General features: G+C 36.9%; 1 protein-coding gene across 3 annotated transcripts; it reads left to right on the top strand.

Moving 5' to 3' along the window:
• Positions 1–181,010: 181,010 nt before the first annotated feature.
• On the top strand, positions 181,011–565,359 carry PDE1A (phosphodiesterase 1A). 3 transcript variants are annotated; one of them, XM_030803171.1, is made up of 16 exons: positions 181,011–181,238; positions 181,470–181,580; positions 444,043–444,156; positions 467,559–467,741; positions 473,366–473,432; positions 476,727–476,843; positions 477,712–477,852; positions 483,882–483,982; positions 495,742–495,867; positions 499,946–500,047; positions 500,179–500,299; positions 512,415–512,496; positions 514,869–514,989; positions 515,382–515,569; positions 557,268–557,381; positions 562,381–565,359. In XM_030803171.1, exons 2-15 carry the CDS (start codon positions 181,480–181,482, stop codon positions 557,336–557,338), a joined length of 1,635 nt encoding a protein of 544 aa, XP_030659031.1. In that variant the 5' UTR covers positions 181,011–181,238; positions 181,470–181,479; the 3' UTR covers positions 557,339–557,381; positions 562,381–565,359. The 3 variants fall into 3 exon arrangements, with proteins under 3 accessions (XP_030659031.1, XP_030659032.1, XP_003253861.1); XM_030803172.1 differs by lacking the exons at positions 557,268–557,381; positions 562,381–565,359 and adding an exon at positions 532,542–532,938; XM_003253813.3 differs by lacking the exons at positions 557,268–557,381; positions 562,381–565,359 and adding an exon at positions 532,542–532,894 and having other exon boundaries at positions 181,011–181,191.
• The last annotated feature ends 11,357 nt before the right edge of the window (positions 565,360–576,716 follow it).

The raw sequence follows: 576,716 nt of genomic DNA, 5'->3' as shown, positions 1-576,716 counted from the left end.
CAAAATGCCTCTTTTCATAACTTTTATAATTATGAAAAATAAGACAATGTGTCTTTCTCTGACCCCTTATATTAATTCATTGTGTATATTTTATTAAGTGCATCACATACCAGCTTCTGTGTGCATTTCTCCTCTCCCTCACTAGAATGCACACTCCTAAGGATAGAGATGTTATTCATCTTTGGGTCCTTCACCAAAAGCAGCACCCTGCTTTGCATATTTTGTATCCAATAAATAGCCATATGAATAGGCCAGGCGAGGTGGCTCACACCTGTAATCCCAGCACTTTGGGAGGCCAAGGTGGGTGGATCACTTTAGGTCAGGAGTTCGAGACCAGCCTGGCAACATGGTGAAACCCTGTCTACCAAAAATATAAAAAATTAGCCAGGTATGGTGGTGCATGCCTGTAATCGCAGCTACTCGGGAGGCTGAGGCAAGAGAATCGCTTGAACCCAGGAGGCAGAGGTTGCGGTGAGTTGAGATTCTGCCACTGCACTCCAGCCTGGGCGACAGAGTGAGACTCCACTCAAAAATAAATAAATAAATAAATAAATAAATAATATGAATAAATTATTACTGTTTATGCATGCTAAAGTTTTTCACACAATTTTAATCTTAATTCTACAAATTAAATTCTATAAATTGGTTTCTTTAGGAGAAATCTAGAATCTAGAGACCCAAATTTAGCTGAGTCTTCCTTAAATTTTGTTTATTTGTATTCTTTAAATGAATGTTAACATAAAAGGCAGGCATTATCTAAACAATGATTAAAATTGATCTTGTTAGCATTGTCTCAGTCAGTTAGTTTTGCTGGAATCAAAGCTCTGTGCCTCTATAATAGATCCTAGAGACCACAGCTCCTCTCTCATGTCTTTGAAGACTACCTAGAATCACAAGAGGGTGATAGTGAATAGGTGGTTTGGGATAAATCTGGTACTTTAGTCATTTGGACACAGGTTAAAAAGTTAAGCAAGGACACAGTGGCTCACGCCTGTAATCCCAGCACTTTGGGAGGCCGAGGCGGGTGGATCGCTTGAGGCTGGGAGTTCAAGACCAGCCTGACCAACATGGCGAAACCCCGTCTCTACTATAAAATACAAAAATTAGACTGGCGTGGTGGCGCACGTCTGTAATCCCAACTACTTGGGAGGCTGAGGAAGGAGAATCACTGGATCCCGGGAGGCGCAGGTTGCATTTAGCTGAGATGGCGCCACTGCACTCTAGCCTGGGCAACACAGCAAAACTTCAAAAAAAAAAAAAAATTAAGCAAACCTTAACATTTAGGATAAAAGAAAATATTACTAAAACAGAAGGTCAGCTGTGCGCGGTGGCTCACGCCTGTAATCCCAGCACTTTGGGAGGCCGAGGCAGGTGGATCACGAGGTCAGGAGATCGAGACCATCCTGGCTAACACGGTGAAACCCCGTCTCTACTAAAAATACAAAAAATTAGCCAGGCGTGGTGGCGGGCACCTATAGTCTCAGCTACTCGGGAGGCTGAGGCAAGAGAATGGTGTGAGCTCGGGAGACGGAGCTTGCAGTGAGCCGAGATCTCGCCACTGCACTCCAACCTGGGTGACAGAGTGAGACTCCGTCTCAAACCACAACAACAACAAACAGAAAGGAAGTAAACAGAATATTCATATTCAGGAAAGGTTTTTTTTAAATGAAAACTAGGACATGCATTTAATGAATTACTTTTTTTTTTTTTTTTGAGATATAATTTCCCTCTGTCGCTCAGGCTGGAGTGCAGTGGCGTGGTCTCAGCTCCTTGCAACCTTTGCCTCCCGGATTCAAGCAATTTTCTCTCCTCAGCCTCCCAACTAGCTGGGATTACAGGTGCCTGCCAACATGCCCAGCTAATTTCTTTTTCTTTTTCTTTTCTTTCTTTTTTTTTTTTTTTTTTTTGAGATGGAGTCTTGCTCTGTCGCCCAGGCTGGAGTGCAGTGGCGCAATCTCAGCTCACTGCAACCTCTGCCTCCCACATTCAAGCGATTCTCCTGCTTCAGCTTCCCAAGTAGCTAGGATTACAGGTGCCTGCCACCACACCTGGCTGATTTTTGTATTTTTAGTAGAGATGGGTTTTCACCATGTTGGCCAGGATGGTCTTGATCTTCTGACCTCGTGAGCCGCCCGCCTCAGACTCCCAAGGTGCTGGGATTATATGCGTGAACCACCGCGCCCCACCAACACCCAGCTAATTTCTTTTGTATTTTTAGTAGAGATGGGTTTCGCCATGTTGGCCAGGCTAGTCTCAAACTCCTGACCTCAGGTGATCCACCCACCTCAGCCTCCCAAAGTGTTGGGTTTACAGGCGTGAGTGACCGCACCCGGCCTATATATTTTTTAAAATGGGAAATTGTAGAACAAATTTGTTGTATGTTGTATTTTGGAAACAGTTAAGCCACTAGAGTAAGGTGTTCTTACAATTCAGCCAACATGAGAGTAAATCACTGGTTTTTATTCTTGGGAAATGTGACCTACTATGAAAGCACTTGTGTTAATGTCAAGAAAAGTGGTACAAAGACAGAGGCAATGAGAAAGTGGTTTTCCTCATTAGAATAGTTTTCATAGAGAGAGGAAAGCTGGAGAATAAGGTCTTGTCCATTTTTTTCCAAGAGAAGAAAAACAGGTTAGATAACAGTAGCACCAGTAGCCAGCTGAGCCTCATGGTCAAGAGCAGGGATTACAGGAAAGAGGCAGGCCTGGTTGGAATCCTAGTTATGCCACTTTAACTCTGGACAAATTGGTTAACCTCTTGCCTCCTTCTTTGCAAAACAGTCATAATAATTCTGTTTATCTCCCAAAATTGCTTTGAGAATTATTAAAAAAAAAAACCCATGTTTTTAAAAAGCCTGGTACACAATAAACATTCAACAAATGGTAAGGCCAAAGAAAAACAAATAAACAAACTTGTTCTTTAAACAGAAATATTTTTACAGCTCAGAATGGCATCTTATCATGCTATTTTAGCGTGGTGGAAATATTTTTTAAGAGACTGTAACTGTCATCTAAAATTCTACATACTCTAACTAGCCTCCTATAGCCTATTTTTTTTGAAGCGGAATTAACTCAAATCCAATACCAAATAGCTTACAGAAGAAAAAATACATCTTCATTCTTATAAAATAAACTATTACTATTTATGCATGCTAAAATTTATTGTAAAATATGTTATTTGTATCAAAATCGTCAGTGCTTTATTCTTCAGTGAGCTGATAAAATCAATTTTCAGAAACCAAAAAGTAAGAAAAATTTGGTTCTGAAATTTGGTGTATTTATCAAAATGTGACGCTTAGTGAACCTCAATCAGCTGGTTGTACCCATTTCTTTACTGGGAAAAGCAATAGAATGACTTGCTTTCTGAAGGTATGAATAGTCAGTTTATTAGTACAGTGCTTTGCCTAGAAGCATTAGTTACTTTGATGAAAACAATTCCTACCCTGGTTTCCTTTATGGAGTGAGAATATTACCACCCATCCCTTTTTACCTTGGGTTATGATAAAAAGAGATCCGAGTTAAACAGGGATCAATACAGCATTTATTTTTACTGATAAAGGGCTACCTCAGGGATAGACATGAAGTCTTTAATGCTTAAGAATAACAGTGTTACTGCCTGATCCTCATGTTAGTTGACAAATATTGCCAAGTGTCTGTAGCCATTCCTTGGGAACTAGAGGTCTCAGGGCCAAATGCACTGTGTTCTTATGTTCTCCCACATGAGTGCATTTAGAGATGAAATCAGCTTGAAAAGAACATTAAGGACAGCCTTCAAGGGGGGAATGAAGTCATAGCCAGGCAGTTTTATCCCTTTGCCTTGGTGATGGAGTATGTTTTGTGCTCACTACATGCAAATATCTCTGGGCTTTAAAAAGAAATATTTTTTCCATAAGAATAGGCAACAAAAAAGAAGAGTAGAAAAAGGAAAAAAAAGTGTTTTTATTCACCATGCTAATATAATTACTATGAGCACTTTTATGTCCATCATTCAGTTTTTACAAATCTGTAAAATATAAGCTTATCGTTTGATAAATGTCAAAAGGCCAAATTGCCCCAAATCTCAACCCCTCTGATATACCAAGATGGCTGAAATTCCCACCATGAGAGTCATTCCCGTCTTTCAATTGATTATGTCTGCAGAAAGCCTATACTAAATGAAAAATTATTTTTTATTCTGCTTGTTCTATTCAAAATCATAACAAATATTTTCCATGTTATAACATAATCTTTATAAGTGTGTTTAATAATACTATAGTATATAATATTTTACTGATGGAGTTAGCATAATTCATTTAACCACTCTTTAGTTATTTTTAGTTTTTAAAGTTGTTTCCATGTTTTCCTTTGCTCATACAAATAGTGCTGATGTAAATATCATTCTGCTGATATAATATCAGCCTTTGCTATTTCAGATTTCTTACCTTAAGATATATTCCCAAGAGCTGAATTTCAGGGTCCAAGAGCCTAAGATATATTCCTGCAGGATTTTTTTTTTAGTAGATGATAAAGAACCACTTTCTCCTAATAAAATCCTAATCAGCTCTTTAAAATCTGGTGTTTGAAGGCTGGACTGAGGAGCCACATTTTAGGAATGGCAACAGGGCATGTCAGAACTGTATATGGGAGCTGGTATTCTGTTACTTATATTTGTTATCTTAGCAGCAGCACAGCTAGGAGAAAATGCTAACCTTCAATGCTGCTCTTCTGATGCCTGAGAGGAGTTTAAGAGAAAATTGAACATATTTTCAACTTGATGAATTTCTCAAGAAGAGAGAGAGGAACTAACATTTATTGAGTGCCTGTTTGGCTCCAGGCACAGTGATTGTTATTTCAGAGTTATTATTATTGGAATTACATAGTGGGATTTGTTGCCTGAATTGTAGCACTCATCTATTTTCCCCAACAGGGTTATCTGATCAACAGAGTATAGCTGCAGAGACCAGAGTCAAACAGGGCCCAGTGTCTTAGCCATACTGCTAAAGCTGGGTTGAGGTATGTGAAATGCCTCCTAATTCCCTCCAAGCCTAGACTTTGGAATCCAAGTGTCACTGATTTATCTACCTGCCTACAGCAGAGAAGCTGGGGTTGACAAAGCAGGCCTCTCGGTCTGCTTCTCACATAAAAATAAAAAACATGGGTACTCACTGTGTAAGCAGGCAGGCCTGAGAGAATGAAAGAGAGACCATCACCTGTCCACCTGGCAACATGGTGTTTTGCCTTCTGGTCAACATAGTACTATGGAGAGGGGCCTCTCTGTACATCCAATCAGGTCAGCCACTTCTCCTCCCCTGGGGAAGGACTGGGGCAGGGAAGCAGTGTCCTCATGGAAACTGAGGAAGGGATCTAGGATTCAGATCCTTCACTCCTCCAAATTATCACAAATAGTCTTTGAAAGAATACTGTGAGCATTAGAATCATATTTGTAGGTAAGGAAGCTGAGATTTAGATAGTTAAGCAATTTCCTAAGGTCACACAGTTAAGTGGCAAGTGGCTGAGTCAACATTCAAACTCCGGTGTGTGAGACCCCAAGGTCCATGTTCTTTCCATTGTGCTGTTGAGTGCTCCTGACTTCATGAGCCCCACCTCCCCCAAGTACATTTGTATTTTAGTATAGGCTTTCTGCAGACATAATCAACTGAAAGATGGGAATGACTCTCATGGTGGGAATTTCAGCCATCTTGGTATATCAGAGGGGTTGAGATTTGGGGAAATTTGGCCTTTTGACATTTCTCAAATGATAAGCTTATATGTAACATTTAGAATTGATATAGTGATCAGCTCAAGCTCAAGATAGAAAAAACAGAGATAAAAATCAATGCTTACAATCTAAGACAAATTTTGTCCTGAGAAATACTTATGAGTCTTTTTATTTTTATGTAGTTATATGATTTAAACTTAAAACATTAGACTTTATGACCTAATGATCTATAACAAATTATATTGCTTCATGCTTCATACATTTCATAGGAAATTTTTGAAAATAGACTTTATTTTAAAGCAGTCTTAGGTTTATAGCAAAATGGAGGGGAAGGTACAGAGGTTTCACATATTACCCCTGTCCCCACACATGCACATCCTCCCCCATTGTCAACATCCCCTCCCAGAGTGTTAGATTTGTTACAATTGATGAACCTGCATTGACATATCATTATTACCCAAAGCCCATTAGGGTCCACTGTTGGTGTTGTACATTCTATAGGTATGAACAAATGTATAATGACATGTGTCCACCATTATAGTATCATACAGAGTAGTCTCATTGTCCTAAACATCCTCTGTACTCTGCCTACACATTCCTCCCTACTAACCTCTCCTTCCTCCTAATCCCTGGGGACCACTGACCTTTCTACTATCTCCATAGTTTTGCCTTTTCAGAATGTCATGTAGTTGGAATCATACAGTATGTTATCTTTACAGAATACCTTCTCTCCCTTAGTAATGTACATTTAAGTTTCTTCAATGTCTTTTCATGGCTTGGTAATTCATTTCCTTTAAGCAGTAAATAATATCCCGTTGTCTGGATGTACTATAGTTTATTTCCCCATTCATCTACTAAAGGACATTTTGGTTGCATCCACATTTTGGCAATTATGAATAAAGTTGCTGTAAATATCCATGTATAGGTTTTTGTGTGGACATAAGTTTTCAACTCCTTTCAGTAAATACCAAGGAGTGCAATTACTGGCTCTTATGACAAGAGTATGTCTAGTTTTGTAAGAAATTGCCAAACTGTCTTCCAAAGTGGCTGTGTCATTTTGCCTTCTCACCAGCAATGAATGAGAGTTCCTGTTGTTCCACATACTTGCTAGCATTTGGTGTTGTCAGTGTTCTGGATTTTGGCCATTCTAATAGGTATGTAGTAGTATCTTGTTTTAATTTGGATTTCCTTATTGACATACGACATGGAACATCTTTTCATATGCTTACTTGCCATCTGTGTATTTTCTTTGATGAGGTGTCTGTTAAGGTCTTTGGCCAATTTCTTAATTGTATATTTTGGTAACAGTCCTCTATGAGATATATTGTTTGCAAATATTTCCTCCCAGTTGTGGCTTATCTTTTCTTTTTTTTTTGTTTTTCTGAAACAGTCTCACGCTGTTGCCCAGGCTGGAGCGCAGTGGCGCGATCTCGGCTCACTGCAAGCTCCGCCTCCCGGGTTCATGCCATTCTCCTGCCTCAGTCTCCCAAGTAGCTGGGACTACAGGGGCCAGCCACCGCGCCCGGCTAATTTTTTGTAGTTTTAGTAGAGACGGAGTTTCACCGTGTTAGCTAGGATGGCTTATGTTTTCATTCTCTTTTGCAGAGCAGAAATTTTAAATTTTAATGTTTTTTTTTTTTTTTTTTTTTTTTTTTTGAGAAGGAGTCTCGCTCTGTCACCCAGGCTGGAGTACAGTGGCGCGATCTCGGCTCACTGCAGGCTCCGCCCCCTGGGGTTCACGCCATTCTTCTGCCTCAGCCTCCTGCGTAGCTGGGACTACAGGCGCCCGCCACCTCGCCCGGCTAATTTTTTGTATTTTTAGTAGAGACGGGGTTTCACCGTATTAGCCAGGATGGTCTCGATCTCCTGACCTCGTGATCCGCCCGCCTCGGCCTCCCAAAGTGGTGGGATTACAGGCGTGAGCCACCGTGCCTGGCCTTTGAGTTTTAAACTCTCAGACATGTCCACACTGAACCTCCTGCAATTTGCAATTATAGTTTGTTTTCCTACTTCCATGCTGGTTCCCATGAAAGGTTCTGCTTGATGTTTTCTGGTTTGGTACATTGTGACTCAATTCTGGGGGCAGTGGTTTGCCCTCTGACCTCTCTTCTCTTATGAATTTAAGAAGAGTTGTTGATTTTTCAGTTTTCTCAGCCTTTTACTTGTTGTTAGGATGCAGTGGTGACTTCCAAGCCCCTTACATGTCAGGCTAGCCATACTTGGCTTTTAAATAATGCGAGGAATAAATATTTAAAATATGCCTTTCAAAGAAAACAATAGAAATACCATAGTTTCTAAATTCTTTAATTTTGTAATCTAAATGCTTTTCTGAATTAAAAAAATTTTACAATGGTAACCATTTTTTAGATTATAAAAATAATGTTACTTTCCAAAAAATGGGATAGTATATTAAGTAGAAATAGCATCAATAATCCCATCATCATAAACAATCACTATTTCTTTTCTATTTCTTGTCTTTTTTTTAAAAAAAAAAAAAAACAAATAACTGTTGTCCCCCCCCACTTTTTTTTTTCCTCTATGTAATATCAACAGTCTTTCAATTCTTCCACTGGAGCTCTGGGTTCCATAATCCATTTTCTCAGGAGTCTCCTTCCATCAATTACTCTTCTTCTCCTGAGTTTTTCTTCTTTCTGGGTTATTTTTTAGCATATGAACATGCTGTATTAGTCAAGGATATGTGCCTTTTTCTGTAAACATTTGTTCTAACACAGATCTGTTCTTTCCAACTCTAAGTAAAGACCCTTCCCCCTGTCAGAAGAGAGCTCTTCATGGATCTCTTGTATTCCTACATGTCTTCTGGGTGGGTCAAACCGGACTGCCCTTTTACATGGATCATTTCTCAGACGAGAGTAGGCTTCGTTACCGCTTCTGTAGATGGAGTGGATTCTCCATGCTCAGTGTTTCTCAAGTGCGGCGCAAACTCACTGCATGCACAGAATCCATCTGAGCCCATTGCATCATCAAGACTCTGCAGTACTGGCATAAAAACAGACATATGTATCAATATATCTCAATAGAACTAAGAGTCCAGAAACAAACCCATACATTTGTGGTCAACTGATTTTCAACAAAGAAGCCAAAACAGTTTAGTGAGAAAGAAGTGTTTTCAACAAATGGTGCTAGGACACCTGGATATCCACATGGTAAAGAATGAATTTGGGTCTCTATTCACACCACATACAAAAATTAAGTCAGAATGAATCAACGACATAAATATAAGATACCTATCTAAGAAGAAAATACAGGTGCAAATCTTCATGATTTTGGATTAGGCAATGGTCTCTTAGATATTTAGATATAATACCAAAGATAGAAACAACCAAAGAAGAAATAAATAAAACAGGCTCCATCAGAATTAAACAGCTTTGGTTTTATAAGAACACTGTCAAGAGGCCGGGTGCAGTGGCTCATGCCTGTAATCCCAGAACTTTGGGAGGCTAAGGCGGGTGGATCACTTGAGTTCAGGAGTTTGAGACCAGCCTGGCCAACATGGCGAAATGCTGTCTCTACTAAAAATACAAAAATTAGTTGGGTGTGGTGGTGGGTGCCTGTAATCCCAGCTGCTCTGGAGGCTGAGACAGGAGAATCATTTGAATCTGGGAGGTGGAGGCTGCAGTGAGCCGAGTTTGCATCACTGCACTCCAACCTGGGCGACAGTGTGAGACTCCATCTCAAAAAGAAAAAAAAAAAAGAACACTATCAAGAAAGTGACCAGAGAACACACTGAAAGGAATAAAATACTTGAAAAACATGTCTGATAAGGGTTTAGTGTCCAGAATGTATTTAAAAACTCTTATAATTCAACATCAACCAAGTAACCCAATTGTTAAAAATGGCCAAAGACATTTATGCAAAGAAGTTATGCAAATGACCTGCAAGCACATAAAAGGTTGCTCTACATTATTAGCTGCTAGGAAAATACTAATAATACAGTATTGTGGTTATGTTAAAAGAGATTCCTTATTAAATAAGGAATACAAATATTTATGATGAAATGATATGATATTTTGATTTGCTTCAAAATAATATGGGATGGGGAGAATTGGGTAGAAGTTAAATGAATATAAGTGACCAAAATTGATACTTGGTGAAGTTGGGTAATATAGATAAATGGGAGTTCACTATACTCTTTACTGATTTTATATATATTTGAAATTTGAAACAAAGGTTCATAGGATTCTAGGGAATTATTTTAATTGTTGAGTTCCTAGTTGCTTATCTTTTTTATTTTTATTTTCTTTGGAGACAGGGTCTCTCTCTGTCAACCAGGCTGGAGTGCAGTTGCATGATCATAGCTCACTGCAACCTCAAACTCGTGGGCTCAAGCCATCATTGCCACCTAAGCCTCCCAAGTAGCTAGGACTATAGGTGCCAAATAATTGGGACAATAAAAATGGAAAACAGATTTATTTTTAAAATCAATAAATTATGTAACCACTGATTAAGTAAAACATAATCACAGATATCTAGTGAAACATATAAATTATCTGAAATGATCCATGAGGAGGCAGACATGTTTACACTGATTACTGTGTGTAAGAACTAGGAAAGGTTCTTAAAGATAACCATAAAAAGTTTTCAAGTCCAGATTGTTTTATATCTGAATTCAACCTAACTTTCTTTTATATATATATTTTTGTTTGTTTGTTTGTTTTGTTTTGTTTTGTTTTTTATTATACTTTAAGTTCTAGGGTACATGTGCACAATGTGCAGGTTTGTTACATATGTATACAGGTGCCATGTTGGTGTGCTGCACCCATTAACTCGTCATTTACATTAGGTATATCTCCTAATGCTGTCCCTCCCCGCTGCCCCCACCCCACAACAGGCCCCAGTGTGTGATGTTCCCCTTCCTGTGTCCAAGTGTTCTCATTGTTCAGTTCCCACCTATGAGTGACAACATGCAGTGTTTAGTTTTTTCTCCTTGCGATAGTTTGCTCAGAATGATGGTTTCCAGCTTCATCCATGTCCCTACAAAGGACAAGAACCCATCATTTTTTATGGCTGCATAGTATTCCATGGTGTATATGTGCCACATTTTCTTAATCCAGTCTATTATTGTTGGACATTTGGGTTGGTTCCAAGTCTTTGCTATTGTGAGTAGTGCCACAATAAACATATGTGTGCATGTGTCTTTATAGCAGCATGATTTATATTCCTTTGGGTATATACCCAGTAATGGGATTGCAGGGTCAAATGGTATGTCTAGTTCTAGATCCCTGAGGAATCACCACACCGTCTTCCACAATGGTTGAACTAGTTTACAGTCCTACCAACGGTGTAAAAGTGTTCCTATTTCTCCACATCCTCTCCAGCACCTGTTGTTTCCTGACTTTTTAATGATGGCCATTCTAACTGGTGTGAGATGATATCTCATTGTGGTTTTGATTTGCATTTCTCTGATGGCCAGTGATGATGAGCATTTTTTCGTGTCTTTTGGGTACATAAATGTCTTCTTTTGAGAAGTGTCTGTTCATATCCTTTGCCCACTTTTTGTTGGGGCTTTTTTTTCTTGTAAATTTGTTTGAGTTCATTGTAGATTCTGGATATTAGCCCTTTGTCAGATGAGTAGGTTGCAAAAATTTTCTCCCATTCTGTAGGTTGCCTGTCCACTCTGATGGTAGTTTCTTTTGCTGTGCAGAAGCTCTTTAGTTTAATTAGATCCCATTTGTCAATTTTGGCTTTTGTTGCCATTGCTTTTGGTGTTTTAGACATGAAATCCTTGCCCATGACTATCTTCTGAATGGTATTGCTTAGGTTTTCTTCTAGGGTTTTTATGGCTTTAGGTCTAACATTTAAGTCTTTAATCCATCTTGCATTAATTTTTGTATAAGGTATAAGGAAAGGATCCAGTTTCAGCTTTCTACATATGGCTAGCCAGTTTTCCCAGCATCATTTGTTAAATAGGGAATACTTTCCCCATTTCTTGTTTTTGTCAGGTTTGTCAAAAAGCAGATGGTTGTAGATGTGTGGTATTATTTCTGAGGGTTCTGTTCTGTTCCATTGGTCTATATCTCTGTTTTGGTACCAGTACCATGCTGTTTTGGTTACTGTAGCCTTGTAGTATAGTTTGAAGTCAGGTAGCATGATGCCTCCAGCTTTGTTCTTTTGGCTTAGGATTGACTTGGCAATGTGGGCTCTTTTTGGTTCCATATGAACTTTAAAGTAGTTTTTTCCAATTCTGTGAAGAAAGTCATTGGTAGCTTGATGGAGATGGCACTGAATCCGTAAATTACCTTGGGCTGTATGGCCATTTTCGCAATATTGATTCTTCCTATCCATGAGCATGGAATGTTCTTTTGTTTGTGTCCTCTTATTTTGTTGAGCAGTGGTTTGTAGTTCTCCTTGAAGAGGTCCTTCCCATCCTTTGTAAGTTGGATTCCTAGGTATTTAATTTCCTTTGAAGCAATTGTGAATGGGAGTTCATTCATGATTTGGCTGTCTGTTATTGTGTATAAGAATGCTTGTGATTTTTGCACATTGATTTTGTATCCTGAGACTTTGCTGAAGCTGCTTATCAGCTTATGGAAATTTTGGGCTGAGACAATGGGGTTTTCTAGATATACAATCATGTCATCTGCAAACAGGGACAATTTGACTTCCTCTTTTCCTAATTTAATACACTTTATTTCTTTCTCTTGCCTGATTGCCCTGGCCAGAACTTCCAACACTATGTTGAATAGGAGTGGTGAGAGAGGGCATCCCTGTCGTGTGCCAGTTTTCAAAGGGAATGCTTCCAGTCTTTGCCCATTCAGTATAATATTGGCTGTGGGTTTGTCATAAATAGCTCTTATTATTTTTAGATACGTCCCATCAATACCTAATTTATTGAGAGTTTTTAGCATGAAGGGCTGTTGAATTTTGTCAAAGGCCTTTTCTGCATCTATTGAGATAATCATGTGGTTTTTGACTGGTTTTATTTATATGCTGGATTTTGTTTATTGATTTGCATATGTTGAACCAGCCTTGCATCCCAGGGATGAAGCCCACTTGATCATGGTGGATAAGCTTTTTGATGTAGTGCTGGATTCTGTTTGCCAGTATTTTACTGAGGATTTTTGCATCGATGTTCATCAGGGATATTGGTCTAAAATTCTCTTTTTTTGTTGTGTCTCTGCCAGGCTTTGTTATCAGGATGATGCTGGCTTCATAAAATGAGTTAGGGAGGATTCCCTCTTTTTCTGTTGATTGGAATAGTTTCAGAAGGAAGGGTACCAGCTCCTCCTTGTACCTCTGGTAGAATTCAGCTGTGAATCCGTCTGGTCCTGGACTTTTTTTGGTTGGTAAGCTGTTAATTATTGCCTCAATTTCAGAGTCTGTTATTGGTCTTTTAAGAGATTCAACTTATTTCTGGTTTAGTCTTGGGAGGGTGTGTGTGTCAAGGAATTTATCCATTTCTTCTAGATTTTCTAGTTTATTTGCATACGGGTGTTTATAGTATTCTCTGATGGTAGTTTGTATTTCTGTGGGATCGGTGGTGATATCCCCTTTATCATTTTTTATTGCGTCTATTTGATTCTTTGCTCTTTTCTTCTTTATTAGTCTTGCTAGCGGTCTATCAATTTTGTTGATCTTTTCAAAAAACCAGCTACTGGATTCATTGATTTTTTTGAAGAGTTTTTTATGTCTCTTACAGTTCTGCTCTGATCTTAGTTATTTCTTGCCTTCTGCTAGCTTTTGAATGTGTTTGCTCTTGCTTCTCTAGTTCTTTTAATTGTGATGTTAGGGTACCAATTTTAGATCTTTCCTGCTTTCTCTTGTGGGCATTTAGTGCTATAAATTTCCCTCTACACACTGCTTTAAATGTGTCCCAGAGATTCTGGTATGTTGTGTCTTTGTTCTCGCTGGTTTCAAAGAACATCTTTATTTCTGCCTTCATTTCGTTATGTACCCAGTAGTCATTCAGGAGCAGGTTGTTCAGTTTCCATGTAGTTGAGCGGTTTTGAGTGAGTTTCTTAATCTTGAGTTCTAGTTTGATTGCACTGTGGTCTGGGAGACAGTTTGTTTTAATTTCTGTTCTTTTACATTTGCTGAGGAGTGCTTTACTTCCAACTATGTGGTCAATTTTGGAATAAGTGCGGTGTGGTGCTGAGAAGAATGTATATTCTGTTGATTTGGGGTGGAGAGTTCTGTAGATGTCTATTAGGTCTGCTTGGTGCAGAGCTGAGTTCAATTCCTGGATATCCTTGTTAACTTTCTGTCTCGTTGATCTGTCTAATGTTGACAGTGGGGTGTTAAAGTCTCCCATTATTATTGTGTGGGAGTCTAAGTCTCTTTGTAGTTCTCTAAGGACTTGCTTTATGAATCTGGGTGCTCCTGTATTGGGTGCATATATATTTAGGATAGTTAGCTCTTCTCGTTGAATTGATCCCTTTACCATTATGTAATGGCCTTCTTTGTCTCTTTTGATTTTTGTTGGTTTAAAGTCTGTGTTATTAGAGACTAGGATTGCAATCCCTGCCTTTTTTTTGTTTTCCATTTGCTTGGTAGATATTCCTCCATCCCTTTATTTTGAATCCATGTATGTCTGCATGTGATATGGGTTTCCTGAATACAGCACACTAATGGGTCCTGACTCTTTATCCAGTTTGCCAGTCTGTGTCTTTTAATTGGAGCATTTAGCTAATTTACATTTAAGGTTAATATTGTTATGTGTGAATTGATCCTGTCATTATGATGTTAGTTGTTATTTTGCTCTTAGTTGATGCAGTTTCTTCATAGACTTGATGGTCTTTACAATTTGGCATGTTTTTCTAGTGGCTGGTACCGGTTGTTCTTTTCCATGTTTAGTGCTTCCTTCAGGAGCTCTTGTAGGGCAGGCCTAGTGGTGACAAAATCTCAGCATTTGCTTGTGTGTAAAGTATTTTATTTCTCCTTCACTTATGAAGCTTAGTTTGGCTGGATATGAAATTCTGGGTTGAAAATTCTTTTCTTTAAGAATGTTGAATATTGGACCCCACTCTTTTCTGGCTTGTAGAGTTTCTGCTGAGAGATCAGCTGTTAGTCTGATGGGCTTCCCTTTGTGGGTAACCTGACCTTTCTCTCTGGCTCCCCTTAATATTTTTTCCTTCATTTCAACTTTGGCGAATCTGACAATTATGTGTCTTGGAGTTGCTCTTCTCGAGGAGTATCTTTGTTGCATTCTCTGTATTTCCTGAATTTGAATGTTGGCCTGCCTTGCTAGATTGGTGAAATTCTCCTGGATAATATCTTGCAGAGTGTTTTCCAACTTGGTTCCATTCTCCCCGTCACTTTCAGGTACACCAGTCAGACGTAGATTTGGTCTTTTCACATAGTCCCATATTTCTTGGAGGCTTTGTTCATTTCTTTTTATTCTTTTTTCTCTAAACTTCTCTTCTCGCTTCATTTCATTCATTTGATCTTTAATCGCTGATACCCTTTCTTCCAGTTGATTGAATCCGCTATGAAGCTTGTGCATTTGTCATGTAGTTCTTGTGCCATGGTTTTCAGCTCCATCAGTCCTTTAAGGACTTCTCTGCATTGGTTGTTCTAGTTAGCCATTTGTCTAATCTTTTTCAAGGTTTTTAACTTCTTTGCGATGGGTTCGAATTTCCTCCTTCAGCTTGGAGAAGTTTGATCGTCTGAAGCCTTCTTCTCTCAACTCGTCAAAGTCATTCTCCGTCCAGCTTTGTTCCGTTGCTGGTGAGGAGCTGCATTCCTTTGGAGGAGGAGAGGTGCTCTGATTTTTATAATTTTCAGTTTTTCTGTTCTGTTTTTTTCCCCGTCTTTGTGGTTTTATCTACCTTTGGTCTTTGACATTGGTGACATACAGATGGGGTTTTGGTGTGGATGTCCTTTCTGTTTGTTAGTTTTCCTTCTAACAGTCAGGACCCTCAGCTGCAGGTCTCTTGGAGTTTGCTGGAGGTCCACTCCAGACCCTGTTTGCTTGGGTATCAGCAGCAGAGTCTGCAGAAGAGCGAATATTGCTGCACAGCAAATGTTGCTGTCTGATTGTTCCTCTGGAGGTTTCATCTCAGAGGGGTACCCAGCCCTGTGTGGTGTCAGTCTGCCCCTACTGGGGGGTGCCTCCCAGATAGGCTACTCGGGGGTCAGGGACCCACTTGAGGAGGCGGTCTGTTCATTCTCAGATCTCAAACTCTGTGTTGGGAGAACCACTACTGTCTTCAAAGCTGTCAGACAGGGACATTTAAGTCTGCAGAGGTTTCTGCTGCCTTTTGTTCAGCTATGCCCTGCCCTCAGAGGTAGAGCCTACAGAGGCAGGCAGGCCTCCTTGAGCTGCGGTGGGCTCCACCCAGTTTGAGCTTTCCAGCGGGCAGCTTTGTTTACCTACTCAAGCCTCAGCAATGGTGGGCGCCCCTCCCCCAGCCTGGCTGCCACCTTAAAGTTTGATCTCAGACTGCTGTGCTAGCACTGAGCAAGGCTCCGTGGGCATGGGACCCTCCGAGCCAGGCACAGGATATAATCTCCTGGTGTGCCGTTTGCTAAGACCATTGGAAAAGTGCAGTATTAGGGTGGGAGTGATCCAGTTTTCCAGGTGCCATCTGTCACAGCTTTGCTTGGCTATGAAAGGGAATTCCCTGAGTCCTTGTGTTTCCCGGGTGAAGTGATGCCTCGCCCTGCTTTGGTTCACGCTCGGTACGCTGCACCCACTGTCCTGCACCCACTGTCAGACAAGCCCCAGTGAGATGAACCTGGTACCTCAGTTGGAAATGCAGAAATCACCCGTCTTCTGTGTCGCTCATGCTGGGAGCTGTAGACTGGACCTGTTCCTATTCGGGCATCTTGGAACCGCCTGTCAACCTAACTTTCAAATAACATATAATTCCTCTATTACTTGCTATTTCAGACCAAAATTGGATGCAAAATGGCCACAATTAATTTTTTAAAGGCAACCTTAATTCTGAATACTAGTAATAATAGTTCAAACAAAAATATACATGAATAGATATACATATCTAAATAAAATATTAGCAAATTAAATTTAACAATGTATTACAAGAGAAATAAACCATAAACAAGTACTTTATTGCATTTCAAGGTTGAAAGATAGTTTAACCCTAGGAAATCTATTCATATAAGTCATTACCATAGCAGATTAAAGAAGAAAAATCATATAATTATGTTAATAGATTTTTTTATTTTTGTTATTGTTGTATATATTTGGAAGGTGTATTTTAGTTCAGTTCTCTCCCTACTTTGCAGATGACTTCTGGAGTGATCAGAAAATTTTCCAGTCCATAAACTTGCCTATTGGAGGGGAAGGAAAAGAAGGGTATATAAAATATTTTTCAATTTTTCTAGAAGAGCAGGCTGTTAAGCCTGTTAACTTGGTTCAAATCAAGCTATTATGTGGTACAGAATCATTATATGATATATGATGATTAAGATTGCTCTAATGACTAGTAGAATAGATTTTGTGTCTTATTAAAATGCAAATCATCTTGGCAGGGATGATATATTCAGCTTCACTTGCCAATTAGCAGAGGAGGCTTTTGTTAGGGAAGTGGAAAGTAAATATAGGACACATAAGATGGGGAGGAAGGTACATGATCAAAAAGCAAAAGCACTTTGATCAATTTTGCTGATGTAACACTTTGGTTTAGGTTGAGCCTTGAATGTCTGTGCTCTAATCACAGAGGCCAGCAAGAAAGGGAAGGGCACACTCAGACAGAGTGCAGACAGGAGAGGAGATTTAGCACTCAAGCAGTCCCTCCCATGGTCCTAACTTTTGACAGGCGTTTTAATAATAGCAAGCACTGATTGTTCACAATTCATAGATGAGGAGACTGAATTTTAGAGAGATTAAATAACTTGCACAAAGTGACTCATCTATCAAAATGCTATGCCAAATTTTAATTCCAAGTTTGTATGACTCCAAAGTCAGTGTTATTTCCGTTGAAATAATTAAAGAAAAGAATAGTCATCTATGCCACTTTTTCAATAATGAGTATATGAGTATTACATAAACATATTATACATAGCATACAAATACATCATTAGCTGATTTACTAAAAACTTTGAGCTTCGAAAGCAGAGAATGTCCTTTTGTTAACTACAAAGACTAACAATAAGCAGTGGGGATTATTTTATTTCTTTAGTATATATAAGTTTAATTGGGCATTAAAAGCAGGCAAGCCATCTGTTTCTCTTTTGATAGTCAAGGTTTTACAAAGTTACTTTGTGGAGATATATCTATCTGTTTTCTCTCTCTCTCTCTCTCTCTCTCTGTGTGTATATATATATGTTATATATATGTCATATATATGTTATATATATGTCATATATGTTATATATTATATATATACTCTGAATATATATATATATATATTCGGAATAACCACAGTGCTGCTATTATTAAAATGCTTGTCAAAAGCTTGCACCATGCAAGGCGCTTCTTAAATGCTAAATCTCCTCTTCTTCTGCTATCTCTCTTAATCTACCCCTTCCCTTCTCATTGGGAATGTATGAATGTGTCATTTATATACGTATATATGAGTGACACCAATATAACCCAATACATCATTTAAAAATTAATAATTTTAACATTTATATGGTCAATTAAAAATTATATGTTTTATGGTCAATTAAAAATTATATGTTTTGAGATCAGGAGTTCGAGACCAGCCTGGCCAACATGGCAAAATCCTATCTCTACTAAAAATACAAAAAATAGCTGGGCATGGTGGCGCATGCTTGTAATCCCAGCTACTTGGGAGGCCAAGGCAGGAGAATCACTTGAATCCAGGAGGCGGAGGTTGCAGTGAGCTGAGATTGTGCCACGGCACTCCAGCCTGGGTGACACAGCAAGACTCCATCTCAAAAAAAAAATTATATGTTTTGCATCTTTAAAAGCTTGTAGAATTTTCTTCTTCAGGGAAAGTCTGTTCTTGACATGATTACTTACATAAGGCTTGCAGTTTGGATTTGTAGTCTCTACTTCAAAGCAGAGTAAGAAATAAACTAGTGAGTTCTTTCTTGGTGAGAATTGTTTAGTTGAAATATTTATGTAGCTTATTTTTTCTCAGCTATTTAATTAGCAGCCTGTATTGGCTAGAAAATACAATAAAATGTATACTATATATAATACACAATGTACATATATTACATATGGTATTGTCAAGTAAATTTTCTTAGTATTTTTGGCAGTTTATTTTTGGAATGAAGCTTTAGAAATAGTTTTGGTGTAATATTTTTATATAATTTTTTTAGGTATTACAAAATGATCCTCTGTTGAACCATTTTGCATCTTTTTTTTTTTTTTTTTTGAGACGGAGTTTTGCTCTTGTTGCCCAGGCTGGAGTGCAGTGGCACAATCTCAGCTCACTGCAACCTCCGCCTCCCAGGTTCAAGCGATTCCCCTGCTTCAGCCTCCTGGGTAGCTGGGATTACAGACGTGCGCCACCACGCCCAGCTAATTTTTTTGTATTTTTAGTAGAAATGGGGTTTCTCCATGTTGGTCTGGCTGGTCTCGAACTCCTGACCTCAGGTGATCCTCCTGCCTTGGCCTCCCAAAGTGTTGGAACTACAGACGTGAGCCACTGCTCCCAGCCCTATTTTGCATTTCTATCAGCAGTTTGTTTCCTCAAAGCCTTACCAATAGATGCTGTTACCATATTTCTTGATTTTCAGGTCTTTACCTAAAAAGTAGTTAAGCCTTTTGCTAGTGAAAAGCTGCAAGCTTTTTTTCCTACTTGTTATTTTTCTTCATTGACTCTGCTTTTGTTTTATTTTTATCGGTCATGATTTAAACAGTTTTTGATATAGTCAAATTTGTAAATCTTTTATTGTTTCTGTAGTTTGTATTTGGGGTTAGAAAACTTTCTCCACTCGTAGGATGTATAGAAATTCTAGTCTTGTACTTGTCTTCTTCCCATACTTGTATAGTTTCATTTTTTACCTTTGGATCTTTGATCCATTTGGAGTTTATTTTTTGGACTCAATTTTATCTTTTTCCACATTTAGAAAGTGCAGTCAGTTCTGCTATTATACTTGTTTTAAAAACACAAGTTGTTGGCCGGGTACGATGGCTCACTCCTGTAATCCCAGCACTTTGGGAGGCCGAGGTGGGTGGATCATGAGGTCAGGAGTTCAAGACCAGCCTGGCCAAGATGGTGAAACGCTGTCTCTACTAAAAGTACAAAAATTACAGCACGCCTGTAATCCCAGCTACTCAGGAGGTGAGGCAGGAGAATTGCTTGAACCTGGGGGGTGGAGGTTGCAGTGAGCCGAGATCGCGCCACTGGCACTCCAGCCTGGGCAACAGAGCGAGACTCCATCTCAAAAAAAAAAAAAAAAGAAAAGAAAACACAAGTCGTTCCAATGCAATTCATATATTCCAATGCAATTTATATATGTTTGATCATAACCCTAAATTTGCATTTTCTTATGCACAATTTTATGTTAGAAACATAAAACTCATGCAAAAAACTGTACCCAGCTTAACTGGGCTACCCTATGGAGGAGTACAACATGCACAGACATTTTGCTATTATTTTACACATTTGTAAACTTTTCTATGTTAAACAACAGCAACAACATTTAACTTCCCAAACATGCCTAAGCAGGCTGGTTCAAAAATGCTAAGCAGTGCATGAAAAAGAAAAACTAAATACTGGGTAAAGTCTTGACATAGTAAAAGTTTTGAGGGAAATGAGAAAATATGTGATATTGAAACCAGCCCAATTATTCCATAGAGCTGATATTTAGGGCTTCTTTGATTAAACATGGAAACTAAGCCTCCCAGTCTTAGAACTTGAGAAAGTTATAATTGTCTCATCTGAGTTCCTTTCTCAGGAAATGAATTTTCAGGAGTCCCAGATAGTATCAAGGAACTGAAACTTACTAGATCATTGCATCTGGAAAATAAGACACCGGACCCTTTATCCATCATGACTGCCTAACCAACTACCTGCTTCCTGTTGAGCAACATTTCTTCCTTACCCCTGCCTAATTACTGTTTTCCCACACATGTTTACATTTCTTCCCTGCTATATAAACCCCTACTTTTAGTTGGTCAGGAAGATAGATTTGAAACTGATCACCCATCTCCTCAGACACAGCTCCCGATTAAAGTCTTCTCAGGCAATGCTCATCTCAGTGATTGGCCTTCTGTGTGGCAAGCAACTGGACCTAGACCAAATGCCTGGTATTCCGTAACAATCTCTCTCAGGTAAAAGGCATATGGAAGTTCACATTGTAGACAGAAACCACAAAATAAAAGAAACGTCGTGGCTGGAACAAGTTCAAGTGCTATGAAGTCAATAAGAAATGGTCTCAAGAAATAGAAGAAATGGAAAAATTGTGGAATATAGATTGAAGACCAAACTGTGTTGAGAACAGCCTTTCTTATAATCAAAGAGAAAGAGTAGGCCAGACGTGGTGGCTCACGCCTGTAATCCCAGCATTTTGGGAGGCCAAGGTGGGCAGATCACGAGGTCAGGAGATCGAGACCATCCTGGCTAACACGGTGAAACCCCATCTCTACTAAAAATACAAAAAATTAGCTGGGCAAGCTGGCGGGCGCCTGTAGTCTCAGCTACGTGGGAGGCTGAGGCAGGAGAATGGTGGGAACCCAGGAGGTGGAGATTGCAGTGAGCCCAGATCGTGCCACTGCTCAGTGACAGAGCGAGACTCCATCTCAAAACAAAAAAACAAAGAGAAAGAGTAATCTGTATACAAAGCAAAGACCTTAAGCAGATATTGACAAATCCTGAATAACTTTTAGTTTTTTTAAATTTAGAGGTGCTGGTTTGGCAATTTTAAACATCACTGTAGTTTTCAAAGTCTTCAGCTGTCAGGCTTTTTTTGTGTACAAAAAAGCCACAAAAGAATTTCCAGATAGGTGTGGCGGCTCATGCCTGTAATCCCAGCACTTTGGGAGGGTGAGGCAGGAGGATGGCTTGAGCCCAGGAGTTTGAGGGTGCAATGAACTCTGATTGCAGCACTGCACTCCAGCCTGGGCAACAGAGCAAGACTCTATCTCTCTAAAATAAATAATTAAATAATTAAAAAAGAATTTCCAGCAGTGAGACACATGTGAATTGAAGAGCTAGGCTATATATTTGTATCAAACTACAGTTTTGAGGAAACAGCTGTTATTGAAAATGTATCTTTTGAAGGATCTACATCTCAAAGGCACAAAAAAAAAAAAAAAAAAAAAGGAAAAGAAAAACAGGCCCCAGTGAAGTAGGAGGTAGGACTTGACTCCAGACCAGATTGAAGACTGGCTGAAGAAAGGAAGAGGCACGAAAAGTACCTCTCCATAAGATACACCCTTCAGCCCCATGACAGTTTATCATTGCCATAGCAACACTTGAAAGTTATTGCCCTTTTCCATGGCAGCAACCTGGAAGTTACCACCCCTTTTCTAGATATTTCTGAATAATCTGCTCATTAATTTACATGTAATTGAAAGTAGGTATAAATAAGACTGCAGAACTATCCCTGAGCTGTTACTGCCTATACACTGCCTATGGGGTAGCCCTGCCCTGCAGGAGCAGTCATGGAGCTGTAATGCTGCTGCCTCAGTAAAGCTGTTTTCTTCTACCACTGGTTCACACTCGAATTCTTTCCTAGGTGAAGTCAAGAACCTTCCTGGGCTAAACCCCAACTTTGAGACTTGCCTTCCCTGCATCAAAAGGATTTAAAGCTGTGAAACATCACAAACTGTGAGAATCCTCCTTGTACCACTCCGTAGTAACTCACAAGCTGCAATCTTTCCTACATACACTTTCACAAGCAAATTTCAGGTCTTTTTTAAGATTAAGTGCCATTTAAAAAATAGTATCTATGTATTTCTTAACTATTTAACATGTATAAAACTATGCTATGCTTTTTATTAAATTCCCATCTTAAAAAAAAAGTCTCAGCCTGGACAACATGGTGAAACTCTGTAATTTTGTACAAAATTTAATTTTTGTAAATTCTGTACAAAAAAATAAAAATTAGCCAGGTGTGGTGATGCATCCCTGTAGTCCCAGCTACTTGGGAAGCTGAGGTGGGAGGATTGCTTGAGCCCAGATTGAGGCTGCAGTGAGCTGTAAGCATGCCACTGCACTCTAGCCTAGGTGACAGAGCAAGACCCTGTCTCAAAAAAAAAAGAAAAAAAGTCACTGATAAAGTTTTTGAATGTTGACCCCTATATGCCCTGTGGTTTTTATTGTATGATTTTACATAATGGCATAATTTGTAAGAATGGTTATTTGCCATTTTAGCAGAACTGACTGACCATATTTTATCTTGATTCAAAATGCTGCTTTATGGTTTATTATGTTTCTATGTGTACTTTTTCTATTTCTGGACATTCAATTTTGTTTCATGGTCTGACTACTCATATGCCAATGCCACATTATTTTAATTTTTGAGGCTTGATAATGTAATATGTGGTAGAGGTAGTGCTTCTTCCTCCCATCTTCCCCCTACCCACCATTTCTATATTTCAGGGGTTTCCTGTTCTATTTTGACTTCCCTATTTTTCCATATGGACTTTAGAATCAATTTTATTAGCTCTAGGAAAAAAGTTGATTATTTAAATAAAATCACATTAAATCTGTGAATTAACACGAAGAACTGACATCTTTGTGATACTGAGTCTGCTTCTTCATGAAATGGCTCTAGAAATTTGTTCAAGTCTATATTTGTGTTTTTCTTCAGAAGGGTTTTAATGATCTTTTTCTCACGGAGGATTTTACATTTCCTTTTTTAAAAAGTTTTATTTGTAATTGACACGTAATAATTGTACATATTTATGGGTACAGTGCGATGTTTCAATACATGTATACAATGTGTAATGATCAAATTAGGGTAATTAGAGCCCGGTGCAGTGGCCCACGCCTGTAATCTCAGCACTTTGGGAGGCTGAGGCAGGTGGATCACCTGAGGTTAGGATTTCAAGACCAGCCTGGCTAACACGGTGAAACCCCGTCTCTACTAAAAATACAAAAAAAAAAAAAAAAAATTAGCTGGGCATGGTGGTGGGCGCCTGTAGTCCCAGCTACTCGGGAGGCTAAGGCTGGAGAATGACGTGAACCCGGAAGACGGAGCTTGCAGTGAGCCGAGATTGCACCACTGCCCTCCAGCCTGGTCGACTGAGCAAGACTCCATCTCAAAAATAATAATAATAAGAAGAATAATGATAATTTCCAGGCATGGTGGCATGTGCTTGTAGTCCCAGCTACTCAGGAGGCTGAGGCATGAGAATCACTTGAACCCAGGAGGTGGAGGTTGCAGTGAGCCGAGATCACACCACTGCACTCCAGTCTAGGTGACAGAGTGAGACTCTGACTCAAAAAAAAAAACCCAAGTAAGGGTAATTAGCATATCCTTCATCTGAGACATTTATCATTTCTTTGTGGTGTCAACATGTAAAATTCTCTCTTTAGCTATTATGAAATATATGATATACTGTTGTTAACTATAATTACCATACTGTGCAATGAAACACTAGAAAGTAATCCTCTTATTTAACTATAACTTTCTACTTGTTGACCAACCCTCTCCATTCCCCCTCCCCCTCCTCTTCGCAGCCTCTGGTAACCACTACTCTAATCTCTACTCGTATGAGATCAACTTTTTATTAAGTATATTTTTAGCATTTTATATTTTCGCTGTTATAGTAAACAACATCTTAGTTTCTATTATGTCATTTAACTGGTTGTCATTTTGATAAATTCTATGGATTTCTGTATATTAATTTTATATTCTGCTACCTAAATAATATACCTGAAATCATATTGTAGTTGTTTTTCCCATTAATTTTTTTGGCACATGCAGGTATATACCATATGATATGATTTTTATGTTATTAAGCAATGGAAAGCAATTAGGACATTTTTCAATTCACAGGCCCTAAATAGTTTCTCTTTCTTTCTTTCTTTCTTTTCTTTTCTTTTTTTTCTGAGACAGAGCCTTGCTCTTGTCCCCCAGCCTGGATTGCAATGGCATGATATCGACTCACTGCAACCTCCACCTCCCAGGTTCAAGCGATTCTCCTGCCTCAGCCTCCCCAGTAGCTGGGATTACAGGAGCCCACCACCACGCCTGGCTAATTTTTGTATTTTTAGTAGAGACAGGGTTTTGCCGTGTTAACCAGACTGGTCTCATACTCCTGACCTCATGATCCGCCTGCCTTGGCCTCCCAAAGTGCTGGGATTACAGGCGTGAGCCACTGTGCCCAGCCATATTTTCTCTTTCTTAATGGCATTACAACTAATACATCCTATACAATCTGAAATAGTACTTGTGTTAGTAGTTTTCCTTCTCTCATTCTTGCCTTTTAAAGGGGTGCTTCTGGTATTTCCTTATTATATGCTCCTGGCTTTTGTGCTGCGATATATTAAGAAAGTTTCTATCTATTCCTATTTTATTGAGTATTTTATTAGGAAAGAGTACAGAATTCCTGGGTTGAGCTGAGATTATTTGATAAAATGGGCAGTCAGATGCACAGAAAAATTGATTTTTGTGTATGTTGTAAGGAAGGGGTCCAGTTTCAATCTTCTGCATATGGCTAGCCAGTTATCCCAGCACCATTTATTGAATAGGGAGTCCTTTTCCCATTGCTTGTTTTTGTCAGCTTTGTCAAAGATCAGATGGTTGTAGGTGTGTGGCCATATTTATGGGCTCTCTACTCTGTTCCATTGGTCTATGTGTCTGTTTGTACCAGTACCATGCTGTCTGTAGCCCTGTAGCATCGTTTGAAGTCAGGTAGCGTGATGCCTTCAGCATTGTCTTGGGTATTGCGGTTCCTGTTTGGTTCCATATCAATTTTAAGATAGTTTTTGTCTAGCTTTGTGAGGAATGTCATCAGTAATTTGATAGGAATAGCATTGAATCATTTGGGCAGAATGGCCATTTTAATGATATAAATTCTTCTTATACATGAACAGGGAATGTTTTTCCATTTGTTTGTTTTATCTCTGATTTGTTTGAGCAGTGGTTTGTAATTCTCATTGTAGAAATCTGTCACCTCCTTGGTTAGCTGTATTCCTGGGTATTTTATTCTTTTTATAGCAATAGTGAATGGGAATTGATTTGACTCTCAACTTGGCTGTTGGTGGTATATAGGAATGTTAGTGATCTTTGTACCTTGATTTTGTATCCTGAAGCTTTGCTGACATTGTTTATCAGCTGCAGGAGCTTTTGGCCAAGACTATGGGGTTTTCTTGATATCAAATCATATTGTCTGCAAACAGGGATAGTCTGACTTCCTCTCTTCCTATTTGGATACGCTTTATTTCTTTCTCTTGCCTGATTGCGCTGGCCAAGACTTCCAATACTATGTTGAATAGGAGTGGTGAGAGAGCATCCTTGTCTTGTGCCAGTTTTCAAGGGGAATGTTTCCAGCTTTTGCCCATTCAGTATGATGCTGGCTGTGGGTCTGTCATAGATGACTGTTATTATTTTGAGGTATGTTCCTTCTATACCTAGTTTATTGAAAGTTTTTAACATGAATGGATGTTGAATTCTATTGAAAGCCTTTTCTGCATCTATTGAGATAATCATTTGGTTTTTGTCTTTAGGTCTCTTTATGTGATGAATTACATTTATTGATTTGCATATGTTGAACCAACCTTGCATCTTGGGGAGGAAGCCTACTTGCTCATGGTGGGTTAACTTTTTGATGTGCTGCTGGATTCAGCTGGCAAGTATTTTACTGATGTTTTTATATCAATGTTCATTAATGATATTGGCCTGAAATTTTCTTTTTCTGTTGTGTCTGTCAGATTTTGGTATCAGGATGATGCTGGCCTCCCAATGAGTTGGGGAGGAGTCCCTCCTCCTCAATTTTTGGAATAGTTTTAGTATGTATGGTACCAGCTCCTTTTTGTACATCTGGTAGAATTCAGCTGTGAATCCATCTGGTACTGGCTTTTTTTTTTTTTTTTTTTTTTTTTTTTTTTTTTGGTTGGTAGGCTATTTATTACTGATTCAATTTCAGAGCTCATTATTGATCTGTTCAGGGAATCAGTTTCTCCCTGGTTCAGTCTTTGGAGGATATATGTGTCCAGAAATATATCCGTCTCTCCTAGGTTTTCTAATTTTTGTGTGTAGAGGTGTTTGTAGTAGTTTTTGGTGTTTATTTTTTATTTCTGTGAGGTCAGCAGTAACGTCCCCTTTGTCATTTATAATTGTGTTTATTTGGATCTGCTCTGTTTTCTTCTTTACTAGTTAATTTTTTCAAAAAGCCAACTCCTGGATTCATTTATCTTTTGAGTGGTTTTTTTTTGTCTGAATTAAAGACTTAAATGTAAAACCAAAAAGTATAAACACGCTGGAAGACAACCTAGGCAATACCATCCTGAACATAGGAATGGGCGCGATTTCATGAGAAAGATGCCAAAAGCAATTGCAACAAAAGCAAAAATTGACAAATGGGATCTAATTAAACTAAATAACTTCTGCACAGCAAAAGAAATTATCAACAGAGTAAACAGCCTACAGAATGAGAGAACATTTTTGCAAACTATGCATCTGACAAAGGTCTAATATCCAGCATCTATAAGGAACTTAAACAAATTACAAGAGAAAAACAACCCCATTAACAAGTGGGCAAAAAACATGAACAGACACTTCTCAGAAGAAGACATGCGTGTGATCAACAAGTATATGAAAAAAAGCTCAACATTAGTTATCCTTAGGGAAATGCAAATCAAAACTACAATGAGATACCATCTAATACCAGTCAGAATGGCTATTACTAAAATGTCAAACAATAACAGATGCTGGAGAAGTTGCAGAGAAATGGGAAAACTTATACACTGTTGGTGGGAGTGTAAATTAGTTCAGCCATTATTGAAAGCAGCATGGCAATTCCTCGAAGACCTAAAAACAGAACTACCATTTGACCCAGCAATCTCATTATTGGGTATATACCCAAAAGAATATAAATCATTCTACCATAAGACACATTCATGTGAATATTCATTGTAGCACTATTCACAAAGGAAAGACATGGAATCAACCTAAATGCCCATCTATGACAGATTGGATAAAGAAAATGTGGTAAATATATACCATAGAATACTATGCAGCCATAAAAAACAAGATCATGACTTTTGCAGGAACATGGATGGAGCTGGAGGCCATTATTATTAGCAAACTAATGTAAGAACAGAAAACCAAATACTTCATGTTCTCACTTATAAGTGGGAGCTAAATAAGGAGAACTCATGAACACAAAGAAAGGAACAACAAACATTGGGTCCTACTTGAGGGGAGAGAGAGGAACAGATAAAATAACTATTGGGTACTAGGCTTGGTAGCTGGGTGACAAAATAATCTGTACAACAAACACCCATGACACAAGTTTACCTATGTAACAAACCTGCTCATGTATCTCTGAGCCTAAAATAAAAGTTAAAAATAAATAAATAAAAACATCAAAAATTTTTTAAAAAAGAAAATCTAATGGCCCATTAAATCATGGGGTTGCAGCCTAGGGAACTGACTAACATTGGTTGAATACATATTGTGTGCTAGGATTATTATGCATGTTAATAAAATCATTGAAACAAAAAACAAAACAAAAAAGATGTACAGAAGAAAGGTAAGTAGAAAGTATTCCTCTTGAACTTCTTATAAACAGTTGTGAAAATGGAACTTCTTCAGGCACATGACTTTGAATCTACCATTGAATTTGTCTTCTGCCTCACTATGATCAGAGGTGGCAATTCTGAATAGATTAAGAAGGGGTCTGTTTGTGAGACAGGAGTGGGTGGGGTGGTGGGGTATATATATATGTATCTATGAATGGGATTAATAAATGTGATTCAATGTATAATTTTATTTTGTCCTAGGCCCTGCATTCTAATATTTCATATTGGTAGGGATGATACTGGCTTTTTATTTGCCAGTTCCACATAAACAGCTATCAGATTATTATAAATTTAAGGTAAGAACACAGATTAAATAAATAGCAATTTAATGAGATAATTAGGGAAAAGTTTACTGGGGGCTGGGACCCTGTTTCACTGTGTTTGTCTATGGTACTTAACAGAAGGCACTATGGGCACTTTACTAAATATCAGTGTATAGAAAGGACTGAATCGTGAGGCAAGTTTGAAAGCAATGCAACTGCAGTTGTGTCACATGGTGGTTTAGTGTATAGTGTAGCACAGTGTTTTAGTACATAGATTTTTGGTGCCAGATTTAAGTTCAATTCCTGGCTATAGCACTTACTAACTGTGATCATGGTCAAATTCTATACATTTTCTATTCCTTAGCTTTATCATCCATAAAAGCATGGATGTTAATTTCTACCTCATATTTTACCATCAGGCTTAAATCAATTCATATATTAAGAAGTTATATTACCTATGACATAATAAGTACTCTATAAGAATTACTATTTTTATTGGATGGTAAGTTCTCCCTAGTTTTATGGTTGGATGTTCCTGTTTATGACCACTTTTTAGGGTGATCAGCCTAGAAAATACAGATGAGCTGATTTGTATAAGCAAGAAATTAGGGTGTTTTTCTTATACTTAAGGTTTCCTATTATAGTATTCTTGGCTTTTATTATATCAGAGCATATATCTTAGAAATTTGGGTTGAATAAGCAACATATTTAAGGCAATTCTATTTAAAGAATTCTGAGATAGTCATGTTTATACATGACTATTTTAATTTATACAAAATTAAAATGTAATCTTAAATGGAATTAGATTACAATATATTCAAAAATTACTTATTTAAAATGTTTAATATTATATTGAAATGCTGCCCCATTATACTATATATTTTAAGTGACACATTTTCTGAAAAATAATTCTCTCATGATTTTTTATTGTTTAACTTTTCTTAGCATGCTATTGTCTACATCTAGATGTATTGAACTAAAAGGTAGACACCAGTAAAAAGAAGTGGAGTTATATTTCTTACCTCTTTGTGCTTCATAAGAGGTGCAGAAACACGAGAGATCCATGGAACATTGTCTTTCAACACTTATACCTTTCGATAACACATTTATTTTGATTAACTTTAATAACTCACATGTTCAGATGAAGACAATATCAAAACTTGAAATTTTAAGCTCAGCCTAACATATTGATTACAAAGTCATCAATTTGAAACAATCAGAATTATAGAAGTCACCATAGTGGCTTAGGCAATGATATGTCTAAAATGGCATGTGGCTAATGATATAATGGCATATCTTCACTAATATTTGGTAGCAACTGGATTGCCACAAAAACACATGAGGACCCTTTTTCTGTTGTATAGTCATTCTTTTACCCCGGAAAAATTACTCTGCTGTTTTCTAAGAGTCAATCCTGGAGTGACATGAGTAGCAGAATGCCAAGTCTATGAGTCACTTGATAACTACTGGACATGCACATGAGAATATGACGAGGATGGTGCCTTAGAATGGGGATTCTCAATCTGAGGTAGGAAAACATGATGAGCCACAAAATTCTTATTGCAAATTAAAAGGAAGATTAAGAATTGCTGATAGAATTCAGAAGATTTGAAGGGGCATATGGTGTAAGTTTAGCCCAACTAAAGTGGAAATGTTAACAGAAGGACCTGGCAGCCATCCTACATAGGCAGCTTATCATGAATGCTGCTCAGCTTACTTTCTCAGAGAATCCAGAAGTCACTACAATAGTTGTTACTAATGGCTGGTCAACCTGCTCCAGGAAAGGCTGCCCACATTTGTCTTTTTGATGGCTTCCAGCCAATCAGCTTACTCAAAGAAAAGTAAAACAAAACACACTGCTCTCAGATAGTCTATGTGTGTTTTTTCTGCCCAGTCTCTTTCTTTTATAAATTCTGTTTTTGTTATATTTGTTGACAACTGTTTAATGACTGACTCTCTTTTATGGCAGTAACCTTTTGTGTGAATACTAACTAAAGGTTTCTCAGTTATTTATCAACAGTCCAAATTCATGATATCTTACACTTTTGTAATATTAGGCTGGTGAAAAGTAATTGCAGTTTTTGCGTTAAAAATAATGGTAAAGTAATACTATTTTAAGGTGCATACATGCTGTTTTGTCAAGTAAAATATGTTTATATAAAAACATTAATAAATTGATGGTAATTTTTTAATGTATTTTCTCAACCAATAGGTAACAATGGGAACAATTACCTTATAACTATTCAAGTGTTTAACTAGCCAGTATTTTAAAAATACCAACTACATCCTCAGCATAGTCACTGAAGAAAACTAGGGATCCAAGAAAAACATACCATTTAAAAATAATTGGTAAGTATGCTATTTAGCATGAAAAATTAGTTTGGACACTAAATGTTCTCGCAATTTAGAGGAGAGGTTTAGCGGGCAGAATTTGAGGTGGAGCTGGAGTAAGGGGAATATTGCGGGGTGTGTGGTCACTAAGAAAGGAGAGGGCATTTTAGAAAGTCATGGCCGGGCACGGTGGCTCAAGCCTGTAATCCCAGCACTTTGGGAAGACGAGGTGGGTGGATCACGAGGTCAGGAGATCGAGACCATCCTGGCTAATATGGCGAAACCCCGTCTCTACTAAAAATACAAAAAATTAGCCGGGCATGGTGGCAGGCGCCTGTAGTACCAGCTACTCGGGAGGCTGAGGCAGGAGAATGGTGTGAACCCGGGAGGCGTAGCTTGCAGTGAGCCGAGATCACACCACTGCACTCCAGCCTAGGCGACAGAGCGAGACTTGTCTCAAAAAAAAAAAAAAAAAAAAGAAAGAAAAGTCACAACCACCCCACCAGAGCAGAGCTGCAAATGATGCTAGTAAGGAAGAGTCAAGAAATGTACCTATCAGGAAAACGGGGTTTGTGTAGTTTGAGTGCTGGCCATTCAAAAGTGTGATCCAGGCCGGGTGTGGTGGCTCACGCCTGTAATCTCAGCACTTTGGGAGGTCGAGACGGGTGGATCATGAGGTCAGGAAATCGAGACCATCCTAGCTAATGTGGTGAGACCCCCGTGTCTACTAAAAATACAAAAAAAAAAAAAAAACAAATTAGCCAGTCGTGGTGGCGGGTGCCTGTAGTCTGAGCTACTTGGGAGGCTGAGGTAGGAGAATGGTGTGAACCCTGGAGGCGGAGCTTGCAGTGAGTCGAGATCGTGCGACAGAGCGAGAACACTGTCTCAAAAGAAAAAAAAGTGTGATCCATAGGCTTGCAGCATAACAATCACCTGGGAGCTTATTAGAAATAGTATGGCCGGGCGCAGTGCTGGATGCCTGTAATACCAGCACTTTGAGACGCCAAGGTGGGCAGATCACTTGGGGTCAGGAGATCGAGACCAACCTGGCCAACATTGTGAAACCCCCTTCTCTACTAAAAATACAAAAATTAGCTGGGCTTGGTGGTGCACACCTGTAAAACCAGCTACTCGGGAGGCTGAGGCAGGAGAATCACTTGAACCCAGGAGGCGACGGTTGCAGTGAGCCGAGATCACACCACTGCACTCCAGCCAGGGCGACAGAGCAAGACTCCATCCACCACCTGCCTCCCCTCCAAAAGAAATAGTGAATCTCAGGTTCCACCATAGTCCTACTGAATTAAAACTTCCACAGCAACAAGATTTCTCAGGTGATTCTTATGTGTGTTAAAGCTCGAGAAACATTGGTAGGTGATTGGTTTCCCAAATACTGGTCACCACACCAGGACCATTTAGCTAAATCAGAATGTCTGGAGAGCTTGTTAAAAAGAGGCTTCAGCACCCATCACTAGAGATTTTGATTCAATTGGTCTGAAATCCAGGAATATTAACAAGATCCCCCAGGTGATTGTGATGCATCATTGCCCTAGGCCCAGGACAATCTAGCCCAACTTTGACTTGATCTAGTTCTAGATAAATGATTCTCAACCTTGACTGTACATGAGAATAGCTTGGAGACCTTTTAAAAGCTATTGATAGCTGGGCCTCACTCTGAGATATTCTGATTTACTTGCCCTGTTGTAGAGCTCAGGACTCTATATTAATTTTTCAAGCTTCTTAGGAGTCTTTAATGTGCAGTCAAGGACTGAGAAATACTAGTCCTTGTAAAACAGTTAAATGGTTTAGGTGGCAACAACTGAAGACCTTGGAATTTTTTCTCTAGACAGGTGTAGGGTAAACCCCCTGGGTACCTTTTGATTCAAGAAGCCAAAAAGAGACCCAGAGCCAGCAAACGAGACATGGGGCTGTACTGGGCACTTATATACAGGGGAGAGAGAATCCAGTGGTGGTGGGCTGGACAAGATATCTGCATGGCCCTGTGGCAGTGAGCTGGCCAGGAAAACCATAACTGCTTGCAAACAGCATGTGGTTTATATAGCATTTTTACTTAACACCATCATCCGTTAATGACCTGCACCTGGCAACCTTCATTTGCTCCAAAACTCAGGACCTTGAGCCCGTGTGTGGCCCCTGTTCCCATGGGATGGTCTGAGGGCTCAGATGTTCCTAATAGACAAGGAATGAATCTCTGGGTTGGCCACTCCCGGCTTCCTTAGCTCAGAATGCACATGCAGGTGCGTCTGCCATACTGGAGCATTTTCAGGGTATGCGTATGTCATTGCTATCAGGGTGTTTACCATACACATGGTGTAAAAGGTGGATTCAAAGGAGAGAGTTAAGAAGTGTGGGAACTACCTATGATAAGGCAGTCAAGAGCTGTGCGAATAGAATGTAAAATACAAGGGATTATAAACAGAATTAATGATGAAAATATGGGTGATGGGGAGTTCATTAAAAATCTTTAATCAAGAATATGGGAAAGAAATAACATGTTTAATAGAAGGGAAAAATAGTCTAGCAAAGGTTGCTGTTTTAAAGAGGGGTGAGATCTTAACAAAAGGTAAAGTCAGAGAAGAGACTGAAAATAGAAAACAAAACAAACTTCCAACATTTAATACATGGAAACTATAGCAAAATTCAACAAATTTTCCTTGACTGGTGGGAATATTTGTTAAAAGATGGGTTAAAAACCCACATCTGGAAACAGTCTTTGACTTTGTCAAAACAATAATTCCCATCACTTTAATTAAGCAACACCTGACCCTACTGGGCTATTGTATTAAAAGTCACACCTAACAAACAAAATGGGCCAAAACAAGTAGTATCCCTTTGTTTTGAGGAATGATCTTTGGAGTCCTGTAAATAGTGCATCTGGGGTGAGTGGAGGATCAGTACACTTAATCTTGCCTTATTAAATGTTATTTGGTCTCTTCAGTCTAGAATAGCTTCTTTGGGGGAAACAGTTAATTCAAAGTTCAACCTTCCTGAAAGGCTGTTTCTCTCCTCTATCAAAGGCCTCTTGTTAGGAAAGTGGATACGCTGTGGTCAAGAATAGGCCAAGGTAAACATCCAGTACAGCATGATGAGTGGGGTTGGAGTACAGGTGCACAATCCCATGCGTTATGTAACCTGTTTGTTTGTTTGTTTGTTTTTTGTATAATTAATCAAGTTTTTAATAATCCATTCTAGTAAAAAATATATTATTTTTATGTCATTATTTGCAAAATGTGTACTAATTCTCCCTTAGTTTTCTTTTTTTTTTTTTTTTTATTATACTTTAGGTTTTAGGGTACATGTGCACAATGTGCAGGCTTGTTACATATGTATCCATGTGCCATGTTGATTTCCTGCACCCATTAACTCGTCATTTAGCATTAGATATATCTCCTAATGCTGTCCCTCCCCCCTCCCCCAACCCCACAACAGTCCCCGGAGTGTGATGTTCCCCTTCCTGTGTCCATGAGTTCTCATTGTTCAATTCCCACCTATGAGTGAGAACATGCGGTGTTTGGTTTTTTGTCCTTGTGATAGTTTACTGAGAATGATGTTTTCCAGTTTCATCCATGTCCCTACAAAGGACATGAACTCATCATTTTTTATGGCTGCATAGTATTCCATGGTGTATATGTGCCACATTTTCTTAATCCAGTCTATTGTTGTTGTACATTTGGGTTGGTTCCAACTCTTGTTAAGCTCATACTTGGCTCTGAGCCACTATTGTCCGTAAGGAGTGTAACTGCCCTACTGCCACTGGCTCGCATGAGGCAGGAGAGAGAGAGAGTAAAGCTGTTGACTCTGTAAGAGAGAGCCAGAGCTGACCACCTTGCAGGCACATAGCGGGGAGCCAGGAAATGGGGTGAGTGTTCCAGGGAGTGCAGCTGTAGGCGTTGGGGCAGCAGGAGCCGCAGAGCTGGCTGCTGAGAAGGGCTGTGGCAGGAGCAGGCAGCCGAGACAAAGGCTTGTGCCCAGAGAGAGAATAAAGCCATATTTCACCTGACTACAGCCCTCTGAGTGTTCTTTCAACTACCTGCCACTCATCCACCAACTCCCCCTTGAACCTCAGTTTGGGCTCGAACCTGACACCTCTCTTCCCCTTCCTCCATTTCTAGAGACTGTCTAGGGGTGTGCATGTGTGTGTGGCTTACAGTTACTCTTGGTGGCCTCTCTATTTTTTTTTTTTTTTTTTTGCCTTTTTTTCAGTCTCATGCTAGTCTCTACTGAAGTGAAGTTGATTGGTCTGGTCTAGTCTTGCAGAGGTATGCTTATAACACTCATGTGTAAGTGCCCTCTGCCTAAGTCCATGTTTCCTACCATTTGTCACTGTTATGATGTGCCTGCCCCATATCTCCTGTCTTGACTGCAGATCTCTAGTTGTCCATCATCCTTCTCAGCACCCCTACAAATCCCACATCTCTGAGCCCTTGGGAATCATAAGTCAGCTGTGGAGAATTGGTGCTACCTCAGGCTGCTCTTAAATACTCACTGCTCTCTGATCATGGACTAATACCTCTCAGCCATGCTACACTGAGAAGGACAGAGCAGCCTCCCAGATAATTTTGGATTCCTTCTCCACCCGTTTAGGATTCTCTTTTCCCTTTGACTGTAAGTCCAGGGGTTGGGAAGGGTGTTGCATCTTCATCAGCACCATCCCACTTCCCTCCTTCAATCCTTTCCCTTAGCAGACTCTAGTATCTCTGGTGGGACTTCCTTGATACTCTATCTCAAGTATTCTTTACACTATGGCTTCTAATAAAGCCCTATTTTCAGATCCCAAGGGTTTACTTTTCATTTGAAGAAAGAGATTTTGGAACTTTTAAAATCTCTCATTTTGGGTTGCAGTTTTGGAAGTTGAACATTGACATTGTTCTGTCTTTTCCAGATATAGCAATTCTAATCCCTCTGTGACAGAATCTCTTCTGTTTGGACTGTTGACTCACAAAGCCTAAAATATTTACAATCTGGTCCTTTACAGAAAATGTTTGTTGACTTCAGATGTGCAGAAAGGAATCTAAAAGTTTAGGACTCCAAAGACTTCGAGCAGGAATGATTTGTTATATGGGTACTGTGTCCCTCTACCCTCAACTGTATTGTCTGAGGAGACTCAGAGGATACTCCCTTGAAAGCAGTGAGAAACACATTAGTGAGGGGAACACCCACGTTCTGAAGAGCACTGTAGTGGCTCTCATATGTAAGCCACATATGATGGTGGGAAATGCCACCATTGTGATGGGTTCCCTGATTCCAATAGGGATGATGGGACCCTGAAAGAGCAGAGGCCAATGGACACTACTTAACTGCCAAAGATAAAGCAGCCATATTTGTTATAAAGGCTGGCAGATTCTGTTTACTGTAAAGGTAATCAGACTATTTAGACCTGCAGGAATTTTTGGTAGTGACTAACTGACCATGTCATTACCAGAAATGAAAACGATGAGCAGCTCACTAAAACACTGCTTAATTTATAAAACAGAAACTGCAGGTCTGGTGGCTAAAAACCTGACTTAAGCCACCTAGTGGAGAGTGATGGATTTCTACCTAGTTTTTAGAGCTAAACCAGTTCACAGTTTACAACCCCCTGACTGAAGGGGAGGCCAGGTTCTTTTGAAGAAGGATGCTACAGCAAAACCAAATGTAGAATGTAAAATTTCCCTTGATTCTTTCCCAAAGGGTGACTTACTAGCAGGACTGTGCACTGGGAAAAAGGAAATACCCAGACTTTTCAGATATTCCTAGACACTTAATATGAACTGATGCTATTCCTGGGCACTCCAAACCCGCTATACTGTACCAGTCAAATGGGAGCTTATGGTGGCCAGGTGATAGACAAAGGCTTAGATAGAGGTAGAAGTTAGCTGGTGATTTCTTCCCTGGTTCCTGAATGTAGAGTTGGAATAGACATACTTGGCAATTGGCAAAATCTCTGCTTCTTGCTACCTTGTCAAGCTTTACCCCTTTGAGTGTGTTATTGTCTATAATTTTTTTTTTGAGACAGAGTTTTGCTGTTGTTTCCCAGGCTGGAGTGCAATGGCATGATCTTGGTTCACTGCAACCTCTGCCTCCCGGGTTCAAGCCATTCTCCTGCCTCAGCCTCCTGAGTAGCTGGGATTACAGGCATGTGCCACCACGCCTGGCTAATTTTGTATTGATGGGGTTTCACCATGTTGGTCAGGCTGGTCTTGAACTCCTGACCTCAGGTAATCCACCCACCTTGGCCTCCCAAAGTGCTGGGATTACAGACGTGAGCCACCACACCCAGCCCCTTGTCTATGAATTTTTTAAAAATGTAGTAATCTTTAATTCATTAAGCCAAATTTATGTGTGTTTATTAATTTAAGCATGTACTTTTTTTGGAGGAATTTTTTAAAATTTAATTTTAATTTTAAGTTCTGGTGTACATGTGCAGGACGTGCAGGTTTGTTACTTAGGTAAGCATGTGACATGGTGGTTTGCTGCACCTATCAACCCATCACCTAGGAATTAAGCCTTGCATGCATTAGCTATTTATCCTGATGCTCTCCCTCTCTGCCGAGAGGCCTCAGTGTATGTTCACCTCCCTGTGTCCATGCGTTCTTATTGTTCAGCTCCTATTTATAAGTGAGAACATGGGGTGTTTGCTTTTCTGTTGCTGTGTTAGTTTGCTAAGAATGATGACTTCCAGCTCCATCCATGTTCCTGCAAAAGACATGATTTCATTCCTTTTTGTGGCTGCATAGTATTCTATGGTGTAAATGTACCACACTTTCTTTATCCAGTCTATCATTAATGGGCGTTTGGGTTGATTCCATGTCTTTGCTATTGTAAATAGTGCTGCAATAAACATACATGTGCATGTATCTTTATAATGGAGTGATTTATATTCCTTTGGATATTTGCCCAGTAATGGAATTGCTGGGTCAAATGATATTTCTGGTTCTAGATCTTTGAGGAATCGTCACGCTGTCTTACACAATAGTTGAACTAATTTACATTCCGACCAACAGTGTAAAAGCATTCCTATTTCTCCACAGCCTCACAAGCATCTGCTGTTTCCTGACTTTTTAATAATTGCCATTCTGACTGGTGTGAGATGGTATCTCATTGTGGTTTTGATTTGCATTTCTCTAATGATCAGTGATGTCGAGTTTTTTTTTCATATGGTTGTTGGCCACATAAATGTCTTCTGAGAAGGGTCTGTTCATGTCCTCTGCCCACTTTTTGATGGGGTTATTTCTTTTTTTTCCTGTAAATTTGTTTAAATTCCTTGTAGATTCTGAATATTAGGACTGTGTCAGATTCCAAAAATTTTCTTCCATTCTGTAGGTTGCTTGTTCACTATGATGATAGTTTCTTTTGCTCTGCAGAAGCTCTTTAGTTTAATTAGGACCCATTTGTCAATTTTTGTTTTTGTAAGCATGTACATTTTTTATGACAAGAAAACTTATACTTCTGAAGTCTTTTTTACTGAAAAGTTAAAAGTGAAACTGAAAAAATCTAGTTTATTGTAGTTTATCAATTTTCTATATGTTTATAATTTTTCATAACAAAACCGTTTGGAAAAAACAAATTAAAGTTTGATTTGATTAAGTTTTCAAGAAAATTATTTATAAACTTTAAAAGAAGATGTCCTAACAACTACCCTTGACAACAACTATTGTGTATTTTGAGTTTACTTTTTTTTTGAGAAAAATAATTGTGCCACATGCCATTATTGTAATATGTATTGTTTTAAGCCCGAGAATGAAAAATAGATACTGTTATTTGACTTACGTATCTCATTAGAATAATTTCAAAACAGAAATCACTTTGGCTAGCACTTTCTTGGTATTATGAAGCCTTTGATATTTTTGATCCAGAGGTTCCATGGATCCAAGTGCATTCATTAATTAGAACTCACTTTAGGGTAGGGATATTTCTTTCTGCCAGACACCTGGTTATTTAGATGGGCAGTGGTGCCTTTCTCTTAAATGTTAAACTCAATCACATTCCCTCCGTCCTTCCTCTTCAAACCAAAGGAACCACTATTCTGTATTTGATACTTAACATTTTAAGCCAAATGCATGTCATTATTTTAACCACATTTGTATTCATCCCATAACAAGATAGTGGAGTTTCAAAACTTCAAATAAATGTTAGTACTTTAGTTATCCTTCTGCCACTGTGAGGTTTTCCTATTTTAGTACATGTGGTTCTGTGTTACTCTTTTTATAGCCATGTGGTTTTCCAAAGTATAAATATACCACAAATTACATACCTATTCTGTCACTGATGGGCATTTATGTTGTATCCAAATGTTTTACAAGTAATGTTTGAATAATAATCCGTGGTCACATTTGCAAAAATTTCTTTGGCAGCAGAACTGTAAGTTGTAGGATCTGTGCATCTTCGACTTTATCAGATGTTCTCAAATTGTTCTCCAAAGTGATTTGCACCAAAGTGTACAGTGGTTTACTATTACTTGATTTTTAAATTTTTATTTATTGGATGGATGTGTAAAAAATCTCACTGTAGCTTTCATTAGTGTTTCCCTCATTACTAGTAAACTCAAGTACTTTTTCCAATTTTTGCCCATTATTCTTTTGGACTGTTTTTCTTACCAAAGTTTTTTAAAAGATATATTTGGGATATTAATCATTTGCTATATAAAAGGGTTTCAGATAAGTTTTCTTAGTCTATGTCTGGTCTTTTCACTTTTGAAAATGGGGACTCTTAATGTTCAAAAATTTTAAATTTTTATAAATTACTTTCTTATGGTTTATTTTAGGAGATCTTGTAGATCTTTTTTCTTTTTTTTTAACTTTTAAGTTCAGGGGTACATGTGCAGGTTTGTTATATAGGTAAACTTGTGTCATGCGGGTTTGTTGTACAGATTATTTTGTCACTGAGGTACTAAGCCTAGTACTCATTAGTTATTTTTCCTGATTCTCTCCCTCCTCCCACTTTCCTCTCTCCACTAGGCCCCAGTGTCTGTTGTTCCCTTCTATGTGTCCGTGTGTTCTCAGCATTTAGCTCCCACTTATAAGTGAGAACATGAGTTATTTGGTTTTCTGTTCCTGCATTAGTATGCCAAGGATAATGGCCTCCAGCTCCATGCATGTTCCCGCAAAGGACATGATCTAATTCATTTTTATGACTGCATAGTATTCTATAGTATATATGTACCACATTTTCTTATCCAGTTTACCATAGATGGGCATTAAGGTTGTTTCCATGTCTTTGCTATTATTAATAGTGCTGCAATGAACATATGCATGAATGTGTCTTTATGATAGAACTATTTATATTCCTTTGGATTTTTAGTTGAAACTATATCAGTTTTAAAGATTAATTTGGGCAGACTGTGTGTCTTTATGTGAATTGGTCTCCTTTAATGTAATTCCGTAAAGTCTTAGAATGTCTCACATATCCTTTACTACATTTATTTCTAGGTACCTGACATTTTTGTTGCTATTATTACAAAGGATATTTCTTAAAATTATATTATACAGCTATTTATTGCTAGTTTAGGAATATATTTGGTACATCCAATTAACTGTAATAATTTGTCTATAGTTTCTTGTAGGATTATTTTGTAGGTGGTCACATTGTCTGATAATAATGTCAATTTTTATTTCCCTCATTTCCAACCGTTCCATATTTTTATTTTTCCTTGTTTAGCTTCATGGTTAGGACAACCTCTAGTACCACATCAAACAGTGTAGTGATGGGGGGTACTCTGTATCTGCTTTTAATGGCAATGTTTCTAACAGTTCACCATTAACCATAGTCTTTGCTTGTAATCAGTGGTTGGGAATTTGTCTTTGATTCCAGCACCTAACCTGGTATCTGATACATAGAAGGTGCCCATTGAATAATTATTGATTTAAATTCTATTATTTCTACTATATGGGCATATATTAGGTAAGAGCATTTCTGTGAGGCATAAAAATCTCAGAAAATTACACGCCTAAATGCACAGTGATTAAAGCTTGCAATCTGGTGTAGCATCTTAAATTATCCAGAGGAGATGTCAACTTGAATATTTAAGAATCTTTTTAATCTCTGTGATAAACAAGAAGAAATTACTCTGCAACCGAGGAGAATTGATTTATGACAAAATTGTCATTTTTAAACATCTGTTAATGTCAACTCACTAGGTGTAAACATTCAAATGTCAAACATGTCATTCAGAAGCTACGTTTTTGTGTATGCCTTCTTCAAAAACAAAAACCAATACTAGGCATTTGGAGAGGGAAGTCAGATTCCGCAGTTCTGCTGCTGTCTTAGTTTTCTATTGCTATGTAACAAATTATCACAAAGTGAGAAGCTTATAACACTGCTAATTTATTATCCCAGGGTTTCCAGGGTGAGGAGTCTGGGTACGGGTTAGCTGAACTCTCTGTTTGAGTCTTAAGGGCCGCAATCCCAGTGCCAGCTTTGCTGTGGTTCTTATCTGGGTTTGGGGACCTTTTACAAGTTCGTTCAGGTTGTTGGCAGATTTTAATTTCTTGCAGCTCCAGGACCGATGTCCATGTTTTCTTACTAGCTGTTGTCTGCGCACCTCTCTAAGCAATTAAAGACCACCCCTCTCTGTAGACGGCTTGCAACATGGCTACAGTATTTGCTTTCCTTCTCTTAAGCCAACCACAGAAAATTCTTGCTTTGAAGGGATCACCTGATTAGATCAGAACAACTAAGGTAACCTACCTTTTGATTTTCTCAGTTAACAGATTTGGGACCTTGATTATAGCTGCAAAATCTCTTTTGTCATGCAATGTAACAATCACTGGAGTGAAATCTTATATTCATAGGTTCTCCCCACACACAAGGGAATAGGGTTATACAGGATGAGGGGCAATGGGATCATTTTAGGTTTCTGATTATCACAGATCCTGCATATATGTAGTGTCACTCTCCTCTTTCTTCCACTCTCTCAGAGAAGCATTTTCTTTCTTGTTTCATGGCATCATCTTCAGGTGTCAATTAATCTTTCTCTTTTCTGAATATTTGCATATACCTTGAACTGCCAAATGCCTTACATTGATAGTTTGGTTTCCGCCTCATTTCTTAGGTAAGGCTGGGGACCATCTTTTTCATGTTCCCTTCAGGAGCTGGATAATCTATGAATTTTAATCCAAGAGCTTCTGAGTTTCACTGGTTTACAGCTGATTCAGTTATATTCAAAGCCACATGTATACACACACATCCAGCCATGCCCATCATATATTTGGTAACTTATTGTAAAGTTTTACTAATGTCTTGCTGTTAGTCAGCAATAATTTCTGGTATAATTTTATTCTTTTGCAGTTTGAATATGTTAGAGTGTTTACAAAATTATGACAGCATTAGAGAATCCTAAAGTGACAGAAAAAACATTTTCATAGTATTTTGTTTCACCTTTGAGATATGTGGTTTTTATTAGTAGTACCTACATTTCTGTTTATTAGTAATACCTACATTTATAGTTTACAAGGCATCATGCTACATATGTATCTCATAATGCTTAGCAGCAATGTTATAAGTGAGGAAAGGAATACCAAGGTTGGTGGTTCCTCAAATTATGCAGGTAGAATTGGGTAGAACTGGGAGTCCAACCAAGGAATTTTGAGTTCAAGCTCTTTCATATAACCTTTTCACTACCATATAAGTAGAAAGAGTTTATAAATATATCTCATGTTTTCATAAAATAATAGAGACGTAACTTTATAGAACTGGAGGGATATCGTCTTATTTTGTGCAACTCTGAACTCATTTCAAAGAATGACTATTTCATTTACCTCGAGATTTATGTACAACTGTTTATGAATTGGTTTTATTTCTATTATGCCCTATCATTTATAATTTGGCATATGATTCTTGTCTGCTTCATGTTTTCCTTGTATTTTTATGAGGCTGTAAATCTTATTTGTAAAGGGAACAAATGTAAAATAGTCCAGTTAACAGATTTATTCAAGGATTTCTCAGCCTTTCACACTTAGACTATTCCTTAACAACATTTCATTGTCTAGAGACAAATTTCCTAAGAAAGAATGAAAAAATATTCAGAATATAAATATTCATGAGGTTTGGGGATTGATGAAGACATTCTGCTTGGCAAGAGGCTTTTGTTAAGTAGATGGAACTTACAAATAGATGGATGGTATAAGTGGGTCGATATCAGGTAACTTTTAAAATTCAATTATTTTAAATAGATAATATAGGCAGATTATAAATTCAAATAGGTAAAAAGAGTGTAGTAAGAAATTAGTTTTTCTTTCAATTCCGTGTTCCAGTCCCTGTCAGTAGTATGATGGCTTGCAGTGAGTATTTGCAGAAATTTCATCTTTTTTCAAAATGGGAAAAAAGATTTGCCAGTGTTTGAAAGTAATAGAATTTAAGAAGGACTGGGAAATGGCAGTAAAGTGCATTTGTATGCATACAAAGAAAAACTTCTGGACATCTCATATCCAAAAGAATTTTGCCCTTGAACTGATACAATGTTGAATGACTGAGAGAACTTATACTATTTGTGTACATGATTGCTATATTCAGCACAAAATGACAAACATTTCTCACTTATTGAGCTGCTTCTACCATGTTCTTGTTACGCTTATTAATAGAGTACCACTCCTTCAATCATCTTTACTTGGGTTAGTCTCTCAGTTACACTGTGGAATCCACCTATGCTATGTCATTATAGAATCATGATGCTGTGGGTAGAATTGCATCACTTAAAAAGATATGTTGAAGTGCAAACCTGTGGAACTTGTGAATGTGACCTTAGTTTTGAAACAGCATCTTCACACATGTAATCAAATTAAGATGAGGTTAAGATTGGAGTAGGCTCTAAATATAATGACTAGTGTCCTTCTAATAAGGCCATATGAGGGCAAAGGTGCACACAGAAAAATACCATATGATGGCTGGGACAGAGATTGGAGTGTTACAATTGCAAGGCAAGGAACGTCAGGGACTGCCAGTGATCACCAGAATCTAGGAGAAAATCATGGAACAGATTCATATGTAGAGCCTTCAAAGGAAACCAGGCTTGCTGATTCTTTGACTTTGGATGTCTAGCCTCTAGAAATGGGAGAATATTTTTCTGATATTTTAAGCCATGTAGTTTGTGGTACTTTGTTATGGCAGCCCTAGGAAACTAACACAGGAGGAAAGGCAGGAAGAAAACTTTTTTTTTTTTTTTACTGAGAAGCTGTTTATGTGCTAGGTACTATGCGATACACACATTATGTCATTACTGTTCTTCTCACAACTGCCTTGCAGGGTAGATATCATTCCCATTTTATAGCTACAAAACCTCAGGCTGAGAAGTCTTAAATAAGTTTTCCAAAGTTACATGGTAAATGGTCTCTATCTGATAAAGAAGCCATTATAATACATTATTGCTGATGATCTCTCATCTACAAAGGGACAGCTAAACTTAGAGATGTTTTTAGCCACCTGGGGCTTCCCACATGGTTGATTTTAGGAGGATCGGAAGCAAAAAATATACCTTCTACTAATGTCTAAAATTTCACTATTCTTCATTATTAATATTTATTTTTACAATGTTAATATTCCTAGAAGAAATAACATATGCCCATGGAAACATAAATTTATCAGGTGTTTTTGTTATTTTTTTCTGATGTCACAGAAGCTCTACAGCTTAAGACCATTGGATACATGGTGAAAAGATGGGCATGGATTAGTGAAAGGTATAGAAAGAGAAGGTAGAGTAGCAATATAAAATAAATCCTGCCCACTTTAGGATTTTGCTAAGGTCTGGCACGTATTTCTTATATATTTGTTTATCCTTAACCACTTTTGTTGTTAGGGCTGACATCATCTTCACTGGAGATTTATATTTGTAATAGTGTTAAATATAAGGACTAAGTTGGAATATTTGGTAGAGGTAGGACAATAAAATATATGTCTGACACATTACTTGGCTCAAGCAACTATTTGATATTCTAAATGCGGTTGAAAAAATTTAACGTAATATAGTTGTGTTGTTTGTTTTGGGTTTTTTTTGAGACAGAGTCTCGATCTGTCACCAGGCTGGAGGGCAGTGGCGCGACCTTGGCTCACTGCAACCTCCACCTCCCGGGTTCAAGCGATTCTCCTGCCTCACCCTCCCAAGTAGCTGGGACTATAGGCGCGCACCAAGCCCAGCTAATTTTTGCGTTTTTAGTAGACGGGGGTTTCACCAGGTTGGCCAAGATGGTCTTGATTTCTTGACCTTGTGATCCACCCACCTTGGCCTCCCAAAGTGCTGGGATTACAGGCATGAGCCACCATGCCCGGCCAGTTGTGTTTTATTCTGCATATAATACATTTTTACTGTAAGGAATTTAGAAAACATAGATAAGAGAAAAGAAGAAAATGACTAATCACGCCATCCTAAGTCTGGCAAAGCTCTATTTCAGTATATGTTTTCAGGACATATTGTATGAATACTTAAAAATTAAATGGGATAATACCAGCATATAGTTTTGAACTATTGGAAAGTTTTCAAGTAAAATAAAAATAAATGAAGGAATACAAATATGGTATGCCTAATACAGTTTAATGATTATTTGAATTTCTGCAAATAGGCTTTTCTTGTTTTAGGTACAGCTACTCATTTAAGACTAAGTAAAAGGACATTTTAAAGATTTGTTTTCATTTTCTGCAGAACTTAAAATCTCATCCCAGGGCGCAGAGTAGAGTCTGTCTTACTTTATTGGTCATCAGTCTATATTCCTGATACTGACCTCATCCAGTGATGAAAGTGGTGATTTTCTTTTGCTTTTCCCATCTTTCCATTTTTATAGTTTCAAAGTGAAATTATCATAGAATGTGCATTATAGCTAAATCATAAGTTGGCTGCTTGACAAAAGTAAGATAGAGTCAAACCACTCAGATTTTTAGAGGTTTTGACTGTAATGAATGTTATTTTCATTATTATCAAATATAGATCTATACTTCATTTCTAAATCTGTACTTCATGTGTCTCAGAGGTCTTTTGGAAGAAAACTGATGTGTTGGTGCTCAGTGGAATGATAATAACTCCTGGGGTAATGTGGTATCATGATGACTAAGAATCTTACGTGTAGTGGATTGCACTTGCAACAGGTAGAAGGTAAAATACTGGCAGCTACAGTAATAGAATGATTGGGGGAAATAATAAGGACTGTATAATTGTCTGGCCTTTGCTAACTGCTTTAAAAGGCTTGATGTTTTGGTTACTGTAGCCTTGTAGTATAGTTTGAAGTCAGGTAGTGTGATGCCTCCAGCTTTGTTCTTTTGGATTAGGATTGACTTGGCGATGCGGGCTCTTTTTTGGTTCCATATGAACTTTAAAGTAGTTTTTTCCAATTCTGTCAAAACCACAGTGAGATACCATCTCACACCAGTTAGAATGGCCATCACTAAAAAAGCAGGAAACAACAGGTGCTGGAGAGGATGTGGAGAAATAGGAACACTTTTACACTGTTGGTGAGACTGTAAACTAGTTCAACCATTGTGGAAGTCAGTGTGGCGATTCCTCAGGGATCTAGAACTAGAAATACCATTTGACCCAGCCATCCCATTACTGGGTATATACCCAAAGGACTATAAATCATGCTGCTATAAAGACACACGCACACGTATGTTTATTGCGGCACTATTCACAATAGCAAAGAGTTGGAACCAACCCAAATGTCCAACAATGATAGACTGGATTAAGAAAATGTGGCACATATACACCGTGGAATACTATGCAGCCATAAAAAATGATGAGTTCGTGTTCTTTGTAGGGACATGGATGAAACTGGAAACCATCATTCTCAGTAAACTATCGCAAGGACAAAAAACCAAACACCTCATGTTCTCACTCATAGGTGGGAATTGAACAATGAGAACTCATGGACACAGGAAGGGGAACATCACACTCCGGGGACTGTTGTGGAGTGGGGGGAGGGGGGAGGGATAGCATTAGGAGATATACCTAATGCTAAATGACAAGTTAATGGGTACAGGAAATCAACATGGCACATGGATACATATGTAACAAACCTGCACATTGTGCACATGTACCCTAAAACCTAAATTATAATAAAAAAAAATAAAAAAAATAAAAAAAAAAAGGCTTGATGAAGGATAACCACAGGGTCAGGTCAGCCAACCATCAGTCAGGACACTGTGAAACCCAGCAGGCCTTCAAGGCAGTTTTTGAAGTGATCTTTATCTCCTGAAGCCAGAGAATACATTGGGATTGGAATTTAATTGTGAGGGTGGTCAAGATGCAAGGGAGGTGGAGTGAGAAGCCTTGGCAGGTTTCCTAAATTAGATTCAGGGCTCAGATCATGGAAACTTGAGAACTGGAAGGAAGACATTTGGTGGATGTGCCAGAGAATTTTGAACCCTTTATTCTCCTGTGCTGTCAGAGGTGACCCCCACCTACTGGCTAGAGGAGAGTATCCTTTCCTTGCCTGGGGAAAAAGAAAACTGCATGAAAGATCTCAACACAGGCAAATGCCTTGCAAAATAATGCATGTTTTCCTTCCTTCTCTCATTGTCTAGAGGCTAGAAATAAGGGTCAAATCTGAGCATTCCTTGAGGAGAAAAGTCTGGGGGGAATAGTTTACTCTTTAAAGGATTGCAGGATTTGGATAGGCTGTACCAACAGGTACTAGGTAAACAGGTGTGGAAGTAGATCTTGTGGCCATTAGCCAGGAGCTTGGTGTAGAATATAAGGCTGGTAAGTGGAGAGTTTATTGACTTGGGTTCACCTTCCCATGACTCAAGATTTAACATCCTAGTGAAAACACCTGGAGTCTATCATAACGCCCTGCTAGGATGGCTCTTTGAAGCTAGTTAGAGAAGCCAGAACCTTTAGACAGAGTATTGAGGAATGGAGTTAGAAGCTCAGGGAAGTAGGCATGTTAGAATGGACTTATTATGGGAGGCTAGAAAACTCTCATTCCTGCCTCTGTTCCCGGGGAGAGCCCTGATGACACTTCATTCACTAAAGCAATAAGGAATGCACCTTGAGGCAGACATTGGCATCTTCGAGAAGCTCTGTAGTTACTATCCTCTTTACGCTGTGGTTGAGAATTGGGGATTGGCATCTGTGGTTGCCTAGACAAAATGGGAATGATAGGATTCCAGAATTTCTGAGTCCAAATGGTGGTACCTTAGACATAACAAATGAGCAAAAAGGCCAGATGAATAACCAGGAAGCCTTGACCCACTGGGACCTGTGGCAAGGGTTCATACATCATGGTGTTCCCAACGGAAGAGACATGGAAAGCCCATTAGGGGTACAGCTTGTTAACGTCAACAAATGGAAAAAAAAGAGTTGTGAACAGAAGACTGATGTCAGATGGGATGATGGACAATGAATAGATTCCAGACTGAGCTAGAGAGATCTGAGCTAGTTCACAGAGCCAGAGCCCATTCACTGAAGGGAAGGCTGGGTTCACTTGAGGAGGGACCCTGAGAGGTTACTTCATGTGTATGCCATAAATATGTCTCCATTCCTGCCCCAAAAGGACTTAAAGCATATATCAGATTACATGTTGAAAAAAAGGCCTTTCAAAGGGCTTTGGATAAATTATCTGAGCTGGCACTTAAAATAGGGGACATTTTAAACAGGAATATTACTATGATCCCTAGTTAAAGTGACACCTTGGAAGAGCAGATGCTAAATGGAGTCCTGACCTAAATATATCTTACAGTGAGTCCAGCTCCCAACACCAAGAAAAAGAATCTGAAGTGAAACTGCAACCTGGGAGAAATTGCAGAGGTTAGTGCTACTCCCAAAGACTTAAAGAATGCAGGGTTGCTGCCAACACATTATTTTTCAGTTCATCTGTTTGACCCAAGCAACAACAATATGAATTTTGGTAGATGGTGGTGGACTATCACAAACTTAACCAAGTGGTGGGCGCAACTGCAGTGGTGTCAGGTATCTTATTTCCATTAGAATCAACTAGTATAGCCTCTGGTACTTGGTATTGATCTCACAAATGCAGTTTCCAATCTCTATCAATCAAGAGTTTCATAATTAATTCACTTTTATGTTAGATGGACGGTAGTCTACAGTCACTATTTTCCACAGGTATTATTAACACTCTTATTGTCTATAAAAATATAGTCTGTGGGGACTCTGATTATTTTAATATTTCACAGATCATTTCATTTGTCCACTACATTGATGCCATTGTGCCAACTGGTCCATGTGTGGTGACGATGGTGGATCTGATGTGCAGGAAGAAGAGAGTACCCTAGTTGCCCCAGTAAGGCACATTTGTGTCAGAAGCTGGGAGAAAGACCCTATAAAGTTTCAGAGTTTCAGAGTAGCAATGATGGTGGAGGTGAAGACTCTTATCTGAGCCAGATCAGCCAGCATGAGTGGGCTACTAGTGCTGCTGAATGCTGGGCCTATCAGAAGCAGAGATCAATGATATATTCCCGTCCCTCAAGGAAATTAACTAATCACTTGATGGCAAGTTGATTACATCAATCCCCTTCCATCCTGAAGATGAAAGTGATTCTTCAATTGCTATCTTTTCTAGATATGGGCTTCCTTCCTTGATAACAGGGTTTCTGCAACACCTCATTCAAGCACTTACAGAATGTATGGTTTACAAAAGCAATATTGTAAACATCCTGTCAGATCAAGAGCCTAATTTCATAGAGAAAGAGATGAGTTAGCAAGTGTATGGCCAAAGAGTCTTCCGGTCCTGCCACACTCCACATGCCCTCGAAAAAAACCAGATGATTAAAATTATGGAGTGGTTTAGTCAATATCCTTCAGAATTGCCTTAAATCATTAGTGATATAGCGAGGTGTCTCTCATGGCTAAAATATATAGATCCAGGAAGCAAGACATGGAAACAGAACTGGTTCCTCTCCGTATCATCCTGAGGTCCACCTCAGGATGGAATTCACATTTGCCTTTTAAAAATAAATTAGCTCTGCTATATTAGGAGAATATTTGCACTCAGCAATATGGTAAGTGCCCACTAAACCCGCAATTGTGACTACTTCAAAAGGGTCAAAAGTGATTCCTATGTTATGGGCTCCTCATGCCAGCAGAATGGCAGCCAAAAAAGAAGTATATTCCTGGGGGAAATAAGCCCCATGATCCTGAAGAGCTAGAGTTGCTACTACACAGTAGAACTCACGAGATGCACTTGCGTGTCCATGTCTGGTGACGATGATGAACCAGCAATTGCAGTGACCATAGCATGGTAAGAACAAAACAACTAAGAACTCAGAATCAGCTGAAGGTTTGGGTGACTCCATTAGGCAAGCAACCTATATCAGCAAAAGAGGGACTGAGCAATGTGATGGACAAAAGGGAGAGAGAAATTACAAAGTGTAATAGAGAAGTGAAATATGAATATGAATTTTGATTTGGGTACTAGTTGCAGCATTTGAAGTTTCTACCTGTAACTGTTGTATATGAAGCTTTTTGAAGAGGCCACCACCTTGAACACTCAGTGATGAACTGCATTTAATATAGGGTACAAGTGGGTCTCAACGGTACCAGGGGTGGACTGCATCAAGAGGATGTGCCCCACCTCACATCCTCTGAGCTATACCTTTGTATCCAGCTGTGGCTGGGGAGGATAGTTCCATGCATGTTTTGACTCATTTTGCAATGACAACATCTTGCCTCAGATCTCTGTTGTATGTCTTTGATCTCAGGCCTAGGGTTCCTCTGATGCTGAGGATGAAGGAGGTGTAAAATAGGCAGTTGAAATAGGGATCCAGATCGTAGGAGGTCGATCTGGAGAGGTAAGTGTGTTTCTAGACTGCAGAAGAAATCTAAAGACCTGGGAAGGAAAAATTTCTTTAGAGAGAATTTCAACATTGAAATTAGACGGGTCATAGGGAAGAGTCCCAAAGAATATTTAAAACACTTATAGTCAAGGGACAGGTAATATATATGTGAGGAGAAAACATTGGCAAAGAATCTTGAAGAGCAGTCTGCAATAATACTGGGAGAATGCTTCATGTTTTTATTCAAGGATGACCTAACTTGACTGAACTCTCCATTTTACGTGAAAAACAGAAAAAATATCTTATATGCATTGCTATTTATGATTTATACAGCCCTTCTATAAGTTTTTACAATTGATACATTAAAAATATATAATAAGCTCAGCTATCAAGATTATCCCATTTTAGAGCTAAATCTGTTGGATCCCTGACTTCCTTGATAAATAGTGGAGTGCTAGATGTTACAGCAAAGCCTATCTCTTGTTAAACTGCAGATTCCAAGTTTGCAGCTTTAGGCTTCACATATTCCTATTAGGCCTGCCATCACAGCCTTGTGATGATCTGTATGTCTTAAGCGGGGCAAAGACATTTCTAGCTATGCCTTTATTTTAATCAGTGTATGTTAATGCACCTATGTGTAAAAGCATTTATTAGTTACCCAAATGCATTGTATAAATTTTAGGTAGAAGCCTCAAATGTTAGATTAACAAATATTGTTTGCCTTTTGGTAACTTATGGGCTAAAATAAATGTATAAGGTTTAAAAAAGTGCACACAAAAGATGAAATAGTCATACTGATATTAGAATTCCTTTGGATAAATTTGTATGTGTAGGACATAGAAAGTAGAATACAGGCCGGGCACGGTGGCTCACGCTTGTAATCCCAGCACTTTGGGAGGCCGAGGCGGGCGGATCACGAGGTCAGGAGATGGAGACCACGGTGAAACCCCGTCTCTACTAAAAACACAAAAAAATTAGTCGGGCACGGTGGCGGGCGCCTGTAGTCCCAGCTACTCGGAGAGGCTGAGGCAGGAGAATGGCGTGAACCCGGGAGGCGGAGCTTGCAGTGAGCCGAGATTGCGCCACTGCACTCCAGCCTGGGTGACAGAGCGAGACTCCGTCTCAAAAAAAAAAAAAAAAAAAAGAAATTAGAATACAAATTAACACATTTTCAATACAAATCTTTAATTTTTTTGTCTGTTCTAACTATGTAGATAGGTAATGTTCAAAGAGATTTCTCTTGGGAGGAAAAAGATCATACTAAATTTTGTAAAGACATACATTTTTGTAGCAGCAATAGTCAGATTTGTCACGTTTCTCAATTTCAATGACTGCAGCCAGAAATGATCAAAATATCTACCTCCCTAATTTGGCATTAAAAATACAAGGCCAGGTGCGGTGGCTCATACCTGCAATCCTAGCACTTTGGGAGGCCAAGGCGGGCAGACCACTTGAAGTCAGGAGTTCAAGACCAGGCTGGCCAACATGGTGAAACCCCTATCTCTACTAAAAATACAAAAATTGGCTGGGTGTGATGGCAGGTGCCTGTAATCCCAGCTACTCAGGAGTCTGAGGCAGGAGAATTGCCTGAACCCGGGAGGCAGAGGTTGCAGTGAGTAAAGATCATGCCATTGCACTCCCAGTCTGGGTAACAAGAGCGAAACTCCATCTGGAAACAAAACAAAACAAAAAACAAAACAAAACAAAACAAAACAAAACACAAATAAGACTCTAGAGGGCACTCTACTCCCATTGTTTTTCAGGAAGTCTTTTTAGATGTAACGTGAAGGCAGATATTTAAAAGTCACTGTGAATACTTCCAAGAAGGTTAGAATTCTTACGCAAGATCTTGAATGTCAGTTGTCAGCATGGAGCAGTGGGATTTTCCTGTTCTCTTTTACGTGTTTTCTTGGGATAGTTTAAGTTCTTTAATGCCTAGGATACAATTAATTTCTCAAGAGAGTATACTTAACATTTAAAAAGTTAGAGATACAATATGTATAGGCATAATTGTCATCCCTACATTACTTTATGACATTTTACTTAATTACCTTGTATAACTGTTATTACTACTACCGTCATTATTATTATCGTAGACATGAAATCAGAATTTCGAGATGCTTTCTGGGGAATGATATTATCAAAGTGTTTTGTTTCAAGTAGCCTAGTTCTTCCCCATTTCCAAGCATAAGAAATGTATATAGGAGGGCCTCATTCCTGGGTTATAGTAGGTGCTAACTGAATGTTCCTTAAGTCCGAATCTGAAGTTAAAAAAAAAAACTTAATATTATTGAATACATCACACTATATATTTGTATCTGTGCTCTCTTCTCTGGGCCATTCATGGTAAGAACCCGGTCTCCTGAGATTTTATTTAGCCCAGAGACCAGTTTTGTTTGTTAGTAGGTTTTTAAAAATCTGAGTTAGACTGCATTTCAGTGATTGCATTCTAAATACTAAACAATACTTAAACATTTTCCCATTGTCTGAGACCCTGTGCCCTTATACATTTCCTCATCTACCTGGCACCTAAAGTCATGTGTGTTTTAAACCTATAGATAGATCTAGGATCTTTTTGCTGGCAGCAGATGTCTCTCTCTTTTTTGGAGAGAGAGTCTCGCTCTATCACCTAGGCTGGAGTACGATCACACCTAGGTATGATCGTGGCTCACTGCAGCCTCAAACTCCTGGGCTCAAGTGATCCTCTTATCTCAGCCTTCTGAGTAGCTGAGACTACAGGCATGAGCTACCATGTCTGGCTAATTAAAACACATTTTTTTGTAGGCTGGGCACCGTGGCTCACACCTGTAATCCCAGCACTTTGGGAGGCCGAGGTGGGTGGATCATGAGGTCAGGAGTTCAAGACCAGCCTGGCCAAGATGGTGAGACCCTGTCTCTACTAAAAATACAAAAATTAGCCGGACGTGGTGGCAGGCGCCTGTAATCCCAGCTATTTGGAAGGCTGAGGCAAATAATTGCCTAAACCTGGGAGGTGGAGGTTGCAGTGAGCTGAGATTGCACCCCTGCACTCAAGCCTGGGTGAAAAAGCGAGACTCCATCTCAATTTTTTTTTTTTTGTATAGAGAGGGGTCTTGGTATGTTGCCCAGGCTGGTCTCGAACTGCTGGGCTCAAGACCCTCCCACCTTGGCCTCCCAAAGTGCTGGAATTACAATTGTCAGCCACTGCTCCTGGCCAGTAGATGTCTCTCTTGAACATCATTTCATGATTGAATAAGGTTTACCTGCCCCCTGAAAAAACCTCTTTAGCTTCCTGCATCTCTCTATGTTCTGCGGCTGGGACTTTATTCCTATTTGTAGGCTCAACTTTCCTACATCTGACCAAGTGTTAGGAATAGCTCATGTTGCTTTTCCTATTCTGATTTTGGTTTCTGTGCTAATAACTTATGTTGCACAAAGCTACTACCACATACCCTGTCGCCAGGCAGTGGGTACCAAGATTGTTTTTAATATGTCTGAATTTTATCTTGGTAACCTCTCAGCTATCCAGTTTCTTCTCAACTAACTCACATCTCATTTTCTTCTTTCTATGCCTGAAGATGATAGTCTCAGGTGAATTCTAGGCCACCAGAGGGGCCTGCTACCTGCTGCCACTTACACACACCTCACAATTTTTCCATTCTACATTCCCATTGCAGTGTTTCCCCACCCACTTGTAGGGACACATCTTGTTTGACTGTCCTGATACTAGCACTTGCTCTCATACCCTTTACCTAGTAGCAATAATTGCTCATATTTAGGTGGCACTTTCAAACACCAGCTCTGATAATAACATCTATAAACTGGATATCATCACTTCTTTTGTATAGATGATAAAAATGTGACTGAAAGAGTTGGGATTTGCACCCATGTCTTCATATTACAGATATTAGGATGCTTTGTTGTTGTTTATTTAAATTAATTGCAACTGGCTTTAACGGCCTTGTCTTGAATTTTTTTTTTTTTTTTTTTAAAGAGACAGGGTCTTGCTCTGCCACCCAGGCTGAGTGCAGTAGCATGATTATGACTCACTGCAGCCTCAATCTCCTGGGATCAAGTGATCCTCCTGCCTCAGCCTCCCAAGCAGCTAGGACTCCAGTCATGCACCAGTGCACCACTACATCCAGGTAATTTTTTTAATTTTTTTTTTTTTTTTTTTTTTTTTAGTGGGGACAGCGTCTGGCTTGCTCTGTTGTCCAGGCTGGTCTCAAACTCCTGGCCACAAGGGATCCTCCAGCCTCAGCTTCCTAAATGCTGGCATTACAGGTGTGAGACACTGTGCCCAGCTTGGACTTATTACTGCATCTACTTAAACTCTTGCCACAAACTGTGAGGCCTTAATGTTTTTGTTCTGCTCATGTGAATCAGAGCTCCTATTCTGACTCCAACAACTGGACCGTCTTATTAAGAATGAGGCTTACTACTCCCAAGGCTCAGAATGCCCCAACAAGCCCATAGAAGCATCTTTTTAGCTACAGTGCTAGCTCAAACTTACCTGATGAGGATCACGTGAGGCGGTTGTTGTATGCACAGATTGCCGGATTACCAGGCTTCTTCTCCAATATACTATGGTTTTTCCAATATACTATGGTTTAGTAGGTCTGGACTGAGGCCTGAGAGTTTTTTAAACAAGTGTTCTAGTCAGTTCTTATCTTCAAGCAAATTTGAAAATCAGCTTCCTAGAGGAAAGTCTCTCAGAAGGATGTGAGGTTAACCCCCGGATACCCACTTCCTTTCCTGTGCCTTTTTTTCCTCAGTAAATTTGGGCATCTTTCTCTCCCTTTTTTGTCCTCCTCTGCCTAGCTTCTCCTGTCAATGATGGAATTTCATTTAATTGTTCATCAGCTCACTATGTAATTTGGGTTTGGAAAGCCAATTGCTCTACAGAGGCTTCTTATGCTAAATTGAATTGGAGTAAATGATTCTGAAATTGTAGCCACCAAGATTTAGTCTTTACTGTAACGTGGTATCTTTAAAAGCCATACACTAATGAAAGGGTTTTGGAACCAGATGGTGTTCAACTTAAGTCTTATTTGCTCAGAAAAAGGTGACATGTCTTTCCCTAAGTGACTCCATTTTATCCCTGCAGAAGCTGCTGGATTATCTTGATAGTCTGTCTCAATAACTATCTCAATAACTCTTAATAGACTACCTCAGTAACCCTTAAATTAAATTCCATGAGGCTCTTGGCACATTATAAAAACAAAGCACATAAAGATACCATAGGAAAAATGACAAATTATACAATCGTTATTGTATTAAGTTGTTCTGGGAAGGTGTACAATCTAATCTAATCTAACTATGCTTTATTGGAAAGAGACCAGAAATAAATTCTGATCTTGAAAACTGCTGATCCATCCATTCAGTAATCTCTCTTGTCAAGATCCCTCATCTGTGCAAGCATCACCCTAATAGAGCACATGGAAAGGTACAGGGACACAGGTGAGCGCATGCAGTGTTGTCCCCTGAGAGAAGAGACTTCCTGGGGTGAAGTCATTTTGGAGGATTTTTTGAGCTGAGGGGCTGGTCTTCAGCTGGACAGCCTTACAAATCCTAATTCAGTCAGTTCCACAGGTGGGTTCAACATTGTTAAAAACAAAGAAACAAAAAACTCCTAACAAATTCTTAAAACTAATGCAAAAAATCATCGTGCCAATCTATTACTTTACCATTACCTGTGTGATAAGAACTGGAATCCAATTATCAGCATGGCCAGATCTGCTTTGTCTCCATGCAGGCCTAGATGGAAATCAATTTATTACCAGAGAACCTGATGGCTAAATTTACTGCTTTTTATTGATGCCATCTGTGTAGGCACTGCCGGTGTTTTCAAGAGTCTCCTATGATTTTTTAGCTGATCTATCTTTCATTCTGCTTAATACATAATTTCTTCAGCAATATTACTACCTTTAATTGGGTTATACTTATGTTTCACTGACTTGGGAATTATTCTATTTGGGTGACTTTGCTTAATTCTTCTTTTTTTTTCCCCCAGATGGAATCTAGCTCTGTTGCCCAGGCTGGAGTGCAGTCGCACGATCTCCGCTTACTGCAACCTCCGCCTCCCGGGTTCAAGTGATTCCCCTGCCTCAGCCTCCGAATAGCTGGGATTACAAGTGCCTGCTACCACGCCCAGATAATTTTTGTATTTTTAGTAGAGACATGATTTCACTGTGTTGGCCAGGCTGGTCTCGAACTCCTGACCTCGTGATCCACCAGCCTCGGCCTCCCGAAGTACTGAGATTACAGGCGTGAGCCACCACGCATGGCTTTTTTGTTTTTTTTTAACCTTCACCTCCTGGGTTCAAACGACTCTCCTGCCACAGCCTCCCAAGTAGCTGGGACTACAGGTGCACACCACTATGCCCGTTTTTTTTTTTTTTATGTATTTTTAGTAAAGATGTGGTTTCACCACGTTGGCCAGGCTGGTCTCAAACTCCTGACCTCAGATGATCTACCTGTCTCAGCCTCAGAAAGTGCTGGGATTACAGGCATGAGCCAACATGCCCTGCCCATTTTGCTTAATTCTTAATGTAATTAGCCATGACCAATCCAACCTATATTCTTATCCATCTAACTCTGTAGAAGAGTGGCTGAAGGTTGTTTTCTTTCTTTTTCTTTTTTTTACTATACCCTTTTAAAAATTTATCTTTTATATCCCCATGTAGCCTATTGGAAATTATTTTCAACCAAAATATGACATTTCCTTCCCCAAATGGGGAAGATACGAATCACTAATTCAGCATATTTAGAAAAAGAGAAAATATATTTTAGGCAAATTCTTTACTTTGGATGACATTTAACATGAATAATAATTTACCTTGTTGAGGAGGGAGGTAATATTTAAAACATGGATTTTTCTTAACTATGGAAAAAGAAGCTGGCATAACCTTCACTGTTTTACCTTTACAAATTAACAATTATGTTGTACCTGGATTTAGTATATTTTGTTCCGTAGTGGCCATATATTAATTTTTTTCTTTTCATTAGAAATTGTAGACTTCAGATAATCCGCAAAAATTTTTGTTTTTCGTTTACTTTAGAAATCTTGAACTTTTGTTTTTTTGAGCATAATGATTTTGAGAAACATGTTTCATTATTATCTGAGTATCTGACAAGCTCTCCATTAACATTCCAAATAGTACAATAGCTGACTTCAATTTGACAAAAAAAGATGAGTGTTCTCTGGCCTCCAATGTTATTGATGTGTTTTGAATAATAAATGCCAACCACGCTTGAATGGCTTAGTAAAGATGAAGAAAATGTGAAAAAAGATAGATTGCCAGTGATGATTTTATAATAAGTGACAATTTTATTAGAAAGAATGCCCTCACAGAAATATTTCATCAGGTAAAAAGGAATATTTATATTAAAACAAATATCCATAACAGAAAGTAGCCGCAAAAATACAGAAGAGGCACGGTGGTGGCTCACGCCTGTAATCCCAGCACTTTGGGAGCCTGAGGCAGGCGGATCACGAGGTCAGGAGATCAAGATCATCCTGGCTAACATGGTGAAACCCCATCACTACTAAAAAATACAAAAAATTAGCTGGGTATGGTGGCGGGTATCTGTAGTCCCAGCTACTCAGGAGGCTGAGGCAGGAGAATGGCATAAACCCAGGAGGCTGAGCTTGCAGTGAGTCGAGATTGCGCCACTGCACTCCAGTCTGGGTGACAGAGTGAGACTCAGTCTCAAAAAAAAAAAAAAAAAAAAAATACAGAAGACATGGGCATGCTTGAGGAAGCAGAAATAATTAATTTCATTTTAAATTACTATACTTTTCAAAATTGAAGTAATTTAATGCTATTATCTATTTTTCAAATATATGTGTTTATATTATGTTTTTTTTTCCAGACTCTACTTATGTTCCAACATTTTGGTGGGTTTCACTGATCCTGTTTAGGTCTTAAATAGAATTGGGAAAGAAGAAGGAACCATGTGCTAGTGCTAGTCATTCTGCCTCTTATGCTACCTCCGTTGTCACAGTTTTTCATCACCACAGTCCTCTGAACAGGTTGTATCCTTCCCACTCATAGATGTGAAAATGAGGCTCAGAGAGATGAAGTCCTTGCCAAAGGTCACAGTATTAGTAACTTCAGCAAAATTGGTGTCAGAAGCTCAATCTTCTAGTTTAGTAACTCATTCTACACCATGGATTATACTTCTTAAACTATATAACAACATGCACCTGGAGAGTTATAATTATTACCTTCTAATGTAGAATTTTTGCTAGGATCCTTTTACTGTATTAGAAGAGCATTACAGTTTATTTCAAACCTGATGAATGTTTGAACTTAACTATTTTTGATCCATTAGCTCTAGAAACCACCATCCCAAACTCCATGGTTTGGATCTGATAACAACTTTGGGTTTCATACATGGCTTTACACACACACAAACACACACACACACACACACACACCCCACAGAGTCTTAAGACTCTGACCTGGAGGTAGCGGAAGTAAAAGCCCAGATTTAAGTCATTTTTGGTGGTTGGTAAATCCTCAGGTGTAGAAGCTCATTACAAGGCTGTGTGTGTGTGTGTGTGTGTGTGTGTGTGTGTGTGTGTGTAATCATTGATTAGAGAGAAGGTATCTCTGACTTAACAAATTAAATATGACAATTAGGCTATGAGGAGCATCAACTCACTTGAGGCAAACTGTAGTCTTCTGGGAATTAAAAAAAGGGAAAACTTACAAGAGATTAATCATCGGCATTTATGTATCATCCATCATAAGCTAAACAAAGAATTTTGGTTGTATAAATCAATGGGACTTGGCTGAATTCCTGGCCTGATTAATAAGCCATCCACATAAGCAGCTTAAATATGTTGCAAATAAATTACAATATATTATTTTCTCATATTTTTCTAGATGTGCCAAAGTAAATGTCTTTCATATCAATTCTTTCATTTAAAGATCTGACACTGAGTTTCTCTCTCTTTTTGTTATCATAATGTCCCCCTGAATAGTAGCCATTGTTTCTGGACCTCCATTTTTAAACCTTTTCTTTCTCTTCCTGAAGATAAAGAGCAATGCTAATAGTTCTGGTGAGAGAGCTGTCTCTTTCATGACTCCTCTTGTCTACTTCTACATGCCTTCACTTCCTTGTTAGAACAATAACTCAAAAAATACCTCACTCCAAAAATAATACCATTTGCTGTAGAGCAAACATATTGGGAAGAAAGTTATGCAATGTATAATGGTTGGGCAGGAAGCTGAGATGAGAACGCAAGATGAGAAGAGACAAGGTAAGACTGAGAGCAGTACCCAAGACCAGGCATAAGATGAGCCAGACCCAGAGAAAACCTGGAAGCTAGATATAGGGAGAAAAATATGAGACCTAGGTGGAAGACTTTGCTCCCTGCTTACCTGTGCCGTGCCAGGCAATTAATTAACCTCTCAGCACTAATTTTTAATCTGTATAAAATGAGAACTATACCCTGCATCAAAGGAGGTTTACAAGTATTTGAATGTGCTTGGTAACTTGTAACTGGCTAATATGGAGCTGGAGGAGCAGCAGCAAGCAGCCAGGAATTGAGCAGGACTCACGCTCCTGACGACCAGGACCCAGCAGTAGTTGTCTTTGGGCCGGAAGCAAAGGTTAAGGCTGCCTCGCCTGGAGGGCTGCACTAGACAGGGAATATTCTCTAAGAGGAGGATGTGGCTGAGAGAAATGACGGGCATCAGGTCTCCTTGTAACCTCTGATTTTCCATGCTTGGGCACATGCCTGTCCCTGACACTCAGTTTAAGCGTGTCAACTTGTGTTTGCTTCTGCCTCCAGAAGGAAGGCATTTCTGGAGCCAATTAAAGGGAGTAAACGGATGTCACTGGGAAATCTAAAGTGTCACTGGAAGACCCAATTTTCAGGATTTAAGCCAGACAATGTTCCCTAAAATAACTTAGGGTTCTAAAATGTGATTATGGAAGGCTTCAAAGACACAGTTTTCAGAACTTCTAAAGTTCAATTCTACTAGGTTAGATATCTTAGCATCAGAGGTAAGTGAAAAAGAAAATGTATAGATAAACTTCTTCAGCATCTCTTCCCCAATTCCTTTTAAGAGATGGGAGCCATCTCTTCCCCAATTTCATAACAACTGGTGTGGCCTGGCTGCATATTTATGTTTCCTAATCCTCCATAGCACGCCCTCCAGGCCTGACCAATCAGAGCGCTGCATCCCGCTGACCTCAGTGATTGCTATGGGGATGAGCATGTAACTCACAGTGGGCAAATTCAGAGTCCTCAGGTTTATGACATCTCTAATCCATATGGTCTTAGGGATGGATACCTGCAGCCATTTCAAATCCTGTCTGATCTGAGGCAAAGCAGTGGAAAGCAGAACCAAAGTCAAGGAGGAAAGAGAACAGAGTTCTGATGATGTTGTTTAAATTCCTGGAGTTAACAGGAGATTTATCTTTTATGATCTTCTCACATTTTTCTGTCACTTGATGCTGAAAATGTTCTGGCTTATACAGTTTCCAAAGCGTTGAGCCCCAAATATTTCTTATTACATAATTTATAATTTAGTGAAGCAAAAGTAAAAGAAATATTTTAGACTACAAATAATTTGCAGGATTCCCATATCATGTGTAGCCCCTGCTGAAGTGTTTGCTTTAGAAATAATAGTTAAGTTTGTCCTATGAAACCTTTCCACGAAAACTTTTCTCATAGGTCTTTGTCTTTATGATTAAATGCAATTGGTTAGGAAAGAAAGTTTCTAGTGACTTTAAACAATAGGCCTCAGATGATCTTAGGAGGTATGCCATAGTAAATTAGAAGAGTGTGCAGATAGCTTTTCTTGGATGCATCTTTCGACAATTGAAGATTGCTTAAATGTCAACTGTGAAGACATATATTGTCTCATGTACCTGGGACAGCAGCTATACTGACATGCTCAAATTTCCAAATGATTATCCTGCCTAAGAATAGTAACAATAAATATGTTACAAAGACAATAAGTTGTTTGTAACCTCAGAAAAACTTTGTAGAGGTCTTTAGTCATTATTCGGGTTGTAAAATTAACTTATTATGTGAAGATGTGAAAGAAGACTAGTGTTCTCAGAACATGAAACCATAGTAACTTGTTAATTATAAATTCATTATCTTCTTTTTCATCATAATGATTAATTTTATAAATGAGATAAATAAAAGTCCAAAAAACTCATTTGGATTAGTGGTTTGTTCTTAGTTAAAAAATTGCAATTTATAACTGCTTTCTTGGGAAAAATGTTGAAATACCCAAAGTTTTGGACAAATATCTAATGATCACTCTTTGTATTAGTTATGAAATATGGGGAATAGCTTAACTATCACAACAGGTAAAAAATGGGCCTAGTTTTTAATGATTGAAAATATTTTTTACATTATTTTATTTGATTTTCTGGTAGGTAATCCTAAACTAAAATAAAAAGAATGGTGAAAAATCTGTCTCATCCTTTTCCCCCATATGCTTAGTACTTTCCCTACATTCTTCTTCCCACTTCTCCTCTTACATAGGCAACCATCTTTTTAGTTTTTTTATGTAAACTATATCCTTTCAGAGTTTCTTTATGCATCTATAAAAATGTGTACCTAGAATCTTAATGTTCTTTCATTTTTCACATGTTTGAAAACTTACTACATGGTTTGTTCTCTCTCGCTTTGTATTCCTTGTATATCTTTTTTTTTTTTTTTGAGACGGAGTCTCACTCTGTTGCCCAGGCTGGAGTGCAGTAGCGTGATCTCAGCTCACTGCAACCTCCACCTACCAGGTTCAAGCTATTCTCCTGCCTCAGCCTCCCAAGTGGCTGGGATTACAGGTGTGTGCCACCATGTCTGGCTAATTTTGGTATTTTTAGTAGAAAGGAGGTTTTACTATGTTGACCAGTCTGGTCTTGAACTCCTGATCTCAAGTAATCTGCCTGCCTCGGCCTCCCAAAGTGCTGGGATTACAGGCATGAGCCACTGCACCCGGCCTGTATATTTTCTGATAATTAAGGATTCTTTGTTTCCTTCTAGTGATTGCTTTCATGAATATAATTGTGTATTATACCCTTTGTCTTACGGTATCGATCCTACCAAGAGAAATGATAAAATTAGCATTTTATCTTCTTCCATACACCCTCCTTCTTCCACCATTTGATATTAGAAAATAAAATCATTTTAGTATTTACTCTTATATTCTTAAATATACATATGTTTCTATTAATTGATTTGCCAGCTTCAAATATTTTTATTTGAAGGTCTTACAGGTAGGACAATCAGAATATTTATTTACTTTCTACCTCTTTCCTTAATGCCCTTCCAGTTTTGATGGGTTGTATCATTTCAATAACTTCAGAGCATATAATATTTACATTCTGATTGTTCACTGTTATCCCCACTTTTATTCAGTGTCAGTTCTAAGAGAAATATATTTCAGTCCTCATTTATGGTCTCTTTGCTGCAGTTTTCCTGACTTTGCTTGGGTAAAGTTCGTATTTTAATATTTTCCTCAAGAAGGCTTGTGGGACCAACATTCCTGAGTTCTTGTATACACAACCTTCACACTTGAATAACAACTTGGCAAGATATAAAATCCTTAGCCCATGCTTTGGTTTTTGTGAACCCTGTAAGTATTGCATTACTGTCCTCTAGTATTATAAGACATTGAGGAGTTATATGAATACAGCCTGAATTATTTTCCCCAAGAAATTATTTAAAGTTCTTGCTAGACTTCACCATTTTTTTAACATCCTTTAAGCAAGAATAGACCATATTGTTGAGCATTCTGATTTAATTTTTTCTGAATAATGTGTCCTTTTATTATAATATATAGATTGTGTATATATATAAAATAAATATTTATTTATATAAATTATATATATGTTTCAGAGCTGTTTTATGATTGATATCTTTATATATTTGTTCTATTCCATTGTATTTGTTTTATTCTCTCAGGATTCCAGTTACATGTATGATGGATGTCTTTTGCTTATCTTCTGTATCTAATATTTTCTAATTCTTTTAAATTTTGTTTTCATTTCATGTTGCTTACTCTTCTTTTTGGCCTAAATATGTCAATATCTCTTACTGTATTTTTCACAGGATTTCTCTCTTTTTTGATTTTATTTTCATTTAGATGATAGTTTTTAATTATTTTTTATTTTTCTAAGAGAATTTTACCCTGTCATGCAGGCTGTAGTGCAGTGGCATGATCTTGGCTCACTGCAACCTCTGCCTCTTGGGTTCAAGTGATTCTCCTGCCTCGACCTCCCGAGCAGCTGTGATTACAGGTTTGTGCCGCCCTGCCCAGCTAATTTTTGTATTTTTGGTAGAGATGGGTTTTCCCCATGTTGGCCAGGCTGATATCGAACTCCTGGCTTCAAGAGATCTGCCTCACTTGGCCTCCCAAAATGTGGGGATTACAGGCAAATTTATTTTAATCCTCACTTTCTTTCCTGAGTTCTCTCAGGTCATATTTCATCTTCTTCTGTTTTCTTACTCTCTGCTTAGGTTTTCTTACCATTTCTCTTTTGCCTTCTTGTATTTTCGCTTTCTGATTTATATTCGGAGAGCAATTCCTTTATTAAGTTCTGGAATTCATGGCAAAATGTTTAATCCAAGTTTTTATCTACTTATGATGTATGTTCCTCTTTTGGTAAGTTTTCCTGCTCTCTCTGTTTCTCATACTGAAATTTTGTATCAGCACTGTCAGATCTTTCAAAATGTCATGAGTTAGATTTCCTTGACCCTGCTGTTGAAAGGAGGTGTCTTCAGAGTCTGGGCTGACATTTTCTGAGTTCTCACCACTGAAATTCTGAGTATCTTTGCTACACTTTCCTCACCACTTGGCTTCTGTTTATTCAGTCTCTATCTGGTTCCCTCCTGATCTGGAATCTCTTGTGTGGAAAGGTGATAGTTTTATCATCTCAGTGTGAGCCCCTAGCCTACCAGAAGCACTAGGCTGGCTTGTCATTTACTTTTCTTTTTACTGCTTCTGTTGTAATCTTTCTGTGCAACTTTGTCACTTTGTCATGATTTTAGCTGCTTTTGCTAAAATTTTTATGCAGATTATATCTAATGTTTTTCGCTGAAAATAACGGGCTTTTCCCCATCTACCCTGATACCTTTGTGTGACATTCAGGAGAAGAAGAGAAAGCCATTTTTTTGTATGCCTGATTTTTTTTTTTTTTTTTTTTTTTTGAGATGGAGTCCCACTCTGTTGCCCAGGCTGGAGTGCAAGGGAGCGAGCTCAGCTCACTGCAACCTCTGCCGCCTGGGTTCAAGTGATTCTCCTGCCTCAGTCTCCTGAGTAGCTGGGATTACAGGCACCTGCCACCACACCCGGCTAATTTTTGTTATTTTTAGTAGAGATGTTCACCATGTTGGCCAGGCTGGTCTCGAACTTCTGACCTCAGGTGATCCACCTGCCTTGGCCTCCCAAAGTGCTGGGATTACAGGCGTGAGCCACTGCGCCCGGCTGTATGCCTGATTTTTATTTTAATTATTTAGTGTGAACTAATTTTAGACTTACAGAATAAATGCATGAGCAATCCCTCATCCTTTTTCCTCTATTTAACATCTTACACTCCCAGAGTATAATTATCAAGAACAGGAAATTAATATTTGTACAATATTGTTAATTAAGAGATTCCATTAGAATTTCATGAATTTCCTTGATAATGTTTCTTTTCTCTTTCAGAATTTATCCAGGATTTCACATTGCATTTAGTTTTTATTTCTCCATTGTTTCTTCCAGTCTGTGATAGTTCCCTGGTCTTGCTCTGTTGCCCATGCTGGAGTGCAGTGGTATGATCTTGACTCACTGCAACCTCTGCCTCCTGGGGTTCAAGTGATTCTCCTGCCTCAGCCTCCTGAGTAGCTAGGATTACAGGCATGCACTACAATGCCTGGCTAATTTTTGTATTTTTAGTAGAAACGGGGTTTCATCACGTTGGCAGCCTGGTCTTGAACTCTTGGCCTCAAGTGATCCACCCACCTCAGCCTCCCAAAGTGCAGGAATTACAGGCGTGAGCCACAGTGCCTGGCCTGACTTTGACATTTTGGAAGAGTACTGATTCTTTGGGAAGAAAATTCAGGCTCCTATGCTAAGATTCTAACCTTCATAGTTGGTATTTTCTTATATTAGCCACATTAATATGAGCTCTTTTCTTTAATTGGTCCTTCATATTTCCATTTTATTAGCTTCATTTTTTGACAACTTGAGGCATATTTATTTATTTATTTTATTTATTATTTTTTTTTTGAGACGGAGTCTCGCTCTGTCGCCCAGGCTGGAGTGCAGTGGCACGATCTCGGCTCACTGCAAGCTCCGCCTCCCGGGTTCACGCCATTCTCCTGCCTCAGCCTCTCCGAGTAGCTGGGACTACAGGCGCCCGCCACCGCGCCCGGCTAACTTTTTGTATTTTTAGTAGAGACAGGATTTCACCGTGGTCTCGATTTCCTGACCTCGTGATCCGCCCGCCTCGGCCTCCCAAAGTGCTGGGATTACAAGCGTGAGCCACCGCGCCCGGCCTGAGGAATATTTAAAAATTCAGATTCTTATGCTTAGATTCTAGTCTTCACCATACTTGGCATCTGTATGGATTAGCCACTAATCAACTTGGTTCTTTACAATTCAGTTCATCAACTTTTTCTGGATTGCTGTGGGATTTTCAGTCTGCCAAAGAGTAGAACTAGGAGATTATATTAGCTAATCAATGGAGTAGTATATCTTTGGTAAAATTTATTTTGCTATGTGTCTCAAATGCCGGATGCAGTTATAGGATGTCTACGAAGAATAATGACCTCTTTTAAATTCTCATGCCCTAACACCAGACCTATGAAGATGTTACATGATAAAAGGAATTTTGCAGATGTGATTAATGTTACAGACATTAAAATTGGCAGATTATCCTGGGTTGTCCTGCTGGACCTAGCTTAATTACATGAGCCTTTAAAAGTAAATAATTTTTGGCCGGGCGCGGTGGCTCACGCTTGTAATCCCAGCACTTTGGGAGGCCGAGGCGGGCGGATCACGAGGTCAGGAAATCGAGACCACGGTGAAACCCCGTCTCTACTAAAAATACAAAAAGTTAGCCGGGCGCGGTGGCGGGCGCCTGTAGTCCCAGCTACTCGGAGAGGCTGAGGCAGGAGAATGGCGTGAACCCGGAAGGTGGAGCTTGCAGTGAGCCGAGATCGTGCCACTGCACTCCAGCCTGGGCGACAGAGCGAGACTCCGTCTCAAAAAAAAAAAAAAAGTAAATAATTTTTTTTTCAGGTGGAGTTAGAGAGATGTGGCAGAAAGATAAGTCAGAGATATTTTATTGCCAGAGGTATTCAACCCGCCATTGCTGGAGGGGGCTCATGAAAAGCATGAGAAGAATGTGCACAGCCTCTAGGAGCAAAGACCTGCCCCCTGCTGACAGCCAGCAGGGAAATAGGGAACTTAATGCTACAAACACAAGAAACTGAACTTAGCCAGCAACCTGACTGAGCTGGGAGGCATATTCTTCCCTAGAGTGTCCAGTAAGGAGCACAGCCTCATTGGCACCCTGTGAGACTCTAAGCAGGGTCTGACAGACTTCTCAACTATAGAACTGTGAGATAATCAATTTGTATTGTTTTACACCTCTAAGAAGCAATTATAAACTATTATAATACATGGGAGAAAGTTTGCTTTGCTGATTAGGGAATACATGTACTGATGAAAGTAAAATACGTTTGTTTGAAATAAAAATAGTGCTAAATGGGTTTTTTCTCACTGTGAAAATTACATGACGAAGGGAAACTGGGTGACTTAATCACCTTTTGGGTGATTTAAATCATCTTTTATCACTTGAAAGCAGCGTTTGTGAACTTCCCGTGCAAACCTAACTAAGGTAAATCAGGATTATGCTGTTTTCCTTCTGGAAATTATCCAAAAGTTAAAGACAGAGTTAAAAAAGAAAAAAAAAACCCAGTGAATTCCATTTTTGTTGGAACTAGGAGACAGCTATTAATCAGCAGGTTAAAAATTACTTTAAGGCTAAAAAACACAGGTGAGGCCGGGCGCAGTGGCTCACGCCTGTAATCCCAGCACTTTGGGAGGCCGAGGCGGGCGGATCACGAGGTCAGAAGATCAAGACCATCCTGGCTAACACGGTGAAACCCCGCCTCTACTAAAAATACAAAAAAAAAATTAGCCGGGTGCGGTGGCAGGCGCCTGTAATCCCAGCTACCCGGGAGGCTGAAGCAGGAGAATGGCGTGAACCCGGGAGGCGGAGCTTGCAGTGAGCCGAGATAGCGCCACTGCACTCCAGCCTGGGCAACAGAGCGAGACTCCGTCTCAAAAAAAAAAAAAAAAATACCAGTGAGATTGAGCAGAAGCTTTATTGACGGAAGTAAAGAAAAATAAAGACTCAGAGCAGTGAGAGAATTCAGTGGCAGCAGACCTCAGAAAACATTAATCAAAATTTACCTCCTTATACCTTAAGTATATACAATTTTTATTTGTTAATTATACCTCAATAAAGCTGGAAAAAGAAAACCAAAAAAATTCACCTCCCATATGAAGCATGCTCTTTTAAGTTAAAAAGAAGTTCCGTATATATGGAGAGAGAGAGAGAGAGAGAGAGATACTCTTAAAGTGATCCATAAATGATTAAAATGAAAAGTTGGCCAAAAGAAGATGTGGGAACAGCTGGTGATAAGCTGGACTGGTGACAGAAACTCTCCTAAACCTGTACAAGTCCACAGGATGTACTGGTTAAATAAATTATGGTTTTTCATGCAATGAAATATTTTTCATTTAATAAAACAAACAAGGAAGTATTCTATGTACTAATTTTGAAAGATTTCTAAGATATATTAAACGAGAAAGGTCCAGGAAACTATGATATACTACTATCAGCATAAATTGGAAACATCAATATATAGAATTAATTATATATATAAACAATTGTTACTGGGAAGGCGATAGTTGGGAATGGGCAGATGGGAATTATCTTGGAAGGAGTCTTCACTGTGTATCTTTTTGAACTTTGTAATTTTTGAGTCATGTGAATTATCTATTATTACATTAAATCAATGATATTAAAAGCAACATCAAAAAATTCTAAAGAAAAAATACAGAAACTTAGTATTGATCAAATTTTTAAAAATCAGCTTTTTTTTTCCATTTGCAATGTGGCTATGTACCCAATTCCCCTTTTCCCGCACAGTATGAGAACACATTTTTTATAATGAGCAGTATCCAATTGATTTACTGTCCTATAATTCTAAAATTCAGATTATGCTTTTGAGATCCATAAGCTGCATGACATTACTTATAATAATTGCAACTGCAGTTTATTTCACAGCGAGTGACATTTTATACTACCTTTTATTTTGCACCTGTTTTCAATGTTTCTGGAACAGGTTCCAATCATTAGGATGAATGTAGTAATTAAGCTTTATCATCCATATATGCTGTGTGAATTTTGATCATTTTAATATTTGCCAGTGCAAATTGCTGTTAAAACAATTCATTTGCATTTCATCAAGTCCTCTTGTAGACCTTTATTTTCTTTTCAGTCTTCACATTAGAAACTTGTTTTTTTCTCTGAGTACCGCATAATGCTCCCCATGTGAAAGAAAGATTTTGCATTTCAAGGCGAGGGTAACATTATTTAATGAATAATAGTGACACCTGCAAACCTTAGTGTCTCAGAAAATGCTAATAGGATCAATTTCATGCTCCAAAAATGATGGTTGCAAACCTCTTTCGGCAAAGCAGGACCCCCCTGCTATTGCTTGGTTTATTTCAACTGTCTGTGTGCTCTCTGGTCTGCCTTGTTCCTGGAGTTTTCATTTTCTTTACTTTTAATCTTAGTATTATAAACATTTGGAGATAGAAAGCTGATTTCTCTTCACATTAAAAAATAAAAATTGGAAACACTAGACTGCATTATGTGTGGTTCACACTAGACATTGTTCAAAACTCATCAGCTGAGTCCCCATACTTGGAGATGTTTTGGCTCTACGTGAAAAAAACTAGAAAATAAATGTACATTTGTACATTTTAAATTCAGATGGAATGTTTGAAGAATGTATAATACTTTTTATTTTTGATTAGTTGATGATATAACCAGTGCTGATGTGTCAGATAAAAGGATTGCTACTGAACTTGAGGGGTTATCTTTTTTTTTTTCTTGTTTTTTGAGACAGAGTCTTGCTGTGCCATCCAGGCTTAGAGTACAATGGTGTGATTTTGGTTCATTACAACCTCTCTCTCCTGGATTCAAAGGATCCTCCCGCCTCAGCTTCTTCAGTAGCTGGGACTACAGGCGCACACCACCACTCCTGGCTAATTTTTGTTTTTTTGTTTTTGGTAGAGCAGGGTTTTGCCATGTTGGCCAGGCTGGTCTTGAACTCCTGGGCTTATGGGATCTGCCTGCCTTGGCCTCCCAAAGTGCCGGGATTACTGTCATGAGCCACTGCATCTGGCCTGGTTATCCTTTTAATCACTCAGTTTGGACTTACGTGTTGTGAGATAGGTGGAAGTCTGGTTTTGGAAGAATGTAATGTTCTCTTAGGATGCAGGCCAAATGATTAGAAATATTTATGAGAATGTCTGAAATAGGGGCAGGATGAAATGAAGAGTAGGAACCAAATGAGAATGCTGCGGGTCGAGAAGTTACATGATTCCTATTTCTGCTAGAAGAAATCCATGACTCAGGTCACAGATTAACAATGCTCCTTCTTCCCCATGGTTTCCTTTAATAAGAGGTAAGCCTTCCATGCCAATATTAAGGATATTCCAAGTGCAAATAATTGGACATAACACCAGCCATTTCTATTTTGGTGTGAGTGAGTTTTCAGGCTAAGTGTAAGTGACTGAGACTAGTGAGGAGTCCACAGAGAATAATGTAGGTAGGAAACAGGAAGAAAAGCACAAATACCAGCCTGGGGCAGAATGCAACAGGGTGGACCTTTTTAATTTAGCACGGCTTGAGGAAAATCTATTTGACTACACAGATAAAGTTGTTTTTGATTTTCAGATTGTCCATGCAATCGTTGTCATACTGTTGACCTGAGCAACTGAAAATCTTATTCATGTTGTGCTGTTTACCCATTTTATGCTGACCTGCTGTGACACTGACATCTCCATCCTAAATGTATCTGAGTAAATCCATTCATCATGCCATTTTATCTTACTTTGTTTTGGTTGGAGCAAATGGAGCCAACATGAAATTCATCTTTATTTGTCATATAGAATGATTTGAAGGGAAGTCTCTAAGACCTAAATGGATACAGCATAATCTGAATGCTACCGGATTAGGTGCTTTGAGTTTACCATGAAGTCCTAAAATCATTTTCCTTTTTCTTAGGCTTTTTGGAAATAATTATGCTTTTTATTGAGTAAATTAAGAAACAGAGAAACAAAGCAGCATTGCCACCTTATAGTAGTCATAATTTGAGATTGTTTTATAATATCCTGAACTTGAAGCTTTTATTTAAAATTGTGGGGGGCTAAGTAAACTTGTGTCTTTATAAGAATAATAATCTTTTCAAAATATAATTTGAACTTTTGTAAACAATTCTATGGTGTAGTCTATTTGTTTTCATTTATAGAAATGCTTAAAAATTATCTCCTATCTTTTTAAAAACCAGGGCATTTTCATAAGTCTAGAACCCAGTGGGGCATGGTAACCATGGAGGAAAGAAGGTATGATTTTCAAGGTAGAAAGAGAATATTTCTTCTTGCAGTATCTAATAGTGCTATCTTCTTGCTAGGGGAGAGAGAAGGCAACTGGAGGAGTAGGAGACATACTTACAAAGAAAAAAAAATGAGAAGTAGTATTATGCTGATCTTTGAATTCATTATCAAATGTTTAAAAAGGAAGATTTACATTTGCAGTTATTCTTTCATTTACTCAGGCGGATGCTAAATCTTACATAGAACGATTGTAAAACATCATCAATTTTATTTATTTGATTGCTAAGATAAAAGTGGTTAAAATATACTCATTAAAATATACTGGTAACTTAAAATTTTATTTTTAATGGTGGTACAGTTAATGAAAGCATACTGTATTTTGTTTGACTTTAAATCTGATGAAATATTTGTTTGGAAAAAATCTCTCTCTCTGTCTCTCTGAGTGTGTGTTTATGTATCCTAAAGGTTTTCTTCCTTTTCCACCCATCTCCAGACTAACCGTCTCTCACCCTCTATATACTTTAGTCTGGAAGAGAATAAAACCCTTTGAAAGTTGTTTAAAATCGATATGAAAAAGGGAAAAAGAAAGTAGTCACTATAATTTAGTATCAGTGTATCTGATTCAGCTGTATCTCATTCCATTAATTTGATTAATAATGCTTTTTTATTTATGAGAATTTCTAAAACAAATGGTAATTATTGCTGTTTCAGCTGGACTCTGAGTTCCACTTACGTGTTTGAGAATAGCAAGATGTAAATTTTGACAATTTCCTAGCACTATACTTGAAAGAGATGCAGAGGAATACTTCCATGTAAAAACCACGTCAGAGAGGAAGAAAAGTAAATTGTGACAAAAGCATTTATTTGTCTAATATACACTTAATTTTTAACTAAGTTAATGCCTGTTAAATAGAAATTACAAACTATATAGTATCCCATCATATGAAAGTGCTTTGCAACTGTAAGAAGCTGTAATGGTTAATTTTATGTGTTAATTTGACTGGTTCATTGTGCCCAGATAGCTGGTGAAACATTGTTTCTGGGGGTACGCCTGTGAAGGTGTTTTCCTGAAGAGATTAGCATTTGAATTGGTGAACTGAGTAAAGCAGATGGCTTTCCCTAATGTGTCATTGTACAATCCATTGAGAGCCTGATTAGAACAAGAAGGCAAAGGCAGATTGGAGTCAACCTTCCTTTGCCTGAATGCTTGAACTGGGATATCGATCTTCTGCCCTTAGTACACCTGGTTCTAAGGGCTTCAGATTTGGACTAGAATGTACACCACTGGCTTTCTGGCTGTCAAGTTTTTAAATTATACCACTGACTTTCTTGGGTCTCCAGCTTGCAGACAGCAGATTGTAGGACTTCTCAGCTTCCACAGTTGTGTGAGCCAATACCTTATAATAAATATTTCTTTCTATATCTGTATGTGTGTGTGTATACATATATATATATATATATATGTACACACACACAACTTATATGTACATTAGATTAGTTCTGTTTTCTGGAGAACCATAATTAATACAGAACTCAAATTATCATGAAGTTAATAAATATTAAATTGAAGTGAGAAAATGGAGGGGAAAGAACGAAAAACAAATTTTGTTGTGTTTATGATGTCTGTGTTCTAGTGAGCACCTGGATCTTGCCAGAGTCCTGAAGGGAGAGCTGATGCTGGATTCATCCCTGTGTGGAAAACTATAGATTTGTATTGACGAACATGAGATACAAATAAAGAGCTAGAATACATGCTTGGATGAAAAGATTAATAACACTATGAATCTTCTAAATGTTTATATAAAAATGAAATTCATTTTAAATTAGAACTGTCAAACTGATGAAATGTTTAAAAATTTTTATGAAGGAATAAATGGCTGAAATCAGGTAAGTTTTTTTTTTTTAGAGAGGATTAAAGAAAGGGAGCTTGCCTTACCATATGAGAACATGCTGTAATTTATTGTATTTGAATCAATATGGCATTGGCATCAGAACAGATCAGTGGAAAAGAATCCAGAATCTGAAAATAGATCCTGGTATGGATAAGAATTTAACACACAGCCAAGGTGGTATTTTAACTCACTGGGAAACTCGTGGTTTCCTGCAACATATGGTGTTAGCCCAATTGGCTAATCCATCAGGAAGTAAATAAAATTGTATCACTGACTTAGACAATATAGATAAATTTGGGATGAATTAAATATTAAAGTTAGCAACATAACAAGAAACACCTACAGGAAAATCAACAAGACTACAGGTATAAACTAGGGGGAAAAAGAGGACCATTTAAAAAAGTAAATAGAAAAAACAATAGATTTGGAAAAAAATGTTTGAATGCAGGACACAGAAGATTAATACTATAATAGACAAAGAGTTCTTACAAATGATAAGGAGATCATCCAATAGAAAAATGGGCAAAAGAGAAAAATAGGCAAATCATAGAAGAGTTAATCCCAAAAAGATCCAACTTCTTATAGGCAGGCAAGTACAAATTAAACTAACATTTATATACCTCACACACTGGCCGAACCTAAAAAGAAGGAAAGCACCACTTTCTGCCAAAGAATGGATAGGCAATGGTAGTTTCAGATATTTCTAACAAAAATGTAGTAACTTACGTTTTAGCATCCTTTTTGGAATGTAATCTTGTAACATCTATTAGAAGAAATAAATGCATAGGATGCTTTGATCTAGCACTGTCACCCTTAGGAATCTAACTAGTAAAAATAATAGCACCAATGAACATGTATACATAATGTTGATTATAAGAACTGGAAACAAAGTGAATGCCCATAATAGCACATTAATACTATGGGCTATTTTGTAGCCATCAAAAAGACTGTATTAGAAAGATAGTAGGAAACCTGGAGGGATTTCCATGAGGTATGGTTGAGTAAGAAAAGCAGGATGCTGATAAATTGTGTAATATCCCAGTTTTGAAACCTAAGTAAGATCCTCCCTCTATAAGTGTATGTGTATTTTGTAAATACTTGTAATTTTATAATCAAAGGAACTTCATCACCTGTTATCTGGGTGGTGGTGGTGGTGGTGGTGGTGGTAGTAATGTGGATAGAGGGGAGGAAGAGAAAAGAGAAGGGGAATGTTCTTGTTTTCTCCTGTTGTGTAACAAATTCACACAAATTCAGAAGTTTAAAATGACATACACTTATTTTCTGTTTCCATGGGTTGAGTCTGGGCACAGCTTAGCTGAATCCTCTGCTCAGGATCTTCTAAAGCTAAAATCAAGGTGTTGGCAGGACTGAATTCCCTTCTGGAGCTCAGGATCCTTTTCCAAGCTTGCATTGTTGTTGGTAGAATTAATTTCCTTGGGACTGCCTGCCTGATGGCCCTGGCTTCTTACCGGCTGTTGGCCGGAAGCCACCCTTGTGTCTCAGAGGCCACCTGCAATTTCTTCTCACATGGCCTTCTCCATAGGCAGTTCTGGCATGTCTGTTTGCTTCTTCAGTGCCAGCAGGAGAGCTCCTGCTGCTAAATCAGCTAAGATAGAGTCTTACAAAATGAAATACAATCACAAGAGTGACATCCCATACCATCACTTTTGCCATATTCTGTTGGCTAGAAGAAAGTTGCATGTCCCACTTATCCAAGGACTGGAGATGATTACGAGAACGTCGATCACTGGGGGGTCAAGAGTAGGGTGTGTCTGTTACAGATGGCCAAGCAAACAATGAAAACAGTATTTTAAAAAGACCAAAGCCAAATCAAAAACAGAAATGATTAACATGATCTTATTACATAAAATTACATCTATGTGTTGAATAATTAAAAAAAACAGACATTAAGAAAAGAAAATTACTTCTACGCCTCAGACCATTAGTAATATGTATTTCCACAAGCTCTTCTGAGAGTACTAATACTATACATTAATACAATATCATAATGAGTTCTTCATAATGAATGTCCTCTTCGGTTTGGTTGTTTTTCTTCAGACTTTGCTTCTATATTTCATCCATTCTAACATGGTGTTAATTGTCAGAGGATTATTATTTTATGTATTACAATTAAAGGAAAAGAACTCTAGTTAAACTAGGCTTGCTTAGCAAATTAATTATGAGATATATGCTAACTTAAAAAATGTTAAAATGTGAAAATATATTTATCTTAGATTCGATGAAACTACTTGAGTGTATTTTTCCCTCCAGAAAGCTCTCTAGTTTTCCTACTGGAGGTTTTTAGATCCCAATGGGATACCTACCTCCCTTTTCTCAGACATTGCTTACTTCACACCCTTTTATTTCTCTAAAATGAAAATTAGGAATAACAATAATCGGATTCTGGCCAAGCAAGGATAAGCAAAGTCCTCTGAAGTCAGTCAGTGCTTCTAGGTCACTAGGGTTCCATTTTCAGGTCAAAAAATGCAAACTCTGTGTGTGTGTGTGTGTGTGTGTGCATGTGTGTGCACATACACTTTTTTCATGGAAGCACTGTTACAGGTGAAAATAGCATTACAAATAATTGGAATTAATTTTTTCTTTCTTTTTTTTTTTCGAGATGGAGTCTCACTCTGTTGCCCAGGCGGGAGTGCAGTGGCATGATCTCGGCTCACTGCAACCTCCACCTCCCGGGTTCAAACGATTCTCCTGCCCCAGCCTTCCGAGTAGCTGGGACTACAGGAGTACACCACCACGCCTGGCTAATTTTTTGTATTTTTAGTAGAGATGGGGTCTCACAAGGTTGGCCAGCCTGGTCTCGAACTCCTGACTTCAGATGATCCGCCCGCCTCAGGTCTCAGCCTCCCAAAGTGCTGGGATTACAGACATGAGCCACTGCACCCAGCAATTTGAATTAATTTTTAACTTTCAGCTGCAGATGTCTGGAAATTTTTTTTTAGGTAAGCACAGCAAATAGACATAATTATAATATCATGTGTGAGCAATGTTTTTCCTTAGACAAAATGAATGCTAATCAAACTTGAAAAGCTATTTTAAATAAGCTATTTGTTGGAGCAATCTTGAATGTGCTGAAAGTGACTCAATGATTTACTTGAAAGAGATTATACATATATATAATATATAATATATAATAAATATTAATATATAATATATAATAAATATTATATAATATATAATATATAATATATAATATATAATATATAATATATATTATATATTATATAATATATTATATAATATATTATAATATATTATATAATATATTATATAATATATTATATAATATATTATAGAATATACAATAAATATTATATTATATATTATATAATATATAATAAATATACAATAAATATATTATATATTATATAATATATAATAAATATTATATAATATATTATATAATATACAATAAATATTATATTATATATTATATAATAAATATATATATATAATATATATAATATATAATAAATATTATATAATATATAATAAATATTATATATAATATATATAATATATAATATAAAATATGTATTATATATAATATATAAAATATGTATTATATATTATATATATTTATTATATATAATATATAATATTTACTATATATTATATATAATATTTATTATATATAATATATATAATATTTATTATATATATTATATATTATATATATTATATATAATATTTATTAAGACATTTGTCCTTTGGTCGTTTTTTTTTCTCAAAGGCAATTGCATGTTAGGAAGCATTTTTTTCTTATTGGATCTACAGGTTGTTGCTAAAAGTTTATGTATTTATATAATGTTCTCTAGAATGAAGGCAATCATCATGGTTTTTTTTTCATACCAGTGTAAGGATTAATATCACAAACTCTAAAATTAGTTTAATATGTTTGAAATAATCAGAATTTTCAAAAACAGCGGCCTTTAAAATAGCATTTTAAACAGGTAACATTTTAAAATATATCCTTGGGCTTTTTAAAAAAAAATTCAGGTGTCCTTTGCTTCCCTGAAATATTTTGTGGCTTTTAAAGTTTCTCACTAAGCTTTCTCTGAAATTGAATTCAGATTCAATTGGGTGTTATTCTAGTTTTCACCAGTAAAAAGCTTTAACTAGAACTCTCAAGATCTATTCACATTTGTTGTTTCAAAGTGAGCTGAAGATATAGCTATCTGGTGTTTAAGTTTGCTTTTGGTTTTGGAAATTCATGGGAGCAAATCAGACAAGTGTCAAGCTACAGTCTCATTTTCAGTCACTTCCTGCACTTCCAACATGTGGAAGCCCTGCAGATTTCAAAGGCAGCAGGGAGCAGCAGGCGAGCAGGATCAGCTACCTGTTCTTGCTTTGTCAGCGTTACCATTCTGAGGTGTTTTTTTCCTCTGTCTCTGCCTTTGTCTTTGATCATAGGCATTGCTTGAATTTTATCCTTGTAAATCTTTCTAATTCCCTGTCTTCTCTTTTGTTTTTCTCACACACAGGCAACAGTAGATGCCAGTGTTATGGCATATGTTGCTGTACATGAGGAGGGATGTCTTTATTAGAAGACATCAAGGTTTGAGCTTCTTTTCCTTTGAGCTAGAAGTATGTGATCATTTGGCCTTTTAGCCCTGCACCCCTCAAAAGTACATATTGACTTTAGGCTATCATGTGATAGTGACAACTTAAAAGCAATGTAAACTGAACTCAAATTTTCACATTTTTCTGTTACTAAGTCTGTTCCCACATGAAACCTGAAAGGAAATTTAGACTCTGTCAGGACCAGTGAGATGGTCTTGTATCCATCCATTCAGCCAAGAGTTATTTTCCTAACCTAGCATAAATTGGTACTACCTCTATCCTGTTCCCTAAAGCAGAGAGATTTCTTCAAGGCATGGTCTCTGCATGTAGGCAAGTGCCCTGAACTTAATATCAATTGTTAAGAGTCCAGAAGAGACAACAAATATTTGGAAGAAATAGTCAGAAAAAGTTAAACTAACTACCTATTTCTCCAATCTCTGTACCTGTGTCAAGTCCGAGCACCAGAACATCTTGTACTCCTGGGAGGACCATCTCACCTCACTGTCATTATATGGTGTTTTATAAGATTTTGTCTTTGCTCAGGTTGCTATAACAAAATACCATAGAATGGATGTTAAACAATTAATTTCTCACAGTTTTGGATGCTGGAAAGTCCAGGCTATTGGCATGGTCAGGATCTAGTGAGGGATCACTTTATAGCTTGCAGACAGCCACCTTCTTGCAGTATCTTCACATGGCAGAGAGAAGCAGCTCTGGTGTCTCTCCTAATCTCATCGCTAATCCCATCATAAGTGTTCTACCACTCTCACGATCTCATCCAAATCTATCTAATCACCTCCCAAAGGCTCCACTTTTTTATACCATTACACTGGGAATTAGAGCTTCAACATATGAAATTTTGGGGACACAAGAAGGGGGTTGCAAGGGTAATATTAAGGTGGAATGGTAGGGGGCAGCTGAAGTATGGAAAGAGGGTTGGGGTTAGCTAGGTTTGCTGGGCTCCCTGTGGACTGGCTAATTTGAATAGTTTCTCAATCTCTGGGGCATGGAACTGTTCTTGGTTGTTTGGTATCCGGCCCCAGGGCAATTAGGACATGTGCATAGTGGCCCAGGTTCTGAGAGCCCAATAAGAAATGTGGTTGAGGTATAGACTTAATAATCAGCTGCTCAAGAAGGGGACTGACAGGCCTCTAGCCAGGGCCTCAAAACTGGCTCAAGACAGAAATTTACAAAAAATTATATTGCTCATGGTTGCCAGGAACAGATTTCATATGACCCAGCTTTCATTAGGGGTTGGTATAAGGGCTGGCCATAAAAGAAAGGTTTCTGCATCTTTTAAAAAATGCTATTGGAAATAGTGTTCATTGGTCCCCATGATATCAGTGTAAAGACTTACCATAAACATTCTTCTTAGCATCTAGTACTATTGACAAATGTTTCTGAATCCACTGGTATGTGAGCATCTGATTATTGGCTAACAAATGTGGTGGCTTCTGTTTCTCCTTTTGAGTACAGACCTTTTCAATAAGCAGCTGCAGCCAGGAGTAGAGGTGCCCACCTGTGCCTTGAGCATAGTAGCTAGCAGGAGGCTTATTACGTATTTTAAATCAGGAGACACAAAGTTAAATTTTTGTGGCTGATATTGAGCAGGCATTTATCTTTTTTGGATTTCAGTGTAAAATGGGAATAAAACCTGTCTTTTTTTTTTTTTTTTTGAGACGGAGTCTTGCTCTGTCCCCCAGGCTGGAGTGCAGTGGTGCGATCTCGGCTCACTGCAAGCTCTGCCTCCCGAGTTCACGCCATTCTCCTGCCTCAGCCTCCCAAGTAGCTGGGACTACAGGCGCCCGCCAACACGCCCAGCTAATTTTTTGTATTTTTAGTAGAGATGGGGTTTCATGGTGTTAGCCAGGATGGTCTCGATCTCCTGACCTTGTGATCCGTCCATCTCGGCCTCCCAAAGTGCTGGGATTACAGGCGTGAGCCACTGCGCCCGGCCTGTCTTCTTATCTAAAGGGTTTGTATAATGTTCAAGCAAGCTGATGGTTGAGAAAGCTTATGCCACGGTGTTTCATTAAATAATAATGTAATCCAAATAACCTAGGCTGTAGCCTATAGGCAGAAATGAAGTCGATGATATTAACATCCAAATGAAGACAGTTTTTTGTAGTCACAGCCTGCTTATGCAAGACCTGCCCTCCACTCCTAAGGCTCTCTCTTTATATCTACATGTCTTCTGAAGACGTCTTGTAGGTATTTAGGGGTCTCTGTGCCCCCTCACTAGTGTCCCTTCACTAATGGCTCTTCTGCTATTATCTGCTATGAGGACACTCTCTTCTGTGCATTAGAAGTCAGGTTGCTGGTAACAACCCTGAGTCCCAGGCCATGACCCTAGTCTGTGGAAGAGCAGGTAAAATATCAACTGCTTTAACGTTTTTTTCTGTCTTTTGGGCCCTGTGATAAGACTTCTTGAGACTCCTTGTGCCTGAAATGGAACACAGGCTATCCTAGAGAAGTATACTACATCTTTCTGCTTTTAAACTTCTCTCTACATGCAATGTCTACACCAGTCTATTGGCTGGGCAGAAAGGATGGTAATTGTGCTGTCACCTCCATCCTCCTTTCTTTCCTCTCATTACAGTCCCAGCTTAGTGGATGCATATGTCTACCTATTCATATCTTTTCCTCCTTCTTCTTGCCAGACCCCAAAGCATTTATAGATGTCAACTCATGCACATAGATAATGGCAGAGTTTTAGTTCAACCACTTGTGCAAACTGCAGTTCAGTGTGGATCAAGTAAAACACTGCATTTCAATAATAATAATGTTGTTGAGTGCCATTTATTGTAAAATAAGCCATATCCTCTTTTGGGTGGTGTTGTTCTAACTGTGCTCCCTACCCACAGACTCTGCTATTATAAAAATGCTTCCATCCACTAAAGATTGTTTTTTGAGACTCCATCTCTGAATATGTCCTTGAATTTGTGTCTTTCTTGCTATTGACTCTGTGCTTATTGTTCCAGTTTTCTTCTCATTTTGGACCTATACTTATGTTGTGTTTCACCAGGCTCTCAGAGTCCCTAATTTCTGGGGCAGTCTTGGCTACTATCAAATCTAGCTCAGCCTTCTGAGATCTCAGCCCAGGTCAGTACCTTTGCTTCCTACTGACCTGGGAGTGGATAATCGGCAGCTGGGATGTAGGATGGTATGAACCGATTTGTAAAATTAATATACATTCATTCCTATCATTTCTGCGTAGACCCCATATAAAGGGCATTTATTTTTCTTTATGGCAAAAAAATTTGGAAGACTGCTTGGAAGTCTGCTTCCAAGACTTACAGAAGACTACTTGGCTTGCTAAGAACTTGCTTCAGGATAGTTTATCTTACTCATTTGGGAAACTATCACTGCACAGTTTTCCTTCTCGTGTTTATTCTCATTAGCACTGGCTGCACATTTTAAATTACCTTGAGTAGTTTTTAAAAATATACCCCACTCAATTCTGATAAATTAAATCAGTACTTCCATAGATGGTTCCAGGACATGGACATTAAAAACAATCTTTCCAGGTGTGTTTAATATGCAGCTAGGGCTTAGAACCACTTGGATTAGAGGACTGTATCAAAACAATCACTTGCTACCTAATTTTAAATAGTGGCTCTATGTCATACTGAATAGTCTCATTTCTTTCCAGTCATTCTCTTTATGAATAAAAGTATTTAGAGCATACTTAACCCTCAATTCCTCTCTAAGATGGCGTATTTTGCACATCTGGAAATGAGATAACCAGTCTATAATGTTCTGTAGTTTACAAATGAAGCCATTAATTAGATTTTCAAATCTCATTCTCCAAAGTCATGAAAATGTGTAATTCTCTCTTGAGGCTATTTCCATTATTAAGTAAATGCATTATAAATTAGCAAACCAAAGGAATATGCATGAACTGTAATTCACATCCTGTAAATTTCATACTAAATCAGAAAGCTCATTTTTCTTCAGGATGTAATGCTGTATTCTTCTTGTCTACCGTCATTCACTTAATTATATAGGAGTTAAATACTTTGAAACCCTCAGGAATTGTATGTTAGAAAAAACAATAAACATTTTGCTATATTCACAAAAATCAAGTTCTAAAAAATTTCTTTTGGAAACCAAAAAGTATGACAACACATTCAAAGGGAGAGAAAAACAAGGAATTATTTGTATAATGATAACCAAAAAAATTTTTTTTTAAAAACTTATTGTAAATGGTTGAAAAACAATTGATGTTATAGAACACAACAGACCTCAGTTTTAAGGATATTAATGGGTATTATTCCTCCTGAGGAGAGTGTGATAGGTTGGAGAGTAAAAAGGATGGAGTCTCTGGCTTTTGTGTTTCCAAAAGGCTCAGCCCCTGGGAGGAGATTATATTAGGTGCTCTTTGAAGCAAAAGCATTTGATAGAGAAAGTAATTCTTCCACTCTTAAAGCAAGGTTAAGGGAATGGGGAGTGTCAACTGCAGATAGCAAAAGATTCTCCTAGGTTATGAAGGTTTTTGAGTCACAGAGAGAAGGATGGATACCCCTGCTTCTAAGATATTACCTGGAGATGTGGAAAGATATGAGAAGTTTGTAGAACCCAAGATAGAAAGGGCTCTGCTCCCAATTCTCAGACTTAGAGTCTTGGGATGTGGCGGAGCTTCAGAGAGGAGATGGCTGCTTTATGCATCTCCGCAGAAGGGGCACAGAGAACTTTCCAGAGATAATTTCTGTGTCACTAGGAGTATATCCAGGGAGTAGATGAACTGCTGAACCTTAAAGGGCCATGTAGGCAGGAATGCGAATTGTTTCAGCAATGTCTTGTGTGGGCTGATAATTGGATGGGCTGGTGGACAGCATATTGGATATCTGAAGAATCATATGCATTGAGGACAAAATGTGTTCTCCTTAATCCTCTGGCAGTATGTAGACACCCAGAATTTAGAGCCCCAGAAAAACTGGAGTTGCGAACTCAAATGAGCTAAGATTAAAGTTTGCCATCCTGGTGAAATGGTGCTTAAAATAGAAACTGAATTTGAGGAAAGAAAGAAAATTATATTTGTGTATATGTAACTTTGTGGAATTAAATCCATAGCATTACATAAGACAACTGAAAAGGAACATGAAAAACACGAATCTTATTATTCTTGTTTTTCTAATGGCATTAAAAAATCTTGTGACTGAAAGAGGCTTGGATTCATAGCATTCTAGCCTCTATTTCCTGTTTTAAGAGCTTTATAAAATGTATTTTCTCTTTTTCAAATCCTTGTTCTTACTCTTTATTCTAGTTCAGCATGACCCAGTTTGGATGGGGGATAACAATAGAAGATAAATTTGTTCTTAGAGGAAGGTGCCAACTTATATTTTTGGCAGAATATTTCCACACATATATCTAGACAAATTTATAGATGCTATAATCAAACTTGAAAAAGTGCATGGAATAATAGATTTCAATCAGATGTCTGAAAGCAATAAACAAAGATTGAATGACTATTTGTGAAATCATTTTCAGCTTTAAAAATCAAATAACTGAAATTCATATTAATATGGAAATGTGTTAATAGCTGTGTTCCCAGAGGCTCAAATTGACTCAATTAATTATTTATTAAATAAAGAAATAAATACATTTTAAAGTTAATAACTTCTTTATTTTATGAGATTCTATACTTGGCTTAATTTCCACCAAAAATCCCAGTAGACTATGTGTCATGGTTTGAATGTTCATCCCCTCCAAAACTCATGTTGAAATGTAACTGCCATTGTAACAATATTGGGATGTGAGGCCTTTAAGAGGTGATCAGGCCACAAAGATTCTACCCTCATGGATGGGTTTGATGCCTTAAAAAAAAAACTTTTGGAAGTGAGTTCTCTCTTGCTCCCCAGTGTGTTCTCTTGTGCTTCTGCCTTCTGCCATGTGATGATGCAGCACAAAGGCCCTTGCAAGGAGCGGGTACCATGCCCTAGGACTTTCCAGTCTCCAGAACTGTGAGCAATACATGCCTTTTCCTTGTAAATTACCTAGTCTGTGGTCTGTTATAGCAACACAAAACAGACTGACACCATGAAAACTCAGTGGTATGAAACTCCTGAACTTGCACGTCTAATAACACTTATGTGTCAAAAGGAAATTTTGATAAAAGAAAAAAATCTTGTCCTATTTAATAGGTAATTCAAAGTGATATAAAATCCGCCAGTGTCTTAGAATCTCAATGTTTCACAATGAGTATTTCCCCATGTCAAAAACCTCTCTGAATAAGAAATATTTCCATGTAGGTAGCCACTCCATGAGTGGCTCTGACAAATTCTGCTGTACTTTGCTCTGCTGCCATGGTTTGCTTATGTTACTCTGCTCTTCTGGTCATTTTGAGGCATGACTGGCTGCACAGCCCTCTGCTTGTATGGGTCACACAATGTCTTCTCAGAGCTTTTGCTCTTTCCTCATCTTCTGAGGGATCTATAGCATTTTTCTGGGCATTCTCAGGTTTTTAAATTTCACACATTGGGGGAATTATTATAGCGTTGTAAATTTTCTATTTGGCCAAGTAAGCATATTGATAAAGCTAACCAATTATAATACTCACTCAATTCTTATCACATTGAATACATGGGTATTTTAATAAGATGTAAATAGGGAAATTATAATTGCAAGAATTAAGAAGTAGAATTAATTGAGCCTCAGGATGAACTTGTTATAGTATCTTCCAACCCCACCCCTCCTCACCCACCTATTTTTGTTTTTTTTTTTGCAGAGGAGTCAATGACAACTTAATCACTAACTGGCACTGGATGAAGGACTGAAATTTGGGAGTCACTGCCATAGATTATGCTGTTTATTGTGGCCAGCTTTAATGCTGTCTATAATCCTAACATGGTGTCAGAACAGAGACTTTCTTTGAGGTTGTCTTCTCTTTGTAGGGCATTCATTTATTTGACAAACACAACCAGGCTTGTGTTCTGTGCCAGGAACATAAAGATAAAAGTCTCTGCCTCATGAAACTCACAATCTGTAAACAAATAATTTTTCAGTTGAATCTTGTTGTCACTGACTCATGTTCCTGGAAATAACCATGTATATCAAAGAGAGAAATGCAATGCATGCCATCTTTTAAAGCAGTAAACCTATTTCCAGTATGCAGAGAAAACTGTCAATTCTATCTTTATTAAATTCTCACGTACATCTGTTTTTTTTTTTGCAAGCAGAATCAAAGTTCAACAATGATTCTTAGTGTAGATTCTTCAGCCCTATTGTTCTTTGAATGGCATTGTGTTGCTCACCTTCCTTGTCAAACTCTTTTACTTCCTCTACCTCCACTTTGAACCAAAAGATACTATAACGAGTTCATCCTAAGGGTAAATTAATTCTACATTCTTAATTCTTGCTATTATAATTTCTATATTCATATCTTATTAAAATATCCACTTATTCAATGTGATAAGAATGGAGTATTATAATAGGTTAGCTTTGCTAATATGCTTACTTGGCCAAATCGAAAATGTATGACACTATAATAATTCTCCCAAATTGAGGGGAAATATTACTGATGTGTGAAATTTGCAGTCTTTTCTCCTTCTTTCTGTCTAATTCTTTCTCTTGGTGGCATTTATTTTCAGTTTTCCTGTAATTTCTCACAGATAATAAAACTCAAATGTAACAACACAATGTCCATGACATTAGAACATTAAGCAGGCAGCATAGCAGTAAATGAGAAAGAAAACAGGATGAATGAAATATTGGAGTTTCTTTGCTGCTAAAATTGAACTTGGTCAAAGTTCTATCAAGGATATATGAGATTGAAAGAAAACAAAAATAACAAGCTTTAGGTATGAGAGTTACACTATGATAAGGTTATGTTAGAAATGGGTGTAAGGTCTTAAGAGAACATAAAGGGCTAACAACATGTAATCCAGATGGGATATGGAGGTTTCTGGGGGCAGATGACACCTGAGAAAAGTACATTGAATGAGAAGGAGTGACTTGATGATGAAGATGAGTAAAGACATTCCAAGAACAGGAAGAAGCCAATGCAAAGGCATGGAGATATGAGAGGATGCTGCTATGACTCAAATGGAGAATTATCCAGAATGGGAGTTGTTATGTTCTTCAGAGAGGAGGCCATCTGCATTGGGTGAACTGAATAGGCCACATGCAAAGTTCAGGGGATCCCTAAGATCACCCTAATTTCTGACATAAACTGCAAATTCTGGGATCCCCAAGACCACTCTTAGGTTCAATAATTCACTAGAAGTGTTCATAGAACTCAGCAAAGCTGTTGTTCTCATGGTTACAGTTTATTACAACAAAGGATATAGATTCAAATCAGCCAAAGAAAGAGGTCCATAGAGCAGGGGCCAGGAGAAATCCAGGCATGAGCTTCCAGTTGTCCTTCCCTGGTAGAGCCTTGCAAACAGTGCTAATATTTCCTTGAAATGATGTGTGACAACATGTGTGGGGTGTTGACACAGGGAAGCTTACTCAAGCCTTGGTGTCCAGTTTTATTGAAGCGTGGCCATATATACATGATTGACCACCCATATGGCTGATTTTAGACTCCAGCCCCTTCAGAGGTCAAGTTGATATCATGTATATCAAGGCCCCAACCATAAATCACGTTGTTAGTGTAGGATATTTGGCATGGTCCAAGATTTCAAGGTACACAAAAACAATGTGATTAGGCAGGACCTTCCAAGGACACAGAGGTTACCTCTCAGGAATGGAAGGCAAAGGTCAAACCTCTGTTTGGGCAAGATTAATTCTTTGTCACACACCACAAAACTTTTAAATTCCAGTCATATTTCCTTTAGAGGAAGTCTGGCATAAGGCATCACTCCCTGGACCTGAGGTCAGCTCTTGAGTCAAAGACTTCCACTGAGGTTTAATGGATCTCAACCTGGCTGCACATTAGGCTTACATAGGGATAATTAATGTTGCTGATGTTTTAGTCCATACCCACTGTCCCCAGAGATTCTGATTTAATTAGTCTGGGGCAGGTCCAGGATTGGTATGTTTTAAAAGATCTGCAGATAATTCTATTTCATGGTCAAGATTGAGATCCACTTCATGAAGTAGCTGGGAAAACTCTGCCTAGCAAAGATGCTCCTGGGGATTCTGACTAAGACAAATAATTGGCTCCAGCAGTGGGTGTAGATAAAGATGTAGTCTCAGGAGAAGAAGCATAAACAGAGAAGCTGAATCAAGAAAATGATTTTCTATTGGAGTTGCTGAGGTATCCAGACAGGCATGTCATGAGACTTTACTCAACTATTGGTAGGTTGATTTTCAGGACATATTATATCCTTACAGTGGGTATCTTCCATCTGAAGTAACCTGTCCTTGTGGTGTGCCACATGAATGAGTTTACCTATTACTCTGGCCTTTGCCTCTCATCTTCTGAGGCAGATTACATAACTCTTTGAACCCTAGCTACCTCACTGGTAAAATGGGGATAATAGGAGATACCTCATAACTTGCTGTAAGATTATGTAAACTTTAGCGTTTAACTTTTGTTATAGGCTCCAAAAGTGCCAGCAGTGTGATCCTCAGCATCTCGCTGAGGTAGGTGATTGAAGCCTTATTCTAGCCACTGTGCCAAATTGCTGACCTTAACCCATAAATGAACTTAATTCTTACAACATTCCTATGAAGTAAATGCTATTGTAATTTTTATTTCATAGCTGAGAAGCTAAGACTTAAAAAATGTTAAATAATTTATTCATTATTGTTCGTAAGTGCTATGGTTTGAATGTGATCTCCAAAGTTAATGTGTTGGAAACTTAACCCCCAAGGCAACAGTGTTGAGAATTGAGACCTTTAAGAGGTGATTGGGTCTTGAGGGCTCCACCCTAATGAATGGATTAATGCCATTATCACGGGCCTGGGTTGATTAACGTGGGAGTGGGTTTCTGATAAAAGGATGAGTTTGAGCCCCTCTTCCCTCTCCCTCTCCTTCTGTCTCTTTCTTGCCCTCTCATTTGTGCACATGCATGCTCTCTTGCCCTTCTACCTTCCACCATGGTATGATGCAGCACCAAGCGCCTTATCAGGTGTGGGACCCTTGATATTGAACTTCCCAACATCCAGAACTTAAGAAATAAGTTCCTGACCTTTATAAATTACCCAGTCTTAGGTATTCTGTTACAGCAACGAGAAATAGACAATAGCAATGGATTATTTTATTAGTAAAGCTACTAATAACACATGTCAGGATAATTATATTTAATCTTAGTAGGGAAATTGCTAATTTAGCATCTAATGACATATGGTCTTATATTGTTTCTGGGTTTTTCCTAAGTGTTGCAGTTTTATCTTCCCAATAATATTTTAATTGTATTGTTCCAATAAGATATAAATAACTAGCACTTTTTTTTTGTATCTCTTACTGCTTTTGCAGCAGGACTGATCTTGTCATTTTAGTTGGGTTTTACAGCTGAAAACCTAGCTTTGCAAAGATATGCCATCATATACCAGGAGGAGTCAACTGATTCAAAATTACTCACTGGACTCTGAACAGAACTGCAGCCTACTTTTATTCAGGAGGCTTTCACTGGACCTTACTCCCATGGAAGTGGAAATGAAATGAAATTTATGTAACAATTTCACACATTCTCAAATAATCTGTCATAGCTCCATAGTCTTAGGAAATGGTGAAAATGGCATGCATTTGGATTCAATTACAAATGAATTTTCAGAAAAATAGAATATTCTAATTTATGCAATATTCTGATTAACAGAGTGTATAGGAATTATTCTAAAAGTATCATCAATATTAAAACTATACGGGACATATTTTACTTTATGTTTGATAATTCATAAATCATTTTTGTTTCATGCTATGGTTTGGGATAAGAATTGTAAGCATCTCCTCAGGTATAATAACAATAGATAGGCTGGGCACAGTGGCTCACGCCTGTAATCCCAGCACTTTGGGAGGCCGAGGCAGGTGGATGATTTGATGTCAGGAGTTCGAGACCAGCCTGGCCAACATGGTGAAATCCTGTCTCTACTAAAAATACAAAATTGGCTGGGTGAGGTGGCACATGCCTGTAGTCCCAGCTACTCAGGAGGCTGAGACAGGAGAATTGCTTGAACCCAGGAAGTGGAGGCTACAGTGAGCCGAGATCGCACCACTGCACTCCAACCTGGGTAAGACAGAGTGAGACTCTGTCTCAAAAAAAAAAAAAAAAAAAAAAGATATCCCAGGTTACTTTAAATATTATGTAATAAAGTGATAACTTACATAAATGTAGCAAAGAAAAATGTTTTCATATAATAATATTCAAAACTGAAAAGCTAAGTCACTTGAAAAGATAAATAATTAAAATTTATAGAGTTTATATGGTCTTTATATTAAGACAGTTTTCCATTCATTATAAACTCTGACTCTCACAATAGCTCTATGAAATAGCTATTATGTTCATTTTACAGATAAAGAAAATGTCTCTCAGAGGGATAGTCCTAGGTTCCCAAACATTTTCAGTACACAATGTTCTTAGCATCTCAGTAATTTTTCACACCACTCTGCCTAAAGGTATTCCTAATAGTTTCCCTGACTAAGTTATTAGTTCTAAAACCTTAATAAGTGCATAGGTTCTAACAACTTAGTAGCCATTGGAAAATAAAATATACATAAATTGAAGCTAAGTTTATTTTTACTTCATTCTTAACCATAATTACTAACAGGATGTACGTGCCTTTTGGGCACTGCACAGCTTTGCAAATTTCACATCAGATGGGATAACTCCACCCCAGTTTCATGTTTTACATTGAATTTGAGGTGGCACTTGCTTATCATACTAATTTCTGAAAACCCAGCTTTGCAAAAATATGCCATCATTGAAAGGAGTGTGGCATGATCTAATATTGACCCTGTTTGCACTGTATTGAAAAGATGTTGAGTATCACTGTGTTGCTCTTGAAAACCTAAAATACCCCATGGCACTCCTTGGAATACCTTGGCAAACAGTTCGGGAAACTCATGGTTAAATAATTTCTCAAAATGAACAGCTAATAAGTGTTGAAGTTAGGATTCAAAACCATAGTGTATTTATGCATTCAAAATATCTTAATAACTGAAGATAGTTGATCCTTTATTGACTAAGACTTTACCACCGTACCATTCAATGGAACCCTGTATAAAAACAAAGTATATGAAAACATTATTTAATGATTTTTTTTTTTTTTTTTTGAGATGGGGTCTCACTCTGTCGCCCAGGCTGGAGTGCAGTGGAGCGATCTCGGCCAACTGCAAGCTCTGCCTCCTGGGTTCACGCGATTCTCCTGCCTCAGCCTCCAAAGTAGCTGGGACTACCAGTGCCCATCACCATGCCCGGCTAATTTTTTTGTATTTTTAGTAGAGACGGGGTTTCACCATGTTAGCCAGGATGTTCTTGATCTCCTGACCTCGTGATTCACCCGCCTCGGCCTCCCAAAGTTCTGGGATTACAGGCGTGAGCCACTGTGCCCGGCCTCCTATTTAATGATGTTATTTGAAGTATAGAAGAAATAAATGAATCCTTGACAATTGTTCTTCAATAATATAATTTTAAAAACTCATGAAAACAATTTGACAAATATAAAAAATAGTGTCATGCATGGTATTTTTCTCTGATAACAGAGATAAAAATGCTTCAGTCTTTTATATTACATTTAAATCAGGACTATGCAATTTGCTACAAATTTTAAATGTTGAATTCTCATGTAAAATTTGTATAACTACAAAGTTGTGCATTTAAAAAAATGTCTTGTCCTGCAGGTTCAGTGTGAGTAAAAGAGCTCATATTCAAAAAACTCATGAAAAGATAATAAAACTGCAGAAATGAATAAGATTGGTGGCTTATGGAGGAGGCTGTTCTTGCAAATGGTTATTCCCCTCTCCCCCAAATAGGGGGCCATGATTTATCTTAGAGGAAAAGTTTATAAAATAATCTCGTTTCTGTTCAATTTAATTTCTATCTAAATATTCATATTGGTCCTGCTTTTTTTTTTTTTTTTGAGACGGAGTCTCGCTCTGTTGCCCAGTCTGGAGTGCAGTGGCGTGATCTCAGCTCACTGCAAGCTCCGCCTCCCCGGTTCACGCCATTCTCCTGCCTCAGCCTCTCCGAGTAGCTGGGACTACAGGCGTCCGCCACCACGCCCGGCTAATTTTTTTGTATTTTTAGTAGAGACGGGGTTTCATCGTGGTCTCGATCTCCTGACCTCGTGATCCGCCCTCCTCGGCCTCCCAAAGTGCTGGGATTACAAGCGTGAGCCACCGCGCCCGGCCAGGTCCTGCTTTGTTTTTGTATAAGTCAGTTGACATTTTGGCAAATAGGAACAGAAAATATCATGCGCCTACTTTTTTGCTTTTCCCCATCTTTATAGAGGCCTCAATGAAAAAGAAAAATAGTGTATAGTGAAAGCCATTTTCATTCTTGCCTTGCAAGATAATTAATTTACATATACATTGGAGTGAAATACGTGTGGCCTTTATGATACAAGGTGTTTTTTGTTGTCATTGTTTTTTCCTGTTTTCAAACTTGGATATCATTTAATTGCAGAAACAGAAGATTTCAGTGTCATAGCCTAGGGTGCTCAAACCCAAATAAATTTCTACTGATGCATTTGTGTAATGAGAACTTACATACTGGAAGAATAAACATGCTGGATATATGAGAATTAGGTATTAGAGAATGTTCATTTTTGACTCCAATCTGTTTCTGAATAATAGTCTATGAAAAGTTATTTCAATCCATGAAATTCCTTCACTCAGACCTTTTTTTGTCTTGAATACCTGTGAAATTGATATCTTTGTCTAAGCAACCTGATTAGCCTTTAATACATGATTCACAACGACTGAATTGTTAAATATTATGTTCATTAAGAATATAAAATTCCTATAAATGAAATTATTTTGACAGATTAATTTGTAGATTTTTCTGAATATTAAAATATTGTGTATATTTGTTTTGGATGAAATTAGTACTGGGCTGGAGTCCTTTGTGCTGCAAAGTATATTTGAGTTGACACTTTGTCATCTGATTAGGGCACCTGGGAAAAATGGAGCTGTTGGTTTGACAGAGTTCAGTGTTGAGGTTGAGATTTTGTCAGCAGGGCAGGGAAGGTGTTGAAGCAGCTGGCCTAGCTGTTCTTCTTTTGGGAAAAGTAGTTACTTGAGCAAACATCTTCATTTACTTATATTCAACTTTTTTATTTAAAGCCGGTCATCAGTTTCAAATATTATTGTTCTTTATTTGCTTATTTTTGTGCTTTGCAATTCTTTTGCTTTCAAATAGACATGATTTTTTTTTTCTTTTTTCTTCATTCTTTCTTCAATGTATATTTCCTGGCAATATAAATTGTTAAATGTTTAAATAATTACTAAAGGATGCTGTAAAAGCACCATCTTTGGAATCTTTACCAGTAAGACAGTTTTTCTGGGATTATTTTAGGTCGTAAGTTAAGGCAGAAGGTTAAAATTGCATACTTTTCTAAGAGTTTATGAATCCCAGGGTTCTGAAATCTGCTACTTCAAGCAGTGAAGTGGAGGCGCAGGTGGAGGCGCAGGTGGAGGCACAGGTGGAGCTGCCTGCCAGTCCCGCGCCCTGCGGCCGCACTCAGCCCTTGCGCGGTCGATGGGACTGGGCGCCCTGGAGCAGGGGGCAGCGCTAGTCGGGGAGGCTATGGCGGCGCAGGAGCCCACGGTGGAGGCTGAGGCATGGCGGGCTGCAGGTCCCGAGCCCTGCCATGTGGGGAGGGAGCTAAGGATCGGCGAGAAATTGAGCACAGCAGCTGCTGGCCCAGGTGCTAAGCCCCTCACTGCTCCGTGCGGCGCCGCTCCGAGTGCTGGGCTGCGGAGTCCACGCCCACCCGGAACTCGCGCTGGCCCGCAAGCGCCGGGCGCAGCCCGGGTTCCCGCCGGCGCCTCTGCCTGCGCACCTCCTCCCAAGCTGAGGGAGCCGGCTCCGGCCTTGGCCAGCCTAGAAAGGGGCTCCCACAGTGCAGCTGCGGGCTGAAGCCAGAGTGGGGGCCAAGGCCGAGGAGGCACCGAGAGCGAGAGAGGGCTGCGAGCACTGCCAGCTTGCTGTCACCTCTTATGATGACCTACAGTCAAACAAGGTAGGTCAGATAATTTCCTTATGGTAAGTTTTTTCCACAGAAAAGTGGCAGAAAAGTTACAGTAGTATTTTTAGGTTTTCAGGGAAAAGGGGTCCTGGTTTCTATAACCCCACAACCCCACCCCTCTTGGAGAAGAGGGATTCTAGTTTCTATGGCTAGCCTCAGGGGAGAATGGGACTGAGAGACAGGAGGGCAGGAGAAGGTCGAAGGAAACTCTTGCTTCTGAGGCTGTTTTTGAAGGCTTCTTTTGGGGGTATTGTTTTCTTAGTCCCAATACCCCCTTCCCAGGACTCAGCCCATGCTGAGTGACTGATACAAGTGGAGGTATAAAGGCCTGGTCATTTTTGCCAAATGTACGATAACTCTGAAGGGTCTTGTTAGTCCTCATGGAGTCTGCAGAGGCTGTATTTTGGCCTGAAGTCCCAATGTGCCTTGTCCCTTTATTCACTCCCACTTAGTTCCTCCCCCTTCCATAGGTGCTGTTCCCAAGGTCACTTCCTAAGTAACATCATGTGCTGTAAAGTGTTTGTTAGAATCTGCTTCTATAAGAACTCATCCTGTAATATGAACCTTTTATTTTATTTTATTTTAAAAACATCAGCTTTATTTACATAAATGTAAATTTACATGCAGTTGACCCCTGAACAACATGGGTTTGAACTTCATGGGTCTCGTACATAAACTTTTTTCAACCAAATGTGGATGGAAAATACAGTATTCATTGATGTGAAACTCCAGTATAGGGAGGGTTGACTATTCACATGTATCTGGGTTCTGCAGTTCTGACCTGGGGCCTTGAGTTTGCGTGAATTTTGGTATACGCGGGGGGTTCTGGAACCAATCACCCACTATAACGAGAGACAACTGCATAGTGAAATGCACTCATTTTAAGTGTACTTAAAGTGCTGTTCCTCGAACAATCCAGGCATACTTTGGCTTTCCTGCCTTTGAAACCGGCCCAATTGTCCTATAGAACTGTTATTTATGGTTTATTTTGAATAAACATAGAAATTGGCCCTCCCAATCTTAAAACTTGAGAAAGTTACAATTATCTTATGTGAGTTGCTTTCTCAGAAAACCAACCATCAGGCCTCCCAAATAGTATCAAGGAACTGAAACTTACCAGATCACCACATCTGGACGATGAGACACTAGACCCAACACCCATCATAATTGCCCAACTAACCACCTGCTTCTGGTTGACCAATTCCTCTTTTTTACTCATCCCTAAATCCTGTTTTTTTTTTTCCTACATATAGTTATATTTCTTTTCTGCCATTTAAACTCTTAATTCTAGACCATCAGGGAGATGGATTTGAGACTGGTCTCCCGTCTCCTCAGCTGCAGCGCCTTCTTCTCTGGCAATGCTTATTGTCTCAGTGACAGGCTTTCTGCACAGTGAGCAGCGGGACCTGGACTAAATCACTGGCATTTTGGTGACACCTTTGTACTTGCTTTTCCCTTTTCCTGAAAACCTTCCCCTCTGCTGTCAGTATGTGGCCTTCCATTCCTTCAGTGCCATTTTCTCATGAATACTTTCCTTTTCCACTCTATTTAGAAAAGCAAGACACTTTCACTCTGAAAACTTAGATATACAATTTTTGTTTTACTAATGTCATGGTATTTATGACCTGCTGGTATGTTATATGATAAGCTTATTCATTTATTTCTTGTCTTCTTTTTCTACGTTATAACCTCCACAGGGCATGGATTTTTGTCTGTTTTGTTCATTGCTGTATCCTCAGTAGCTATAAATATTTGTTAAATAATTGAATGAGTGAAAAAAAGCTGGGTTTGAATTTTCATTATATAAATACCTTGGGAGGCCGGGCACAGTGGCTCACACCTGTAATCCCAGCATTTTGGGAGGCCAAGGCGGGCGGATCACGAGGTCAGGAGTTCGAGACCACCTGGCCAACATGGTGAAACCCCGTCTCTACTAAAGATACAAAAAGTTAGCCAGGCATGGTGGCATATGCCTGTAATCCCGGCTACTCGGGAGGTTGAGGCAGGAGAGTCACTCGAACCCGGGAGGCAGAGGTTGCAGTGAGCTGAGATTGCGCCATTGCATTCCAGCCTGGGCAATAGGGCGAGACTCCATCTCAAAAATAAATAAATAACTACATACATACATACATACATACATACATACATACATACATACCTTGGGGAGTAATTTATTCTTTCTGCGACAGTGCTATAGAGTTATATTTCATACCTATCTTCCACAGTCATTGTAATAAAGTCAAATGTCATTAAGTGACAGTAATGGCATGGTATCCTATTGAACAGTAATGGCATGATATCCTATTGAGAAAGTCACAGGAGATAAGTCTGAAAATCAGATAGGCCTTGGAAGCATTAAAAAAATATGAGAGCTGGAAGATGTGACATCGTTGAGACGTTCTGGTGTGTGTATGTGCAGGTGTGTTTAATTGGAATTTTGGTTCTAAAATGTAATTCCCATCACAAGTACAGTTCACATTAACATTTAGTTCAAAGATACTCCTTCCTCTCTTTTTACTCCACCCTTGGTGAGCAGCTCTGGATTTGTGGAATACTCAGGGACACAATTCGACTATGATGCTTGGGTGAAATTTAGGAGGGGATAATAGAGAGGTTTGAAAGTTCTCCCTTTACTCTGGATCAATGGATTGATGACTTTTTGTACTTCATGTAGCTGGTGTGGTTATGTAGCCATCCGGGTAGTGGAAACAAGCAAACTTAAATGTCTTAATGACTTAAAAACCAGGTTTATTTCTTACCCATATTTCACGAGGCCATCAGTTGGAGATGTGCTCCACATTGTCCTTACTCAAGGACTGAGGGAGAATCCATCCCTGTGTTTCCACAGTTATGAAGGAATTTAGAAAACGATATGGAAATGCTTTAGCTTTTAAAGCCTCTGGCTGGAATGACACCTCTGCCAGGAATGACTTCTGTTTACATCTCATATGTCACTACTAATCACAGGGTCACAACTAGCTGTGAGGGAACAGGTAGTGTAGGAAGCGGAAAGCACCAGAAATACTTGATTAGCAGCCCTGATGGGTAGTACCACAGACAGGTTGGGCTTGAGGTCACCTTCTGCATTGGAGGGGCCTCTTGTCATCGGTAGGCCTAATTGGACCAGGGCAGGGCCCAGGGCGGAGACGGGCTTGAAATGAATTGTTAAGGTCAAATGCTCTCAGTTTTAGGTGAGTGGTTTTAGAATCTTAGCGAGGAAAAATATCCACCAAGGAACATGATTAAAAAAAAAAAAATCCACTCCCCTCAGGCCCCCACCCAGAGACTGATGAAGTGATTCTGAAGCTGGACACTAAGTCACACTTCAAGAAACATTAGGAAGAAAATATCTTTCTTTGGTTCACGTTTCTATTCTCTTCATTAGAGTGGAAAAAACTCTTTGAGAGTACCTGACATATAATACTAAATACTTGGTAAATCGTTATGAGTAAAAAAAAAGAGTAACAATCATGAAACACTTAAAAAACCAATATAACCTGGCTTTCAAAACTGTCTTGGGTTAAATTTCTTAGAATGCTGTGAATTCTTACCAGGATTGGCTGTTTTATATATACGGCATGCATTTTCCTCATCAATTAGCAAGAAATGCAGAAATTAAAATTAATCAGTAGTAGCATGCTCAGGGATAATAATAAAATACCTATAGACTATCTTTTGAAAACTTTGATTTCTGAAAACCTATAACTTCCTTCATTGATTGTCTTTTTCGATAAACTTTCCACTGTATTCTCCATATCCTTGGACTGAGCAAATGATTACTTTTGTCATTTTAAGTAGTTCTTCATGGGAAGTACTTTTTTCCTTTTCTCTGAATATGACTGTCTTCTGTGATTATAATGATTGACAGCATGTTTAAAATTAAGATCATTCGGTTAGTATTCTAAGAAGTGTTCAAGAAATAGCAAATTTCCTCTTGAAATGTTTTGTGTAATGTATTAAATTTATATTGCTAGTTTAGGAATGGCTTAAAGTGCTGATAACTCTCAAATAATTAGACTGGTTATCTAAGCACTGCTCTATGTAAATGGAATATCTATTTTAGTGCACAGACACTACAAATTAACTAGAATTATCCCAAATGAAAAATTAAAATAAAATTTTATTTACATTTCCTTATAATTACTTTCAGATATAATTAAAATTCTTATTCTTTTGTATTCCAGTAAGATCTTCATAATTTGCAAATACTTCCTGTATAGTTCTAGTCATGTATACTTTAGGAAAAGTGTATGAAATTTTTTTAAAAACTAAATTTCTAGGAATAGTACATAATTTATTTTATAAAATATCACTTTTATAAAAGAGTTTACTTTTAACCCAATGAAGTATTAGTAGGTTGAGATATTTCAGAGTGAAAGAGGAATCTAAACGTCACTCTATGAAATTATAGGAGTTTAAATTGCTGCAATTTTAAAATTATTTATTAATATTCTGGTTCTTTCTTGGTATAAAGTTTACATTTTTTGATAATGTTTCTTGTTGACCTGAGTTCTTTTTTTTAAAAAAGGAATTTAGCTTAATACCACATCTTGTTGAGCAAACTAAAATTTCAATGTAAACATCCAAAGAATTAACTTTCTATTTTGCGCTCTCACAGTCTGCATTTTACTTGAGCTTCTTACCTGCCTTCTGCAACTATTAATAAACTTCAACTCACTTTGGGAGGCCAAGGTGGGCGGATCACCTGAGGTCAGGAGTTCAAGACCAGCCTGGCCAACATGGCAAAACCCTGTCTCTACTAAAAAATACCAAAATTAGCTGGGGCGTGGTGGCAGATGCCTGTAATCCAAGCTACTCAAGAGGCTGAGGCAGGGAGAATTGCTTGAACCTGGGAGGTGGAGGTTGCAGTGAAATGAGATGGCACCACTGCATTCCAGCCTGGGCGAAAGAATGAGACTCCATCTCCAAAAACAAAAACAAAAAACAGAAAAGTCCAACTCACCTCTTCTGTGCTAACCTCCAGTAGTAATCAATGTGGTCTCAGTTATACCATTTTTAGGGAGTGAGTATCAGCAAAACTAATGATATTTTCCTAAATAATTATTTACAGACAGGAAAGGTGAGAGAATTTCTAGAAACAATAGAAGAACACACCTAAGTTATAGCCAGGATTTTTGTCATTCTATGAACTGGGTTCATCTTTAATTCTGGCCAAGTTGCCTTTCAAATTAATGTCAAAGATGACCACATAGAGAGAGTGTATATCAGCTTCCCCCACCAAGCTGGTATGTATGTATGTATGTATGTATGTATGTATGTATGTATGTGTGTGTGTTATGTATTTTAGGGCAACCTGAGTGTCAGCTTCTTAGATGTTCCCTAGGTCAACTGAGTTCATATTGTATTCTTACATTTAACGTAATTGGCTACAACCTCTAACCCAATGTCTCTTCTGATATCTTCAGTTTCACGAAAGCTGCTTATTCTTGGCCTGAGTTTCTAATGTTGTTTTATCCTCTTTGTTTGTTGTACCATTTATCTTCTCCTCTATTAATTCCTTTCTCATACCTGTTCTCCCACTATTCTATCTTTAAATTACTGCCATTGCCCAATTTTATTCTGCTTCCAAATTACCATCAAACATGGGCTGATTGTCTAGAAAATTTTTATTGGATATGTGGGACCAAAAAAATAAGATTGTATCATAGTACAGTATACAGTTTAAAATTGGATAATAGATATTTGCATCTGTTAGCTTTCGCTTCATGAGAAACCACCTGAGAAATTTAAGCTAACAATCGTTTTATTATTGTTCCTGAATTTGTGGGTTGACCAAGTAGTTACATGTCCATCTGAGGGCTGATTATTGTAGAATGGTTTTACTTTTAATTTGGCCAGTTGGTGTTGGATGTTGACTGGGGTGATAGGGATGACTGATGGCAGTGGCCACTCCAGACAGCACAACCGCTGCCATAACGCTGGCTGCAGCAGAGACACATGGCTGGGGCTTCATGCTTCATGGAGCCAGTGAGAGCCCTGCCCCTTCTGAATTGGGGCAGAAGCTCCCCAGGTGTTGCTGCAGCTGCCCGAGCCGTGGCTGCAGACTCACGCATCTTGCACTCTTGGGGGCCCGGGAAGTCCCCCCTGCCGTCACAGGCTCGGCAGTGCCTGCTCCCTCTGCCTGGATTCTCCCTGCTATCAGTGCCTGCTCCCATCTTGGAGCAAAGTTGGGGCTGAACCTGGGCACCACGAATGGCAGCAGGAGGCAGGCAGATTCCTGGGTGGAAGGGGGAAGGTCCCCAGTGAGACCCTACCTTTAGGCCAGGGAGGGTCGGTCTGCCGGTCCCACGCAGTGGAGTGGGAACTTGTGGTGCTTTCTCTGGGCCCACCCATGGCTGCCCATGGACCAGTTGGTGTGACCTCATCCTCTCTGGGGCCCATAAAAGTCCCGGGCTCAGCCAAAGACGAGCAGATGATGGAATGACCAGCAGCAGAGAGAAGCTTCCCACTCCAGGGTCTCCGCTCTGCTAAGAGCTGCAGAGAGGATGGGATGAGCTGCCAGCAGAGAGGAACCACCCACCCCAGGGCCACCGCCTCTCTGCTGAAGGCTGAACGCTTGTTGGAACATCCTGGCTGCAGAAAGGAGCTACCCACAGCAGGTCTCTGAGCTACTTTACTGCTCAGTAAAGCTCCTCTTCATCTTGCTCACCCTCCATTTGTCTGTGTGCCTCATTCTTCCTGGTCGTAAGACAAGAACTTGGGGCCCACCAAATGGCAAGTCTAGAAGATCTGTAACAGACACAGGACGGAAACATACCCCTTGCTCACCACATTGCTGGTGAAGAGAAGAGCTAAGGCCCTTTGGGGAACCTAGACATGGGAGCTCCCTCATTCAGGGCCGTGACTCCCTCTTTGAGGCCCTATGGCTTTTGGAATCTCTGAGCTTCTGGGCGCTGCTGCATTCCCTGGTGCCAGCTGGGAAAGCTCCTTGTAGTATAGCTGGTCCAGCTGCAGCCTCGCAGAGAGCTGGCACCTGTGCCAGCACCTGGGGCTGCCTGCCACACTGCAGCAGCCGGTGTGACTGTGTGCAGTGGCCGGACCCTACACTCAATCGCTCACACACCCCTTGCGGCTCCACGTCTGGCTCACCCTTGGCAGATGTGGGATCCATGCTGGTAGTGTGATCCAAGTGCAGCCTGCCAGGCTGGCCGGGTGGGTGGAACAAGCGGGGCCTGAGCAAAAGGTGGGCAAAGGCACCACCAGCCAGAGGTTTCCGGCCAGAAAAGTGACACCCCAAAGATCCCATAACAACTGGACCATATTTTATTATTTAGCAGACTAGCCTTGGTTTTTACCATGATAGCAGCCACAAAGTTCTGAAAAGTAGGAAGAGACATGTTCTTAATATATGAGCACTTAAAAAATCTCTGCCTGTGTCAGATTTGCTATTGATCAAGGAAAGACTGAAGGCCCAGCCCAGAATCAGTGTTGGGTAGGGGATAATCAAGGAAAAGGATATAGGAAGAAGAATTATTGAGCCAACTTGCAAACAATCTACCACACATTGTTTAACATTTTATGTATTTTTAAAAAGTGGTCATCTTTTCTTTTAGGGGACATGTATTTCAGTGCATGGCTGGGCTAGCTTCTCTTCTTCTGAACTTTTTTCTTTTCACCCTGACTCAGTAAGTCAATCATGCCCAACCTCTGATTTTGTTTCTTCATTTTATGAGCACTTTTCTTTTAAAACTCTTCTTTGTCATCTAAATCCATCCCCCAAAGACCTAATTTTTGTAAACAAACCTGAAGATATGTTTATGAGTAAAACAGCTCTCTCCATGAAGGAAACCAAGTGGACAACTCAGTATTTTTCTTTCAGCTACACAAATATGAAGATTAAAATGTGAATTCCCACAAAACAGTAATAGTACTTTTATGTATTTGGTGCATAAACAAGGCTTGGGATTTCTAAACAACTTACAATAATTTTGAGTCCTCTCTATGGGTTCTCTGTTGTTGAAAATTTTGTAGTAAGCAAACTGAAAAAAACCTTTCAGAAAAAGAATATTTTGCAACAGACTGGTACAGAAGGAGAAATGTGTTGATGATGAAAAAAAAAGCAGGAGTATTTTGAAATAGTATTACTTATTTTTTAATAATCAGCTTTTATAAAACTACCCAATTTTATTTTCAAAACCTCAGAGAACTTTGCTGTAGAGTGTTCAAATCTAATTAACAATGATGGAAACTCTAAAATCTGAAAATTTTTACTTAAGGATTAATTTTTATCCTGGGAGTAAAGTAGGATTGTGCTCCTAGACCAGGCTTCAAGGGACTTTCCTGTCATGTTGAAGTAGCAAACTGAAGATCTGGAGGTGGAATGTGTGATTTTACTTTTATGATTGCAATGGAGGGAGTAGAGTCTAGAGATCTGGTACATATAATTATTTAGCAATCTAATCAGATACTACATTTGGGTCAATAACTGGCGTAATTAAACCTCTTTGATGCCCATAGCACAGGGATATGTGCTTGGGTTGGATTTAACTGGGTCATCCAGTTAAAATTAAGTTACAGATAGACAACAAATAATTTTTTTTAATAGTAAAAGAATGTTCTATTCATCTGAAATTCAAATCTAGTGGGGGCATTCTGTATTTTTATTTGCTATTTCTGAAAATTTTATCAGTTTAAACAATATAAAGCTTAAAAGCCAGGACATACATAAGAAATAATAACACAGAGAAACGCATTGTGGTGGATTTAAAACATATCCACAAGTTCTTTGGCACTCCGTTGAGAGGTGGGATGTATGTCCCTTCCTTTAAATCTGATTGGATTTAATGATTCACTTGTAACCAACAGATGTACAGGAAATGCCTGCATAGCTATGGAGCCTAGGTCATAAAAGGCATTGTAGCTTCTGTCTTGCTTTTGCAGATGAACGCCCAGGAAAGAAAAAGACTACCCTAAGGCCAACATGCTATAAGGGAGCCCAGGCCACATGGAGAGCTCAAGCAGCTGCTTTAGTTGACAGCCCCAGCTCAAGTCCCACTGAGGCAGAGCCAGCATCCACCACCAGTCATGGGAGCAGGCACCCATAGCAGGGAGAAGCCAGGCAGTGGGAGCAGGCACTTCTGAGCCTGTGAGGGTAGGGGGGCCTTCCTGGGCCCGCAAGAGTTCAGGATGCATGAGTCTGCAGCCACGGTTTGGGTAGTTGCAGCGACATCTGGGGAGCTCCTGCCCCAATGCAGAAGGGGCAGGGCTCTCACTGGCTCTATGGAGCATGAAGCCCCAGCCATGTCTCTCTGCTGCAGCCAGCATGATGGCAGCAGTTGTGCTGTCTGGAGAACTCCAGCCTCCAACCCATGAGTAATTCCCAGCGGAAGCCCAGGCATTGAGGAGCACAGATAAGCTGTGTGCTATCTTAATTCTTGACTTACGGAATCCAGGAGCATAGTAAAGTGGTTTTAAGCCACAAAGTTTTGTGGTTATTTGTTATGCAGTAATAGTGACTGTAATACACATGCTCAGTATAAAGTGAATGGTTAAAATAATCAGTGGTGCAGGAGCTTAGTGGAAGAAGTAGTCATCAGAGGCTTTGGTAGGGTGAGGATTCCCCTACTCTGCCCTGCCCCCACACTCAAAAGGCAGAGCTTGATAGGGCGTATAGAACGTGGGAAATGAGAAAGGGAGAGGGTGAAAGCAGAATTAATGACAGAGATCCTTGTTCTTTTTTTTTTTTTTTTTTTGAGACAGAGTTGTGCTCCATCACATAGGCTGGAGTGCAGTGCAGTGCAGCTCACTGCAGCCTCCACCTCCTAGATTCAAGCGATTCTCATGCCTCAGCCTCCCAAGTATCTGGGATTACAGGTGCCCGCCACCATGCCCAGCTAATTTTTGGATTTTTAGTGGAGACAGGGTTTCCCCATGTTGGCCAGGCTGGTCTTGAACTCCTGGCCTTAGGTGATCCCTCCGCCTCGGCCTCCCAATATGCTGGGATTACAGGCATGATCCACTGCACCAAGTTGAGAACCTTGTTCTTTTTCCTTTACAATTTTCTTCTTAGGATAATTGCAATTTAAAGTAAATCAGCTTGCAAAGCATTGGAAAAAAGATTAAGGGTTGAACAGAAGAAGGAATAAATTAAACTCCCATTTTAATTTCTGGGCTGTGTTTCTGAGCATTTGAAGATGAAGCTGTTATGGCTGTGCATAGGACTCAATGGTCTTTAGGGAGCCTGATAAACTGAGAAACAGATTGCAGTTATTTTGCATTGGTGACCCACTAGGCTGACTTAGTCGCTTAAATTTCGCTTTTCTTTAACATGCTGAAACAAGGAAATTTTAAAGTGTTCTAAAAGAACAGAAAAGTTTCATGGGAGAACAGAGGAATTTGGTGAAAAGAGGATTTTCTTAATGCCTCAGTGCCTTTTGAGAAATCTCCAGACTGCTGAATGACCAAAGATAAATGCAAAAGAAACTATGTTGTCTCTGTTTGTGGAAGGATTGTTTCTGAGCTTCACCATCCGCATTTGTTGTAGGGAAGATATTGAAGGTTGAGTCATTTTCCTTGGGGACTTGAAAATGCCTGAGAAGTTTATAATTCAAAGGATGTCTTATATTATTCCAAATAAAGTTAACATCTAGAGATTTCTATTTACATGTGAAAAAGTACACTTCTTAATTTAGAAGTGGACTTTGGGCAAAATTATGAGGTGGGTATTGTGGAAATAGTCTCTCTACCCCTGTATTCTTTACTTTCTTTACTCCCTTTCCCCCACACCTCTCAGGACCTTTCCAGGACCCCTCAGCTCTCATGCCCTGTCCTGGCCCACCAGTTCCTCTCTTCCTCTGCAATAGCCTGCAAGTGCTGGCTTCTCTGATTCCTCCAGTCTTTCCTTTGAACCTATTGATGGCTCCTTCACATGCACCATTCAGATATATTTCCCCTTAGTGAGGCATAGCAGCCACATAGTCTGTGTCTTCCAGAATAAGTCATATACCTATCTTGGTATATTCCATTGTCTCCATGAATTAAAATTCCTCAGCAATTCTAAGATTTTGATGTCAAACTCATTTCTCATAATTGCTCTTAAGTCTGAAACTCCAAATCATTTTTAGATAATGTGTTTAGATTCTTTTTAAAATTTTTTTTTTAATTTTTGAGATGGGATCTCACTCTGTTGCCCAGGCTGGAATGCAGTGGCATCATCATGGCTCACCTCAGCCTCAACCTCCCCAGGCTCAGGTGATCTTCCCACCTCAGCCTCTCGAGCAGCTGGGACTGCAGGCGTTCAACACTGTGCCCACCTAATTTTTGTATTTTTAGTAGAGATGGGGTTTCACCGTGTTGCCCAGGCTGGACTCAAATTCCTGGGCTCTACAGATTCACCTGCGTCAGCCTCCCAAAGTGCTAGGATTACAGGTATGAGCCATTTCGCCTGACAGTGTGTTTAGATTCTTCATATGAAAGTTCTATTCCTCACACCTCATTGCTTATATTGTTTAAAAATCAGCTTTCTGGTTACTCTACAGCTCTCATTGTAGCTGCTGATTCTTGCCTTACTCTCTTTGTCCTTGCCCAAATTCTGGCATTTTTCCCATCCATCCATCCATCCATCCATCCATCCATCCATCCATCCATCCATCCAGTTTATTATTCATGCAGACAGCTCATATTATACAGTAGCCTCATAGTTACTGATGGCCTTCAACTTTGATAGCCTTATTTATTTTTCAATGGAGTTACCTGCACATAGTGAATATTATGTTAAAGATATAAAAGTATTTAAAATGTAAACCAATTATTGAAGAGTATCACCACTTTGGTAACAGGATCAGTAGCTCAAATTTCACTGGCTTTCCTTCTCCCCTTGTGATGTGGCTGCTACTTTTAAGACCCTGCAAATTCTCACCTAAGTCTTCAGCCTCCCTGGGGGAAGGTATGTCTCATGTGTGCCTCAAAAGAGTCTGTGGGTGCATGCCCTGAACACTGTCTTGATCCCTCTGTGCTCTTCAGACTCCCCTTTGCCTGAAGGGCTGCTTGTCAGTGCTCTACCTGCAGCTGCTTGCTGCAAAATACCCATGCTCACTCCATGTGTTCACTTTCTTTGACCTTTCATAGCTGCCTGGTCTCAACGTACCAAAGAATGTACCTTACTTGGTTAGACTTTGTTTTAGAGACTTAAGTAACACTCCTTATGCCTGTTATGTCTCAGATATTCCCTTATGAAACAAAGGTTGGTGGTTGTTGTTGCTGTTTTAGCTTTTGACTTTATTTGCTTGTACTATGAATTTATAGTGGTGTTTCTCACCTTGAATCACCCACTTTAAGTTACTCCTTTAAAAGTGCTGCTGCCTCAACCCCAAAGATTCTGGTTTAATCCGTCTGGATGGGCTCCAGCATCAGTTGATTCTACTGTGCTGTGAGGGTTGAGCACTTCTATTTTATAAGCATTGACGGAGGCCAATGTTATAGTCATCTCCTCACCCTCTTCATCATTATTCCAGATGTCAAAATAGTAGTCCTCCTCCTTCTGAAAGCAGACAAATCACCCTCACCCCCCAGCAAGTCATATCAAGAGATCCACCTGATGGCCGGAGAAAGCTGAATTTTCGTTTGGTGCTTGAAGTGAGTCCACAGCAATTTGTATAAGGAAAGAATTTCAAACACAGACTTCAGAGGGAGAAAGAGACAGCCTTATGGGTGCTATAGAGTTCCCCATTCTGAGCTGTAAGAACAATCTTTGGCCAAGTTGAAAAGGATTGAGTAGAATCGGAAAATAAGCATATATTATCTCATTTTCAGCCTTGAACTATTTATTTTCCTGCTTACTATGTAAAAACACAGGTAATGTCACATGTAATGTAAATTCTGGATTTTAATAAATTTCTCAGTTTGCTAGGGTTAAAATTTATATTGGGCACAGGAGAATCTTTCAAAGAGTCAATCAATTATGGAATTTCTTTTGGACAATTAGCAGAGGAAGATTTAGTGATGATAATGAAGTTGGAGCTTTAGGTCCTCTGGGAGGAACTCTAGAAATGTGTTCATATAGTCCTATTGCTTTTTGTAAAATTTGCATAAGAAATATGGTTTTTTCTTAAAAAGCATTTTCTTCCTCAATTGCAGAAGCTTCAGGCCTTGCTTAAATTGATTATGTCTAATCCCTGAGAACACTATGAAATAGGATAATTACTCTCTTCCTCAGAGTGAAACGTCTCTTAGTTCAATTGTCTTTATCGTCCATTTCTTTTCTAGAAGAAAAAAAGTAACAAAAAGGCTTACCACAGGGCTTATTTTATATGACCATGTACCACTAACTATGCACAGTTGTTAAATTATTGCAAAAAATCTATCTGTTGATAAATAGCCATTGCCTCAATTACCTGAGTGCCGCCTACTACCATTCCATCGAATCCCTGCAATTCACCCAGGCCTCCCATTATCCAGAAACTAATAAGGAGCATGAAGGAGCAGTTCAGGACCTGGTCCAGTGTTATGACCACCAGCATCCATTCTGAATGGTAGATCTCTGTGCTAAATGAGTTATTAAATAAGTTGGACTCCGTGCCTGCTTAAAAACAACTTTTAAAAAATCCTGCTGTTACATATTATAGGTCAGAAGACTAAGTGTCTAATTAAATACCTTTATACAAGAAGTGGTCCTATAAAAATGCCAGCATCTTTTATAAATTATTTTTGGAAATTCATTTTGTGTTTATTTAATATCTGATTTTTATATGACAAAGAAAAGTTATGTCATGTTGAAACTAGATCTTAGTCAAAAAGAATTTGAGGAATACCTTAATAGGGCTTTAGTTTGCAACTTAGAGGTTTCTTAAAATATATTGAAATAAGGAAGCCAGCTGCTAACACAAAGGAGTACTACTCAGTAGTCACTGTGTAGGAGTTGCTGTGAGGACTAGAAAGGAGACAGCACAGATTTTCAACAATTGCTTAAATCTTTACCAAGAAATATATTGTGCAAAGTGCCATACTTAGACTCTATCTAGAGATGATCCACATTTTAGATTAGAGAGTTGTAAGCTTATGGTATTATCTTCACATTTGGCAATCTAGAAATAAATAAATCATTTGGGTTATATTTAATGCACATGAGTGTTAAAAGTAAATGAAAAATAAATTTAGGACTAGGTTGTTTAAAATATATAAGCTTACTTTAGATCATAAACCATGATATAGCCCTTTGAAAAGAATTGATCTCACCTTGTTATTTCAGCAGGTATTTTTATTTGTAAAGTAAAAAGAATCTATGGTTATATTAGATTTCTAGATTTAAAGGCTCTTTCATAAGTTTAATTACTAGTAAACAGATATAAGTAACAAAGGGAACAGATAAAATTTACTTCTGGTTAGAAAAAGTGACTCCCATGTATTTTCAAGACAGTTTTATTTGAAGTTTCACAAATGGCCTGGAATCACACAAGGGAGTACTCAAATGTGCAGATGCTATTAGTTTTTCTGCATAAAGACTTGCCTGCCTATTTATTCAACACTCAGAAAACCTTTATTGGGTGTTCACATTGTGTTACACTACAGAGACAAAAGAATGCAGATGACACAGTCCCTGTCCTGTAAGACATGGTCCCAGTGGTAGAGACAAACAGGTAAACAGAAGGCTTTATTTCATATAACATGTAAGGGGTCTGCAAAAGTAAATTAGTCACTCTACATAATTATATATCTTTTTAGTATAAGATGCTGCTTGGCAGAAACTCCAAAGGAGTTTTTTCAAATCCAACACAAATTGCCTCCCACGGGTCTGACTCATCAGAAGGGATTATTCTGTCCTTATGTTAAGTGGAACCGCATTATCCTATCTTGTAGTCTAAATTCCCTGAGTACTTAATTCATACAGTAGTGGATTGATGGGGTTTCTGTATGATTTCTGTCAATCTCTCCCAATTTTCTGGTTCAACTGCAGTGCTCTTCTGTTAGTATTCTTGACAATATCTGTTCTGATTCTTTAGTAATGAAAGGAAACTATAACTGGATTCAAGTGCAGACTTGCCTAGTTTAATCCCTAGGTTTGATCCCAAATTCCACCAGCAGGTGATAGGGAAGTCAAAAAGAGCTAACCTATTTGTGATGGTTTGGGGATGACACTGCAAGTACAGTAATGATTTTAACACTTCTGGGTAGATAACACCTTCTATATTTTTAACAATACTTGTGCCCAGTCTTTTTCCCTGGAAGACTCTCAGGGGCATAGAACTCTCTCTGTCTCCTAAGCAATCAGTGTACATTAATGGTGTTGTGTGTAGATACGTTTAATTATTGGGTAGAATTTATTCCTGTTTCTCCCAAGAGGGTCAACTGAACCTCCTTCTAGGTGGGCACCATCCTTGGCATTCACAGTTATCTTTAGGGGCAAGGCCTCTGGGTCACCTCATCCTTTTATGCTTTCAGTTCCTAACTGGGTGGATTAGCAGATTCAAGTACACTGTCCAGAGAGGCAGAACAGTGTGTGTGTGTGAAAGAGATGTCTGTTTTGACAAACGTATCAACTACCCTTTTTCCTTTTTTGGCTCATTTTCTGATTCACTCTTTCTTTTTCTTTCTGTGTCAGGCATAAAACCTCTGCCACCCTGACCAGGAGTATAATTTATCCAAAACACCTCCATGTGGCTGTGATTATTTCATTGGATTCACTTGATTTGCCCTGTCCTTATTTTTTTTCCTGTATTTTGTATGCAGAAAACATCTCCAGAATATCCAGTCCTGGATGGGGAGTAGCTGTCTTTTGTCAGCATAATCATACTTTTACTCACTTCAAAATTGAAATAATCTAAAACCACCTCTTAATTTTCAGTCACGGAAGCTGGTGTTGGGAAGATATGTAACCAAGTTCACGTGTAAATGCACCCCATGTGGATATAGGAATCTAGCACCATTTAAATCTTAATACTCAAATATTTATATACTTGCAAAACTTTTGCCCATAATTCATTCTTTGAACTGAACACCTGCTATAATGAATATGCTTGTGCATGACCAAAATCATTTTTGTTGGCTAAAACTCGAAGAGAAACTGTAGAGCATGCTACATCTCAGTTGTTCTCCCAGTAGGATTACAGCATGTATGCTTGTGTTGTTTAAGGTATTTGCATTATTGCTATCAGCTTTATCACTTTTTTCCTGAGAGTTTAGCCTTAAGCTTTCCAGTGGTTGCTTCTCTGGAGGTGCTTAGGGGCACTATCAAGCTGGCATCAAAATTAGAGTAAAAGTGTTTATTTGATTTGAGGTCAGAGGATGTTTAGCTAACATTTGAAATACTCTAATCAGGCATACACCCACCACAAGCAGTTAGTTAGCATTTGAAAGAACCTAATCAGGAGTGCACTCTCCAGAGGCAACTGCTACTAGCACTCTCATATCTTGCGCTGATGAGCACTGGTAGTGTCCTAATTATGTTGTAAGCAATGTTAGAAATGATTCTTCACTGGTGGAATGAGAATGCTCAAGATGTATGAATTGGTTAGAAATGTTGCATAGGCACAACTGACTTAACTTAAAAAGAGACTAAATTTCCAGTGAACCAGGCGGCTTGACTAGTGGTTCTTGACTAGGGTGATTTTGCCTCTCAACCTCCTGTCCCAAAATATTTAGCAATGTCTGGAGACATTTTTGGATGTCACAGCTTGGGGGAGAGGCTGCTACTGACATCTAGTGGGTAGACACCCAGGGCATTGTGGAAAACCCTACAATGTATAAAATCTCATCACTCACCTGCAATGAAGAATTATACAACCCAGAATATTGGTAGTGCCAAGGTTGAGAAACCCTAGCCTTGACCCATCAGGGTGGTATCCCAGGTCTAGGATGCTATTTGGTCCCATGTGTAGCCATTAACTGAGGATTCTGCCACCTGGTTCTGACTAGAAATTTAGCTGACTCCTGCTGCCAGAATACTGCTGCAATTCTCTCAAGTGAATCTTTGATGGAACATGATAGTTGGAGTTCCCAAGAGGTCAGATAACTGGGTCTTAACTGTTTTTGTGCCTGCTTGCTAATATATGCTTGAGTGTGTTACAGAATTCGATCTGAGACTTACACTTATTGTAATAAAACACCTGGTAGACTAAGAAATTTTGAGAATGAAGACCTATGGCCCTTATCTACCCCTCATTATTAGGGAGTATTTATATTTATCAAAATATCCTAATGATTGTGCATGACTAATTTTGTTTAGGTTAGTTCTAAAAAGAGTAAGTCCAGTTTCAACCTTTTAACACATTGATGACCCACCCAGTATCTTAAGGAACTATTGGCATTCTTAAATATTTGTTTTGTATATTCAATAGGTTATACTGAGCATCTTCTATGTATGAGGCATTGTTATAGTTCCTGTGGACATAATGGTGAGCAAAAATAGACACAGGGCTTGCTTACTGTGGGTGATATTAGAAATATGTCTTAGATCCAATTGTGAACACAACTGAGTTGTTTCGCTAGTAGGCAAGTCATTTCCAGTGCAAATTAGTGGGTGCAAATAAATGGGACTATGGGAGTCACATGCTTTTCTCAATTTTACGTAACAGATACATTCTCCTTTCAGAACCAGGTTTTCCCTATATTTAATGGAAATCTTTGCATATAAAATATCTGGGGTAGTCATTCATGAGTTAGAACATCTATAAGTACAAATTCTGCAATCATTGCTTTTATTTTATGAAAAAAATGGTGAATGTTTGGTAAAGTTTCTGGGTTATTTAAAATGTAGAACTGATCCCTCTCAACTGAGTTGCATGCAGAGTTAAATTCTCCCTCCACTTGCTTCAATTTCACTCCCACAAAGCACCATTGTAGTGTTTTTCATACTATATCATGTCCACACACTTTTTTTTGGAGACAGGGTCTGGCTATGTTGCCCAGGCTGGAGTACAGTGGCATAGTCATAGCTCACTGCAGCCCTGAACTCCTGGGTGGAAGAGATCCTTCCACCTCAATCTACCGAGTAGCTGGGACTATGGACGGGCACCACCATGCCTGGCTAACTTTTAAATTTTTTGCAGAGATGGGGGATCTCACTTTGTTCTTCAGGCTAATCTTGAACTCCTGGGCTCAAGCAATCCCCTCTGCCTCGGCCTCTTAAATTGCTGAGATTATAGGCATGAGCCACCATGCCTAACCACGTTTATACACATTTCTGTCTCCTCTGCCAGGTTGTGAGCTATATCAAGGTGGGTATGCTACGTCTCCACTACTTACGAAAGAATCTAGCACACAGAAGGAGTTATGTATGATGGAAGAACATCCAGAAACAACACCTATAACTTGTCTTTATGGTTTGTACGTATTGCTTAATGTTGACAAGAAATGGACGAGTTTTAGTTGTAGAAATTTCAAATGGAGAGCACCAAAAGCTAATAGCATGGTTAGGATGTCCACTGGAGGAAGCCTGGCTGATTATTATCCTAGTAGGTATATGTTATCCTAAATCTGGTATAGTAACTCTAGGTGGGTATGTTAACCACTGGTGTGATGGACTTCCATTGACCAGGCTTGTGGGACTGATGTATGGAATAGAAATGTTAATATATCAATATTTATGAGCATTCTTAAATCACAGTATTCTCAATTTGTAGGCACATTCATCTGAAATCAGAATCAGAGCAGTGAGATTTAGACAGATATGAATTTCTTTAGCCTCATGTACTCATTTCCCTGACAGGAAGAGCATTTTTCATGGGATTACATTACTCTAAGTACAGTTGGCTGAAATGCTTTCTTTCCTGGATGAGGCTTGGATGGGCACTTCTAGTTTTTTTTTTCTCCTTGAATTTTCGTTTTAGATGATTTTATGACAGAATACCCCTGCTTTTTCATATCTTCCACCAAGTCATAATGGACATCTTTCTTGAAGGGTATTATTATATTCATTCATATTGGATTTGATCTTTTGGGCTAGGGAATCTCTACACTTGCACACTATTCATTGATTCTAAATCTCAGTGGAGATCGTCACTCTGTAGTTTCTATGAATTACATCAATCATACCTCTTTTCCCTTCCTTCCTTCCTTCCTTCCTTCCTTCCTTCCTTCTTTCTTTCCTCCCTCCCTTCCTTCTTTTCTTTTTTCCCCTTTTTTTCTTTCTCTTTCTTTCCCTCTTTCCTTTCCTTCTTCCCTTCTTCCTCTGCTATCTTTCCTTCTGTTTTCTCTTTCAGGCCCAATCTTGCTAAGTTAAGAAAAATAACAACATAATTGTGTCAAAAGATCATTACAATTATTATTATTTTGAGACAGAGTCTCACTCTGTCACCCAGGCTGCAGTGCAATGGTGCCATCTTGGCTCAGTGCAACCTCTGCCTCCCAGGTTCATGTGATTCTCCCACCTCAGCCTCCCAAGTAGCTGGGATTACAGGCACCCGCCATCATGCCTGGTTATTTTTTGTATTTTTGTAAAGATGGGGTTTCACCATGTTGGCCATGCTGGACTTGAACTCCTGACCTTGGGTGATTCGCCCGCCTCGGCCTCCCAAAGCGCTGGGATTACAGGCATGAGCCATAGCACCTGGCTAAAAATTATTATTTAAAATTATTACCTAATGATTACCTTTTGAATGAATATCTTTAAAAATTTAAATACTGTTAGGAAAAAAAGAATTCAGTTCTAACCTTCTTTAATAGGTTTTATAATCTTAGACATTCAGATTTGACCACTTAGAAAGGATGAGATACTTTTTAAATACTAGGTGACAGATAATATGAAAAAGGGTCATATGGTTGTTCATTTTTAAGACCTGCAGTGATATTTAAGTATATTTTTGCTGAGAAAATTTAGACAGAAGTAATGTGTTTCAGGGGAAGGTTAATTTCTTCAGCACTTTAGAATCTTTCTAAATATTCAGAATTTAAAATGTAGCAGAATTTATGGAAATTTAAAACTCCAGGAACTTTTTATTCACCTGTGAGGGAAAGATCAATGGACAAGAATCACTTTGAAATGTGCTAAAGATCAAAAGTAAAGATCCCTGAGCCACTTACTCCAGATGAAAAGATGAATCTTTACAAAACTGGAGAGAGAAAAGCTCAACTCTGGTTTTATTTTACCCAGCGCTCTCTTTTTCCCTGTTTTGTGCTGTAGTGAACAGACAATGAGAAGGAAATGAATTCAGACTTACTTACTTGCAAATAGACATATTCTACAAAGCTTTGGTTTGAGTAAGGATACTTAATTGCAAAGCAATGCTACCAATTTTTCATCTTTCACATTCCAAACTGATACTATCAAAGCCACATTCTGTTAAAACACAGTCACTGCTTGGTTAAAAACATTCTCCCAATATGTTGAGAATTTATTTGATTTTCTTCCTTGTGATTCAGATGTTATTCAAAGTCACATCAAGTTGTTTTCTCTCTCATGCTAAATGTCTTCTTTAGTTGTGTGGTATATTAAACAAACATTGCCTGCATATTTAGTGTTTTTAATTCACACAAAGATTAAATCCATTGCTTATGTAATGAATGTATTAGACATTTAATTTTTTTAAAAATTGAGTTATTGTGGCTCAGAAATTCCCCAGTGGACTCTAGACAAATGTAACTAGATACAACATCAAGACTAGGAAAGGGGAAGTCAGTAGAACTTGTCTAAACCCGATCAGCCATCGATTTGATTTTTTCTTAGTTTCATCTGTAAATGGCAATTAACTTTCTTTATATTCTTAAAGAACTAATTCTTAGTTAGTGCATAGAAAAGTTGGTACCTCACTTAGTTATAACCATGTGGAATAACTTTAGAATTTAGTTATTTGTGCAATAGTGAAAAATGTCGAATCATTTTAGTTTAAATTGTAGAGATAATTTCTCATTCTTTTATGATTAGACCTGGAAGATTGATGGTCTCTGTATTGGACCTGTTAAAAGAGTGGATAAAGCTTGAAAAGAGTGCTGTGTTGGAGAGGTTCTAGGCTGTCATGGAAGTACCCAAGGACTGACGTATGTTAGAAGGACATTTATTTCAAGTTATAAGAGTCAGGGCAGGGGACCCCAACTAGCATTGTCCTGAGCAGGAGCAAGGTCATAGCTCATCATTATCCTCAGAATAAAGTCAAACTCCTTAATATGAAACACAAGATCTTGTGTGACCTGGTTCCTGCTTACTGTTCTCAGTGCCCCAATAATGCTGACCTGCAGGCATTTGCCTACGTGGTCTCTTTGTCTGGAGCACTCTGTGCCTTTTAAATTTTTCACTGAGCTAATTACCACTCATCTTTTTGTGGCTTAAGTGCCTTTTCCTTTGTGAAAAGCTTTACACCCACCACCCCTGCCAAACTGGGTTACATACCCTTTCATTATGCTTTAGTAGTGCTTTGTTTTTATCTCTTCATATATTAAATTATAATTAATGGATTACTTGTCCACACTTATAACCAGACTTTAGGATAGGGCAACCACTGTATCTTTCTTACTATTGTATTCCAGTATTTGACACATAATATGCATCTGATAAACATTTATCGAATTGATGAATGCATAAATAAATAAATATCAGTGTAAAATAGTGATTTTCATCTAGGGGCCATTGATCTTGCCTACTAGGGTATCTTCAGCAATGTCTGAAGACGTTTTTGATTGACAAGGTTTGAGAGGGGTGGTGTTGGCGGTATCTAGACAGTAGAGGCCACTGCAGGATGTAAACATCCTATAATGCATAACAAAGACTTGTCTGGTCCAAAATGTCAATAATGCTGAGATTGAGAAACCTAGCTACAAATAATACCATGTTCAGTGTAACATGTAACAGGCAATGGAAAGTTGACCTCAGAGGAAAGTAGTAGAAAAAATAGACAGTCAAAGTAAATAATTGGGAGGTTTGGAAGCAGTTTAAGACAAGGAACAAGAAGCGTGATTCAGAAGCAAAGTCATGGAGAGCAAGAGGCGCCAATCTTCCCTTGATGGTGGTCTGCGTGGTGGGCTGAGTAGAGAAGTGCACAAGGTTCAGGCTGGGATGTGTTCTCTAAAATATTTATCGTCCTTTTTTTATCCCTTCTAGTTAATTGCTCTTTTACATTGCCTTGACTTCTTCTTAATGTCCATAAGATATTTTTGTCACTCAATTTTGAAGTTTAAAAAAATAATATTCTATTTGAATATTATAGATTTACTTGGGATGAATACTGAAAATGAATACCTCATAATTTATAGGAGAAACATGGGGGAGATAGAACCGAAAGTGCTTCTAATATGGGAAATGAGAAAACATTCAGTATTTTGACCTGTCTTAGAAATAGGTATACATTATTCTATATCATCTATATAATATCTTTTTGATCACAGTTTACACATGGTCAAGCGTGGTAATACCATTTTTTTCTACATGTATATATGAAATGCATCTAAATTTAAATCAAATCACCTTTCAAAATCATGTTATTGTAACAAATGGGACCAATTAGTAAACAAGAATATGTTTAAAATATCACATAAGGACAGATGATATTTAACTGGCTTTGTGATTTATGATCTATTATTCTGATTACTAATCAGACTTACTGTATCTATGGGAACAAAGAGGAAAATTATTTTTGCCACCAACGAATATACAAAGATGAGAAATATTTTGCTTCTCTGAATAATCAGCACAGATACTGCCCTTCTTGTTTTCCTTGTGTTATTATCTATTTTTGCCAGGAGAAAAGCAAAGTCATGTGGGTGGGGAATAGAAAATGTAAGATTAAGAAAGTGGACTGAAAACCCACTTTCTTAAAGGTGGTTATAGATTATCAATTTTTTAAGAGTTCTGAATCGCTTTCAGAATGAGGAAATAAAAGTGCTCAAACCTAGGTAGTTCTTAAGACAAATCTATTATTTGACTCATGAATATGATCACTTTCTGTGGTTCATATACAAATTTTTATATGTGAATTTTAATGGAGAAATCTCTGAGGACATTGAAGAATAAAAATTTCCCAAATAGGAGTGAGACTCCCAAAATACACTTCATAAAAATAACACGCCATGAATTTTTGAATGAGATACTTTATGGGACACGTTGCTATCACAAATCTAATTTTCATCAGGATCTCTAGTGTGATGAAATTTCCTGGAAGATGTCAATTCTTTCCAGGTGATTGTTGCCAAATATTAAAGACTAAATGGGATATACATGAGAGTTGGAGCTGAAATGCAATTCCTGCCAATTTATATCCAGTTCTTATTCTCCTACTGAAGTTAAAACATTACTGTGTTCCTCTATTTAGGTTTTAAAAGCTTTTGCTTTATAACATTTTTCAAAAAATCAAGAAGTTGAAGAACCCTCTTACTTTTTTTACGTCAGGTTTATTGTTTGATTTTGTTTTGTGTATTTTTGTTTTTGTAGAACCAGCTCAAAAACAAAGCTTTTCTCATATCACCTTTCACAGTGGATTGATTCTGTTCTGTTTGTGGAGTTAATGATTGGGCTGGGTTTTCCTCCTGTGCTCAAGATAGCTTGAGGCACTTGCTCTTGGATGAGGACAGAGGAGAGCCAATGCCCTGGTGTAGCCAGGCTTTCTGCTGAGAGGTGAGCCTCAACCACAAGTGCTGACAGTTGCTGGCAAGAGACTCCCATCACCCTAGGAGGGCAGAGTTCACTTTGGAGAAATCTCTGACTCTTCTCTGGCACATCCTGTCAATTCCCTTTTAGATGGTGAGCATTGCACAGCTGTCTCAGACACTAGTGGCCTGAGAAGGTGACGACAGCCATCATCTGTCTCACTTACACACATCTCTCACATATGACTTACAGTACGATGTCCAAGTGATTATTATTATCTTCTTTTTAAAGACAAGGAATCTGAGTCTGTAAGTTAAGTAGTTCGCCTGTAAAGTCACAGAGATAGTCAGCAGTAGAGCTAGAATTCAAACTGAAGTCTAAGTCCAACACTGCTGTGCTTTCTCTCTGCAACTCCTTGTGACTCCTTGCAAGGTCTCTAGAGCTGCCTTTTTAACTAACAGAGATAGTCAGCAGTAGAGCTAGAATTCAAATTGAAGTCTCTCTAAGTCCAACACTGCTGTGTTCTCTCTCTGCAACTCCTTGTGGCTCCTTGCAAGATCTCTAGAGCTGCCTTTTTAACTAATAGGAGAAAGTAGCATTGGCCAGCTTTCCAAATGAGATCACGTAATATCTCTGATTTCTTATCAGGAAATCAGAGGTTGAAGGATTTAATAATATTATTGAATCTCTTGATAGGAATTGTGACCCAATTCTTGTTAATTTTGAGTTCCAAGTTTTAAATCATCCCAATTTCAACTTCTTCTGTGCAAAACTTTAATCACAATATGCTTACCTCAGGTGGGTCTTCTGTGGAACACTTCATAGGTGATTTTTAAATTCATGTGAAACATTGTATAATGAAGGCAAAAACCTGTCACTGATTGGGAATACAGTATAGCAGAAATATATGACTGTTTTTTTGGTGTGAATAATGCAGAAAAATTGCACTGGAAAAAGTTAAACAGGCAAGGAAGACTTTATTCCAGGCTATTTCAACAGAGGAGAGAGATTGAACTCAACTTCCCCAAAACAAAGGGCTGGAGAGTTTTTAAGAGCCGGGGTGAGGAGAATCATAGGTTGCCTGTGTTTGCTAATTGGACTCACCCAAAGGAAAAGTAAACTTTCCATATCTTCATGACAGGAGGCAGGTTTACAACTTAGAGCAAGGCATCCATGGATGATAATGATTGCATTTTGGACGGATGGCTTCCAGCTCCTTGAGAAAGGCATTTTGCTCTTACGTCTGCAGTTGAACAAAGAAAAGCCAGATGTTTCAGATAAATAGTGAAACAGATTTCTACTATATCTTTATAATAATTTTAAGTGGTCAGTTTGCATATATTATTCTGATAATTTCCTCAATTATTGAATTTTCTTTGATTATAGATATTTTGCTGTTCTCTTTCAATTCTTATTAAATGCGTAATAGCTGAATCATATAATGTCAGCTATTGAAAAAAGAACAGCCTCTCTTATTAAAAACAAAACCCAGAAGCTCCATGGATTTTACCACTGGAAGGAGATGATTTTTGAAGAGGAGAGCAGGTGAACAAGCAGCTGCTTCTTTGTTCTCCTGGATTTATCTTTGTCTTGGGGTTCTTCTGTTCTAATCACTCCCACCATCATCAAACCATTCTCTGGGGCTATGCTGTAGTTTTTTTAAAGGTCTGGTTCAAGCGTAAAAAGGAACCCCATTTTCAGTTCTTTTTATTACAATTAATATAGCATGAAATATTCAAATATCAGCCAAACACAGAACCACAAAAATAAGGATACAAGCATAGAAAAATGTGGGAAACAAAAATGATCTGACTTAACACAGGGTACATCTCTGATCCTATGGTCACTAGTGTTTTTCCAAGTCCCATAGGCTCTGTCCGCCAGCTTAGTAGTAAGTTTCTTATAACTGGGTCTCTCACTTTGGTCTCAACTCAAGCTTTCTCCTGTGTGTTCTGTGGTATAGACCTTAGCCCCATTAGGGCACTCTCTTCCCTGCAGACGTCTGAGATTTTGCATTTGTGCATCATTGTACAAGCTGTTCCCCTTGGCCCGAGTGGCACTCTCCCATCTTTTTTGTCCATATATCCTTACTCATTCTTGAGCTCTCACATATTGATCAATCCTTAGTGTTTCAGACTTCCACAAAATTAATTGCTTTCCTGTTTCTGTAGTGCCTTTGATATTATTTAAAAATTTCAGTTATACTGTGTTATTTTTTAATCTGGTATCTATCCCCTTTGTTAGGCCTGGGTTCCTTGGAAGCAGAGACTACATCTTAATGACTGTCTGCGTGTAGCATAGCAACAAGCACATACCAGGCATTCAAAAGCTTTTTGCTAAATTACATTGATCAATTTTTCTGCCCTTTTGGAGAAGATGTCCACATTTTCATGCCAACTGACACAACTTTGAAGATTCTTTCCCAGTTCATTGCTTTATATTTCCAACTCCTTGGAAGTATCCATCTAACCAGACATTTTGATCCTTGCCACCTTTGCATTTAAAGCCAGGAAGACCTATCAAATGAAATCCTGAGGTGCAAGTGGATGGTTAGGGTGGAGGGGGCTGTCAGGTAATTTGCTTTATTTTTAATATTAAGCTAAACATTTTAAAATTCTACTACATAAAATTACATGCTTTGGTATGTAATTCAATATTTCCTTATTGTCAGTTTTACCTGGAGCAGTTGGAGAGCTTGCTTTAGTATTGTATTTTAAAAACGCATAGGATTTCTATTTTTCTTAGTATCTCAAACCACATAACAAAACTATTCTGCCTCCCCCAAGTGATATAGCAGGCGGGTTAATATGGAAGCCGCCCTCGACTGGATTGAGATCAGCTTACGTTCTGGTTGAGTCTCTAGTGAGCTCTCCAGTTGCTAGCCCTGTGATTTCACTGCCCTACGCTTCTGTTTCTTCAGCTGTTTCTGTCCAGATAAAATAGTCTAAGGTTTTCCAAGTACAGGTTTTTCTTTTTGGGTATCCTATACTAACTTGGTTCTGATTTCTCAATCTGATATTTTCTTTGATTTCTACATAACAGGGAAGACTGACAGTTAACCAATGTGAGATATAGTGAATTATAACATAGAAATAATAGATCGATTTGATTTCTGACGTGGGTGCAGATCTCCCAATTATTACTTTAGGTAAAAATGAGAAGCATGCTGGAGGGCGCACACACAGGGGCATTTGTGTGCAAAGACCCTTCATTGGAGAATACGTTTGCTTAGCCGGTGCTATCTTTTGAATGCACAGAGCCTTTTTGCATGCAAGCGAGTCTGCAGCTATTTTCTTTGGCAAGAGAGAGTCTACCTGAGGCCCTTTGAGTTTTGTACCCAATTCTGTTCTTGTCTGAGTCTACACTTGAAGAATTAAACCTGTGAGACTACTCCAACAATCCTTAGTTTTTCTTTGCCAGGTCTTTTGGGAAGATAGGGTGGTCTTCACTGACTTTGTGCAACAATTATGAAAATAGGTATCTTCCAGGGACTAAAATTTGCTTTGGTATAATTAAAACTAGCTAGCAGGTACAGCTTTAAATCACTTGTTTTATTGTCATCAGACTCAATTTATGAAGAAAATGATGACTGTCTATGTGGTCAACAGCCATGGTTATCTTATTAGATGTTATCTGATATTGTCAGCAACACTGAAAGCTGTAGGATGGTAAGGTACTTCAGACTGGGAGAGTAAGAGTGACAAGATATAGGAAAGAGGCATATATATTTTACAGCTGGGAGATGATTTTTTGCAAGGCACGCAATTTATATGGAAAAAAGGGACAATAATTGCTTGTCTTCCCAAAAGGTAAGTAATGAAGTTATGTGACTAAGGCCATTGTTGAGCAGGTATCAAGAAGAGGATGTTTACAAATGCTGTTAAAGGGAAGTGCACCTTTATTAAATATCCCTTGGCTCTTAGTGATACATTTTAATTAAAAACCTACATTATTCCTGGTACTTACAGTGGCACTAAGTACTAAGTACATTGAAAATGGATTGACTGAAAGCCAGTCTTCCATTTAAGTTACAGTAAAATCTTTCTCAACCTTGCTATGGGCTGAATTGTTTCCCCTGGCTCTCCACCCCCAAATTCAGTGTCGAAGTTCTAACCTGCAGCATTTCAGATTGTGACTATATTTGGAAGTAAAGTCTTTAAAGAGATAAAATGAAGTGATCAGGTGGGCACTAATCTGATATGACTGGTATCCCTATAAGAAGAGAAAATTTGGACACAGACAGGCACAGAAGGCAGACCATGTGAAGACTCAGGGAGAAGACAGCTACTCATAAGCCAGTGAGAGAAGCCTCAGATGAATCCAATCTGGATCTCAGATTTCTAGCCTTCAGAACTGTGAGGAAATAAATTTCTGTTGTTTAAACTTCCTACCTGGTCTGTGGTACTTTGTTATGGTACTCCCAGCAAACTACTAATTAATATAAGGTCACATTCTGAGGTACTGAGGGTTAGGACATCAATGTATCATTTTGGGCAACACAATCCAACCATAAGAAATTCTCTGTGATATAGTGAATTCCTTGTTAAGGAAGGGCAAATTTAGGAAATTCAAATGATTAATTTGTGTGTTTATTTTTAGTTATCAAAGGAGTAGTTATAGTTTGTTTTGAAGATGTTGTTAGCCTGAATGAAATGGAAACAGGGTCTGTGTATCTGCATTTAATGAAGTCACATTGCTCATGATCAGCTATAGTGAAATATGTGCTGATAGCATTTTTGGGGACGAGAAGAGTTAGCTAGACATTCCTTCACTGCTTGTTGTTCTTATGGAATTAATGCCCTCCATTCATGTTTCTTCTAGTCCTATAATTATCATTCTTTTGTCCAAATTATACAAGTGTATACCATTTTATTATAATAATTTATATGAAAATAATTTAGATTTAAAATGCTCATTTCTCCTTTATTTTGGGCATACTATGTACTTGCTTCTAGGTATGATGGAGAACAGTTATCCCCTTCTTTCAAATTTGTTCTCCTTTCAGACTTATGCCAACAATGAAGTCAAAGTGGCTCTATATACTCATAGCCCTTGGATGATCTTCAAGCTGCCACAGGCCATGCCACTTAGGGAGAACTAAAAATGATTCTGATCCCTCGCAGAAGAAATCTTCATTAGCTGTGTTTCTTGCTAATTTTTAGATATTTGTCTCCCTGCTTTGCTATGAGATACTTAAAGGCAGGGACTGAACTCCATAGCAGAGTTCCTAACTCCTAACATTTATTGTCCATGTATTATATGCCTGCCACCTTGCTAAGGGAGTGACCTCCCATTTTATAGATGAGCAAATGGCGGCCAACAGAGAGAATAAATAAGGAGTGAGATGCTACGCAGCAAGTGAGTAGCAGACAGAATTGGAATCCAGGCAGTCTGACTCCAGAGCTGGGGTCAGCCCCATTCAGCAGCACAGACGGTCAACTAATAAGTATTTCTTAAATCCATGGTAGCATGTTTATTTTGAGATACATTAAGCTCACTGTTTTCCTCTTATAATCAAGTTAGAATTAAGTGGCTCTGAGCTTTCAAAACTGTTTTCAGGTTATTTATTCACTTCACTCAAGGTGAAAACATTTGTTTTTCCCTTTTGTGTGAATAGATAACTAAGTGCCTTTTAGGAAAAAGAAAGAGAAGCAATTCCATTGCCTAAAACGTGATTTTACAAATTGTATTTGTTGAGCAGAACTTCAGAATTTTGTCTTTAGTAGATTAAAAAATTATATAGTGGTACTTTGTTACTGCAACAAGGTCACAATGTGAGATCTAAGAAGAGGCTGATAATATTCCCTTCAACCTTGCTTCAGGCCTAAAGTAACCCATGTTAGCACCTCACTGTCTACCATTCCTTGCCCTTTCCTGAGCTCACAATAGGGCAAAACTACGTACACTGCTACAACTTACTGTTTGCATGGAGTGGAAATACCATTCTTTCACGTTCATATAAAAAAGCTAGCTTATTTTTTTGAATAGCAGTATACTTTTCTGTTGTATAAATGTACTTATTCAACCATTTCCTTACTGATGAACTTTGGTTTGTTTCCAGGGCCCCTGTCCTCTTTGCTGTTAAATGATAAGCTTATGAAAAAATGAATCTGTTGGTCAAAGTACATGAATATTTTAAAATAGATGTTGCCAGATCACATTATTCAAAACTTTACTAATTTAAACCTTAATAATATATACTTTCTTTTTGAAATAATAAAATATTGCCTTTTTGATGTTAGAAGCTTTAAGTCTCTATTTTGCTTCCTATGTTCAGAATAAAATTTGTAAGAAACTCAGATGATAAGCTTAATAGATACATAAGGTATAAAAGAGGACCCTTAAATTTGCTTCCTGCCAAAGAGTAGAAGGGAGTTTAGAAGGAAAGAGATCCACGTTATGCTTTATTATAGAGGGTCCATGATTTAGGCTGGCTTATGACTTCAGGCTTCTTCTAGACCAAAGCTCGTGGTTCAGAATATGGAAAAAGAAAAGCCTTCTTTCTGGTCCTTGTGCAAAGACACTTTTTAATTTTTAAATTTTAACTAATTCTTCCTTGCTCTTTCCCCTCCCTCCCTCCCTTCCTGCCTGCCTGCCTGCCTGCCTTCCTGCCTGCCTTCCTTTTTCTTTCTTTCTTTTGACGAAGTCTTGCTCTGTCGCCCAGACTGGAGTGCAATGGTGAGATCTCGGCTCACTGCTACCTCTGCCTCCCAGGTTCAAGCGATTCTCCTGCCTCAGCCTCCTGAGTAGCTGGGATTACAGGCGCAGGCCACCACACCTAGCTAATTTTTGTATTTTTAGTAGAGACTGGGTTTTGCTCTGTTGGCCAGGCTTGCTCTTATCTATTGAGAAGGTTCTACCAACTCTCTTTGGCAATTCTGTAAGTGCAATTTTATGAGTGCAATTCTATGAGTGCAATTTTAGAGATGATCTCACACATCGGACCTGCTGCCACATTCAGCATTCCCTGATTATCATAATGTTTGACCCCTTCACCTCTTGCTTTAGTTATTCTAAACAGTGACATTCTGTCAGAAGTCTTGTGTGACTATTTATCTTTCTCTGTTTCTAAGCAGTTCACATGTCAAAGAATACAATATCTAAGACATTTGGCTGTCCAAGCCTTGCCATCTGGGGGAAAGAGTTTCTCTTAATCAATTTAATCAGACTCTATGTTTGTAGAACTGACAAATCTGCAAGTTCAGGATGGGACAGAAAGTTTATTCTAATTAATCATTCTTAATTTGGTAACAATATAAATATTTAAATTAGTACTGCAGCATGGCTTAGAGATGTCAGATGGAACTGAATTTGAAACTCAGCTTCACCTCATAATGGTAGTGTAGACTTGGCCAAGTTAATTATATTCTAAGCTTCAGATTCTTTCTGTATAAAATTGGGCTAAAATATACATCTCTCAAAGTAATATGAAAAGTAAGTCAAGTAGCAAAAGAAAAAATGATCAATTAAACTACATTGAAATTAAAAACTTCTGTGCATCAAATAATACAATCAATAGAGAAAGCAACTGATGGAATTGGAAAAAATATTTGCAAATTGTATATCTGATATCGTTAATATTCAGAATATATAAATAACCTTTATAATGCAAGGACAAAGAGCAAACAACCAAACAAAAATGGGCAAAAACTTGAAGAGACATTTTTCTAATTAAGATATATATGAAAAGATGCTTATAATCACTAATCATTACAGAAATGTCAACGTCATAAAAACCACTGATATCACCTTCTATCTACTGGTGATATCAGTGGTTTTAATGGCTTTAATTGGGATGGCTACTATAAAAAACACAAAACAAAATAACAGATTTTGGCAATATTTAGAGAAATTGGAACCCCTGTGTACCGTTGGTTGGGATATAAAATGGTGCAGCCACTGTGGAAAACAGTATGGTGGTTCTTCAAAAAATTAAAATTAGAAGTACCATATAATCCAGCAATCTCACTTCTGTTTATATACACAAAAGAGTTGAAAGCAAGATCTTGAAGAAATATTTGTACACTAATGTTCATAGCCACATTATTCACAATAGCCAAAAAGGTGGAAGCCACACAAGTGTTCGTTGGTAGATGAATGGATAAGAAAAACGTGGCCTATACGTACAAAGGAATATTATTCAGTCTTAAAAAGAAATGAATACTAACATATTCTACAACAAGGATGAATCTTGAGAACATTTTGCTAAGTGAAATAAGCAGTCATAAAAAGGCAAATGTGGTGCCATTCTACTTATAAGAGGTACCTACAGTAGTCAAATTCATAGAGACGTAAAGTAGAAGGGTGGTTACTAGGTGCTTAGGGAAAAGAGGAATGGAGACTTTGGATTCATGGGTCTAGAGTTTCAGTTTTGCAAGATGAAAAGAGTTCTGTAGATGAATGGTGGTAATGATTATATGACAATATGAATTTATTAAGGCCACTGAACTGTACACTTGAAAGTAGTTAAGATAAAAAAGTTTGTTATATGCATTTTATCACAATTTTTAAAAAGCAAATCAGATAATGTATATACAGCACCTAGTGTGTTCTTAATATAGTACTAATTAGTGTTAGTATTAATATATTATATATTATAATATATTAATATATTACTACTATATATAGTATAATATTATAATAGTATATATAGTATTAACTTTATATATATATATAAAGTATTAACTTATATGATCACAAGGTCCCACAATAGGCTCTCTGCAAGATGAGGAGCAAAGACTAAGTAATTAATAATTAATAATACTAATTATTAATAATTATATTAATATATTATAATATATAATATATTATTAGTACTATATATAGTATTAACTTTATATATATGGAATAATGTATATAATTTCATATATATATAGATATATAATGGAATAATTGTTGTGTCTCCTGGTGGCAGCATTTCTGCCCCTGGAACTAAGACCTCTAGGCTGGCAGACCCTGGTATTACTGTTTCTCCCATAGCCAGGATTCATGCGTCCAGGAATCAAGGGGCAGAAGTGGAAGTGGCACCACTCACCATCACCCCCTAGCAAAATTTTTGCTTCCTGTTCCTGAGGCATTATGTTCTGCTGGCCTAGAGGTCTTAGTTCCAGAGGGAGGAACATTGCCACCAGGAGTCACAACAATTATTCCATTAAACCAGAAGTTAAGATTGCCACCTGGACACTTTGGGCTCCTCCTACCTTTAAGTCAACAGGCTAAGAAGGGAGTTACAGTGTTGGCTGGGGTGATTGACCCAGACTATCAGTATGAAATCAATCTACTCCTCCACAATGGCGGTAAGGAAGAGAATGCGTGGAATACAGGAGATCAATTAGGGTGTCTTTTAGTATTATCATACCCTGTGATTAAGGTCAATGGGAAATTACAACAGCCCAATCTAGGCAGGACCACAAATGGCTCAGACCTCTCAGGAATGAAGGTTTGGATTATTCCACCAGGAAAAAAACCATGACCTGCTGAGGTGCTTGCTTAAAGCAAAGAGAATACAGAATGGGTTGTAGAAGAAGGTACTCATCAATACCAGCTACAACCATGTGACCAGCTGCAGAAACAGAGACTGTAGGCTGGGCACAGTGGTGGCTCAGGCCAGGCGCGGTGGCACATGCTTGTAATTCCAGCACTTTGGGAGGCCGAGGTGGGCAGATCATGAGGTCAGGAGTTCAAGACCAGCCTGGTCAACATAGTGAAACCCCATCTCTACTAAAAAATACAACAATTAGCCAGGCATGGTGGTATGCACCTGTAGTTCTAGCTACTTAGGAGGCTGAGGCAGGAGAACCACTTGAAACTGGAGGCAGAGTTTGCAGTGAGCCGAGATTGCGCCAATGCACTCCAGCCTAGGCAACAGAGTGAGACTGTGTCTCAAGAAACAAAACAAACAAACAAAAAAAAACGGAGACTGTGATTGTCATGAGTATTTCCTCCTTCTTTTGTTAAAAACATGTTTGTGCATGTATACACTTGTACTAAGAAAATATTTTTTTCTTTATCATTTGACATAAGATTTATCAACTTCATATCAGCATTTAAGTATTGTTAACTTTATGTAATAGTATTTGGGTTGGGGGTTGGTGCGTTTCTGGTTGTACAAAGGGTAGTTGTATTATGTGAGGTGTAATTATGACCTTATTATTGTCTTTATTTGAAGATTATGTATGATCTCAGGAGATGTGTATGGGTTCAAGTTGACAAGGGTTGGACTTGTGGTTGTTAATACTGAGTGTCAACTTGATTGGATTGAAGGATGTAAAGCATCGACCCTGAGTGTGTCTGTGAGGGTGTTGACAAAGGAGATTGACATTTGAGTCAGTGGGCTGGAGAAGGCAAACCCACTCTTAATCTGGATGGGCACCTTTTAATCAGCTGCCAGCAGATATAAAGCAGGCAGAATAACATGAAAAGGAGAGACTGGCCTAGGCTCCCAGCCTACATCTTTCTCCTGTGCTGGATGCTTCCTGCCCTCCCTCACATATCAGACTCCACGTTCTTCAGCTTTGGGACTTGGATTGGCTTTCCTTGCTCCTCAGCTTGCAGACAGCCTATCGTGGGACCTTGTAAGTTAACACTTAATAAACTCCATATATGTGTGTGTGTATATAAATATATATATAAATATATACAAATATATATAAATATATACAAATATATAAAAATAAATATAAATATAAATAAATATATACATATATAAACATATATAAATATATATAATATATAAAAATATATAAATATATATACATATATAAATATATATAAATATCCTATTCTGTCCCTTTAGAGAACCCCTGATTGATATTACTAGAATTTTATATATTATACAAAAGTGTATTTTTGCTGAATCGTTTAAAATAAATTGCAGAGATCATCACCTTTTACCTAAATATTCTAGCATGCATTTTCTAAGAACAAAATTATACATAGTTACAATTCCATTATAACTAAGAAATTACTAATGATTTGCTAATGTCATATATTCCTCACTAATATATGAATATCATCATTTGTCCCCTAAATGTCTTCAATAGACAAACTTTTCAAGCCAGGATCTATTAAGATTTCTGCATTGCATTTTGTTGTTGAGTCCCTTTAGATTCTGTCCTAGTTTAGTGATAGCCCCTCATTTGTTTTTCCCTGTGAAATTAGCTTTTTGAAGAGACCAGTATAGCTGTCTTGAGAAATGTCCCACATTCTGTATTTTTTTTTTAAAGTGATTTCCTTATGGCATGGTTCAGCTTGTTTCTCTCTGTCCTCTATTTCTGTCTATCTGGAAGTTAGTCCCAAAGCCTCAGTGAGATTCAGATGAAACATTTTTGACAGTATCAGTGATGTCCTTGTATTTTACACCCAACAGTTACATGAAAGCAGGTTTTCCTCCCACAGTTTGCTAAGCTTGATCAGTGGGTTAAGAGAGGGTGATTACAATGTAGTCATAAACTACATTGTAAAGGGTATCAGGTATTTGCCAAGCTGTCTATGGAATAACGTGCGAGGGAGAGCCCATTTCTCACCAGCCTTACCCCAAATGGCTTTAGAGTTCTTTGGTCTTTAATTAAATCATTATTACCCTGGGGATTTAAAAACAAGGAAGAATTAGAATTCCTCTAAAAAGGAAAGTTAGATGTTGAATTCTTTACTTTTACTTATCACTTTCTAGAGTAAAGATTGGGCACCGTTGTCTCCTCTAGTGGTGGCAAATAAGATTTATCTTTCAGTTTTTTTTTTTTTTTGAGACACAGTCTCGCTCTGTCGCCCAGGCTGGAGTGCAGTGGCGCAATCTTGGCTCACTGCAAGCTCCGCCTTCTGGGTTCACACCATTCTCCTGCCTCAGCCTCCCAAGTAGCTGGGACTACAGGCGCCCGCCATCACGTCCGGCTAATTTTTTCTATTTTTAGCGGAGACGGGGCTTCACCATGTTAGCCAGGATGGTCTCAATCTCCTGACCTTGTGATCCGCCCGCCTCGGCCTCCCAAAGTGCTGGGATTACTGGCGTGAGCCACTGCGCCCGGCCTTTCACTTTTAAAACACTGTAGGCTGTATAAATGTTTAGCAAGAGGTTTTACAATGAAGTAGAAAATTTCCTAGCAAGTCCAGGGCTGATAGGAATTGTATAGTAATTATTGTCATACTTTTCTAAACTGGTTTATAGTGATTGTGATTTAAGGTAACAAACTTGGAACCATGAGAAGAAAGAGCCAGTTTGTTTAAAGGAATAGTGGATGATTTTCTTCTCTGTCCTTCCTCCTGCACCTGTTTTCCTGCAGAGTTATATCAGAAGAGTGTTCTCCTAGATTGCCAGAAGAGGAGAGATTATTGTATGAATTTTCTCCTCGCTCTTCTTTAGTGAAAGCTCTTCCTTCCCTTGTCTTCTACCTCACCAGTTCATGCAAAATGGGCTTCGTATAAGCACATAAAACACACTCCTAAGAAGACATTCTCCTGACTTCCATTCTTTGAATAACAAACAAATATTGAACATTTGCTCAATGTCAGGCACGGTGTCAGTTCCTGGATCTATGGAGACATAAAACCACCCAATAAAAAGTCTCTGCCTCTCAGGAATTATAGTTCAGTTAGAAAACATCTTTCTAAGGGGAGTTAGCTGACGCTTCAGTTCTAAGAGAAATAAGCTATGGACTGTCGTGAGGTCATCACAAAGATGACTTTGCCACATGGTTAGCCTTTCTTAGGAAGTGAACATAGAGTAAGGTCAATTTTTAAAAGGACCTTTTCTGGATAATGAGACATGGCTGAGTGACTGCTGTGTTGTAGATTTAGAATTCTGCTGGCATAATGGATCATGATACCATTCTTGAAAAGTTGCTACTACACCAGACACCTGAAAGTTACTTGAGCTTTTTTTGCTACTCTCGGAAATCAGATTTACTGGCATTTAAAACATTTTCTATGATTGACATTATTATTATTATTATTATTATTATTATTATTATTATTTTAAATATAAACTTATTGTTTAATTTAGTAGTTAGCATCCTATTTTGCTCTCACATAACAGGAAAGTGCCACTGAATATTATCTTTAATCCAGCAAGAAGCAGTTCTTGTATTTTACCAATTTTTAATTTTAACAATGATGTAGAGAGAGACATGAGCTTCCTTGTAACCCATGACATTTGCCCTCACAGATCCATACTCACTTTAGACAAAGAATTAGAAAATAAGAGGCTTAACAAACTTCCAAAGTCTCAAAGTTTGTAGTAATCATTTTATGCTATTTTCTTGAAATTCTCTTTGTCCAGGCCTATCATCTCATCTATGATTTGATTGGTAGAATAATAATGAGGATATTTACATTATTCTTTTTTCATTCTCTTCCTCTTGGTGATATTTCAATGACCTCTATTTTAAAAGAAAGCATATGAAAAGCATGATCCTAAAGTTTTGAATTACAAACTAAAAATTTCAGTTTCATCCATGAAAATAGCTTTTACCATTCTTCTCATAATCAGGAAGCATTCAAGGATAAATTGTTGGCACCCATTAAAATAAAACCCCCAGTCAGCTTTCTAATCTTCATATGAGTATTTCAACATTAGCACCTACTTAAAATGAATTAGCTACTTCTTTTATAGCAGTTGCTGTTGCCAGCTCTTGCTCTAAGAACCTTACCAATGATTTTGTTATAATATCCATATCAACTCAATGAGCTAGGTACAGTTATTAGTCTCATTTTACAGATGAGGAAATTAAAGCAAAGAGATGTCAAATGACTTACCCAGTGCTCCACAGGCAGCAAGTGCCTTTATCTCTATCTTGTGCCATTTTCTCATACAGCTTTTCATGTCTAATATATGGATACACAAATCCTTAAGCTCTCCACTGTCTGGCCCAGCTCAGAAGCAAGATCAAGAAAGCATCAGGTGTTAATGACTGAAGGATATATATTGCTCCAATTATTTTAGGTTTCCTTTTTACCCTATTTCAAACAATAAGAAAATGATCATATTGAACACTGACCCTTTCTAAAATGGACTTCATTACTGTGTCTGATGCTAGGCCTTTCTTTTATTGGTGGATGCTCTAAGAAACAACTTCATAGATTTGTCACTGTATTTGACATGAGAATGCTACTGAGGGCTTTGTCTACTGTATTACTTTGTCTCACATTGTAAAGACCTGAGTGAAGAACATCTTTTAAAATTTAGTGATAAGAAAGGGATTTGCTCTCACTGATAATCTCCCTGCCTTTTTCAACAGTCATTGACAACTGTCTCTATTTCTCTTTTCACTTTGGTTACCAGGAATAACATATTTAGTTTAGTCAAATATGTGTCTTAGAGTCAAATATGTAGCTCAGTATTAAAAATGTTTTAAAGTAGGTTCTTATAGTCTGCAATTTGTATTTTATTTTTCTATTTTATATTCTCTACTTCCCTTCTCTTTATGTCTTGGCTTCCTATTTCAGTTTGTATTTTCCCTGCTCCAGATTTTTACTAACATTTTATCACCCCTTTGAATGTTTTATGTAAACCACCTCAAATCTCTTGTAGAAAAAGATAGAGACAATTTTGTGTCCCCAAACCCCAGGGACGCAAGGAAGCAAAAGGCATGGTCTCTGATTTTATGAAGCTCAGACATGATTGGGAATATAGCACAGGATGCAGAAACAAATTCACCTTGGGAATATCACAAGTGGTACAGATTAAAAAAATGCTATAGGAGTTTTGCATGAGGTCTGGGACAGTTGGAAAACACTTAAGAAGAACTAGAAACTACACTGGCCATTGAAGAAAGGCTAGAACTTCAGTAAGAGTAGTATCGAAAAGAGGAAGATTTTTAAGAAAGGAAAATGTATTGAACCAAGATATTAATGGGAATCTGGTTTATTCAAATAACAATGGCAGAAGATTGTTAGTTGTCAGCTCCAACATCCATTCTCATCTCTCCCTCAATTGCTGAACTTCAATTTTATTTCAGAGCAGCCACGTAACCAGATAAAAGACTATGTTTTCCATTTCTACTTTGAAACCGGGTTAATCAAAGTAATCTGCTTTTGCCAGTGAAATATAAGCACAAAGTGTTGTGTCACTCTGTGGGACTTTGAGAAAGTCTCGTTAAAGAGAGGAAGTTTGCTCTTCTTTTCTCCTTCTACCATCCTACTGCTTGACGCCCAAGGAGTTCAATGAGCATCTTAGACCTTGAAGATAAAGAGGACACTCAGAATGATGGAGCAGAATGCTGGGAGCAGGTTGACCATAGCTGAATATAATGCCTCCCTTATAAAACCATTTAGCTAGAGTACAGAATTTATACAGAGCATAATGAAAAATTGTAGGTCAGAGCTAATGTTCAGCAAACAATTATGATCTTTATTTTATTACAATAGGAAATATATATATATATATTTTTTTTGAGACAGGGTATCACTCTGTCACTCAGGCTGGAGTGCAGTGGCACAATCTCGGCTCACTGCAGCCTTGACCTCTTGGGCCAAGCGATCCTCCCACATCAGCCCCGCCAAGTAGCTGGGACTACAGGCATGTGCCACTACACACAGTTAACTTTAAAATTTGTTTTAGAGATATGGTTTCGTCATGTTGCCCAGGCTGGTTTTGAACTCCTGAGCTCAAGTGATCTACCCGTCTTGGACTCCCAAAGGGCTGAAATTAGATTTTATTTCAAGTAAGAATGTAAAAAATATCAAGATGAATATTATTATTTTTTTCAATTTGCAACTTTGCAAGATGAGATTGGTGATTAATCTCTTAAAACATTACAGGTGTGAGCCACCGTGCCTGGCCTATAGGAAATAAATACATATGATCACATATGTGATTTTTCAAGAAAAAGTTTCTAAGCCATTTTATTCAGCTAATTAAACTTGTATGAATTTTTTGAGTGCAATTACATGTTGTATACCAACTGAGCATATTTGTATTGATGATAAATACAGAAATATGTACCTACTCTGTGTTACTTATTTATTTATTTATTTTTTGAGACGGCGTCTCACTCTGTCGCCCAGGCTGGAGGGCAGTGGCGTGATCTCGGTTCACTGCAAGCTCCCCTCCCTGGTTCATGCCATTCTCCTGCCTCAGCCTCCTGAGTAGCTGGGACTACAGGCGCCCGCCACTGCGCCTGGCTAACTTTTTGTATTTTTAGTAGAGATGGGGTTTCACTGTGGTCTCGATCTCCTGTCCTAGTGATCTGCCTGCCTCGGACTCCCAAAGTGCTGGGATTACAGGCGTGAGCCACCGTGCCCGGTCTTTCTGTTTACTGTTACTATAAAAACATTTTATAAAAGGATAGAAGATAAATTTAAAATAATTTTTGTGGTCAAAGTTTTAATAACAGCTGAGGAAATCAGAAATATGAGTTCAATGAAAAATGGTTTTTTCTTAAGTTTATAAATATAAACTTTAGTTTAATAACTTGTTATTAAAGAACAGATTAAAAACCAGAAATTTTAACAGTACTGTTACATTTTAAATTTAAATTTAACTAAAGGAAACTCTACAAAAAAGGCTATACAAAAAGTTGTTTAGAAAACTTAAACATTACCGGGCGCGGTGACTTGCACCTGTAATCCTAGCACTTTGGGAGGCCGAGGCAGGTGAATCACGAGGTCAAGAGATCAAGACCAGCCTGGCCAACATAGTGAAACACTGTCTCTACTAAAAATACAAAAATTAGCTGGGCGTGGTGGCGGGCACCTCTAATCCCGGCTACTCAGGAGGCTGAGGCAGGAGAATCGCTTGGACCCGGGAGGCAGAGGTTGCAGTGAGTCAAAATCATGCCACTGCACACCAGTCCTGGCAACAATGCAAGACTCCATCTCAAAAAAAAAGAAAAAGAAAAAAGAAAAAAACAAAAAAAAAACCTAAACATTAAAATGATTGATTCGTTATATAAAAGATATTAAAAACTCATTATCAGGGAAATTAGATTTTATTTCAACCAAGAATGTAAAAAAATCAAAATGAATATTATTTTTTCAATTTGCAATATTGCAAGCTGAAATTTATGATTAGTTGTTAAAACATTATTTTTGTTGAGCAATTAGAAATCACTGTATTTGCTTTAGAAAACCTATTAAAGAGATTTTATTTGTTGTAAATGGAAGGAAGATGAGAAGACATATTTTTAAAGTTTCCCAATTTGGTGGTATTTCATGTCTAAATGGGTAAAGATTTTCCTTTTCAAAACTATTTGACTCTTTGTTTTAAAGCCAGGTATATCATTCCAGGTTTCTTCTGCAGGTGCCAGAAAAGTAAATGAATAGTACTTCTGCTATAAAATCTTCTTCCCTTTCTGAAGAATTACCTTAGAGCATTAGGTCACCAGCTGGGAGAGATATCAAACACAAATATGCCACGAAAACGAAGTTTTGTAGTCCTCCAATTGGAAGCAAACCTTTTGTGGGAATCAGGTAGTTTTCTTGCTGATTTCCTAATTCTTGGTAATGTTCTCTCATGGTAATGTTATAGCAAATTGTTACGAGATGGCATTACAGAGTGATTTAGAATATCATACAGCTAAATTTGGTTATGGCAGCAAAAATGTTCTGCATTTAAAAAATGTTATAACTAATTACTAATAAATAAAGTAACTAATCAAACTAGACTTATCCAGGGCTTTTAACACTTCAAATTGTTCATTCTAAATTATAATTATATAAGAAACAAAATATGTAAGGTTATCATGGATTATCTCTATGTTGCAAAGCAAGAGTAAACAGTAAACTAAATCTAGGTATTCACAGGAATAAATTTAAAAATTTGGAATGCTTGAAGATGTTATGCAAAGCTAAGTTTATAAAAAATATTTCCATAGCAGTGTTGCTGTTTACAGAAGATGAAAAATCAACTCACAACTGGTAGATGGTCTTAGAATGTTAAGAAAGGAAGGAATGAAAACTTGGCAAATTCACTCTCACTAGGATCAGCTTCCTAGCTTTATAGAAGTTTGGACTCAAATATAAACTTCAGAACTTTAAAGACATATTATCAGATAAATAACTAACACTGAAGCCTTTTCCAGTTCCATGCTGGAAACTACATCTTGAGAAACTAGAAAGAAATATTTAAAATCTAATATAATTTACTTATTTCCTGTTTCATAGGATGTATAATAAATATATATTATATAATTTATATTATGCATAGCATATGGTATTAAATCATATATATTTGGAATGTAAAATTACTGAAATCTTCCCCTCCATTATTTCCTATCTTCTTTCTTTTCTTTTTAATCTTCATCGTTAATTATTTTGAAATATTGATGACTAAGAAGTTTACCAGTTTTATATGAAATATAACTTAAAAATTACAGTATTAGCAGGTGTAGGGTCAAAAGTATGGCAGGTAGGTAGATATGGGAAATGAATTGATTTAAAACAGGAGAAGTTTAACCTAAGGTTCTGACCGAGGTTTGTTATGGTTCAATGGAGGGAGAACATAGTTGTGACACATGAAGGAAGGCTTGTAGATGAGAGAGAATTAATGGCCTATGTGAAAACAAGTAAGTGACTTAGAATAAGAATGTCAAGCAGAAGATCTGGAAGCTACCTTGAACCACCCTCGAAATCTCCTGCATTTCACTCAAATTACTGAGCTCTGAGGCTCCCTGAACTCACAATTCCATATATTTTGTATTCCATGTCTACATGTCTGATCCAAGTCACTCCCTGTCTCTTTCTTCTTTTTCTTAGTAATATTAGCAAATGAGAGCTTATCAGGGTAGTGATGGTGATGGATCAGTGTCTGTGATAATTTCTATGAAGAGTAGATCAAGGAGCTGAGTTGTTTAACCTGGAAAAAAAACTAAGGGCAAAGTAAGTTTGCTGTGTTCAATTCCTGGAAGAACTTTTACTAGAAATTCAAGTGGATTGTTTCATGTTTCAGAGAGAATAACTAGAAAAAATTTTGACTCTAATAAATAGCATGTGAGTCATTAGATTCTTTTTTTTTCTTCCAAAAAAGAATACTCTCCCTTATAAATTGTGTTTCTCATCACCAGTGGTTCAACCAGACGTATCGAAGGCAGATTGTAATGGACGGCTGCAAAGTAGGACTCTTTGATTCTGTGCTTTTCGTGTACACATCACCAGTCAAGACAAGAATCTGTATCTCTTCTTCATCCATCCCTCTGCCACCAAGAAAATGTATTTACTGCTTCTCTTCCCCCACAAACTACCTTCCAGTCACTGGCTGCTCCCTACCCACACCAAGGGTAACCCTTATCTTGTCTCTTACAAATATAGGTTAGCTTTGCCTGTTTTTTTAAAAATTTAAATGGATTCATTCAATAGCATTCTTTTGTAACTGGCTTTTGCTCGATGATACTTGTGCGATTCATCCTGTTTTGTTTAATTGTAAATGATTAATTCTAATTGCTGTACATATAGTGCTTCATTATGTGAATATGATACACTTTATTGCACTGTTGAGCATTTGGCTAGTTTCCAGTTTAATGCTATTTGAATAATGCTATAACAAGCATTCTATTAAGTATCTTGTTATTGAACATATGTACACATTTCTACTGGAAATATATGTAGGAGAGAATTGCTGGGCCATGGGGTATACCTATGTTCAGCTTTAGTAGGTACCGTAAAGTAGTTTTCAAAGTGATTTTATCCATTTACGTTTCTACAAGCAATGTCAGAGAATTCTGGTTGCTCTATACCCTTGTCAACATTTACTGTTGTCAGTATTTGTAATTTTAGCTGTGCTGATGGATATTTTGTGGTCAGAGTGATGGTTTAAAATCATGATTATATCTTTTCTCTTTTAAAAACACTCTCCCATGGCTTCTAATTTAACCTAGGATAAAATCCAAGCTTCTTATCATAGTTTACAGACCTCTGTATAATCTAGCCACTGCTTATTCCTGATTTCATTTTATATCAGTCTCCCTTGTTCTCTGGATTCCAGATCTGCAGCCTTTACTTCTTTCCAAAGTTAACTTTGGAAATTTTGCGTTAGGTTTTTGTCTCACCTTTTTACTTATTCAGCCTTTAATTTTTAATGTTATAATGGTTTTTTAAAAAACTGATCACTGGGCAAATATAAGGAGTCAAGATAAATTAAGGTGATATGATTTGAAAAGCTCTCTTTGGTTGAGGTATTCTCAAAGTTTGAGAACAGTAAGTCCTTTAAAATCACTATTTTGTTTTCCCTTTGGATTTAGGCTTAGGCTTTGATATTAGTGATGATCAAAGAATATGTTTCCTGGCAAGGAGGAGAAAAAATGTTCCTCAACAGCTTTTTGGAATCACTGAGATTGAATAAATGTTGACATTGATTCAAGCCCACATTCTGATCTGCAGACATTTCTTTCCCAAACAGAGCTAGGAGGAAGAGTACATTTTCTTTTATGGAAGACTGCATGATTTGAGTACTGACAGTTTAAATACTGTACACTATGATTTATTGAGAAATGGAAAGCACATTTATAATTTTTGCAAATCCTTTCTCTTTGGCATGGCTTTTATAAATCACTCTTGTCATGCACTATGAAAGAACTGTTAGCTGTTTCACTTTTACAGTTTCCATTGTCAGATGTTTTAAAATTGCAGTTGACTAGATATTTGTTGAAAGGAAAAAACTGACATGATCTTGTACTTTTCACTTCTTATAACAGTCCTGGTTTTACATAGATTAAAGGCCATTATGGCTGTAGCATATTATGCTAGAAGTAAAATAATGATTGTAAAAGCTTTAATTTTGTTTTATTTTATATTATTACAAACTGTCAAAGAGCTAGAGATATGGAGTAGCCATTAATATGTATATTAAATGGGAATATTACATAAATTTGGGAAGATCAACTTATTTTTTGTGACAATGTTAACAAATCTTAAATCTTAATGCCATAATATATATTAGATTATATCATAATTCAAATATTTGTAGACTCTTTTGGTGTACTTGCCTTATTAAAAAAAAGAGTTGTCAAACTGTTGTAAGGTTTCTTTGAGAATCCTGCACATCCAGTGAGAATGAAATAACAGGAGGATGCCAAACTTATCTTCTCAAAATTTACAGGAAAGAAAATCCTACAAAATTATATACATCAATGATAAATTATTTTCAACTCAAACTATTATAAGAATATGAAGAACTATGTTAGGAGAAGAATGGATTACCCTGAACACATTTTGTACTCACTAATTAAACGTTGAAATAACAGATTTTATAACAATTTATAAAGAAAAGTTCTTAAAGTTTTGTGGCTATGGCAGTTAAAATTTGAAGGGAAAACTTATGATTGCTATAGCTGCTAGCTACTTTCAGTAGTTGATGATGAAAGATTTGTAATATTTGCTCAAGCTATGGATGTTTTATAAAATTATCTCTAGGAAATATGCTACTAAAAGTTGTTTTATGAATATTCTTCTGTGCATGGAGAAATTTAGAGACATTTTTATTTATTTTTTATTTTTATTTTATTATTTTTTTTTGAAACAGGGTCTTGCTCTGTTGCCTAGGCTAGAGTGCAGTGGCATGATTTTGGCTCATTGAAATCTTTGCCTCCCGGGTTCAAGCCATCTTCCCATTTCAGCCTCCCAAGTAGCTGAGACTACCAGTGCATGACACCACACCTGGCTTAGTTTTGTATTTTTTGTATAGATGGGGTCTTACCATGTTCCCCAGGCTGGTCTTGAACTCCTAGGCTCAAGCGATCTGCCCACCTTGGCCTCCCAAAGTGCTAAGATTACAGGTGTGAGCCACTGTGCCAGCCTAGAGACATTTTTAAATGGGCCAGAATCTATAAACAGTGATTGCCAAAATAATCCAGAGATGACAGTGCTGAGAAATTATATTCAGACAATAATATAAAAATTTAGAAAAGCAAGCACTAGAATTTTTAATGATCTGAAATAAATATTTTTGATAAAATTTAATATATTCTTTTTTTGTTGTTTTTGATACACAGTCACTCTGTCACCCAGGCTGGAGTGCAGTGGCGTGATCTCCACTCACTGCACCCTCCACCACTTGGGATCAAGCGATTCTCCTGGCTAATTTTTGTGTTTTTAGTAGAGACAGGGTTTTGCTATGTTGGCTAGGCTGGTCTTGAACTCCTGACCTCAGGTGATCCACCCGCCTCGGCCTCCCAGAGTGCTGGGATTACAGGCATGACCCACCGTGCCCGGCCTTGTTTATTCTAATTCCAGCTGTTCTCTCCATGATGATAATACTTGGCTTTGGGTAAATATCAATTCTAGCATTCAGCTTTCAGTGAAAATGTGTATTCGCTGCATCACCAATATTTATTTATTCATTAACAATATACATGTACTATGGTCCTAGTGTTTAAGTACCAGGCTTACTATATGAAGTACCTAATATATTATAAAAGAAACAGAGAAATAGAAATTGAAAAGGCTGAGATGAAGATGGCATGAAAACATTTTAAAATGTCATCTTTCTAGTTATGGCTTCTTAAGCACATTAGACAATATTTTAAGAAATAAAATTAGGGCAGTGCATTCATCATAAATGAAAGTTCATGTAAATTTATTTTATAGTCTCCATCATTTCAAAAAGTTTAAGGGGCTCATTGGACTCATTGCTTTCAATTCCCAGTATGGCCATTGAGGAACATTTCCCAATAGGAGGGTTAGCTTCCTTGGTTTCTGATTTTTTGCTGGTGCTTACATCATTATTACACTGTCTTTAATATTTAATTTATTTATAGGAGTATTTTTAAGACACTTGTGCATTTTCTGAGAATAAGTTTAGTTAACACTATATAGAATAATTTGTAAACCAATTTAACTGCTTACAAGTAAGCTGAAAAGTCACGATATCCTGACTGCTTGTGGCTCTCTCTTCCTCTCTCACCACCCAAACAGCCAAATTACCTTTCAGATCTCAGCCTCATTGCCATGTTTTCTTTGGTGGATCTTTGGTGGGAAATTTTAGGTAGTTTAAATAGTTATTTCCAAAGGTTTTTCTTGTTCCATGTTTGTAGCTGCCATCTCAAATAATTTCAGTATGGTCAGTTCTGATTTTCTTTTGTCAGGTCTTATGTACATCACTCTCTTCATTTTTATTGTTGATTTTCTTCCAATGAGTTTTTTTGTTTCCCTCTTCAATTCACCAATGCACACAGTTCTAATTATCCATCCAAGAGTAGATTGTCTTAAGTCAAAACAATGCCACTCTTTTTTTTTTTTTTTTTTTTTGAGTTGGAGTTTCCCTCTGTCTCCAGGCTTGAGTGCAGTGGCGACATCTCGGCTCACTGCAACCTCTGCCTCCCAGGTCCAAGCGATTCTCCTGCCTCAGCCTCCCGAGTAGCTGGGATTGCAGGTGCCTGCCACCATACCTGGCTAATTTTTGTATTTTTAGTAGAGATGGGGGTTTCATCATGTTGGCCAGGCTGGTCTCCAACTCCTGACCTCAGGTGATTCGCCTGCCTCGGCCTCCCAAAGTGTTGGTATTATAGGCGTGACCCACCACGCCCAGCCAACAATGACATTCTTAAAGAATATTATCTTAAAAAATTCCTGATAACTAATAATGACATTTCAAACATTTTCTGAGAATACGTTCTGGGCAAAATTTTCTCAGTGTAAAATTATGCATTCTTAGTACATATTCTTAAATGTGAAGAAAGGGTTATGTGATTTTTAAGATTGTTGACTTTTTTCACCGCACTATAACATAAAAGACATTTAAAAAAAGAATTGGTTAATTTACATGAAAAAAGAGGTTCATTTACATATATCAGAGTTTACTAGTTATGGCAGGTGGCATCCACACCGATTAGAAGTTATTTTATTGTAGCTCCTGAAATCTTGTTTCTGTTATCTGACTTCTATTATCAAACGCTCGGAGTATCTTGACAAAAACATTCACTGACAATGTGTTTGAATGATGTAATTAACTTAGGTAGCATGGAAAGCTGTTGTGAATTTAAGAAAAGCTTCATAAAATCCTTTTTTGGTTAAGATTCTGTTTATTGTCTAGAGTGCCTCTGTCAACGGAAAGCTCTGAAGTCAGGGAATGTTTACTGTGAGTGCTACTGTAATTAAATTTGCCATTTGAGTCATTGCCCAGGAGTGATGTCAGGTAACAGATTACGTTTGTTCACATCTCTTTAGTTTATATGAGTATTATGAGACAGATATTACTGACAGGGCTTTATAGATTCAATATTTCAACTATTTCTCTGTTTACACTTTTGAAATGATGCCTTGAAATCCTGAGAAGATATCGATGAGATTGTGCAAATCCTTTTCAAAGAGTTTCCTCCAAATTTTATGGTGAATTACAACTAATGGAATACTGACTTTATTTTGCTAAATTATATTATGAAACCATATTTTTCTATGAACTGGCAGAATGAAGACATTTCTAAGGTAGCTATCCAACATTAGAAGATGAATGCCTTGGAAACTAATAATACTAATGACATGACTAAAAATAATGATAACATTATGAAACATTTTTGCAGGCTGTGCATGCATTATTTCATTTGTATAACTCTATGAGTTAAATATTATATTCATTTTACAGATTATAAAGCTTCGAGAAAAAAGTTAACTAACTCGCCAAAGTTCACACAAGTAGAAGCGATGAAATAGGAATTCAAATCTAGGTCTGCTTAATTTCAGAACCAACACCTTCACCACCTCACTAGATACTTCGTTCCTGGAGATGATCAAGCCTGGTCCAGAGGATGGCTTGGCAAGGAGAGCTTAGAAAGGCTTCCAACATCAGATGGGTGGTGAACCAAGTGAAGTAAAACTTTCAAGTCCTGAGAATCTGTGATTCTATGTTTATATCAGTAAGAAATGTATTTTTATGTACCTTTAGACTTCAGAAGGGGAATCGTGACTGGAGTTTCATCAAAGATGGATTTAAAATTAGTTTTAATTTAAAGCACTAAAATGGAATATGAAATAGTTTAGAAAATTTGGTTTCCAAACAAATGATCTCTTCGAATTGTAGGTTAAATTTAGTCAAAGGAAAATGGTGTGACTCCTTTGAGAGATGCCTTCCTTCAGGCTCTCGTGTCTCATCTAAGTATTATAGTCCTTTCTCTACTGGTCTACCTGCCTGGAGTTTTGTGCCTTGTAATAAACTCTCCACTATAAAGTTGAGTTATCTACTGAAATACAAACCTGATCCCATAACCCCCTGCCTAAAACACTCTGTGATGATTTCCATTGTCAGTTTTTTACTTCCGTGCTCAAGGCTTTGGCCTTGACTGTCTAAAGTCTCCTGATACTTTTCAGCATGCACCCACCATTCCAGACATATGGGGATTCTTTATAGCCCCTAAATCTGTTATAGAGATATACATAACTCTGTCATGCAGATTGCTCTGCACTTCTGTGTGTGCATTTGTACCTCTGAATGCTTGTCTTCTCATTTTCCATCTAGAAAATGCCTACTCATTCTTTCAGTTCCAGTTTAAATGAAACCTCCTGTGAGAAGTCTCTCAACTCCTCCCAGGCAAGTTAATCATTCTTTTCACAATTCCTCCACTGCATTTGCTACATATTTTTGTTTTAACACCTTGAACTGTAATCATATCTCCACATGCTCCCAACTATGAGTTAGTTCCTCAAGGAGAATGACAACATTTTATTTAAAAAAATCTTTGAATGCTGGGCATGGTGGTTCATGCCTGTAATCCCAGCACTTTGGGAGACTGAGGCAGGTGGATAACCTGAGATCAGGAGCTTGAGACCAGCCCAGCCAACATGGTGAAACCCTGTCTCTACTAAAAATACAAATATCAGCCAGGTGTAGTGGTATGCACCTGTAATCCCAGCTACTCAGGAGGCTGAGGCAGGAGAATCACTTGAACCTGGGAGGCAGAGGTTGTGTTACTGGGGGGTCCTTGCTCACAGAGCTCCCAAGATGGTGGCGAGCTGCTTCCAAGATGGTGGTGGGCTGCTTCCAAGATGGTGGCAAGCCTCGTGTTCTCTGACCTGGGGTTCTTGGCCTCACGGATTCCAAGGAATGGAATCTTGGGCTGTGTGGTAAGTGTTATAGCTCTATTAGAAGCCGTGGGTCATGGAAGAGAACCTTGGAACCCAGTGACCAGTGTTCAGCTTGATTAGGATGAACCCAGGCACTTAGCCATGCAGGAACAATGGCAAGCCTTTAGTTAGCTCTGATCAGGAGTGGCAATGGGACTCTTGCTGGATCAGGAGCACAGCAGACACCCTGCCGGATCCGGAGGGATGGGAGTCAGCGGCGGGTCTGCGACGGTGGCAAACAGCTGTGGTGGACGGCGAGCGAAAGCTCAGCTTGAGCCATAACAAACATGGAGCAGAAGAGTGCAGTTGCAAGATTTAATATAGTGAAATAGAGTGAAAACAGAGCTCCCATACAAAGGGAGGGGACCCAAAGAGGGTAGCCATTGCTGGCTCCAATGCCTGGGTTTATATCCCGATCCTTGTCCCTCTCGCTGTGCTCTCAGGCAATAGATGATTGGCTATTTCTTTACCTTCTGTTTTTGCCTAATTAGAATTTTAGTGAGCTCTCTGATTGGTTGGGCGTGAGCGAAGTTGCAAGCCCTGTGTTTAAAGGTGGATGTGGTCACCTTCCCAGCTAGGCTTAGGGATTCTTAGCCTAGGAAATCCAGCTAGTCCTGTCTCTCAGTTGCAGTGAGCTGAGATCACGCCACCACCCTCCAGCCTGGGTGACAGAGTGAGACTCTGTTTCAAAAAAAAAAAAAAAAATCTTTGTATAGCTTTTGTTTTATAAACAATTGCCTGGTACATGCAGTTCTTGGTACAATAGCTGCTCACAATTCCTTGTTGAATGACTAGCTGAATGCTGTGTCAAGGAAGAGCATGTGAAGGAAGAGCTGAAAATTTGGGGAGTTGCTTATGCTAACATGCTTTCTTTAGAATCTGTTTTTCTCCCTGTTTTTGAGAGCCCTGGAAAGATATGTTATAGGTTTGGAAAGGCATTATATGTGAAAAACTGGTGATACTTAGGCCCAATATGACTTATTGGAGAGGTAATGGGAATATTTGGGTTCATTATGTGATAAAAATGAAATAGTAAAACAAATAGCTTGTAAATTTGTTTGAGTTCATTGTAGATTCTGGATATTAGCCCTTTGTCAGATGAGTAGGTCGCAAAAATTTTCTCCCATTCTGTAGGTTGCCTGTTCACTCTGATGGTAGTTTCTTTTGCTGTGCAGAAGCTCTTTAGTTTAATTAGATCCCATTTGTCAATTTTGGCTTTTGTTGCCATTGCTTTTGGTGTTTTAGACATGAAGTCCTTGCCCACGCCTATGTCCTGAATGGTATTGCCTAGGTTTTCTTGTAGGATTTTAATGGTTTTAGGTCTAACATATAAGTCTTTAATCCATCTTGAATTAATTTTTGTATAAGGTGTAAGGAAGGGATCCAGTTTCAGCTTTCTACATATGGCTAGCCAGTTTTCCCAGCACCATTTATTAAATAGGGAATCCTTTCCCCATTTCTTGTTTTTGTCAGGTTTGTCAAAGATCAGATAGTTGTAGATATGCAGCATCATTTCTGAGGGCTCTGTTCTGTTCCATTGATCTATGTCTCTGTTGTGGTACCAGTACCATGCTGTTTTGGTTACTGTAGCCTTGTAGTATAGTTTGAAGTCAGGTAGCGTGATGCCTCCAGCTTTGTTCTTTTGGCTTAGGATTGACTTGGCGATGCGGGCTCTTTTTTGGTTCCATATGAACTTTAAAGTAGTTTTTTCCAATTCTGTGAAGAAAGTCATTGGTAGCTTGATGGGGATGGCATTGAATCTATAAATTACCTTGGGCAGTATGGCCATTTTCACGATATTGATTCTTCCAACCCATGAGCATGGAATGTTCTTCCATTTGTTTGTATCCTCTTTGATTTCATTGAGCAGTGGTTTGTAGTTCTCCTTGAAGAGATCCTTCACATCCCTTGTAAGTTGGACCCCATCAAAAAGTGGGCAAAGGACATGAACAGACACTTCTCAAAAGAAGACATTTATGCAGCCAAAAAACACATGAAGAAATGCTCATCATCACTGGCCATCAGAGAAATGCAAATCAAAACCACAGTGAGATACCATCTCACACCAGTTAGAATGGCCATCATTAAAAAATCAGGAAACAACAGGTGCTGGAGAGGATGTGGAGAAATAGGAACACTTTTACACTGTTGGTGGGACTGTAAACTAGTTCAACCATTGTGGAAGTCAGTGTGGCGATTCCTCAGGGATCTAGAACTAGAAATACCATTTGACCCAGCCATCCCATTACTGGGTATATACCCAAAGGACTATAAATCATGCTGCTATAAAGACACATGCACACGTACGTTTATTGCGGCACTATTCACAATAGCAAAGACTTGGAACCAACCCAAATGTCCAACAACGATAGACTGGATTAAGAAAATGTGGCACATATACACCATGGAATACTATGCAGCCATAAAAAATGATGAGTTCATGTCCTTTGTAGGGACATGGATGAAACTGGAAAACATCATTCTCAGTAAACTATCGCAAGGACAAAAAACCAAACACTGCATGTTCTCACTCATAGGTGGGAATTGAACAATGAGAACTCATGGACACAGGAAGGGGAACATCACACTCCGGGGACTGTTGTGGGGTGGGGGGAGGGGGGAGGGACAGCATTAGGAGATATACCTAATGCTAAATGACGAGTTAATGGGTGCAGGAAATCAACATGGCACATGGATACATATGTAACAAACCTGCACATTGTGCACATGTACCCTAAAACCTAAAGTATAATAAAAAAAAAAACAAATAGCATATCTTTAAAAATATTTTTTAGAGGTTTCAAAGAGTTGTATGTGATGGCTGGCTGGTAGTTATCATTGGAAGTCAAAAAGTGACCACATTCTGGATCAAGACCACACACCCCTGTGACTTTTACCTTTTCATCCAGAGTAATCTCTAGCTTCTCTGGGTATAGAAATAGACACTGCTTGGCATAAACTCACCCTTCTTGAAAGAGGTCCAGATTGAAGTCAAGTATTGAGTTTAAGAAAACCTAATCCTAAGCCTTCTATCTACCTTGATTTTTTAGCAGAGGTCAAGAGTGAGTTGCCAATTCTCATTCCATACTGTCCTGGACACTTGCAGGCTTGCCACCATTTCAGTCTGACTCCACCAGGACAAATCTCAGTATGCCACTTATCTCTGTTCATACGGGTCACCACAGGAAGTCCCAGATTTCTTAAAATCCTAATATCATTGACATTGTTTCTATAAGAATGCTTTCTAGGGGGAACTGGTCTCTCACAAGAGGGCATTCCTTCTCTGCAGCCCTCTCAAGTGGTGGCTGCTTTTAATTCCACAACTCTTAAATAGCTGGACCTGAAGTTGGGTGTAGGCATTCTCTTTTCTCCTCATTGCTGCTTTCAGATCATTCTTTTTTTTCCCTGTAAAACTCCAAATTCCATGACACCGACTGCTTTTCTCCATTACTGTTATCAGCTTACTTATGGGACAACCCCAAGCCCCCACTTTTCTCTGATATTAGCCTCTGGATCACCGTCACTCTCTCTAACGTTATCCCATTATTGGCAAAGATGATTCCTCCAAAAATTGGCCTCTCATTCCTTTGATTGACTCTTCAACAGTGATCCATCTTCTACCCTGCCACAGCCACCTATAGCTGTTGTCAAAAGATGCCTCTCCCTTTTACCTTGCTCTGAGCTTTCTCTGCACCCCCCCCCAATTGTGGCTATTATTTTATTATAGATTAGGCAATTTATAATTTATTATGCCTATTTCTAGTCATTTGTTTCCCCCAGATAGAATGTAAGTTCCTGAAGGTCAGGGATTTTTTTTTTTTTTTGTATTTGCTGATTGTAGGAAACATTGGCCAGTTCTTCTCCAAATATGTTTCTTTTTTACCTGGGTACACTGGTAGACTGTATTTCCAGACTCCCTTCATGTTTGGTATATCCTTGTGATTTGTTTCTGGTTAAAGGAATGTGAACAGAAATTACATACCATTTGGAGGTCTTGCCTCTATGCTCCTTTTTCCCCCATTTGCCATATGGGCACAGAAGATCCAACAGAAGACTCTCATGCTCTCTACAGGATAGTGGAACCACAAGATGGAAACAATTCTGCATTCCTGAGTCAACTCCTGGTAGCTGCCCACCAAACACATTCATTGATCTTTTACCAGGCACAGAGGTATAGAATCCTATTGTTAAGGCATGAAAGCTATTGGATTGTCTGTTATAACAGTGAGGCCATCCTGAATAATACAATAATGTGTCTCATGCACCTAGAACTGTGACTGGAGAGTGGTAATTGTTCCTTAACATATTATTCCTTTTTTTCTTCAGTATAACGGAATTAAAGGTCTTAAAATCACCAGTACTTGCTTAACCAGTATTTCAGAGCTTAGTAGTAGACTAAGGCTAACAAAGAGTCTAGCTTGGCTGGAATTGCCCTGAATTCTGATGTTCTGTGCCAGAGAAGTATAATAGTTGCCCAGAGCATGATTTCCCTGGAGAATGGGGTTTTATTACAGCTATAATAACCAAATGGAAAGGCTAGCGAAGTGCCCTGTGAATTAGTCTATTCCAGACTAAGTTTGAAACTAATTAATTATTTATTTCATGGTATTTAACACCTTTGTTTAGAGTTCAGGGAATTTTTGCTGGACTGGGAAAAGACAAATTCAACTAGTTACGTGTCGTTCTCACATTTACTTTCCTTATTTATAGGAAGAATTCTCTAGTAGGCTAAACAGAGGTAGAACCTGGATTCTAATGTTGGTCTTGATTATTTTGGATATCTGGGGTCAGAAGTTTGCTACTTCTTTACTAGGAATCTCTAAGACAAAATGTTCCTCTTTTTCTTCAGCAATGGCTAGAAAAATCTAATAACTTTGAATGACTATGAAGGTGAAAATAAAAGTGTCTAAGGGAAAAGCTAAGCAAGACATAAAGATAATAGCTAAATTGAGAATAATCAGATTTTCTGCTTGATTTCATTTGTATATCAATTTACCTTAACCAAATGTTACTGTTTATAAAATGGAATTAAATAATACAGATAGTAAAAATTATTTAATAACCCTGCCTATAAGTAATATAAACATATACACACACAAATATGTCAAAAAACACTATCTCATTGAAAGAACTTGGTGAAGGAATGAAAAAAATATGTACTTAGAATAATAACATTGCTTCTGTCTTCTGTATTACATGTCTATTTAAATTGGAAGAGAGTTCCCCAGTTTTGCCTTTGCTTATAGTGAATGATTTGTACCAAAATATAATCTAGACAGAAAAAGGCATTTGTTTCCTATTTAAGTACACAATTTGTTCAAATTTGGAGATATTTTCCAGAGATCTGCAAATCATATTTCCTGATTCACTCTTTCCTTCTTCAGTATCCTATACATTGTATGCATAATACAATACTATATTGCTGATCATATTACCATTAATTCCTGATTTATGTGTAACTCATGACTTTTTAATTTCCTATGTTCTTTTAGAATTATTGGTTTTGTGCCTTTTTGTATAATCAATACTTGTAATTTGAAAGAGACAAAATCTAAATTAATAGAAATGTAATTCTGGTTTGCAAGTTAAAGTAGAAGACTTTAACTTTATCTTCTATGAAACATGCAATAGAAATTGATGGTGCTTGTTATTTTTTTTCAAGATTTTTTGGCTATTCAAATATATCTCAAATATTTTTTGAAATATTTTCTCCATAAAAGTGATTTTTTCCAAGGGAAATGGAAACATTGTTGATTGAGGGATTCAAAACTTCTATAATCCAAAGTGAATTATACTTGAGAACTTCAAGGTAGTTTATAAATATTAATTTCTTTTATGATGTATACATACTAATATACATTTACCTTCACTGCGTACTCTAAGCTTTATTAGCTGGACTTAACATCTTAAACACATCTCTGCTTCCTGTTAGTCTTACAAATTGTGATTATCAAAAATACTTAATTGATTATCCACATGGAACATTCTTTAGGACTGGTCTGCACACATTTAGAGGACATGCAGTGGTCAGTTTTTCCATTATGGAATTGCTGTTTGACCTTAGCATGACCTATCTGAGGGAATGCAGAACCATGAGTGGAATCTGGTTCCAAGTGGGGAGAATATACTAGTGTTGCATGAACTAGGGAATTACCAAAGGGACTTAACCTACCCCAGATAAAGGTTTAGGCAATGGGAGAAAAAAATCTCACCCACAAAGAATGGTAGAAATCCATAATTTTGGGAAGTGCTGTAGCCCCCTTATTTAAAAAAGAAAAAAATTCTTAAAAATCTGTGGAAAAGCAGCATCTGTCTCCTTGGTCTGTGTGTGTTTTTGAATAAACTCCCAAATGTTTCTTTGACCTCGGCACAGTTTATTGAGAGCAGTTGTCAGGCACAGATTGGGATCCACATTCCCCTAATCTGCCTTCCAAATTCCTTCTTGCATTTTGCTTGGTCGTATCCTGTGCGTTTCGACTTGGCATTTCAGCATTTGTCACTGATCCTATTTTAAAAATCAAGCTTGCCGTTGTTTTGGCTCAGGTACTTTAAAAACAAAAATTGAAAGTCAGGGAACTATTCAGGAGGTCTTGGGAAAAAAGGCAAAACCAGCTGTTTCCTGTTAGTAACAGCTGAATCTGGAACACAGGTTTCTTTAGGCGCTGATCTACTGTCCACTATTTCACCTCTGGTGTCTGAGCAAATATTATATTCACTGACTTAAGATGAGAATAAAAGCAAGTCTTTTTCCATCTTCCAGTTCCTTGGGAAAAAGCACAAACTTGGGAAAGGAGATGTTTATTTTAAACTTGTGATAGGAATTAAATGGTACCGAATTCCAGTCCCAGGAAAAATTGTGATTTTCTTTTAGGGTACGCAATTCCCATATCTACACATCTCTCTCAGACCCTACTTCTCAGTTTCTCGATATTGTTGCAATAAAAATGGCTATTTAACTTTTTTCTTCAAAACTTACTTGTCCTAGGTACTAACCTCTCAGAGAACTGGGAAATAATTACTTTATCAATTAATTCACATGATGCCATTAAGAGTAATAATTGATAAATATATTAGTATTTATTCTAGTCATAGAAATTTCTGGCTCTTTCACAGGACATTTCTGAGAGATTTTTGGTCAGAGTGGGCCTTCTGGTAACTGCCAAATTACATTACAAAGGCATCAGCCTAGTCTGCCTGAGTGTAAATTAATGTAGATTTATTTTTTTTAAAGGATATTTGCCTATGCACACTTCCTATGCAATATGAAGAATGTGTCAAGTGTCTGCATAGCTTATGTGTTTTAATTAGTATTTACTGAGTACTGTTGGTTAACCTGGTCTGATTAATAAAAACAAGTTACACGAAATAAATTCTGATGTTGTTGATTAATTAGTTCTTGTCTGGAGTCTTTTCATCAAGAAAATATCTTATGCTCATCATCAAAGTCAGGAAGGCATAAGATGGAGGGTTAAAACACATCAACTTTGATTGGTTTCCTAAGAATTCTCTTTGGTTCTCTTTTTTGTGGGGGTAGATTTATTTTAGGAGATGACAGTTCTGCTAGACACATATGGACAGCAAAAGGGTGCTAGATCAGAAAGGGTAGGCTGATCGTTTAGAACAGGAACCCAACAACGAGGTGGAAACCCAGCACCCAGGATGTGCAAATGCCTTTTTTTTGTATTTTGCAAATGCACTTATTAACTAGGGCTGTTAATGAAGGCTGTTTTTGTTAAATCCTATTTTTAGATGTATTTACCCCTAATAATCACTAATATACTTCCAATTTTATTTTTAAAAAATTGTAAAGTGAGTTCATCTATTGAAGGAGCACTAATTTCAGTTAGCTGTGCGTGCCTCTTAATCATTTTTTTGATTCTGTAAAAAATAATGTGAAAGGAACCATTTTGATGAAATAGCAACTTGGAGGTAAAAACAGGAAATGATTGAACTTTTTAATAACTTCTATTGTCCTTTAAGTGGTAGTTCTTTCAAGTTAACCATATCTTCCGCTCTGTAGTAGTAAGCTTCCTTAAGATTATTTCAGTTCAATTCTATAACACCCTGTCATTTAGAGTTAATAAAATGTTTCATTTAGGTGAATCCTTTCTTGTTCTCCAGACTTGTTCCTCTGGTGTTGGTTTGGCAAGGAAGAAGAGGGAATGAAAGGATCTGCCCTTTGAGGAACCAACAACAGGGCAACGACACACAGCAAGTTGGCTGGAATTTCTTTGGTTGATTGTAACTCTTGTTCTTGGATGAGAACCACTCCTCACGAGTGGTGATGAAGTTGCTGTTCCTTTGTGAGTGATCAGTGCTTCGTTATCCACGTGGCTTTCAAATGCTATCACCCTTCCCCAGTTGTTGCTTCCTCACAGGGCCTTATAGGGGCCTTTTGATGCACAGCCCTCTGATAGGGGATATCCATCTTAGTTGAGACTTTATCTTTACCTTCTTTCCTCCCACAGCAGATGGACCACCAAGAATGCCTTGCTCTTAGGGTACATCCATCCAGTGAGTGGTCTCTTGGAATGGATATAAGCAAAATGACTTTAACTTTGCTACCTTCTCCTTTGTCTAGGTGTGTATGAGACACCCTGGTGCATCCTAGCGACAGCACAATGGGAATGCAGGCTGGACTCTTGGCACTTCATGCTCCTGATCTGCCCCTTCTCTCCTGCTTCTTGGTATTTTGCTTATCAGGAGCTCTGCCGCTTTCAGGCAAGAGATGATTACCAACACTTGCTTCAGTAACAAGGGGAGACACTTTTGGTTGAAAGACCAGAGCTGGAGAACCGATTCAAATAACTTTCCTCAGCCACAGAGGGGATGAAGGGAGCAATGGGTTGTTCTCTACTAACGCTATAGTACTCGAAAAGGTCACTTTCTTCTTGCTTCTCTATATAGTAAAAGTCCTCTTAAAACTCTGTATGATAAAAGTCACTAAACAAGTTTGGCCTCTGTCACTTACTAATTACATTATGTAATTATACTAACAACTGGCATGAATAGATCTTGGAATAAGTATAACTGACTGCTGATAAGAACATAAATTACGGTGTAGAAACAGAAGTATAAACTCCTGGAAAAAAGATCACAGATTTGGCCTTTCACTGTGCTGCGGAAGTCAGTCAGTATGTTTACAGAGGAACAGAGAGTTTTAATCTGACAGGTCTGTTCATAAGGTGAGTTAGAAAGCTTTCACTTTAAACTTTGAGCTCTGAGCCATAAAGCAACGTTATGAACCCTAGGTTGAATGACCTGACCGGAACTTTCTAGCTACTTAGTCACAGTTAAGACATGAAATCAGGCTTTCTCATCTCATGTCTTTTCCACTACAGTATTTGCATCCATCAGAGTTATTAAAAAAATAGAAACCACTCTGGATATTTCAAATGAAAGGAATTTATTAGAGAGAATTTGTTACACTGGAAATGTAAGAAAGAAGACATTGAGCAGGGAAGAGGGCAACAACTCAGAGGACAGCAAGTGCAGGGAGCTGCTACTATTCCTAGCGCTTGAGTGTGTCACTGGAGCCCATGGGGTGGGGTCTAGGACCAGGGAAGGGGCTGCTTGGGAGAAGCTGGGACCGCAGGGGATGGGATTGTCCAGTGGGATCTGGAGCCATGAAGAAGGTGCAGCCATTATCAGAGAAGCCAGCCACAGCAGAGACAGGGAGTAGTATCCGGTTTCTTCCTTCATCCTGTCTGCTATTCTTACACTTGTGTCTATCTTTCCTTTTTGAATTTTCCTAGTGAATACAATGGCTATGAACTAAGAAAACACATGGCACATCTAATAACTAAGCTCTGAAGGGGCATATTTAAAGGATAAAAAGAAGCACACTTCCAGTAAGACCGGTATTTATTTATTATAAAAATAATAATTACACAAATAGTAAATGATAAAATGAGACATGATTATTGTACTGTTTATTCCTTTTCATCCTCATCACAACTTTTACAGTAATTTTACCTCTTTGTTTCTTTCCACCACATGAGAAGGAGATAAATAAAGAAGGAGATGAACCAGAAAGGTGAGACAGGAAAAAAGGGGAAGGCAAGTGGAAGCATCAGAGAAGTGGTAGTATGTCGCAAATCCCAAGTTTTTATGAATATTTTAGACAACTTTTTCCTTGTGACTTAAACTCATCTAGACTCAAAAGTCTAAGTTTGGACAGCAGAAGGAAGCAAAAGCAGCAAAAGAAAGCATGCTGTAGAAAAGATACTAAAACTTGACCATAAACAGAGGACGGAAACCAGACAGCTGTATTGTACTTCAATTACTTTTGTTTACCACTATCTGTCAGGGCTAGTCCTGCTGCTACTCTGAGCAAGTTGCCCTGCCTTAATTTCAGTAGTATCTATTTATCACCCAGTCTTGGTTGCCAATTATGCTCAGGTCATTAATTGCTTGGTCACCTCTTAACCTCATTTGGGAAAGTTTATATGTTGGTAGTCCTGCAACTTGAACCAGGTCACTTATTTTTAAGAAGGTTAGGATTCTTTTTATTTTCTCCCGCTTATTACTAGGAGAAGTTAATTGAAAAATGCAGAAACCACTACTTAAGTAATTTTTCACCAAAGACATTCAATATCATGACGGAATTCAGGATGTGGAGGGAGACTGGCAGGTGGGGAAGGAGAGACAGAGGAAGAGTTGGCAGGACCCACGTGTATCATCTTCTCAGTTTAGAAGCCCATATGGTGCTTCATAATGCTCTGCTCAATTGCCATATAGTTTTAGTCTACATCCTATTAAAAATAAACCCTATTAAGAAGAGCATTTCAGTTAAATTATAAATCTCATAATTCAAAGAATTTTTCAGGAGTATCTGAAGTGTAATATAGACTGACCTTGAAAGATAAATTGAGACATCTATTTTTTTAATGAAAAAATTTCTAAAAGAACTGTTTCCAATGTTTAATTTGTCAAGGACATAAAGATTACATGTCTTTGATTAAAATAAGGTTAAAGTTTGATTTTAATGTTCAAAATAAAATAACCCAAAATGTAAAAAACAAAATCCACCAAAACACTGTTACCCATAATTGAGGCATCCCCTGTTCCTTTTATAGTTTGATGTACAAAGCTGTGAGGCCTAATTTTAAACCCTGGATTGGACTACCCAAACAAATCTCAGTACCTGCCCTTAAGAATCTTGTAATCTGGTTTATCTAATGAAATATAGCTACAATAGCAAGTTTTAGTGGCTTATAACAATGGTTGGTGGTACATTAGGGTTTTGTCTTACAATGAGTAGAATAGTCGGCTACTTAGAATTAATCATACAAATCTGTATGTTTTATTTCATTTCCAGGGCATTTTTGGGAAAACATTAATAAATATACTTAGAAAATGGAGTTTATTTTCCACAATCTTATTTATATTTCTATATCTGAGCTATGTACACTATCAATATTTCATATATAGTGCAGTTACAAAGCATGATTTGAGCGGTCTCCTCTGATCGCTACCCTTTCCAGTGCCCACTGCTTCCTGGATTTATAACTTCAGGGAAATAGAGCAGCTGCCTTGAGCTGACTCACTCAGAGTACACTCACAAAAACACAGCCTCTTAAAAAAGCCAAGGGAAAAACGAGATATGGAAGCAAGGTACATCAATGATAATGCTTATAAATGTACATACACTCTAATTTCCTTTATCATTGCATTGTGAATTCTGGTTTTGGACATGAAGACATATGCTTATTTTCATTAACATGATTTCCCCCTAAGAGATAAAGATATGATTTTGGCAGAGAAATCAAAACAAATGTGAACACTGAGAAACATCCAAGTTATTATCTTGACAATTGGCTTTTATACGCCAGTTGGACATCTTAAAGAACCAGAAATTTATCATTCATTGACGTAAACCCATAGTGTAGAAATTCTAATGATATGCCATGGAACCAAGAGATTTCTATTCCTTAAATAGATATTACTATTTTATTGCCTAATAAAATAATAGAACATGCCATGAAGGATAAAATGAGATTTATAAAAAATTTAAAAACTACAAATACAAATAAAATAATTCAAGACATTCAACACTTGGAATAAATTAGATACTATATGTAATTTAATATATTCATTAAACTTACACAAATGTTTAATTCATACAGAATGCTAGATATTTTCATACATCTTCAGTGATGTTTTTACCCAAATTTATTTGGAACATCTACTGGTTAGCAGTTCAGAAAATCTGGGCCCTGTCTCTAATGTTAAAAGTAATTTGGCCTTAAAGAACATACATAGAGATAGCTGTCAAATAAAAGATCAAATACATCTTTTTGTGAAATTGAGCATAGTTTAGAAAATTCGCAGAATATATAACATATTTTGAAATATTTAAGGTTCGATTTTTAACTTAAAGTTTATATTTTCTCTGAAATCACATAGGTATAGATGTATAAAATAATAACTAATTTGAAAAGACAAAGCTTGATTTTAAAATAATCTAATAACAGCAATGTATTTTATAATCACATAAAATTATTAAAATAGGTTAATTAAGATATTTTCAGCAAATGTTTCTAAATTCCTGACATTAAAGTCCCAGGTTGATTTTAATTTTCATGCTTTGGATTTGGAATTGATAGGTTTATTAGTTGGAAAAGGAATTTTGATATTTGGGCCTCCCCTTAAGCCAGTCTTTCCTGCTCAAGTCACACATAAAGCTTCATTTACAATAGTTAATTTGGAATTTTTAAACTTAATATTTCCTTTTCTAACATGTAAAGATAATTAAGTCACAAGCAGATTTGCCTGCAAACATGCATGGCTAACAACACATTTTCAAATTTTCTATGTTCAGAGCATTAATGCTCCATTATCAGTTAAATTAACTTAAATATGAACAAATATAGACCTAATGGTCAGTCTGTAATGGGTTTTAAAATAGTTACATGTGTAATAGGTTTTTATAAACCTTATTAGAGATTGAGCCTCACAAGAAAACTCTAAGGTTAGTAGGGCAGCTTTTCTCATAGCCCTTCAATAGCATAATGATACATTGCATTTATTGAATGTTTCCTTCCACCAAGACCTATGGTCACCATGTTACATGTATTTCCTCTCTGAAACCTCATGACAACCTAGTGAAGGAAGTTCTGTGATTAGTCCTTTATGTCAGAGGAAACTAGAAACATTAAGCAGTTTCTGCCAGGTTACTGAGTTAGAAAGTGGTAAGACTGGGAATTGATCTAAGCTTATCTTAATCTCTTTTGGCTTTTTATTTATAGATGAAGAAACTGAAATATAGAGAGCTTAAGTGTTCAGATCATTAGCAAGGAGTAGGGCCAGAACCTGAACCCAGTTCCTGTGAATCCAAATCCAGCACTGATTCTACTCCGTCACCATGGTGTGCCAAATTATTGTAAGGGTCTTTATAAATACAACTTTTTCATTTATATCATGTGAGGTTAGTAGTGACTTTCAGTATGTTTAGATTAGATATTGTATATGTTTTGAACTCTATCCTCTTACATATAAATATATCTCGTTTCTTTGATTTCTGATTTTGTAGCCAATCAGCCATCCTTCGTTTCTCGGATCTTTCCTTCCTTCCAAGATAATTGCTGCAATTGTATTGGGGGTTTTAGCTAATGGTAATAGGGAAAGCAGTTGGGTTTTCTTGCATGGAATAAGCATAAATATACAATTAGATAATGAATATTTAGTATTTTATGGAGCCTTTCAGTTGGGGGAGGTCCTATGCATGTATATTAACACACAGTAATGCAAGTACATAGTCATGTATTTGTGTCAATGTGAATTAAGAGCAATATAAATAAATATGTATTTATGTTCATTATATTTATTAAAACTACATAAGTGAATGGAAAATTTTATACCAGTTTTCGACAAACTGTACATATGAAGAAAGGTAAAACTGTGTAAGTCAAGGTGACATATAATTTTGAATGTAAAAAATATGGCTTTACTTAAATCAAGAAATAACTAACTTAAAAATTTTTAAATATAGGGAATTTGGTTAACTCAGACACTATTTGTTTTAAGAAGTAGTTATTCTACATCAGTGTGGCCAATTTAATAATTTGGCAAGATTTTAAAGTGGGGGAGGTTAGTCCCTTGCAAAATAACTTCCCTTTTCTGTATCCCTTGTCTCCTTCTTCATGCACTAAAGTACTCATGACCTCTTCTGACTTCCTGCTTCTTCTTCTTCTTCTTCTTCTTTTTTTTTTGAGACATGGTGTCTCTCTTTTGCCCAGGCTGGAGTGCAGTGGTGTGTCTCAGCTCATTGCAACCTCTGCCTCCTGGGCTCAAGCGATTCTCCTGTCTCAGGCTCCTGAGTAGCTGGGATTACAGGGGCCCACCACCACGCCCAGCTAATTTTTGTATTTTTAGTAGAGACGGTGTTTCACCATGTTGGCCAGGCTGGTTTCAAACTCCTGACCTCAAATGATCCGCCTGCCTTGGCCTCCCAAAGTGCTGGATTACAGGTGTGAGCCACCACACCCAGCCACTTCCTACTTCTTTCGATAAATGATTTGATGTCAGTAATTTATGCCTTTGTAGAACTTTAGGTCAATGTCTTATTTCTCCAAGAGTTATTTACATTTTGATATTTCTAAGTAATGCTACAATAAAAAGCTTTCTTCTAAATATAATTTTAGTCATTATCAAGCAAGTGGGAGACATATTTGAAGGGAAAGAAATGACTTCTTGAGCATAGCTGAATGAACTTTGCTCCGTATCTGCATAAAACTGACAATGAAATCAACAAATCATTTGATAGGTGTTTTTACAAGTGTTTGTTAACAATGCATTTCATTGTCATTCAATGTCCATTGCGCTGAAACTACAGTTAGGCTATTCATACTAAACTATAAGATGAGCTTGGCACTAAATAATCTATAACATGTACAGTAGTGGAGTAACACAATCTTTTTTTCCTGGCAAAATGAAGACTTTTAGTATGGGATGTGATGTATATAACAAAATAAAATTATAGCTTTTTCTAGCTAACAAACAATGAACCAAATATTCCCATAGATAGCTTTAAGTTAGGATAGAAACTATTGGTTTTTATTCAATTGCTTTGAAAGCTAGTGGAGTTATGCTCACGAGTGGTTGGTTTATAAATCCTGGGCTGTCTCTGAAAGCTCACTGTTTGTTCTGGGGACTCAAAATAAAACTAATAATGCAAGCCCACCACTTGACCTAGCAGCTAGTGGGAGGACAGAGAAAATCTTGAAAGCTCCCAAGGATTTGTGATGGCTCAAGAGCCTCTTTTGCTTATCATCTTTTATGATATGAATTTCACAGAATTTAAGTTTGATTCAGATAACTTGGAAATTTACTATGAGTAAAATAAACCATGTTTGTGAAACCCTACCTCTATGAAACCCTACCTGACTCTAAGTCAGGAAGGAATTTTGTATGTTGAAGGAATGGAAAAAAGACCAGTGTGGCTGGACCAAATCAGTGGGAAAGAGAGTGCAGAGGAAAACGTCATTCAGAAAGGTACTATTGACACATAAATCAGAGCTCAAAACCTTCAAGATCTTGCAAATGAGATCCTTTAAAGATAGTGTGGATGTGCTGGCAATTTCTAACACAATAGATTGATTTTGACATAATCTTAGGTATGGACCTGAGGTAGCAAAGGGCAGAGACATGAATGTTGGGTCAGGCCATAACTCATTACTACTGTAGGCTTAATTCATATAATGTTGATGTTTGTTTTTACTGAATGAGTACTTTTTACCACTTAAAATCAAAATGAGTTTTACAAAATCTGACACCATACGTATTTGATTCACTCAATTTTAACAAATGTCATGGAATATAGTAGAGGAGTACTAGACCTAAAATATTTCCAAAGATATTTAGATTTAAAAATCTCTATGAATATTTATTGAAGTTTTTCTCTTGTTTAGAAACTATTCATAAGATAAATATTTACATAATTTTATAATTAAAAGTGAAATGTGTATAGTCAAACAAATGAAGAGATTTTCCTTATATTGCATGAGGCTAATAAGAATATAGAGTCCAGCAAAAAAAGAAGCAAAAAAAATAAACTATAAAATTCTCTAAATTAATGGTGCATGCCAATATCTTTTCATACCTGTATTTCTTCCTTCTCGTAATATCTACAGAAGATATTGTTGTTCATGCATTTATCTAGCAAATATTGGTGGAGCACTTACTTTATTTCAAACACTGTTCTACATTTCTGTACATGTATCAAAAAGCAAAAGAGACACAGTCTCTCTTGCCATGGAGTTTATATTTGAGAAGGAGCAACACACCATAAACAAGTAAAAACAGGGAAATGTGATTGGAAGTGTCACCTGATGTGGCCTGATATTTTAGGCTGGATAAACAGACCAAGGAATGTTTGGTTCAGCATCCATTTGAGGATATGAGGAGGCAGGTGCTGGCAGAGGGAACAGTAGTCTCAAAGACCTAACTCCAGGAAGAGTTTTGTATGTTGAAGGAATAGAAAAAATGCCAGTGTGGCTGGACCAAATCAGTGGGAAAGAGAGTGCAGGGGAAGAAGTCATACAGAAGGGTGCTTTTGACACATAAATCAGAGCTCAAAACCTTCAAGGGCTTCAGTCTTGAAGAGCTTCAATCTCTTGTTCAAAATCCTTCAAGAGCTTCCCATTACACCTAGAACAAAATCCCAGGACTTTTCAGGGGCCTCCAAGGCTCTGTATGACATGACTTCCCCCATCCGCTCACCCACTTTTCTTCTGATTACTTCCTACCAGCAACACACCTTGCTGATTGTCTAACATGCCAAGTATCTCCAGCCTCAGGAAGTTTTTATCTGCTGCTCCCTTTGCTTGAAATTTTCTTTCCATGGATATATACAGGCCTTCTTAATTTTTCTTGTTCATTTTCTTTTTTTTTATTATACTTCAAGTTCTGGGATACATTTGCATAACGTGCAGGTTTGTTACATAGGTATACACGTGCCATGGTGGTTTGCTGCACCCATCAACCTATCATCTACATTAGGTATTTCTCCTAATGCTATCCCTCCCCTTGCCCCCAACCCCCCGACAGGCCCCAGTGTGTGATGTTCTCCTCCCTGTGTCCATATGTTCTCATGTTCAACTCCCAGTTATGAGTGAGAACATGCAGTGTTTGGTTTTCTGTTTCTATGTTAGTTTTCTGTGAATAATGGTTTCCAGCTTCATCCATGTCCCTGCAAAGGACATGAACTCATTCTTTTTTATGACTACATAATATTCCATGGTGTATATGTGCCACATTTTCTTTCTCTGCTCAAATTTTAAAACCTTAGAGAAGCCTACCTTCAATATCAGTGTAAAATCTAACCTCCTCCTCTCCCTCAATATTCCTTTACCCTGCTTCTTCCAGTTGGTATGACTATGTAAGCAATTACACCAAAGCTTAGTTGCTTAAAACAGCAGTAACTATTATTTCTCACAGTTTCTGTGAGGTTAGGAATTTGAAAATGGTTCAACTAAGTGGTTCTGGCTCTGGGTGTTTTATGATATTGCATTCATGCAGCGGCTGTGGCTGGCATCATCTCTTAGCCTTCACTTACATGTTTGGCACCTGGTCTGGGAAGACTAAAGAAGCTGGGGACTAGAACACATGGGTCTCCTTAGTCATCTTTCTCTATAGGGACTCTCCAGCATGGTGGCTTTAGGGTAATCAGAATTCTTACATGGTGGTTCAAGGCTCCAAAGGCAAATGTCCTGAGGGAGAGAGTTAGCCATGTAGAAGCCGTGTACCACCATTTATGATCTAGTCTTGGAAAGTCAGTGAGTGTCCCGTCTGCTGCATTCTCTTAGTTGAGGGAGTTACAAAAGTTAACCCAGCTTCAAGGGAGGAGGGGAATGTGACATTGTAAGAAGAACATGTGTAATATATAAATATATTCTCCATGTTTGGAAAATATAATCTTCCACATTCCTTTTTCTTTCTCCAGTGCAGACTTTGCTCTATTTATTGTCTGTATTCATCACTAGAATATAAGTTCTATAAAGGCAAGGCTTTTATAGTCTTCTTTACTGCTGATCAATCAGGTTTTGCTACATAGGTCAATGATTGGCATATGGTAGGCATTCAACACTTTCTGCTATTGAATGAATAAATATTTCCTGAATTAATGATCTATGAAGCAATAGAAGTATTATGAACACTAGTGTTTTAGAGATGGAAGAAAGCTTATAATATTCCATAAACTGTTCCAGAAACACAAGAGGATAGAATATACTAAAATTTTACTAAATGTGAATTGGTTTTTATGACATGTACCTAAGTAGAAAAAAGAAAAGTACATGCTTCCTGTATAACATTTTGGAAAAAGTAGCTTTTTAAATCACACTTCCGGAGTTCTCAGTTGATACAAATCACAAAAGTTGAGAAGTGTGAGTTTAGATTGTAATCTGCTCATGTGCACAGATTATAACATTGTAAATAGTGTGTCAGTCACAGCCATACAAATGCCATGATGTAGCTCATGCTATATCAGTGAAGATGAGCTGTGTGGTACAGTGACCCTACTCTCCATTTTAGACTGTTCACTTTACCATGTTCAGTGTGCCTGAATTTCTGCTTCTTTTAAGGCAGACTGTTTATAATCAGAAGGGAAGAAGTATTCCTTGGATCTTCAATGAAAGAATGGCAATTTTCTAAAGCCAAGAAGTGTTCATTTAAAACCCATTTTCCATAATGCACAGTGTAGTGTGACACAAACATGGGGATATGCGTTAAGGTTACCCTCTTAATAATAGCCCTCAAAGACATGACTATCAGAGGAACAGAGAAATGGGTGATTTTTCATTTCAACTGAAAACAATCTAAATATTCACAGTTAGTAGAATGGTTGAGAAATTAATTATATACCACCATCAAATGTACATACATTTAAAAAGACTTTGCAAAAGAGAAAGCAAAAGATCATTTTTCACAGCTGACAGCAGGATTAGCTAACCAAAACTCCAAGATAATTAACTAAAAATAAAACTCAATACGTTAAAAAATAATATAAAAATACCACTAGTTTTCTTATAAACAGCAATGATTAGAACACATAATGGAAAAAATAAGAAAGCATAATAGCAATACAATATAAAATGCTTAGGACTGATGACAAGATATAAAGGAATAAGTAAAAGACAAGTAAAGTATTTAAGAGTACAGGCTTTGGAATTAGATACATCTAGGTTTAAATCCTGACTCTGTCTTGTACTAGATAGGAGGTTAATCTCCTTGAGTTCATTATTCCTCATCTACAAAATGAATATAATATTAATGTGAGATTAACAGATAATGTATGCCTGGAAAAAGCACTTTAAAATAGTATCTATTAAGTGTAATTTAAAATGCATCAAAACCTTATTACTAAAACTGTAGGACTTACATAAAAATAGACTGATGGGGCAATAAAATAGTAGAGGTGCTTCAGGGACAAATACAGTATTTATATATAAAAAAATACTGTTTGATAAGGGCCACAATTCAAACCAATGAAGGCAGCAGAAAAATTTTAGTAAACGGTTCTGGACCATCATTTAATCTTTGGAAAAAAATAGCTAGATGTGTGTTTTTTATTTAAACACAGGTAAATTTCATGTAAACTAGAGCATTAAGTAAACAAAATAAAGCTGCATGTAAATTACATTACAATTTGGGTCAATATGTATTGGATATTGACTAAGAAAAACCTCTAAGGCAAAAGAGCAATAGCAGAAACACAGAGAAGAATTCAACAGATTTAACTACATAAAAAGTTAGGTGTAACATCAAAAATTCAATAAAAATTGAATTACAAATGATGAGAAAAAAGGTATTTGCATCATACGTGATAGACCAAAAATTAATATAAGTAATATAAAATAATCTTTACAAATTAATAATAAATATTGTGAACCCTAGAAAAGAAAAAAAGATTAAAATTGCAGCAGGTATTTTTTTAAGGCGGTACAAAAATTCAAAAAAGAATACATTAATTCTCATTAGTAATAAATTTAAATTAAAGACTTTTTGGCTTATCAAACTGGTAAGTAATTTGAAAGAAAAAATTTAATATCCATTATTAGTTGGTGTCCCCTGAAATGTGAATGTTCAGACATTGCAGAGTAGGAAATAAATTGGAATAAATATTAAAAGATCTTATCTTAGATTTATAACCCTCGACCCAATATGTTTTCTATGCAAATTTGTTCTTAAGAAATAGAGATGCAGAAAAGCACTGAGATGCAAAACTATTCATTAGAGAATTCTTTATAATAAAGGAAAATTGGAAAAAAAACGGGTTGGTTAAATCATGATACAACCAAATGATGGTATACTATGCAGCCATTAGATGTACAATTTTGAAGAGAAGTTAAGGGAATGGGAAAATGTGCATAATACAATTTTAAAAGGATAAAGGAGTATACACTTTTATATGCCTCTACATCATAATCTAATTTTTAGTTATTTCCTCTCAGGAGTTATGAGTGACTTTCATTTTTTACTTTGCATTTTTTGATATTGTTTCAAATTCTCTACAATAATATGTATTTTATAGTTAGAAAAAATATAAAATGTTGCCATTGATATAATATTAAATGAGTTAAGCCATGAAATACACATGCAGATGGCCTCAATTGTATAAATAAAGATATCTAGAAAAGTGCACAGAAAGAAAGAGTTTTACCTCTTCAGTTATTTTCATTTTTATTTAATCTGGTGATCCAATCCATGTCCATGGAGCTTAAATTTTGATACCTTGAGCTATCAACATTAAACTTTATATGATGTCTCTATACCCTGAAAGACCAGAAATTTGTGGTCCTCTCCTCCTAATTTTTAAGTTGAATTATTATTTTTTGATATTCCATTGATAATGATTCTAATCAATTATAGTTATACTTTTATATCTATTGATAATGATTCTAGTCTGTTAAACTTCTATATCTTGATTTTTCAACTTCAAGTCTATATCTTGATTTTTCAACTTTAGACAGTATCATTTAATTTTTCATAATATGAGCTGAGAATATCAGTAATCATAAACTTCCCTCCACTTCTCATCCTGATTTTTCTCCCATTATCTGGCAGCTATTCCATCACTTTTGCTAAGATTCAGAAGATTATCAAACAGGAATTGATAATATTGCGATTATGTAAAAGTTATTGATATATCAATAGAACATACCGCATATTTGAAATCCATTGAAAAAGATGTAATTATTTCTTTTTTGCTTTTTTTTTTTTTTTTTTTTTTGAGACAGGGTTTCGCTCTGTCACCCAGGCTGGAGTGCAGTGGTGCAATCTTGGCTCACTGCGCTCTCCACCCCATGGGCTCAAGTGATTCTCCCACCACAGCCTGCCAAATAGCTGGAATTACAGGCATGCGCCACCACGCCCAGCTAATTTTTGTATTTTAGTAGAGATGCGGTTTTGCCATGTTGGCCAGGCTTGTCTCGAACTCTTGACCTCAAATGATCCACCGGCTTTGGCCTCCCAAAGTGCTGAGTTTACAGGCCTGAGCCACTCCTGGCCTCTTCTTTGCTTTTTAACAACTTTATTGAGGTATAATTTACATACTATAAAATTCATTGATTTTTTTTTTTTTTTGAGATGGAGTCTCGCTGTGTCCCCCAGGCTGGAGTGCAGTGGCGCGATCTTGACTCACTGCCAGCTCTGCCTCCTGGGTTCACGCCATTCTCCTGCCTCAGCCTCCCGAGTAGCTGAGACTACAGGCGACCGCCACCGCGTCCATCTAATTTTTTTTATTTTTAGTAGAGACGGGGTTTCACCGTGGTCTTGATCTCCTGACCTCATGATCTGCCTGCCTCAGCCTCCCAAAGTGTTGGGATTATAGGCGTGAGCCACTGCGCCTGGCAAATTCATTGATTTTTAGGTAAATAATTCAAAGGTTTTTAGTAAACATACCAGGTGATGCAGTTATCATCACAATTGAGTTTTAGAACAGTTTCACATTTTCATTACCCTAAGATCCATATGTCCATTTACAGTTAATCCCCTATCCTACCCCCAGCCCCTGGAAACCACTAATCTACTTCATGACTCTATAGATTTGCCTTTTCTGCATTTCATATAATTGGAATCATACAATATGTGATCTCTTGTGTCTGGCTTTTTATAATTTTAAAAAAGTGTTTAATTAAAAAAATTTAAACATTCTTAAATTGACACAATGTACATATTTATTGGATACATAGTGATGTTCTGATACATAGAGTGTGTACTCTACATCAGGGTAATTAGCATATCCATTATGTCAAACATTGATCATTTCTTTGTATTGGGTATATTTAATACCCTTCTTCTAGCTCTTTGAAACTGTGCAATACATTATTGTTGATTATAGTCATCCTACAGCGTTATAGAACACTAGAATTTATTTCTTCTAAATATACATTTGTATCCTTAAAAATTTTTTTTTTTTTTACCAAAATGGTGTTAAGATTTATACATGTTGTAGTATACATCAGTTTTCAATACCTTTTTACTGCTGAATAGTATTCCATTTTTGGAGCCATCACATTTTGTTACTTATTCAACCAATTGATGGGCATTTGGGTCATTTCCATTTTTTGGCTATTATGAATAATTCTGCTATGAATATTTGTGTGCAGATCTTTGTGTAGATGTATGTTTTTATGTCTTTTAGGTAGATACCTAAGAAATTTATTTCTGTGTTTTTGAAATCAGTCTACTCAAAGGAAAATGTCTCAGTCAGCAAGAGTATCTGGAGTTTATTTTTCTTATATGATGTCTATCACTTTAAATTGTTCTATATTTTGGTTTGGCTAATAATATAATCACGGATTTTTGTTCAGAATTTTTTTTCTAAAACAAATTTTTAATTAAATATTTCATAAACACAAAAGATATAATATTACCTGTGCACCTGCATATTCACACCCTGCTTAAGAAGCACTTTCAAAACAGTTGAAATGCCCAACATATTTCACTTCAATAGCATTCCTCGCTCACTTTTTCGGATGTTACCATTATTTAGAGTTTGATGGTTCTCATTTTTTAAATTTTTAAATTTTTAAAGAATTTCTGCTGACTACATATATATTTCCTAATTAGTAAATAAATAAATGCCATTATACTGTTTAAATTTCTACTGGACTTGAATTTTACGCAAAATTATTTTCATGAGATTCATCATGTATATATATGTGTGTATATATATATATATTTACTGCAGGTTATACAGTTTCACTGTCATATAATGTCCCAGTTTTATGAATTCACCGGCATTTATCCATGTATCAGTTGATGGAAAGTTATGTAGGTGTTTTTTTTCTTCCTTCCTTCCTTCCTTCCTTCCTTCCTTCCTTCCTTCCTTCCTTCTTTCCTTCCTTCCTTCTTTCTCTCTTTTCTTTTCCTTTCCTTTTCTTTTTTCCTGTGGCAAACAATACTGTAAGTACAAGTCCTCACTTAATATCATTGGCAGGTTATTGGAAAGTATGATTTTAATTGAAAGGACATAATGAAACCAGTTCTGGCATAGGCGAATTGATATAAAAAGGACTTTACTTCCTATGGCATACTTCTGGTCATAAAAACATAATCAAACTTCTCAGTAAAGACCGCAAACACTTCCACTATGCAACACTAAAAAAAACAGTATAAGCTGTACATACATTTAAGAAAGATTAATAAAAACAGGTAAGATAATGACTTACCTCAGTTTTGGTGAATCAGTGAGTGACAGGGTCTTGTGGTGGTGGGTTTAATCAAGAAATAAGTGTTTGCAAAGCAAAAATTGTAAGGAGCACTTCCTATTACCACAAAATTAAAACACAAACAATAACAAATATGGTGGGTTTACTGAGCGCTTTCGTACCTTGTCATTTATTGTCATGCATTTATATGATTATCATCTACTTTACACATTTTGATTTTACAATAATTTTGTATTCATCCACTCATTTGTTTTCCAATGAGGTTATTCCAGTTCAGGGTCCCAAGTTGCAGGAGCCTATCCTGGCAGCTCAGGGGCAAGGCGGGAACCAGGCCTGGACAGGATGCCCTTCCATCACAGGGAACACTCACTCACACACTCACTCACACAGGGGCAATTTAGACGTGCCAATTTACCTAACATGCACATCTTTGTGGGAGAAAATTGCAGTAGCTGGATAAAACCCATGCAGACATGGGAAGAACATGCAAACTGCACACAGACGGTGGACCTAACTGGGAATAGATTTTTTTTCATCAACGTTATAATGAAAGGAAGTTAAACAAAGTGACATTATTTGAAGATCTGCTGTATTACTGTGTCTCATTTCTACATGTAGGAAAATGTTTTAGAGTATGAGCATTTTCAGTTTTTCTAGATATTGATAAATTCCTTTCTAAAATGATTTTGCCACTACTAACAGGGAATAAGGCTTCTAGTCCCCTATATCCTTACAGTGTCTGGTATAGCCAGATAAATTTTACCCCCAAATTATTGGATATAAAAGGGTTTATCTAGATATAGTTAGTCATCTTAAAATTAACTGAATACTAGTAATTTTGAACAACTTCTGTTATGCCTGTTGTCCATTTCTATTTCTGTTTCAGTGACTTTCTTTTTGAGACAGAGTCTTGCTCTGTTGCTCAGGCTGGAGTGCAGTGGAGGGATCTTGGCTCACTGCAACCTCTGCCTCCCAGGTTCAAGCATTCTCCTTGCCTCAGCCTCCCAAGTAGCTGGAATTACAGGCGCCTGCCACCATGCCTGGCTAATTTTTTTTTTGTATTTTTATTAGAGATGGGGTTTCACTACGTTGGCCAGGCTGGCCTCTAACTCCTGACCTCGTGATCCACCTGCCTCGGCCTCCCCAAGTGCTGGGATTACAGGCATGAGCCACTGCGCCTGGCCAGTGACTTTCTTGTTCATAATTTTATCCATTTTCCTACTAATTTGTCTGTATTTATCTTATGGTTTTCTAGGAATTATTTACAGAATTTAGGTATGAAAACTTTGTGGGTTATGTTATGTGCATTGCATATAATTTTCTTAATCCATTTTTGGGTAATTTTAGTGTCTCCCTCTGAAGGAAATAACAGACATACCAACTGTCTAGAATAGTAAAGATAATGTTTCCCTCTGGATTGAAGGTCTGGGATGCCTGCTGCCCATTATAAAAGATTCAGGTTCCCAAGCTCAAGATTTCTCTCCTGAAGCACAATTGGCTGGGTGTGCAAGTATTACCTGGCTGTTTTGTGTCACTTTGTGGGGATTGGGGCTCAGAGAAATTGCACAAAAATGCTGATACTCTGGTTACTGCTTTTGATGTGAGGAATAAATACTGTTCTTTATCTCTGACTCAAGAGTGTTTTCTACTAGTATCCAGAAAAATGTAGCAGGCTAACTTGATAGCTTGTAAGAATTGTGAAACCTCAGAACCATCACAGTTCTTACTGTCTTATTATATTTATTCATAAGATAAGGGATATCAATTTTATTAATCTTTTGATTTTTATTTCATTGATTATCTCTACTATTTTTCTGTTTTCTATTTTACTGATTTCTGCTCTGATATTTGTTTCCTTATTTTTATTTATTTTTTTAAATTTGGTTATCCTCTCTAAGTTTCTTAATGTGGATCCTGAGGTCATTGATATCTTTATTTCTAATATGGATACACAGTGCTATCAATTTCCTTATAGATACTGCTTTAGCTACATCTCACAGATTTTGATATGTTATGTTTTCATCTTCATTCAGTTCAAAATAATTCTTAATTTCTTTCTTGATTTCTTTTTGGATCCATGGATTATTTCAAAGGGTATTGTTTCCAAGTATTTGGGAATTTTTCAAAGTTTTTTCTCTTAGTGACTTCTAGTTTAATTTCACTGGGGTCAGAGAATATACTTTGTATGATCTGTATCCTTTGAATTCAAAAGAATTTATTGAGACTTGTTTTATGGCTCAGAATATGGTTTCTTTTAGCAAATATCCACTGTGCACTTTAAAAGGTGTGTATTGCTGTTGTTGGGCAGAGGGAATAAAAGTCAATTAGTTTGAGTCTATTGATAGCATTGTTCAGATCTTTTATATCCTTACTGTTTTCCCTCTATTTGCCCTATTAGTTATAAAGTAATGAATATCAAATATTAGATTATGGTGGTTGGCTTCCAAAATGGCCAAATAGGAACAGCTCCAGTCTGCAGCTCCCAGCGAGATCGACGCAGAAGACAGGTGATTGATGCATTTCCAACTTAGGTACCTGGTTCATCTCACTGGGACCAGTTGGACAGTGGGTGCAGCCTACGGAGGGTGAGCTGAAGCAGGGCAGGGCATGCCTCACCCAGGAAGCGCAAGGAGTTGGGGGATTTCCCTTTCCGTGCCAAGGGAAGCCGTGCCAGACTGTACCTGGAGAAACGGTACACTTCTGACCAAATACTGCATTTTCTTGGCAACCAGCAGACCAGGAGATACCCTCCTGTACCTGGCTTAGTTGGTCCCACCCCCACAGAGCCTTGCTCACTGCTAGTGCAGCAGTCTGAGATCAACCTGCGACACTGCAGCTTGACGGGGGAGAGGCGTCCACCATTGCTGAGGCTTGAGTAGCTCACAGTGTAAACAAAGTGGCCAAGAAGCTCGAACTGGGCAGAGCCCACCGCAGCTCAGCGAGGCCTGCTACCTCTCTAGATTCCACCTCTGGGGTCAGGGCATAGCAGAACAAAAGGCAGCAGACAGCTTCTGCAGACTTAAACATCCCTGTCTGACAGCTCTGAAGAGAGCAGTGGTTCTCTCAGTACGGTGCTTGAGCTCCAAGAACAGACAGACTGCCTCCTCAAGCAGGTCCCTGACCCCCGTGTAGCCTGTCTGGGAGACACCTCCCAGTAGGGGCTGACAGACACCTCAAACAGGCAAGTGCCCCACTGGGACGAAGTTTCCAGAGGAAGGATCAGGCAGCAATATTTGCTGTTCTGCAGCCTCTGCTGGTGATACCCAGGCAAACAGGGTCTGAAGTGGACCTCCAGCAAACTCCAACAGACTTGCAGCTGAGGGGCCTGTTGGAAGGAAAGCTAACAAACAAAGGAATAGCATCGACATCAACAAAAAGGACATCTACACCAAAACCCCGTTTGTAGGTCACCAACATCTAAGATCAAAGGTAGATAAAACCAGAAAGATGGGGAGAAACCAGAGCAGGAAAGCTGAAAATTCCAAAAACCAGAGCACCTTTTCTCCTCCAAAGGATTGCAAGTCCTTGCCAGCAAGGGAGCAAAACTGGACAGAGAATGAGTTTGACGAATTGACAGAAGTAGGCTTCAGAAGATTGGTAATAACAAATTTCTCCAAGCTAAAGGAGCATGTTCTAACCCATCACAAGGAAACTAAAAACCTTGAAAAGAGGTTAGACAAATGGCTAACTAGAATAAGTAGTGTAGAGAAGACCTTAAATGACCAGATGGTGCTGAAAACCACAGCACAAGAACTTCGTGATGCGTGCACAAGCTTCAATAGCCGATTCGATCAAGTGGAAGAAGGATATCGGTGATTGAAGATGAAATTAATGAAATTAAGTGAGAAGACAAGATTAGAGAAAAAACAGTGAAAAGAAACAAAGCCTACAAGAAATATGGGACTATGTGAAAAGACCAAATTTACGTTTTATTGGTGTACCAGAAAGTGACAGAATGGAACCAAGTTAGAAAACACTTTTCAGGATATTATCCAGGAGAACTTCCCTAACCTAGTAAGGCAGGCCAACATTCAAATTCAGGAAATACAGAGAACACCACAAAGATACTCCTCGAGAAGAACAACCTCAAGACACATAATTGTCAGATTCACCAAGGTTGAAATGAAGGAAAAAATGTTAAGGGCAGCCAGACAGAAAGGTCGGGTAACCCACAAAGGGAAGCCCATCAGACTAATAGCAGATCTCTTGGCAGAAACCCTACAAGCCAGAAGAGAGTAGGGGCCAATATTCAACATTCTCAAAATAATTTTCAACCCAGAATTTCATATCCAGCCAAACTAAGCTTCATAAGTGAAGGAGAAATAAAATCTTTTACAGAGAAGCAAATGCTGAGAGATTTGTCACCACTAGGCCTACCTTACAAGAGCTCCTGAAGGAAGCACTAAACATGGAAAGAAACAACCGGTACCAGGCACTGCAAAAACATGCCAATTTGTAAAGACCATCGACACTATGAAGAAACTGCATCAATTAACGGGCAAAATAACCAGCTAACATCATAATGACAAGATCAATTCAAACATAACAGTATTAACCTTAAATGTAAATGGACTAAATGCTCCAATTAAAAGACACAGACTGGCAAATTGTATAACAAGTCAAGACACATTGGTGTGCTGTATGCAGGAGACCCATCTCATGTGCAAAGACACACATAGGCTCAAAATAAAGGGATGGAGGAAGATCTACCAAGCAAATGGAAAGCAAAAAAAAAAAAAAAAAAAAAAAAACCAAAAAAAAGCAGGGGTTGCAATCCGAGTCTCTGATAAAAGAGACTTTAAACCAACAAAGATCAAAAGAGACAAAGAAGGCCACTACATAATGGTAAAGGGATCAATTCAACAAGAAGAGCTAACTATCCTAAATATATATGCACCCAATACAGGAGCACCCAGATTCATAAAGCAAGTCCTTAGAGACCTACAGAAAGACTTAGACTCCCACACAACAAAAATGGGGGACTTTAACACCCCACTGTCAATATTGGACAGATCAACGAGATAGAAGCTTAACAAGGATATCCAGGACTTGAACTCAGCTCTGGACCAAGCAGACCTAATAGACATCTACAGAACTCTACACCCCACATTAACAGAACATACATTCTTCTCAGCACCGCATCATACTTATTCTAAAATTGACCACATAACTGGAAGTAAAACACTCCCCAGCAAATGTAAAAGAACAGAAATCATAACAAACTGTCTCTCACCACAGCACAATCACATTAGAACTCAGGATTAAGAAACTCACTCAAAACCACACAAATACATGGAAACTGAACAACTGCTCCTGAATGACTACTGGGTAAATGATGAAATGAAGGCAGAAATAAAGATGTTCTTTGAAACCAATGAGAACAAAGACACAATGTACCAGAATCTCTGGGGCATATTTAAAGCAGCGTGTAGAGGGAAATTTATAGCATAAATGCCCACAAGAGAAAACGGGAAAGGTCTAAAATCGGCACCCTAACATCACAACCCAAAAGTACATCAATGATAGACTGGATTAAGAAAATGTGGCACATATACACCATGGAATACTATGCAGCCACAAAAAAGGATGAGTTCATTTCCTTTGCAGGGATATGGATGAAGCTGGAAACCATTATTCTCAGCAAACTATCACAAGGACAGGAAACCAAATACCGCACGTTCTCACTCATAGGTGTGAGTTGAACAATGCGAACACATGGACACAGGGCGGGGAACATTACACACCGGGGCATGTCGGTGGGTGGGGGCCTGGGGGAGGGATAGTATTAGGAGAAATACCTAATGTAAATGATGAGTTGATGGGTGCAGCAAACCAATATGGCACATGTTTACCTATGTAACAAACCTGCACATTGTGCACATGTACCCTAGAACTTAAAGTATATTAAAAAACCCACAAATATTAGATTATATGACTATAATGTGAACTTGTTTGCTTCTCCTTATAGAAGAAAATACATGAACAATACATGAAAATCTTGTAGAATACATGAAGTCTCTTTTATGTATTATTTTTGCTTTATGTGTTTTGAAACTCGATTTTTATGTGCATAAACATTTGGGATTTTTATATCTTCTTAATGAACTTAAACTCTTTATCATTAGGCTATGCCCTTTTTATTTCTTTTAATAATTTTTTCTTTAAAATCTACATTTTCTGATATTCCTATAATGACTCCAGTGTTCATTTGGTTAGTATTATTATGGTATTTTTTTTTACTGCCTTTTTACTTTTAATCCATTTGAGTTTTTACATTTGAAGTGCTTTTCTTATAGACCAGCATTTAGATCATTTACATTTAATGTAATTATTGACATGTTAGGATTTAAGTCTTTATTTTTTGCTTTCTTGTTTTTTCTTCTGTTTTTTTGTTTCTGTTTTCTTTTTCTTGTCTTCCTATCGGTTACTTGTGCACTTTTTTTTAGAATTTTATTTTGATTCATCTATATCTGTATTTTTAAGTGTATTTGTTTAAATAGCTATTTTTAATAGTTCCTTTTGATATCATTATTTATGCATAGCTTATCACAATCTACTGATATGTCATTATTTTATCCGTTTGAAAGTATAGAACTCTCACCTCATTTATATCCCTTTACTCTCTCCCATTTATAATAATTTTATATATTCCACTGTATACACTTAGAACCATATCAGATGATATAATTTTTGGTTCAACTTTTAAACAGAATTTATAAAACTCAAGAGGATGAATAAAGGCTATGATATTTACCTGCATTTTTGCTTACTGTGCTTTTTGTTTCTTCCTGATGTTTCAAGTTTCATTTTATTATTTTCTTTCTGTTTGGAGAATTTCCTTTAGCTATTCTTTTAAAGAAGGTATTTTGGTGACAAATTCTTTTATTTTTTTTATCTGTTATTGTCTTAGTTTCACTTTCATTTCTGAAGAATATTTTCAGTGAATATGGATTTCAAATTTGACAGATCTTTTCTTGTAGTACTTGAAAAAAGCTGTGCCACATCTTTCTGCCCTCTGTGGTTTCTGATGAAAAATCCATTGTCACTGTAAATGTTTTTTCTCTGTAGGTAAGAATTTTTCTCTCACTGCTTTCAAGATTTTTTCCTTGTCTTTAGTTTTCAGAATCTTCACTATGGTATGTCTTGGTGTGGATTTCTTTGGGTTTACCCTATTTGGGATCCATTCTTCCTGAGTCTCTAGGTTTATGTCTCTTGCCAAATTTGAAAAGCTTTTATTTATTATTTCTTTGAGTTTTCCCACCCCCCTGATCTCTTTATTCTTTTCATCTGGGGTCCCATTACCTTCACTGTGGTTTAAAATTTCTCTCAAAGGTGCTAATCTGGGGCAACTATACAGTTTATTCTGTTTGTTTCTCATCTCTTAAGGATACTGTCCCTTGTTGCCTGATGGCTAATGGCTTGAAAACAATATATTTTGTCTGCTTTCTGGCTAATTTAGATGGTCCTAATTACTCAATCTTGTTTGGAAGCAGAAGCCTGAATTTCTTTTTAGTAAGAGTTTGCAATGTGTTTTGCTTCCTGAATTTGAATTTTCTTGTTTTCCACTGATTCTGGAATCGTCTTAATTGCTTCCTTTTCATATTTTTCTGCTTCTGTATTCAATCTATTTTACACTTCTGAAAATCCACAGAGATTGTGTTAGTTCGTTTTCATGCTGCTGATAAAGACATACTGAGACTGGGTAATTTATGAAGAAAAAGAGGTTTAATGGACTCACAGTTCCACATGGTTAGGGAGGCCTCACAATCATGGTGGAAATCAAGTCACATCTTATATGGTGGCAGACAAGAGAGAATGAGAGCCAAGTGAAAGGCTTATAAAACCATCAGATCTCTTGAGACTTATTCACTACTGTGAAGACAGTATGGGGAAATCAGCTCCCATGATTCAATTATCTCCTAGTAGTCCTCCCCACAACATGTGGGAATTATGAGAGCTACAATTCAAAATGAGATTTGGGTGGAGACACACATATCATTCCTCCCCTGGCCCCCTCCCAAACCTCATGGTCTCACTTTTCAAAATCAATCATGCCTTCTCAACAGTACCCCAAAGTATTAACTCATTTCAGCATTAACTCAAAGTCCACAGTCCAGAATCTCATCTGAGACAAGGCAAGTGCCTTCTGCATATGAGTCAGTAAAATAAAAGGCAAGCTGGTTACTTTCTAGATATGATGGGGGTATGGGTATTGGGTAAGTATAGCTGTTCCAAATGGGAGAAATTGGCCAAAACAAAGGGGCTACAGGCCCCATCAAGTTCAAAATCCAGTGGGACAGTCAAATCTTAAAGCTCCATAATGATCTCCTTTGACTCCGTGTCTCACATACAGGTCATATTGTTGCAAGAGGTGGGTTCCCATGGTCTTTGGCAGCTCTGCTCCTGTGGCTCTGCAGGGTACAGCCTCCCTCCAAGCTGCTTTCATGCACTGGCATTGAGAGTCTGTGGCACCTATCCATGTGCATGGTGCAAGCTATTTGTAGATCTGCTATTCTGGGGTCTGGAGGATGATGGCCCTCTTCTCACAGTTCCACTAGGTAGTATCCAAGTGGGGACTCTGTGTGGAGGCTTCAACCCCACATTTCCCTTCCACACTGCCCAAGCAGAGGTTCTCCATGAGGGCCCTCCCAGCAGCAAACTTCTGTCTGGACATCCAGATATTTCCATACATCCTCTGAAATCTAGGTGAAGGTTCCCAAACCTCAATTCTTGACTTCTGTGCACTTGCAGGCTCAACACCACCTGGAAGCTGCCAAAGCTTGGGACTTGCACCCTCTGAAGCCATGGCCTGAGCTGTACCTTGGCCCCTTTTAGCCATGGCTAGACTGGCTGGGATACAGGGCACCAGGTCCCTAGGCTGTACATAGAATGGAGGCCCTGGGCCTGGCCCACAAAACCATTTTTCCTCCTAGACCTCCAGGCTTGTGATGGGAGGGGCTGCCACAAAGGTCTCTGACATGCGGTGGAGGCATTTCCCCCATTGTCTTGGTGATTATCATTTGGCTCCTCATTACTTATGCAAATTTCTGTAGCCAGCTTGAGTTTCTCCTTAGAAAATGTGATTTTCCTTTCTGTCACATCCTCAGGCTGCAAATATTCCAAACTTTTATGCTCTGTTTCCCTTTTAAAACTGAATGCTTTTAACAGTACCCAAGTTGGCTGGGTGGGGTGGCTCACGCCTGTAATCCCAGCACTTTAGGAGGCCAAGGCGGGTCAATCACGAGGTCAGGAGATCGAGACCATCCTGGCTAACATGGTGAAACCCCGTGTCTACTAAAAAATACAAAAAATTAGCCCAGCGTGGTGGCATGTGCCTGTAATCCCAGCTACTCGGGTGGCTGAGGCAGGAGAATGGCATGAACCTGGGAGGTAGAGCTTGCAGTGAGCTGAAATCGTGCCACTGCACTCCAGCCTGTGCGACAGAGCGAGACTCCGTCTCAAAACAAAACAAAACAAAAAACAGTACCCAAGTCACTTCTTGAATGCTTTGCTGCTTAGACATTTCTTCTGCTAAATACCCTACCTCATCTCCCTCAAGTTCCAAATTCCACAAATCTCTAGGGCAGGGGCAAAATGCCACCAGTCTCTTTGCTAAAACATAGCAAGAGTCACCTTTACTCCAGTTCCCAACAAATTCCTCATCTCTATTTGAGACCACCTCAGCTTGAATTTCATTGTTCATATCACTATCAGCATTTTGGTCAAAGTCATTTAACAAGTTTCTAGAAAGTTCCAAACTTTCCCACCTTTTCCTGTCTTCTTCTGAGCTCTCCAAAGTGTTCCAACCTCTGCTTGTTACTCAGTTCCAAAGTTGCTTTCACTTTTTGGGTATCATTACAGCAGTGCCCCACTCTACTGGTACCAATTTACTGTATTAGTCCATTTTCATGCTGCTGGTGAAGACATACCTGAGAGTGGGTAATTTATAAAGAAAAAGAGGTTTAATGGACTCACAGTTCCACATGGCTGCGGAGGCCTTACAATCATGGTGGAAGGTGAAAGTCACATCTTACATGGTGGCAGACGAGAGAATGAGAGCCAAGCAAAAGGCTTACAAAACTATCAGATCTAATGAGACTTATTCACTACAACAAGAACAGTGTAAGGGAAACCACCCCCATGATTCAATTATCTCCCACTGGGTTCCTCCCACAACACATGGGAATTATGGGAGCTACAATTCAAAATGAGGTTTGGATGGGAACACAGCCAAGCCATATTAGACATGTACATTAGGAACTTTTGTCCTTCTTGACTTCTAAGTTATTTTTTCATAATCTCACCTCTGTGGCTATCTGTACATTTTGGGCAATTTCTTCAGATTTTTCTTTTCTTTTTTTCTTTTTTTGACATGGGGTATCTCTGTCACCCATGCTGGAGTGCAGTGGCATGAACAAGGCTCACTGCAGCCTCAACTTCCTGGGCTCAAGTGATCCTCCTACCTCAGCCCCCCAAGTAGCAGGGACTATAGGCACACGCTACCATGCCTGGCTAATTTTTGTATATATATATATACTTGTGTGTATATATACGTATATATATGTGTATATATGTATATATGTGTATATATATGTGTATATATACGTATATATGTGTGTATATATACGTATATATATGTGTGTGTGTGTGTATATATATATATATATATATATTTTTTTTTTTTTTTTTTTGTAGAAACAGGGTTTCACCATATTGTCCAGGCTAATCTTGAACTCCCAAGCTCAAGTGATCTGCCTGCTTTGGCCTCCCAAAGTGCTGGGTTTACGGGCATGACTCACGGCTCCCGGCCTCTTCGTATTTTTCATATTAGCTAATTCTCTTTCTGCTCTTACCTTATACATTGAATATATAATTTTAATCGTTCTTTTTTAATTTTAAAAAATTCTTTTTAATTCATTTTCCTGAATGGTCCTTTAAAAAAATAGAACGTCTTTTACTGGTCATGTTTTGAGTCTCTTTTTTTCTATTTATTTAAAATTTGAACATTATTATAACTTATTAGGTAATTACAATACCTAACATCCTTGAGGATGTCGTTCTATTAGTTTTTGTCTAGTGACTCTCACTAGTGATGACTTGATTAACTGTGTGTTTTATAATTTTGAATTGTAAGCTCATATTTGACTAGATTTATCTGTAAGAATTTTAAGAGGTGTGTTTCAGGATTCATTCCTCCAAAGAAATTTGCTTTTGTTATTCTAGGTAACCTTGGATACCACTAACCCAAGATCACTTTAAGTTTTGCTGTTTCTCAGACAAAGCTGGTAGTTTACGTTTAATCAAACTCATAGATGGCAGTTCCATTGTTAAAATCTATCAAAGACTGCTTTTATTTTGTTTTTCCTCTCTTAGAGACTAAGCTGAGAGAGAACATTTTTTCAGGTATCTCTTGGCCACACTTATGCTTTCTTGTCCAGAAAATGACTACATGGGTAGCCTTTTATGGTTTCTATCTTTCTGGGAGGACCTTGGTTTCAAGTCTTCATACTGTACAGATTCAAACCCTTATTTTCTGTTTCCTACATACTGATTATAATACAAGGCTGTAGATTACTATGTTTGACAAATGTCCTTACAAGTCTAATTTTTTTGTCCCTGTTCATTTTGGACTTCATTTTATATAGGTTCAGCTATGCATTCAAAATAATATTTATTAGAATTTTTCCAATATTTGAAAATTATTTTTGGTCTGGAAGTTTTAAGAGTACCTTAGTTTGCCATATTGTTCAGAAATTAAGATATTTTCTAAATTGTTTTCTTGTCAATGAAAACATAATGTACTTTTATTACCAATAAAACAGTATTTTTAGTTTTTAAATATTCTTGATGAATTTAATCCACTTTTTCTTGAAGCCATCTTTTTGATCCCTGTGATTTCTTGTTCTCACTTGAATTGATTTCTTCCTAGCCCTTCTTCACAGATGCCAAGTTGGGATTTTGTTTATGAATTTCTGTTGCTAGGTTAGGTATATGTTTCTGATTTTTCTCATTAATTACTATTTTTTTCTTTTTTCAGGTATATTAACTCGTAATTATTTTTAATGAGTATTCGAATGGTATGCTTTCTGAATTTGGTGTTTCTGAATGTGTCATCATTTATCTTTGTCATTGAGTGATGGCTTACTGGCTAAAGAATTAAAGTTATTTTCTTTACCATTTATTACATGGTGCCAAAGTATTACTCATTCTTGCATTCCTATAAAGAAATACCTTAGACTGGGTAATTTATAAAGAAAAGAGGTTTAATTGGCTCATGGTTCTGCAGGCTGTAAAGGAAGCATAGCTGCTTCTGGGGAGGCCTCAGGAAACTTTCAATCTTGGTGGAAGGTGAAGGAGAAGCAGGCACATCTTACATGACCAGAGCGGGAGGATGGTGCTAAACCACTAGAAATCACCCCCATGATCCAATCACCTCCCACCAGGCCCCACCTCCAGAACTGGGGCTTACATTTTAACATGAGATTTGAGTGGGGACACAGATCCAAACTACATCAGCCAATATAACCTTAATATGTAAACCAATAAACGTAGTGACACAAATACTTAGAACGATTTTGCTTATAAATAAGGATGTAGTTTCTAAACAAAAGGAACACCAGCAATGCATAAAAACAATGATTACAAATGATTTGGGAAATAATTGTCACTAAAATCTATTGAATAATTATACTATAATGAAAAGAAAAAAATCATGTAATATTATCAATAATAATAAGAACTAATAATTATTAAGCAATTATTATGTGCCAGATACTGTTTTAATTTCTTTACCTGTATTAACTCATTCAATGCATGAACACTATGAGGAGATATTATTATTATGCTCATTTTATACATGAAGAAACAGACAAAAATTGTAACTTGTAAAAAATCACATAATTCTTTCAGTGAAAGAATAAAGATTCAAACCCAGGTAGTCTAGATTTAGAGTATATGTTATATTACATTTTGGCATTAGTAGATACTAAATTCATTCTATACATTTTTGTCACCATTCCTAATAAAATATTAGGTAAACAGGAATGAAGGAACTACTTATTCTAATAGAGATAATTTACCTGACTGTAGAGTTAAAGCAAAATAAATGGAAACTATGAGAGATGAGGGACATACAAATTGGTTCATTTTTTACTGTATTTTTATGACTATTTTCTCAATTTTCCCTTGCAGAACTTATATTGAATTTTTTTTTGTAAACTAACAAATGATTTGAATTCTCTGTTAACAGAAGTAACTTTTTGATACTTCCTAAGGATGAAGATTATCTTGGTCAAGGATTTAAATAATAAGCTATTTTATCTAGTTTATTATTCAAAATTTTATTTTATGAAACATTCAATGAAATGATTAAGGATTTTTTTCTAGTAAGTGACTGAATTAGTATACCTTGAGGTCTTAAATATCAATGTGTGATAGAAGTTACATAGTGAAAGCAAAGGGCAAATGAATTGTAGCATTGAAACAAGATTCTTAGACATATACTTAAGTAGAATAGTTCTTATTCTTTATTTACTTTGCAATGTTATTGATAAGCTGGTCAATGTGAGGACTTGACATTTCATATTTAGAAAATCATCTGTTATAGCCTCAAGGACTTAGGTATCTTGATTCATAAAATAATAATTATAGAGTACTTGCTATTTATGGAGATTTTTGGCTGCAATATTTCTTTGAAAGCAGAATATAGATGTTTGTTGACTATTTCATTAAAGAAATATCAGGTTAACAGTGTATTACAGGAATATAGCTAAGATTACAAACGAAGGCACAGTGAGGGTAAAATTGGTACTTTCAGAGCAAAGATTAACTTATTTCTGACAACTCTGGTAAATTCTTATAGGAATGAAGTTTTAATTTCACAAAGCTGTCTGCTAGCTAAAGACATTACATTCAGATTGAATTCTGGAAATCTCTTGTCTGAGAAAGGAAAATGGAAGCCTCACTTGATTTACCCTCTTATAATTTGCAAATCAGAAGCCATTTTCTATAACATTTTGCAAAGGTGCTTTTTACATACACATTATAAGTGACTACTAGATAGCGTCAGTGTCATTTGGATAGACATAGTAATTTTATATTGGAAGACTAATTGTTAATAATAGTTCCCATTTTTAAGAATTAGCTTTAAATCTGGAGAATGTCTCTGTTTCTCAGTTTTCTCAACTGTTGAACAGGAGTATTGCCTATCTCACAGCCTTCTTGTAAGAATTTAAAAAGGTAATATGTAATAGGTACTGAGAACATTGTCTGAAACATCAGAAATATTCAACAAATATTGGATGTTATTACCAATCTTTGAATATCTCTACCTTAAAACTCATAGTAACAGGCAAGTTTTCTTGCAAGAAGAAATAAAACTACATCTGGGTTTTCAAACAAACAAGAAGAAATATTGCTTATAAGTATATTTTCTATAGCAGCTTGCAGATAGCAAGAGCTGTTATGGTGCTCATACTTAAGGTCTGTGCTTGTTTCAAAGAAAGCTCGCCATGTGTTAGGAGCTTGGCAGACGACTCAGTTCTGATTCCTTTTATGTCCACTCTCTCTCATTTTTCTTCTAAAATGCACAAGCAGCAAACCATCAATTTCTCTCTTTTCCCTCTCTCCCTCTCTCCTTCTCTCTCTCATAAACACACACACAGAAACCTATTCCCTTTTCCTTCAAAACACACACACACACACACACACACACACACACGTGCGTTTACACTAGTTTCATTTTATTTATTTTTTAATCCCCAAAGGATTCATAGAGCAGGCTGTGTGCAGCTGCCGTATTTTCCACTGGTTAAATTGGCAGTTACCTAATGTGTGGAGTTGCTAGGAGAAGGTGAATAAGCATGATTACAGCATCAGTTGATGTACATATTCTTGCAATAACAACCTGTGGAGCTATGTTCTTCTGTATGGCTTTAGATGTTATTTTCTCTTTGTTATCATTAATATTTGTTGCATTTATTGTTAGATCATGATACATTTTTAAGTGTTAGTTTCAGATCAATTTAGAGAAAAAAACATTGGCATTTAAACAGGCACTTTTTTTTCTCAGGGTGATGCTGCTGATACTGGCTCCTACCATCTGTTTCCTTATTACATCCTGCCCTCGTTCTGTTGGTAGAGAGGAATTCAGCTGCTTCTGGAGCGCGAAAGTCATTCACGTTTCTCTTGTGCATAATAGAGCTCGTAAACTGTAGGAATTCTGATGTGCTTCAATGCACAGAACAGTAACAGATGAGCTGCTTTTGGGGAGAGCTTGAGTACTCAGTCGGTCAGTAGTACAGTAGCAGGCTCACATGTACGGATTGTTCTTGTGAGGTCAGAGCATCTGTTTATACTGCTGTCTGCTTAGGGGGGTGGTGAGGTGGTGAGCAGTGGATATATGCCTGTCAAAGTCAATAGCAAATCTGTCAGAGTCTTCCCTCAGCTTTGTACATCAGCACCGTTTTGATAGATAAGAGAGGCTACTGTATAAGTGTGTAAGATTTGTAACGGACTGAGGAATGCTTGTTCTAGCTGCTGAAACTGACTGTAACTCTATTGTCTTAGGAGCATCATCATGGGGTCTAGTGCCACAGAAATTGAAGAATTGGAAAACACCACTTTTAAGTATCTTACAGGAGAACAGACTGAAAAAATGTGGCAGCGCCTGAAAGGAATGTGAGTATGCTCTTTGCTTTTTATTTCCCCCCGAAAGATTTGACTATTAACGTGACTAATTGTTGGTGCTATCCGCCTTTGTGGGCTAGTTTCCTTTAGAAAGATTTTCTCTTGAAAAATAAAATGTGCCTACCTCAGCTAACAACTTGTTGAAAGACGAATGATTTTTTGTACTTGCACATTTTATTAAAGTAAGGTAACTTCTGGAGAAGTCACTTTACTGTCATACTACATGGTTTCTTTTACGCATTCTGTATGTGCTGTTTAGATATGTGGTTCAGATATGCAGAAAGGTAACTAAGAAAGCCATTTGCCGGGATACTGCCCCAAATAAAATTTCCCTCAGGTAAGCAGAGAGAGAAGTAAGACTGATAATTCTTCCTCTGTGATTAGATTTGGAAAAGCAATGAGAGGATTAATATGATAATAAATAATTATACTTTATTGTGCTTCTTCTTTTTGCTTAAATGACATCTCTATAAGAAAAATGTTTACGTGATAAAAATATTAACAGCATATCAAACTTATTGGAGAGTTTTGGCTTTAAATTAACCAGTTCACAGTTCACTTCTCCTGAGAGTACAGAATAGTCCATAGTACATAATAGCCCTTAGTAAAATGGGTCAAGAATTATGCATTTATGTCAAACATGGGATGTAATTACCTAAGTCAAACATTAATTGCAATACTATTCACCTTGATATTTACACCCTTACATTTTTTTAGCTGTGTGTGCTACTAGTTCCTGTTTAGTGTTTCAGCACCACAGTTTATATGCTTTATCTTAATTGTCATAATTTGAAAATCAGATTTAACATTTGGATAAAAATGAGAAATGTGGATATGAATTTTACAGGCCATTGTAATTGCTTAGTATATTTGCAGATCTCAAATGAAAATATTAATATATTTGCTTTTCTATAATAACAGCTGAAAGAATCCTGCACTATGCAAAATAGAGATTTTCTAAGATTTATATCTCGAATGCTGTATTTACACACTATTTTTAAAAATTCAGTACCTGAGTGAATTTGGTGTCCCTGTTTGATATTTTTCTAAAGAAAATTACATCAAACTTTGTTTAGAGGTAAAAATTCCTTCTACTTTCCTCCATTTGATTGTATTTAATGATGTTTATGTATTTAAATATTGTTTTTTGTATATTTTCTTACTTCTTGAAGTAATACATGTCTTTACAGTGCATTAGTGTAAGAGCACAATAATGCAAAGAATATATAGCAGAGAATAACTTTTAAAAAGGAAGCCATCTTTACATTATTTGGATGAGCTAGAATCTGTTTCCAAGATCCATTGAAGATTTAGAAATTACAGCTTTTTGGTGAGGTTGTTCTCTAGGGGAACAAGTAATCCTATCAAAGCAAATAACAGCTCTCAAAATTAATTAGCATAGATGCAAATTAAACATTAGCAGTCATCAGATGATTTGTGTTTTAGCCTAATGAGTGGATGAACATCAGTACCAGGAAAATTATATCTCTCATTACAACCTATTTTAGATTTTCTTCTCCTTAGAAGGATGTTTTGCTTATTTTGTTTTGTTTGCATTTCTCTAGTTTCCTGTAGTTACTTGAATGCATGAAGATGTATGCTGGTGGATTTATGCATATGTCTTTAAGAAATTTGAAAAGTGATTTTGTGTTTATTTAATACTTTAGGGCAAAGTTACTGACTCACTGTATCAGTTGGTCTCAGAGATCAATCTGTCATTTTATTTCAGAAAAGGGTGATACAGTTATTCAACAGTAGATCTTCATGAATTGATAGAAGGATATATTAAAATACATACACGCAAAATTAATTTTGAGTTGTGTTTATGTAGAGCCACTAAATAATCATTAACCAAGTTTCTTTCTTTCTTTTAAAAATCATTATCTAACTGACTAAAATGACTGCTTTTTCACTGAATAAAGAAGAAATTGCATTTTGGTACTATCACTTTAACTTGTACTTTGACTTAGCACATTTTCAGTGTTCAAGGCTTAGAATTGTTAAAGCGAGAAACTCTAAATCTAAAATCCGCATGACTAATAACAACCAAATTGTTTAATTATGGTCTTTTGTATAGTTTGCATTCAGAGCAGTGATATGAGGGACTCCCTATTCCATTGCTGAAATTGTCTTGTCTATTTAAAATGCAATATTGATTCAAACAGAATTTTAGCTTATGAAAATTGCTAGTACTAGAATTCTACACTTAAGTTTTGGAAATTAAAATCATGCTACTCATTAAACCTATCAAACAATTGTGCAATAGTTTTCTTATTTTTGCTAAAATAGACTAAAGACCTTTAGATATTTGTTTAGAAAGTGATTTTTAAAATCTTTTACTTTACAAATATATTGACTTATTTTGGCATAATATACTGTTTTTAATTGAGCTTCCAGTATGTAAATTTTAAGGTTAAATAAAAATAGAGACAAAGGCGAAAGTAAAATAATGTTTATTCAATTATGCCTTAAATATAGAAATCATGAACCATTATAGGTAGATATTTAGAGAAAATATCTTATAGGGATTGTTATATAACATAACGTTTTAGAGAGTCTTTTGAGTCCATACAAATAATTTTTAAATTTTGGAGCACACGTGGAAAACATTGGTAACTAAATTAAAATATCAATGCTTGTCTACCATTTTTTTTCTTTTATTGAGCTTCTTCTAAATTATCTTCATATAATATTTGACACACCATATAAAGTTATGTGCCAAGAAATCTCTTTTTCTTTTGTGACAAGAAAGGTGAAACAGTTTCTTACTCCCATTCTGATATAGACTTCTCTGCGTTAGTCTATTAATTTTCTTCTTATATTTACCATCTTTTTATTTAGCTTTTTCCATATTCAACCACTAATTTGTTACTCAGTACAACAATTTAGATTCTACACCACAGGTCATCATCTATGATGGTGGAAATATGGGTAAATAACTATGGCATCAGGTCTTTCATAAATTAGATATAAAAAGAATTACATACTTGGCCATAAGTTATCAATTGTTTAGGGCTGGAAAACACTTCCTATTTTTTATGCCATCTCAACACCAAATGAAATTTCTGATTCAGAAGTTTCTTATGAATTTGGGACCTAGACTTCTTCCTACATACTAAGAAAACATAGCTATTGATAGTCATTCAAAGATTGTTAATTTCATTCATTTCCATGTGGAAAGTTGGTTTGAAGATTTTACAGTATTTGACCTATGCATTGTGTTTCTTTTCCATTTAAAAGATAAATGCCTTTTTGTGTCATGTACTGTTGCTTTTTTTTTTCTCTAAACATACAAAGAGTTCCACACCTGTGGATTTTATTAAAAAATTAAACATGTTTAAAAAACACTGGTGTTGCTCTTTCCAGTTAGTGACATTGCTATAAGAATTCAATCTAAGAGGTGACAGCATTTTCAGAAAACTGAAAATGAGCATTTTTCAGGTAGAAAATTCAGTGAAAATGACATGAAGTTATAGGGAAAAATCTAAAACAAAGTATTATCTTTCTCAGGCATTCAACAGAAGAGAAGAAAATATGAACGGCCAGAAACCATAAACTACTGACAAAAATATACTCACCACTTCATAGTACTTATTGCCCCAGTTCCTTCAGTTTTTATAAACATAGTAATAGAATCTATCACAATTTCAGTTAGAATCTAACTTTATATCCGATTGCTAATTTTACACGTCTCAACACATACCTTCTTATCTCCCCCATCCTGACAAATGTCCAGATATTAATTTTAAGACTTGGAATTGTGAATGCAGTGCTTGAAAGACATTAAGTTAAGCTTCGTTGTCTTTTTTTTCCTCTGTGATTGGTAGGGTAGTGAACATGAGTATCAATAGTGAAGGACAAAATGTTCAGAAACAAAAAGTGAAGGAGAGAAGAATTAGATGGTAATCCTTTAATTCTAAGCAACTGTTATTGTTGAAGAGGGCAGTATGTTGTGTAGTTCTCAGATGGAGTTGTCCAGGCCCTTATCACCAAGAGGATGTAGCAGAAATATACATTTAGAATAAAAATTAGCAAAAAAAAAAAAAAACCATGGAAGTGACAGGAGCTATTAGCATCATATTCCCAAATTGGAACCATACTTTAGGATGAAGCTGTATTGTAGATAAGACAAAAATTTGATCCTTTTACTCTTCTGCTTAAACACCTTTAAAGCTTTGCATCCTTCACAGGGTCACTGCATACCAGCTTGATCTTTGGATTCTCCTCTGATGCCTCTCCTTCTGTGACACGCCTCCTATTCAGACCCAGGGTCACCCAAAAGAAACATTGCTTACCACCCCTCTGCCTTTGCTCATTTTGTTCTCTCTTCTGGAGGCAATTGTTCCTTCGTTTTCTTTTCAGCCAGGGTTGCTCTTGTTCTATACGAAGCTTTTGGAGTTGCGTAGGGAAGTTTCTGGTGATTGCAGTGATGGCAAGGTGTTTCTGCATTTAGTGGGCAGCAGGGTCCTGGTAGGCTAAATGTCCTACAGAGCTCAGGGCATTTCCTTATCAGGAGGAGTTGTCCCACTCAAAATTCTGATAGATATCCTATTACAAAATGAGCAAAGATTGCTGCTTAAATTTCACTTGCAAAGGAAATTCTTCCTGACCTTCCAGACTAGATTAGTTTTTTATTTTCAGCTCATAAATAACCTGAATTTCTCTTCTCATAACAAAATCCACCTTCCCTGTTCAACCACAGCTTTTGGGTGAAAGAGCTATGCTCACTTCATTGGATTTGCTCTTGGATTCCAGCACATAGCATGGTACTTAGCACATAGGAGATAATGCAATTAATATTTTAAATCAATGAAGGAATAAAATTCTGAATCTTATACTGGCTGTAACTAGAAAATTAGATCAGCCAGGCTGCCAAAATAGGGACTAAAACCAGGTGGGAGGATTGGAGATAGATTCACAGCTGGAATAAAGATGGAGAAGATGGAAGGGTGTTTGCTTTATCATCTTTATCATCATATTGTCAGAATTGTGCAGATATAACATATTTGTATTCTTACTCCCCACCAGTGTTCTTAAAAACATAAGTATCTTAAGTAGTTATGCAGCTAGTATCTGGTAGAACATGGGTTTAAACATAGATCTACCTAGCTCTAACATTATATTTATCTTGCTTCCAATACAAAAAAGATGACAGTCTCAGAATGTTTACCCAAAAGACACCAGAAAAGGATCTACAGTGGTGCTCCTTAAAATTCAATTCCCAGGCTTGGGGTAGGCAGACTTATCACCCTCCAGAAATGTCCATGTCTTAATCCCCTGAACCAAAGGATATGTTACTTTATTTGAAAAGGAAAATTAAAGGAGCAGATGGAGTTAAAATTGCTAATCAGCTGACTTTAAAATAGGGAGCGTATCCTGGATTACCCAGGTGAGCCTAATGTAATCACAAAGGTTCATCTTCCTCCCTCCCTCCCTCCCTCTCTTCCTTCCTTCCTTCCTTCCTGCCTGCCTGCCTGCCTTTCCTTCCTTTCTTTCTCTCTCTTCCTCCCTCTTCCTTTCTTTCTCTCCCTCCCTTCCTTCCTTCCTTCCCTCCCTCTCTCCTTCCCTTCTTTCTCTCTTTCTCTCTTTCTTTTTCAGATAGGATCTCACTCTGGTGCAGTGGTGCAATCTCTGCTCACTGCAGCCTTGACCTCCCAGGCTCAGGTGATCCTCCCACCTCAGCCTCCCAGGTAGCAAGAACTACAGGCATGTGCCACCACACCTGGCTAATTTTTTATACTTCTAGTAGAGATGGGTTTTTGCCATGTTGCCCAGGCTGGTCTTGAATGCCTGGGCTCAAGTGATTTGCTGGCCTCAGCCTCCCAAAGTGCTAGGATTGCAGGCGTAAGCCACCATGCCTGGCCAATCACAAAGGCTCGAAAAGTGGAAGAGAGAGGCAGAAGAGAAAGTAGGAGTCAGTGACAAGGACTTAACTCGTCTGTGCTACTATTGAAGATGGTGGAAGTGGGCCACGAGCCAAAGGCAACCTCTCTAGAAACTTGAAAAGATGATAAAACAGATTCTGCCTAGAGCTTCTGGTAAGAATACAGTCCTGCTGATACTAGAACTCAGTGAAATTTGCACCAGATTTCTGATCTACAGAACTGAAGATAATTCATTTATTTCAAGCCATTGAGTTTGTGGTAAATTTGTTATAGTAGCAATAAAAATCTAATATATGCCTTCTATACCAGAAGAACACATCAACGTGACCATTCTTGTCCCCACCCAACACACACATACACACACACAGACACGCAGACACACACAGACACGCAACACACACACACACACACACACACACACGATCCTAGTGGTGAAGCCCTGCTTCACTCTATGGCACATTGGATTCAGATACTCTTTATTCTTAGCCATTAAACAACTCACTGTACTTCCATGTAACCCTGACTTGCGTGCCCAAAGCACCAGTTACCTCACCAAACTCTGAGATGGAGGGTATTTACTGGATTCATTTCAAATGTCAAAAGGGAATGTGCTCTTTCTTGGAAATTGTTGATAAGTCTGTACGTTGTTCAGTATGTGACTGTTTTGATGGATTAATCAGGCAAATCAGTTTTTAAAAAATTTGTCTTTTAATCATAATCATAATTTGTTTTGAAGAAAACCACTTCATCAAAACTCATTTTGATGTGTAGACATAGTCTTAATATTCAGTCCTACATAACATTATGTTATAGTTTATAGTATTAACATTATTAAGGTGGCTTACCTTACAGATTAGGTGGCTTAGAAATTGAACTGTAGAGTTAATCAGATATTTTCTAATACTACAATACTACCTGCTTTTTAGCTGAGTGTCCATGGAAAGTTATTAATTTACCTAAACTTCACTTTTCTTATTTGTAAAATCCATTAATTGAATTGATCATTCATTTACTCATTCAATAAATATACTCTGATTGTATACTGTGTCAGGTACAATGTTAGACACAGAAGCTACTGTTCCTGTAGAGGAGACAAACAACAAAAAAGTAAATTATAAAAAGCAAGTTAATATGGAGTAAGAAATGACCAGAAGAAAATGCACCAAATAACTTGATGTGATCAAGTTATTTTGGGAAAGTATTTTGGATATTCAGGGATGACTTCTTTTAGGTTATTTTTCAGCTGAGACATGGACAAAACTGATACCTACCTCATAAGATGCCAGGGTGAGAGGAAGTGCTAATGAATGATACCCCTAATTCCTGCCCAAGTTCAGAATTAAGAGAGAGATAAGTTTAGGAGTCTCGTAGATGAAAATCAAAATATCAGCTTTATTGCAGATTAAACTTGCATGGAAGAACATGGTTTGGGTGTGCAGCTAAATAAACCAGAATTCCTTTGAATCCAACTTAACCTTCAACACTGCAGAACTATAGAACAAAATAAATTTTCTGTTGATTCTGTTGATAGTTTCTTTTGCTGTGCAGAAGCTCTTTAGTTTAATTAGGTTCCACTTGTCTATTTGTGTTTTTGTTGGAATTGCTTTTGGAGTCTTCCTCATGAAATCTTCGCCAGGGTCTATTTCCAGAGTGGTATTTTCTAAGTTTTCTTTTAGGGATTTTATAGTTTAGGTTTTACATTTAAGTCTTTAATCAATCTTGAGTTGATTTTTGTATATGGTGAAAAGAAGGGGTCCAGTTTAAATATTCTGCATATGACTAGCCAGTTATCTCAGCATCATTTATTGAATAGGGAGGCCTTTCCTCATTGTTATCATTGACTTTGTTGGAGATCAGATGGTTATAACTTTATTTTGGGGTTCTCTATTCTGTTCCATGGGTCTATGTGTCCGTTTTTGTACCAGTGCCATGCTGTTTTGGTTATAGCTTTGTACTATAGTTTGAAGCTGGGTAGTGTGCTGCCTCTGGCTTTGTTCTTCTTGTTTAGGATTGCTTTGACTGTTCATGCTCTTTTTTGATTCAGTATAAATTTTAAAATAGTGTTTTCTAATTCTGTGAAAAATTTCATTGGTAGTTTGATAGGAATGACATTGAATCTGTAAATTGCTTTGGGCAGTGTGGACATTTTAACAATGTTGATTCTTCTTACCGATGAGCATGGAATGTTCTTCCATTTATTTGTGTCATCTCTGATTTCTTTAAGCAGTGTTTTGAATTCTTGTTGTAGAAATCTTTTACTTCCCTGGTTAGTAGTATTTCTGGGTATTTTATTCTTTCTATGGCTGTTGTGAATGGGATTGCATCTCTGATTTGGCTCTCAGCTTGGATGTTACTGGTGTATAGAAATGCTGTGGGGTGTTGCAGTCTTACACTATTATTGTGTGGTTATCTAAGTCTTTTTGTAAGTCTCTAAGCACTTGTTTTATGAATCTGGATGCTCCAGTGTTGGGTGCATATATTTAGAAAAGTTAAGTCTTCTTACTGCATTTATCATTATGTAATGCCCTTCTTTGTCCTTTTTGATCATTGTTGGCTTAATTTCTGTTTTGTCTGAATTAGAATAGCAATCTCTCCTCTTTTTTGTTTTCTGTTTGCTTGATAGATCTTAACTCCATCCCTTTACTTTGAGCCTATGGTTGTCATCACATGTGAGATGAGTCTGTTGAAGACGGCATACAAGTTGGGCCTTGCTTCTTTATCCAGTTGCCACTTTGTGCTTTTTAAGTGGGGTGTTTAGCCTGTTTACATCCAAAGTTAACATCGATATGTGCAGATTTGATCCTGACATGTTGTTAGCTGGTTGTTATATAGACTTGATTGTGTACATGCTTTATAGTGTCAATGGTCTATGTACTTAAGTGTGCTTTTGTGGTGGCTGGTAACAGTTTTTTGTTTCTATGTTTAGCACTCCCTTAAGGACCTCTTGTAAAGCAGGTATGGTGGTCACAAATTCCCTTAGCATTCGCTTGTCTGAAAAGGATTATTTTTTTTATTTAGTTTGGCTGGATATGAAATTATTGGTTGGAATTTTTTTATTTTTTTCTTTTTTAGGTTAGACAAATAAAAAAATATTTTTATTTAGTTTGGCTGGACATGAAATTCTTGGTTGGAATTTTTTTCCTGTAAGGATGCTGAATATAGGCCCCCAATCTCTTCTCTCTTGTAGAGTTTTGTTGAAAGGTCTGCTATTAGCCTAAGGGAGTTCTCTTTGTAGGCAACCTGTCCTTCTTTCTAGCTGCCTTTAATATTTTTTCTTTTACATTGACCTTTGAGAATCTGATGCCCATGTGTCTTAGGGATGGTCATCTTGTATAGTATCTCACAGGGGTTTTCTGATTTCCTGAATTTGAATGTCAGCCTCTCTAGTGAGGTTGGGAAAAATTTTGTGAGCAATATTCTCAAATATGTTTTCCAAGTTGCTTGCTCTCTCACCTTCTCTTTTAGGGATGCCATTGAGTTATGGGTTTGGTTTCTAAATAATCTCATATTTCTCAGAGATTTTGTTCATTTTAAAATTGTTTTTTCATTATTTTTGTCTCACTGAATTGATTCAAGGAATCGGACTTTGAGCTGTGAGATTCTTTCCTCAACTTGGTCTATTCTGCTATTAATACTTGTGATCGTATTATGATATTCTTGTAGTGAGTTTTTCAGCTCTATCAGAACAGTTTGGTTCTTTCTTAAAATGGCTATTTTGTTTCTCAGCTCTTGAATCATTTTAATAGATTTCTTAGATTCCTTGAATTGGGTTTCAAGTTTCTCTTGAATCGCAGTAATTTTCCATGCCATCCAGATTCTGAATTCTGTGTCTTTCATTTCAGCTATTTCGTCTGATAAAAAAACATTGCTGGGTAGCTGTTATGGTCATTTGGAGGTAAATGACACTAGATTTGTGAGTTGCCAGAGTTCTTGCATTGTTTCTTTCTTATCTGTGTAGGCTGATGTTCCTTTAATCTTTGAAGTTGCTGTCCTTTGGATGGGGCTTTTTGCTTTTATATTCTTTTATGCACTTGAGGGTTTGACTGTGGTATAAGTTGGGTTGAGTTGACTGGCTTTGTTTTTGGATTATTTCAGGGGGCCAAGTCTCAGCTCAGCACTCCTGGGCTGCATGCTCTAACACTGGGGCCTGGGACTAGGCCCATGACTTTGTTTTATGGCCCGCTGAGGTTAAGCACCTGCTGCACTGGAGGGGCTGAGGTGTTTCCAGTTCACTGGCAACAACACTCTGAGGGGGAGAAAGGTGCCGGAAAAAGGACTTTATTGAGGTTGTAGCAGCGGGGTTTGCGTGTGCACATGTGCAATAGTGGCAGTAGGGTAGTGGTGAGGTGGTGGGCTCTGTGTGCACATTCACCAGTGACAATGGGATGGTGGTGTGAGGAGGTTTGCACACATGCACTGGCAGCAGCAGTGGTGGGATCTGCCTGTGCACTGGTGGTGGTGGTGCAGTGAGGTCCACCCATGTATGTTTGGCAGCTGCAGGACACATTTGTACACATGTGTTGGCAAGGTGGTAGGGGAAGCTGCAGGTGAGTGTGCTCTGGCAGGTGCCCATCTGCAGAAGCTCTCTGATGGTCAGACAGGGTCTGTTGGTGAAGGAGCTGTGGTAGTGGCCACTGGGAAGCACCCCAGTTCAGTATGTGTGGTTGCACTGCAAATGGGTGCGTCCAGGTAAGGACTCTGGGGAGAGGATGGCAAACAGGGGGGCTCCCAGATCAGATTGGCTCTGTCTTATGGGGAAAATAGCCCTGTTCTGTCTGGATTTGAGTCAACACAAGCCAAAGCCTACTAGCAGAGCATGGCAAGCCTTGGGAGATGGGCATCCCTGGCTGTGCTCCACTTTAGATGTTCCCACACTAAGCCCTCTGGGCTCTGTCCAGGCTTAAGTTCCACCCCTATCAACTCTCTAAGAAGCTCTCCCTGCCATCTCAAAAGTCAGTATGTGTCATGGGGTCTCCTGCAGCTAGGATTCTGGAGGTCTGTGGTGAGAGTGGGCCACTCCACACCTATTTTACTCACCCTGGCCCCAGGAGCTGCTCTGGGCTAGGAATGAGTCCTGGTGCTTGGCAATCCCATGTAGCATTCGCAGCCTCCTTTCTCTTCAGCTCAGGGTGTGTTTCCTCTGTCCACTCTCAATGCCGTTCTGAGGGTCTGCTTGGAGTGTACCCATCTTTTTGATGGTCTGGCCTCTTGGTGAGAGAAGGTTTTCCTGGCTACATCTAGTTGACCATCTTGGCTCTTTCCCTCTTGACTGATTTTTCAATTCCTCAATTTTCTTATCTGTAAATGGAAATAATATCATTACGTATCTCATAGGTGTTGAGAGAATTAATTAAATTAACACATAAATTATTTAGAAAAGTGTACAGAATTCAAGAAATCCTAGCTTTTGTCAATCATTATTATTGCTAATATTAAATGCAGAAACAGAATTCTATATATTTTTCATGTACTTTTCTTATCAGAATCAATGCACAGAGTAGGGTTGTCAGGATGCAGAAAGACGACTTTCTTTTAGCTCAATGGAAGTATTCTCACTCCCCAGGTTTCTCTTCACCAGAATCATTATATATAAGGATTTGTGTTTCCCTGGAGCAGGAACTAGGGTATATAAGGAGAGGGAGCTGAGGAGAAGTGGGCTTTGAGAGTTTCGCTGATAGAAGAATTGTCTTGATGGCATCTTTAAGTCAACATCTTGAGGTAGCCTTATAGTGGATTTTAGGTTTCTATAATCATGTTTATCTCAGGGCTAGACTTATTTTCCTGAGTCACTCTGGCTTGAAAATTGTTCTTTTGGCCTTTTCTTATTATAACCTGGGCCTGGTTCACAACAGACTTGACTTCTAGGTAATTGCTGTCATGTCCCATGTCCATCCCCTTGCTGACTCATTTTAGAAAATGCTGTATTTCCATTACGTTATCAGATTTTGTCATTTAACATATTTCAATTAGCTAGTCAAATGTAATATGTGAGCAAGTTTGATTATCATCTGGTAAAGGACTATGCTATAGGCCTTTTGGATATGAGAGAAACTCCTAATTAACATTATTAAACAGATGATAGCGTTAAAGTCTCATGAGAATCATAATATTCCACATATCCGGTCTGAGCAAGTTTTAGGCATGAATGACTATAGTTAAGGAAGGCATAATAATGATAATAGCTCATTAGAGGCATATATATGAAACATTATGACCCTTTGGTTTCTCCTTTAAGCTACACTTTCTTGAAACTTTTTAAAAAGATCAAATTTTATTTTATATTTTATAAAATATTTAAAAACGTGGACTTTTACTAAATAGGCCGAGAAAACGCTCAGTCGTGCAGATAATTTTTGATAGGCAAATTTTTGATATTTATAGTTATTCAAATATGTTTATAATGAGTCATGAAAAAAATAGTAAAATCTGTAAGCACCAGAGTCTCCAGGAGAAGAAACCTGAGGTCAACATTAACTAAACTCTGCATAAGTATGGATGTTCAAGGGATTATTTTAAAACAAGTTGTAGATAATTTAAAAGAAAATAAAAATGAACTTATTAGAAAAACAATAATGTACTAATTCTGGTCCATTTAAAACTGGACTTCCTAAGAGTTGGTTCAAAATAAGCTGTATTTGGAGCAAGATAAGAAAAAGCTGAACAACTTTGGTATCAACCACATTTCTGGTTACCTTACATTGTTTAAAAATCACCTCAAAATTGAAACATAGTAGTAATCATACTTTATAATTGTTTTCTGCCTGATACTTTCTGAAAGATTTTACTTTTTTTCTGTATGGCTCAGCACAATTACCTCCAGTCTTTTGCATGAGAAAATTGAACCTCCAAGATATTAAACCACTTGGCCACTATTTCACAGTTAGTAAGGGGAGGGCCAGATTCCAAGGCCCATACTTATTCCACTGAACACTGACTTGGATAATTCTACTTAATACTCAAGGCTCAGTATAAAACCTGACATTTCAGGAATTAAAAGCTGTTCTCTTGTTTTGATTTTTTCCACAGTCCTGCCATCTGTTTGTCTAGTTTTGCATACTCAAAGCTGAATACCAAAGGGAGTTATCATGTGGCATATGGTTTGGATGTCAGAAACTCTCCAATTTTGTTTCTCTGCTCTAGGACATGTGCTACCATTACCTTTTAAATTAATTTATTTAAACAATGATTCTAGCTAATAGCTACAAGAGAATTTGACGTTTTCTAAACTCTTTTACCTCCTTAGAGCTTGGACCTTTGCAAAATCACTGTAACTTATTTGGCCTTTGGTACCCAACAACCAAGAAAACCCTGCACAGTAATGTCTGGGTGGCCATTTCAGAAGATTTTTTTTTAACCAATGAAAATAAATTCAAGAATTCTAACCATTAAATCTAGGTACTTTATTTTTGCTCAAGCTACTACTCTATTCTTGTTATAACAAAACTTAAGCACATAAGAATGCTCTTCCCTGAAGTCAAATGAGTAGTCTTTCCTCTGTTTATTTCAGAAAAATAATCTTAATGTAGTTTATTCTGCCTTACTTCCCAAACAGAACTTAAACTACACAGTATTTTTAAAGCATTCTTAGATTGCACTTAGAGATGGCTAGTATATGGATTAAGGGGTTCCTTTCTAACTTTTAGAACTTGAAAATTTCTAGTACTTCCCACTGGTTGCAGTATGAACAAGCATCTTTATGTGTGGCCGTTCGATACTTCATTTCCTAGCAAATCTCTGCTTCAATATCTTGAGTTTTCCAAATATATTATTTATTTATTTTCCAGAAATTCTATCATGTTGTTGTTTACCGTTGCAGTAATGGCCCAATTTATTCATGACTTCCTGTATCCATTCTCTTGAATAATCTCTCTCATACTTACTCTTGGCCATACACCTTGTTTTAGCCAGTGGGGCCTTACCAAATGTGACACAATCAAAGGCTTAGAAAGGGCTTATGCACTGGAGTTTAAGCTCTCTGGAACCCTCAAACTGGCATGTGAAGAAGCCTGGTGAGACCTATGGGAGGATGGGCATGTGGGGTAGATATAAACCACTCCAGCTGAGGTCCCTCTAAACCAAACAGTTAACCACCGGACATGTGAGTGAGGACTACCCAACTTTCTCAAAATTGTGAGAAAACAATAAATGTTTATTGTTGGCTGCTAAGTTGTCGGTGTTTTGTTGCACAACAAAAGCTAGTTGATATGTACTCACAATCATCTCTTAGCTTCTGAATTTTTCACATAATTCTCTGGTTTCTAAAGTTTTTTTTCTACCTATTACTGTGGTTACTACTTTCTCATCATCTCCTATCATTTATTTCTTTGAACTAATAGCCAATTAGTAAATATTTTAGAGCTTACGAAAATAAAGATTGAGGTCTCTCTTTTTAGAAAGATAGTCTAATAAAATTCATCTACATATTATTTTCACCAGCAACACTGTCAATGGCATGTGTCCACATAAAATATTTCTTCCAGTACATGCTCCTTCAGCAGCTGTGTACTGAACTCGTATTGCTCTTAGATTTCTGTGAACAAATGTAATTTCCCACCAAATAGAAGAGAAGCATAGAGTAAAGCAGGGAAACTGCATAGTTGCATAAAAGAAGATGGTTCATATCCTGTTACCCTGGCAACAGGCACTAGAAAGGCCAGGGCTCCCCACACATCCTGTTGCCCTGACAACAGGTCATACAGGGCATGGGAAGGCCCAGTTCCCAGTCTTCTAGGCCTCCTCTTTGCAACCACGAAGACAAAGAAGAAAGTGATGTTGCGTCTTGTTGCTCCCCGCCTACGTATTTCTTCTGTTATCTGAACCATTCCGGTATAAGATTATCTTTCCAGATGTAAGAGGGGCGCAGGAAATAGTGACTTCAATTTTTACATTCATAAGCTCTGAAATATTTGCTAATATTTGATTAGTTCAAAGGAGTAAGTGATAAGAAAAAATGAGAGAATCAAAATAGTAATGAGAATAAATTGTGGAAACCAGAGAAGCATTAATATTATAAGAACAGTTTAGCAGCTGAGAGCTGATTTGGGGTATGTGTCCATTAGCCACACTAGTTAGCCTTTAAAATTTTTAAGGAGTCATCACAAGAAGTCACATCTATAAAATGGCTGTTTATTTGGTCTTATTTTAAAATAAGATATAAGTTGTAAAGACAAATGATATTTCTTTCTTATAATCAAACCAATTGCATAGGGAACAAAGAGACAGGAGGAAAAAAAGAATTTGATCAGATTGCTTTCTTACGACCTCTACGTGGAAAGAAAAGATGAATGACGGAAAGAAAAGGCTGAATAAGAATGAAAAAGGAAAAATTTTGTATAGAATTGGGAATTCAGTTGACAAAAACTTGTATAGTATAACATCATTTTCTGATATTTAGTTATGCATTGCACTTAGAGATGGCTAGCATATGGATTAAGGGGTTCCTTTCTAACTTTTAGAATTTGAAAAATTTCCAGTACTTCTCACTGGTTGCAGTATGAACAAGCATCTTTATGTGTGGCCGTTCGATACTTCATTTCTTACAAATCTCTGCTTCAATATCTTGAGTTTTCCAAATATATTATTTATTTTCCAGAAATTCTATCATGTTGTTGTTTACTGTTGCAGTAATGGCCCAATTTATTCATGACTTCCTGTATCTATTCTCTTGAATAATCTCTCTCATACTTACTCTTGGCCATACACCTTGTTTTAGCCAGTGGGGCCTTACCAAATGTGACACAATCAAAGGCTCAGAAGGGGCTTATGCACTGGAGTTTAAGCTCTCTGGAACCCTCAAACTGGCATGTGAAGAAGCCTGGTGAGACCTATGGGAGGATGGGCATATGGGGTAGATATAAACCACTCCAGCTGAGGTCCCTCTAAACCAAACAGTTAACCACCAGACATGCGAGTGAGGACTACCCAACTTTCTCAAAATTGTGAGGGATAAAGTAATAAAATCAAAGTGCCCAGTCCCTGTGTCTGGCCCAGAATAAGCATCTACAAATGATAGCTGTTACTGTAAATTACTTTTTTGGTATATCTATGTGGGAAACAATGTGTTTGTTTTTCCCCATTCCTCTGCCAAATGTTAAGATTGAGGTAAAAGTCGACTCTAGATAACTACATAGTGGGTAGGAGGCAGAAGAGATTTAAACACTGACCGAATTAATGAATTTCTTATAGTCCAAGGTTCTAATTTCCTAAGTTCTCCACCACACATATACCAGGAAAACTGAAATTTCTGTTTCATGACGTAGCTGAATAATTAGGATTATGTTGACAGTATATTTCAGTGATTAGTGAACGTTCTGGCCTCATGTGGCCTTGCAGCCTGGAGAATTCTTTGTGAGTAGAGACGGCTGTGTGTCCTCTGAGAGAAAATTGCCTGCTGAAGTTTCCCAATTGCAGTGAGTCAGACGGGGAGATAAGCTGACTGAATCTGGAGGCAATCAGGCTAAATACTTTAGAATTGGCTTCCAGGCTACAACGTGTTGTTCCCTACTGAGTTGAAGACTAAATAATCTTCTCTTCGCGTGGGTCCTTAAAAAGAAACTTACAAAGCAAGGTAATCTTGAAATTTTCCAATGTAATTGAGCAATTTTAACATTTCTCAAGTTTCATTTTTACCAGACACTCAAGTCCAAGGTGTGTGATGAAGCTTGGACAATAGTCACCATTGTGAAGCTGTTACTTAATTTTTGTTCTCAGACTTTATCCTATCATGTGAACCAAATTTCAGTTAGGGATAAATACTTGTACAATGTTTATCAGAAGATGCCTCTCTCTAAAAGTTAACTCATCTATCCAAAAGGAGATCATATATGCTTAATCATATGTGCTTAATAACTGAGAGTGTTCCAAAATGAAATTCACAACTGAAATAATAATACCCAGTTTAAGAGATTAAAATATTCCCAGCATTAGTCCCCAAATGACTTTATTGTATATACTTTCCAATTATTTTACATGAGGCAATAATTTTTAAAATTCCTCACTGTAAATTGTATCTTTACTGAATAAAAAATGATAAAATACTAAAAATGATTTCTTGTTTATCTCCATCCTTGTGTTTTTAAAATTCCTAATTCTATGCTAAATTTGCCTAATATACACTTTCTGTAATTAGATAATTTGGTTGTATCTACCAATATTACCTGGGAAACAAGAAATCACATGGAATCACTTTAGAGCACCTTGGAATTAGAAACATATTGCTAAGTGATCTTAAATTCCTTAGAAAGAGAAATTAAGCTCACAATAAAAGCAAAGAATTAAAAGAAAAGGCTGTCCTTGATGAATTCAGATTGTTTTGTTAAGTGTATGTCTTGTGGGTATAGCAGTAAACACTAATGTATACAGTGTGAGTCACACTATGGTAATCTTAGCCACTGGTTAGAACTATCTTAAGAATGAGTGTCATTCAGAAGAAAAGAAAGTTATAGTCAAATTCATCCAGACTCTACTGATACTTTTAAAAACATTGAGATACTTTGGAAAGTAGGGCTAATATTCTTTTATTAACTCAACTCTGTTGACTTATTAATACAACTTAATTATTTGTTCATTCTACAAATATTCATTCACTGGCACATGGAGAGTTCCAGCATTACTCTAGGAACCAAGGATATAACAATAAACAGTCCAGTTACAATCCCTACCTTCCTGAAGTGTATATTTTGATGGTGGGGTTGCATAATCAGGCAAAAGAATATAATGTAATTTTAATAAAACAGGGTACAGCAACAAACTTCTGGGAGTTTCAAAAGTCTGTATTTTAGACCAGAGTGGTCAGGAAAGAGTTTCTCATGATGGTGACTTGCGAAGAGAAACCTTAATGAAGTGAGTAGTGAGTGACACCAAGGCCTGAAGCATTGGCCTTGGTGTGCGGAGGGAAGCAAGGGCACACACCCCGAGCAGGGTGTGTTTGGCCTGTTTGAAGAAAACCAGTAAGAGCAGAAGGGCTGGAGCACAGGTAGGAGAAAGAGTGGAATAATTGAATGTGGAGAGATGGGCAGAAGTCAGATGATCCAAGACCCAGCAAGCCTTGATAAGAAGTCAAGATTTTATTTCCTGCATGATGGGAAGCCCTTTCACCTTAGGAGCATCAGGGTGGGTGGCAGATCTGATTTATGTTTTAAGAAGACTTCTCTGACCATTTTGTGGAAAATAAAGCTAAGAAGTGGAGAGGCAAGGAAGGACAAAATTAAAAATAGGAGGACGTGTCGCGAGGCTCTGGCCTTTGTCCAGGTGAAGGTTCTGTAGCTTTGGTGCCTTTGGAGGTGGACATTGGTGCCTTTGGAGGTGATAAGAAGTATGAAGATTTGGGACATATTTGAGATTAGAGCTGACAGAATGCACTGATGAAATGGATATGGGGTTAAAGGATGGAAAAGAATGAGGCACAATGCTGTGTGTGTGTGTGTGTGTGTGTGTGTGTATAAGAAAGGATGGGGATGGGGAGAGAGAGAGAAAGAGAGAAAGAACTTGAACAACTGGGTCTACAGTTCCTTACCTGAAACCTTTGGGCCCAGATGTGAACCAAATTCACAACTTTCCAAATTTTAGAAAGGTAATAATGTGCCTATTTCAAAAATTATGAAATATTCCCAGTGGGGTTTGGGGTAGCTTCATAAACACAAGTCTGCAACAAAACATATAAGTATTCACTTAAAGATAATACATGCTCTCCTCTCAGTTCAGGTCAGGTTTTGCTGTCAAATGAGCTCAGGTCTGGCCAAGTTTTGCTGCCAAATGAAAAAAGTCTGACTTTAGGGTTTTTGAATTTTCAGTGTGGAAAAGGGATTGTTAACCTGTACTATTTCCTGAAACGGGGAAGATGGCAGTGGAAATAAAAACCTCTTTTAAGCCCATGCTTTTGGGATGCCCATTAGATGCTCAAGTGGCCTTAACAAATACAAACATAGCTGGACAGATGGGGGGTCAGGGCTGAACACATACATTTTGGAGTTGTTGATACATGGATGTATTTAAAATCATAGGACTCAATGAGAACGTTCAGGGAGTGAAAGTTGGTGTAAGTGAGAAGAGGATTGAGGGCTCTCTGGCACTCCAACATTTACAGGTCTGTAGAGAGTGAGAAAAACAATGGAGACACAGATACAGATACACAGACACACAGACACACATACAAACACACACAAGAGAGAGAGTAGCTGAGCAGTAAAGGGACTTATGTCTTTACCTCTTTCAGCAGTCACTTAAGTCTAGGAGCAGGGCGGCTTATCTATGATAGCAAGAGGGAAGACAGAATGTTTGGGAGCATTTGCAAGTAGATAGGTGAAAACTCTGGTTACTTTTATTTACTCAGCAAAATGAAAGAAGAGGCTATTTGCAGAGATTGAGGAGGGGAGTGGGGTGGCATTTGAGGAAGGAGGAGAAGATGGAGTCATCTGAGAGGAGTGTGGCTGAGGACGGGAGGTGGACAGGGCAGGCAGTCTGAGGGCCAGCCAGCGGTGTTGTATTTAAAGTCAGATCTGTCTCCCTGTGTGCCTTTTTTCCTGTTATGTTCAGTTCAGCTGTTTCCATGCAGGCTCAGAGGCTCAGGGCAGATTCAGAACTAGGTTTACAGAGTTCATATTTTGCCAGAAAACGTAAGTGTGATGGATGAAGAGAGGGAAAACTGGGGCTTGAGGGCCTCTTTAAAGGACAGAGTGTTAAACCTAGATTGACCATGAGATCTAAGTTGGGTAGGGAGAGAAATGAGGACATGGGAGGAAGTATGGACAGGGAGAAAGTGGGTGAGGTCAATGAATTGGTGGTAGAGAAGAGGGTAATGAATTGCTAGAATAGGGCACTAGAATCAGTGACCTTTTCTTCCTAAAGGCACAAAATGATATAATAAACACATATTGAATTAGACATGCTTACACAAGAAATATAATTTGTGAAATGAATATATGGCAGGAGATTTTATTTTCCTCTGTAGAAGACCTCTGTGAGCACCTTTACATTTCATTAGGAGGCTTTCTCTTCAAAACAGAAGAGGCTGTTTGAAAGCATGGCTATTCCTGAAAAGAAAACAAAGCAGGCAGATCTAATTTTTAGGATGCTTTTCCTTGACCACAGCTTTTAAAATATTGCCTATACAACAATAAAAGTTACACTTGAACAGTGTCATCAAAACTCATGACAGGGTTTTTCCTCCACCTTGCTTTAGTGACTGAGCTTAACTCTTTGTGGTGTTGATGGTGGTGGATGGCAAATTTAAAGTATGGATCAGTAGCAACAGGCCAAGCATGCAATGAAGGACTACTGTGACATATGTTATTAACCAGAAGGATGTGACGATTGTGTCACTATATAAGGGTCATTGTGCCTCTATTTACAGTAATAGTAGTTTCAGTTGACTTAAATAATTCAGGCCTTCAAATTCCATCTGAAGAGCCACATTGTTTTGTAAATTTGCACATGCTCAGCAAGCAATTAATTGTTCCTTTTTCTGATGATTTTGTTACCAAGACTGAAGTTCGTTTTGGTTGAAATTTTATAACAAAATAGCTACACACATACATACACACATATACACATAAAATAATGATACAAAATTATGTACATTGGTGTAAATGCAACTGCTATTCACTAACTACAATACAGTGTTGATCAGGTGCGAGGAGATGTGAAAGTCATTGTTTATTTTGATTTCTGTCACAATTAGTGTCATATGTAGAATTTGGTGGGTCACAATGTTAAACAGTTGTAAGACTGCCATGTCGAGGTCACTGGATAGATTTTATATCTACTTTTGGCTTTTTGGAAATGGAATCTTCTGTTTTCATGCAATAAGCTAATTTGGGAATAATTATATGTGAGTTATGTCAATATTTAAAAAAATCTTTTGAAGTTTTGGTTGAATTTCTTATTTGGCATTGGATGGTGGCTCTTATTTGAAGTTTAGTGTCAGGCTGCTTATCCCAAAGTAATTCTTGCAATTCTTGGACCCTTAGTGAGATGTTCCCATCAGTAATACTTTGCATTTTTTGGTTGATAGATTAAACGTCCTTCTCAGCTCCTGGAGATCCTTTTTCTGCTTTTCTTTATTTTTAAATAATAATTTAAGGTAGTGGTTTTATGATTTATCTGTTTTAAATATTCTTTACTGATTTCATATAACATGGATGAAAATTGAGCATTTTTAGACCAAGCTCCTGCCACCCCCTCTTGACTGACCCTCCTCCCAATGTAGTTCTATGACCACTTCAGTGAATCAGTATTTGAGGTTTGTAGTCTTATGACTGAATTGGCTTCACTTTTGAGCCAAGTGGTAAAGTATGAATATGTTCCTAGGGAGTATAACTTCTTGTTTTTCCTGGAATTAATAGATATCTCATTTTAATTGTTAGTTTGTTGGACTTGATTACTGCAAACTTATCACTAACTCTTTCTGAGTTCACCGAAAGAACTGCAAAACTCCTCAATATATTACCATCATGTGCTTCTTCTGTCCCACTCTTTTCCTTAGAGACATTTTGTTTTTGTTGTTTTTAATTGGTATTGTTTTTCAAATCTTTGTCCCCCAGCTCGAACTGGGACTTGCTAAAGCTGGAGACACAGCCATCCCCTGGAACTGCCCTTTGCTTTCATTCTGGGAAATCCCTCCAGCACTCTCATGAATTGGGTCTGCTGTTTCCTGGATCCCATCCTTTCTTGTTTACCCTATTTAGGGGATGAGCTTCTCCAATAGTTCCTGAGATAGGGCACTTGAGAAATACATGTGTAAAAATGAATTCATATGTGAAGATATATTTATTTTGATACAGGTTAATTGGTTCAAACATAAGTAAAAGATACTTTCTCTCAGAATTTTGCAGATAACCAGTTCATTGCCTTTTAACTCTCGGTATTGCTATCAAGGAGCCTGATGCCTTTCAGTCTTCTTTTTGTGTGATGTTCTTCCCAACCCTCATAAGCCAGGAATTTTTCTTATTTCTGCTGTTCTGGAATTCCGTGATAATAACCTTAGCCCGGGTGCGGTGGCCCATGCCTGTAATTCCAGCCCTTTGGGAGGCCAAGGCGGGTGGCTCATTTGAGGTCAGGAGTTTGAGACTAGCCTGGTCAACATGGTAAAATCCTGTCCCTACTAAAAATACAAAGATTATGGCTAACATGGTGAAACCCCGTCTCTACTGAAAATACAAAAAATTAGCCGAGCGCGGTGGTGGGTGCCTGTAGTCCAAGCTACTCCGGAGGCTGAGGCAGGAGAATGGCGTGAACCTGGGAGGCAGAGCTTGCAGTGAGCCGAGATCGCGCCACTGCACTCCAGACTGGGTGACAGAGCAAGACTCCGTCTCAAAAAAAAAAAAAAAAAAAAATTAGCCTGGCATGGTGGTGCATGCCCGTAATCCCAGCTACTTGGAAGGCTGAGGCAGGAGAATTGCTTGAACTCTGGAGGCGGAGGTTGCAGTGAGCTGAGATTGCACCATTGCACTCCAGCCTGGGTGACAGAGCAAGACTCCATCTCAAAAAAACAAAAACCAAAAAGCAAAAAATCCTTAGTAGGGTCATTTTTTTTTTTTTTTTTTTTTTTTTTTTTTTTTTTTTTTTTGAGACGGAGTCTCACTCTGTCCCCCAGGCTGGAGTGCAGTGGCGCATCTCCGCTCACTGCAAACTCTGCCTCCCGGGTTCACACCATTCTCCTGCCTCAGCCTCCCCAGTAGCTGGGACTACAGGCACCTGCCACCGCGTCTGCCTAATTTTTTGTATTTTTAGTAAAGACGGGGTTTCACTGTGTTAGCCAGGATGGTCTCAATCTCCTAACCTCGTGATCTGCCCGCCTCGGCCTCCCAAAGTGCTAGAATTACAGGTGTCAGCCACCGCGCCCAGCCTTAGGGTGATTTTTATACTGGGAAATTGACTGGTCCTTTCAGTCTGGAAATACATGCCTTTCAGTATGGAGAATATTTCATTTTTTTAATTTTAATAACTTTTTTTCTTATTTTTTTTCTTTCTGGGATTTTTAGTTTGCACCTCCTGGATTAAGCCTGAAATTTTCTTATATTTTTTCTCCTCTTGCCAATTTTTGTCTTTTTTAAAAAATTCAAAACTTTAACATCTATTTCTCAGCCTTTCTAATACTTTCCTGAGACCTGGTAACATTCTTACTTTGATTCTTATTTGTAGCATTCCATTCTTTTGCTATGTATATAATAATTTTTAGAGCTCTGAAATTGTTTTAGTTGATTAACAATTCTTCTTCTATATGAATAGACTTTTTCTCTGGAGTTGCCACTTTCTTTGTGTTCACTTCAGTGTATCTTTCATGTTAAAGGCTTTCCTCAGAGGTTTGGTGATTCTTGGCTGCCTGCTCACATTGCAAAGTGAGACATTGCAGAGCTCATTGACACTCAGTGTGAATGGACAGTGGGCTTCATAACAACGTGGTGGGTGCTCAGTCTGGTTTTTTTTTTTTTTTTTTTTTTTTTTTTTTTTTTTTTGAGACGGAGTCTCGCTCTGTCACCCAGGCTGGAGTGCAGTGGCGCGATCTCAGGTCACTGCAAGCTCCGCCTCCCGGGTTCACGCCATTCTCCTGCCTCAGCCTCCCGAGTAGCTGGGACTACAGGCGCCCGCCACTGCGCCCGGCTGATTTTTTTTGTATTTTTTTAAGTAGAGACGGGGTTTCACCGTGTTAGCCAGGATGGACTCAATTTCCTGACCTCGTGATCCGCCCACCTCGGCCTCCCAAAGTGCTGGGATTACAGGCCTGAGCCACCGCGCCCGGCCGGGTGCTCAATCTTTTATTTGGGTGGTTACCAAATGCCGGTACCTGTGTCCACAGGTCTTTCTTTGGAGCTATGTATTTTCTATAAGGGAAAATAATCTAATATCCTGTCTAGTATGTTTAAGCCTTTTTGTGTCTATTCAAGAACTGAGTGAGGAAAAACGTTGGGGCCATAACATTCATTATGTAGTTTTTACTTATTAAGAATAGAAGTTTAACCTCTCTCACCTCTGTGGTTTAATTTCACAAGAAAACAAACACCCTGTTTCCCAAAGCGACATGGGAACGATAGTTACCAGGTACTGAGGAGGAAATTCAGGACTTACCTTGTCTTTACATAGCCAAAACCCCACTTTCATCACCACTCTGCTTCCCTGACTGCTAGGATACCTGGTGCCTTCAATTCCTGCATCTTTTCAGGGATCTTTAGGGTGAAACCCTTGTTTCTGCTGTCATCCTTTGCTAAGGTTTCTACCCCTCCACCTAGTTTCCACACTCCCAAAAATGAATTGATTCTGTTGGATTTTGTTACTTCTTTCCTATTCACACTGTCGTTTTGAGGGATTTATAACATGTTTTGTTTTGTTTTTACCGTCATGTTAGTGGAGTTTTAGAAGATAACAATGATAAATACATGTATTCAATTGGCCATGGTTAAAAGAGATGCACTAACGTTTTTCAATAATTTAAAATAAATTAAAATTTTTTTTCACTTTGTCTGGAAAACTCTGTGAAGTAAGACCATATACTAACTCCATTTATCATATAAGGAAGCCAAAATAAGTAACCTTAAAGTAATTGTATCATATAGGGTTCAGTGCAGGAAAGAAAACCCACTGGTATTTGAAATAGAAAGGGATTCAATACAGGAATTAGATGCTTACAAAATCACAGGAATGCCTATAGGAGCTGGAAGTCAGGGCCACTACTGGATTAGCAAGTTAAAAGCTTAGCCGTGATTCAGTCAGGAAGCTACTGCCTCTGGGCTGCCATCACTACTATCACTCTACTGCCTCTAGATACCTATGGAGCCAGTGGCTGGACATGCAAAGGCAAAGTCCAGCCAATACAATTGTCTGATGACCTTGTTTGTCAGCCAAAAAGCAGCAGAAAGATGGCTCTTCCTCACTTCCCCTTCCAAATGCTTTGAGGCCCCTTTCAATTGGCAGTACCTAATTCACATTAGAAGCCTAGCTAAAATGGCCCAGGGATATAGATTTTAGCTTTCAAATCTCTTCAAATAGAATGAACCAACCTAAATTATCTATCATAATAACAGTTGGTTTGTGACAGAGCTATAACCAGATCCCAGTTTTTGTCACTTTCAGTATTTTTATTTCTACTGCTTCTTTTCATTAAGAAAATAATAATAAAAAAGATACATAACTACATTACAATTAGTTTAAATGGAATGATTATCTAAAATACAATAACAATGTGATCAACATGTTTTCCTTTTAAGGCTTTTTTTCCTAACGGTCTTTGGTAGTATTTAAATGCTGGACAATATTTTGTAGCCGAATTTAATATTATCTCTTAAGTAATATCTCTGCAGTGAGTGTATGAACCTGTATTACATATTTAATATTAAACTAGGTTACTTAAGATATACAAAAATAAAAGACAGTCTTTCCTCTAATAGGGTAGATAAAACAAATTCCTATTAATTGGGGGTGCATTATCAAATTTGGAAGATATGTGTTTTTCTTTATGGTTGAGAGGACTTATATCTGTTGTATGTCAGCAACTTTATATTTGTTATCTCACTAAATCTCCATACAAGCCTTGTACAGTAATGTTGCCTTTGCCATTTTGAAGAACAGTGCATTGACACTCCAGATTAGATAACTTCATGAAATTATACTGACATTGGACTATAGAGTGGAATTTAAATATTTTTGCCCTTTCTTTTACATCAGGCTGCCTCTCGAGGAGATTTCAGATGAATGTTAATGAAGGGTAGGATTTGGATGGAGAGAGGGATAGGACAGGTGTTTCAAACTCAAATTCTATCAGGGGCCATATTTGAAGGAGGTGGGATGGGTGCTGACTGTAGCAGCTCAGAGACTACCTGTTGCCTCTTGGGGCAGGAGGCTAAGAGGCCTTTACTTTCTCTTTTAGAGAAAAGTTAAAGGTCCATATTTTAAAAATATATAATCCTTTGATTTAAAAATGTTAGCAAACAAATCACGGCATTAAAAATCACTGATTGGGTCAACACTATGAAGACTAAATAAAACCCATGTGTTACAGCATGTTAAAATGGGATTGGTTCCATTTTAGCTGTGGCTGAAGCCCTGAAGGCCAATAAAATTTCAAAAGGTGCCAACCAAAGCCAGATTCTACATGCTGGACCACTCATAGAGGATAGCTAAGTGAGTGCAAAATGGGTTCTCTAGCATTAGAGACAGGCCTCCTCCGGTCTGTATCGAATGAGATACTGAAAGGGAGCATTTCAGGATTTATTTTAAGTGAGCTCTGTCAGTGTGCAGGTACACTTACCACCCCAAGGAAAAGGCCAAAGGCAAGAGACTGTGACTGGAGCTGCCTTTGTCAGCAAGGAGAAGGAAGATCTAATGGGTTTGTACTAACGTCAGGGGCATGTGTCCTTCTGCCGGCCAAGTGCACCCTTAGAAAGAAGTCAACCTGGACCAATTCAAGAGATCCTGCCTAAGATGACTGTCTGGAAGTGCCAAGCAGCCCCAACAGAGTGGACCACTGGAGCTAGGGATGAGAAAGGGAGTCCTTAGTGGTCAGGTAGAGGATAGCCTTAGAAACTGCAGTGAGAAGACCACAGAGGAAAGAGCTAAAAACATCCAAGAATTCTGTTGGGAGAAGGGAATCTCACAAGAGACAAATTCAGCATCTAGAAGGAACCAACAGAAGGAACCAATTGCATCTGCTATATAAAACTGTGCCATTTCTCCTAATTCCTTTCCCCTGGAGCCTAGTAAGTTGGAGAGTTGGAGAGGAAGAAAATTCCAACTGGAAGCAGGCCTGGGCTTGGGAGGGGGGGTAAGCCTTTTCAAATGCTTCGCTTTGAAAAAAATATGGAATTCTGATTATTACATTGGATATTGGGCATTTTGACTTCTGAGATGAGAACCATATTGTGGAGCCAGAATGTCTGTGGGAGGTGGATTTCATCCAGGGGTGGAAACAAAGAAATCCAGAGAGTGTGAAGGGACAATGGGAAGAAAACCATAAAAGACACAATGCTGACATCAGTATGTTTCTTAAACGGTTACTCATGTCTGCAAGCCAAAACTGTGGGCTCGCCATTTGTATTCTCTGGGCTAAGGGATGGTGGTTGGGCAGAGGGGCTGAGCACTGGATGCGGAAAGTATGATCAATTATATTAAGTAACAGAAGGTATAAATCTTTCTGTGTAGTCTATAGTCCGTTTCTTTTACTTTCTTTTTTTTTTTTTTGTAGAATCCAAATGATCTTGTAAGCTTACTACACATTTATTTTTTTATTTTTTATTTATTTTATTTTGTTATTATACTTTAGGTTTTAGGGTACATGTGCACAATGTGCGGGTTTGTTACATATGTATCCATGTGCCATGTTGGTTTGCTGCACCCATTAACTCGTCATTTAGCATTACGTATATCTCCTAATGCTGTCCCTCCCCCCTCCCGCACCCCACAACAGTCCCCAAAGTGTGATGTTCCCTTTCCTGTGTCCATGAGTTCTCATTGTTCAATTCCTACCTATGAGTGAGAACATGCGGTGTTTGTTTTTTTGTCCTTGCGATAGTTTACTGAGAGTGATGTTTTCCAGTTTCATCCATGTCCCTACAAAGGCCATGAACTCATCATTTTTTATGGCTGCATAGTATTCCATGGTGTATATGTGCCACATTTTCTTCATCCAGTCTATCGTTGTTGGACATTTGGGTTGGTTCCAAGTCTTTGCTATTGTGAATAGTGCCGCAATAAATATACGTGTGCATGTGTCTTTATAGCAGCATGATTTATAGTCCTTGGGTATATACCCAGTAATGGGATGGCTGGGTCAAATGGTATTTCTAGTTCTAGATCCCTGAGGAATTGCCACACTGACTTCCACAATGGTTGAACTAGTTTACAGTCCCACCAACAGTGTAGAAGTGTTCCTATTTCTCCACATCCTCTCCAGCACCTGTTGTTTCCTGACTTTTTAATGATGGACATTCTAACTGGTGTGAGATGGTATCTCACTGTGGTTTTGATTTGCATTTCTTTGATGGCCAGTGATGATGAGCATTTTTTCATGTGTTTTTTGGCTGCATAAATGTCTTCTTTTGAGAAGTGTCTGTTCATGTCCTTCGCCCATTTTTTGATGGGGTTGTTTGCTTTTTTCTTGTAAATTTATTTGAGTTCTTTGTAGAGTCTGGATATTAGCCCTTTGTCAGATGAGTAGGTTGCAAAAATGTTCTCCCATTTTGTAGGTTGCCTGTTCACTCTGATGGTAGTTTCTTTTGCTGTGCAGAAGCTCTTTAGTTTAATTAGATCCCATTTGTCAATTTTGGCTTTTGTTGCCATTGCTTTTGGTGTTTTAGACATGAAGTCCTTGCCCACGCCTATGTCCTGAATGGTATTGCCTAGGTTTTCTTCTAGGGTTTTTATGGTTTTAGGTCTAAAATTTAAGTCTTTAATCCATCTTGAATTAATTTTTGTGTAAGGTGTAAGGAAGGGATCCAGTTTCAGCGTTCTACATATGGCTAGCCAGTTTTCCCAGCACCATTTATTAAATAGGGAATCGTTTCCCCATTTCTTGTTTTTGTCAGGTTTGTCAAAGATCAGATAGTTGTAGATATGTGGCATTATTTCTGAGGGCTCTGTTCTGTTCCACTGATCTATGTCTCTGTTGTGGTACCAGTACCATGCTGTTTTGGTTACTGTAGCCTTGTAGTATAGTTTGAAGTCAGATAGCATGATGCCTCCAGCTTTGTTCTTTTGGCTTAGGATTGACTTGGCGATGGGGGCTCTTTTTTGGTTCCATATGAACTTTAAAGTAGTTTTTTCCAATTCTGTGAAGAAAGTCATTGGTAGCTTGATGGGGATGGCATTGAATCTAGAAATTACCTTGGGCAGTATGGCCATTTTCACGATATTGATTCTTCCAACCCATGAGCATGGAATGTTCTTCCATTTGTTTGTATCCTCTTTTATTTCATTGAGCAGTGGTTTGTAGTTCTCCTTGAAGAGGTCCTTCACATCCCTTGTAAGTTGGATTCCTAGGTATTTTCTTCTCTTTGAAGCAATTGTGAATGGGAGTTCACTCATGATTTGCCTCTCTGTTTGTCTGTGATTGGTGTACAAGAATGCTTGTGATTTCTGTACGTTGATTTTGTATCCTGAGACTTTGCTGAAGTTGCTAATCAGCTTAAGGAGATTTTGGGCTGAGACAATGGGGTTTTCTAGATATACAATCATTGACAGTTCTAAGGCTTTTAGATATGTAGATGATAAAAGGTTACCTTTGCTCAAGAGACATCCCAGTAAAGGCCATTCAACCTTCTTCAAATGATAATAAATGACTCAGTTGAAGACTCAGTTAATGATTTTGAATGCTCCTTTAAAGCCTACCTCAATTGATTGTTTTGAATGTACGTTTCTGAAGGACTTAACAAAGCTACCAAATTAAGGAACATTATCATTCTTGTTTATATAACTGTTCACATGCCATGATCTGGAATTTCTTCAAATAGTGGTAAAGAATGCATTACAAAATATAGTCCATGCCTGGGCCCGGTGGTTCACACATGTAATCCCAGCACTTTGGGAGGTTGAGGCAGGAGGATCACTTGAGGCCAGGAGTTCAAGACCAGCCTAATATGTGGTGTTTGGTTTCCTGTCCTTGCAATAGTTTGCTGAGAATGATGGTTTCCAGCTTCATCCATGTCCCTACAAAGGACATGAACTCATCCTTTTTTATGGCTGTATAGTATTCGATGGTGTATATGTGCCACATTTTCTTAATCCAGTCTATCATTGACGGACATTTGGGTTGGTTCCAAGTCTTTGCTATTGTGAATAGTGCCGCAATAAACATACGTGTGCATGGGTCTTTATAGCAGCATGATTTATAATCCTTTGGGTATATACCCAGTAATGGGATGGCTGGGTCAAATGGTATTTCTGGTTCTAACACTGCATGTTCTCACTCATAGGTGGGAATTGAACAATGAGAACACTTTGACACAGGAAGGAGAACATCACCCACCGGGGCCTGTAATGGGGTGGGGGGAGGGGCGAGGGATAGCATTAGGAGATACACCTAATGTAAATGACAAGTTAATGGGTGCAGCACACCAACATGGCACATGGATACATTATGTAGCAAACCTGCACGTTGTGCAAATGTACCCTAGAACTTAAAGTATATATATAAAAAAAGACCAGCCTAACCAATATAGTAAGACACTGTCTCTCCCAAAAAAAAAGTTAGTCCATAAAGTCTCCTTGCCGATTAAAATTTATGCAGTTAAGGGGTGATTTAAAAACTATGTATAGCAAGGCATGCTTTGACTAACTATTAAAGTTTTTATTTTGTAATTTTCTGGTAGTGTTTTGTTGTTTGGGGCCTCATAGCTGTTGCAATGACTAGGATGATGTAAGCACAGAGTAGATGTTCTATGCAATAAAAGAAGTGTGGTTGAAAAGCCTGCTGGTCCCTGCCCTTTTTTTTTTTGTCACCGTAATTGTACATGTGGGCATTACACTGACACTGATTCTAAGCCTAGAAACTGTGTAATTCCCCACGCTTTTTAGTATGTGAATAACAAAGGAAGTGCCAATGACTTTTTGGTATGTGGATATCTCTTGTCACAGAATCTCTCTGAGATTAGACTTTACAAAAACATGTTTCACTGGATCAAAAAAATTTAGTTAGCCTTGTTTTAAAAATATAACAATAAACAAAAGTTTATGGTTCACAAAAGCTCATGACAGAAAAGTTGATTCTTCTCTAAGTGAAACTAATTCACAAGGTGAATATTTTACTCTTCATCCAGAGTTGTTTTAAGATCATATAGGCAAAAGTGATAATTTATAAGGTGATTCTATAACCATAAATAATTTTCATCAATAGGTTGGAGCTAAGCTCAGAATTTCAGGAAGTTTGATAGAATCTTGCTATTATTAAAAATTTTATGTGATGTTTAGATTTGAAAGCCAAAAATATAAACAGATCCATTTATCATCCATCAGTTCACTCATTCACAAACTCACCTGTTCAAAATAAAATGTACTGAACTTCTATTATATTTAGAGCTTGATGCTTGATTTTTTAGATGGATAAAAAGATAGTTGTAAACCTCAAGAGGTCAAGCACTTAAAAGCTAGTATGAGAGTTAGACTTTGACACAAATAATCACATAAATAATTAGATATTGGTATAAATAATTATAGTGTAGTCCAATGTAGTATGAAATAGGCAGAGGAGAATAAGCCTGAAGTTTTGTAGTCAAGACTGGAAATTATCCCACTGGACAAAAAAATTCACACATCTAAAGGGATTTGGTCATGGGCCAACTGTATTGATATTGGCAAGGCAAAGAAAGATGATAGGAAATGATCAGACTAACCTCTAAAAGCAATAATCAAGCAGTGGGGCATCAGGTCATGGCAATAATAATAAAGGTCACGAGTGCATGGAGTTTAATGGGCTGAACATATGCCAACTCTTAAGCAAGGAATCTTAATGTTACTATTGGACATCTGAATGCACAATGTAGAGTGAGATAAAAAGCCTGGGTGGTGCTCTGCAAGTGCATAGAGAAATGAGAAACAACTTGTAGGAAAAGTGGCATTTACCTGGTATCTTGAAGGATTTTATTAAGTAGCAATAAGGAGAATGATAGTCAAGGAAAAAGAAATGGTGTGAGAATATGCAAGGTAGTAGGAAAATATAAAGTATTTGGGAAAAATATCATTCTATCTCATAAAACCACAGCAGACAAGATCAGGTGTATTGAGAGTGGTATGGCTGTAGATCGTTTAGGGCTATTATAAACACTAGGAAACAGCTTTCCCATGTTTTATCTTTCTTCTTAGGACAAATGTCCAGAAGTAAGTATGCTGAGTCAAATCTAAATTTCAAGTGACCCACTTTTCAATCACTGCCTCCTATTTTCCAGCCTAGTCCTTCTAGCACCTCAACTCCAGTAGTTTTTCTTCCCTACTGGGACCTCCAATTCATTGTACCTTCACACTGCCTCTCTCATTCCTCTCTGCTCCTCCCACGTGCTCATGTCCCCCCAACAAGCTTAAATGCCACAGTCCATTATTATATCCCTCAACCGCATACTCACTAAACTCCCTTGTCCCTTTCATGTATAGACTTCCAGAAAAATCTTATTCTTGGTTAAATTCCACTCTGATCATTTCATGCTTGCATTCATGTAGCTGATTGCGGTTGGAGAAAAACACAATATTATACTGACTGTTCTTACCCTAAACGTATGACCACAAACTGCAAGTGCACCCTATTTGTTGTCCACCAATCTCTGCATTTCCTATTAGGTTGGTGCCAACGTAATTGCGGTTTTGAAAGTAATTAAAATCATTAAAAGTAATGGCAAAAACGGCAATTACGTTCCCATCAACCTAAATATAACCATGAATGATTATTTTAAGCCTTTTCCTGCCTCCTCAAACCTCAGACACTTCCTTCCCCCCTGCTTCCTACTTTGTTGAGCAAGTGAATCACTAAAAGGAGCCCTTCCCTACCATGTCTACAGCCCCACATATCTTTTCCTACACTTTGCCTTCTTTTCTGCTATAGTCAATGAACTGTCAGTGCTCCTAAGACCATCCCCTACTTGAATACTAAAGTATATTGTCATTCAAGGACATCACTCTTAAAATTGTGCCTGCTTTAGCTTGCATTATTTTCCCTCTCTAATATATAATTCTGATCAGCCTATAAGTGTACCATAATATTTTCAGGTTAAAAAAATAAAAATCTTGGCCAAGTGTGGTGGCTCACGCCTATAATCCCAGCACTTTGGGAGGCCGAGGTGGGCGGATCACGAGGTCAGGAGATCGACACCATCCTGGCTAACACAGTGAAACCCCGTCTCTACTAAAAATACAAAAACAAAATTAGCTGGGCATGGTGGCAGGCACTTGCAGTCCCAGCTACTCGGGAGGCTGAGGCAGGAGAATGGCGTGAACCTGGGAGGCGGAGTTTGCAGTGAGCCGAGGTCCAGCCATTGCACTCCAGCCTGGGCGAAAGAGCGAGACTCTGTCTCAAAAAAAAAAAAAAAATAAAAATAAATAAAAATAAAAATCTTTTAACCTATGTCACCCTCCTGTAATTCAAAGTTCTCCTTTACAGTAAAACTCCTTAAAGGTTGACTACTCATGGTTTTCACTTTCTCTCCTTCCATCTGATGTTGAATCCACTCTAATAATTTTTTTATATCTCCCTTTCCACACTGAAACTGCTGTTGTTAAAAGTCATTGATGGCCTCCATATTGCCAAATCAAATGTTCGCTTCTCCATCTTTATCTCTCTTGGCCCATTAGCAACATTTAGCTTAAAGTTTCTTTTTGAAACCCTTTCTTTACTGCTTCCAGAATAACACTTCATTGGTTCTCCGTCTATTTCATTGGCTACTCCTTCTCAGTTTTCTTTGATGATTTCTCCTTATTTTTACACATCAGAATTTTGGAATGTCCCAGGGCTTAGTTCTCAGATTGTCTTTATCTGTGCTACTGCCCCGTGTGATAACATCCAGCGTCATGGTGCTATATTCTATCAACCTATCATACTCTACCCATTAGTGCCACATTTATATCTGCACCCTGGACCTCACCAGACTTTAAAAACCACAGTTTATCCAACACCTCTTGTTGCTTAGACTGAACATTTCCAAAACCAAATTCAATTTTCCCCTTTTGTCCTTCTGGAAAACTGTCTTTTCCTGTAGACCTCCTCCTCTAGGTCAATGACAACTCCATTCTGTCATTTTCTTGTACCAGAAGCTTCTAAAAGCTTGAGAGACTTTCACTCACAGCCACATCCAATTCATCAGGAAATCTTGTGGAACCTACCTTCAAAATATATCTAGAATCCAATCACTTCTTACCACATCCAGTGCAACCTCCCTGGTCCAAGCCGCTGTCATCTCTCACCTGGAACACTCCCACCTGCCATGGCCTGCTATGGTCTGCCTAATCCAGTCTTCCACCTCTGCTCTTTTTCACACAGTGTCAGTGATCCTTTTACAGAGGAAGCTAGATCATGTCACTTCTCTGTTTGAGAGCTTTCATTGGCCCTTTATCTCAGAGTAAAATCAAACATCCTTATTCTTTATAATTCGGCCCTTCTCTTGCATCTTTTTAACTTCATGTCCTTTTCTTTTCTCACACACTGGCTCCATCCACACTGGCTTTCTTGCTTCTCCTTCTAAACTTGAGGCATGCTCAGGCCCTAGGGCTTGTGAATCTGCCCTTTGCTCTTCCTGGTACACTCTTGTCTGAGATACATTCACAGTGTACCCTCTCACCTCCTTTAGGGTTCAACTCAAATGTCATCTCTCAGAAAAGCTCTCTTTGACCACTTTTTATAAAATAGCTCCCCCAATATCAGTCTGTACATGTTTATTCTATTTTAGTTTTATTTCTAAACTTTTCACCTTCTTACATACTATTTATTTGCTTAATTGCCCATGCCCATTAGAAAGCAAACTTCATAAAAGCAGGCACTTTTACTTTGCTTTTGATCATGCTCTCTTTCCAGGGCCTGAATCATTCCTGCAACACCTGGTTGACAGTCATCCACCATTTTTCATTGACTTGACAAATAAATAGCGTCTATACATTCAAATTGTCGAATCATATTATCAAATTGTGTATTACATAATTTCTGTGAGGGCCAGTTTCATCGCACACTTACAAGCATTGGATATTAGTTTTAATTTTTGCTAATTTGGTGGACAAAATACAATAGAATATTTTTGATTACTTATATATTCTTCCTTCATCTTCACATTTCATGTATTTACAATTTTCAAAAACTATTAATTTTGCAGAAGGCTTCAGTAGATAGACATGTATTTATCATTGTTTTAGTAATAGTGTAGTGTTAACATGTGAATCAACACTACAGTACAATATCTAAATGGAGATAAGGCATAACAAAACACTTTGAAATATCTAATTTGCCAAATAAAGTGGATATCTGAACTTTTATTATATGATTTTCTTTTTCGTATATTGCCTTCTAGATATCATTATCTAGTTTATTCGTAATCACTTACTTGCTTTTATCTTGAGTCAGTATATTCAGAAAGTTGCAGTTGTGAAGAATCCACTGTAGCCCTTGGTAAATTAAATTTTGACATAGGGAAAAAGAGAAACATTTTCAAGTGCTATAGTCATTTTAATTGAACCAAACTGGTTAATCACATTTTAATATTGACAGATTACAAATTGTGAATTGTACCCTAGTTATAACTTTCTGATTTATTAAAACATATCAATGTGATGGAACTGGTTTTGAGAACTTTTCAGAAAAAAATGTTAGTAAAAACTGAAACTACACACATTATGTAAATCCAAAATTATGAGTGTTCTATTCAACTTACACTTTTTTGTTCAATATTGTAAACCACTCTGATAAGATTTACTTATTATAAAAGAAAACTATAAACAGTGGTATATTCAGATCTTGACATATGCATTGAATAATTATTTGATATTTTTTCTGACATTAATGAACCCCTTTTGAACATATTATGCATGAGTCTTTCTGCTACAGGATATCTTTCATTACAAACTTTCTTAGGAAGTCAGCTCCAAATAAAAGCTTTTGGTTTAATAATGACAGTTTTAAACAGATTTGTTAAGGCATAGTTTACATATCATAAAATTTATCCTTTTAAATATATGATTCAGTGATTTTCAAAAAATTTTTAGAATTATGCAATCCTTAAAAGTTCCCTTGTGTCAATGTGCAGTCATGGCCCACTCCTACCCATCCCCGCACCCCAACCACAGGTAAATGATCTATCAGGCAATATGCAGTTGTCAGTGTTTTTGTAGTGGATATCAGAACTTCATTCCTTTCAAATTCCTTTTTATATCTGAATAGTTTTCAATTTTATAGATGTCATATTTTGATTATTAAATAACCAGTGGATTGACAGGTTTTGTTTATTACAAATAATGCTGCTGTGAACATCAGTTGACAAGATTATGTAAATATATGTTTTTAATTCCTTTGAGTGGATTCCTAAGAATGGAATTGTTAGATCCAGAAGTAACTGTTGGTTTAATCCATTCGTAAGCTGCTAATCTTCCAGAGTGGCCCTACAACTTTATAGTCTCCCCAGCAGTGTATGAGAGTTCCAGCTTCTTCACTTTCTCGCTGGCACCTGGTACGGCAGTTTTAAGAAATGAGAATCCTAGCGGGTGTGGAATTGTATCTCATTGTAGTTTTAAATTACATTTGTCTAATGACTGATGATGGTGAACATCTTTTCATGTGCTTATTTGTCCTTTGTACAGCCTCTTTGATAGAATATCTATTCTTTTGCCAATTTTTAAGATGAGTTAAATCCATATTTTGAGTTTTAAGAGTCCTTTATCAATTCTGGTCACAAGTGCTTTGTCCAATAGATGATTTACAAATATTTTTTCTCAGTTTATTACTTGCCCTTCATTTTCTTAATGGCATCTTTTGAAGAATAAAGGTTTTTAATTTTAATGAAGTCAAATTTATCATTTTCCTTATGGATTATGCTTTTAGTGTCTTACTCTTGGCCTAATCCAGGTCACAAAAATTCTTTCCTGTTTTCTACTGAAGTCTTTGTAATATTAGCTCTTACATCTAGGTCTATAATCCTATTTGAGTTAATCTTTGTGTATGGTTTGAGGTAAGGGCCTAAAGTCATATTTTTGCATATGGATTTCTAATTGACCTGGAAATATTTGTTGAAAATATCATCCATTTCCCAATGGTAGCTTTGTTAAAAATCAATTGATCAAAAATCTAAGGATTTATTTCTGGTCTTTCAATTCTATTCTGTTTGTCTATATGTCAATTTATGCTAGTACCAACTGTCTTGGTTACTGTAGCTTTATAGTAAGTTTGTAACTTCAAAGTGTAAATCCTCCAACTTTGTTCTTTTAAAAAATTGTTCTGGATATTCTAGATCCTTTATAATTCCCTCTCAAGTTTGGAAGCATATTTCCAACTTCTACAAAAAAAGCCTGGTGGGGTTTTGATAGAAATATTATTGTTTCTGTAGATCAATTCTTGGGAATTTTCTTGTTAACCAATAGTAAGTCTTCATCATAAACATACAATGTCCATCTACTTTTATATTCTTTAATTTCTCTCAGTAATATTTTATTATTGTCAGTGTACAAATTTTACACTTCTTTTATTAACCCGTTGCTAAGAATTTTACACTTTTTGATGATTTTTGAGTAGAATTTCTTATTTTCATTTTTGAATTTTTAGTTGCTATTATGTAGAAATACATTTGAATTTTTTTATGTTGATCATGAATTGTGCAAACTTGCTATATTCATTTAATAGTATCTAGTATGTCTTCCTTTTATAGATTCTTTAGGTTTTTCTACCTAAAGAATCTGTAGTCTGTGAATAAAGAGAGTTTTACTTCTTCCTTTCTAATTTGTATGCCTGTAATTGCTCTGATTTGTCTAAGTGTACTGGGTAGACCTTCCAGTTTGATAATAAATAGTAATGAAGCAGGCAGATGCCCTTGCCTTAGTTCTGTCTTAAGTGGAGGTTGTTCAATGCTTCTCTTAGATGCCCTTGTTGATGAAGTTTCTTTCTATGCTTTGTTTGTTAAATTTTTTAAAATCATGAATATGTATTAGATTTTGTCAAATAGTTTTTCTGCATCTGTTAGGACAATGATATGCTGTTCTGTCCTTTATTTTATTAATGTGATGTATTGTATTAATTAATTTTTATATTTTAAACTTGTCTCGCATTCCTGGGATAAATCTCACTTGGATGTGTTGTATCATTCTTTCATATGTTGTTAGATTTGGTTTGCTACTATTTTGTTTTCTGCATCTTTCACAAAAAGTAGTGTATTTTACTGCTTTAATTTATACTTGATACTATAGCTTTTTTAAAAAAACTTTTATTTTAGGTTTGGGGGTACATGTGAAAGTTACATAGGTAAACTTGTGTCGTGGGGGTTTGTTGTACAGATGATTTCATCACCCAGATATTAAGCCCAGTACTCAATAGGTATCTTTTTTGCTCCTCCCTCTCCTCCCACCCATTGCCCTCAGGTAGACCCCAGTGTCTGTTGTTTCCTTCTTTGTGTTCATGAGTTCTTATCTTTTAGCTCCCGCTTGTAAGTGAGAACACGTGATATTTGGTTTTCTGTTCCTGTGTTAGTTTGCCAAGGCTAATGGTCTCCAGCTGCATCCATGTTCCTGCAAAAGACATGATCTCATTCTTTTTATGGCTGCATAGTAGGCCATGGTGTATATGTACCACATTTTCTTTATCCAATCTGTCACTGATAGGCATTTAGGTTAATTCCATATCTTTGCTATTATGAATAGTGCTACAGTGAACATTTGCATGCCAGTGTCTTTATAGTAGAATGATTTATATTCCTCTGGGTTTATATCTAGTAATGGGATTGCTGGGTTGAATGGTAGGCCTGCTTTTAGTTCTTGGAGGGATCGCCACACTGTCTTTCACATTGGTTGAACTAATTTACATTCCCACAAACAGTGTATAAATGTTCTCTTTTCTCCACAACCTCACCAGCATCTGTATTTTTTGACGTTTTAATAGTATCCATTCTGACTGGTGCGAGATGGTATCTCATTGTGGTTTTGATTTGCATTCTGTAATAATCAGTGATTTTGAGCTTTTTTTTCACATGCTTGTTGGCTGCATATATGTCTTCTTTTGAAAAGTATTTGTTCATATCCTTTGCCCACTTTTTAATGGGGTTGTTTGTTTTTCTCTTGCAAATTAGTTTAAGTTCCTTATAGATGCTGGATGTTAGTCCTTTGTCAGATGCATAGTTTGCAAATATTTTCTTCCATTTTCTAGGTTGTCTGTTTACTCTGTCAATCGTTCCTTTGGCTGTGCAGAAGCTTTTCAATTTAATTAGATCCCACTTGTCAATTTTTGTTTTGTTGCGATTGCTTTTGGTATCTTTGTCATGAAGTCTTTGCCTGTTCCTGTATCCAGGATGGTATTGCCCAGATTATCTTCCAGAGTTTTTATAGTTTTGGGTTTTACATTTATGTCTGTAATCCATCTTGAGTTGATTTTTATATAATGTTTGTTACTATTTTAGTAATGATTTTTTGGTATATGTTCATGAATAGTATTGTTTTATAGTTTTCTTTTCTTGTGGTATTTTTGGGTTTGAATTTATGCAAAGAGTTGGGAAGTGTTCCTCCACTTCTAGTTGATGAAAAAGGTTGTGTAGGATTAGTATTATTTCCTTTCAAAAACACTTATAGAGTTCACTAGGGAAGACATCTGGGCCTGAATTTTCCTCTGTGGGAAGATTTTTAATTACTAATTCAATTATTTACTTATTGGTCTATTCAAATTTTTGTTTATGAGTCTTTTGTAGTGATTTAGATCTCTTAATGGATTTGTCCATTTCATCTAAGTTGTCCAATTTTTTGGCATAGAGTTGTTCAAAATATTCTCTTATAGTTCTTTTAATTTCTGAAGCGTTCATAGTGATGCCTACTCTTTCATTCTTGAGTGTGACAATTGTATCTTTTCTTGGTTAACATAGCTACAGGTAAAATAATTTTGTTGATCTTTTCAATGAGCTAACTTTTGGTCTCATTGATTTTCTCTATTGTTTTATGTTATCTATGTAATTGATTTCTGGATCTTTAGTTTTTCCTTCCTTTTGCTTGCTTAGGCTTTTCTTTTCTAGGCTCTTAAAGTAGAAGCTTGGATTATTTATTTGAAAAATTTTTTTAGTATTTACATTGACAGGTATATTTTCTTTAAAACACTGCTTTAGGTATATCTCATACACTGATGAGTTGTGTTTTTATTAAGTTCAAAATGTATTCTAATTTCCATTATAACTCCATTTATCTGTGAATTATTTAGAGTATGTTGTTTGTTTTTTATATATTTGTGGAGTCCCTAAATTTCTTTATGTTGTCAATTTCTAATTGATTATTGTTGTGGTTGTGGACAATACCTGAATGATTTCAATAATTTTAAATTTATTGAGATGTATTCTTTGGTTTAGCATATATTATGTGTGCATTTGAAAATAATGGGTATTTCGCTGTTGTTGGGTGGAGTGCTCTCTGAATGTCAGGTCTAGTTGATTGTGTTGTTCAAGTCTTCTATACCCCTGTATCTTTTCTGTCTAGTTTTTCTATCAAATATTGAGAATACAGTATTAAAATATACAACTATAATTGTTTAATTGCCTATTTCGCCTTTAAATTCTGTCAGTTTTAGCTTTGGGTATTTTCTGTCTATGTGTGTAAGTATACAGCTATGATTGCTATATCGTCCTGATGTATTGGCCCTCTGACCATTATGAATGATCCTCTTTGTCTCTAGTTACATTTATTGTTTCAAAGTATTTTTATGTGATATTAATACAGCCACATCAGCTCCCTGATGGTTATACAGTATAGCTTTTTCTATCCTTTTATTTTCACCTGTTTATGTCTTTGTATCTAAAGTTTATCTCTTATAGACAGCATTTGGTTGGATCTGGTCTTTGTGTGCAGTCTGATAGTCTGCCTTGTGATTGTAGTGTTTAAGTCTAGTTACAGCTAATTGACATGGTTGGAATCTGTCATGTTGCTATTTGCTTTCTCTAACTCACATGCTTTCTGAACTCCATGCTCTGTTCCAAATCAAGTCAGCTACCTCCAGCAATGAAGCTTCTGGTTTCAAGACCAGTCCCACTATTGTAAAATGTCCATGTTGACCCAGTAGGGCAGTGGATGGGGGTAATAGCTTCAGGCTGGAATTCCGCAGACTCCCACTGTTAACTGATATTCCATAGTTTCTGGTGAACACATGCTTCTCAATTTGCTGTTTGCCCGTGGTTGATTTCTAGAGCCTGGAATTATTGTCCTGACAATGTGATCCAGTTGTATAGCTATTTTCATTTTTTGGGGAGAATGTTTGGATTCTTTTACTCCTTCATGGTCAGAAGTCTCTAACATTTTGAATTTGATAAAATATTTTGATGAAACATGTGGGCTTTCTTTTTTTGACAAATGAAAAATGATAACTTAAAAACTCCATAATCATATTTTTCTTATACTTTAGACTTTAAAAATTAAGTTAAAAGTTTTTGGAACTATAAATTTTTCTCAATACTGATAGTTTGTCTGTCTTATAGCAGTTTAAAAACTAGGTGATAACCCAAAAGTATAAATCTTATAAAGTCTCAGGTTCTTTAAATCTCTACTTTTCACTTCCTACATTTATTAATAGAGTGATTTTATTTTATTATTGTGCTTAATCAATTTTGTCAGACTCTAAATTTACCATGGAATTAAAGATATACAGACTGTTAATAAGAAAATAGTGACAATGTGTAAATTTCACTTTCTTATGAATAGGTAGTGAAGGGAAGGAAAAGACAGAGACTATATGTTAGAATCGGGGGATCTCAGAATGTAAAGGTATCGTGTATCTCCAGTTCTGTAGCTGAGATAGAAATGTCTAATTGAACCTCTCTGTCATGGAACCTGTGCTTGAATACCTCCATTCGTGTAGGGCTCACTAGCATACTGATGAAGTCTAATCCATTTTTTTGAATAGCTCTAACATTTGACTATGAAGTCTGAAGTGAAAAAATCTCCCAAATGCCAAAAATATTTCATTCTAACTATAGAAAAAGGAAAGAATTTCCATTAACTCAAAATGGTAATGACTGATTTGATCATCATAGAGAAACATGAAGGAATTTATAGGTTGGAAGTTTCTGTTCTTGTGGAGGAAGGACCTGATTTAAAGCACAGTACAAAAATCCCAGACTGTGGAAATAGCTAGTGACTGAGGGTGTCCTGGAATGCAAGAAAAATGAATATGTGGGGGAAGGTACAGAAAAGCACCAACATTGCCTTATAGTCCAATCTCCTCTCTTTTCTTTTAGATTTTGTCCCTGCAGAGCAGATGGCACATGGCCCCAGTGCTCTATTAAGTTACAGTAAATCAGAATGAGAAAGTCCCATACTAATGATAAGAGGCATCTATTAGTTGGATAAGAGCACTGACTTTAGAATCAGGTGAACTTGGGTTTGAATCAGCTCAATCCCTTGGCAGCTGAGTGACCAAGAAAAGGTAGTTTGTCCCTGTTTTCATTTTCTCATCTATAAGTGGGGCTAATGATAACAGAGGTTGTTATAAGGAATAAATTAAACAATATACATCAAGCTCTTAAGGCAGTACTTGACACTTAGTAGGACATTTGCTAAATAATGGCTGCTATATATTGACTGAGTTAATTCAACAGATACTTACTGATTACCTACTACATGTGAGATACTGCACTAGATGCTGGGAATATAGCAGTAAACACATACATTTCGACTTTCGTGGAGCTTATATTCTAGTGGAAAAGTCTAGGTAAAAGATTAGATACACATATACGTGTATACACTTGTTGAAGACCATGATAAATGCTATTGTATTTTAACAATAATGGGATATGTAAGTGGTTTCTTGAGGCCTAAACATAAAACTACTTTTTTACAATTGTCCGTAGTTATGTTATACTCCTCCTTTTCACACAAAGTAGTGCCCCTCTTTAAAAAAACCAGTCTTGTTTCAAAACTTTGCGATCGCTTTTGTTTATTAGTTTGATTCTTTTTGTTTCTTTAAAACTTCATCCAGTGTATTTTAAAGTATGAACCTTATATCCGGTGTAAAACTCTTCACATACCTCTGCAAACCCGAAGTGCAAGAATGGAAGGAGCAGTCTTCTCTATTTTTGTCCCACCTTCCTTCCCAGCACCAGATCCTTGGAACCTGGAGAGAGGATAGAGGAGGTAAAGGTTTCTGCAAGTTGCTACAAAGTACTCGTTTTGACTCCAGCAGGGAGGGAAGAGAGGAAATATCCTTTCCATGAATGCAGCCTCCCTAAAGCATAGCCTTCTTCTTCTTCTTATCAATCATCTTTTAGTAGGTGGGAGTGTGTTTGTGTATGTACATGCACATGTGTGGCAGCACAGTCATCCCTCATTATCGTGGGGGATTGGTTTCGGGACCTCAGAAGATGCTCAAGTCCATTATATAAAGTGTCACAGTATTTGCATATAACCTACACCCATTCTCCTGTATACTTTAAATCATCTCTAGTTACTTATAATATCCAATACAATGCCTACACATCACTTCATTTGCATGGATTAAGTGTAGTACTCCACAGGTGGAAAATTAAAATTTTGTTATTTGGAACCCTGTGGAAATTTTTCCCAAATATTTTCCATCCACAGTTGGTTGAATCCACGGAGGTGGAAACCAGAGATACAGTAGGCCGACTGTATTTCTGGTTCTGTTAACTGACCATTTTTCAGAAAGCCTTTCAAGGAGATGGCTATCTCTAACAGGCAGGGCTCTCTGAACTTTAAATATGTTCTTTATATATGATGCTTTTGCTTCCAACTGTAGGTTTTAATCACCATGTACAGTTTCTGGCACTTAATACCATTGTGTTTTAGGAGTTAAATAAAATGAGTGTTATTTGACCATATATGAGTTAGTAGCAGATTTTTGTAATTGGGAGAGTATATGATATTGGATTCTCTTTGGTAGAAAATTGTTGTTTTTGTCATAAACAAACTTTTCTTTGCCTTAGCACTCATACATGAAAACACTGTTGATCAAGATGGTAAAGCTTTTTTGTCCATTTGTTTGTTTTTGTGATTACTGTTCTTCACCATAATGGTGCTGGATGTTTAATAGAAAAAGTCCCTTGTATTTGAGAGAGGAAAATAATTGGTACTATGATATTTTAGGAAGTTTTGTTCTCCATATGAAACAGATATGATAGAATAATTTTCAACAGCTTATCATTGACAACAGGACAGAATTCATACTTAGTCCTTTCTTCCTATGTACATAAAGAATCAAATGACTTCTGCAGGCAAAGTCTTTTACCAGGACCTTTGATAATAAAATAAGTAAAAGCAAGAAACTGTAATGCAAGATATGTATTTATATAGTACAATAATTACTATTCCTATTATGTATGATTTATACTTTATTATGTGCTCAACAAATACTAGAGGCAGAATATGATAAAGACTGAAATGCTATATATATTTATCTTTTAATTTTTTTCTTACAGTCTTTAGTGTTGTCACAATCTGCACATTAAGGCATTTTTATCCTTTAGGACTAGATCAAAATCAGTCATGTGTCCTAAGTCTGGCTGTATTCCTTCCTGCCTGTCTTCCTTCCTCCCTTCCTTCTTGCCTGCCTGCCTTTCTTCCCTATTTTTCCTTTTTATGAAGAAGAGGGTAAAATTATATCTGTGAGTTTGAAATCATTGATTCTGTCAATTAGGTGTTAAATTAGAGCTTTCACATTTCAACATAACTTGTAATGCCCAAATTTATCCAAGAATTGTTATGATTGCCAACGTGGTAAGCTGTCAACATAACTATCTTTTGGATGAACTTTTGAGTGGGAGTAAATGTAATGACAGGCATATTGCTTTTATGCATCCTTAAGATGCCTACAATTGCTGATTTTTATAGAAGTAAAGTTCACTTTTCATGATTTGAGTTTGTCTAAGAAAATCCTAACACGTTCTATATAGACTGCTTTATAAACATGATCTAAAAGGATTACCCATTTGTGGGATTAATATTCACATATATTTGCATTTGAGATATGTAAGGCTTTTATCCTTTTTCCTCACTTCTAACTAAACAGGATTAATAGGAAGTAGTATATATGCATGGTTTCAGTAGCTTCAGTTTAATGGAAATGTCATCAATCATATCTATTGTGTTTTGAAGCAAGATGGTGTATATAAAATAATACAACAGGACAGGAGTCATTTTTCAGACATTGCGCCATTATAATTTTAGTTTTGAGAAGAGAATGTTGTTATAATCAAGTTACCCAAGGCCAGATTAAGGGGACTAGTAACCTTTTTAAAGTCATAACCTAGATTTATAACCCCTTCATTTCTTGCATGATGAGGGATGTGAAGTGTTCACTCTATTAGCCTCCAAATGGGATCTGGGGCATGAAAAGTTATATAGAAAAATGTCAACTTTTACACACTAAGAAAAGAGTTTGTGCTAGCCAAGAAATTGCACAAAATTTTGGAGGCAGCAGGACAAATGCATTGGCAGTGATATTCAGACATGATCAGTCCAGGTACTATGTTTGACTCTTGCGTTGTGATTTTTCCAATTAAAACCTGGTCCGAACTAAAAGGTATTTGCAGGGATAAATGACATGAGGAAATACAGCAGGTATGGAGGTGCCCCTGAAATAAGACTGCTATATATGTGGCTGGCATATGTAGTTTCCCCACTCTCAGCCCAGGTAAGATATTGTTCATCTATCATAGCACCTTGTCCTACTGAGGCTGGACATGGTCCTCAATGCAGTGCTCCAGGAATTCACTGCCAATCCAAGAGAATGAGAGAGCACTGTTTTTTCTTCTGTGTAGCAGGAATAACCAGCTCAGTATTTGACTGAGAAATACCTAATGGATATTTTGTCACAAATGTATTGAACAAGATGGTTGAAAATTTATAAAATTCCATTGGTGTTTTGGGGATTATAGCAAGTATCAAGACACAAAGAAACACATCTTTAGAGTTATCTGTTTATTTTCAAAATTCTACTTAAACACTCATCAAAGAAACAAAAAAAGTTTAGCAATGGATCATTTTCACGTTGGCGTACACTGGTTTGAGCCGCTTCTTTTTGAGATGAGTTTCATCTCTGCCTGCAGTTACTCTTTCAACTCTACTCTGTGTTGACATGCAGCTGTCCTTTGTCATGGCAAGAATGTGAGTCAGGCTCCGTGGCTTCTGCAATAAAATCCCACCTTTTCTTCCTACACACCTGGAGTCTAGAGAATGAAGATCCCCCAGTCCTCCACAAAAGAGACATGCATCACCTGAATGATGTTTTTGTGACTGGATTGTGAACTATGTCACACAGCTTCTGTCAAAAGCATGAAAGCGCTCTGGGTTTTCAAACTTTGAGTGAGTCTTTGTGTAATTTACTGTAACTATGCAATCTTACGCATCTTTGGATTCAGTTTTCTTATCTGCAAAATGGAGATCACTGTGATAATGCTATGTCTAGGATTTGTTTTGTGGCATGAAATTAAATATGTGAAAATTTGTGTGCAGTTTCAAACAAATGCCAGTTAACCTTCAACCCTACACACTGTGTTTTCTAGAACATGGCACTTACTATATGTGGAGGCAGGACAGCAGAGAAGTTGAAAGCATTGTCTTTGAAGCCAAGCACACCAGATTTCACATCTCAATTTCGCCATTCACTATGTGACTCAAGGAACTTTCCTTGACCCTTCTGAGCCTCAATTTCTTCATTTGCCTTGATTGAAATGGGCTGTTATAATTAAATTGTCAAGTGTTTAAAGCAGCTGGCATAGTCACTTGTTCCCAGTAAATAATTAATGGCAGCTATTATAATCAATAAATACTAGTTGACAATGAAAGTTATAATCCAAGACATGCTAACCAGCCTACATTTTTCTCTTTTACCCTCAACATGAGTCAGACAATCAGAAGGCTACATATATGAATTATTTTGCATTACCCCGCAGTACACTTACTGCTATAGGTTCTCAATATAGGATATATTGGCTTTTTATTGATGTTCTTTTGAAGTGATGGAAATCCATGAATGCCTTTGACTTATGAATTATTATGCTGTTCATTTTGTTTTTTGATGTCATAACCCATATGACAAACTCTTTTTTTTATTTTTTTATTTTTTTTATTTTTTTTAATTTTTTTTTAAGATTGAATGAGGCTATTTAAACCTTTTAGTATATTTTGTCTTACTGAAATTGATACAAAAAAAAACTAGCAATGTAACTAAATGCATAACTAATTGCTTGAAATACAAAGATTACTTGAAATTCAAATTAACAAAAATCAATTTAAATATATTTGTGGGTGATAATCTCCATCTGCATCCATTTATATAAAACTTAAAATGCCAAAAAATAAAGACCAATATGAATCCATTTATTTCAGAATTAGATGAAATCACTGACATGCTTGATGCTTCTACTATTAGAATATACCCTTTAAACATGAAAAGAGCAACTAACAGAATTTAAATATTAGAAAAAACATCCTTCTTTTGATTTACTGTTGTATCTTCTTTCACGAGTCAAAACATGTCATGTATAATGCACAGCATTTCCCTCTTTACTTTGGCTCTCAGGAAGCTCAGAGATTTTTTTTTTTTTTTTTTTACGAAAACTTTAGCCATGTTAAAAATGGAAACCTTCTTATACAATTGTTGCTTCCTGGTCACCTTTATTATTGGTCTTTTATTCTTTCATTTTTATGTTACTATATTCCAGTTCTGTATCTTCATTTTTATGGTAAACTTGCCCAACCTCCTTTTTAAATAAAGGGATCACTGAAAATTAGAAAACTAGAAAAATAATGTTATTTAATTCTGATAAGCTTTGATTCTGCTTTTGCTATCCTGCAACATTTCGCATTAATTTTATTAAATCAGAATTAATTTTGAGACTCAAGTAAATGTCCTAATCAGCAAAGCAATGTACTGTCTATTAATCAAAATAATGTGTGCATTATGAAATAAAATGCTAAGATGGATAACACTATTTTTATTTTATTTATTTATTTATTTGAGACAGAGTCTCGCTTTGTTGCCCAGGTTTGAGTGCAGTGGGGATCTCAGCTCACTGAAACCTCTGCCTCCCGGGTTCAAGTGATTCTCCTGCCTCAGTCTCCAAGAAGCTGGGATTACAGGCATGTGCCACCACACCTGGCTAATTTTTGTATTTTTGGTAGAGATGGGGTTTTGTCGTGTTGAATAGGCTGGTGGTGAATTCCTGACCTCAAGTGATCCATCCATCTTGGCCTCTCAAAGTGCTGGGATTACAGGTGTGAACCACCCTGTCCAACCTTAATTTTAAAAATATAGTTATTTCTAATTGATAGTTAACCAACCTGTAGATACAGAACATACATATTTATTGTTGTGAATATTTCACCTTTAAAAGAAAATTGGTCACAATATAAAAATAACCCTTTTAAAATTAATATAGTATTTCTTTTTGTGCTCATGTATAAAATTTAGCTCATGTATAAAATGTTCTTTTGGAGACAAAATTTAAAACTTTGTTCTTTTCTCATATAGCCTTAAGTGCACCTAGTTTTAATTTTTTATCAACATCCTACCTCCTCAAAACTTTTACTGTGTTATCTTAAAAACAGTGTTAAAAACTATGTTATCTCAGAAACCAATAAACAGAAATTCATTGTATAACATTTTGGTAAACAAGCAGTTAAGGATTTTAAAAGGGCTGCATTTCCATTCTAGTACTTTTTGCTGAGTATATGGCCTAAGGAAACTGATAAAACAGTTTTAATGAGTGAAATAAAATGAAGTTGCATATTAACTCCATTAAAGGCAAGAGAGTTGAGAAAAAGATCTGGTATGTTTGAGAAGTGTTTTGTGGTCCTTAACATTGGAAGAAAGAATGAATAGCCCATGTTTGTTTCCTAAGAGATAATTTCAGTTACAAAAAATATAACCCTAGCTCTCCCAGGATATATTGGTAATACAAACTACTAAAGTAATAACGAGAATGGTAAAGCAATATAGTCTGGCTGTGGATTCCAACCCATTGGAGCTTCTTGGAAGACAAATCACTTCTCGGTTTGCAGATTTATTCCCCTCAGTGAGATACTGTATATAAAACACAATGCCTGATTTGAAGAGTTTGGGCAGAGGAATGGGGAGACCCTCAATTTCTTCACTTTTATTTCCCTGTCTTGCCTCCATTAGTGGGGCTATCAACACTGTATCACCTGATGACCTCAGTCTGCACCTGTTGCTGCTGTCCCAGATGGCACTGATCTTGGTCTTTTCTCCCGAGGTCTCATCTTGACAGCGCTGATGTGGAAGCCATCCCATTCCTGAAGTCCATTGTTGCCATACGTGTTGAAGTAGTGGGAGGCTCTAACTTCTTACTTGGCTCCTGAAAGTGTCTAAGCTTTTACTTTACCTTTTCAAGAAGGTATAGACAGGTCCTCGAGGTGAGAAAAGAAGCTATCTAAAGAGAAGCACAGAGAGCTACCTCTAAAAGTGCTGTGACAAGGGATACCCCAGAATGACGTCGAGCCACACTGACTCTTTTCTCTCAGACACGATCCATTTCCCATTTAGAGAGAGACTGTGGCAGTGTTTATCTTCCCTTTTGTGAGGAGTTTTAATTTCTGTATGTCTTAGCCCAGTTTTCCACATAATTTTATTTTTCTCTTGGAATTCTATGTTGTCTTCATGTAAGTAGAATTTTATAGCATCAACTTGGGAAGTTGAGTGTTCTTGGTCTTCTTCTCCTTACTCTTTTTTTGAAAGAGTAAGCCAAGGAGTTTTATTAGGTTTTGTGTATATGTAATTGTTCTCATAGTCTATCTTTTTTCTATATTATTGAGGAAAAGCAGTAACCTGATAGAACTTGTACATATCATCAAGAGGACTAACCTAATAAGCACCTACTATGTGCTTTATAATAATCTCGTTTAGTTCTCACAAATCCTTAAAAATTAGGAATGTGCATTTTATACGTTAAAAAATACCAAGGTTCAGAGGAGTTAAGTGGCTTGATCAAGATCACATGCTAATTATGAATGGAGTCCATGTTCAATTTTGGTGCATTTTGTTGGACCCCAAAGTGCATCCTCTACTTCTAGGGCAGCTTTTGGCCTCCTGGAGTAAATGACTTCTCCACTACTGAATAGCCTACTTTGCTGCTGCACATGATGCCTGAGGCATTCCTGTTGGGTCCTTTCATTTGATACACATGTTTACAAATGCTTTTTTTTTCTCACTCAGAAAGAGCCTTTCTTAGCTGAAGTGAAAGAGTAAAACTTTCATCATAGTAAAATACCTAGACTTAAGTAAATATTTACTCTTCAGGGTTATCCATCACTTTACACAAAGTAGGTTCATAATATATACACACCAAAAAATGTTTATATTGAATTTAAAGAATGCTTGTATACTGTTGGTAGGATTGTAAATTAGTTCAACCATTGTGGAAGACAGCATGGTGATACCTCAAAGACTTAAAGGCAGAAATACCATTTGACACAGCAACCCCATTACTGAGTATATACCCGAAGGAATATAAATCATTCTACTATAGAGATACATGCACATGTATGTTCACTGTAGCACTTTTCACAATAGCAAAGACATAGAATCAACCTAAATGCCCATTATGATAGACAAGATAAAGAAAAGGTGGCACATATATACCAGGGAATACTATACACCCATGAAAAAGAATGAGATCATGTTCTTTGCAGGAACATGGGTGGAGCTGAAGGCCATTATCCTTAGCAAACTAATGCAGGAACAGAAAACCAAATACCTGGTGTTCTCACTTATAAGTGGGGCTAAATTATGAGAACACATGGACACATAGAGGGAAATAACACACACTGGGGCCTGTCAGAGGGTGGAAGGTAGGAGGAGGGTGAGGATCAGGAAAAATAACTAATGATGCTGGGCTTAATACCTGGGTGATGAAATAATGTATACAACAAACCGCCATGACACACATTTACCTATGTAACAATCCTGCACATGTACCCCTGAACTTAAAAGTATAAAAAAAGAAAAAATTAATAAAATTTTAAAAAAGCTCACGTATGAGTCTGGATACTAAAGGTAGGATTTTATGTTAAAGAAGTTCTTCTCAGGCTCTAAATGTATTTATTTGAAAAAATGTTTTGTTTTTGTTTTTGCCTAAAGAAAATCTTTACTGTGAGAAATGACAAATCAGATTTTGTTTAGAAGGTCTGTGAATTTAATAGCAGTTGAGCTAGAGTTGATTATGTGGATATTAGCTTTTTTATTCGTATATATTCATGGGTACAAGTGCAATTTTGCTACATTGATGCACTGCACTGTCATGAAGTCAGAGTCTTCAGTGCATCCATAACTAGAGTAATGCACATTGTACCCACCAAGCAACCTCCCATCATTCACCCCTCCTCATCTCTCATACCCTTTCAAGTCTTCATTGTCCACCATTCCACACTCTGCTTCAATGTGTACACATTATCTAGCTCCCACTTATGAGGAGAACGTTCCGTATTTGTCTTTGTGTTTGAGTTGTTTCACTTAGGTTAATGGCCTCCAGTTCCATCCATGTTGCTGCAAAAGGCATGATTTTATTCCTTTTTTGTGGCTGAATAGTATTTCATTGTGTATATAGACCACATTTTCTTTATCTAGTTATCCATTGATGGACACTTAGGTTGATTTCATATTTTGCTTTTGTGAATAGTTCTGTGATAAATAGACAAGTACAGGTATCTTTTTGATATAATGATTTTTCTTTCCTTTGGGTAGATACCAAGTAGTGAGATTGCTGAATCATATGGTCATTCCATCTTCAGTTCTTTGAGAAATTTCCATACTGTTTTCCATAAAGGTGGTACTAATTTACATTCTCACCAACAGTGTATTAAGTTCCTTTCTTTCCACATCCTCTCCAACATGTTACTTTTTGTCTTTTTAATATTAGCCATTCTCATTAGTGTAAGATGGTGTCTAATTGTGGTATTAATTTGCATTCATCTGATTATTAGTGATGTTGGACGTTTTTTCATATGCTTGTTGGACATTTGTCTTCTTTAAAAATATAGTCTATTCATCACCCTAGCCCACTTTTAAATGGGATTATTTGGGAACTTTTTTGTCGTTGAGTTGTTTTGAGTTCCTGATACATTCTGTCCCCTTTTGGAAATATTTTCTCTTTCTAAATGGATTTTAAAATAAAAAAGTTTAGAGGAAGCGTGTCTTACGAAACTCTTTTAGCCACCGTATTGCTGAACCATTGACTTTCTTGTTGACATTCACTGAAGAGTTGGAACACTATTCCTATTCAAGAAAGTTTTCTACAAAAAAATTCTTAAAAAGGAAGGAAATGATAACATAAAAATTCTCTTTCCAAAGCACAGCGTAATAAAATGGTGTGTAGTACATAGCATCTTAATATGTAAAAGGAATTGGGTTGGTATATCTTGGAGAAGAAACACTTAGAAAACTTTTACCTTACCTTCTATCCTACACTCAAAAACTAGTTTCATTTTAGTCAAAATTTGAGAAGTCATAATTCAAGAGACTTCTGTATTTTGCTTTATTTTAATTGGGCTTCTTGTGAGAACATCAAAAATTGTACTGTATATAAAAGGTTCTTCAGAGCGTCTAATGGTTGTGGGACTAGATGAGGTCAATTCTGTGGTAGGCATAGGGAAAGCTTCTTGTTCATATTTTTCATCTGCCTGACATATAATACCTTTGTGATATGTTATCCATTTTATTAAATAAAGTTATTGAAATGTATCTCTTCTTTATAACTTCTAAGTGTTCTAAAGCTACATGACTATGGATTATAGCTGATGGCTTTAGATAATATTTTTGCTCTAGATATACATGTATTGGTCTGTAGAGCAAGTTGACTTTCATGTTACCACTTAAAAAATTTAGTTCACTAAATTTTGAAGATTGTCATTTGCCTACTCTCTGTTTTTTAGATAAGTGTATATAATTTTAACTATTTGAAATGTTATTCCACCTACATGCAGTAGTTAAGCACAAAAATCACTTAGAACACAGGCAAGGTAATTCATGAAAAACAAATTGCTGTATCAAAATAGTCATAGTATCTCTATAAAAATGTGAAGTCAAATGTCATCTCCCACTGGATTGAGCCTAATGCTCCTTGTGCAAAACCTTTCTTCTAACTGTTCTATAACACAATAGAGATTCTCTTCACTCCATGACTGTGTTCGTATATAGTACCTATTTGCTGTTCCATGAATAGTGCATACTGTCTCTTGCATCTACCCTCATTTCACAGGATGACTTCTTCCCATTCTTAAGATCTCAATGTATAGAAAACCACTTTTGGAATAAATCCTGGATTGCAAGACAGTAGTGGAGTCTGCTCCACTTTGAATATACAGCTTCTTGTATGTATTTACTGACTTCACAGTGTTATCATGTCTTTATTGAAATTTCTTATTTCTCTCTCTTACTGAACTATAAGTTCCTAGAGAGGAAGAATTGTCTTCTTGTTTACTGTTAAATAGCTATTTCTGTAATAGCTTTTGCTAGAGAATAGCTGCTCAATTAATATTTGGAGAATTGAATTAAACTGAATATTTAGAATGCTAGAAAGCATTGAGACTTACACCACAGTTTGATGTTAGCTTTAGTTTTTCATAGCTGCACTTAATCAGGTTAAGGATATTCCTGCTAAGCTCTAGATTTCTCAGCTTTTATTATGAAATGTTGGTCTATTTTGTCAAATTCTTTCACTAAATTTACTGAGATGATTGCATAAGCACCTCATTTCATTACACTTTGCTTTACTGTACTTCACAGATATTGTGCTTTTTATAAACTAAAAGTTTGTGGGAACCCTCTGTTGACCAAGTCTACCAGTGCCATTTTTCTAACAGCATGTTTTCACTTAATGTCTTTCTCACATTCTGGTAATTCTTGCACTATTTCAAACTTTTTCATTATTATTATATTTATTATGGTGATCTGTGATCAATGATCTTTGTTGTTACTATTGTAATTGTTGTGGGGCACCAACCACATGCAAATAAGACAGATAACTTAATAAATGTTATGTGTGTTCTGATTGCTCCTACTGGTCAGCTGTTCCCTCTCTCTCTCTTCCTCTCCTTAGCCTCCCTGTTCCCTGAAACAATATTGAAATTAGACCAATTAGTAAACTTTCAGTGGCCTCTAAGGCCTCTAAATGTTCAAGTGAAAGAAAGAGTTGCATGTTTCTCATTTTAAATCAAAAGCTAGAAATGATGAAGTTTAGTGAAGAAGGCACAGTGAAAGCCGAGATAGGCTGAAAGCTTGGCCTCTTGCACCAAACAGTAAGCCAAGTTGTAAACACAAAGGAAAAGTTATTGATGAAAATTAAAAATGCTATCCTGGTGAACATATGAATTATAAGAAAGCCAAACAGCCTTATTGCCGATATGGAGAAAGTTTTAGTGGTCTGGATAGTCGATCAAACCAGCCACAGCATTCCCTTTAGCCAAAGCCTAATTCGGAGCAAGGCCCTAATCCTCTTCAATTCTATGAAGGCTGAGAGAGGTGAGGAAGCTGGAGAAGAAAAGTGTGAAGCTAGCAGAGGCTGGCTCATGAGGTTTAAGGAAAGAAGCTGTCTTCCTAACATAAAAGTGCAAGATGAAGCAGCAAATGCTGATGGAGAAGCTGCAGCAAGTTTTCCAGAAGATCTGGCTAAGTTTATTGATGAAGGTGGTTACACTAAACAATGGATTTTCAGTGTAGATGACACAGATTTCTATTGGAAGAGGATGCCATCTAGGACTTTCATAGCTAGAGAAGAAAAGTCAATGCCTGACTTCAAAGCTTCAAAGGCCTGGGTGACTCCCCTGTCAGGAGCTGATGAAGGTGGTGACTTTAAGTTAGAGCCAGTGCTCATTTACCATTCTGAAAATCCCAGAGCACTGAAGAATTTTGCTAAATCTACTCTGCCTCTATTCTAGAAATGCAACAATGAAGCTGAATAACGTACATCTGTTTACAGCAAGGTTTACTGAAAATTTTAAGCCCAGTGTTAAGAGCTACTGCTCAGAGAAAAGGATTCATTTCAAAATATTACTGCTCATTAACAATGCATCTGGTCACCCAGGAGCTCTGCTAGTGATGTAAAAGGAGATTAATGCTGTTTTCATGCCTGCTCACACAACATTCATTCTGAAGCCATGGACCAAGGAGTAATTTTGACTTTCAGGTCTTATTATTTAAGAAATACATTTCATGAGGCTATAGCTGCCACAGATAGTGATTCTTCTGATGGATCTGAGCAAAGTAAATTGAAAACCTTCTGGATAGGATTTGCTATTCCAAATCCCATTAAGAACATTTGTGTTTCATGGGAGGAGGCCAAAATATCAACATTAACATAAGGAGTTCAGAAGTTGACTCCAACACTCATGGATGACTTTGAGGGGTTTAAGACATTAGTGGAGAAAGTGACTGCAGATGTGGTGAAAACAGCAAGAGAACTTGAATTAAAAATAGAGCCTGAAGAGGTGGCCAAATTACTTCAATCTTGTAATAATATTTCAATGGATGTGGAGTTGCTTTTTATGGATGAGCAAAGGAAATGGTTTGTTGAGATGGAATCTACTTCTGGTGAAGATGCTATGAACATTGTTAAAATGACAACAACGGATATAAACTTGTACATAAACTTAGTTGAGAAAGCAATGGCAGAGTTTGAGAGGATTGACTTCAGTTTCAAAAGAAGTTCTACTGTCAGTCAAATGCTATCAAACAGCATCACATGCTACAGAGATATCTTTTGCGAAAAGAGGAGTCCATTGATGCAGGAAACTTCATTCTTGTCTTATTTTATGAAATTGCCACAGCCACCCCAACTTTCAGCAGCCGCCAGCCTGATCACTCAGCAACCATCACACTGAAGAAAGATTCTCTACCGGGAAAAACAGTATGATTCACTGAAGACTCAGATAATTGTTAGTATGTTTTAGCAATAAAGAATTTTTAAATTAAAGTATCTATGTTGTTTTTTAGGCATAATGTTATTTCACACTTCATAAATTACCATAGAGTGTAAACATAACTTTTATACATAGTGCAAAACCAGAAAATTTGTGTAACTCACTTTATTGGGATGCTAGCTTTATTGTGGTGGACTGGAACTGAACCTGCAATGTTTCTGAGGTATGCCTATCTATGGTTTTCTCTCTTCGTTCAAGTAATATGGCTAATTACATTGATTAATTTTCAGATGTTAAATAAATCTTACATTCCTAGGACAAACATCTCTTTGGTAATGATATGTAATCCTTTTTACATAATGCTCAATTTGATTTGCTAATTTTTTTTTACAGTTTTAATCTCTGTTTTCAAGTGATATTGGTCTGCAGTTCTCTTATGTTATCTTTGTTTGGCTTTGGAATCAGGATAATTCTGGCTTAATAAAATAAATTGGGAAGTTTTTTCTAATACTCTAGTCTCTGAAAGAGTTTGTGGATGATAGTTACTATTTTTTCCTGAAATGTTTAATATAATTCCCCATTGAAGCTGTCTGGGTCCAATGTTTTCCTTTCGGGAAGGTTTTAATTACAAACTAAAATTTTAAATTTAATATAAAACTGCTCAATTTTAAAAAATGTTCTTCATGTGATTTTTAGGAATTTCCCATTTCATTTAGGTGCAAAATTTATTGGCACAAAGTTGTTTGTAATATCTTCTTCATATCCTGCAATTTCTTATTTTCCTTTTACTGTCCATAAAATCTGTAGTGAGGTGGTCTCTTTCATTCCTGATATTGGTAATTTTCTTTCCTCTCTCCCTCTTTCCCTTCCTCCCCTCCCTTCCTCTCTCCCTCCCTTCTTTCATTCCTCTTTTTTCTTCCTTATTTCTTTCCATCGTTTCTTTTCCTTTATCCCTTCCTTTTCTTTCTCCTTCCCAAGATATAAGCTATGCATACACTTTAATCTCTAGCTGCCCTTTTAGTTTGGTGAGCCTAGCAGCTCAAAAGACAAATCTTAAGAGCTCCTCTTAGTTTCACCTGTATGGGAAGAGCAGAGTTGATTTTTCTCTAGGCTTCTATTCAGCAAAACTGTGTCCACGCCCTGTTGCCTTTTCAAAAATAAGGATTCCCTTGAGAAGAAAGAAGGCACTAGTTAGGAAGAATAGAACTTTGGTTTACTTCACAACTCTAACCAACAGTTCCACCTCCTGTATAATGATCCATTTGTGTGCTCTTTTTGCATGCTTCAGTCAAGAGCCCCCACTCCTGAGAATGGAGTGATGAATATGAGTAACACCCCTTCCTTGAAGATCTTACTGTTTATAGACCAGAGTACATAGCTCTCTGTCTAGTATTCTAAGTCCTCTTCTCTCTGGTCTTCCCAACTTTCCAATGTTCTGTTTCACTGTTTCCATCCTCACTCTCCAGGTGAGATGGTTTACTATTTTGCCAATGTACTTCATGGATTTATGTTACTATGCCTTCACATTTGTAGGACCATCCCACTCCTCAATTTCCCCAATTTCTAATTTCTCTACATTTTCTAGGAGAACTAAAGCCCAGAGAGGTGGCAGAAGTTGATCAATGACAAACATTTTATTTGAGAGAATGAGAAAAGAAGACAAATGTAGGGTTTTTCTTTCCTAACTCTAAGAGTTTGATTTTAATCTGGTGAGAAATAGGATGCCTTTTAGGTTCCTGGGAAAATAACTCTTAGGAAGAAAATGTGGTCTGGGAAAGATAAACTCAATATGTTTAAATAGTAGGATAGAAGATGAAACTTGTGATAAGTACAAGAGCAAAGAGGATTGAGGTATTCAGGTTAGTTCAGAGGTTGTGGGACAAAGAGAAACGTATGCATTTAAAGACATTATGAAGAAAACAAGTGACAAACCCATTCAAGACCTTAGGAATGAAGAACTGGCAGGTTATACACACACACACACAAAAGTGTAGGCAACACCTTAAAATTCTTTATTTAGATTACCCTAAATTTTATCATATTGTTTGGTATAGTAAATATTTATGCAATTTTATTTATTTTTACAAATATTTTTTGAATACTACTCTTTTCTGGCATCACTCTAGAGACTGGGGCCACAAAAGTAAACTATTTAATGAATTGACATGTTCTCATCATCAAAATGGATATGCCAAAATTGTATTAAGGCTTTTAGAAAAAATTGATTCTGCAGTTATTTTTAAAAGATGAAGTAATAATCCTGATTTGGGGGATATTAAGAAAGATCTTCCATGTTTGGCCGGGCGCGGTGGCTCACGCTTGTAATCCCAGCACTTTGGGAGGCCGAGGCGGACGGATCACGAGGTCAGGAGATTGAGACCACGGTGAAACCCCGTCTCTACTAAAAATACAAAAAAATTAGCCGGGCGTGGTGGCGGGCACCTGTAGTCCCAGCTACTCGGAGAGGCTGAGGCAGGAGAATGGCGTGAACCTGGGAGGCGGAGCTTGCAGTGAGCCGAGATCGCGCCACTGCACTCCAGCCTGGGCGACAGAGCGAGACTCTGTCTCAAAAAAAAAAAAAAAAAAAAAGAACTATCTTCCATGTTTGTCTGTGGATAACTACATTCAGCAGACATGAAGTCAGTAAATATTTGTGTCTACTGGACAAAAATTATTGCTTTAAACTGCATCAAACATATTTTAAGGTTAACATTTTATGGAGTAATTTAGATAGTGCTATTCTCAAACATTATACTTGCCAAAGGACAGAATAAAGAAAATAAGTGCTTTCTAAACCAAAGAGTATCTTATTTTCTACTTAAAAAAATTTGTAATTCCTGTGGTTCATTAGGAATTATACAACTCCTAATTGAATGTATTAATATAATTGATTGAATGTATCAAATTTTTTCAAAAAATTAAAAAAATTTTTGAGACACTTCTCTGAATTGTTTTTTGCATCAAAGTAAACAGAGGTTCTCAAATTCCAATTCTTTTGTATGTATGTTTGGAAAGGAAAATTGTAAAAATTCTTAGGCATAGACATTTACAATATTATTGGATGAAGGCAAAGCTAGTGATTCCACTGTGATTTGAAAAGTAAACTTTAGGTTAGATTTTAAATATTTGGTAGTTCAAAATTGTTCTCTCCCATTACATTATTATTACTGCTGTCCTTATGAAATAAAGGCACTGTTCCTTTTGCTAGCCATCACAGTTTATTTTTTATAATTGTAAAGGATTAAGTCAAATTAAAAAAACTGACGTAATGTCAAGTTAACAAAATAGAGGTAGAAAAACATACTTTTAATATCGTTGTATTTTAACATACAGTTAATATTTTTTAGTAGTCTTTAAGTCTCACTCTTTAATTACATATTCATTCAAAAACATTGATTGAGTGTTCACCATGTATCAGTAATTCTGCTTAGCATGAGGCATACAGCGATGAAAAAAGCTAAAGGGTCTATGCACAATGGTGCTTTCATTCTGGTGGTCTCAGCATCCTGGTCTGACTTGGGCAAGATTCCTATTAGGTTGGTTTAGCCAGAATCCCTCCTTACTGCTGATGTTTCCCTTCAGTGATTTTCTATTCACTGACCACCCTGACCCTGATCCTTGGCTATGAATTCCCACTTGCCTATGCTGTATTCAGAATTGAGCCTGATTTCTATATTGATGTTTCTTTTCTCTCTACTGCAATTGTCATAAATTAAATCTGTTATTATTATTTTTTTTTTTACCATGTTAGCTACTATCCAGCTCTGGTTTTTCTTTTTTTTTTTTTTTTTCGAGACGGAGTCTCGCTCTGTCGCCCAGGCTGGAGTGCAGTGGCGCAATCTCGGCTCACTGCAAGCTCTGCCTCCCGGGTTCACGCCATTCTCCTGCCTCAGCCTCTCCGAGTAGCTGGGACTACAGGCGCCCACCACCACGCCCGGCTAATTTTTTGTATTTTTTAGTAGAGACGGGGTTTCACCGTGGTCTCGATCTCCTGACCTCGTGATCCGCCCGCCTCGGCCTCCCAAAGTGCTGGGATTACAAGCGTGAGCCACCGCGCCCGGCCCAGCTCTGGTTTTTCTTTGACAAAGAAAATAAATCAGCTATAGAATAGAAATAAGAGGTTGATGCATAGTCTATTTTAGATAGGGTGGCCAAAACTCCTACTGAGAGGTATTTGGTCAGTTTAGGCAGAATTCTCCTTACCCCTAATATTCCCTTTTTACTAGTTTCTCATGTATTGACCTGCACTCTGCTTTTTGGCCATAAATTTTCACTCATCTCTGCTGTTTTTGGAGTTTGGAATAGGGTATTTGCCTTATACCCCACTGCAAGACCCTGTTGCAGTGGTCCCTATGCCTGTCACAATGGTCCTAAATAAAGTCTTTCTTACCATGCTTTAACAAGTGTCATTGAATAATTTTTTCATTAACACTACTCAGAATTTCAGGTGAACAATTGTAGAATCTCCATGACATCAGTAGCCTAAAGAAAACACAGAAAATTTTGGGAGTTCTAGATTCTTGGCATGGCTTGGTATAGGTGACCAGCTCAGGATGGAGGAGAGAGCTTTCATAGAGTAGCATAGCCATCACTGTGGCTCTGAATACCCATTCACTTATCTAACAGATAGAGTGAGAAGTGGGGCTGGCATAGAAGCAGTTCTTCCCTCGTCATTACCAGCTTCATATCCTTGCCAGAAGTTTCTTTGCCAGGAGATAATTCTGTTACCACGGGCTCCTAGAAGTGTTCTTTGGCAGCCCTGGGTGAATCTGATTTCATGCTTATGCTTTTCCACAGCTTGTACTTGCCTATGATTTTGAAAATTAACTCTGAATTTGTAATAAGTGGTACATATTTTGCATATTATTTTAACCTTACAGGGACTTGGGCACCAATTATCTTTTATAGATTTGTTAATCAATATTAACAAAACATAAAATTTTTGCCTTGCGAAATGTACTTGTTCTTCCTCTTATAGAGCCATATGTGAGTGGAAAGATCTTGAATTGTTCCTGCTCTTCTTGACAGAAAAAAATAAAAGTATGTCTTCCACAATTCTTTTCTTATGGTAACCATTCTTATTTGAGGCTATCAAAATTGCAGCAGGTGATTTCTTTTCTAGTTGAAGTACAATGCAGCATAAATATTCTCTTCTTTCACACAAAGAAGTTTAAATCAGAGTGGGCTTGCTTTCTAAATCTAAGGGTTGAAGACCGAGGGATAACATGTGCGTAGTATATTTGTTGTGCTGTGAATACTGTAGCATTCCAGGGGGTGAGAGTCTAACTTTGCAATACATATTTGTTTTTTTAAATTAACTAATATTTTCAGATACATTGAGACCCTTAGATTTTTTTATTTTTATTATTTTATTCTATTTTATTTATTTATTTTTATTTTTTGAGATGGAGACTCGCTTTGTCACCCAGGCTGGAGTGCAGTGGCACACTCTCAGCTCACTGCAACCTCCACCTCCTGGGTTCAAGGGATTCTCCCCTCAGCATCCCGAGTAGCTGGTACTACAGGCTCATGCCACCACGCCTGGCTAATTGTTGTATTTTTAGTAGAGATGGGGTTTCTCCCTGTTGGCCAGGCTGGTCTCGAACTCCTGGCCTCAAGTGATCCTCCTGCCTTGGCCTCCCAAAGCGCTGGGATTACAGGTGTGAGCCACCATACCCGGCCTACCCTTAGAACTGTAGTCATTTTATTAATACAATGCAGAAAATTAGTCATAAGAAAAATATAATTAGCATTTGATTTTAAAACTCATAAAACAGATTGTGAATAACATCATCCCTTTTTACTTTTATTTTAAAATTTCAAAAAATAAAAAAAAGTTTCAAGGTTTTGATATTTTTATTCTGAATTTTTAAAAAATCAGTAGAGAAAAATAATCCTAGTATTTCTTGTTGGGGAGGGGACGTATGTGTCCCCGCTCACTGCAGTACTGCCTCTAGGGCTCCCTGCTTACACCCTTTTTTTTTCCGTATCCTTCTCTTAAGGTGGAAGTATGTTAATTTGACTAGTCAATATCTAAGAAAATTGTTGAGAACCACTGCATGCTAAAAGTCAGGGCCCATGCTCTCTGTTCCTTCTTTTTCCCTTCTTCATGCACAGAATAAGTAGGTTAGCCAAAACGTGGCTGTCCTTGTCACTTGTCCCTCTCCACAATCAAGCCTAAACCTAACAGACTGTTAAATACCAAGAGTTTGGTTTGAGGGTGCTGATCAGAACTCAGTCCTGCTTTTAAGATATATATATATCTTAAGTATAAGTGTATATATATATACTTTTTTATATGTCTATTCTTTTTTTTATTATACTTTAAGTTCTAGGGTACATGTGCACAATGTGCAGGTTTGTTACATATGTGTACATGTGCCATGTTGGTGTGCTGCACCCATTAACTCATCATTTACATTAGGTATATCTCCTAATGTTTCCCTCCCCCTGCCCCCACCCCACAACAGGCCCTGGTGTGTGATGTTCCCCTTCCTGTGTCCAAGTGTTCTCATTGTTCAGTTCCCACCTATGAGGTGTTTGGTTTTTTGTTCTTCCAATAGTTTGCTCAGAATACTTTTTAAAGAGAATGAGCCCCCTTGGTTTCATCTAGCAAGCATTGTCTATCTCGCTGGATTTTAACAGATGAGCATGCAACCCAATCAGAGCTATAAGACACAAGATAAATTTTTCTGGGGCTTCTGGCAAAAACTAGTTTAGATCTTTCTTCTACTGGATTTGTCAGTGTGAAGAGGTGAGAATAACCTTTTTGCTGCCAAGGAGATCCACCTTGAGGATTAGGCTTACTCACAGGGGAAAGGACAGCTGAGATACACAGAGGAGACAAATCTTGATGATATTATTTGAAACTCTGAATCAAACCATAGCTGAAGAAAGCACCAGCACTGGAATCTTCATTTATAGGTCCTACATATTTCCCATCTTTCTTTAAGTCAGGTTGAGCTCTGTTTCTGTCACTTGCAACATACAGGATGCTGTTACAGGGGAATGTAGGAGGGTTAGATTGTGCACTCCATCATGGGTTATGATATGGTTGGTGAGGGATTATTGGTTTCTGGCCCAACTAATAATGATGGGATATTTTGTTTCCTATTTGGTTATTATTCCCAAGCTTATCACTCTTGGCTACCTTATATGGGAGAGAGATGGGAGAGTCAAAGTGAATAGCAGGGCAGATTCAATATTCCTGGTTTTAAAACTGTATATGTGCATCAGACATCCATGTTTTATAATGAATCATCTGGCCCAAGGTTTTTAAAATTTTTCGATGGAAACAATTTAGTTGACAGTATTCAAATATTTTTTTAATGGCTGTACAATATCTTATTTCATGTAATGAAGTCCTATGTTCCAGAATGGAAGTGGTTGAACTTTATTTTAGTTTTTCATATTCCTTTCATATTGCTATAGTTCTATGCTGTAGAATAATATTTGCTAACGAATACACCTCAGAACTCCAGGCTCACAAACACTTCATGAGAAAAAGATTCCATGGCCAAATAAGTCTGTGAAATGCTGCATATGAGGTCACCTTCTGACCACTCATAGGGTACTTTAGTATATTAAGAACTTTGGCAAATAGTAAAGAAGCTTATTTATTTTTCCTTAGTTCATTTGAAAATGAATTCTCTTCTCTCTGAGCCCTCCACCTTTTCTTTTCCTTGTAATACCAAGTGGAGGAGAGTGGGTTAAATAAGAATGCTACTCTTAGGTTGGTACAAAAGTCATTGCAGTTTTTGCCATTAAAAGCAATAACAAAAACTACAATTACTTTTGCACCAACCTAATACGATGATAACGTTCTCTCTCATTGAAAACCTGATATTTTCTAATTTGTAGTTATAGTTATTCAGCAGAATGGCTTATTCCTTTTGTTCAAATACAATTGAACATTAGAGCCTCTATTCTTTTTAGTTACTTTGTTTATGCATACTTAATCCAATTCTATCCACTAACAGTTCTACTTGAACTCTGGTTTCATACATGAAAGAAAAGTCATCTTTAGTAGAGCAAAGAAAACAAGGCAAATGCAATATTAAAGTTACATACAGGTTGCAGTCAGGGTACGGTGATGCACATCTGTAGTTAGTCTCAGATACTTGAGAGGCTGAAGCAGGAGGATTCTTTGAGCCCAGGAGTTAGAGGCAAGCCTGGGCAACATAGTGATACCCCATCTCTTAAAAAGGTGTTACATATGGATTTCAATATTCCATGGGATCAGAGGGCTTTTACTGTTTTTGAATGAAAGGTCGAACTGGTGATGGGAAGTAACACTGAGGAAGTGAGGCTTGACCTATCTTGTGGGTTGAATGTGCACCTGTCACAGAAGTGGCTGCTGGGAGTATTGAAAATGAGAGGACCTGTGACTGAAGGCTTCAAGGTATGAGATATTCTCTTACCTCTGAGGGACAAAGATAACAATAGCTGGATTGATGGATTTTATATAGATTTGTATTTTTAGGAAAGTCGCTCTTGTGGTAGGTTGAAAGAGGGATTGGAATGAATGAGCAAGATGTTAAAAGAGGTAGTATCAATTGTGGCCATGGACTAAGTAACAGGAGTGAGGAAGAAGGAAGAACAAAAGATGACTTGGCAGTTGTCAGTGAATGGAGATTGAGGTGGCTAAGAAGTGGGTTCTTTGACCTTAAGGATTTAAAGTGGAATAATATGATAAAAGCAACTAAGTATTTATTGAGCTCCTGTTTGTGCTAGGTATGGTGCTAAGCACAATGGGGAAGATTACTATTCTCTAAAATCTCAGAGTTTTGAGAAAAAAATACTGAAATACTGTGCATGCTACAGTGGATATTTGTTAGGGGTTTTTGGCTGCTCACATTCAACCCCCTTTGTAGCATTCCCCATTGAATGTTGGTAGTTATTCCTGTTATGGAAGCTAAAGGTGGCCAGATATTCTTCCTCCTTCTTCACTTCCTGGCAGCTAGAGTTCCCTTAGGGACCTAGGCTTAGTCAACTGATGCTCTGGAGAAGATTCAGAATGTGAAGTTACTGATGGGAAGGCATTGAGTAGTTAGTGATCATTTGTGGATTAAGAGTGCAACCACCCAGTATCCTTTTAGTAAATTCCTTTTCTGACCAAGTTTCACCTGACAGATATAAAAACAGGCATTAATGAATTCAAGTGAGAACATAAAACTTGATTTAGGAGAATAAGAAAGGGAGAGCTTTAAAGCTTGCTGTTAGAATTGAAGGAAATTCTTATGGTCCAACTTCCTCTCAATATGCACGGAGGCAGCCTTCTCAAGGGGGAGGCTTATAACATTCCCTCCTTTGAGAACTTAGATTATATAGGTTCTCTGAACTTCTCTCTTCAGATGTTAGGCATTTAGTGCTTTGTATTAGGACTTCTGTCTTTGATGTTGGTGCTTCAAATTTTCATTAACTAAATATTAATCTTTTACAAGAACCCTCTACCTGTTTGTTGAGATTAATTTAACAGTCAGTAATAGGTATAGGTATTATTTATCTTAGAGATGAATAAAAATTGTGATAAACCAAATGTATTAAAATCATAAAATACTTCATGAGTTCAGGCAACAGATTGCTAATGTGTTTATTATGTTAATGTGAAATGCTTTTACTATATTATGTAAGAATAAAAAAGAACAAGAGAAGATATTGATAAGCTTAAAGAGTAATCTTTAGAATATGATAGATGAAAAGCTGGACCACAAATGGCTAGAATAGTGGATTGGCACAGTTATCTGTGTAATTATCAGAGCACTTAGCAACATTTTAATTAGTGGGAATTTATGATGGCTTAAGTTGTTTTTGCTGTCCAGTGTTTTTAAAAGTGGTTGCCTACAGCTTTGACCTCCCCCACATTTTGCTTTGTTAAGAAAAACTCTTCAGATAAGCATAATTTCCCAATCAGAGGCAGGGTGATAAAATAAAATGAGTTTAAGTTTGAGTTGGGAGTGCTGGGACTTAGTCTTGAGTCTGCTACTTCCTGTAATCATCTCTGAGCTTTAGTTTTCTCGATTACACTCGAATGAATCCTCTTTATTTGCTTTAGAGCGTTATTGGGAAGATTTAATTAACACCAGCTATAAAATATCACTGTGGTCACTCTATATCCCCCTCACATAGCCTGTTAATTCCTGTAGTTCTTACTGTACCTGACCTATTACTGAATTTTTCCCATCCTGAGTTAGAATGGAAGCTCCATGGACACAGGGACTTTACATATTTTGTTAACTTCTTTTTTTTCGAAAGCGCATGGCAGTGCCTGCCACAGACAATGCGCTGAATACAATTTAGGTAATAAGGAATGAAAATATTGCTTTTTTTGTTTTTTATTATGAATGCCTTTCTTGGGAGGCTTGTTACAGATTGGGGTTAGTCCCAAAGTGTTGGATTTGAGGAAGCCTTCTCGTATTTGATTGATGATCTTTGTTTGTTTCCCATTGTACCATGGTTATTACACATTATCTCAAGACAAGACAAGTGGCATTCTCCTAAAATTTTCATTCAAGCTACTTGCTGTAACTACTGTTGTAAATATGTATCTCAATATCATGTATTTTTTGTGTATATTTGCTAATATTGATGCTTTATAGAGGAGTGTTTCCCTTATCAATAGAGGATGTATAGAAATTTTGGCTTGAACCTAAGCATAAATTTTACTTTGCCCAACACAAGTCATAAATAAAGCTACATCTTAAATAGAATCTAATGAATTGTTAATGCTCAGTATTTATCCCCTCATTAAACCAAACCTATTTTTACTGTAACCATTTTAAATTTCTTCCCTTTACCATAGCTGTTATTTATCCAGTTATTGTATGTGGAGAAATGGTCCTTCACACAATATCAAAAACAATATATAAGTCTAAAGCACTTCCTAGAGTTATTTCTGCTAAGTACTGCTTGTCTGTACATGCTTTTTTGTAAGATAATTTAGTTACATAAGAATGAAGACTTTCTATTTTGAGGTTTGCCAGTCATCACACTATTCTAATCATCACTACCAAAACCATACATCAGCATTAATCTACTTTGTCATTATACTGTCCAAAGGACCTTTTCATAGAACTGTAGACTTTCAGAGTTGAAAGTTGACTTGAAGAATCTAGAATGCTTAATTACCGTCTACAAACTTAATTCTTTTCCTGAGATTTTTATCTAATTTTTTTGTTTACACACAGATTTAATTGTTTGCAGGCAGATGGCTGAAGAAAATATTGCTTATTTACAGTTTTCTACCTGTTTAAGTGCTTAATATAAACATATATGATAATTGAGAAAAATGGCCTACCATATTATATGCAGGTAATTTCATGACAAGGTCAGTAAAATAAGAGGCCACCAGCTAATATTTAGGAATATTTTAGAGTATAAAAATTTTGCAAAAAGAATGCAGCAGGGCAGAAAATTCCTTATATTGGCTGAATCAGTAAGTTTCTCCTCTACTAAGAAAGTGGAATTGTTTCTTGAGATGGAGCACACCTTGCCTGGAAACATGTATGCATCCTAACAAGAAAGGGAACGTGTACCAACTTAATCAGTCCAGACTGACTGGTTTTCAGTGTTCTCAAAGGCATTCATACTTACTGTTAGGAAATGTTTAAAAATGCTGGGGGATGTTTTTATGCTTGTTCCAGTGATTAACCACAGGCATTTAGTGTATGAGATGCTATCCATCTTACAATATAAAACATTGTATATTTCCTGCAAGAATTTTAAATTCCTCACCAGACATTTGTATAGGAGAAAACCTGTTTATATTAATTGGAGCCTAGAGACTAATTTGATTTTACATATAAACACACGCATATTTTTTTGGCAGTTGTAGTATACACTGATTTTCCAGTAGTGCTACTATTGTACATATTGATAAAAGATTGAGGATTGTATTTCTGTGTAGTTTAAAATTTCCTAGAGTTACTCAGTTGTATCACATCACTAACATGATCATGATATTTTTGTCAAGAGTCCTTCACTGCCCTCCTTCTCTGCATGGGTAGCTGTTGTGCTCACGGTGATTGGCTCAATTGTTTCAATACTTCAGAATCTCTAAGTGTCATCATGCCTGAATGCTAATATAGATAAATTAATATTATTTAATTATACTACTTTTATTTAGGCATTACACAGCTAAGGTATTATATTGATTCAAAAATTTATATGGGTAAGTTATGTCATTTGTAAAATTTAGGCTAATAAGGGGAGCATTATGAAATAGCTGTTATTTAAAAGATCTTTGTGTCAATAGAGTGACTTTGAAACTAGTGTGCATCGGAGTCTCTAGAAGGTCTTGTTAAGATCCATATTGCTGCCCCTAGCACCACCCCCCCGCCAACAGTTTCTACTTCAGTAGGCTTGGGAAGGGGGGCCGATTGTTTGCATGGCTGATAAGTTCCCTGGTAATGTGGATGCTGCTGATCCAGGGACCACACTCTGAAAGAACTAGTATAATATGTTAGAGAACCCGATTAGAGCTAGGTAACCCTGATGACTAGTTGGGCAGCATTTTACATCCACATTGAGTTCACATCTGTGTGGTTTCAAAGATATGAATTAGGTCTGAATTTTCTTGAGTTAATTTGAATAAATGCATAAGTTTAATGTGTTGAAAATAATCTAAATATAATTTACTTTGAACAATCAGCACACACACATACTTGTTAGCAAATTCTTCTGTTAATTTCCTGCACACAGATTTTTTTTTTTAATGAAGAAGTTCACAATTCTTTTAGAAAATAAGTAGACCAAATCAGACATCATGTGTCCAATTTGGCTATGGAGTTGTCTTGTTGACTTTTTCCAGGACTGAGAAAAAAAATGGCCTCCATCAAGTGGTATCCCAAAAAGCTTTTGGAGCTCTTTCATCACCGTATCAGCTTCATAATGAATGACTAATAATGATAGTGCCAAAACAAAGGAATTACCCTAATGAGGAGTCTTGCTACCACCATGCTTTGCTGAGGTGGACAATGAAAACTTGAGCAGAAACTATAATTTATCTGATCATTTTTAGGCCATAAAAATACATCAAGTCACTTCTGGTTACACGAGAAAATAGTCTCAATAACAATATGCCTAGTTGAATGAAATAAAGTATCTGTCTTCATTTAAGGTGAAAGGTTTTCTAATCAGTCAGCTTGGATCTGTTTGTGCGGACTGTCCATGGTGAAATAAAAAAGTAAAAGTGCAGTCACCATCTGTTCTTTTTTCTTGGCTAGTACCTATTTACAGGGCTGCTTCATGTTTGCTTGACTGGATGTGGGGTGGGAAGAAAAAGGTTAAGGGCAGGAAAGTTATCCTTTGATTATTCTGGTTTTGCCATGGTGATTAAACACTGGCATTGCAGGGCTTTAGCAGACTTAAATGGAGCACATTTGAAGGTTACTGGCTCTCGAACTCTTCTTCTGCGAGTCTTACTTTGATGGGCCTCCAGCTCACTGTAAAACATGAGGCAAGTTGTCACCTTTTTTGCTTGGGGCTTCAGTAGAAACTGAGATGGTAAACGCTTCATTGCAACAATCTGTTCCAGTAAAATGTAGTGGCATTGTTCACTGAGCAGAAAAAAGATTTTGTGGATTAGTGGTGATCACAGAACTAACGTGCTGGAAGTTAAGCTGAACAAATCATGAACAACAAAGAAAACAAAACAAAAGCTTCAAGGACATATGCAAATGAGACAGGAATTTAATCTTTGTTAGGAAAGCAGACTTCTAGCATGCATTTATCAATGTTGTCAGTCATCCCCTACACATATGTGCACATAACACACACATGAACACACTGAAGATATTTCCTCCAGGTGCATGTAAAATATGCTACTTGGATTGAAATTCAAATGGGATTGATCAGTCAAATAACTTGAGACCTCACAGTAATCTTCACACTTAACCTTAGACACCTATGCAGTCATGTTGGGAGCAGGTTACAATGTTACCTCAGCACCACAGTTTATTTCTGTACTTGATTTCTTAAGTACAGAAGATAGAACTGATTTAGATAGCATAGTACATATTTTCTGGCCTTTTAAAATTTATTTGAGACCTCTTGATGAAATGGACATATTACGTATTTCTGCCACCTGGATTTTCCTGGATAATTTGATGGAATATTTTAAGTTTCAGTAAATCAGAACAATAAACAAACTCAGATATATATATATATATAGAAAAAAAAGAAAATGCGTCTGTCTTGTTTGCTGCTATGGAACCAGTGCCCAGCAGAAGTTCTAGCTCATAATTGGCACTGAATGGTGAATGAGAGAAAAAAGGAAAAAAGGAAAGCAGAGGTGCTTGGAGGAAAGCAGTGCAGAACAGAAGTAGTAAGAAAGACAAAGCCATGGAGGCAGTAGGAGAGAGGGGCAGCTCAGAGCTGCATGGGCAGCGGTACTGCACAACTCTGAGCATCCTCAGTTTGCTTCTCTTTCGGTGTTCTTGGTGCCATCAAAAGTTTAAGCAACTAGACTATAGGTTATGCAAGTTTGCATTGACATGTGAGCTCAGGTCCCTGATTATGGCTTGAAAGAATAGCAGAATCTTACTCGTAAAAGTATATAATAAATTTCAGATTAATTTTTATTAAAAAATTAACATTTTAAAAAAGGCTTGAAGAGTTAGTTACACAGTTAAGTAAGGTACAGCATTTTCTGATGATGCCAGTTAATAACAGAAATAGATCTGGGGAGTGTGCATAGTTTTGTCTTTTCATATGTCCAGATACATACTAATAATTTATGCATTTGTATAGTTAAAATATTTTTTTCTTCTTTTTTAAAAATTATTATTATACTTTAAGTTTTAGGGTACATGTGCACAATGTGCAGGTTTGTTACATATGTATACATGTGCCATGTTGGTATGCTGCACCCTTTAACTCGTCATTTAGCATTAGGTATATCTCCTAATGCTATCCCTCCCTCCTCCCCCCACCCCACAACAGTCCCTGGAGTGTGATGTTCCCCTTCCTGTGTCCATGTGTTCTCATTGTTCATTTCCCACCCATGAGTGAGAACATGCGGTGTTTGGTTTTTTGTACTTGCAATAGTTTGCTGAGAATGGTGGTTTCCAGTTTCATCCATGTCCCTACAAAGGACATGAACTCATCATTTTTTATGGCTACATAGTATTCCATGGTGTATAGGTGCCACATTTTCTTAATCCAGTCTATCGTTGTTGGACATTTGGGTTGGTTCCAACTCTTTGCTATTGTGAATAGTGCCGCAATAAACATACGTGTGCGTGTGTCTTTATAGCAGCATGATTTATAATCCTTTGGGTATATACCCAGTAATGGGATGGCTGGGTCAAATGGCATTTCTAGTTCTAGATCCCTGAGGAATCGCCACACTGACTTCCACAATGGTTGAACTAGTTTACAGTCTCACCAATGGTGTAGAAGTGTTCCTATTTCTCCACATCCTCTCCAGCACCTGTTGTTTCCTGACTTTTTAATGATTGCCATTCTAACTGGTGTGAGATGGTATCTCACTGTGGTTTTGATTTGCATTCTCTGATGGCCAGTGATGATGAGCATTTTTTCATGTGTTTTTTGGCTGCATAAATGTCTTCTTTTGAGAAGTGTCTATTCATATCCTTTGCCCACTTTTTGATGGGGTTGTTTGTTTTTCTCTTGTAAATTTGTTTGAGTTCACTGTAGATTCTGGATATTAGCCCTTTGTCAGATGAGTAGGTTGCAAAAATTTTCTCCCATTTTGTAGGTTGCCTGTTCACTCTGATGGTAGTTTCTTTTGCTGTGCAGAAGCTCTTTAGTTTAATTAGATCCCATTCATCAATTTTGGCTTTTGTTGCCATTGCTTTTGGTGTTTTAGACATGAAGTCCTTGCCCACGCCTATGTCCTGAACAGTATTGCCTAGGTTTTCTTCTAGGGTTTTTATGGTTTTAGGTCTAACATGTAAGTCTTTAATCCATCTTGAATTAATTTTTGTATAAGGTGTAAGGAAGGGATCCAGTTTCAGTTTTCTACATATGGCTATCCAGTTTTCCCAGCACCATTTATTAAATAGGGAATCATTTCCCCATTTCTTGTTTTTGTCAGGTTTGTCAAAGATCAGATGGTTATAGATATGCAGCATTATTTCTGAGGGCTCTGTTCTGTTCCATTGATCTATAGCTCTGTTTTGGTACCAGTACCATGCTGTTTTGGTTACTGTAGCCTTGTAGTATAGTTTAAAGTTAGGTAGCGTGATGCCTCCAGCTTTGTTCTTTTGGCTTAGGATTGACTTGATGATGCGGGCTCTTTTTTGGTTCCACACGAACTTTAAAGTGGTTTTTTCTAGTTCTGTGAAGAAAGTCATTGGTAGCTTGATAGGGCTGGCATTGAATCTATAAATTATCTTGGAGAGACACCACCGAAAAAGAGAATTTTAGACCAATATCCTTGATGAACATTGATGCAAAAATCCTCAATAAAATACTGGCCAACCGAATCCAGCAGCACATCAAAAAGCTTATCCACCGTGATCAAGTGGGCTTCATCCCTGGGATGCAAGGCTGGTTCAACATACGCGAATCAACAAATATAACCCAGCATATAAACAGAACCAAAGACAAAAACCATATGATTATCTCAATAGATGCAGAAAAGGCCTTTGACAAAATTCAACAACCGTTCATGCTAAAAACTCTCAATAAATTAGGTATTGATGGGACGTATCTCAAAATAATAAGAGCTATCTATGACAAACCCACAGCCAATATCATACTGAATGGACAAAAACTGGAAGCATTCCCTTTGAAAACTGGCACAAGACAGGGATGCCCTCTCTCACCACTCCTATTTAACATAGTGTTGGGAGTTCTGGCCAGGGCAATTAGGCAGGAGAAGGAAATAAAGGGTATTCAATTAGGAAAAGAGGAAGTCAAATTGTCCCTGTTTGCAGATGACATGATTGTATATCTAGAAAACCCCACTGTCTCAGCCCAAAATCTCCTTAAGCTGATAAGCAACTTCAGCAAAGTCTCAGGATACAAAATCAATGTACAAAAATCACCAGCATTCTTATACACCAATAACAGACAAACAGAGAGCCAAATCATGAGTGAACTCCCATTCACAATTGCTTCAAAGAGAATAAAATACCTAGGAATCCAACTTACAAGGGATGTGGAGGACCTCTTCAAGGAGAACTACAAACCACTGCTCAATGAAATAAAAGAGAATACAAACAAATGGAAGAACATTCCACGCTCATGGGTAGGAAGAATCAATATCGTGAAAATGGCCATACTGCCTAAAATATTTTTAATAAAAAGAAAAATATCTTTCAAGCATGTATTTCCATAGCATTGGTCATCTAAATGAGACTCAGAACCCAACTTTCACTAACTTCAATGGGAATTACAGAATACAGGCTTAAGTTATTTGTAAATTAGATTTGTCAGAAGGAAAGAACTTGCATATGGTGATTCACGTACTTTTGATATTCTCTATTGTTTCAGAAACCGATACAATAAACAGTGCCAGCTGTAAATAGCTACTTTTTTCCTTTTATAGTCAGTATACGTTAATTTTTGCAAATGTGAGAAATTCTTTTTTTTCTTTGTGTCTTTTTTATACATAGTGAAAAGCTACCAAGTCATACAGTGATATTCATGTAACATCTCTCTGATGAAGAAATTATAATTTCCAAAGCATGGCTCTTTGGAAATTTGAAAAAGAAAACAATAGCCTTAAAAGGAACAAGCCTGATTTGATCTTAACCAGTCTTGATTTAATCAAACTGCAGGGAATTTTCGTTGCCCTAGTAATGTTGGGTTTTTTTTTATGAAAACATTTTTGAGGACTAGCTTGATGTCACTGGTGTATTGTTTCCTACCATGAGCCAATAAATTCACTTTCATGGGCAAATGCTTACATTTTGGCCTCTGGGCTAACTGAGGCACATGACATGAGGTGGAGTCATAAATTGGCCAGCCCTGAATTCCATTCATGGAAGATTTCATAGCTTGTTTTTTCAGTTGGAAACTTTCTGGCTCACTGTGGCACTTTATGTCTCCATTTCTTCCATTCTTTTGCTTTGTCCATTATCTTTCTCTCTGGTTAGTAAATTTTGTTGGTGTCACAGACTTTTAAAAATGTGGTATGTGCTTGATGGTGCTTTTGTTTCCTTCTGTATTGAATAAAAGAGAAGGCAGTTGGCAGTAGGAGTAATTAAAGATAATACCAGTGATGATAATGATGATGATTAAAAAGCCAACATTTATTGAGTGCCATTTACTGTGTGCCAGGTTCTATGCTCAGAAATTAATATATTTCTATTGTTTTATTTAATCTTGACAACAACCTAAAAATAATTTTAGCTAGCACATTTTATATTGTAGCATTATAAATGCTTTACATGGATGATCCAAGTGGGTGTAATTTAGTTTGGTATAATAGCTGAAGTCTAGTCATTAAAAAAATTTAAATTTAAATGCTACATATACTATAGAGGAGTCAAAATTCACTCTGATTCTCTTCAGTTATTAGGGCAGCCCTATGCAGTAGTTATTATTCTCAAGCCTATTTTAGTAATATGAAAGTGAGGCAGAGAGATATTCAGAAAATTATCCAGTGTCGAATAGCTAGTAAGTAATGTAACCAACATTCAAATATGGGTCTTTTTCACATCTGATTTTATGAATACTAGAACTTTATGATTTTGTAGAATTATAGAAATAGAAATAGAAATAAAGGTAAAAATGCCAAAGAGTGAATGTTTAGTGTCTCTCAGAGAATGTGGAAAATAAGCCTGTATGGCATAAAAATCAGACAGAGGCACTTTCTCCTTTCAACTTGAAATGTTGTTGACAATATTTGAACTACAAACACCCTCCTTTGGTGAAGGAGTATAGGAAGAGGTAATGAGGTGAGGGAGGTTATTCTTATAGCCTCTCCTCATTTTTTTCACTATTCGTGATGCAGAATGAATTTTTCCATGGAGCTGTTATTTTGCCCACCTGCCCTCCCTTCCTTCCTTCCTTCCTTCCTTCCTTCCTTCCTTCCTTCCTTCCTTCCTTCCTTCCTTCCTTCCTCTCTCACTCTCTCTCTCTCTCTTTCTTTCTTTCTCTGTTTCATTTTTGGTAAAGTTGAGTTAATTATGTTTTCAGTTGCTTTTTCTTTTTTTGGCATATTTTTTTCTGGGTCAGCCTAGATATTTGGGAAGGATACTTCCACAGTTAGATAAGCTATCATTTTGTGATGCCTTTTATTCACAGGCTTATTACAAGGTTTGACAAGACTATCCTAAGAAGATTTAGAAGGATTTCCTGAGTTTTGTGTGTGTGTGTGTGTGTGTGTGTGTATGATGTGATCCTGTAGTAGTACAATTCTGTTAATCTCCAATAGTTATTATTTTAAATTTAAATGTATATCTTTAAATATAGAGAAGAATCAATTTTAAATTTGTAGGCTAGAGGAAAAGAATATTTCTTTAGTATGTCTTGTGGTCTCAGTTTCCCCAGAGGAAAGTAGAGTCTGAACCAAATAATCTCTATAGTACCTTTCCACACCAACACCATAACTTATGTTTGTATCTGCTAAGAACGGAATCACAGTAGATTAAGACAGCTCTGTAGTGTTAGTTTTTAAATCAAAAAGATCATTTAGATTTTATCCATCAAACTGTACTAAATTAAACCAATTTGGAACTCTGCTGAAAGTGAATACCTTTGTTGGTAGATGAAAATTGGCTGGCATACACAGTCATTAGCAGTGGGTGATAGTTTTTTTGGATGTAATGTGGAAAGAACAGGGAGCTGTTTTGGAATGCCTTTGAAGTTTTTTCTTTCAGTTCTAAATATTTGAGATTCTTTACAATTTTCACAGCAGAATGGTCCATAACCCAACATTTCTGTTGCGTTCTAAAATGTCACGTATACTTTACAATTGTGGAGTTTCGGGGTACATGTAAATCAGACCTCAACAAGGGAAACATAAGTTAAAAGAATAATTCAAAGGTAATTCTAAACTACCAGTCTTTAAAATCTGCTTTCAACACAAGAACAAAAAAAATCTAAATGATAAGACTAAGCAAATGATGTGATTTTATTTGTTTATTGATTAGAAACATATGCTCCAAAGTGGTTTAAAATAAAGGAGAAAGGAGTGAGAAAAGGAAGGGAGAATGTAAGAAATAAAATCAAAAGTTACTGAGCACACCCCATGTGCCAAGCATGAGTGTCAGAATCTTGAAATGTTAGGAAAGCCAAAGATTTGCAAATTAAAAGAAGGTTCACTGAGCTTATCCTGTAGCACTAAAATGTTAAAAATGCAGCTTGTCATCATAAGGCATGACTGGGATCTGGGAAAATAGCAGTAACATCAGGGTTGTGAAGCAAGATCACATAGTTAAGGAGATAAAGCCAGAGCTCCAAGAAGTTTGTGTTCTAGCCCCATAATGTCAAAAAGCTGACCAATGTTTATGCTCATCAGAAACATCCATATGACAGACTATGGATGAAACTCTGAAACGCAAGCCTGTTTAAACAGTTTAGGCACAGTTCAAAGGGAGACATTTGATATTAATTAATTAATTCATTCATTAATGCATTCATTCAGAAATCACTTATTATCTGTAATGCACAGAAGCCTAGTAGGGAAATGTGTCATGGACATAAGAAACTATAATACATAGTAGAAAGTGAGCCATGCCATAAGAAAGTATAGATAGATTTATGGTTGTTCAGAGGGAAAGAGCAGAGAGCAACAGTGAAAATAAGGTTGAAAATGTAGCCTTTGAGATGGGCTTTACAGGGTAGGCATGCGTGCCTCATAGAAGGGATCCCTTAGTCTCCAGGCCTGCAATAGCATCATCCTTACTGAGAAGTGTGAGGACCTTTACTTGTTGGTGGTCTACAGCCTGTTTCTTCTATTCCTCTTTACTTGTGGCACACATTGCCATCAGCAAAAAGGGCTCCTCATGAACTGAACTGGTAATCAGGAAGGTCACTGGAAGGTGTCAGAATTTGGCAAGAATGGGAAGTAGAGGGTCCAGTGTGTTTACAGTCTGGAAAATCTCTCAGTTGATTCTGATATGGTCTTATGTGGCCATGTCCCAGCTTCATCTGCTTGGAAATGATTGCTCATAGATGACATGAGATATTAGGACATCAAAACTAAGTGCAACATTATCTAGGAATAACGAGGAACATGAAAATTTATAAAGGGAAATATAAACAGTGATATATAAAATATGAATAGAGTATGTGTGTTTCTGTGTGTGTGTGTGTGTGTGTGTGTGTAAGTGAAAAAAAAGTTCTCAAAGTAAACATTTTCCCAGTGGCCGTCCTTTTGAACCTAACCAACTTGTAAGTGTAATTCTAGAGTTTAATGTGTAGATTAAAATGACAAAACAAAAGATTTTGTGCAGGTTTACTATGTATCAGGCATTTGTCTACGTGATCGATCGATCGATCTATCTATCTATCTATCTATCTATCTATCTATCTATCTATCTATGTATCTATTATCTCACTTAAAAAACACGGAAATCCCATATGGCGGTGATGATTATTTTCCCTTCTTTGAAGATGAGGAAATTTAACCTTAACTATTTTGAAAAATTTTCTGGGGATCACATACCTTGTTAGATGAGGAGCTGGGATTCTAACCAAAGCAGGCCATTCCAGAGTTCATGCTCTTTATTCTCTACCAGAGAAGGCTGCTTAATCATTGAAGGGCACATAAACTTAATATTTAATCATTTGAACTAAACAGTCCACAGTTAATTAACCAAACGACAATATTAGCAAATTTGTTAATTGTTCTCTCCTTCATTTCCATTTACAAAGCAAATTGTCAATCTGAATACATGCTCTTTGCTTCAAAGCAAATAGATAACTGTCCTCAGTTCTTAAATCTGACATTTTAGACACAGAATACTTAGTCTCAGTCAAGGTATGTTGTAGTAACCACTCCTGACCAAAACAGGAGACTGCACTCAATTTAACAAATGTTTAATGGCAGTAAAATTTATCTGTATCCTCTGACCTGATTTTATTTGGGGTAAACAGCATGCCTTTATGATATCAATGGCTAAGATAAGTTTATCTTTGTCCTATGTTAATTGAACCTTGTGAGAGCTTTGACTTCACTGGTATGCTGTTCTAACAGAACTGAGTGGTCCACAATCTCTTCTAGGCAGGAGATGTAGTAATTGTGCATGCTTTTCATCTGGCCAGCATTTTAAAATACTACAAAATAACCCTGGGAAACCATTGCTAACCACTTTGCTTTGTAATTAATATATTCTGGCTATAATATTTACAATCTTAATATAATGATAAAAGCTGAGATGATGAAAACACAATGCCATCCCTATGATTTAAGTTTAAATGAATCCAAAAAAGTGTACTTGGCATTTTAATCTTGCATATTAGCATTTTAAGTAGTGATAAATACTGAATATTCATGGCTCAGCATGTTACCTGATTTCTATCATAACTAATTGCCTAATGAGAATTGGTGAAATTCTCTTTTGATGCCAAAGTACCTTGACAATATTTAAATATCATGAAAAATATTTTTAAATGTCATGATTGAGGGTTAGAGAAAATACTTTAAGGAAGCATGTGCAGTTTTATGCCAACACACTAATCTTTAAAACAGCCCAAGTATTTTTAAGCTTCAATAATGGAAAAAACAACAATATTTGGCAGGGATGAAACCGGAAATGTTTACATTGGTATTGCCCTAGGCAGAAACTTTTCCAAATAATAATATTAAAAGCTATATGGTATTTCAGCTCTTAACATTGCCTAAATCATTGAATTATATTCTTGTGTTATGTATTTTCCTCTTTTGTATAGCTTTCACGTTGAAGCTAATTTAATTTTTATTGGCATAAAATATTTTCCTTTCAACTCCCAGATCAGCTCTCTAAAACAATATTTATCAGTTTCAACTCTTCTGAAGGAAATCACCGACATCCGTGGAACCTAGAAAAAATAATCCTGTTTAGAAGCAAAACAATGTCATTTGAGTCAATGTCAAATGGGAAAATGGAATGTTTATTTTGAGGCGATAGCTCAAGGCATAAACTATTTACTCTAAATGATTTGTTTTACTGTTGTTTTTCTATCAATAAAAAGCTGACGTTAGGCTTACATTAACCTTGTTGAGATCTTGAGATCTGTATTTAGAAGAAAGTTCCTTTATAATTCCTCATTGTCTTTTGGAAATATTTGTGTTTCTATATTTTCAGTAAATGGTGTTAAGAAGCAAAACTTCTTTTCTTTTTGTCTGCATAAGGCTTAAATGCTGAGAAAAATATGATCAATCACTTTCCAGAAGATATAAACTCATTTAGTCGCACTGAATGCTCAACCATCACATCATGCATTTCCAAACATAATTATAGTATGGCTCAACATGGTCTAAAATTCCATTTTCTACAGCCAATAAAAACAATTTTTGGCCCAGATCCAAAGTATGCCAAGTTTAACTTGTGTATCTCAGGACTGTTTTAGCACATAAAACCCCAGAGGATTAGCTATCTTTTCCACTCTTTTTGAAGAGTTCTTTTTCCTTGTTCTATTCAAAAAGAAGAATAAGAGTACTAAATTAAGTACTGAAGTACATTCTTTTGGGAAACATAAGTTATTCAGCTATATATGCATACATGTAAGTGTGGATAGATGATGATTTCTTTTTTAGTAGATAATGATGTATAGAAGCTAAGGTCTTGGTGCTAGGTATGCCCATTACTACTGAGCTGCCATTATTTCTAAGCCTTCTCAGTGGTCTGAGCAAGAAAGAGAGAGAGAAAGAGAGAGAGAGATATATTGATAGACTGTTAGATTTCTCTTCAAACTCAAAATTCATAAGTAGGATTTTGCTCAAGTACGATATAGATATGCATTTATTAATTGCCAAGCAACTTTATACAAGACGGTATTAAAGAAATGTAGGGAATACAAAGATGAGTTATTCCCTCAATACTGTACAAAATGAGACAGGAAAGTTATAGTTAATGATTAATGAAAAGAAGTATAAGTGCTATTGTAATCATGCTACAGGTGATTTGAAACTGGAAGTAAAAATACACAGCCACAAAGAAGGGACATCTGTCTCAGATGTGATTCTCAAGGAAGACTTCTAGAAGCAAGAGATACCCATACCCATACTGAGGATTAAACATGAAGCCAGAAATGGCTGGGGGAAGTATTTCAAGGAAGCATATTCTAGGCAAAGGAACTTAAAACTTCTTGGAGGGAAAATGTAGTGATTTAGGTGAACTGAAAGTCGTCCAATATTGCCAAAGCTGGGACTATGTGTCTATTTAGTGAATGAGTGGGTGGGGAGATTTTGAGAGACCTAGCCTATATTAGGCTGTTCTCATATTGCTATACATAACTACCTGAGACTTGATAGTTTATAAAGAAAAGAAGTTTGGCCGGGCACGGTGGCTCATACCTGAAATCCCAGCACTTTGGGAGGCCAAGGTGGGCAGATCACCTGAGGTCAGGAGTTCAAGACCAGCCTGACCAACATGTAGAAACCTCATCTCTACTAAAAATACAAAATTAGCCGGGCATGGTGGCGCATGTCTGTAATCCCAGCTACTCGGGAGGCTGAGGCAGGAGAATTGCTTGAACCCAGGAGGCAGAGGTTGCAGTGAGCCGAGATCACGCCATTAAACTCCAGCCTGGGCAACAAGAGTGAAATTCTGTCTCAAAAAAAAAAAAAAAAAAAAAAAAAAAAAAAAGGAAAAAAGAAAATAAAAGAAGTTTAATTGACTCACATTTGCACAGGCTGTAGAGGAGGCATGGCTGGGGAGGCCTTAAGAAACTTACAATCAGGGTGAAAAGTGAAGGGGAAGCAAGCACATCTTCACATGTTGACAGGAGAGAGAGGGAGCAAAGGAGGAAGTGTCACACACTTTTAAACCATCATATATGAGAACACACTCACTATCTCGAGACCAGCAAGGGGGAGATCCGCCCCCATGATCAAATAACCTCCCACCAGGTACCTCCTCCAACAATGAGAATTGCAATTCAACCTGAGATTTGAGTGGGGACACAGAGCCAAACCATATCATAGCCAGACTATATTATATATATGTCATTTATGAAGCTTAAATATATAATATTTTATGTAATATAAATTAAACAGTTTGACCATCTTAAGGGCATCTGGGAACCACCGAAAGATTTTTAAGCAAATGGGAGTTCTATCCTTAAGGGTTTTTTTTTAGTTGATTCTCAAAGATAATGTGTGTATACATAATTATTATCCGAAGTAGAAAGTTTTATATGTCCTAGGAAAATTAGAAAAACAATGGCATGTGAGTTAAGAGTTGTACGATTAGTTCTACTTGAAGAATTCAGGTAAGCCTCAGAAGGGGGATTTACCTGAACCCCCTTAAGGGTGAAGGGGAAATATTTTGGTTGGGCTTACTACTCAACATATTCACAGATTACCCATCTTATTTATTACTGATTGTTTTGTTTTGTATGTAAATCACTGTGAGTAGAGACAATACACAGATGTCATTCTCCCAAAGTTGTTAACCTTGCTTCTGAAATATGGCATCACAAAGTTTTGATGTAGCAAAATTTATTGTAAGATACAACATTTCAAGATGATGCTAAATTATACATTTCCTTTGACCTTTTAAAATCTATAATTTCTGTATGATTTAAAAATTAAAGTTGCAACAAGTTTTAAAAAAATTTTCAAATCTAATATAATTTTAAAGTTGTAAGAATAGTACAAGGAAGTCCAGGAACAATTGTTTATGTTTTGCCCCATTTATCATTGTCTTTATTCTCTTTATTCATGTATAAACATGCATATAAATATTAAGTTTATTATATGAATAGAATAAAATTAAATATGTATTACATAATGCATATAATTTTTATCACATATTTGCACATATTTGGGACAATTGAAATCAAAGAATTTAATACAGGTAAAATACTGTTTAATCTGCAGTTCTTTTTCAAGTTTTGTCTTTGTCCCAATAATCTTTATATCTATGTCATTCCTAATGTAGAAGGAAATCTAAGATGATACATTGCATTTAGTTGTCAGTTCTCTTGGGTCTTTTAATTTGGACTGGTTCTTCAACCTTTCCTTGTGTTTTTTGACCTTGACATTTTTAGAGTACAGGCCAATTATTTATAGACTTTCTCTCACTTTGATTATGTTTGGTATTTCCATCAAAAGAATTAGAAATTTTTATTTCTACAAAAATGAGTAGATTTGTTTTTGTGATATTGGGTCAGGAGGCACATAATTAATCCTAGTTTGTCCTAATAGTGATGCAATACCAGTAATATTCCCATTTTTAATTTTTGAATTAATTAGAAATTTATAGAATGATATTTTGAGACTGTATAAATATGCTGCTTCTTTCTCACCAAATTTTCACCCAATGGTTTTACTATTCACTGATTTTCTAGCTCTATCATTCCTTTGGTATTTATCAATTCATGTTTTCCAGTAGGAAGACCTTTATTCCTAATGTATTCATTCATTTATTTTCTATCAGTAATGACTCATGGATTCTGATTTTATTCAGTGGGTAATAAGACATGAAACATTGTTATCATTATTTATTTTGATGCTCAGATTGTCCCAGATTTGATCAATGAAGCCTCCTCCAGCTCATTCGCATGTTCTTTTGATATGCTACCATCATTCTTTGAATGCATCCTTACTTTCTAGTGTGATGTATTCCAGATTTATCTTGTACTTTCTCTCTCCCCAGCCCTGGATTCAGCCTATTTTATAAGGAATCTTGATCACTTTCAGTAGTGAATCATATATAGAAAACAAAATTTGGGTGCTAGCTGTGCTAATTGCTACTGTTGTGGCATTGTTTCTTGCTCCTCTCACTGGACATAGCTAGGGTTGTATATATTATATTTATAAAATCTATAGTTTATACCAGTACCTCTAACTTCTAGCCAATGCCATAGTACCTATTTTAGTTCTTCCCCTTTCCATATGTGAAATTCCATCTCCAATCATGAGCAACCTGGCTCCTATTATCCTCAATATTCTTTTGCTCAAATAAATAGGAGATTTATACATATAAAATGATTATATATAAAAATAAACTTATGGAGACGAATAAACATGCTGATATGGTTTGGCTTTGTCCCCACCCAAATCTCACCTTGAATTGTGATAATCCCCACGTGTCAAGGATGGGGCCAGGTGGAGATAATTGAATCATGGGGGTGGTTTCACCCATACAGTTCTTGTGTAGTGAATAAGTCCCATGAGAGCTGATAGTTTTATAAATGGGAGTTCTCCTGCACAAGCCATTTTACCTGCTGCCATGTAAGATGACCCTTGGCTCTTCCTTTGTCTTCTGCCATGATTATGAGGCCTCCCCAGCCATGTGGAACTGTGAGTTCATTAAACCTCTTTCTTTTATAAATTACCCAGTCTAAGGTATGTGTTTATTAGTAGCACAAGAATGGACTAGTACACATGCATTAGTATCAAAAAATTTCTGTGGTAAGGGGAAAAATAAACTGAAGGAAGACTGCTATTATTCAATGTTTAGGCATACTAAAAGCTACAGTAATTAAACCAGTTTGGTGCTTGAGCAGAAAAATCAACAGAAAATAAGAGAAATAAAGCAAAAAAAAAAAACCCATGAAAATTAAATGTATAATAAAATTAACATTTTAAAGTAGAAGAGAAAATAAAGAATACTTTAAACACATAATATTAGGATAATAAGCATTTTGGATAATTTGGAAAAATCCAATTATAATATTGAGAATATGCTTTAAGTTTTATGTACTGTTAATTCATTTCTCAATAGAAAAGTATTTTATTTAGAATATATCTTGTTTTAATAATGCAGAAATATGTCAAGCATTTATTATTTCTTCTTCATAAATGAAAACACAATAGGCATTTACTGCAGTTGAGTGGAAGTATATGAGGTCTGCATATAGTCAGGAAGAATAGACAGCTATGTGGCATGATTTAAAGGCATGCCTATAACTAAGTAGCATCCTATTGATCTGCCACAGTTACTTTCTGTTAGAGTTTTTGATAATCGTGTCCCAGAATGTAATAAGAGGAATTTGTCATCTCCTAATATATTAGCAGATTTCCTTTCTTCCTTGGGTCAGCTGGCTCAGAGTACCATTTTGAGCCAATGAAACACACACAGAATATGTGAGTTTCTGCAGAAATCAGAATGGGAAGAAAATATGTAGACTATTAACCCTAGATGATTGCTTCAGTTTGAGACTTGAACTTCCAGAAATTAAAATGAGAGCACTGGGATTCTGGAAACAAATCCCGAAAGGAAGAGGAGGATATATGAGATAATCTGTGTTTGCTTAAATTATATGCTCTGGGACAACAGCATCACCCTTTCTACATATACCATAACCAAAAAAGATTATTCAAGTGAATTCCAACTGAGGAAGACACGATTAGGGCAACTTTTCTTTTGGTTTATATTTCTGTTGTGTTCCTACACATGTCCTCCCAAAAGAAAATATCCTCAGAAAGTTTAAATCAAGGCATTAAGGTAGGAAACAACAACTTCCTTGAAGTAAAATGTTGTCATGTAAACAGATAGCCATATATACTTTTTCTGTGACTTCAAATATTTGTACAGTTAGCCCATATCTTCCTTTCATATTTATTTCCATTGAAACAATTAACTGAAGTGCTTGTTTTGTGTGCCTAATCAGAAAAATTCTCCCAACCTTAAAGGTTTTCTTGGTTTCAGAACTTTTTGTCTTACTGAATATGGGATTGTTCCAGCACAGAAACTGCCTTAATTAAGGCCACCAGTGGCTTCCATGCTGCCAATTTTACTGGAAATGTTTAGTGGAAATGTTCCACTAATCTCTCTGACTGCTCTGCAGCTTTGGTACCAGTGACATCTTTCTTCCACTTGACACCCTCCTCACTTCTGTTGTAGGACAGACTTCTCCTCCTGACTCCCAGTTCTCTCTGACATCTTTGCTGAATACTCATCCCTGTCCATCTCCTCAATTGCCAGAGTTTTGTTCTTGGGACTTTACTTCTGTAATCTAAATGTTCTCTCTGAGCAAGACCATCCACATTCATAATTTTAAATTTATGCAACTCCCCTCCCCCACATTTTATCTCCATAACTGTCTTCTTTCCTCTTTCATCACACTATCCCCCTGCACCATTCAAATGTCTAATTGCCCATTAAATATCTTCACTTGAACCGTCTTTTGACATCACAAATTCACTATGTGTTACCATTAAACTTACCATTATACTTCTTTCTTCTTATTACCAATCTGGGTCCTCTTACACCATCCTCCCAGATAACAAATCAGAAATCTAATTATTATCTTAGAATCTTTTTACTTTTTCATTCAGTATACCTTATTATGCACTACAACCTATGTACTATCCCTGTTAATATCTCTTGAATACACTCTCTTTTGCAATTAATGCCTTTGCCTTACTTCAAGCCACAGTCATCTTTCACCTAGACTACTCTAACATGCTTTTTACTGATATCCCTATACCCATACTTGTAATCCTAAAAAATATTTTCTATAGTGTTCAGTGAGATCTTCCAAAACTGCAAAATAGAAGATATCATTTCTCTGATGGTAGCCCACTAGTGGCTCCCCATTGCCTATTGGATATAGTCTCAGCTCTTCAGTATGGCATATATAATTTGGTCTCTATAATTTTTCAGATTCATCTCCTGTAATTTCTCCTCATATTTTTACCTTTAATTCATGCCAGGATACCTTCCTGAATACTATGGCATTTCATGCTTCTGCATTACTTTCTACCATTTTTTGACTGAACTTTCTTTCCCTACATTGTCTTTCTAGTAAATAATTTTCCCCTGATGAACTTCCAAGCACTGGCCAAACCTTGCGAAAACAGCATAATTTCCTCTGTGAGTCTTCCTTTCTCTCCCTTCTTTGCCTCTTTTGTTCCTTTTATTTTATGAATGCACTTAATTGTATTAAAATTCTTTTAAAAATAGATTATATTTCAAAATTTAAAAATTAAAATCAAAATTTACCTTTCCATATGCCTTAGAAGTGGCCCCATTGGAGACCAACACAGGACTTCTTAGTAAGCTGAACACAGCCAGTTTTCCCTCCATTCTTGGAGTAGATTGTTGTTTTTTGATTGTGTATTGGCTAAATAACTTGGTATAAGAAGTCTCTATCTTTAAATACAAGTAGCATTTAACAAGATGAAATGCTCATATTATGAGAGGTGTTAAATTTGGAGATCAGGGGAACAGTAGATTTACTTTTACCAGCTCAGGGATACTTGAGAGTAAGTGCTCTCTGAGAGGAAAAACAAGAGGAATTCTGTAATGGCTAGGAAGGTGAATAAATTGACCTTGAAAATCCCTTCAGATTCCAGAAGTCTATGATTCTATTTATAACAAATAACTCATTACCTCAAGGTCAAAAAATTGATGTTCATGAACTATACTGAAACAATGTGTACATTCAAAACAGCAGCAATGTTCTGTATTTGCAGAACAACCAAGATAAGTGAATTCAGAATCTCCATAAATTTAAGGTAAGAACTAGTTAATAATACACTTGATGCTTATCACTGGAAAAGAAAATTATTTATGAAACAGAGAAAAAGAAAAGAGTGAAGATAAAAATATTAAATGATTGTAAGAAACAGAAAGAATCAAAGTGAATCATATTAGATGGACCCAACCTTATAAGGCACTAGTAATTAATTCTGTGGACTCTGGTGAAAAGCAGTCCCAGGTTCAAACCTTTGCTTTGTCAGTCGCAGCTGTACAATATTAGCTATCTCTAAAATTAGGATACTAATATTATCCCATATTGTCATCTGTGGAATTCAGTGTAATAGGTTCTGTAGAATCCTCAGCAGTGCCTGGTACATATGTGCTCTGTAATGGCAACAGCTCTTTTATTGGATATAGGGGCTAGGTAATCTCATAGGTAACTCTTAGCTTTACAAGTCTATGAATGGAGCCTATCTAGCCTTTTCAGTGAAGGTGAAACATCTTATGAAGTGATTTAGAAAAAAGATAGAGAGTTTTAATTAATTAATTAATTATTTTTACGATTTGGGTGGTTGCAAATATGATTTCAAAGAGAAAATTACCTTACAGACACACCTTTGTGTTGGAGACCCATTCTGTATGTTAGGGATGTATATCACAACTTCATTTGCAATTTACTAATGTGATTTTTTTCCCCAAGAGTTTCTCAGTGATGTTTTGACCAGAAGTTTGTTTATCCACTTTTGTTCAATGAAGATTATACATCAAACAAATGGCAAAATTTAAACTTTAAAGCCTCCAAATATTTAGTCTTCTGCTTTTCATGGTTCATTGATCCATCCACATGTAAGGTTTGTATTGTGAGACTGACCCAAACCAGATAAATGTGACTCTGAAATAAAGTCTCAATTCCTGCTAGGGTTCAACTTAATTTAAATTATCAGAGAATTATAATTTTAAAAATATGGTTGGCCAAGGTGCTTTTTTAAGGCTGCTATTAAAACTAAGAATATGATCATGCAGAGGCAATGCAATATGTTGCTAAGAACAAAGAGGTCAGCATCAGAAAGACTGGATTCAAATCCTATTACTGTAATATGCCAACTATACAGTCTTTGGCAAATTATATAACTTTTCTAAAGTCTAGTTGCCTTGAGTGTGAAATGAAGATATGAGATTCTACCTTTTGGATGTGTTATGTAGAATTAACTGAAACAGGGCATATAAGGTATAGTACCTGACACATGGTAAATGACTGCCAAACACATGCCAACTTTCCTCCCTCCACATTTTCCATTAGGTCATGTGAAGAGCAGATGAGGGAAAAATATTATTTTCTAGTACCATAGAGCAAGATGAGGGTTCATAATGTTGAAAAAGATGCAGCATTTCTAAGATAGACTTGATTTCCAGTATTCTATTCTGGTATTGAGCCATGCAATAGATGATGCAATAAATAATGTGTCCAGTATGGGGCTTGGGAAAGCACTACTGACCAGTTTAAATCCTGTATGGAATTCGAATTTCGAGTTTAATAAAATAAAAGTACAAAAAAATTATGGTAACTATAGCGTGTCATAGAACAATTAATAGTAATGATACATTGATATTCAAAAGAAGATAGTAATTCCAAACATGAGATTGCCAAGGATAGACTATTACAGTGCACTTGGAGTGGAGGGAGTATTCCACAGAAGCAAAGAGAAAAGCTGAAACTAGAATGAGTTTTTTAAGGAGTGAGGGTACAAATATATGTGGTATTTATTTTCTCTGTTAATAACTCATTTTTATTTTAGAAAGGTAATAAGTGTTGTAACCTATTTCTATACATTTGGGTTATTTACACAGAACCTTACCAAACACACTATTGGAAGTCTGGCAAAGTCAGTGGATGGTTCTAGTCAGTCAGTGTGAGTCGTGATTATCTCTATTGCTGTCTAATTCTCAAAGCTTAGAGAAGCCAATAGTTTAGCATTTAGGAATTTTCCATTACTGACATTGATTAAATTCATTTCTTGGTTGTAGCTCTGAACATTTATTCATAAGCATTACTGAAAGCTTAAGCAGACTTAAAAAATTGCTAATCCAATTTAGCATCATATTGAAGCCAAACTTAAAATATGGAGGAAAGCTGTTAAGGAGGACTCAATATTGAAGTTAGGTTGTTGATTTTGTGATGGACTTCAGAGTTTCAGAGAAACTAACCAAGTCTCAGTATGCAGCTACTTTTGAACAGCTTTCCACTGACTGAAGAATTGCAGATAAGAATATCTTTGGCATGTCTGGGGAGTAATGGAAACCTCTGAATCACATGCCTTTAAACTTTGATATCACATGGATCACTTCCTAATTACAACCCCTCTTTTTATGTGACGGTGTGAGCCTCTGTAACTCTGCAGGTGAATGCCGCATGAGTGACACCACACTGCTTCACCCACCATGTGCACTCGAAATCACGTATTAGTGCATGGTACTTAGGGCTTATGAAACACTCTGCTTTCTCTTCTTCTTATCCTGCTAGTTGAATATCTATTCATCCTTCGAACCCCTGTGCAGACATCTCCTTTTTAGACCTCTGACTCAAGAGAATTTTATATTAAGGAGACTTCTTTTTGCAATGTTCCTTTACCTACTATACAAAAGCCATTTCCTTTAATAGTAGATTTATATGTTGGTTGATTACACACTGAGCAATGGATGTTTGGCTATGAGAATCTGTTTTAAATTATTTCCATTGTTGTTGTTGTTGATATTTTCATAGAATGTTGCACTACTTGTAGGAAGTTTTCTGATGGGCAGCACTTAAGGCTGTGAGAACTGGTGGGAGTGCTAACTGGAGCCAATCAAACTTTAACCGACCTGCTCCTACACTTCAGTGACAAAGAGGAATTTCTTCTACTTTGTGACATAGAAAGCCTTGTTTCTGATGGATTTAAATGACCAGAGAGTTAGCCAATTTGGGGAACAGCTTTTCTGTCACTAGAAACTATAAATGCGAACATTATTATTAATTAATCTATGAAAATAATAATTCTTGTGTATTTTGTTATTGAATTTGTGGCCAATGAACTGAGTCTGATACACAAGTCAAGGGAATCTAGTATAAAGCTGTTGTGTGAATAGAAAATTTTCCCCTGAGGTGGAAAACATTTCCGGTGAGGTTGAGAACCATTTTCAAAGTGATTCACAGTTGTATTGTTAATTTTACAATTCTCTTTGCTGTGGTTTGAATGTGTCCTCTCCAAAATTCAGGTGATTTCTGTGTGGTAGTAGAGGTGGGGACTTTTAAGAGGTGATTAGGCCAGGATGGCTGCTCCCCACTTAAGGGGATTAAGGCCCTTTCAGGAAAAAAAAAGGCTTCATTTTTCAATTAGCTTTCCTTTCTGCCTTCTGCCTATCTGAGGATGTAGTAAAAAGGCCCTCACTAAACCAGAGGCTGACACCTTGATATTGGACTTCCCAGCTTCTATAACTGTGAGGAAATGAGTTTCTGTTCTTTATAAATTACCTAGTCTCAAGTATTCTGTTACAGCAGAACAACATGGACCAAGATGCCATTGTATTTGCTCTCGTTTGTGTAAAGTTCCAGATTTGAAGAAGTGTAATGGCAAATATGAAACACGAATGTAAGTTTTACAAAATGTTTTGAAGCATTACAAGAGATCAGTGAGTTTATTTTTAGGGTCTTACAGTCACATATATGAGAAAAAATATATTTTTGGTATAACTTGACTAGGTTTATTTTTATAGTAGTCAGGGTAAGTTACATGTTCTGATCTTTTCCTCAGTTTTTGCATCCTGCAGAATGGATTTATTTATGCATTGAACAGATACATTTGTGAATAAAAATTTAAACAGATTATGATGCACACAGATTATGATACTTGCTGAGGGAGGAAAAACAGTGCAGGTACAGGTACATGAAATTCAAACAGAGTTGTCAGGAGAGTCACATCTCTGAAGAGGGACACTGCAGTGATATCTGAGCAATGAGCAGGGTGAAAAGCATTTCAAACAGAAGGAACAGTATGTACAGAAACAGCAGGATAAGAGCGTGAAGTGTTCAAGGCACAAAATGCCAGCACAGCTAGAGCTAGTGCGGAATGAGCCAAAGGTCAGGGTTTTGAGATGAGGGGTACAGGTACACGAGGGCCGGATCAGGCAGAATGTGGATATTGTGGTATGCTGTACTCATTATGCACCCAATGAAATGAATAAGAAAGCTTCATCATATATAGTGATAATATATTTGTCTATCTTCCCTTTTGATGTGTATGACCAGAAGCACGGGTGTGGACCAGTTTTGAAAACCTAAATGGAAATTTTGAGCCCCTTTAAGACAATATTTCTGAAAGCCAGACTTTGTTCACACCAAAAATTATTTCTCAAATCCCTGAAGCTCTACCTGATATACATGATCAAGGCCTGTAGACTTGAACATGGGGTCTGTTATAGACCATGGATGAAAGGCATGCAGGAGATAAATTAAGATATTTTCTGCCACATAAGATAGGGAAAGCATCTCTTCTGCCCTGATGAAGTATAGAAAAGAGAACCCCCAAAAGAAGGTGTTTTGTGCAAATGGTCAAAGTATTTTGATTTCTTTCCTATAAGCTGAAATCCCAGAGGAGGAGCACGTTTGGTTGAAAGTGAAAAGCTAAAGCAGAGTGGATTTTGCTGTGATTTAGTGAGTTAGCTATGACAGAGTAAAAATGGTGGTATGGTGTGGCCAATCCCAAGTCTTCCTCAGTTCCTGTGTGGGATGGAGTCTCAGGAAGTTCTGTCAGCCCTGTGAGGATGTCAAAAGCTAGCTGAGATGGGGCAGTGTGTCTGTCATGAGCCTGCCATGACCACAGCAGGAGGCTGGGGGGTCCTAGACAGATGCCAAAGGTTTAATAGCCTCAATAGAGATCCAGGTGGAGGATGTGGATGAGACTTAGAGGATATTGAAGCAACAAGGAAGGCTGAGATTGGCTCAATCGATGACAAATGACCAAGGTTCCCAAACTGAGGCAATTGATCAGAGAAGCCATGGATTTTAGCTGTAGATGTATGCAGGGAACCAAGTGACAAGACAGACAAGGGACATAGTTGCAGAGACCAGAGGACACAAAGGAGATCAGGGACCTGCAGGTTTGAGGCTGAGACCACCTCTTTCCTGCCACCTCAAGGTCATAGAAACCCTCTTCCTTATAAACTCAGGTGTCTCCCTGAAGAAAAACAATGGGCTGGAGGAAATATGAAAGATTACACATTTAACAGATATGACTGAGTTTTTAGAAAAAGAATATGTATTTATATAAAAAGATGATGAGATAGCATTAATGATCACTTTGTTCGTGTATTCATTCACTTAACAAATAACCAGTGAGCATCTTTTATATACTATGCACAGGGACTATAACAGACACTAATCTTTGACTTTCCAGAGCTTAGTGAGGGTAGTTCCTGGTTGAAGCTATAAGGAAAACAACAACAACAACAACAAAAACACAACAGCTCAATTTTAAAAAAGATGCTCTAATTTATTTTCACATTTGAGTAGCGTGCTGTATTTTTAGTCCTACAACAATAGGGATGAAAAGTATTCTGGTGGTATGCATGACCTTGTTGTGGTTAAGGAAAGTTAAAAATGACTGCAGAGTTTATTCTTGGTTGGACACTAAATTTAAATAACTTGACATTTTATCATAGGGTTAGTCAGAGAGGCACAGAATTTTAGAGCTGGAAAGGATCTTAGAGGTCATCTGGTCCAACCTCTTAGTTTGACTAGTGAGGAAACTGACATACAGGGAGTTGAAGGGAAACTTGCCGCTAAAGCTGGGGTTTAAATATATGTTCTTTGACTTTAGTCTAGGGATCTTTATAATAGAACAGAACTTTCATTCATATCTTAGCAGGAGATAATCTATAAGTCTATTCAATTCACTTTGATATCAAGTGAATCAGGGCCCTTCGGAAATGTTTCTAGGGCTGGTGTTTATAGGTATTGGGAACATAATTGGCGATGTTGCGACACTTGAGTAGGGTAGGTGGCTAGAAGAATAGAAACTCTCTACAGTGGTAAGTTGTTTCTTCTTTTTCCCAATAGAATGTTAAATACGGCCCAGAAAGATCCTGAGTGACCCCAAAGACAGAGTGCTTGCCAAGATGACAGCCTACTGTAAGGAGTAAAAGCTTGGGCTCAGGAATGAGACATCTGAGTTCAAATCCTAGCTCTATCATGTATCTACTAGCTTCTTAGTCAGTTGTAAAACTTGTAGCAAGAAATGTGTTATAAAGAATGAACAAAATGCTGAGAGTTGTGAATGACTTACCTTGGAAGGATAAATCAGATTTAAGTTATCTCAAAAATGATTCTACTCTCACTCACTTCTATGCAGTAGTTTTTCCCCTAGAGGTAAAGGGGTAGAGTTATGGTTAGTTTATGAGGAAGAATTTACACCCTGCCATTTATCTCACGGTATAGTTGACCAAATGGTGTTCCACTTTATTGATGTGATATTCCTAGTTATGACAAGTGAAAATTATAGTAGTGTTTGCATTTAATGCCCATGTTTTACTCTTCATGGTTTTAGCAAGACCTTGGAACTTTCCTGGGGGAGGATCACATGCACACTTTATCTTTCATGTATGATATGTCAAAAAAAGAGAAAAGATTGGTAACAACTAAACTGGAGTTTAGGTGTGTGAGGTACTCTAATCATACACAAGGCTAGCTTTAATTTTGGTGAATGGTAGAGAAGGAAGAGTAAAAGAAGCAGTGTTGTGTTTTTTTTTTTTTAAATTAAGATAATATCATATATGTGTCATGATAAAACCTAAAATGCCATCTAATCCTTTCTTTCTTGCATTTTCTTTTCCCTCCTGCACTTAACTTGAAGCTCATTAAAATATATAACTTGTAACATTGTGTTTAATTAAATGTTGTTTAACAAAAAGAACACACATGTGGTCTCACGTGCTATTTGACTAGACTTACATGGTTAAACTGAGAACCTGCAGACCCATGCATTTTCCAGTGCTTGGGATGGCATAATATCAAATGACCTTTTTGCCATTGCATGCTTTGGCACTTGTGTATTACAAACACAGCCAGACTATAACAATGAAGAAAATCAGGAAAAGAAAAGCTTGCCTTTTGTCCATGATGCTTAATGGAAAATACCATGACACTCTCAGGGTCCTTTTGGTTGGAAAAGTCACATGGGTTGATCTATGTGTTTTGTCACACAAAATGGCTTGGTTAGATGGAATTCTTGGTGTGTTTCAGCTGATTTGTGTTTCAGCAAATTAACGTATTTATTGAGCACCAGGTAGGACAGTTTCTAACAGCACTGAGTCGGGTAGGGTATGTGTGTGAACATGTTAGACAAAGTCAGCCTGACTTTGTTTTTCCACAACAGGAAAAATAAAAACACCCTTTCTGACCCCCTTCAGGAAAAAAACTATTCATAATAAATTATAGTCTATTGTATAGGAGACTTGGCCTTTTTATTTATGCCATGTATTTTAGTATTTTGCACACTACAGTTGTGTTAATGTAAAGAATATATTTTTGTAATTTAATTAATAATCATGAAATCTTTATGTCTTATTGAATACTACATTAAAGTTGAATAAGTTGATAAAGCCAACTTTTTTCCAATGTTAAATTTAAATGCTCTTTGAGAAAAAGCTAATAAAAACATTTAAGAAATACATATTTTTCTTTGTGCCCAGTGAATATTTAACTAGTATCATCTGAATGCTTTGTAGGGCCTAAGATTGGTTTTAAATATAGTGCTTTCCATAAAGCGAATCTAAACTTTCTAACTTAATCACAGAAAAAAAAATATAAACCTAAGGTAATGAAGTATGTTATGGATTTCCTATGATTAACAACTTTCAGATTCTCCAGCTGGTAATCAAGCCTTTGGGCTTCAAGCTATATTTCATACTTGCTTGCCGTTTGAACTGTACCTTGACTAGATGTTTATTAGTATTTATGTTGAGTTCCCTCCATGTATTCATGTAGAAATTGTCTCACATTTCCAATTCAAAAGAAGACAAAATGAAAGTTAATTTTTAAAAGTTGATGGGCTTATTATTTTCTTGAATTGTCCCTCAGGAGGAAGATTTATGCTATATTAATGGTAATATAGGTAAACCATGACTACAGAAATTGAATGCTACCCACAAATGCAGAATCCCTCCCAGAAGACCTGTACAATGTGTTATTACTTATGTGCTTTCCTAAATACAAAGAAAGCCAAAGCATATGGTAATAATAAAGCATCTGCTTCAAAGATCTGTATCTAAGTTTGTTTATACATGGTCTGTATATTTAACTGCTGTATAGCACACATGTGAATTTATCATTGGTACTTATTGATCATAAAGAGAACAGTGACATAGATGTCACTACATAACTATGTAATATCTATATAAATATGTTATACATAATATAAAATCATATTTTTATTTATAGCTTCCTTATTTATTTATAACAGTACATAATAAGTGTGTAGTTTTTGAAGTATCAGACATCATAACTTCTATGGCAGTTTCTTTTGCAAGAAGCAGACTAATCAGATTTAGAAATAACATGATAGTACCATTAAAGCTGGAAAGAAATATAGAATTCAATTAATATTATAATTTCATTTTACAAACAAGAAAATGGTCTCAGACAGGTCAAGAAATTTGCCCACAATGGCCTGGCATATTTACAATAGAACTAGGACTAGAACCCATTTATTTTATTTTTAGTTCAATGCTCTCAGAATGATTACATTTCCTAGTTTGGATTAGAACGGCTTGATAAAATCCATGATTCCCTTATAACTCTCTTCTCCTTCCTTATCTCTCCTCAGGGAGGAAAATAAAAAGGTAATCCTTCTCCCTGGAAGTATTTGGAGAGTGCCAATAACTACAGATTGTATCCTCCTTTGTGACATTTGATCTTTATTTTTATCGATCATTCAACTAAAGGCATGCACGTTACTCATTTTTCCCCTTTTATTACAGGTATATATTAAAAACATTCTAATCATGCTTTGAAATGATTTAGTTTATTACAAATCTCTGACCTGGAATCTTACGACATTATTGACTGAATAGGAACTTTGTTAGTGATTCAGATACAGGAAGGTCTCCAAAGTAAGTTACATTAAAATACCAGCATTCCCTTTATCTGGAGCTAGAATAAGAGTTCCCACAGTGTAAATCTGTCTTCTAAAAGAAAACAATTTTTAATATCATTTATTTTCAGCTGTTCACAAATTCTTTTATACCTTCTTTTCTTTCCTTTTACTTTTATAAATCCAAATTTCGTCACATAATATATAAACCATAGGCTCCTGGGCACTTTGGAGGGAGTTTTTGTTAAAAAAGCATGTGGATGTGTGTGTGTGTTTCCATCTCTTTTTTGCAAGAGATGTTTCCTCTTAGTTGGAAACCACATTTGGGTACAGACATCTGGGTATAAGGTCACCAGTAGAAATTAGCAATTTTTGTTTTTCTAACTTTCGTAGCTCTGGTCAGCTTCACATGGGCTTCTATCAGTTGATACGGCATCTTCAACTTCAGCCAAGAGGAGGTTATTAGATTATAAGTGCTAAAAATGATGAGTTGTCTCCACACTTCAGCCAGCATGAATACAAGCAAGATTGTAAAATAATTATAATCTGAAGCAGAGCCAGCCCTGCAACCCGAGCCTATCTTTTTTCATTAATTTGTATACAGTTCTTATTTTAAGAGAACAAAGTTTCAGAGGGTACTCACATGGGGCTGCTGAACCAGCTGTACAACTTTTATTTTGAAGAAAAAAGTTGAGCCTCAGAACAGTCTGTTTTAAAGACAGGGAGGGACTTAGCCTTTCGGAGCTTGACCAGCATGTGGAAGGAGAGCTCTCATGGCTGCAATAACTTAGGGAGTTCCTACCTGGATGACACTGGGGTAGGAAGTTTTCTGTTTGTTTTGTTCTGTTTCGGAGGGTCCCGTGCACTTCTGTTGCCTGGATCAACGTGACTCTTGGTGGTTTTTGCACACCCTGCTCTGTGGGGGAGTGCCCCAACGTGCCTGTCTTATGTGGCCTCTATGGACACACTGCTCAGCTGGCAGAGAGCAGGGAAGTTTTCTCCCAGCACCCAAAAAGAGAAAGAGGAAACTACTTTTTCTTTATGGGCTCCTTGCAGCACAATAGATCAGGATAAGCTTCCACATTTCCTCTCTGGAGTTTCTGGAGTGGTTTCCAGGAAGAAGTTAAACCTTCACCTTTAAATGGATGACCATGTCACAATCAGGAAGAAACATCTCCAAAGACCCATCTTTAGGTAAGTAATGCTACATCCCAGGTGGCTCTAGGGCTCTCAGGAGCAATAGTTTCTCCCTTCATCCTTAATTTGGGGATTCTGCCACTAAGCTACAGCAGAGCAATCAAGAGTGCTTAAAGTTTAACTTCAGGCATACTGAAGGAGCCTTTTTATTTTCTATTTTCTGAAACTTTGTGCACAAACTCTTATCAACTCCTGAAAATAGATTTAAAGAACATCTTAACTATTCAAGCACATAAATGACATAGTACTGGAAAAACTTTGGAAACGTTATGCGATCTCTAGCTGTTTCTGTAGGCTGTTGCACAGCCCTCTAAATAGGAAGCATTGTGCTTAGTTCTTTGAACTGATTACAGGCAAGGGCAGTGTTTCAGTGCTGTGAATACTACACCTTTCTGGAGTTAAGTGTCGGGAGATAAATTTGAACTTGATAGCTACTTTACTACGGTGCACATTTTACAGCTTGTTCAGGAATATCAGACCAGCAGTTAAAGAAACAACAGGGTGATAGGAAAAATTTTGCACTGTGGTGGAATCTGTGACCAGGCGAAATGTAGATACAGTGTAATGGATTGAGCTAAAGTTTAATTTTGGAGGGAGGTACACCCCTTCTCTAAGAAAGCAGCCATTTCTTCATTGACTCTTTAATTCTGGATTCTTTAGTTTCCTATTATGTACTTTAGAATTTAAAATAAAAAATAATTTAAAAGTATCTAGAAATTGAACACTATTTTTGCCCCTTAAAACAGAAGATTTTTAAGAAAGTCAGTTATATATCAGTTTTGTCTTTCCACAAAATAATATTCTAAATAAAGCAGAGATACTACATGTTAGCAATGTTAAAGTCAAGTTGCAACCACTGGTTTTTGTCTGGAGTTAAATACAGGATGATAAAACGTATGAGCAAAATTTCTCTGTGGTTTCTACATAATGAATGAGTAGACCTCGAGGAATATAATTATATAAAATGTGGCCATTTTTATTGATTAAACATTATTAGTGAATTATTAATAGCAATATTATACTTTTGTAATGCTTAAAACAAGACGTTAGCTTGAATCTGTTTTAAAGTCTTCCTTTGAACATAAATTATATTTAAATTCATATATATGGATTTAATATTACTATCCCCATCTACTTAAATATGTTTTCATGTCTTATGCAATGATGTTGGTAAATAACCAAAAATCTAAAATGACCCCCAAAATATATTCACCTACCATATTTCCTAAAAAGTTCTTCTAATTGTATGTAGTATCTATATTTTCCCAAGTGCACGTGAGACTTCAAAAAGGCATGATAGTTGCCCAGATGATTCTAAACTCAACACCAGTGAGGCACAACTCACAGAGGGCACCCATAGCAGTTTGGAAAGGCAAGGTTGTGTTGGATAAAATCAGATCCACCTAGCCATCATCTTTATTGTATTACCCCTTTGGAGAGCTGTGGGGATTGAAGCAGGTGGTTTTCACCACTGATTTATGCCAAATCCTCATTTCTTCCTAATTAATTAATTATATGCTTAGGTGCTACGGGGAAGGTGGATTGCAACTTAACTGCACTTCTGTGCTTATTTATATAAGGTAGAGAACTTTGTGGAAGCTGAGATTCTTTGCCCAGATAATTAGAATAAAATTTGTTAAATTCAAGTGATTTGCTTTATGATCCTGTTGCTCTCATACTTTCATCAGGGAACTGTTACAAGTAAGTCTAGAAATGGGTCTTTGACTGATAACAGATTAAAGCTATACGTGGGAGCAGGATTTACTGGTCATCTGGCACATTGACAGTTGGCATTGCTTTTACCAGGTTATGATTGTGATTACGGAAAAGGGAGATGGAGAATATCTTAAAAGATTCAAATTACTAGGCTTAATTGCACAGAGAAAGTTTGGGGCTGATTTCCATAACACAGACTTCCCGATAGCTAGTTGTACTTTTAGGGAAGCTGGCAGTGGGTTAAGCTTGCTTTTGATGCATTGCTTCCTATCTCATGCCTCACTTCGTTTTCTTTGTCAGCCTCCTTTCTTAGGCACCTTGTTCTCTTAGGCTTTTGCTGGGCTGTCTGGCATCTCACATTGAGACATCTTTCTCAAACCTGACTTTTCAGAGACCCATGTACCAGACCTTTCCTTCTCAGTATGTACTTGTAAGTGCACCCCACTTCCTAGGGGCCTTGCACACTGGATCTCAATCCACTTGACAGGCAAATCTGTGCCAGTGTATTTTATGTGCTAGTGGGGCCAGTTATAAGCTTAATGGACATTTTATGAAAATAGTATCTTGGCTGTTTAAAAGTAATTCACTTAAAATTTCAGTCATTAAGAAATATTTGGCCAGGTGCCGTGGCTCATGCCTGTAATCCCAGCACTCTGGGGGGCCAAGGTGAGTGGATCGCCTGAGTTCAGGAGTTCGAGACTACCCTGGGCAACATGGTGAAACCCCGTCTCTACTAAAATACAAAAAATTAGCCAGGTGTGGTGGTGTGCACCTGTAGTCCCAGCTACTTGGGAGGCTGAGGCATGAGAATCACTTGAGCTCTGGAGGCAGAAGTTCCAGTGAGCTGAGATTGCACCACTGCACTCCAGATTGGGCTATAGAGTGAGACTCCATTAAAAAAAAAAAAAAAAAGACAGGTTAATCAGGATTTTTTTTTTTTTTAATATTTGGCTCATTGACATAGTTTCAAACTTATATTTACAGGCTAATTCCCCTATAATTGAAGCTCCAGCTTTAATTCTAGTCACCTGGCCTTCACTGATTGACTACAAGTGTCCACTTCTGAGTTCATGGTGCTTGAGAGTTCAGATATGGGGAGAAAAATACTTATGTGCCCTCACATGACATATCATTGAGGATATACCTAGATAAATGTGCTACAGGCAGGCAATGGGTGCCATAAAGGAGGTGATAACATCCTGGGAGATTGAAATGGAAGAGACAGATTTCAGGAGTGACTCATTCTAAACACCTAAGTGACCTGAAAGATATGAGAGCAACAGCTTTTTTTCCAATTTAATTTTCAAGATTTAATTAAAATCAGTTTTTCATCAGCACAATCATCCTAAATTTCAGGAAGTAAAAGTCATCCATCAAGTGGAAAAAGTTACTGAGAGGTTTTGGAGTAGATGGTGAACATTGAAATTTTGTAGCTGGCTATGATATTAGGAGGCTTGGGAGGAATCTTACATATCATTTAGATCCTGCCTCTAAGAATGTCTGGGGCTCCTACAGTAAAGATTCCAAATCATTTCTCGTAGTTAGGTTATCAAATCTATTTTTAAAAAAATTTCCTTGGAAATTTTAGGTATATATTTTCATATCATGTCAATGAGGCAAGAAAGAAAGGCTGTTTCTTTTATGGCCAAGGCAGGAGTTTATATTATCTCCTTTATGGCTATCATGTGGAAGTGTGGCATCAATGAGACTATCCAGCCCTGAGCATATGTGCATGGTGAGTGCCTTTTGGGCACACTGTGATTCTGCCTGCACAGGCTCTTCCAGCTCAGACTGGTGCTGAGAAAACATGATGCTCCTTTTCCTCAAGAGAAATACTTTGAGTTTTATAATTTTCTGGAAAGAAAACACAATCACAAAAGTATATTAATACTAAGTTCCTCAGCATGTAACAAATTACTGTACGTATATCTTTAAAATCCAAGATGTGAATCAACACTTCATATATGAGACCTCACATAGATACATTCCTTTAAGCTTTTGAAAACCCTTGTTTCTATATTCCCGGAGATCTTTATCTCTGGTAATTATAATAATTCATCTCTTTATATGACTATATTCATTAATTTGCGTTTTAATATTAAATGATGTAACACGTTCAAATGAAGGATCTTTATGTAACTTTAGTAAAATAATTGTTGAAGACATTTCCACCTTATTGCATACTCATTTTGCTTAGTAAACTTTCTATATTCCCTTGTGATAAATCAACCTTAGACTATGATGCCAAGAAAAATCTGTTTCTTCTAGTAAAATTGCACAAGTAAAAGTATTTGTGTGAATTTCACTGCCTCAAACCGTTTAAGCCTGGGCTTTTGTTACAATTATTTTCTCTTACTTGATATTTTGTTTTATCAAATTCTATTATATGTGCATTTTCCCCATTTGTCTCTCCAAATTCTTTCTAGAAGTAGGCAGTGAAAAAATGAATTTAAAAAGTAAATTGAAATGATTCTTATATGTTAAACTTTAGTATTCTTTGGAACTGACAACCTTTTGAAGCTCTTTCGTGGTTCAAAAGTGATTAGGTCACTTTTGTGGTAATTTTCCATTAGAAATAAAACTAAAAATCCACAAACAAAATCGTGCAAATAGTTCCTTATTAGGCCTGTAATTGAGAACAAGTCTGTACATCCAGGATCGAAGACACTAAAGGCAGCCAGGTTTCAAGACTAGTGAACATCATATTGGGATCTTCACAGCATTTAGATCGCGCTGTTTCTTCTCTTTATGTCTTCTCAGAAGCTTTATTTTCACAAGTATGTGTCAGCAGAGGAGTTCTAAGTGTGTATTTGGCAGGCATATTTTCTTCATTTAATAATGGAGAAAGCAGTGGGATGAAATAGGAAAGCCTAGAAAAAGAAAAGCACATCCTAATTTTGTTTGTGGACCTAATGGGTATGGTTAATACCTATTGCTGTTAGTAATTTACTGATTTTTGAAATGTATTACCAAGATCAAAGGAAAACAAATAAACACATTTGAATGTAAGGCAGATAATATTTACCATGAAAGAAAATTTCAGACATTACAGTGCCTTGTTATTTTTCCAGTTGTGATAAAAGTAGCTCTAATTTTTAAGTGGTCATCACTAATAGATAAACTATGATTTGTTATACATTTTAATAGCAGGAGGTAAATTTAATGCCAGGCATTTATTCCTGCTGGTATTATTTCACCCACAGTCAGCACAATTTAAATTATCTCCAATAAACTAGCATTATAATTATCAGCAGCAGTAGCAAGTATTGATATTAACACCAACAGGGAAAATTCATAGAAAACTTGGTGTATTTTTAGGCAAGCTATATGCATGTAATCTTTTGGATAACTCCATGAGGCAGTATTAAATCTACAATTAATAATTTTGGGTATAGAGTCAGGAACAGGGTATGATTAAAATGTGGGGAGGTGTCTCCCACTCAGGAGCTACACAAATGTTGTTTTCTCAGCTAGAGCAGCTTGATGACATGTACATTTATCTTAGACATTGGTAAGATTTAGAAATGGCTTTTCAAAGATTTGGAATGATCAAAATAAGGAAAATTAAGATTATGCAGGTAAAACAATCTACTGAGATTGTTAATGATTTTATACCATCTGGAAAATTTTACATTTATAGTAGTCAGACTATTTCACATAGTGTTTAGGTAAAAAGCAATGAAAAAAAGAAGCAGTCATACTGATGGATACTTGTTTAAAAGACAACCTGTAGGTATGTAGAGATGGAATAAATTTAAAGAAGTCTGCAGTATTTTTGAACCTAGTGTCCTCAGTTCTGTGACTGGACATAATATAGTTTTGACAGTTAGTTCTCATGGGAAAGCTTCAGTTTATTTATGTATTTGATTACGGCCACTTGGACACAAGCTATAATTGAGGAAAATTCAACATTTCCTGAGTTGGAGCTGCTGGAAGTGTATGGGGCAAGTTCCAGTGCTTTTGAAGGAATAGATGATAATACTTCCAGATTTATTATCTTTGTAATATCCAAGCCAGCTGCACTGAAGCCTTACGTTTTGTTATGTAGAAGCATTAGTTCTGAGTCAAGTTGGTATCCACGTTTAGTGTTTTGGTGTCTCCAGCCTTTAGGATTTTAGGATATTATTTTTAGAAGAGTTTTTACATTAAACCAAAACAGATATTTAAATATTAATTGTATATGTATTAACCAGCTGCTTATAGGCTTGAAAAGTTATGTGCTTTTATTATGAAAACCATCACTTCAGCTTTAAAATATTAATACTTAATTTGACTTTTTTAAGGATCAAAGAGCTTGGAACAAATTGATTAGAAACCAATGGTAATGAAAAACAGTAGGGCCATATCTTTGTCATATAAAAGTGGCAGTTATATCAGTTTCAACTGAGGTAGGAAAAGAAAATCCCCACCAGGTCAAGTCACTTTTAAATTATGTCATTAAATTAAATTTGGATGAAAATAGGGATATGTGATGATCTGGGCCCACCTGTTTGTTAGAGATCGCTAACAAAGATGCCAAAGACTTATATCTATTCCAATAGTGATGTTTCTGTGAAAAAAAAGAAAGCAAAACAAAACAGAAAACAGAAAAAAAGAGACTCTTGCTAATTTTTGGACCCATTAGGCATTTACTGCTCAGTCCAGCTGCATCCAATTATTATTTCTAACAGCGCAGTGGCATTTTATCCGCACCTCTTCTGCTGTGCATCTCTCTCATTCTATTATAATTAAGTAATTAATTAGTATTAATTAATTATATTATACTTCTATTATAATTATTATAATTCTATTATAATTAATTAAGTTAGGGTGTCAGCTCCCCTACGAAACTATAAGATCCCTGAGGCTAGAATCAATACTGAATTCATCTTTATATTTCTCATAACTTTTAGTAGAATGTATTTTATAAGTAAGCATTCACCCAAGTCTTCGACTTAAATACCTACAGGGACCACACTGGTATTGTAAATGTGTGAAGTAGGATATGGTGGGAATGTAGTAGGTGTGAAGTTTGACATTTTAAAAAACACTAAAACACTAAACAGGATCTAGCTGCAGACTGGTAGCTGGTGCCCCTTGAAATGAATGATGAATGATAGAATGAAAAGTTTGTTTTGTTCTGTCCACACGGTGGTCTTCTCTCTATTGTTAGGGTGAACAAATGGCCAGTAGAGCTTAGCTGAAAATTCTGGCAGTTACATCCAAGAGGTATACTAGGAGGATGAGTACTTGGTTCTTGTTTCTAATCCGTATTAAAGAATGAGAAAATCAAATTAGCCGGATGTGGTGGCACATGCCTGTAGTCCCAGCTACTAGGGAGGCTAAGGCAGGAGAATTGCTTGAATCCGGGAGGTGGGGGTTGCAGTGAGCCGAGATCGTGCCACTGCACTCCAGCCTGGGCGACAGAGTGAGACTCTATCTCAAAAAAAAAAAAAAAAGGATGAGAAAATCAATATACTCTATAGCATGACTGTACTGATAACTTGTATATAATTTTGTAGCATTAAAAGAATAGACGAAGTATATAATTCTTGAATGAATAAAATGCATTTGTGTTAGCACCAACTTGAATTATTCCAGTGTCAGGAAATTCAGTGCCTATAGGCATTTCAAATTTGAACTTAACTTGTCAGGAAAGACTTTCTTAAATTGAAATCTGTCTTCCTATCAGTACAATGTTTTTTTTCTCTTTTAGTGGAACTGGAACAAGAAGGATTTAAACTCTCTCTTCCGTAGGTTAGCTCTTTAAACATTGACGACAATTGTATCAGCGATTGCAGTTTGTAAATCTTCCCAAAGCATAGTGGCTTAAAATGATCTGTGCCTGTGGGTCAGCTGAATGTTTCTGCTGATTTGTGCCAGGCTTGGTTGATATCAGTGGGGCTTTTCCATGCATCTGTGGCCAGATGGTGGGTTTTCTGTGGGCCGGCTTAGGAGGAAGAGGAAACTCACAAACTTTTTCAAGGTTCTGATTAAGTTTGATTGAGTTAAGTTGTTACTGCCCCATTTAAAAAACAATAAAAAAGCTACGTGGCCAAGCCCAGCGTTGGTGTGCGAGGGCATAACCAAAGGGTGTAGATATGAGGAAGCATTTACATGTGGGTCAGTTAATGCGATTATTCTGCTCTTAAAATGCTTATGCTTTTTTTGGTTCTTCTTTCCCTTACTCCATCTGCAGTTCATTCCGCCGTTGAAGAAAAAGCACATAGTTTGATCTTTATTTCATGTTGTTAAGTGGTCTAAGTGACCAGTGAGGATAGGAAAAAAATATGTATGAACAAAGCAGTGTAGTCCAGATGACTCTTATGTGACCCAAGGGTCAAACATGGCTCACCGGACTCCGGGGTTATAGCATGCCTGAGATTCCTGGTTTAAGAAGTTTTAAAAAGTTAAAAAGTAAAAACGTTTCACCTAATTGCCCTAAAACATGAGCTATTACACCCATAATGACTGCCCACATTTTCCCAGTTCTTTTTTGATAATTGATTTTTACCAAGTGTCATGCTAGCCGACTTGATGAAATTAATTATTTTAATACAAGCTGAGCATAATTAATTACATAATTTTGGGCACTTCCATTCCAAATACACTAAAACTATGACATGGAAAGGAGGCTTTGGAAATAGTAATAATACAACAAAGCTTCCTTATGCATTTGAATCTAATTTGAGTTCTAGCCATAATGTGTATTCTCTTGGGACTTAAATTTATTATCTTAAAATTATTTTATGGGATAGATTTATGATAATGTTTTCTATTTTGAACCCTCCTAAACACCACTATAATAGGTAAATATTTTTGTAAAACTTGCAAATTATATAACGTTTATTTTGAAACAGTGATTCACAAAAAGAATTTTTTAAAAAATTGACATTAGACTTGCAGTTTACAAAACAAAAACAAAACACAACAAACTTCTGCATTCGTAACCAGAGATTTTGATTCATTAACTCTGGGGGTAGAAAGGTTTGATGTATTTCTACAAGCTGTCTGATTCATTGCTAGATTTGGGACCCATTTCCTTAATGATATAATTTACACTAGGAATGGAAAGGCAAAATAATTTGTAAAACGTTTTGATAAGATTAACATCATAATTGGAAATATAAGCCTTTTTTTCTTTCATTTTTCATGAAAAATCTCTGTTGGGTACAGTGGACTTCTGAATATGAAGAAGGATAAATTTCTCCTCTAAAAAATCTTCAATGCTTTTTTAGGATATAGAACAGAGACAAACTACCGTGAACTTTAAAGCAACGGTTCTCAATATTGGCTGTGTCTTGCACTCACTGGGGAATTTAAAAAAATCCTGAAAATAGGTGGTATTTCAGACCTACTATATCAAAATCGCTGGGTAAAACCCAGGAATCAGTGTTTTTCTTAAATTCTCTAAGCCACGCTTGAAAACCACAGACCTAAAGAGAAGCACATATAAAGTACAGTGACAGAAGAAGGGAAAACACTTGCAGGTGAACACTGAAGGGTGAATAGGATTCTGACAGGCAACTGGAAGAAGGAAAGAACATCAGCAAAGTGGTATAGCATCAGCTAAGGCATAAGTGCATAAAGTGTTTGGGGAAGTCTCAGGAATAGGGAGAATTCTTCATTGGCCAGCCAAGTGCTGAGCATCTGCATGTGGAGGGATGCGTGGCTCACTCTGGTTTGGGCTAGAGAGTCCAGGGCCATACAGTGTCTATTTTGTGACTGTGTATTGTCACCCATGTGGCATGATGTTGAAACTGACAAATCCAATGAACTGAATCTTGAGCTCAGCATTTCCAAAATACCGTTTTGTCTTAGGAGAGCATTCCTCTGAGATACTCTGAACAAAAGCATCAAATAAGTTCGGGAATTACTTCCAGTCACACTCATTTCCCTCTTAGAGATTTACAAAGCACGTTAGAAGTTTTGTAGTAAAACTCGTTTAATATTTTCCTAAACACTCTATTTATGTATAATGCTTATTAATATCCCCAGAAAGTAGTGTTCCAAGGAAACATATTTTAGTTTTCCTAAATTTCTCCAAAACATGCCTTCTTTATTTTTCTGAAATTCACTGTGCTTCAGCTAGTCTTTTCTCCTCCTTTAATTATTTCTTTTCTTATTTATGTTTTCTGGAAGATAGCCTGTCCTCGAGAAACTTCTCCATAGTTCACATTTTTCATCTCCTCTTAGAGAAGTCAGGCAAAAAAATGTTGCCTAGTTGAAGGAATAGTTAATGTTTTATTACATAACTGTGATGATGTGAGTTTAAAAAAAGGAAGAAGAAATATTTTGAATAGATTGGGAGAGGATGAACAATGTCACATTATTGAAACAGCTGAGCGTAAATTAAGAAATAACAGATGGAAGTTATGTGTGGATTATCACACCCAGGTGTCACTGTACACCCATTTGGCAGCATTTTAACTCGCCTTTGTGTCTTTTCCCTTGCTTCATCCTGAAGAGATTTTTAAAAAATCATCGCCCTGAAATTCACACTTAGTGAGAAATAGACAGTTAAAAATCTACAAATAATGCCATGTTGAATAATGATAATTTGTAGGTGTGTAGAATCCCATATTTAGTTTATATTTTTAAATTTTATACATCTGTTATACTATTTGCTCACACATTTGCCCTGTAAAATGAAACCATATAGCTCCCCGTTTCATAGATGAAGAAATTGAAGTTCAAATGGTCACAGGAAGTTAGAGAAAGAGACACGGGACACTGACATTAAGAACAGGCAGATTAAGTGTGGCTTGCCATTACAGATTTAGTTTTTATAACAAATATGTTAGGAGAACTTAGTGTGTATGCCAGGCCAGCCATATGGTTCTTCTTTGAGGTATAACCCATTCTCAGTAGCCAAGTAAGTGATTTGAATGTCCTTAAACATTGTTTTTAGCTACTTAGAGTTATTTAATATCCACGATTTCCATGCAAGTTTTCTTTTCTAGACATGGAGAGAGAAAAAAAGTTGAGATAAGTAAATTATATGTTTTCTGTGTCATATGATTTACTGTGATGACTGCACAAATATAGATTTAACATATCACATATGATACACTTACTAGAAAATTTAAGACATAAAGAACTGTCTCTAGAAAAAGTAAAGATGGGGGAAAAATAAAGTTCAGGCAGTTGCTTTGAAAGTGTTTCTAAACAGAAGAGATTTGTTGCTATCATAATATAAATAACATTTTCCTAGGCAGCAGAAAGATGTAGATCTTGAAGGATATGACTTCTAGGTTGTATAAGACTAGAACTGGATTTCATTATGATTTCATTAGTAGAAATGATTAAAATATAATTTGACAGCCATCCTATTAATCTATATTTTCAGACATTGTTTTCCACCAATTTCCTAGTATCCAAAATGCTAAAAATTCATTGTTTTAACTGTGTTTTATTTTAATGTATTTGAGACCATTCTTGGGTGCTATGAAGTTTGCATGTTTTGTTATTTTAAAATATTTTACTTATTGTGATTTTCTGAAATATACCAAGAATTTATTTTCTGAAGAGAAAACATATTCCACAGTTGGCTAGGCAAACAATACAAAGCCCTCAGAAGGCTATTTTCTCTCTTTTAGGAATAAAATATTTAGAAAGTCTTTATTGAAGGCAATATATTTTATGTGGTACAGAGTGGTAAAGACAGAATTTTTTTTAAAATGCTTCCATCTCTAGGGTAGAACCATTATTTCATGATGTTTACTTCAATAATAATCTATCCCAAATTGGTGCTTACTTAAAAAATGGAAAATACTTTCCAACTCTAATCTAAGGAGCTGAACAGTTGTACCAAATGACCACTGAGCTAAAATTATATAAAATTTCTTTTCAATTATTCTGTACCAGATTTTAGACAAATTGATGTAGAATTTGAGCTGCTAAAGTTGAAAAACTTTGATCCATGTGTTTAATTCTGGATAATTTGTTATGCTTTATCCTTCTTCCTGCCTACCAACACATCATTTCCCAGTCTCCCTACTAGCTCAGTTGGAATTTAGCTCACTCATCCATTTAATGGAAGCAATGTCAACACTGAGCTAATGAAGGACCTTCGCTTGAATCTTCCTTTTTTTCCTCATTTAGATGTCTAGATAACAATATGATGCTGCCCGTTCCCACTGCCGTCTCTTTTCTTTCATCCTTTCTCCCTTGACAGAAACCAGAATGCCTAATATTTTCTATGTGAGAACAACTTGCTGCATATCCAGAAAACAAGTGTTTATGCCAGTTACTATGTTATCCTGAGGAGTTCTACCTACCTCTGTAAACAAACATTAGGACATTGAAGGCCACCTTAGATCTGTGAGTTTATATCTGAGCAGATAGTGGCCTTAGGACTCCTAGGTAGATGATGTTTCTGGGTTTTCCCTTAAAGAATGAGACCCCTGGGGGGTCTGGAATTCCACATTTAAGACTCAGACTAGAATGCATAGGTGATATCTTCATAACTTATTGAGTTACTTGCAGATGTTCATTCTATCCATTCTAAAATAATTTCCTCTTATCTACTCCATCTAGTTACAATTCAATCTCTTCCTTCCATTCATTTATCTTCAAAATGTAGACCAGGAATCGTCCTCTGCTTCCATGTCTTCCTATTAACTTCTTCAGTCCTTTGTGAATACACCTCTTCTCTTAATCTCAACTGTCTTCTGTTAGGTGATCCTCAAATTTACATGTGCAGATCTCAACTCTATTCTGAGTGACAACTCACATTTCTTTACATTTCTTAAACATGTCCACCTGATGACCTCCTGATACCCAATACTACCAATACTAATCTGTCTGAAAGAGATTTATAATGCATGTATAATAACAATAAGTTCAGAAGCACATGCTTATCTCTCCAAACCTTGTCCCTTCTAACACTAGTGCACCATGAGATTTAATAGATTTATCACACACACATATGTGCGCACAAACATAAATACACAGACACACACACACACAGGATTACAAGAAGATTTCCCAGAACTTTATAATGCTTATGTTAAATGTAAATATTTAAGGCAAAGATATGATATTTAGTGTTTCCTAAATTGACAGTGGAACTTTCTTTGTGCCAAATATCTATAAACATATGAAAGTCTTCAGTAAATTGTTGTTTCAGAAATATTGCTTAGAGGAACAGCTTAGCCTGCTGCTTTGAGCCTCTTTGTTGATCGCTATTAAGGAAAGCATAAAACACTTCCATGTACTTTTAATCCTCTTGTCATTTAGATTTCAAATCTCTGTTATTTTTCATGCTTCTCTACTTCTTGTCATTCTTAACAAAACAATTATCAAGTCCCTTCATTTATGTCCTTAGAAAATTTCTTTCTCTACTCTTTTCTTTGTGCTTCTCCACTTCAAAGCCCCCAGCCTCCCGTTTAAAATTTTATGATATTTAAAAAATTAATCTTCTAATCTTCAGCCCCTCTTCCACAGTTCCTTGGTTCTCAAGTTAGCCAGATTAGTCTTTAAACTTTGTCATGGTTATGTCACTCCTTTCATTTGTAATTTGCCATGGCCCTTTATTTTCTACCAAGTGAAACATGGGTTCTTCTGAGATTGCAAGTACTTTATACTACTGTCCATCTATTCCATCTCTTTCCTCCTTCACAACTGTTATGCTGCAGTCATTCTGGGTGACTTATTGCTCCTAGGACCTGTCTTATGCTTCCCTTCCTAAGCCTTTGTCTACTCTGCTTTGTCTGCTTTTGTGCTTCTCTCTCTTGTCTGAACTGGTCTTTGTCCTCGTCCATGCTTCAAGTCCTAGTTCAAATGCCACTGTCTTTATGAAGAGCTCCCTGATTCTTCCAACCAGAATAAGCTTTTATTCCTTTGAACTTGCCATGGCAGTAGTACTTTATTTGTAGCTCTGAATTTCTGAGTGTATTTCTCAGAAATTTGTGTCATTGTTTAATGCATGTCCTATTTCCCCTTCTTAGTGTAAACTTGATGGCTAAGACCTTGTCATATCCGTAGAATTAGAGAATAATCAAGTTAGAAAGACCTTGTATCTAGTGCTAACTGTCTTATTTCATAGATAAATGAAAAACTCTAAGACATTAAATATTTTGACTAAGTCCTCACAGCTAGTTAGTGGTAGAATCAGGACGAGAACACACATCAACTCTCAAACCCGTGCTGTTTCTAGTCTAATTTATTTGTGCTTCTTGTTCTTATAGCCCATGGCAGTAATAACCATTGAGCATCCACTACATGCCATTACAAGCATCTTACCTACATTATATCTAATTATAAGAGTAATACTGAAGTGTGGGCATTGGTATCCCCATATTATGGATAAAGAAACTGAATTTCAGTGAGCTTAAATAACTTTTGCTGGGTAGAAGAATTTGGAGTCAAAGCGAGGTCCACTTGATTTCAGCAACTACGCTCTAGAGTCAGATATTGAATGAATAAACAGAACTGTCTACTGTTTAGGGTGGGATCTTGGAGTAGTCATTTTTGGAAACTAAAAATTTGGATAGCTGTCTAAGAAACAAGTCTCAGTCTTCAAAATAATTATATTTAGTTGTCAGGGAAGTGCAAATTGAAACAATGCAATACATTTATATGCTTTCTGAAATGGCTAAATATAGAAGTCAAAAATTTACCCAGGTTGGTGAGAGTTTAAAGCAGAATTTCTCGACTCCAACCTTAACATTTTGGAATAGATAAAATCTTTTTTTTTTTTTTTTTGAGATGGAATCTCACTCCACTGCCCAGGCTGGAGTGCAATGGCGTGGTGTTGGCTCACTGTAATCTCTGCCTCCCAGGTTCAAGCAATTCTCCTGCCTCAGCCTCCTGAGTAGCTGAGATTACAGGCGCATGCCACCACACCCAGCTAATTTTTGTATTTTTAGTAGAGAGGGGGTTTCACTCTGTTGGCCAGGCTGGTCTTGAACTCCTGACCTTGTGATCTGCTCGCCTCAGCCTCCCAAAGTGCTGGGATTACAGGCGTGTTGTTGGGGCCGTTTTGTGAATTGTAAGATGTTGAGCAACATCATTGGTCTCTACCCACAAGATTCCAGTAGCATCCTTTTAGTTGTAAAGATGAAAAATGTCCCCAGGCATTGCCAAATGTTCCTGGACATTTGCGAAATTATGACCAATTGAGAACCATTAATTTAGAGCAATTGGAAGTCTCGTACATGGTCAATGGGACTGAAAGGAGGTACAACTTGAAAAACTGTTTGTAGTGTCTACTAAAGGTGAATATAGGTATATCCAGAAATTCCAAGCCAAACAGAAGTAAATATATACCCCATTGTCATCAAAGACCTGTACAGGCATGTTCTTAGAGGCACTATTCATAATAACCTCAAACAAAAATACCACCCAAATGTTCATCAACAGTAGAAAAGGTAAGCAAATTGTGTGGAATGCTATACAGCAATGAGAAAAGAGGAACCAAAAATACATGCAACAGTGTGTGCAAATATCGCAAACACAATATTAAATGGAAGGAGGCAGACAAAAAATATATTGTGTGATTCCATTTCTTTAGGGTTCAGCAACAGACAACACTAATATAGTAAAAAGTGAAAGATTTATATAATCTGAAGAAAAAACAGAGTATGCAACACTAATGTAGGACAGTGGTTATCCTTGGAACCACTTAAAGTGAACATGAAAGGGTCTTCTAGGGTGTTGGCAACGAACATTCTGTTTCTTTGATCTGGCTTCTACTTACATGGATGTGTTTAATTTATGAAAATTATTATTTGTGTAGTTTTCAGTATGAATGTTACACCTTAGTAAAACGTTAGGGAAAAAACTGGAGCAGATTCTATTTGGGAGAAGACACAAACTTCCCAAATTAACCAATTACAAATGAAGCTCCAGGGAAAACCTGATGGTGGTATTAGAGTGACATTGAGGAGACACTTTGTAAATGACCTTAGTGTGGTATGGATAGGCACAAAGGGAATGGATGGTACTTCTTTTCTATGTCTTGTCAATGGAAATCTGTCAAAAAATAACAACTGTGAAGAACAATTAAAGCTTGATGGGAAGACATTAATTTTTCAGTCCTTTATGTTTACCCAGATATCTTCCAAGTTTTATTATTCTACATTGCTCATGAAAGTAATTATATTATCTTGATGAAGTTGAGTTTGAGACAGAAATTCTTTGCACAGAATGACACTGATCAAGTGAGCCCAGCTGTATTTTTCTTAACACAGCCATTTATTAATTGTACTACAATTCTTATATGTACATTAGAGAGACTCTCACATTAAATATTTAGATTGCTTATTATTGTTATAGTTGGAAAGAATTCATACAATACGCATATTTACTTTAAAATAAGTCACACTCTAATAAATGTTTATTCATAGTTTCAAACTGTAGGTACATTTTCTTTCATTTATTTATTTATTTATTTTGAGGCAAGGTCTCACTCTGTTACCCAGGCTGGGGTGCAGCAGCATGATCATGACTCATTACAACCTTGACTTCCTAGGCTAAAGTGATCCTCGTGCCTCAGCCTCTCAAGTAGCTGGGACTACAGGTGTGCACCACCATGCCTAGCTAATTAAAAAAAAATTTTTTTTTTAAATTGTAGAAACAGGGTCCCACTATGTTGCCCAAACTGTTCTTGAACTCCTGGGCTTAAGTGATCCTCTCGCTTTAACCTCCCACAGTGCTGGGATTACAAGCATGAGCCACCATGTCTGGCCTGTGGATGCATTTTAAAACAGTAAATTAACTGAACTGTTCATTATACAATTTTTTGAAAATTTTTTATACATGTATTTCTATAAAGTATGCATTTATAAACCATTTTAGAAGACATCTTATGAAATACCTACTCTGAAGATGGAAAAAAGCAGTAAAACACATTTGATTTTGAGCTCTTTATATTAAAATTATTATTCTTACTATTGATTATGACTTGGCTATATAAACTATGTGATATAAGTGTCTTTATCATGAAAGAAGAAACATCACATTTAATTTATATTAATATTTTTTACTACTAGACCATACGGTACATATAATTTTAATGTTCCTGACCACTGCACTTGAATGAGATCAATGAGACTGGAGGTCCATCTATAAAAAGACATTTTGACTTTCCTTATGCCTATGATATACCCAGTGACCCTCCCATTCATTCAATTGCTATGAATGGAAGAGTAAGCAAACAGGCATCCACAGGACCATCAGGAAGTAAGAATGTGGTTATTTAATAGCACCTGTAACTTGTTTGAAGGCTTTTTCATGGTTTTTAGCTATATATTTACTTTTACAATCTGCTTAGTGTCTGCCCTCTCCACTAGAATGTATGTTCTGTATTCACAGAATGGAGACTGGGTTTGTACATATTGTATCTCCAATACTTTGCACAGTACCTCCTACCTAATAGGTGCTAGGTACATATTTGTTGAATAACAAATAACATTAAATTTCCTTTAAAGGCTTGGGCCTTATTTAGTTGTTTATCTAATTAAGTTTGTATCCAATATTTGAGATTAATCATTGAAGTCATTATTCCATTCAGGTAGAAATTTCTAGCAGGCTATTCACAGTCTAGGAGTGGAACTGAAGTGAGAGTTAGGAGACACTGAGAAAGGTGCTAGTTGAAGGGGAAAAAGGATTCGATTTGAAGGAAGAGCATGTAAAAGGAGAAGGGAAGAGGATTGAAAAATGAATCAAGGGAAATGCCCAGCATTGTTAGGGGAGAGAGGAATTATAGAAGAGTGAAGAAAGAATGGAGAGTTTCGGAGCAGCAAGTGACCAATAATGAAGCTGGAGCCCAAGTTGCTGCTGTGGAGGCAGAAGACCTGTGGCTCTGGTCAGCCTTACTGGGTCCCTGCTCAGCCACTAGCTGGTGGAACAAATCACTTCACCACACCAAGAATCAGTTTTCTCTCTGCAAGGTGAGTGGATTGACTTCTAGCAGATCCCCCAGTTTCCTTCTAGTGGATTTTGCAGTCCCTGAATTTTGTGAAAAGTTTCTGTGAGAGTGAGCAAAGGCCATGGTGTTGATGTTTTTTGTTGGTAACATTTAAGCCCCACCTTTAAAAGAATGGAAGAAAATGAGCAGCTTATGAACACTGAGTAGTGATAGAGAGAGCAGTAGGTGTAGATCATTTATTTAAACAGTTTATGAGAAGCTAAGTTGGTGGTGCAGAAGACACTGCAAGCTAATTTAACAAGATCTTTTAGGGAAAAAAATTAACGTCTTCATTTAGTCCACCCTTTATCACAAGTAATTACTGCCCAAGGACCCTGAAATATTTAAGGGTCTGTAGCAGATGATAGGTCAGGGCCATGGCTAAGGGATAATCATGATAGTTACCCTTTAATAAGCACTTGATATGTGAAGGTGCTTTTCATTTGTTATTTATGAAATGTATGTCATTCTAGTAAGTATTATCCACATTTGAGAAATTAAAAGTGAAGCTCTGAGGTGTTAGCTAACTTGTTTAAGGTAGTACAGCTAGAAAGTAGCAGAGCTAATATTCAAAACCACATCTGTCAAACTACAAAATCCATGGGTAGTCCAGGTATGTCATATCATTTCCAAATAGCTTGGAGTAATAGTGTGGGAAAATAAAAGGTGGGAAGGGTTTAGGTATCCACTGCTTTTTTTCTTTTTTGGCAGATACTTTTAAAAAATAATTTTGCATAAATTGACTAAACTCCACTGACTTATACCAGTGATTAGCTATCTGTGGGGCAGTGGGGTAAGATTTCCCTGGTTTACTTTTTATTATCATCATGTGCCAGCAATTCTAAACAACATCAGCAATAAAATACTCCTCAAAAGTTCTGTGTTTGTCTAACTCCTAAAGAATTGCTGTGGATGCTGTTGAGCTTCAATTATCTACTTATCTATATTCATATAGAATATGTGTGGCTATACAGTGTACACATACATATATAACATATACATACATGTACATATGACTTATTCTTTAAGAAACGTTGTATTCTTCATGGGAGAAACTTTCAGGGCATTTCCAATTATTGGCTAGTCTCCCAACATGTGAAGACTTAGCTACATACATTTGCTTCAAGAGTTAAGTGGTTGGTCAAGTTCTGTTTTTTGGTCACTGTGGTAGCATTCGTTGCAAATACACTACTTAAAGTATGTTGGCCGGGCACGGTGGCTCACATCTGTAATCCCAGCACTTTGGGAGGCCCAGGCTGTGGATCACTTGAGGCCAGGGGTTTGAGACAAGCCTGGCCAACATGGTGAAACCCTGTCTCTACTAAAAACACAAAAATTAGCCAGGTATGATAGCGGGAACCTGTAGTCCCAGCTACTCCAGAGACTCAAGCAAGAGAATCACTTGAACCTGGCAGATGGAGGTTGCAGTGAGCTGAGATGGCACCACTGTACTCCAGCCTGGGCAATAGAGCGAGACTCCATCCCAAAAATTACAAAATAATAATAATAAAGTATGTTGAAGGAAAGAATGCAAAAACTGTACTTAAAGCAAACTCAAATTATCCTGAACAATTATGAACTTTGGAAATGTTTACCAAGTATAATATACATGTATGCTGACTTTTTTGATGAAGATTTTTAGTAGCATTTTTTTCTTATGACAGAGACATTTGAAAGCTGTTACAATCAATCTGCAGAAACAAAGATATGAACAGCATTTAATTATGAAATGGGATTTCATAAATCTCTGCTAAACTTATATTTAAGACATTTCCTATCCACTTTTATATCTGTTGCTTCATGTGAAGAAAACATTTTGAAAGTAAATTGATTAAAACAAACTCTTTGAAGTACTCTTGGGGAAAATAGATTGATAAATCTGGCTATACTATCTACTGAACCTGAATATTTAAAGAAGATCAATTTAGACAACATCATTGAAAAATATGCAGGATTTGCAATTAAAAACAGAAACATAGTATTGATTACTGTGACAGAGCAACAAGAAGGTATACCTTTTCACTTTTGTATAAATAAAATAATTTATTAATATAATTTTAAAAATCAATGCATTTTTTTCATTTCTTGTAATATCTGTAGTTTAAAAAAATTTTTTGTTTTTTCAAACTGGTATACCAGCACAATTTCAACTAAAGAAAATGTTCACTGCCTGCATTTCTTTTCTAGCTGTTATTATTATCTCATTTCATGATTGTTTCTGATAATAATTTTTTATACATAAAAAGGAATGTTAAAAAATGATCTACTCCAGTATCCAACATGCTAACTATGCCAGTAGCTAAAACTAAGGGTTATTTCTGTAAATCTTCTTGGATGATTGTGGGAAATAGTTTCTTATTTCTTTGTGTCCACTAGAGTTCTGAGCACAGCAGTTGATAATTTATACTTGTTGAGTGAAAGAACAGATGACGAATGAATAATAAGCAAACGCCTAAAATGTGTCATGCTTGGTCTGCTAGTATTACTGGAAATCTACATTTTTTTTGTTTACTGTGAGCCAAAAAACCTGAAAATAAATTGACTGCTAATCAGATCCACAAAACTACTGTGTTAGGTTTATGCTGCAGATGAGTATGACTAAATAAATATAGTAAATTTCAGAATGCTTAAGCCTTGGTCCCCTAAATATAATCTGTAAAAATGGTTTGTAATTTTAGGCCTTGTTTGAACTTTTATTTCATCTGTAAAATTGGAATGATAATAATAGAGCTATATACGGTTGAAGTGAGAATAAAATGAAGTCATGTATAGAAAGTGCTTAACAGCATGCTCAAAATATTCTAAGCATTTGATAAATGATAGCTATTATTATCAAATAGGAAATTTAATTTTTTTTGGTAAAATTTCTTTGACCTAAGATGGATCCATAAAGCTTTCAAATTGAGGAGAAAATACTTGTAGAGCAATATGTTATTCTTTTTATTAGTAATATTTTATTTTAAAAATTATTTTTACTTTTAGTTAACAAATGATAATTGCATATATTTATGGGTACAATGTGATGTTATGATATATGTACATAATGTGGAATGATCAAATTCATCTAATTAAGATATCCATCACCTCAAATACTTATTTTTTTGTGGTGAGACTATTTGAACTTTACTCTCAGAAATTTTGAAATACACCTTATTAACTACAGTTACTATGCAATGCAGTAGGGCTTAAAAAAATGTATTCCTTTTGTCTAACTGAAACTTTGTACCCTTTGACCAACATTTTTCCAGCAGCCCCCTCCACCCAATATTTTATTCTTAAAATTTTTAGGGCACAAGGATTTGGTGAGTGTAGTTTTTGACAGAATTAAGTGAAAGCCAGAAATGATGAAAACTGAAGGAATAAAAACCACAGTGGATAAAAGGAATAAAATATCCTATGAGATGCATGTTTGTAGTTTCCTGCAAGTGAAGTTTATGTCAGGACCACTTGATAAAATCCTATTCAGAACTGAGCATTGTGAACTACAGTTCACTGACCCTGGGGGCACCATGCAGTATTAGATGGCAATAAGCCTCCTTTCAGTAGCAGCTGTGCTTTCTTGTTCTTCTTATATAAATGACCCCAGAGAAAGTAGAAGAGTGACAATAAATTTAAATCTTTGATTTCCTTTGTATTCCTCACATTATCCTAGGGAAGGGCTTTGCCCCTGAGTCATATATGTACAGTCACATGCTATATAACATTTCAGTCAACAATGGACGGCATATACAATGATAGTGATCCCATAATATTAAAACGGAACTGAAAAATCCTATTGCTTAGTGACATTGTGGCCATCATATGTGATAGCACAATGCATTACTCACGTGTTTGTGGTGATGCTGGTGTAAACAAACCTACTGCACTCCCAGTTGTATAAAAGTAGAGCACATATAATTATGTACAATATATAATACTTGACAATAAATGACTATGTTACTGGTATATGTATTGTTATACTATACTTTTTATTGTTATTTTACAGAGTATTCCTTCTACTTATATTTTTAATAAGTTAACTGTAAAACAGCCTCATGGAGATCCTTCAGGAGGTATTTCAAAAGAATGCATTGTTAACAAAGGAGATGACAGCTCCATTCGTGGTATTGCCCCTGAAGAACTTCCATGGGGACAAGATATGGAGGAGGAAGACAGTGATATTATTCTGACCTTGTGTGGCCCTAGGGTGATGTGTGTTTGTATCTAGTTTTTACACAAAATCTTAAAAAGTAAAAAAAAAATACAAGTTTTAAAAATACAGAACATCTTATAGAATAAGGAAATAAAGAAAGAAAATATTTTTGTACAACAGTACAATGTGTTTGTGCCAGGTGTTACTACAAAAGAGTCAAAAAGGTTTTTTAATTTAAAAGTTTGTAAAATGAAATAGTTACAGTAAGAAAAACTTAATTTGTTTATTGAAGAAACATTTAAAAAACAAATTTAGTGTAGCCTAAGTGTACAGGGTTTATAAAGCGTCTGGTAGTGTACAGTAATGTCCTAGGCCCTCTCTCACCACTTCTTTTCAACATAGTATTGGAAGTTCTGGCCAGGGCAATCAGGCAAGAGAAAGAAATAAAGGGTATTCAAATAGGAAGAGAGGAAGTCAAATTGTCTCTGTTTCCAGATGACATGATTGTATATTTAGAAAACCTCATCGTCTCAGCCCCAAATCTCCTTAAGCTGATAAGCAACTTCAGCGAAGTCTCAAAATACAAAATCAATATGCAAAAATCACAAGCATTCCTATACACCAACAATAGACAAGCAGAGAGCCAAATCATGAGTGAACTCCCATTCACAATTGCTACAAAGAGAATAAAATACCTAGAAATACAACTTACAAGGGATGTGAAGGACCTCTTCAAGGAGAACTACAAACCTCGGCTCAAGGAAATAAGAGAGGACACAAACAAATGGAAAAAAAATTCCATGCTCATGGATAGGAAGAATTAATATTGTGAAAATAGCCATACTGCCCAAAGTAGTTTATAGATTCAATGCCATCCCCATCAAGCTACCATTGACTTTCTTCAAAGAATTAGAAAAAAAATACTTTAAATTTCATATGGACCCAAAAAAGAGCCCGCATAGCAAAGACAATACTAAGCAAAAAGAACAAAGCTGGAGGCATTATGCTACCTGACTTCAAACTATACTACAAGGCTACAGTAACCAAAACAGCCTTGTACTGGTACCAAAACAGATACGTAGACCAATGGAACAGAACAGAGACCTCAGAAATAACATCACATATCTACAACCATCTGATCTTCGACAAACCTGACAAAAACAAGCGATGGAGAAGGAATTCCCTATTTAATAAACGGTCCTGGGAAAACTGGCTAGCCATATGCAAAAAAACAGAAAGTGGACCCCTTCCTTACACCTTATACAAAAATTAACTCAAGATGGATTAAAGACTTAAATGTAAAACCCCAAACCATAAAAACCCTGGAAGAAAACTTAGGCAATACCATTCAGGACAGAGACATGGGTAACGACTTCATGACCAAAACATCAAAAGCAATTGCAACAAAAGCCAAAATTGACAAATGGGATCTAATTAAACTAAAGAGCTTCTGCACAGCAAAAGAAACTGTCATCAGAGTGAATAGGCAACCTACAGATGGGAGAAAATTTTTGCAATCTATCCATCTGACAAAGGTTTAATATCCAGTCTAGAAGGAACTTAAAAAAATTTACAAGAAAAAAAACAACCCCATCAAAAAGTGGGTGGAGGATATGAACAGACACTTCTCAAAAGGAGACTTAGCTTATTTTTACAAATAGAGCTACAAGCAGTGGTGTGCTGGCAAACTGGATGTATGAAAAGATATTGTAAAAGCCCTGATTTGTAGCATTTGCCAATTTCCGTAGTGTAAATATTTCCATCATGGTCAATTTCAAGCTCTGATGTGTTGTCATCTGTCACTGGACTTGCAGTTGGGAAGAGATGAGCACAGTGAAATCTCAAGAGCTGGCAGGAGCTGGCTCCAGCACACCACCAGAAAGCTTACCAGAGGTCATAATACTCTGACCCTTCAAGTCACAGGGAAGGAAACTGGGACCAAGCGAAAGCTAATCCTTTTTCCCCCTCTAGCTATTGGTAATTAATTTAGTGACTTACTATAAAATACCTCAGAGGTGGGGTGGAGCAATCAATCAGAAAGAGGAGGCAGTGGTAAGAAGCAGGCAGTCACTGTAAAGAGTCCATGGGAGATGAAATAAAGCTAACATAAGTTGATAGAAGCAAAATAGATCAATGAAAAGAGGAATGCTATTGCTACCCACAGGTATTACTCTGCAACCCAAACAGGTTTAGACTGACTTTTTTCAACAATCAACTTAAAAATCATCGTGTATTAGACAGGAGAGATATCTGTAGCTTCAAAAAATTTGCTGCAGTTCAAGTTTTATTTTTATTTTTCAGTCAATGGGAAAGTCACCAAGTAACTTCCTAGTTGTCCACTCGGATACTAGTCCAGAAATGTTTGGTTCAGAATTTCACCTTCCTAGGACACGTAATGTATGAGGGAGAGTGTCTTCCATATTAGCCAGAATAATAAAGAATAATCATCAGATTTTTTTTCTCTGTATTTTCTCACTTTCTCTTTAAATTCAATTCGTAAGTTACATATTCTTTTAATTGTAGTGATTCATTTATTTTTTGGATTTGAACTAAACAGGAGTCATTGACTTTTATCTTGTAAATTTAAGTCTCCTAAATTAATTAGATTAGCATTGTGTATGTCAAGTTTTTGTCTATATAAAAACAGGCATAGAATGGGAAGCTCAAATAGGATTGTAATTATATATTTAAAAATAAGAATGAGTCGTTGAGTAACTGAACAGTATTTGCAGTTGTAGTATATGATCAGATTTTTAATCTTTTGGACTTTGAAAACAAATTAGATATTTAAACAGTTGTCCAAATACTATTTAAACCTTAATTATTTCAGTCTTAACTGAATAATTTTGGGGGATAAGGGAGTCAAATAGAATCTAAAAGAAGAATCGAAAAGGCTAATCTAAGATGGCATTTTTTTTGTAGTGTATTCTAACACCTGACTGCTTGCCAGCTTCAATTCATTATGTAGATCACGTTGATTTACTGTAGCAAAGGACTTGTTGCCAGGCTTTTATAATACCAAGGATAATAAGCCTGAATTTTTAGTTTTTCTAAAGCCACAGTGGAGGTTAGATTGAGATAAATTAGAGGACACTAAACACCAGAAAAGATGAACACCAAATGCTCAGTTTTCACATTTCTAGCTATAAATCAATTGCATAGAGAACATTTAAAAATTTGATTTTATAAATTGAGACAGGCGTTCTCTATTGACTACTCTTCATGTACAAGTTAAACAATCTGGCTGTGAACTGTGAATACTTTATAGTTTGTAATGCATGCTTTAATTTTATTGTCAGACATAGATTTACAGGTTTCAGAAAGGCTTTAGTTCTATTTTATTTCTTTGACTAGTTTAACAAAACAATTACCATCATGCATCACTTAATGAAGGGGGTATGTTCTAAGAAATGTGTTATTAGGTGATTTTGTGGTTGTGTGAACATCATAGAGTGCACTTACACAAACCTAGATGGTGTAGCCTACAACACAGCTAGGCTATATGAAATAGCCCATTGCTCCTAGGCTACAAACCTGTACACTGTGTTACTCTACTGAATATTGTAGGCAGTTGCAACACAATGATAAGTATTTGTGTGTCTAAACATTTCTAAACATGGAAAATACACAGTAAAATACAGTGTTATAGTCTTATGGGACCATTGTAGTATATGTGGCAGGCTATTGACCTATACGTTATGTGGTACATAACTATCCATAGAATCCAGACACTACATGAAGAAACCATTCTCAAGCAAAATGAATATGCTGTCTCCCAAGGTTAGTCTAAAACATACCTAAACCCTCAAACAATAATACAAGACAGCAAGACAAGAGGCATCACGAATTAGTAGGTGAGTCTTTGGTAACAAATGATATTAAAGGAATACTGTGAATTTACTGGGATGAGGGATCAGTGACTCTGAGTAGGAGAGTCAAGGAAGACTTTGTAAACAAGGCAGAAAATGATTTGTGCTGTGAAGGAGGATGGGAGCTAGATAGTTTTTAGGTAAGGAGAATAGCATGTGGGTATGCTTAATCTGTATTTGCACTCTTATTTCTGGATATAGGGACTTGAAAATTTGGCTATAAAGTGAATTGTTAGAAAATATTTATTTTATTATTATTATTATTATACTTTAAGTTTTGGGGTACATGTGCACAATGTGCAGGCTTGTTACATATGTATCCATGTGCCATGTTGGTGTGCTGCACCCATTAACTCGTCATTTAGCATTAGGTATATCTCCTAGAAAAAATTTAGATTGCAATTGTAAGGTGAGTTAAAAAGTTGGTCTTCTGTTCTCCTTTTTGATGTAGAAGGGTCGTCCTGGGATATCATTGTGAGAGCCAAAGAATGAGTCATCTCTCTTAGAAGTTGGCCTATGGAATATAAAGAATTTCATCCATTTCCTATAGTGATTTCACGTTTGCTCTTCTCTGCTCCTTGGCTAATAGGCAAAGGATATCCAAAAGAGAAAAAGGCAGAGTTGTCAGGTTTGGGACTTGGATGAATTTTCAGCCTATTTGAAGCATAAAATTTCTCCATGGCTTATTTCATATTTACCAGGACCATTTCCAAAGCATATTTTTCCTCTTGTAGGATATGGCTTTTTTAAAATAAAAAATTTGTTCCTATTGACATAAGTTATACCCCAAATTAAACTGACCTTTTATTTTATTTTATTTTTTATTATACTTTAAGTTCTGGGGTACATGTGCAGAATGTGCAGGTTTGTTACATAGGTATACATGTGCCATAGTGGTTTGCTGCACCCATAAACCCATGGTCTACATTAGGTATTTATCCTAATGCTATCCCTTGCCTAGCCCCCCACCCCCTGACCGGCCCCGGTGTGTGATGTTCCCCTCCCTGTTTCCATGTGTTCTCCTATTTGATTCCCATTTATGAGTAAGAACATGCAGTGTATGGTTTTCTGTTCTTGTGTTAGTTTGCTGAGAATGATGGTTTCCAGCTTCACCCATGTCCCTGCAAAGGACACGAACTCATCCCTTTTTATGACTGCATAGTATTCCATGGTGTATATGTGCCACATTTTCTTGATCCAGTCTATTGTTGATGGGAATTTGGGTTGGTTCCAAGTCTTTGTGATTGTAAACAGTGCCACAATAAATATACGTGTGCATGTGTCTTTGTAGTAGAATGATTTATAATCCTTTGGGTATATACCCAGTAATGGGATTGCTGGTTCAAATGGTATTTCTGGTTCTAGATTCTTGAGGAATCACCGCACTGTCTTCCACAATGGTTGAACTAATTTACACTCCCATCAACACTGTAAAAGCATTCCTATTTCTCCATATCCTCTCCAGCATCTGTTGTTTCCTGACTTTTTAATGATTGCCATTCTAACTGGTGTGAGATGGTATCTTATTGTGGCTTTGATTTACATCTCTTTAATGACCAGTGATGATCAACTTTTTTCATGTTTGTTGGCAGCATAAATGTCTTCTTTTGAGAAGTGTCTGTTCATATCCTTCACCCACTTTTTGATGGGGTTGTTTGTTTTTTCTTATAAATTTGTTTAAGTTTTTGTAGATTCTGGATATTAGCCCTTTGTCAGATGGATAGATTGCAAAAATTTTCTCCCATTCTGGAAGTTGCCTGTTCACTGTGATGATAGTTTCTTTTGCTGTGCAGAAGCTCTTTAGTTTAATTAGATCCCATTTGTCAATTTTGGCTTTTGTTGCAATTGCTTTTGGTGTTTTAGTCATGAAGGCTTTGCCCATGTCTCTGTCCTGAATGGTATTGTCTAGGTTTTCTTCCAGGGTTTTTATGGTTTGGGGTTTTACATTTAAGTCTTTAATCTATCTTGAGTTGATTTCTGTATAAGGTGTAAGGAAGGGGTCTGGTTTCAGTTTTCTACATATGGCTAGCCAGTTTTCCCAATACCATTTATTAAATAGGGAATTATTTCCCCATTGCTTGTTTTTGTCAGGTTTGTCAAATATCAGATGGTTGTAGATTTGTGGTGTTATTTCTGAGGCCTCTGTTCTGTTCCATTGGTCTATAAATCTGTATTGGTACCAGTACAAGGCTGTTTTGGTTACTGTAGCCTTGTAGTATAGTTTGAAGTCAGGTAGCATAATGCCTCCAGCTTTGTTCTTTTTGCTTAGTATTGTCTTTGCTATGCGGGCTCTTTTTTGGGTCCATATGAAATTTAAAGTATTTTTTTTTTCTAATTCTCTGAAGAAAGTCAATGGTAACTTGATGGGGATAGCACTGAATCTATAAATTACTTTGGGCAGTATGGCTATTTTCACAATATTGGTTCTTTCTATTCATGAGCATGGAATGTTTATCCGTTTGTTTGTGTCCTCTCTTATTTTCTTGAACAGTGGTTTGTAGCTCTCCTTGAGAGGTCCTTCACATCCCTTGTAAGTTGTATTTCTAGGTATTTTATTCTCTTTGTAGTAATTGTGAATGGGAGTTCACTCATGATTTGGCTCTCTGTTATTGGTGTATAGGAATGCTTGTGATTTTTGTACGTTGATTTTGTATTCTGAGACTGCTGAAGTTGCTTATCAGCTTAAGGAGATTTTGAGCTGAGACGATGAGGTTTTCTAAATATACAGTCATCTGGAAACAGAGACAATTTGACTTCCTCTCTTCCTATTTGAATACGCTTTCTTTCTTTCTTTTGCCTGATTGCTCTGGACAGAACTTTCAACACTATGTTGAATAGGAGTGGTGAGAGAGGGCGTCCTTGCTTGTCTTGTGCTGGTTTTCAAAGAGAATGCTTCCAGGTTTTGCCCATTCAGTATGATACTGGCTGTGGGCTTGTCATAAATAGCTCTTAATATTTTGAGATACATTCCATCAGTACCTAGTTTATTGAGAGTTTTTAGCATGAAGGGCTGTTGAATTTTATTGAAGGCCTTTTCTGCATCTATTGAGATAATCACGTGTTTTTTGTTATTGGTTCTGTTTATGTGATGGATTACGTTTATTGATTTGCATACGTTGACTCAGCCTTGCATGCCAGGGATGAAGCCAACTTGATTGTGTTGGATAAGCTTTTTGATGTCTGCTGGATTCGATTTGCCAGTATTTTATTGAGAATTTTCGCATCGGTGTTCATCAGGGATATTGGCCAAAAATTTTCTTTTTGTGTTGTGTCTGTCCCGGGTTTTGGTATCATAAAATGAGTTAGGGAAGAGTCCCTCTTTTTCTATTGTTTGGAATAGTTTCAGAAGGAATGGTACTAGCTCCTCTTTATACTTCTGATAGAATTCAGCTGTGAATGTTTTATTTTCTTAAGTGGAGAAAGCCTCAGAGGATATACAGGTTTTTTACTGAATCAGAACTTTTATGAAACAGAACTAGGGACTTATAAAAAACAGAACACCAATGGAATAATAAAAACTCCTCTCTGATAGGAATCATTAATGTTTGGTAACTGGACTTGAAGATGAGAAATGCTCTGACATTTTGGCAAAGGTGGTATTCTCTACTAAACTTTATAAAAGAAATCTCTGTGACAGGTTTAGAGCAGGAAATCAATATAGTACCTGCCATTATTCACCCCAGCAAGTGGTCCTTCTCTTGCCCTACCCTGCTTTGGCCTTGATTTCCTAATATTTTTCCCAGTCTCTCCTTCCTCCTCTGTATTAAACTCAAAAGACATCATTCCGCTTTCTCTTCATGCCTTTAGAGAGTGGCTCCTTTGAATGAAAATGCAGTTATGTTTGATCCCTTAATTACTTAGTTGGAAAACTCCCCTGAGAGTGGCTCCTGAGAGTCTTTTGGAGGGCTAATTAGGGTTGCAGCATCTAAGGAGATGTTGAGAGGCTCCTTTGGGTAAAGATGTAAGGAGGGAAGAGAAAACAAACACATGTGTTCTAAAAGCTCTTTCCAGGGCCATATATGAAGGCACATTATCTTGGAGAATTATCCATAAAGAATTTGTCATGAAATTATTATAATGTAAATGGAGCAACTGTTTCTCATTTTACAGAAGTGTATTCTAACATGTGAAAGTGTATTGCCACCATGTCAGAAAGGTTGCTAACTTGAGACAACAATTGGGAAAAGATAAAGGAAAATTTTAATTCAGTTTGCTCGGGATCTGCTCTGTGTGAAGTACATATAACCCTCTTTTATCATGGGAAAAGGAAAAATAGCCCAATAGAAATTTGTTCAGTGATATTGGCAAAGAATTTAGGGAAGAAAAATATCAAATAGCCAATAAATATGTAAAAATCTTAATCTTCAATAGTAGTCAGTGGGAGGCAAATTAAAACAATATTTCATTTTTTACCTATAAAACTAATTTAAAGACTGATAGCATTCATTGTGGGCAAAGGAAAGAGTGTGAATTTTTACTATCTCTTGAGGAAATAACCTTATAATATTTATTAAAATTATAAATACATACCTTTAGACTAGCAATCCTGTTTTAGAAGTCTTTCATGCAGGAATATAAACATCAGTATATAGGACCATCTCTTGATTTCAGCATTGTTTGTAACTGCCTAAATTAGAAACAATCTTAATGCTTGCCATTACAGGAGACTGACTAAATTGATTGTAGTATAATCAAACTATGGAACATAGGTAGTTATTAAGAAGAATGAAATAGAGTTCTACATTAATGTGGAAATACTCCCCAAATATGTTAGTATTGAAAAAGTAAGATGTAAACTCTATACTAGAATGGTTTCACTTAAAAAAACAGGAGTGAGACTCTATAAGTTTAGACACATTTGTAAATACTTGTATAAGTTGAACATTGAGAAAATTGTAAAGGGATACATATACTATTACAATTGATAAGCTTAGAGGGATGATATTGGTAAAAGGAATGAGAAGACTAATTTTTAAACTTATATACTAATGTATACCATTTTAAAACTTTTTACAATAAGTGTGTATTAATTTCATGATGTAAAATGTATTAAATCGAGAGCATATCAGGAGTTTCCAGGGATTAGAAGCAGAGGGGGCAGGATTTAACTAAAAGGGGTCACATAAGGGAATAGGTTTGACTGATGGAACTGTTCTATATTCTATTTTGATGGTGAGTAATGACACATTAATCTATGCATGTGTCAAAATTCATAGAATTTTATACCAAAAAAGTGCATTATTTTGTAGCATATAAATTTAAAAGAAACTATACTGGTGAAGAAAAACATATGAGTTTAAAAATACTAAGAAATGAGTAATAAACGTAATCCTCCAAAATATTCTAATTATAGGCTAAACTGAGACAAAAAAATTTTAAAGAGAAAACTGGCCATAATTTTGAAAACTTTAGGGTTATTTTTCAGTTTCAGCCCACTTCATCCTTGACGGTCATCAAAATGTCATTTAGTAGGATAGTTCAATAGTTATTATTATTAATCCTGCTTTATAGTTAACAAACTGAAGTTTAGGGGAATTTGGTAGTTTACCAAGAACTACACAGGTAAAAGAACTTCATGTTGAAATTCAAACCCACGTAACAAACTTGCACATTCTCCACATGTATTCTGGAACTTAAAATAAATTTTAAAAAAGAAATTTGAGATTTCTAAAAGTAAAGTGTCTATAGGATTCAAGCCATTTGTATGAATTAATTATAATAAGGCAAAAATGAAAAAACTAGTAAGATTTAAGATAGAGGTATGCTCCTACACTGTAAGAGTAATCAAACAGACCTAATATATAAGTAGTCACTTGTGGTCGGTACTGATCCAAGCACACCTGGAGGCTCAGTGGACTTAGTGTTGTGTAATTATCACAATCATCTCTTTATAATTCAATTGAGGATGCTGAATATAAGGTCATATGTTTTTATAAGGAATCTTAATTCAACTGTGCAAAAGAACGTGACCTATACTCTTGTAAAAGAGCTTTTCATGAAATAGTAGAGGATAAACAGTGAATGGTAAATGATTTAATGTGAGTCATCATAGTACAAAAAGTATAATGAATTTAAAATATATTTAGTAACCCTATATTCACATCTATGACAATGTTGAACTGTGGGTTTTTCATGTCAATAGGAGTTAAGTGGCATAAGAGATCAGTAGTTGTATATTTAACGTTAACAGTTTGCATTGTAATTCGTGGATATGGCTATTTCCAGTATGAATATTAAATATCTGTCTGCCTCTTAAGTGATCATAATTCAAGACTGCACATTTTAAATAAAAACTGGTTTACAAGAGTAGAATAAGAATTTCCTCACTGACTTCATCCAACTCAAGCTTTTTTTTATTTCTTACATTTTCTCTCTTTTTGTCATTTTTTTCAGTGTCCAATGATGTCTTTCATTTCTTGCCTCGTCTATCTAAACCATGTTCATCTGTTCTCAGTACAGTTGAAATACCATGTCTCTCATGTAAACATCTTTAGAAAGAGTTCTTTTTATTTTCTGAAATATTACTATACGTAGAATAGAATAGTCTTAGTTTTATGCAAGTTAATTTCATCTCCCCAAATAAACTGTAAGTGCAGAGACTGTTTCAAGCTCCTTTTACATTTTTCTAGCATCCATTCTTCAATCAGGTTGATATTGATCATTTTTCTATATGAAGCCCCAGCTACCTGGTAAAGGAGACACACAGATGACCAAAAACTGGTCCCTGATCTTAAAGAGTTTATCCAGTAAAAGAGATAAGAAGCTGTACATGTGACTCCAGTACTAAACATTATGTGACATAGCGTAATAGAAAAAAACCAAAAAGACACTGTTGTGTTGCTGCAACAGGTAGAGCACATTTCTTCTAATGGGTCTTTGAAATACTCAGTGAAACTATCCTCCTTATCGGTTTTCTTATCGCAGATTTTTTTCTCATGTCTGACATTAACACTAATAATTCTTAAAATCATATATAACTTTTTTTCAGGGAAAGCATTAATTGAAAAATACCATTTTTAAATTCTGATTTACACATTTTTTCGTACATTGTAATGTCTCTGAAATCAGGTGTCATATAAATGGTGTTTTACAATCACTTTTGGGGATATGGCAATCATGACATATAGGATTAAACAATATGAAATTGCCAATATTGAACTGTTTTCGACCTACAAAAACAGAAATATATAATAATAGCCAGCCCATTTGTAAATTTTGTTATTTCTGTTTATCTTGCCATCACTTCAAATATGTTAGGTGCATTATTGTTACTACATATTTTGAGTTTGCTGCCTCTCAAAATGTCCTAAAAATATACTATATATATCATTGAAATGAAGGTAATAGTGCATGCAGAAAGGCATGGGAACAGAGAAGTGAGGTCTATATTTGACATTGTAATGAGTATTTCCTATGAGATAAATGACCTCAATTATCTATTTCTTGCACAACCATAACCAAGTCTTGAAGAAACCTTAAAAGGGAAATACCCACAGGTAAATAAATTTGTGCTATGTTGTTTCTTAGATGCATGAAAAAGCACTGCTTTTCACTTCCCAGTCAATATAACCAGAGGTAGAAGCAGTTGCCAAATCACCTGGAGGTGAAGGAATACACTCAGTATTAACTATCATAAGTCCACCACTTGTCAACTTAAACCCATACACATCTCCTGAAATCATACATAATCTTCAAATAAAGACAATAATAAGGTCATAATTATGCCTAACATAATACAGCTATCCTTCATACAACCGGAAGCATACTAATCCTTAACCTAAATGCTATTACATAAAATAACAACACTTAAATAATGATATGAAGTCAATAAATCTTATGTTACATGATAAAGGAAAAAGAAAGGAAATAAAATGAAGACATTTTCTTAGTACAAGTGTATATATGCATGAACATGTTCTTAGCAAAATAAGGAGGAAATACTTATGACAATTGCAGTTCTCATTTCAGCAACTGGTCACGTAGTCGTAGCTGGTATTAATGACTACCTTCTTCTACTACCCATCTGTATTCTAGTTTTCCAATCATGCTTCTTCCAAGTCCCTGACCACCCAGCCAAACCATTGGCTATAGCCCATGAAATAGTATATAATTGCACATCTGGCCATTTCTCCTTCCAAGCAAAGTGCACAACCAGGTGCACTGCTCGAAGTTCTGCCCACTGGGAAGATTTCCCTTCACCACTGTCCTTCAGGGATGTCCTAGGAAAGGACTGTAGTGCTGCAGCTATCCTGTTTTGGGTGGTGCCTGCATGTCATGCAGAACTATCTGTGAACCAGGCCTTAGTCTTCTCTTCCTCTGTCAGCTCCACATGAGGCCATTGAGGCAGTCTAAGGGAGAGAAGGCAGGGTGGCAGGAGTGGAGACCATGGGCATTTGAGCCACCTCCTCATGTAACTTACTTGTGACTTCAGGACCTGCTCAAGCCTGATCACGTGTATACCACTTCCATTTGATGATTGAATGCTGCTGTGCATGACCCACTTTATGGCTAGATGGGTAAGAAAGCATCAAGTTCATGATAGCAAGTTCAGGTCTCATGGTGACTTGATGACCAATAGTCAAACGTTCAGTTTCTACCAAAGCCTAATAACAGGCCAAGAGCTGTCTCTCAAAAGGAGAGTAGTTATCTGGAGAAGATGGCAGGGCCTTGCTCCCAAATCCTAGAGGCCTCTGCTGTGATTCACCTATGGGGGTCTTCCAAAGTCTCCAAACAGCATCCCTGTCTGCCACTGATACCTCAAGCACCATTGGATCTGCTGGATCATATGGCCCAAGTGGCAGAGCAGCTTGCACAGAAGCCTGGACCTGTTGTAGAGCCTGCTCCTGGCTCTGGACCCCACTCAAAATTGGCACCCTTCAGGTCGCTCAGTAAATGGGCTGGCATAACACACCCAAATGAGGAAGGTGTTGCCTCAAAAATCCAAATAGTTGTAGGAGGGGCCAAATGCAGCAACTTATCTTTCACCTCAGAAGGAATATCTCAATGTGCCCCACACCACTGGACCCCTAGAAATTTCCCTGAGGTAGAAGGTCCTTGAATTTTAGTTAGATTTATTTCCTATCCTCTGGCACACAAATGTCTCACCAATAAGTCCAGTGTTTGCTACTTATTACTCACTGGATCCAATCAGCATAACGTCATTGATATAATGGATCAATGCAATATCTTGTAAAAAGGAAAAGCAATCAAGGGCTCTACAAACAAGATTATGACACAAAGCTGGAGAGTTTACCTACCCCTGAGGTATGAAAGTAAAGGTATATTAATGGTCTTGCCAGCTGGAGGCAAATTGCTTCTAGCAGGCTTTATGAACAGGAATGGAGAAAAAGGCATTTGCCAGATCAATGGCTGCATAGCAGGTACCAGGAAATATGTTAATTTGTTCAAGCAGTGAAACCACATCTGGCACAGCAGCTACAGCTGGAGTCACTACTTGGTTAAGCTCATGATAACCCCTGGTCATTCTCAGAGATCCATCTGTCTTCTGTACAACGAACCAGGAGAGTTGAATATGGATGTTATGGAAATCACCACCCCTGCGTCTTTCAAGTCCTTGATGGTGGCACTAATCTCTGCAGCCACTCCAGGGATGCGATATTATTTTTGATTTACTATTTTTCTAGGTGGAGGCAGCTCTAAAGGCTTCCATTTGGCTTTTCCACCATAGTAGCCCTCACCCTACAAGTCAGGGAGCCAATGTGGGGATTCAGCCAGCAGCTAAGTATGTCTATGCCAATTATGCATTCTGGCTCTGGGGAAATGACTGCAAGATGAGTCTAGGAATGCATTGGATACACTGTAAGTCAGACCTCAGCTAACATTCCATTAATTTCCTGACCTCCATAAACCCTACTTTAACTGGAGGACCAATATTGATGTTTTGGGTCCCCTGGAATCAGTGTCAGCTCAGAGCCAGTGTCCAGCAGCCCCTCAAAGGTCTGGTCATTCCCCTTTCCCCAGTGCAGTTACCCTGTGGTGTGGTTTGGCTGTGTCCCCTTCCAAATCTCATCTTAAATTGTAGCTCCCATAATCCCCACATGACATGGGAGGGACTTGGTGGGAGGTAATTGAATCATGGGGGTGGGATCTTCCCATGCTGTTTTGGTGATAGTGAATAAGTCTCATGAAATCTGATGGTTTTATAAAGAGTAGTTCCCCTGCATGTTCTCTGTTGCCTGCCACCATGTAAGACATGACTTTACTTCTCCTTCAACTCCTGCCATGATTGTGAGACCCCCCCAACCTAACAGTTAATGTGGAACTGAGAGTCCATTAAACCTCCTTTTCTTTATAAATTATCCAGTTTTGGGGTATATCTTTATTAGAAGCGTGAGAATGGACTGATACAGTGAATTGGCACCAATAGATTGGGGTTCTGCTATAAAGATACATGAAAATGAGGAAGTAACTTTGGAACTGGGTAACAGACAGAGGTTGGAACAGTTTGGAGGACTCAGAAGAACAACTGGAAAATATGGGAAATTTGGAACTTCCTGTGACTTGGAGAGCTCAGAAGACAGGAAGATGTGGGAAAGTGTGGAACTTCCTAGAGACTTGTCGAATGGCTTTAACCAAAACGCTGATAATGATATGGACAATGAAGTCCAGGCTGAGGTGGTCTCAGATGGAGATAAGAAACTTGTTGGGAACTGGAGCAAAGGGGACTCTTATGTTTTAGCAAAGAGACTGATGGCATTTTGCCCCTGCCCTGGAGATCTGTGGAATTTTGAACTTAAGAGATACGATCTAGAGTATCTGGTGGAAAAAGTTTCTAAGCAGCAATGTGTTCAAAGAAATGACTTGGGTGTTCTTAAAAGCATTCAGTTTTTTATTCACAAAAATATGGTTTGGAATCGTAACTTACGTTTACAAGGGAAGCAGAGCATAGAGTTTGAAAACTTTGCAGCCTGATGCAATAGGAAAGAAAAACCCATTTTCTGAGGAAAAATTCAAGCTGGCTGCAAAAATTTGCATAAGCAATGAGGAGCCAAATGTTAATCACCAAGGCAGTGGGGAAAATGTTTCTAGGCATGTCAGAGACCTTCACAGCAGTGCCCCCATCACAGGCCCAGAGGCCTAGTAGGAAAAAAAAAAATGGTTCTGTGGGTAGGGTCCAGATCTTGCTGCTGTGTGCAGTCTAGGGACTTGGTGCCCTGCATTCCAGCTGTGGCTAACAGGGGCCAACGTACAGCTCAGGCCATTGCTTCAAACCTTGGTGGCTTACACATGGTGTTGGGTCTGTGGCTGCACAGAAGTCAAGAATTGAGGTTTGGGAACCTCTGTCTAGATTTCAGAGGATGTATGGAAATGCTTGGATGTCCAGACAGAGGTGTGCTGCAGGGGCAGAGTCCTCATGGAGAACCTCTGCAAGGGCAGTGCAGAAGGGAAATGTTGGGTGGGAGCTCCCATACAGAATCCTACTGGGGCACTGCCTAGTGGAGCTGTGAGAAGAAGGCTGCTGTTCTCCAGACCCCAGAATGGTAGATCCACAAACAGCTTGCACTGTGTATCTGGAAAAGCCACAGACACAACACCAGCTCATGAAAGCAGCCAGGAGGGAGGCTGTACCCTGCAAAGCTACAGGGGCAGAGATGCCTAAGACCATGGGTACCCACCCCTTGCATCAGCGTGAGCTGGATTGAGAAATGGAGTCAAAGGAGATCACTTTAGAGCTTTAAGATTTGACTGCCCCACTGGATTTCAAACTTGCATGGGGCCGGTGGCCCCTTCATTTTGTCCAATTTCTCCCATTTGGAATAGGTGTATTTACCCAATGCCTGTGCCCTCATTATATCTAGGTAGTAACTACTGTGCCTTTGATTTCACAGTCTCATAGGCAGAAGGGACTTGTCTTGCCACAGATGAGACTTTGGACTGTGGACTTTTGCGTTAATGCTGAAATGAGTTAAAACTTTGGGGGACTGTTGGGAAGGCATGATTGGTTTGGAAATGTGAGGACATGAGATTTGGGAGGAGTCGGGGCAGAATGATATGATTTGGCTGTGTCCCCACCGACATCTCATCTTGGATATTAGCTCCCCAAATTCCCAAGTGTTGTGGGAGGGACCTGGTGGGAGGTAATTGAATCATGGGGTTGGATTTTTCCCATGCTGTTCTTGTGATAGTGAGTAAGTCTCATGAGATCTGATGGTTTTATAAAGGGTAGTTCCCCTGCACATGCTCTCTCTCTTGCCTGGCACCATGCAAGAGGTGCCTTTGTTCCTCCTTTGCCTTCTGCCATGATTGTGAGGCCACTTCAGCCATATGGTACTGTGAGTCCATTAAACCTCTTTTTTCTTTATAAATTGCCCAGCCTTGGGTATGGTTTTATTAGCAGCATGAGAATGGACTGATATACCCTGGTAAAAGGCTGGATGTCTCCCTGGGGAAGGATGGCAGGGAGATTTACAGTATAAATTGTCAGTAGTGTTGTGGGGTTCTTCCTCAATGGGACCTGACCTCCCCTTCATTAAAGGGGTTCTGGCTCTGTTAACTGGTTCAAGTCTGAAAACTGATTGAGGGGTCATGATTCTCTATTTTTATAGAGATTAGTTTTTTGTTCATTCAGCCTGGAAGTTTTCTGCATATACAAATTATGTAAGAATACAGCAGGCCTCCTATCAATTTCACTTCCAGGAACACTGTGATTAATTAACCAATGCCAGAGCTCTACATGAGTCAGACTATTCTGATTGCTGCTTTGCCTCTGCTGTTCATTATGGTAACTACACCCACCTTACCTTTGACTGTTGCGTGCCTCCACTTGGCCCCTGCCACCTCAGGATCCAATTATTCCCATTGTGTTTAAGTTTTCCAATTGAGTGATTGTGGTTCCCACTGTAAGATTTGGCATACAGAGAAGAGCAATGACAGAGCTCTTCAAGGATGTAGGTGCTCCCCTCACAAATCTGTTTTGCAAGGTATTGGTGAAGAGTATGTCTTCTGGACCCTTCCAGCTGGGATGAGTAGGTCTAAAGTGACTAATCCACTCTAGCATTTCAATCTCCCTAAGCCTTTGGATCCCTTTCTCTGCATTAAACCAAGGGAGATCAGGCATTTCCAGCTCACTCACAGTGGGGCATCTTTGGTCCATGTTTCAGTTAACCAAGCAAATAAACTATTAGAACCTTTTTTTAGCTCCAAGAGCTGGCAACGTTAAATGCAGATATGGGCCCTCCTTAGAAGGCCCATATCCTTCAGGCCATATCAGCCTGAACCAACTTTATATTCTTTCCACCATTATCTCACACCCTTAATATCCATTTTCAGAGCTGTTCTCCAGATTTCTGCTTATATTAGAAAACTCAAGCAGTTCTTTTGGAATTTTGTGCATCTCCTGTGAGACACACTCTGAACCTCACCTCTAGGGGTCTGCTGGCCCTTGATTCTAATTGTAGGTCTAGAAGCAAACAGGGCTGTTGTGGTGGGTCCTGAGGAGAATCAGCATTGTCTGGCATGGCAACTGCCTCAGGGGAGGCCATCACTGTTGCCTCAGGCAGTGCATGGTTGTTCTCCTCAGAGAAAGGTGAGAAGGCTGATGGTAGTGTGGTTGTGGGTAGGGATATTGTCACTACTGGGAACAGTGGCTCCAGCCTCATCAGGGTCTTCCCACACATCCCCATTCCAAGTTGAAGGGACCCATTCTTTTCCAATCAATGCCCTCACTTTAACAGTAGACACCTGGTGAGGCTGAGTGTGTGCCTTTCGTTGCAGGTCAGCCATTCACACGATAAGGGCTTGTGTCTGATTTTCCACAATGTCAGCCCTTTTTCTGTAAGAGATAAGACTCACTCAGGGCTGTCTTAGAAGATTTGAGGCTCAGTATATGCTTCTGGAGCCAGGAATTAGAATCCCTGAGCTCATTGTTTTCTTTCATCACTTTATCCAGTGAACTTAGGAGCAACCAACCAACTTCATTATATTCCTTGATTCTCCACATATGGTTGAAGGTATTATGTATAGAGTCACTAAACTCCTTGCCCCTCAAAAGTGATGATTCAGAAGTATCAAATGCATTTATTTTGGATAACTCTTTAAACAGTTCATGCCAAAGACTATCAGTGTTCTCCATACTATTAGAAGTAGAGTCCTTAGCATTTTGGGGTTTAATCAGATTAAGAAGCCAACTCCAGAAACCCCAAAACCAACTAATGAAATCCATCCTTAAATTCAGTTCCTCTAGAACAACTCCTGGTGCCAAAATCTGTGTTAGTCTGGATTCTCTAGAGGGACAGAACTAGCGGGATAGATGTATATATGATGAGGAGTTTATTAAGGAGTACTGACTCACACGATCACAAGGTGAAATCATACAATAGGCCCTCTGCAAGCTCAGGAGCAAGAAAGCCAGTCTGAATCCCAAAACCTCAAAAGTAGGGAAGCTGACAGTGCAGCCTTCAGTCTGTGGCTGATGGCCCAAGAGCCCCTCACAAACCGCCCGTGTAAGTCCAAGAGTCCAAAAGCTGAAGAACTTGGAGTCCGATATTCAAGGGCAGGAAGCATCCAGCACAGAAGAAAGATGAAGGCTGGAAAACTCAGCAAGTCTGCCCTTTCCACCTTCTTTTGCCTGCCTTATTCTGGCCGCGCTGACAGCTGATAAGATGGTGCTCACCCAGATTGAGGGTGGGTCTACCTCTCCCAGTCCACGGACTCAAATGTTAATCTCCTTTGGCAACACCCTCACAGACACACCCAAGAACAATACTTTGCATCCTTCAATCCAATGAAGTTGACACTATTAACCATCACACTGTCTTTTGTCTTTTTGATGGTAGCTCTTCTAACAGCTATGAGGTGTTACCTCATTTTGTTTGCTTTTATTTGGTTTTAATTTGCATTTCCCTGATGATTACTGATATTAAGTATTTTTTAATACATCATTTATAAGTCTTCTTTGAGAAATGTATATTCATGCCCTTTGTCCATTTTTTAATTGGGTTATTTGTATTCTTGCTATGGTTTGTGTACCTCATATATTTTGAATATATACACAACCTCATATATTCAAAACACCCTTTTCAGATATATAGTTTGCAAGTATTTTCTCTCATTCCATAGGTTGTCTGTTCACTCTGTTGATAGTTTCCTGACTTTGCTTTGTTTCCTAATCTTAAAAATATCTGCATAAAGCACTCATTCTTCTTTAGTTAATAATGTAAAAAAGACTGCATTGACACAGTTAAATTCTCAAGACTCTCAGTTCTTTAGGGATGGACTTAATGGTTGATATCATTACTTACAAAAGTATCTTGAATTTGATTGAACTTATTTTGAGAACTAAAGTTTATAATTTTTATTTTTATCTTTTAATTCCATTTTTCCATGAATCTTTTGAAGTCCTCTTTTACAGTTGTTCATAGTAGTCTCTCATGATGCATTGTATGTCTGCTTTATCAGTTGTAATGTCTCATTTAAAAGTTTTTATTTGAGTTTTCTCTCTTTTTTTTCTTAGCCTAGCTATAGGTTTGTTGATATTAATCATCATTTCAGGAAATCAACTCTTAATTTTGTTAACTTTTCTATTTTTTCTAGTCTTTATTTCATTTTTGTTCTGATCTGTATTACTTCCTTCCATATACTAACTTTAAGCTTAATTTGTTCTTACTTTCCTCCTTTCTTGAGGTGCAGTGCTAGATTGTTTATTTGAGATGTTTCTTTTTTTGATGTGGGTATTTATTGCTGTAAACTTTCCTCTTATAACTGCTTTTGCTATATCCCATAGGTATGTTGTGTTTTTATTTTCATTTGTCTCAAAATATTTTTAAATTTTTCTTTAAATTTCTTCATTGATCATTGGCCGTTTAGGTGCATATTAATTTCCATGTATTTATGAATCTTCTGAAAGTCTTGCTGTTATTAATTTCTAGTTTTATACCATCGTGGTCAGAAAAGATAGTTCATATAATTTTAATTTTCTTAAATTTATGAAGACTTATTTTGTGGCCTAACATATAATCAGTCCTAGAGAATGTTTTATGTGCAGTTGAGAAGAATGTGTATTTTGCAGTTGGGGGATGAAGTTTTCTGTATATATATCTGTTATGCCTAGGTTGTAGTTTAACTCTGATGTTTCCTTCTTGATTTTCTGTCCGGATGATCTGTTCATTGCTGAAAGTGGAGTGTTGATATCCCCTACTATTATTGTATTGCAGTGTGTCTCTCTCTTCAGATCTATTAATATTTCTCATATATATTTAAGTGCTAAATGTTGTATTCATATCTATTTATAACTGTTATAGTCTCTTGCTTAATTGACCCCTCCATCATTATATAATGATCTTCTTTGTCTCTTTTTATACGTTTTACTTAAAGCCTATTTTGTCTGTATAGGTATAGTTACTCCTGCTCTTTTTTGGTTTCTATTTTCATGGAATATCTTTTTCTGTCCCTTCACTTTGAGTCTATGTGTTTCCTTACAGTTGAAGTATGTGGTTGGCAGCATATACTTGGGTCTTTTTTTATCCATTCAACCATTCAGTGTCTTTCTATTGGAGAATTTAATACATTTACATTCAAGGTAATTATTGATAGGTAAAGACTTACTACTGCCATTTTGTTTATTGTTTTCTAGTTGTTTTGTAGAGTGATTCTTTCTTTCTTTCTTTTTCTTTTTTTATTTATTTATTTTTTTTTTATTTTTTTTTTGAGATGGAGTTTTACTCTTGTTACCCAGGCTGGAGTGCAATGGTGTGATCTTGGCTCACTGAAACCTCCACCTCCCAGGTTCAAGTAATCCTCATGCCTCAGCTGCCCAAGTATCTGGGATTACAGGCTTGTGCCACCACACCGGGCTAATTTTGTATTTTTAGTAGAGATGAAGTTTCACCACATTGGCCAGGCTGGTCTCAAACTCCTGACCTCAGGAGATCTGCCCACCTCAGCCTTCCAAAGTGCTGGGATTACAGGCATGAGCCACCACACCCAATCTCTCTCTCTCTCTTTCTCTTTCTTTCTTTCTTTCTTTCTTTCTTTCTTTCTTTCTTTCTTTCTTTCTCTCTTTCTTTCTTCTTTCTTTTTCTCTTTCTTTTCTTGTTTCTTTCTTTTTCTTTCTTTTCTTTCTTTCTTTCTTTCTTTCTTTCTTTCTTTCTTTCTTTCTTTCTTTCGTCTAAGCATTTTTCTTTAATGGTATGTTTTGATTCCTTGCTTTTTATTTTTTTGTGTATCCACTATAGATTTTTGCTTTCTGATTAACATGAAGCTTGCAAAAAATCTAATAACTTTCTTTTAAGCCAATAAAAACTTAACTTTGATGTTTAAAAAACCCACAAAAAAGTATACATTTATTCCATTCCTCCCCTCACATTTTGACTTTTTGATGTCATAATTTCCATCTTTTATTATTTCATATTTCTTAACAAATTACTGTCACTATTATTATTTTTAATAGTTTTGATTTTTAACCTTCACACTAAAGTTATAAGTGATTTGTGTATCACCACTATAGTATCAGAGTATGATGAATTTTTCTGTGTGATTAGCGATGAGATTTGTACTTTCATATGTCTTCATGTTACACGTTAGCATCCTTTTCTTTCAACTTGAATAATTACCTTTAGTGTTTCTTGTAAGACAGGCCTGGTGGAGATGGATTCCCTCTGCTTTTGTTTTTCTGGGAAAGTTGTTATCATGCCTTCATTTATAAAGCTTTGTTGGGTACAGTATTATTGGTTGATAGTTTGTCCCTTTAGGATTTTGAATCTATCATTCTGCCCTCTCCTGGCCTGTAAAGCTCCTGTTGATAAGTCTGCTCCTAGCTGTACTGGAATCCTATTATATGCTGTTTCCTTTTCTCTTGCTGCTTTCAATCTTCTCCTTGTCTTTGAGTTTTTGACAGTTTGATTATAATATGTACTGGGGTAGTCTTATTTGAATTGCATTTGATTGGAGATATTTGACCTTTCTGTATTCAATATTTACATCTTTCTCCAGGTTTAGAAAATTTTCTGCTATTATTTTGTAAAATAAGCTTTCTATCCCTTTATATTTCACTTTTCCTTTTTGAACTCCTGTGACTGGAATATTTGCTCTTTTGATGCTGTTCCACAAATCCTGTAAGCTATCTTTGTTTCTTTTTATTATTTTTTTCCCTCTTCTGACTACATATTTTCAAATAACCTGTCTTGGAGTTCAGGTTATTTGTATCTACTTCATTAATTCTAATGTCAATACTTTCTATAGCATTTTTAATTTTGTTTGTTGTATTTTTCAGCTCCTGGATTTCTATTTATTATTATTATTATTATTATTATTTTGCTCTTTATTAAATTTTGCTTTTTAGTAATTTATTATTTTTCTCATTTTGTTGAATCATTTTTCATATATCCTGAAGTTCACTAAGGCTACTTAAATGGTTGTTTTGAATTTTTTTGTCAGATGGTTTATATATTTCATTTTTTAGGGTCAGTCACTGGAACCTTATTTTTCCTGTTTCATGATGTTTCCTTAATTTTTCTTGATTCTTGTGGTCATGTGTCTATGTGTGCATATTTGAAAAAGTAGATACTCATTTCAGTATTTGTAAACTGGCTTTGTCTGGGAAAGCCCTGTGGCAGGTATGGCACTGGGGCGGGCCAGAAGCTCAGAGCCACTGAGGGCTGCCTGTCACTAAGGATTGTCTGGAGCATGGAGCTGCTAAAGTCAGCCTGCTGGTGATGTGGTCTAGAGATCAAGTCTACCACAGAAGCCTAAAGCCTGGGGCTGTGTGATCCAGTCTGGCACCAAGGCATTTCTACAGGCTCAGTCCAAAAGTACGATCACAGAGTATGAGACTATAGAAGTCTATAGCTATGGAAACTTTAAATTTATCTAGCACCATTTCTTATTTTAAATATGTTTTCCATACATGTTTTTCAGATTTTTAATTCTTAACTTATACAAAATGCCATAATTCATATTTTGGAAGATAGCTATTTAAATCTTCTAGTACAGCCTATATGAGAGTATAAAAATAGAAAAAAATAGATGTTCAGTGAATAGTAGTGTGTTTCTGGAATATTTTGCTCCAAAAGAAAATATCCTCAAAATTTAGTTTTTTTTCTAACAGTAAATTAAGCTGTGTGTCTCTTGATTTCAGATGCTATATTAGTTTTCGTTGGTTAAGTAACAAGTTATTATAAACAGTAGCTTATGACACCTATTTATTAGTGAAAAGTTCTGTGGGTCAGAAATTCAAGCATACTAGGCTGGGATGTATGTATGGAGTATCACAAGAATGAAATCAAGGTGTTAGCTAGGCTGGGCTCTTATTTGGAAGCTTTGGGAAAATCTCTGGCTCCAAGTGCAATATATTTTGGCAGAATTCATTTCTTTTCATAGCTGTGAGATTGAAGTCTCCATTTACTTGCTGGTTGCTAGTCAGGGGCTACCTTTTAGCTTCTAGAGACTGCTCTTCTTCTTTGTTCTTGAGCCGTTCCATCTTCAAACCATTTGTCAAAACGTTCTCTAGCTTTATATCTTTCTTATTTGCTCTTCTGCCTTCTTCTTATATCACTGTTCAAGGAAAACTCTGCTTTTGAAGGACTCATGTGATTAGATTTGAACACTTGGATAATCTAGTAATGTTAAGTCTAGCTTTACCATATAACATAATCATGGCAGAGTAATATTTTATCATAGTCACAGTTTCCACCTATACTCAAAGGAGAGCTTATAAAAAGGTAAGGGTTGGCCAGGCGCGGTGGCTCACGCTTGTAATCCCAGCACTTTGGGAGGCCGAGGCGGGTGGATCACGAGGTCAGGAGATCGAGACCACGGTGAAACCCCGTCTCTACTAAAAATACAAAAAAAAATTAGCCGGGCATGGTGGCGGGCGCCTGTAGTCCCAGCTACTCGGAGAGGCTGAGGCAGGAGAATGGAGTGAACCCGGGAGGCGGAGCTTGCAGTGAGCCGAGATTGCGCCACTGCACTCCAGCCTGGGCAACAGAGCGAGACTCTGTCTCAAAAAAAAAAAAAAATAAAAATAAAAAAAATAAAAAGGTAAGGGTTATTGGGGGGTCATTCCTAGAAGTCTACCTACCAAAAATGTGTATTTGTTTATTGTCAAAACTTAATATTATACATAATATAAATACTGCAAATAATAATTGTTACAGAAATGGATAATCATTTAGGGATTAGTGAAAAACACATGTGATCCAGAAACAATGACTATGTTTCAGCAAGAATAAAATAAAAATTGAAACATATCTAAATGGTTACACTTTGGGAACAAAATTAAACTCAGTTAATATAATAATAATTATTATTATTGTTTTTGAGATGGAGTCTCGCTCTGTCACCCAGGCTGGAGTGCAGAGGTGCCATCTTGGTTCACTGCAACCTCCATCTCCTCGGTTCGAGCAATTCTCCTGCCTCAGCCTCCTGAGTAGCTGGGATTATAGGCACGCACCACCATGCCTGGATAAGTTTTGTATTTTTAGTAGAGATGGGGTTTCACCCTGTTGGCCAGGCTGGTCTCGAACACCTGATCTCGTGATCTGCTTGCCTCGGCCTCCCAAAGTGCTGGGATTATATGCATGAGCCACCGTGCCTGGCCTAATATAATGTTTATAAGCAACTTGTACTTTCTGTGCAACACATGACATTACACTGATAGATTCAACAAAGGCCCTTTAAAAGGGCAGTTTGCCACCATCCTATGAGCCTTATAATGTAATGCTTCGTTGACTACTCTGGCAACTATTCTAAATCACATTTTGGCCTAATTAGATATCCCAACAATGAATTCAGATGTTTCATGACTGGGCTAGAAAGAGCATGATGATGAAGTGGGAGCTGATAGAAAGCTCCCCTTCCTCCTAGTATTCTAGATGAAAAATAACATAGTCTGTGTTAAAAATCTGTTATAACTTCAATAGTTCTATTTCTTCTGAGAAATATGTATAAAGAAAGTACACATTCATGAAGAAAGAGAAAACCTATCACAATCATATCAGAGTAATCATATAATTTGACTGTCTACATCCTGTCCTGACCACGTCTAGATCCTAAGTGCTTAGAGCTCATTACTACTTCTCCATGTCCGTCACTGCTTTGGCTCAAATACAACCATCACATCTGCCATGGCTAGTAATCTTGACTATGAAGTCAACAGGTATTCTTCTCCCAGACACACTACAGTATGCCCTGTATCTAACTTCTAATTTCTAGGATACTGGTGCATTTTTTAGTGCTCTTCAGCATAGTAACTGGTCATGGCCCAGCTGAGGTTCATTCAGTGATATTTATTGCTTTATTAAATAACTATTAGTCTGATTACCTTGTGAACTGGATTCTATTAGGCACTGTCCATGCTTAATAATTATCCTAAAGATAATAATCCTTATAATTATCTAATTATAACTATCCTAAAGTTGAAGAAATAATTTTCCCAATTAAAAATTCTACAAATGTTTATTGAAAACAGACAGTTAAGGAGAAAAATTATAAGATTACTGCAACATTTCAAATTTTTGGAAAATGACTCTTTCAAAAGATCCCATTTAAGATAAATTTTAAATTATTTTTATTTGTTATAAAATTAGCACATATACCATTCTTCTCAAAACGAACAAGAAAATGTATCACATTGTCGTGAGTGGGCAAAGGGCATGATCTATTTTACCCAGGCGGGAGAGACAGAAAGCTAGGAAAGTTAAAGAGGAGCTGGGGCTGGGCGCGGTGGCTCACGCCTGTAATCCGAGCACTTTGGGAGGCTGAGACGGGCGGATCACGAGGTCAGGAGATCGAGACCATCCTGGCTAACACAGTGAAACCCCGTGTCTACTAAAAAAATACAAAAAAGTAGCCGGGCATGGTGGCCGGTGCCTGTAGTCACAGCTACTCGAGAGGCTGAGGCAGGAGAATGGTGTGAACCCGGGAGGCGGAGCTTGCAGTGAGCCAAGAGCACGCCACTGCACTCAAGCCTGGGCGAGAGAGGGAGACTCCGTCCCCCCCCTCCAAAAAAAAGAGGAGCTGGGTCTTCTAAGATGACACATGACTTGGTGTTTAAGAGGAGAATCAGGGAGAAAATAGGTAAATGTAGAGAGGCATGATAGAGTAAAGGACCATAGTAAGCATTAAGGAAAGGGTAGAGAAAACAAAATTAAAAGAAAATGTGATTTTGGTAGATTTTGTCTGCCATGCTTAGAAGTGTATCATCAGGATGGTGGTCCAGAATTTCCAGCTTTGCCTGTGAATTGCTACAAAGTAAGGGGCTCATGCAAGTCCCTGGACCATCAAGGATGGAATAGAACAATAGAAAAGATCTTCATCCTCCCTGAAACCTCTCCTACTGCTTTAGACTAAGCAAGATGATCCTGAAAAATACCCACTTTTGGAAAGAAAAAATATTTCATAAATAAATACATGCGTATCTTTATTTTAGATGGAATACTGAAGTGAGGACAATCCTGTTAGCATTTTATGCTTAAATTATTTTATGTTGTATTACTATAGATTTTGTTCCAGTTTACCTTTACAGGAATATTTAGTCATTCAAAATCCTTGCCTTTGAGTACTGCTTTATTCCTGTTTGTGCTGTTAAAGTTCAGCCAGATGGAACTTGTCCAAGCCCTTATTTCTATCAGACATTTGAACAGCTGGGATTCTGTAGTTTCTGAGTTTGAAGAAAAAAGATCTGCAGAGATCCTGTCAGCAAGGGCCATGTGCTTTCATGATCTCTCCTAGAGGCTTGATATTCACACAGTTTCATTTGAAAGAAACTGACATTTGTAATTTATGTCAGGATGGAAGAGAGAGTGAGAAGGAATTGCATCTAATATCTGGCTTTTAACATTGCAGGACTTTTGTGATTGCTTTGCTAAATCCATTTTAGAACATTGTAATTATGTTGTTATTCTATCTTGTGAAGTATTTGGCATGAAGCAAAGATTTAAGTAGTTCTAGGATGGAATTTTTTTTTTTACACTACTGAAAAAAATGGAAGTTGTTATTTTAAATTGTGAAAGTAGGTATCAGTGGGATTTACACAAAACTATTTCATCCTTATTCTCATTTTTCAATTGCTTAACATAATCTTCATGAAAACTAACTTTAAAAGTTTTGTCAAAAACAAAATTCAACTTGTTTCATGTTGCCCTTGGGGACATGCTGAGAGTCTGAACAAATGCTATGTTTAGATTAGGACTATCTAGTTTTGATACAGATAAAGCTATGTTAAAATAAGAATGACCTTTAAAAATCCAAAAATACTGGATAATACGAAGATTTTGTAGTAAAAAGCTGTAATAACAAAACAGCAGGATTTTCATAGTAATGCAGTTCTGACTGGAAGTAAAGTCAGAAGATTTGAGATTGACAGCTGTTGAACAATACAGTGCATAACGTGAGTCATATATGGTAGCATTTTATTTGGATTGTTCATTAGTTGCATATCGAACCTCATTAAACAGTTACATAGTGTTAAGCTTTAAGACAGTAACATGCAAATGGGTCTAAGTATAACTTACAGAGTTCCTTCAATAATTATTTGTATCACAGCTAATACTTGGAAAATTACTATGGTCATGACAAGAATATTAGAGTAGAAAGGAACTCCTAGAAAAAACTTGGTTGCAATTTTTAATTAATTGAGGTGTAATTTATATACAATGTAACACAGGTCTTAAGTACTTAGTTCAATAAAATTTGACAGTTGTTGACACAGTATGCAAACACATCACCAATTAAAACATTTATCTTTCCAAAAAGGTTTTTCATGGCCAAGTCAATATTGATACCCTCCCTTCACCCAGAAACAATCTTGTTCAAATTTCTATTACAGTAGCCTAGTTTTACCTGCTCTAGAACTTCATAATAATGAAATGACTCATTATGCACACTTTTGTATTGGGCTTCTTTAGCTCAACATAATATTTTTGAGATAATTCATGTTGTTTTGTTATCAGTATTTGATTTTTTTTAAAAAATGTCTGAATTGCATTTTGCCGTATGGATATAACACAATTTGTTCATCACATTTCCATCTGTGGACATGTGGTTTATTTCCATGTTGGGACTGTTATGAATAAAGCTACTATGAGCATATTTGTACAAGTCTTTTTGTGGGCACATATTTTCATTTCTCTTGAGTAAATACCAAGGAGTGGAACTGCTGGGTCACAAAGAGATTGTATAATTAGCTTTATGAAAAACTGCCAAACTAACTTCCAAAATTGTAATAAAATTTTTCACTTCCACTAGCAATTTAGGAGAGTTCTACTTGCTTCATTTTCTTGTCAACACTTGACAATGTCTGTATGTTTTTGCATCACTATCAAGAAATACCTGAGACTGGGTAATTTATAGGAAAAGAGATTTAATTGGCCCATGGTTCTGCAGGCTGTACAGGAAGCATAGCTCTGACATTTGCTTCTGAGGAGGCCTCAGGAATCTTTGAATCACATCAGAAGGTAAAGCAGGAGCAGGCATATTATATGGCGAGAGAAGGAGCAGGAGAAAGATAAAGGGTCAGGAGGTGTAGGTGCCACACACTTCTAAGCCACCAGATCTCATGAGAACACACTATCACCAAGACAGCGCCAAGCCAGGAGGGAGCCACCCTCGTGGACCAAATACTTCCCACTAGGCCCCACTTCCAGCATTGGGGATTACACTTCAACATGAGATCTGGGCAGGGACAAATATCCAAAGTATGTCAATATCATTTTCATAATTTTTTTACCCAATCAGGTGGGTTAAAAGTCAATATGGTTTGGCTCTGTGTCCCCACCCAAATCTCATCTCGAATTGTGCTCCCATAATTCTCATGTGTTGTGAGAAGGACGCTGTGGAAGATAATTTGAATCATGGGGGCAGTTTCCCTATACTATTCTTGTGGCAGTGAATAAGTCTCATGAGAGCTGATGGTTTTAACAGGTGTATCCGCTTTTGTATCCTGCTCATTCTCTCTTTGCCTGCTGCCATCCAATAAGATGTGACTTGCTCCTCCTTGCCTTCTGTCATGATTGTGAGGCTTCCCCAGCCACGTGGAACTATAAGTCCAATTAAGCCTCTTTCTTTTGTAAATTGTCCAGTCTTGGGTATCCCTTTATCAGCAGTGTGAAAATGGACTAATACAGTAAATTGGTACTGGTAGAGTTGGGCATTGCTGAAAAGATATGCGAAAATGTGGAAGTGACTTTGAAACTGGCAGAGGTTGGAACAGTTCAGAGGGCTCAGAAGAAGATAAGAAAATGTGGGAAAGTTTGGAACTCCCCAGAGACTTGTTGAATGGCTTTAACCAAAATGCTGATAATAATATGGACAATGAAATCCAGGCTGAGGTGGTCTCAGATGCTGAGATGAGGAACTTGTTGAGAACTGGAGCAAAGGTGACTCTTATTATGTTTTAGCAAAGAGACTGGCAGCATTTTGCCCCTTCCCTAGAGTTTTTTGGAATTTTGTACTTGAGAGAGGTGATGTAGGGCATCTGGCAAAAGAAATTTCTAAGCAGCAAAGCATTCAAGAGGTGACTTGGGTGCTGTTAAAGGCATTCAATTTTAAAAGGGAATAAGAGTATAAAAGTTCAGAAAATTTGCAGCCTGACAATGCAATAGGAAAGAAAATCCCATTTTCTGAGGAGAAATTCAAACCAGCTGCAGATATTTGCATAAGTAACAAGGAGTCAAATGTTAAGCCCCAAGACAATGGGGAAAATGTCTTCAGGACATGCCAGAGACTGTTGCAGCAGCCTCTCCCATTACAGACCTGGAGGTCTAGGAGGAAAAAGTGGTTTCATGGGCAGGGCCCAGGGTCCCCATGCTGCTTGCCGCCTAGGGACTTGGTGCCTTATGTCCCAGTCACTCCAGCTTTGGCTGAAAGGGGCAAATGTAGAGCTTGAGCCATGGCTTCATTGGGTGCAAGCCCCAAGCCTTGGCAGCCTCCACATGGTGTTGAGCCTGAAGGTTCACAGAAGTCAAGAATTGGGGTTTGGGAACCTCCACCTAGATTTCAGAAGATGTATGGAAATGCCTGGATGCCCAGGCAGAAGTTAGCTGCAGGGTGGGGCTCTCATGGAGAACCTCTGCTAAGGCAGTGTGGAAGGGAAATGTGGTGTTGGAGCCCCCACACAGAATCCCTACTGGGGTACCACCTAGTGGAGCTATGAGAAGAGGGCCACCATCCTCCAGACCCCAGAATGCACCTACAGCTTGTACTTTGTGCCTGGAAAAGCCACAGACACTCAATGCCAGCCTGTGAAAGCAGCTAGGAGGCAGAGAGTACCCTGCAAAGCCACAGGGGTGGAGCTGCCCAAGGCCATGAAAGCCCACCTCTTGCATCAGTGTGACCTGGATATAAGACCTGGAGTCAAAGGAGATCATTTTTGGAGCTTTAAAATTTGACTGTCCTGGAAGATTTCAGATTTTCATCAATTTCTCCCATTTGGAACAGCTCTATTTACCCAATACCTGTACCCCCACTGTATCTAGGAAGTATCTAGCTTGCTTTTGATTTTACAGGCTCAAAGTAGGAAGGGACTTGCCTTGTATCAGATAAGACTTTGGACTGTGGACTTTTGGGTTAATACTGAAATGAGTTAGGACTTTGGGGTACTGCTGGGAAGGCATGATTGGTTTTGAAATGTGAAGACATAAGATTTGGAGGAGCCAGGGGCAGAATGATATGGTTTGGCTCTGTGTCCCCACCCAAATCTCATCTCAAATTGTACTCCCATAATTCCCATGTATTGTGTCGGGGACCTGGTGGAAGATAATTTGAGTCATGGGAGCAGTTTCCCACATACTGTTCTCATGGTAGTGAATAAGTCCCACGAGATCTGATGGTTTTATGAGGGGTTTCCACTTTTGCGTCCTCCTCATTCTGTCTTTGCCTGCTGCCATCCATGTAAGATGAAACTTTCTCCTTGCCTCCTGCCATGATTGTGAGGTTTCCCTAGCCATATGGAACTGTAAGTCCAGTTAAACCTCTTTCTTTTGTAAATTGCCCAGTCTTGGGTATGTCTTTATCAGCAGCATGAAAACAGACTAATACAAAAGTAGTAAATCATTGGATTTAATTTGTATTACCCTTTTGGCTATAGTGATATTGAACATCTTTTTATGTGCTTATTCGCCACTTGTGTGTCTTATTTTGTGAAGTGTTTATTCTAGTATTATGTTCATTTTTATTCTATTAATTATTTATATGTAGAAGATTTTAATATGATCTGTATGCAAGACTTATGTCATATATATGTCTGATGAATTTTTTCTTCTAATTGTTACTTGAATTTTTATTTTCTTAATGGTATTTTTTAAACTGTCTCTTTTAAATAGCAGAAGTTTAATTGTGATGAAGTTAACTTTATCAATTTTCTTTTATGATTAGTATTTTTGTGTCTCAAGAAATTTTTGCTTGTGCTGGGGTTACAAAGATTTTCATATATTTTATTTTATTTTCTAAATTTTATTATACTTTAGGTTTTAGGGTACATGCGCACAATGTGCAGGTTTGTTACATATGTATTTTCTTGTGTAAGCTTTATAATTTTATCATTTATGTGTAGGTTTTTGATTCATCATGAAATAATTCTTATCTATGGTGTGAGGTGGGGGATAAAGTTTATTCTTTCTATATGAACATTCAAGTGTTCATGATGATATTTATCATAGAATGTACATATCAGTCTTTGAGAGTTATCTATTTTGATTTGACCCATGAATAAATGTACATGTAAATTTTAAATGTCACATATGAAAAAATAATAAGTATATGTTATAAAGAAATTTTGACTAATCATATAGGTGGATTGACTAAATTTAAAATTTTTGAACATTAGTACTTTAATATTTCTCCTCCATCATTCACCAAATACTTGGTAAAAATTTATTGATTAAATAATTGACTGCTGTGACAAAGCCATGAATATTTATTGGTTTTTGTCCTTTTCTATTTACTGCATATCTTTTTAGTCCCTTTACAACATTTGCACATGATTTGGCAACTCAATGAAGTCATTGTGTGAAAATCTGATTTCTTTTCCTGTGATATTAATAACATTTCCTTTTGTTTTCTTGTCATGTATCTCCCCCAAGCATTTCTTGTTACATGTATTTTTAATCTGTCCCTGCCTTAATTCCTCCTTCTGCCTTTAAACAAGCTCATGTGAAAAAAATATTCATTTTTCAGCCTTACTAGTCACTAAATTCTATCCTTTCTCCTTCTTCACTCCTTTACTTCTGTGTTTCTCAAGTGAAGTGCTATAATACATTTCTAGCAATCTGTGACTTTTTCTATGAGAAATTTGAATGTTTACTTTAAGGAAACTTTATGAAATAGCCTTATTCTGTTTCAGCTCTGTGAGAACTTTAAAACAATGATTTATTAGAGTTTTAGAACTGCCTTTAAATTTCTGTTTTTAAGCCCATCATGACCAAATCACTTAATGATTAATTTTTCCAGTTTTTGAACATAAGATATGTGGTTTTACTGACATTAATAGATTGTTGAAGAAGTAATTTACACTGTTGCTTTCTCTGCCCTCTTTCCTCCTTCTTTCCTTAGCAGTCCCTTGTCATTTGGCTTTGCCTTCCACCATTTTATTGAAGTTGGAAGTTGTTCTCCTGACAGTACCACATGCAGCCCAGGCCACTCTTGAGGCCATTCCAAAAGAGGCAGATTGGATAGTAATTGGTTCTCCTTCCATTATTGTTATAATGCAGTGTTTGATACTAAACCCCAAAATTCAGGATGCCTGACTCAAGTAGATCATTGAAGCCTCTGTGATGTCTTTTTCATTCTAATCTTCTTCACAGACAACCACAGGTAAGAACTGGCATTATGTGAGGTCATGAAACTGCTCAGCCTCAACAATTTTTCCTTGTTGCTACATAGGGTCCCAGTGCACAGGGCTTGGGCTTTTGTCTTAGTCTCTTTCCCTAAGTCATGAGTGGATCCCTGATCTGCACACTGTTCCTTAATCACTGTCCTTATGACATTTCTGTTTTCTGTGCTACTTTGTTCCAGCCTGTCCCTCTGTACAGGAAATGGAATTTTGTCTTATGACTCATCTTGGTGTTTGAGCCTTTTCTCCTACGGGAACACTTCCCAGTGCTAACCATTGGTCGGCCTCACTCCTGAGCCATCAGCCAGTTCCTGAATTTCTCTGTGTTCTGAATTGCCCCTCAGATTGGTTCTCTAGTATGAATAACTTTGGAATTTGGACCTGAGATTGTGGCATAGCACCCTCTTAGACATTGTACCTTCTCACTCTTCAGGGTCAGACTAGGGGGTGAAATTTGTTTCTCCAGTCCCCATCCTGCCTATCTCTGAATTCTTCACTAAATTACAAAGTACTTAAGGAACTGCTGTAATATCAGCATATAACAGTGTTACCTGTTTAATTCTTTGTTGTCACTATTTTTACATCCTGGTCTGTGACATGTTCAAAGTTTTTCTTAAAAATGCCTTTTAAAAGAGAAAATTGAAACCCATTCCCACTTAAATATAGACAAAATGATCACAATTATCATTTTATTTATCAAACAGTTATTGAATTTATGCTATACACCTAACCTTTTAGTTAAGATAAATTCCACATTTTTACCAATACTTCTTCCCTATGTAATGTCAAACACAATACCTTCCTCCTCACAGCAGTTATGCAGTAGATGAGTTGTATAAATACAAGAGTTACATAAATAAAAGTAAAACCACAGTTTTACTGTATCTTTGGAAAACTCACATTTTGGTATGCAAGTCAAGATATGCACATTTGAAAAAAATTATGCCAATTAACAGTAATAACAATATGTCAGAGTTGACCAGGCACGGTGACCCATGCCGGCACTTTGGGAAGGCCGAGGTGGATGCATTGCTTGAGCTCAGGAGTTTGAAATCAGCTTGGACAACATGGCAAGACTTCATCTCTACTAAAAATACAAAAATAAAAATGAAAAAAGCCAAGCGTGGTGGTGCATGCCTGTGGTCCTAGCTACTCAGGAGGCTGAGGTCGGAGGATCCATTAAGCCCAGGAAACGGAGGTGGCAGTGAGCGAAGATGGCACCACTGCACTCCAGCCTGGTGACAGAGTGAGACCCTGTCTCTAAATAAATAAATAAATGTTAATTAATTTTGTAGGTCATTTGAAGATTTATCATAAAAGTAAGATAATCATGCATGATTTTTAATGAGGCAAGACATGACTATGTGTTAGGAACACCTGAACAAATGGTTATTACTATCACCTTTGAGAGGGGTCATTTTTATCTGAAAGAGCATCCATGACCTCCCAGATCTCCAGTATGCAAATTGTTAGGGAAAAACTTTAAAAATGTCTATTAGGGCAAAAGTGTAAATGTGTCAATTCTTCTGCCTATCTGCTGAAACATTGTGGGGCAGTCTGCTTGTACGTTTATTGGGAGCTTTTCATTGCTTGTTGCAATCTTCTCCCTTTGCTCAGCTCCTGAAGTCCTGTTAACAATAAACTTTTATCAGAATAAGTTTTCATCTCAGGAGACCTGATAGTCATTTTATATAAAAATAACATTTCAATTAAAATATTGCTTGGGGAAGTTTCTTCTGCTTTTCTTCTGTTATTAAAACAAAATTTGGCAGGGCCTTGATCTTAAATAGAAACTAATGCCTGTGGGTATTAAAAGAATCATTTAATATGGAAGAAGTCTATATTTAAGAAATGTTTATAGTGCATATTTTATAGCTACTTTTTTCGTAGTCTTTTTTTGGAACTGTTGTTCTAATATTTTTTTTCAAAGATTTTAGAATCAAATGACATTAAGTTGTGATTCCATCCAGCTGATGCTTTGGATGGGCTAAGATTTTCTGCCTAGCCTATACCTCTGGGAAAATTTTTCTTTGTATTTCTCACACATGTTAATTGATTGCATTTGAGTAGTCCTCCTCCTCTTTTGCTCTATCTTGTGGTAAGACTTTAGAGCCCCTTTTTGCAGTTTTTCTTTCCTTTTTCTTTTTTTCTGGGTCTTTGCTGGAAGGTTTCTGAAGTCTCTTGAAAGATTGTAACTTCAGCATGTTCAATGATAACTCATTCAACAAACTCCTAATCTCCTGCAATCCCATAACTTTTCTGTTTCAACAGCACACTCACATGGTCCTGTCTTTGAGATCTTGAACTTTAAAAGTCCACTTTGTGTCCTTCCACACACGAGCTCATCATAATCTCTTCCTCCCAGTTTGTCACTCACTCTTGGCTTTCTTTCTCTTCCTTCCCAGGCTGGAACTCATTTTAAATCTAACAGCAGTCTCACCAGCAACAGCAGTCTTGCCACATTCTCTGGGTTCTGGGTTCTTGTCAAATCTCAGATCAATCATCTGCCCCCTCTGAGCTGCTCCTTGCCTGGGTGGCGCTTAAGAAAAATTGCCTGACATTGTTCCCAGTCATCCTTAAATAAAAATTCAGTCACAGTCAGCTCTTCTTGATTCCCATCAGTCTCTCACATTCTCTCACCAACTGTCTGAAATCTTTACAAGTTTCCTCAAACACTCAGCCTAACACTCAGCAAACTGTTATGATCCTTTCAAGGAACTAGAGTCCATTAGGCATGCGACCTATTAATTTCTTTCATCTCCATGTCGAAGTTTAACTAATTAATCAGCCACCCTTTCTTCCTTTTTTTCTTATCTCACAGGAAAAAAGATTAACCTCCTTTCTCTTTTTCTTTTCTTTTTCTTTTTTTGAGACAAAGTCTCACTCTGTTGCCCAGGCTGGAGTGCAGTTGTGTGATCTCAGCTCACTGCAACCTCTGCCTCCCAGGTTCAAGGGATTCTCATGCCTCAGCCTCCCGAGTAGCTAGGATTACAGGCAGCCGCCACCACGCCCGGCTAATTTTTGTATTTTTTTGGTAGAGACAGGGTTTCACCGTGTTGGCCAAGATGGTCTCGATCTCCTGACCTCAGGTGATCCACCTGCCTCGGCCTCCCAAAGTGCTGGGATTACAGGCATGAGCCACCGCGCCCAGCCAATGAAACTCCTTTCTAAGGCTTCTTTTACACTTACCTTCATTTCAAGTAATGAGTTCATCTCTAACCTTTCATTTGCACTACACTTGGTTTTGATTCATTGCTTCTAATTCCTCATTTCCAATTTATTTGTTATGACACTGCAATTTGGCTTTAGTTCTCACCATATCAATGGAACTCCTCCAAGGTCTGAAGGCATTACCTGATGGCCAATTTTTTGTTTTCTGAGTCTCTTTTTCTTCTCATCTTCCTTGACTTATGCTGCAGGATTTATCACTGCTGACCACTTCTTCAAAGTGTTCTGCAAATGTGCTACTTTCTTTATTTATATGACACCCCAGAGACCTGAAATTCACTAGAGGTAATCTTGGTAAAGATGAAGCTACCATGAAACATTTCCCCCTTATTTCCAATAAATGCTTTGTCAAACTTGAAAGAGACCACTTTACTTGTATTTTTTATTGCAGCTGCCTTTTAAGCAATCAATTCTATTTTAAATAGGCTACACATAATTATATTTTATGTCTTCTAAATAGATGTTAACAAAATGAAACAATAAACCTGTGCGATAAGAAGCTATTATATAAAAACAATGTTTCAAGAAGATTAGCTTAATAGGAATGTACACTGCATGGGCTTGTGAAAAGAGGAAAGGAAGTCATTGAGTTAGGCATGCTTTTTAGGTGACTTTTGGGGATGTGATTAGAGACAGACAGAATGCAGAAATAGAGAGGGATACTAAATATCCTAATGGATTGGGCTTGCTGAGACAGATCAAATTTGAGATAGAAAGATGGGGAAGTAATCTAAGGTGATATATACAATGGTTACTGCTTGATTTGATATTAAAAAATAGTGACTATTTAACAATTTTTTATCCAAGTCCAACTCCCTACAACTAGGCCGGTTGAGTAACCAAAATATGCTACTACTTTAGATAAAAACTAACATTTTCCTTTCCAAAAGGATAGTTTATAAATCTTGAAATAATAATGTGAAAGCAGCTACCATTTAATGAGTGTTCACTATGGGCAAGGAAGGGATTTTATATATTTACCTGTTAATCATCACTCCCAATTCTGTAAGGAGAGTTTTATTATCCTTATTTTTTAGATGTGGAAAATGAGCCTCAGAGAGTTTAGATAACATGCCCAAGTTCACTCAGCTGGAAAATAGGATGGGCTCCCATCCCAAGTTTCCAGTCTGCAAACTTCTTGCTCTGCCTTTTCATGAGATTGCATAAAGCTCTAGATTCAACAACAGAGAGTGAGTTGCAGCCCTAAGTTTATTATTTACTTATGCAATAACAGATGAATCATTTAATCTCTCTCATCCCCAGTGTAGTCTTCTGTTAAAAAAAAAAAAAAGGTGATGAGAAGTATAAGGAGAAAATCAGTGAAACCTGAAATGTAGACATTCTACAGGACAAGTGAGATGGTTCCTTCAACAGATAAATGGCATGAATAAAAAAGAGTGGGAAGGGGAAAATGTTATATATTGAAGGAGACTTCATAAACTTATCAATCAAATGCAATGTCTGGCCTTTGGGTGGTGGGGGGTGCTGGGGTGTTCTGGACTTAAGAAACTGAAAAAATATGTATGAGAAAATAATAAAATTTGAACATGAACTCCATATTTGATGATACTAAGGAATTGTTGATAATGCTGTAAAATGTGATAATGATATTAGAAAGTGTTATGGAAAAAGTGTCATCTGTTAGTGATCCATACTGAGGCGTAAACTGGTGAGGTGATATTAAATGTGAGATTTACTTTGAAATACTCTTAAAAGTATAAGCAGGTGGAGATAGATGAGAAAAGATTGGCAAACTATTGATAATTGTTGAAGTGGAGTGGCGGATGTATGGTAATTCATTATATTAACTTCTCTCCTTTTGTGTGTGTTTTAAATTTTCCAGAAGAAAAAGTAAAAGAAAGACAGACAGTGATGATGGTTTCATGGGTATATATTTATCTACCAAATGATCAAGTTCTATACATTAAATATATACAGCTTTTTGTATGCCAATTATATCTCAATAATGTGGATTTTTTTAAAGACAGATAATAAATAAAAATAAGATGGATATTTCCAGGTTAATGTTTACATGTGACTTTAAAAATTATATATTAAGGCATCTGTGCATGGAAAAATATAATTTTATTTTTTCAATTAATTTTTTAAAGTATTAGATACTAATGGGATTTTTAAAACTCACTAACTAATCTATAAACCCTAATTGTCCCATCAAATGCAGTTTCATGCTTGAATTGGCTTTGCTACATTGCCACATTAATTTGTCAGGATTCTTCCATCAAGAAATTAACTACCCAAGTTGTAAGGAAGTTCTTTTGTTCCACTCGACATTTTATTAAGAGAACAAATTCCCACCACTGTATTTTAAAATTCATTAGGGTGTTTTTTTTCTAATGTTTAATACAGATTTTAAGTTTTTAATGCTGGTTTGAACTTGAAACATACGAAGATAAAAGGTTTAAACAAACCATGTGAGCAAATTTACTGAGTGTATCATGTAATATGGATATCATGCTCTTGTAAACAAATGAACAAATTATTTTTACATCTGATTCTAGTGATTCTAGTCATAAGAGATTAAATAGTTGCAACAATTAACAATAATTCAATAAGAAATAGTTTTCCTAAAAGAGCCTTAATATTAAACTCAGCTGGCATTTTAAAAAAATCTTTTCCATATGACTTCTAAATCAAGGAATCAACAAAAACAAGCTTGTTTTTTTTCTAACTTGAAAATTTTATAAACCATTTAATATTTTTGACCAAAAGAAGCAGACTATATTTTTGCCTGCATTAGTGATCACTACATTAGTGATCAATGTTAATTTAAAGAAAGATGGTTAAGAAGTACCCGAAATCTCACTTGCTTTTTGTTTGTAACTTTTGTCGGATTTACGATTATCTTGTCATAGTAATAAAGCCCACAATGATTTAATACAAGCTTGTGGCAATGATGCTTTACTCTGTTTATTTCTGTACCACTCTGATTGCTCAAGGATCTGCTCACATTGTTCCACATTAGCCACGACTGCCAAGCCCACTAGTCAAAACAATTTCACAATTGAACATTAATGGACTGAAGAACATTAGCAGAAGCAAATAGAAGCAGGATACCATAGTAACCCATGTAGTCTTAGGAAATGATGTTCTATTAAAGGGAAAGCTAATGTCCCAAAATAAAGCTTTACATAAACAGTCTGGCTTCTCATGCTTAAAATGTCTCTTCATGTGAAATGAGCTTTCAATTTCATATTGTCCATATTGCTCGTTTTAGTCATAGTACTTTTAAAAGTTTATGAATATTTAATTCATTTTTCAAATTTAAAAACAATAGGTTATTAAATTAATGAGGATGGGGATATGATTATTTTATAGAGAGGTGGTTAGTTTAGGGTGTTTAAGGTTATGTGACGAATTTTAAGAGATCCAACAGGCAAATCATAATTGATAGATCATTGTGATTTTTGATCCAGCTGTAACAGAAATGTCACCTCACCCATAAAGGTAGTTGGGAAACACATTTCTCATTCTATCTTTTTTTTCTCATCTTTTTACTGATATTGGTCAATCACCTGTTTATAAACAAACATTTATTACAGTGGATCTTATCCTTTTTTGAGGCAAACTCTTTAATACTGGAACTTTTGGAACCACCTTTGAGAGGACTAAAAAAGTCAAAATAGCACTAAACACAGGAATAATTAAATTTTTAAAACGACTCTAGAAGAGAAACTTCTCACAGTGCCTGCTCCTATAAAAGTAATCATAGTTTCTCACAATTCACGTCATCACCTTTCAACAGTGTGTCACTGACTTTAACTGTTTATTGCCAGATGAACATCTCTTAGTACTCAGGAGGCAAATTCTTGCATGTTGCACTCCTTTTAGCATCTCTTAACAGTTGATAGTACACCTCGGAGGGCTGTGGTACCTAGCATAAATGAGAACCATTGATTTATTGAGTGTTTATGGGGTACAAAGCCCTTTAATAAGTTTTAGTCACTTTTATCATCTGTAGTTTGATTTCAGTTACATGGAGGACAATACAACATGAGGGATAGATTTCTAATCAAGGAGGCTAACAAGTAGAGATTTTTAGCATATGTTCAATCAAAAGAATTCTGGGATGAGTCAGCACATTTTTAATGATGAGAAACAAAATCAAGTCTAAATAATATTAATTCTATCATTGCAGGCCCAAGACACTGGTAAGAGAGAGAGAGGAATAAGGAGAAGAGCACAGGATGAATAGAAATAAGGAGAGAAGGAGCACATGATGAGCCTGCAATTTACAACCAATAATTAACTTGGGGATAGTCATTGCTGTTAGTTTTATAATTTGCCCATTTTGTGACTGAGAAGTTGACTTAGTTTAATCTGATTCTCCTTGCTTTGTATTATGTATTTAATATATTTATACTTGCTAAGTTAAGTGTATAGGGTTCAAAATTATGCCAGCAGAGGAGTCATCTAAAAAATGGAGCTGTGTTTAATTTCATGAAAACAGGAGAAAACAGCAACAATAGAAATAATCATTATTTTAATGGTTAGCTTGCAAAAGAGGAATCACCTATATTCAACGTGACTTATGTGCAGGATGATTGCACCTGCACATTTGCCAGGCATCATCTTAGTTTACACCTGCTGTCCCTGTGTAATTACTAAGAGCATCCTATTTCATTCTTAAAGAGTTCTGGTTTGCATGATAAAGAATATGAACACCCTACTCATAAATTGAAGTTACAGTTACATAGATTTTTACTCAAAATTAGGGAGAACCTTCTACAAATTGAAATTGTCCAGTAATGGAAGGCATTGCCTTTAGAACCAATGGAAAAACTAGCAGTCCTCAATCAGATGCTGAAAAACTATTAGCTATCAGTTTTTAGGAGGCCTAAACCAGATAAGGGTTAGAGCAGCAGATATATTAATTTGAATTATATGGAAGTGCCACTATTTGCCTGTTTTAGACATATGAAAATGTCAGTTTATTAACTGAATACAATGTCTGTTTTAGACATACAAAACTGTCATTGTATTAACTGAATACAATGTCTGCCAACACCTGGGAGTCTATTTTATGTTCATTGTGTTGTAAAAACACATTCCATGTTTGAAAAGTAACATGCTATTTTTTTAAAAAAATTAAAAAATCTTAAAAGTTCTCCATCAGGAAGTATAAAAATTAAACTATATCTTTATTTGTTACAAATATAGTAAGATATTAAAATAAGAGGGATAGCATTGGAAGTTGAGAGAAAAGTTGGGCGTATTTTAATGCCATGCTGTCCTGAAATGTCAGAGCTATGTACTAGCTTTTTCTCCAAGGGGTAAGATTCCTAGCAAAGAATTCAGAATAAGGTGTTTTTTTTGTTTGTTTGTTTGTTTTACCAAAGTGTTCTAATGTAGTCTGAGAATGCTGTGAAAACCATATTAAATTAAACCAAAATTGATAGAGTTTAAGATTACTGAGAGGCATTTTATTGAACCAAACAAAACACAACACAGAAGAAGAAACAAAGGAGAAGATATGAAATTAACAAACATGGGATAGGCTGTAAGCTGGGGGAAGGACTGCTCTACCTGAATCCTGTAATGCACTTGCTTAATATGCTCTGCCTGGCTCTTGGCCACATCAGCCTTTCTTACTGAAGGTATGGTTGTAAAGACCAGAATTACCTTGAAGAAGAGGACTCAGGGAAGGAAGGTACTTAGAGCCAACATATCCTTGTTCTATTGGAGATATTTAGGACTAAGACCTGGGTAATTGCTGTAGCTTTCATATGACCTGCTAAATAGTCATGTGCTTTCTCTGCAGATGTGGAGGCAGAGCATAAATGGAACCAAAATGGAACCATGATGCATATTACAAATGGGTGGCTGACTTGGTGATGATATACCTTTCAATCTGGAGGTGGCATGATCTGTACCATGGCTTGTTCTTTCTATCTATTTCCATCTATACGTGATATTCTTGCTTATTCCATTCATTTAAAAAATTAAATGTTCCATTTATTCTCTCTATCCACAAGATAGTTGTCCATGTCTTACAAGTTACTAATTTACTTTCTATCTATAATTAACATGTCTTATGAATTTTAACTATATCTGACAAGAAATCACTTGCTTACTATCTATTCTTAATACTTGTGAGTTTCATCCATTCCATTTCTTTTTCTTGTTTTCTATATAGAAAAATTAGACATTATTAAGTAATATGACAAATACACATTGCAGCCCCCATGAGAGGGAGGAAGGAGAGGAAATTAAGAGTGAAAGGCTGAGTATCTCCATTTTAGCCTTAACTTGAATATCTGTGATTTGTACTTCTACTATTTTGTATATTCTGTGTGAGATCTTATATGACAAAGGTCTTCCAGTGGTGCTAATAAGAGGATCAGAGGCTGGGCATGGTGGCTTATACCTGTAATTCCAGCACTTTGGGAGGCCAAGGTGGGCGGATCACCTGAGTTCAGGAGTTCAAGACTAACCTGGCCAACATAGTGAAACCCCATCTCTACTAAAAATACAAAAATTAGCCAGGCGTGATGGTGGGTGCGGTGCCTGTAATCCTAGCTACTCAGGAGGCTGAGCCAGGGGAATCGCTTGAGTCCGGGAGGCAGAGGGTGCAGTGAGCTGAGATCGCACCACTGCACTCCAGCCTGGGCAACAGAGTGAGACTCTGTCTCAAAAAAAAAAAGAGAGGATCAGAAAGCCAATGCTGCATAAGTTTTTTACTTTATAGGTTTGATTAGGAATTCCATAATTCTAAGTTAATTATGAAATGATTGATTACAACATTGTTGGGGGTTGAAAAGAAGATGCTACAGAAATTGCAAATATGACATGAGCCCATTATTTCAAACCATGTAACATAGGCACCTAACCCTGATGAAAATATTAGTGATGAAAATTTACTGAAATTCAAATTTTAAGTTTAAAGTGAATGATAGCAAAATAAAAATATCTTCTTAGATGAAAAGTTATGGTTTAAATAAATTGAGTTCCCCAGGATCATATTCATTATTTCAATCATTAATCAAACTGTCCATTCATCCATCTTTCTAGCAAGTATTACTTAGATGTCAGATACAGTTCTAAAAGCTAGTGATACAAAGATGCACAAGTCTTAACACCCATGGTGAAATAATTCAGCCTGCAGGGGAAGAGAGGAAAAGTCTCAGTTAAAATCCACTGCAACTCTTTTAAAGGGGTCTGCTCTGGAGATGCAGAGGAGGAGTGGGATGGGGAGGCACTGTAAAGGAAAGCTTCATAGAGGAGCTGAAGAATGAGCAAGAATTCATAGAGGTGGAGGAAGAATTGTGATGAGGGTAGGAAAAAACTTGTTAATTGCAGTTAGACAAAATGGCATTATTGAGGGGATAAAAGAGAAAGTAGATGTAGATTCCACATGAAGAATCATCAGGAAATGAACCCTAGACACATTAAATTATGAATGGTTTTTGTGCTCTGAAATGAAGATAATAATTAATTCTGAGATTGAAGGAGTATGCTTGAAGAATTTTAAGTATGGGAATGTCATGGCCAAGTTTGCAAGAGAGAAATGGAGAGGAGCAAGACCAGGTAGATTAACAGGCTGTGACAACAGTCCAAATAGGAAAGGGTTGGTGCAAGGAGTAGAGAGTGAGATTCTTAGGTTATTTAGGGAGTGATTGAGGATTACATCATGTCTCCCAATTTCTAAATAGCCCAGAATTTCTAGCTCTTCACACTACCATGTCACATTCAAAATACTGGCTAACACCATACACACCTATAAAATATCTTTTGGCTTAGATTTTAAATCTGTAAACTCTGTGTTGACTTTTTAGTCATTACATTTGTTATATCAGAAAGATTTTCCCCAATTTTAGCTCCCATTATAAAATTTAAGACTGATGACATTCACACATATTCAGGAAATGCAACTAGTGTGTTTCATTAATATCACTGTTGCCTCTCATTAAGATACAAGGCAGATTGTTAGCTAATATAAAATTATGTCTTTTTGTTTTTGTTTTTTGAGATGGAGTTTCACTCTTCTTGCCCAGGCTGGAATGCAATGGCATGATCTCGGCTCACCACAACCTCTGCCTCCTGGGTTCAAGCGATTCTCCTGCCTCAGCCTCCCGAGTAGCTGGGATCACAGGCATTTGCCACCATGCCTGGCTAATTTTGTATTTTTAATAGAGATGGGATTTCTCCATGTTGGTCAGGTTGGTCTCGAACTCCCAACCTCAGGTGATCCGCCCACCTCAACCTCCCAAAATGCTGGGATTACAGGTGTGAGCCAACACGCATGGCCTATGTTATTCATTTTAATATGGAACAGTTATTTTCCAAAGTAATATATCTGTGCTTATTTTTAGACATAGTAGACACTTGTTCCATCTCTTCTATCTGTAAAACTCATGTGTATATCATAAAGTTATTATACATACTCAACAGAGTTCTGAGCCTTTAAAGTCTTATATGTATAGTTTGTGGTACACATCTTTTATTGAGACTATTGCCTTGTTAATTTCTAATTCTAGAAACTTAACTCTAGAATGTAGTAGCATTACTTTCTCACCCCTCCTCATGAAACCACTCGATAGTCCATGCTGTACTCAGCACTGCATGATGCAGAAAATGGTATTGGAGAATTCAAATGCCCTTTCCGGCCTTTTTTCTTTTTACTCTGTCCCCAGCCGCAATAAATTTTCACTCTTCCTCAAACAAATAGAGCTTGCTCACCACTTAGAATCTTGGCATGTGTTATTCCCTCTGCCTGGAACACACTTTTCCCAGACATCCACATGGCTCATTCTTTTACCTCCCTCACGTCTAAATTCAAATTTCACCTTCTTAGAAAGGTCTTCTCTGACTCTCTTACTTAAAGTTGCTACCCTGGATCAACTCTATTTCTGTCTTCTATTTTTTTTTCAATAACACTTGGAATCTTCTAATATATACTTCATTGTATTTATATTCTCTCTTTTCTCCTCCAGTAGAACGTAATGTCTTTGAAGTAGGGATTTTTATCTTGTTTTATTTTCTCTATTTTGTATAGGAACATATATGCATGTTATTAGTTACTAAATGTTAACAATTGCATTTTCTTTTCTTAAATTTTAACTTTTAAGTTTAGGTTCAGGGGTACATGAGCAGGTTTGTTATATAGGTAAATGGGTGTCATGGAGATTTGTTGTACAGATTATTTCGTCACCCAGGTATTAAGCCTAGTACCCTTTAGTTACTTTTCCTGATCCTCTCCCTCCTCCTGCCCTCCATCCTCCAATAGGCCCCAGTGTGTGTTGTTTCCCTCTATGTATCCATGTGTTCTCATCATTTAGCTCCCACTTGTGAGAACCTGTGGTATCTGGTGCTCTGTTTCTGTGTTCCTTTGCTAAGGATAATGGTCTCCAGGCCCATCCATGTTCCTGCAAAGAACATAATCGCATTCCTTTTTATGGCTGCATAGTATTCCATGGTGTATATGTATCACATTTTCTTTATCCAGTCTATCATTGATGGGCATTTGGGTTGATTCTATGTCTTTGCTATTGTGAATAGTGCTGCAATGAACATGAGCATATATGTGACTTTATGATACAACGATTTATATTCCTTTGGGTATATACCCAGTAATGGGATTGCTGAGTTGAATGGTATTTCTTAGGTCTTTGAGGAATCACTGCATTGTCTTCCACAACAACAACCACATTTTCTATAGATAAGTTTGAAAATAAAAGGAAGATAAAAGGTAAATTGACAATTTAAAGAAAAACAATATATTAGGCATTTTGTGCCAGTTTGCATGGGAGTTTCTTGGTTTTAACATGAAAGTCCTTTGTCCTGGGAACCCTCTCAGCCCTGTGCAGGCCAGGAGAGTTGGTCACTTTTTATTCTAATTGTCTATTATTGTTTAAATTTTGTAATCACCTGTTCCTGTCTTAGTGTGAGATGGCTACTCTACATTATTTTATTTTATTTTATTTCTGTTCTATTTCTACTTTTTTCCTATGCTACTGCTGACACTACTATGGTTTCCAGTAATTTTTAATAAGATTACAAATGTTTATCCAACAAAAAGGCCTGGGGGACATCCTTCTTTAACTGATAAGTCTGTAAATGGTATAATTTCATTGGTCTTCTGGATTGATTTGCAGAATGAATACATGTTCTTCTTGCTAATACTTTTCATGTTATTATGAAGAAAGTACCAGACTAGCAAACATCTGAATTCTAGTGCAAATTCTGCCACTAATCTCAACTCACCTCACCAACCTGGCCTTTGTTTTTTCTTTCATAAAATGAAAACCTATGCTAAAGCAAACTCTTTACACATCCAGCATTCTAGGATAGGACGATTCTGTGGGGTTTCTTCTGACCTGCAGTTGAAACGGTTCCTTTTGCTTGGTAGATGGCTTGGCCACTGTTATGTCCTCAACCCAAGAACTTGGCAGTTGGGGAAAAGCAGGAGCCTCCCTGGATCTGGAAAAGTCAAGGGAATTTTGGTTCCCTTATGTTATCAGTGTTAGTGCCTGACCTGCCTTTTCCCAGCTAAGATTTCCTCATGATAAAAAGTGTGAAAAAAGTGTGATGTAGCTCTTAAACATTTTCCTATTAAAGTGGCTGTGTTCCCTGCTAAATTAATGTTTAAGGGATCCAGTTGTTTTGTGAGCAATTTAAAACATAATTTGATGATTTACTATCAATTTCCTAAAAAAATTATGACTAAAAACATATACACAGAGATATGAGACTGAACTGTGTGTGTAGAAATTAAAGGAAACCTGGCCATTCATATTTTTTCCTTATCCTCTAAATATTTAGCTGTGTGCTATCCTTTCATAAATTTGAATAAAACCTATTAGACAAACAAGTGGTTTCATCTAAATACAACTCTCATGTTTAGATTTAAAAATCATTTGGGGGAAAAAATGTTAGCAAAAGCAAGTATCATCATTTGCAATTAAATACTTTATATTTAAGTGATACTTAGGTGTTTAGAGATCACATTTTTTGTCTATTAATCCTCACAGTATGGATACCCCAATACCTTGATTTGATCACTATGCATTACGTATATCTAACATTATTTCACATGTACTATGTACACATGTACAAATAATCGTATTAATAACAGAATCCTCACAGTGATGTTAGGAAAAAACAAGTGTTAAAATCAGATTGGATTCAGGTTTTTACACTATCACTCACTAATTGTAAGTACTTGGGGGAATCAGAGCAGACCTCTGATCCTTAGTTTCGGCTGGTGTGTAATGGTGATTGCAGTGTCTGTCTCATTTACTCAACCCGTTTCCAAGTTGTTGGAGGACTAAATGAGGTAATGCTAATAATGTATCTAGAAGAGTGCCAGACAAATAAGCCTTTATTATTATTATTCCTGTTTAGAGATAAATAAATTGAGGGTCAGGGAGGTTAAGTGATTTGTCCAATAGACATAACTTGTAACTTCAGGACCCAGGACTTGTTTACAAGTAATATTTTAAAACTTGTCAAGAATCCATACAGCAGATCAACTGAGTACAGGACTGAATTATGACTTTTTAGTCCATGGACATTTTTGCCTTCATGGGCCGCTTCCACCATAAGGGGAAAAAAAAACTTCTAAAAATGCAGGTGGGATTGATTTGAATATATACTTTACTATTATATTCACTTTGTTGTCATATTTTAAAGGAAATTAAAATAAGAATATTTTTGCGGGTCTCTACATGCATCATAGGCCCTGGGCACTATGCCCACTGTGCCTAATGGTTAAACCAATCTTAAGTTACGAAAAAAAAAAAAGAAACATCAAACTGCTTCATATGGAGACAAACCTAACATGAATAAGGGATCCTTCTATCCCTATGTTTGGTCTTGCAATTCAGAGTGTTCCAGTGAGGTCTCCCCGCCCCCCTCACAGTGCCTTCCTAAGTATACTATAGTTAGCTCCTAAACTGAGTTAGATAAAACTGGGACACTTGCCAAATCCGATTGCCTCACTCTCTGTGAGTGATGGATGAGATTATACAAATTTGAAAGTCTGGGATAAAGAAGTTAATATTTTAAAACATGTAAAACACAACAATTCTTCCACGTCAGATAATGAAATCTAAGATTAATCACAAACAAATGTGTACTAGGAAATGTAGTAATTCATCACTTCTTCTCCAGAAGTCGTATCTATGTTAAATGTTCCAAAACAGTGTCAAAGTCTGTGTCTGGAGTTGGTGTAATCCGGAGAGGAAAGGAGCCCAGAGTCATGCATTTTAAATGTGTAGTTTTCATAGAATAATCATAGGGAGAAAGAGGAATGCTACATTAAAACTTCTGTAGCATTTTCTTCATGGTATTTGGGTTCCATTTTGAGGGCTCTATAGACTTTAGAAATTGCAGGTTTGAACTGTATAAAATTGTTGGACCATCTTCAAGAAGCAAAGCTAAATAAACATGTCATTCCTTGGCAATCTCAAGACAAGCCTGCCCTTCTTTGCCGGGTAATGTTTGGTGTGGTGTGATCATCTGAGTTTCCTCAGACAGGAAGGTTTATGAATGCAGGGAATAGAAGCTCATGGGAAAATGCCTTCTGTAACCTTTTCCCTGTTACTTTTCTTGACTGCTGGGAGCTTTAGTCTCAGTGACATAAAGTGTGTCTATGACATACAATCCCATACAGATCTTAACTACTCATTTACTATACTGATGTGGATGTCAAACAAAAAAAATACTTCATTAAAATGACATCAATAATCTTTCTGATGCATGAAAATGATGTTTCAAATGAGGGAAATGTATTAGTACAGTTGTATACTTAGGCATCCAAATTCTTAGACCCAGAAACTGATTTCAAACTGAAAAAGTCATTTACGTAAATCATTGATGTGTCAGCTAAGAGCTTGTAAATTTGTCCTCTCTAAAAGCAGTTTTACGTTATAAAGTCGCTCAATAAAACCTATCAAGAATCGGGTGGAGGGATTTATTACTATTATTTATTACAAGTTTTAACATGGTCATTTTGAGTTTGCTTTTTAAGAGACTATCCACTAAGTGAGTTAGTGTGCTCTGAAATTTTGCTTCAAATGGATTCTGGTTATTATCAGTTTCAAACTAAGGAAGCAGAACTGTTTATGTAAAGTTAAAGTTAACTTAGATTTATTAAACTTTTAAAGAGTTTGCTTGGGAAGAAGCTGTGCCTACCTTTCCCAAAGACTTACACATGTTCAAACAATGTTAACTTGTTCAAGAAACATCCACAGCTACATGTTAGGAATTATAGTAAGTATTGTAAAGTCAGAAAGGAAAGAAAGAATAAAAGGAAGAAATGAAGAAAGGACAGAGGAAGGAAGGAAGGAAGGAAGGAAGGAAGGAAGGAAGGAAGGAAGGAAGGAAGGAAGGGAAGGAAGAAAGGGAATGGAAGGAAGATGAAAGGACAAGCAGTGTAGCAAATTAGTTAAATAACTAGCGTTATGGAGTCAGATGGCCTCAGGTTGAATGCCATCTCTTCTAATAACAAGAAACAAAACTTGGAGGAAATTACTTAACTTGCCTCTCGTTCAGTTTCCTCATCTGTAACACAGGGATAATAATAGTCTAACCTTCTAGGACTGTTATGAGAATCAAATGGATTTATGTATGTAAATTGCTTAGGATCCTGCCTGTCGCTTAGTAAGCCTTCAAAAAATGTTAGCTATTAGCTGAAAATTGTTGCTACCAAAAAACTCGTAGTGTAATAGGAAAACAGCAAGATACAGATGCAACTATAATATAGCATGATAAATATTGTGAAATAAATCTGAACAAAGTGCTAGAGGAGGCAAAGAGATGATACCAATGGAAAAAAACACAGTGTTGACTAGGAAAAGAACATAATAGATAGGGGATGAAAAACATAAATGCAAACAGCACAAAGGAGGCAAGATTAATTCTGATTAGTTGGGTTAGACGAAACTTCAAGAAGGAAGTTTCCTGATGCATGTAAAGATTTAGAAAGTATGCAGATGTAAGGGCATCAGAAAAGGCATGGGGACATGAAAACACAAGGTAAATTTAAGAAGCAGTGATTGGTTAAGTGAGCCTTGAGGGAGAGTGGCTGAGTAGAGGGAGATAAATCTGGAAAGGAAGATTAGAATCAGGCTATCCATGGCTTTCCAGAACTCTAACATATGAGCACTATGAAGCCATTACAGGATTTACATGAAAAGGTGGTATCATCAGATTCGTCCCTAAAAAGATAACTTTAAGTGAGGAAGACTGCAATCATGTCCACCCAAAACACAAGCCTAGGAAATTCAAGCAATGAAGAGGAAAATGGAAGGTGGCTGAGAAATGGTTGAGAGCCAACCAAGAGATAGCCATCCACTTAGAGGCAAGAACTGCAACACGGTTCATCACAAGGAAAGGGGTGCTGACTTCCCTACCTTGATCCGCAGGCATCAGTGGAGCCACATGGTACCTCGGGACAAACTGCTTGTAAATCTAACATATATTTCATGATCTACTGATAAAAGTCCATTTATTTCTTTGAGGCATGTGCCTTAACTCAGTGGAGCTGCCTTTGAAAGGCATTATGGAGCAATTAAAATTAAAATCAAGTCTGAACCAATGTTATTGAGAATACAACAGAATTGGTGACAAAATCACAATTTTTAAAATTTATCATTTTTATTTAAAATTTCTCATAGCATTTTCACCAGACATTACTAATGTTAATTATTCCTGCTGGGATTTGATATATGTGAAATAGTGATACTCTTATTTAAATCATAATGATCCTAATAGCCAATAAATAAATAAATACACACACTTTCTGCAATGCTCAAAATCTGTCGGCAGTATAATAACACAGTACAGCTCAGTCTTGGAATATAGTAGGTTGACTTCCTCCTCTAAAGAAAGGTCAGTGAACTTGTGATTATCCATGCAATAGTGTTTTTTAAGCTTTTCCCTATACGTTAAGAAGACTTATAGCAATGAACTGATTTCAGAGATGATTGAATATATTGATGTCATCTATGTGTTCAGACTACTAGTCCTATTCTCTCTCCCTTCTGGTTTTCCTTTACCTATTTCTCTGTTTGTTTTTATTTTTTTGTTTTCCTTCCTCCTTGCTCTCTCTCTCTCTCTGTAGTTCATTGAATCTTTATTTTTTAAGAATCACTTTTTTTTCTTTTTTCTTTTAATTTTTTAAATTATACTTTAAGTTTTACGGTACATGTGCACAACGTGCAGGTTTGTTACATATGTATACATGTGCCATGTTGGTGTGCTGCACCCGTTAACTCGTCATTTAGCATTAGGTATATCTCCTAATGCTATCCCTCCCCCCTACCCCCACCCCACAACAGTCCCCGGAGTGTGATGTTCTCCTTCCTGTGTCCAAGTGTTCACATTGTTCAATTCCCACCTATGAATGAGAACATGCAGTGTTCAGTTTTTTGTCCTTGTGATAGTTTGCTGTGAATGATGGTTTCCAGCTTCATCCATGTCCCTACAAAGGACGTGAACTCATCATTTCTTATGGCTGCGTAGTATTCCATGGTATATATGTGCCACATTTTCTTAATCCAGTCTATCATTGTTGGACATTTGGGTTGGTTCCAAGTCTTTGCTGTTGTGAATAGTGCTTTTAATTTTTTTTGAGGCAGTCTCACCCTATCGTTCAGGCTGGAGTGCAGTGGTGCCATCTTGGCTCACTGCAACCTCCACCTTCCAGGTTCAAGAGATTCTCCCACCTCAGCCTCCCACATAGCTGGGACCACACCCCACTAATTTTTGTATTTTCTGTGGAGATGTGGTTTCTCCATGTTTCCCAGGCTGGTTTTGAACTCCTGAGCTCCATTGATCCACCTGCTTTGGGCTCCCAAAGTGCTGAGAACCACTTTTCATAAAAATTATTAGATCATAAGACAACAATGAGAAATCTCTATTTTAATATTAACACATCAGTAATTACTAATTGATATTAATAAAAATTCTTAACATATGATTTTACTTTTTAAAACTTAGATGGAAAAAGTTTTGTAACATAGTATATAGACACAAGGTCATGTAATCTTTTGATTTTTTTTCACTAACTAGACTTGTGCTACCAAAGTATTCCCTAGTCACTACTAATGTCTTCTTTCTTGAATTCCTGGTTTCAAATGATCCTCCTGCCTCAGTCTCCCAAAGTGCTGGGATTATGCACATGAGCCACTGCACACCGCTTCAAGTCTTCTTTCTTCAGAATTTTAGTAACATTGCAAAACATCTTTTCATTTTGGTATAGTTTAATTGTTTTTTAATATCAGCACTCAGCAGAATAGTTCAAAAGCTCTTGTTACAATCAAACTGATCTGTAGATGCCTGAAAGTTGTGCAACACTTGCATGCTAGAAACTATTATCCAACTTAGACTTTCCTATTCTAGAATATAAACAATTCAAAAATTATAGGCAAACTTAGTTTCTCTTCAGGTCCCTATAACTCAATGCAAATGAAAATATTTCAAACAAATTATTTTAAAGGAGAGAGTCATTTTAAATCAAAAGCCTAAAATTTCATTAAATGTGTTCTCAATTAGAATTGTTAACTTTTAATATTACATTGAAGGAACTAAACTGGAATTATGAGTTGTCATAGAAACAGCATTGCTGCCAAAACTCTACCTTAATTAAAAGCCTTTTTAAAAATTTTACCATGAACTATTTTTAGGAAAAAAATGCTTTAGAAAATTAGAATTCAATAGCAATAATTTTTATATTAATGGATACATGTAAAATTCAGATGTATGATGAGATATGGCACACTGTGGCTGTAATAATAGCTACATAAAACATATAGAGATAAAATCCAGTTATTTATAAATAAGATTGAAGTATTATCTTTGGTATTTCTTAGTGTTACAATTCTATCTTCAAACTTAGGTTTATTTTATAAAATGAAAATAGCATAAAATTTAAATACTTTAAAATTTAAAATTTTTAAATTATAATTATTTTGCCTAAGGTTTTACAAATATGAGTCATTTGAAAATATATTTATATACCTACACTTACTGTCTTCTTTATACTGTGAGTATCATGACAAATTCAGAAATAGATTTGTTTTTAACTGTTGATAGGGATATGTTGCTAAGTCTTAATGGTAAGTGTAGCCATATTTATTTTAGTATAATTCAGCAATTGATATAACTGGCAATAGAATATTTACATATATACATTTCTTTTTTATTTAATTATGTTTTCTTGTGTATATGAGAAAGATTGGCTAATATTAAATATTAATGTCCGTTAAAATACAAAGCCTCAACTTATCTCTTATTTTATCAAGGGAATTGTAAAATAAATACTCCATTAAGTGAAGTGCATTAACACTTCAAATACATGCTGGCTATAATAGTCATCACTAATTATGGATCAAAAGTTCTCTAGGAACCTTCTTAAAAATACTTTGGTTCACTTTACTATGTTGGACAGGGTCCAGGAACCTATTATTAAAAAGTACCCTTACCCTAAAGTCATACTGATACAGCTAATCGACAAACCTATAATTAGGAACCTCTGGTCTAAGGTTCCAGCGTTCTTTTAAAAATGGTCTTTAAAGTAATAGTAGATACTAATATTTGAATTTTATCTGACATATAACCTATTTATTAAATGTACACCTTTAAATATTTTTCTGTGTTTAAAAGCTATATTAATTTTTCCCCTTTATCCATCAAAAACGTGAGCACATTATTTGTTCATAAATAGGTCTTTTCTCAAGTACCTCTTACCATAAATGTTTTTCACTGTGGATTTTCTCTTAAAGTGAAGACAGTGCCCTTATCTGCCAAGTTGTTCTGACACTTATTGTGAAAAATCATGAATAGCTATAATCAACTTTTAATGATTGACTTGCATCCAGATGGTTGTCAGTAAAGCCTGATTTGGAATGCAACCTTAAGGCAGAAAACGTGATTTTCCTGTGAATAAAACTGGCTTGTTATCTTCCTAATTTAAGGGGAAACTACATGCTTGATAGGATGTGCCCCTGTTCTTGCTTTCAAATATTTCAGATGGGTAGATTCTATAGTCATGGAATGTCTACTAACAGTCACCAGTGTGACATTGCATGTAGTACAGAATAGCTGGGCATTTGTTTCTGATGGGAATTATGGTATTCAGGATAGGATTGATTAAGCTGCAGTGACAAACAGCCTTCAAAGTTCAGTGGACTAAAAAACATAATTTATTTCTTGCTTAAACTGGGTGTCAATTATCAGTTGAAGATTGGCAGGGGGTTCTGCTTCATGTCATCTTTGTGTATCATCTTTATGTGAATACTTTATGTATTCAGGAGATCTCGTTTGTGAAAGTGTGGTTAACAATTTGGTTATCAGACTAAAGTCTTATGGTTGCAAAGTGATATATTTTCAAAGGTATACAGTACATAGATTTACTGATATAATTATAGCCACCCAAGAAGAGTTCCTGAAATGCAGGTTTCTATATACTACTTCTTGGAATCACCATATAATTAGATTTATTAAAATTAGATTAAGTTTAATAAGTTAAAATTAGATCCATTATTTAAGCAGAGAATTTAGGTACTCAGAAATTCCAATTTTCAACCATACTGATTAACTGACATCTTAATGTAGTGAGTATTTTATTCTGTTTACCCTGTGCTCGATCTCACAGAAGTGAAACAGATAGGTTTTTGTATTACAAATATAAACTTTTATTTTAATTCCCATTCTAATTAAATTTAAAATTTTCATTGTTTCCTTTCAATATGTGCATTTGTACATGCTGTAGACATGAATTTAGATCTATAAAATTATGTGTCTCAGAATTAGAAGGGAACTTATGAAATTACCTTATTTTTCTAGCTGTTTTCCACAGATAATGATATAGCAAAACATCAAAATGTGTGAAATACCAAGCAAAGAAAAATTCCTAGCAAGTTAGTGAACTGTTTTTTGTTTGTACCTCAGAATAGAGATGCAAGAGTTAGAACATGTATAATATTCAGATTTAGAGCAATCAATAAGTGAGCCTACATTTGCATTTCATAAGTATATTTGTATTTGTGTTTTATAATATGCATTTCACACCAAATAATTCTGGATTTAGCAAATGCAATAAAGCTGCTGCCATTGATAAATGCTGATGGTCCAAATAAGATTAATTTAGAAGACAGACAAAACAGAACATAATTTAACTTACTGGGCCTGTCTACTTTGCCATTAGCAAGTGTCTGTTTTTTAGCTTGCAGCTGTAAAATCCATACATGACTTTTCCATGTGTAATTGTGATAGTAGTTATCAAGGTACATCTTTGCTTATCCAGATGTTTATATTTAACTAGCTCTGCTTTATAGTTGTCTCACTGAACTGTTAGGCCCAGCCCAAATGAAATGAGATGTTAAAGTATTGAATTTTTATGTATGTCTCACATATTTGAGATACACTAGGTCAAATTGTTGACTTATTTTTTTTTAATGATTTTCAAGTTCTCAGTTTAGAAGCACAATTGGCTGATAGTTTCTTTGACTCAAGATGAAATTATTCACTGCTTAATTGAATGCAGCAGTTGTGTTTTGTTTACAAAATCTTGTCTAAAATAAATGCTTTCTGCCACACATCAAGTCAGCTACTGTAGGCAACTCTTTTAGTCCAGCTAGCAAATGGGCAGAATGCCCACACAATTAAGAGGAAAATTAACTGAAAAAAAAAGGAAAAAAAAACAGAGTGAGCATCACTTTCCAGTAAATTGGATGTCCTTGTGTTGATGTCTATAAAGTAGTTTATTCCTTTCCTTTCTTTATTGGTTTATTTCCTCTTTCTTCCCTTTCTTAGTTTCATTTTTTAATATTTCATTTTTATTTTGTTTCAGTATTTTATATTTAAGCCCCATTTGTGTAGAATAGATTTAACCCTACTTAGAAGCCAAGTAGTTAGCATTTTAAGGCATCATGGATGCTGGCAGAAGGCATAAGTCTCCTGGGTTCAGAAGCAAAACTCTTCTTGTGCACAGCACTGCAAGCAGCATGAGTTTCAACATGTGCATGGATTCTTCTTGTCCTCAAGTCCCACAGGGGCAACGTGACATAGACTCAGGTGGACACTGCTCATGCAGTGGCTTTGCATCACAGTTGAGGAACACTGAGCTTGGGAACCCATTTTATACCGTGAACAGTATAACAGTATAACAGTAGGCGAACCTGCCCTTTGACCCAATGGGAGACATTACCTCATCCCTCAAGGTGGCTTGAAGCAAACATAATGTGAGAAGTAGCCTAGGTAAAAAGTGGTTGTGGTTCCACAGTCTTGGTGCACACACAGCAGGACATGTAGGAGTGAAGAGACCCATGAAGGTCTGTATCTCATAACATCTTTATGTATGAAAATTAGAAATGTTTTGACATGCATGATTCTATTTTAGGTGCGTATGTGTGCATATTTCTTATACATTTTTGGCATATGACTAACTGAATGTGTATATGGTAAACTATTAATATGCATCTACCTATTTTCTTAATCCAGATAATGCCCTAGAACTTCAGCATCAAGTGCATTATTAACATCAATTAATTATGGTTCAGATTCATTGCCTTAAAAAATAACCTTTTATGGCTCAGTAAAGTTTGTCTGCACAACAGAATAGGGATGATAGAGTGTTGGCTGTGATTTTACTTTCAGAAGTGAGTACAGATTGCTATGATTGATCACAAATGTTACGGTAAAGTGCCAACGCTGACACTTTAAACACCTCAGATGAAATGATTGGTTTGTGACATGCATGGAAAAGTATTCCAAATTTGTGATGAAAAATGACATTCTCTGATATCACCCTGTCGGAATATTTTCATCTCTTATTCAATGTTTTCTTCAGTGTTGATACTCTAAATTGGTACTGATTTTCCCCCACTTCCAGCTTGATAATCAGGTCCTAAAAGATAGCTGCAAAATGTGTCTAATCAGCCTACAATTTTCGTAGTTATCTTCTAAGAAATTGGATTTCATCAGTTTGAGACATTTGGATAAAAACAAATGACTAGAAACTACCCCTTACTTGTGCCCATTGTTAATGTACCAGAAGGTGCAAGCATTTATCCACATTTACATCTATTTAAAAAATGGAAATTTAGATGACTACTTTGGGAAACACAGGTTAAGCTGGAGAAGCAATGAACTAAGAGGACAAAATTGTCTGTAGTCCTCAAGTGCTGCTAGGCAAAGTTGGAGTTTAATTAAATTATTTCTAGAGTCCCTAGAAGACAGGGTCTGCTTATATCAAAAGCATTTTTCTTCAAATTATCCCAAGAACATGTTCTGTTGCTTGGTGTGCTTTCTGTTAATACTGCTGAAACTAGAACAAGCAAAAACATCTTTTACCATAAGCCAAACTTGCATTTATCATAGTTCATAAAAACAAAGAGAAGCTATAAAAGTTACAGAGTGGTAACAACTAGAGCCTTTCTTTGAGATAAAGAGAATCAGGGAGCAGAATATTATAGGTCAGGGAGTAATGATAGGTGGGTGAGTCAGCGTGTGAGGGTGATCCTGGTAGTAGTTAGGGTGGGGGCAGTACTGTCCCTACAGCTGGGTCCTGGGGGCCTCTACCTTGGTCCCTCCTCTGGCACTGCTCTGGCCATGCCCCACTCTACAGATGAGAAGTCCATGGAAATAACTGGAAATGTCCTCCTAGAGTCTGAACACACCACTGTTCTTGACTATGAATGAGAAACCTGGAGCCTTTCTTTACGTAGAATATAATTATATAGCAATTAAAAATCATCATGACAAGTCAAGAAAAATATCATGGAAGAAAGAAAAAATTTATACCTCGAACTGCACTTTTTTCCTGCTTTTTAAAAAGGGGCCTTGCATTTTTGTTTTGCACTGTAAACTGCACATTCTATAACTGGCCTTGTATGTAACCATTCTTTGTGAGAAACTGCTTCTGCTTATTCTCAAATAAAGATACAATAGCTAGCACACAGGATATAAGCATGCCCAGCAATTCCACTCCAAGGAAAATATCTAATAGAAATGTATACCATCTAAAGCCATGTACAAGAATGTTCACAGAAGTTCCATCTTTCATAGCCCAATACTGAGAATCATCCAAATGCCCAATTAATTCTGGAAACAGAGTACATCCGCAAACAACAAGATACATTAATCTCCCGAAGATAATGCTGAATCAGAGAAACCAAATACAGAAGAGTACACACAGTATAATTTCATGTATATGCATTTTAAAAATAGGCAGAACTAATCTGTGGTGTTAGTTACTGTGGTGTTAGAAGTCACAGTAATGGTTACACTTGGTGGGGGCAGGATAAATACTGAAAGAGGACATAAATGGAACTTTTGGGGTCCTGATAATATTTTCTTTCTTAATCTTGGAACCAGTGTTAATTTAGAAAACTCATCAGGTTGTAACTTAAGATTTGTGCATTTTCTGTATATATGTTATATGTCAATAAAAAGTTGAAAAAAATACAGTAGTAAAAAAATCTTGCATTCTTCTATTCACTGCTACTCACCTACTGTTACCCTCCAGAGGCTTAGGCTATCTTGTCTTTTAAATCTGTGTTTGCATGTGTCTTTATGTTTGTGTGTTTTTGTTTTTGTTTTTGTTTTGAGATGGAGTCTCACTCTGTTGCCAGGCTGGAGTGCAGTGGTGCAATTTCGGCTCACTGCAACCTCCACCTCCCGGATTCAAGCAATTCTCTTGCCTCAGCCTCCAATGTTTGTGTTTTAATTTTCAGATCAAGTACCATGTCTAGAAGGCTATGGCTTTGGGAAGGAATGCAGTTTGACAAATCTTAATCTTTCTAATCAAAAGATTGATGGTTTACAGAAATTTAATGTGCCTTTCAGTGTCATAAACACTACTAAAAATTCCACCAATTTGGTCTCTGACCAAGAAAAATAAAAAACATGACAGAAAATCTAAACATAAATGCTTGTTACTGAAAAGCTTTTCCATTCAATTTGTTGTTGTAGTTAAGATCCCAAGAACTCAACAGCCATGTTACTTTGCTGACCTATGCTGGCACAGTTGGAGGCCAGTATTTGATTTTGGCAAAGAGAAATGGAAAGTGTGTCTTTTTCAGACAGATTCTATGTTTATCCTGTTTATTTATGGTATTTAAAAAATTAAATTGTTCACCCACAGAGGCTTCCCTTTTTCTCAGTGACCTCCATTTTGTAATCTTCAGTATATTGAAATACTTCTCCTGGCATCCACAGCAAAGAGCTTTCTAACTAAATAAACTTAGCAGTCAAAGGTCTGGTCTGTACGTACCCTTGAGTTATTTTCAATTCTCCTGAGACTGAAATCACTATAGCAATGACATTTTATTCTACCTTGATCCTTATTGGAGATGCCTATTAATATAACATTTATCAGAGCAGATTAGTTTATTTTGGTGTTATAGTAACACTTTTTACAGAAATTTAAACTGTCCCACCTCCTTTACACAGCCTTTTCTGTCTTGAGTTCTTTCCTCTATCCACAGACAAAACCATCTAGCTCAATGTGTTTTAGTGGAGGAAAGTACAGAAAAATTTGAACCAAAAATTTAGAATAAGGTTCAATTACCCTCTCAGACATCTAGTAGCCCAAAGCTCTATCACAAGGTAAGGTTTTGAGATCCAGGGATGCAACTGGGAGTGTAGCTAAACATAGAGCTAAGATGGACTGAGAACTGCTTTATGGATCAAAGAAATGGAATGAAATGAAATGGACAGGATAGTGTAGAGTCCAAATAATCAATTGGATAGATGTAATCTATACAACTTAGTAAGATGTGTCAAAGACAGGAAAAATAGCTGGAACATGTGGGAAGAACCAAGAGAAATTCCCTGAACCATGAGAGAATATGGGAGGAAATCTTTTCTAGGGAATTTATGGCCTTTCTGTTAGGTGATGTGGGCTGATTCCTGTAAGTAATGGATACCCTTAAAGTCAGAGATCACAGAATACTGAATTGTTCTATACATGTTTGTTAGCCCCATTCACCTTCTGTATCTACCACTTTTCCCTTAGGCATGATTATTTCCTCTTACTGAAAGAGTCTAACAATCTGCCTAAGTTCCTGAAGATTCCTAGCAACATACACAAAATGGAGAAATGGCATCTTTCTACTTTTTGTTTACTTTCCTTTGCCCATACTGGCTTACTGAAGACTATTAACATAAAGCAAGTCCTTAATTTAAGAGATATATTATTTTTCTTAAAGATTTGTGATTATAGCTAAGTAGTAGGTCCCAAATAAATGACAAAAATGCTGGCTGGTTTTACATCAGCATAGTATGGGTGAGTTTAAGTGCAATAGTCTTATCAAATCTCTAGGAGGGTAATTGACTTACATGTGTCACTTCATTTGTGGATAGCATTACAAATCCTTTTTCCCCAAAACTACGTGTTGCTCCTTTCAAAGAAAACTCTGTATTACCATTCTAATTTTCTTATACTTTTCCCCTCATCTAGCATAAACCCTTTTTAAATTTCAGTTTTTATGCCCCTCCTTCATGAAGCTATTTCTGATCCTCTCTGTTAAAATGAATACTCAAAACTTTGTGCTCACATAGTGCTTTGTTTATATCTCTCCTATGGCTTTGCACTATGTTAATATACATTCTTGTCTTTTCTAGCAGTTGGCAATTTCTTTGAAAATGGATCATACACCCTATTCATTCTTATTGCACAATATCTAGCATGGCATCTGTCTTAAATTAGGCAATTGATATGCATTGGAGAGTTTCAATACGTGGACAAAAAAATAATGTTCCAAGGACAGAATTCATGCTACAGTTAACAAAGATTTCAATCCATGATTGTACCAGAGGCAAAGAAAGTATGTTATTAAAGGAGATTACGAGGGAGGGAAACGTAAATTTAATAAATGAAATGGATACCCAAGTAGATTAATATTGGGACTGAATATATGAGTTATACAGAAACATAGCACAAATGAGCTATTATACTGAAGACTCCGAAGATTTTAGTATTAATTTCTGAGTTTACCCCTGTAAATTAGACTCATAGTTGAAGTTAGGAAAATCGCTTTCTTCGTAGCAGATTCTGTGCATATTCGTTTCTCCTTGAGTTACTAGCATGGTAGGTCAATGTACTTATCAAAGAGAGATCTGGAGCTTTAAACAAAATTAAAAATTTTCTGATCAGGATTTAAATCAACATTTTCTGACTAAATGGCTTTTACACATAGGCCAGGGAGAAAAGCAAAACTCAGCCTTTTGGCAACTTGTCTTTCTTTCTGACATGGATGAGGACTTAACCATTTGACCATCAGGTCTGTCTTATAGACCTTTGTCTCAGCTTTGGTTTCAAAATAATTTTCTGAAAAAGAATACAGTGTTTTAATAGTCTACTTCTTTACCAGCTGCCAAATGAAAGAAAAGTGCTTCTATGAAGGACAAGTAAATTTTCTCAGAAGTCTTGGGTGAAATACTTGAGATTTTTTTCTTTGGTATGGGCTTAGATGCAGACAGGTATGAGCTCAAATCCTGGCTCTGTTATTTATTCTCTGAGTGATCATGGGATTGTCATTTAAACCCTCTGAGTTGATTTTCTCATTATTGAAGTAGGAATCAATGATCATTTTTGTACAGATATGTAAATATGCACAGATACCTTCATTTGTATGTACATAGATCATCTCTAAAAGGTTACAGGAAAAACAGGTTGCAATTTTTCCCTCCAGGGAGAGGAACTGGGTGTGTTGCAGGTGTCAAGAGATGGGAGAGAGACTTACTTTTTAGGATATACTATTTTATACCTTTAGAACATTGTACCATTACATGTATTATTCTTTTAAAAGTAAACTGCTTGATTTGAAAAATAATGCAATATTAAATAAAATTTCTAACACAGTTCCTGACATGGTACTCAGTAAATGTTGTCTTCATCTTCTCTATTTTACCTCCAACTTACCCTCCCTGATCTGGTATCCGTAAGAAAACATGTCCGCTCTTTTATGGAAATTTTAGTTCTACCGTATTTTATCTTGATCTATCCTTGTGTTCCATTAAAGGAAGTTTTGAGTTTTCCTTTTGCAATTGTTTTTAACCATAAAGTAAGCTAAAATTTAAGATTAATTTCCAAAACTGCTGAGTTTTTTGTTATTTATTTATTTATTTTGCCTCTTGTTGGTGGGATAATATACCTTAAAAACTAAATATTTACATTAGTAACAACTAGAATAGATAAATGCTGAAGATATTTATGTTTCTAGAAAATCTAAACTTTAATAACATAGCTTGTCTGTTTTTGGTAAGACATACAGATCCAAAAGCCTGATGATAGCATATTCCTTTAAGAAATATTTATGCTGTCTACTATATATGTGTCTGATACCCTCACTCTCGTGTTACCTCATTTGAATTAATCAGACACATTTCCTTCTCCTTGCAGAGGTAACATTGCAGGAGACAGATAATAAACAATAAAGTAATAAATAAGTACATTCTTTAGTATGTTGGATGGTGGAGTATGCTATGGAAATAACGCAAAGGCAATCGGGGGAGGGGACATGAGAGTGCTGGCAGAGTCTTCAGCTTTAACTATGGTGGTCAGAGTGGCCTTGATGAGAAAGAGATGGAGCAAAGCCTTGAAGTGGATGAGGGAACAAGCCACACAGAACCTGGGGGAAGAGTATTCCTGGCAGAGGAAACAACCATTACAAAGACTCTCTAAGCAGGAGCATGCTGGTATGTTCAATGAATAGCAGGAGAGCCAGGGTAGCTGCAGAAAGTGTGATTAAGAGGAGGCATGGGAGGAGAGGAGGTCTGTAATAACTGGGATAAGGCTATGTAGAGTCTCTTAAGTCATATTAACAAGCTCAGTTTTTACCTTGAGTGAGATAGGGAAACATGGATGATTTTTGGCGGAGAATCTGACTGCTATTCAGAATATATGATAGAAAGCTAAGAGAGGAAGCAGGAAATAATATTTATTGGTGTACTATAGGCAAGAAATTGTGTCCTAAGTCCTGGATTTCTATGTGAGGTGAAGGAGAAAGATAATGCAAGGATAACTTAAAGGTGTGTGGGTTAGCACCTTGAAGAACATGCCACCATTCACCAAGATGGGGACATCAGAAATGGAGGGTGAAACCCTGGCAGGTCATTTATCAGCATATTCAGTGTGAGATGTCTATGAATTATCTAAGTGGAGATGGTGATGGGACAGAGAGCTTTAGGCTGAAGATATAAATATGAGAGCCATTTATAAATAAAGCCTAAATAAATAAATAACCAAATAAAGCCTAAATAAAGACTTGAAAATAGTCATTCCATTTTAGCCCTCAAAACAAGCCAGGGTATCCTGGTTGATTCTAAGAGAAGAGTGCAGACCTGGTAGAAAACCAAGGAAAAGACAGTGCACTGAATCGGGGTGTTTTCTCTGAGGTCACTTCAGAATGAGGTGGCCATTTACAGATTGTGGATTTGAGACAAGCTCTTTTTTTCTGCAGAGGCTTCTGTCAGGGAAGTCAAATAACTGGCACTTTGAACTTGAGGCCTGGATGAGATGCTTTCTTAACATCTTTGAAATCTTTGTGTGAGAGTGTGAGCACACTGTGTATGTGTGTGTGTGTGTGAGAGAGAGAGAGAGAGAGAGACAGAGAGACAGAGAGAAAGGAAAGAAAGAAGAAAAACAAGCAAAACAAAAACCTAGTACACACAGACACTATTACTTTAAAGATGCAAGCAGTTTTCCATCTTGCAAAGGTAAAGATATAAATACACCTTTGGTACTGAATATTTCTTTGTCCAGAAAATAACCATGAGTGTTGACATAATGGTAAAGCAGAGGCCATGACTACAAGTGGAGGTGTTAAAAAAGCCAAGATGAGTCGAATGCTCTTCTCTGAGTGATTGTGTATAAAATAGTATGGAGTCTGGTGACAACTAAATTATGTTATAATTAAGTACAATAGTTAGGAAGATTGAAGCCAATTTGCAGCCATTAGTAAGAGCAAATCAACATGCAATGTATTTGTGTATACTTATAATCCTGAGTTTTCATTTTAAAATATTTGTTCATATTTTCTTTGTAAACATTATATATATTTTATTGCATATGAATAAGATTCCCTATATTCATATATTTTATAGTATGATGCAAAAATATAAATAATATTTCAATTAAATTTCAGTGATGGCTTCAAAAATATTGATTAAAAGGCCAGGCTTCATTTCTCATGCCTGTAATACCAGCACTTTGGGAGGCCAAGGCAGGAGAATTACTTGAACCCAGGAGTTTGAGACCAACCTAGGCAGCATAATTAGACTTTGAATCTACAAAAAATATTAAAAATTAGCCAGGCGTGGTGGTGTGTGCCTGTAGTCCCAGCTACTTGGGAAGCTGAGATAGGAGGATCACCTGAGCCCAGGGAGGTTGAGGCTGCAGTGAGCTGTGATCATGCCACTGCACTCCAGCCTGAGTGAGGGTAAGACTGCCTCAAAAAAAAAAAAAAAAGAAAAACATTAAGAGATTATTATGTCTTTGGACATAGTGATGTGGTCTTTGGATATTCTTGACAAAGATAAAATATGGTCTCTGGTCTTTGGATATTCTTGCCAGAGATAAAACATTTAATATCTTAATTACTAAAAATAAGAAATCATAAATGATAATATTGTAATTCTGGTACCACAATATACAATTTAATTGTTATCACAATTAATTGATAAGTATATTGCAAAAGCACAATAATAGTCTAGAAGACATAGACCTGTATAAAATGCTAACCTTGGCTGCAAAATTTTTTAAGTGTAAGAATTTTTAGAGGTTGGAGCAATTTTAATGACAAATTTTCTAGTTGTTTTCTTATCTTAGAAGAAACATATTATACTAATACTGTAAGAATAAAATTCAAAGATCACCTAGTTAGGTCTGCTGCTTATGGCATCTGAAAACCTTCAGAATTATTTCCTATTTAAATTATGCATATGTACTATGAAGTGGTTAGTTGGTATAGTGTTGTATATCTATTAAATGTTAGCCAGGGAATAAGGTGATAACTATTACCTCTAATTTATAGTGAATAAGCAGGAGTTAGACCTACCTGCTTAATGTTAAATTTCCACCAAAATGCCCAAACAAAACAACCTTGAACTGTGACTATGCCTGAATTGACTGTGTCCTTTCAGGTGGTGACATTGTAAATTGAATTATGCACACTCTAAGTGGATGAACTGATTCATGCAGAACATTCAGTTGTCAACCAATGAGTATTATGGGCCTATTTGTATATAAGACAATGTATCCACTCCATAATCTAATTATAAAACATAATTATAGTTGTACTTATTCTTCATATGCAGTTTGTACATGTATTCACACACAAACATATGTGAATGCATATATGTACATATACATATTGTATATTCACCTTATCCTGCATAGGAGTCTAAAGGACAGAGAAATTGTCTTATTATTCTGGAGCCCTGAACCTCTCTTCAGTATAGCACATTAGAATCTCTAGTTATAGGTATGGAAGAGTCTATTGACTTTCTTGCAAAAGAGTTCCATATGAAATTATGTTATATAATATGGTTCCATATAAATGATGACTATTTGTATATTTTAAATAGAAAACTCAGTATAAATTAACTTAGTTTTTTGTGTGTGTGTTTGTTTTGTTTTTCTTTTCTGAGACAGAGTCTTGCTATGCTGCCCAGGCTGGAGTGCAGTAGTGCAATCTCAGCTCACTGCAACCTCCACCTCCCGGGTTCAAGTGATTCTCCTGCCTCAGCCTCCTGAGTAGCTAGGACTACAGGCACGTGTCACCACGCCAGTCTAATTTTTTGTATTTTTAGTAGAGATGAGGTTTCACTGTGTTAGCCAGGATGGTCTCGATCTCCTGACCTCGTGATCTTCCCTCCTTTGCCTCCCAAGGTGCTGGGATTACAGGCGTGAGCCACCATGCCTGGCCTGTGTTTAGGTGATGTATTTTGCTTCCGAATCTTTGAAAAATCTTTATTTACAACAAACCTTCATGACACATGCTTACCTATGTAACAAACCTACAAATATACTTCTGAACTTAAAATTTAAGAAACAAAAAATACTATATAAAAAACAAACAACAACAACATTTTCTGATTTGGCTACCAAGTCTGGTCCAGGTATAGTACAAAGAAGTGAAATGTTCTCAGCCAAAACATAAAAGATTGTTTAATATTTATAAAATGAACATTTGACACAAAATTTCTGGGAGCAAATATGAGCAAATTCTGCTAATATATAAAAGATAACTAAAGAAAAGGGCCGGGTGTAGTGGCTCATGTCTGTTAATCCCAGTGCTTTGGGAGGCTGAAGTGGGAGAGTCACTTGAGGCTAGGAGTTCCAGATCAGCCTGGGCAACATAGCGAAGCCTGGTCTCTACAATAAATAAAATTTTTTTTTTAAAGTAGCTGGGTGTGGTGGCATGTGTCTGTAGTCTTAGCTACTGGAGAGGCTGAGATGGGAGGATTGTTTAAGCCCAGAAGTTTGAGGTTGCAGTGAGCCATGATTGCACCACTGCACTCCAAGCCTGCATGACAGAGCAAGACCCTATCTCAGAAAAAGAGGATAAAGAAATTTTACCAAATTTGTAGTTTATGCAAAGAAAGTGTCACATGTGAACACAATAAAGCACCAGAGTAAGAATAGCTTTCTCCCTGTCAATTGCTCACTCAGTGAAGTTACAAAGAAAATTTCACAAGTAAGAGCTTATGCTATATGTGAGTGATGGATAAGATAAAACTGCATGTTTATCAAAATATATGACCAGGCCAGGTCGGAGTTTCTGGGGCTGCTGAATCTTCAGGGAAGGAAACTATGAGGTAGATTGGAGTTCCCATATGAGTGCACCATAGGACTAAACAAAGATGATTAACAATGGGGACATGTCCAAAGATGCCATTAAAACAGTTATTGCCACAAATGTTGCTGTTTTTATAGTTAGAAATTTAGAAAAATAGCCTCTGTATACAAGCACAACTCATACAAATGACTTCATCAATAGGATGCTGTGGATGAGGAGTAGAAAACTTGGCTTCTTCAGCCAGATTGGCCACTTCTTGGTCTTGTAATTTAGATAGGATCCCAAATCGCTTGAATTTTGCTTCTCTCCTTAATAAAATGAAGGGAATTATTCATGTCCATGTTCCTCTCTATACGTTATGAGAATTGGGATTGAAAGTGTTGATGTTTATAAAAGTACCTTGAAGGAGTAACATACTATTGAAAACTTAGGTTTTATTATTAATGGACAGTCAAATTCCTGTATGCTCAGCACCATACTAAACAATGCCAGAGCATGTTAGAAAACAATTTACACTTTCAAAGCTTCTAGGAGGAAATAATACTTTAAGTCAGAGTCCAGAAAACAGGAAGACACCTTAGAAGTTAAATTACATATCCAAACTCTCCATTTTACAAATGAGAATTCTGAGACCTAGAAGATGCGTTTGATTTATCCATGATTCTACAACTAGTAGGCCTGGCATAACCAGGCATCATGACTCTAAAGGAGAGGTAAGAGAAATTCTCTACAATATATCCATTTGATCTGCTAAAACATTCATCATCATTAAATTATTTTTAATACCCAGATTTCGGTTAACTTCCTTCTGTTTTAACGTCAGGGCTACAGAAAAGCTAGCTATTGTCCCTTACATTCTAGCTATTTAATTTATATGTAACATAGTCATACAATTTTCACAGAAAACCCTTTCTTAACCACTTTTCCTCCTACTTAAAAATCTGAAGATGCTAGATGTAGTTAAGGGCTAGCTTCTCTTTTGTATTCTGTTTCTAATTTCAAACTTCCCATTTTCTGCAATTTTACAAGAGGTATTTCATCAAGTGAGTTTTATGAGACAAGGTGCCCTTGGCTTAGTTTAATGCCACATGACAAAGGAGGTGTTGGGACCCAAAATAGCCTTTAGAAGCTTTATTCTTCAGTATTCATTTCACTTGGAGGCTCTTTGAAAGTTTTGACAGCAAACTAGTCTTCAGTGATGAGAGCAGGCATTACCCATGCAGAAGTTATGGTGGTGCATTTTATTAGACATACTTTCTGAAGAATAACATTTAAATTGGATATAATTTGCCTGAAAGCAAATAGAAGTACAGTTGCATATATTACAAATGGCCTTAAAAGCAGCCATTTGCTTATTTTGAAACTCTTTTGACAATTTTATAAATCTACAGACTGCATATATTTCATTTCAACGTTTACCTTGGCCTTGTCATAATTCAACAATCCTCATAAATTGTTCTTTAATGAAAGTTCCATTTTACAGTATAATCTCAGCCATCTATGCCGGAACTACGCAGCAGGAGCTTACTTTATCAGGATTATTTTGAGGCATATTTACATCTCTAGAATAAAGTAGGATATTGAATATATGATTATCATTCCCTCTGCCCTAGGTAAATTGAGTTTAGGACTTTAGAAAATGAAAACTCTTCTCCCTCTTTCACAAAACATAAGAATAATTGCAAAAGTTTCATGAGATCTACATGGAGTAGACCTGCTAAATCAAAATTTCATGGAGTGTTAATATTTTTAAAATGCTCTACAAGAGATTATGAGTAGGCAGGTTTTGGAACCACTGTCATAGATGGAAGTAGAATATTTAATTTCCTCTGAAAGAGGGACCAGCCCTTGCCTTTTGACTCCCAATTGTTGAAGATTTAGAAGTGCGGTAGGCTCCAGCAGATAGAACAGGACTTGTAGAACTCAGGCCCTTTTTATGTGGGCATTTTAACACAAAGAATTGAATTGAGTTACTTTTCCAAGCAATTATGTTCTGATGATTATTTGAGTTACATATTATTACAGTAATGAAAACATTCAAATTAAGTAAGCTTAATTTTTATTGAATCTAGATTGTGTTTGAATTTTATAGCTCTTTTAGAAAGTAATTTTCAAGAATGAGATTTTTATTGCCATACTTTTGTTTATAGAATGGAAATTCATGGATAAGAGCATCTAGTTTATACTAAACATTTTCTCAGGCAACTTGAGAAATAAAAAAGTAATATGAAATGAGGTAGGGTAAAAAAATGCACCTTTGAGAAATACAAATTTCATTGAAAGTCTTCACAATCTATTAAACAAGTGGAAGTGGTTCTATTCATTGTGTCTCTTTTAGTTCTACTAAAGGACTCCTAGTAAAACACCCTGTAAAATTTTCTTTTATGCAGTGGTACAAAGAAGAGGAAATATGCCTTGAGGTTAGGGCAAGGTTATCCTTTTGTAAACATATAGAAAAAAATAATATCTTCAGCACAAATCCATGAGGAAGAATTTAATTAAAATTCATATTCTTCAGAAATGCACTGATAATCATCAAGTGAAAATAAGGCTAAGAGTTTCAAGCACCTCATTAAATTCAGTCTAGTTACCACTGAAATATTGGTTGCTACTATTGGGTGCAGTCAGGCAAAATAAAACAGATGACTTACTTGTCTGTCATCTCAAGCCCTTGACTTCTGGTTAAAAATAAAACCATCTGGGCACAGCGGGTCACACCTGTAATCCCAGCACTTTGGCAGGCCAAGGCTGGTAGATCACGAGGTGAGGAGTTTGAGACCAGCCTGGCCAATATGGTGAAACCCCGTCTCTACTAAAAATACAAAAATTAGCCAGGTGTGGTGACAGGTGCCTATAGTCCCAGCTACTTGGGAGGCTGAGGCAGGAGAATGGCTGAACCTGGGAGGCAGAGGTTGCAATGAGCCGAGATCACACCACTACTCTCCAGCCTGGATGACAGAATGAGACACTGTCTCAAAAACAAACAAACAAACAAACAAATAAAACCATGTGCTTAGTGGAAGGGTGGAATCAGTGATAGCTGATATTGTGATGAGTAAAGTGGTTTTGATCACATAGGTGCTTATGCAAGTTAAAATTCTAAGTGCAGAACCAACGAGAAAGGAACTCTCATGTTAGATCAAGAAAGTGAACTAACATTTATTAAAAGCATTTTACATGCTCATTTCATAAAGTCCCTGTGAAGTGAGTGATATTATGCCTATTTTACAGATAAGAAAGCTGAGGCCCAGAGATGGCTTATGTAATTCCACATCAAATAGTTACTGGGTGTTAGAGTCAGGGTTCACATGTAGGTGCTGCCAGCTCCAGCATCCTCACTTCTCTTATGGCCTCATTCAAGGCAGTAAGAGGATGAGCTCAATGGATCCAAAGTGTCATGCATCTTTGAATGACTGTCTCTTCTCTGTAGACTTACCTCTGAAATGATGGCATTAGAATATTTTAATCCATTCAAACTGTGCTAATAGTGTGCAGGTCTTGCTGAAGGGCATTTAAAAAATGGAGGATCCAGTAGGAACATATCCATGTGATATAGACCTAATGGCTCTAGAACTTCAAATGACAGGTAGCTCACTGAGGATGAAAATTGACAAAGGTCGTTTTGGTTTAGGGTCTAATATTTTGACATAGACATTACTAATAACAGAGGGGTATCACACTTTCTTTTTTAAAAAAAATCCTATATTTACCTTTAGTGCACTGAAAAGGATCATTTTGCTTTTTGTCCAAAAGGTAACAACATTCATTAAGTCCAATTTGACATAACTATCCTGTGATACTTACAATAGGCGACCTTTTTAGATCAGCTGTGGAAGGTTATTGACCATGGATGGGGAAAGGAAATGAAGCAGCTTTCTAATGAGCTTCTGTTTCTTCCCAAATGCTCTGGCATCTGAAAGTACAAAAGGCCATTTACCAAATTATTTGGAAACTCTAGTGAAAAGCTAATTTCTAGATTCTAGGGGCTAATTTTTATAGTGGAGAAGATGAAATGACATGTTATTTACCAAAAGTTTTAGGTAATTAATAATTTCATGACTTTGAAAATGACAATTATTTACATTCTGAAGATTCCACACCCACTCTACCATTTAGATGGTAAATTGAACATAACTCTGTATTATAATGTGGTTAACTGTGTTTCATATAATGTTTACATGAAATTAACTGTGAAACTTTTAACATGTAGGATATTTTCTTTCTTTCTTTCCACTTAATGTTCTGCTTTATTTTGTGTGTATTTCTTTCATGTGAAAGTCACACTCTTTCAATTTTTTTCTGTTCAAATCCTTTCCCTACCTTTGAGGTTGTGCACTTTACACTGTACATATAAGGCAAAGTGTATACATTAAACTCCAGATAAGGAAAATACAACCTAACATATATTTACCATTTACTATGTACCAAGTATTTACCACTTACAATGTACTCTTCTAAATACTATTTTATATGTGTATTTTATTTTAATTCTCATAGCCACTTTGTATCATAGGGTCTTTTATTTTTATTCTTTATTTTTTCTAAAAAAAAAAAAAAGGGATACATGTGCAGAACCTGCAGGTTTGTTACTTAGGTCTATGTGTGCCATGGTGGTTTGCTGCACCTATTGATCCATCCTCTAAGTTCCCTCCCCTCACACCCTACCCCCAACAGGCCCTGTTGTGTGTTGTTCCCCTCTCTGTGTCCATGTGTTCTCATTGTTCAACTCTCATAGGGACTTTTTTTATATATATACTTTAAGTTCTGGGGTACATGTGCAAAACGTGCCGTTTTGTTACATAGGTATACACATGCCATGGTGGTTTGCTGCACCCATCAACCCATCATCTACATTAGGTATTTCTCCTAATGCTATCCCTCCCCTAGCCCCCTACCCCCTGACAGGCCCTGGTGTGTGATGTTCCCCTCCTTATGTCCATGTGTTCTCATTGTTCAACTCCCACTTATGAGTGAGAACATGTGGTGTTTGGTTTTCTGTTCCTGTGTTAGTTTGCTGAGAATGATGGTGTCCAGCTTCATCCACGTCCTTGCAAAGGACATGAACTCATCCTTCTTTATGGCTGCATAGTATTCTGTGTTGCACATGTGCCACATTTTCTTTATCCAGTCTAAAATTGATGGGCATTTGGGTTGCTTCCAAATCTTTGCTATTGTGAATAGTGCCACAATAAACATATGTGTGCATGTGTCTGTATAGTAGAATGATTTATAATCTCTTGGGTATATACCCAGTAAAGGGATTGCTGGGTCAAATGGTATTTCTGGTTCTAGGTCCTTGAGGAATCGCCACACTGTCTTCCACAATGGTTGAACTAATCTACTCTACCACCAACAGTGTAAAAGTGTTCCTATTTCTTCACATCTTCTTCAGCATGTGTTTTTCCTGACTTTTAAATGATCACCATTCTAACTGGCATGAGATGGTATCTCATTGTAGTTTTCATTTGCATTTCTCTAATGACCAGTAATGATGAGCTTTTTTTCATATGTTTGTTGGCCAGATAAATGTCTACTTTTGAGAAGTGTCTGTTCATATCCTTTGCCCACTTTTTGATAGGGTCATTTGTTTTTTTCTTGTAAATTTGTTTAAGTTCCTTGTAGATTCTGGATATTAGCCCTTTGTCAGATGGATAGATTGCAAAAATTTTCTCCATTCTATAGGTTGCCTGTTCATACTGATGATAGTTTCTTTTGCTATGCAGCAGCTCTTTAATTTAATTATATCCCACTTGTCAATTTTGGCTTTTGTCGCCACTGCTTTTGATGTTTTACTTATGAAGTTTTTGCCCATGCCTATGTCCTGAATGGTATTGCCTAGGTTTTCTTCTAGGGTTTTTATGATTTTAGGTCTTATGTTTAAGTCTTTAATCCATCTTGAGTTAACTTTTGTATAAGGTGTAAGGAAGGGATCCAGTTTCTGTTTTCTGCATATGGCCAGCCAGTTTTCCCAACACCATTTATTAAATAGGGAATCCTTTCCCCATTGCTTGTTTTTGTCAGGGTTGTCAAAGATCAGAATTTTGTAGATGTGTTGGCATTATTTCTGAGGCCTCTGTTCTGTTCCATTGGTCTATAAATCTGTTTTGGTATCAGTACCATGCTGTTTTGGTTACTGTAGCCTTGTAGTATAGTTTGAAGTCAGGTAGTGTGATGCCTCCAGCTTTGTTCTTTTTGCTTAGGATTGTCTTGGCTATGTGGGCTCCTTTTTGGTTCAATATGAAATTTAAAGTCATTTTTTCTAATTCTGTGAAGAAAGTCAATGGTAGCTTGATGAGGATAGCATTGAACTTATAAATTACCTTGGGCAGTATGGCCATTTTCATGATATTGATTCTTCCTATCCATGAGCATGGAATGTTTTTCCATTTGTTTGTGTCCTCTCTTATTTTCTTGAGCAGTGGTTTTTAGTTCTCCTTGAAGAGGTCCTTCACATCCCTTATAAGCTGTATTCCTAGTTATTTTATTCTCCTTGTAGCAATTGTGAATGGGGGTTCACTCGTGATTTGGCTGTCTGTCTATTATTGGTGTATAGGAATGCTTGTGAATTTTGCACATTAATTTTGTATCCTGAGACTTTGCTGAAGTTGCTCATCAGCTTAAGGGGATTTTGGGCTGAGACAATGGGGTTTTCTGAATATACGATCATGTCATCTGCAAACAGAGACAATTTGACTTCCTCTCTTCCTATTTGAATATCTTTATTTCTTTATCTTGCCTGATTGCCTTGGCCAGAACTTCCAAAACTATGTTGAATAGGGGTGGTGAAAGAGGGCATCCTTTTTTTGTGCTGGTTTTGAAAGGGAACGCTTCCAGCTTTTGCCCATTCAATATGATACTGGCTGTAGATTTGTCATAAATAGCTCTTATTATTTTGAGATACATTCCATCAATACCTAGTTCATTGAGAGTTTTCAGCATGAAGCCATGTTGAATTTTATTGAAGGCCTTTTCTGCATCTATTGAGATAATCATATGGTTTTTGTCATCGGTTCTGTTTATGTGATGGATTACATTTATTGATTTGCATATGTTGAACCAGCCTTGCATCCCAGGGATTTGAAGCCAACTTGATCGTGTTGCGTAAGCTTTTTGATGTGCTGCTGGATTCGGTTTGCCAGTATTTTATTGAGGATTTTTGCATCGATGTTCATCAGGGATATTGGCCTGAAATTGTCTTTTTGTGTGTGTGTGTGTGTGTGTGTGTGTGTGTCTTCCAGGGTTTGGTATCAGGATTATGCTGGCCTCATAAAATGAGTTAGGGAGAAGTCCTTCTTTTTCTATTGTTTGGAATAGTTTCAGAAAGAATGGTACCAGCTCCTCTTCGTACCTCTGGTAGAATTCGGCTGTGAATCTGTCTGGTCCTGGGGTTTTTTTGGTTGGTAGGCTATTAATTACTGCCTCAATTTCAGAACTTGTTATTGGTCTATTCAGGTATTCAACTTATTTCTGGTTTAGTCTTGGTACAGTGTATGTGTCCAGGAATTTATTCATTTCTTCTAGATTTTCTAGTTTGTTTGCATAGAGGTGTTTATAGTATTCTCTGGCGGTAGTTTTTATTTCTGTAGGATTAGTGGTGATATCCCCTTTATAATTTTTTATTGTGGCTATTTGATTCTTCTCTCGTTTCTTCTTTATTAGTCTGGCTAGTGGTCTGTCTATTTTGTTAATCTTTTCAAAAGACCAGCTCCTGGATTCATTGATTTTTTGAAGGGTTTTTTGTGTCTCTATCTCCTTCAGTTCTGCTCAGATCTTTGTTATTTCTTGTCTTCTGCTAGCTTTTGAATTTGTTTTCTCTAGCTTCTCTACTTCTTTTAATTGTGATGTTAGGATGTGGATTTTAGATCTTTCTGCTTTCTCCTGTGGGCATCTAGTGCTATAAATTTCCCTCTAAACACTGGTTTACCGGTGTCCCAGAGATCCTGGTACATTGTGTCTTTATTCTCATTGGTTTCAAAGAGCTTATTTATTTCTGCCTTAATGTCGTTATTTACCCAATAGTCATTCAGGAGTAGGTTGTTCAGTTTCCATGTAGTTGTGCAGTTTTGGGAGGATTTCTTAATCCTGAGTTCTAATTTAATTGCACTGTGGTCTTAGAGGCTGTTTGTTTTTATTTCAGTCCTTTTGCATTTGCTGAGGAGCGTTTTACTTCCTATTATGTGGTCAATTTTATAAGAAGTGTGATGTGGTGCTGAGAAGAATGTATATTCTGTTGATTTGGGGTGGAGAGTTCTGTAGATGTCTATTAAGTCTGCTTGGTCCAGAGCTGAGTTGAAGTCCTGAATGTCCTTGTTAATTTTCTGTCTCATTGATCTGTCTAATATTGACAGTGGAGTGTTAAAGTCTCCCACTATTATTATGTGGGAGTCTACATCTCTTTGTATGTCTCTAAGAACTTGCTTTATGAATCTGTGAGCTCCTGTATTTGGTGCATATATATTTAGGATAGTTAGCTCTTCTCGTTGCATTGATTCATTTACCATTATGTAATGCCATTCTTTGCCTTTGCTGATATTTGTTGTCTTAAAGTCTGTTTTATCAGACACTAGGATTGCAATCCCTGCGTTTTTTTGTCTTGCTTTCCATTTCCTTGGTAAATATTTCTCCATTACTTTATTTTGAGCCTATGTGTGTCTTTCCACATGAAATGGCCCCTGACCACCTTGCCTCCTGACTGGGAGGCACCTCCCAGCAGGGATCAACAAACACCTCATACAGGAGAGCTCTGGCTGACATCTGGTGGGTGCCCCTCTGGGATGAAGCTTCCAGAGGAAGGAGCAGGCAGCAATCTTTGCTATTCTGCAGCCTGGGTGATACCCAGGCAAACAGGGTCTGGAGTGGCTCCCCAGCAAACTCCAGCAGACCTGCAGCAGAGGGGCGTGACTGTTAGAAGGAAAATGAACAAATGAAAAGGAATAGCATCAACATCAACAAAAAGGACATCCACACAAAAACCCCAGAAACCCCATGCGAAGGTCACAAACGTCAAAGACGAAAGGTAGTTAAATCCATGAAGATGAGGAAAAACCAGTACAAAAAGGCTGAGAATTCCCAAAAAGCAGAACCTCTCTTCTCCTCCGAAGGATCACAACTCCTTGCCAGCAAGGGAACAAAACTGGACAGAGAATGAGTTTGACGAATTGACAGAAGTAGGCTTCAGAAAGAGGGTAATAACAAATTCCTCCGAGCTAAAGGAGCATGTTCTAACCCAATGCAAGAAAGCTAAGAACCTTGAAAAAAGGTTAGAGGAATTGCTAACTAGAATAACTAGTTTAGAGAAGAACATAAATGACCTGATGGAGCTGAAAAATGCAGCACGAGAACTTTGTGAACCATACACAAGTATCAATAGCTGAATCGATCAAGCGGAAGAAAGGATATCATAGATTGAAGATGAACTTAATGAAATAAGGTGTGAAGACAAGATTAGAGAAAAAAAGAATGAAAAGGAACGAACAAACCCTCCAAGAAATATAAGACTATGTGAAAAGACCAAACCTACGTTTGATTAGTGTACCTGAAAGTGAGGGGGAGAATGGAACCAAGTTAGAAAACACTCTTCAGGATATTATCCAGGAGAACTTTCCCAACCTAGCAAGGCAGGCCAACATTCAAATTCAGGAAATATAGAGAACACCACAAAGATACTCCTTGAGAAGAGCAGCCCCCAGACACATAATTGTCAGATTCACCAAGGTTGAAATGAAGGAAAAAATGTTAAGGGCAGCCAGAAAGAAAGGTCGGGTTACCCACAGAGGGAAGCCCATCAGACTAACAGTGGATCTGTCAGCAGAAACCTTACAAGCCAGAAGAGAGTGGGCGACAATATTCAACATTCTTAAAGAAAAGAACTTTCAACCCAGAATTTCATATCCAGCCAAACTAAGCTTCATAAGCGAAGGAGAAATAAAATTTTTTGCACACAAGCAAATGCTGAGAGATTTTGTCACCACCAGGTCTGCCTTACAAGAGCTCCTGAAGGAAGCACTAAATATGGAATGGAAAAACTGGTACCAGCCACTGCAAAAAAATACCAAATTGTAAAGACCATTGACACTATGAAGAAACTGCATCAACTATTGGGCAAAATAACCAGCTAGCATCATAATGATAGGATCAAATTCACACATAACAATATTAACCTTAAATGTAAATGGGGTAAGTGCCCCAATTAAAAGACACAGACTGGCAAATTGGATAAAGAGTCAGACTCATAGGGACTTTTAAAAATCTCCTTTTGTAGATGAGTGAACTTAGGCGAAGACAAGTTCAGTAATTTTCTCAGCGTCAAGATTCAAGTCAGCATGGTGTTTATAGTCATCCACTCCCTAACTGTGTGATCTCAGCTAAGTGACTAAGCCTCTCTATGCCTCCATCTGCTCATGTGTAAAGAAGGTCAGTGGGGATACAAAGTAAATAGATATGCTTCAAAGAGTTCACAGCCTCCTTGGTGGAGATGTTCAGTGAGCAGGTAAAAAGGTACTTCTGGAATTTAAGAGGCAAGGTGGAGCACAATGTCTGGAAACCAGCCACTTACAGCTCCTAGTGGAAGCCCAGTGAGATCTCCAGGAAGAACACGTGGAGCAAGATTTCCCTGTGGGGCCAGGGAAGGGAGAAATATTCAGAAATGAAAGAGATGCTGTAAAGGACTGTGTGGGAGAGAGGTTCAAGAAACTGGAGCAGAACCAAGAGAGTGATGCTAGAGAAGCCAAGAAACTAGCCAGCAAGGCCAAAGATAACTTTTTATATTTTGAGGACTAAAATCAGATGACTATGTTTGGCAATGAGGTCATCACTGACCTTTTGAGAGACCCCTTTCTAGAGCTGCAGCGATGGCAGTGGGATTACAGTGGGTTCAGAGGCAGAGAGGGCAGGAGGGCGACAGAGGGGACAGTAAGCAGTCTTGCAGAAAGAGGTGGTTGCAGCCAGAGAGAAAACAGCTGAGAGAAGGGCTTGCACATAATGGTCATTTATGTGTGTTTCTTAATAACATTTAAGTATCAGAGAAATAATGAGGAGCTTGAAAAGGCTAGAGAGTGATAAAGTAAGATAGAGGAGAAAGAAGTAGGCTTATAACCCTTCTGAAAATATTTGCATTTTAATAAATTATTCAGTGCTGTAACCCAAGAAATAACTGATGGTATTTTTTTTTTTTTTAAGACTGAGTTTTGCTGTTGTCACCCAGGCTGGAGTGCAATGGCATGATCTTGGCTCACTGCAACGTCCACCTCCTGGGTTCAAGTGATTCTCCTGCCTCAGCCTCCTTAGTAGCTGGGATTACAGGCTCGCACCACCATGCCCAGCTAATTGTTGTATTTTTAGTAGAGATGGGGTTTCACCATGTTGGCCAGGCTGGTGTTGAACTCCTGACCTCAGGTGATCCACCAGCCTCAGCCTCCCAAGGTAGTGGGATTACAGACGTTGAGCCACGATGCCCAACCGAGAAATAACTGATGGTAATTTGAGGTTCATTCAACAACTAATGTTTATTAAATAGTCATTATATATCAGACACCATTTTAAGTGTGGGGAATATAACAAGAGCAAAAACAAAACAGAAAACAACCCTGCTTTCATGGAACTTTCATTGTGGAGTCTATCTAAAATAAGCAGTAAGCATGCAAATTAATGGATAGAAAATATGTCCAGTGGAGATAATTAGTATGGAGAAAACTAAATTGGAATCCAAAAGTAGGAGTGGTCCCTGGAGTGGTGATGGTGCTTTGCAGATAGAAGATAGAAACCCCTATTTGGTAATGAGACAGGCCAGGCGTGGTGGCTCACGCCTGTAATCCCAGCACTTTGGGAGGCTGAGGCCAGTGGATCACCTGATGTCAGGAGTTCAAGACCAGCATGACCAACATGGTGAAATCCCCTTTCTACTAAAAATACAAAAAATTAGCTGGGGCTGCTGGCGGGTGCCTGTAATCCCAGCTACTCTGGAGGCTGAGGCAGGAGAGTCACTTGAGCCTGGGAGGCAGAGGTTACACTGAGTCGAGATTGTCCCATTGCACTCCACTCTGGGCAACTAGAGTGAAACTCCATCTCAAAAAAATAAATAAATAAAATAAAGAGACATTTGAGTATAAATCTCAAAGCAGCAAGAGACTCAATTTTGTGAATATACGGATAGAAAAAGTTTCTGATGAAGAACAGTGAGTGCAACAATCTACAAGTGCAGAGATTTTGACATATTCAAGGAACAACTGAGATGCCACCATGGCTGGAGTGAAATTTGAGAGCACAGGGAATAGGAGGTTGGCAATTTAAATTTTACAGCCATATATAGTCATCTACTATGCCTGCTGGTAAAGAAAGCCATAGGAATGGATCACGTGTGAATTACAGTTTTTGTTTTTATTATGTATAATTTTTTTACCCCTACTGGTAGTTGTTTATATTTGAAGTTATTAGTTAGACCACTTTAAGATCCTATGAAAGCTGTGGATTCTTTCCCTAGAGAAAAGCACATGTTTACACAAAGAAAAGAAGTTGCTTACAATTTTGTAGAGTTCTTGGAACTCTAGAAACCCTTCCATAGATCCCAGGTTAAAAGCTCTTGCTATGGAGGATGAGTTGCTGTCCAACACCATTCTTCAATGTTACTTTGATTCTAAATAATGCAGTGACCCTTACTTACCTGTCCTTGAAGAGTTTAGCATTGGTTTATTGTCACGGTCTCTAGAAGTATTTCATGGTGGTTCCCCCATGGAACTCTGGCCTTTCAGTTCCTTGATCTCCTCCTTCTAGATTTTCTCCTCACTCTCTTAACCATCTGCTCCTGTGGTCATCCTCTAGACCTAATAACTGTACCCCTTCCACAATCTCAGGTTCTAGCATCTCCGTCTCCAGCCTTCAAGTTGCATCTCGTCCTTCAAGTTCCCTGCCTCTCGTATTCCAACTCCAAAAATTCTTGATCATAGTAGAATTTACAATCTGTTCATCTCACCACTTTTTTTACTATGTCCCTGAACTATACCTTTATTTCTCTCCCCAGCTTATACTCAATAATCCATCATTGCAATGATGACCGTCCATGTACTCTCAATGCCCTCATTCCATTACTTTCTATGTTATTCTTCTGGCAAAACCCAAATAATATTACAATGAACTTTTAAATGATTCACACCAGCACTTTGGTGGTGTCATTGAATAAAAACAAACTCATGCTTAATATTCTGTGTTTAAATTCACCATCAACCTCCAATAATCCCTTAATGTTTCCTGGCAATCATTCCATGTTTTCCTACTGTTATAGGCTTAAGTACTCTCTTAGAATCTATTTCACACCTTCTTGGTCTCTGCCCTGTCACTCTTGGATACAGTCTTTGTGACTTTGCTTCTTGTTTCACTGAGAGAATAAAAGCAATCAGAAGAGAACTTGAGACATTTCCCGCACATCTACCCACCTAACTACGGCACCTATATTCGCATATTCTACATTCATTCCTATAAACATAGAAGGGTCTGCCTGTTAAAGCCATGGCTTCTACTTAGGTGCTAAATTGCATTCCTTCTCACCTTTCACTTTACTCCAGACATCGCCCTCTCTCTTCACTCCATCAGTTTGTCCTATTGGTTTAGTGCTTTCAGCACAGAAACATGTTTTTATCTTTTCTACTTAGAAAAAGCCCTCCTCAACCCACATTTCTCCCCACTCTTTATCATCTATAACAAAGTCCTAATGTGTTGTCTGCAGTGCATTCTCTACTTCCTCTTCCTCCATACTTCTCAAACCCACTGGAATCAGGCTTTGTCCCTGTGTCTCCAGCCAGTCTTCTGTGACCTTGTGTTGTTAAACCCAGTGGTCATAGCTCAGTGTGCTTATAAAAACTATTAGCAGATTTAGAGGTGATGAAATACTCCCTCCTTTTTGAAATAAGTTCTTCACTTGGTTCTACCCTCACCTCACTCATTGGCCGCTCCATCTCAGTGACTTCTGTTGATTTTTCCTCATCTCCTTACCATTAAAATTTAAAGTATTTTCAAAAACCTCTGCTCCAGCCATGCTGACCTCTTTACTTTTCCCTGAACACTCAAGCATATTCCTGTCTGAGGGATTTAATTGACTTCTGAAAATAAATTTTTCTCTACCTGGAATGCTCTTCCTGCAGATATCCACATTGCCTTCATTTTCTTTCACTCAATTCTCTATTCCAGTAGCACATGATCACTTTTTCCAATACACTTCGACTTGCTCCTTCCAACCAGTCATTCCCTCTCTCCCTTACACTGATTAATTTTTCCACAGCATTGATCATCATCTAACATTACATATTTACTCATTTGCCTACTTTCTGTCTTGTTCAAAGAAATGTCAGCTCTGTTAAAACAGGAACTTTGTTTTATATACCATAGTGTCCCCAGGACCTAGAAGAATTCCTGGTCAGCTAGATATTCAATAATTATTTGTTGAATGAATGAGAGATAGTGAACCAATTTAGCATCACAGGTATCTCTGTTGAGGTAATGTTTACTCAAAATAGTCTGTGGGCTTTTTAAGCACAGAGATAATATCTTGTTTACATTACAAATAAATGAGAGCCTTAACATACGCTTTTAAATGTTGAATAATTGAAAGACTGAATCGCCAATATTCAGGGAAAGATAATGTGTGTGCCTCCCTCCAGTCTCTGATCCTAATCCACACATGGACCCACAAATTCATCAATGGACATTTGAATTTTTTCCCCATTTGGCTGTTACGAGTAATGGTACTATAAACATTAGTCTACACATATCTCTTTGAGTCCCTGCATTCAATTCTTGTGGGTAGGGATGGGTCCACCATTTTATATTCTCACCAGTAATGCACAAGTGTTCCAATATCTCTGCATCTTTGCTAACACTTATTTTCTGTTCTTTTTAAAATATATATATATACTAGTCATCCTAATTGGTGTGAACTGATATCTCATTGTGGTTTTGATTTGCATTTTCCTAGTAATTATTGATGCTAAGTGTCTTCTCATATGTTCATTTGCCATTTATATAGCTTTGGAGAAATGTGTATTCAAGTTCTGTGCCAATTTTTAAACTGTTTGTTTGTTTTTGTCGTTGTTGTTTTTGTTTGTTTGTTTTGAGACGGAGTCTTGCTCTGTCACCCAGGTTGGAGTGCAGTGGCGTGATCTCAGCTCACTGCGATCTCTGCCTCCTGGGTTCAAGCAATTCTCCTGCCTCAGCCTCCTGAGTAGCTGAATTAAATACGAACATGTAGTACATGTGTGCTACACAATGTACCCACAGAACAGTGATTTATTTTCTTGTAGGTTTGGGGCAAAATGTGAAACCTCAAGCAAAAAGTAACATAACAGATTTGACCTCTAACACAGAGTATGCTTGGCATTAGGTAGAAAGTCTAAATATTTAAGATTATGTAGAAGGTCTCTGATTTTCATCTGTTTTTAATTTTCTCATATACAGATAATTATGACAACTAAGTTACTATGTTTTGGAATCCCCTAAACTTAGACATTAAGATGATTTTATGCACTTCATTTTCGTATTTAACAGGTGCACACCACCATGCCCGGCTAATTTTTTGTATTTTAGTAGAGACGGGGCTTCACCATATTGCCCAAGCTGGTTGCGAACTCCTGAGCTCAGGCAATCCACCTGCGTAGGTCTCCCAAACTGCTGGGATTACAGACGTGAGGCACCATGCCCAGCTGGGTTTTTATTTTGGTGTTGTTAAGTTGTAGGAGTTCTTTATGTATTCTGGATCTTAATCTCTTATTAGACATGTGATTTACAAATATTTTCTCCAATTCTTTGCGTTGCTTTTTTATTCTGTTGATAGTCTCCTTTGATGTACAAGTTTTTAATTATAATGAACTTAACTTTTTCCCATTGTTTTGTTTCATTACCCGTGTTTTTGGTGTCATATCCAATAATTTGTTGCCAAATCTGATATCATAGAGCTTTCCCTTATGTTTTCTTCTATGATTTTTTATAGTTTTAGCTTTTATGTTAGATCTTTGATTCATTTTTACTTTGTGTATGTGTTGTATGGTAAGGGCACATACGCTTTTTAGTCACATTTAGTGTTATAGGTTGACAAAGTATCTATGTAACTTTAATTACTAACCAACAAGTCTATATTTTCCATTACTCTCATACTTGGGACTTGTATCTTCCCATTTCTAATTGCTCAGCATGGCCTGAATTTATTACCATTTTTGCTCCTGTTGACTAGTCAGATGTATGCTTGTACCCTGGGATTTTAGCCCTGATATGTGTTAATATATGGATAGGAAAAAGGGCAGTGAATTCAAAGTCAAAATCTTGGATTGAATCCCAGAAATAACTAGTTCCATGACCCTGAGCAAATCATTGAACCTTTCTGAGCTGCAGGAGTAATAGTGTCTACCTCAGAATTTGTTGTGATAACCTTTGTGAAAGCAACTGGCACGTAATAAACACTTAAATGTTTCCTGAACTTATTGCTCAAGACTGAAGCACTGATTTTTTTGTGAGTGACTAGTTTCAGCTGACATGGTTTTGCATTGAGGGCAGTCAACTGTACAGTGACTGGAGGGTGGAAGGGACAAACCGTCTATGCTGGGGGAACAAAAAAAGAACGAGTTCCAAGAGACATCACAAAGGAGTACAGATGTGGGATGAGCGTGTGCTACACAATGTAGCCACAGAACGGTGATTTATTTTCTTGTAGGTTTGGGGCAAAATATGAAACCTCAAACAAAAAGTAACATCACAGATTTGACCTCTAACATAGAGTATGCTTGGCATTAGGTAGAAAGTCTAAATATTTAAGATTACATAGAAGGTCTCTGATTTTCATCTGTTTTTAATTTTCTCATATACAGGTAATTAGGACAACTAAGTTACTATGTTTTGGAATCCCCTAAACTTAGACATTAAGATGATTTTATGCACATCATTTTCATATGTAACATAATTAGAATTTTAAAATATGCCTAAAATTGTATACATTGATTATCTTGTATGCAAGTTCCCAAAATGGAAATTTTAGTGGATTAAATGATGAAGTCAAGATTCTTGTGAGGGAATTATGGTTGAATAGATTCTCCTTCCTGTTCTCTAATCACTGAGATATAGAACCGTTAGTATTATTCCCTCCTCAACAAAACTGAAATAATACTTCTTTTCCTATCTCCCTCACAGTAATATATTGAGGTTCGAATGAAATGAAGCATATAAACTTGTAATGAATAATTTTTCCAGGCATCTTGCTAGGAAATAAGCAGTAAAAATTAATAGCACCACCTATATTTATGGGTCTGTCTTTCACTCTCCCATGGTTCTTAAAGCAGAAATGTCTTCCCTACTGGTATAGCGAGTCTCTGATTGATTCCCTGGCCCACTGAGAAAATCTATGCTGTGCCTGAAAAGGCCTGCACAGCCCTACTGCGATGTCAGGCCCTACAGTTGTGCCCTGGATGGTGTGGCAACACACTGACACGCCGGCCTGCTCTACCAGGATGTGGGGCTTCTGGTGGAAATCCCTTGGAAGCTGGTACAGTCTCACACCTCTGGCAGAAACAGGGTGCCTCAGAGCTCCTGAGATGTAATACTTGTGATACTATCCTCCTTGTGTTCCTGGGGGCTTCCTGCCCTGTTCATTGACGATAGCCAGACCTACCTCTCCAGACAAGGACCCTCCAAGCAGTGCTAATGCTGAAGATGGATTTTTTCAGGGCTCCTCCGGCAGGCACTTAAATCTTCCAAAGAATTTCCCCTGCCTCCAAGAAGTTGAAAGAAACTTTTGGCTCTTAACTGGTAAACATCAGGGCAGGGGTAGAGATGCTTCTTAAAAATTCATTTTTTTCTTGTCTGTCTCCAGCCTATGTTCAACTTCCTAATAGTCTCTCTCTTCCTTCTTAGAGAAAACATTCCTTATTATAGTTATTACTTCTCTAATAAAGAACTTCTCTTTAGAACTCTTGTGACTGAATCCCATTGATAGAAATAGCTAATCTCTTATTTGGAGAGAAGAAATGGGAGTTTTTTTGTTTGTCTGTTTTCATTTCCATAAATTTACAAAATATATTAAACAACATTGACAATAAGCCACAATTATTAGTCACAAAGAAGAGATAAACCAGGTATGTTTTTCTGTCCTTTATATATATGTAGTTGTTTTCCATTGCTTTAATTGGTTTACAAGTTCAAAGGCTTTTATAAAGCCATTTATTTTAGATTTATTTGTTCAAGCTCATAAGGTTAAAATATTTGTTTTATTTTGTAATAAGTCAGCAGACAACTTTTTATGAATCTTACAAGATGTAGAATAGTTATATTATGTATAACACTCAGAATATTGAGTATTCTAAAACATTCAGATAGAACTCATTTTGTAGAAACTAAGCATAGTTTAACAATCAACTAACATGTAATTAAGATATTTTCAAGAAATATACTCTCTGATTTTATTTCTGGGTCTGCAGCCTAGTTATTTATTTATTTTTGAGAAATCATTTAATGTATCTACTTTATCATTTATTTTCTAAAATAAAAAGAATGCAGTTTCACCTATCTGTATCACTGGAGTGTTCTACAAATTCTTTTACTAAACTTTGTAAAAATGGTGAGTGTCTTAAGTAAAAAGCCCATCAAGATAAAAATAAAAATAAAAACACATAACTTTTTAATTGTGTAACGGAGTCTGCCTCATGAGAAGTGAATTCAGCTTCTGTTAGTTTATTTTCATACTGCTATGAAGAAATATCTGAGACTGGGTAATTTATAAAGAAAAAGAGGTTTAATGGACTCACAGTTCCACATGGCTTGGCAGAGGTAAAAGAGGAGCAAAGGCATATCTTACATGGCAGCAGGCAAGAGGGCATGTGCAGGGGAACTGCCCTTTATAAAACCATCAGATCTCTTGAGACATATTCATTATCAGGAGAAGAGTACAGAAAAAACCCACTTCCATGATTCAATTACCTCCCACTGGGTCCCTCCCACAACACGTGGGGATTATGGGAGCTACAATTCAAGATGAGATTTGGGTAGGGACAAAGCCAAACCATATCAGCTTCTAATAGTCTGGAATCTATGAAGTCTTGAGTTGATTCTGTGGCTTACTATGTGCCCAACACCATATTAAGAAATTTTCATACAATATTGAATTCAATCCTGGTGATTCTTCTCTTATCTCTTTTTATAAAAGAGAAGACAGAGGTTTAGAAATAAAATATAATTTGCCCAAGATCACACAGCTTGTAAGTAGGAGAGAAGGAATTCAAAGTGCAACGTGACTTTGGAGCTCTTATTTCCAATGATTGGGGACAGAACACCAGACTGTCCTTCTAAAGGTAATTACCTTGAAATTTTAAATCCAGAGTAAAACATCATTTCCTAGAATCCTAGAATGGTGAAGCTGGAAGAGAAATTAAATTAATATCTAGCCTGGTGGTTTATAAATTGGTTCCTAGCCATGAAACTCTTCCCTTATATAAAAATCTTACCTAGAAGCTTAAAGCTATAAAACATGCAAATTTGGAGAGCTCTGTGAGGAGAAAAGGGGCAATGGGAAGGTTTGTACAACTTTCAGCTTGAGGTACTTTCTAGGTGAGTGTCAAAGAATCCTTCTAGATGCAAGTCCTAAAGGAATAATTGGCAAAACCACTGTAAAGGCCAAGATCTTTATTCCATCAGTGAAAAAACAGGTGTTCAGCAATGTAGTTAAAATGAAAGGATCATTTTACTCTTTGTCAAAGTAATAGACTCCCTTCTTTGTGGCTCCTCTCTCTCATTTTTGATCCATATGGTAGGAGGATACCGACTGTATTTTGTTCTTTTCATTAATTGTTGAAACTCATTGTTAACAGTGCCTGATACTTCATAAAACCAAAAAAAAAAAGCAAAGATTTTGGAAGGAAAGTTAATTTTTCATAGCTACATGTTGATTTGTAACTAATCATCAGACTTGTTCTAACGTATATTGCCTTGGGGAGAACTTGTGAACTATTAAAAATGAAACACCATGTCCCTTCACAGAGAAATAAGCAAGAATTAGAGAAGTATGCCAATTGAAACTACAGGAGAGCTTGAAAATTCTGGCTGTGATCTCATGGATTGGAATTCAGTCAGAAGGCGCCAGTAAATGTTCTTTCTGGAAAATGCCATTACTCCTGTTTTTAATGATCATCTTGGTTTTAGATCTCATGTAAAATGCAAAACATCTGTCTGCTTTAAATAAATAGTCACTCACAAGTCATTAGCAATTATTTGCCCTAAATGCTATTTTTTGCTTTTTGTTGATAGCAGATTACTTAAGCATTTTATTAGAACCTATTGCATGAGATTGAATGTGTAAATAGATACATTAGTAAATAATTTAATTAATGATTACATATTGTATACCTACTAGTGAAATAGGACAAAATATTTTGCAAAATATTTCATTTGCATAATAGCTTACATGTGGAATATTTTTGGTTTAGGGTATACCTTGGAAATCAGATCTCATGGAGACAAAGGAGTCACAAAATAAGTAACAGTGAATTTGCTATTATAAACCATCAAGATCTTCTGTCAAATGACATGTCTAAATTTATATTAATCATAGGTCTCTTGTAATAGTCCATTGAAAATTATTCAACTGAAGTTAGCTAAGAACATTGGAAAAGTGATTTATTGCTAAAATTAATAGCTAACTTTTAAAAAGCTGGTCGTATTGAGTCCTGAAAAGAGCAAATTCAAAGCAAATATCTACTTATTGCTAATATCTACTTACAAACGTAACAAAGATAAACATAAATTTTATTCAAAAATGTTTTTTTCTGTTCCAGATAATATTGTTTCTTATTTTTACTTGGATTTATACTACAGTTTTTAAATTTTATAAATTTAGAAAATATTATTTCTTGAGCCTGTGTGAAGCTGTATTTTTCTCTCAAGTCTTCTTTGGCAAATTTCCTCTTGATCAGTGCGGCCTACACAAAGACAGAGCCCTCATACCCCAGCACCTTAGGATCTGGCAGATTACACCAGCTGTCTGCTGAATGAGTATGCTCATGCTCTGGTAATTATCCTCCACTCAAATAACCAAAAAACCAACCAGCCATGTTCTTGGGTCACAGGATAAAAGGAACTGGACAGTATCTTCCTATATTGAGCTTATGTTGTCACTAATATTAGGGTCAATACCTAGCCTCATGCATTACTTAGAATATTCATTAATTAAACAGTTACTGTATTTGTCCAGTCTTGACTATGAGCCAAGACAACTTGTATAGCTTCCAGTTGGCCCTTATTTTATAGGTTCTGGTGAATGAAAGACACTGAATATAGGCAACATAGGGCCTGCCAGCCTTTAAATCCACCAGAATGCAGACCACTGACGTAGACTATGTTACCTAAACAAGAATGAAATGTGAAAATGGAAAACTGCTTCTTGATTTATCATAGTCTTAGAATCCTGGAGAGACTGAATAAATATTCAGAATCTTACAGATTAACTCTGAAGAAAATAATCCCATTACATGCCAATTAAATAATGTGTATCATCTTTATTTACTTTGTCACGCCAATTTTTATGTTTCTTGATGAGTTACTGTGCTTGTCAGCAGGAGCTGAAGTCATTCTGGGCAGCTTCTAAAGAACAGCTGTACAGATACAGATGAGCCAGCTAGGAAAAGTGCTTAAACATACTTCTTACTTCTATTGTCCTTTTGAGACCTCAGAAAATATGTCTGAGGAAAATTATCCCTTAGATTGCCACAGGAGTAGATGAAGTCTACATAACATCACCCCATTAATGCATATTATGCTAATTGTTCAAGCAAAGTAACTTCCGTTTAGAAATATAGGAGTAAATAAAGATACACTTACAGCTAAATATGAATAGATTTAAGATAGAAAATTAAGGCCAGACCACAATGATCATTGTTTAGTTTTCAGTTAACTTAAGCCCAGAAAACAAAAGGTTAAACTGGGATTTAGATTTAAAAAAAAATTTAAAAATCTCTTTTGTTCCCTATAAATTTTATCATCCATGTCAAAATTAACAGTGTTGGTTTAATAACATCAATAAAGACCTGACAGAACATGTTTAGGTTATGTAAAGATAGGTGTTATTAGTTTTTCTCCTAACTCTGTATAATTCTGATGAGAATTTCAGTCAGTAGATCCTCTTACAGAAATCAAAAAGAATCATTTTATCCTGAGATAAGAGGCATATTGCACAATTTCTTTTTTTGGCAAAAGCAAAAATTACTGAAGTGGGAAAATCAATACATGATGAGAAATAATCTTGCATTTTCAAAACATGAAGGCATGAAAGGTAAAATGAGAGAGGGGGTGATGAAAAGAATATCTTCATTCTCAAGGCAGTTCTCAACACATTTTTATAAACATAGGAAGAATGACTAAGAAAATAGGATAATGAGTAATTCATGCTGAGAATACTAAGACATATTGAAATCAATGTGGGCTGAACAAAGTCTTTTTAAAGGTTTTAAAAAAGAAAGGAATGAAGAAGAGCTCATATCATATAGATTGCAGCTGAGGGTGACTAGTGAAAATTAGGACCACTAGTGTTCTGCAAAATTTTAGAAGTCACAGAGAATTATCATGTTGCTGCAAAGCTATTCCTTTCCTCCTGGAGTCTCCAAGGCATTGAAGTAAGCATTTGGCAGCAGCTGTGGTCCTGTGGGTGAAGTTCTTTTTATTCACATGATTGTCATATGGGCCTCAAGATGAAGAGCTCCAGGGAGAGTGTGAAACCAGCATGCTACTATTGCAGCATTTAATTTTCGGCAAAAGAGCCTCAGCACCTCCTAACAATGCTATCTGTGAAAGCTGTTTCTTGATTATATGGACTTACGTGTATAACATTGTTGATCTTTCTAAATGAAGGATATTGAAAATGACAAATGGCAGGAATCATTTAGGACTGGTGAGGCCAGGGAATAGCATAATGTGAGCAGTGATTTTCAGTAGGGGACAACTGGGGTCGGAGGGTGTGTGTAGGTTGAAAATGCATCATTGGCATTGCAGTTTTATATCTGGAAATAACAAATAAAATTTGATTTGTGTTACAAACTGTAGGGATTGAAATTCTTGGCTAGTGAGAATACAGATTATAGTGATCTATATTGAGGGGACATATTAAATCAGCTAAAAGTGTGAGCCTGAAATTTTCATGTTTGTGAAAGTAGAGAAAGGTTTTAAATGTTTGAGAATCTGGTGTATTTAAAAGAAAATATGTATTATAGCCGGAGAATTCTGTATTTGAATATCAGCCTGGCTTGTTGTGTGCTGGGGCACCTGATTTATACTTCCTAAGTCTTATTTTATTGATCTATAAATTGGGAATAATCAAATTTTCAGAGTTAGATAATCGTATCCATGCATTAAGACATGTAAATGCAATAGTATTTAAAGTGTCAGGCATATTTACAAAAAAGTGATTTGTTTTCTCCCCCATCTACCTATTCTCTTCTCCTTCTAATTCTTGCTCACCTCTTTCTAGCTTTCTCATGTCTATTTATTTTCCCATCCAGAATTTAAGCATACTCAAAAATCAATTAAAAACTAAAAGAGAGCCACCTCCATTGTTCCTAGGTCCCTGCCCCATTACCACACCGGCTGTCTCCTGGTAGTAAAACTTTCTGGTCCATATTCATTATCTCTACTTTCTCATGGTGCAGTCAAGCCTGCACCCTTTGCAACTGGCTTTGGTCTTCATCCGTCCCACTGAAGCTGGTCTCACTGAGGTCCCAATTCCCTTGGTTGCCAAATGTAATCAGTAGTTCTCAGAATTTTCTCTCTGCACCTAACCTTGAGGATCACTAGTACTATAATTATTCTTATACATTCTTCCTTGACGTTTTCTCCCTCAGCTTCCTCTCTGCCTTTCCTTTTCTCTTTCCCTTCTTACAGAGTTCATCTTCTGCCTGCCTTTTACATACTGTCATTTTTATGGTTCCATCTTTATCGTTGTTTCCTTCTGTCTTTATTACATCTCCTGGAGACATTAGTCCACACCAATAGTTTTACCTACTATTTATTACTGCACATGTGGCTGTGGATAACCTGCTTCAGAATTACTTAGGGATACTTAAAAGACATGCATATTTTGGGCTTGACCCCAGACCTTCTTCTGTCCTGCATTTTGATGAATTCCAAGACTATGTCATCATCTCAAATCTCTTTCCTCAGTGCCAGAACTAAGTCCTCCATTTCCTGTTGGGCAGGTTCTCTTGTGTGTTCCGTAAGCACCACAAGTTCAGGGTGCCCAGAATTGGATCCATCATTTCTCTCAGCCCAGCCTGCTCCTTCCTCTCCCACAATCACTATCATGGTGATGCTCACTAATCCCACACTTTCCTAAACCCGAGCATCTCTCTTTCTGTTACTGCCACATCCCCTTAGTCATCAAGTTCTGCTCTCCACTCTGCCTGCCTTCTCATGTTCCTCACTTGGATAACAAAATATCCTCCAAGTTTCGTGCTGTATTCCCATCCCTCTTAGATTTATCTTTCACAATACTGCAAAACTGCTGGAGTGTTACTGGAGGAGTGCTATTCCATGCTTTTAAATCATTCACTGGCTTTCCCATAGGCCTCTATATTAATTCCAAATTTCTTAATGGTACAGATGGTCCCTGCCTGCTTTCCAGGATCATCAGCTGCCACAGGGTCCCTGGCCTCTAATAATTGGCAATTTGCTGAAGGGTTTCTGCTCTTGCATACCTTCAGGCTTTCGGACACATCGTTATGTATGCCCCTGCTTTTCCTTGTTGCAGCACTCATCGTCTTATATGATGATTGCCAGAGTACTTGCCTATCTGCATTTCCAGTCTGTAAAAATGAGAACTGCATGTTTTATTTTAGAATTTGCCACGACATGCATAATACTTGGTGCATAGTAGGTGTTCAACATATATTCGTTTATGTAATGGCTGTAGTCCTTTAAGGTGGATGATGGTAGCATTGAGTGGAGAGAATGATACTATGCGAATGTCCTAGCTCAATGAATCATATTTTTATCCAATAGTACTCTTATTCTCAAAAAAAAAAAAGTTTGTGAGAAATGTTCCAAGAGCATCTGTTTTCTTAAAAAATTAAGCAAAAATATTTGAAACAACTCTGGAGCTACATATCACTCCATGTGTCATAAAGTATAAATGCATGTGAGTGCTAACATCTGGTTTGCATGAGAATATACTTAAGTGTGTGTATTAAGATGCACTGCATAAGTAAACTTGTCTAAACTCCAAACCAGAAATGTGTTATTTGGAACCAAGATGAAACCAAAACACAAGCATTTTAAACCTAATCATAGGCTGGTTAGAGGAAGAACAATGAAAATATGATCGTCCTTAAAGTCTTACAAAAGGATGTAAGTAACTTTTCACTCTTTTTAATGAGTGTGTCAATCCAACAGCAATTTGGCAGATTTTCTTTACTTAATACCAAGCCAACACATACCCGAATGAGACAAATGTCCATATTTTTACCTTTGATTTTCAAAAATTAGTAATATCCAATTTATACAATTTTTAAAATGTTTTCATATATTCAGAGTGTGCAGTCTACATAACAGTTATTGAAAGTAAAGTACAATATACAATATTTATTATCATGCAGTTTTAAAAAGAGAATAAAAATTAAAAAATAAACTCATTATTCTTGGTTCTCTGAATATCTTCTCTTCAATCCCAAACCAGAAGTGAAGACACCAACAATATTTTTACAAATACTTTAGCTATTAACAAAACTGACATTGCAAATCCATTCTTAACACTATGAGCTTAGTAGAATGTGAAGTACTTTAGATTAGAATTCAAAAGACCCACCCTTATCTGGGTCATTTACCAAACATATGGTCTTGGGCAAATTACTTATTTCCTTTGAATCTCAGCTCACTATTCTGTAAAATAGTGATAATAATTCCTGTTTGCTTAATTAACATTTACTTAATCAAATGAGAAAAATATGTAAAAGATCTTTGTAAAAGTTTAAACGTATAATTTAATACATCAGTGTAATGCACTACAACTTTATAAAACATTACACTCTTTCAAAGTTTGACCACATAAATTACCTCATTTTTATGTTAAAGTCCTCTGTTACCCTACTGATCACATGGATGAGTTAGAATAATCTGATGTGCATCTTGCTCATTTAGAACCTGTGCAGTACATCTTCAACTCCTAGATGCATCTGCTTAGCAAGGTCCTCCAACCAGATTTAGAGACTTATTCAATTACGGCTCAGAGACACCAGGATGTCTCCTCTGAGTTCACAAACAACTTCTAGATTCTTCTGGTTTCTTACCTCTTGGTCAATTTTTGTTGCTTGTAAAGCCACTTGTGAACAGAGCTTTGCCAGACGCCTATCATCAATGTCCCCAGTGGAAATGGTGATGTGTTTGCCAGGAGATGCTCTTTCTTGGTGCTCTTGACACTGCAAACCCTTTAAGGGCAAAATGTATATTGAATTTCCCAGATCCTCTCTGCCAAAACCCCAGAGTGGACCTTGAAACTGTAGGAAGAATATTTCTCTCTCCTACTCTATGCTGGGAGTCTGGGCAGGCACTAAAGCATCCTACATGTGCCCCACTGTCCCAGAAAGTCCCTCACTAAAATAGATATCCCAGATATGTAGTCTTTTTCTCTAATAGAGTCAGTTCTTGAAGTTGGGCATGGGGACCATTAGCTAAGACAGACACAACTTGCACTTTTTATCCTCATGATCCCAACTCCTCCTCACAAAGAGCCCAGAAATAACTCTTCTTTTTTCAACCAATACATGTAAAATAAACTGTGTGGCTTCCTTGAATGGATAATCAGACATTGCTTTCTTTTCTTTTCTGCTATAGGATTTAACTTTTAATTATATGCATTTTGCTTTTAATTTATTTACTAATATTTGTCTTCTAGCTTTCTAGAAGTAAGTTCTGAGAGAGAAACTGTGTCAATAGCTTCAGTACTTGGCACACAGTAGATGGTAAAAAAATAATTCTTGAAGAATGAATGGATAAATAAATGCTTGAAAAATATACTCAGAGTAATAATAGTTTCAAACTTATTAATGAAAATGATTGGAGAGACCACATGCATATAAATGCATTTTAATTATGGCCTTAAAAATCTTGATGTCATTCCATTTTTTCTGAAGCCGTATTAATAGTTTTATAATTTAAAAGGTAAAATTTAAGAATTAATCAAGGAGTATTATTAATCAGGATATTTTACTAAGCCATTCTATGATGATTTTTTGAGTTTAAAGTGTTTATGGAAAATTCAGGGTCTAGCTAAGAAAACATACCTTCCAGACCCCTAAACCCTCACCTTTACACACAGTTTTGTTTTGATATGTTTGTAACTGGGACAGTCTCAGAAGACATTTAGTTCTAAGACAAGTTAATCTTACCAAATAAATATTATAATTTTCCCCAAGGTTTCTTTTTTAAAAACAGTTTTATTGAGGCATAATTAACATGTAATACATTGCATGCATAAAGTATACATTTTGATAAGCTTTGACATATATTCATCAAATTACTACTCCAATCAAGATCACAAAAATAGACATTACCCCAAAAAGTTTCCATATGCTCCTTGAAAATTTCTCCCTTTGTTTTTTTCTCTGGCCTCCTAGTCCCAGGCAACCACTTATCTGCTTTTGATCACTATCAATTCATTTCCATTTTCTAGAATTTTACATAAATGACATTCTTTTTGTCGGGTGGCTGTGGTGTCTTCTTCTTCTGCTGCTGCTTTTTTCTTTAAGAAGCAGGGTCTCACTATGTTTCCCAGGCTGGAGTGCAATGGCTATTCACAGATGCAATTCTACTACTAATCAGCACAGGAGTTTTGACCTGCCCAGTTTCTGACCTGGTCCAGTTCACCCCTCCTTAGAGAACCTGGTGGTCTCCCACTCCCAGGAGGTCACCCTATTGGCATAGTGCATCCCAGAATTCCTGGATTCAAGCAGTCCCCCTGCCTCAGCCTTCAAGTAGCTGGGACTACAGGAATTGACTTTATTAGGCTTCTGGTTTCTTTTACTCAGTGTAATTATTTTGAGATTCATTGATGATGCTGTGTGTATCAATTATTCATTCATTTTTATTCTCTGGAGTAGTATTCTGCTGTATTGGTATATCATAATTTGTTTATATTTTTATTGGTTGATGAAAATTTGGGTTTGCTTTTAGTCTGTTTGGCTATTAAGAATAAAGCTCTTATGAATGTTAATGTACAAATCTGTGTATTAACATATTGTGTTCATTACTTTTGGGTAACTGTCTAGAAATGGCATTGCTGGACTGTATAAGAAATGCATATTTACCTTTAGTAGAACATGCTGGGTTTTCCACAGTGACTGTTTCATTTTGTATTCCTACAATATGTATGTTTCAAGTTGCTCTACCTCATTGCCAGCACTAGGTATTCCCAGTCTTTTTAAATGAGTTACCCTTTAATATTAGATCAATTGCATATTTGCATAACTGATGATTACTCAAGTGTACTTAAGTGGACTTCTTCATATTATCTCCCCTTAAAAACCTACTAATGTTTCATCCTATATGCAAAGTAAGACTCAAAATAAATAAATTGATAAATTAAAATGTTTGTAGAAGCCACACATTTCTTACCATTCCTCAATATGCTCATCAATACAGATCAATACAGGTGAAATACCGAAGTGTATGAAAAGCAAAATATGAAAATAAAATTAAGTGTCAACTAGAACAAGTTAAAGATGTCTGCTCTTACTGCTATTCAATGTGGTCTGGAAATTCTAGGAAATGCAACAATACAAGAAAAAGAAAGAAAAATCTGGATTAGAAAGGATTAAAACTGTTATTTGCTGGACATCTGATTGCCTATGTGGAAAGCCTGAAAAATTTACTTTTTTTTTTTTTTTTTTGAGACGGAGTCTTGCTCTGTCACCTAGGCTGGAGTGCAGTGGTACGATCTCAGCTCACTGCAGCCTCTGTCTCCCGGGTTCAAGCTATTCTCCTGCTTCAGCCTCCTGAGTAGCTGGGATTACAGGTGCCCACCACCACACCTGGCTAATTTTTATGTTTTTTGTAGAGACAAGGTTTCACCACGTTGGCAAGGCTGCTGTCGAACTTCTGACCTTATGTGATCTGCCCGCCTCCGCCTCCCAAAGTGCTGGGATTACAGGCTTGAGCCACTGCACCTGGCCATAATTTACTTTTTAAAACTCCTAGAACTAATGAGTAAGTTTAGCAAGATAATAGGATATCTAATATTTACAATAGCAACAGATATTCCAAAAATTTTTAGAGTAAATCTGATAAATGATATGCAAGATCTATGTACTAAAAATTTTTAAGTATTGCAGAAAGAAATTAAAGAAGTCACAAATAAAGAGAGATATACTATGTTTATGGTCAAGACTCAAGATGTCAGTTCATACTGAATTGTTCTATACGTTCATTTTCAATATAACCACAGTCATAATCCCAGCAGGGTTTTTTTTGGTAAAACATAAAAAGTTTATTCTAAAATCCATATGAAAATGCCAAGAACCTGTAATAGCCAAAATAAATTTGTAAAAGAAGAACGAAGTTAGAAGACTGACACTACCTGATTTCAAGATTGATTAAAAGCTACAGTAATCAAGATAGTGTGGCATCACTGGTATTAGGTAGATAATAGAGAAATGTAATAAAGTGGAGTCCACAAATTAACCCACATGTATATGGACAATCTATTTTTTACACAAAGGTACAAAGGCAATTCAGTGGAGAAATAATAGCTTTTTCAACAAATGGTGCTCTCAATAATTGGATGTCTATATATAGAAATAAAATAAACTGCTAGCAGTATCTCACATCATATGTAAAATATTAACTCAAAATGAATGATAGGTCTAAATGTAAAGCCTAAAACTATAAAACATCTAGGAGAAATTATAAGAGAAAAGCCTTGTGATCTTGAGTTAGGCAAATATTGTTTAGATATAACACAAAACATATAATCTACAGAATTAAAAAAAGATGATGGACTTCATTAACTATTTAAAAACCACAAAGATTTGCTCCTTGAAAGACATTGTACAGAGAATGAAAAGATGCCATGGACAGGGAAAAATATATGCAAACCATATATCTGAAAAAGGACATATCAAGAATATATAAAGAACTCTCAAAATTCTATAAAAGGAAAAAAGAAAGTAAAAATAATTCAACTAAAATTGGGAAAAAAATTTAAAAGACACTTCCATCAAATAGGATACATGAATAGCAAATAAGCACATGAAAAGATAACTCATAGCAGCAGAAGTATTCATCACTAAGGAATTGCAAATTAAAACCACAGTGAGATACCACTACACATCTATTAGGATGACTAAATTTTTATTTTACTCTGACCACATTAAGCATTGGTGATAATGTGGAGGTACTAGAACTTATATAATGCTGTTGGGAATACAAAATAGTACAGTCACTTTGGGAAAAAGTTTGGAAGCTTCTTAAAAAGTTAAACTTAAACCTAATATGCAATCCAACCTAATATGCAATCCAACCCTTCCACTCATAGGCATTTATCCAAGAGAAATGAAATCATATAAGATACGTAGACTTACATGTGAATGTCCATCAGCTGGGGAATGAATAAACAAATTGTGGCTCATCCGTTCCAAAAAAAATAGTACTCCGCAATAAAAAGGAGCGAACTTCTGATAGAGGCCATAACATGAGCTATTCCTAAAAGCATTATGCTCAGGGAAAGAAGCCAATCACAAAAGGCTACAGATGGTATGCTTCCATTTATATGACATTTTAGAAAAGCAAAACTATAGGACCAGAAGTAGGAAGGGAATTGAGGGAAAAGGCAATGATGCAGCTTTTAGGGGTGATGGAAATGTTCTGTGTCTTCAGTGTAGTGATGGTAACGTGACTATATACATTTGCTAAAACTTACTGATCTGTACACTTCAGAAAGATTATTTTTGTTACATAAATTGTACATCAATGAACCTGATTTTTAAAAAATATATTTATGCACATGAAACAGTAAACAGAACTGATTAATACTAGAGAAAACCGGGACATGCTGAAGTGGTCAGGAAAGTTTTTCTGGAGTAGGTTCGCTTGAGTTTGGTTAGAGAGTTTCTATCTAAATAGATGAAAAGCAGAAGAGTGAAGTTATAGTATGAGTTAGGAAAAACTTACTGCTATTCAATAATCCAACATTTTGATGGCTTAACAGAGGAATGATATATTTCTTGCCCACATGGTGGTTCACTTAAATATTCAGGAGGCATTCTTCCCACGGATGAGGCAGGATCTCAAACCTAGAGAGTAGGTCTTGGCATCCTCCACTGTGTCTTCTGTATCTGGCCTGGAGACGGGGAAGAATGATACGGAAGCAGAGCGCTTATGTGGCAGATCGAGTGGGAGATTTTGGAGGACAGGCATAAAAGTTGAGTATATCATTTCTGCCTGCACTCTATTGGCCAGAACATGGTCACACGGCCTTGTTTATCTGCAAAAAGCACTGGGAGATATAGTTTGAGCTGGGTTCCTAGCAGAAGGAAATGAGTTTAATGAGCACATAACAATGTCTCTGCCACAGGTATGGCAACGTGAAAGTGAGATGTGCAGCCATGGAGTAGTGAGGAGTTCAGTTTGGCTGTACGAAGCTGGTAAAATTTGTAAGAGAATGTGGCAGAAATTAAAGGAGGACATTAAATGCCAATTATACTGTCTTTGGGGGAATAAATTTGTGCTAAATACATCTTTGTTTACTAGGATAATATTTGCCTACCACTCAAAGATATACTGAGGATGGAATAGTGTAATACAGTCAAGCTGTCTCTCAAGGTTTATAAAGCACTAAATGAGTATATGACACATACTGTATTAATCTGAAAAAAAAGTTGCTACAATTGCAAAGCATTTCTTTCTTTTTCAATGATTTCCCTTCAATGTTCAAAGTTTTTCCATAACTTTTGACCTTTGCTATTTCCTCCATAGCCCCCTGAAGGAATAGTTATTTCCTTTGCCTATCTTGTTCCCCTCTAAAGAGAAGATATTAATAAGTTATTAACTATAAAGGAAAGGAAGCCACAGGATTTCTTAGAACACTTCTTTGGATTCCTGCTATGTTACAGCTAGGCATATAGTGGTACCATCTGTGCTAATAAAAATAACAATAATGTGCGCAATGTTGAAGTGAATGATAGACTCTTATTTCAAAAGATGAAATTAAGCCCTGGTTTTGTCTCTTCTTTCTGCAGGTTTCATTTTTGCCTTATCCATATTTTCTGCATATCTTTAGGATGTTCCTTGTGTCTTGCCTCAATTACTCTGATAACTCTGTCTCTTCCCATAGGGCTGTCTGCCAACTAGTCACTTCTAAAACCAATTTGATGTTTTTTATTGCATTGGCATTCTCTCTCTCTCTCTCTTTTTAAATTACCTTCTTGGTGCCTTTGATTCCTATTTTAACTATTTTATTGAGTTCCAAGGCAACTTTTCCATCATACTTGAGCTATTCACATCAGTCACATGCAGTGTTTTCACTTCTCCATGTCTTTGTGTCAGAAACATTCTTAAAATTGTGGTTTTGATATTTTCCATCAGTTGTATTTCATGCATATTTTACCTGACTGCATATATCTGAAAAATAAGGTTTTCTTCATTGATTCATTCTTCTCACCCTTCAAACAACTGCACATGTGATTTTGACTGAAATTTCTGATTTAATATTCAAATTGAATAGACTTACTCTTTCTCATCTTTGATATTTTTTGATTAGAGATCATGGGTACAGTTAATGCTTTATTCTCTTAGAAGGTAATTGTGACTTCATCAGTAGGAAGCTGACCTTCTCAGTTTCTTCTAACACTTTGGGTACTTATTTGTTTTGTTTTATTTTATTTTTATTTTCTAGGTGCCACATTTTATTGGCAGAAATGGAGATGCCTTAAGTTTTGGTTAGGTGTAAGTGCAATAAAGTATATTTTTGTGTATGTGATTACCCATGATTGTGGAATTACAAGGATGGTATGCTCAATGTTATTTTCTATTTTCTCACAATTTATTGTCTCAATATAAACACAACACACTGATTTTTCTTTACTTAAGTTTACAACCTTAGAAGGAAAAAAACATGGTTCTGTAAAATAAAGGGATAGTTAATAAGCCTTGTCTCCTTTCAGAATTAATGCAATTGAGTCTCTTAAATAAACAAAGAATCATATCCAACTTTTTACGTAAAAGGAAAACCTGAATTTCATGAAGCTCTTCTTAGGTTAATTTGCAAACTGTGCTTTTTCCCTGTGTGAACTTGTCACTTTTTTTTTTTTTTAAAAGCAAGACTAATACTATTTCATAACCTTACTAGTAGATATTTACCTGGCATTTAGGATAAGTTGTAGAAATAAGGACATAGGTAAGATAAGGGCATAAATACGATTCCAATTTAAAAAGGAAAAATAAACATAGCAGAATTCTCAGCCTGTATATGTGCTCTGACTAAGCTGAATTTTAATCAGTTAGAGATTTATAGGTTTCACACTGCACTTTATAAGGAAAGAAGCACATATATTTTGCCTTCAACTAAATATAAAAAAGTATTTGGATTGTTTCAAACACTTTCATACTTTATAACTCACATTGTATCTGTAAAAAAGATATAAAAACATACAATTGGATGAAAGTGAAAAATTTTTACATCATTATTGTTTAAAGTTTAAAAAACTATGCTTGACCAGATATCACATTTTATTACAATTTACTAATTTCTAGATCATTCTGTTTTATTTTATCCTATAAAATATTCTGCCTGGTTAAAAATGAAGTGGGAGAAAACATGATCCATATATGGATTTATTTAATTTATAGTTGCTTATTATACCAAGATTTGCTTTATAAATTTCTCAATGACTTTAAATTCCATTTCGGACTTTAAAAGAGATTTACAGCAATCTATTTTATTTGGCACTTCAATATTTAATATATTTTTAGCAATTTAAAAGTGATGATTTGCACAAACCACATCCATCTTTATTGGAATTAAATAAAAGCAATTTCTCTTATATTGCTTACATAATTGATTTCATTATAGAATTACACTTGAAGGAACAACCTTTTTATGTTTCTTAGTTATTATATATGTTATGTGTAGTATTTCTCCCTGAGCACTCTAAGCTGGATGTGATTTTGTTCTGATTTAGGCTATAATTATTAAACTTGTGCAGAATAATGTTGTCAACAAGGCCTGCCATATTAAAATGAGTAATTTCTCCAGTGGACATTATTTTTCAAATTCACTTTTCATATAACTGTCAATGTCTTAATGCTAAATGTTACAAAACAATTATATTTAATTTTCTTGAGGAAGCTCTATATAGTTTTACATAATGATTGTACTAATTTACAGTCCTACCAGCAGTGTACAAGGGTTCTCTTTTCTCCACACCCTCACCAACAACTTGTCATCTTTCATCTCTTTTGCTATTTTAGTTTTTGTTTTTGTCTTGAGACAGTCTGTATCTGTTGTTCATGTTAGAGTTCAGTGGCATAATCATAGCTCACTGTAGCTGTAGACTCCTAGTCTCAAGCCGTCCCCCCACCTCAGTTTCCCAGGTAGCTAGGACTATAAGTGTAAGCCATGATTCCCAGTGAAGCATATTTTTTTTGTAGAGATAGGATCTTGCTATGTTTCCCAAGCTGTTTCCATGTTTTTGATAGTAGCCATTCTGAAAGGCTTGTGGTGATATCTCATTTTGGTTTTAACTTTCATTTTCCTAATGATCGGTGATTGTCTCACTCTGTTTTGTGCTGCTATAACAGAATATCACAGACTGAGTAATTTATAATGAACAGAAATTCATTGAGTCACAGCTTTGGAGGCTCAAAAGACAAAAATCAAGAGGCCGGGATCCGTCAAGGAACCTCTTGCTGCATCATCCCATGGTGGAAGGGCAAGAGAGGGTGAGAGTGAAAGCACATTCCACCTTTATAAGGAACCCACTCCCACAACAAAAACACAGTCCTGTGAGAACAGCATTAATCCATTCATGAAGGCAGAGCTCTCCTGGTCTAATCACCTTTTAAAGGTCCCACCCTCTAATGCTGTTATGACGATAATTAAATTTCAAAATGAGTTTGGGAGGAGACAAACATTCAAACCATAGCAGTAATGCTGAGCATTTTTCCATATATCTGTTGGTAATTTGTATGTTTTCTTTTAAGAAATATCTATTGAGGCCCCTTCCCCATGTTTTAATCAGGTTATTTGTTTTCATGCTGTTGAGTTGTTTAATTTCCTTTTATGTTATACATATTAACCACTTAACAGATAATATGCTTGTGAATATTTTCTCCCAGTTGGTAGGTTCTCTCTTCACTCTGCTAATTGTAGCTTTGCTACACAGAAACTTTTTAGTTTGATGTAATCCCATTTATCTACTTTTGCTTTTGTTGCATGAGCTTTTGGGGTCATATCTAAAAAATCAATACCCAGACCAATGTTGTATAGTGTCTCCCCTGTGTTTTCAGTGTAGTTTCACAGTTTCGGGTCATACATTTAAGTCTTTAATCCATTTTGAGTTTATTCTGTAAAGAGTGAGATAAGGATCCAATGTCATTCTTTTTCTACATGTTTTTCAATACTTTTTATTGAAGAGACTTTCTTCTTCCCATTGTATTCTTGCACTTTCATCAAAAATCAATTGACTGTAAATGTTTGAGTTCATTTCTTGGTTCTTTCTTCTATTCCATTGGCAAATGTGTCTATTTTTATGCCAGTCCCATGCTGTTTTAATTACTGTAGATTTACATTATAGTTTGGAATCAGGTAGTAGGGTGTCTTCAGATTTGCTCTTTTTGCTCAAGTTGCCTTGGTTTTGTGTGTGTGTGTGTGTGTGTGTGCGTGGTTCCATATGAATCTTTAGATTTTTTCCTATTTCTGTGAAAAATGACATTGGAATAACAAAAAACTATATGCAGATTACTCAAAAAACTAAAAATAGAATTACAATAGAATCCAGCAATTCCACTTCTGTGTATGTATCCAAAGAATTTGAAATCAGTATGTCGAAGAGAATGCACTCCCATGTTCACTGCAGCATTACTCACAATAGCAAAGTTATGGAATCAACCTAAGTGTACATTATTGTATGGATGGATAATGAAAATGTTGTACATATACATGGTGGCATACTACACAGTCTTAAAAAGGAAGAAAATTCTGTCATTTGTGGCAAAATAGATGAACCTGGAGAGCATTATGCTAAGTAAAATAAGCCAGGCAAGGAAAAACTAATACTACATGTTCTCACTTAGGTATAGAATTTAAAACAATTGAACTCAAAGAAACAGATAGTAGAATGGTGGTTACCAGAGGCTGGGGTGGAGGATATGAGGAGATATTGTTAAGAGAATACAAAGTTTTAGTTAAATAAGAGAAATAAGTTTTTTGAACTCTATTGCACAGTATGATGACTATAGTTCAAAATAGTGTATTGTATATTTTAAAATTGCTAAGAGAGTAAATTTCGGATGTTCTTATCACAAAAAATAGTGAATGAGGTGATGGATATGTTAATTAGCTTGATTTAATCATTCCACTTTGTATACCTGTATCATAATATCACTTTTACCTCATAAATATATACAATTATAATTTGTCACATTACAATATAATAAAAATAATTATCTACTTTTAAGATAATAAAAACAACAATAATAAATACGTCACGTTTATCATTAGAGAATAAATTTTGAAATTCTAATGCTCAGCAACAATTTTAGATTGTTTGATTTTTATAAACTTTATAATCTCTTTATAGAGCTACTGATAATCTCTTGCAATTTGTAGGATTTCCAAAGTGTTGTCTGAATTCAGAGGCATACAGTACTGAATTTTAGACCATGGAACAAACTTGGAATTAATTTAGAGCAGGGATCAGCAAACCATAGTTCATGAGCTAAATCTGGTCAGCAGTCTCTTTTTATAAAGTTTTATTGAAACACAGGCTCATCTATTTATGTATTATCTGTAAGGGTAAAGCTGAAAGTATGCCTTGTAAGGCCTGTATTTGGCCCTTTAAAGAAAAAAAAATGGCTTATTCGTGATGTAGAGGAAAAACTTAACAACAGGAGAAGTTGAGGTACCTGGAGATTAGTTGCTGTCTTATTTTTAATTTCCCCAAAAATAGACTCTGAAAAAAAGATTTGAATTTAGTTTGTTTATTGTGGAAGTAATCCCAACAAACATCAGTAGAAGATTGGAGAAGAGAGACAAGGAAGGAAGGAAGCCAATAATGTGTTATTAGGCAAGTGTTATTAATTCATGTGTTTTCTTGGTGGACAACTGAAACTCAATCCTACTGAGGGACTCTGGGGAAAAATGTAATGCATGTTCCTTAGAGTTATTTCATCTGAGGGACAATGGAGTTGGGGTCTTTATATACTAATTTTATTGGAGGTTTATGGCAACGCTGCCTGCATCAAGCAAGTCTATCAGTGCCATTTTTTCCAATAGCATATGCTTATTTCATGTCTCTGTGTCATATTTTAGTAATTCTTGCAAACTATATTGTTATTATCATATGTGTTATGGTGATCAGTGACCTTTGATGTTACTATTATAATTGTTTTGGGGCACCGCTAAATCATGCCATATAAGATGGCAAACTCAGTTGATAAATGTTGTGTGTGTTCTGGCTGCACCACCAACCAGCCATTCCCGTGTCTTTCTCCTTCTCTTTGGCCTTCCTCTTCTTTGAGACACAATATTATTGAAATTAGGACAGTTAACCCTAGAATGGCCTCTAACTGTTCAAGTAAAAGGAAGTCAGATGTCTCCCACTTTAAATCATAAGCTAGAAATGATTAAGTTTAATGAGGAAGGCAAGTTGAAAGCCGAGACAGGACAAAAGCTATATCTCTTATGCCAAACAGTTAGCCTAGTTGTGAATGCAAAGGAAAAGTTCTTGAAGGAAATTAACAGTGCTACTCTAGTGAAAACATGAATTATAAGAAAGCAAAACAGCCTTATCACTGATACAGAGAAAGTTTTTGTTGTCTGGGTAGAAGATCAAACCAGTCACAATATTCCCTTAAGCCAAATCCTAATCCAGAGCAATGCCTTGACTCTCCTCAATGATATGAAGATAGAGAGAGGTGAGAAAGCTGCAGAAGAAGAATTTTGAAGCTACCAGAGGCTGGTTTATGAGGATTAAGAAAAGAAGCCATCGGCCGGGTATGGTCACTTACGCCTGTAATCCAGCACTTTGGGAGTCCGAGGCAGGAGGATCACGAGGTCAAGGGCCAACATGGTGAAACTGTGTCTCTACTAAAAATACAAAAATTAGCCGGTCGTGGTGGCACACACCTGTAGTCCCAGCTACTCGGAAGGTTGAGGCAGGAGAATCACCTGAACCTGGGAGGCAGAGGTTGCAGTGAGCAGAGATCTTGCCACTGCACTCCAGCCTGGCGACAGAGCAAGACTCCATCTCAAAAAACAAGCAAGCAAACAAACAAACAAACAAACAAACAGAAAAGAAGCCATCTCTATAACATAAAAGGGCAAGACAAAGCAGCAAATACTAATGTAAAAGCTGCAGCAGTTTATCCAGAAGATAGAGGTAAGATCATTGATGAGGTAGTTTCCTTAAACAACAGATTTTCAATGAAGATGAATCAGCCTAATAATGGAAAAGATGTCATCTAGTACTTTCATTGCTAAATAGGAGAAGTCAATGCCAAGCTTTGAAGCCAGACATTGACTTCTCAAAGCCTCAAAGGACAGGCTGACTCTACTGTTAGGGGCTAATGCAGCTGGTGACTTTAACTTAGAGCCAATGCTCATTTACCCTTCTGAAAATCCCAGGCCCCTTAAGAATAAAATAACAGAGCTATTCTGCCTGTGCTCTAGAAATGGAACGATCAAGCCTGGATGACAGCATATCTGTTTACAGCATGGTTTATAAATACCGTAAGCACCCTGTTGAGACCCATTGCCTGGAAAACAAGATTTCATTTCAAATGTCACTACTCATTGACAATGCACCTAGTCACTCAAGAGCTCTAATGGAGATATATAAAATTAATATTATTTTCATGCCTGCTAACAAAACATCCATTCGGCAGCCCATGGATCAAGGAGTAATTTTGGCTTTCAAGTCTTATTATCTAAGAAATATGTCTCGTAAGGCTATAGCTGCCATAGATAGTGATTCCTTTGTTGGATCTGGGCAAAGTAAATTGAAAGCATCTGGAAAAGATTCACCATTCTAGATGATATTTATGATTCCTGAAAGGCGGTCAAAACATAAACATTAACAGGAATTGGAAGACATTGATTCCAACCCTCAAGGATGACTTTGAGGGGTTCAAGACTTCAGTAAAGGAAGTTACTGCAGATGTTGTAGAAATAGTAAGAGAACTAGAATTAGAAGTAGAGCCAGAAGATGTAGCTGAATTGCTGCAATCTCATGTTAAAACTTAAGTGGATGAAGAGTTGCTTCTTATGCGTGAGCAAAGAAAGTGGTTTCTTCTGAAATGGAATCTACTTCTGGTGAAGATGCTGTGAACATTGTTGAAATAACAGCAAAGTATTTAGAATATTACAAAAACTTAGTTGGTAAAAAAAAAAAAAACTTAGTTGGTAAATCAGTGGCAGTTTTGAAAGAAGTACTGTGGATCAAATGCTATCAAATAGGGTTGCATGCTACAGATAAATCTTTTATGAAAGACGTAGTCAGTTAGTGTGACAAACTTGATTGTTGCCTTATTTTTAAGAAACTGGCACAGCTACCTCAACTTTCAGCAACTACCTCCCTGATCAGTCAGCAGACATCAACACAGAGGCAGAACGCTTTACCAGCAAAAGGATTACAACTTGTTGAAAGGCTCAGATGATTTTTAGCATTTTTTAGCAATGAAGTATTTTAAATTAAGTTATATACATTTTTATACATAATGCTGTTGCACACTTAAGAGATTACAGTGTAGTACAAACATCACTTTTATATGTACTGGGAAACAAAAAAATTTGTGTGACTCACATTTGCGCTATTTCAGTGGTCTGGAACTAAGCCCACAGTATCTCTGAGGCATGCCGATAATTGAGGGCTTCTTGTAGGGGTATTAATTCTATTGCAATCTATCTTACCATGTGCAAGGGCAGAAGAGGCTTCAATAGCCAGAGGAAAAATGTCAGATAAAGAGATGCAAGAACTGCAGTTGAAAGTTGGGCTGGCATGTATTGAAATGTTAAGGGCTGAGTTATTATGGGTGTTTGCTAAAATCCAGCCTACCACTATTAATATCCACTGTTGCCTCCATTAACTTCACCCCATTCCTGCTACATATTCTTCTAGGTGGCAAGAGATTACAATTTCTTTTAAACACCCACCAATTTAGTACAGGAGAGTTAATGGTAGATTTTGTAGTCCTTACTGCTGCAATTAATCCTAAAACTATAATTAATAATCATCATTCTTCTCCTCTATCACTCATTCTAGATTCCTCTCATCCTTGGCCAGTAGTTCTGTAGGTGTAGGTTTGTCCTATGGGTAACAAAGACTTTCATCCTGAGGGGCTTGAGCCCCTGGTTACTATGACCTTTTCAGACAGAAGTCACTGTAATTGTTTGTCCATGATTATCACTAGGCTTGGGGGCACCAAGAGCTCCTCAGTGAGTCCCCTGAATTCTAAGACATATTGTTCATTATCATTTTACATCAATACTTCTTTCTCACCATTATGATTATGATTTATTTGTGTCAGCGTACTCACTGTTTTATATTTTCCTTCTAATATATCAGGATCAGGATAACAAAATGATCAGGTAGCAGCCATAGTTTAGTAGAACCCTTACTCTATCCTCCCTTGTAAAAGCACTCCTGCACCAATACCACACCTTGGAAATCAAGTGTGTCTTTTACAGCTGAGTTGAAAGTGGAACATGGGAAGCACGCATCACCCAACTGGGTCACTTGGAGAGATAATAAAAGGGCACTTGTAGTTTGACCTTTTGGTTCTCAGAGCCATGTATTCCACCTGTTAGAGACACAACACCATATAGTAGCCACTGGCATTTAAAGGAAAATATCCAAATCTCACAGAGTAACAGTGCCATCCACAGACTAGTTTGTTTACTTGTGCCTTTAAGAAACGAATCCAACATTCTGTCAGGCCAGCAGATTTGGGGTAATGCAATATATTGTAAAATGAGTGATATTTCAGTCGTTTACATTTTGTCATCTTTCCTTTGCTGTAATATGGGTTCTTTAGTTCAAGGAGGTATCATATACCATCTTGTAAGAATAAATCTCCCGTTTTCCAAGCCCTTGGATAATATTGCTAGATGAGACACTTAGAAAAGCTAAACCCGTATCTAAAATATTTATTGATCCTAATAATGAAAAATTACTGCTCTTTCCAGGTAGGAAAAGGTCAGGTGTTATCAACTTGCAACCAAGTTGCAAGTTCGTCTCTGATTATGAGAAATCAGTCATTTGACAGAGGAAGTAGCTTGAACAACTTTGTAAGAGAGAGCCCGTGCATTCACGTCACAGTAATTATTCATTTCATGGGCCATTAAACAACAAGTGTAGTAGCCAAGAAAAACAAAAACAACTTGTCCTACTAGAAGTGTAATTCTATCCATTTGTTTGTTCAGTGCGTCTAATTCAGAGGACATTTATAGGAGAGGCCAAGATATACATACTTTGTGCCTACTTCTATAATTATTTCCACTATTTCTTCTCTAGACATTGTTATCTTTAGTCGTCCAATCTTGCTTTTTCCAAAGCCACTTACTAAACATTCAAGTCATTTGTAACTGCTCAGTAGTCCATATATATCCTTCTCTTAAATATATGTTCTCCCCCTGCACAATTGATGGCTAGATACACGGCTCAAAACTCTGCCCAATGGGAAGGTTTGTCCATACTATTGTCTTTCAGGGATATCACAGGGTGAGGATCTAGTACAGAGCTTTCAACTCCCAACAATTGATCGCAATGGCCTATCAATGAACTAAGTCCAGGTTTTACTCTAGCTCCGTCAGCCAGTTATATGGAACCTCCCATGAAGCCATAGGTATGAAAAACGTGTCAGTGAAACATGGAAGTCTAGTCTACCTATTCCTGAAGCTTATTTATATTTTCTCAGTATATTTGTTATATTAGGCTTTATCCACCCAACTCACCTGATGAACAGATCAGTGAATAGTCCAAAATGGGGCAGAATTGACTCGAAAATCTGAAGAGGCCATGTTAAGGGTCATGTTTCTTTCTTAGTGCTGGATGTGCAAAGTACAATAACTTGTTCTTTACCTTGGGGCATATAGGACAGCATGTCCCAGACAACTGGACTACTACAAACTTCACCAATGTGATACACCCCTGAATTAGGAAGATTTATCTCCCACTATCTGTCTGAGATATGTCACAGTATGGTTGTCCTTATTGCTAGCTGCTGCTCAGGTTTAAATAGCATGCTGTCATCAATACAATGCACCAGTGTGACTTTCTGAAGGTTGTCGAAATGATCAAGGTCCCTTCAGACTATATTGTGTTAGACAGCAAGAAAGTTAGCAGTCTTGGTGTATAATCAAGAACACATTGTTATGCAGTCATGTGAATCTGAACTGCTTCTGATCATTCTTTCTGATGAGTATGGAAAAAATATTTATCAATTCAGTAGTTTTATACTGTATATCAGAGGCTTTCTTACTCTGCTGTAGAACAGATAACACATCTAGCACAGAAACTGTAAATGGAGCTGTTGTTTCATTAAATTTGTAGTATTTGACTGCCATGTGCCATGTTCTAGGATGTTTTTGCAGGTTCAGAATGGTGAATTAATTGGGAATATGATGGAGATGACCATCCTGCACCTTTAAGTCATTGGTGGTGGGACTAATCTCTGCCATTTCATCTAGGATGCCACATTGCATTTGAATTACATCCCTGGCCAGGGAGGAGGAAGCAGTATTAAGGACTTGTACTTGGTCTTTCCTACCATAATGGCTCTTACTGAAAAGATCAGGGAACCAACTGAAAGGTTCTGCTGGTTGCTAAGTATATCACTCCAGATTCTATATTCAAGAACTAGGGAAATAATCACCAGATGAGTTCATGGACATATTAAGTCTACTATGAGACAGACTTGGGCCAGGCCTCCATTTATTACCCGGCATCTATATACCCTATAACAGTCAGGCCTTGATGGTATTCAGGGTCTCTTGGTATCCAACATATCTTAAAATATGTATTTTTCCCCAGTGTACAGAGACCCTGGTATTTGGGGCAAAATATTGGGGAATTGATACTCTATACATTTGCTATGGTATTGCAGGATTCTTCTACAAGGGGACCTAGCTTTCCTAGTTAATAGGTTTTGAATCTAATACTGTTTCTGCTTGGAACACTGGCTGAGAGATTGTAAATTTCCATTGTAGTCAAATATTAGCTTTTTCAGCTCCCCGATCTTGATCTGTTTTTAAATGTGTGTGTGTATGTGTATATATTCAACCTTATATTCCATTACTTATATTTCAGCGCTTAAAGTCTAGAGTCCTCAAGACTTCTTCTCAGGCATATTCTCTCAGTTTTTGCTAATATATAATATTGATATCCTATGGTTAATTAGGTTAATAATCACCTTCCTTTTATAGAAGGGACTGTTTCTCCAGCTGAGTCATGCTGAGACTTAACCCTAGTTATTTATCTGGAAGTAATGAGGTAAAGTGGGGCAAGATTAGCTTGTGAGCCATCTGCTTCAGGTGAGGTCTTTGTATAGTCTCCAGTAAAAGAAAGGCTGCTATCCTCTAATAACTGAGGGTGAGGCACTTTTGTTGGGGTTCTAAGAAATTGGAGGACTCAGTTTTACCAAATGCATCCACCCGCATTGTACCCATCCCACATATCATGGTCATATTCTTTCTTCTCAGGGCCTTACTTCACCATATAGGACTTACTGGTTCTGTTTTAGCCTTTCTCACAATAAGGCAACATATTACTCCAGCTGGAGAAGACAAGTGTGTTTAAATATAGCCACAGAGACTTTTTGGTCTTCTCACCTTGCCCTGAGTTTACAATGAGCTTAACTGACACTGTCATTTTCTTGCTTTAAGCACTGCAATGGCACTTATCAATAGCTGCCCAATTTCATAGGTCTTATAATTACCATTGCATTTACAGCTTTCAGATGCTATGTGTAAGTATCTTCTTCCATCTGTATTTTATCCCAATTCTTCACAGATGAGATAACAATTGTGGTGCTGTAGTACACCAGGGATAATCACCACTGCAGTTACAGCCAGCAATGGAATTCTTGTTGCCATATGGCTAATAAGTTACCCAATTCTGCTAACATATCCTGAGTATCTGCTACTTAATATAAGACAATAATGTCTTTGCGTATGATTCCTCAAAGCAGACCAGCTGCTGGTCAGGATCATTTGTAAGGAAGGGGGAAGTAATAGAGGAAATAATGTGTTATTTAGCAAGTTACCACTGGGCAGCTGGAGCTTGCTGGGGAACTCTAGGAAACGGTATGGAACACACACCTCAGAGTTATACCATAAATGGAGTGAGACGGTAGGGTATTCATATACCAATTAAGGTGTGATTCTGGAAGCATAGGCACATGCACAGGCAGAGTGGGCTCTGTTATACAGGGAAAGTTTTCAGGTAGAGATTTAGCTGCTGGATGTTGGAAGCAGAGGAGACATGGAATGAAATGGTAAATGCTGAACAGATATGGGCAAGGCACTGATAGCATCTTTTATAAGTGACATCTAACGTCTTAGTGTATGTGAAATAGAATGGTAACAAGAGCACAGGCTTTTTGACTTTTTTGGTAATCTTACATTAGACTGTTACTTTCACATTTGTCCTTAGGGAACGTTGTCTAGTTTTCACTTACTTAAAAGTGGCTTTATAAAAATGAGCCCCAATCCAATTTAATGATCAAACCTCCTCTTTGTGGCCAGCCCAAGGATAAAGATTAAAAAATAGCTCTTTTTTTTTTCTCCATTGAGCTCAGGAAATGGAGTTTAATAAGCAAATGGGTGGGAGGAGGAAGAGGAAAAGAGGGTTAGTAAGATTTTTTTTTTCACTAATGGGAAAGATCAAAACCAAGAAAAGACAGTGGAAGCTTTGTGTAATAAGTAACAGTTTTCATAACCCGTAACTGCCAAAAGTTACTTTATAGTTAACCAATCCAATGGCAGAATATAGATCATAATATATCATATTAGTCAGTGTTCTCCAAAAAACAGAACCAAGAGGATATATTTAGGAAGAGATTTATTATAAGGAATAGCTCACATGATTGTGGAGGCTGAGAAGTCCCAAGATCTGCTTTCTGGAAGTTGGAGACCCAAGAAAGCAGTGATGTAATTCCAGTCCAGGTCTGAATGCCTGAGAACCAGAGAAGCCTATGGCATAAATCCTTGACCAATGGCAGGAGAAGACTGACATTCCAGCTCAATTAGGAAGGCAGAAAGAAAAAAGGGGTGAGTTCCTTCTTTTTCCACCTTTTTGTTCTATTCAGGCCTTCAATGGATTGATGATGTGTACTCAACATGAGTGAGGGCAATCTATTTTACTGGGCCCATAAATTTAAATACTAATCTAATTGGGAAACACTCTCACAGCACACCCAGAAATAATGTTTAATCTGAGCACTCTATGTCAAGTTGATATACAATTAATCATCACACACATCCAGTGGCTGGTGGGATAGATTTTAGAACCTCCAAAGGCAATTTTGCTAGGTGTTCCTCTCTTGAAGATCAGTGACCTCTTTATTAGTTAGCCTTATTTTTCTTAGGCAATAGGTCATAGGCCGCTCATTGCTATGCCCTTAGGGAAAGGTCTATATCTATATCTGTTTCTATACCTATATCTGTATCTGTGTCTATATCTATATATCTATATCATCTATCTATGAGTAGGATTTCCCCAGTAGTAGCCACATGTACTCAGACATCCAAATATTTGCAAAACCAAAAGTACTTTCTTCAGTTCACCCTAGTTGATAAGTAGGCAAATGTGTGCCTTGACTTCATCCCCACTGCCCTATATGTATGACAGTGGGGGGAGTTGTATCAAAACTAAGAAAAAGATGATAGAAATCTACAGCACAGCATTGGGGCACAGCAGCCCAGAGAGCCCGAGGTGAGCTCAAAAGCAACCCCAAACGTCAAATCAAGGCAGCGTACTTCTAGTTAGTGTTTTTTGGCCTCATTCCATGGACTCTAATACATTACACATGCCTATATTTGAGCTTACCATGATTATATTTTTAGTTTCTGTATACTGACTGGTATTAAAATTGAAAGCTTGAAAGTATTACCTTGCTTAAAATATTCAACCAATTGTGAACTCAGAGTTTTAAGTTTTGCCTGCATTCCCACTATTTAAGTTAATTAATGAGTAAATTTCTAGTATGTAGCAAGCCACATCTGTGTGACTAGACTATGGTGGACTTCTTTCTAATGCTCAAATATTGGAAATGTGACCAATAAATTCTAATTTCTTTTCCTTATAAGGAATCAATAGTTAACAACATCCAGGTTTCTTCATTTTTATAGTTCTTGTTCAATAATGTTAAATGAAACATTTTTTTCTTTCCCTCTCAGTGTATATATATTTTATTCAAAAATAGGACTTAAGCTAATTTTACAAAGAGACGAATTTGGAAAGTTTTAAGTTATTTTAAAAGTAGACATTTTAGCTCTCAATCTGAATGATCATCAGAATAATATCAGGGAACTCATTTAAAATGCTGAAATTAAGCCATGGTCATATCCCTGAAGACTATGAATCCATAGGTACCATTCAGGGCCTGGAAATTGGCATGCTATAAAACTCTCCTAATAATTCTGACAACCTTTTAGATTTAAGAAAAAATCTGTGAACAAAACATTGATTTGACTTTAAGAGGTTTATCTTCCATTACCAACTAAAACACTTTATGACCATCTGATAGTAGATAGGTGATTTCCATTCTTTTGAATTTCTGTTATTCGATTTACAAAGTAGGGATAAGATTACCTTTTATTTTGATTGGTCGTTTTTGGTTGCAATAAACAGCGACTTAACCAAGTTACCTAAAAGTACCTGAGGAAAACTGGGGCACTCAGCTCTGGGTACTACCTATCCTTCTCCCTCTCATGGGCCAAAGGTTTCTCTTTCCTGGCATTTCTGTTTCCCTCTGTTCCCTTATAACTTTGATTTGTCATCACACCTGATGACTCTGATTGCCCTCATGGCTCACCTCTGTAAACACCCTTTCATCTTTACCTGCCACGATTAACTGCTTGATTATTACTCTTTCTCAATTCACATTTTTTAAAAGAGAAAGTCTATTGGTCCCAGCTTAACTTTTGTGCCAGGCTACATCATATAGTACTTGATACTCTATAAACTTCCCACCCTTGAATCAGTGTTCACCTTTTGCCCAATTAGCTGATGCTGAAAGACACAGGGTAATGTGATATTAAATATGGCTGCCTATAGGGATCCTATAGAAGGGAGTCTGGACTTTCTCTTAAAACAGAGTGTGTGAGCAGCATTGTCAATGTCTACCTAGCACATTTACCTCATATGTGTGTTTTCATGCTTACTTGAGATCTTGTATATGAAAGTAATCTGTGAATTATAAAACTCATATGAGTTATTACTGCCATTACTATTAAAAGCATAACAATGCCATGAAAATATTAGTGTTTCATTCCAATAAAAAGCTAAAATTAAATGAAAAACATACCTTTCTGTAAGTCAATGTTATTTTGAAAAATTATCATTAATGAGCCCAGATTAATTGCTCTCTGATTAATTTACATTTGTCACGTTTACTTATGTTGTACAATAGCTCCCCCCTCATCCAAGGTTTCACTTTCTGAGGTTTCAGTTAAGTGTGGTCAGCTGCTCTCCAAAAATACTAAATGGAAAATTCTAGCAATAAACCATTCATAGTTTTTATATTGTGTGCCATCCTGATTTGTGTGATGAAATCTTTCGTTGTTCCACTTTGTCCTGCCAGAGACATAAATTATTTCTGTGTCCAGCGTAGCTGTGCTATATATGCTACTTACCCATCAGTCATCAATATCATCTGCTCCTAACATCACACCATAGACATCATCATGGCTTGATGATCCAGGAACCCTGAAAGCAGGTGATCCTCCATCTGAGTATTGTCAGAAGGTCATTAGTAGCCTAACATTACCTCACAATGCCTATGTCATTCACCCCACTTCACTTATCATGTAGGCATTTTATCATCTCGCATCATCATAAGAAGGATAAGTACAGTACAATAAGGTGTTTTGAGAAGAGATACCACTCACATAACTTCTATTATAGTTACATTGTTCTATTTTATTATTAGTTATTGCTGTTAATCTCTTATGTCTCTAGTTTATAAATTAAATGTCATCACATGTAGGCTGTGTTTATGGTACTTTCTGTAGTTTCAGGCATCCACTGGGAGTTTTGGAACACATTCCCCAAGAATGAGGGGACACTATTGAATTATTCATACTATCATGATGTATGTGGAAGTTGCATGTGATAATTAGCTCATTAAAGGTTATAGGTGTTTTCCTTTCCTTCAAATATGTGTTAGCAAATGAACAATATCAGTACCAGGTGAGAGGAAAAAAATATAGATCAATAATACCGAAGTAACTAAAATGTTCAGAGTAACGATGTTGTTGCAGAATTGCTGTTCTCTGAAGACATTTTTTTAAATCAAAGTGCTACTGTTTTTCCTAATTTATTTTCTTGAAGGTAAGTTTTAATGATACAAGAGTTGTTGCGTTATTTGTTGTCTGGAAATTCCGTCCCTTTACTTTCAAATTTCTGAGGAAGAATTTGATGCAACTTTCTTTCTAGAGGATCCAAGGTTCTCAACTTGTAATTCTTAAAGAATTCTTACAGAGGGTAACTGATGACTGTCAATTCTATAGTATACCTTTAAAATATCAGCTAACGAATGGAAAGCTTCTAAATCTTGAAAAGGGTACATGTTTACACTCGTCTATACATTTGTTGAAATTCATTGAACTGTACACTCAAGATGTATCCATTTCACTGTAGGTAAATTATACCTCAATTTTAAAAATTAAAGGAGTTACATTTTTATGTATGATATACTGAATTGGAAACCTCACAATGATACACTATCAATATTTTTTAAGTTTGCAAAATAGTATATACAATATGACTTCATTTTTATAACAAAAAGCTATGCTATATATACAAATATTTGTATAGATGCATATTATTATAACCACTGGAAAAATTTGGAATGAGAAACATCAAACTTTTAATTTAAAAGGTAAGAAAGAGAGAGGAGAGAAAGAGTTTTACTACTTAATTTATGTTCTCCTGAAAGATGTTGCAATTGCATGTGTGGTTTCCACTTTCTTGTTTCTGTTTTCTGCATTATGATATTATAAAAAATAAAAATAGCAAATTTTGTACTGTTATTCAGAAATACATAATTTTGATGAGAATAGATTCTGAATGTACTACAAGAATATACCTTGAATATTGAATAGTCTCACTATTGTGGAATACATATTTTAAAAAGAAATAATTATCAAATTCTGTGTGACAGATAACCTAAGCAGAAATTAGGGCTAAAACATGTTAAAGTGTTATTTTAATTAAAAATTATTTAAAATATGAAAGCATGAAAAATGGAGAAACTAGTAAGATAATTTTTTTGTTTATAAATGTCATAAAAATTGTTAGATCTATAGACACTGGGTTCTCAGAAGCTTAATTGTTGAAAATTTAGGCATAAAATATAGGTCAACATAAATAACCAAAAAATAAATTTCTCCAAAATATCTGCATTCTAATCAGATGATAGGATTAGTAGAGAGAGAGCTTCTGGTCTTTCAGAAGCTTATAAAAAGAACACTTGTGAAGCCCCTTACACACACAAAGCATATCCAATTATATGAGTATTTCAAAAAGAAGAATATCTCTTACCTTTATCATAGAGACATTTATTTCCAAGTTGGCAATACAGTTTTATAGATCATACTATACTACTAGTCTTCTTTTTTAAAACCAAGAAATATGTCATTTTTTAAACTACAAGTAACAGTCTTGCTTCCTGAGCATCTGTTTCGCCTCCCAATGATGCAAAAGGATATTTAGGGGAGGGGAAACACAATGAATATATTTATTCTCCAAATTGCCTACAAATATTATTAAACGAATTTTTTTTTTTTTTTTTTTGAGACGGAGTCTCGCTCTGTCGCCCAGGCTGGAGTGCAGTGGCGCGATCTCGGCTCACTGCAAGCTCCGCCTCCCGGGTTCACGCCATTCTCCTGCCTCAGCCTCTCCGAGGAGCTGGGACTACAGGCGCCCGCCAGCACGCCCGGCTTATTTTTTTTGTATTTTTAGTAGAGACGGGGTTTCACCGTGGTCTCGATCTCCTGACCTTGTGATCCGCCCGCCTCGGCCTCCCAAAGTGCTGGGATTCCAAGCGTGAGCCACCGCGCCCGGCCTATTAAACAAAATTTTAAAAATTTTCTTTGAATGTCAGAATTTAAATCCTATGAATAGGCAAATAGTTTTCTCCAAAATTCAGCAGTGCCCTTTTGGCAGACCCCCAGCACTGTCTTTATCCAGGACTTGGTCATTCTTCTGCGTTTGTACTGCAGCAACTTATTTCCTACTTGTTTCCTGGTCCCTATTTTCCACTCATTCTTCCACTTTATGTTCTAAACTGTTGCTGGATTATATTCCAAATTAGACAAATCCTATTAGTCTCTCATGTTCCCAGAGGGAATTGGTATACTTTTTCTGCAGAAAACTTAAGGTCCCTAACCACAGAGATAAATAGTTACAACCAGAGTGTTGAAGAGTTGACAATCCAGAGGCAGTACAGTCATGTAAACACATAATCATACCAGTGTGGTAAATATAAAAAAGAGATATGCACTAAGTGCAATACAGTTACCAGAAGGGGTGATTAACTCTGCATCAGTAGGTCATGAAGGATCTCACAAAGAAGTAAACATTTGATCTAGTTCTTGAAGACTGACTAGCAGTTTGACAGAGTTTCCAGGTGTAGGTATGGTGAGAAATTTCTTTTGGAAATCTCTGAAGGCAATAGGAAGCCTGAAGAATTTAATCTTGGTTGAATGTGTGGTTTATGAAGATTAGTGGTAATGTACATGAAGGATTGCCTAGACAGGACAAGAGGTTTGGAGGGTCTAGAAGGAGGGTGGACCAGTTAGTAGACTGAATTACTAGTTCAAGCAAGAGATGGTCAGGATCAGAGCTAACATTGTGGCTGCAGAAAAGAAGAGGAAAGTTTAAATGGATGAGCTGTGATGGAGAATCAGTGGCATTTAATACATAACTGTATGTGATGAGTTAGTGTAAGTGTGAAGTCAGATCACATGAAAACCACATTTCTAGCTTGCGGGACTGGGCGAATGTTGGTGCCATTTATATAAAATTCAGTGTAGGTGGGAAAGAGCAGATTTGGGGGAAAGTTCATGAGCTCCAGCTGGGGTTATGGAGGGTGAAGTTACTGGTTAAAGTTCTAAATGGAGAACTCAAGTAGGAGGTGCTGATAGGTGGCAGTAGATTTTCAGGGGCATGTAGACTAAAATGAGAAGAAAAGCAACAATATAACCCTCGACAACACTATCATCTAAGCAGAAGAATGAGAAAGGACACAGTAAAAGGCTCTAAAAAGGAGGGATTAGATTGGAGCAAAATAAGAAATCAGTGCAGTGACAGGCATACAAGCCATAGAAATACAGAGTTTCAAAGAAGGGACATGGGGAGGCCCCTTCAGGCAAGCAGAGGGAGGCTGGATTCTTTATTCTTTGTATATAGGGCTGTTATAGTTTTCTCATGTTTTAAGATTAACCAAAGTTACCACTAGTTCTACTCTTGTTTTTTTCATTTTATCCCTAGTTAGTATTGCTAGACAATAGCCGTAAGGTTGAGAGAAATTAGTAAAAACCTGAAGACTTTCAGTCTTTCCACCAAAAGATTTGGGTATTATTAAACATTTATCTTATTTTATTTTATTTTGAAAAAAGATGACTTACCCAGAAGATGCATACAAACATACCAATACATGCATACTCAATGTACTTTTCTTCTCAAGTTTTGGCATTAATTAATTTTGGTAATTCCTGACCTTAATGGACAAAAAAGGCTACAGAATATGTAAAATTGTCTTCAGAGCTAATTTTTTGATGAGCTCAATTACTGAGCATATTGCTTTAGAGTAAAAGAGATTTTCAATTTTTTAATTTAATTACACAATTGAGAGTTATTTACTTTTTATATTTTTCATGTTACTATGGCATGCATTTTTTTTCTAGCAAAATTGAACGTTTTTATTAGGACAATTTAATGTAACCTTTAACAAATTTGTTTGGAAACCTACTATGGGGTTTATGTCAGTACAGAATATGTTTGATCCATACATAGCTGAGTCTGTCTCAAGATGAGATTACATTTCTAGTTATTTTTCTTTGAATATTTTTTATAATTTTTGAAAATCATCACTGATTTTATTTACTTTGATTTAAAACATCAAAAAAGTAACTCATAGATTAGAAGTAATAATAGAATCAAAAGAGAAGATGAGAATTTTAGAATTAAGTACATACATTTGCCATTAGTAGGCAAAAGGCAATAATAAGTTTCAGGCCTAGAAATCCAATAAGGAAATTGAACAAACTGCTGCATTTGAGAAGATAACTGTAGAAAATGTCCTTCCTGTTAAAAGCTAAAATGGCCCCTCTTGAAATCTGCTTTTTCTTGAACCAGAAAACTAAACAAAGAAGAGTTTGTGATTAAAGGAGAGATACAATATTAAAACACAGGGAGTGATGTCTAGCCCTAGCTAAAATATTTATATCCATGTTATTTAACTTGTTCTGGCTGCTATGTTACCACTGCGTCTCTGCTTCTGTGTCTTTTATGTGAAGCTGGGCTCTCCCTCAAGTGATGTGAGGGGCTCTGAAAAATGCCTGCCCATAATGTCTTTCTTCTTGGTCTGCTTTATTACCTGAAATGTTAGTAATTGCAATGGTGTGTTTTTAAATAAACAAAATTTTAGCTAGAAAGGGAAAGAAGTATTTCAATCTGTAGCCTCCATTAATATAGGCATTAGAATTAATTTATGCAATTTTCTAATATCTAAAGAAACAGAAAGAGAACACTGAGAATAAAGGAAACAGAATAGGTAAATATTGGTGTTGTAATGGGAGTGGGCGGGGATTCTAACTTCGGGAATCATGTAGATTCTAAAGGTCCAGGGAACTCTAAAGAATTATGGACAACCAGAAGTAGCAAGGTGAGGAGGAGTGATATAGCAAAAGGAATGTGAATCCAGGAGCAAGAGGCCTGGAGTCCTAGTCCTGACTGCTCCTAATGGCAAATCTCTCTGAAATGATTTGATTCATTGTCAAAAGAAAAATCTTAAACCAGATTACTATTTTTAAAAGTCTTTCAAAATCTGAAATTCTGAAACATATTGATTTCTTAACTTCTAATGTGCATCATTTCTAATATTCAATTGTGCTCAAGGGGGAATGGGCTGAGGGATTGATGAAGTGGCAGAGTCAGAGAGGGAAGCAAGCATAGTCATCTACAGAAATTCCACAAGCAGGTTTGGCAGCTCCTTTTGGATAACACGTCTGACATTGATGCTACATTGGTGATCTGTTTAAGAGTTCAAGTTTCCCCCAAGCTAGTTGTACTTGTGTTTTCTGTGGTGTCTCCCACAGGCAGAAACTAATGTTATTGGTAGTTCTTATTGCAAGTATTGAATTGCTGGCCATGAAGGTAATTCTGGGTAGATTTGCCAGAATCTACTATGCCTTACATCTTCCAGGAGAACTGGATGATTATTACAGACTGAACTTAAAAGTATGCTTTATGAAAATGATGATATTCAAACTTAAGACAGAATGCCTGTTGATAGACCAACCTGTTGACTGCAGTTTCTTGTAGTCCAGGACATAGAGATTACACTGTGATTCATAAATTGCATTTGCACTGTGTATGGCGGTTACCTTTGATAGCTTTCTGATTTGGGGAAAGTCATTTGACCTCTTTAGGCCTCACTTGCCTAAGTTCACACAGTTCTTGTAAAGTAAGCATGGATAGTGACTGGCATATCAAAAGTTCTCAGCAACTATTAACTGCTATGATTTTATTACTACAACCATTCTATTGGAAGGAAATAAAATAGAAGTCTTCATTCCACATTTGCAAACTAAAATTGTACTAAAACACTTATCAAATATTAATAAATGTCTTTCATTGTTTTAAGTACCAATAGTTTGGCTTTCCTTGTAAAACTCTTTTTAATTTTTAATTTTAAATGCCATGTAATACACTTGTTCTCCCTTTGAACTGAGATTTATCAATGTAAACAAGAAGAACAATTCAATTCATTAAATTAAAGAGGATATTTGTTCCAGGCTGAAAAATTAAGTGGTTTACTACACATAAACATAAAATTCCCTTGAAACAAAAAACACAGGTTCCTGCTTAAGTGAGAAAAAATGCATTGTCTACCATCAGACATTACATTCAGAGTCTTAGGCTCAGTGGAAAGAGAAAAGGTTACAAGTAAATTGGTCCGCTAAGCAGTTCTTTAGGCATAATTTGACCAGTTTGTTTCTTAGTAAACCTGACTTTCAGCCACAGGTATATTTTGTAATGCTAAGTAAGAAACAAACTTGTTTTGTCTTTTTCAGCTTGGTAGAGTTGGTTGGTGGGATGAAAGTGTGCCTACCTTAGTGCACAGAAAGTTCAGCAAACTTTATTAGTGAGTCAAACTTTACTCAACTAGCCCTGTGCCAAACAGGGCTAGTATTCTAGGTGATAGAGTTCAGTGGGGAATAAAACACTCAAGGATCTCTATCTGCATGTGGAGGCATAAATAGATAGGTAAATAGATGTGATAGATGATAGACAGATGAATAAAAAATCAATAGCTACCTGACAGAAACCCACCAAATTCTCATAAGTTGTATGTAGAACGATAAAATACGTCGATGTGGTAGAAAGTGACTGGGTGATTATTTTTGATTGGGTTGTCAGGGAGGGCTTTTCTGAAGAGGTGTCATTTAAAATGAAGTCTTAGTGGGAGGAAGATACCAGCTATGTGAAGGTTATGGAAGAGTGTTCTAGAAGGAAAGAAGAGCTGGTATAAAGATGCTAGGGGAAGAGTTTGTTTCAGATGGTCAAGGAACAGAAATAAAATCAATGTGAGTAAACCATAGTGCATGACGAAGAGATTGGGAAGAGACAAGTTCAGCAAGGTAAAGCAGGGGCAAGATTATGAAGTCAAGGTAAGGAATTTGGGTTTTAGTCAATGCCCTACTGAAAGACGTTGGAAATTTTAAACATAAGAGTGAGATGATCCAATTTATGTTTAACAAACAAACAAAACTCTGGCTTCTTGTAGGAACTGAATTGTAAAGGGACTAGGCTGGAAGCATGGAGGCCACTGAGGGAACTGGGACAATGTATGGCTAGTTGTTCATCATACCTATTACCTCTTTTTCTTTGGCATACAGTCAGATTGCCTTTTCCAGCCTCCCTTAAAGTTAGATGTGATCATATGATAGATTTATCTTCAATGTAATATGAGTGGAAGCTATGAGCACCACTCCCAACTCTTAACATAAAGCCTTCCACATACAACCATCCATGTTCTTTCCCTCTCCACCGGCTTAATGTGAATACAGCGACCATGGAAGAAGCCATGTGTTGAAAATAGTGACACCATGTGATGGAAAGAGCTTAGGTCTGAAATCATTCACTAATCAGGAACTCACAACTAAGATTTCTTATGAGTGAGAAGCAAACTGATTATGTAATGACTGGATTGAGGATTTTACCTCTTACAGTGTTTAGCCTTACCTTAACTAAAATAGGTATTGATGCCGTAAAATAAGTGATTTAGATGGTGACTGTAAGGATGAAGGAAAGGTGATGAACAGATAACATATACAGGAGATAAAATAAAAAAAATTTTGATTGAAAATTGGAGAAAAGTGGTAAGGAAGAAGGTAGGGAGGACCCCAAAGTTGCTCATTTGTGAGCTCTGTAAAAAAGGCTGTCATTTACAATGTTGGATATCAGAGAAGGAGGAAATGTAATGAGTTCATTATGACACCTGTTGATTTTGAGCTCTCAAAGTGCCCTCCCAGAGCAGCTTTCTAGCGTCATATTTGAGTCTGGAAATAAGGAAAGCATTTGTTGCTTAAATTAGCATTAATTGGGCTCATACTATGCCATTGTGCTAAGCACTTCACATATATTACTTCATTCAATTTTCTCTACAAATCAAGTAAAGCAAACTATTCATTTTCCAACTTTACGGATGAAAACACTAAGACTTACAGAGGATAAGTAACTTGCCCATATTAAAGTTTAATGATAAGTAGTGGAGTTGAATCTGTACCTTTCCATTGATTTATAATAGTATTTGTTTGATTTATCATTCATGGGTCTGCAAGTCTGCTGTTTCTCTGCTGAACTCAGCTAAGATCAGCTGGGCCTGGCTCCAGGCTGCAGGTTAGACTCAAGTCTGCTCCACAGGTTTCCTCACTGTCCTCAGCCACCTACTACTTGGAATATGTTCTTACTATGGTGGGTCACAGAAGCCTGAGATGCCAAGCGAAGCTGCTGCATTTAAGGCTGCCACTTGTTTCAAGATGCGGACTTTCCATTGGCCAAAGTAACTCATATTGTCAAAGTCAACATCCACATGGGAAATGGTTAGGAGAAGAAGGTTATACTCTACTCACTCAGTTTTTTCTCAATTTCCCTTCCTTCCCTCCCTCTGCTAAGTGTCCTTAGACATAATTCGACCAGATTGTTTCTTAGTAAATCTGATTTTGGCCACTTCCTTCCCTCTCTCTGCTAAGTGTCCTTTTGATTAAATTAGTGGTTAGCAAATTTGGTACAAATAAGCGTTGGTTCATGCATTTTAAGTGTCCTTAGCAGAGGGAGGGAAGAAAGGGATATTGAGGAAAAAAAACCAACTTTATTGCTCGAACAAAAATAAGATGATGCCAGAGAAAACAAGAAAAGAAAACACTCTAAAGAGTGTCCAGAAGTGAAAGATGCTGCAGAGCTTTGAGAAACATAAAAACCAAGGAGTATCCTTAGATATAGCTGTGGAGAAGTCAGCATGGCAGAAGCAAGAGTGGCTGCAGTGCCACTTTGAGGGGTGGAAGGCAGGCACTGGGGAGGGAATTAGAGGTGGCAAAATGATTATCTGCGTGCAAGTTTGCTATGAAGAGAAAGTACAAGAGTATAAGAATGCTGGCTTGAGGAAAGTGAAGATAGCTAAGCTAACTCGTGCAGTGGTTAAGACTACATGGCTAACTATCTAAGCAACTACCAACTAATTGTGTGACCTTAGGCAAGTTACTTAATCTCATGGTATCTCAGATTCCTCATCATAAAATGAAGATAAATGTAAATTACTTCATAAAATCAATGTGAGTTGAAAGGAATTATATGTAAAGTGCTTAATAAATGTTAGTTATTATTGTTTTATTTCCAGAATGGGAAAATATTCAACGTGATCCTATATTGATGACAAAAGGCTTGTATAAAGAAAAGATTAAAAATTTAGGGGGAATTTATATTATGTCCTTATTATTAAAAAATTACCACCCATCTATATTTTCTGTTGACTTAGGTAAATGGGAGAAATCTGATTATTTTCTTCTGAATCATTTTAGCCAACATGCCCCCTTTAAGCAAGATAAATTTGTTGTGTATCTGATAATTAATGACATTATATAAAATTTCAACTTATACTCATTTCCCTCCAAAATACATTTATATGCATTTTGGCAAAGATAGTGAAAATAACAAATTAGCCAATGCTTCTCCAAATTTCTGAGTTTGCTCAATTTAATTTTATGTTCCAATTTTATATTTTAATTATCAGTCATCTTACTAAAATCTTAGTGATGTATCAGTCAGTAAAAATCCTCTAATGCAGCTATTTATTTATAAATATAAATGTTATTTTGCATTTAAGATTTGTTCTAAGAAGCTAAGTCAATTTGCCAAAAACTACTTTCATCTGACAGTTTCTTAAAATCTTGCATGTATTGTAAGACACAGACTCCTCAAACTAGAATTTAAAATCATGGACAATGGAGCCTCAGGTTATATCCTTCTGTTCTTTCATATATGCCATTTCCTTCCTTACTGCCTCTTGTTCTCCCAAATGGATTCTTGCAATAGGCCAGGTAACGGCTGCCAGGTCACTAGCCGCTTGAAAGCTGGGACCTAATACAGTTGTATCCCAGAGAAAAAGAAGGTATGTACTTGATTGTTACAACTTTTACCATTAAAAAACCTCCTCCTAGAAATCCTAAGTGGCAATAGGCTTCATGTGTCGTTGAAGTTTTTCACTATCCGTAAAAAAAGACGTTAAAATGAGATTTGATAATGGATAATCTTTTACAAGCCATGACGCTTTTCACAGAGTCCCAGCTAACCACTAATTTAATCAAAAGCATCCTCCTTTGTACTTTCACTTCATGATCTTTACATCTTTGTCAAAATGTGTCAAGTTGTAGTGATGGTTCTTTGTCTTTTGTTTTCAGACAGAGACCCCAGTTCCTAAGCATGATTAATTTCCTTCTGGGTGAATACATCTTTTGTTTCCTTCTAGGAAAACTTGAGGTTGTATCTTTGTAAAACTCAAGATTTAACTCATTTTTTTCTGAGCTAAAAGTTGAAAAGATTTTTTAAAAAAAAACTCATAACAGTTTCATAAATAAATATCAAAAGCCTAGAGCCCTATATTGTTTTGTCATTTTCTCAAATCTAATACTTTGTGTTATATAGCATTTAATGAAGGCTGCCACCAAGTCATAAAGTGTGTGTGTGTGTATGTGTGTGTGTGTAACTCAGGTACCCTTTATACCAAAACCATGGTCTCATATTGATAAGGTGGACTATTCAAAGAGATATACCAGTTTAAGCAACTTGTTTTATTATTTGTGGAAAGATTTGGTGGTCAAAACATTACATCAGAATCACTTAATCATAACATATAGGTGACCGTTTACTACTGTGTGTAAAACTTACCTGACCACACATATGTGGACACTCAACAAGTGTCCAGTGATTTTACTTTGCCATTACATTTCCTAGTCCTTGGGAATGATTACATTGAGTTGACAGTTTATACTTTAAGGATTTGAAAAGAAAATATTTCTTTCCTATTGCTTATTAATATTGATTAATACCTAAGGTATTTACTAAATTCACTACCCATAATCTTAGTGTTATTTCCAGCTTTATATAGATGGAAATAGCATGGATTCTGAGGAAGTTCTATTTGTTTTAGACATGCTTCTTCTATGATTCAACAGCATGGCTATGCACAGGTTCTGTAAAATTTTAAGGCACAGTGTCCACATTTTCCAATTGAGACTATTTCATTAGGGCTTTTGTGAACATTAAGGAAGTTTTAATAGTTTATTGAATGAACTGGACTGCCAATTATAATTGAGGACTGAAAGATTTATTAAGACACAAAACATGCATATAGACTATGTATTTATATATTGGGTAAATCATTTATAAATTGCAAAAAAATAAACAAATTAAATTCTTGGTGTATGTAGGAAAATAATGCCAAGTTTTGGAATTATATATAGGTACTCACACATAACTAACACAAATCTCCAATATTAGGATATGAAATATGATATGGATGTCTCCTTACATATAAATATTGGGATGTTTGAGTGTGTTGCATGCAATAGAGCTGAGAGTTGAAATTTGGTGAGAATGTATGCTTTGGTGCTGAGGTTTTCATAATCTTAAGTAAGAATGACACCTATGAACATATGCTTTGGTGCTGAGGTTTTCATAATCTTGAGTTAACTAACAATGACACCTATGAACGTAATTAATTCAAAAGGATGAATTTTATTCACATAGGAAGTTTTTCTTAGGGAAGATGTTTGATAGCTAAAATTAGGCCAGAACTTCAGAGGACCCAGGTCACTAACTTGAAATGTATGTAAGGAGGCTCGTATGTAAGGAGGCTACAGTGACTTTTCCTGACAATGATCATCTCTTGGAGCAGAAAGATAGCCAAGACCTGCTTGAGCATGGATAGTGGAGAGAGGAAAGAGCTCAAGAGTTACAAAGTAGTGAGGATAAGTGAGTGGAATAATGGTAAAAGATTAGGATTAGGATTAAATATCTTCTGTAAGAGTTAGAGGTGAGTGAGTTGAGAAACCAGAGTTAACTGGATAGGCCTACTCCCATATCAAGATTAAACTGTCATCATTCTGTCTGTCTGTTAGAATAACATCATTGAGGGTAGCATTGTTCCAGATGACAGAAAGGCACAGGTATTGGGTGAATGACTTGGGTGATCAATAATAAACATACAAAATGGTATCAATAATATATTTGTTTCTTTTCTTTATCATTTTAGACTCACGTTTATTTTTCTAAAATTTCTTAACTATATTTAATACTAAACTCTAAGACATTTAGTGTTAGAAGCAAAATTGACAATTTGCTTATTCACAGCATTAAAAAATATTTTCCCTTCCAGTCAATATTCACTTGCTAAATCAGAGTGAGTGTAAAACAATCTAAGCAGCTATTGAGAGGGGTAAATTAAAAAAATAATGAAATTTTCACAAACTGATTTCTTTGGACACAGTGATATTTGTCACACTCCACTGATTTCTTCAGTTCTCTTCTGGCTGTAAAAGCACGTGTTGAATATGGTGTACATAGAGTATGCATAGTTATTTTTTCTTTCTTAGCAGCAGAAGGAGGAACATCTTTTAAACAGCTGGCTCTTTCACGAAGCAGTCGATTATTGGAGTTTGGATTGAGTTTTCTGGTCTAGGTTGTTAGCATTCAGATGGGTTTCTTGAGATTACTTAGCTATTTTACTGGCAGCATTTTAAAGTTGCATGACCATTTGCTCCACAGGCTTGTTTTAAGTAGTTTCTTTGAGAAGGAAGGTTCTTTTAAACATCCCTAAGACAAAGCACTCATTATAACATTCTTTAGCATTTTTTTCCACTGGACATTTTAAAAGCAAATTGCAGTAGAAAACCAGCATCTGTGTTACAGAACTTGACAGAATATCATACCTATAAGGAAAGTGAAGTAACTGATGAAAACACAAAATTAATGCTAAAATTAAACGAAAATGACTCATGCATTTTAGAATACACAGACTCCCTTGAGTTTCTATATCAAACTTGATTCTCCCTACTATCTAAATGGACTTTCTGTTGTAACTCTTTATTTTTTATTTCCTCAGTTATTCTTTCTGCCCCAGAAAAAACAAAGAGATTATCTTCTATTTGTGAAAAACATCTCTAAAATTTTTGCAATACCAAATGGATAATGTCCATTTGCACCAGCCCTGTAACTTATCTGTTTCGTCATTGTTAGTTTGTGCAGTTATTTAGGTATATCATTAAAAAGAAGTTTTTACCTTACTGCCACCTTATTAATATCATTTTGCCAATTAGTCAGGCAGCAAGAAAATAAAATTCTTACTTTTGAATAAGATGATGGATGGTCACATGTGTTGATTTTTTTTCCAATTGAAACCCCCTAAAATTGAAAATAAAAATTTATAAACCCACAAAATCAAAGAGGAAAAAAGAGAAGGCATTAGAGAATAGGATATTTTAGCAAATTTTTGAAAAATGTAAACGGAAGGAATAGTGGTAACTGGTGGAGCAGAGTCACTAAGCATAGGACTCCCCTTAACAGAAGAAATGAAGAAAAGCCTTTAAATTTTGAGAGAAAATTATTTTCAATCTAGAATATTCTATCAGACAATCAAGTGGGAAGAAAGAACAAAATTTTTAGCATTCAGAAACTAAATGATTTATGTCACATACGCACTTTCTTGGAAACTACTGGAGAATGTACAAAACAGAAGAAAATTCAGAAGTGAGGTCATAGAATCCAAAAACAGGGGATCCATCAGGGAATGTGGCCGAGGGCGGCCTCAGGATGACAGCTGTGTAAGATCTGGAGAGCAACAGATCTGAATGTGAGCCAGAGATAGAGATCCAAGATAGGTTTCCAGCATAAAAGAGGAAGTGCTGATTGATATTTGGAAGATGTAAATGGGGCTTGGGGGAAAATTTGGATAGACATTCAGAACATAATGTTAGTAAAAAATGCAGTAATTCATTACTTTGGGTAATAAAACCCAGGCATGGAAATGTAATCTTCATACACTATTCAGCTATGTAATGAACACTATATGGATGATCATAAAAATGTAAGTCTTGATTATTAATGTTACAAGTATTTTAAAACAGCATTTTTGGTAACTTAGGGTAAGGTAAAATGGAGCAGATATGTAAAAAACACCTAAGTCCTTATTCACCGTAACAGGAGGCCAATAGGTAGTATCCAGTATCAATAAACCAAGAGATAGCAGAATAAGCATACCATTTTAAAATGTAGAGTAAAATCCCAGAAAAAAAACAATCAAAGTATTTTTAAAGAAATGTCCCAGTGAGCAGAACATAGGGTGGGACTAAGTGGATGAAGAAACTGCTAATTTTTATAAAAAGATTTCAGAGATAGGTAGCGAGAAAGAGAAATTAAATATATTTCATTTCATTATAAAACTGTATGTATTTGTAAATTAAATATGCCTGTTTAATTTTGTCCATAATTTACTCCAATAAAGATGTTTTAAAAGTGAAGTTCAAAGAATGAGAAAGACAAAAGAAAACCTGAATATTTAGACTTACAAAGATATTTTCCTGAAGATATGTAGACCCTATACCATTGAAGCTCTAAAGGATACACGATAGGTATTCAGAGTTGATATTCTTCCAAGCATATTGACTGTGGAAAGAAAAAGAAAGCAGGATTTAAAAAATCTGGTCCATGAATATATATTCTACAAGGAAGGTTGCTCTTACCAGTAACCAAAGCCATTCTTTTTTGATGGTCATTGGCTCCCCAGGGAACAAATCCTAAAGAAGACTGAGATTCCTCTATTTTCTATGGTGCTGGGATGCTTTTGGAGTTTCTGTACATTATGATAATTTAGGTTGTGCTCATCTAAGAATTACAGAGTGGCATTTTTTCTCCTACTACAGGCTGTTGTTGAAAATCTACTCATCCTCCAACTCTTGACAGTGAACATTCATTGCCTACATAAGATTAAAAACTAAACTAAAAAACTGATAATTTACTTTTTAAGAATCCTGCTTCTATGCCCTATTTTCATTATACCTTGGTTATTGTTTTGGTTTAGGATTTTGGTTATTGTTTAAAAGAACATAATTTATAATAGTCTCTAAGAAACTCTAAAAGTCTGTCATTTACCAATGTCAGGTATCTGAGTTGGAAAATAAATGAACTTGAATCTTGGAATTTAAACTTTAAGCTTGTACATTAATGCTTCTGTTCCTAATACTCTGTACAAATCTGTATAAACTGTGTTTGGCTTACTTTAAAAAGTTAAAAATTGTAAAAAGAACTTCACATATTCTTGGGTTAGTCAGTTCTACCAGATTTTTCTTCCCCTCCAAATTAATCATTGCTGGGCTACTATAGAGAACAGGGTTGAACTTACCAGAGTGAAGGCTCCTTCTGGAATGTCAAACAGGTATTCACTTCTGAGGCCTCTCTTACATTTGGACCAACGTGAATCACTGTTTCAGTTAGATTTTTAGTGTTTATAAGTATCTATATAATTTTGAAGTCTAGTCCATAATACATAAACATCTCTACCACTATACACTAGATCAAAACTATGAATGAACTGCTAAACAATCAAAATGACTTATAAACCTCTCATATGATAGAAATGTAAATTTTACTGATGATACTTCTTTGAAGACTCTATTTTAATGCTAAACTTTCTCTATATCTTAGTCTACCAAAACACAGAATTGAAGTCTTTTAGTGTTTATGGTTAAATACCTGGAAAAATAATGTCAAAAGTTTATGCTCCGGCTCATCTTCTCCTGCAGATTGATGATTGTTTGTGTTATATCCACCTTTTCATGTGTGTTATATCCACTAGAGACTTTGAAATTAGAAGACTCAACTCAATTGTGTAAGCTTGTTAAATCACATCCTTAAATGTGATCCTTAAGTGTGAAAATGTGCCCATTTTCAGACTAGTGCTTGTCTTGATGTGAGTTGTAGGGACACAGGAAAGGGTTGAGAATTCAAGACTTACTAAGAAATTGTCCTGTTTAATCACTATATTAAATAGGTTTTATGAAGAGATTTTGATCTTCCAAGAAGAAGTTGTCAAGATCTCTTGGCCAGACCACATATGGTAAATATAGCTGTCTGGTACTGTGAATTGATTGACATTGAATACACTGTAATGGAGGATAGTACTTGACAGTTATTCAGTGTAACCTTGTCATGGTAGGGACACAGTAGAGTAGGATAAGACCAATTGAGAGTGTGAACCATTCTAGGTGAGGAGCTTTCTGACAGTGTTACATACCACATTGTTTTTTCCACAGGGCAGTTTAATTCCATCTGAAACACCTGCTGAAACTCAGTGCATCTCAATATAGATGGAACTGTGCTTACCTCAGTTGAATGAGAAAAACTTCACTTAAGAATCAGGTGTCTCTCTTGCACCCAGTAGCTCTCTAGCAAGGATCTAGACCACTAAGAATTCCTTGAAGACAACCTAGGGCAATTTTTTGTTGTTGTTTAGTACATTATTTTATGTTTAAGATCAGAAATTCATCTCATGTAGGGGCAGATATGAACTTACAAGAGAAGCCCAACTAGGTGGAGAATTCTGTCATGCCTATGCAGCGAGACTATGGTGGTCTCTTGGGAAATTTTCAGCACTCGATCTTTATTTTTAAAAATCAAAAATTCAAATGGATGCTGGCATTCCCAAATGAGTTGCTTATCGGGGGAACCCACCCCCAATATTTCAGCGTAAGTTCTTTCTATTTTCCCTAAGTGTTGGCTGGTCTGAGAAATAAAGAGAAAGAGTACAAAGAGAGGAATTTTACAGCTGGGCCTCTGGGGGTGACATCACATATCGGTAGGACCGTGATGCCCACCTGAGCCACAAAACCAGCAAGTTTTATTAAGGATTTCAAAAGGGGAGGGGGTGTACGAACAGGGAGTAAGTCACAAAGATCACATGCTTCAAAGGGCAAAAAAGGAGAACAAAGATCACATGCTTCTGAGGAAACAGGTCAAGGATAAAAGCAAAGATCACAAGGCAAAGGGCAAAATTAGAATTACTCATGAGGGTCTATGTTCAGCTGTGCATGTATTGTCTTAATAAACTTCTTAAACAACAGAAAACAGGGTTCGAGAGCAGAGAACCAGTCTGACCTCAAATTTACCAGGGTGAGATTTTTTTCCCCCACCCTAATAAGCCTGAGAGTACTGCAGGAGACCAGGGCATATTTCAGTCCTTATCTCAACCACGTAAGACAGACACTCCCAGAGTGGCTGTTTATAGACCTCCCCGCAAGAATGCATTCCTTTCCCAGGGTCTCAATTATTACTATTCCTTGCTAGGAAAAGAATTCAGTGATATCTTCCCTACTTGCACATCTGTTTATAGGCTCTCTGCAAGAAGAAAAATATGGCTGTATTCTGCCCGACCCCACAGGCAGTCAGACCTTACAGTTGTCTTCCTTTGTTCCCTAAAATCATTGTTATTCTGTTCTTTTTCAAGGTGCACTGATTTCATATTGTTCAAACACACATGTTTTACAATCAATTTGTACAATAGTGGTCCTGAGGTGACGAACATCCTCAGATTACGAAGATAACAGGATTAAGAGATTAAAGTAAGACAGGCGTAAGAAATTATAGTAGTATTATTTGGGAACTGATAAATGTCCATGAAATCTTCACAATTTATGTTCAGAGATTGAAGTAAAGACAGGTGTAAGGAATTATAAAAGTATTAATTTGGGGAACTGATATATGTCCATATTAAAATGAAATCTTCGCAATTTATGTTCCTCTGCCATGGCTCCAGCCAGTCCCTCCGTTCAGGGTCCCTGACTTCCCACAACAGTTGCTATTTGGAGCATAGCTTCTAAGACCAATTTTTGTTCATTTTTTGCCTACATTCTAGGAACTCATGAGAACCATGTCTTTATTAGTTTTCTTGAAAGAAACCAGAAACAAAGAAACAGAGAAAAGAGAGAGAATGGAAATAGGAAGGAAGGATGGGAGAAAGGAAGGAAGGAAGGGAGAGAGGAAGGAAATGTTTTTTCTGGTCATTAATTTTATATCTCCTAGATTCCTCCTTCCTTTCTAGAGTTAGGAGCATTATTTATTATCCTATATGTTGAAGGTGTTGAAATTAATTGTACCAAAATTTGTAATGCCTTGTTAATATATAATTTTCCAAAGGTAAAAGTATTACTCATGCAAATATAATTTGAGCATATGTCAATGTTTCTATTTAAATCATTAATAATGAGGGAATCAGTAAGAGGTTGTGATTGGTTGAAAGAGCATTTAGAAAGTTAGATATACATAGGCAACGTTTCAATAACATGGCTGGGTTAGAAGCAAATCTAGTTGATGTCTAATGAGATTATGAATTTACATGGGTGCCTATTCTGCCAAATAAAAATTATTTTTATTCACACCAGACCAAAATCTGCAAGTTAACAAAACAGCATTGCTAAACCTTGGCCATTTAATTAACATCAAACAGTAAGATGAACAGAATACCTTATTCTAGATACCTTTTGGTTGGCTTTGCCTTTATGTGACAGAAACAACATGCCACCTACCTTTCTGCCTTATTTGCAAATCTCAAGAAAAACTTTCTGACACCTTCTGGGTACTGTGTATTGTAGTTCTCGGCCTACTAGCCTGTGATCTATTCCTTGCCTTATCCCTGCCCTGCAGTGCTGTGTATAATCATAGCTAAATTTTCCAGGTTCCTGTCAGCTGACTTGTGCTTGGATCTGGCCAATGGCATATAAAGTCAGGATAGGTGAGGAAGAAGGTAAAAGCCAGGGTCTTCCTCTCCCTCTCTGCCTGCCTTGAGGAAGCCTCTCTTACCTTAGTTGTGTCTCTTCTGTGGTTCAAGATTGCCATGGGCAGTCCCCACTGGTGTTTCTCTCTTCTGTAGGAACTCTCAAAGCCACTGGGGTCTGGTGTTCCTGCCTCTCTCTTTTGACCCTCCAAAAGCTTCCTGCAGTTGCTTATTTGGGGGATCCTCACTATTCCCTGGTTGTTTTCTCATCTCCCATCATCCAAGTAATCAATTGCAATAATTAAACTTAGTTTTTAATGTTCAGAGTTGTTTTGTTCTCCTAGTTAGACCTTAACTAATTTATTTAGTAGTGTTTCTTTCATTCTTATTGTTAAGCCTTGCTAAGCAACTCAGAAGTTTATACCAGTGATGATGCGTTCTCAAAAGTACTTCTGTCAATGTCAATATAATGCTTCACAGATATCATAAAGAATTATTTACAATGATTCTGAGAGATTATGGCTACAAAAGCTACATTTCTACAGAAGCAAGGGAAATTCTGTAAAACCAAATATGAGTTTTTTGTCATTCAACTTTAGTTGTCTTGAAACAGGTATTCATACATACACGAAAGAAGGCAGGGAGGGAGAGAGAGAGAAAATCAATCAAATTAGAGTCTAAAATATTTTTTATAATACATATAACAACCTTTACAATAAAAGTTATCTTCTCAATCAATTCTTTTGAACTCGATTTGATTGCTTTTTATGCCACAAATTGTATCTCCAAAAAATTGGTCTTTCAAGAGACTCTTCTTTAAATGACTCGATTTTTCTATCACTGAGTATCAGGAGTAACAGAAGGACTTTTCTGCTCTCTGATAGTATCTGCCGTGGAAATATTTCTGTTTTTAGATATTTTTGTGTTGTGTGATCTATTGTAATTGAAAAAATATCATGTTGACTTTTCTTTCTGTGGCTTTTTTCCATATGCATGTTTGTGTAAAAATCTATTTTTAAAAGATTTCCTTCTCTGCTAGTGCATTTTTGAAGTGTGTTGGTACATGGTACTGCATTAATTAAGAATAAATATCCCAAGCCATTTGATATATTTGTGTCACTCCAAAATTCATAGGTTCAAATTATAACCCTTCCAAGGTGATGGTAGGAGGTTGGGCCTTTGGGAGGTGATTAGATCATGAGGGCAGAGCTCTTGTTAATGGGATTAATGTCTTCGTAAGAGGCCCCAGAGAGCTGGTTTGCTCATTCTACCATGTGAGGTTACAGTGAGAAGACAGCCATCTATGAACTAGGAAGAAGGCCCTCACCAGACATTGAACCTGCCAACACCTCGGTCATGGATTTCCCAGCCTCCAGGACTACGAGAAAGAGATTTCTCTTGTTTATAAGCCACCCAGTGTATGGTATTTTGTTACAGAAGCCTAATTGGTCTAATACACCACTTTTAACCATTCCTTTGTTATTTTTGGTGGAACTGGTGCTGAGATTGCTTTGCTCATCCAATATAGTAATAGATTTTACTGGTTTTCACCCCCTTAGTGCTTCAGGAGCACCCAAATCTCAGAGTTCTTTGCCCAGCCAACCTTTTATCTACTCACTTCCATTCTTTCTAAGCCACAATTTAATTTGACTTTTGTAAAAGTACTCAACACACTTTTTTCTTTCCTCTGATTTTGCAAAAAGAAAAAAGAAAAGATAAATTCAGCCATCATAGTTTGTTTCATCATATTTCTCTTTCTCTTTTCCCTTAATGTGTACTTTCTTCTTTATGTCTACCTCAAACCTGAAATATGTGCCTGTTTTCAGTTAGTTCAGTAGATGAGCATGATATATGTGACAAAAAGGTATATATATATATATATTTTTTTTTATGTTAAATCTATTTTTGTATCCTTGGCTTAACCATATGCCTAAAAGAGCCTAGAACTGTATCTCAACATCACTATCAACTTTGAATGCTTTATATCTTTTCAAAATCTTTTAAATTCAAGATGAATTTTGACATCTTGTTATTTTTCAGTCTTTTAAATTTGTCATGGTCAGTGATTCCAAAACTACCAAGTAAAGGACCTGACTTCTAAGTTAAGTCACTTTCCTTGTGACTTGGACATTTTACTTAAATAGGGAACTACGTCATTAAAATTCTTTTTTTAATTATCAGAAGATATCAGTCAATTCCCCAGAAGTAAGTAATCACAATGTTTTAGCTTTTTTAGTCCTTCTTTCTTTTGGAGGAAGATTTATATTTCCAAATAAAATGCTGTACTCTTTCTTGATTTATCAATTTCAGACTTTATGGACATCCCCAGTGATAATAGAGGAAATAACTCTTGTACATTAACTTCATCAACTTCCTTACTTTAATCTTCTCGAAAGAGATATTGTGCCTTGTTTTAAAATTACTAGTGTTTATAGTAATATGACTTTGTATATATTATTCAACTGTCAATCAGATAGTGAACTATGACTGTTTCCTATCTCATACAATTTATTTCTTCCGCCTAGATTCATAATTATTGTATTTTTCATACATATATTTCACAATTTTATAAATGCTTGATCTGCCAAAACAAATTTCCAGACGTTCTATCAGTTCCATTGGTCATTAGTTCCATTTTTTCCCTGACAGGTTTCTTTCACACTTCCTTTCCTCTGTACTCATACTTCAATCTGGACTAGTTAGTTTCTAGGATGGACACATACCTCTTATTGTAAGACTTCCCTTCCCAACTTATCTGTCTTAGATTTTCTGTTATGTTCTTGTACTGGTTAAATGCATCTCCCCAGTGGCTTCTTGAAAAAGAACGCATGAAAATTCAAATTTTTGAAGTTGTTGAGTATTTGAAAATGCCTTTATTCTTTCCTCAAACTAGATTGACAGTTTGGCTGAGTATAGAATTCTAGGTCAGACCTAAGACCATCTGCATAACATGCATGACCCAGTGAAAAAATGAAAATATGCAGTTTCTTGCTCAAAATTATCAAGAATTTCAAGATAGTGACAGCAGAGCACTAAGGAAAGTGTGGGGCCCTCCTAAGTGCAAGGCCCTGAGTGACTGCCCAGGTATATGCCCATGAAGCTGGCCTTGGGAGGTCCCTTCAGCATGGAGATTCTGAGTTCTGGGAAAGTGACTCTTTCTTTGATAATTTTGTCTAATTCTCTTCTGTATTCCTTATGTGTAGAACCCCAATTAGCTGGATATTAGATCTCCCAAACCGGCTCTCAATTTTTTTCTTTATTATTCTAGTATCCATCTTGCTGTCTTTTTGTCTACTTCCTGGGATAGAAATTAGACTTTTTCCTCTACCCCTTCTGTTGACATTTTCATGTAAATTATTAGTGTTAATTTTCCAAAAGCCCTTTCATCACCATTTATTCCATTTAAAAAGTAGCATGTTTTTGCATCATGTATCAATCTCTTTTCTCAAAGTTTTTTGTTTGTTTCTTAATGGTTATTTTCAGTCTCTATTTCAATTTATTAAGTCATATTAATGTTTCAGTGGTGAGCACCAATAAAGAATTTTTTTAATCTACCAGGAGTTAATGCAAACCATAAATACCCTTTTGTCTATTTCTTTTCGAACAATATAAAAATTATACCACAGTTAAATGATATAATATGACTCAGTTATTTCAGACAGGTAACACTGACCAGAAACACTTGATTGGTTCCTTGTTTAGACTCGATATGATCTTACTGTTTTCTTGTCTTCAAGGAGAAACAAATTGATTTTGAAAGCATTTCCAACTCTTTGAATGTTTACATCTCTGTACTTATGAGGAACTCTTCAACAAACTGGAAATTACATAATGTCCATTTTTGTAGAAAAAGTTAACTCTTGAAGTAAAGAAATAGTTTACCTAAATAGTGACTTTTGGGGAAGAGAGAGAATAGTTACATATTCCTTTGTACTTAAAAGAGTTTTTTCAGTCACATATTCTCTGCCTCAGTGGGATTATTTTGCTCCTTTAAATGTAGACTGTAAACACATTTTTAAGAGTAATACTGTTTGCCATACTATTTTTGTTGTGTATATTTAAGGTAGACCAACGTGATGTTTTATATTTTATATACATATACAGTGAAATGATTAGTACACTCAAGCAAATTAACATATCCATCATTTCACATAGGTAGCTTTTTTTTTTTTGGTGGTAAAATTACCTAAAAGTCTACTCTCTTTGCAAATTTCCAGTATACAATGCAATATTATTAAGTGTAGTCCTCATGCTGTACATTATGCCATCGATCCCATTTGTTTTCATTGTGTTCAATTATAGAAATTGTTTGGGGAATTATTTATCCTATAAAATAAAGGTATCATGGAGCTTTGCAGTTATATTTGCCTACATGAAAAAAATACTGGAAAAGTCTTTACGTCCATAAACCCTGCATTTTAGACTAAGGTTAGGGTTTAGTTTCCTGAGCATCGACCTGCAGAATAGATAAGACTTCATTATTTAACAGATTTTATTATCAATTTTTTATTGTTTTAGAGTCAAGCAGGACTTACTGAAAATGACACAGTAGCTTCTTGTTCTGACAGTTTCTATTTATGTGGTTTCATGCGCTTCTGCTTATGGCCAGATTTTAATGTTAATATTAATATATATTACAGATATATAATTTCTTTTAACTTTAGCGCTTCTGATTCTTATTATGGATTTCTTACAACCATATCCTTTTCACTTTTGTATTTCAATCAGATCACAAATAGGAGCATTGATAGTTATGTAATAATTATAAATTATTTTAATACATTTTATTTATTTAATTATTACTTGTTATTCATGCTCTGTCACATGAGATATATCTTGTGTATTTTGTATCCTAAAATTTAAAAAGACATGCATAGACACACAGGGTTTTTCCATATGAGAACACTGTTACTTATGTAGGTGGTTATTCTGCAAGATTCGGTTATGTAACGATAGCTTAGAAGGTATTCAGAGTACTTGGTTATGAAAACTGCATCATTTGACATTGAGTAACTTTTCATTTGGAATGTAGCAGTTCTGTATTTGAATAAAAATACTCAACAATTTTCTACAACTCAGTACTCTTTGTTCAAAAGAAGAAATTATTTGTCTGCTGCAATTGCTTGATTTAATCACAGAGCCAATCAATTGCTTTCAAAGATGGTATTGCTATTTTTGTTTCTGTCTTCTTTTACGTGTCCTGATCATTAGAAGGTAAGGAAGTCCCTTTAAAAACTAAGCAGATAAAAGTGTGCTCAGCACATATTTTCAGGCTGATTTTTAAAGTCTTATGAATTATCAAAGATTTGTGTCATTCTCTTTGGGAAAAGATCATTAATGATGCTTTAGATTTTTTTCATGTCTTTGATAATATAACTTAGAATTCTAAATATTTTAATAAAATTGATGAAAAATGAAGGTATATACCAATAGCATCTATTTAGCCCATAGCCTTTTTCTTTTTCAAATTACTGATTACATATTTTAGCTTGCAATTTGCAATTTGATTAAGTGCAGACACAGGTATACACTTGTGAAACCATCACCATAACAAGAAAATTAACATCCATTACTCTCAAAAGTTTCCTTGAACCTATTCCTCCCTGATTCTCACTTTCTCCATTCTTAAACAACTAGTATCTACTTTCTGTCACTATTAGGATCATTTGCATTTTCTAAAATTTTATATAAATAGAATTCTCCTCCTCAATGATTGCATCTGGTTTTGTTATAAAAATAATTTGGTCACCTAGAATGAGTTGGGAAGTATTTACCGTTGATCAATTTTCTGGAAAAGTATGTATAGAATATTATTACATCCTTAATTTTTTTTTATTTTTCATTTTTAGTTATTTATTTTTTTGAGACAGATTTTTCACTCTTGTTGCCCAGGCTGGAGTGCAATGGTGGCGATCTTGCACTGCAACCTCCTCCTCCTGGGTTCAAGTGATTCTCCTGCCTCAGCCTCCTGAGTAGCTGGGATTACAGGCATGCACCACCACACCTGGCTAATTTTGTATTTTTAGTAGAGATGGAGTTTCTCCATGTTGGCCAGGCTGATCTCAAACTCCCAACCTCAGGTGATCTGTCCACTCCGGCCTCCCAAAATTTACCAGAGAAGTCTTCTAGGCCAGGAGTTTTCTTATGTGAAGGGTTTTTAGCCACAAATTTCATTTATTTGTTTCTTCTTGGTATTTGTTACTTTGTGTTTTTTAAGAAAATAATTCATTTTATCTTAGTTATTGAATTTATTGGCATAATGTTGTTTATATTATTTTATTTTTATAATAACAATCAACATTTTTGTCTACTAATTCTATCTTCTTTGTCGTATTTGGGTTAATTTTAACTCATTTATTTTTATCCTCATCATGGGTGAATTTTCCTGCTTGTTTGCATGCCTGAAAATTTTTTATTTGCTGAGAGACCAGTTGGGGAAATATCACATAAAAAATTGAAATTATATGAAAGTCAGAGAAATGTGAATGTTGTCAATGAGAAACAAATAAAATGTGGCCTAGTTTCTATGTAGGGAGCGATCACAATGAACAGGCATCTTCAAAGGACTTACGAGATAGGTAGCATCTCAGATATGCGTGGTAACCAAACATGATTTAAGACAGTAACAGATGGTAGGAACATGGGAGAAAGAGAGTTCAGCAAGAGAGAAGCACTGGAATCTAAGATGATGTGCGGGTTTTTGAGGAAGAGTGACTACACCAGTTTGCTTAGAAATTAGGGTGTGCATAAAAGAAGCAATGGGAAATACCTGCAGCTTGACATTTGACCACATTGTTTGCATGCCATACAACCCTCAGAGATTGCAAATACCTTGAAGAAGGTATTGTTGTGCACACACACAGGTACCCATGCATTATATATGTATATGCGTATATATCAGTGTGGTTTTGTGTGTATCCTTATATATATACACTTATATATACATATATATTCTTATATATGTACTAATATCTATATATAGATATATATTCTTTTACACAGCCCCAGGTGCAGTAATAGATACCCAATAATCATTTATCTAACTGAACTGGGTTTTTAAACACCTTTTTAGCAAAGTTGTCTATACTGCTTGATACAACAGCTGTTAACTTGTTTTGTTACCAAACACAGTAGCCGTCCTCATGCACAATTTTCTGGGTCAGAAACTGCTCAGATTAGAACATCAAGAACATGCCCTCACCCTAAGCTCTGGGAACCAGAACAACTTATCTATGCCAGAAATTAAGAACATTGTTTTCTACTCAGCTTGCCCACCCTGATTGACGAAAGAAGCAAAATCATTATTAAAAAGAATTTTTGCTAAATTAAGGGAACTTGTTTATTTTATGCACATAACTTTGTGCATAAAATATTTTATTTTCAGCTCTGAGAATTTGCCTATTGGATGGCTTAAGAATTAGGTAAATAGGATGTGATTATCTTAAAAATAAAGAAATTATACAGATATATACAATAAAGCCTTAACACTTTGGAACCCACCAGTACAGACCATACAATCATTTGAAAATTATTCATGAAGATGTTTGACCTTATATTATCTAGGAAGAAAGTAAAATAATAGCTGAAATAAGATTGTTGAGGATTGTTGTATATATAATTTGATTACAAAAGCATATTCGCAATTAGGATAGTAATGATATAAATGATTACAATTAGGATAGTAATAATAATATAAATTATTCCATTAAGCTCAAGTTCTAGTTGTAAATAATATTTTTACAATATAAAGGTTTTCCTTTTTATGTAAATAGAAATGTGCACTCATTAATGAAAATTTAGTACAACAAGTGAAGGAGAAAAAATGAGTCCTAGTAACCCCCCAATATACATTTCTATCCAGTCTTTTGGGGTTGGCATAGTGAATATAGGTGTGTATGTGTGTGTGTGTGTGTGCACGTGTGCGTGTGTGTGTATGAGGGGACATGGTTTTACTGAGCTATAACTATACACAATTACATTTTCTAATTGGGTGGTAAAACCTTACAGAAGTGTTTTCCCCCAATAGAAGTTTTATGTCCAATTATAGGTTTATATATCTAATTATGAATTATCAAGATATAATTCATAATATTTTGTTTTTAAACCACATTGAGATCTCTGTGTGAAAGGGCATGTTCATTGTGCAAGCATTAGAGCCTCTTCTTACCAGTTGTAGTTGCAGACGGGATGAATCCCCTAGGAACAACCACAGGCTGTTGTGAGTTAGGAAACGCACTTGTCCGTGGTCTCCGAGGGTACTCATCATCTCATTTGATAATGAAAGATTTCTCCGTTCTTGACTACCTTATTTTGCTTCATTCTCTATTCGTTTATCAGTGTGTTTTGGGTTCATCTGCATATAAAAGAAACCTCAAAATAATTGTGGCTTAAATGCAATTTTTGTTGTTTTTGCATCAGAAACAATCTAGAGATGGGCGATTTCATTCAGGTGGACCCATAGCATGATATCCAGGCCACTTCCATTTTTTCTTTTCTACCATGCTTAGTGTGTGGCTTTCTTTTGCCAGGTCATTTATGATCCCAGATGGCTGCTGGCCTTTAGACAGTTCCGCTGCATTCCAGACAGCAAGAGAACTCCTTCCAGCACAGTTAGCTCTCTCCAAAGAACTGTTCTGAAAGTCTCACCAACAACCTCCATGCACATCTGTGGCAAGAATTTAGTCATGTGACCATACCTAGCTTCAAGAGAGCTTAGAAAATGTAGTGTTTTTAGTGGGAAAATCGCTAACAAATAAAAATAGAATGCAGTTTTTCAGGGAAAAGGAAGGCAACCCTTTGAAGTACTGTTGTTTTTAAACCACCTTATACAACCAAGTTGAACTCAAGTAATTTTCACAAGAAAGACATATGATAGTATATTTCTCAGCTATTGCAGGACTATGGAAAAACAAAAACAAAATCTCTATCTTCTACTTTCATAAATAAAGGACAGTTTGACTAAGAATAATGTTCTTGGGTCATAAGCATTACAAAAATCTCAAAACCCTCCGTATCTTGATCCATTATCATCACATTCGGTGTTTCAGACAAGCCTCAAAGCCAGGCTTAATTTTTCCTTTCTAAGTAACGTGTTTTGGTTGCATTTTTGCTGTGCTTTGTTTTGCTTATTCTGTACTCATAAGACTTATTTATTGGTATATACAATTTATTTTTCAATGTTATTGCCTGCTGATATTTCATGATACAAAAGTAAATGGCACCAAAAAAGTAATTGTTTACAGCTTCCTGAGTAAGACGTTTTCATTTAGGTGTGTCTTTTTTTACCCATAGAGAAATAACTATTTCTTATGGGTGGAGAAATGTCAAATACCTTTGCTGAAATTCTTAACTTGCCTTTGTATCTTCACCCTTGCCATTGAAAATTATCCAAAATAAATTGCTAGGAAGTCTGCTAAATTATCTCTAAGGGAGTGCCTAAAAGTAGCCGCAATCTACTCTCTCTTTTGCAATACCTCTGAATAGAATGGAATAAAATTCTGCCTGATGACTTAGGAAAATAGACAAGTTATCTTCATATTGCTTATCTATAGTATGGAGAGAGTAAGGAATATGTTCCTTTTGTACTTGGTAAACAGCAGTATCTTCAGAAACACGCCACTTACAATTTAATGCATAGAAGTTGCCAAAGCTGTTACAAACTTTTTAAGGTAATTTGTATCACCTTACTTTATTAGCTGCCTATTGCTATATAACAATTATCTCAAAGCTTGGGGCTTAACACACTAATTATCTCATGGTTTCTGTAACTCAGGAATCTAGCTGAGTTCTATATTTTAAAATTCCTCAGAGCATTGGGACACATCATCCTACGGACTCAAACATGAGAAAATATTTTCAAATTTGCCTCAAGTGAAAAACCAGTGCAGTAAATACACTAAGGACACATATATATATATTTTCTAGTCTCAGTTGACTTTTTAAATAACGTTTGCCTTTCGTCTTTGTCTTTATTGCTTTACACAGTGAATAATAGCTAATCTAGCAGTCAGAAAAGCACTCTTTTTTGTTTATTTTATGAAGTCTTCTTTTAATTTTATTTTTTAATTTTTTATTTAGTAGTTTTTTGGGGGGGTACAGGTGGTTTCTGGTTACATGGATAAGTTCTTTAGTGGTGATTTCTGGGATTTTTGTGCACCCATCACCCGAGCACTGTACACTGTACCCAATATATAGTATTTTATCCCACACCCCCTCCCACTCTTCCTCTGTGAGTCCCCAAAGTCCATTATATTATTCTGATGCCTTTGCATTCTCACCGTTTAGCTCCCACTTATAAGTGAGAACATACTATATTTGGCTTTCCATTCCTGAGTTACCTCACTTAGAATAATGGCCCCCAGCTCCATCCAAGTTGCTGCAAAAGACACTATTTTATTCCTTTTTATGGCTGAGTAGTATTCCATGGTACATATATACCACATTTTCTTTATCCACTCATTGGTCAATGGGCACTTAGGTTGGTTCCATATTTTTGCAACTGTGAATTAAGAAGAGCATCCTTTGAATATTCTCCTAGTGCCAACATTGAAAAAACAGAAAAACCATAGAATGAATTATAGGAATATACTTTTCTGAAAATGTCTATATTGTCTTGAATTTTCAGGAAGACTATCTCTGAAATATTGTACTTAAACTAGCTACCTATACTCCTAATATTATTGAGAGCTGAATATAATACCTAATAATTCCTTACATAGTAAAGACTGGTCTTAATTATATCAAAAAAAAACTCTGAAAATAATGCTATTTGTTGACCTAGAAATAGCTATGTTAAAAATCTTAACTGAGTGTATTTAATACTATACTATTTTCCAGATAGTTACAATAAATTCCTTGCTGTTTCTCTCTTTGGCTACTTTTTTGAAATAGACTAAGATGCTTAGTGAAGCAGCTGGAAAGAGGTGACGTTAACGTCGTTGACTTAAAGAAGAATATTGAATATGCGGCATCTGTGCTGGAAGCAGTTTATATCGATGAAACGAGGTAAGTTTTAACCTTCTTCTCTTTAATCTTCTTTGACTTACTCCCCTTTTTCTTCCTCTCTCTTGACCCTCCTTTATCTCAAACAGGAACTTAGAATATCTTCCTGTGAAACCAGAATCAAATCTTATTAAAATTTGAGAGGTTCTTCTTCATGTAGCTAATTAACTGGACTATGATTCTTTAAAATTAATACACATTTTAATCCAAATGTTTGAATGTCATAAAATAGTCAAACACTAAAGTGAAAAAAAAGTCTCCTCTTCCCCCACCCTCACTCTCCTTGGGCTCAGACTTTTAAATGTCAGAGTTACATGTAGGCTTATATTGGTTTTCACTGATGTAAGGATTTTCCCTATTATCTCAAATTTCAGAATCCCTTTAGGAAAATGGATGTTACATGCCCACACATTCTCATGAGATGTGTCTATCAGGCCCTCTATGCAGGGATTGCTAAGGGACATCCCAAATGTGTATTTTTGATCATCCAAATCTAGTCTTATAATTAGCAGTGATAAGGAGATTAGGAAAGGGGGACTTATTTGAAGAGGGTTACCAGCTTAATGCTGTGACCCTCAAGGAGGCTATTCACCGCCTGGAGGATATTTGGCAAATCCAGGAGATGTGACCAGTGTTCTCTTGGTGTTCAAAGATATCTGGTTCCTAATTCTCCGCTCAGAATGGATAAAAGTGATAGGCTAATCAGGGCTACCTGTGAATTCAGAGGTAAGAGGGAACCTGTGGGGAGAGAGGCATGCATTTCCAGCATTTGACATGGAAAAGGTGCTAATTTTTTTCTCAGCCATAAAGCAGGTAGAATAGAGGTCTCTTAAAGTACCAAAGACTACTTAAGTCAAATAGTGAAAAAGAGGCTGCATAGAGTAAGTGATGGTATAAGAGCCAGGGTAGGAATTATAAAAATTCAGCTAACATAGTAGAAAATATATATTCAAAGTACTCTCTTGGTATTAGCAAGTTGTCTCTTAAGGACCCACAAATGGTCCCCAGGAGAAAAAAAAATAGGCAGCATTTGGGCATTTGTCACACAGATGACAGCAAAACCGCCAGTCTAGCCAGACCCTTTGGTCCTATAATTTCCTGCCTCTTGCACCACATTGCTAAACAACCAGAAGCAGCAGTGAGTGGGAATATGGAGATGAGGACACCCACTAGGCCCCTTCCACTCTGCAGGTGTCCATGCCTGTCCCAGGGCTAAGCTTGGGGAACATGAGCAATGTTAAACCGGATGGGCAACTAAATAACATTAGTTTTTATTTACCTATGTGTACTGGACTTCACAGGCACGCGGATACACACACACACACACACACACACACACACACACACACACAGTTTAATAAGTAAAAAATTCACATGATGAAATTCTTGCCTCTACCCTGGTCACAGTCTACTCTGTTTCTCATAAATTTCTTATATATCTTTCCAGCGATTTATTACATATTTTTATTTTGTATTTTTCCCTCATCCTTTCCTGGAAGTTAGTATACTACATAAACAGTCTTTCATTCTTCTTTTTTTCACTGAAAAAGGAAACTTAAAAGTATCCTTTTATTGTATTCTGATTTTTAAAATATTTGACAATGAGAATTTTTACTAATAGCTGGCAGAAGAGGCCATATTGAGAGCTTTGTTGCACAAGCGATTCTTTCTTTGTCTGCAGAATGAAACTCCTCTACTAAAGCATAGCTTGGATAAATTACTTGAGGAAAAGAAAACAGGCTAGGCACAGTGGCTCACACCTATAATCCTAGCATTTTGGGAGGCTGAAGTGGGCAGATCACTTTTGAGACCAGGAGTTCACAACCAGCCTGTGAAACATAGCAAAACCTCATCTCTACAAGAAAACACAAAAATTAGCCAGGTATCGTGGCGTGTTTCTGTAGTCCCAGCTATTTGGGAGGCTGAGGTGGGAGGATAACTTGAGCCAGGGAGGCCGAGGTTGCAGTGAGCTGAGACTGTGCCACTGCACTCCAGTCTGGGTGACGGACTGAGATCATGTCAATAAATAAATGAATAAAAGAAGGAAAGAAGAAAGAATAAAAGAAGAAAGAAAGAGGGAGAGAAACAAAAAGAAAAAGAAAGAGAAAGAATGAAAGAGAAAGAAAGAACGAAAGAAAGAAAGAAAGAAAAAGAAAAAAGGAAAGAAAGAAAGGGAAAGAGAAGGAAATAAATAGAAAGAAAGAAAGGAGAAATAAAGAAATTATTTTCTTGGTGAATGTTTACTGGATGTGTATGAATGTACATGATTCTTCTAAGTAAACAGAATCCAAAGTGCAAATTTTAAAAATACCTGATGTTTTTCCCTTGCTCCCTCATTTTTATGTGTGCTCTTATTGTTCACAAGATGACTGAACTTAACAGGTTTAAGATTTATTCAATATGTTCTTGAACAGATATTTTTTTTTCTATTTATCTATAAAACTTAAGAACCAAAGAACGATTTGAAGATTTCATTATTCACCTTCTAATGGCATAATGCTAACTACCTGGTTTGCCTAAGTATCCTGTCTGTCATTTAATAGATTATTATATGCTTTATTTATTTATTCATTTTTCTGGTGCATTTCCTTTCCCTGAAAAGTATGACTCCATGGATATTTGCTAACTTAGTTCCCCGTGATCCCTAACTCATTTAAATGTATGTTATACCTAAAGTATAGCCCTTTTTCATTTGAAAATTGCTCTTTTGCGGGGAAAAGAGGTTGAGCACAATGCTGCCCTGCTTCGTGGTAGAAATTCATTAATTTTTTTCCTTCTTATAACAAAACATTCCATCTCTTAACACCACATTATTCCTAATATTTACTCCAAATTTTTATTATTTTATTATAACGCTTCCATGGCATCATGAGTTTTAAATTGGATTAATAATAATACCCCACATTTGTATCATCTTCAAAGGGCTCTTAGGTTCATTATCTTGCATTAGTGTCACCACAATCCTATGTGATTGGCAGGATGATTATTACTTTCTACATTTTGCTACTGAGAGAATTAAAGCTCTTAGAAGGAAAATGGTTTGACACAGGTCATGGATGGAAGTGTTGGCAAAACTGGGACTAAAACCTAACCCATGACTTCTTACTTAGTACTCCTTCCTCTATACCTGGCTCTTCTCAGAGTATTCCTATAAAACAGAATGGTTTTTGATGACCTCTGAAAGATTTAGATGACAACATATAAAACATTGTGATAGCTGGAATTGTAAATCCTGTAGCTAACATGTATTAAGGGCCTACTATGTGCTAAAAAATCTTCTAAGCATTTTATACGTACCATTTTATTTAAACATCATAAAAGTCCTATGAAATAGAAACTCTATTATTACCAGATTGTATATGAGAAAACTTAAATCACAGAAAAGTTACATAGCTTACCAAAGGGAAGACAGGGAGTTGAAGAGTTGGATTAGGGCCTTGGCAGTCTGACTCTAGGGCTTGGGCTATGAAGTGCAATTCTCATACTCATCCCTTTTCTAACATTTGACGAAAAGGTGACTTCAGAGACACTGAAGTTTGATGAAAGTGCACAGGTTGTCAGGATCATCAGCCCCAGTGGTGTACGGATTGTGTGGCATCTCTTTCCAATTCTGCCTTCAGTAATTTCATGTGGCTAGCTTGAAAATGGCTACCATGGGAGTATTCACACCCATGAAAAATAACGTGCTACAAATCAGAGTTTATTTTTTTCTGGAGTCTGTTATTAAACATTTACCATCATACCACAGGTCAGACCTAAGATTACCTCTTACAAATCTCCTAAGAGCTGTGATTTTATGATCAAAATATCAGCTTAAGAATTTTTAGAACAATAATAATTTATGTGGTTGATTTTCTATATACTTAGTAAGACACAGCAGTAAACTGAGGATGTTTCTGTTGAGATGTCCATACAGTTATTAAAGTACTGTTTCCCTTAAAACTATCAGTAAAACAGAGATTATGTAAAAGGAGTCAGGTCCAAGAAGCATTTAGTTGCTTTTAAACTTTAAAAACCTTTTGACTTCTGAAATGTTTTTTGATAGAAAATTCTCTTTCTAGAAAAAAATGATTCCATGAGTATTCCAGAGAGGTATTGTTTGAAAGTTGGGCTGGACTGAAAGAAAAAAGTCAGCACAAAATAAAGCAGTGTAAAAACACAAATTATTAATTGGTTTAAAACACACACACATACAGAGCCTTAATGACTGCAGAATTTCAGTTAAGAAAGCAATCAAAACAAAAATCTCCCTTTAAAGATGATTTTGGTGAGAAAAATAAAAACAGTTTCTGAATTCTGACTCTTAGTAGAGATAATAGCACAATACGCTAATGAATATGACTGCTGGATTTTTTAAAAGACATTTTCAAATGCAAATGCCAATCCTTTATGAGTCTTGTATTCAGAAGTGTCTCTAGAGGCTATTGTTTTTCAAACTTACAAAGTTTTAATCCAGAAACATGTAGCCTAAAAAAATATGTTCGATTTTCCTTATTTGGATTGGGATATTGCCAAGCAAAGTAGCATCTTTGGCCTCATGAATGGCTGGGCAGGCAGCTGCCTGAGAGGTATACTTTCAAGATGAGTATTGTGCCTACTAATACCTCCTAAAAACACAATTTATAACTAACTTTCTTTGGTTAACATGAACCCATCTGTCTCATAATTACGATGATTAGCGCTTAGACTCTGGATTCAGAAAGAGTAGGTTGTTCGAAGCCTGGATTCTCTATTTAATGCTCTTTCTTTAAGGAAGTTACTTTACATCCCTGGCTTTGTCATCTACAAAATAACAGTAAGGACAATGTTCACTTCATAAAGTTGACATGAGAATTAAATGTGTAACAATGCCTAATGGTAAAATTTAAATAATAACAAGATGTTTCTATTTTAAATAAAATTCTTATTTGTTACGTATGAGTAAAATGCAAATAACTCTGGGATACATAACACATGAAGGTATATGATTTACATATTCTAATGAAGGTATCAAATGCTTCCCTGAGAGCAGTTTTTAATCCTGAGAAAATGAAAACAGGTGGGTGCTGGTCACCAAGGAATGAAAGCATAAAATTATGGAAAAGAGTGCCTTTCCCTTAATACAGAGTCACATTATCTCTGTAAAAACATCAGTTGACTTTTGTGTCTTGCTAAATCTAAGGATCCTTAATTTGGGGTTAGATACTGCATTGATGTCAATCAGTACTTTGAGAAGTTAGTCTGGTAGAAAGAAATTGAGTGACATTTTAGGGTACATTAGAGGCTAAGATCATTGAAATCACTGAGTAGAGGGACTTTTCAAGGAATCTTCACTCATTTAACAAATACCTGTTGAGTACCTGAAATGAATACCAGACACACTGGTAATCAGAATCAGGAGCAAAATTGTACAGGCAGCTGGTGGCTAGAAATGGGTCTAGAATTGTGAAGACAAACCTAGGCACAAGAACAAATGCTCAAATAAGAAACAGAGAGATTTAGAGAGAGACCCAAGCAACAGTGACAGATTACAAGGAGGAAACACCAAGTATCAACAGTAACTGATAACCAGAGGGAGTAACATGGGGTAAGAATGGGGTAAGAATTTATACAGAGTCAGACTTCCAAACCAGATATGTCTAGACTTCTAGACTTGCAGGCATTTTTGAGTATTAATGAGTTTGTTCTCTGGCAAAGCTCTCCCTGCCTATTCTTAAAGACATGGCTTCTAACAAGAGGACTAAAGGTAAAATATGTCTGGAATATGCTAGATACATGTGCATGGAAGCTCAGAAATATAGTGCCAATTAGAGATGTGAATTATAACTCAAGGGTCTCAGAATTTTTAAATATCTTTACTTTGATGCTAACCTTCAATAGTTGGAGCTCCGTTACTATTTGAACATGTTCTCCATCCTAAAGTTCTTGAGAATGGCCAGTGAATGTTTACTTATTTCACCAGTCTGTCCTGGCTGTCACTTTCCTTTGCAGCCAGCTCTCTGGCTTCAGACTGATGAATTGTTCCTTTGCATTTTTTTCTTCTTACCTATTTTTTTCCTCAAGTCCAGCTATCTATAGCCAGGATCCCAAGCATGAGCTCAATCCCTTCCTCCTGTTCTCCATACTGAAGCTAAAATCAGCTATAACTGCTATAAGGCATTAGTGATAGATGCTTTCTTTTTTCTTTCTTTCTTTTTTTTTTTTTTTTGAGAAGCAGTCTGGCACTGTCGCCCAGGCTGGAGTGCAGTGGTGCAATCTCGGCTGACTGCAAGCTGCGCCTCCCGGGTTCACACCATTCTCCTGCCTCAGCCTCCCGAGTATCTGGGACTACAGGCGCCTGCCACCACGCCCGGCTAATTTTTTGTATTTTTAGTAGAGACAGGGTTTCACTGTGTTAGCCAGCATGGTCTCGATCTCCTGACCTTGTGATCTGCCCGCCTCGGCCCCCCAAAGTGCTGGGATTACAGGCGTGAGCCACCGCTCCCGGCCGATAGATGCTTTCAAAATCTACAACTTAAGCCCGTTCATAGAGGTCCCTTATCAAGCATCTTGCTGCATCCTCTAATGCCTGATGCCCATGCCACAGAGACCTTCCACTACAGAAGTCCTTTTGACATGTCTTGCTGTCCTGAGTTCAGGACCTCAAGTTCTGTGACCAAAATAAAGATAGGGGGCAATCAAAATTAATGTCATTCATCTCTAAGGATCAATCCCTATGTTAAAAGACTGTGCAGTCTAAATTCACATTTAGAAAAAACATGACAGTTTTCTAAAGGACACAGAACCTGAGTGATGCAGCTATGCTCATGGTGAAGACAAGTTTGAGCATTACTTTCTGGAGATGTTTAGCCTCTTGGAATCCCGTGTCTCAGTCTTCTAAATGCCAGAGGAGAGCCCTTAATTTTTTTAGTGTAACTAAAAGACCTATTCAAAATATTTTTTATAAAACAAAAAAGTTAGTCTGCACTGAAGGTAAAATAAAGCCTATCTATGTAGACTAAACCAATTTTTTGACTTTTCAAATGTCAAAGTTTTTTCACTTTCAACTATTAAGGTTTAAAAAACGCTTGGAATTCCATATCAAAACGGGCTACCATGTTATCCTAGTAATTTAAATCAAGGGAGGGGATAAAATTGGAGGTGTGGAACAGGATGGTAGTTAAGGACAGGCAGGTAGTTAAGGAAAACATGAGTATTTAAGGCAAGGCATGGAGTTACCAAAGAGGAGACTAGAAAGAATAGACACCAAAGCAACAGGCATATATGACAAATATGAATTGCCAAATTAGCAGAAAGCAGGGTTACTGAAAAGGGTAAATCAAATGCCACAGTGTAAACCACTGGATGAGTTGGGAGATTCCTAATGCCCTGAAGTAGAGTTTCAGCAAAGAGAAAAAGCTACCAGCCAGAAGATGATACTATGAGGAATTAATGTGGAATGGCTTCGTGAAGAAATTAGTATAGACTATTTTTCCAGAATCTGCTAGAGTACAAAAAACAGAGATAGACCAATCTACTGATTTGGACATATACTTGAGGAATCCTTTTTGTATGTTTTTGTTCACATTGTTTTTAGGATGAAAGGCTGGTATCTGTAGCCCAGAAACAAAAAGTTTAAAAAACATGTTTAGCATGACAAGAAAAAAAATGCTTCCTAGAAAGATTAGGTCAAGAAGTCATCCTTGGGAACTTATCTAGGAAGAGAGAAATAGCCAAACAATGGTTGAAAATGTTGATGTGGCCAGGTGCGGTGGCTCACGCATGTAATCCCAGCACTTTGGGAGGCCGAGGCGGGTGGATCATAAGGTCAGCAGATCACAAGGTCAGGAGTTCAAGACCAGCCTGGCCAATATGGTGAAACTCCCTCTCTACTAAAAATACAAAAATTAGCCAGGTGCACCAGTGCACACCTGTAGTCCCAGCTACTTGGGAGGGTGAGGCAGGAGAATCGCTTGAACTCAGGAGGCAGAGGTTGCAGTGAGCTGAGACCACGCCACTGCACTCCAGCCTGGGTGACAGAGCAAGACTCTGTCTCAAAAAAAAAAAAAAAAAAAAAAAAAGAAAAAGAAAGTATAGATGAACTTGGAGCTAACTAGTGCACAGCCAAGGGTCTTCAAGTAAGCAAAACATGACTAGCATTGTAAAATCCGAAAGATTTCATTTTAAACTCAGTATTTCATTTTAAACTCAGCTGCTTAGCATGGGTAAATGCACTGCAATAGTTATGGCTAACGTATGAATAATGAGCTGCTAAACTTGGGGAATGATGTGGAGAGCAAACTCTTTATGTTTAATCACTACAACCTGCACATCATGATGGCACTCACTCATGTGTGCTCCTTTGGCATTTAGAGTCAGAATAAGAGAGAGGAAAAAGAGAAATAGATTGGGCTGATGAACGGCTTTTATTAATATTTCAATTGTAAGTGACAGGAAACCCAACCAAGCCAGTTTAAACAAATGATTAACTTATTGGCTTTCATGGCCAAAATATTGATGGCTAGTGGTGACTATAAACATAGGTTGATCTAGGGCACAAATTATGTCAGCAGGTCCACCTCTGTTTTGCTTGCTCTGGAATGGTTCTGTTGATGTTTTGTCTGGTAGCAAGATGGTGACAGTATTTCCAAGCTTCACATCCTCACACCATCAAATCCAACAGGAATGAGAAAAGTTTTCTTTCCCAGAGGATCTGATAAGCATATCCTTACGTTTCATTGGCTCTAGTTAGGTAACATATTTATCCCTCAACCAGTCATTGTGTCCAGGGGAGTTGAATATACAAGGTCAGTGGTCAAGCATCCCATGAGAAAGATAGGTGGTCAACTCTATTTAAGTCATAACGCTTAAGAGCTGAGAATGGAGGAGAGTGCTTTCTCAAACCACAACTGTGTTCTCTCTGCAGTGAAAACTAAAATGTTTCTGTTAGTGTCACAAACAGGGGACCTGGATCGGGGTTTGTGTGGGATGTGGTGGAAAGCCCTTGATTGGCAGTTCAGCAACTCCTTTCTTGGCTTTGCTCCTACTAATGATTAGTCTCTAATCATTGTTTTTTTCACGCGGAAGATAAAGTCTCTAGTCCCTTTTTGTTCTGGAATTGTGTGATTTTATCCATGGTTCCAAAGTCCCCCTGTAAAGACCTGCTCATGACTCAATTACCCTGACTACCACGAGGGTGACAGGAGGAAACTGCTTATCATTTGCTTAGCATTTATAAATATGGGCTCTTGTATTCTTCAAATTATTTCCATTTGGAAAAGTCCCTGAGGAAATCAGTTTGAGGAAAATGTGCTAAGACGCTGCTGGAGCTCAGTGAATCATTAAAAATCAAGTAATGATTTTTCTGAATTCCATTTTTATGGTGTGAGTTGTGGGGAGGGGTGGCTGTTTGGAGTGTTGTGTTTGTAGGCTGTTCTCACCCTGTAGGTGGAGTGTGAAAATCACTTAGAAAAAGTTGCAATACTTTTTGGTTGGTTTTCCTATTTTCTGTCCATCTGTGGTGTGTTACTTTCTACAAACTTTCAAAAACAGCCTCACTCATGAAAAGGGGGAAAAAAACCTGACCAGATCTTTTGAGAAATGACTAACAAAAAAGCTCTATGTGTTGAATAAGATCTGACTATTTGTGATGTTTTGATTCAATGTAATATAAATGAATATTTCCTGCATTTTAAAAAGATGTTTTAAATATTATTCTTTTCTAATAATGATAATAATAATAATGAAAATTGTTTGACAGTTAAATCCAAGGCAACATATTATTCAATTTGCATATATGATTCCATATAATTCTCAAAAATGCCTATAAATTAGATACTTATATTCTTTCTACTATAAAGTTAAAAAATTAATTTAAGGCATAAAGTAATTGACTTGCTTAGGATTATATAATTATTAAGCATCAGAGACAAGTTCAAACTTGAATATATCAAACATCTGTTTTCCTCTTTTTTCCTAGCCAACAGAACCCATTTTTTCCTTATTATTTACTCCCTTTTTTAAGGCCAAGTGGATTCAGGGGACACCAACATCAGCCCCAGGCTCATGATGGATGGCTCCTAATTGATATTAACCAGTTATTATTCTCCAGTTCACTAATCAGTGAGTTTAGGCTTGGACATGTGATATGATTCTGGCCAATGAGAATTGCATAAAGGGCAGAATGAAGGGGGTGCTGGCAGAAGGTTTCCTCTTCATAGGAAGGGTGTCTTATGCTTCTGGGTGGTATGTCTACATCTGATGCTTACAATGAATACGGCCATCTTGCTTCAAGCAGAAAGCTAAACCTAATACTAAAGTTGTTCATGTAGAAAGATGAAGGAAACCTTAGTCCTTGGTGATATCGTTGACTTCCTGATTAAAAAATCCCTTACTGGAGTCAACTTACTTTTAACTGTTTTTTAAGGAAATCAATCAATTTCTACATTATTTGAGCCACTTTCATTTAGGTTTGATGTCACTCGTTATTGACAGCATTCTTACAACCAGGTAGGTAGGACTTGCTCCAAATTCATATTCTTCATCTCTAATCCTTCCCAGGAGTCACTTTACCCTAGCGATAAATCCTAATGCAAATGTTTGATTTCTAAGTTAGCCACTAATAATTCATAATCTATTTTCCCATGAAACGAGGTAATAGGTTGTTTCCAAGGTAACCCTCAAAACATTGATCCCATCATAAAGTCGAACAACATAGGTTTTTCTTGAGCATGTGTCATAGGTGTTTCTTGAGCAAGTATCAAGTAGTAGAAATAAGGGACTTACATTTTTCTACATACAAAGATGTCTGTACATTCTTTACTAAATTTATATAGCCTACTTCCAAATATATTTTTCTTCTGTCTACTCTCCGTATCTTTTATCTCGTTTCCATCCCCATCAGTCTAGCTGGAGTCACCATTATCTGTGAGGCTGTCTCAGGCCTATCTGTCTAGACACACATTAGTCAGTTCCACACAGGGACCCTGCCATCCTGCAGGCTCCACCCAGGAGTAGGGGCTGGGGATAGGGTGGGGCATTCAGCTGGCTTCTGCTGCAGGATCCTGGAAACTTATCTGGGGCATGCTCCCGCCCTCCTCACAGTTTGTCTTGGATTAGAGGTCAGGCAGGATCCAGTGTTCCTTCTCAAGATCTTTCCTGCCTTCCTTTCTGACTACTCTTCATTAGTCTGGGATATCTTTGGTTAATCACAGGAATGGGAACTTTGCTCTGACTCATCACATGTTCTTCTATTATCTTTTCCTGGGTCTCTCTTCCTTCCATGGGACATGGATTTTTCCCTCCTTCAGGTATTGTGTGTCATTTACAACTTGAGTCAGTGAGTGAATTCATGGCTGACCTTATATACAAAGAGTTACAGGATCACAGAAAATACTTTTTAAATTGTTTTTTTAAACATTTTTACACATGAAAATTATCTTTTTCTACATTAAACAGGACGTGACTAAAAACATTGACATATACAACATATGCATCAAAATAAGCAAATAAAAATGACTTTATTCCTCATCTGGACTAATACCTAACTAGTGCAAATACTTGAATATTTTAAAAATCCCTAAAACCAGAGACCCTATGCCTATGTTTTTTATAATTTTATTCATTTATTCAACAAATATTTATGAAGGACACACTATATACACTGATACTTATTTCGCTATTCTGTTTGGCTACCGTTACCTCCCAGTTGTCATCATCCCTACTATTTTGGCCTCGTGGGTTTAGAAAGAATTATATTCCTTATCTCCCCTTACACTCTTGTCTTCCAAATATACCCCTGCTCTACTGAGGACACATTCTCCACCCACGGTCTGTTGAAAATTGACTTTTTTAGTTCGCAATCAAGTAACATACAGATAATTCCCATTCGTAACATCATTATAAAAGATTCATTAATTAAAATACTTTCATGGGGACTCTTCTGACTGTTCCTCCTGATATAATTCACCAACATGCCTCATCACTGATGGTGAAATAACGTGCATAAGGAAATAAGCAGTGCCATTCAGTACATGTCATAGAAAATAAGTAAATCGTATTTTCTTGGTATAGAGCTTCCCTTAATTGGCAAGCTGTGAATGAAGGAGAACAGTGTTCTCAAACCTTAGTAGTCATTGAAATCACCTGAAGGGCTCGTTAAACCAGGGTGCTGGGCCTCACTCCCAGACTTTCTGATTCAATAGGTCTTAGAGCATGGGAAGTTTCATGTCTAACAAGTTCCCAGGTGATGCTAATTCTTCTGGTCTAGTGACAACAATTTGAAATTACTCTTCTAGATGATGTCACAATGAGACCACACATTAAAAAAAAGAGAAACAGAGAGACCATTAGAAATTTGATGTTTAGAAATTTAAGGTCTTATCAAGACTATGCCCCAAGTGTTGTTCCAAGTTGTAAATGAGATAACTTTGTGCTAAAATGCCCCCAACTCCAACCTTTTTTTGTACTGATAAAGGAACTAAGTCTCACGTGGATGAAATATTTTTTCCAAAACTACACAGCCAATAGGTGATGAAGCCAGGAGTTTGACTCCAGAGGCAGTCTTTCTAACTACAGAGGATGCTTATTAATCAAAATTTGTTAATCAGTGGAGCATTAGGCTCTGTGCCTAATGGAATATTTTCAAAAATGTTTTTGAGCCAAGAGGATTTCCCGGTGGGAAGCCAAGAGTCATCAGCAAGGCTTTGGGCAGTTTTCTGCCTCACCCATTATCCCCAATTCCATCCCCAAACGACTCCAAAAATATAATCTTGATCCCAGCTCTCCAAGCAATTTGACTCTTTCTCAGGCCCTTCCCCTCAACATTCTTTGGGTCCTTTCTGCCTCTCCTGGGGGACAGGACCTCCACTCCTCCACCTTTGCTTCCTAGATTGGGTACGGGGGAGGCACCAAGCACTCCGTAGGTCTTACTTTGGAGAAAGCCACATCTAACTGCAATATTATCCTTACTTGACCTCATTTACGCCAAGATTTGCCTTTTGGGAATTGAGCTAAGGTCGGCATAACTGACTTCTCCACCCAAAAGTTCAGTCTTCATAGTCACTCATATACAATGGTCATCTTCTCACAATTAAAAAAAAAAGTTGGGTCAGGGAGAGGCTAACTATACCAGAGGAACATTGAACAAATCTATCAGGAAACTGTTTTTTTTTTTTTTTTTTTTTTTTTTTTTTTAAAAAAAACAGCTATTGAGATAAATTTGTAAGCTTGCCATTTTAAATCCTTTTTGGAACAAAACAGGGAATAAATAAACATGCTTCAGTGGCAGCCTGAAAGAAATAATTCAAATGTATTTAGCACTTAGTAAGTAGGTTACTGACAAGTAGATATGGCATTTCAAATGTATTACCTATTTCCATCCTGACATTTAATTTATTGTACTTCAGTGTCCAGAAATTTTGTCATCCAGATATATTTCTCTATGAGAAAACAATTCAACATACTAGCACTGGAAATTAAATTCAAGCTTCCTCCAACTAAAGATTTCCTGACAGATCAAACTCCTTTAAGACTTTTTAAGATCAGTTCTTTTTAACCATAAGTTTCAAGGCAGAGAGGAGATAGAGAAAATGATTACTGGCATTAGCATTGACCGAATGTGAAGGCAGTCTGGGTACTCAGTAAGAAAAAAATGCATTTAAAGTGGAGGATAACTTATCGATCAGTAACTCAGACCCCGAAACCAGACATACATGACCAAAAAATGTGACGTGGACCCTCCTGGTTGAATGACTTTGCACAAATCACTCAAGACATCTGTGCCTCAGTCTATTTATCAGTAAAATAGAAGTAGCAATAATAATTAGATCTTCCTCGTGGTGGTATTATGAGGATTAAATAAGCTAAAGCTTGGTTTCTTGCCTGGTTCTTAGTAAGAAAGCAATAAAGCAGCTGGCATTATCATCCATATCGCTCCTCAAACAGTTCTGGAGCCTGAGTGAAGGATTGGTGTTACCTTTAGAGTTTGGTTTGTTTTTTGTTTTTGGGGGGGTTTGGGGGGTAAGGGTGAAGAAGGGTACAAGCAGCTCAGAACACAGACATAGGTTAATCAAAGAAATAATACTAATGGACTCTCCTAGGAGGAAACCACTTACTCCAACAAGAGTATTCCTACTATGGAAAGATGAATCACCCTTAATTCCTCCAGCTGTCCTGGAAGATATTTGCAACGTACGAGTTCAGTATCACCTTTAGTCTCAGGCCAGTGAAGCTGCTTCCCTGGGCACCATTCCCCACTTCAAGGGGCCTGACAAGGGTTCTCTTTGGTGTTCCTCTCCACATGGTGTGCCCCGCAAGACCAAGAACAACCTGAAGCCCATGGCCTTCTTCCCCCTCCAGATACTATAGGACCCTGGAATTCCCTGCTCTTCCCAATATGTTCCTTTACCTTATTTTGGGCAGAAGACCCCAGAATTCTCTACCCAAAGTCCCCAAGCCTGTCTCCTACATCTTACTGGGCTTTCTTATTAGGTCTTTCCTCTCAAGGGACCCAGGACGCTATTGGTGTTTGTACCCTTTCAAACCAAGGAGTGGCCAAGAAGCAGCTCCTTTCAAAGCTAGGTAGGTTGATGGAGACTGTACTTGGGGGCTGAGGTTTCCACCTGTGGTGCAGAGTGGTGCTGCAGGTTGCTGGCCCAGCGCTGTCACACAAGGAGCTGAGAACTTTCAGTTCACCCAACTTGTCTGTCTTTTATGAAACTTATTAAAATGTAGAAGGATAGAACATATAGCAGTTTAGTCACCTGATATGTAACTTTAAAATATTTAGTTAAATGGTATTTAGATGAAATATGCTCCCACCCTGGGCCCATCAAATGTTAGGGGAAAGAACTGAATGAGTTCATTGCTGCGTGAAACATGTCCTTTATAAGAATGGTAAAGCAGGACAGGAACATTTCAAACTTGAGAAACCAGTATCTCCTAACCGCACCTAGCACTTGAATTTTAGCACTTAGAAGGTGTAATTGCGGGTACCAATTGCCCAGAAATAACCACATCAGTACACGAATGTAATCATTTTCCAAGAGTCCACTGTGGACAGAAATATTTTCACTGACATATAATTGTAAGAGTCAAAATCCCATGACCTCTGCTTCCGTGGCCGCCTCCTTCTTTACTTCCCTTCCCTGCAAACTTTTTAGTTCAAAATATAAGCCCTTTGGGAGTTATGTCATCTGATTTCAAGAGAAAATTATGATTATAAATAGCTCCGAAGGATTAGTTGAGTCACAGATTGGATGCAGGGTCAGTTTTCACAGTTCACTGGCCCCCATCTGCACCCAGGTCGTGTTTAGAAACCCCCGACTTTATGCTTTATTGACTCCACTGGGACTAAAACCAAAGTCGTATCAAACACCAGTGGGAGCATTTTTCAGAGGTAAACAGTGGTAACATTTTATACATATATTCCTTATCGTTTCTTTTTCTGTATAGCACATTTTAAGAATTGCTTTTTTCTTTCTTTTTTTTTTTTTTTTTTGACAGTCTTGCACTTGTGGCCCAGGCTGGAGTGCAGTGGTGTGATCTTGTCTCACTGTAACCTCTGGTTCTGGGTTCAAGTGATTCTCCTGTCTCAGCCTCCCCAGTAGCTGAGATTACAAGCATGGTGCACCACCACGCCCTGTTAAATTTTTGTATTTGTAGTAGAGAAAAGGTTTCACCATGTTGGCCAGGCTGGTCTTGACAAATTTAAAAATTCCTAAGGAAAATGTACCAGTCATCATTTTTTCATGTTGTATGTTTCTTAAAAACAAAGTCTTCATTTTTAAAAAGCATTTACAATGTAAATGATTATTCAAACTCTGCCCTTTAACATTAGAATAAAGAGCAATGAAGCTATTAGATGTTTGTAAAACAAAATTAACTATGATAGTTGAGATCCTATTTTATTATCCTCCTTGCACAAATTTCTTTCAAAAATGAAATGAGGACAAAATGTAGTCATATATGTTTTACATGTGGCATAATCTTATACAAGTATTCAGATATTTTCATGTCTTAGATAAATGTATAGGAAAATTCTTTATAATAATTCTCTGTCCATGAAAAGTACAGGATGACAATGACTAGTCCATATTACATTATAGTTTTTGTTCCTGCACTGTCTAGCGTGGTCAGGTGAAACTTGAGGAGCTGCTCATTTTGCTCAGACGGAAGAAGACACAGAGTACAAGGCGGGTACGAGGGAAAGGGAAAATGAATAAGTAAGAAGAGGTGAATGGAGGGGAGTAGGGAGAAATATGTCTTTAGGTTTATGAGTTATTTTCAAAATGTATTCAAATTTAGGTTTGATCTACCTGTTTTTCAACTTTCTTCTCTCCAAACTGGAATAACTATCTTAATGAACCTGTGTACACTTACTTATGTCATCATTAGAAGTTTCTTACTCTTCTCTATGTGATAAATGAGCATAAAAGAGCTAATATTTGACAGAAATACTGAGTTTCTTGGCTAAAGGCATATAAACAATGCATACTTTTTTAAAGTTTTCTTTCCTGTGCTATCAAAAATATTTAGTTTTTTTTTCTACACCAAATATATATGTTTCCCCACAATTTGTTTCAATAATATGCAACATGATTATTCAGGAACAACTTAATCTAAAGGCAATGAAGGAGATGATTGGCAGCAGTGAATTTGCTCCCAAGATGTTGTTGCCGCATAAGCAGCAATAAATTTGATTATATCAATCAAATAGCACAGGATTATACATTAAAACTTCTACCATTTCTATCCTTACTCCACTCGTGAAGGTAGTTACAATTAGTCTAATGTAAATATTTCTAGACATTTTATAGCCATTCAGTGGATATATATTGACCCCCTGCTCTGTGTCACACATGATTTTAGAAGCTGATGATACAGCAGTGTACAACAGAAGGCCAACTCTCTGCTCTCTAGGTCTTTGCAGACCAGGCTGCTAGACTGTAAGCATAAAATGAACAAACAAACCAGTGGACATATGGTACGGCATCTAGTAGTGGTCAGTGCTAAGAAGACTATAACAGGGTAAGGCTGGGCATGGTGGCTCACAGCTGTATACAATCCCAGCACTTTGGGAGGCTGAGGCGGGCAGATCACTTGAGGTCAAGAGTTTGAGACCAGCCTGGCCAACATGGCGAAACCCAACCCTGTCTCTACTAAAAATACAAAATTTAGCTGGGTGTGGTGGCACGCCTTTAATCCCAGCAACTTGGGAGGCTGAGGCGGGAGAATTGCTTGAACATGGGAGGCAGAGGCTGCAGTGAGCCGAGATCATGCCACTGCACTACAGCCTGAGCGACGGAGCGAGACTCTGTCAAAAAAAAAAAAAAAAAAAAAAAAAGAAAAGAAAAATGAAAAAAGACTATAGCAGAATGAAAAGACAAAATAAAAATAAAAATGCTTACTATTGGGGGCGGGCACAGGGATGCCCTCTCTACCTAAATGCAGTAAGGAAACGATTCACACAAATATCTGAGTATAAGAGTCTAAGTAGAGTGAATAGTAAGTACACAGGCCCTGAAGCAAAAGCAAGCTTGGCAGCTTTGCATCCAGCAAGGCTAGTGTCACTGGAGCAAAATGAATAAAGGGGAACTGGTTAAAAGGTGAGGTTGGAGACTTAGCTTGAGATGACTTATGTGGAGCTTTATGAATAAGGCATTGTGGTCTGACTTAAACTTTAAAAGAGGCATTCTGGCTGTAGAGGGAAGAAGAGACTGACAGGGGTCAGGAGCAAGAGGGGGAGGACAGTTAGCAGGCCGCACAGGAGGCCAGGCAAGAGATGATGGCAGCTTGGCCTCTGGCTCATTCATTACAGGTGGGAATACAAAATGGTATATAGCAAGACAGTTTGGCAGTTTTTGCAAAACTAAACACTTATGATACCATCCAGCCATTGTGTCCCTTGGCATTTACTCAAATGAGTTGAAAAAAGCTGCACCTGATTATAGGAGCTTTGTTCATAATTGCCAAACCTTGGAGCAATCAAGATGTCCTTCAATAGTAGAATGCATAGACAAACTATCTGTGCATACAATAGAGCATTATTTAGCAATATAAATAAATTAGCTATCAAGCCATGGAAAGACATGGAGAAAAATGCATATTACCAAGTGGAATAAGCCAATATTAAAAAGTCTAGCCTTTTACTATATGATACTAAGTATCTGATGGTCTGGAAAAGGCCAAACTAAGGAGACAGCAAAAAGATAGTGGTTGCCAGGGACCAGAGGTGAGGGAAGGAAGGAAGGTTGAATAGATGAAGTATAGGGATTTTTTTTAGGGCAGTGGAACTACCCTGTATGATACTGTAACGGTAGACATATGTCATTATACATTTATCAAAACCCATAGAATGTACAACAGAAAGTGTGAGTCCTCATGTAAACTATGGATGTTAATTAATAATTATGTATTAACATTGGCTCATCAACTGAAATAACTGTACCACAATAATACCAGATGTCAATAATATGGGAACTGTGAAGGTGGGGGGTGGAGATGAGATGAATGGGAATCCTCTGTACTATACACTCGATTTTTCTGTAAGCCTAAAAAATAAAGTCTAAATGAAGAAGGTGCCTGAGATTGTGGCTCTCAGGCAGGGATAGCATAGTACAGAGTTCTCTAGGTAATCATGCTCATTCAAAAAGGAAAAATTAGAAACTTCTTGAGTAGAATAAAAAGGTCAAGGTATGTTGGCTGGCTATGGAGGCTTCCCCCATTTCACACACTGGAGTAGCAGAGATGCATGCACAGGCAGATGAAGATCTCAAAGGCCATTGTTGTAACTAGGCTGTAGAACAGAGAAAAATCTTTGAGAAACAGACCTGCAGCTACTATTTCTGTCAGCTGAAGAGAAAGTTAAGTCAGTTCTTGCACACAGGGACACACAACTGAACTCATACCCAGATTCACTTCTTTTCTGTTGTACACATTCTCCTGGTCCTTCTCTTCAACCTTCTGATTTGGAAAGAAGTTCTCTCATACAAGAATGAACAATTTTCAAAAACAAACCAACACGGAATCCATACAAAAAATACCACAAGAACAAAGGTGGAAAAGATAGGGAAAAACACATGACAAAGAACCCATGCCAGAGGAATGTACAGATCTGTGAGCTCATCCTATGAATTCAAGAACTTCATGAAATCATCAATTCTGTAGAAAAAATAATACAATTAAAACAAAGAAAAGGGTTTCAAGAGGTAAATAATATGATAATACAAGGAGGTGAAACATGGGTACACATAACTCAGTCAGCAAATGGAGGAGGAAAATGAGGCTACCCTGTAGAGACAGCCAAGCCATAAGCCACAAAATTAAAAGATACATTACTGAAAACACAGTAGAGTGTTTGACAAATAAAATACTTTAAAGGTTAAAAAAAAAGAGAAAAAGGTAAACGAAACAGGATAAGATCAAGACATTAATTTTTCAAAAAAAGTTTAGTGGAAAAATGATAGATATGGAAACTAGATAAAAGAGATCTCTGATAGGCATAATCCATTTCCCTGAAGAAGAGAACCAAACAAATGGAACAGAAAAAAATGTATAGTCTGAGAAAACATTAATAATATACCATTAAGGCCGGGCATGGTGGCTCACACCTGTAATCCCAGCACTTTGGGAGGCCAAGGCGGGCAGATCACCTGAGGTCGGGAGTTCGAGACCAGCCTGACCAACATGGAGAAACCCCATCTCTACTAAAAATACAAAATTAGCCAGGCATGGTGGCACGTGCCTGTAATCCCAGCTACTCAGGAGGCTGAGGCAGAAGAATCGCTTGAACCCGGGAGGCAGAGGTTGTGGTGAGCCGAGATCGCGCCATTGCACTCCAGCCTGGGCAACAAGAGTGAAACTCCATCTCAAAAATAATAACAATAATAATAATAAGTAAATAAAATAATATACCATTAAGACTTTGAGCCATGTGTTTACAGGACAAAATGATGCCCAACTCAATACCAATTACGGTCTTTGAAAAGTAGTGAACTTCCAAAATAAAAGACCATTTTTGCAATTGTGCTCAGTTAACTAAACTAACTAAACTCAAAACACCATTCTTACAACTTTTTCTATTCCTCTCACAGCATGCACATTGGTCTTTTAGATACATAAATCATATCACATCCTGCTTAAAATAATTCAGTGACCTGCCATTGCAAATATGACAGAATCCTTCCAAGGCCTGATATTAGCTTACTTATACCTATGTTTGCCTCCCAACTTGAGTCACTCTCTCTCTCACTCAGTATACTCCAGCCACATTTGGCCTCCTTCTTGTTCCTCAAACATGCCAATACTGATCATGCCTCGGGCCTTTGTACTTGCCCTTCTTTCTATCTGGAATAGATAGAACAGACTTCCCCCAGACTTTCCTATATCTAATACTTTCTCATTGTTCGGGTCTTAACTATCTGATCATCTTATCTAATGTAGTGTTTCCTCTCATAATTAACCTTGTATCACAATTCTTATTTTATTTTTAGTCTTTCTTTTAAAATATAAGTTCTACCTGATAAGGGATCATTCTCATTTTTTCTATTTTTAATCACTTCATTTAGTTTGATAATAATTCTGTAATGTTTAAACAGTATGGTGTTTAGATTTATAATTGCTACAAAGGCATTTTATTTCATTGCAAATAGGATTTTTACATGAGAAATAGGACTGGTATGTTCTATTAAATGAATATTAATAGAGAACTGAGTCTTTATATTCTATTTTATTTATAATCTACACTGGTAGTTATCACACAGCATTCATAAATGATGGAAAGATGATTTCTTATCCAAACCAACAGGTACACAACACACACACACACGCACACACACACACACGAGAGAGAGAGAGAGAGAGAGGAGAGGAGAGAGGAGAGAGAGAGCGAGATATGTATTTTAAGGAATGGGCTCATGTGATTATTGGTGCTGGCGAGTCTGAAATTTGCAAAGCAAACTGGCAGGGTGGAAACCCTAGCAGGAGTCATTGTTGCAGTCTTGATTTCAAAGGCGTTCTGAAAGCTGAATTCCTTTCTCTTTGGGGGACCTTATTTTTCTTAGGGTTTCAACTGATTAGATGAGGCTTACCCATAATTTAGAGGGTAATTTGCTTTACTCAAAGTCTACTGATTTAAATGTTATTCCCGTCTAAAAAATACTTTCACAGCAACATTTAAATTGGTGTTTGACCAAACAACTGGCCACCATAACCTACCTATGGTGACACATAAAATTAAACCTCACGGAGCTAGTTGTTGCCTTTTCAAGATTCCCTTTTCAAGTTATGTAATAGCATATTCCATGCACTTCCCTTAATACACTGTCGTCCTTTATTTGTGTGTCCCTAATTAATCCGTATCATTATTTCTCCCTAAAATTATATGCACTTTCTTCTCAGTAGATGACCTCATGCATCACGACTAAGGATTTCCAGCCTCCTAGTACCCCTCTACCATGTGGAATATCACTTCCATATGCTGGTTTTGTCATGTTTGGTGAGCTCTCTTGGATCATTTATGAGTATAGGACATATAGCCTTAAAGCCATCAACATGAAATTTACTGTGGAGGAATTGGCACCATCAGCCAGGTTTCTGTCATTCTAAGGAGATTAGCTGACAAAACTAGGCTACAGTGGAATGCTTGGAGCATGGTGACATCACAAGATTACACCACAATTATTCCTATTCCACTTGTTCTACCTACCCTGTATTTGATCACTGCATAAGAGATAGTAGAAATGGCATTATCTTTAAAGTAGTGATATTTTCCAGCCATGTAGTTTAGTGACTTGCTGAAATGGGCTAGGGAATCTAATTTCAAATGGGCAAAAAGATAAACAAACTATTTTGCTTTAATTTTCTAGTTCAGTGTTTTAGGGGTAAATCAAAATCATCCAAATGTAAGATCAGAAAGAAAGTTAAAAATCATATAGAGTAAGTATTAATCAGTATTAACATTCAACTCTAAATATTTTTTATCGTTATATGTATACATGTATCTTTGTGACTCCAGAACTTATGTTTATTTTTTATAAGGTATTTCATAAATACATTCATGCTTATTTAATACCATGGAAAAGAAATATTGGCAAATGACTTTTCTGCAGGTTTATAGGAAACAGCAGCATATATGAGAGGTCATTTAAAGGAACATGAAGAGTTCCTCTTCTGCATATTACCTTTTGAGCCTCTCTTTGGTCAAGTTGAGTTCTCTGTGGAGACCTCCTGTTTTTTGTCCTTTGTTTTGTCCCTGCTTTTTGAGATGGCCTGTGCCTTGTTTCTGAGGCATTAGCATGTACAACCATCTCTGGCCACCTTCCAACATCAGCTCGTAATCCTTAGGCCTGGGTCTGGGCAAAGAGATTTTCAAAAGCAGATGAAACCCAAAGGTTAAAGCTAACATGTGCCAGAGTTTTTAGATTGGTGCACAGATAAGGAAAGAACCGAGTCAAATGGCAGGCAGAGCTGGCCTGTGTTCTTCCTGGAGGCAAAGCTCAACTGTTCTGTAACCTGTTTCTGTATTTGGTGGGGAGCCTCTGGGATGTTGCCAGTTCAGACCTTTAGGAAGTTCTTGACTGCCGAAGCTGACTGGCCTTAAAATAACGGTGTTTCCTTAGTTTCCTCTTTAATGGCAGCTGTTATTACTCAGCAGTCCAGTCAATTTTATCTACCTGGAGCTTATACAGAGCGTGGTCATTGTTTCAGTTCCTGTTCACTACCTCACTCACTGGGTTGATTTCCTCAGCCAGCAGTTCTAAACCCATGAGATCACCATCCCCTGGTCACCTGAAATGCGCTTTAAACATAATCTATTTAATATCATGTGTTTTCTTTTTTTTTTCACTTTTAAAATCTGTGACATTGATAGAATGGATATCTTCGGGAACACTTAAGTGGTTATTTTCCTAAAATTTAGAGGTACTTACCCAATGAAGTACCATCTGCGAATGACTTTTATAAATTGCAAAGCCTTATTCAAATAGCATGTACTATACCTAAGATACACACAAGATTATTAAGTATATGACAACTATTATAGATTCAATCCCTCTTTTTTCTTCCCACTCCAGTTGCTTCCTGTAATAGCAGACATCTGTTTATGAATTCTCTTCCCTATCTTTCCTTAGTTTTATTCATTATTAGAATAGCACACTAAAGATATTAACAGTCAGTACCTCTAGACTGGTGTGTATCATTGTGCTGAAATGTTTGGGAAGCTGCAAATGCTCAAGTCTATTCGTTGTTGTCTTCATATGATCAATTTGAGAAATTAAGAGCTTTCCAAATGTTAATGAATTTTTTTTTCTTTCTTTAGAAAGTACATATTAAGGAATAATCAGAGAGTAATTGGCTATATTTTAAATCCCATTGCAATCCTTGTTTTTCTGTTATGAGTTTTTCTTCACTTTTTTATAAAAAAGTTTAATCTGTATAAATTTTTGTAGAAGACTTCTGGATACTGAAGATGAGCTCAGTGACATTCAGACTGACTCAGTCCCATCTGAAGTCCGGGACTGGTTGGCTTCTACCTTTACACGGAAAATGGGGATGACAAAAAGGAAACCTGAGGAAAAACCAAAATTTCGGAGCATTGTGCATGCTGTTCAAGCTGGAATTTTTGTGGAAAGGTAAGTGAAATTGTTGGTATCTCAAGACAATAACATTTGAAAGGCAGCAGATACGTTCATTTTATCAAGGGTATGAGCAGTCTATATTTCACTTATTGAGGAAAACTGTGATCATAATTATAACTAGAATGAATAAATTTGGGACTTTATGATGAACTTACCTATAACAAAAACACCTGGTCCCGGATGCATTCTTTTTTATTTATTTTAAGTTGACATAAAGACTGAAAGCAAAGATTTTTGAATGACCTTTCTCCTCAAATGAACCTTTGTGAACAACTGTTTAAAAACAGTTCTGACACATGTATATATTACACAACTAATTTTACCTGAATAAAATGTAACATTTCATGAAATACATTCTACACTGGGTAGCAATCTACATGTCAAGATCACTTAGGCCTTCCTCTGCCCTAAAGACAGAAGACCATTTGCTTCCCATCTTTCCATAATGGAGGAAATCTCTCTTGTGCTCACTTTGATAGGTTTTTTTTTTTTTCAACATTTCTGTCACTGAAGCAAGGGATATATGATGGCCCCTAGAAACGCCTAGTTATATCATCAGAGTTTTCAATGTGAAACACATGTTAATATGACCCAATTTTACATTCTTTCAGCCTTAAGAATACAGCTTATTTTTTCCATCTAGGAAACAAGATATTTCCTAGAACTAAAACTACAAAAGACTCAGCAAAATAGACATTTTATGTTTGACAAAATTGAAAAGTAGTTATCAGAAATCCCTTAGATTAAAAAATAATTACATGAAATTATATGTGGAATGATTATTTGAATATTTTAGAAACTAATAAAGTTGAGAAACAGAGAAAATTTTTGCCAATATGCCTAAAATTAAATTTTAGGGAAACTGCATTATTTCTCATCTTCTGATAGCTCTAGGCATTACCGTTAATAAACATTACAAGCTTGAATTTTCTTCTGCTAAAGGGACAATGGAAAGCACATTTGAATTTCTAAAAGTGTAAATGAGAATGCATGGCAACAAATATAAAGCTTAAAGATGGTTAAATACACTGTGCAATTTAAAGATGACTTTTCTCTAGCATCAAATTAAAAATATCTAAATAGTACATCAGAAAATCTGTGAGAGAATCACAGATGAAACATGAGAGTATGTTTGATTTGCTAAAGAAGTGTATATTTTGTCTTCTTTGTTTAAAAAAATATTACAGAACTTGGCAAACTGGGAAAAAATGTAAACTGTGGAGGAAGATCAACTGAATTTCCATTTCCATTCAAGAGAAGGTTATAGTGTATAAAATATATGAATATGCTAAATTCCAATTTTTTCATGTGTTACATAAAACACATTTTATTTAGTAGCCTATAAAAGTATAAAATTGTACTTCAGGTAACTAAATTAGTAAGCAGTCTTTAAGAAATCAATGTGCTAAGAACATATGGAAATAAAATCTTTTTTTTTTAATCACTGTTGAATCCCCACTAGTAGGTGCATAAAAATAGTGGGACAAGTTTATTGGAAATTTTCAAAAGTAATCATCTTCAATCCTGACAGCTGAAAGTCTACTTGAAGTCTTGTTGTTTCTTCCTTTAAACGCTTCCTCCCAAGATTCAATTCCCTGGCAAGCCCTGTCAATTACTTACCCATATGCATTCTGAATCCACTCACTTCCTCATCTCCACTCCTGCAACCACAATCTAAGCCTCCACTATCTGCCTTCAGAAATATGACAGTAACTTTCTAACTGGGCTCCTCTCCTCCTCACTTGCCCACCCCAACCAAGCCATTCCACAGTGATGTTTTTAGAATATAAATTAGTTCCTGTCATTCTTTTCTTTTTTTTTTTTTTTTTTTTTTTTGACAGAGTCTGGCTCTGTCACCCAGGTTGGAGTGCAGTGGCGCTATCTCGGCTCCCTGCAAGCTCCACCTCCCGGGTTCACGCCATTCTCCTGCCTCAGCCTCCCGAGTAGCTGGGACTACAGGCGCCCGCCACCACGCCCGGCTAATTTTTTTGTATTTTTAGTAGAGACGGGGTTTCAGCGTGTTAGCCAGAATGGTCTCGATCTCCTGACCTCGTGATCCACCCACCTAGGCCTCCCAAAGTGCTGGGATTACAGGTGTGAGCCACCGCGCCCGGCCTAGTTCCTGTCATTCTTAAGCTTCAAACCACCACAGGGTTTCCCAATTCACTTGAGCCTGGTTAGGTCACTTTCTGCTTTCTAGCCTCATCTACTGCAACCTTCATCCTTGACTGAACACCTATACCAGCCTGATTTCAATTTCGAGAACACTTCTAAGCTCTTTCCTGCCTTGGAGCCATTCATCCTGTTATTTTCTGTCAGAAGTGGTTCTCCCCACCCTTCAACATGGCGGGCTGGCCCTTTTACCATTCCAGAGGCCTTCCCAGATCACTCTATGCTGTTCCTCACTATTGCTGCCCCCCAAGCCAGTGGTTTACCTCCTAGCACGTATCCCTGTTTGTAATCATATATTGTCTCTTATTTTTCATTTCTCCTCACCACTGGAATAAGCCCTGTGAAATAGCAACAATATTTCCCTTGCCTTCCACTAATAAGTCTGTTGCCTTGCAGAGTGCCTGGTATAAATAGTGTTGTTTTTTGTTTGTGTGTTTGTTTTGTTTTGTTTTTCTTTGAGACGGAGTCTGGCTCTGTCACCCAGGCTGGAGTGCAGTGGCTTGATCTCCGTTTACTGCAACCTCCGCCTCCCGAGTTCAAGAGATTCTCCTGTTGGGATTACAGGCGCGTGCCACCACGCACGGCTAATTTTTTTTTGTATTTTTAGTAGAGACAGGGTTTCCCATGTTGGCCAGGCTAGTCTCGAACTCCTGACCTCAGGTGATTCACCCGCCTCGGCCTCCCAAAGTTCTGGGATTACAGGCGTGAGTCACTGCGCCCAGCCTTAAAATAGTATTTTTAAAGAGTTTTTGAATTATATCTTGTAACTATTACGGAAACTTCCAAAAATAATCCACTACATTTCCAGTTAGACTTTCACCACCTTTAGGAGCCCAGGAAATTCACTATCATTTTTCAGAAACTTGTAATATATCACCTGTTTACTAAAGTGTGAGACAACTGTGTTAAGATATCTCCGATGCTCATTCTAATTCAAGGATGAGTCATCTTAATTTTCCATCTTAGTTTTCTAATTTTCCATCCTAGAATTCTATTCCTGATTATAGAATTAGAAAAGTATGATAATGGGAAAGTTTTGCTATGTCTTTGGAAGGGTAATTGTCTTTGTCTTCCTTTACATTCCATGTAATGAGAAAGTATATTGGTATTCATTTCTCAACCTATCCCAAGTTTAAGAAACTCAGTAGCATCAGAGGTCCCATTGAAGCCAGATATAAGATATAAGATTTTGAACCAATGATATTGACTGCAAAGTAATGAGAACAGTTACAATAATAATAAAAAGGATGGCTTTCTTGTATTGAGAATCATTTACTCTTCACAAAAAGCTTATAATTATTCTCGTTTTACAAATGAATGACATTAAATAGTTTCCAAAGGTCACACAGCAGAGAGTGGCTAACGTGATTCAAAGCATGTGTTCTCTTTGCCTTTCTGTGCCATGAAGTCAAGTCGAGCTAATGTTAATTAACATTTTAAAATTTCTTAATCCTGAATGATTTTTATATTGACCCTTTTCCCTGTTCATCATCCTTCCATTTCCCCTGCACCTCCATTTTTTTAGTATTAATAGTAATGACTAGAAACAGATGGAAAAGACTGTTTCCAAAAAAAAAACACCTAAGTATCATTGTTGATAGTAATTATTCTAGATCTTGTATAGTATGATTAGTAGTTTCCTTGCTTTGCAAGATTAGAATAATTATACCCCTATCAATGGAGTAATTAATATAAGTATTTTTAGTCTTAACTGTTCTAAAATCTTTCAGTAGAGATATAGGATAATTTCTTACTCTACCTAATCACCCACATCCAAAAATAATTTATGACTATTTAAAATAAACATAAAGTGGAAGCATGAAAGCTTTGTGCTTAAGGTCTCTAGAATAAAATGGAGAGCTACTTCATCAAGAAAGCCTAGGCTAGAGATGTAATTAAACACAGTATTTTCATTCTGAACTTCCAACTAGTCAAGACTTGAAAGGAAAACATGATAAATTGCTTAGCTTTGATTATCTTTAACAAATGATGGCTTTTACGTAGAAACTGAGTAATATGTCCCAAGCATTTTTAACATAAGGAACATTGAATCAAAAAATGTAGTATCTTCTATAACAGTTTTATAAAAGACGTAGAATATTGTCCATGTGACCATTTCTTACATCGACCATATTTATCGTTATATTTAATTAAGCTATGGCGTTGACCAGGCCTTTTGTAGGGAGAATTTACAGCCATATAGTCTAGAAATTCAGCTTGTTGTGGACTAACTTGATATAAAAATTAAGGGACATAATTAATCATCAATTGTATTCTTTCTTACCAGGCCTTGGAGGAGGAAACATGCTTCTTTCAGAGTCCCAAATAGAAGCACTATTGCTCTATCACATGCTAGGCTATCATATTGATTCTTTTCTCACATGAATTCATGGAGGGGGTTCTTATATTTGGTTTATGCTATTTGGGTTGCCCAGCAGAAGATAGAAAAAATCAAATCACTGATTATTAAAAACAGTTTTGTTGGCTGGGCATGGTGGCTCACGCCTGTAATTCCAGCACTTTGGGAGGCCAATGTGGGCGGATCACGAGGTTAGGAGTTTGAGACCAGCCTGACCAACATGGTGAAACCCCATCTCTACTAAAAATACAAGAATTAGTTGGGTATGGTGGCACATGCCTGTAATCCCAGCTACTCAGGAGGCTGAGGCAGGAGAATCACTTGAACCCAGGAGGCAGAGCTTGCATTGAGCAGAGATCATACCACTGCACTCCAGCTTGGGCAACAGAGCGAGACTCTGTCTCAAAAAAAAAAAAAAAAAAAAAAAAAAAGAAAAAGAAACACAAAACAAAAACAAAAACAAAAAACCACTTTTGTTATTGATACTATTATGGAAATGAAAATAACGTGGTTTTCTTTCTGAAGAACCTTTCTTAATATTGAATGACAATTTGAACAAACTTAAACAATTTTTGCTAATATGATTTCCCCAATATCATTAAATAAAAGAAGGGGGAGCTATGTAAATTCTGATGATACTACATATCCCCTCTATAATTTTAACATAAAAATGTAAAGGAAATATTTTATGACATTTAGCTTCCAGACTAAAAATTTTGGCATATAAATGGACACAAAACAAGAACGTTCTGCTGTCAGGGATATGGTGGCATGTTAGAAAGTTGTTGCATATGCAAAGTGTAGTGCATCTTTTAATACGATAAAGTTCAGGGAAGGATATCTTTACATGGAAACTAAAGTCACATTAACTTTGCAGGGTGATTGTGAATAGAGAATATATTACATTGTCACATTGTAGATGTTTAGTAAAAGGTGACTATAGTTATCACTGTTGACACAAAGGGAGTCTGTAACTAATGATAAGAGGTGAACATGTCAAAAGTAATCTTTTCCCTTATATTTAAGAAATAGTTGAAAACTTTGAATAAATGAATTTTATATTTACACTTATTTTTGTCTTTTTTAGGATGTACCGAAAAACATATCATATGGTTGGTTTGGCATATCCAGCAGCTGTCATCGTAACATTAAAGGTGACATAATTTCATTATTTTCATGTATAAAATGGTCATTTAAAAAAATGTTCTTAAAAAGGCTAGGAGAAAATGAGAATAGGTCTTCACTGCAGCCTACATCTTAGAACGTTAAAAATTCAACATATTCTAACGATTTAAAAGAGAACTGTGTTCCAAATCATGACTCATTGTAGATGCAAATGACTGATTTACACAAACTATATCAACGTATATATATGCATGTTTGTATGCACACGCACATGTGTTTTTTTTCTTAATTTTATTTATGTGGATCTTGAATTAATTTTGAAATGGCACTAGTACTTGTCAAAATGTACGTATTTTGTTATGAATATATTATGGAAGAGTTAAATGCATGTTATAAAAAGATGTTTTAGTCAATTATGTTTAAATAACAAAACATATAGAAGGAAATTATTTAGGATTGTAGGTCTGAAAAAATACAAAATGTAAGATAAAATTAGAAAGAAAAAAAAACTTCTCTCTCTTGTCTTTGGCTTCTCCTGTGGCTACACTATTCTAAGGCCCAATTGCAGTGCTACATATGTTAGAAATGATCAGAGTTGAAACTCTGAAGTGAGTAAAGTTGTTGGCTCACATACTTGCCCCATTGTGTGTGTGTGTGTGTGTGTGTGTGTGTGACGTTCATGTGCCTTGTTTCTAAATGTTATTTCTACAGAGGCATTTTGTAGGCTCATCCTTCTAAACTCCTTGTTTCTATTGCCTAATTTGGTTAAGGGAATTTAACATTGTCTCCTAAAACATCTGCATGTTGGTTTTTCTGCATTAACCAAGAATTTAAAGGATATTGGCAGCAGCAGATCTTGGGTTGATTTATTTCTGACTTATTGTACTCCTTTTTAATTTTAAATTTGTGTTTTTAAAAATTTTAAGCATCTTCTTTGCATTTTTTTCTCTGCTGCATATTAGATTTTAATCTCATTAATTTTAAAAGATAGCTCATTTTCCTTTGGTGCTTTTTTATATTCATGTTTCTCTGCCTCCTGTCAGATCAGAGAGGACACTAGATTCTGATAGGAGCGCAAACCGTACTGTGAACTGTGCATGTGAGGGTTGTACACTGCTGATCAGGTGGAACAGTTTCATTCCAAAACCATCCAACCTCAACTCAGCCTGTGGAAAAATTTTCTTCCACACAACTAGTCCCTGGTGCCAAAATACTGAGGACCATTGCATTAAAGGATATTAATCATTCCTCGATTCTTGAGAGATTTTGCCTTCTCTATTATTTCCTTAACAATGAGCAAGAAAATTACTCATTTTTACTTTATTTATTTTAAGAATCTTTGCTTAAAAACCAACTAACAAAATATTTTAGTATGAGAGAATGTAGTATTTTTTCTAAAGTGCCGTATAGTAAAAAGGATATAAACTAACAGGTTGAGAGAGGGAATATCACCAAGAATGTTTGAGTTAAATAATTCTTATTTTCTGAGAAGCCTCCTTGTCTATTTTGTTCTCAATCTGATGACATAAAAACCAAGCATCTGCAGTAGTTTACAAATGTAAATCATCAGGGTTTATAAAAAATTCTCAAGAAATAAAGAATTAACCTTTTACTCCGTGGGAACCCCCAAGTTGGAACTGTAAATATAAATAGCAACCTTCTAAGAGTCTGAACTAACTCTTGTTTGTTAGCCTTGGAGTTTGATAAAAGATTTATTGGCCTCCTTTGAGATTTACTGATGTAAAATGCCTTCTAACAGAACTTATAATAACTTTTAATATATAAAGAGATAAAGCAAGCATTTGGGATCAAATAAGGGCCAAATGCAAGGAATTTAATAACGACATACAAGCAAACCAAAAACTATTTCACTGGTGTTTGTTTCCAAGTGATTAAAAATACCATTTGAAGCTCTTACTATTATTTTTTGAAGGAAGTATTTTTAAAAGAGACTGAATACTTTTTATCAGATTTTTAGTTTGGTTCTAGCATATTATAGCACATAGAGTTGGCCTCCAGAAAAATGTGTTGAATGAAATTTGAAACATGCCTACTCAAATAGGAAATTAATGCATAGCTTTATGGTTGCCCACTTACTGTTCAATACTAAACCTACTGTATGTGTATAAACAGTAGGCCTTCTTGCTAGTAGTTTCTGATAACCATTAGAATAGACTACAGTGCTTCTATAGATTCTCAAAGCAAAATAATGAGGTGGCTGGAGTGGTTTATATCCCTGCTCACTGCCCTCTCTCTCTATTAGGGGGTACTTTCCAGTTTCCCTACTGGCCTGCTTGCTTCCCTAGGGAATTGCATGAAATGCAAGTATTACTATCCTCCTCCTCAATCAAAAGGCCCACTTCCTTTTTCTCACCACTTGTCCCTCAAGCAAAGTATTAGTAAGTCAGCCAAAGATAGAGCAAATAATAATAGGTGAAAAGTAATGTAAAAAAATACCTTTTAATAATTAAAGATAGTGTATACTCTATCTCGCTATGAAATTTACGTATTTTACTTTCTTTCTTTCTTTCTTTTTGGAGATGGAGTCTCACTCTGTCACCCAGGCTGGAGTGCAGTAGTGCGATCTCGGCTCACTGCAACCTCCGCCTACTGGGTTCAAGCGATTCTCCTGCCTCAGGCTCCTGATTAGCTGGGATTACAGGCGTGCGCCACCACACCTGGCTAATTTTTGTATTTTTTTTTGCAGAGATGGGGTTTCACCATGTTGGTCAGGCTGGCCTCGAACCCCTGACCTCGTGATCGGCCCATTTCGGCCTCCCAAAATGCTGGGATTACAGGCATGAGCCACCACACCAGGCTGATATTTACATCTTAAAACAGGACATAAATATCAAAACTTTATGCCAAACTGCAAACTCTTATGGTGAAATTTCAACCAATGTATCAAGTGAGTAAGGAAGAAAAACCGGGACTATTTCTTCTGTATTTCCCAATTGACATCACCTATGTAACTAGCAATTCTACCCTAAATTGAGGTCCACTCTGAGAAAATGATTTATAGCAGGAAGTTGGAGAGAGATTAAAGATAATGGCAGTATTATGGTATTATCAAATGTATTAAATCACTTTAGTAACTTTGGGATTAAAGAAAAGGTTTTGGTGCTTTATAAAGCATTATGGCCTAAATTTTGGGGACCCATGGATACCAAGTGGTCCTGTCCTATGAAACTCTGGTCAAAGTGCACTTTGACATGCTAAATTGAAAGATGACCTGCTAAATGTACAATGCCTTATCTTTCGAATAAATTCTCATAGAAACAGTATGATATTGGCACCTAAAGTATTTATTCTTTTTTCCACAGGATGTTGATAAATGGTCTTTTGATGTATTTGCCCTAAATGAAGCAAGTGGAGAGCATAGTCTGAAGTTTATGATTTATGAACTGTTTACCAGATATGATCTTATCAACCGTTTCAAGGTCAGAAACATGGAACAAAAGTGAAATGCTCTTAGAATTGATTATTTGAATAAGAATGAAAATGCAGAACATTTGAGTAATTAAGCAATTCATTTTAGGATGTTTTAGTTAGCAGGTCACAGAATTAAGGGGATGAGGTCTTTATATGATAGAACCATTCTCCACAACTCACTGACAGATCTATATATCCACCTAGAGATCATGAGGCCACTATAGCCTCATTCCAGCAAGATGCCAACATCCCCTGACTTATTCAGAAAACACTCACATAGGGTTTGGCAGCTATGTCTTAAAGAAATATGACTACTCCAGCATTCCTAAAATACAGAATGAACCTTTATTGCCAGCTTTTCTTAAATTAGAATGAAGGGGCTTCTAATTAACTTCATTTAGAACCATCCAAGCAATAGATTTGATACAGACTACTGAGCAGACTGTAGCTTATTACTTTCATCATTTCCTGTAGAATCATCACATTTTTAGAGCTATAAAGTACTGAGAGATAATCTATTTTAACCTCTTTGTATTAAGATAGAAAAACTAGACTCCACTAATTGTAAGTGGAAATATTTAGTCTTCTAAGAATTAGCGTTCCTACTCTCTGGAAGATACTAAAATTTCAAGGCTATAGTACAAGTAAGGCTATTATTTAATCTGTCCTAGTCAAATACTTGGAGGTTACAATCTTTCTTTTTGGGAATGAAAGTTAACATGTTCGTGAAGTGGTTTTTCAGAACAATCTACATTTGACATAAAGAAACTACTGTCCACATCTGACTCACTAATATGTTCCATGACAAACAGTGCTCAAGTTGATTTAGTACCACTTTTTTGGTCAAAATATAATTATAATTATTACTTTCCACAGATTCCTGTTTCTTGCCTAATCACCTTTGCAGAAGCTTTAGAAGTTGGTTACAGCAAGTACAAAAATCCATATCACAATTTGATTCATGCAGCTGATGTCACTCAAACTGTGCATTACATAATGCTTCATACAGGTATCATGGTAAGAAAGTCTTTGCAACTGAGGTTTGTTAGTTTGGAAGCATCAACTTCCATTCCTGTAAGTTCCTATTGTCTCTTTAATGCCCATAGAGGTATTCTAAGTAATAAGTATTATAAATAATAATTGTTTGGATTTTTGAAGCTTAATGTGTTATAATACACATTTTTCAAAAAATACTTTAAGTCAGTGCAAAAAAGATAACCAGAGGCAAATAAAAATATGTTTCCCAAAATTTGGACTACCAAACATTTTTGTTTGTAAATTCCTTTTTTCCACAGAAATCAACGAACAAAAGTGACCTAGAGAAAAAGTCTTTAGAATGAAAGTTATAGCACTCTTTCCTCACTCATTATGTGCTCCTAACCTGACCTTAGTCACTTTTGCTCTCTTACTCGTATTACTAATCACAGTCAAATTCTAATAGGGATTTGGGGAAATTATTCATGTCAATTTTTCCAAATTTTCCTTCCTCTTCTTTGCATTTGATGAATCAATGAATGGGTGACTAAACGATTCAGCGATACAGAGCCTGAAATAACAGTGAGTGTATGACAGGAACTCTGAGAGAGTTGGGAATTTTTGTAATATCTTAGAACTCAGGATGATTCCCAGAAGGTAAAAAGTGAGGAACTGACCTTCCTATGAAGGTGCCAAACTGAGCTGGGTTCAAAAAAGGAGCAGGCCATGTGAGATTTCTAAATCCAGCACCTGCTTTAATCGTGAAGTGCAGTGAGAAAATGCCATTTCAGCCTAGGAGGCAACCAGAATTTCATCATTGAAAAAAACTGTTCCTGCTTGAATGCATTTTTTTTTTACACTTGCTACAAGTGTAAAGGGAGCCAAATAAAAGTCTCCTATGTCAGCTTCAGAACATCTGGTATGAAGGTGACATTGAAGAGATGTGGGTGTCATATTAATTGGTAAATAGAGAAAATCAAATCCACAATGTGGTTTTACCCTCAGAATTATAAGGAAGACTGTTGTGGGACCTAATAAGCCATTCCAACTTCTCTGTAAGACTGGGGAATTTGGCCCAGCCTGGCATGACTCCTAGAAAGTTAAAGTTGTTAGCAAAGATCACATCGTCACTTTCTGAAACAGCTATGACTTACCAAATATTAATGTAACTTTCCGATTTTATTCATCCTTTAGCAAAAATGTGTCACTGGGATCTTTACTCATCCATTAATTTGGCCATTACAAAAATAGTCTGGTGGTAGACCTTTAGTGCTTTCCAGAACCAAGAAAATACATTTGAACTAAAGAGAATAATGAGAAATTTTACCATAGATGGAGAAAGGGAAGACAAAATGAGTTTATGAATGTATTGACTATTTTGTCTAAACTAGGTTACACTGTCAGCTTGACAATTTTTGGAAAGTTATTTTAACAAGTTTTGTCTACATTAAAAAGTAGTGATAGGTGACTATTAAATTTCATGTATATGAATGTGTTGGTTCTTTGAAACAAAAAAGCTTTATAGAAATTTTCATTAGGAAAAACTCTTTAGTTCTTTCTCACTCCTCAGATTTGATATAAAGAAAACTGGGTCATCTACTTTAGTGATTTAGCTGATGCCCTGCTATTTCAGGATGGCCCTATCAGTGTGACATTTATGAAGCACTCTAGTAGCAGCCCAGTACTGTCAGGAGACTAATGCATGTTGTCATCTGCAAGATGTTTTAAGGACCATTCCTGAAAGGGATTGCAATTAAGCCATTGTCCTTCTGTTTGTTAATGTCATAAGGGACGCCCTCAAGTCTGGGAGTAGACAATGCAGAGGAGAGTTGATGCTCATACACCTGCTTGTCCCCCTATTTCTCTCCTTTTGTCACTTGATTCATTTGTAGTCCTGTGCCATGGTGACAGTGATGCGCAGTAACTCAGTCCATTTGCTAAGGAGCAAATGTTTTATAAAGTGCTGTCAAGACACCTTAAAATGTCTCTTTGAATATGAAATTATACAAGGGGCTTGGCCAGAAAACATTTGCATTAGAGGGCTCCTGGCACTGTGTTCTCTCTAATACTAAGAGTAGAAGGAAGAGAGATGACTTTAAATCTAGTTCCTTTGGAATTTTTAGTGCACTGACTACACAGAAACAGTCTTCCACACTTTGGAATGACTGCATTTTTCTCTGATCAGTCTACAGAACATTTAGCATTACATCTTTCTACAAATTATGTGGAAATTCTGTTCTTATAAATGGCTTCCAATATGATACTGTTTGGAAGAGGAAAAAGAGTATGGACTCAGGAAGCAGTCAGACACGAGTTTAAAACCATGCCCCACCACTTTCTAATTCACTAGCTCTACATTGCTTCCCTTGTCACTAAAATGCAGTTAATAATACCAGCCACCTTATAGAATGGCAATGAGGAGTAAATAAAACATTTGCAAAGCACCTAACCTAGTGCCTAAAACATAATAGCTATTAACATACCTTAATTAATTAATTGTAATATGCCAATTTTCTATACTGGTAACTTACAGCAAACTTCTTCAGCCTATTCAAAGGAATAGAGAAAAATAGTGTCAAACCTCATAGATTCTGGCTAAAAGTGTTGTTGATTATGTGTTTTTAGATACACAAGGAATCAAGAAATAAATGTGATTTTCTGACTTGAAATTCTCCCCACCCTTTATATAATACACATATATACTTTGTATAATACACATATTTACTTTTTCTGTCCCACAGGCACACACTCACACATCCGGAGTAATTCAGACATGAAAATTACATTTTAAGTCCTAAGTCAAAACTCTATTAGCTTCTACCCATTCATATACTAAAATTAGCTAGAAATTCTACTTTTGAAACCTTAGAAGAATGTGTTCAGCATATTGCCTTCTTTATGTAATGAATGCTATTGTGATCCGTTGAAGAAATAGAAACTTTGAAATCAGACAGATTTGGGTTTGCATTCCTGCTCTGCCGCTAGATAGGTATGTGACCTTTGACATGTTGATCCATTTCTCTAGGATTCAGCTTTGTTATCTGCAACATAGGTATAAAAATATTTACCTATAACCATCTTATAAAGTGGTTACAAGTATTAAATGAGATCAGCTAACTAAAGTGTCCAGTTAATGTTAATTCCCTTCCTTTGTTTCTGTTATAATATAGCAGTCAATACCTCCATATAAGTTGATGACCGCCCGCTCTAGAGTAAGCCAACCTGAGCATTTCTTCAGACAAAATACAACCTACAGTTCTGTTGAAATACAGTGTTGCATTGCTCATGATTTATCCTCTTAACCCTTTATTTCTGCCTATTAGGAATCAGAAGAACCTTGGATTTGTATTGACCACTGCTGTAGTTGGGAAGAGTGACAGGATTTAACCTCATTCTCTCTGGCTTGCCCTCAGGAGTCATTTATAAAATCTGTGAATTTAAGCACTTGTTTTCTGAGTTAGAATTCTTTTTGATACCAGCACAAAATGAATCAGCAGCTAAGGAACTAACAATCAGTCCAGAATTCTACTTTTGCTAATGCAAAGTAGATGTGTTTTTAAATTAAGTGTGAAAGTTCAGTGTTTCTCTCTTCCTATATTAGTTTGTAGTGGAACTTAATGATATAGTCCATACTGCGGAAATAAGTAAGGGGGATTTGTGGAGAAAGTACTATTTATGGGAGGCAGAAATGAACCAAAATAAAAACAGAAAATGTATTTATAATAAATTTTCACAGCTAGCAAGATAATTTTAAATATTTATGAGTCAATCACTAATTCCATCTCTGATTTTCTAATTTAATTTCTTTTTACTATTGACACTTTATATTCTGTATTATCATAGTAGATAATGAATGCTGCCTTTTTTTAAACCACAGCTATATTTATAAATACAGAATTTGAACCCACTCAAAAATTTAGATAAGTGATTTTTTTCCATTTTCTTTAATAAAACAATGGGTTTCTAGGGTACAAAACTAGTTTAACTTCAATTGCTATTCATTTCATGGTGTTTAGTTCCATAGTTTCATTGGGAACAATGGAGGCTCAATCCCAATTCAGACCTCTATAAGGTAACTTTCTTCCTTTTAATGACTCACAATTAAATGTGTCTATGAACACAGAACAGTTAGTTATATTAACTCCCTTTGGCTCTGAAAATTATTTCTGCTTCACTCATCCAGTTGTGAGGCATTTGTACATGAATTACAATCACTAATGATATGTTAGCTATTATTTCCCAGATTTAATGCCTTAATCAATGCATTTAACAGAGTAAGTTCCTAGCAAAATGCCATTTATTCTTTATTTTACCATATGACAAGACATGATAGGCGCAGTGCATACATTAACTCAAAGCTTCTTCTTAAACCCCATAGGGGAAAGATTACTAATGCCATTTTCACCAGAACTGTAGCTAAGAGGGTAAATAACTTATTTTCCTGAGGATTAACAGAGATTTAAAACCAGGACTGATTCCATGGTCTCTTACCACTGTTGCCTCTTTCTAATGCAAAACTAGCTAACTGCAATTTAACAAACAAATACTAAGTTCCTAATATGTGCCAAATAACATGATAGGTTATGTGAAGGGAGCTAAGATTAATAAGATTATACCTTTGGTACCTGTGAGATTCAACAATTGTCACTGCCTTCATTTTTGACTCGTGGACCTACAATGGCTTTCTTTTCCTTTTTACACAAAATCTAAATTCATCAATTCTCATCAAATTAGTCCATTAACTCTTTCCATACTCTCCATATTCTTCAATTACACTTCACTTGATTCTCCAACACAATTGTACTATTGACAATTCTATTTTAATACAGACTCTATAGTATGATTCTACATTTGCTCTTTCTATTTAAAATTCTTCTGTCTCCCTCCTTGCACTTAACTATCAATCTTTTTCTATCCTTTTCCCAAGATCTACTGCCACCAATTAGCCTTTCTGCCTGTGCTCTTAAATTGCATCTTTATTCTGCAAACTTTTATCAAGTGTGCACATAGTTTACGTGATCTCTTTCAGTTGTTTTTTGCAAGGTCTTTTATTGTTTTAAGTGTATAGAATAAGACCACTCAGAGTGAGCTTCATAGCATTTTGGATTCCACATTCCTACCATCAAGTGCTATCTATTTATAGTATTCTCTAGTAGAACTTGCTGTGGTGATGGAAATGTTTTGTGTCTGTGCTGTTCTATATGGTAACCATTTGTCACATGTGACCAATGGGCATATGTAATGTGGCTAGTGTAACTGGGAAAGTGAATTTAATTTTACTTAATTTTCTTTATTTTTAACTTAAACAGTCACATGTGGTTACCATATGGGGTAGTATAGTATAAGGGTTTTACAAAATGTGAGTGATGAATAAACTATTGAATTATTTCTAAATGAACTAATAATAGCAGGGAACCTTTGTTAAAGCATCTAGTTAGTAACTGAAAGATGAATGTATGTAAAGTGGATAGTCATGGATTTTTACATGAAAGCATTTATTCTTTCTTTTAGCATTACTGAAGTTAATTGCACAGCCATTCTTATGTGTTATGAATAGAAAATTTTGTGAATTTCAGAAACTTTTCTAAATCTCTAACGTGAAAATGAAGTACACTTTCTCTAGTAAGAAAGTGAATGCTTTTAATTTTTAGATGAAATTTTTTTTCATAGTAGATTGTTCTACAACACTTGGGCTAAAAGACATTTTAATAATGTATGAGCTGTATGTTAAAAATCACCAAACTGTAATTGATTTAAGAAGAACCCAAACATGTATGGCTGTAAATTCAAAATCCAGTTAGGGTTCACCTTTTAAATCATAGAAAACTACTCCTTTTTCAATTAGCAAGGACAATTATATTCTGAATTTTGAACTTATATGCCATGAAACAATCATTGACCTCATGAAGCATCCATCTTGCACAATTAGTGGAGGTAAAATAGGAAACAAATTAAAAGAAATGAAAAATAATTTTATATTACATAAACAGAGTGCACTGAAGTCCTTTTCAAAGAAAGGAAAGATGGTATCTACTTCTCGAATATAATGGATTCTTTCTGTAATTTACTAGCACTGGCTCACTGAACTGGAAATTTTAGCAATGGTCTTTGCTGCTGCCATTCATGATTATGAGCATACAGGGACAACAAACAACTTTCACATTCAGACAAGGTAAGTTTGAAAAAGTATTAACTTTCATTAGTTAAAATTTGAAATTTGTTTTTCTGCATATCACTTACTTAAGAGGATTTTTAAAAAATAATAAAGACTCTAATAAGAACAGGTTTAATGAATTTTTAGCAAAATTTCTTAAGCTGCTAACACTTGAATCAATTAACTACTATTTTTTAAGAATCCTGTGTATAGTATTTTGTGGCATATCTAGCAATTTAAAGAACATGAAAATGTTTAAGACAATCTGTCTCTGCCCAGAACTTACACTGTGAACTACCACACAAGTCAGACATCTATTCACTGAGGCAAATCTTGTAACATAATGCTTAAGGTACTGGTTTGGTGTCATTATGTATTTGAAAGTAATAAAATTGTACTTCTGAAAACAAAATCCAAAAATTAAATCTCATTTTCAGGCCAGCATGAAGTATTAAATTTAAAATAACTAGAAAATGAAATTATTTGATGATGGTTACAGTGGAAGTTATTTAAATGAAATACCAGAGTGGAAGTATGTTAGTCTGTTAGGGCTGCCATGATAAAATACCACAGAATGGGTGGCTTAAACAACATGAATTTATTTTTTCACAATTATGGATGTTGGGAGTACAGGATCACAGTGTCAGCTGGTTTGGTTTCCTCTGAGGTTGCTCTTCTTGACTTACAGACAACACCCTTCTTGCTGTGTCTTCATATGGTCTTTTCTCTGAGCACATGCACCCCAGTGTCTCTTCCTCTTCTTATATGGACACCAGTCATAATGGACTTGGGACCCAGTCTTGTTACTTCACTAACTTTATTTATACCCTTAGTAGCCCTATCTCCAAATACAGACACACTGAGGGTTAGGGCTTCAACACATGAATTTTAGGGCAGACACAATTCAGTCCATAACAGAGAGTTACCCTAAGCTTTTTTTAGTTAGGCACAGAAGTCAGTATCTGAGAAGCAGGATTTGGTCTAGGCCCCATCAGGATCCAACTTACTTTATATGTGTAGGATCCTGAAATTTCTCTTTCACTAGTCAGGATGCTTAATAAGGAGATATATGTTAAGAGCTGATGTCTCTCTTGAACCACTGCATAAATCTCCATTCTTGTTGAGGAAAGATTAAATCTGATTTTTTTTTCTAATTAATAGACTTTATTTCTTAGAGCAGTTTTAGATTCACAGGAAAATTGAGCAGGAAGTACAGAGTTGCATGAGTTCCATATGCTTCCTCCTGCTACCCTAAAGTTTTATTGTTATTAACATCTTACACTGGTGTGAGATATTTGTTACAATCGATTAACCAATATTGATACATTGTTAGTAACTAAGGTCCATTGTTTATATGAAGGTTCACTCTTTGCATTATGGATTCTATGGGTTTTGACAACTGTATAATGTCATGTATTTACCACTGCAGTATCACACACAATAGTTTCACTGCCCTAAAAGTCTCCTGTGCTTCATCTATCATTCCTCTCTTCCTGCCCCTTTACCCCTGGCAACCACTGGTGTCTTTAATGTCTCTTTAGTTTTGTCTTTTCCAAAATGTCATAGAGCTGAAATAATACAGTATATAATTCTTTCAGACTGGGTTATTTCATTTAGAAGAATGTGTTTAATGTTCCTCCATGTCTTTTCATGGTTGACAGCTTATTTCTTATCCCTGAATACTATTCCATTACATGGACATACCATAGTTTGTTTATCTATTCACCTGTTAAAGCAAATCTTGGTTGTTTCCAAATTTGGGCACTTATGAATAATACTGATATAAGCATACATGTGCAGGCTCTTGTGTGGTCAGTTCATTTGGTTTTTTAATATATATATTTTTTTAACAACTGATTTTCCAGATGTGGGAGTTATTGTTTGATGTGGGGAATATAGAAACAGTTTATTAAAATATTAGACAGTTTAGAACTTAAAGGACCCTAAGATGAGTGAGATCCACAGTATAGATCATCTGGTCTGATTTCCATCATCTAAAAATAGAAAATGAAGACCTCGAGAGGTAAAGTGACCTGTCTATATGCACCTGGTCAGGTGATGGCAGTGGCAGAATTGAGGAGTGAGAAGAGGGACACTCACTGTCAATCCAGTTTCTTATACAAGTCTGCTCCCACAGCCAGAGATGGACACATGATAATTCCAACCTGTTAAAGCCTGAAATGGGATGGGCTTACATTGTAGCCCCTTGATGGAGACAGAGGAAGAGTTGCAATTCAAACAGTGAAGTGTTGGGGAGGGCATTCTGTCTGTCCCTGGAATGGAGGAAACCCCAGGGTCCCAGAGATTGATACAGCTTGGAGGGAAAAGGAAAACTTCAGAGTCTGGTTATGAAGCAGGAATGTTATTTTTCTACCCATATTTGCAGAGTATAGGGAGATTTTTGCTTTTATTTGTATTTAATGTCAAAGGAAAACAAGACTATGCAGATCATTTTGCTTAACAAAGGCTTTCTACATCCACTGGATCCACAACATGGAGGATTTTAATTAAAGATTGCTCATTGCTGAGCTGGGCTCTATACAGCTAAACAGTTCTAGGGGTTTGAGAAGAAAGCAAGTGATTTGTTATCAGTGAATGCCAGTTGCCCTTTCGACTTTGAAAAGTAAAGGCTGGTGGGCTGGCCTCTTCCAGCAGCAGTGTTAGATCATCACTCTAGCTTTCTCCTTTTACTATTTATCTGCAACTGGATGAAGAGTCCTGATTTACTTATGCATTTGGCTGTGGAGAGGGAGGAGGAGGAGGTGGAGGAAAGGAGAGGGATGACAAGGAAGAGGAGGACAAGAAAGGGTAGATGGAGGCAGAGAAGGAGAAAGAAGAATCATATTTTTTCCAATTTATATTTTAAAACTCTGTATAAAAATGGGAAAAAATTGTCTAACAGGGTTAACTATTTAATGAATTAGTTCTACATGAACCTGAAAATTCCACGAACCAAAATGTTGTAATGACCAAAATGCAACAATATAACATGATTTTTAACTCTCAATATTGCCTTCATCCAAGAAGAAATAAGGTCATATGTCATTTGTATCAGTAATTCTATTTTATTTTATATTATTCATTGTTACTTGGATTGAGAATGTTTTTTCCAATCTGGAAACTAATTTACTACATAACACAAAATGGCTAAAATGCGATTTGGAACATAGGGCAAGGCTAGATTTGAGTTCAATGCAGATATTATAATGCATGAAATCCTTGAAAGTGTAAATAAATGGAAATAATTTCCTCTTTGTGAAAAGAAAATGCCAGGCTACATGTTACCATGGATACTGGATGTTGCTCAGAGTCTGTTCTTTTCTTAGCAGTCAAAGACCATCTCAAACATTAGACCATGCTGCATTCTCAGCATCCTTGTTAGCTTTATGAGACAAAATTATGCACACTTTGCTACAATTAAATCTGGTTCAAAAACACATTTTAGCTTGTTTCTGAAAGAGTAGATGGTGATACTTGGAGCCATATCATGTAATAACCCTGACAAATCTGCTATGGCTAGATTTGGTGCCATATAGTGCAAATGTTACTGGAAAATCACAGCTTTCCCCATGATCTCAGCAAACTTCTAGAAATGCACACAGTGTTTTGCTTGGGAAACATCTCTTCAATTATCTCTTCAATGAGAATTATACATATGCTTTGCTAGTTCATATTTCTGTGTATATTGAGGTATGATTATTGATTAAATCCTTTTTAGGCCTTAACTAAGATTATTAAATGGAAATCTATTTTAGAAATATGTGCTATTAAAGACACATGTTATTTCATCTTTATGATAGTGCTAGAAACAAAAAAGAAAGTAATAGTGCCTGGTAGGTCATTTATCATATGTTGGATGAATAATAAAGCTTGGTTTATCTGGCAGACTATCAGACACAGATCTTAAACCGGCTGCTTGTACAAAATGCCAGATTTCTTTAGTTTTTGTTTTCTCTATTGTTATTAAATAGTTTTCATTGTGTACATTTATGGTATATAACATGATATTTTAAGATACAGATAGATAATAAAATGATTATTATGCAGAAGCAAATTAATATATCCATCATCTCACATAGCTATCCATGTGTGGTGGTGGTGGTGGTGTTTTAGTGGGAACTTTCGTTTTTTATTTTGTCCTTGTCTACTCCATCATAAATAGTCAGTGGCAGGGCCAGTGCTAGGTTATAACTAGGACTTTACCCACTGAAAGGCCTGAAACAGTAAGTCTGGAGTGAGGCACTTTTACACTTGACAGCGTTAAGTATCTACCAGGAGACAGGAGAGTGAGAGAAGCCTCGGTGTTGGGTAAGTGGTAGCAAACTTGCTACAAGTTTTAACTTGACTTTCTTTTTTGCCATATTTGTTATCAATATTCAACTTGCCAACTTATATGAATGAGTTCACTATTTTAAGAGATTGAACGTAGTGATTTTGCTTCCATTCCACACTTACATAATGATCTGGCAACCTAGGAGGATAGAGGAAGGAGAAGCCCAGGTTCCATTATACAGATCTGAGAATGCTTGAAATACTTCAAGCTTAAAGTTAGAATACCAAATTCATCAATGAAACTTGAAGTATACCAATTTATTTCATAATGAAATTATATTAAAATACAGACAAGTGAGAAATAAAAGCCTTCCCTTGATGTATTCATCATTTTAAAAATAAAATGTTCCTTTTAAATGGGTGATGAAGCATACATTTTAAGTGTTCTTTAAAAATGATTTTTCCATCTTAATTTTAAAGTAAAAGGATCTATAACATTAAAATTTAATCACAACATTATACGAGAGTAAAAAACTAGAATCATAAATAGATCAAATGATTTTCATCATCCCCTTCACCTGCTACCCAAAGTAATTTTAGTTTAAAGGAACAGGGATGGTATCAACACTCTTGAATGGGTACAAAGGGGTTTGTTCATTCACTGACTGAATAAGACGTTAGGTAATTTTATTCTCTTTGATATATCTAGAGTATTTTGCAGTTGTCTGGATTACAAACCAGAAGGAAAAGGCATAAACACATTTAAACTATAATAATGATAATTAAAAGAAAGCTAAGCACCACAACTAAGTGGGGTTTATCCCAGGTATGCAAGTCTGGCTCAACATTCATAATTCAATTAATATAATCTACCACATCAACAGGGTACAGGAAAAAAAATCACGTGATCTTATCAATAAATGCAGAAAAAGCATTTTGCCAAACATTCCAACCCACATTTATGATATAAACTCTAACTAGGAATAGAGAGGACCTTCCTTAACTTGATAAAGAATATCTATACTAGAGTGGAATTATGATTATGAGGGACTCGGGTGGAGATAAAAGTTAGGAAGATGTTGGTCAAAGGATACATAATTTCAGTTAGATGGGATAAATAAGTTCAAGAGATCTATTGTACAATGTGTCAACTAGAGTTAATAACAATGTTTTGTATTCTAAAAGATTGCCAAGAGTAGATTTTAAGTATTCTCACCACAAAAAACGGTAAATTGTGAAGTAATACATATGTTAATTAGCCTGAATTAGCCATTCCACTATCGGTGTGTGTATGTATATATAAATGTATACATATATATATAGATACATGTTTCAAGACATCATCTCGTACATGATAAATATATATAATTTTAATTGTCAATTAAAAAGTAAACAATTCAAAGAAAAGTATCTATTTATAAAACACCTACAACTAACATCATACTTAATGGTGAAAAAGTTGAAGTTTTCCCACTAAGATTGTGAACAAGGGAAGATGTCCCCTCTCACAACTAATTTTTGTATCATACTGGAAGTCCTAGCTAATGCAGTACAACTAGAAAAAGGAATTAAAAGGCATGCATCTTGGGAAGAGAGAAATAAAATTATCTTTGTTTGCAGATGATATGATTGTCCATGTAGAAAATCTGAAAGAATTGACCAAAAAACTCCTGGAACTAATAAGTGATTATAGCAGGGTTGCAAAATACAAGGTTAATACACAAAACTCAATTGCTTTCCTATATGCCAGCAATAAACAAATGTAATTTGAAATTGAAAACACAAATGTCATTTGCATTAGCACCACACAAAATTAAATATTTAGATATAAATGGAACAAAACATATACAAGACCTTTATAAGAAAAACTGTAAAACTTTGATGAAATAAATAATACGCAGACAGATATTTCATGTTCATAGATAGACTCAAAACTGTCAGGATGTCAGTTCTTTGCAACTTCATCTGTAGATTTAATCCAATCCCAATGAAAATACCAGCAAGTTATTTTATGATTCTGACAAAGTGATTCTAAAGTTTGTATGGAGAGGCAAAAGACTCATAATAGCTAACACAGTTTTAAAGGAGAAGCACAAAGTTGGAGGACTGACACTACCTAACTTTAAGACTTGCTACAACACCACAGTAATCAAGACAGTGTAGTATTGGTAAAAGGACAGACAAATAGATCAATGAAAACAGATTAGAGAGCCCAGTAATGAACCTACGAAAAATATAGTCAACTGATCTTTGACAAAGGAGTAAAAGCAATACAGTGAAGCAAAAATAATCTTTTCAATAAATGGTGCTAACACGACTGAATATCCACATGCAAAAGCAAAAAGAAAAGAAGAATCCAGACACAGACTGCTATGGTTTGAATGTGTTTCCCAGAATTCATATGTTGCAAACATAACCCCCAATGTGACAGGGTTGGAAGGTGGGGCCTAATGGAAGGTATTGAGGTCAGGAGTGTTCTATCCTCATAAATAAATTAATGCCATTATAAAATGGGGCTTGCTAGAGAGGGTTTGCTCTCTTGTGCTCTCTGCCTTTCTACTATGTGATGCTTTCCACCATTTGATGATACAGCAAGAAGGCCCTCCTGAGATGATGGTATGTTGATCTTTGACTTTCCAGTTAAGAACTGTGATAAATAAATTTCTTTTCTTTTTTTTTTGATAAATTACCCAGCCTCAGGTATTCTGTCACATCAGCATAAAACACACTAAGACACAGGCCTTATACCCTTTACAAAATTAACTCAAAATGGATCACAAACCTAAATTTAAAACAAAAATCTATAAAATTCCTAGAAGATTACATAGAAGAAAAATCTAGATGACCTTAGATTTGGTGATGACTTTTTAAATATAACATCAAAGGCACAATATATAAAAGAATAAATTGATAAGTTGGATTTCATTAAAATTAAAAATTTATGCTCTACCAAAGACACTATCAAGAGACTAAGAAAACAAGCCACAGACTGGAAGAAAATACTTGCAAATAACATCTGATAAAGCACTGTTATCCAAAATATACAAAGAATGCTTAAAACTCAACAATAAGAAAACTAACAACCTAATTTAAAAATGAGCCAAAAACTTTACCAGACACTTCAGCTAGGAAGATATACAAATGGCAAATAGGCATATGAAAAGATATTCCATATCATGTCATCAGAGAAATCCAAATTGAAACAATGAGATACCAAATAGATCAATAGGCAATACACATCTATTAAAATGGCCAAAATGCAGAACACTAACAACACCAGAAGCTGGTGAGAATGGAGCAGCAGGAACTCTCATTCATTGCTGGTAGGCATGAAAACTGGTATAGCCATTTCAGAAGACAGTTTACCAATTTATTACAAAATTGAAACTACTCTTACCATATGATCCATGAATTGCACTCCTTGGTATTTACTCAAAAAATTTACAAACACATTCACACAAAAACTTATAGCACAGATACTTACAGCAGCTTTATTCATAATTGCCAAAACTTGGAAGCAAGCAAGATGTCCTTCAGTAGGTGACTGAATAAATAAACTGTGGTATATGCAGACAAGAAAACTTGAGTGCTGCAAGGAAATTAGCTATCAATCGGTGAAAAGACATGAAGGAAACATGAATGCATATTACTAAGTGAAAGGAACCAATTTGAGAAGGCAATTGTATTATCTTCTTCTCACACTGCTATAAAAAGGTGGCAGAGAATGGATAACTTATAAAGAAAAGAGGTTCAATTGACTCATAGTTCCAGATGCCATACAGAAGGCATGGCTGGGGAGGCTGGGAGGCCGCAGGAAACTTACAGTCATGGCAGAAGGGTGAAGGGGAAGCAAGCATACTTTCACATGGTGGCAAGAGAGGGAGTGAAGGGGGAAGTGCTGCACACTTTTCAGCAACCAGATCTCATGAGAACTCACTCATTATCATGAGAACAGCAAGCGGGATACCCACCCCCATGATCCAGTCACCTCCTACCAGGTCCCTCTACCAATACTGGGGATTACAATTCAATATGAGATTTGGGTGGGGGACACAGATCCAAACCATATCAAATAATATGCTTGGCTCTGTGTCCCCCACCCAAATCTCATGTTGAATTGTAATCAACATTTGGCTCATAATATGGTTTGGCTCTGTGTCTCTCATCCAAATCTCGTGTTGAATTGTAATCCCATAATTCCCATGTGTTGTGGGAGAGAGCCAGTGGGAGATAATTGAATCATGGGGGCGGTTTCCCCCATACTGTTCTCATGATAGTGAATAAGTCCCATGAGATCTGATGGTTTGATAAAGGGAAACCTGTTTCACTTGGTTCTCATTCTCTCTCTTGCCACCACCATGTGAGACTTGCCTTTCATCTTCCACCATGATTGTGAGGCCTCTCCCCAGCCATGTGGAACTGTAAGTCCAATAAAACTCTTTCTTTTGTAAATTGCCCAGTTCTGGGTATGTCTTTATGAGCAGCTTGAAAACGGACTAATACATTATTCCACTTCTGGCCCCTCCTGAATCACATGTCCTTCTCATATTTCAAAAAACCAATCATGCCTTCCCAATAGTCCCCAAAAGTCTTAACTCACTCCAGCATTAACTCAAAAGTCCAACTCCAAAGTCTCATGTGAGACAGGGCAAGTCCCTTCCACCTGTGGGCTTGTAAAATGAAAAACAAGTTAGTTACTTCCAAGATATAATGGGGTTACAGGCATTGGGTAAATGCTCCTATTCCAAAAGGGAGAAATTGGCCCAAAAAAGGGACTATAGGACATGTAAGTCTGAACCCCAGCAGGGCAGTTATTTAATCTTAAAGCCCCCAAATAATCTTTTTGACTCCATGTCTCATATTCAGGGTATGCTGATGCAGGGGTGTGCTCCTACAGCCTTGGGCACTCCACCTCTGTGGCTCTGCAGGGTACAGCCCCCATGGCTGCTTTCACTGGCTGGCGTCCAGTGCCTGTGGCTTTTCCAGGTGCACAGTGCAAGCTGTTGGTGGATTTACCATTCTGGAGTCTGAAAGACAGTGGCTGATATGGTTTGGCTCTGCGTCCCCACCAAATCTCATCTCAGATTGTAATCCCCATGTTTTGAGGGAGGGACCTGTTGGGAGGTAATTGGATCATAGGGACAGCTTCTCCCATGCTGTTCTCATAATAGTGAGGGAATTCTCATGAGATCTGGTAGTTTAAAAGTGGCAGCTTCCCCCCTGCACTCTCTCTCCTGCTGCCATTTAAGATGTGCCTTGCTTCCCCTTTGCCTTCCATCATGATTCTAAGTTTCCTAAGGCCCCCGCCCCCGCCAGCCTTGCAGAACTGTGAGTCAATTAAACCTCTTTCCTTTATAAATTACCCAGCCTCAGGTACTATCTTTATAGCATTGTGAAAATGGACTAATACAGTAGCCCTCTTCTCACAGCTCCACTAGGCAGTGCCCCAGTGAGGACTATGGGGGCTCTAACCCCACATTTCCCCTCCACACTGCCCTACTAGAGGTTTTCCATGAGGCCTCTGCCCCTGCAGCAGACTTCTTCCTGGATATTCAGGCATTTCCATACATCCTCTGAAATCTAGGCAAAGGCTCCCAAGCCTCAATTACTACTGACTGCACACTTACAGGCGCAATACCATGTAGAAGCCACCAAGGCTTGGGGCTTTCACCCTCTGAAGCAATGACCCGAGCTGTACCTTGTCCTCTTTCAGCCACGACTGGAGCTGGAGCAGCTGGGATGCAGGGCACAATGTCCAGGATGCATGCACAGAGCAGTGGGGACCCTAGGCCTGGCCCATGAATCCATTTTTCCCTGCTAGGCCTTCAGGCTTGTGATGGGAGGGGCTGCCATGAAGATCTCTGAAATGCCCTGGAGACATTTTCCCCATTGTCTGGGCTATTAACATTAGGTTTCTCTTTATGTATGCAAATTTTTGCAGCCTTGAGTTCCTCCCCAGAAAATGGGTTTTTCTTTTCTACCTTATGGTCAGGCTGCAAGTATTTTAAACTTTTATGCTCTGCTTCTCTTTTAAATATAAGTTCCAGTTTCAGGTCATTTCTTTCTTTATGCAAATGAGCACAGGCTTTTAGAAACAGCCAAACCATATCTTGAACACTTTGCTGCTTAGACATTGCTTTCACCGGATACCCTAAATCATCTCTCTCAAGTTCAAAATTCCACAGATTTCTAGAGCAGGCACACAATGCCATCAGTCCTTTTGCTAAAGCATAGCAAGAGTGACTTTTACTCTAGTCCCAAGTAAGTTCCTCATCTCTACCTAAGACCTCCTTATCTCTACCTAAGATGTCCTCAACCTAGTCTTCACTGTCTATATCACTATCAGTATTTTGGTCACAACCATTCAACAATCTCTATGAAGTTCCAAACTTTCCCATATCTTCCTCTTTTTCTGAGCCCTCCAAACTGTTCCAACCTCTGCCCATTACCCAGTTCCAAAGTTGCTTCCACATTTTTAGGTATCTTTATAGCAATACCCCATGCTCAGTACCAATTTTCTGTATTAGTCCATTCTCACACTGCTATAAAGAACTACCTGAGACTCAGTAACATATAAAGGAAAGAGGTTTTACTAACTCACAGTTCCACAGGCCATCCAGGAGGCATGGCTGGGAGTCCTCAGGAAACTTACAATCATGATGGAAGGGTGAAGAGGAAGTAAGCACATCTTCACATGGTGGCAGGAGAGAGCGCGAAGAAGAAAGTGCTACACACTTTAAAACCACCAGATCTCATGAGAACTCACTCACTATCACAAGAACAGCATGGGGGAAGTCTGCCCCCAAGATCCAATCACCTCCCACCAGGTCCCTCCCCTAACACTGGAGATTACAATTCAACATAAGATTTGGGTAGGGACACAGAGCCAAACCATATCAGCAACATACTGTATGATTCCATCTACATAACATTTTGAAGAAGGCAAAACTATGGAGACAGTGAAAAAAATCAGTGGTTGCCAGGGTTAGGGGGGAGAAAGGGATGAAGAGGTGGAGCACAGAGGGATTTGGGGGCAGAGAAACAACTCTGTATGGTACTATAATAGTAGATACATGTCATTATTCACTTGTCTAAACACATAGAATGTACAACACCAAGAGCGAGCGAACCCTAATGTAAACTGTGGACACTGGATGAGAATGATGTGTCTATGTAGGTTCATCAATTGTAACAAAAATACCACTCTTGTTGGGGATGTTGACAATGGGGGAGGTTACGCATGTGTGGAAGAAGAAAGTACATGGGAAATTTTGTACCAACTTCAATTTTGCTGTGAGCCTAAAACTTCTCTAATAAATAGAGTTTATATAAAAGTTTAAAATATCATACAGTAAAAAATAAAAGAAACTAAGTACTTCCATAATTCTCACTGTTCAATTATAGGATGTTTTCTGGTCAGATGACTTGATACTTGAGTAAGTCTTATTAGACATTCATGATGTCTAAAGAAATCCTCTGCTGGGCATTTTGTTTTTAATTCTTAGGTCAGATGTTGCCATTTTGTATAATGATCGCTCTGTCCTTGAGAATCACCACGTGAGTGCAGCTTATCGACTTATGCAAGAAGAAGAAATGAATATCTTGATAAATTTATCCAAAGATGACTGGAGGTGAGTTTCAGAGAAAACCTACAGGAAATTTAATTTCAGGAAAGGAATTATGTGATTTAAAGTCAAGAAAAAAGATGAAAGTCGATGCATTCCCCATATTACAAACTTAATTACTGTCGACTGGATGACTCTGAGAAGGTTTAGTACTTAGGGACTTTGTTCAGAGCCAGACTGTGTTAAAGGGACCTGAAGTATTTCCAGGTCAACTCAACATCCATATGTCTGAATAAGACCACACACAACACAACAAATACTTTTATATACATAATTATACACTCTGGAATGGAGCTCTACTCAATTTTTATCAATATGGGGTGTTACATAAATTCAAAATTTCGGCATTATATTCATTCTTTCATATATTGTTTTTTTTTAAAGATGTGGAGTTAAGGTTTTTTTAAAAACAAAAAGTTAAACATGTGGGAAAAAAATTCCATTATACTAAAATGACCCAAGTGCAGAGGAAATCTTACATGTTTCTCCAAAGCATCTGTTTGCTTGAAAAAAATTACGTAGTATATTGATACTTGTTGCTATGTAGGGAAAAATAACAAGATGTACCCCCGTCCCTCTGTATAACCTTTCTTCTCTTTTTCTTGATCCTTTGGTCATTATCATCCCCTTCAATTGACAATAGGGTTGCTGGACTTCACAAATAAAAGTAAAGGACAATCAATTAAATATGAACTTCATTAATCATAGAATCTTCTTAGTATATGTTCCTAATATTCTATGGGACTCAGAACAGAAAAAGGCCTATATTTATCTTCAACAACAATCTTATTAAAAGTCATTTAATTGACTAGAAAAGGTTTCCAGTTGAATGTAAATATCAAAGGTTTTTGCTTTCATTTTTGTTTTTTAAATCAAGGTAAAAAGAAATATCCAAAAGGAAAGTGACAATAAAAACATTAAAACCTAAAAGATAAAAATCAGGGTTTAAAATAAGCCTTTTCAAATTTTCAAAGTTTCCTGGTTCTTCAAGGCCATTTCTAGAAATATGGGCTCATTTTTGCAACTCTAGAAAATGCTGTCAGGTAAAGGGAAAGTAGAACTTTCTTTTGGAGACACAGTTCAGGCCTTTCATTTTACAGTTGTCCCTTGAACAATACAGGAGTTAGGGGCACCCCCATTCAACTGAAAACCCATGTATACCTTTTGACACTTCAAAAACTTAACTACTAATAGCCCACTCTGGATAGGAAGCCTTACCAATAATATAAAAGTTGATAAATACATAATTTGTATGTTATGTGTATTACATACACTATTATTACAATAAAGTAACTGGAGAGAAGAAAATGTTATTAAGAAAATCATAAAGATTAGAAAATATATTTACTATTTATTAAGTGGAAGTGGGTCATCAAAAAGGCCTTCATCCTCTGTCTTTATGTTGAGTGGGCTGAGGAGGAGAATGGAAGAGGAGGGATTGGTTTTGCTTCTCAGGTGTGACAGAGGGGAAAAAATATGTGTACAAGTGGTCCCACACAGTTCAAACTTATGTTGTTCAAGGGTTAACTGTATTCTGCAGGAAATAGTAGCCCAAGAGGATTTACAGTCTAGAAATGCCAGGATCTAACTGTAAAAGAATTTTAAAGAGACCACTGTTGGGCTATGTAGCAATTAGATGGGCAAAGGCAGGAACAAGCAGACAAGTTCTGAGATATTTCTTAAAGCCTAAGAGAGATTATTTACATCTAGGGTATTGGTTTATTTTCTTAATCAGTGATTACCATTCCCACAGATAATTTTTATAATATTAATTTTTGTTGTTATTCAAAGAAATAAACTTTTTTTCCTCAAAGTTCACTTTGTTGCTATTTCAGTGTGATTTTATTTCCTATTATATTTTGTTATTTACCATTTTAAATATTTTATTCTAATAGTTTATTGCTGTAATTGTCTAAGTTTCTGTTTGGTAACTTCAGAGTTATTTTAATTGAATGTTTTTATAGAATTGTTTTAACAAATAGTGTACATATTATATACACTTTAGAATTTAATAGATTCAACACTTTCCAAAAATTTATAAAATACCTATTTGATACTATACCTTTAATAACATTTTACTAAGAATTAAAATATGGATATCTTCTTAAAGACTGATGTTTTCTGTTTACATATCTGTTTATTTCTTACTTTTAGTAAAAACAAATGCATTCATTTAAAAGTTTTCACAAGAAAATTTTATAAATTAAGTAATATTTTCTTATTTTGCCTAATTATTGACATATTATTAGCTGGTTATTGATAACATCTAGCATTTACTGATCATTTATATGCAAAGCACAATATACTTATTAGATTCTATTGATTTCCTTTAACTCTAATCTCATTTTCCTTAGCTAACATAAATGTTTTTATTCAGTTGCTTTTCAAAGATGGGTCTTGTCATATATTCAGAGAAAAAAGCGTAATTGAGAATAATTTTATTAATAGCTTCCTTTCCCTTACTACTTGAATAAAAGTAAGTAAGCAGAGTATTGATTCTCATGGCTTCCATCTAAAAATTCAATAGAAATATTGAGTGCTCATGATTTTCAGCAAGAACCATCAATATGTAGTTGTTTTTTTTTTTTTTTTTCAGACGGAGTCTTGCTCTGTCACCCAGGCTGGAGTGCAGTGGTGCAATCATCTTGGCTCACTGCAAGCTCCGCCTCCTGGGTTCATGCCATTCTCCTGCCTCAGCCTCCGAAGTAGCTGGGACTACAGGCGCCTGCCACCAGGCCTGGCTAATTTTTTTTTTGTATTTTTAGTAGAGACGGGGTTTCGCTGTGTTAGCCAGGATGGTCTCGATCTCCTGACCTCGTGATCCACCCACCTCAGGCTCCCAAAGTGCTGGGATTACAGGCATGAGCCACCATGCCCGGCCAATATGTAGTTTTGAAAAAACAATCGAATAGATTATATCATCTTTAGGTAAAATGCAATAATTCAAGTTTCCTTCACACTTTTGGTTCAGCTTATCCTACTGGCCACACCACACAATGAAAATGAAGTACGTTTTCCAGTACAAGTGACTTTTTTGACTTATCTGTATAGAGCGAACAAGCAATTGTGGAACATGCAAGGCTTTGCTGGGGTGCCTTATTTTCTACTCAGTGTGAGGCTTTGTGGCATGGTTATTGTATCTACAGTGCTTTGGTTAAAATAGTAATACCAATGGCTCTGTGTTAGGTAGGGTCAGATCCCAAAAGCTTAAACAGACAATCACTACTCACTTTAGCATCTTGGTTTCTCTGGGGTTCTTATGATGGAAGCTTGGCACAGAAGAGTGGTCCACGTGTCTGCTTTGGAAGTGGGAACTCTTGGGTTGAATCTTATCTGAGCCATGTACCAGCTGTGTGACTGGGTGACTCAGTCTCCTTTGGGAGGAAATATTAATGCTCCCTCAGGGATTGTTAGGAGGATTAAATGTCTTTGTATACATACAAAGCAACTAGTTGCTAAAGTATTCTAATACCGGTATTATATGAAGACATTTAATCCTTACAGTTCAGTGCCTTGCTGAATAAATACTGAATAAATAGCACTGGTTTTATTATTAATAGTACTAGTTTTGTTTAAAAATGCAAAATGAAGAAGGATCAGAGAGGATCTTGAAACCTCATTCCCTTCTTATCTCTGTCTCTTCTCTGAGACATCAAACCTTTTAGTTTGGTTGACGTGGATTTAGAATAGTCTCTACTTTTTTTCCCCAAAGCATTGAAATACTATATAATACTGTATTTGGAATAATTTTTCTTTAAAATGGCTAAAGTTCCTTTCAGATTAATAATATTTAGGAATTATGACTGCAGAAGAGTTGCGGGAGTGAGAAGGGAAAGCACTAGCTCTTCAGGGAGGTGTGAACATCATTGCCATTCTCGCTGCTGGCAACTTCTTAGATCCGTAACAGTTAAAAGGTAAAATAATATCAAACTTGTGTGTGGACTTTCACATTTAAAAAGTAGCATCTTTTGTGTTCATATCCATTAAGAACAATAAAACATGGTGAGTGATTATTTATTGAAAATGTTCCACTTCAGAACAATAAATGGCTGAATGAACCTTTCTCCTTTTGGTGACTCTGCAGGGATCTTCGGAACCTAGTGATTGAAATGGTTTTATCTACAGACATGTCAGGTCACTTCCAGCAAATTAAAAATATAAGAAACAGTTTGCAGCAGCCTGAAGGGTAGGTTTTGTTTGGTGTTTTTTTTGTTTGTTTGTTTTTTGTCATGTTAAAGTTCCAGGGGCTTGGCCTCAGAAAAGACTGTAATTGGTTCCTTTGTTTTGAATAATATAAGCATGTCCTTGGTTTAACAGGATTGACAGAGCCAAAACCATGTCCCTGATTCTCCACGCAGCAGACATCAGCCACCCAGCCAAATCCTGGAAGCTGCATTATCGGTGGACCATGGCCCTAATGGAGGAGTTTTTCCTGCAGGTGCCTCTTTCACACTCTGTGCAAATGTTTTTGGAAATAGTGACTGTGCATATTAGCATACACCTTTTCTGTATGGAATCCAGGGCTTGTGACTTACTGTTTTCAACTGGCCACCACACATTCTTGGGGGTTTCAGCAAAATTTATTAATCTGTCAGAAAAATGTATTAAGTCTATGTAGTGTGATACATGTTTTAAAGAGATTCAAATTTTGGATCTCAGATGCTACTCTCAGGAAAGAAAAATAAAAGCAGCTAAGAATTGTTATCTGCTGTTAAGACGTAAGTGCCACAGCAGAGACAGCAAATAGCTTTCATAATAAAAAGAGTAGATGAGGATATATAACAGTTCTGCATAAATCTTGTTGGCCAGAATTTTAATGGAGGCCGAGAAATATTGCTTTAGCTGGGTGGACACATGCCTAACTGAAATAGGCAACAACAACAACAACAAAAATCTAATGTTACGTCAGAAACAAGCCCGGATAAGGATTGTGACTGGTGTTCTCTGCCACAAGTACACATCTTTTCTTTATACATGTCCCTGTTTTGCAACCCCCACAATCCAAGTTGGAGTACTACAATACAAATGTGATGCTAACCACTCAGAGTTAGCATCAAATTGCACAAATTAAGGGCTCAGTCTTCCACAAGATTGGCTCCACTTCACATGCCAGCTGCAAATGGGGCTATGGGACACCAGCACTTCTGACCAGCCAGTTACAAGTTCAGTGGTTCCCACAACCCTCTCTAGGTTTGACAACATGCTAGAATGATTCACAAAACTTCAAAAGTGCTATCCTTACAATTACAATTTTATTATAAAGAATACAACCCAGGAAGAGCCAAATGAAAAGGCCCATAAGGAAAGGTCCGGGAGGGTCTTGGATGCAGAGCTTCCTTGCTATTTCCAGTGGAGTTAGCGAGTACCACCATCCTGCCTTGTCAACGTTTTCACCAACCAGGAAGCTCTACTGAGCTTTCCTGTCCAGAGTATATATCAGGGTTTCATTACATAGGCATGGTTGATTAAACCATTGGACATGCGATTGAACTCAATCTCCAGCCTCGCTTCCTTCCCAGATATCCCCTGGCTGGCTTAAAGTTCCGACTTTCTAATCATGTGGTTGGTTTCTGGTGACCAGGCCCTATGCTCAAACTATCTAGGGGATAGGCCCAGAGTTGCCTCATTAGCATAGAGTCTCCTATCACTCATGAAATTCCACAGGTTTTTGAAGCTCTGTGCCAGGAACTGGGAATGAATATCAGATAATTTTTTTTTATTATATCACAGTCCCACTTAGAGAAGTTCTTTTATTTCTGTATTTTCAGATTATTTCATTTCTCAGTATTGTTCTTTATTTTGAAGGTTTGTTCATTAATTTTATACCTGTTCTGAAGATATAAACACCAAATATATTACTATGTTTGGATGACTCAGGTTTCTGTCTCCCATTGTTGATGGACATAATGTGTGGTTTCATTTTTATATTGCAATTCATATTCCTAGAGAAAGTTACTGAGTAACATCTTCTAAATTCAAATATTTTGGTCCTAAAAATAGTATTGAAAAATATTTTCATAATTTACTTTGTGCTAAAAAAATACACTAAATGTAAAAACCTACCAAATTCTAAAGGTCAACTGCTTATTGTGGTCAATTAAAAATTATAATTATATACTCAACCAATCAACCAGAGATCTTTCTGAATAGCCCTGTGACATTAGAGGTGCAAAAACAGAAACATAAAGAGATACAAAGATTTTTCAGGTTAAGAAGAAATTTTTAAATGTCTTAAGTTGAATGATTTAGAAAACATAATATTTGAAAATTGTGGGAAACTTTATAGCTTTACATACTTATATTAGAATAAAAACAAACGTGTAATAAAGTAAGTTATATCTGTTTCACCTTAAGAAGCTAGAAGTTAAGAAAATTGAATCAAAATAAGTTGATGGAAGGATATAATAAATATAAAAGTCAAAAACAGTGAAATAGAACAAAGAGAAACAATAACAAAAGTTAATAAAGGTAACAGTTGGCTCTCTGAAAAAGTAATGAAATTACTTGCAGGATCAAAAAGAGGAAAAAACTATAAATGAAAGAGAGAATATCATTATAGAGCCTATATTCATGAAAGGATGAGGAATATTATGCACAATTTATGCCAATAAAATTGAAAACTTAGATGAAATTGTCAAAATTTTTGACAGATATAAATTATGAAAACAGAAACAAGAAAAAATCATGTAGTCTGACTATTCATATATCTGTTTCAAAAGCTGAATTTGTACTTTAACTCATCTTATGAAGAAAACTCTAGGCTTAGATGACTAATTCTTATTTCTGATTTCAATTCTCAATATTCAATTCAGTTGAGAGATGGAGAATTCTCTCAAACATTTCAGGAAGAAATAATGCCAGTTTTACAGAAATTCTTTTATGACATAGAGGAAGAGGAAAATTTGACAGCATAATTCTCGAGATTACCTGACAAAGACTTTTCAAGTAAAGAAAATTACACATCCACATCTGTCATAAAACTAAAGGAGAAATTTTTTTTAGTTTTTAAAATTTTTAGCAAATCAAACCCAGCAATTTAGTAAGAAAGTGCATATCATATCATAACTTGAGTCAGTTTAATATTAAAAAATTAAGGTAATTCACCATATTAAAGGAAATAAAGGAAAAAATATATTATCAACCCTATAGATGTGCAAAATGCATTTGACAATATTCAACAGACATTAATTATAAAAACTGTTAGTAAACTAGAAGTAGAAGACCTTTCTCAACCTGATCAAAGGTCTATAGCTAATGTGATACTTCACGATGAAATATTGAACATTTTTATTCAAAGATCATTATAGGTACTCTTACCACTTCTATTCAACATTGCATTTGAAGTTCTAGCCAGTGTAGGAAGGTAATAAAAAACAAAGTATAGTTTGAATAAAAATAAATAAAACTGTTATTTGCAGAAACATGAGCATCTGCATAGAAAACCTCAAGAGATCTACAAAAGGCTACTAGAATTAATAAATGAGTTTATTAGTTGTAGAATCAATTGTGTTTCTGTATGCAAGCTGCAAACAATTTGAAAATAAAAATTGAAAACAGTATACTTTGTAACAGCATAAAATAATAAAATATTCGGGGAAACCTTTAATTAAATGTATATGAAACCTCCACACTGCAAACCACAAAATATTGAGAGAAATTTTAAGACGTATATAAATGGAGAGATATGTTAATGACTGAAAGACTCAGTATTTCTAAGATGTCAATTCTTCCAAATTTTTAATAAATTTAGCATAATCTTTATCAAAAATTGTAACAGGCTTATTTGTAGAAGTTGGAAGGCTGATTCTAAAATCCGTATAGAAATATGAGTCTAAGGCAGCCAAAACAATTTTGAAAAAGATTAAAGAAGTTGGAGGACTTACACTTCCTCCTTATGTGAGTTAGTATAAAGCTACAGTGATCAAGGCCCTGTGTTATTGGCATAGGGCACAGGGATAGGCAAATAGATCATTAAAATAGAGGAGTGATTTCAGAAACAGGCTCATATATATAATGTCATTTGATCTTTACAAAGGCACCAAAACAACTACACGGGGAAAGGAAAGTCTTTCCACAAAAGGAAATGGAACAGCAATTAGTGAATATACGGGAAGAAAAGGAAACTGGTCCCCTACCTACACCTTAACACAAAAACTAATTCAAAATTAAGGAGTTTAACACAAAACCTAAAACTATAAAGATCTTAGAGGAAAACACAAGAGAAGATCTCTCTAATCTTGGGGGTAGGTAAATATTTCTTAGAGAAGACACATAAAGCATTACCCATAAAAGAAAAAAAAATGAAGTGGAAAAAAGCAAAACTCAAAACTTCTGTTCTTCCAAACACACTATTAAGAAAATGCAAACCATAGACTGAGGGAAAATATTTGTACTACAAATATCTGTCCAAGGGCTTGTGCCCAATTGCATATAGAACTCCAACAAATCAATAGTAAAAAGAAAATCAGGCCAATTTGAACGGATATTTTATAAAAGAAAATGTACAAGTAGGTAATCCATACATACAGGTATGTTCATTGTCTTTACTTATCAAAGAATATAAATTAAACCATAATGACATATCATATAGCCCCATGAGAATGACTAAAATTAAAAGAATTGACAATATAAGGTGTTACCAAAAATGAGGAACAACTGGAGGTATCATACATACATCACAGGTGGGAGGATAAATTATTACAATCACTCTGGAAAACTACTGGATATCATCTACTGAAGTTAATATGAAGGGATAGTTAATATCCCTTAGGACCCAGCAATTTTACCCCTAGATAAATGAGTGTTTATGCCACCAAATGTCTTATATAGGAGTAGTCATTACAATACTACTTACAAAAACTCAATGCTAGAAACAGTCCATTCATCAAAAATAGAAATGGATAAAAAATAAATTATGGTACAGTCATACAATGGAATATCAAGCAACAATAAAAAATAGACCAATGATACAAATGACAATAAATCTCAAAATAATACTATAAACCAATTTATATGAAGTTCAAAAATTGGCAAAATTAATATATGGTGATAGAAATCAGAACAGAACAGTAGGTGCCTATATGGGTTAGGATTCCTTGGACAAGGTTAAGGCAACTTTCTGGGGGTAATGGAAATGCTCTATATCTTAATCAAGTATTATACAAGTGTTCCTGTTTATACACTTCAGATTTGCACATAAATTTCCCTTTAATTTTTTTTTAAAAAGAGTATATCATAATGAAGGTAGCTCATCTCTGACTTAAAGAAGACCCTAAAAAAATTACGGTGGAAAAAAAAAAAACTAAAATCCCAGAGACTCCTGAAGATTACCATTAGATCTCCAAATAATATCACCATTTGTATTATCCTTTTGTTTTACTGATTTCAAAACAGACAAAGAATACCTGACAGGATCATGAGATTAATGAATTCAGTGAAATTGAGTTCAGATCTTTTGAAAGTTCACCAATTTCTGCATTTTTAAAAGTAAATGATTTTCAAATCCCCTTCAGAAACATGTGCAGCAAAACAGAAAAATGTGGAGTTAAAGGTCAAAATAATTACGTTTGTACTGCCAACAAATATGTCTTTCAAGAAAAACAAGTTTTTCTTTATGAAACTTACACTGAAATATGATATTGATTCCAACAGGTAAAATGTTCTCTTGCATTGAACTAACTAAATAAATCTCATATTACTCTCACTTTTTCTTAGTCATACTGCATAATGTACACCTTTGGAGGTAAATAAGCAATGAACCTGAAACTCCTTGCTGTATGCATTGCTCTGATTTGACATAAGATATTGAACTGTGTCTATGTATCTATGCAGATGTCCTAGAAATTAGCAGGACTGCAATGGTTCTTGTATGTTTTATTTTTGTTCATCCTCACATAGCCATCTGTAAAACTATCGCTTTGTCAGACCCACAGTACTGATACCATTCTGCTATGCATTTAGCCAAGGTGACTGGGTTTTTCATCTCAGACAGTGAAAACAGCACTTTTACAAAGCAATTTGCAAATATGTGTCTTCATTCCTTCGGAAGGTACTAAGAATCTAAATACTGTGTCTTAAATTCCACTGGCTGTGCTAGAGATTTTGAGGTAAATTGAAGGAGGTCTGTCCAGAGCTCATCATGGTGCTCAGCTACAGTTTAAATGTAAACATCTTGTGTTTCTTGTTAAAGACTGTATTTTATGTACATTGGTCAAACATAAGAAGCCTAATAATGCCAATTAGAGAGATAATTGGACTTGACTTCAGAAAACTCAAGGGTAGGCCCTAGCTTCTCATTCTTCCAGGAGTGGGAGACATGAGTCTTCCCCTTCTTGTCTCCATATACCTTCTTACCTTTTCCCATCCTGCCTACTTCCCAGGATGATTGTGAGGAACAAAGTGATAGAACAAAAGTAAGAGGGCTTCAAATGTGAGGAATTGGTGCTATTTGTTATCCTGCTAGTCTATTTTAAGCTTTATGCTTTCCGAGGCAAAGTATCAGTATACTACACCATTGCTTAGGAAGTATTTTGTTGTTTGATAGTTACTACTTAACGCTGAATTTCTAAAGATCTGGGCACAATTCAAAAGCACATTTCCAACACAATCATCAAGTTTAAAAAGTAGCCAACTAAGAGAAGTATTTTCCTTTTTGCTCTGCAGAATGTAATGCTAGACTTGCAATTCCTTCTATTGGTTTTGAACAAAATTAGAGCCTGGATAGAAATTCAAAAAATAAGAAAAGTAGCAAAGGAAAGAGCTGATTTTAGAATTTTTCAAGAGCAACCTTTCAAGAAAGGTTCGTGTGTGTGTGTGTGTGTGTGAATATTTCAGAAAAATGCAGAGAAATTTTGTGATGTGTTAACTTCTAAATCATTTTCTTATTAGTTTGTCTACCAAACTCATTTTATTTAACAAATGGACTCAAACAGACACTAAGAATTTTTTAAATGCTGTATATTTCTGGAAGACAAGCTATTTGTATTATTCTTAAAAATCCCATCAACGTTATCCCATTCTTTAGTGCCACCACTTTAGTTTCACCCTCTAAAGCCATGAGAAACTAGCCAGAGATCAGAATTGTATCCAGAATTTGCAGTCTTGAGAAACACTGATTTCTGACTCTTGAATAAGCCACTAATGGTAAAAGGCAGTAGAGCGGGTTCTCATTTCCAAGGCATATAACAATAACTACGCAAATTTTTCCCTTCTTCAACTAGTTGTTTTGTGACACATGAAAAAAATCTATATTTGAACAAAATCTGCATTTATTAATCATTATTACCTTGTTAGCCAAGAAGAAAAAAATAATTAGAAATGCAAGTTATTTTGAAGGAAAGGTCAAAATGTTTACTTTACCTTGAATTGTATACAGTCAGGCCTCTCTATTTTTAAATGTTGCTAGAAGTAGTATAAAGTGTGTTATTTCAAAATAAATTTCATTTTCCGTAGTAATACAAATGTACTTAGTCCATTCTCAGCCAAAGATCTGGCTTTTTAAAAAAATCATAAACATAACCCCTAAAATTGCAGAAATGAAAAGAACTGTAGCTATGAGCCAAGATAACTTTAAATGTAAAAAAGTAAAGCTTTTAGTTTCAAGAGGCATAAAAGCACTATAAACACTGATTAAACCAGGGGTTCTAATATTCCATAAAATATCTATAACATTCACAGAAATAAAGTTATATCAGACCAATATTTTACTGAAAGTGAGTGTATTAGTTGCTGTAGTTATTAAATGCTTAAATGTTTTTCGTGGTGTTCTTTGAATTTAGAAGGGCCCATTTGTAGAAGAAGTAAAGAAGGGTAATTAGAGGGCCTAAATTCCTTAAGTTTTCCAAATAAGGCTAAATTAGTGCATCCTCCTCTCCTCTCCCAATCAAATTCTCTATAGAACCAATGGTCTCTCAGATTTCACCCTCAGCCTTAGAATGTCTCCAAAGGCTGTTGTTAGGAGGAGTGTCTCCTAAGCCCCTGTCCCTGTGGTCAGGGGCTTCCTGCATATTTGTTATCGACGTTGTTTCTTTCTCTAAAATTGAAGTTTCAATGAAGAGTTTTCTCAAGATTTCTGTACTTTACCCTGTCTTATCTTCTTCATTAAAACAAAACAAAACAAAACAAAACAAAACAAAACAAAACTGGCTGGGCGCGGTGGCTCACGCTTGTAATCCCAACACTTTGGGAGACTGGGACGGACGGACCACAAGGTCAGGAGTTCGAGACCAACCTGGCCAATATGGTGAAACCCTGTCTCTACTAAAAATACAAAAATTAGCTGGGCATGGTGGCAGGTGCCTGTAGTACCATCTACTCAGGAGGCTGAGGCAGGAGAATCGCTTGAACCCGGAAGGTGGAGGTTGCAGTGAACCAAGATCATGCTACTGCACTCCAGCCTGGGCGACAGAGTGAGACTCCTCTCAAGAAAAAAACAAAAACAAAGCAAAACTATAGAAATATTTTTGGTTTCAGAGAAATATAAAAAACAAACAACAACAACAAAAAGGTGCTGTTAGGTCAATGGATTTCATACCTTATTAATGGCTGTCAGAGCACTTTACAATGGTAGGAAAGCATTAAAAACAATTACAATCTTATAGATTTTCAGAGAATAAACCTGAAGGATCTCCAGGGAATTGTAAAGCTAGGTACAAGTTGTGGGGCCTGAGAACCTCAGGCTGCCTTGAGTTTCCATTTCGATGGGGCCAGTTTTTCTACTTACTCCTCATTTTTAAAAGTGTATTTTGGCCCCCTGAAGGCAGCATCCTCAAATGACAGCGAAACCTCTAAGAAAAATATAAACTCTTCTTTCACAATGCTTATTGCAATGACCTCTGCTTTTACCTTGATGGAAAATAAATACTCCCTATCCTGGGACAGAATGAGGAAATTATAAAGGTGGCCAAATCTATACTCAGAGATCTATAAACAAATCTATAAACATTCTCTTTATACAGAGTTCCAGTTCCTTCATAGTTTACCTGCAGGGCCCCCTACTAATCTTGCACTCATGGCATTTATTCACCCTAAAGAGTAAATAACACTTTGAAATATTTATAAATAAATTAAATAATTAATGTACTTTAGCATTCAATGTGCTTTGACAGTGAAAATTTAATATTCTAAATTAATTGTGGGGTACAGGAAGCAAATAGAATATAAAATCTCTTGCTCCATCTGTGGGAAGGTCATCCCTGCATATATCTGTCAAATGCCTAAGCCCTATAGGAAATATGTTGCCATTCAACATTCTATAAAATTTAGCTCAAGAAAGTGGTCGGGCACAGTGGCTCATGCCAGTAATCCTAGCACTCTGGGAGGCCGAGGCAGGTGGACTACCTGAGGTCAGGAGTTCGAGACAACCTTGGCCAACATGGTGAAACCCCATCTCTACTAAAAATACAAAAAATTAGCTCAGCATGGTGGCAGGCGTCTGTAATCCCAGCTACTCAGGAGTTTAAGGCAGGAGAATTGCTTGAACCTGGGAGGCAGAAGTTACAGTGAACCAAGATTGTGGCATTGCACTCCAGCCTGGGCAACAAGAGTGAAACTCTGTCTCAAAAAAATGAAAAAATAAAAAAATAAAGAAAATCATCATAATGCCTTTCTCAGGCCAAAGTTACCATTCTGGGGCCAAAGAGCTTGTACCACAGAGTATAAAAATACATCTATTACATTTGTGTCCTTAAATACCAGATAGCAGCATCTTGACAAAAAAAAAAAAAAAAGTTAAATGTAGCTTAGCAGCATTTAATAGATACAATCTTATAATATTTAGGGTGGTGCAAAAGTAATTGTGGTTTTTGCAATTTTAATTGCAAAAGATACAGCTGACTATCTTCTGACTCTAAGACTACTGACAATTTTAATTGCAAAAACCACAATTACTTTTGCACCAACCTAACAAATACACAAAAGAATAAAATGCAGTTGTATCTGCATATGTTAAATAAGCATCTCTAATATCAGGCTCCCAAAAGCCTATCAGTAGCTTTATTTCTATTTTATTTCATCAATAGTAATATTAGTATTTGTATTTTAACATAAATGATTGATGACATTATTCTTGCACCTTATCCTCAACATGTTAGAAACCAAATCCATAATAGTATTCAAATCTTTCCCTCACTCAGATCATCTGGTTTCCATTAGTGGCACCAACAGACTCCTCCTTTCCATTCACACTGGAAGCCAAGGAGTCATCCTCAACTCACCCCAAGTCATCTCTCATACTGCAGACAAACTAATCTTTCAAAAGTGGAAATCCTGTCTTGTCAATTCCTTGCTAGAAAAAAAGAGGGAGAAAAAGCTGATGCCTCTATTACATGCTAAATTAAGCACTACTTCAATTTCCTGTGTTTTAAAACTATTCAATGTATGCATTAGACATCATAAATACCTTTAATTTGTACATATTGCATTCATATTGTTGCTATTATAAATTTTTTTTGTGTGTGTTTTTTTGTTTTTTTTTTTGAGATGGAGTCTTGCTCTGTCACCCAGGCTGGAGTGCAGTGGTGCAATCTCGGCTCACTGCAACCCCTACCTCCTGGGTTCAAGCGATTCCCCTGCCTCAGCCTCCTGAGTAGCTGGGACTGCAGGCACATGCCACCACACCTAGGTAATTTTTGTATTTTTAGTAGAGACGGTGTTTCACCATGTTGGCCAAGATGGTCTCAATCTCCTGACTTCGCGATCCACCTGCCTCGGCTTCCCAAAGTGCTGGGATTACAGGTGTCCGCCACTGTGCCTGACCTAAATTATATTTCTTATTAGCTAAACTTAATGACTACCAAGTGTCAGACACTGTCTTTATGCTTCATATAAATAATCTAACTTCGGGATAGATACTATTACATCTATTATATTTTATCCCTAAAACAAGTAAATCAAGATCACAAAATTAGGTAACAGATAAGGAGAATTCATTTCAGCAAAGGCTGTGCTATGTCTGAAGTAACAGCAATAGCCCCTAGACAGCAGCGATTCAGCTGACTGTATCTTCTGACTCTAAGACTAGTGGCATTAATAATTCCCTTCCACCTGTCCTTTAAGCTGAGTATAAATCACAATTTCAAATGAATTCCATTTGTTATTATTATCCAGAGGAATTAGGGGAGTTACTGGCAGAGGTCACAGGAATTCTTATTCCTTATTTTCTCTGAGTTATGACATAGTGAAATGTTCCTGTTTGTAACTAATTTTCCTACTTCTTTGATGGCCATATCTAGATTTTCCCCAACACTTCTGATTGCAGACTTTCTGCCTATAACTCTCATAATCAAAGGCATGGTTTCGGGGAACTGCTCTAGAAGATACTCTTAAAAAGTTGTACAAAAAATTAGCCGGGCGTGGTGGCGGGCGCCTGTAGTCCCAGCTACTCGGAGAGGCTGAGGCAGGAGAATGGCGTGAACCTGGGAGGCGGAGCTTGCAGTGAGCCAAGATTGCGCCACTGCACTCCAGCCTGGGCGACAGAGCGAGACTCCGTCTCAAAAAAAAAAAAAAAAAAAAAAAGTTGTAAAGCTACATGTTGACATGATGTTGTAAAGATTAGGATAGAAAGATGTTAATGGAAACAGACTGAAAGGAAACCGGGGAGTCCTTACGTATTTTATCCTAAGTTATGGACTTATGATGCAAGGCTGGTGCTGCTCATGAAGATATACAGCAAATAAATTAGGAGAAAATAGAACCTAAAACGTTCTTTCAAATGGCCAGGAAATTGAAATGAACAAGAACAAGGAAGTAACCTCTCCTCTTTCTTTCATAAGCACATCCCCTTTAATGCAAAGGAAAGAACCAAAGTTTAATAAACCTTGTGATATTAAAGGTTTGACCAGAACAGCAACCTTTGTTTTAGAAGATGAAAATTTAATTACTTCTCATGAAGCAAAACCCAAATATAAATGGAATTCTTTAACATATGTCCTCAATTAATCTATTTTAGATGAGATCAAATAATAAAAAAATTGATATTTCAACTTTCTCTGAGAAGAAAACATTAAAATAAGTATGTGCACACTGAATGTAAGAATGTTGAAGAAATTCCTCATTATATGTTGTGGAAGATTTAATAAAACTTGGTTAATGGATAGAAAGGTGTTTCAAATCATATACTTTTGATTTTGAAAAACAGTTCTGTCACAAAATTTTGATACTAAAGGTCTGTTGATATACTTGGCATAAATAAATTAACTTGGATTGTTAATTAAATGTCAGATAACACATAAGATGGCTAGGTATTTTATGGTGACTTTGGAAAATTCCAAAAGCAAACGTTTGTTTCTTAAAAGTCAAGAGATTGTAATGCCAAAGCAAAGTCTCCAGGTACTAAAAACATTCATCATTTTTCTCCCTGCAAAATGTCCCCAAATGGAGACCATCCAAGAAAAATTATATAAACTTGCACTGTAGCTTTTGGTTTTATAAATAAGAAAAAAGTATTGCTAATTAAGAAATGAAAGATGTGGCTTTTCTAGGCTTTATATCTTAGGTTGCTCATTATTTTAGCTTCTCCAACCCAAGTCTACATTAACGTGCTTTTCTTTCTCCAGGGAGATAAAGAAGCTGAATTAGGGCTTCCATTTTCCCCACTTTGTGATCGGAAGTCAACCATGGTGGCCCAGTCACAAATAGGTAATTCTGATGATTTGTGATGGTGGAAAGTGAGTGTGTGCTTGTCAGTTTTCAAATGGGTAAATGGTGTTGTTCAAAGGGGTAACTTCCATGAAAACCTCACTCCATATTCATGATACATTTGATTTTTAAATGGATCTATATGGTGCTGAATAAGAATTATTGAAGCATTTTCACAAAATAAATTCAATAAAGCAACATTAGTAAATGTAATTGTTATCATGGTTGTAATCCTTTTACAAAACATAAAATTTTCTTGTGTGGGAGACTATTTTATGTTGTTTTGTTGCTGATTATTGTTTTCTGTAATTTAATTCTTTAGATATATAGGTCAACTCAATGAAAATATTAGTGCACTTGTTCTATCACTAAGTTTCCATAGTATGCTTAATATAGTAGTGCACATTTCATTTGGAAAAATATTCTCTCATGATGTGAATAGATTAACCAACAACAGGAAATTTCCAAAATGATAATGCTCCCAACCACATCCATTCTTATCATCTGTATTTGTGTTGGGGACTTCAAGTCCAGTCCATTATTAAAACATGTGTTACATGGCTCAAATACTTGTAATAATTATTCCCTGAGCCAGCATTTTTGTTACTGAACAATATGATCAATAAACACAAGGATCACTTCTTAGCTGTGTGGTTATGCTCTGGCACCACCCATCACAAAGCTTGGGGGAAAGCTGCCTGCTGTGACCTTTTCCCCTTCCCATCCAAGTTTCAACAGCTGTTTTTCTAGAGACCATAACACAGGTGCCTATCCTAGCTTAGTAAGTGTAAACGTGGAAGGCTAAAGACCTGATGCAGCAAGCTAAGAATGGAAGTTTCTGAGGCTTGTTGCTGTAATGCAAATTGCTGCCATGTTAGTAGAGGTGATGCCCCAGTTGACAGTCTACACATCTCAGGCATTTAAGAACATAGACAGAACTGGCGGGGTGCAGTGGCTCCTGCCTGTAATCCCAGCACTTTGGGAGGCCAAGGCCGGCGGATCTCGGGGTCAGGAGATCGGGACCATCTTGGCTAACATGGTGAAACCACGTCTCTACTAAAAAATACAAAAAATTATCTGGGCGTGGTGGCACACACCTGTAATCCCAGCTACTTGGGAGGCTGAGGCACGAGAATCACTTGAACCCAGGAGGCAAAGGTTGCAGTGAGCCAAGATCGCGCCACCGCACTCCAGCCTGGGTGACAGAGTGAGACTCCATCTCAAAAAAAAAGAACATAGAACTTAAAATAGTACCCTTGGTGGTCAATTAACACTGATTTAATTTGAAGGTATCCATTAAAACTACTGAAGTTTTATTTAATTAAAAATGTGCCTTATTATATACTATAAGTAATCCAGTTACTTGAAATGTGAATTACTTTTATCCAAGCATCTGATGGACAGTCTTTAAATGTGCATACTTTACAGGACATTATCACTTAAAAAGCCTCCCTCCAGCTATTCTCCTATATTCAGATGGTAGTCCATTGCTCTCAGATGTGTTTCCAGCAACAATTCTTGACTTGAGGCACCCACAGCAGTCCTGGGATCTGGGATATTGCCATGTACACAGACCTTAGAATAGGTTGTTGTCTCCTCCTCTGCCTAAACACAGGATGGAAAATACTCCCAGAGGACAATGCCCTTTTCTCTGTGTGTCATTTTCTATCTTGATGAGTACTTTAAATGTAAAAGTCTTCATTCAGTACTGACATCTCAAAGTGGTGGGATTAATACTGTCTCCCAGAGATGTTACTTTTCTTTTCACTGATTTGACAGAACACACCCACATGCTGTGAACTAACACTTTACATCCAGAGAATAATAAACAGCAATTTGAAATATTAACACACTGGCAGAAAGCTCTGATATAGTAAGAAACAAAAAGTAATTGTCTTCCTGTTACCTGAGGAAAACCTTCAATTATTTAATTTCTTTGGAGCTTAGATATGATTTCTTGTTAGTAAATAATAAAATCCAAAGTGCACATGATGTGCTTTCAAAAAGGATAATGATCCGTGGTGTTGAGAGAGGAAACTATAGTCACTCTCATCGGATCTAAATGTATTGTTAGCAATAGTATATTATATAAGGCTGAATAGTAAATAGAAAAGCCAATATACTTGAGTTAGCAAGCTTAAATTGTGTCACTTCCATGGCTTCAAGGATTATTTTATAGAGCAGTTAAACCATCTCTAAAGACTGTTATTAGATTAAAACAATACAAAGGGTAAGCGGAACCAATATTTTAGTTGATACTCACTATCCCAGGATTGTCAGAGGCTCTTCATTATTTCTGATTTCAGAATTCAGGAAATTGTAACACTTGAATTTCTCTCTCTCTCTCTCTCTTTTCATTTTGGCTTTTATAGGTTTCATCGATTTCATAGTAGAGCCAACATTTTCTCTTCTGACAGACTCAACAGAGAAAATTGTTATTCCTCTTATAGAGGAAGCCTCAAAAGCCGAAACTTCTTCCTATGTGGCAAGCGGGTATGATATTTTCTTTTTTGCATCATTTTTCATCTTTGTGTTGTTTAGTAACCTTTTCCTTAATGATTATCTATATTTCTCACATCTAGGCAGAGAATTCTCACAAGAATTATTAGGGAGTATTGCCTGCCACCTAGTGGCTTTATATTATATTGCATCTGCCTTTGAGAACTGAAGTTTAATACACAAAATATGAAATACTAAGGTGTGTACTAAGGAGAATCCAGTGTGGGGAGGGAGAGAAAGGAGGTGAGCAGCTGCCACGTGCTCAGAACTGGGACTGAGCATCTACTACCCTGCTTTTCTAGTCGGTTTTGTAAAGTTTTTCAGGTTTTCCTCGTTCACCCCATATCCTGATGGTGTTTTTTGGTTTCTTTGGTTGTTACTGTTAGCTCAACCACCATTGTGGGGTTACACATTGCTGATGCACTAAGACGATCAAATACAAAAGGCTCCATGAGCGATGGGTCCTATTCCCCAGACTACTCCCTTGCAACAGTGGACCTGAAGAGCTTCAAGAACAACCTGGTGGACATCATTCAGCAGAACAAAGAGAGGTGGAAAGAGTTAGCTGCACAAGGTAGTGTTGTTTATGAGGCTTTACTACCATCTCTCTCTCTTCACTTCTCCTCTAAGAGTTTGAATTATTTCTTCTAGATTTCTTCTTCTATAGAATATGTAAGCCCTTGATGGTATTGGGAATTTGGCTACTCTTTGATCATTCGTGAGAAAGTTGGCTCATTTATTAGATAAAAAGAGGTTCTGGTTTGTTTGTGCCACATGGGCTGCAGATCTGTGTGTCAGTGGGTGGTGGCAAACTGGATACTGAAAGATGAGATAATGAAATAGTGACAAAACTTTGTGGTACCATATAAACTCCTGTGCTTTCATAGAGGTGCTTTCCAGCCTGGATTTTACTTGGCAAGTGGCTTTTGTGTTGCATTAAGTGTGTTATCACTTCATGTCAGAGACTTGGGTGTGTTTTTTTTCTGTTTCACTAAGTTGCTTTTTTGACTCAGAATTTAGACAGGAATTGGGGAAATCATTAGTAATCAACCACCACAGCAATTGAATGGGAAAGTAGCTATAGTTATTTCTGACATATTAGCTGCTTCAAATTAATTAGTCTATTTAGTAGGTTTGTGAGTCGGTATTCAAACAGTTACTATCTTTCGTGCAGGAATTAGCTTTAATATCCAGATCCAGCCCCTGCCTCTTCTCACACTCATTCCCACAGCTCTGTCTCCCTCATACATTACACTCCCTGCACAACGGCCTCTTGGAAGTTTCTTAAAATACTCCAGGGTCTTTGTAGTTATTTTTTCAGCCAGAAATTTTTTCCTTGTGCTGTTTGCAGCTTTAACATACTCAGGAATAAGCTTATTTTTCCTAAAATGGATAATATAAGATCAAAATAGAGTGTTAAAACATATTTATAGTCAGAAGGACATAATATTGAAAAGTTTTCAATTATCCCAAAAGTCAACCATAAATATAACATGTTTCTAATGAAAATTCCAATACATTTTTCATGGAATTTAAGAAATTGATCCTAAAATCTATATGGTATTGCAAATAGCTAAGAATAGTCAAGACACTCCCGAAGGATAATAAAGGAGGAGCACTTGCCATATATCGAAATTTACTTTTATACTGAAGTACTAAAGTTAGTGTGGCCGTGATACAGAGATAACAAGATGGGCCTCAGGAATAGACCAGAAAGCCAGAAATAACACATTAATTGCTGCAAAACTTCACAGATGACAGACACACACATTCATATATGCAATCTTTTGTATGTTCTCACATATTTACCATTATGATGTTCTTCATTTCTTCTTGTGTGTCTGAGCTACTATTTCGTATCATTTCTCTTCACACTGGAGTACTTCCTTAAGTATTTTCTTATAACAGAGTTATGCTGACAAGCAATTAGATTTTCTTAATCTGGGAATGTCTGTATCTTACTTTTATTTATGAATAATTTTACTTGATTTAGAATTGTTGAATGATTTTTTTCTTTTAGCACTTTTAATGTGTAATTCTATTGCCTCTGGCTTCCACAGTTTCTGATAGCGTTGGCCAAATATAAATTGTATTGTTGCTTCCTTGTATGTACAGAGTCTTATCTTTTTCTTTCTGTTTTCTAGACTTTATTTTGACTTTCAGCAATTTGATGATGATATTTCTAGGTCTTTTTTTTCAATATTCTACTTAGTGTTCATTGAGCTTCTTAAATCCATAAATTAATAATTTGCATCAAATTTAGGAAGCTTTCTGTCATTTTGTTCAATGTTTTTCTTCTGCCTCTTTCTCTCTGTTCTCTCCTTCTGAGGATCCTGTTGTGCATAATTTAGGATTCTGGAAATCATCCTGGATGCTCTGGATCTCTGTCATTTTCTTTGTTCTTTCTTTCTTTCTTTCTGTCTTCTTTCTTTTTTCCCTTCCTTTCCTTCCTTCCTTCCTTCTTCATTCATTTTTGATTGGCTGCTTTCTAATGATTTATCTTCAAGTTTACTGTTTCTTTCTCTGCCACCTCAATCCTACTGTTGATTTCACTGAATTAACTTTTTATCTCAGCTACTTTTTTCAATTTTATTATTTCCATCTGGTTCTTTTTATAATGTCTATTTCTCTGTTGATATTTTATATTTCCATTCATTGTTAGCCCATTTTCCTTTAATTCTTCAAAATTATTTTCTTTAATTTTAAAAACATATTTAAAAAACTTATCAATTTTCAAACTGACTATAAATGGCCTTTCTATGGCTCTCTAATTTCTAGGATTTTTCTGTTAAATCCTGCTGGTCTACCCTTTATCCCAACTTGAACCCCAACCTTAGGCTGACAAAGCTTGGGGCTTTTCTCATCTAGTCTAAGTGGATTCACCATTTTATATTCAAGTAACCAGAATTACTTGCTGCCTTCCCATTCCAAGTTGATTCTACCATATCCGGCAGGAAAGTTGGCTTTTGCTTCCATTCCCAGGTCAGAGATGGAGAGGAAGATGGAGGAGTGGGAGTAACTTCAGGCAAGAAGGTCACAGGTTCCTGCTGTTTTTACCTGAATGTCCAAAATTTTTTTAAGAATAAATGTTTCTCAAATTATTATGTCCCTTTGGTTGATTTCCAGAGTCACTGAATGGTTGTTTTTATTAATGCTGTCCAGTTTTGCACTTGTTTTTTTATGAAGAGAAAAACCTAGACTTCTTTACATCACTATAGCAGGAAGTATTCCTCTTCACCATAGGTTTTAAGAGAATTAAATGAGTTTATTAATATAATTTGCTTAGAAGTGTCTAGAGTACTAAGCACTATATGACTTAGCTGTTATTACTATAACTATTATTTATTATGTTTCTGCCATGTGTTCTAGAAATAAGGGTTATAAGGCTACTATATAGAAACTAGGGGTATCCCTAATGCTGAATTCTAAATCCAGCAAAACTATTCAGAAATAAAGAAAAATAAAGACATTACCAGATTAAGAAAATCTAGTTACTATGGAAATTGGGGATAATTTCTATACAGTAAACTGGTAAGGAAAGGCTTCTCTGAGGAAGAAATAATTTAAATAAATACACAATGGAGGTTAGAAAGAGAACCATGGAGAGGTCTGGGAGGGTGGGGGGTAACAAATTTTTTAAAGGGATTGGCTACCACATTATATAGGAGGCCGAGCTTGCCTGACATGCCAGAAACAACAAGAAGGGCAGTGAAGCAGGAAGAAATTGGATAAGTGGGAATAATGTAGGCAATGTGATGGGTGGGCAATGTGGTGCCTGACCTTTGGTTTTGGCCCGAGGAAGACAGGAAAGCAAATGTAGAGTTTTGAGAAAAAATGTTGATTGATCAGAGCTGAGGTTTCAAAAGGATTACTCTGCTACAGAATGGAAAGTGTTCTTTTGTTTGGGTAGTAAAAATAGAAACAAGGAGATCAGAAAGAAGGCTGCTGTTCATAACCCAGGAGACACATGGGAGCTTAGACCAGGTAGTAATGGTTGAGAGTGTGTATAATTTCTGGATGTGTAAAGATTGTGGCAGCATGTGTGAGTAGAAGGAGGGTAAGCAAAAAGAGATCGGATTCTGGATATACAGGTATTTTGAAAGCTGAACTGATAGGATTTGTTACCAGATTAGATGTAGGAAACAAAGTGAAGAGAAGAATCAAGAATGATGCCAGGCTTTTTGGTTTTCTTACACATTATTTGTGTATAGGTAAAATTATATAATCATTTCATGGAACAACTTGGCATTCTGTAGGAAATTTAAAGATGCATGTGCCATACTTCTCGACAATTTTGCTTCTGTATTTTTACCCCAGAGAGACTTTTGTGCATATGCATCAAAGACATGTCTAAAATATTCATAGCAGCATTGTTCATGACTGCAAAATAAAGTGGAAGAAAACAGTAAAATTGATTTATATACTGTAGTATGTACATATTATGGAACAGCATAAAACTGTTAAAATTTAACTAATCACCACAGGAATGAAGGACACAGTGTTGCACAAAATAAGCAAACTGCTGGGCTTTAGTAGGCAGTTTTCCCCTGACAGTGTGAAGGAGACTGAGAGGTTTGGACTAAGCAAAATTCACCACAATGCAGCAAAGCGGCTGTGCCCAGACTGCTTCTCTAGATTCCTCCTCACTGGGCAGGGCATCTCTGCAGGAAATCCAGCAGCTCCAGTTAGGGGCTTACAGACAGGACTCTCGACTCCCTGGGACAGAGCACCTGAAGGGAGAGGCGGCTGCAGTCGCAGGTTCAGCGGATTTAATCTTTCCTGTCTGCCGGCCCTGAAGAAAGCAACTGACCCTAACAAGGGGGACTCTCCCAGCAGACTGCACCAGCTCTGCTAAGGGACAGACTGCCTCCTCAAGCAGGTTCCTGACCTTGTGCCTCGTGACTGGGAGAGACCTCCCAACAGGGGTCAACAGACACCTCATACAGGAGAGCTGAAGCTTCCAGAGGAAGGAGCAGACAGCAGTCTTTGATGTTCTGCAACTTCCATTGGTGATACCTAGGTGACAGGGTCTGGAATGGACCCCCATCAAACTGCAGCAGACCTGCAGAAGACGGGTCTAACTGTTAGAAGAAAAACTAACAAACAGAAAGCAACAACAACAGAAGCATCAACAAAAAAGACCTCCCACAAAACCCCATCCAAAGGTCCTCAGCCTCAAAGATCAAAGGTAGATAAATCCATGAAGATGAAGAAGAAACAGTGCAAAAACGCTGAAAATTCCAAAAGCCAGAATGCCTCTTCTCCTCCAAATGATCGTAACACCTCTCCAGCAAGGACACAGGACTGGACAGAGAATGGGATGGATTAATTGACAGAAGTAGGCTTCAGAAGGTGGGTAATAACAAAGTCCGCTGAGCTAAAGGAGCATGTTCTAACCCAATGCAAAAAGCTAAGAATCTTGATAAAAGGTTACAGGAGCTGCTAACTAGAATAACCAGTTTAGAGAGGAACATAAATGACCTGATGGAGATGAAAAACGCAGCACAAGAACTTCATGAAGCATACACAAGTATCAATAGCTGAATAAATCAAGCAGAAGAAAGGATATCAGAGTTTGAAGACTATCTTGCTGAAATAAGGCATGCAGACAAGATTAGAGAAAAAATAATGAAAAGGAATGAACAAAACCTCCGAGAAATGTGGGACCATGTGAAGATACCAAAGCTACGATTGATTGGAGTACCTGAAAGAGACTGGGAGAATGGAATTAAGTTCGAAAACACACTTCAGGATATTATCCAGGAGAACTTCCCCAACCTAGCAAGACAGGCCAACATTCAAATTCAGGAAATACAGAGAACACCACTAAGATACTCCATGAGAAGATCAACGCCAGGACACGTAATTGTCAGATTCTCCAAGGTTGAAACAAAGGAAAAAATGTTAAAGGCAGCCAGAGAAAAAGGTCAGGTCACCTACAAAGGGAAGCTCATCAGACTAACAGCAGATCTCTCAGCAGAAACCCTACAAGCCACAAGAGAGTAAGGGCAATATACAATATTCAATATTCAACATTCTTAAAGATAAGAATTTTTCAACCCAGAATTTCATATTATTAGAAATAAGTAGAATTTTGCTTCCTAGATTGGGCACTAGACACACAAAAGTTCATTTTATCATTATGATTACGATTATGTCTAACATATGTGCTTTATATATGCATCTATAATTCATTTATATACATGAAATATTGCATAAAATGAAATAATGATAAGCTATTAAAATACATCTACTAACATAGTGATCAATTTTAAAGTCACTGAGTATCAGATATTACCATTTTAATTTTCCAGTACCTACCACTTCTAGTCTTATATGCTGAAGATGAAAGTTTCTTTATTACAATTGCATTGAGATGAAAATAAGCAGGTCATATGATGTTTAGAGCTTTGGAATATTAATTAAGCATCAGGGCTTTGAAGAGAATTCCAGATGTTTGGTCATCATCATATTAACCCTTAAGCTCTACTTCACAGATATCGCAAAAACATCTCCCTAGTCCTAGAGCAGGGAGAGATTGTTGACCTATTATGCTTCATTTTTATTATCTGTTTCACCCCCTTAAAAATAAGGTTCATTAAAATAAGGATGTTTGTTTCCATCGCTGATGTATCCCAAGCTCTTTGAACAGAGACTGGCACAAAGTAGAAATTCAAATGGTTATCTGCAGTAGGCAGGGAAGAAAGAGAGAGAGAGAGAGAGAGAGAGCAAGAGGGAGGAAGAGAGAGGAGGGGGTAGAGAAAGGAGGAGAAGGGAAGAAGGAAGGACAGAGGTAGAAAACCTACCATCTGGGCCCCAAAATATGAAATACATGATCTTGCCATGCCCTTGGAGTTCTCTCTATGCCTTCTCTAATCATTTATTTCCTTCTTTCCCACCCATGAGATAATTATTGTTTTGAATTTTGTGATAATCATTCTTTTTTTTAGCTGTTATCCCTCTTTGTATAATTTTAAACAATGTATAGTTTAGTTTTGTCTGTTTTAAAACAGTATAAATGGAACTGTGCCATATGTATTCCTTTATGAATTGCTTTCCACTCAACAAGATGCTTTTTAAAATTTATCCATGACAACACAAATGTTGTTCTGTTTCAGCAGGAGTTTTCTGGATCTTGCAGAAAACATGAGACAGAAAAAAAGATCCAAATACTGTGCAGATATTTTTTAAATATTAGTATTTTGTTTAAGTCTGTACATATCATATCCTTAGGCCACAAATCAGGTGCATAAATAACATATCCTTCATTATTTCTTTGTGACCAAACATAGTTTCTAGCTATGTCCCCATGCTACCTGTTTGAAGAAAATATAAGCTTATCATTTAAGTGTTTTGACTGAATCAGAGTAAGCGAGGGTAATCCAGGGTTTCTGACCTCTCTTTCCTCCTCCTTTAGATGGCATTGCAGTCCCTGGGGACTAATGTTGTGGTATTAATGGATTTCAGATGAGCATCAGGTCCTTGCTTGACCTCTGGCCTCTCTCTCATCTTTCCAGACAGACAGCCCCCATTGGTTTTTGGCTTGTATCACCTTCTGACTCTGACCCCTTGCTTCCCCACAGCAGGCCCCCACATCTTTGCTTTCCACAGCTTGCTTGCTCTCTTTTCTTCTCCTTCTCATTGTACCTCTCAGGGTTGAAGGACAGGCTGCTCTTCACATCACAGAATCACTGGGGTTGACTGAATACTGCAGGCGCTTTCTCAGGCTCTCCTGTCCTGACATTCTACACAGCCACCCCTCCTCTATTCCTTGCACGCTGAGAACACCCACCTTGTTCAGAATGCTGGATAAGGGAACATGACAAAGATCTTCTCTAACCCCTGGATCCCTGACTTTTGCTCAGAATTCTTTCTTGCTTTTCCATCGGAAATAACTCAAAATGCACAGGGATGGCCAAACTCAGAGAGCAGGTCCCGTCTCAGAGACTATAACTGTCTAAGTCTCTTGAACCCTCCAACTCTTTTCTCCCTTACACCTTACTTTTAGTTTCATAGGGGGTGAAAAATATGTCACTGGAAGGGTAAGGAGTTAAACTTTTCCCTCCTCCAATTTGAATGGCACCTTCATACCCCTTTTTGCTTCTCTTAGGGAAAACCTAGATCCATGTCCAGGGAGTGAGAAACCTGGTCTCCTCTGGAAGTATGGGTGGGAAGGTAGAACTTGATTAAATATTTTCCAAAAACCTTTTAGCCATGCATGGATGTGGCTTTTGAATTTGAAGACAAAGGATGGATGCCTTTGTTTCTGGGGTAGCTTAGTAATAACCCCTGTGTCTCCTTGTCTAAATGGGCATAAGCCTGTGATAACAAACAAGTAGAAACAAAACCAGATCAGCTAATAATTCACAGTATCAGCTCATTAAGACACACAAAATAAGCTTTTGTAGTTGTTTCAGAAGAGAAATGAAAAACAATGTGTGATTACTAAATTAAGTGTATTTAAAATACTGTTATTCAAAGAACATTTATCAAGTATGTTTCATCACTTTCAGAAAAAAAAGATTAGAAGCTTATTTTTTCTTTGAATTTAAGTGATTTAATGTGGTGGAACTGCATCATGTGATACAAATTAAATGCATAGTTTTATATCCATTGAGGTGTTTCAGTATGGTTAATAAAGACATATTTCAGGAGGAAACTGAGCAACAAAAAAGATATTTTTTTATTATGGGGAAATCCGAATGAAAGAACAAAGCTGGAGGCATCATGCTACCTGACTTCAAACTATACTACAAGGCTACAGTAACCAAAATAGCATGGTACTGGTACCAAAACAGATATATAGACCAATGGAACAGAACAGAGACCTCAGAAATAATGCCACACATCTACAACGATCTGATCTTTGACAACCCTCACAAAAACAAGCAATAGGGAAAGGATTCCCTATTTAATAAATGGTGTTGGGAAAACCGGCTAGCCATATGCAGAAAACTGAAACTGGACCCCTTCCTTACACTTTATACAAAACTAAAGAGCTTCTGCACAGCAAAAGAAACTATCATCAAAAGAAACTATCATCAGACTGAACAGACAACCTACAGAATGGGAGAAAATTTTTGCACTCTATCCATCTGACAAAGGGTTAATATCCAGAATCTACAAAGAACTTAAACAAATGTACAAGAAAAAAGCAAACAACCCCATCAAAAAGTGAGTGAAGGATATGAACAGACACTTTTCAAAGGAAGACATTTATGTGGCCAACAAACATATGAAAAAATGCTCATCATCACTGGTTATTAGAGAAACACAAACCAAAACCACAATGACATACCATCTCACACCATTTAGAATGGTGATCATTAAAAAGTCAGGAAATAACAGATACTAGAGAGGATGTGGAGAAATAGGAATGCTTTTACACTGTTGGTGGGAGTGTAAATTAGTTCAACCATTGTGGAAGACAGTGTGGCAATTCCTTAAGGATCTAGAACTAGAAACACCATTTGACCCAGCATTCCCATTACTGGGTATGTACCCAAAGGATTATAAATCATTCTACTATAAAGATACATACATATGTATGTTTATTGCAGCACTGTTCACAATAGCAAAGACTTGGAACCAACCCAAATGCCCATCAATGATAGACTGGATAAAGAAAATGTGGCACATATACACCATGGAATACTACACAGCCATTAAAAAGGATGAGTTCATGTCCTTGGCAGGGACATGGATGAAGCTGGAAACCATCATTCTCAGCAAACTAACACAGGAACAGAAAACCAAATACAGCATGTTCTTACTTATAAGCGGGAGTTGAATAATGAGAACACATGGACACAGGGAAGGGAACATGATACACCAGAGCCTGTCAGAAGGTGGGGGGCTAGGGGAGGGATAGCATTAGGAGAAATATCTAATGTAGATGACGGGTTGATGGGTGCAGCAAACCACCACAGCGCGTGTATACCTCTGTAACAAACCTACACATTCTGCACATGTATCCCAGAACTTAAAGTATAATAAAAATAAAATAAAATAAAATAAAATAAATAAAAAACAAATGAGATAACCTGTTCTGTTTCATGCAACGTGTAGGACAATCTTAAGGTGTTAATTGAATTATTTAAACTATTTCTTCCCAGAAAATACTTAAAGGATTATAAAAGCCAGCTTAAAAACTTGAGGACTGTAACAGAGTATAAATAGTGAATTTGCCCTTCTTTCTGTTCAGCGTGTAATGCAGAGAACTTTAAAAATAAATGCAAGAAACAGTTGTTTTACCCTCCCCTGATTGACTCTCAAGAGTTTCTCTTGCTCCTTCTGAAAAGTATCACAGTTTAAATCAAGCCAAGTCTTCCTTTTGGTTTCAGAGCATATGAAAAAGTTGTTATTGGAACAATAAATAAGTAATCAATCTGAGTACCATCTTTATATTCCTCCTTTGCTTCTCTATGAAAAACCTAGGTCTGCGTCCATGGATGTCATCAGGAAATAAGGCTGAAGGGCTTCAGGCTCCATCCCCGAGCTCTGATTCTGTGGACACTTAGAGAGGCTTTTTCAGTGAATATTTTCAAATCACCTTTAGGACTGCTAGATAACAAGCTGCTCAGGGAGAATGAATAGCAGCGTTAGCCTTGGCACCCCACCCAAACTAGTTACAGAGCAGTGACTCTCAAAGACCTACATTCCCCTGTGGTATTTATCTGTGGTTTTATTTCACGGGTCTCTGTGAGCTTTCTGAGCACATTTTTTTATTTGCCAGCAATCTCTATTAGTACTCACCAGTGGGCCTCACTCTTCCACATCTGTTGCTGAGAGAAAGTAAAAACTGATTTTTTGAAAGTAACGAAAACATGTCAATGTTACTTTGTATTGAATTACTTTAAAAAGTTGTATTTATAAGGTATGTGTTCATAAAATATTTGCTATTCCTTTCCACTATCTTTTTAATTCGATCAAAACCCTTCATGTAAAGCTTACTTCACTTTATATTATAACTTCTAAGTTCCCAGAACTGAATCCTAAGCAATTCTGATAGAATATACGTGTACATTTTAGATTTCAAAAGGGACAAATAATCAAACAGAGGAAAACAAAGTCTTTCAGAAATAAAAACTGGAGCTTGCTATCATTCTCTCTCTAATTATGGTTCAAAATGTAATTAGAAGTTTAAATGAGATCATGTTAGTAATTTTATATATTTTAAATTATTAGTAAATTAAATTATTATATTATATATTTCCTTTATTCTTCCTATTTCCAATTTAACCTCTTCAGCTTTGTCTTCAGGTCATGTTCTACATCACGTTAGCAGTACAATAGAGCAGGAGTATGCATTTGATAAAGTGGAACTTTCAGAAGATAAGAATCATGAAATTCTAAGAAACGATATTCAGAGTCACTTAACCCTAGAAGAGCTGAACTAATTGTTTGAATGGTGAGTGTGTGCTTGTGTGTTATCCACTAACTCACTCATTCCTTTATTACAAAGGTATAACTCAAAAGTTTTCAACCTGGGCAGCCTATCAGCATCATCTGGACTACTTGATTTTTTTAAAGTTCAACATGCCCTTTCTCCAGTTCACAGAGGAAGGTCTAGGTAGAACACTTTCATGCATTTAAATCAGTGCAACAGGACATGTAGGGGAAGAGCAGGAAATACCAGCTCGTGGTCAGGACAAGCCAAGTACAGATCTAAATCTGAGCCAGCTTCACCTTGGCAGGCTGAAGTCAGGAAATGGCAATGGGAACCTTTGTAGTTATATCCATCTAGGGATGGGATAGTTCCATTATGTCTATCCCGCATGATATCTCTATCTTGGTTCATACTGCTGTACCCTGGAATGTTTGCTCTCTACTCCTGGGAAGATCCGTGGACAAGGTCATGACTGGTCCTGGAACATAAGGTTACTCTTCACACAACTCGAAGTCTAGCTACGCCTGTGTTTTCCTATCTCTCTACCTTTGGTTTTGTTCTTCCCTCCTCGTAGAATGCTCTTCTTGGGCCCTCTCCTCCATTCTGCTTATTAAAATCCTACCTGTCTTCCAAGATTCAATTAAAATGCCATCTTCTCCAAGAAGCCTATCATTTAGTTTTATAAACATAGCTGTCTCTTTCATACTGTAGTGTAGTTAGACTGCTTATCATATTCTACCTTGCATTCTCAAAATAAGAAGTGAGAAATGCATTTGCAGGAGGTCTACCCAAATTAGAGTTCTAGTAAGAGTGGAGGTGGAGAGGACATTTAACTACACATGCCTTATTGAGGTTCTGGCATTCTGCTTTGGGCATATGCACCATTTCTCTATGCAATGAGAGCCACTGTGTATTATGAGATATGATTGGAGTATGTTACAAATGTAAAAACCATGGATTTTGACAAAAGGTTGAGAACCACTAATTAAGTCATTACAAAAATATTTACAGAGACCCCCTATGTACCAGTGCAAACAAATGCCTGTCGTTTTTTTTTCTTGAGAGCAGAACTCATGGGCTGTTCAGCGTCAGATTTCTGGTGCCTCCAGAAATTAGATTAGATTAGAGGAAAGTTGGCTCCACTTTGTGGAAGTCTGATATTAATGGTGAGTCCACATAAATGAAATAGTATTACCCACTATTTTGTACTATGTTTTTGTTTGTTAGCTAAATGACCTTAAAAATCTGATAAATCACAAAAGGGCAAACTAAATGTAAGGATTGTTCCCCAAAAGTTTCTCCTAATGTTTTATGTCTGCATTTGCTGTTTTCTGATACCTCAAACCTAGTCACTTGCTCTAATTGTACTTTGCAATATGAGTAATGCATGCAAGAGTTCTTGGGAGTTTTGTGGCTTCTGAAAACTCTGGGACAAGAAGTGTGGAAATTTGGGAAGTAGAGGTAATAATGGGGAAGGGAGTATTGGGTTGGATGTTGCACTGTTGGACAGAGATGATGAGGCAGAGTAAGCTAAGTCTTTGGGTACAAGGTATGGAACAGCTCCCAGAGACAGTTCTCTCATTCTAGTGCCGCTCTCATCTAGTAGGAGTTTGATGTGTGACTAGAATTTGACTGGGTTCATGTGTAATGCTCACACCAAGGACAGACTCAAGACTTTGTTATATACCCCCAATAATTAGCCTGGCTCCAAATACTGAAAATACTTCCAAATTATTGGAAGCTCTGTTGTCTTAACTTTACACCTTCAAGAACAGAAATCCCTTTTTTTTGTCACCACTCATCTCCTCTCTCTCCAAAACCTAGAGGCTTCCGTTCCTCTTGATTCCAGGTCTCTATCCATCTCTCTTCTCATTCTGCTTCTAAAATACTCCCAATTTTTCAGAACAATTTAGTTCTGGTCTAAAGATTAATCAGTTCAACAAAGCAAAAGCCTGATGGTTTCCCTAAAATGACATCTATAGTTCTTCAAACAAAAATCACGTACCATACATAATATGCAATATTGCATATTGTCTGGGTTGATCATGGTTCGTCTGTTATTTTCAATTTCATTAGAATTCCTATAAAAATTTAATTTCCTCATTACCCTCAGGACATTTTTCAAAATCTTAATCACTGTACCTATGACCTATATTTGTAATTAGAAAATATCACGAGTTACTGAGTTAGATGGTTGCTTATATTTTTAACATTTTACGGTTTATTTAAATTATGTTTTTGCTAGAAAAGCTCATAAATTTTCTCAGTAGGAAACAAAAAATGGGAATAGTTTTATATCACTGGTTAAAAAATTTAAAAACAAAACTAGAAGTGTTTTTCACTAGAAGTAAGAGAAACATTTAAAATTGGTGGGAAAGTATTAACATTATTAAAAGATCAAATTTGCCTTATGATTAACATAGTATTTTAATATATTATGATAGTTCACTAATTAAACTTTATATATTGTTCGTATTTGAAACATCTTAAAATGCAATATTGTGTATTATGTACGGTAAATGATCTTTGTAATTATGTTGGCATTAATGCCAAATCAAATGTAGATTCATATTCTACTAACTACATCTTTATGTTCCAGGAAATACACTGAGTTTTATTATAGTCACTATCCTGTTTAGTCAGACAAATAACCCTACAATTTAGATATTATCATATCTAAATCCAAGGTGAGAACTTAGGTCTAAGGCAGCGAAGTAAGTCTCCAGCATCACAGGTGTATACATGTGTTACAAATGAATCTAACTTTCTCATTTCTTTTCATGGTTTCATATAGCACACAAAATTATATGGTATAGCTATGTGGTAGGAGTAAAGACAGAAAGAGGAAAGAATTTCCTGTGAAACCTTACCCCAAAGACTAGCATAATTGCTTCATCAAATCTACTTCTGTTTAATCTTAGCACAGTTTATCCAATGAGCTTACAAATGTGCTCATTAGTTATATCTCACAGATATTTTTATTTCTAAATGTTGAAAATTATGAATTTGGGAGTGAAATTTTTTATCATTTATTCACCCATTGACCATCTATACAAAAAAAATTACAGCTAACCCTACAAGGCAAGAATTTTAGCCTGACAAAAGTGAAGCTCACTCAGAGAACCTAAATTATTTGTCTAATGTCACAAAATTAATTTTTGAAAAGGTGGGGCTTTTCATCTATTTTGCCCAAATTCAAAACCAGTAACCTGTATCATGTTCTAGAAGTTAATTATGATGGGTTGGTTTAGTTAAGTTCTCTAAACTTCCCTCCAGAGCAAAAAGTGTGCTCAAAATCTACTGATGGAAGGATTCTGACAGCAGCAGAACTTAAGGATATTTTAAGTGATATTTTGTGTGTGAGGGTGTGTGTATGAAAAAGAGAGAGAGGGAGAGAGAGAGAGAGAGAGAGAGAGAGAGAGAGTGTGTGTGTGTGTGTGTGTGTGTGTGTGTCTCCTGTCCACTGTATTTGCATGGACAACAAAAGTAAGAAGGAAGGTAGAGGGAGCATGCCTGCATTCCCATAGAGATTATTAGCTGGCTTGGTGATGATAAAATGTTTTCCCAAGGGTGGCAGGACTAGGACAAGAAAGGGTCTGGGTTGGTAGGAAGATGAGTTATCAGATGATGTACTCTTTACTAAATTTGAAAGTAGGGGTGGTCTGTGAAACTCATCTGTCTTGGTGTAACTCTGAGATGTTTACTCATAGTTAGATATAGTCAGGATATTAGAAGTTATTTCCAGAAGATTCCACCAATCCTCTTCATCCAAGGTATGCATTTTTTCCCTCCCATTTGTTTAATGGGAACCTTAGCAGATGGTCCTTATTGAGTATTATAGATTTTTTTTTCTTTCTCTGTGTCATATCTCTTTGTTATGATTAACAATTTTAGCCAATACTGTCTTTACTGTTATTTTAGTTGTATCACTCAGAGCGTATGACATTTATTGTGTTGATATACAAAATCCATGCCACATTTTGGGCAAGGACTTCATGTCTAAAACACCAAAAGCAATGGCAACAAAAGCCAAAATTGACAAATGGGATCTAATTTGCACAGCAAAAGTAACTACCATCAGAGTGAACAGGCAACCTACAGAATGGGAGAAAATTTTCGCAACCTACTCATCTGACAAAGGGCTAATACCCAGAATCTACAATGAACTCAAACAAATTTACAAGAAAAAAACAAACAACCCCATCAAAAAGTGGGCAAAGGACATGAACAGACATTTCTCAGAAGAAGACATTTATGCAGCCAAAAAACACATGAAAAAATGCTCATCATCACTGGCCATCAGAGAAATGCAAATCAAAACCACAATGAGATACCGTCTCACACCAGTTAGAATGGCCATCATTAAAAAGTCAGGAAACAACAGATGCTGGAGAGGATGTGGAGAAATAGGAACACTTTTACACTGTTGGTGGGACTGTAAACTAGTTCAACCATTGTGGAAGTCAGTGTGGCGATTCCTCAGGGATCTAGAACTAGAAATACCATTTGACCCAGCCATCCCATTACTGGGTATATACCCAAAGGACTATAAATCATGCTGCTATAAAGACACATGCACACGTATGTTTATTGCGGCACTATTCACGATAGCAAAGAGTTGGAACCAACCCAAATGTCCAACAACAATAGACTGGATTAAGAAAATGTGGCACACATACACCATGGAATACTATGCAGCCATAAAAAATGATGAGTTCATGCCCTTTGTAGGGACATGGATGAAACTGGAAAACATCATTCTCAGTAAACTATCACAAGGACAAAAAACCAAACACCGCATGTTCTCACTCATAGGTGGGAAATGAACAATGAGAACTCATGGACACAGGAAGGGGAACATCACACTCTGGGGACTGTTGTGGGGTGGGGGTAGGGGGGAGGGACAGCATTAGGAGATATACCTAATGCTAAATGACGAGTTAATGGGTGCAGGAAATCAACATGGCACATGGATACATATGTAGCAAACCTGCACATTGTGCACATGTGCCCTAAAACCTAAAGTATAATAATTAAAAAATTGCAATTATATCTGTTATGACAGAAAAAAAAAATCCATGCCACATTTGTGTGCAAATAAATAAATGTAACTAATTCTTAAGGTATAACTTTCAGCATTTATGTTTCAGTATATGTTTTTCAATGTACAATATTCTTTCCTTAAAACTGTATTTCCATAACTCTACTAAACTGGAGATGGAATCAATATAAAGTCTGGTAAATAGTAAAGAGAAGAAACCTAATTTCAATGAGTTTAGAATTGTTCTAAAACCCACATGTAGCCAAAATTGTCCTTCTATAGTTCATCTTAATGCTTATGAGTTTACCAAATGCTTAGGAGTTAAAGAAATTATTTGTGATATTTATATTAAATTACAAAAAATAGGATTATATTGGGCATGATTATAACTTGTCAGATATACACACACATACACATACACACACATGCACACAAGACTTAATAATTTTCTTGATGCCATTTCAGGAGATTAAGGAATGATAGAGCACAATTCCACCTGAAAATCATATGTTATAACCTGTGTGACAGCATTAGCCCTTCCAGGTCTGTAATTCAATCAGAAATTTTGTTGTTGTTGTTAGCATATTTCAACATTTTTTAATAAGAGAAAGATATTTTCTGTGGATAAAGGGAAAGGAAATGTGATTTTATTCTTTTTTATTTTGAAAATCACAGATAGAATATCATTTCTTTACATAATAAAATTCTACATCAAAATATTTGCGTACTATTTGTTAGCAGACAATATTAATAGGTTTCTAGATAATCTCTCATTAGATTCTGAGAGTGTCTGCTGTAGTTGATAACAACTAGAGCTGGACTCCATAGGAATCCAGGCAACAATTCAAGTAGAGTAAAAAATAAGTTGAGTTATAAAGAAAAATGAATCATCTTAAGATCACCACTGATGAATACGAGAATCACAAAAGTTTCAATAGCAAAAGCAAAGTATATTAAAAATTAAGGAAAATATGCCAGTTATGTTTCTCTTCATAATTTTACCACAGTAGTTTTTTACAATCATGGCTGATTATAAATGAGAATCACATTTTTTTTCATAACTTCTTTACAGCATTTTCTCTAAATTATTAAAATAAGTACCCTTTTTTTTTTCAGAAGCAAGAACCAGTTCACAGAAGTGTGAGTTTATCCATCAGTAAACACCTTTAAGTAAAGCCTCATGCATGGTGGCAGCTCTAATTTGACCAAAAGACTTGGAGATTTTGATATGCTTGCTGGAAATCTACCCTGTCCTGTGTGAGAAAGGGAATCCATTTTTGCAGATTGCTCAATAAGCATCATGAGCCACATAAATAACAGCTGTAAACTCAATTCACCAGGCTCAACTGCTACCGAACAGATTCATCTAGTGGCTACATCAGCACCTTGTGCTTTCAAATATCTGTTTCAATGGCATTTTGTGGCATTTGTCTTTATCGAGTGCCAATAAATTTTCTTTGAGCAGCTAATTGCTAATTTTGTCATTTCTACAATAAAGCTTGGTCCACCTGTTTTCACCTTAGATTGTCCCTTTTCTAAAAAGTCAAAAAGGTAGTGCAAATTTAAAAAAAAATTATCTTTTACTTTAATTCTACCATTTGTCCTAAGGGATAGATATCTTTGAGAACATGTATATATTATAGTGAGAGTGAATGGCAGGGATGAAACGTATCATCCAAAAACCCGCCAGGTTGTCCAAATAGTAGAAAGGTGAGTTTTACTGGCAATATCAGTTTGCAAATTGGGAAGAGACAGTCTCCAGTGTATAGGAAAGATGCTCTCTCTTCGAAGAGGGAAAGGGTAGTTGGGTTTTTATGCCTCACAGAGTCTGTATTACACAATAGAGGCATACATATTTAGCAGGTTTGGGGAAAAAGCTATACATATTTATGAGCAGAGTCAAGCACATGCCTTATGGGTAAACATATATGTAATGTACATCCCATGTTCATTTTGGGGTGGGGATTTAGCATTAAAATGAGGAGGAATTTGGCTCTTTCTTTTAAAGAAACATGGGATACAAAGAGTTTGTGGACAGTCTCTGTAAGCTGGCCAAAACTGGCTTGAGATCTTTAGTGACTTCTCAGTAAAGAATGTTTGTAAGATTGGCCCTCAGTCTTCTGAAAGTTGTAGTGGTGTGGGCTACAAATCAGTTAGGAAAGGTCTGCAATTTTTCTGGTATCTCCTATTGTTAGGGAGTTTAGCAAGAATGTGGTTTTTCTTGTAGCCATAGGAATTTAGGAAGTTTCCATGACAGTCAAGCTCTCAACACTCAACCTGGAAGTAACTTTTGTTTCCTTAACCTTAGGGTTCATCTTAGTTAATAAGTGGGCATTTATTTTGTTCTCTCAGAACATAAATGGTTTACTGTACTGTTTTTTTGGATTTGAAATTGACTTGTTTTCTACATAATTCAGTTTAAGGTTAGCTAAGTTATTTCTTCCTGGAAAAAGTCTGGTTTCTAAGAGCCGCTTTCCTACATCATCTTTTACTGTTATCAGTTTACTTAATAGTTAACTATGCTAGACTAGTAGGAGCACTCCAATAATTAATTAGCTAAGAATGGCTGATGTCCAGTATTGAATAATGTATCTTCACAAATAAGTATATTTATTTTTTCTATCTCGCCGTGCCTTCTCATGGGAGGTGGAAAACTTGGCTATAAAATATCATCAGATTAGTCAAGGTTCTCCAGAGGGACAGAAACAATAAGAAATACATGTGAAATGAAATTTAGTAGGGAGAATTGCCTCATGCAGTCACAAAGGCAAAGTCCCATGATGGGCCATCTGCAAGCCAGAGAGCCAGAAAAGCTGGTGGCTTGGCTCAGTCCAAATATAAAAGCCTAGAAACCAGGAGAGTGAACAGTGGAGCCCCAGCCCGAGGCCAAAGGCCTTAGACCACCCCCCTCCTGGGAGGCTGTTTGTACAAGTCTCAGGGTCCAAAGGCTGAAGAACCTGGAGCTGAATGTCCAACGTAAGGAGGATAAACAGCCCCTTCTGTGATGGAAGTTTCCTACTCAGAAAGGGAGAGAGAGAAAGCCAGAGCAAGCTGAGTGTCTCCCTTTTTCTACCTGCTTTGTCCCAGCTGCTCCCCTAGCTGATTGGATGGTGCCCACCCACATTCAGGGTAGGTCTTCTTCTGTCTCAGTCCACTGACTCATGGGTTAATCTTCTCTGGAAACAGTCACCTAGGCACACCCCAAAACAATGCTTCACCAGCCATCTAGGCATCCCTCAATTCAGTCAAGTTGGTACCTAAAATTACCCATCACAAGTCTACCCCTTGCTAGCTTGGCACCCATTATGCACCTCTTTAAACCACACCTAATCTCCAAATGAAGACTGTTAAAAGGTCATAATTCTGTCCAACATGGTAAAACTATCCTGTTTACAAGCCAACATGTACTAATCCCATCCTCAGAAGAAAGGATAAAGTTCATGAGTGTTGCTTACTCTTCTGATCTCCTGCAACTCAAATCTGATATAAAATTAACAATATTCAAATGCTGATATTAAGTCAATAAATCTTATGTTACATGATAAAGGAGAAAGAGAAAAGAAAACAAAGATACTTTCTTAAGACATGTTAATATACATACAAATGTATTCTTAACAAAATAGGAAATACTTATAAAAATTACAGTCCTCATTTCTGTATCTGGCCACATGGCTGTATATGGTATTTATACATGTCTTCTACTACCCATTCTGTATTCTGTATTGCCTTCAGTAAGCACCTCAGCTGGTCATGGTTCTTTGCCTGGCAGGGTGACCCAAACCTTCATTCCTGAAGAGTCTGGGCAATTCATAGTCCAGCCTATATTGAGTGGTTGTAGTTTCCCATTCACCTTCATCACAGGAGAGGGTAATACTAACAGCTGCTCTAAGGAACCTTCTGTATTCCAGAAATACTATTCTTTATCTCCATTGTGGAGCAGTAGGCAAATTTCCCCTTAGTAGCCTAGATCAGTCACCCTAGCCAACACCCTAACTCCCTTTTTAGCCTGTTGACTCAAGAATCATGAGGAACCCAAAGCAGCCGAGTCACAGTTTTAATTCCCAGTTCAGTTGAATCATTTTTGTGTCTCCTAGTAGAAGCATTCCTCCCTCTGGAACAAAGTTCCCTCCAGAACTAGGCCAGAAGAACATAATGTTGCAGAAACAGTGAGAAAAAATTTTGCTAGTGGGTCACTAGGGGTGATGGTAAGTAGTGCCACTTCCATTTCTACCCATTGATTCCAGACCTATGACTCCTGGCTATGCAGTACCATATGTTGGATGCTGATTCAGAACATATACAACCTTCTGGAGAAATCTGTCTCAGCCCTGTAAAATATTGTCACCTAGCTGGTACTGTAGAAGCCAGCTTCTTCAGGATAATGGGAAACATGCTAAGACCAGTGAATTCTATGAGCATGAGCTGATTGCTGCACTTTTTCCCTATGAAGTGAGTTCCTTGGTCAGAAACAATGCTGTGTGGAATAGGATGGCGGTGAATAAGTCATTACGTAAGTCTACAGATGGCAGTTTTGGCAATAGCATTGTATTCAGGGAAGACAAATCCATATCCATAGTAAGGACAGTAAGGACAAAATGCTGCCCCTTCTAATGGGTAGTAGTCTAATGGAATCAATCTGCCCTGGGGAATGGTGCCATATTAGGGCTCACTGTTGGTCTCTGAGTGCTTAGTCTGTTGGCCTCTGAGTGCTCACTGTTGGTCTGTGAGTGCTCAGTCTATGGCGAGGCAGTAGCCAGATCAGTCTTGGTGAGTGGAAGCCCATGTTGCTGAGCCCATGAATCACCTCTATCCCTACCACCATGGTCACTTTGTTCATGAGCTCATTGGGCAATGACAATGGTAGCTGAGGAGGAGGCTGACTGGTATCCACAGAATGGCTCATCCTATTCACTTGATTATTAACACCCTCCTCTGCTGAGGTCACCTTTTGGTAAGTATTCATATGGAACACAAATATTTTTACATTTTTTGCCCACTCAGAGAGGTCTATACACATAACTCTCCCCCAAATTTCTGTGTTATGAATATTCCAATTATGTTCCTTCCAAGTCTTTGACCATCCAGCCAAACCACTGGACCATGTATTCTCTCGTCCGTCCTCTGTCAACTGATTGTAGGGAACTCCCCATGAAGGCATAGTACAAACTGGGAGAGAGGAGGCAGTATAGAAGGAGTGAGAACTATGGGCATTTGGGCTACTTCATGTAACTTACTTGTGCCTTCAGGACCTGCTTCAGCCTGATCATGTGTATACCACTACCATCTGATGATAGAATACTGCTGTGTCTCCCCAACTTTATGGCTTAGTGGGCCAAATAACACCAAGTTAATGGTAGGCAGTTCAGGTCACATGGTAATTTGCTGGCCCAAGGCCAAGCATTCAGCTTTTACTAAGGCCTAGTAGCAGGTCAAGAGCTATCTCTCAAAAGGAGAGTAGTTATCTGCAGATGATGCCAGGCCTCATTCCAGAATCCTGAAGACCTCTATAGTGATTCACCTGTAGGGCCCTGCCAAAGGCTCTGAACAGCTCTTGGGTCACATGGCCCAAGTGGCAGAGCAGCTTGCATAGCAGCCTGGACCTGTTGCAGAGTCTTTTCCTGTTCTGTGCCCCACTCGTAACTAGCAGTTTTTTGTGTTACCCAGTAAATGGGCTAGGGTAACACACCCAAATATGTTGCCTTTAAAATCCAAATAGGTCCACTAGGCATTGTGCTTCTTTCTCAGTTGTAGGAGGGGCCAGATGCAACAACTCATCATTTACTTTAGAAGGGTTATCTTGACAGGCCCTACACCACTGGACCCTTAGAAATTTCACTGAAATAGAAGGCCCCTGAAGTTTAGTTGCATTTATTTCCCACCCCCTGACAATGCATGTCTTGTCAATAAATCCATAGTGGTTGTTACTTCTTGCTCACTAGGTCCAATTAACATAATGTCATCAATGAAGTGAACAGGATGATATCTTGTGGAAGGGAAAAGCAATCAAGATCCCTGCAAAATAGATTATGACATAGTGCTGAAGTGTTGGCATACCCCTGAGGTAGGAGGGCAAAGGTGTATTGCTGGCCTTGCCAGTGAATCAAACTGCTTCTGGTGGGCCTTATGGACAGGTATAGAGAAAAAGCATTCACCAGAACAATAGCTGCATAACAGGCACCAGATGTGTTAATGTGTTCAAGAATGAAACTACGTTGGGTATAGCAGTTGCAATTAGAGTCACCACTTGGTTAAGCTTACAATAAGCCATTGCCATTCTCCAGGATTCATCTGTCTTCTGTACAAGCCAAATAGGAGAGTTGAATGGGGATATGGTGAAAATCACCACCTCTGCATCTTTCAAGTCCTTGATGGTTGCAGTAGTCTCTGCAAACCCTTCAAGAATGCTACCTTATTTTTTATTTACTATTGTCTTAGGTACAGGCAGTTCTAATAGCTTCCATTTGGCCTTTCCTATCATAATAATCCTACTCACTAGTTAGGGAACCAATGTGGGGATTCTGCCCGCTGCTAAGTCTGTCTATTCCAATGATGCATTTTGAACTGGGGAAATGACTACATTATGGGTTCGGGGACCACTGGACCTGAGCTAAAGCTCCATTAATCACCTGACTTCCCTAACCTCTACTATAACTGGAGGGCCACAGTGATGTTTTCAGTCTCTTGGAATCAATGTCAGTTCAGAGCCAGTGGCCAGTCATCCCTGAAAAGTCTGATTATTTTCCTTTCCCTGATACAAGGCCAGAGGTCCCTTTGGGGAAGTATAGGACAAAGATTAACAGTATAAATTTTATGTAGTGCACCAGGGTCTTTTCCTCAACAGGACCTGGTCTCCCCTTCACTTAAAGGGCTCTGGGTCTGTAAACTGGCTCAAGTCTAGAAATTGATTGAGGGGTAGTGATTCCCTGTTATCATGATTTGAGTTAGACTTGTCTTCACTTGACCCAGAGATTTTGTGCTTCTACAGTTCAAGTAAGAGCATAGCAACCTTCCCATCTATTTTACTTCTAGGAACATCATGATTAATTAGCCAATGCTGGAGCTCTACACAAGTCGGATTATTCTGACTGTTGCTTTGCCTCTGCTGTTAATTCCAGTAACTACGCCCACCTTGCCTTTCACATTTGAGTGCCATCACTTGGCCCCTGACACCCAGGGATCCAGTTATTCCTATTGCATTTGTTTTCTAATTGAGCGATTGTAGTTCCCACTGTAAGTGCTGGAATGCAGAGAAGAGCAATCACAGAGATCTTTAAGGATGCTGGTGCTCCCCTCATAAATTTATTTCTTAAAATATTAGTGAAAGGTATATCTTCTGGACCCTCCCAGTGTGGGTGAGTAGGTTTCATGTGACAAGTCCACTGTAGCATTCCAATTTCCTTAAGCCTTTTAATTCCCTCCTCTAAATGAAACCAAGGTAGATCAGGCATCCCCAGCTCACTCATGGGGTGGGCTATTTTTGGGCTATTTTTTGATCCATGTTTCAGCCAGCCAGCCAAATAAACTTAGAGTGCCTTTTTTCACTCCTTGAGCTGCAATATTAAATGCAGAATATATGCTTCGTGGGCTCATATCAATAAATTTGGCCTCATTCTTTATGTTTCTTCCACCACAATCCCACATCCTTAATGTCCATTCCTATGAATGTTTCTTGGATTTCTGCTGGTATCAATTAGAACACTCAAGTAGTTCTTTTGGAGTATAGCGCACCTCCTTGTGGGTCACACTCTGAACCTCCCCTCTGGGATTTGAGTCTAATTACAGGTTTAGAAGCAAAGAGGGGTGGTGGGGGTGAATCACCACCAGGATTCATCTGTCTTCTCGAGGAGAATCAGCATTGTCTTGCCTGGCAACTGCTGTAGGGGAGACCATTACTCTTTTTTCCAGCAATGCAGTTAATCCCAGAGAGGGGTGGAAAGGAGATACCATTGTGGGTGGGGGTGCCACTGCCTCTGGGGGTGGAGAGGACCCTCACCTTGACAAAAAATACTCTTCAGAATTTACGAGCTCAATGCCCCCAGCTCCATCAGGGTCATCCCACACATCCCCATCCCCATTTAGATAATTCCATTTTTTTCCCCCAACCAATGCCCTCACTTTTAACACTAGATACCAGTAAAGGCTGAGAGTTCACCTTTCTATGTAACTCAGCCGATGGCATGCTGAAGGCTTGTGTTTGATTTTCAGCAGTTTAAGTCCTGTGGCTAAAGAAGAGGAGATTCTCCTTCAGGACACACTTAGAAACTTTTAGGGTATGTATGTGCATCTGGAGCTGGGAGTCAGAATCCCTGAGCTCATCTTTTTCTTTCCTCACTTTGTCCAGTGATATTAAGAGAACCCAACTAACTTCATTATCATTCCTTGATTTCCCACAAGAGTTTGAAGGTATGCATAGGGTCACTAAACTCCTTACCTCCTGAAAGTGGTGAATTAGGAGCATCAAGTGCCTTTATTTTGTGTATCTCTATAAACAGTTCATGCCAAAGACTATTTAGGTTTAATCAGATTATGGAGTCAGTTCCAGAAATCCCAAAACCAATTAAGGAAATTCATTTTAAAAATACTGTTCCTCTAGAACCATTCCTGGCATCAGTGTCTGTATTAGTCAGGGTTCTCCAGGGGGACAGAACCAATAGAATATATATGAAAGGGAATTTATTAGGGAAAATTGGCTCACACTGTCACAAAGGCAAAGTCTCACCACCATAGGCCGTCTGCAAGATGAAGAAGCAGTTGGTAGCATGGCTTTGAGGGAAGCCGGTAGTGTGACCATCTGAGTCTGAAAGCCTCAAAACCAAGGAGGCCAAGAATGCAGCCCCAGTCTGAGGCCAGTGGCCTTAGAGTGCCCCAGGAGGTGGCTACTGCCTCTCAGAGTTTAAGGGTCAAAGAAGCTGGAGTCTGGTGTCCAAGGGCAGAGGATAAAAAGGTGTCTACTCAGGAAGAGAGAGACAGAGAGGCCAAAAGAAAAAGCTGAGCAAGACAAATGTCTCCCTTCTCCTGCCTGCATTGCTTTACCCACATCCCTAACTGATTGGATGGTGCCTACCCACATTGAGCGTGGCCCAGTTCACTAACTCATGGGTCAATCTCTTCTGGACATACCCTCACAGCCATAACCAAAATCAGTACCTCACCAGCCCTCAATCCAGTCAAATTGACACCTAAAATTAATCATCACACTAAGAAAAGCCAAAAACATAAGAGGCAGTACATTACACACCAGGAGCATAATACACAGTTAGGATCTAGGACTCCAGAACTAGACTATCTTGTTCAATTCTGGTTCCTTATTAGTTATGTAATCTTGTACAATTGATTTAATCTTTTTTGTGTTTCAGTTTGCTCATTTCTAAAGTGAGGATCACAAAAATAGTCTCTGTCTCAAGAGCTGTTAGGAGGATTAAATGAGTCAATATATAAAAAGTGTTTAGAACTTGGCATTTTCTACAATAATTCTTTTTTTTTTTAATTTGAGACAGGGTTTCGCTGTGTCACCCAGCCTGAAGTACAATGGCATAATCATAGCTCACTGCAGCCTCAAACTCCTGGGCTCAAGAAATCCTCCTGCCTCAGTCTCCTGAATAGCTAGGACTACAGACACACACTACCATGCCTGGCTAAATTTTTACTTTTGTAGAGATGTGGTCTCACTATGTTCCACAGGCTGGTCTTGAACTCCTGGACTCAAGTGATCCTCTCTCCTCAGCCTCCCAAAGTGCATGAGCCAATGCACTCAGCCTACATTAATTCTTATTCTCTTCAGCTCACATATGTTCCTTGAGACTGAATGGATATTTTATAGAAAGCTTCCTTAAAGAAGTGTACTATGGAAAAATATTACTTGCTCAAGATGATTTTGATATATATAAGATTATGCTTAACTCATGACAAAACATGCAATGGCACAGTCCATCAATCAGTCAAGTGAACCACTGTATAATGAATTATCTTGATAGGTGATTTCTATCATCTTTCCATTCTTAATTAACCTATCAAGATAGTCTATAAAGTTTATCCCCAAATGTCTCTCAAATCCATCCAGTTTTCTGATGAGTAAATCAAGCAATGGAATTAGCTTGTTCTGAATGGTTACTACAGCTGCTCACTCCATATAGTTATAAATGGACCATCTTTATCTAAATACTTTCTGTTAAGGATTCTGCTACTTCATATACCTGTCACAGAACCCTTTAGGGGGAAAAAAGGATTCTAAAAAAGAATGTTCTGTAAACCTAAATTTTCTCAAAAAGAGGACACTTTAGCTAATCCAGTAAACTTGGTTTATGACAATTCAATTCTTTCCTGAAGGGATTTTTACCATTTTAACTTTTATCTCTTAAAGTATGCCTAGATTTAGGCTGTATACAGCCCAAACTCTTCAGCTTCCCTAATTTTACTTCTTCTAGGACTGCTATTTATACTTTAGCTAATATAACTTCCTCTTGTTAATGATAGGAATCTAGGAAATTCCCAGTAATCATGCAAAAAATGTATACCTAAAGTATTTGATCTCTGTCATATGTATTTAATTTCTGCATTTTGTTCTTTCTCCAAAGAAAAAAATTATGCAAAGTGAAAAGGAAAGGAAAAGGGATCTAAAAGATCTCTTAAGGTAGGATTTAGTATGTCTTCATGTGAAGATGGTGAAAACCTACAACAATCTGATGCTCAAAGTTTATTGCAGTGTCATCTTCAAAACATAACCAAGGCCCATTCTTTAGCAAGGCAGCTGGGCAGTGAGTGGTCTTGGAAGCCATGCACTAATTTTGATTCATGTCAGGAAATTTTTGTAGAGTTAGCAATAGAAATTCAGTCAAGTTAATATTAACTCAAAGATATTAGCTCATCATTCTGGACATGGGATTCATTCAGAAGGCTCCTGTGTTCCCACATTACCCTTCCATCTTAGATGAGACTTCTACAAAATATGAAGGCATGTCTGCTGATTCAGAGAAACCCAAATACATCAGTAAGAAACAAAAACTTCATCAAATAAAGGCAGTACAACAAGAGTAAGAGAATAGTTTCGATGTAATTTGATGTAGAGATAATAAAACACCCACAACTTATATTAAATAAGTTCGCCTCCATCAGGACAGTTAACCTGTTACATGAGTCTTTAGAGATTAGAGATTCTACCGCTTCCCATAATCCTGACTGAAAGTTGTAGATCAATAAAGTACTTTGTGACTAATTGCTTAAAGTGCTTTTATATTAAAGCATGAATTTACAAGTTTACTTCAATAGGAGCAACTTGCATATACATCCAAGGGAGGCAATTTCTTCCACCACTACATTCACAGACTATAAGTAGATGAAGCTAGCTCTCTCCACATATCCCATCAAATAACCCCCCATCATAGCCAGCCAAAGTTAGGTATCGACATGTACATAACAGAGAAAGAAATAACATGGAAAACTCTTGTAAGAACCCAAGAGCCTTTCTCACCCCAGGTTAAAGCATAGCTGAATATGTGGAATTGATTTCTATCTTGGCTGATTCTTAGGCCCAATCAACACAGCTACTACCAACTCTCTAAAGCCTCTTGGAGTTAAAAGATCTGGTGGCTTCAAGCTAAAAGATGGATGGAAAAACATTTATTTCTGGGGGCATTTGGTAGCTCCAATTCAACTCAATTTACAAATTTGTTGAACAGTGTTTACAAAATATCATCAGGGATATCTATAGACTCCTAGAATTTTGGATTATGCCTACCACCAGCATTTGATGACTTGTTCTTCTGTAACAGATACTTACATGGTCAATATTATTTAGGCTGGTAAAGATTGTAAATGGGTTTAGTCTCCACGAGAAAAAAATCAAAGGAAACTTACTTTCCTGACTCTTCTTGCATCCTCCCTAGGTGGAAACTCATACAAAGAAGTGCCCCCTCCATTGAAGAGTTTGTTGATTATAAACACTAAAATTGGGTCTTAGAGTCTATAGAAACTTGTGATATTTGCAGTCTCGGTTAGAGACAGTTCATAGCTCTTGCTATGTTTGAATATGCAAAGTGTGCACAATTTGAGATCTTTTAAGATCTACAATGGATGCTTAGCCATGGTGTTTCAGGATGGAGAGTCACAGTTCATCAAAATAGGCTGGTCGCAGTGGCTCACACCTGTAATCCCAGCACTTCGGAAGGCCAAGGCAGGTGGATCACCTGAGGTCAGGAGTTTGAGACCAGCCTGGCCAACATGGTGAAATCCTGTCTCTACTAAAAATACAAAAATTAGCCAGACATGGTGGTGTGTGCCTCTAATCCCAGCTACTGGGAAGGCTGAGCCAGAAGAATCAGTGGAACCCAGGAGCTGGAGGTTGCAGTGAGCCGAGATCGCACCACTGTACTCCAGCCTGGGTGACAGAGCAAGACTCTGTCTCAAAAAAAAAAAAAAATAATAATAATAATAATAAAAATAAAAAAATAAAAAATTCATCAAAACAAAAATGATAACAGGGTTTGTGCTTCTCTACATCTTTTGATTTTTTTAAGCATAGATACTTACTTCAGTTATATATTTATACTGGATTTCAAATAAAATAACTTCTCATTATTCTTGGAGTCCCTATGTATTATTTCTCCTTTATGGTATTAGCAGCCCTTCACTTTGAAATCCCCAAGGGTATAGGACTTGTGCAGGCCTTGCTACTGGATTCTTTTTAGATTATCTTCTACTGCTGGTTTTATCGCAGAGAATAGTAGTAAAAAGATAATCTTATTTCTTACAAATGCTGCTCACACTTCTTACTACCACACTACTCAGCCACCCCTGAAGAACTGAATTTCAAATCCTAGTAGCTTGTCAGAGAAGGAAGATTAAAAATGTCATGTTTACTCCACATTTCCCAACTGGAAACTTCACTGTTGTGCTTTTCCAGATGACTAGGAATGCTCCCGCCCTTTCCAATCAATAGATACTTTCCCCTTTGAGTCAGGGCCTTAGCACTGTGTTACCAAACTCTTCAACTTAGTAATAAAATTCATGGCTCTGGGGTTGAAAGCCCAGCCCTGTCACTTAGATGGTGCATGACCTTGGTTAAAAAAAAAAAAAAATGTTGAAAGGATAAGATAATAAAATATGTGAAGGACTAAGCACAGTGCTTGGTACATAGTAAGCATTTTCTGAATGTTTACTATTGTTTTTACTGTTGCTACTAATATTGTTCTTAATTATAAACTTAACTTATTCCTCCTTACTAAGTTATGTTCTTATGCTATTTGCTGCACATATACTTATGATTAGATAATTTGAGCTATAGTAACACTTCATGCTAAAATACATATAGACAGATTATTGATATGGCTGGTGAGGCCTCACAATTATGGCAAAGTCATGGCTTACATGGCAGCAGGCAAGAGAGCTTGTGCAGGGGAGCTCCCATTTATAAAACCACCGGATCTCGTGAGATTTATTCACTACCACGAGAACAGCATGGGAGAAACTGCAACCATGATTCAATTATCTTCACCTGGCCCCGCCCTTGAGACGTGGGATTATTATTATTATTGAGACGGAGTTTCTCTCTTCTTGCCCAGGCTGGAGTGCAATGGTGCGATCTCGGCTCACTGCAACCTCTGCCTCCCGGGTTCAAGCAATTATCCTGCCTCAGCCTCCCCAGTAGCTGGGATTAGAGGCATGCGCCACAACAGCCAGCTAATCTTCTGTATTTTTGGTAGAGACGGGGTTTCTCCATGTTGGTCAGGCTGGTCTCAAACTCCCGGCCTCAGGTGATCCACCCACCTTGGCCTCCCAAAGTGCTGGGATTACAGGCGTGAGCCACTGCACCTGGCTAACACGTGCGGATTATTATAGTTCAAGGTGAGATATAGGTGGCAACACAGCCAAACCATATCAATTTCCTAGAGCCATTCATTATAAAGATGAATTATACATGTTTATCCTACATGTATATATCTAGTCCATATTTAGTCAGAAGAATTTAAAATATAAATGTGGTTGTGTATTGCATCATTTTAAGGTTATTGCATAAAAAGCCAGAATTTCCCAGCTGGACATGGTGGCTCATGCCTGTAATCCCAACACTTTTGGAGGCCGAGACGAGAAGATTGCTTGAGTCCAGGAATTCAAGACCAGCCTGGGCAACATGACAAAACCCCATCTCTACAAAAAATATAAAAAAGTACCTGGGCATGGTGGTATGCTTGTGTAGTTCCAGCTACTTGGGAGTCTGAAGTTGGGAGGATCAACTGAGCCCAGGAGGTGGAGGCTGCAGTGAGCCATGATGGCACCATTGCACTCCAGCCCGGGTAACCAGAGTGGGACCCTGTCTTAAAAAAAAAAAAAGCAGAATTAAAATTTGATATATTTTTTATATTCACGTTTGGGCCCATTTAAAAAAAAGAGAGAACAATGAAAAATTATAGGTGAGAGATTTCACATAATTACATAAAATTACATAATATGAATTTTTCTGACATTCTTAAAGTTGAGCAACTTGAAAAATAATTTATTAGCAGTAGTATCATGTTACAAAATTTCACTTTGAAAGTAGATCCCTCAATTAATTTTTTAACTTGTATTGAGAAATGGTAACAAACCAGAAAATTTAAGAATTGATTTTTAAATGATTTCTGTAGTCTGTTCTCACACTGCTAATAAAGACATACTTGAGACTGGGTAATTTATAAAAGAAAGAAGTTTAATGGACTCACGGCTCCACATGTCTGAGGAGGCATCACAATCATGGCAGAAGGCAAAGGAGAAGCAAAGGCATGGCTCACATGGTGGCAGACAAGAGAGGCAAGAGGCAGGAGACCTCCCATTTATTAAACCATCAGATCTCGTGAGACTTACTCACTACCATGAGAACAGTATGGGGAAACTGCCCCATGATTCAATTATCTTCACCTGGACCTGCCCTTCACACGTGGGGATTATTAAGTTCAAGGTGAGATAGGGGTGGGGAAATAGCCAAACCATATCAACTTCCTAGAGCCGTTCATAATAAGGATGAATGATACATGTTTATTTGACACGTATATATCTAGTGTACACGTATAGGAGAGTGAAAATTAATGGTTTATTTTTAGAACAATGTACCTCAGGATTTTTTGTTTTTGTTTTTACATGATTATCATCATCAAAACAAATTCAATCATATTCAGCATTCTCCATTCAGGCACAGAAATGGATTTATGTATTGACATTTTTACTAAAGGCAATTGAAGTTTGTTTTGTTGTTGTTGTTGTTTTCTTAATCCAGCTTTACAAAGAAAACTCAATGAGAATAGTTTATTCCGATTATGTAAAGGAAAGCCAAAATGTTTGCATCATTTTACAAATTATTTTTTCCAAGTTTTAGCTTTTGAAACTCACTTAGGTAGATAGTTAAAATCAATATTCTACAGTTAATTTGTGCTATTTATAAAGAATATATGAATTTTTGTCACATCTCTCACACTCAAATGCAGCCATCACCCGAATAGTGTACATTGTACCCATTAAGTAATTTCTCATCCCTTACCTGCCTCCAAACCTCCTACCCTTCAGTATCTCCAACATCAGACTCAATTCTCATCCCATTTTTCATCCTAATTGAGAAATCAGAGCAGCCCCATGTTGCCTTTCACATCAACTTGCCTCTACGAGCCAAATCTGATCATTTCCATGGCTAATTCCTGCTACTCTTTACAAGAGATAAAGTGTGATTTGAATGGTCTTAACTTCACTACTCCAGAGCTTCTCTCTCCATTGCCACCCCCAACTTCTCTACCTTCAATCAATGCCTGTGCATTCTTATCATCTCCCTGCTCTCAGAGCCTGCTTTCTTTGAAGAAGATCTGTGATTCAGTCACAAAGTTCCTTCTAGGGATAATAACATTTTAATAGGTGTCAGAGCCTTCCTCTAAAAGAATGACACTCTGATGGAGAAATAATTGCTTCAACCAGTGGGTAGGAGCTCACAGTAGTTTTCTCAACTGGGCTTCATTTCTTTCCTGGCATATCATTTTTCTTTTCAACCCCCTGCCTTTGCTCAGACTCCACCTTACCTCCTCATCCCTTCGCTAAGAGCATACTCCTACCTGTGTGCCAACAAAACATATACAACCTTTAGACCCAATTTTAGACAACTCTTTCAAGGAGCCAGCTGAACTACCTCCCACATTGTTAAACTATTTCAGTGTAACTTAAGCACTAAGATTTCTGGCTATCTGACAAGGTATTAGCTTCCCCAAGTTGAGTATAATTTCACTGATTTGCAGATGAATATACATATAAATTTTTCATTTTCCATAGATCACCTGTAAAACTCTCTACATATCCAGATGCCTAGCACATATGCATTGGGTGTAAGTCTAAAGCTTGCTAAAGTAAATTGTTGTATTTTCCTCAAACTCAGATGTTTCTATTTTTCTTTAATTAACCAATACGTAATTTACCTATTTCTTGATTTGTATCTCATGTAACACTTTAAGGTATTACTTTCTCTAATTTTAGAGGGTTGGAGCTAGCACATTTGGGAATTAAGTGGAATTTTGTTTTCACAGCCTTCTTTTTCTTCTGCCTAGTGTACAGTCCTCTTTTCTCTTACTGTTGCCTTCACGCATACTGCAAAGTAAAAGAACACATACAACTGCTTCTTCTCCAAATGCATTAAAATTAAGAGGAAAAAAATAGGCTGGGCACAGTGGCTGATGCCTGTAATCCCAGTTCTTTTGGAGGCTGAGATGGGTGGATCACCTGAGGTCAGGAGTCCGAGACCAGCCTGGCCATCACGGCGAAACCCCGTCTCTACTAAAAATACAAAAATTAGCTGGGCGTCGTGGCAGGTGCCTGTAATCCCAGCTACTTGGGAGGGTGAGGCAGGAGAATCACTTGAACCTGGGAGGCAGAGGTTGCAGTGAGCCAAGATTGTGCCATTGCGCTCCAGCCTGGGCAACAAGAGCGAGACTCCATGTCAAAAAAAAAAAAAAAAAAAAAAAAGGAAAAAAAATAGGGAAAGTATTTCCCCTGGTATTAAAATAGATTTCTTTTTCCCAGCATGTAAGGCAAACTACATTATATGGATGCCAAAACACCAATTAAAATCAGAATATCTGATTTATCCTACATTACATTTCTCCAATGACTGTAACTTTAATCTTTGATCACCAATTTATTCTAGTTATCTGCAACATAAACTATATAAATTGTCTAAAAGTAAAACTGAAGCAACTTAGAGATGTGCCTGCTTAAGGAAATACTATTATACATAGCAAAGGTAATATTCTTCTCATGAAGAAATAAGAATGCACTGTTACCCAGAGCTAGTATTTCTGTTGAAAAGACTGCACAAACCAATTTCGTGGTATTTTTCTTTTTTTTTTTTTTTTTGAGACGGAGTCTCGCTCTGTCGCCCAGGCTGGAGTGCAGTGGTGCAATCTCAGCTCACTGCAAGCTCCGCCTCCTGGGTTCACGCCATTCTCCTGCCTCAGCCTCTCCGAGTAGCTGGGACTATAGGCGCCCGCCACCACGCCCGGCTAATTTTTTGTATTTTTAGTAGAGACGGGGTTTCACCACGGTCTCGATCTCCTGACCTCGTGATCCGCCCGCCTCGGCCTCCCAAAGTGCTGGGATTACAAGCGTGAGCCACTGTGCCCGGCAAGAATTGATTTTTAAATGATTTCTGTAGTCTGTTCTCACACTGCTAATAAAGACATACTTGAGACTGGGTAATTTATAAAAGAAAGAGGTTTAATGGACTCACGGCTCCACATGTCTGAGGAGGCATCACAATCATGGCAGAAGGCAAAGGAGAAGCAAAGGCATGGCTCACATGGTGGCAGACAAGAGAGGCAAGAGGCAGGAGACCTCCCATTTATTAAACCATCAGATCTCGTGAGACTTACTCACTACCATGAGAACAGTATGGGGAAACTGCCCCCATGATTCAATTATCTTCACCTGGACCTGCCCTTCACACGTGGGGATTATTAAGTTCAAGGTGCGATATGGGCGGGGAAATAGCCAAACCATATCAACTTCCTAGAGCCGTTCATAATAAGGATGAATGATACATGTTTATTTGACACGTATATATCTAGTGTACATGTATAGGAGAGTGAAAATTAATGGTTTATGTTTAGAACAAGGTACCTCAGGATTTTTTGTTTTTGTTTTTACATGATTGTCATCATCAAAACAAATTCAATCATATTCAGCATTCTCTATTCAGGCACAGAAATGGATTTATGTATTGACATTTTTACTAAAGGCAATTGAAGTTTGTTTTGTTGTTGTTGTTGTTTGTGTGTTTTCTTAATCGAGCTTTACAAAGAAAACTCAATCAACCAGAATAGTTTATTCAGATTATTTAAAGGAAAGCCAAAATGTTTGCATCATTTTACAAATTATTTTTTCCAAGTTTTAGCTTTTGGAACTCACTTAGGTAGATAGTTAAAATCAATATTCTACAGTTAATTTGTCCTATTTATAAAGATAAAGAATATGTGAATTTTTGTCACATCTCTCACACTCAAATGCAGCCATCACCCGAATAGTGTACATTGTACCCATTAAGTAATTTCTCATCCCTTACCTGCCTCCAAACCTCCTACCCTTCAGTATCTCCAACATCAGACTCAATTCTCATCCCATTTTTCATCCTAATTGAGAAATCAGAGCAGCCCCATGTTGCCTTTCACATCAACTTGCCTCTACGAGCCAAATCTGATCATTTCCATGGCTAATTCCTGCTACTCTTTACAAGAGATAAAGTGTGATTTGAATGGTCTTAACTTCACCACTCCAGAGCTTCTCTCTCCATTGCCACCCCCAACTTCTCTACCTTCAATCAATGCCTGTACATTCTTATCATCTCCCTGCTCTCAGAGCCTGCTTTCTTTGAAGAAGATCTGTGATTCAGTCACAAAGTTCCCTTCTAGGAATACTAACATTTTAATAGGTGTCAGAGCCTTCCTCTAAAAGAATGATACTCTGATGGAGAAATAAATAATTGCTTCAACCAGTGGGTAGGAGCTCACAGTAGTTTTCTCAACTGGGCTTCATTTCTTTCCTGGCATATCATTTTTCTTTTCAACCCCCTGCCTTTGCTCAGACTCCACCTTACCTCCTCATCCCTTCGCTAAGAGCATACTCCTACCTGTGTGCCAACAAAACATATACAACCTTTAGACCCAATTTTAGACAACTCTTTCAAGGAGCCAGCTGAACTACCTCCCACATTGTTAAACTATTTCAGTGTAACTTAAGCACTAAGATTTCTGGCTATCTGACAAGGTATTAGCTTCCCCAAGTTGAGTATAATTTCACTGATTTGCAGATGAATATACATATAAATTTTTCATTTTCCATAGATCACCTGTAAAACTCTCTACATATCCAGATGCCTAGCACATATGCATTGGGTATAAGTCTAAAGCTTGCTAAAGTAAATTGTTGTATTTTCCTCAAACTCAGATGTTTCTATTTTTCTTTAATTAACCAATACGTAATTTACCTATTTCTTGATTTGTATCTCATGTAACACTTTAAGGTATTACTTTCTCTAATTTTAGAGGGTTGGAGCTAGCACATTTGGGAATTAAGTGGAATTTTGTTTTCACAGCCTTCTTTTTCTTCTGCCTAGTGTACAGTCCTCTTTTCTCTTACTGTTGCCTTCACGCATACTGCAAAGTAAAAGAACACATACAACTGCTTCTTCTCCAAATGCATTAAAATTAAGAGGAAAAAAATAGGCTGGGCACAGTGGCTGATGCCTGTAATCCCAGTTCTTTTGGAGGCTGAGATGGGTGGATCACCTGAGGTCAGGAGTCTGAGACCAGCCTGGCCATCATGGCGAAACCCCGTCTCTACTAAAAATACAAAAATTAGCTGGGCGTCGTGGCAGGTGCCTGTAATCCCAGCTACTTGGGAGGGTGAGGCAGGAGAATCACTTGAACCTGGGAGGCAGAGGTTGCAGTGAGCCAAGATCGTGCCATTGCACTCCAGCCTGGGCAACAAGAGTGAGACTCCATGTCAAAAAAAAAAAAAAAAAAAGGAAAAAAAAATAGAGAAAGTATTTCCCCTGGTATTAAAATAGATTTCTTTTTCCCAGCATGTAAGGCAAACTACATTATATGGATGCCAAAACACCAATTAAAATCAGAATATCTGATTTATCCTACATTACATTTCTCCAATGACTGTAGCTTTAATCTTTGATCACCAATTTATTCTAGTTATCTGCAACATAAACTATATAAATTGTCTAAAAGTAAAACTGAAGCAACTTAGAGATGTGCCTGCTTAAGGAAATACTATTATACATAGCAAAGGTAATATTCTTCTCATGAAAAAATAAGAATGCACTGTTACCCAGAGCTAATATTTCTGTTGAAAAGACTGCACAAGCCAATTTCGTGGTATTTTTCTTTTTTTTTTTTTTGAGACGGAGTCTCGCTCTGTCGCCCAGGCTGGAGTGCAGTGGCGCGATCTCGGCTCACTGCAAGCTCCGCCTCCTGGGTTCACGCCATTCTCCTGCCTCAGCCTCTCCGAGTAGCTGGGACTACAGGCGCCCACCACCACGCCCGGCTAATTTTTTTGTATTTTTAGTAGAGACGGGGTTTCACCGTGGTCTTGATCTCCTGACCTCGTGATCCGCCCACCTCGGCCTCCCAAAGTGCTGGGATTACAAGCATGAGCCACCGCTCCCGGCCGGTATTTTTCAAACACCATTTATTATTGCTGTTAAATTTAAAAAATTAACTGGGGCATTGCTCTGAGGAATAGCTTGTGATTCTGTCTCCCAAATTCACCTAGGCTATTTTGCACTGGAATAGTCACTTACCCCTCTAATCATCTCTTTCTCATCTCTAAAATGAAAATCATAACGATGATTTTCCCACTTACACGCAGAGATTGTTGGGCTAGATAAGTAAAAAATAACAAGTACAAAATAAGTTATCAAATCATTTTGTTTTTTATATATACATGAGAAATGATGTTTTAATTATGGATTTGAGGTATTAGAAAAATACAAAAAGAATAACAAATTTATTTCTGTGGTAAGAAAATTACTATTGAGAACAAAACTAATTTTTTAAAGGAGTATATTTAAAGTCTATTTAAAGAAAAATATTAGGTAAGTGAGAGGATAGGTGGCATATGAATATGGCAGAATTGGTGAGGGTAGGTTACTCATGATTGTAGCTTGGGAAACAGTCAAACTAGAGGCCAAGATTCTGGTTGTCCTTTGTCAGAGGGATCCAGCCCCTTGCTGGCTTTAAGACTTTGGGCAGATAGCTTTCAAGTTACGTCTCAGCTTCCACAATTGTTCAACCTTACTTAAAAGATTGCTGTGAGGGGGGCCGGGCGTGGTGGCTCACACCTGTAATCCCAGCACATTGGGAGGCCAAGGCAGGTGGATCACCTGAAGGTCAGGAGTTCAAGACCAGCTTGGCCAAAATGGTGAAACCCGTGTCTATGAAAAATGCAAAAAAACAAAAAACAAAAAAATTAGCTGGGTGTGGTGGCAGATGCCTATAGTCCCAGCTACTTGAGAGGCTGAAGCAGGAGAATCGCTTGAACCCAGGAGGTGGAGGTTGCAATGGGCTGAGATCGCACCATTGCACTCCAGCCTGGACAACAAGAGCAAAACTTTGTGTCAAAAAATAATAATAAGTTTGCTGTGAGGATTCAGGGAAGTGAGGTGAGTGAAGCACTTAGAATAGTGTCTGCCACCTAGTTGGTGTTCACAAAGTATTGATTATTACTGGTATATTTTCAATTGTATAATAATTTATCCTAACAGGTTATTTCTCAGATAGTTAGTGAGACCCTGACTGGAGGACAAAAGTCTCTAATGTCCACTTGATAGTGTGTTTGGTGTAATTCCCTGCAAGTCTTATTCACAGCCCCAGGAGTCTAACACATTATGATTCTAATATGGTAAAAGTGAGCTCAAACTGCAATCTAAAAGCCTAGATTAGCTAAATTTAGAGGATTTCTGTTGGTTTTGGTAAGTCTGTCTCTCCTATAACAACTATCCCCTCCCTGCTCCCTGAAGAATTGAGACTCTATTTACAAAGCAAACCCATAAAATTTCTATCATTTTACAAATTACTTTGTTAGATTTGAACTTTTGAAACTGGTTGAGATGAACACCTAAAACTCTTTGAAATGAACAGAATTATTGATGTTCCTTTATTTTCACTTGTTTTCCTGGCTGACAAACAAGTTTATATGCAATTTCTTTGAGCAGGCCACTTGCATTCATTCCTAATGAGCAGCTTTCTATATGTATGACGTTGCAAATCCTTTCAATAAAATGAAATTCAAACGTGACGCTACTGGTCTTCTTGAAGTACCAGTGAATTAAAAGCCAACCGTCTTGACTTCAGGTTATCTATTTATGATCTGCATTGTAGAAAGTCAACTGATTATTCTGGGCCTATTTCTTGCCTGAAAAATGAAGTTAGACTAGATCAAGTTTTAATCCAGGGTTATATAGAGAGGGTCAGAATACTTAGGGATTTCTTTTTACTAGTCTTTAACTGAAATTTATCATTTTCTTCATTTGTAGGAAAGAATACACGTCAACATTTATGGTATTTTTGTCATCAATGGAACTATATATGTATTTATTATATACTTATTATACACTTATATTTAGTGTAGCGACCTTGAAGTATCATTTTATATCATTATTTCAAAACTACATAGGTAGACCTTCAATTAGACCTTTATTATTATTATTATTATACTTTAAGTTTTAGGGTACATGTGCACAATGTGCAGGTTTGTTACATATGTATCCATGTGCCCTGTTGGTGTGCTGCACCCATTAATTCGTCATTTAGCATTAGGTATATCTCCTAATGCTGTCCCTCCCCAATGCCCCCACCCCACAACAGTCCCTGGAGTGTGATGTTCCCCTTCCTGTGTCCATGTGTTCTCATTGTTCAGTTCCCACCTATGAGTGAGAACATGCAGTGTTTGGTTTTAGACCTTTTAATTTAATGCATTAATGAAGCATATATAACACTATAGCACATCACTAGGTTTACTTAAATATGTTGATAACTGTATTTTAAGTAGAATTCTTAGTAATCATATATATTTTATTTTATTTATAAATTGTACTTTGAAAAGCTAGCCATAGGCTTCACCAGACTACAAGAGGGGCCTAAGATTCAAAACCATTTGGAACCTTGGTATATGGGTGTTTCTCAAAGCCTTTATATGGTACACTCTTGGGCCAGAAAGGTCATCTAAGATGATCTTTAATGGATTGAAAATGCAAATTATTTCCTCTTTATGGGAGAATGATATGTCAGAATGACTTCCTTTTTTATGAAGTACTAAGGGTCACTAACAAGTAGTATTGCCCAAGTTAATTGTAAAGGCATCTACAACTAAAGATTTATCAACTAAAATAATGTAATTTGGATTTGCTGAGGACTCTGCTATCTGGCTGTCATGAAATTCCTCGGCAATTGTGTGTCTACTCCTGAAAAGAGCTGGAATTTTAGTTTTCAAGGAAGACCCTTTTTCAGTGCTACAAAACTCTTATCTTGAGTTCATCATACTTTTTAATTGTTGCTAATCACATGTACAGAATTATTATTGGGTAAATATGTGTATCATTTGAGGATTTGTTATTTTTTATAATTGCTGCCTTGTTACCATTTGATTACTTTCTTTTTCTTTTACTCTTTTATTACTGCTGATTTCTTTATCCACTAGAAATAAGATAAATAATTTGGTGGTAGATGGCCTTAGTAATGGCCTTTACCCATTATAAAAAGTTCTCTAAAAAATTTTGAGAACCAGTGAATTAGTTAATTACTTCTATTTCTTTCTTGTAATTTAGTCTGTTCTTTTTACTATATTCTGTTCTATTCTAGACTGTTTTGTTCTGTTCTAATCTAGTCTTAAGTAACAGAATATTAAATCAGAATTTAAACCAAGACTCTAACATGATAAATGTCAGAAAAAAAACCTGATTTTTGAGACAAGAATTTCAAAGAAATTCAAAACTCACTAATAAGATGCATAGAAACCCTTTCCCAATTTCAAACAAATAAAAGGATCAGGTTACTGAGCTTGAAAAAAAAAGATTTAGGAGGACGATTTCTTTAAAGACTTCTCTGCTATTGGGAAAAGTGTAGAAATGCGTCCTTCTTCACCTCAAATCAAGGGAGGAGAACTTCACCAAGACCCTTGGAGAGATTGAAGTTAAGAGCATATTGAGAATGGAATCTAGTTCCTACCTGAGAGATCTAAAGAGTTAAATGGTGGCAGGTGAGCCAAAGGAGAGAAGGCTGTGTAGATTTCAGCTTTTCTTCCAGTCATTCATGGAAACAAATGACTCAAGAGTGTGTCATGTGAACCAAATGTACCCACCCACATTTGGAAAGTTGATGGGACCTCAGGAGACAGAAGCTGGAAATGTACCAGAAAATTTCCAGGGGCTGTGGACATTATAAAGAAGCCAGAGATTCATAGGTCTTACCAACCTGGTAAAAAGCCATGGTCCTTGGCAAGAATTCTGTTAAGAGCCCATGACTGTTCTCACAGAAAATAAAGGCAGCTGTAAACGCCTGCCAGGTCTAGTGAGTGCAAAGCCATCCTACAACACTGCTGCTCCTCTTAGCCTTCTTCTCTCCCCTGCTCACGAGTCCAAAGTAGCCAGTGGAGGGAGAGCAAACAAGAAATGAGAGAAACATCACCCATACACACCCCACCCCCCTCCACACACACAGGCACCATTTCTGGGTTCTGTAACATACACAAGGTGGGAAAGGAGTCTTATCTTTGTTTGACGATGTGTATTACATGAGACCAGACCTTCTATTGTCTGATTTCAGATTTTGGCAACTTAATGTGATCACAGGATGTTTTTAGTTCTCTAAGAATGATCAGGAAAGTCATGAGACTACCTGAAATTTTCATCTTGGCTGAGAAGATAAGTCCTCACCCTCCATATTGTAAAGACAAAATTGTTTTGTAATAGCACCTTATAAATTCTGTATGTCCACTAATTACATAACCTCAACAAAAATCTGCTGCAACTAAATGGATACAGTGCTACAATATATGTTAAAGGAATTATAACAAAGTTAATTGGTGCAAAGTTTAATTGTTAGAATATCTTTACTCAAACTTCAGACAGAAAGAACCTTTCGTTGTATATGACTATTTCCTGAACTATCAAGATATTTCAAGTAATTGACTCAAAAATTAATTTCTGTTTATTTTGTTTACTTTGTTACTTATGTAATAAGACTCTTTTATCTAAACATTTTGCTTTATACTTCTATTTTCATAGATTCTCTACAACCTCTCCAGAAATGTTGAAAGATTTTTCCATGCTAATATATTTTTTCTTCAAAGTTTATATGGAAACTGAGTGATTCCAAGATTAGTTTGTCTTGACAGATGGTATCTTAAACACTACTATCCTTTCATACTCATTTTTAAATATTCATAGCAACTAAGCAATGTGTGGTTAAAAAAAAATTGATCATTAGAAGATTTAGTTAAAGGAATTTGTTCCAATTAAAAAACATTCAGAAAAAAACATGATTTTTACATGGGATTTAATAGATGTTTAAACATGTTTCATCTATTTTATTTCTGTATTTTCAGATTAAATCACAGCTTGAGAAAGTTATGGAACCAACAGAAGATAGCTTGTTATACTATGTAGATCCACAGGCTGAAAGGAAAATGTTTGGTATCTTTGAAAAAATGTGCCACAAAATCCATTGTAAAATTCAGTCTTCAACATTTTACAAAGTTCTTCAGTCTCCTAAACTTATTAGTTTTTTCCAAAGCCTTATTTTATTTTGTTTTGCTTTTGTTTCCTTATGTTTTTAGGTGAACCTGATCATAAGAACTCAGAAGACTTAGTAAATGCTGAAGAAAAACATGATGAGACATATTCATAGGCCCGAAACATCTTAAAGACTTCTGTCATTTTAAACATGAGAGGTAATTTTATTTTATAGACAACAAACTTAACTTCTAAAATAAATGGTTTGCAGAATACCATTATAGATGAAATTATCTTATTTAAATGCCCTCCTAGATTTTTTTTAATCTCTATCATCAATCCTTTGAGACAAAATCTTAACAGGTAAACTTTAAATATTTACCTTTTCAAATAGTTCTTAATTTGTTAGTCAACAAAAATTATATTTACTGGACTGAAATTTTCAATCTTTAAAAATAATTTTAAAAATGGCCAGCGCAGTGGCTCATGCCTGTAGTTCCAGCACTTTGCAAGGCCAAGGCGGGCGAATCACAAGGTCAGGAGTTTGAGACCAGCCTGGCCAACATAGTGAAATCCCGTCTCTACTAAAAATATAAAAAATTAGCTGGGTGTGGTGGCAGGCACCTGTAATCCCAGCTACTTGAGAGGCTGAGGTAGGAGAGTTGCTTGAACCTGAGAAGCGAAGGTTGCAGTGAGCCGATATCAGGCCACTATACTCCAGCCAGGGTGACAGTGCAAGACTCCATCTCAAAATAATGATAATAATAACAATAATAAATATGTTCACGGGGATGTTTAATCCTCATTTCTTTTTCCACGTCATGTAAGAAATATAAATGTTTTAGACTGATTTCTTGTTTTATTTCATGTAAAAATATGTTTATACCCAGTAATTAAAACAAAGCAAGTACATATTATAAAGCAAATATCATGTTCGTTAAAATCTGTGAACATGTGCATCTATGGTTCTCTTTTTTTTTTTTTTGAGACGGAGTCTCGCTCTGTCGCCCAGGCTGGAGTGCAGTGGCTCAGTCTCGGCTCACTGCAAGCTCCGCCTCCCGGGTTCACGCCATTCTCCTGCCTCAGCCTCTCCGAGTAGCTGGGACTACAGGCGCCCGCCACCACGCCCGGCTAATTTTTTTGTATTTTTAGTAGAGACGGGGTTTCACCGTGGTCTCGATCTCCTGACCTCCTGATCCACCCGCCTCGGCCTCCCAAAGTGCTGGGATTACAAGCGTGAACCACTGTGCCCGGCCTATGGTTCTCTTTTTAAAAATTCAGCTTCTAGGGCTTGTTTTCAGTCTACCAAATTATTAACTCTGGGAGTGATGCCTTGAAAATTTGAATTTTTGATAAGCCAATCTGTTGATATTTCTCTCCACTAAAATTGAGAACCACTGTCTTGAACTGATGGCGGAGATACAGGCAGTTAGAAAGAAGGGATGTGTATTTACAATGGAGGTGTCTTAATATCTACTAAAAATAAGAAGAAGTAAAGAACAAAATCCGAGTGTTATAACGCATCCTGTTGTGGGGGTGGTGGGTTGGGGCAAGAGAAAATGCTGAGGGTACCATTCCAAACCTTAGAGATGTTGTTATTATTAGTTCCACAGCTGTTACTTTAGATATGAAAGTGTTAAAATGCGATTCGCTTTTAAAATAATTTCTTCCTCAATATTCTTGAGTTACAAAGACAGTTAGTTGTAAGACTATCTTTTATTCATAAGAACAGTTTCATTAATAGCAACAATAAGTGTCAGGCACTGTGGTGAACATCTTGCGTATATTATCTCACTTAATCTCAACAATTCCAGAGTTAGTAAGTGTGATCCCTATATTGTATATAAAGCTTGGAAAGAAATCAAGTTCAAAGTGACTATTCAGCAATGAAAACCCCTCTCTGTCTTTAACAAATACATTGTTTTACATACTACATCAGTTCCTCTCCCTACTGTCTATCCAGACTATCAATATATTACCTCTAGAGCCCATGATCATTTTAGAAGACTCCTTATGTCCTCATGATACACAGTGAAGCCCCGGAGGTATATTTTAGGGAAAACTAGTTCAGTGGAATATTTATAGATGTTTTAAGTAACAAAGGGTTTTGTTGGCAAGTGTATATCTTTATAAAACCAAGTAAAACAAAATTAAGAATTTTTCCTACAGGTCATATTCAAGCCAGTATACATCACATAGCACCAAAACAAAACTTTAGGATCAGCATTTCCTAGACATTATGATAATGGATCTTAAATATTTATGAAAATTTTCCAAAAATTGTGTGTAGATAACAGGTTACCAATACATTTGTAAAAATAACTATTCATTGTATGAAAATACCTAAGGCAATTTATATGCATACATATGTATATGTATATGTGTGTGTGTGTATATATACATATATCTGTAAGAGTCTGGCATTTCATCAGTAAAAGGTTTTGATGAGATTCAGTTGGCAGTTAATGAAGTACCTTTTTGCATTTTTCTTTTTTTTGGAGACCGAGTCTCACTCTGTTGCCCAGGCTGGAGTGCAGTGGTGCAATCTCAGCTCACTGCAACCTCTGCCTCCCAGGTTCAAGCAATTCTCCTGCCTCAGGCCCACAAGTAGCTGGGGCTACAGGCGCCCACCCCCACGCCTGGCTAATTTTTTTGTATTTTAGTAGAAACGGGGTTTCACCGTGTTGCCCAGGCTGATCTCGAACTCCTGAGCTCAGGCAATCCACCCGTCTTGGCCTTCCAAAGTGCTAGGATTACAGGCGTGAGCCACTGCGCCCGGCCCCTTTTTGCATTTTTCAACTAAAAAAACCCTAAAGCTAGAACAGTGTGCGGCCCCCGCAAACTAAATATAATATTTAAGCCCGAGCAGACGATTTGGCAATTTTTTTTTCTGTCAAGGCCAATTAAAGTATTTAGCTTCCTTCTCAGTTTGAGAAAGCCCTGCCTTTGGTGCACAGTCTTCCAGGAAATGTGGTCTTCAGTAGCACCTTGTAAATTTTGTATGTTCACTAATTATGTAACCTCAATAGAATTCTGCTGCAGCTGAGTTGATACAGTCCTACAATATATGTTAAAGGAATTATGTCAAAGTTAATTGGTGCAAAGTTTAATTGTTGGAAGATCTTTACTCAAACTTCAGACAGAAATTCACACAGCTTCCCAAAACAAGTAGGTCTTTTAAATGAGGGAAATGAGTAAGGTCTAAAAACAACAGGAGGGGTGACAATTGGCAACTACGACTCAGGCATGGTGTCTGGGAGACAACAGGCAGTGATCAGTCCTGGAAACAGACAGGACACAGCACACCCAATCTGAAGGCTACAGTCAGCCACTCTTTGGCTCTGGCAGATTTTTACTCTGGAAGAGTAAGGGCCCAGTGTTGCCAGCTGTTTCTAGTGATTAAGAAAGGTTCTTAATGTAAACTCTTCCAATTTTTCCTATTGGCTCAAAGTTTTTTGAAATGTTTTGTGGACAAGAAAAAATATGTCTGAGGGTCAGATTTGGCTTGCAGGGTTTCTGTTGCAAATTTAGCACACCTTCTTTGTGACTGATAGCTAATTCTTTGCTGGCTGCCATCACAGAAAGTGTAGATGTTATCGCAGCCTGGCCATGTCTCTGAAAGCCGTTACCTGCTTTGTTCTCAATGTGTAGGTCCCACTGTGAGGCAATTTCCCAGAAAATATTGAGCTGTAATTAAATCTGTGCCGTGTTGAGACTTCATAAATCAATGTGCAACACTACACTTAGCACAAGAAAAAAGTCCTTGAAATCTACTTTTCACATTGTCGTATAATTTCGCCATCATTTCTAAGAGATTTTAGTCTATGAAAGTGTTTTGTTTTGCTTAAATTTTTCTTTTATGTTTTTGTTTATTAAAGTAAATAAAATGGAATGGTTGGATATATAATCCCAGCCTGCTTTATTATTTAAAAAGCTAATGGCATATCATTTATCACATTTTCTTTCTTGAAACATATGTCAGGAACTTCTGGCATTTCCAAAGCAAGCCACTATCAGACCTGTTACCCACTGGGAGGAAAGCGTTCCCTATCACAACTGGTGTCTACTCTTTAACGCTGAGTGTGCTATCCAACAAGAGATCAAAATTGATGATTTGTGGGCTGTATTTAGTCAGTAGACTTGCCTGGACTTTCACACTGATTTAAAATATCCTTTGGAATGTCTTTAGGCAGGGCTTATGTTCTTTAGTTGACTACAGTCCCTGTGAGTCTAGTTGTTTTACACTCACACTGGTCCACTTAACTCATTTACACTAACTGACAGGCCCATATGCCTATCTGATCTAGAGAACCAGAGTTTTTACTGGAATTGAACACACACACATACAAACACACACACACACACCCAGAGCAGAAATAGGAAGAGAAATTCCAACTGATATAAAACAACTATCTATTAGAAAGATAGTAAAGAAAGCCAGGACGGGCACGGTGGCTCACACCTGTAATCCCAGCACTTTGGGAGGCTGAGGTGGGCAGATCACGAGGTCAGGAGATCGAGACCATCCTGGCTAACACAGTGAAACCCTGTGTCTACTAAAAATACAAACAATTAACCAGGCGTGATGGCGGGCACCTGTAGTCCCAGCTACTGCGGAGGCTGAGGCAGGAGAATTGCGTGAACCTGGCAGGCAGAGCTTGCAGTGAGCCGAGATCGCACCACCACACTCCAGCCTGGGCGACAGAGTGAGACTCGTCTCACCAAAAAAAAAAAAAAAATAATAAAATAAATAAATTAGTTAATTAAAAATTTTTTTAAAAAGAAAGCCCTTATTTTTGACAAGGTATGTAAAGTGCAATGTGAATTGCCACACAGTAATTGATACCTGTGTATGACTAAGTGATGACCTTCAGTTTCTATGTTTTCTTTTCTTTTTATTTATTTATTTTTAAATTCACAAATAAAAATGGTGTGCAACATTTTTTTTGAAATTGTGGAATGGCTAAAACAAGCTGATTAACATATTCATTACTTCACATGCTCATCTCTTTTTGTGGGGAGAACATTTAAAATCTCTCTTAGCAGCAGTTTTCAAGAATATGATCCATTGATTTTTAACTACAGTAACCATGTTTTACAGTAGACCCTTGAATTGATTCCTCCTAACTGAAATTTTGTACTGTTTGACTAGCATGCACCCAACCACTCCCCACTCTTTCTTCTCTGATCTATATTTTCATTTGGATTTTATTTCAGGACAATGAAAACAGCATGAAAACATCCTAAATTCTCAACTTTCCACAAAGCTATGGCTCTTCTTTCACCACAGAATTGGATTGGGCCATTTTAATTCACTCCTATACAAGGAATTAAGAAGAACATAAATTTTGAGCTAGTAACTCTGGCCAAATAAATACACTCAAGTTTTTATCAGAGTTTTTGGCCAGTGCTTCTGCCATTTTCTTTCCTCCACAATTTGGCCTTCTTCAATCAAGCCAGAGAAATTTGCGAGACAAAAGTCAGACAGTTTTTAATTTTTCTTGCTTTGAACTCTGTCATAATGACTGTGCAATACATGTGCAGAAGATGAGATATTTTAAAATTTACTTCTTTGCACTGTCTTACACAGAGTGCTATAACTATAATTTTTTCAAGGTCTTAAATAAAAGGAAGCAAAAACAAAATTATGGAAAAAAATTTTTTGTTGTGCTGGGGAATAGACTATTTAGATTGTCCTTCTTATTTTAAATGCATGGGAACAGAATGACAGGTGGGATGCTGAGGAGCTGGTTGAAGCATCAGAGCAGTGCTACAATCCAACAATGGAGCATTAGATCCCCAGCTAGGTGACCTGATGAACACCTTTGTAAACTCTCATACTGGGAAATGGCAGTGAAACCTTTTTCTGAACCCGTGGACCAGCCTGCGTCCATCCGCATGGTTTCAAAGCACGAATGCATTACCTCCATGGGTGTAGTTACAAGCAAGTCACATGCTATCTACAGTTCATGATAACAAGACCATCAACCACTGGTGGAGACAGACACTAGAATGGAAAATGAAATTTGCCAGCGGGATGTTTATCCCATCAGGATGTAACAAAATATATTACCAGCCAAGAGATAAGAGACAAGATTGTGTGTGTGCGTGTGTGCAAAAATGTCTACGAAAATGAAAACCCACACTTTTCTGTACAGATAACATTATTTGATGTGACTTTTATATTTTACTACACAGAAACAAACTGCAGCCCTCAGAGGCCCTGCTTCCTTGTCATGTTTTGCCTGAGCATGTGCAAAGCCCTTCCTTTGCTTAAAGCTGAAAAACTACCTTTATGCGTTGTTAGTGGACAAGAAAGGTCAAGCACAATTAGATGTTGTAACTTTTCACTGTACAAGCATTGCAATGATTGTGAGCTTCAGTGAATTTATCTTTGTGAAAGGTAAAAATTGGCTGGAAAGAATCAAGAGTGGCCATCAATTAAATCATGCAAAGGAGGATCCATCCATCCTAACAAGTTTTCTGCTGCACCTGCTTCCTTCCTGGGTTCCACAATGTTAAGCAATATTTTAGAAAAGGGTACAATCGGAAGCTTTTAAGCCTAAGTGGTGAGATTTTATAACTCACAACTTAGATCTCTTTTAATGTGTAAGCCATATTCTATATGCATATTTAGTATGCATCATTGTAATTTAAGATATATTTGGATGTAGGCTGTATAAAATGCTTTTAATTGTTCTGTGAATAGATCCTTAGCTTTAGTTTCACCTGAATCTTGTGCAAAACACAGCTAAATAATTGAATTGTATTATAGACATTACGATGTAATTGATATTTTAAATGTAAGGAGTAAGACTGATCTATAATCATGTGCTGGGGAAAACATTTATAGATATGTACATCATGGTTACTTTTTGTCCTTTCAAATGGACTTTTTATTTCTATTTATGGAGAGACTGTAACTACTGCTTTTAATGTCTTTTTAAAGCAAGCTATTTACCAGCTAGAAAATATCATGCATTTAAAATAGAATCTATCTGGGGAGTCTAATTACTTGTTCCTATTTGAGCCAGTTGTCTTTCAGTAAAGCTATAGAATCTCTCAAAGAAGTAAATAGAAATACTACTTCTTAAATGTCATAGGAAGCATATCCACTTTGTTTTTATTAATACTTTAAGATCTATAAGACCTTATTACTAAAAAGTAGAGGAATATAAAGAATTCATCAATTTCTGTATATGGGCTTTAACCTAATTTTCCAGGTTATGCGACTTATAAAGCACTGTGACCAAACTTCCAGAGAGAGTGAAAAGAAAAGAAAAAAAAAAGTTTTACTCCTTCAGAAGAATTGTCATGCTACTGCTGTACTTATTTTCCTAATCTCTCTCTTTCTATATGCTACACTCCCTCCTTTTCTTTTTCTTTTAAGCTTTTGTATTTATTCCTTCCTTTGTTTTCCTCTCTGTAAGACAGCTACTACTTAGCACTAATTAGTAGAAAGTCAGAGCGGAGGTTATCTGTGCATGTCTTTCTGCAAACATTACTGTTGAGCCCATCTGAAGGGAGGGATTGATAGGTTAGGCTGTTGCACCGTGAATGTCCTGCTTTGCATTTTTAACCTCAGCTCCCCAACATACATATCTTGCAGTTTATATGCCTTTTCATTTAACCGAAACCTCTTTTATTTCATTTTTAACATGACAACCTACAATTCTTGTGTTTTCATTATGCTGTATTTTTGTGTTTCTTATTACATGTGATTGCTAAATAAATCATATTTGAGGGAAAACATTGTGAAACATTTGGTGTTTTATGCAATTCAATTTAGTGAGGCATTGAAAAGTTGGAGAAATTGGGGGAAACCCAAACGAGACCAACTTAAAAATTGATATGAGTTTGGTAAGAAAGTGCTTTTCGCTCCATTAAATAAATACTGATTGAATTACTTATTATTATACCTATTATTCATAAGCTGCTGGCTGGAAGCATGGTGCATATATGAATATGGAAATATTTCCTCTAGAAATTTCAATTCTTATAAAGAAGATATCTACACAGACTATAATTTATACATAATAACTAGAATGCCACATAAAAAAGTAACCAGTTGCAAATAAAATGCACCTATGTATATTTGAGGAGGTAAAAAACCGCTTCTGTCTTCAGAGCTTTCAGGACTAAGTGGTGCATCAGTTGGCATTTAGTAAATAAAAACGAGTTTATAAACATTGCCTATTTTCCATGTGTGGCCTCCATGTAAATGCTTAACAATATTATCTCAAATACTCACAATAATCCAGTAAAGTGGTGTTGATATGAACAAAGGAAACCAAGTCTTAGAGAAAAAGCTTTGTCCAAGGCCATGCAGGTCTCCATTGGCAGACTCCACACTGGATTTGGTTCTATGTTTCTCCGGCACCTTGTTTGCTTTCTACAACATCCACGTGGGGCTGGGCAGAAGCACAGCAGAAGGAAAGGCTCTGTGAAGAAGAGCAACGTGAATAAGGCAACACCAGAGAAGAATAAAGTAGCAAAGAGTGTTGAGTCAAGGTGAAGACCTAGTGAGTCTCAATTAATTGAATTAAGAGTAACTGGCATGGTATGTGTGAAACCTTAGGCTGTGTCTCTGTGAAGCCAATGAGTTCCAGAAGAAGATGTAAAAACTTAACTGGTCATCAAATATGTGACATTTCGCTGAATTTTTTATTTTAAGTATGATTACATGATAAATTTCCACCTAATACCAAAAAGCTTTCAAAGGCTATATTTTAAATATAAAAGTCCATATTTATATTTAGAAATATAATTTAGATATAAAACACGTATTTCCTTTGGAAGCAATAATATATTAAGCCTTCTGTCCTCTGTTTAAATGTTTTTCTAAATATGGCAAAGCTTCTCTACCATTTAGTACAAGTCCTAGACAATAAAGACAATGTATATTTTAGAGTCAAAAAAGCAAACACCTAATAATGTCATGCATTATTACATTAATCTTATCATTTCTTTGGAGGTAATTGTAAATATTTAAGATACATTTTCTATATATGGGCCAACGTTATGTTTAAAGCTCTAGTTGGGGCTTTTTATCTCTTAATAACATTAATTAATTTCTAGGTAATTTACTTAATACTTGCAAAGGTTGGAGAGTTTCCTTTGCATCTCAGTTGATATATTTTTATCTCTGACAATTAAAGAGTATAATCATGTAGTTTTAGTTTATTGTAGTCATACTAGTGCATTATATTATTTTCTTACATTATCTCTTTTACTTCCTACAACTACACTGTAAGGCATTATTATTCCTTATTATAGGTAAGGAAGTGTGGCAGAGGAAGGTAAAATAATTTGTGTAAGGTCAAGCAACTAGTAAGTAGAGGAACCAGATCTGAAGTCTAAGGGAGTCTGACTCAAAACCACTAAGCTACGTTGCCTCTGGCCACTGGAGTAGGATCTGTCAAGTTTTTTCTACTTATGATATTCATTACCTTCCTTTTTTACTCTTTGTTCCATTTTGCAGGCTCTTGTCCCTAACAACTATCACTTTGAGAAGGCAGAATTTTCAGTGACCAACAGCAGGACTGTGTGTGCCTTGGTGACCAATTTAACCATGTATTACTGTAGAAAAGGTGTCTTTTATTCTTGTGGATGGGAGAAACCATTTTCCATACTTAATATATGACTGTAAAATGTCCTTTTCAAAAGTAACCACTGGTCCTCACTCTAGACCCTTGCTACTCAAAATGGGGTCCACACCTGTGAACTTCTTAAAAATAATCTCAGGTTTCTATTAAACTGGAATTGGCATTTCACAAAGATAACTAGGTGGTTTCTATACAAATCACTGTTCTAGACAGTAATTACATGCTATGGAGAGAATTCTAAGTACCTACTTGGCACTTAAATACAAGGTTGTTTTTCTTCACAGTAGAGGTTCTTAAGAAGTGACTTTTGACTCCTGTACCCTTCCTCAGATCTATCAGCAAACATTATGGAACAAAGGCCAAAGGTTCAGGCTCTTGTGTCATTTGATGAAGTGTATATCTCTGTATTGATGAAATGTGGTTCCTTACATGAATAATTAGAGGAGGACTTGGAAGAAAGACATTAAGACTTGGAAAAAGACATTAAATGTGTGAGCATGACCATATGGCTTTCAGAGCAAAAAAATCTTTGAAAGCAAAATTCTTTATAAGAGCCATTAACATAGTTGATTGATCCTGTTTTCGTCGGCCTATCAAATATTGCAATTGAATTATATAGCTTACAAAGGCAACTTTACCTTGCACAAGTGATAAATACATAACTGTTAACCTAAAAACATAGTTTGATGTGTTTCACTCTTATCTGTCAGCTTTTTTTAAAACCTTAAAATACGGAAAAAGTTATGGAGAATATGCTTGAAATGTATGGGGTAGGATGAGGGAGAGGACATTAAACATTAGAGCTAATTGCCAAGCCTAGAGTGGAAGGAAAAGAGTTTGTGTTCACTTTGGAAGCAGCAAGCCATCTGAATTCAGAAACATAATATACCAAGGAAAACAAAAAGAAAACACGGAGCTGATATTGGTTTATAGAAGGAAAGGGAGCTGGGTGTATTTTCACAGCGACATAAGTCCAGAGAGTGTACAGGATGGGTAGCTGGGAGACCTCATTCCATCTGAAACTGTGGGGTGAGCCACACAGTGAGAAAAGATACGTATTAGGCAGTAGGAATGAGGGAGAACTGAAAGGGCAAAAAGATGGTGAGATGACATTTGTTCTTTGGTTTACCGAAGAAGCATTGGCTTTGGGCAACTGAATTTGGCTGGGCAAATTTTTCTGCATATGGTACAACTTTCTGTCTTTTTGAGTCCTGTATTTACATCCCATCATAAGCCAACCAACAGTGTAATTGTTTCTTGCGTGGGTGTCTTATTTTCTGTTTGGGATTTGCACCTTGAAGAGGCTGAAGCATGCTTAGGATTCTAAGGAACCTCCCCTGACCTGAAGGACTTTTAAATTAAATAAATACAAAACTCACAACATTCAGCTTTTCTTCAGGCAAAGCCAGGCTCAGAAAGCCCTACTAATGTGGCAATGTCACGTCTTCAGGTGTTTCTTGCTTTCAGAGCACAGAGTTAGACATGCACCAACCTATTCAGAAGTCAGATGCTCCAAAGGTAATGGGAACTAAGCCTGTGAGGAGGTATAAAACCAAGGGGCTGTAGTATTAATCCATGTGCTGTAATTTCAAATTTTAAGATAACAGAGAGACCCAAGCCATGTTTAATAAACTTCTGGAAGGTAAATAGTAATAGCCACTGACTGATATTATATCAAATACACAGCTGAGGTGTATGCACACACACACACAGAAACACACACACATATATAAAATCTTCGTGATCTCATATATATGGAAGAAAAAATTAATATTATGAAGATCTGTAGTGAGCGAGAGTTTATATGAAGAGCAGGAATCTATTTTTTTTCCAAGTCAAACTTTTTTTCCATAGATATGATCCTATAAATTATCTTTTAGAGATCACATACTCCCTAAAAAAAAATTTTTTTTCAAAATCCTTGACTTTGGATGTTGATGAAATGTTTACTTTTACCCTCAACTTCATTGGCATTCCATCTTACCATTTCTAAATTATTACCTAAATATAGATATAAAATATGTCCTTTTTAAGTACTCATTCTAAAAGGTATTAAAGTGCACTAGAGTTCATTATTAAAAATTGATTTTCTGATGAATAATATCATACATGCATATGAACAAGTGAAAATGAAAATGTCTATTTAAAATTAAGAATATTCCTGTGCATCAAGTATGATTTAATTTTACCTTAGTATGTGTGTGTGTTTGTGTGTATGAGTGTGTGTGGGCGCATATAAAACTTGGTGGTTTCAGATGAAATATTAAATTAGAGATTTCAGATGGGCGCAATGCCTCACACCTGTAATCCCAGCACTTTGAGAGGCTGAGGCGGGTGGATCATAAGGTCAGGAGTTTGAGACCAGCCTAGCCAAGATGATGAAACCCTGTCTCTACTAAAAATACAAAAATCAGCCGGGCTTGTTGGTGTGCGCCTGTAGTCCCAGCTACTCGGGAGGCTGAGGCAGGAGAATCATTTGAACCTGGAAGGCGGAGTTTGCAGTGACAGGAGATAGTGCCATTGCACTCCAGCCTGGGTGACAAGGCGAGACTCCATCTCATAAAAAAAAAAAAGACATAAATTAGAGATTTCAAGTTTCTAAACTCCTTGTTTTCTAACTCCTGCTCATTGAAATCAATCACAATTTTCCCACTGAGAAACCGAAGCAAGTGACAGCTACAGCGCCTTTTAAATGATAGTTTGAATGTTCTTTGTCTCAGATTACAAAAGTAATATGCATTTAATCTCTTATTTGTAAACAAACTCCATTTTGTTGTTGTTAACAGATAGCATCTACATAGCATTCTTCACTTAGCCTGCAAGGTAGACTAGACATTCCATGGCATCAGGGGTTTATGTTTTGTTACTTTGTTTTCCCATAGCCTAACACGGCTTGCACACAACATAGCCTGACTGTTTTTGATTGAATTTGTTAAGTTGAAGTCAGCTATATATTCCTGAAGCCTTTCGGGCTTTACCTCTTAAGATTGTTGCGAGAAGTAAGTATATTGATAGAGGTAAGGAACTTAGAGCCTATTGATTCATGTACTTTAGTGTTAGCTATTGTTTGTTCATTTATATTGGCATTTGTTCCTGGCTATGTGATGCAAACCTATTAGGTTGGTGCAGAAGTAATTACAGTTTTTATATCTGAGCATGTAATCGCTAAAATTCATTGAGTGCTTACATAAGTCTGCTAAGTTCTAAGTTTCGTGTCTCTACCAACTTTTTTCTCACAGCAATCCTAAGAGATAAATATTACTGTTATATCCATTTTATAGAGAGGAGGACTGAGACAAAGCTAGGAGAAGCAAAGCATTCATGGTCTTCCATCCTGGAAGATGCAGGCTTGGGATTCTGATTTCAGAGTTCATGCCCTCAGCATCGTTTGACTCTTTCAAAACTACACCAAACTTCAAGAGACTGCTGAACTTGACAGAATCTATGATTTCTTCAGCTGTTGAGAACCTTGCCATGGCATTGCGCTTGGGTCAATTTAAAGTTAAAGCATATAATTTCTATAAGGATTATAGACTCATTTCTTCTTTCTAATCAAAGAGTATTGCATTGTTTAAGTCTTTACCACTTTACCTGTGTTGAACATTTGGCTCTCTTTCCTGATCTTTTTACTTTGTCTTTTCTGTATACTGTTATTATGCTAAATCTCCCTAATGAATTCTTTGGACATATTGCTCCTCTTCTTAAAAACAGTTTCTCCTTGTCTACATCAGAGGTCAGCAAAATTTTTCTGTAAAGTATCAGATAGTAAATATTTTAGGCTTTGGAAGCCACATACCATTATACCACCCTCATCCTGCTGCTCCTTCTCCCCCTCTCCTCCTTTCCTTTCTCCTCCTCCTTCATCATTTTCTTCTCCTCCTCCTCCTTCTGTTTCTTCCGATCCTTCTCCTTTCTCTTCCTTTTCTCCTTCACAACCATTTAAAAGTGTAAACTATTCTTAGCTGGTGGGGAGAGAGCATGCAAAGACCGGCTATGTGGCAAATTTGGCCCACAGGCCTGCTCTGCGCAGCACTACTATTTCAGGTCAAAGAACTTGGTGCGCTAGGAAAAAGAATGAGGCTGCTTCTGCCAGGGACAGTCACCCCAGGAGCTCCAGCTTCCCCAGGCCCTGCTAGCCACCCTGAGGACTGCAAAGGTCACTATCTATCTCCAGCACACCTGCCACTCATTCCCAGTACACACATCCGTTTGGAAGGCCTGGCTACAGCACTGGTTCTCAACCCTTAGCATGCATCAACATGGCCTTGAGGGTTTGTTAAACTACAGAAGTCTAAGCCCCATCCCCAGAGATTCTGATTCAGTAGGTCTGGGATGGGGCCTGAAGCAAAGCTAATGCTAGTAGACTGGGGATCTCACTTTGAGAGCCACTGGCCAGCAGGTAAAGCTTAAACTCCTTAGCATAATTTTCAAAGCCCCTCACAGCCTAACCCAGCCCATTTTCAGTCTAGCCTTCATTACGGTGTTCACTGTTCCTGATGCCTTTGCACTGAGTGCCTCTTCTGCCTGAGTCCTGTTGCTCCCTTTGTCATCTTTACCTGTCACTGTCCCTCCTTCCTCTAAGGATCTATGCATTTGCCTGCTCTCTCGCAAAGCCTCTTCTCATTCCTCTAACCAGAACTCCATCTCCTCTTCGGATGAACACTGATCTGCTATCCCTCTGTGCGAGAGAATTGCAGCTCTCTATCATACACTTGCTGCTAGATTTTTAGGGAAAAAGCACTGAGTTTTACACACAGTAAATGTTCAGTAAATATTTGTTGAATAAATGGATGTGAATAAATGAATGAAGTCAGGAAGGAAAAGTGTATTATTATTTGTCCTGCTTGGTTTGTGATTGAGCCAGTCCTTTTCAGATAACATCTCCAGTTAATTTAGTCAAAATAAGACCCACTTTTCAAGCACTTTGGATCTGCAAAATCCCAAAAGCCATTTATGTTTTTTTTTTTCTCAGAGCGACAAATGGGGAGTGCATTAATTCTTAATAGCATACTAAAAGCAAACCTGAATTATGTGAGAGAAATAATAAAATCTCTTCATCTCTCCCTTGTCTGTATGCTTGGGGAGATGGGTCTGCTGGTGTAGAAATATGTTCAGAACAGCAAATCCTAAACTTTGCTAAGAAGAAAAGTTCACATTTCCTAGTTGATTTCCTACAGCCTTGACGACTAACAATGGGAACCATACAGAATTTAGAACAATAACGACTAATTCTTAGTCATGCTGTTTGGTAGCTGCTAACTGTAACATTTTCTAATCTGAAGACATTTCTTAACCATTAATACTTTGATAGAATGGTAAAATAACGACAAAGAATATTTAAAAGGCCCAGACAGTATCTGACCCATTGTTTGGCCCTTGATGAACAGAAAATAATATTATTTTGTATTTATCCAGATACCATTAAATTTGTTACATTTTATGTGGAAGACCTGAGGCAAGAAATATCTCACCCAAGATATCTCATGAAATTTGGCCTTCAGTTCAATTTTGGACTTAACTTTGTCATTTACCAGTGCTGTGGTCTTGGACAAGCCTAAATTTTTTCATCTATAAAATGGAAATAATAAAAGTGCCTATCTAATAGGTACTTTTGGAATGATTAAGTGAAATGTTCTCTATAAGGTGCTGAGAATATCACCTGACACATAGAAAAACAGAAATAATATGAGCTATACAAACAAAAACCTACCTAGAGCTTCATCCCTTTCTTTTAAAATTAATTAATACTTACAGTTTCAAGAGCATAGCATGGCTTTAACTTTAGTAGCAATATCTTAAAAGTCCACATGATGGAGAGATTGCTCCATGCAGAGTAGACCAGCCATTCCATGGTAAAGATTATATTATCATTAATTTACCACTTATGTCCTTGCTTGAGAGGAAAGGCTAAATTATACATATATATTAATTACATGCAAGAGAGATTAATATATAGATTTATATATATATGTGTAGGTAGATATGTTGATTCATTCATGGTTGCTATATCATGTAGATATTCTATTTGGGGGAACAATTTTAATGCAAATATTAAAGAGAAAAATACCAACACAAAGATAAAATAACAGTAACCTTTATATTTCCTAGACGGCTCATTAAATAAATATCATCAGACATCCAGGTGCACTGAGAAGCAACAATAGCAATTTCTCAAAGAGGAAAACTATGTACACATACACACACACACACACACACACACACACACAGAGCAGCAAACTCCCCCAATTTCATGGAGTCTTCATTAGCAAAACAAGCTTTCTGCAGAGGAAAAGAAAAAGGAAGGGACTTTTCATAATGTGGAAACTGTCCATGTGAGAGGAACAGATGCATTCAACAAGCATGGTAAGTCAGATGCAGTCTAAAAGGCGAGTGAGTCAACATTGAAATCATCATCAAACCTTTCCTCAGACAGAAATGGGGGCAAAAGGAAAATAGCCATGGTGCAAAAGACACATTCATGTGGCGACGACTTAGCAGCAGTGGACAGGGAGCTGCTAAGCTAATAAGTTGTGTGGCCAGAGAGAGACGGAAGGAGCTGGCCTTGCCTTCCCTCAGGTCCTCTCCCTGTGGCCATTTTTCTCTTTTCACCGGAGGCACCCTTTGTGAGGACCTCCTCACCTCTGTTACTGTGTCCAGTTTACTCTGGATGTCCTCCTCTGTTCTCACCTGGCTTTTCCCTAACAGACAAGAATATGGAAATTATAACTTTGGGAGGTATTTATTTAGTAAAGTGGTTTTTTGTTTTTGTTTTTGTTTTTTTTGAGATGGAGTCTCGCTCTGTCACCCAGGCTGGAGTGCAGGGGCGCGATATCGGCTCACTGCAACCTCCAACTCCAGGGACAGTCACTGCAACCGCCAACTCTGCCAGGGGCAGTCACCCCAGGAGCTCCAGCTTCCCCAGGCCCCGCTAGCCACCCTGAGGACTAATAATTCTCTTGCCTCAGCCTCCTGAGTAGCTGGGACTAAAGGCACATGCCACCATGCCCGGCTAATTTTTGTGTTTTTAGTAGAGACAGGGTTTCACCATGTTGGCCAGGCTATTCTCAAATACCTGACCTCAAGTGGTCTGCCAGCCTTGGCCTCACAAAGTGCTGGGATTACAGGCTTGAGCCACCACACCCGTCCCTTTAATAAAGTTTTATTTCTCTGTGCTTAATTTAATAGAAATCAGGTTACATTTCTTCTCTATCTTTCCTTTAGAAAGCTTCTTTTTTTATTTCCGTACAGCAAAACATTTTATGAATATACATATATACATATTTAGTGTACATTTTATATATATGTGTATATATACATATTTTGCATACACATACGTGTGTATATAGAGATGTATACAAACACATATATAAATTATAGACAGAAACACACACACAGACACACACACACACACACACACACACACACACTGCTCAATAGAAAAAAAATTTAACTCCACATTGCACATTGAAAGAAAACAAGGAGATTAATCTTGGCAACTGTATTTTCCCCAGAATATTGCATTAAATTATCTTTTACAGATATAGTTTTGGGTGTTTATGATGACAGTGTCTATTTTTTAACACTGTTCTGCCAATATGACAAAAAAACTACTTTGAAAAATCTTATTCAGGTACTAACCAGTTCCAATTAACTCTTTCCTATATATTCCATTTATTCTGACAATAAAAATGTGTAGCTCAAGCTTGTTATCATATGCAAGTCCAGGATTTAGTAGTATAATTCCTGTCTTAGAATTCCCCTTCATGTCATTTTAATTTTTAAACTATTGGGTGTTCTCAAAAGCAAATAAAGGACCAATGTAATATTTAAAACACTTGACAAATGTAACAAACAAGTGACAAATTCAAAATAGAAAAATCTATGTTTCATTCGGGTAAAAGAGAGCAACATATAATTAGTCTGCTTAGGAAAACACATCCACAGAATATATGCTGCAGGAGAAATGTAACAGGAGACTCACTCATCTACTGCAAGGCCTTGAAAAATGTTGGTCTCTGTAAACAATAAAGAAAGAAAGGATATTCTTCTCTAATTATTAAAGAGATGTTCAACCATCTGCAAACTATTTTTTTAAGTTCTTGTTGTTCCCTTCCTTTGATTCATGCAAAGCCATGTTGTACCTTTGCTACTTTTGAGAATAATTGGACTTTGAAGTCAATTAAACTCATTCCTCAGCTTGAAGGCAGCAGCAGGTAGAATGTTGTCTTTGGCTCCTCATTAAGTAGTATATTGTTCCTTTCAATGATCTAATATCTACAGCATAATCCATAATTCCACATGTAGGTCTGGGTGATTACGCTTTTTCATATTATTTTTATTTCTTTGGCAATACAAAGTCTAAGAGTAGGAAGTAAAAGTTAGTACTGAAATTCTGGGGCAAGTAGGGAGGATAATAATAATGAACAATTTGTGAAATTATTTTTATTTTTATTTTGCAACTTATGAGAAATCAAGAAAGGGAAACAAATTAAAGATTGATGCCTTGTTCTTTAAGATAAGGTTATACCTAAGATTGTCATAAACTCAGCAATTCTCTCATTTTACATGACAAAGGTTATTTTTAAAATATAGATTTAGACATAGGAAACATTTTTAAATGGACCAGATACTTTTTTTTAAAAGTTTCAAATTTACTTCTTTTATTTCTTATAGGCCATCTTAGTTTGAAGTCAATGCCCAAGAATTAAAGTAGAACTCAGGGTTTTCTTCTCATCTTAGCCTCATCAGCAAAAGTATCTGCCTATGCTTTATGTCTGAATTGGAGGAAGTTTAGCTCTAAGTCAATATATAAGACAGTATAAGAAAGAGTAAAAGTCTATGGCTCCTAAGGAGGATAGGCTTTTTTATCCTAAAATCTATCACAACTCAAACAGGTCAGAAGCTAGTTAGCGGAAGGGTTTGTTGGATTATTGGTTCATTCGGGGCCACTTATTTTCTTTGGACTCTAGTTTTCTTATCTATGACATAAATCCTACCTGTCATACATATTTAATGTGATTCTTAACAGAGAAACATAGGTGAAGCCACTTAATTAATTGTAAATAATTGAATAAATCTTTACTAGCAGGATGGCAACAACAACAAAATAACCTTTTTATTTTTATAAGTCTGCTGCATAATTCGGTAGTTGGCAGGTAGTAGACTATCAATAAAATTTGTGGAACTAAATTAAATCAAGACCAACGGAATTTGAAAAAGAAACAAGGCAATAAATAAACACAGTGGAATTTGAAAAAGAAACAAAGAAATGTGTTTGAAAGACTCCCTGTTGTAAGAGAAAGCTCAGATTCCAGAATTAGAAAAACTAAAAATGAATCACTTAAAATTTACCTAAACTCAAGATCCCTTTTTTAGTTGTGGAGAGAAATAAACTAAAACCAAAGGGAATAACTTGGCAAATGGTGTAATATAAATTATTAGAAAACAGCAATAAGTGAAGAAACAGCTTCTGAAAAACATGTCAATACTTATGTATAAAATATCTAAAGTGCTTCAGGAGGTAATCCAGTAGAAAGCAACGTGGCATCATGATGGAATCAGAGGTGGTGTTTGTTTTGTGTTGGGATTTTTCCAAGCTCAAGTAGAAGCACAGCACTAACAAGTCAACTTCTGGTTGTTATCAACTCATTTTGCACCTGGAGGAGAAAAAGAAAATACTTCAGAACACAGTGGAAAATTTCCAGAGGATTTAATACCATGTCATGTAAATCTCTGTAAAGGGAAAAATCTGGTGTGCAGCACTTAGTAGCAAGAAAGCTTGTGTGCTAGGATAGAGTCAATTACCCAATTAGTGATTTGTAAGAGGAAAGTTTTCCTGGAAGAACTTTTAAATTTTAAAAACAAACAACAACAAGCAAAAAACTGATCGTCACTATTTAGATCATTTTCTAAAGGGATATTTTAAAAGACAGAAATCAACTGGTTACA

Source organism: Nomascus leucogenys, chromosome 22a (genome assembly GCF_006542625.1).
Source record: "Nomascus leucogenys isolate Asia chromosome 22a, Asia_NLE_v1, whole genome shotgun sequence".
Taxonomy (NCBI): Eukaryota; Metazoa; Chordata; class Mammalia; order Primates; family Hylobatidae; genus Nomascus; species Nomascus leucogenys.
Note: the sequence above shows the minus strand (reverse complement) of the source record. Positions and strands in the feature narration are given on the sequence as shown.

Excerpts from the sequence above, each read along its gene's own strand:
- PDE1A (XM_030803171.1), top strand. The coding sequence starts at position 181,480 with ATGGGGTCTAGTGCCACAGAAATTGAAGAATTGGAAAACACCACTTTT. Across the intron at positions 476,844-477,711 it reads ATCTTATCAACCGTTTCAAG|ATTCCTGTTTCTTGCCTAAT; the intron begins GTCAGAAACATG and ends TACTTTCCACAG. Across the intron at positions 483,983-495,741 it reads AACTTTCACATTCAGACAAG|GTCAGATGTTGCCATTTTGT; the intron begins GTAAGTTTGAAA and ends TTTAATTCTTAG.